This window comes from Sturnira hondurensis, unplaced genomic scaffold, assembly GCF_014824575.4.
Source record: "Sturnira hondurensis isolate 20B ecotype Veracruz unplaced genomic scaffold, ASM1482457v3 Scaffold0006213, whole genome shotgun sequence".
Lineage (NCBI taxonomy): Eukaryota > Metazoa > Chordata > Mammalia > Chiroptera > Phyllostomidae > Sturnira > Sturnira hondurensis.
In genome coordinates, this window is record NW_028078844.1 from 2,410,993 (window position 1) to 2,926,497 (window position 515,505).

At 38.2% G+C, this 515,505-nt stretch overlaps 5 protein-coding genes, 2 non-coding genes and 3 pseudogenes across 14 annotated transcripts; 5 read left to right on the top strand and 5 right to left on the bottom strand.

Moving 5' to 3' along the window:
* Positions 1-14,944: 14,944 nt before the first annotated feature.
* Positions 14,945-190,615, bottom strand: ATM (ATM serine/threonine kinase). Of its 6 annotated transcripts, none has more exons than XM_037047705.1 (64): positions 190,433-190,609; positions 190,069-190,216; positions 184,268-184,369; positions 184,075-184,187; positions 182,208-182,353; positions 175,910-176,074; positions 167,358-167,523; positions 166,500-166,738; positions 164,606-164,769; positions 158,657-158,826; positions 156,274-156,645; positions 155,687-155,881; positions 154,853-154,948; positions 153,338-153,563; positions 151,447-151,572; positions 150,026-150,151; positions 148,789-148,878; positions 138,737-138,866; positions 137,777-137,976; positions 123,021-123,103; positions 122,770-122,925; positions 121,885-121,960; positions 121,620-121,750; positions 120,978-121,098; positions 119,209-119,382; positions 117,710-117,879; positions 111,579-111,825; positions 108,578-108,693; positions 107,513-107,639; positions 106,634-106,833; positions 101,812-101,986; positions 100,612-100,776; positions 99,372-99,504; positions 83,106-83,201; positions 80,423-80,594; positions 78,555-78,696; positions 73,952-74,128; positions 71,952-72,129; positions 69,382-69,469; positions 65,965-66,120; positions 62,751-62,838; positions 60,012-60,100; positions 59,811-59,913; positions 58,853-59,001; positions 57,262-57,366; positions 55,738-55,857; positions 51,105-51,339; positions 50,390-50,557; positions 49,031-49,144; positions 48,158-48,375; positions 46,906-47,113; positions 45,845-45,958; positions 45,323-45,481; positions 44,742-44,880; positions 43,508-43,590; positions 42,023-42,163; positions 40,231-40,347; positions 35,737-35,886; positions 33,759-33,924; positions 32,614-32,700; positions 29,816-29,930; positions 20,334-20,397; positions 16,246-16,385; positions 14,945-16,142 (listed from the first exon to the last, which is right to left on the bottom strand). In XM_037047705.1, the coding sequence occupies exons 3-64, from the start codon at positions 184,337-184,339 to the stop codon at positions 15,959-15,961; spliced, it is 9,135 nt and encodes a 3,044-aa protein (XP_036903600.1). In that variant the 5' UTR covers positions 184,340-184,369; positions 190,069-190,216; positions 190,433-190,609; the 3' UTR covers positions 14,945-15,958. The 6 variants fall into 6 exon arrangements, with proteins under 6 accessions (XP_036903600.1, XP_036903603.1, XP_036903601.1 ...); XM_037047708.1 differs by having other exon boundaries at positions 16,249-16,385; positions 190,433-190,608; XM_037047706.1 differs by lacking the exon at positions 190,069-190,216.
* Positions 94,521-94,646, top strand: LOC118988285 (small nucleolar RNA SNORA28). Its single transcript, XR_005066741.1, has one exon. It is a non-coding gene; the product is annotated as a small nucleolar RNA SNORA28 (small nucleolar RNA).
* Positions 176,291-177,824, top strand: LOC118988269 (SUMO-activating enzyme subunit 2-like; annotated as a pseudogene).
* Positions 187,149-187,255, top strand: LOC118988289 (U6 spliceosomal RNA). The gene has a single exon (XR_005066743.1). It is a non-coding gene; the product is annotated as a U6 spliceosomal RNA (small nuclear RNA).
* Positions 190,616-190,905: 290 nt separating the features above from the next.
* On the top strand, positions 190,906-260,105 carry NPAT (nuclear protein, coactivator of histone transcription). Of its 2 annotated transcripts, XM_037047711.1 has the most exons (18): positions 190,906-191,100; positions 215,440-215,558; positions 223,477-223,537; positions 224,995-225,067; positions 226,921-226,961; positions 227,408-227,632; positions 230,949-231,030; positions 236,129-236,216; positions 236,721-236,812; positions 237,079-237,166; positions 244,280-244,376; positions 245,044-245,172; positions 247,175-248,833; positions 251,136-251,251; positions 251,327-251,435; positions 257,011-257,071; positions 257,253-258,411; positions 259,623-260,105. In XM_037047711.1, exons 1-18 carry the CDS (start codon positions 191,064-191,066, stop codon positions 259,698-259,700), a joined length of 4,314 nt encoding a protein of 1,437 aa, XP_036903606.1. In that variant the 5' UTR covers positions 190,906-191,063; the 3' UTR covers positions 259,701-260,105. The 2 variants fall into 2 exon arrangements, with proteins under 2 accessions (XP_036903606.1, XP_036903607.1); XM_037047712.1 differs by lacking the exon at positions 245,044-245,172.
* Positions 260,106-273,093: 12,988 nt separating this feature from the next.
* On the bottom strand, positions 273,094-274,379 carry LOC118988243 (WW domain-containing adapter protein with coiled-coil-like; annotated as a pseudogene).
* Positions 274,380-280,724: 6,345 nt separating this feature from the next.
* ACAT1 (acetyl-CoA acetyltransferase 1) lies at positions 280,725-337,808 on the bottom strand. Of its 2 annotated transcripts, none has more exons than XM_037047715.1 (12): positions 337,649-337,808; positions 309,056-309,103; positions 307,892-308,009; positions 307,545-307,640; positions 307,207-307,307; positions 290,575-290,718; positions 289,989-290,139; positions 288,912-289,007; positions 287,292-287,405; positions 285,960-286,024; positions 281,401-281,558; positions 280,725-281,001 (listed from the first exon to the last, which is right to left on the bottom strand). In XM_037047715.1, exons 1-12 carry the CDS (start codon positions 337,718-337,720, stop codon positions 280,881-280,883), a joined length of 1,284 nt encoding a protein of 427 aa, XP_036903610.1. In that variant the 5' UTR covers positions 337,721-337,808; the 3' UTR covers positions 280,725-280,880. The 2 variants fall into 2 exon arrangements, with proteins under 2 accessions (XP_036903610.1, XP_036903609.1); XM_037047714.1 differs by having other exon boundaries at positions 337,643-337,808.
* Positions 337,809-346,857: 9,049 nt separating this feature from the next.
* Positions 346,858-457,501, bottom strand: CUL5 (cullin 5). Its single transcript, XM_037047716.1, has 19 exons — positions 457,051-457,501; positions 433,031-433,140; positions 409,530-409,629; positions 407,109-407,285; positions 404,815-404,956; positions 402,896-403,041; positions 402,733-402,813; positions 392,030-392,123; positions 388,914-389,044; positions 388,573-388,680; positions 385,857-385,921; positions 361,712-361,844; positions 360,712-360,843; positions 357,287-357,410; positions 356,547-356,722; positions 355,842-356,003; positions 354,823-354,941; positions 353,808-353,931; positions 346,858-349,410 (listed from the first exon to the last, which is right to left on the bottom strand). Exons 1-19 carry the CDS (start codon positions 457,072-457,074, stop codon positions 349,216-349,218), a joined length of 2,343 nt encoding a protein of 780 aa, XP_036903611.1. The 5' UTR covers positions 457,075-457,501; the 3' UTR covers positions 346,858-349,215.
* A 24,629-nt stretch (positions 457,502-482,130) lies between these two features.
* On the bottom strand, positions 482,131-513,599 carry RAB39A (RAB39A, member RAS oncogene family). The gene is made up of 2 exons (XM_037047717.1): positions 513,211-513,599; positions 482,131-482,646 (listed from the first exon to the last, which is right to left on the bottom strand). Exons 1-2 carry the CDS (start codon positions 513,435-513,437, stop codon positions 482,220-482,222), a joined length of 654 nt encoding a protein of 217 aa, XP_036903612.1. The 5' UTR covers positions 513,438-513,599; the 3' UTR covers positions 482,131-482,219.
* Positions 494,239-494,343, top strand: LOC118988287 (uncharacterized; annotated as a pseudogene).
* Positions 513,600-515,505: the final 1,906 nt, after the last annotated feature.

A 515,505-nucleotide genomic window follows, 5' to 3' on the forward strand; every position in this document is an offset into this window, starting at 1 on the left:
ATACAGACCTTACAATCAGACTGTCGAGTTCTTAAAACAAACAAACAAACAAACAAACAAATAAGCCAAACCCCCCTGCTGGGAATGAATTGGATTGCATTGATTCTATATATGAATTTAGGGGAGAAGTGCTCTTAATTAGTGTATCAATCCATGAACATGGTACATCTTCCCGCATGTTTAAGCCTTAGGCCTCTGGTTTCTCAGTAATATTTGTAAATTTTAGTGAACAGGTATTTCATATATTTTATTAAAATTATGCCCAACTAGCCCAACTAGGTGTGGCTCAGTGGGTTGAGCACCAGCCTTCAAGCTGAAAGGTCACTGGTTTGATTCTTGGTCAGGGCATAGGGTTGTGGGTTGTGGGCCAGGTCCCAGTTGGAGGGACCACAAGAGGCAACTGATGGATATTTCTCTCCCTCTCTTCTCCTCTTTCTAAAAATAAAATATTTTAAAAATTATGCCCAGCTATTTTATGTTAAATTTCAATTTCAATCCATTCGAAAGAAAATTTCAAACCTTAATTTCCTGACCCAAATGGCTTTTATTTAAGAAATCCATGAATTGAAAAGCATCAACTGTAGAAAACAGAAAGCAGCTTCCAAGAGTTGCACAAAGTGAGAGTGTTTCATAGATAAAAGTGATCAGAAACAAGAAAATTATACTGGGCAGTGCTATAAAGTAACAAAATTACTTTCCTTATATGGAGCAAAGGGAAGTGTTGGAGTTGGGTTAGATAATTTGCGCTAGGCAGACAATTGCTGATAGGTTGGCCTAGGCCTACATTTTCTGGGAGAGCTGAGCATATAAACTTAGATAAGCTTCAGTTTGGTGATGTGGGCTTAGAATAAACAACTCCATCTTGGGCCATTCAAGACACTTTAGTTCATGGACATGAATTAAAGAGGGGAATGTGGGTGGGAGGGGGTGTGCAGGGTGGAGGGGAATGAAAGGGGGGATGGGACTATTGCGGGGGCAACTTCTCTCCTGAGTACCCCTGTGTGCCACCGACAAAAGTGAATATGGCCGAGACATGAACTGATTTGCTTAGTGAGGCGAAATGAGCTGTGGCCAGTTTCTCAGGGGAGACAAAGGCCAGCAGCGGCCAGTTTCTCTGAGGAGAAAAAGGCCCCGGCCCTGAGAGCCTTCCTCCATAGCCTTTTATTGGGTTGTAATACACAGGAATACAGGGCGGCAAGTATCAAACAGTAGATAACATTTCAAAGATATCTGAGGGCTTCAGAGTCTGAGTCAGTGTCTGTCAGGAAGAGAGTTGCAGAAACTTTGGGAGACATACTTATTTCCTCGTGGACCCTTATCATATGAATGAAAGCACTCTTAGCAGAGCAGATTTCACAGGTTTATCAGCAAGTCTTTGTGATGCCAGATTTTTCCCCAGGACACACTCTAGCAAGGCAAGAAGCTGTAACCCTCCCCATCAGGTATTCAGGCTTAAGGGGATTAGAGCCTGGAAGCACTTCTCCCAGAGAACACGGGGACTCGGGCTTTGACAAAGCCGTTGGCGGGGGGGGGGGGGGGGGGGAGNGGCTGGGGGGGGGGGGGCAAGAGTTCATTGCTCTTTGTTGCAGCCCCCCCCAGTCCTTCCATGAAGGCCTCCCAAGTGATCGAGTCTGGCTTAGGTTGCTCCCCCCCGCTGTGAGGGGTCTTACCTGTCATTGACTTCTGACCAAGCTTTGGGGGCAGGGAGAGGAAATTGAGGCAGCGTTTGCTACCAGAGATAAGCTTTGTCTCCTGTGACAGGCATTCCAAAGGTCATCCCTCGCCCTTAGCCACAAGGCGTACAGATACAATTCCTAAAACCAGGCAGAGCGTTCTACAACGAACTATAATGGCATAATCAATAACATATATTTTAAAAAACTTCCTCATGCTTAGCATAAGTGAGCTGAAGAGTCAAAAGTTCCTGGGATGTAAGAACATACTGTCTTTAGATTCTTCAAATTCAAAGTATTTACTGAGCACTTAGAGTGTGAACGGAGAACACAATTTCGGTGAAAGCTCTCTTGGGTGACAGTCCACAAGCTGTTATTACAGATCACTGCAGTAAGCCTTTCTTTAACAAATCATATCCAGGTGAAATCCCACTGAAAATAGAGCCTAGAGTCTAAAGAACTTATACAACTTAACACCAAGAAAATAAATAATCCAATTTAAAAATTCACAAAGTACCTGAATAAAAGCTTATCTAAAGAGGACATACAGATGGCCAAAAGGCATATGAAAAGTGGGCCAACATCACTAATCAGAGAAATGCAAATTAAAACCACAATGATATTTCACCTCATGCCTGTCAGAATGGCTATTGGTGAGGATGTGACCAAAGGGAACCCTCACACACTTTTGGTGGGAAAGTAGACTGGTGCAGCCAGTGTGAAAAACAGTATTGAATTTTCTTTAAAAATTAAAGATAGAACTGCCATATGACCCAGCAATTCCACTTCTGGGAATACAGCTGGAGAAACTCAAAATGCTAATTCAAAGGAATACATGCACCCTTAAGTTCACTGCAGCATTATTTATGATAGCCGAGATTTGGAAGCAGCCCAAGGGCCCATGAACAGGTAAGTGGATAAAAAAGCTGTGGTATATTTATACAATGAAAACTACTCAGCCATAAATATGAAGGAAATCTTACCTTTTGTAACAACACGGATGGACCTAAAGAGAATTATGCTAAGTGAAAGAAGCCAATCAGAGAAAGAAAAATATCAAATGATTTCACTTATATGTGAAATCTAATGAACAAAACAAACTAAAACAAAATAGAAACAGACTCATAGATACACAGAACAGACTGACAGTTGTCAGAGAGAAGGGGGTTTGGAGGGATCTGGGTAAAAAAAGATGAAGAGATTAAGCAAAAAAATAATAATAATAATAGTACAATGGTGACTGCCAGAATGAAAGGGGAAGAGGGCAAAGGGAGGATACACGGTGGCAGAAAGACTTGACAATGGGTAGTACATGCACAATACAGTAGGCAGATGCATAATAAAATTACAGTATGCAGATGGTGTATAATAAAATTGTACACTTGAAACCTGTTTGGTTTTATGAAAGAAAAGTAACAAAAATTAAAAAGATGAAATAAACATGTGGTATACAAACAAGATTTCAGACACCAGGATCTTTGTATTTGTCATATTCCAGAATATCTCTTTTAGACTTTAGAAAGTTAACTTGATCACTCTCTAGGCCCAAAGAACATTCATTTACCTTTTATCATGGGGTAATTCAGAAAAACTACCAGACTATTCAGACTGAGCTGCAGCATACCAGGCTGGTCCTGGGTAGCAGACTTCCCAGTTCACACCACATGTTAGGTTGCTGGTCTGACCCAGACTGAGCTCTGTAAGGGCTGGCTGTGCCTGCCCTGGCCTCTGCTGCTTCCCTTGGAACCAGCACCATGCCTCCACACAGACCACGCACAGGCTTGAATAACATGAGTGAGTCTCAGCATACCTTTTGTTTTACAAATATTGACTCAGAAAATGAAAATAAGGTTAAGAAATACATTCAACAGTATAATACTAAACAAATGTATTTTAAATCTATAATTTCATTAAAGTACAATTAAAGTACTCAAAATGGTACATATCTATATTATTTCAAACCAATATACAAGTTTTCTACATTTTCTAAAGACTAGCTTACTTAAGTCTTTATTGAGTCTAAAGTTTTTCCTCTTTGCTTTTATTCGCCTTAGACAATATCCAAATTTTTAGCTTTTCAAGTTAGGGATTATCCATAAACTCGTACATTTGATTTACTATATTCTAGTCTTAATATACTTACATTATTTCTTCAAATTTTACTTTCTCCACAGCTAAATTGTAATAACATCACTAATCTTGTAAACATGCTGCATATAATGTATGTCAGGTACTCAGCATAAACTAAATATTCTATGCTCAATATTTTATTATATATTTTTCTTGTTCAAGTACAGTTTTCTGTCTTATATTCCCAGCCCTGCCCCCCTCCAGTGCTCCCCACCTCTCTCCCATTTCCAGCCCCCACCTTAGTTATTGTCCATGTGTCCTTTATATTTGTTCATGTGAGTCCTTCCCCTTTTCCCCTGTGATTCTCTCCCCTCTCCCCTCTGGTCCCTGTCAGCCTGTTCTGTATTTCAGTGTCTTTGGTCATATTTTGCTTGCTTATTTGTTTTGTTGTTTAGATTCCTGTTAACGGTGATATCATATGGTATTTGTCTTTCACAGCCTGGCTTATTTCACTCAGCATAATGCTGTCCAGTTCCATCCATGACGTTGCAAAGGGTAGAGCTCCTTCTTTCTTTCTGCTGCATACAATTCCATTGTGTAAATGTACCATGGTTTTTTTTTTTTTAAGATTTTATTTATTTGTCTTTAGAGAGGAAGGGAAGGAGAGAAATATCAATGTATGGTTGCTTCTTGTGAGTCCCCTGCTGGGAACTGGCCTGCAACCCAGGCATGTGGCCTGACTGGGAATTGAACCGCGATCGTGTGGTTTGCAGGCCCGCGCTCAATCCACTGAGCACACCAGCCAGGCCTGTACCATGGTTTTTTGATATGCTTAATATTTTAGAAAACTACTACTCATTTATTCTTCATAAATTTCTATCCTAGTAATTTCCAGAGAGTGTTTCAGCTTGTCAACACCTTTTAGAATTCTAGGAGAGCGAATAGTGGGGAAAAAGAAGTGAGAGTCAACAAGGAACATGTATAAAGCACACATGGACAAAAGCTAAAGGGAGACAAGATCAAGGATGTGGCGCGGGGGTGGTGATGGGAAAATGGAGACAACTGTACTTGAACAATAAAAAATGAGCCACCTTTTAGAATTCTAATTTCCTTACCTGTAAATTACTGATTCTCCTAGGTTTGTTATCTGCAAATTTGGTAAAATTTTCAAAGCCATTAATGAATATTTGAGGATACAGGAAGATGGTGGTGAGGTAGGTGGGGGCAGAGTCCAGTTCTCCCTGTGCCCAGCTGAAACACCTAGCCAATCTTCTGAGGAAAAGAGTGACCAATGGAATCCTGGCTTATATATAATTTGGTGGCAAAAAACAAATTGCAGAGGACATTGAAAAACAGACGGTGAGGAGAGTGCACTGGAATGGTAAGGTCCCTGGGATCTGTGATTTGCGCTGGGTCCAAGGCTGCTGTGGGCCCTGGCCTGGCACCTGCTGCAGGACATGGGGAGGAAAGTTAGATCACTAGACCCCTCCCCCACCAGAGCAAAGAGGGCAGCCCAGCACCAGGAGGGACCTGGATGCTAGAAGTCTCTGGGGGAATAAAGACGAAGTTGGAAACAAAGGCAGTAAGTACACATCCGCTGGGACTGTGGAAGCTGGCACCAGAGAAATTGAGGTGCCAGGCAAAACCTGGAGAAGGGAGGAGTTGGGCCATGTCAAACCCTGACTCAGATCATCTCCGGACTGGATGGAAGGGTGGGTTGTGAAAAGCCATGTGCTTGCTATGAATGGCTGGCAGCTGCTTTGTACAGACTCTCCAGCAGTGGCTTGAAACGGGACTCAAGAGTTGAAAATTTTTAGTTTAAGTTAAAAAGTTATAAGCCTAGCAAGTAATGTGTATGTTAAAGCCTTTGTTTCAGAAACTACAAATAAGGCCTCTCCTGGCTCCTGGAAAAACAGCTGACTGCTTGGGGCATTGCTAAAGATGACTGCCCAGAGGCATCTGGCCTTTGTGTTCCAAGGAGACTACCGCCCACCCTTGGAAACAGCTAATTGCCCAGGACAGGAGTGTTGCAGCATCTTTCAAACAGTCCTCCCTTAATCTCAAAGCCCTCACTGCACCTTGTTTATTCCTTGGTATAAAAAAAAGTCTGGGACTCAAATCAAGGGAGTGAACCAGGAGGAAGAAAAGAATGACCAAACAGAAAAGAATAAAGAAATAAAAATTCAAAAAAATGAAGAGAGGCTTAGGAATCACCAGGACATCTTTAAATGTTCCAACATCCAAATTATAGGGGTACCAGATGGGAAAGCCACAACTGGAAAACTTATTTGAACAAATAATAAAGGAGAACTTCCCCAGTCTGGCAAAGGAAATAGACTTCCAGGAAATCCAGGAAGCTCAGAGAGTCCCAAAGAAGTTGGACACAAGAAGGAACACACCAAGGCACATCATCATTACATTAGCCAAGACTAAAATGAAGGAGAGAATCCTAGAAGCAGCAAGAAATAAGGGGACAGTCACCTACAAAGGAGTTCCCATCAGACTGTCAGCTGATTTCTCAAAAGAGACCTTACAAGCAAGAAGGGGCTGGAAAGAAGTATTCCAAATCATGAAATCCAAAGACCTACATCCAAGATTGCTCTATTCAGCAAAGGTTTCATTTAGAATGGATGGGCAGATACAGTGCTTCTCAGATAAGGTCAAATTCAAGGAGTTCATCTTCACCAATTCCTTAGTATATGAAATGTTAAAGGGACTTATCTAAGAAAAAGAAGATAAAAAATATGAACAGTGAAAGGAGAGCAAACTCACAGCTATTAACAACCACACCTAAAACAAAAGCAAACTAAGAGGACAGCTAGATCAGTAGGGGAACCATAGAAATGAAGATCACATGGAGGGTTAGCAACAGGGGAGTGGGAGGAGGAGAAGGGGAGAGAAGGTACAGAGAATAAGTAGCATAGACAGTGGGTAGAAAATAGACAGGGGGGAGGGCAAGAATAGTATGGGAAATATAGAATCTAAAGAACTTGTGACACATGGACATGAACTAAAGGGGGGAAATGGGGGGAGTGGGTGTGCAGGGTGGAGGGGAATGAAGGGGGGAATAGGACAATTGTAATGGCATAATCAATAAAACATATTTAAAAAAAGAAATTATAACCAAAAACCAGGAAGAAATGAACAATAAAATCTCAGAAATAAAGAACTACACATTAGAAGGAATTACAAGCAGACTGGATTAGCAGAAGATCGAATCAGGGAGCTGGAGGACAAAGTAAAAAAAAAAAAAAGACCCAGAATGAGCAAGAAAAGGAAGACTCAGAAAGAATGAACAGGTAGTAAGGGAGCTGCAAGAAAACATGAAACATAATAATATCCATACAAAGGGATACCAGAAACAGAAGAAGAGCAGGGATAAAAAACCTGTTTGAAAAAGTAAAATCCCCTAATTTTATGAGATAAAAAGTCACACAAATCCAGGAAACACAGAGAGACCCAATCAAGAGGAACCCAAAAAAGCCCACTTCAAGACACATCATAATTAAAATGGCAAAATTCCAAGACAAAGAGAGAATCTTAAATATAGCAAGGGAGAAAAAGGAAGTAACATACAAGGGAGCCCTGGTAAGACTGACAGCTGACTTCTCAATGGAAATGCTCCAAGCCAGAAGAGAATGGCAAGAAATATTCCTAGCAATGAAAACCAGAGGCCTGCAACCAAGACTACCTTACCCAGCAAGGCTCTCAATTAAAATGGAAGGCAAAATAAAGAGCTTCCCAGACAAAAGAAATCTAAAAGAATACACCTCCACCAAACCAGCTCTGCAAGAGATGCTAAAGGAACTGCTTTAAGAAAAAGGAAACGAGAAAGAAAGAAACGAGAAAGAGAGAGAGGAGCAAAGGTACGAAAAAATGGCAATGAGTAAGTACCTATCAATAATAACCTTAAGTGTAAATGGATTAAATGTTCCAACCAAAAGACATAGAATACCTGAGTGGACAAGAAAGCATGACCCACACATATGCTGCCTACGAGACCCACTCAGGACAAAAGACCTACACAGACTTAAAGAGTAGGGCTGCAAACAAATACACCAAGCAAACGGACAGGAAAAAAACAGCTGGGGTAGTAATACTCATATCAGGTAAAATAGACTTCAAAAAAAAAAAAGGGCCATAAAAAGACGCAGAAGGCTACTTCATAATATTCAAGGGAAGAATTCATTAAGAAGACATAAATATTGTAAATATATATGCACCCAACATAGGAGCACCAAAATACATAAAATCCTGGAGGACTTCAAGAAAGATACTGACAGAACACAATTATAGTAGGGGATTTCAACACCTCACTGTCAAAATTGGACAGATCTTCCAAACAAAATATCAACACAGATATTGCAGCATTGAACAATGCCCTAGATGAAATGAACTTAACTCATATATATAGAGCCTTTTATCCCAAAGAAGCAAAATACACATTCTTTTCAAATGCTCATGGAACATTTTCAAACATAGACCACATGATAGGACACGAAACAAGCCTCAACAAATTCAAGAAAAATTTGAAATCACATCAAGCATTTTCTCTGACCACAAGGGACTGAAACTACAAACCAACCTCAAGGAAAAAAACTCAAAAACACTCAAACTCATGGAGACTGAATAGCATGCTACTAAACAATGAATGGGTAAAGAATGAGATCAAGAAAGAAACAAAAAAGATTCTGGAAACAAATGAAAATGAACTCACAACAACCCAAAACTCATGGGACACAGCAAAGGCAGTCCTGAGAGGGAAGTTCATAGCAATACAAACTTACCTAAAAAAAGGTAGAAACATTTCAAATAAGCAACCTAACCCTGAACCTACAAGAACTCGAAGAACAACAACAAAGACAGCCCAGAGCAAGTAGAAGAGAGGCAATAAGAAGACCAGAGAAGAATTAAATGACATAGACTAAAACCACAATTCAAGAATCAATAAATCCAGATGCTGGTTCTTTGAAAAGATAAACAAAGCTGACAAGCCTTTAAATAGACTCATCAAGAAAAAAAGAGGACCCAAATAAACACAATCAGAAATGAAAGAGGAGATATCACAATTGACACCACAGAAATACAAAGGATTGTAAGAAATTACTATAAAGAAGTATATGTCATGAAATTTGAAAACCCAGGTGAAATAAATGATCTTCCAAAACTCAATTAAGAAGCAGCAGAAAGCCGGAACAGACCAATAACAGCAGATGAAATTGAAGCAATAATCATAAAACTCCCGACACACAAAAGCCCTGGACCAGATGGTTTCACAGGAGAATTCTACAAAGCATTTAAGGAAGAGCTAACCCCTATCCTTCACAGACTATTCCAAAAAATCCAAAATGATGGAAGACTCCCAAACTCTTTTTATGAAGCCAGCATCACCCTAAACTAAAAACCAGATAGACACAACAAAGAAAAGAAAACTTCAGGCCAATATCACTAATGAACATAGACGCTAAAATCCTCAACAAAATATTGGCAAATCGCATCCAACAATACATCAAAAAGATCATACACCACGACCAAGTGGGATTCATCCTAGGGATGCAAAGATGGTACAATATTTACAAATCAGTAAATGTAATACATCATACAAACTAAAGCAGAGACAAAAATCACATGATCATAGCAATAGATGTGAAAGAAGCATTTGATAGGATACAGCACCCATTTATGATAAAAACACTCAGCGAAGTGGGAATACTGGGAGAATTCCCCAACATTATGAAGGCCATATATGAGAAACCTACAGCCAGCATCATATTCAATGGGCAAACACTAAAATCCTTCCCACTAAGATCAGGAACAAGACAAGGTAGTCCACTTTCACCATTTCTATTCAACATAGAATTTGAAGTCCTAGCCAAAGCAATCAGACAAGAATAGGAAATAAAAGGCATCCAAATTAGAAAAAAGGAAACAAAACTGTCATTCTTTGTAGATGACATGATAGTGTACATAGAAAATCCTATAGACTAAACAAAAAAACTACTCAACCTAATAAATGAATCTGGCAAAACAGTGGGATACAAAGTCATTATTCAGAAATCAAAGGCATTTTTGTTTTGTGAAACATCAGAAACAGAAATTGAGAAAAAAACCTCATTTGATACAGCAACAAGAAAAATACCTAGGAATAAACCTAGCCAAGGAGGTAAAAGACCTATACCTAGAAAACCACACAACACTGAAGAAAGCAATTAAGGAAAACACAAACAAATGGAAACATATACTGTCCTCATGGATCAGAAGAAGTAACATCATCAATATGTCCATACTACCCAAAGCAATTTACAGATTCAATGCAATCCTTATTAAGGTACCAATGGCATATTTCACAGATATAGAACAAACACCTCAAAAATTTATATGAAACCATAAACAACCACTAATACCTGCAGCAATTTTGAGAAAGAAGAGCAAAGTAGGAAAGATCACAATATGTGCTATCAAACTGTATTACAAGGCTACTGTAATCAAAAGAGACTGGTACTGGCATAAGAACAGACATGCATCTCTGGAACAGAATAGAGGGCCCAGAAATAAACCCAAGTCTCTATGGTCAATTAATATTAGACAAAGGGGGCAGCAGCATAAAATGGCCTAAAAATAGCCTCTTCAACAAGTGCTGTTGGGAGAGCTGGACAGCTAAATGCAAAAGAATGAAACTCAAGCACCAACTTACACCATACACCAAAATAAATTCAAAGTGGATAAAAGACTTAAATATAAGTCGTTACACCACAAAAGTCCTAGAGGAGAACATAGGAAAGAAAATCTCAGGCATCCCATTCACCAACATCTTCACTGATATGTCCCCTAAAGCAAGGGACATAAAGGAAAGAATATACAAATGGTACCTCATCAAATTAAAAAGCTTCTACATGGCTAAAGAAACAGCATTAAAATGGAAAGAGGGCCAACTATAGAGGAAAACATATTTGCCAATGATACCTCAGACAGGGGTTTGATCTCCAAAATATACAAAGAACTCACATGACTCACTTTAAAAAGACAAAACACCCAATTAAAAAATGGGCAAAGGACCTGAACAGATACTTCTCCAAAGAGAACATACAGAGGGTCCAGAGACATATGAAAAGATGCTCAGCATCACTGGTCATCAGAGAGATACAAATTAAAACCACAATGAGATACCACTTCACACCGCTCAGAATGGCCATGATAAACAAATCAACAAACAAGTGTTGAAGATGTAGAGAAAAGGGAACCCTAGTGCACTGTTGGTGGGAATGCAGACTGGTGCAGCCACTGTGGAAAACAGTATGGAATTTCCTCAGAAAACTAAAAATGGAACTGCCTTTTGACCCAGCAATTCCACTGCTGGGATTATATCTTAAGAACCCTGAAACACCAATCCAAAAGAACCCATGCACCCCCATGTTCATAGCAGCACAATAAACAATAGCCAAGTGCTGGAAGCAACCTAAGTGCTCATCAGTAAATGAATGTATCAAAAACTACAGTACATTTACACAATGGAATTCTACAAAGCAGTAAGAAACACGGCACTCCTACCTTTCATGACAGCACTGATGCAACTGGAAGCATTGTGCTAAGTGAAGTAAGACAAATGGTGAGAGACAAATACCATATGATCTCACCTTTAACGGAAACCTAATCAACAAAATGAACAAGCAAAATATAACCAAAGACATTGAAATTGAGAACAGGCTAGTGACCTGAGGGGAGAGGGAAGGGAATAATGGGGGAAAAGGGTGAAGGGTTTGTAGGAACAACTATAAAGGACACATGAACAATAACAAGAGGTGATAAAAACAGGGAGAGGAGGTGGGGAAGGCTGGGCAGAAAAAGGCAGAAAACTATATTTAAACAATATTAAAAAATTAAATTAAAATATCCATTAATAAAGAATCAGTGCTTTTCAAACAAAAATATTTGAATAGGGCAGGAAGTTTATTGCATACCATTCAAGGTTGAAGAGTGGGTTCATATCATTGAAAGCTCTTTGGATGTATTAACTAGTAAGAATTAGTTACAAACATATTTATTTACAGTATCATCTAATTGATCATTTTTATTCATCTATGAAGACCTTAATGCTTTCTTAAATAAAAACATTCTAAGTTTATTACATTCCCTTGATTTACTAACATTTTATATATATCGGTAGCTTTATTACCAATAAAGGCAGCCTATAAGAAGATATACCAAGTTTATAATTTGAAATGCAAAATAATTTTAAGAACAGTTCTCCAAAAATCAAGCCAAGACATTTATGGTCCACAAAGTTCTAGAGATTATTTTAGAAGGGAGACAAAGGTGGCAAGCTCAGATTTGAGCATGTGCTTGCCACTGGGAAGACAGAAATGCTAACCTTTCAACAATAAACTTTACATAAACTGGTTACCTAAACAAATTAAGAAGGAAGTTTAACCACCATTTCTTTTTAAAACTGTATTACAGTTGTTCCCCTTTCCCTTCCCTCTACCTAGTAACCTGATTCCCTCCAGCAATCCTGCCCCCTTAGTTCAAGTCCATGGGTCACCCATTTAAGTTCTTTGGGTACTCCACTTCATATACTGTTCTTAACATCCCCATTAAGAACAGTTTGTATCAATTTGTGTTTCTTAATCCCTATATCTTTTACCCCATTCTTCCCCCTCCCAGCTGATAACCCTCCATGTAATCTCCTTATCTATGATTCTGTTCTTCTGTTTGCTTAGTTTTTTAGTCAGTTTTTGATAATTGTAAATCTGTTGTCATTTTAATGCTCATAGTTTTGATCTTTTTCTTATGTAGTTCCCTTTAGTACCTCATATAATAATGGCTTGGTGAGGATGAACTTCTTTAGTTTTGCCTTATCAGGGAAGCACTTTATCTGCCCTTCAATTTTAAATGACAGCTTTGCTGGATACAGAAATCTAGATTGTAGGCCCTTGCTTTTCATCACTTTAAATACTTCTTGCCAGTCCCTTCTAGCTTGTGAAATTTCTTCTGAGAAATCAGATGGCAGTATAACGGAAATTTTTTGTAGGTAACTCTGCTTTTCTCTTGCTGCTTTTAAGATCCTCTCTTTAATGTTTGGCATTTTCTGATGTGTCTTGGTGTGGTCCTCTTTGGGTCCAACAGGTTTGGGACTCTCTTTGCTTCCTGGACTTGTGTTCCCTTCACCAAATTAGGGAATTTTTGTTACATTATTCTTTCAAATACATTTTCAATTTCTTGCTCTTCCTCCTTTAGTTCTGACACCACTATGATTCCATGTTGGTATGTTTGGAGATGTGCCATAGGATCCTATTCTATCCATATTCTTTTTAATTCTTTTTTCTTCTTGCTGTTCTGATTGCTTTTTTCTTCCATGTTCCAAATTGTTGCTTTGATTCTTGCCTTTATCCACTCCACTGTTGGTTCCCTGTGGATTTCTATTTCACTTAATTCAACCTTCATTTCTGCTGGGACTTTTTTATTCTGTTCCAGTACCCAATGAGTACTTTGAGCATGCTGATAACCAGTGTTTTGAACTCTGCATCTGATAGGTTGCTTATCTCCATACTGTTTAGTTCTTTTTCTTGGGTTTTGTTGTTCTTTCAGTTGAGCCATATTTGTCTCCTCGTTTTGGCAGCCCCTCTCTGTTTCTATGTATTACAGGTAGCATGGCCAATCGTAGAAGAAGGCACCTGTAAGTTGGAGTGTGACCTTAGGTGATTCCCAGGGTGGGACAACCTGTGTGAACCAGGTTGATGGAGTCTCAGATATGCTATTGCTGGTCTGTGGCTCTGTGTGTGGGAGGGCTCAGAAGGGGAACAATGCCACTGCCTGGCCCCTTTTGTCTGTAAGAAAACTGTCCCCTGACACTTGCCCAGATGCCAGTCACTACAATTTCTCCCTGTACAATCTCTGCCCTTCCAGCTGCTTCCCCAATATCAGAGCTCAGAGGATGTGGGTCTGCATTAGTCCTAAGTCCACTGTAGCCCCTTAAAGAAGAGTTACCTGAGAATCCTGCAGTTTCTTCCATTACCCCAAGCTCCAGTGGTTTTACAGCCAGAAGTTACATGGACTCACCTTCCTGGCACTGGAACCCTGAGCTGGGTGGTCTGGTATAGGGCAGGGATCCCTCATTCCTAATGTATCCCTCCCAATATTTAGCCACTGCACATGGGTCTGAGACTGTGGGACCACCCATTCTGTCTCTCTGCACCTTTCCACGTCTCCAACCCTTTTACCCATCGGGATGAATGTGACTTCAATTCCCTGGTGGTCAGACTTCCATACAGCTCCATTTTCTGATGATCCTGGGCAATAGTTGTTTTGTATTTTAATTGTAATTTTTCCTGTGGTTTTGTATTTTAATTGTAATTTTTCCTTTTCCTGTGCGAGGAGGTAAGCCATGCCTACCTATGCCTCCATCTTGACTGGAAGCCTCTCTATAACCTATTTCTTAATCTCTGCAGCAGAAATGAACATTTCCTTAAGGGTGGAGGAGGAATTATACTCACAGACAAGTCAGTACTCCTACTGGTTTATCTGGTGACAGTATGGGGACAGAAAAGTGTTCCATTTCTAGCGATACAGCAAACTCGATACCTAAACTCTTCCCATCCAACAAAACACAGAAATACTGGTTAATATGTAAAATACTATCTTAGATGCATAGAATTTAGAAAAGGGAAATTCTGAGGTCTGAAAATGAAGGGAACTGAAAAGTAGAAAGGTAAACTGTGGACTGACATTCTAGCTATCCCAGTACAATTTGCCAATCCCATCATTAACCTATGGGTTTCAGCTTGTAACATCTACAAGGGGACTGATGAAACCCTGAACATGCAAAAGGCACTGGGTAGGAATTAAATGACCTCTCCCTGAAGCCCACCACAAAGTTGGGACACTAAGAGGATGAACCCTCAGTGAAAGGGGAGTCAAGAAAACATTCCCCAGCACAGGAGGATGATGAAGAAAAGTGTCTGTCTTGGCCTGGGGGTCTCCTCAGTAATTCAGAAGCCAAGAAATTAAAATAATAATGGTCCTTCATAAGTAATAACCCTGTGAATGTGACAAAAGGAGACACAAAACTTATCTGGAAGGAATTATTCTTAATAAACGTCACTCGAGACCCCTACAAAGAAAGCCCTGCTGAAAATAAGCTCACCTTTCAAAATTAAAAAAAAATATCTGGATAAAGTCTACTGAATATAAGAATCAACACTTACAAACAACAGGAATTTTATTTAATAGAGCTCTTAGCTATTAGAAAGGCTATAAAATAGAGATGTTTAAAGTGATTAGTGACATGAAAAGAACTGAAAAGTTAAGAAAAAAGAGACATCATGAAACAGTACGTAGACTTAAAGAATAATACAGAGCTAGAACTTTAAAAAAATTTTGGAAAGAAAAAACCCAATGAATAATCTTAAAAGGAGATTTATATAAACAGCTGACAAGATAATTCATGAACTACAAGACAGATATAAAAGCATCACAGAAAGATAAAGGAATGGAAAACACAGAAGACCTTTAAAGATAAAGAGAATAGAAAGAGTAGGTCCAATATATACTTTTGAAAAATATTAATCATACTAGCTGTATTTTTGAAATTTGTTCTCCATAATGTAACAACTTTTTTATTTAGTAACACTGGCTGGTTCTTGCTACTGAAAATCCAAACATATTTCTTAAAATGTTTGTTTGTTTTCAATATTTCTTATTTTTTAGGTAGTTTTACCATGATATATAGTTTCTATTTTGAAAAGATTTTTCTTCCTTTTATAGGTTAATATCAAATAATTTTCATTTATATATAAAATCTGGGAAACAAATTTTAATCGAAAGCCACCTCAAAACCAGGAGTGCATTTATTCTCATTCATTCCAGGACCAGCTGTGAGCGACGCCCCTGTGTGCCCGCTGCTCCGTTCTCAGCTAAAGCGTAAGTCAGAGATTCTACTGAAAATGATACAGTCGGCACTCGAGAAGAAAAAAATAGATGTTTAGCCTAAAAATGGAGCATGAATGGCAATTATTTCTAAAGTGTGCAAGAAGAGATATTTCTTGAGACTCTCAAAATACCTTTAGGTGACTGAAGCGAGTACTAAATGTTTTTTAAAAATACAAGTTCACTTAGTTAAGTACTAATACCATACATTCAAAGTATGTGGGTGGGTTAAAAATAAAGGCCAACATATAATTCCTGAAGGTTGAGTTCAAGGGTGATTCATATGCTGAGTATTACACCCAAGCTTTCCATCCCGGGAAAAGTCGGCTGAGGTTTTTGGGGTCCATGGCCTGTTGTAGGAGCAAGTTCACTTGTCCGCCCACACTGAGCACAGTTCCTTCCTCCTCTCCTTTGAGTTTCTCTTGTAGTCTCATCAAGACACGTTCAGCTACTTTGTTGAAACTCTGGTCCGTTTCACTAATGACAAAACACAAAGGTATTAATAAGGTGGAACAGTTTGAAGAGCCTTGGGAATAGAAAAAATCTGAACAAGGACAGTAAGTCCTTCCTAAAATACTGCTACCTGAAATTTCGTTTGCATCTCCGGTCATCTGCATTCTGAGTGGAGTGGAGTTCAGTTTCATCTTCCAGCCTTTGTTGTAAATATAAAGCTTTCAAAGGGTTCATGGTCCAGTCAAAGAGTGGATCGTACAAGAGGACCTGGATGGAACATACGTGTTAGGAGAACAATGTGTGTGTTTGATGATGTACTTAGAAACAGTAGAACCAGTATTATAAAAATAATTGAGCCAATAATATGGTAGTTGACTGGGGGAAGGGGAAAACTTATTGCACAGGCTTCTTGTTTCCTATGGAAAAAATTACAGTAGCACAATGCTCTGGGCTTCCTATCCCATTCTGAATTCATTCTTCTGCCATGGTTGGTGGCAGTGACATCCCTTGGCCAATGTTTTCTTAGAGGTGAAACTATTAAAAGGAAATATGTATTACTCTCTTTCTTTTCTCTCCTTGGTCTGGGTAAGGGCATTTATTTGTAGGCCCAATTCTCACTCAGGGGGGATATGCTGAGCTATGTGTTTGACAGCACTAGCAAGCCTTCTTGGACCTCACTCCTAAGCCATGTTCTCTGTTTTATGACATTTTGATCTCTATTCTTTTTCTAAGGCTCTTTCTTTTTATCTCAATTAACTTTAAATGGATGAAAAAAGGTATAATTTACTGAAAGCTCCTCAAAACCCAAGGCCTAGTGCTGTGGTTGGTATCTTAACGTACACTTGGAGTCCTGGCTGGTGTGGCTCAGTGGATTGAGTGCCAGCCTGTGAACCAAAGGGTCGGTGGTTCGATTCCAAACCTAGGGCACATGCCTGGGTTGTGGGTCAGGTCCCCAGTAGGGGGCATGCAAGAGGCAGCCACACACATGTTTCTCTCCTTTTCTCCCTCCCTAAAAATAAATAAATAAAGTCTTAAAAAAAAAGAGAGAGATACACATGGAGTAGAATCAATACCAAAATAATTGGCATGGCCAGAGCAAGCGGCTCTAGGTCATAGATTTTATTAAGTGAAGTCATAAGGGATTTCTGACCTTAGCAATTCAGAATAGCTAACTGCCTCTGGTGTTTATAAGCATACAAAAAATTTTTTATAAGCCTTAGCAAGTGCTTACGATATGGATCTCAATAATAAGTAAAGACTCAATTCCAGGGACGAGTCACACCGCAGGATATCCCAACACTATAAAGTTAGAGCACTTTTTACTGATGACTTTACTGTGTTTCTCAGCAGGTCTTCAGGTTGGGATTGCAATGTAATTGCATTACATGTTTAATGTACTGGATCAGCAGTAGCAATATCTGGTCCCCTGTTTAAGCTGTTTTCTGTGTCCTCCAGGGCCATTAAACTGAGGAGGGATTGACTGTGACAGTAAGTGGTTTGTTCATAAGTTCAGGGTCCCTTCAAGCTGGGCACTGACATGGCTTTAGATTGCAGAGATACAAACCAGTTTCACCCCAAAGGGGAGTTGTGTTTTATTAATCAATGAATGAAAAGGAATGAAGGCCTAAATTATAAAGATATGATATAGTCTTTTTGGGGTGAAGTAGAGAAACAACACAATTATTTCAAACCCAAGAGCTTGCATTAAAAATCATATCTGCAATTTCTGGAATCAAAAAGGAGGTAATTAAAAATATATACTTTAGTCACTATCAGAATGGAAGTGGTTGACTGAAAACACAGGAATGTAGACTGATGAAGCTAGAGCAGGGTTTCTCGATCTTGGCTCTGCGGATATTTTGGGGCTGGATCCTTCATCATTTGAGGGCTGTCCTGAGCACAGGATGCTTAACGGCTTCCCTGGCTGAAACAAGCTGAATGTCAAGAATATCTTCATCACCTCCCTGACCTATTATGATAATCAAAACTGTCTTCAGGTATTGCCAACTATCCTCCAGGGAACAAAACTCCCCATGGCTACGAACCACTGAGTTAAAGAAGGGATTTCCTTAGTAGATCTGATTAAAATCTCGGAGGACAGAATTGTCTGTTATATATAAAAAAAACAAACCATCACAAAGGCCAGGAGAGGCAAATATGCTGAAAAGGAAGGCAAATGCACCTCAATCAAAGTGCTCTTAAAGAGGGATTTGGGAAGCGAGAAGATGTTTTCATTGATATTACACCAGAAACAATGACTGCGGCTCAGTGAAACCTAAGAGAGGAAAAGCAAAGAGTACAAGAGAGGGTCCAGGAATGGCATTCTGGAGGACTGGATCCATGCTGCCACTGAGAAGCACCCTCCTTCAGCAGACAATGCAGTTTTCAACTGGCAAACTGCTCTGAAAGACTGGACAACCACCTCAAATGATGTCGGGAAATTTGAACAGTTTCACAGAGGGAAGAGTGGGTACGTCAGTATAAAACACACAAAGCACTGGAGGGTGGTCTTCAGTCACACAGATATTACAAGTGGAGATAGATACAAGTCACTTCTCAGGCTCAAAACCCTCCAGTCATTTCCATCTCACTCAGTCAAACCTAAAGTCCTTACAGCTGTGTAGGAACCCCTCCGTAATCTGGCCACTGTTACTTCCCTCACTTGATATCCCACCACTATCTAAAGAATGAGGCTCCTGAGCAATCTGGCATTTTACTGATAAATGTCTGAGGCCTTGAAGAAACAGCTCTCTCCCAGCAGGTGTTCACTCAGCACACAGCTCCTGAAGGAAGCCCAAATCTACCTAGGCACGGCAAATCGTTCTGCCTGATACCGAGCAGAGTAAACACTGCAGAACATGTTAAACCTTCATGGATCTTAAATAAATGTGTAAAGTTTGGACTTTCTGTCTTAAACACAAAAAGGCAAGATAATTTTAGAATTTAATTTCTATGTCATGCAGGAATCCGGGGTATCATTTGCTTTGAATGCAGAACCAAAGGCAAATTGTAATACATGACATATACTACAATTTGAAATAGAAAAAAGAAAAGGGAACACATTTTCATTCAGCCTTGGGAATAGCATAGCCGTATATTTAGACTGTCAACATACTATTGGGATGCATTTCAACACCCGCTTTGCAGCAAAAAATCGGTATTGCCACCAACACTCCAGAGATCTATAAAGATGCCTTTGGTTCATAAGGGTGGACACAGGACCACTCGAACAGACTGTTAATTTCACTCTACACAACATACAGCCCTACCCTTATTATCTGATCAGAGGCTTAATGGTTAATGCCAATGAATTGAAGACAGTGATTCTCAACCCTGGCTGCACAGTGGGAGCACTTTTAAAAAACATTAATGTTCCCGCCGCAGCCCTAGAAGTTTGGTTTGAATTTGGTCAGCATCAGTATTTTTTAAAGGCAGTACAGGTGACACAATAAAGTCCAGCCAGGTCCAGCACCACCAGGTTAAAGAAACAAAAAGCTAAAGAATGTCAGTGAGGCACACCTACACTCTACCTCCAGAGTTTCCCTGAGGAGGAAGACTCCTCACCTTCTGCTGCACGTACCCTTTACCACAGTGGTCAGTGACAGCCCTAGGACATAGTTCTTGCTGGGTACAGCCAAGGTCATAAGCAGGGAAATGTGCTTGACTTTCTTCCCTTTCTGCTTTTTTTGACGTGAGGCCGTGGGCCTCATGGAGTGTGGGGCTCTGCAGGCCCACACCACCACTTGGTGGCTGTCCCATGGCTGGGACCCCAGACAGGCCCCGAGGGAGCCCCAGCAGCAAGCCAGTCTGGCCCTCACTCCCCAGCTACATCCCTCCACCAACAGTGCTGACTTTGATCTCTATGTGCCTGGTTAAATGCTTCTGAACCTGGCAGGGGAAAAGGAAATAACTTGGTTTCTGTTACTCCCCCAATGGAATCTGTTCTGAAAACCATGAATACCAAACAAGATATCTAAAGTGAAGAAGTGCTGACTGATGTGTTAAAGACTAGCGGTTACTTCTGCTGTACCACCGAAACTGGAGGGCACCGGAGGCCTTCTATGCCACTACTGACGTGTGCAACCCCCATCCCTCTGGCTGCCCATCATCATCACACCACATTAAAATGACGCATTGACCCTTAAATCAGTGACATGCTGACAAGATACTATGTATAAGAGAGAGGAATAAAGTTTTCCTTATAATATACTTTACCTCTACAATGGTTAACAGGGTTTCCCGAGAGTTTCTCATAACCTCCATGGTTTTCTCACAGCATCTACAACCACATCATAAATATGGGTTTGGTTACACACCAATGTTTTCAATATATATCTATTCTCCATCCCCCCTCCCTCTTCATGTGAAGTATACTGAGACTACTTTTGTTAATAATTTCCAAATCAGTATCTTAAAGGCACAGTACGTAGCAGAGTGGGCTCTAAGTAGATGTTTCTAAAATGAATACAAATATATACATAATGGAAAGAAGAGAGAACCCAGAAATAACCCCACACTTATATAGTAACTTTATCCACAGCAAAGGAGGCAAGAACACACAATGGCTAAAAGACAGACTCTTGAATAAATAATGTTGGGAAAACTGGACAGATACAAGCAAAATAAATAAAACTAGACAACCTTCTTATACCACACACAAAAATAAACCCAAAATGGATTAAAGACTTAAATGTAAAACCTAAAAACCATAGAACAAATAGAATAAAACACAAGCAGTAAACTGTTTGATATGGATCTTTCAATATATTCTTTTTGGATATGTATCTCTGGGCAACATTAACAAAATCATCTTCAAAATAATTGGCATAGTAAAGAAAACCATCAACAAAACAGAAAGACAGCATGCTAATGATGTATCTGATAAGAATTTAACATAAAAAACTCCACATCAGAAAACAAACTAATTAAAAATAGGCAGAGGATCAGAATAGACATTTATCAAAAAGGAAATACAGGACGGGGCAAAAATAGGTTTACAGTCATTGGTATAGAAAAAATACATTAATTAAAAACTAATAATACAAAAATAAAATGTCTTTCTAGCTGTCAGCATACTGACAACTCTGTAAACTTACTTTTGCCTCACTGGAAAATACAATAATAAGTAATAATACAAGAATTAACTGTACTTACTCTACACACTTCTAAACTACTACTAACACCACTAGCCCTAATTTTGTCCCACCCTATACAGATGGCGAACAGATGAAAAGATGCTCAACATCACTAATCATCAGAAACAGGCAAATCAAAACCACAATGACACATCACTTCATACCTGTCAAAATGGCTATTATCAAAAAATCAACAAAAGTGTTGGCAAAAGTGTCAAGAATAGGGAATCCTCACACACTGTTGGGGGGACTGTATATTGTGCAGCCAATACTGAAAACAGCACGGAAGTGCCTCAAAGAGTTAAAAATAGCCCTGGGTTGGTATCACTCAGTTAGTTGCAGCATAGCACTGTAACCAAAAGCTTGCGGGTTCAATCTCCAGTCAGGGCACATACCTAGGTTGCAGACTGGGTCCCCAGTCTGGATGTATACGATCCCTGATTTGGGTGCACCCGATCCCTATTCTGGGTACGTACCAGAGGCAAGCCACCAATGTGTCTCTTGCACTCATGTTTTTTGCTCTCCCTTTCTCTCTAAAAGCAATGGAAAAATGTCCATGGGTGTGAATTAAATTAAAAATAATTAATAATAAAGGGAACTTTCAGAGCAGATGCATCCTTTCTTCTTTGGTTCTCTCTCACCATTATCACTGTGACCCCAACCCGCCCTGTTTTTTTTTTTAAGATTTTATTTTTATTATTTTTTTTAGAAAGAAGGGAAGGGAGGGAGTCTGAGAGGGAGAGAAACATCAATGTGTGGTTGCCTCTCATGTGGCCTCCACTGCAGACCTGGCCCACAACCCAGGCATGTGCCCCGATCAGGAATCAAACTGTGAAAAACCCTCACTCAACCCACTGAGCTACACCAGCCAGGGCTGCCCTGGCTCTTTTTGCAGCTTCTCCTGCTTCTCCATTGTGCCTTGACCCTTCCATCCCTAGTATCAGCCTGTGGGCGGCAGGCATGGTGCCTGGCACCAATGTTCTGGCAGTTGATGTTGAGTGCATGGAACTGGTGAGAGGATGGACCATGAAGAGGGAGTGGGAGTCATAGACAGGAGGCCGGGGGAGCCGCAATGAAAAGGGAGAAAGCACGTAGGAGATGTGCATGCGGCCGAGCTCAGGCAGACATTTTGCTCGTCTCCAACACCTTCGAGCAGAATGCCAGTCACTGCAGCTTTTCATACTAGAGCTCTGCTCAGGGCCCACTGAGACCAAGGGCAGAGAGACTGGCAGAAAGTTCTAAATTGCCTCATGTAAACAGTAAGATATTTGTTTTAAAATCATTATGGTTCAAATAATGAACAGAATTCATTCAAATTCTACTTAAGCACATGCACAGCAGCTTGCACACCATGGTGAGGGTTGCGCTTCACAGACAGCCTAAGGGTCAACCTCGCGCACAAATGGGCCAGCAGCAGTTACGGTGTAAAGAACAGGAGAGCCCACATAATCCACACAAGGGACATTTCTCAAACACCCAGCTCAGGAGATCAAAGAGACCACACTACTGGGTCCCACAGAACACCCACTATATAAAGCCACCTCACAAAGAAAGTTGTAGCAGATCTAATACATAGAAACAAACACAAATAAGGCAATCAAAATGGGGAGACAAACAGGCTTCAAATGAAAGAACAAGAGGGAATCTCTAGAAAGTGAGCTAAGTGAGATGGGAGGCAAGCAGTTTATCAGATTTAAAGTTCAAAGTAATGGTTATAAGGATGCTAAGGAACTTAATTTGTGAGAACTACAACACTATGCAAATAATATAGAAACCATGAAAAAGAACCAGTACAAAATGAAGAATACCATACCTAACATCAAGAAAATACTAGAAGGAATCAAAAGTAAAATGAATGAAGCCAAGGATCAAACCAGAGATTTGAAAGACAAGGCAGATAAAAACACCCAATCAAGAAGCAAAAAGAAAAAAGAATTACAAACAATGAAGATGGTGAAAGGGATTTGGGGAAATTATGAAGTGTAAGGACATCAGCATCACAGGGACACCAGAAAGAGAAGAGGGAACAAGGAATCAAGAACCTGTTTGAAGAAATCATGACCAAAAACTTTCCTAACCTGATGAAGGAAAATGATACAAATCCAGAAAACACAGAGTCCCAAACAAGACAAACCCAAAAAGGTGCACATCAAGATGCATCATAATTAAAATACCAAAAGCTAAAGACAAAGAGAGAATCTAGAAAGCAGCAAGAGAAAAGCACTCGATTACCTACAAGAGAGCTCCAATAAAGTTGTCAGGTGATTTCTCAACAAAAACATTTCAGGAAAGAAGGGATGGGCATGAAATATTCAAAGTGATGAAAAGCAAGAACCTACAACTGAGATTACCATACCCAGCATGGCTAGCATTTAAAATTGAAGGAAAAATAAAGTTCCTGTCAAGATGGAGGCATAGGTAGAAACCCTTCACTTCCTTTAGGATAACAACCAATCTAAAATCAGTAAACAACCAAAAGCACCAGAAAATCAAACTGTATGGAACTCTGATAACCAAGGAATTAAAGAAAAAGTCAACAAGGACAACCAGACTGGTAAGGCGGACCGTGAGGGCCATCTCAGAAGAACCTCGGGCAGGTGGCTGAGGGGCAAGGTTGACTTAAGGCTAAAACTGAAACTCAGAGCTGACTGTGGGCTAAGACAGGAGTTGCCTCGGTGGGAGATACTTCCAGTCTGACATGAGAGTCTGTTAGGAAATACGCTAGAGATGAGCAACAAGCTGCATAGCTCTCTCTCTCTGGCTCCTCCCCTACAGGCAGCACCAAAGCACAGCAAAGAGAGTCATCCTGCCCTTGTGTATTCCTAAGACCCCACCCCTTACAACTTATCAGGTGTGTCAAGACAAAGAAATACGGCCCAAATGAAAGAACAGAGCAAAACCTTTGAACTAAACAGTGAGAAGACTGCCAACCTATTTGATAAAGAACTTAAAGCCCTGGTAATCAAAATGCTCACAGAACTGATTGAACTTAGTCAAAAAATGAAAGAACAAATGAAAGATACCCAAAATGAAATAAAGCAAAATATTCAGGGAACCAACAGTGACAAGAAGGAAACGAGGATTAAAAGCAACAATTTGGAACAAAAGGAAGAAATAAACATCCAACTGGATCAGAACAAAGAAACAAGAATAAAAATAAATAAATAAAGGCTGAGGATTCTCTGGGAAAACCTGAAATGTCCCAATATCTGAATTATAGGGGCACCAGAAGGAGAAGAAAAAGAGTAAGAAATTGAAAACTTATTTGAACAAATAATGAAGGAGAACTCCCCCAATCTGGTGAAGGAAATAAAGACTTCCAGGAAATCCAGGAAGCTCAGAGACTTCCAAAGAAGTTGGACCCAAAGACGAACACACCAAGGTACATCATCATTAAGTTACCAAGATTAAATATAAAGAGAAAACCTTAAAACCAGCAAGAGAAAAGAAGACAGTTACCTACAAAGGACTTCCCATTAAGCTATCAGCTGATTTCTCAAAAGAAACCTTGCAGGCAAGAAGGGGCCAGAAGGAAGTATTTGAAGTCATGAAAGGCAAGGACCTACATCTAAGATGACTCTATCCAGCAAAGCTATCACTTAGAACGGAAGGGCAGATAAAGTGCTTCCCAGATCAGGTCAAGTAAACAAGTTCATCATCACCAAGTCCTTATTATATGAGATGTCAAAGGGACTTATCTAGGAAAAAGAAGATAAAAACTATGAACAGTAAAATGACAACAAACTTACAACTATTAACAAATGAACCTAAAAGAAAAAAAAGACAAAAAAACCCCCCAAAACTAAGCAAACAACCAGAACAGGAACAGAATCAGAGAAATGGACATTACATAGAGGGAGTTCAGTAGGGAGGGAGAATGGAGAAATAGGGAGGAAAAGTTACACGAAAGAAGGAATGGGGGAAAAGGTACAGGGAAGAAGAAGCATAATTAGTAGGTATAAAATCGATGGGGAGAGATAAAAAATGATATAGGAAACAGAGGACTCAAAGAGCTTATATGTACAACCCATGGACATGAACTAAGGGTGGGGGGAATATGGGAGGGTTGGGGGGGAGGTTGGAGGGGAAATAAAAGGGGAAAAATTGGGGAAACTGTAGTAGCATAATCAGTGAAAAGATACTTAATAAAAAATAAAATTGAAGGAAAAATAAAGATCTTCCCAGATAAGAAAAAGCTAAAGGAGTTTGTTACTACCAAGCCAGTATTATAAGAATTATTAAAGGGCCTGGAAGCAGCAGGGTAAGGAAGGGAAAGAGGTGAGAAGGTGGGGAGAGGAAGAGGAAGGAGAAAAAAATGACAAAAAAACAGAAAAAAAGATTTTCAAAAAGAAAAGAACAAAAACCCCAGGAAAAGAACGAAATAAAATGGAGATAAGCAACCTATCAGATGCAGAGTTCAAAACACTGGTTATCAGGATGCTCCTGGGTACTTCAACAACACAGGAAAGACCCAGGCAGAAATGAAGGCTTCATTAAGTGAAATAAAGAAAAATCCACAAGGAACCAAGAGTGGAAGGGATAAAGCCAAGAATCAAAGCAACAATTTGGAGCATAAGGGAAAACAAAGCATTCAATCAGAACAGCAAGTAGAAAAAAGAATTTTAAAAAAGAGAGAATAGAATGAGGAACCTCTGAAACACCTCCAAATGTACCAACATTTAACCATTGGGATGCCAGAAGGAGAAGAGACAAAACAAGAAACTGAAAATTTATTTGAAAAAATAATGAAAGAAAAGTTCCCTGATTTGGTGAAGGAAATAGACATACAAGTCGAGGAAACACAGAGAGTGCTTTGGGTCCAAACAAGTCTGGTCACCAGTTCTATTCCTGGTCAGGGCACACATGCCTAGGTTAAGGGTTCAATCCTCGCTTGGGGTGCATATGAGAGGCAAATGAGCAATGTGTCTCTCTCACATTGATGCTTTTCTTCCTCTTTGTCTCTGCCTTCCCCTCTAAAATTAATTAATTAAAAAAAGAAAATGGTGACATATGTATATACTAATAAATAGCTATCAGAAAGAGAAATATGGTTATTGTAAATAAGAGTGCTATCAATATTGGGATGCATAGGTTCTTTTGAATTGGTGATTCAGGATTCCTAGGGTATAATGCCAGTAGTGGGATGGCTGGATCAAAAGGCAGTTCCATCTTTAGTTTTTTTGAGGAAATTCCATATTGTTTTCCACAGTAACTGCACCAGTCTGCATTCCCACTGACAGTGTACTAGGGTTGTGGTACATTTACACAATGGAATACTATGCAGCAGAAACAAAGAAGGAACCCCCTACCCTTCCTAACAGCATGGATAGAACTGAAGAGTATTATGCTAAGTGAAATAAGCCAGGCAGTGAAAGATAAATACTACATGATTTCACCTACAAGGAAAACCTGATGAATAAAAGAAGCAAGCAAAATAGAACCAGAGGCATGGAAACAAGGAACAGATTGACAGTGACCAGAGGAGAGAGGGAAGGGGATAATGGGAGAAAGGAGGGGAAGGGGCAAGCCAAGGAACATGAATAGAGGACTTATGGGCATGGACAATGCGGGGGAGGAGTGACTGTGGTAGCGGGACAGGGGGATGGGGCAGGGGAGAGCAAAAGGTAGGACAACTGTGACTGAACTACAATAATAAAAAAGGAGAAACTAAGAAATCAATACCATTTCCTATTACAATAAAAAATTAAGATACCTAGGAATAAAATGAACCAAGGAGGTAAAAGTAACATCATTAAAATGTCCATACTACCCAAAGCAATCTATAGATTCAATGTAATTTCTATTAAAATACCAGTAACATTTTACATTTTTCACAGACCTAGAACAAATATTTCAAAAATTCATATGGAACCAAAAAAGACCCTGCAATCTTGAGAAAGAAGAACAAAGTTGGAGGTATCACAATACCTGATATCAAACTGTATTACAAAGCCACTGTAATCAAGAAGAAAGCCTAGTACTGGCATGAGAACAGACACATAGACCAACAGAACAGAATAGAGAGCCTAGGAATAAACCCACACCTATATAGTCCGTTAATGTCTGACAGAGGAGGTAAGAGTGAGTAAAGACAGTCTCTTCAGTAAATGGTATTAAGAAAATCGAACAAGTATATGCAAAAAAATGGAAGTAGATCACCAACTTAACACTGTACACAAAAATAAACTCAAAATGGAAAAAGGAGTTAAATGTGAAATCCTAGAAGAAAAATAGGTAGTCAAATCTCAGAGAGCTCTTGTAACAAGATTTTTGCCGATATGTCTCCCAGGGTAAGAAAAAAGGAAAAAGTACACAGATGAGACTACATCAAAGTATAAACCTTCTCTACAACAGGAAACACCATCAACAAAATGAATTGGGAACCCACTGACTGGGAGAACATATTCGCCAATGATACATCTGATAAGGGGTTAATTTCCAAATTATAGAAAGAACTTATACAGCTCAACACCAGAAAAACATAAAATCCAGTTAAAAAATGGGCAAGAGACCTGAATAGTCACTTGTCCAAAGAGGACACACAGATGGCCAATAAACATGAAAAAATGGTGAAAATCCCTAATCATCAGAGAGATGCAACTTAAAACAGCAATAAGGTATCACCTCACACCTGCCAGAATGGCTACCATCAATAAATCAACAAACAAGTGCTGGTGGAGAAACAAGGGAACCCTATGCATTCTTGGAATGCAGGCACTGTGGAAAGCAGTATGGAGATTCCTCAAAAAATTAAATATGGAACTGTCTTTGACCCAGCAATCCCAATTCTGGGAATATATCCTAAGAATCTCAAAACACTATTCTTCTATGTTCATAGCGGAGTTATTTATAACAGCCAAAATCTGGAAACAACCCAAGTGCCCATTAGCACAGGAGTGGATATAAAAGCTGTGGCAAATAGAATTTATAGAATGGAATACTATGAGGCTGTAAAAAGAAGGGAATGTTACCTTTTGTGGCAGCATGGATGAACCTGGAGATTATTATGCTAAGTGAAATAATCCAGTCACAGAAAGACAAATACCATATAATTTCATTTATATGTAGAATCTAATGAACAAAGTAAACTGGCAAAATAGAAACAGAGGCATTGATACACGGAATAGACGGACAGCTGTCAGAGGGGAAGGAGTAGGGGGAACTGGATGAAAGAACTGGAGGGATTAGCCAAAGAACATATATACATTACTCACAGACAGACAACACAGTGTGGTGATGGCCAGAGGGAAGAGCAGGCAGGGGCTGGGAGGAGGTGGGCAAAGGCAGGGGGGAGGGGAAGAATGAGTATACCTGTAATAGTGTCAATAATAAAAAGTAAAAATAAATAAATAAATAAATAATTTTAAATAGAGCTACCATACAAATCAGCAATTCCACTTCTGGACACTTATAGTCAAGATACAGAAGTAACCTAGGTGTCCATCAATAGATGAATGAATAAAGACATGTGCATAACACACACATACTCAGCAAGAAAAAAGAATAAAATCTTACCATTTGCAACAATGCAAAAAATATAACTGAATCACTCTCTCATACCATATATAAATATAAACTCAAAATGCATTAAAAGACTTAAATGGAAAGCCCAAACCCACAGAATTCCTAGAAGAAAACATAGGCAGTAATCTCTTTGACCTCAGTCTTAGAAATATTTTCTTCTGATGTGTCTCCCCAAGCAATAGCAACAAAAGCTGTTAGTAGACCTAGAGGGTATTATACTAGTGAAATAAGTCAGACAAGGAAAGACTAATACCCTATGATAAACAAAAACAAAAGAACAAAATAAAAACAGTCATAGTTACAGAAAAGAGACTGATGGTTGCCCTCGAGTGGTGTTGGTGGGGATGTGTGAAAAGCTGAAAGGGATTAAGAGGTACAAACTTCCAGTTATAAAGTAAGTCAGAAGGATGTAATATACAGCACAGGGAATATAGTCAATCATATTGTAATACTTTTATATGGTGACCTATGGCTACTAGACTTACCATGGTGATCACCTGTATAGTAATCAAATGAACCTAAGACTTCCAAAGAAGGTATATAAATGTTGAATCCCTATTTTGTACACCTGAAACTAATTAAATATAGTATGTCAACTACACTTAAATAAAAATACAGTAACTATTAGGTTACTTTGACTAGAAACTGCCTCATTAAAAGTTAAGCACATAGGGAATTGCCAATTTCTTTTAGCAGGCACTGGAATGAGACCATAAGCTCCTTCGGAGCAGTCTATCTGCCCAACAATGAATGCCTCCGAGCGCCAACAGGAGTTCCAAGCAGTCGGATGAAAGAGTTAGCTAGAACAGAGGAGGTTAGGAAGGACAGTACATAGGATATACTCTCATATTAAGTGAGGTCCCAGGTGATCTGAAAGAAGGGGAACCTGTTAGGATTTTCACCCAGGGTCTTTTCCCTAGTACTGGCAAAGCACTGAGATATAATCCTAGCGATGAATTCTATAATCTACAGAAATCAATTATCCAAGTAATTGTGATACCAAAAATCACCTGCCCTACCCTACCTTACATCACTTACCTTCTGAAGACACCTTCAACACCAGTGATGCCCATCCCATCCACAATATCTCTGGTGAGTCTAAAAGGAACGGTCTCAGGAGTAGGAAGGATCTTACCCTGTTCAAAAGCAACCCCTAAGTGAAAAATACAGTGAGGTTAGGAGGTTCCATAGTTGACCGACTTTCCTCTCTACTGGCAGGTGAACGTTGTAGAGGCACCAAATAATTTGTCACCTATACCCCCTCAGAACTACAGCACACAGTAGTTTATTCTGTTTCTGCTCTGCCTGACCTCCTCTTCTCCACCACTGTTTAGGAGGTCCACCTCAAATTAAACAAACATTACCTACTTCTTGACGTAATTAGAGAAATCTTGATTAAAGGGTGATATTTAAAAATGAAGTAGATACAGGTAGAATTTAAAATGCAGAGGATGTATATACTAATTTATATTTATAAAGCCCTTGATCTCTTTCTAATGGAATTCAATTTTCCCACTTATGTACATTACACTGTAGAATTTGTAATTTAAAACTACATCTTCTTAGAAATCTTAAATTCTATATTCTTCTTCTTCTGCAAGAAGAAGAAAAACCAAAACCTCTTCTTCTGCAATTTATTTTATTAAACAGTCTTCAAACTCATTGGGGTTTCTAGTTTATTATCCTCTCTTCATACTCAGCTCAGAGTATAGTCTGCAAGGTTGGTTACTCTCACTGTACCTCAAACCTCCTTGCCTGACCATACCTACCATTTCAACACACACACACACACACACACACACACACACACAACTAAAACTTGAACTCCAGGGATGTTCAGCATTGCTGTAAGAAACTGTCTGATGACACTATTGGCTCTAATTTAGGATTATCACCCTAGGAAAGTGACCCTTAAACTGCTTAGCATGTCTTTTACTTATCCTGTTTTATGATTCTTGGTCTTATTTCCACAGTATCCGGTGTAGAATTTCATTGTTATTTTAAGGCTGATTACCATCCTTCCAGTTCTTAGAAGTCAGCATGCTTTACTTCTTTTTTAAAAAAATATTTTATTTATTTATCTTTTAGGGGGGAAAGGGAAGGAGAGAGGGAGAGAAACATCAATGTATGGTTGCCTCTCATGCATTCCCTGCTGGGAACTGGCCTGCAACCCAGGCATGCGCCCTGACTGGGAATCAAACCACGATCCTCTGGTTCGCAGGCCTGCGCTCAATCCATTGAGCTACATGGCCAGGGCAACATGCTTTCTATTTCTCAGGAAAAAATGGAATAGTTAATATAATTCCCCTCAAATTCTTTTCTCTCTAGCTTTAGACTTTTCTATTAGTGCTCACTCTTTCCTCTTCTCCACGGAAAAGCTGACATACCTCCAATGTAAAGATGACTCTACCCCCATGTACCTCATAATTTCCCTTGCTATTTTAAATATCTTTGTACCTTTCCTATCTTATTAATATCTAACATGTCCATGCCTCTCTCATATTAAAAAAGCAAACAAACCTCTCTCAAAACCAATAAAAACAAACATGTATCTGTCTCATCTCTGTACCAAATTTCTACCTTTCCCTTTCCTTCTAAACTTCTTGCAGAACAATTCCACATTCTTAGTCTACATGTCTTTAACTTCCATTCAATCATTGCCTTTTCATAATTTCACTTCATCCATTCTATACAAAGGTTACTTCCTAAGCCTCTAAGATTCATTAACTGTTAAATACAAAAGACTGTTTTCTGCATTCATTTTATTTGACCTTTCTGTAACAGATATTGCTAAGCCCTTCTTCCTTGATAAAAAATTGTCCTCCGTTGGTTTCCAAGATACCCCCATCTCCTGGTTTCCATGACTTGTTGGTTATTCCTCAGTTTTTCTTCTCATTCAGCCTTTTCATGCTGGCATTCCTTGCTATTCTATGATTAGTTCTATTCAACAAGGCTGATGTATGAGATCAGAATGTCCTTCAGCTCAATGACTTACAACTGAAATCTATTTGCTGAACATGTTATCACACTCAACTTCTTTGCTCTTCTCTTCATTAAACTGCCAACTCCATCTGGAAATCCCATTGATGCCTCAAAACAACGTGCAAAACTAACCTCATTGCTTCCTCATTCTTTACGAAAGCTATTGCATTCTTTACTAGAAACTTCAGTTATCCTGGAGTCCCGTCTCCCACTGTTTCCACATCTAATTTCACTGGTGCAGGTTACTACAAAAACGTCCTCCAAATCCAATGCCCAGGTCTTTACAAATGTAGCCCAAATTTTTGTCTTCTCTTGTCTAAACTATTATAATACTCACTAACTTGTCTCCTGTTGCCAATACTGCTCCCAGTTATTTTCCCAATAATCAGACGTAATTATATCCTGCTTAAATATATTTTCATTTACTTCCTATAATTTAACAGATTAAAGTTGAAACTTCTTAACCTGGATTTTTACAGCCTAGAAGCAATCTATCAATCAAGCTACTCAATTACATGCACCCTTTACTCTGCAGGGCACACTGAATGTCTCCTGATACCTATAGCCTCCTGCATCTTCATTATTCCTCCTTTCACATCTGCTCTATCTTCTGCCTGGATTCTCCTTCCTTTCTTTGTCTGAGACCTGGCTTAACTGCCACATCATCTAATAAGCCTCACTCATTTTTCTGGGTAGTTAGCTACTCACTCCAGCATCACTGTGTTTATGCCTTTATGTTTACTGTCTTCATTTCTTTAGCTCCCTCATACTTGTAATATTTTGGTTGAAAAATAATACTTCTTGAGGACTAAATATTTATTAAACAAAATGAAAATACATCTTTTATTACTTACCTAAATCTATATGTACAAGTTCTGCTGATTGTTCATTGATCAAGATATTCTGTACGTGTCTATCACCAAGTCCAAGTATGTAACCAACTGGGGAAAAAAAAACAACCCCCCAAATCATTGATATCATTTATTTTTAATAAGATATCTAGCCATTATTTCAAATATTACCACTGAATATTTGAAATATAATTTTCAAAATATTTTGAAATATTTTGAAATATTTGTATATAATTTTTAAGTAGTTTAGGCTTTTTAACTTACCTAAAGGAAATCATGTATGTAACTGGACATTTTGAATTTAAGTCATATCTCACTAGCTATTTTTGTTTATATTGCATTTTAAAAATCCTAGATGATCTGCTAAAAAGTTTTCTGTTTACTAATAATAAAGCAAATATTTAAAAACATTAGTACTTTGAAATTGGTGTCGGTGAAGTTGAAACCATTATTTACCAGAGCCAAAGCAAGTACACTGCATGCATTCAACTATTTACCAAGTAAACTATGAATAAATTCTTCATTCTTTAGTGAAACTTTCTTTTACTCCATTATATCTAACACAAATTAATCATTAATTCATTTTATCAGGTATATACCATAAAAATGCATTTCTATTTTTAAGACTGACTATGATATGCCTTGAAATCCTTTTAACCCAAGGAAAGACCTAGGCAGTGGTACAGAAAAGACACCACATAGGGTGTCAGGATGTTCAAGTGCCTGGCTAGCTGTCATTAACTGGGCCTTATTTTCTTGTTTATAAACTAAATTAGTTGAATCAGGTTAATGATTCTGAATGTAGAAAAGAAGAAGATTTCATAATTACCTACAATTTTTCCAAAAACACACATGCCCTGCCATACTGGGGTATGGTACCTAAAGTGATGGAGGAAGTTGTCTTTTAGTTAAAAATCAGCAGATTGAAAGATCTTTGAGGTTCCTGTTATTTTTCATACTCTAGAATTTTCTCAAGCAGAAGCTAAGAAGAGCTACAATTAGAAGCTAAAAATCAGGATGAAGAAGACACTCAATAATCTAATAATCTAATGATGAAGGCAGTTTGGTTGATAACCACCATTAACACTACCATCCCCTGCAACTAAGAATGTAGGAAGTGCTGAGTCTACTGAGATATATAAGATTACCAATAGAAGAAGTAGCCACACTGCGAGTATAGGCCAATCGTTTCTCAAACCAAACAGCTGGATCCAAGAATTTTTCCATGCAGAAGTAACGAAAAACTGGTTGGAAATTCTGACAAATATCCATGAAGGTTTTATATTTCTCTTCATAAGACTTCTTTTGCACATCCTTTAAATAGATAAATATAAAATATTTTCTCAGTATTGTATTCATCTAATTTAAACCTACTAAGAGTATCTATATGGAAAATAGTATAATACACAGAGGCAAAAAAGATCTCTCTACTAATGGTCTGGTCAGGGAAGCAATTAATAACAATTCTAATCCCTTTCAGGTTTTCATGTTAATATTAGTGGAAGGAGTCACATCAACAGTGACCATTTTTGACTCAAGTAAACTCTAACTGGCATGATCCTGTAATCTACATGAAAGTCAACACAAAAATGACAAAGGAAGCTTCAGATAGTCTTAGGTGGCATCACAGCACTAGCTGTGGGATAGAAAACCAAAAAGGAGGAAGAATGAAAGAATCCCTAATGGATGGAAAACATCTCAAATCTGTTTAACACCTTCTCATTCTACAGCGTAATACTTGCCTGAAGCAAAGCTTATCAACTTCAATGGGCTCAACTCCCACCTAAGTACTGCCAAATCTCTACCTTTGGCCCAGTCATCCTTATTAAGCTCCAGCTTGAAGTACTTCTTCAACTGCCCACTCAACATCTTCACTTACATCAATCACTTCCAGATCCAAACTAATCTACCTTCTCAACTCTGGCAAAGCTTAGCCACTTTATTTTTTGACACAGTAAATAGTCTCTCCATTCACCTCATCACCCCAACCAGAAAACTGCATGCCACTGATCACTCTTTCACCAACCGCACTTCTAATCAACAACTAAATCCTATCAGTTCTGATGAGTTAATATTTCTCATATGTACCCCCATTCCCATTCCTACTGTTATGAGTCTTAGTTATAATCTGCTGTCTCATGACTCTAGTCGGCTTTTTCAAAAACACAAACCACAGTGCTGTCAGAGTTATCGTTCTAAGATGCAATTCTGGTATTAATATTCTCAAGATTCTCTATTGCTTACATGGTAAAGTGCAAACTTCTTAGCATATCATAAAGCGATTCTCCATTTTTTTACTAATAACCACTGCTCCAATCTCTTATCTGCTCCTTTTCAAAGACTAAGCCTATGCTGTCTTTAACTGCATATTCATGTCTCCTTTTTTGTTTGTTGTATCTCCTCCTTGAAAAACAAATTCATTGATGAAACTTGGCTCAAACACCAACTGTGTTTGAATCTGATTCTCTCCATTTCCCCTGTCCCAGGAAGAACTAACCACTTCTTCCTCCATACCCTGTACAATAAAATGAAAAGTAAATAATTTTAGAGTTGGAGAGACAAAGTTCAAATCCTTGTTCCACCATGTATTACCTAATTGACCTTGGATAAGTGAAATTCTCTGAATTTCTTCTCATCTTTCAAGGGGATAAGTATAATGATGATTAGTCACAACATCTCTGAAATTTCACATCTGTGAAATCTCACCTGGTATAGAAAAGGCATTCAATAAATGTTGATGACTGAGTGAATGTAAGACCAAATGGTCAGTGTAATGTGGCAAATGTCTTAGAAGCTCTCTACATTAATTTCATGTAAAAATTATTTCATAATGCTTAAAAAAATTTTTGTGTCTTGTTTAAGAATCAGCATACCCCAAACTGGAAGCAAATTAGCATACACTGACAAATGTTAAATTTCTCATCAGACAAGGGTTGACATTATAGTTTAAAAACCTTCCTTTTTTACTCACTCACCCTTTCATTCTGGTGAGCTTCCTTTCTTAGTATGATTAACAGTTGCCTGCTGAAATGAAAAGTTTTTGCATTCTACAATATTTGATAACTATCAGCTTTAATAAACTATTAAACAATCTTGAAATAACTCATACTTTTGAGTGTCACTTACCATCATTTTCTTCTGGCATTGATAGGCACTGAAATCCTTTGGCCTGTATCTTTTATGAGCACCATTGTCATTGTTAACAAGAAATTCACCAATGGGGACAGTTCCTGTGCACCATTCAAGAACACCACTTCGCTGAGAAAGGGGAACCACCTGAAGTTATGGATTAAATATCTTTCGATTATGGAAGGGCATTAAATAGCATGTGACAATCATTCAACTATCAAAGTCATTGTGAAGCATTTTTCCAAAGTTGCATTACTATTTTTCTGTCCATAGGAGGGAGACAAAACTCTTTGGAGGAAAGCTATAAAAATATGCTTATATTAAAAAAATAAGATTTTGTAGTCTGCTGCTTAGACTTCTGAGACTCTGCTCACCTGTTAGTCTTCATGACTCCCTTGAGAAGTTAATACTGTTGATGACACCCTTCATCACCTGTGACTGAGCCATACTTATTTTGTTCCATTTGGAAGAGGATTTACCCTGCTTTCCTAATACTTTAATATCAAACAAATTTAAAGAATTTCCCTTTGGAAAATATTGAATATAGTCTCAGTTTTAGCATACCTTAATAACTGCAGGTATATGTATTGTTGTTTTATAGTCTTATTACCTTTACCAAAGGGAAATGTATTCCTAAACATAAAATGAGCAATTTTACTGGGAAGACTATAAACTGTGACATGTTATAAACAAACATGAAGTATAGAAAATGATATAAACAAATGCTCTTTCACCCACTAAATAGCTTTACCAAATCTAAGGTTTTCTCATATTTGCTGGGAGAAGAATCTCCCTCTGGACTCCTCACTCACCACATGCTCCTCCCCAAGATGGCACGCTAGATGCTTCAGCTAGATGATTCTTATCATGTTCGTGTGGTTTTTTTGTATACCCGAATCCAATATTACCAATATAAGATTGTATATCAACTATAATTAAATTTAAAAATAAATGTATAAAATATTTTAGGTAAAGGCCTTTTCTCTTCCATGCTTTTCAGCAACGAAATCTGCTTGGAAACCTTAGCTGCTTTCTGAGAAAATCAAGACATACTCCTATAGCCCATACTTTGTGCAACCCATTGTGACCCAATTCTTCAGTCATCACCTTTGCTACCTAAAAGCCTGGCACACATTAAACTTTCCTTTCATGCACATTACAAAATATCTGCCCTCTGAAAACTTCTCAGCAACCATTAAAATATATGCCAGACAGCAGATCACTAATAGCTCATCAATTTTGTCCTACAATTAAACTAGATCAATAGATAGTAAAGTAACAAGACTGGCAGGGTGGTCTCAAAGGGTGGTCCCTGAACCACAGCTGCATCAGTATCACTTGGTACCTTGATAAAAATGCATATTCTCAGGCTCTGCCCAAGAATTAGAAATTCTGAAAATGAGGCTTAGCAATCTATGTTTTAACAACCTTCCAAGTGATTATGATGACTGCTAATTTTAACTTTTTCTTTAATATCAAGCCTTAAGATTTTATTGAGTAATGTTGAGCTGTGAAGGGCTAAAGTTAACTTCTGTTTAGCATTGATTGAGGGCTAACAAGTTTTTTTTAAACTACTAATGGAAAGCATCAATTATATTAGTTAATATACTTAAAAAATTCTATGCAACAAATTTCTCATAAATTTTGAAGTCTAAGAGAAAAGGTGCTTTTGAATAACATGTTTCCCTGCCTCTACCCCACCCAACTAAAAAATAAGTTGTTTCAAAGTTAAGCGCTGCTTTCATTATAATAGCCTGACTCAATCAGAATTTTGGAGAGCATATCTAACCTTTCCTCATTTTCCTACTTGGGGTTTTCAGTTTAACAATATTTTTTACAATTAAAAATAAGGTGATTTACCAAAAAATACAATAAAGATAAAATAATTATTTTTAAAAGGTGCTTTGTGAAAAATCTAAAATGTAAAAAAAAAAACAAAATAAACAGATACTACCCATAATCCCATCACACTCAGTGATAACAGCATTTTAGACTTATTGAAGAGTTTTTTAAAGCCATAGTTATATACTGATTTCTTATAAATGTATATATGCATACACATCTATTCTAAGACTATTCTGTCTTTTTAACCTGCCTATTCTTATGCCACAAACCATACATACCATCATCATTACTAAAGCTTCATCACTTACCTAAGTATAACTGGATAAAGTCTATGCTCATCTATTACTTTTAATCAAAGGCAGCTTAGTCATTCTCACCAATATAGTTTTCAAGAAAAACTTTAACAAATTTTTTATTTATTGATTTGAGAGAGAGGAAGGGATGTAGGAAGGGTTGAGTTGGGGGAGAGAAAGAAAAGAGAAGCATCAATTTGTTGTTCCACTTACTTATGCATTCACTGGTTCATTCTTCTATGTGGTCTGACTGGGGAACCAACCCACAACCTTGGTATGCAGGGACAACACTCTAGCCAACTGAGCTACCTGGCCAGGCCCTCAAGATAAATTTCTAAATCATTTTTCCAAGTAATAAAAAATTTCATTGGGATTTCCCTGTCCATGCATTAATTTGATGTGCTGACATTTTTCAGTGTCTTCTCATTTAAGACATGGTACCATTTTCTTATCTTACTTTTCCTTTACTCTTTCTTACTGTATTTTTATAATTCTTTTCATGTGGTCAATACTTTTTATTATTGTGAGAGGAACTTTTTTCAATTATATACTTAAACTAGTCTTAGTTAATGGTTAAGATACTTCTTGGTTAAGCAGAGTATAAATGTCTCTAAAAGGCTGCTTCTGTACTGCACAGTGATTATTCACGTATTTCCTTAATTTGCTTTTATCTTCACAGAAACATGAACAATGAATAAACAAATAAGCCTTGTTACAGAAGTAATAGAATAAAGGGCAAGTATGAGATACAGCAATAAAACTTAAAAGGACACACCTATGAAAAACAGACTTTTCAAAATGAGGGTTTACTGTTATTCAAAATGTAAACATTTAAATAAGCATTCAATGTAGAAGCCAAAGATTACTAACTAATAGAATAATGTGACTTGAGAACTGTCCTCTCAGGCAAACTACTGGAGGAAGTGCAAACTGGCACACCCCGCCATCATGGGTAATCGGACAGTATGTCCCAATTATAGGTGTGAGGCAGGAAAGAAAAGGAAACAAAGGCCTCAAGCTCTCCACCTCCCCTTTCTGGCTTGGCTGGAACATCCTGGATGTGACTTTCACTAACCACCTGCTCCCGTGCTTCCGAACTTCCTGTAACTGAGAGGACTCAAAAGAAATCAGAATCTGGAGAGGAGAGACAAGGTTGGCCTGAGTTGGCAGTGACCCTACCAGCTTCAGAAGCCAAGGACAATCCTCGACAACGTTTAATAAAAACCTTCCACCCAGACCCCATCAGCAAGTCTCACTCTCTGAGGTCGCCCACTGTCACTTTCAGAATGCATTCTGTAGCTTTAATAAATTTACTGTGTTTTGTCATGCTCCCAAATTCCTTCTTGTTCTGTGACAAGAACCTGGACTGGGCTGACGCCTCCCCTGGCCTCCCCAGGTGCCACCTGGCATCAGGCGAACCTCTCATCTGACCCATGAATGCAACTTTTGGAAATGTATCCCACAAACTGACCTGCATGTACACATGAAAAATTATATGTTCTATGTCATTCACTGCAGCATAGCATTGTTTCCCATAGCAAAAGACTACTAATGGCACAAATGCCCACTTTATACAATAAGGGCTTTTATAAGAACCACGTAATACACAAACTACAGCTCTTAAAAAATGAGAAAAACCTCTATAATATACTGTTAAATTAAAAACAAGATATGTATGCTGTCTTTTCTCTAAGAAATGGGGAATACTGAAATATATTCATATATTCTATTTGCATACCCTGGAAACAAATTAAAATCGTACTTACAAGGATAAGAAAGGGGTAGGGTGGATGAAGTTGACAGGATTAAAGGTGAGAGAAGACTTCTCTTTTCATACCTTTATCAACTGTTGGATTTTTGACATAGGCAAACTTATTACCTAGTCAAAATTAACAAATTTAAAAGTCTATTTTATGTGCTATAGTCTTCATTAACTCAGTATATTTTTCTTACTACCACTTTTCATACCCTAAATAAGCCCAATGGTTAAAGATAAAGAAAAAATACTTTTGTTGATTACAAGAAACATCTAACTGCATTAATGAGTTCTTTTAAAAAAAAGAAGAAACAAACAACAAACTGTGAGACTAAATCAGAGGTTGCCAATCTATGGTCATTAGACCAAACCCAGACGCAGACTGTCTTCTATAGCCTGTGAGCTAAGAATGGGGTTTCAGATTGAAAGGGGTCTGAAGAAAATAAAAAGAATATGTGACAGAGACCTTTTGTGGCCCATAAGGTTTTAAATGTTTAATATCTTGTCCTTCATAGAAGACACTTGCTGACCCCCTGGTCTGAATAATGGCATCATTCTTATGCTCTTGTTGAAGCAGCATAAGTATAAACTAGTGACCTTGTATGTGCAGATGGTCAATTTCCTCTTCCTGGTCTCAGTGTTTCTCTGCAGCAGCGTGTTACACATCTGGAAGACCTGCTGCATGACAGCATCTTGTCTCAAGTCATCTCGGCCCTTCAGGGAAATCAAAACATGAATAACTAAGCATAGTTCATTTTCTTATTATAAAACCATACCAAAGGTTATGTGAGGACAGCAAAGAGCAATCAGAAATCAATCTGAGCACCAGTGCCTCTCTTAACAGTCTTAAAGATTTAAAACCTAAGGTGATTCCTTCATTCAGAATAAGGTGTAACACACTGGGTAGGCAGAGCAACTCAGAAGGAAGTTCCCCCTAGCTGCTTTTGTAATTAGACTAACTGGAACTCCTCCACCTGAGGGCAGGCTGCAAAATACTTGGGTGGGACAACACAGTTATTTCCCCACTACTCCTCAGGAAGGCCCAGGGAGCTTTTGAGCAAAGCAAATGCTGTCTGTTCCTTTCTGGTACATTTGATAGTACTCAGCATAGTGCTGGACTCAGAATACTGAAGCAAGGAACTTCAACTTGAACTATTTAAGAAAATAAATAACAACCCCCAAAATATCTTTTCTATACCAAATAAGCTGATTATTAACCTCATCATGTCTGTATATATTAAAAAGTATTCTTTTGTTGCAGGAGATAGCATAGAGGAAAACAGACTGCTCTGCTGACGCTGGATAGGGACCATAGCATCCTGGTTGCCAGAGAACGCCTTCTAACATTTAGGTAGCAGCTAGAACTGAGCAGCCAAGGGAGAAAGGAAGGCAGGATCCTCACCATTGCGATTCGACAAAGAACTTAATATAGGAGTCTAAAAGCAAAGGAGGAAAGTCTCATCTGTGACCCAGTAGTCCTGAGCCTGGTTAATTAAGGCTGTCAGGCATTCTGAAAAACATTAAGTAAACTATAATAGTGTGGGGAGTCAGGGGCGGGGCAGGGTTGGCCCTTGAAAGTCCCTGTGTATCATCCCCACTAGCTGGGAAAAGGAAAACCTTGAGATGGTGTACTTATCCCAAGACCCAAAAAGGAGAAGAGGAGAGAGTCCACAGTGCCCAAAGAAAAAGCCCATAAACAACTTTGGTTAACTGCCTGCCTCCTGTCAAGTACCAAATGAGCAAATAGAGTCTAAAGCAAGATAAGGATTCAGGCTAACAGACCCCCACCCATACCTATGTTTGGGTAGTCATGTCTCCCCAGGAAAGTGGGCACCACCTTTACTCCATGTCAACCAGTATGTAACTCCCTCGCCTGCACTCCACCAACTATGTAAGTGCTCAGAACAAAGGACTCGCTCACTTCTCTTAGCTTGTGACTCTCTTGCCACACTGGGGGCCTCTGGACACTCAGCCTCTGGCCTGGGGGGCCCCTAGTCACCCCTTTTGAACCACCTGGCCTCTGGCCATCCTTGCTCTAGCCACCTGTGCTTTTACTCTTCCATTCACTAATAAACTTTCCTTGCACGCTAACAGGTTCACTGACATGTAATTTTTTACTGCATTGGTAAGAAGAACCAGGGTTTCTCTAGTAACACTTCTATTTCAATGAATTGTTGTTATAATATAATCTTTCAGAGACAACACAAAAAAATGGGGAAAAGCATTCTGCTTCTAGAAAATAATGTATTTCTATTCTGTAAATTTTCCTTACCTATAATTTTTCAGAATAAAAATAAAGACACAAATAAAGCAGGAAGAAAAAAATCAGTTTTTCTTTGACATTTTTCATGAACTTTTAAAGAACTACATCATAGAAGGAAAGTCTCACCTTGACAAGCTGTCTCCTTTCCTTGCCATCAGAGCCCACACAGTCAATTATTTTTGGTAAGTTTATGCCTCCGGCTAAATGAAATTCTGCTTTAAATGACTGTATAGTCACCATATTTCCATATACTCCTGTGGGGTCCACCTAATAAAAAATATAAATATGATAATAGGTCAGATACACTATTTGCATCTATATAAAAATGAACTGTGATTAATAATTTTAATATTAAACAGGAATAAATGACAATGTGCTGTTGGTTAAGAACTGGAGCTACAACTTTAACTTTCTGTTAAATGACAGAAAATAACTGACATTGAAGAGGTTTTAAAGAGCGACACAGATATTACTACCTTTCTAAATCTCTCTCAATAAAAGTTGGGTATACAAACTTAGAGTAGTGTCACTGAGAAACTATTAAAAAACCAGTGCTCATGTCTGAACACTCACTTGTATATGTTAAGTCACCTGAGAAATAGTAAACTCCTAACAAAAACATAATAAGGTAATTTTAGAAAAGTGTTTTCTAAGTTGTAACCACTAATTATGGCATTTTCAGGAAATACTCAGCTAAATAGTACTGATGAAATAATAGCTGGAAAGATATTAGTTAATCCATTTAATACTTCAAATCAAATAACTACATGTACTAACCCTAAACTGCAAACTCAAAGGAGATTTATAATGTACTTAAAATATCATTTTCTAAACTATAGCCTTTATCATTACATATATTCTTAACCAAGGGTACTTGTAGCAATAAAAGATCATTACGATATAGTTAAAGTACTGTGCACATTACAATTTTATACTGCAGTACATACTGCACTGCTTAATACTGTATACATCACAGTCAGTATACTCTAATGCACACGGAATTTTTAAAACTAGTAACACAATTAGGAACTTTCTTGCCAAGCTGAAAATTAATGTTGGCATAAGCACATGGACTCTTTCCTTCTTCTGGACAGTGAAGACAATAGTCTACAGACTTTCTTCATAAGAAAGATGGAGTCAAAAAACTGAAAGCAAAAGAAAGGAAAGCAGGAGAGGCCTTTAAGTAGTTTGAGGCTCAAGCAAAGGGAATCTAATAGTGAAAAAAAAAACCCAACCAAACAAACAAAAACACCCTATAGAATGAAACAAATAAAACTGCCAATATTTAACCAATTTTGACCTACCAAAAAAGGCAATTTAAGTTTACTAAAAATATCCAAACAGTCCTGGCTGGTATGGCTTAGTGAATTGAGTGCCGGCCTATGAACCACAGGGTTGCTGGTTCAATTCCCAGTCAAGGCACATGCCTGGGCTATGAGCCAAGTCTGCAGTTGGGGGCTTGAGAAAGGCAATCATACACTGATATTTCTCTCCTTCTCTTTCTCCCTCCCTTCCCCTCTGTCCAAAAATAAATAAATAAAATCTTAAAAATAAAAGATAAAAAATATATATAAATAAATAAAGATATTGAAAGAGTTCATAGTAAATTACCTTAATTTCCACAGTAGGAACAACAACATCTTCTAAATTCTTAAGTTTAGTAATTGGCTGGTCTGCTGGAATTTTTATGCCTTCTGTATTTAAAATAAAGAGGTTTTAGTGACAACCAAAAATTGAGGAATACCACTGAAGGTAAAGCACCGTTCAGGAGGAGATGCCACAGACCCAAACTGTGGCTGACCCATGGTTTGGGCCCGATTTAGAAATGGAGACCCAGAGGCTCGGGACACGGTGCAGCACAGGGTCGGAGCATGCAATGGGCAACACGGCTTACAATGTGTTTGCAGGTTACCTGGCATTGGTTATTAGACCACATTACATCTGAGGGGGTAGAGTGAGCACCTTAAGATAATTATATGCTTTTTAAAAGAAATTACATAAGATAATTACATAGTATACTCTGGCCATATTACTATTAAAACTGACTAAAGGGCATGACAATATTTTTTGTTTGCTAAGAGGAACACAATGAGAAGTCTCATTCTTATTTCAAAGTATTAAGAATTTAAATGTGAAGCTATGATTCTGAACAGAAAAAGGAGTATCATTATTAAAGAAAGTATGGGGAGGAAGATACTTATAAGAGAATGCATATAACCAAAAATTACAGCAACTTATAATTGTTTGAACAGTGATGAGTTACATGCAAGGCATTCCATGGAGGAAATGGAGGCCTTTTGACTTTTAACTCCCAGGACACAGTAACTAACAGCATTTTTAAAAACCCCTGATCCTAAAAACTCTCAGTTATTTAGTTAAATGCCTTGGTCCTATGCAATCCTCTGCAACAGATTACCCAGGGAAATCAAGTAATTCAGTGCAGTCATCTATTATCTGTCCAACCAAAAGGTATTAAGTGAGCCCTGGCTGGTATGGCTCAGTGGACTGAGTGCCGGCCTGAAAACCAATGGGTCGCTGGTCTCTTCCCAGTCAGGGCACATAGCTGGGTTGCATGCCGGGTTGCATGCCAGGACCCTGGTGGAGGGTGTGCAAGAGGCAACCACACACTGATGTTTCTCACCGTCCCTTTCGCCCTCCTTTCCCCTCTCTCTAAAAATAAATAAGTACAATCTTAAAAAAAGATACTAAGTGAAAAAGTGCAGGGTGCTGAAGCTATTAGATAAAAATTAAGTTGGACCGCCTGTAAATTGGAATCAGATGTTCATATCATAAATACAGAGAATAACATAGCAAAAAGCAAACAGTTGTTCTTATACACACATACTTCTCTGAGTCTTCCACTGAGTGGCATCAAAGTTTGCTAACAAAATATAAGCATCACAGAGTGTCTCAACACTTCTGACCATCTGAGGTCTCCTGCTACTGATAATACGGATTATTTTGTTTGCAGCCTCAATTCGATCCTATTAATAAAAAAAAAAAACAATGCATAAGAAAATACCTGACACTTCAACCTTTCAGTTATAATAACAAAGGAAAAAAGATTGTATGTACACATGTAGACAACAAAAAGACTATAATCCCTCAATCCAAACCAAACAATTCCCATAGGAATGAAATACATAAAAGGTATAATAATCTCAAGAGTAAATGGCGTGGGATCAAATTATATTTTTCATTGTTCATTGCTGTGACAAAAAACTGAATTATTATTGGTACTTTCTATGTTTTCGGAAATATTCAGAAATTTTGAAACAATTTTAGGTTGCACCCTAATCACTAAGAATTTACAAACTGAATATGGTCACAACATACATTCTTAGAATTCCTGAGACTTAGGAAAATAGTATTTCAAAAAACATGAATATCATAATTCAAAAAGTTTTGTATGTTTAATCCAAATACCTCATCAAGCTGAGAGCTTTGTTTAGGTGCGTTTTTAGTTATTCTACTCCTTACTGCTGCCTCTGGTTTGGTCAAAGATTCATCTTTGTTTGCATTTGCTAAGGCCAGTATAATAAACAAAGTATGATGCGGATGATCTGTTGAAATTCTAGAGATGAGCTGTCAGAAAATGAAGAGCCATTAGTTTTACCCAAACAAACAAAATAGTGTGAAATTCACAATCCTTTTCATTTTGCTTAACATTAAGATATGCTAGTATAGTAGATGCCATAGTGAGTGAGATGTATGTATGTGTATGTGAGACAGAGGTGCATGAGTATGAGAGAGAGAAATTGAGTATTGTGTGCAGTGAGAGGAGACAAAAGGAAATCTTCCTTCCTGCCCTTACATATCATAAGAAATGTGACTAAGGTAATTTTTTTGTATTTCCATTTCACAAAATGGAACAGTAGAATATATTTGATATGGTACATAATGATATAAAAAACTGCAATTCTTGTTTTGATTTTCAGGTTCACTTACATTATTGAGGACTTCATGAAATCCCAGGCCTCCCAACATCTTGGTCCCCATTCTAGCAGCCAATTGGTACATAAGAGGCAAAAATTTATATGATGGAATCTTCATTCCGTCTCTCTATTATTAAAACAAATACAAAATTAGAAAACAACACGTTCCAAATAATCTCATATCTAAGCAAATAAATTATTCTACGGTAATGCTCCTCAACTAGCACAACCACCTGGTACTTGTTAATAATACTTTACTAACTATACTTTTTCCACACCATCGGTAAGTCACAGTACTTGATCCTAAGAAAAATTGTATTGAGAACTGAAATACTTGGCACGGCTTGTAATCCAGTGACTTCCCAGGGGGATGAATGTGGGTCTGTGGACCATGATGATCCCGACTCCTGAGAAGTGTATTAAGATGAAATATTATACTTTTTATACTAAAAGTAACAGGACTGTGAACTAGCAGAGATTCATTTGTACCTACTATAAATCTTATCAACCTTATCCAGCAGAACTATTTTACTTTTAAGCTTCAAATTCACTATCATACATATAATTAAAATAACTTTAATACCACCAATAAAATTTAACATTTTAAAATAAAAATCAACAAAATACTGCTGTCTTGATGCTTTCATAAATACATATATTGTTTGCATTTACAAAAGTACTTCAGTGTATAAATCCCAAAAAAGCATAAACTAGTGGGAACAAAGCAGTTTTTCACTGCTTTCCAAGTTAGCATTACTAAATGGGTACTATTGGGTACTATTACTAAAGTACCCAATTTAGCATTCTGGGCACTTTCCTGTGGTAATTGCGAAGAAATAGGAATGACCTAAATTCTCCCATCCCCATATAAAACTGCATCATCAGAGCTAACTAAGAATATATGTGTATTCTTATTTACTTGTATTCATATGTAACTTGAATCTATGTGTACTATGAGCACTGAACCAAGTGCTAGGGATACAAAGAACTATATAACAACCCATGACACTGATGGGCTTAATTATAAGCTTTTACAGCACAGGGTTGGAATATTGGGTTGAAAAGATAACTTGCCTTCATCATGCCATTGACTTCAGAAACTCCAGAATTTTCAAGCCAGAGGGAACAAAGACGAAATATCCACATATCATGCCCTTCTCCACTTAATAAGCAACTGATGTAATTTTCAACTGCTTTACATAAGAAACGTTTACGATCCTCTTTCAGTGCACGGAGTGCACATTCATCCAGCTCCAACTCTCGCTGAACCTTTACTGTATATCTTGCATTGAATAATTAAAGCACAACACAAAAGCCATCAAGTTTTATAGAACTGCAAAATCACATGATATCCAACACAAATGAAAAATCAGAAAAAGGAAAATTCTAAGGATTATAAATGGAACAAAGTTACCTTTTTAAAAAATTTATTTTGCCTTAAAGTAAGTTTGTGCAATTTAAAAGCTACCATAGGCAACCAAAGACAAAGTGGGCTCTACCTAAGGTATTTAGTTAACCTTATTCTCTACTTACACTAAAATATACAGACCAAAGGTAGGCCTAAGTAAAAGGTTTAAATATATCAAAACAGGTAACCAAAAAGCTAATATCCACGTACTCTATAATGAGCTCAGAACCAGATAGTATGAGTTCACGATCTGGGCTCTGTGTATCTGTGTGTGTGTGGATGAGGAGGGAACCTCCTCCCAAACAGAATTTATTTATAAAAACGATGTATTTATTCTTTTTTTTTCGATGTATTTATTCTTACATGTTTAAACTTCAGTCACCTTCAAAGTACTTCTCATTTGATTCAATACAGCTACTGAGAGGTTTTTCCCACTGCTCAAAATAGTTTTTGAAATCGTAAATTTTGAAGTTTCTTAGTGTTTCTGCCGTTTTTTACTTCACTCTTCCACATCGGCAAACCATTTCCCTCTAAGGACTTTTTTCATCCGGGGAAACAAAAAGAAGTTGCTCAGGAAGATTGGGTGAATAGGGAGGGTGGGATACGGGGGTCATGCCGTTTTTGCTCAAAAACTGAACACTAATCATGGTGTGAGCAGATGCACTCATAAATCACCCATCGTGAAATGGCCAAACATGCTGAAAGAGTCTTAAAAATTTTTTTTTCACTGAAGCCTAACACAGCCTCTCACAACAACACCAGCTAGTACATTGACAGAACACTAGAACACTCACCTAGCGGAGAAAGCCTATACTACAAGGAGCCTGTCTGGAACATAATTCTGGTTTTGGGTCCCCACTGGTATATAGTCACTGTATATCCCTGCATCTTGTCACTTGTACACACCTAGTTAATTACCTGTTGTTGGTCTGAATTTTATGTTCCCTAAGAAGGCCCACTTCTTCTTTGGCCCTTTTCAGGAGAGCTTGTTTGTTTTCAAATTCTGATGATTTCATGTAGTTTTCAATTCTCTGGTACTGAGTATCTGAGAACCGTGCTAGGGAGAGAAATGCCTTCATTTTTCCATTTCTGAGCTCATCGTTTTGTCCGTCATAATTTCCAGCAACTTCCACTGCCTTCAAGAAAATACAATCCATTTCTATTATATTTACAGGTACTAAAAGCATCTAAAGAATCACTCAGGTCAAAGAATCCCCACACTAATGTTTAATTTATTTATCAGCTGAAGTGTATGAAGTACAGTATTTTCTTTTTCAAAACAACTGATAATGACAGCTAATATTTGTAAAGAACTGCAAAAACAAAGAGCTCCATAAAATTTAAAGATAATCATCATTGTGCTTTTCATGTTACACTTATTTAGTGAGGTAACTATTTCCAAAATTAGTTAAAATAAAGAAATAGCTGGAGTACTGAAGTCCTAGTACTACTGGTTGGGTGGTTGGACTACAAACGAATAGCAAAGGCTGACTTGCACATTCCTTAATCAGCTAGTTTTGTTGATAAATAAATGGAGACATGATTAGAACAACTTGTTGAAAGAGTAGCTGCTGGTGGGAAGTAAAACACACCAGAGCTTACTTTCAAAATATACTTCTTTAGTAACATTCTGTTTCATTATGCCCTAAAGTTAGATAGAGCCACAACTGTAATAATGTATGAAAAAGTGAAATCATACTTTATTTGCCTGCAAAATAAATTTAATCTTGATGAAGAAGATCAAGTATATTCAGGCTGAACAACTGTCTTACGGCTGCCAGAAAGTCTTACCTTTTCTAGGTAGGTCTGCATGATGACTGCAGGGTTTTCTAAGCAGGTTTCTGCTAACCAGTTGCCACAAACCCTCAGACATTCTGTGTATATAAGCTTTAGTTTGGGGTCATGCTGTGTATGAAAAGCAAAATCTTAAAATGTAATTTGTTACCAGGACTAAGCACAAATATCTTCTACTTAGAAGAAAGAAGCAGGTTAATAATGTTTTTCTTTACCTGCTTTCACCATACAACTATTTTAATAATCCAAGTGTATAAGTCTATGAAATAATGATCCTATACTGTTCATAATGATCAGTATTATTATTATGAGAACAACTCTGTTGAGTACTTCTATATGCCAGGAACTTTCTAATGGCTTTCTGTACATTAGTACATTTAATCCTATGCAATGAGTATTATTATCCGTAATTTGCAGAGTACAAAGTAAAACTGAGAACAAAGAGTGTAATTCCAGCGCCAATATTGTTAAACAATATTTAAACATCATATCATATTGGCTCCCAATGCTTTGGTATAATAATGAAGTCTCTAACAACGAAAGATGTCATACAAGTGCCCAATACCAGAAATACAGCAAATTGATATTTACCAATAGGTGTATGTGAGAAGGACACCACTGTGACGAAACCTCTCAAACTTCATGAAACCTACTATACAAATGCCTCTACTTTTGTCCACTGTGTGCTGGAAATAAAGCTGGAGAAGCAGCCGAGTTCTCAATAAGTAATAGGTAATATTAGATAAAGTATGAGACATTATATTTTAAAAGTACTTAGATTGACAAGCTAATCATGCCAACCGATTTTAAAAAACTTTAGTTCTCTCATGCTTTTTCCCTTATTCCAAATTTATAGTGGCTATTTCATGTTTGTTTCCCACATACCCTTCTGGAATTCTGTAGAAAGTTTTTAAGAAAGGCACTGGAATAAATCAAATAATTCTACTACAAGATGGATGACAGAATTGTTGAAAACAGAAAAAAAGAATACTTTCTAAATCCTTTTACATATATTAATTTTTCAGACTCCTTCTTACAGCTTTTTTAAAAACATTTTTTTATTGTTGTTCAAGTACCATTGTCTCCATTTCCTCCCCACCATTCCCAACCACCCTAGCCATCCCCCCTTCTTACCCTTGATCCTACCCTGCTTTGGTTTTCCTAAAAACATGTTCCTGAAAACCCTTCCCCATTTCCCCCCTCATTATCCCCTCCCACCCCACCTCTGCTTCTTACAGTTTCTTATTCATGAATCGGTAATTTCAAGACTTTAATAAAACTGTGAATTTATTAAACGTAAGCAGAGTAATTTTTTATAATAGTAAAAGTACTAATTCAGACAATAAAAAAGCGAACCTCTGAGCAGCGGGCATCCAACTTCTTGATCATGTCCTTGAGGATGCTCAGGGCGAGACTCTGCTCCTTTTTTGCCCAGAAGACTTGCGCTTCCTCCAGCTGCCACTCAGAAACTCCACAACTAGTTGAATTATACTGTTTAATTTTAAATATTGCCCTTTCGGGAAGCTGAAATGAAAATAACATATAAAAGTAAGTACTTTTACTATTATTACTATTACTACTACCACTACACTACTAAAAGCAGTAACTACCATTCATTGAGGACATTCATTGAGGACAGGACAACTGAACAGAATTATCTTACATACATCTTTTCCTGCCTTCCTTAGCCCCCACTGTTTTTCTGACTCTTTTCCTTATATCAATATACATGTGTATGTGTATGAGTATGAATATACATAGTATATAAAATCATTGAATTATTGTCAATTTGTTAGGTATCTTCTCATTTCATAAACAGAAAATTTGGACTTAGAGAAGGTTAAGTATCTTGTCCAGGCTTAAACTCAGGTCTAATTCTAACTTATTTAGAATTAATTCTAAATTCTAATTCTAAAAATGGGAAAGCTTAGCTTAAACAATTATGCTATGCAGTATTCTAATAGCAATCTCTGTCTCTCAGTGACATTGCCTTTTTACTCATCCTTTCTATCTTCTATGTAGTAAAAGGAAGGTCAAGAGGGTGAGATGACATAGATTCACCTCTTATTACCTGGGTGTTCTTGAAGGTTCGGGCTAGTATGGAGAGTTCTACAAGGTGCTTGGTGAGAATGTCCCGAAAACATTCTTTTTGGGAGTTCTCCATTTCCTTTTCCATGAGGAGCTCCAAAATGACTGTGCGTAGAGCCATGATAGGCTCCTGAAAACTAAAATCGCTGTCTTTGAGAAGCTGGGAGTGTCTCTGCCACTTTACATACACTTCAGAGGGCTGCTTATCCGTAGCTGATCTGAAAGCAGAATCACAGAACTCAGGTGAACAAGCAAAGTGGAAACAAATTGCTATTATGCAGGTCTTAAATTTAAGATAAAACACAAAGGTGTTTTTACAGTAACAAGACTGGAACTTCTAAATAATCCAAAATAAGGATCAAATTTAGAAAACTAAAAAACTAGACTTCTGCCAAGATAGAGCCATAGGTGGAAACACTGTGCCTTCTCCCACAACCAAGTTTGAATACAACAAAGGTTTGGAGAACAAAGACACAGCCAAAGAACAGAAAACTGAATTATACGGAAGTCCGACAACAACGAACCCTTCAACCAGGATCGGTCAGAGGGGCAGGGCCAGCAGCAGAGCAGGATCGGGAAGGAAGGATCCCCAGACCTAGGCGCGCAAGTAGCCCGGACCCAGTCAGGGTGTGGGGCAGAATGACCAAGGTCGCACATTCGCGGACAGTGAGATGGACCACGCAGGCCCCAGGGGGCGAACCCAGTGGTGGAGGGCTAACGGGGGTGGCGCACTTGTGTGCAGTGGGACGAAACGCACGGGCCCCAGTGACGGTGGCAGCTGCAGCACCTGTGGGGGCCGTGGCGGGAGGCAGCAGACAGGACCGCCATTGCTCCTCTTTGACCCCGCCCCCACATACAACGTCACAACCCAGCAACTGAGTTGCCCTGCTCTGGTGAACGCCTAGGGATCCGATCCTGCTACGGAACAGGCACAAACAGCCCAAAAGATGGCGCAAGAAGAACTCAAAGTCCCAGGGCCAATAACTCTAAGTGACCGAGAAATTGCCAGCCTCTCAGAAGCACAATTCAAGACACTGTTTATCAGGATGCTCACAGAACTGGTTGATTATAGTCACAAATTAGAGGAACATATGAAGGCTAAACTAATTGAAATGAAGGGAGATGCACAGGAAACCAATAGCGATGGAAAGGAAACTGGGACTCAAATCAATGGAATGGACCAGAAGGAAGAACGAAACATCCAACCAGAAAGGAATGAAGAAACAAGAATTCAAAACAATGAGGAGAGGCTTAGGAACCTCCAGGACATCTTTAAATGTTCCAACATCCGGATTATAGGGGTACCAGAAGAGGGAAAGAAACAGCCACAAATGGAAAACTTATTTGAACAAATAATAAAGGAGAACTTCCCCTGTCTGGCAAAGGAAACAGACTTCCAGGAAATCCAGGAAGCTCAGAGAGTCCCAAAGAAGTTGGACCCAAGAAGGAACACACCAAGGCACATCATAATTACATTAACCAAGATTAAAATGAAGGAGAGAATCCTAGAAGCAGCAAGAGATCTACAAAGGAGTACCCATCAGACTGTCAGCGGATTTCTCAAAAGAGACCTTACAGGCAAGAAGGGGCTGGAAGGAAGTATTCCAAGTCATGAAATCCAAAGACCTACAGCCAAGATTACTTTATCCAGTAAAACTTTCAATTAGAATGGAAGGACAGATAAAGTGCTTCTCAGATAAGGGCAAGTTCAAGGAGTTCATCATCACCAAGCCCTTATTGTATGAAATGCTAAAGGGACTTATCTAAGAAAAAGAAGATGAAAAATATGAACAGTGAAAGGACAGCAAACTCACAGTTATTAACAACCACACCTAAAACAAAAGCAAACTAAGAGGACAGCTAGATCAGGAGTGGAACCATAGAAATGAAGAATACATGGAGGGTTAGCAACAGGGCAGTGGGAGGAGGAGAAGTGGGGAGAAGGTACAGAAAATAGCATAGACAGTAGGTAGAAAATAGATGGGGGGAGGGCAAGAATAGTGGGGGAAATATAGAATCTAAAGAACTTGAGATACGTAGTTATAAACTAAGGGGGGGAGAATGGTGGGGGAGGGGTTGTGCGGGTGGAGGGGAATGAAGGGGGGGAATAGAACAACTGTAATGGTATAATCAATAAAATATATTTAAAAAATAAATAACACAAAAGCTAAAAAATCCTAAAAAAAAAAAAAAAGAAAACTACAAAACTGTCTGAACTTGGAGCGTTGGAAGAGAGACCACAGACAATGAACATTTTAAAAGATTTCTTAAAAATCTTTCACAAAAAGCAGCGTTTCTAAATATATTATTTTCAGAAATGAGAACACAGTCATCAGGCCCGTCACACCAGACACCCAGACCTCTCGTCCTGCTTCGATGCTCCTTGTGGTAAAAGAGGACCTGCCAGCAAGGAGATGGAATCAACCCACTAATCACCCACAGTGCCCGGCAGGCAGAGGGGTTGACTCCATGCAACTGCAGCTGTTACTAAATCACAATCCAGGGAAGGAAATGATGGCAAATGTTTCATACACTGACACTATTTATTAAAGGAAGAGAAAGTGCATGTTGTACAATTAGTTTACATGAACAGCACGCTTCCCAGGTGTCTAAACTAGGTGATGCTGTCTAACCCACTGGGACTACTGTACTGAGAGAAATTAAGATGAAACAGGGAGATGAAGAGGATGACAAGGTGCTGACTAGTAAGAGAAAGCTCTTTATACCCTGATAAAGGACACAGTGACACACATTCATAGGACCAAAACTAATTCCTCCCAGAATGATCCTACAGCAGGAGGTACCAAACTTTTTAATCTCAGAAACCCTTTTACACTCTTACAAATTAGTGAAGACCCTAAAGAGTTTCTCTCTATCGCGGGGGGTGGGCAGGGCTGGGAATATAAGACAGAAAACTGTACTTGAACAAGAATTAAATTTAAAAAAAAAGTTTCTCTTTATCAAATTATATCTATTGATATTTACCGTATTAGAAACTAAAACTGATGAAATAGCAAATACACGTTAATTTAAATAACAATAAATCTACTATATACCCCAAATAACACTAAAAATAACCACAGTTCTCAGAACAAAATTTAGTGAGAAAATGGTATTGAATTATATTCTGCAAATCTCTTTGATGTCTGGGTTAATAGAGATAATTGAATTCTCTTCTTCGCTTCTCCATTTGGTTTGCTGTGATATGATGTTTTGGTTGAAGTATATGAAGAAAATCTACCCTCATACAGGTATGTAGCTGAAAAAGGGAGGAGTACGTTATCAGTCTTCGCAGGTAATTGTGGGTATGTTTTTCTGATACCTCAAAAAATTCACTGCACCAGATGAGAGAATGAGAGCAAAAAAGGGAAATAACATCTTATCGTAAGTATAAAGACAGTTTTGCGTCATGGGCCCTCTGAGTCAGCTCATCCAACTTTCCCTCTCTCTCACCTCCTTGTAACTCCCTATCAGAGAAAGAGCCAGTATCACTCTTCAGGGGTTTCTTAAGGTATCCTACCCTGTGTTTAGTACAAGACAGTTTTCATACAGAGGAAAAGTTCCCTGAATATTGTCAGTAAGAACTACCAATGTACTTATTTATGAAAGCAGAAAGCAGTTTTGTTCTTTTACTCCCTAGATAATGCAATTTTGAAAAACTGTATTATTTCCTGTCTCTAAATTTTCCTCCTCCTTTCTACTCACAAAGCATATTCAAAGAAAGTGGTTAGCATATAATTATACCCTCTTTCCTCCCTCTTATAATAATAGTGACTCAAAATGACAGAGCTATAAGGGCCCCTTGAGGCCATCAAACGTAAATCCCTCATTTTAGAAATGAGGAAAGTGAGGCCCCCTCCCACATAAGTGACTTTCTCAGGGTCACAGAATCCAAACTGAGATCTGTAGCATCCAGAAAAGCCGCTTTAGCTCATTTTCCAATATTCTGGATCACTTCCTTGTCACCATAGTAAGAACCAGTCTCCTCTACACACCCACTCTTAACTCACTGACAGCCACTGAATAAAGACAACTGAATGTTTAGTTCGAATCAGTCAACAGGAAAATGCACTGGGGATATAACAATAAACAAGAGAATGGGCCCACCTTCTATAGCATGACAAATGCCAATGCAGTGCTAGAATTATTGCATGCTATGGCAAAAAACATGAGGAAACACTTTTATCTGGGATAGAAAAAGGAAAACAGCTCTTGCTGGCATGGCTCAGTTGGCTAAATCATCATCCTCTAAACAGGCTGCAGTTTCAATCCCCAGTCATGGCACATGCCTGGATTGTGGGCCCGGTTCCCGTTAGGGCATGAACAAGAGGCAACTGATTGATATTTCTCTGTCTCTACCTCTCTTCCCCGCTCTAAAAAATCAATAAGCATGTCCTCGGTAAGGGATTTAAAAAAAAGGAAAACACCTGAAACTAAATTATAAAGCTTAAATTTTACATTCATTATTTTTGAAAATGTTTAATAAGACCACAGTTCATTAGACTAATCAACTTTTACATCTTGATAGAACAAACTTACTGTTGGACTCTGCTTTGATTTTTTAAAGCCACAGAAAAACCACAGCTGAGGACGACAAAGCCATGTGAATCACATACCTTGAGAAAAGCTCCCCGATGTTTTCCAGCTCCCCGATGGCCTGCAGTCTGCTCAGTGTGGGGTACAGTGAGTACACAGACTCGAGGCTGCCCTTGCACAGCTCTTCCACTTCTTTTACTCTAGTGACAAAAGAAACAAGACGACTAGAAAACTAAGGAGAGGTTTTCTGGAAAGCCAAAGCTCAAATCCGTCATCGAAGAGCTCTGATCATAGGCTCTGATTCTGACCTAACGATGCTGATATTCGCATCCCCAGTACAATGCAGTGATAATGAAGTCTGGAATCTGACAGACCCGGATCTGAGGCTCAGTTCTGCCCCTATGGCTGCATAACTTTGGGCACATTACTGGTTTCTTGTGAATCTAAGCTCTTCCCTTCCAGAATTACCTTGGTGATTAGAGAATACATATGAAAGAGCCTAGGAGGCAAGAACATAATAAGCACTTAAATGGTAACAAATTACTTCTGTAGCAAAACACAGGTTTAATAGGTAACTAGCTACTGCTAAACATACATAAGTGCTTTCTGGGCAATGTTTCATTTGTGTCCCACAACAAGCCTATGAGTACTGCCCATTAGTCACCACTTTATATTAAAAACACTAATAATGGCCCTGACTGGCATAGCTCAGTGGATTGAGCATGGGCCTGCGAACCACACGATCGAGGTTTGATTCCCAGTCAGGGCACATGCCTGAGTTGCAGGCCAGTTCAATGAGAGGCAACCATACATTGATATTTCTCTCCTTCTCTCCTTCCCTTCCCCTCTTAAGATAAATAAAATCTTAAAAAAACACTAATACTAAGAGATAAATTCTATATACTTACTAAAGAACATAAGATTAATATTTTTAGTGTACTGGTCCAGAAAAAAAAAAAACAGAGTGGCAATCAACAAAACTTTCATGAGAGTTCAGCGTAAATAATTGACCTGGAGTACTAAAGAAAGTGGTTTTTCAAAGCAAAGAATGTATTTGAACCACATGAACAAAGATAAATGTATTACATAAGAAAAAATAATGTAACTACGTAGCATATGGGTATGCTCCAACATCTAAAACAAAAACCAAAAACACTGTAATATGTATATATACACATATACATATTTGACATGTGCATTACAGAATTCTCTAACACATAACATTTAAAAACAAGAATACTTTTTCAAGACAGAAAATAATTAAGATACACATATCCACAATTCTTATAAAAACCTGTTGCAGAAGAAAAAACTCATCTGAGTACTCACCTCTCAGATAAGCAAAAGCTATGAAAATGTTAATCACTGGATACTGCACCCCCTATTTGCATCGGGTTTCAACACTAATTTGTATGAATTTTTGTTACACAGGGAATTGTTTTGAGAGGAGGGCGGGAATGACAAGGAAACACCCTGACAACAGCCCCCAAGTTCTTACCCAACTTCACCAGTGCAAATCCACACACTGACACCATCTGTCAAGTTTTCAGAAAAGCAGCCATGACAGTAAATGTTAAAATACAATGTCTTTTTTAAAATAGTACCTGGCATATTTGACACTTTCATAAAATGTGGCGAATTCCCTGTCTCTTAAGGACTGCAAAGCATTGTACAATGATTCGTGGTAACTGGTTCCTTCAATTCCTTTGCTGTGAGATAATTTTAGAAATAAAACAAAAAATCTTAAAATATGCATGTATAAATAACTTCACCAAGAAACATTTTCAAACTACAATTAAGATCCCTCCATTTTAAAAAATGCGTTTTTAGAAATTTTGGTAAGAAATACAAAGAATTAGATCATTTAAATCTTCACACACACAAAAATTCTGACATATTGTGCCTGGTTCTAATTACGCTATATTCTCACTTATATATTCAACAAACATCTCATATGCGCCAGGGACTAACTAGGCACCTGTTTCTAGATGGAGACAAGTCAGATCAGGTCCCCATTCTCATGAAGCTTATGTTCTGGTCTAGAGAAGATGGACAACAGATAAGAAAAATACCAGGTAACACTGAACATGAAGAGACTTACAATAACAAAATACAATGACTACTTTAGAATGGGTAGTCAGGAAAAGTCTCTCTGAGATGTGACATTTTTAAATTAGAATCTGAATGACAAGAAGTCACACGCAGTAACGGGGGGATAAAAGACACATGTTAGGCATTTAGGTAGAAACAGTTTGGCTTGATGAAACAGCAGAGAAGGCTGATGTGGCTGACATAGAGTAGGCAAAGGAAAGAATAGTATACGGTGATTTATATACAGAGGCGGGCAGGAACAAGCTCACAGACTAAAATATTTAAAAATATGAAAAGTATATCACTAACTGTACAGAAATCTAAGTAGCTGAAATTTGAAAGACACTCCAATTAACGAAAATGTTTTAACTATGAAAGCAGTTAGACATGTAGTTAAGATAATTTTTTTGGTGTTCACATCTTCAAAAGACTTTTAACAAAAATACAAATCTTTAATTAAGTGTTTGGCTTTACATTCAGAAAACATGATGATCTTACATATAGGTTATAAATGTTATCTTTCTGTTAGTAATTTAGCAGCATTATTTGATAAAAAGGAATATTTCATGAATAAAGTTAAACCGTCTTTTTTGTACCATTAAGCCAAAAACAATGCTAACTAAAATGTTTGTAACAGGGAGTGGGAAGGGAAATGCCTACAATTTTCTTTAAATTTATAAATATTTCAGGAACAAGTATAAAGGACACATGGACAAAAACAAGGCGGGATATGGAAACGGGAGGGAGGTGGGGAGGGTTGGCGGGTGGGCTGGGATGGGAGTAAAAGGCAGAAAACTATTTGAACAATTAAAATATAAATAAATAAATAAAGTGAGAAGATTCCAATGAGAAAATATGTTTCATATTTCTCTTTTCAACTACATTTGGGGGTAGGTATAGAATTTCCCTAATGTGAGACAGTGAAGTCAAGCCTAGGTACATTAACTGCTTATTGCAATCTTATTTAAGCATTTTGGCATATCTATAGCTCGCAATATCTCAAAAACAAAACAAATATCCTGTTACATTCATAGAGCAGTATTTTAAAAGCGTATTGTTTATAATCAGGAAAATGACAATTAAAAATGTCATAGTTCTTCTTACTTAACAGAAATGCAATGGTCCCATTGCATATTCCTCCATGCTGCCTGGTAATGAAGTTCCTGTAGTTCAGCACACCATTCTTTATTTTCATGATCTAATCCTCTTAAATAGACAGAAAGAATATGGCAGAGTCCCAGATTCTGCAAGGCCTGAGCAGGAGTTTAAAAAAAAAAAAAGTAAGGCCCTGGCTGGTGTAGCTCAGTGGATTGAGCACGGGTTGTGAACCAAAGGGTCGTAGTTCGATTCCCAGTAGGGACACATGCCTGGGTTGCAGGCCAGGTCCCCAGTGGGGGCTGCATGAGAGGCAACCACACACTGATGTTTCTCTCTCTCTTTCTCCCCCCTTCCCCTCTCTCTAAAAATAAATACAATCTTAAGAAAAAAGTAAGTAATCAAAAAAATAAATAAAATAAAAATAAAAAAATAGACATAAAAAACAAACATGAAAAGTAACTTTTTAAAATTTTAGTAGTACAGAATATATCACTCAAATTTCTGAAATACTGATTGCTATGTTCCCCCAAAACATTAAGAGAGAGCTCAAAGGACACTAACATTTGATGGAAGAACGGTTAAAATACATTAGCCAGTAACAGAAACGATGTCTTCAGGGCCCAGCTCTGACACAAACTATAAGAAACAGTTTACATGAGATTCTCCAGGTGAAGGACTTACTCACTACCTGGCACATTGTTCACAGTCAAGAAATGTCTCCTACTGTTAGCTAGCACTTTTCTGATCAACAAATCAAATCTATACTATCTTTTAGGTTAGTGCCCTATCTAATTTACCTGTGCATTCCTCTGCCTATTTAGCCCAATGCCTGAAATAACAGGTGATTTTCAGTCTCATATTGAATACCTAAATTTATCTGACTCTGTAAATATTCCACCAACAAAGTGAAATAATCTCAGTACTACACTTTCAGTGGATCCCAAAGCAGGAGGGAAAAAGATACCTGAATTATTCCTGCCTGGCGAGTTGATGAAGAGATCGCTGACTCAAGGTCATATGTTACTAGGGCTTTTTCCCACATTGCTTCATGTTCGTATGTTCGCAATCTACAATTTAAGATTTCAAAATACTTTTGAATTCCATGTACATGTAACTCCTTTACAAACAGTATTAAAACAATATCACCTAGAAAAATGTAACTTACCTTGTCAGGGGTTGTAGAATTTTCCCTCCACCACAGCCATACAGACTATCTGGCTCTCCTATACTTCTGTAAATTTCTAAGAGTAGATCCTAAAAATACAGAAACAACAAAAATTGGAGAAAAAAACCATCACTTGTTTGCCTAAGACTATCAGCTGATTTCTCAAAAGAAACCTTACAGGCAAGAAGGGGCTGGAAAGAAGTATCCAAAGTCATCAAAGGAAAGTACCTACATCCAAGATTGTTCTATCCAGCAAAGTTTTCATTTAGAATGGAAGGGCAGATAAAGTGCTTCCCAGATAAGGTCAAATTCAAGGAGTTCATCATCACCAAGCCCTTATTACATGAAATGTTAAAAACACTTATCTAAGAAAAAGATGATGACCAAAACTATGAACAGTAAAATGAAAACAAACTCACAACTATTAACAACTGAATCTAAAAAACAAAAATAAACAAGTAGAATAGGTACAGAAGCACTTAAATATATAAACCAAAAAAAAAAGTATAAACCAAGGACATGAACTAAAGGGGGGGAATGCAGGTGGGAGGGAGGTGCAGGGCAGAGGGGAATAAGGGAGGAAAAATGGGACAACTGTAATAGCATAATCAACAAAATATATTTTTTAAAAAAGAATAGTACAGGAAATGGAGAAGCCAAAGAACTTATGTGCATGACCCATAGACATGAACTTGGGGACGATTGCTGGAGGGAATGGGGGTACCAGGTAGAGGGGGACAAATGGGGGAAAGGTGGAGACAAATGGGGGAAAGGTTGGGACAACTGTAATAGCATAATCAATAAAATATATTTAAAACAAACAAAAAATCCAACTAAAACTGTACATGGGAAAACGACATTCTGCACCTTAGTCTGACTCTTTAAATGGAATTTGATAACAATAAAGGCCATGAGATCTTCTTGGGAAGAATACTAAAAACTGCATTATACTGTAACTGGTAAAATGTAATATAATTAAAGAAGTAGTTTGATAACTCAATTTTTTGCTTTAAAATTTACACAGATAAATCTTGACTCAATTTAAGTCATCTTGGTAAAATAAAAATAAAAATAAAAATAAAAATAAAAATGGTAAATGTTGGAAACTGTAGTGCATAGAAAACTGATTGGGCAATTTTACCGTCTAAATGGTGCATGCTGCAGAGAATATTTCCTAGGTGAAAATTCAGTAATATTGGTATCATTCTGTAATTTTAAAAAACTGTTTCTATTCATAAACATGAACTCAAGCCCTCAGTCTTAGAACATTGAGTACTTAAGACTAGCTAGTTTTAAATACCTCAGTGCCCTGGTACACACAGAAATTCCAAAAAATCTTCAAAAGAGGATAGGACTATAAAGAAGCAAAAAAAGAAAAAAATTGGGAAAATGGAATAAAAATGCAGATAAAACATATTGTAAGCAAGGCATGGTCAATGGTATTAAGTGTTAATGAAACAGTAAAAAAATGTGGATGAAAGGTGACCACCAGGGTTATGAAGTTGACAGGTGACATTAGCAAGTGTTACTGTCAGTAGAGAGGGGTGAGGGAGAGGAAACGAAGACAGCAAATACAGATAACTCTTTCACAGAGCTTCGCTGTGAAGGGAAATAAAAATAAAGGGGTGACACCTAAAAAAAAAGAGAGAGAGAACACAGGGACAAGAAATTTTCTGTTAGGTTGAAAGAAAATGTTTTTAATAAAAAAGTTTAGCCCTGGCTGGTGTGGCTCAGTGGATTGAGCGTGGGCCTGCGAACCACACGATCACGGTTCGATTCCCAGTCAGGGCACACGCCTGGGTTGCGGGCCAGTTCCCAGCAGGGAACTCATGAGAGGCAACCGTACATTGATATTTCTCTCCTTCTCTCCTTCCTTTCATCTCTAAAGATAAATAAATAAAATTAAAAAAAACAAATGTAAAAAAATGAAAATAAAGTTTAAAAATAGTTTGAATGTACTGACAGAGGGTATAGTATAATAAAAAAATAATTTTCTGAGAAAGAGTTGATGGGAAACAAAGCACAGGAAGAAGGCTTAGTCCTGGAAAGAAGAAACTATTTCTCTTCTTTACAAGAGTAATGGGTGCAATGGGAGCAGAGGCAGGCAGATATCAATGCCTGATAATGGTTGTGGTGGGATTCCCTATCTGTGCTGCTGTTTTCTCCAGAAGCAGGAGGCAAGCTGAGAGCAAACACAAAGAGAACATATTGTAAAGTTCCAACTGCTGTCTCAGAGGAATGAGTTCACCCAAGAAATTCACTGAGAGGCCAATTTAAGAGTAGATATTGACTAATTTATTTTAAAAAGCAGTATTCCTTGAGATGTGACATAAAGTAAGTAAACAAAGAAGTTAGCAATTATAAATGTTAAGTGCTATATGGAAAATAAATGGGGTTCTGTGGTAGGAAATATATGGTATAAATTACTGTATGATAAAGGTAGTTTTACATCAATCTTCCTGATTAAAAAACCTCAAGGTTAAAAAGATTAAGTAACTGGTGCAAGATCACACAATGTAGTGGTAGAGTCAGGATTAGAACTGAAGTTCCAGTCAGGATAAGAACTCAAGTTTGTCTACTCCGAGGCCTAAACTGTAAACCATGAATTTATGTATGTGATACTGAGTCCAAAGAGTAAGTTCAGTTTGAAATTAAATGACATCAACACAGGTTCTATAACAAAATAATCTAAAATACAAGTTAAATATTATCACAAATAGTAGGGCCTATAACATTTACCTGTAAACTTATTCCAGTTTCTTCTTTACTTTTTTCACTCAAGCTTGAAATAGTTGTACTCTGGCTTTCTTCTTCAAATGTAGGATTTCTGTTTGTCACAGAACATTTTTTTTTAATAAGAATATACTATTTTGATGTTTGTGAATACATATATTATGAACTTTGATGGAAAAACTAACAGAGGTAACAAATAAAACATAGTGAACCATTTGTACTTTAAAACATAATAGCATTTAGGCCTAGAATGAAAAACAAATTTGTTAATATTAATGTTTCAATGAAGATTACATTTTAATGACAATGTCATATATGAAAAAACTATATGCCAAAATATGTTTATATAGACAGGCTTGTTTAAAAATAGAACAGGTGACACATGGTACAGTTCCTCAATGTTTTGCCAGTGGTTTTACCTAAAGTTAAAGCTCGTTAACATCACAGGCACACAAATTAGGATCGCACTGAAACACTAAACACCTGACAAATTGGCAAAAATGAAGATGTCTTATTATTAAGTGCTGAGAAACCTACATCCGAGATTATAAAACAAATAAGTGATAGTAAGGACAAGAATTCAGATTTGTCTGCTCCAAGGCCTTAGCTTTAAACCATGTATGATGATATATGATAGAAATTCATATAAGCAATTTCCAAAATCATGCCACTTACACAGTGTCTATGAACTACATGACAGAGCCTCTATTATTTATCTATAAACTTGCTCTGGTTTCTTCTTTACCTTTTTTACCCAAATTAGAAATAGTTGTACTTTGGCTCCCTTCCTTCTTCAAATGTAAGGACCCCTAGTGATCCATTTCCTAACAAACCACACTCCTGAGAAATACACAAATTGGTATAGCCAGTTGAAAAAACAATTTGGCATTGTCCCATGAGGTTCAAAATTTACATACCCTGCCGCCTATAATTCTACACTTAGGCACATATCATTAACAGGGGAAGAGGCAAATTAATCATGGCATATTCTCCCACTGGAACACTATGTGGCAGTGACAAATTAATGATCTACAGAAGCACACTACATAAATAAAATCTTAAAAAATATTTAATGAAAAATAAGATGTAAATAATAATATAATTTCTTATAAAGCACAAAAATAAGGAAAACTACCATATATTTAGGGGTTTACACTCATGTAATGATGTCACCTAAATGAATGATAACCACAAAACAGGAGATAACTTTGACCCCTTGGAAGGAGCACAAAGGGATGGGACAGAGACCACTGACTGAGATGACGGTATATAATGGCACTGACAACATTCTCCTTTGCTTTACAACCCTTATACTCAGGTATTACATAGATTTGCTTATTAGCAAGTCATACAGAATGAAGTTTTTAGAGCAGAAATTAGAGAAGTAGGAAAGACAGTATTACAGATTGTGACTCTAAGGCTGTAATTCATCCAGACAAAAATGGGATTGGCAGGGCCTTTGTCACGAACACCGAAATGACTGAGGTTGTGAACTAATGACACTTTTTTGTCTAAGTCCTGTGTGAAGAAGTTTTGACTTCTTTCTAAAAAAATTATGGATACTAACCTTTGAAATCTCATACTTTTTCAGGGGCAAGTAATTAAAACTGGATCTGTATTTTTAAATACCTAGTATAGAGACACTTTGCTATTAAATAATTTTAATGAAGAAGTTGAGAGCAATTCATTTCCTGCACATGACAGTGTTTGTAAACTGTTCGTTTGTGTTTTGCCTACAGTTATTCTTTTCCTGATCATCTTAAATTTACAAAGTGTCAGTTCACCTGAGTTACTGAACAATACTGGCATTCCCTTCACTCTATACACCTCGGATCTGTTTGCCCTCCCTTACCCATCAGACATCTAGGAAAAAAATAAAAATCAGAGTATTAAAGCAAACAGCAGGTACTATTGATCTGTCAAGCACTTTTTCCAAATGTTAATCAAAATAAAATGCAGGCACTCCTGTTTACTGCACAGGAATTTTGCAAAACTTTGCCACATTCTATATAATCACCTACCATCAAATTAAAGGTACTTTTATACTCATAGAAGAGCTCAGTTACACACTCCAAATTAGTAAGAAATACCATTCTATGGAACGAAGATACTGAAGCACATATGGATTATAGTTACTACTACTAAGTACACAGGCTCTGACTCAAAATTTTAAGACTCTGAGAATAAGCAATAATCAATTTCTTATTTAATAATACTTAAAGAACTACATACTTGTCTCCACAGGAAGTCTACAGTGATTATGAACATATTAATTACATATTATACACAGGATCTACATACTGTAAGTTTTAACTTGTTTTCATTTGGAAAGTAGAAATTGAATATTAAACCAGAGAGTGAAGAAATTAGTCCCAGTCTTCTAAATTAATTATGTTTGGACTAGGATCTATTTTCTGGTTGCTAGCATTCCACAGTCTAAAAACCACACTGCTTCTAGTTTAATTACAACCCAAAGTAGAAATTCTTAGTGAGCAAGAGAAATATTTTAATATAATATATATTTGCTATTTCAATTTTTTAACATGCGATTTCTCAGAGGAAATATACAAATAAACACTAGGCTATTCAAATGAACAAAAATTTGAGAAAAGTAGGGGACTTATGAGCTGTACTTTTTACTCTTGAAGTTTTTTTACTGTATTTTGTTTTTCGCTATTACCAAGGACTATACTTATTAGATTTTTATGAGAGTTCTAACTTAGAGGAAAAGCAAATTAAAGTATTAAAAATACAGGTGGGTAACAAATACAGTAATGAAAGTGGTTTAGTCACAGAAATAAATCAGTTACATTACCTTATAATTAATAAATAATATGGATCTTCACTAAACTAAGGGAATAGTGGTAAACTTAATTTAACTGATATCAGAGACTTGCTCAACTATTTGAAAATATTTATTGTTTACTTATATTAAGTTTCAAATGCTAGTTGCTACGGGGAATACAGGAAAAAAGAAGTATGGTCTGTCTCCCAGTAGGTCCTTATCTGTGTAATTTTTACAATTCTTAAGTAATAAATATCTCTACTTATTCCAGAGCAGAATTACTCATTTCTTCTAAAAAAATTATTTATCTTTAAAAGTTAGACAACTATCTAAAAATATCATTAAATGGGTGAGGTGAGAACAAAAATCTTTAACAGCTTCATTGAAACAATGTCAATACCAGTTTTAAAAACCAAAACTTGTCAATTCCATTACCTTTTCTCTTGATCATCCATGGTTTTCCTATCTGCATAGATTTCTGCGTAGAGTAAAGCTGTAAAGTGAGCAGCACAAGACTGAGCTACCTTGGCAACCTCCAGATAATTCAATTCCAGCCAGAAAGCATCATCAAACACTGTTCCGGAAGAGGATCTAAAGAAGATTTCTAAGTGAAGTCATGTCCATTTCTTTAACTTCAATATTAAAAGCATGTTGATATAAAATATAATGGTAGCACGTACTAGTTAAAAATGAAAATTACATTCAAATAACTAAAAACTGCATTTCCCCAATGTAGACAATAGTCCCTTGGTATCTTGTAGTGGCTGGTTCCAGGACCCCATGCAGATAACAAAATTGACAGACGCTGAAGTACCTAACATAAAATGGTGTAGTATTTGCATATAAACTATGCAAATTCTCCTGGATACTTTAAATCATCTCTAGATTAGTTAAAATACTTAGTATAATGAAAACACTATGGAAATAGTTGTTATGCTGTATTATTTAAGGAATAATGACAAGAAAAAAAGTGCATATATGTTTAGTACAGATGCAACCATCATACACCTAACTATATGTTATATGTCAGCAACAAGGTATAATTTCTTTTTTCAAATATTTTTGATCCACAGTTGGCTGACTATGTGGATGTGGAAGCTGCAGATACAGACCCCCTGGATGATGGTAGGTATAAACAACTAAGATTAACATGGCTGAAGAGCCCTACATGTCTCTCGTTTTGTATCACACACCCCTTAGGAAATATGATGAAAGTGAAAGCTATCATCCTAGAATAAACTTGAGGTTCATACTTCCCCTTCACCGAGGGATCCATGGGTATATGCTAAGAACAGGCTGCACTGAGTAAGTCATAAGACATACACAAATCTTTCTAAATGGCCAATTTAATGAAAATACTGTTTCTTCTGTAACACACAGTTACATGCCCTTTCTATTTGCAGTTCATTTTCTCCTTGTTTTTTTTTTTGCGTGTGTGTCTAGGTTGGGTTATTTATTTATTTATAAAACATTTTATTTATTTATCTTTAGAGGGGAAAGGAAGGAGAGAGGGAGAGAAATGTCAATGTATGGTTGCCTCTCGTGCATCCCCTGCTGGGAACTGGCCTGCAACCCAGGCATGTGCCCTGACTGGGAATCGAACCTCAATCCTTTGGTTCTCAGGCCCCCGCTCAATCCACTGAGCTACACCAGCCAGGGCAAGGTTGAGTTATTTAATAAAAACTTCCCACTGTGGTAACTGTTGGCCAGATGTGAAAGGGATCATAGATACTTATCTTTTTAAAAAATGGTATCATAAAGATGTGACACAGAAATGATGGTTAAGAGCACTGATTTTAGAGTAGGATATAGGTAGGTTCAAATCCAGGTGCATCAAGAAAACCCCCAAATCCAGCTGGATTACCTACTACATATTATATGATTTTCAGCACTTTAACTGCTTTATCCTGTGCTAACAAGCAAAACAGAGACACAGGCTCACAGATAGACAGCAGGCTGACAGCTCAGGGGCAGGGGAGTCGGAGGTGGTTAGCGGGTAAAGCGATCAAGCAAAAAAGGTCTCATGGACATGAACAGCAGTGTGGTGATTGTGTGAGAGGAAGAGGGATTTAAGGGGACTAAACAATAATAGGGAAAAATACAATAAAAAATAAATTTAGCCCCGGCTGGTGTGGCTCAGTAGATTAAGCACTAGACAGCGAAGTAAACTGTCGCTGGTTTAATTCCCAATCAGGGCACATGCCTGGGTTGTGGGCCAGGTCCCCAGTAGGGGGTGCATGAGAGGAAACCACACACTGATGTTTCTCTCCCTCTTTTACTCCTTTCCTTCCCCTCTCTCTAAAAATGAATAAACAAAATCTTAAAAAGAAACTTTAAAAAATAATAAATTTTTAAAAACCTGATTATTAAAAATTTTTATCTTCTCAAAGCCTTACCAATGTTAACACCATTCTACCACAATGATAAATCTGATATAAATGACTGAAAGGTGAACCTGCCTTCCAACACCAAGAAAAAAGATGCCTCCAGCTACAGTTAAAGCTTCTTACAAGCTTTCTCAGAATACAATGTGTTATGAAACAGTAAGGTGAATTAGTAACTCTCCAAACGGAAACAAAACACTGAAAAGACTTAACACTTATTTTTCTAAGAATAAAGCAGAATGGTATGAGGAGGATATAGAGAAATTAATTTTTAAAGTGAAAATACATTTATGTTAAGCAATTTTCCACTTTTCCCCTACCTCTTCCACCCATTCTTTATCACTTACTGCCACAACCACAATACATTTGTCATGAGACATCAACTGCTACCTACTTAAGTTATAGGCCTACTACATTTCTTCTTCCAAGTTCTGGCCAATGCTGGGCAGTACAGATCAGTCAGACAACTGACTCACTCTATCAACTCCTGAATTCATGATTAAAAATCTCATGAGAGAGCCCTAGCTGGTGTAGCTCAGTGGATTGAGCGTGGGCCTGCGAACCACAAGATTGTGGTTCAATTCCCAGCCAGGGCACATGCCTGGGTTGCAGGCCAGTTCCTGGCAGGGGATACACCAGAGGCAACCATACAATGATATTTCCCTCCCTCTCTCCTTCCCTTACCCTCTAATAAGATAATATGTAAGTGCTTATAAGTATGTAAGTATTACTATATAGTACGATACACACAGTAAAGTGATAAAGATGATGATGGAGACTTTACACAAACATGATTGGTCAGGAGGCCTATGGGAGGAGTTCTCACTCTATGTCGTTTTGAGAACCCTACAGGAAGAACTCTACACTCACAATAAAGCTCTATGGAGGTAACTACCTCTACCCCTAACTCCTTTTTTCCCTTCTATAAACAGCTCTTCATGCTGTGCAGTGTGTGCAAGCGGGTTGCATGTCTGTGTGCACTGAGTTGCAACCCTTGGTTTTTCTCAATAAATCCTTTTTGGTGACAAAATACCTAGTTGATACTGTTTTCCCATGGACAAAAGAATAAAGGTACATAAAGGACACTTTTACATAGTTGTAGTTACTTCTATGAGCTGAAAGTGAAGAGAAAGTTTAAAAGTAATGCAACTGAACTTAACCTGGAACATAAATTACTCCTTTCTAATCACTTTGAAGATAATATAAACTATAGCTTCAAAGGATGTGTGATTTAGCAAAGATAACATTGTTAGTGGTACTGTTAGGACTAGAATTTAGACGTCCTGATACCAATTTAACCCAAGTACTACCCTAAACATGAATTATAACAGAGAGATATAAGCATCACACTAATTAAATACAGCACCTTGCAGCCACATCACTTCAAAGAATCATGTTAAAATTCAGCCAACAGTAAGAAGCTACACTTTCGAATCCCCAAACTCAAAAAGCAGTATTCATTAATTACCTCTTTTGTCTCCTCATGTAGTCCACAACAGCAAGCATTGTTCTTTGTGACTTTTTACCCAAGCAACATCGGGAGAAGTGCTCTGGCTCTGACAAACAAACAAAGATGCCTCCTCTCAGTCCCAGGTGCACTTGCTTAAGCCCATTCTTCCGTGTGTGTGCCTACCTCCCTCTACATTACAAAAGGGTCCAGTGGGCAGTATTGAGCACAAAATTGGTTCTTAGTAAATATAAATTGATAAATGGAATTTAATGGCATACTTTTAAAAGAAACTACTATGCTTAATAAAACTAGAAACTGATTGTAATTTACATTTTGTTTCTGAAGGTGCCTAATTCATTGACTCAACTCAATATTTATGTAGGATACTGTATGTTCTGGGTACAGTATACAACTATAAATAAGACAAACTATTTCTGACCACATATACTCACTAACTAGCCTGAGAGACTCTTAATTCAATGTGATAAATGCTATGAGAGGAAAAGTTTAAAATACCTTAAACATTAAAGTTTAATGTTTAGAGGAGTATAGAAAGGATGTGATCTCAACAAATGAAGTGTCACAGAAAAAGTGAGATCTGAAAGAAGAGAAGTGGTCCAGCAGGAGAGGAGGAAAGGACAGTGATCCTGGGAACAGTGACACTGCCTGAGATGCTGGAACGAGAAAGAACTTGGAGAATATACTGAAAGAAGTTCAATATGGCTGAACCACAGAGACCTAAAGCACTAAGGACAGTGGGGACAAATAAATACATGGACTAAAGTTACTTGTAACACAGAATCAGCAGAATTTGGTAATGAGATGAGACATATGAGAGAGATTCCTGGCTAGGGTAACTGCATGCCATTGATAAAGAGTACAAAATAGAGAAGCAGGCTGGGGGAAGACAATGAAGACAGTAACTTTCCCTTTTGACAGCTGAGTATGTGATGCACATGGGACATTCAAGTGAAGGCAATGAGATATTGGAAAAGATAAACCATTTAATTTGACAGAAATCTGTATTTACTTTCCTTTTCGTAATGGAATTTTACAAACAAGGTTTGAATTTTCAAGGCAATGCAATATTGGCACTCTTCATAGAAATATAATGAAACTGTCTGACTTTGCCTTTGAATGTTTGTAGCATAGGTGTATATGCACAAAGGGTAAAAGTGAAAAAATATAAGTCTTGACCATGTTCATGATAATAAACTGTCAGGTTATCACAGGTAGTGATTCTCTTAAACTTGGATAAAATTATGTTTAATACTGCTTTACATTATGTAATATTTAATGTTTAAGTGTTTACTGGTATCTGTGAATACTTATACCTGTATTTCCCAGATTAACAAAAGGAGATATATTCTGGATACTTTTCAGTCTCTATGAGAATTTTTATTTTAGGACTTTCATTATAGCACCCTAAACAAAACTCATATAAGCATATTCTGGGCCATTTACATGACCAACTTATAATCCAGTAGAACCACAGAATGGACATCCATATCTATGTTTATAACTATTAAAATAGTAGAACTGTAATTGCTGTTAGTCAAAAAGAATACACATAAAACATGAAGCAAAGCGAAGTTTAAATGCCATCGTCATCATGTCAAATTAAATTTGTACTAGTAAAGGTAAAAAACAAAACAAAAAACAATTGGGAGAACTGAGTAATCATGATGAATGCCAAAGTAAATAGTCAAATCTGGGAAACCATTAATATTAAATTAATAATTTTCTTATAATTGTATTGGTTTTAAAATATAGTAGGTAAATTTGTACGTAGTTTTATGTTTGCACATAAAATACAGTAATACACTAAAGAGAATAAATTAACATTAAAGATCTATGAATTTTTTATTTTAGTTTGAAAACCTGACCTATCATGTGTGCTAAACTATGCATCTACATGTAATGTGAACCCAATTCCTGATGGAATTTCTCCTGCTATGACCTCTTCTTAGCACAGGAAATACTTAATATAGGAAATACTATAGCATGAAAAAAATAGGTTTTAAAAGTAATAAAGTATAATTCAAGTTCTTAAAAAAACTGGAAAAATACATATCAAATGTTAACTGTCATTACTATAGATAATAAAGCTATGGCTAATTTTGTTAGCTATATTAATTTTTCTATGTATTCCACAATAAATAATTTTGTAACAAAACAGCTGCTTTTAAAAAATGAGTGGGTCAGAGCTTTGATATGAAAATTCCTTCATATCTCCAACACAGCACCCGTAATAACATGGGTTGTCTGCTTTCCCTTTGCTAGACTGCAGGGTGTGCCTTGTTCACACCTGTGGCGCCAGTGCCGAGCACAGTGCTTGACACACACTGAATGCTCGGTGAGTTGCTCCATTATTAATACTGAAATTTACTGAGGGAACACTATTCATCAAGTATTACTGTAGGTGCTATGTATACATTATCTCATTGAAAACTTGCTACAATTTTTACCTCCATTCTACAGATGAAGAAATAGATGTTTAGAGATTATGAAATTAAGCTTACAAGGTACCTTGATAAGATAAGAATTGAGATGTTAACAGTATAAATGTGAGAATTTTAACAGAATACCTGAATCCAAACTGGTAGGGGTTGTGGATCTGTTCATTTGTGAGGAATATCTGAAACAGTTAGTGAAAAAACCCTGAATATGTGTAGAAAGCAAATTTCTCCATGATGCATTTGAATCTTCTAATAAAATATCATGGATCAAGTATGGAAGTACTGTCTGACAAAAGTCAGCTTTCACCTGGAACACACAAAAACACACCAAGAGTTTAAGTAAAAAAAAATTTTAAACTTTATTCTATTTTACTGTTATATAAGCTTTTAATAAATTGATAGGTGAATATGCCATTAAATTCAATATACTGCTAAAAACATACAAAAACCATGCATACCAGAGTGATTTTTTAAACATTTTAATTGTTGTTCAAGTACAGTTTTCTGCCTTTTACTCCCATCCCAGCCCACCCCCACCAGCCTTCCCTACCTCCCTTCCATTTCCACCCCCCTTGTTTTTGTCCATGTGTCCTTTATACTTGTTCCTACATACCAGAGTGATTTTTTAAGGAAAAAAAATTCAAACATACCTAAAATATCTATATAAGACATATGTGGTTAGCTACAATGTTAATTGCTCATTTCCAGTCTAGGCCATTTTCATATAATGAAACAAAATATTGCTTACAATGAAATTATATCACTGCTGTAAATGTTAAAGTTGCAAAGTGTTAATATAACAGAAATTGTCACATTTGATATATAAAAAAATAAAGATCAACATTTAAGAAAAATGTTGAAAATTTGATTTTTGCACATTTGCTACACTCGGTGATGAGTTACAACAACCATTTTAAAATGTTTTATTTTTCAAAATCCCCAATTTCGGGGTATAAAATTTGAGTAGTTATTTGTGGTATGTTCCCAAGTATTAAAAAAATCCTTTAATAAAATGTCTAGTACATTAAAACAGTACTTGACCTTATTTCTGCCCTAAAAACCACTTTCATATATTCATCACAGGCCCCACATACAAGGCAAGCTGTATATTACCAGTTTTCTTGTTCAACTAAAGACATGGCAAAAAGCCAGTTTTGGCAAGAGAGAATTTAAAGAACTAGGAACCGAGGTGGACACAAATGTGTATTTGGAACATTCTGTCCTCCGGTCCAAAGCCAGAATTCTATAAACACCCTAGGTGTGCTCACTCCTGAGGAATGAGCGGTGGGCGTGTCCCGGGTCTCACTCCCCTGACCTGGTAGAGCGCAGAGCGGCAGCAGAGAGTGCGATGTCTGGCTGTCAACACTTGCTCTGTGAGAACCCAAGACTGCGTTGTGACTGCTCCTAGTGAGTGCGCCTTACTAACATGCTCACTTCTCTATCTGTAACTGGTGGATGCTTGACCTTCTCAGATATGTTGTTTTCACATTTCTTGGAAAGAAATGCCAATCATCTTGGCAGTAGCATAAATTAAGATTTTAAAATCTTTGAGCACCATCAGAGTGCTGTTTAGGATGACATATTTGATACAAGCATGTAACATAACTTTGTGTTTGATTTGGTATGTACCTTTATTCTCTAACGAAATAAACTGTTGTATACTTTCAAAAATAAAAGAGCAATATTAATTGTTACACCATTTCCTTTTCTCATTGAAGAAAGCGTATCAGGGAAAATGACAATGACCTTATAAAAAAGAGTAAACAAACAAAAAAGAAAGATTTCTTCTTAACATAAATATTTCCAGTCACCAGAATTTTAACTATTTGCTCGATGTACCCCTTAGAACTCATACAGTACATAAGGACCTCACAGCTGAAACCTGCTGCATAAAGTAGTGGCTACATAAACATGTCCTGTTGGAAGAATTCACAACAGCTGAATGTAGTGATGTTGCATGAGGAAGACGACCTGTACCACAGCCCTCTTTCTGCAGATGTGATAGGCTGCAAACACGTACACAGGAACCAAATGGAATGAGGCAAGCAAAGAAAACTATTAAGAGAAAAACCAAATGAAAAAAAGCAAAGATAGAAAGGGATTAGGCAAGACCAAGTAGTCATTTTTACCTCACACATTGGTTTTAGTAATTGGAGAATTTCACTTTTTGTGCCTCCACTATCCAAAAAAGCACAAGTCAGTGTCTTTATCCAAACGTCATGGTTTTCACTTTGAGGAATCCACAGGCTTGTGTCATCCAGGCCCTCCAATGGGCTTTCTCTATCAAGTCTGGGAACTTCTAAAAACTGAAAATGAAGTGATCAGAAATATAAATAAGGTAATCAGAAATACATTTTACCTTTCCCATGGAAAGCAAATACTCAAACATAAACAAATCTATTTTCCAATAAAACTATATAGTTTAAATCTGGAGGCCAGGGTTACCTTTAATTTTAAAATACATTTATGTTTACAAAAGAGGCAGACTAGTCTGGTTAAAAAATCACTGGTCTAGAGCCCTGGCTGGCGTAGCTCAGTGGATTGAGCGTGGGCCTGCAAACCAGACGATCGTGGTTCGATTCCCAGCCAGGGCAGATGCCTGGGTTGCAGGCCGGTTCCTTGCAGGCTAACTACCAGCAGGGGACGCACAAAAGGCAACCATACATTGATGTTTCTCTCCCTCTCTCCTTCCCCTCTAAAGATATATAAATAAATAAAATCTTTTAAAAAATGTTTTAAAAAAATCACTGGTCTAGACAGCAGAGAATGAGCTCTACTCTCAGCTCACTATCAATAAATTATACAGATCACAAACTCTCTGACTCATCTGTCTTACATACAGAACCAGTCCAAATCTATTACACAGAATTGAGTTCAAGATGAAATAAGATTTTAAAATGCTACACCTGTAGTGTTTTACAGCTTACATGACTGGTTCTATTAATAGTTTATATTAGCACTAATATTACTAAGACCAAAAATATATATTTAATACATTTTAATACATTAAAAGTACTATTTCGATGATGGGTATATAACCTAAAATTGAATTGGTAAAAACTCAATTGTATATTTCTCAGGCATTTTATGAAAAGAAAATATTAAACAGAAACGTTTAGAGGGTGCTGGTAACTGGACAGGGCATGGAAACTTCATGCTCTTCCCCATGCCTTGTCCTATGCATCTCTTCCATCTGGCTGTTCCTCAGTTATATCCTTTTGTAATAAACCGATAATCTAATCTTTCAGAAAACAAGAGACTTCCGGGTAAGATGGAGGCGTAGGTAGACACACTGTGCCTCCTCGCACAACCAAAATAAGGACAACAAAAATTTAGAGGATATAACAAAATAACAACAAAATAACAACTAGTACTGACAGAAAATTGAACTGTATGGAAGTCCAACAACCAAGGGGTTAAAATAGACACATTCATCCAGACCAGTAGGAGGGGTGGAGTTGAACGGCCTGGCTGAGAGGGGTTGCAGCAAAAAAATTGGTGGCTGGCAGACTCCGGGGTGGTGGGGAGAAAGGTGGTGGCTGGCAGAACCCAGTGAGGCAACAGATTGTGGAGGGGCTTGGTGCACATGGTGGCTTGTGGAACCAGGCATCCAACATTCACATGCAGATAAACCAGGAGAAACTGGGGAGCTAGACAGACCACACAACCCAGGGTTCCAGCACCAGGAAACAAAGTCTCAAAACACTGATTAAAAAACACCTGTGGGGGTTGAGGTGTCAGGAGAGACACCCAGCCTCACAGGACAGTTCACTGGAAAGACCCACAGGGTTCTAGAATGTACACAAATCCACCCACATGGGAATCAGCGCCAGAAGGGCCCAGTTTGCTTGGGAGAAGCAGTGGAAAGGACTGAAATCAGCAGAAAGTAGAGCAAGTGCCATTGTTCCCTCTCAGACCCCTCCCCCACATACAACATCACAACCCAGAAACTGGGTTGCCCTGCCCTGCTGAATACCTAAGGCCCCACCCCTCATACGTAACAGGCACACCAGAACAAAAATAAACAAACAAACAAACAAATAAATACGTTAATTAATTAATTAATGGTCCATACAAAACAACAGATCACAGCTCCAGAAAAATACAATAAGTGATGAAGAGATAGCCAACCTATCAGATGCACAGTTCAAAGCACTGGTGATCAGAATGCTCTTGGAATTGGTTGAATTTGGTTGCAAGTTAGATGAAAAAATGAAGGCTACACTAAGTGAAATAAAGGAAAATGCAGAGGAAACCAATAGTGATGGGAAGGAAACTGGGAATCAATGGAGTGGACCAGAAGGAAGACTGGGAAATTAATGGAGTGGACCAGAACAAAGAAAGAAACAACCAAACAGAAAAGAATGACGAAATAAAAATTCAAAAACATGAGGAGAGGCTTAGGAACCTCCAGGACGTCTTTAAACGTTCCATCATCTGAATTGTAGGGGTACCAGAGGGGAAGAGGAAGAGCAACAAGTAGAAAACTTATTTGAACAAATAATAAAAGAGAACTTCCCCAATCTGGGAAAAGAAAGACTTCCAGAAGTCCAGGAAGCTCAGACAGTACCAAAGAAGTTGGACCCAAACAAGAATACACTAAAGCACATCATAATTACAATAGCCAAGATAAAAATGAAGGAGAGAATCCTAGAAGCAGCAAGAGATAAGGAGATAGTAAGCTACAAAGGAGCTCCCATCAGACTATCAGCTGACTTCTCAAAAGACACCTTACAGGCAAGAAGGGGCTGGAAAGAAGTATTCCAAATCCTGAGAGGCAAGGACCTACATCCAAGATTACTCTATCCAGCAAAACTTTCATTTAGAATGGAAGGGCAGATAAAGTGCTTCTTAGATAAGGTTAAGTTCAAGGAGCACACCATCACCAAGCCCTTATTATATGCAATGTTAAAGGGACATATCTACGAAAAAGAAGATTAAAAACATGTATAGTAAAATGACAGCAAATTCACAATTATTAACAACCACACCTAAAACAAAATAAAAAAACAAACTAAGCAAACAACTACACTAGGAACAGAACCACAGAAATGGAGATCACATGGAAGGTTAGCAACAGGGGAATGGGAGGAGGAGAAAGGGGAAAAGGTACAGAGAATAAGTAGCATAGACGGTAGGTAGAAAATAGATAGGGGGGAGGGCAAGAATAGTATGGGAAATGTAGAAGCTAAAAAACTTATGACACATAGACATGAACTAAACTGGGCCCTTCTGGTGCTGATTCTCATGTGGGTGTGGAGGGGAGTGAAGTGGGGAAAAGGGGACAACTGTAATAGCATAATCAATAAAATATATTAGGAAAAAAATAAAACCAAAGAAGGAGGAATCTTTTCCATCTAATTTTATGAGGCCAGCAAAACCAGACATTAAAAAAAAATAAGTATTCAAAGTGATGAAAAGTGAGGACCTATATCCAAGATTACTCTATAGAGCAAAGCTATCCTTTAGAATGGAAGGGGAAATAAAGTGCATCTCTGGCAAGGTACCACTAAAGGAGCTCACCATCACCAAGCCCTTATTATATGCAACGTGAAAGGGACTTATCTAACAAAAAGAAGATCAAAACTATGAACAGGAAAATGACATCAAACTCACAACTCTCACACCTGAAACTATAAAAGCAAAACTAAGCAAACAACTAGAACAGGAACAGAATCACAGAAATGGAGATCACATGGAGGGTTATTAGCAGGGAGGAGGGAGAATGGGAGAAAAGGTACAGGGAATAAGAAGCATAAATGGTAGGTACAAAATAGACAGGGGGAGGTTAAGAACAGTATAGGAAATAGAGAAGCCAAAGAACTTAAATGTACGATCCATGGACATGAACTAAGGGAGTAGGGGGGGAAATAGGNCGGGGGGGGGGGGGGGGGGGGGGGGGGGGTAAAGAAAAAAAANTAGAACAGGAACAGAATCACAGAAATGGAGATCACATGGAGGGTTATTAGCAGGGAGGAGGGAGAATGGGAGAAAAGGTACAGGGAATAAGAAGCATAAATGGTAGGTACAAAATAGACAGGGGGAGGTTAAGAACAGTATAGGAAATAGAGAAGCCAAAGAACTTAAATGTACGATCCATGGACATGAACTAAGGGAGTAGGGGGGAAATGTGAGAGGGTGGGGGGTGCAGGGTGGTGGGGGGGGTAAAGGGGAGAAAAAAATTCGGACAACTGTAATAGCATAATCAATAAAACATACTTCAAAAATAAACAGGAGTGTTTATACTAAAGGAGAAGCAAGAGGTATCCTTCAGACAGTACTTTTAGTGGAGTCTTGTTATGATACCAATGTGGAAAAAGGGAGAAATCTATAGTTCATCTTATATTTCACTGGAAGGAAGCTGTAATATTTAAACTTGCTGTAAAAATAAATACTTGCTTGTTGATGTCAATATCTAATAACCATACCCCAGAGCAACAACTTTTATGGGATCAGAGTCAGGGTTTCTTACTCATGAGAAAAAATTCTGATAGTAACTCCTTTCCCCAAATCAATCATCACTCCTCTAGGCTACCTATGTCTCTCAGCTTTTCCACACTATCATAATTAGAAACAAAAATCCCTTGGATTCAGGAAGTACAGTTGGAATTATTTCCTAAAAAGGTTAAATGTTAGTATAACACTATTTAGGCAACTTGATATTCCTATCCCATAACCAAAGCCCTGTTCTAGAATAGCAAATATTCAATAAACATTTATTATTTGAGAGACCTTTTTCCTTGATGTTCTAAAAGGGTGTAAATAGATCAGCATGGGATCAGCTGTCGTCTTGTAAATCTCCCAGAAAGTATGACCAGTCTTCGTGGCTAAAATGTTTTTCAGACAGGTAACAGCAGCTGATCTCACTTTGACACTGAAAAACAGATATAATCCAAAACCCTATAAAGCATATCAACTATTATTGATAAATATTAAACAGTCTCCAATGAGAAATTAAAATGTAAAATGTATATCATTAGGAAAATGTATTTATGAGGAAATTTTACATTAATAAAATTCTATTACATCACAGCCAAAATTATCAAAAGATTTTTAATATTTTTCAGTAATCCTGACTTACTCATCAATAGCAATTTCCTTCAATAAAGTTTATGACTACTGAAAATTAAAAGAACTCACAAAAATAAGTAAAATAACACTACTAAAATGAGTAATAAGAATGAGAGAATAATAATTCACCTAAGAAAGTAATATTTTGATTATATTTTCTTCAAGAAATATAAATAATCAGGGGTAAGGCAGAATGATATCTCACTCCAGAGGATAGAATTATTACCTAGAACAATTTTAAACACACAGTAAGTGCACACTTATTGTGATCAGAAGCTACTCCGAGGATCATGACATGAGGCATCTAAAACCACTAATAAAACAGTGAAAGGCCTTCTCTTCTGGAAAAAAAAAAAAGGAAAGGGGGGGCTGTAATACAAGAGCATTGAAATATAATATTTGACAAAAAAAGGCCAAAAGCCTGATGACTGTAAATGATGATGAGCTATCAAGTAAAGGCTCAGAAACTATCACACACAAACATAAATCCTAAACTTGGATTCATCCTCTCCTCCTATTTCCCTACTTCTTCATATCCAGTAATCAGTAAGTCCTGCCTGCTGTAAGTTAAAAACATACCATGGTTCCATCCCAGGTAGAATATAGGTGTTAAGTATATGGGTATTATTATAAAATTCTTCCAACTTTTGCTGTTCATTTGAAAATTTTTATTATAAAACGTGAAAAAAAAAGTCAGGCTTTTTATTGTAACGGCAACCAAATAGACACATGTCCATTAAATCAACAATGAAAACATGGCAGGTAGACATTACTGCCAATCATTTATTACCCAAGAAAAAGGAGGGAGGGTTTGGAAGGAAACAGATGCAAAACACCCACTGACCTTATAAGGATAGATGCTCAGTTGTGGGCAAAAATTCTTTGAACCCACACCGGAAAAAAGGTGATGAGGTGCTCAAATATATAGTAAGTAAGTAAATAAATAAAGAAGATAGATAAATAAAAAAGGGGGCAAAGAAAGCAAACACAATTTTTTACAACCACCAAGCTGAAACTGTTGTAATAGCTGTTATAATTTTGTTTAGCAAAGAATAAATGGGTAAAAGATAACCCTGATTAGCTTAAGTTTTAAGTTGTAAAATTTCTGCTCTAAATTTATTTTAAAGGAATCAAAATAGTCTAGCTGAGAAGAGTGGAACATTTGATTGTGACAAATGCCCCAAATATCCTACTTTGAATTTCCATACTTAATGTTCTATGTAAAACTGTCTGGCAATATTTTTATTATCTATTTGTCTAGTCTACTTTCACTGGAATCTCACATGAACCTTGTTGAGTATATTCATCACTATACCAAATGTCTAGTACATAGTAGGGTTTCAGTAATTTCATGCACTATAAAAATATAACTATTTTCATTAAAATACTTGAGACTGAAAGAAAAGTATGGCAACTTAAAAGAGAAAACTTTAAAGGTACTGGAAACATTCATTTATGTGCAATATCATTCTCCTTGAATGTCACACTAAGTAAATGTTACCAGAAATAAACAATCATTGAGTACTCACCAATCCTCCACCAGTGTATTATTCAGGTAGGTCAGCAGTGTGAGGGTCCACTGAAGTTCTTTAGCTTCAAATAACTCAAGGGCCTTGGTATGGGATGTATCTTTACTATGTTGTATAGCTATCATAGAGAAATCTACAGGACCCACTTCTCCCAAGCAGCTTCCAACAGCCTCTACATGTAGAAATTACATTTCAGTAGTTATAGCTAAGGGAGCATACATACGACAGAAATTTCCTAATTTCCAAAATATAAAACCATTTTGTCATCCTTGAAGAGTTGTTTCTCAAACACTTTTAATAAACAAGCTACAACATACTGTATTATTCCCTTTACATACTATCCATATGGGCAGTATTTTCCCTATAAAATTATATTCAAGGACTAGATTAAATAGTAACAGAATATAGGTATTAAAAATGAAAATTTAAACATAGCTACAATATGAGAGTATCAACAGACTTTAAAACTCACACATTTTGCCCTGGCTGGCGTAGCTCAGTGGACTGAGCGCGCGGGCCTGCAAACCAAAGGATCGCAGTTCAATTCCGAGTCAGGGCACATGCCTGGGTTGCAGGCCAGTTCCCAGCTAGGGACTTATAAGAGGCAACCATACATTGATATTTCTCTCCCTCACTCCTTTCCTTTTCCCTCTAAAGATAAATAAATACTCACACATTGTTTAAGTATGATATACATAAGGACCACAAACCTTAAATACCCAGTTCAGCGAAAACACATACACAAACGTGCGCATGCACACACACATAATATTTGTGTTAATATTAAGAATATTATGTTAATATTCTTCCCATCTCTGTTATCACTACCCAGACAAAGAAAGAACATTTTTAGCATGCCAGAAGAATCCCTCATGCTCTTTCCTAGTATTATTGGAATTTATTAAAATATGTTCACAAATGTTTAAGAGTCCTTTAAAAAGGTGAAGGCTAATTCTTCTCTAGTATGGACTCTCCTTTGTGACTTACTTCTAACAAACAAAATGTGTACAAGTCTTTTATCTTCTTGATTAAATAGATCTGCAAGTATTTAATTCTTAGATGCTATTAAAAATTAAATTGTAAATGAAAGAAAATTTCCTTTCTAGACTGTTCACTGCTGATGTACAGAATCACTACTGAATTTTGTGTGATCTTCTATCCTGCACCTTACTACATTCATTTATTTGCTCTATGATGGTAGCTTTCTGGTAGAGTATGTCGGATTTTTTACACACACACACACACACACACACAGTAAACAGAAATCATTGTACTAGCTCCTTTCCAATTTGAATAATTTTCCTCTTTTCTTGTCCAAATGCTCTGGCTAAAACTTCTGATACAATGTTGAATAGCAGTATGGTCAAACAAAAAAACCCCTCATAGCTCATAGTCATTCAGCCAAATAGTTTACCTAAAACTGGGCAACCTTTTCTCAATTCTGATTTGAGGGAGAAAACTTTTAATCTTCTATCCTTAAGTATGATTTTAGTCATGGGAACAAAGATTTTGTCTACACAGGAAAGCTACTTAGGGTTCTTGTAGCAAATGCGGTTTGTCCCCAGAACCAAGTGCTACTATGGACAAAGGGGTAAATTTTTTTTTTTAAGATTTTATTTATTTATTTTTAGACAGAGGGGAAGGGAAGTAGAAAGAGTGGGAGAGAAACATCAATGTGTGGCTGCCTCCCATGTGCCCCCTAATGGGGACCTGGCCCACAAGCCAGGCACATGCTCTGATTGGGAATCGAACCAGCAACTCTTTGGTGTGCAGGCCACACTCAATCTACTAAGCTACACCAGCCAGGGCAATGGGGTAAATTTCTTGGTTAGAGAAAACTTCTAAGGTGCTCACAGGTTCTGTTTCTTGGTCTGGGTGTGACATGCACAGGTACGTTCTGCTTGCAAAAATTCTTTAAGTTATGAATTAATGATCTGTAAACTTACCTGATATAAAATATATTTCAGTAAAAAAATTTACTCAAAATGTCAGACTCTCAATGAGAAGTTAAAAAAGACTCCAAAGATTTGTGAAGCAGCTCTTATTCTTCCCACCTATCTTATTTGAAGCACGTTGTCATGACAACTTCAACCTGATTTTAAAGTCATTTTTTCCCTCCCGTGAACATCACACCTAAACATGTACACTTGGCAAGATACTGGCTCTTTATCTTACATTAGGTTACTCCCAAATGGTGATAGTAAAAAACTTGAATACAGTTTTAATATTTGACTTTAGTTGAGGAGTCCAAGCCCTCATTTTTATTTTTTATATAAAAAAATTAAATACCGGTCATTTATAATACATATAAGAAGTCAGTTTATTTGACACTTTGCTACAAATAGGTGTATCTCACTTTCCTAAATTATTTACAAGGCATTTTCAAATTGACAGTTGTGTACATGTATCAATAAGTAAATTTTTGATATATATATTAAATATACATATTGTGTGTGTGTGTGTGTGTGTGTGTGTGTGTATAAATGTCTAAGAAAGAAAAATATGAAAGGAGGGCAGCTTAGGGATACTGGAACCAAATAGAAATATTACTGAGCTAGCATCTCACATTTCCCCAATATTCCAAATGACAAGCTTTTACTAGTTTTAAAAATATTATGAAATGACCACTGAAACAAACAAAAAAACCCCTCATAGCTCATAGTCATTCAGCCAAATAGTTTACCTAAAACTTCTCTTTCACCAGTGTGGTTTAATGCCGTCTTGGATAACTGCAACAAGTTGACAACTAGCTTCACCACTACGCCATCTTGTGGGTTATCTAGGAGCAGTTTTGAAAAAAATTAAACTATAATGGAGACAACACTTTTCTTTACAATATACTTACATATTAAAATTATCTGTGTAGAAAACTTTTTGTAAAGTTTTCTGAAAAGGTTTTACACCATGAGAACTTCAAAAATATTAAGTGATACCAAGCATACTCTCTGACCACAATGCTTTGAAATCAAAAGTCAACTGCAAAAGGCAGTAGAACAAAACACAAGTATGTGGAGATTAAACAAGCTATTAAATAACAACTGGGTAAAAAAATAAATAAAAAGTGAGATGAAAAGATATATAAAAACAAATAAGAAAGACAACACAAAACTCATGGGATGCAACAAAAGTGGTAATAAAAAAAAAGTGGGGAGTTTACACCATGACAAGCCTGTATCAAATGAAACAAGAAAAATCCCACGTAAACGCCTAACAGTGTATCTTAGAACTAGAAACAGAAGAACAAAAGAAGCTAAAATCAGCAAAAGAAAGGAAATGGTAAAAATTAAAGCAGCCCTGTCCAGGTGTCTCAGTTTGTTAGTGTCATTCTGTACACAAAAGGGTTATGGAATCAAATCCAGATCAGGGCAAATACCTAGCTTATGGGTTCAATCCCCAGTAACCTGTAGATATTTCTCCCTCACATCAATGTTTTTATCTCTTTCTCCCCCTACTCTCTCTCTCTCTAATCAATAGGACTATCCTCAAGTGAGGATGGAAAGAATAAAAAATAAAAATAAGAAATTAGAGCAGAATTAAATGAAATAGAAAGCAAAAAAACTATACAAAAAATTAATGCAGGAGCCCTGGCTAGTGTTCCTCAGTGGACTGAGTGCCAGCCTATGAACCAAAGGGTTGCTGGTTCGATTCTCAGTTAAGGAACATAGCTAGGTTGCAAGCCAGATCCCCAGTAAGGGATGCATGAGATGCAACCACACATTAATGTTTCTCTCCCTCTCTTTCTCCTGTCTAAAAATAAAATAAATAAAATCTTTTAAAAAATAATGCAACAAAGAGCTGGTTCTTTGAAGAGACTAATAAAATTGACAAACCTCTGTCTACACTTAGCAAGAAAGAAAGAAAAAAGATTCAAAATCAGAAATGAAAGAGAAGTTACCACAGACACTACAGGAATACACAGGATCATAAACGAATATTATGCAAGACTGCATGACACTAAATTCAATAACCTAGAATAAATAGGTAAGTTCCAAAAAATATATAACCTTCCTAGACTGAATCATGATAAAATGGAACATCTAAACAGACCAATCAGCAGTGAGGAAATTGAAACCACCATCAAAAACTTCCACAAAAGTTAAAAGTCAAGGACCACAGGGCTTCACTATTGGATTCTATCAAACATTCAAAGATGACTGGAAACATCTTCCAAAAATCTGAAGAAGAGTCAATACTTCCTAACATATTTTATGAGGCCAACATAACCCTACTACCAAAACCTGGTAAGGGTAACACACACAAAAGAAAACTACGGACAAGTACATGTGAGGAATACAGATGCAAAAATCCTAAACAAAATAACAACAAATCAAATACAACAATATGTTAAAAAGATAATACATCACTGATAAAGTGAGGTTTATTCCAGGGGCACAAGAATGGTTCAACATCTGCAAATAAATCAATGTGTACACCACATTAAAAAAATAAGGGGAAAAATTATATGATCATATCAATAGATGCAGAAAAAGCACTTAACAGGATACAACATTCATTGATTATTAAAAACACTTAATAACATGGGTACAGGAGAAAAGTACCTCAACATAATAAAGGCCATGTGTGACAAACCCTCAGCTAATATTATATTCAATGGTGAAAAAGAGATTTTCTTCTAAGCTCAAGAATAAGACAGAGATGTCCACTCTCACCACTATTATTTCACAGAGTACTACTGGAAATTCTAGCCAGGGCAATCAGGCAAGAGAAAGAAATAAAAGGCATCCAAATTGGGAATGAAAAAGTATACTTGTCACTTTTTCCAAATGACATGATTCTTCATATAGAAAACCCTAAATTTCCAACAAAAACATAAGAAACAATAAACCAATACAATAAAGTTGCAAGATATAAAATGAACGTATGAAAATCCATTGCAGTCCCTGTCTTGGGTGAATGAGAACCCAGGCAGGCCTCCTGGTTAAGGGCGACAACAAGAGTTAGCTAGATGGTGATAACAGGGCCATGTCTTGTGCTCAGTTCCCACAAGGAAAAGTTGTGCAAGAATCCGACAACCTTCCACAGCGCAAGGTGAAGTGGAAGAGGGCAGTGAAGAAGGAAATCAAGCAGTGGTTCAAGTAGGAGTGGAAGAAGCTCTGGGAGGAGGGCCACCAGGAACACTTGTAGAAGCCAGAAGAGAGAAAAGGTACTGAATAAGGTGAACTGGTCTGGCTGGTGACAGCAAAATTGAGTCAGCTAAGGGCAACCAACCCAACTGCACAGTCCTGTGATCACCATCAGCAACCTGGACTGCCCCACCTGAGCAAGGGGCTGGGCTGAGTCTGAGGAGGGCGTGGCATCTATGGAGAAGCCAGCCAAAGCCTTCCCCAGGAAGTCCACGGGGCCCCTGCTATACCAGTAGATCTCCTCTCTCAGGGCATCTGCATTCATGCTGCACACAGTTCCAAGGGAATCAAGAGGAAACATCTCTGACAGGCCCAGGATTTCACCAACAAGCTCTGTCAGCAAGACCCAGTGCCACCAGCTCACTGGCAAGCCCCCAGGCCGCTTAGAGTGAGCCTGAGGGGCTCTGTCTTGTCTCTGATAGGCTGGCTGTCTGCTTAATGCAGTCTGCACAGACACCTAGGTTTTTACCCAAGATACAGTGGGCAGCTGAGAATTACCCTCCCTCAGGAGGAAGCTTCAGGGCCAAATTTGGAGCATCTTCCTAAATGTATGCCCCACTGAACCTTCATTAGATTTGCTGGGGAAAAAATTTCATTGCATTTGCATATACTATCAGCAAAATTTCAGAACCCCACCCCCCTGAGAAAAAACCCACCCCCTTTCTAATTGCAATACAAAGAATAAAATGCCTAGGAATAAACTTAACAAAGGATGTGAAGGACTCATACCCTAAAAAACTATAAGGCATCAAGAGAGACTAAAGGAGACACACAAAAAATTGAAAGATATTCCATGTTCATGAACTAGAAGAATAAACATAGTCACAAAGGCCATATTAACCAAAGCAATATACAGGTTTCATGCAATCCCTATCAAAATCCCAAAAGCATTTTTTAAAGAAATAGAACAAAAAAATTACCAGATTCGGAGGGATCCAAAAAAGACCCTAAAAAGCTAATACAATCATGAGAAAAAAGAACAAAGATGGTGGTGTCACACTCCCTGACCTCAAATTATACTATCATACAAAGCAACAATAATCAAAACAGCATTGCACTGGCACAAAAACAAACAGAGACCAATGGAACATAACTGAGAGCCCAAAAATAAACCCACACATATGGGCAAATAATTTTCGACAAAGGAGCCAAAAACATACAATGGAGAAAAGAAAGCCTCTTCAATAAATGGGGCTGGGAAAATTAGAAAGCCACATGCAAAAGAAGGAAACCACATTACTGTTTTTTGCCATACATACAAATTAACTCAAAATGAATCAAATACCTAAATCTAAGACCTGGAACAACAAAGTACAGAAAAAAAACCCCATAGGAACCAAAGCTATCAACCTTAGTCTTACAAGATCTTAAGAATTTTATTCCAAAGGCAAGGGAAGTACAAGAAAAAAAATAAATGAATAGGATTATATCAAACTAAAAGCTTCCACAGAGCAAAAGAGCCATCAACAAAACAAAAAGGTAACCAACCAAATGGGCAAAGACAGCAGCAAACAATAACTGTAAAGAACTATTAATGTAAAGAACTATTCCAACTCAACAAAAAAACAAACAATTCAATTAAACAGACACTTCTGCCAAAAAGACATACAAATGATCAAGAGATACATGAAAAGATGCTCAACCTCAGTAGGTATTAAGAGAAATGCCAATCAAAACTACAATGAGATACCATCTCACACATGTTAGAATGGCTACTATCAACAAGACAAGTAATAACAATTATTAGAGAGGCTGTGGAGAAAAAGGAACCGTCATTCACTGTTCATGGGAATGTAAACTGGTATGGCAACTATGGGAAACAGTATAGAGGTTTCTCAAAAAATGAATAGGAGAATTACCTTATGACCCAGCAGCCCCTCTTCTACCCAAATAATTTGAAAACATTTATTCTTGAGCATACATGCACATGTATGTTCACTGCATCACTGTTACAGTGACTAAGACATGGAAACAACCAGAGTGTCCCTCAATAGAGGACTGGATAAAGATGTGGTACAGATACATAATAGAATATAACTCTGGTATAAGAAAAGATGAAATGCTGCTATGGATGGACCTTAAGAATATCATGCCAGTGACAGAAGTAAGAAAAAGTAAAGAACCACATGATTTCACTCGTATGTGGGATATAAAATGGAAAGCAACATATGAACAAACAAGACAAACAAAAACTCATAGACACAGACAAATAGCACTGTAGTTACCAGAAGAAAAAGGTGTTGGGGGTGCAGAGAAGGGTAGAGGGGTTAAGTTATAGTGACAGAAGATCTGACTTTGGGTTGTGGGCATACCATGCAATGTATAGATGATGTGTCATAGAAGTGTACACCTGAAACATACCCAATTTTATTAACCAATGTCACCCCATTAAATTTAATAAAATGTTAAAAAATAAAATGAAATAACAGTATTTGAACTTCCCTATGAAATAAATCCATGTAAAAGAGATCAGAACATCTGGCAAACAAAGAGTGAAAAATGTTATAAGTTGTACAGAAAAGTTAATACCTCAGCAAAATTACAACAGAAACACAAAAATCATTCAATATTAAGGTAGAACTCTAGGGAGCATGCTTGGTTTTAAGCTCTAGTATTCAGTCTAGACTAGCATTGTTGAATAGAATTTTCTGCGATGATAGAAATATTCTGTAATCTGCACTGTCCAATGACAGCTACTTAGCTACATGTTACTACTGAGAACTTGAAATGTGCTAATATGATGAAGAAATCAACCTTTATTTTTTTTATTTCTTAAAATTGTTGTTCAAGTACAGTTTTCTATCTTTTACTCCCATCCCATCCCAGCCCACCCACCCAGCCCTCCTCAGTTCCTCCCATTTCCATCCCCTCCCTAGTTTTTGTCCATGTGTCCTTTATACTTGTTCCTATAAACCCTTCCCCTTTCCCCCTGAAATTCCCTCCCCTCTCCCCTCTGGACAATATCCCCCTGTTCTCTATTTCAGTGTCTTTGGTTATATTTTGCTTGCTTGTTTATTTTGTTTAGGTTCCTGTTAAAGGTGAGATCATGTGGTATTTATCTTTTATCACCTGGCTTATTTCACTCAGCATAAAGCTTTCCTATTCCATCCATGCTGTTGCAAAGGGTAGGAGCTCCTTCTTTCTTTCTGCTGCACAGAATTCCATTGTGTAAATGCACCACGGTTTTTGGACCCATTCATTTGTTGATGGGCACCTAGGTTGTTTCCAGCACTTAGCTATTGTAAATTGTGCGCTATGAACATTGGGGTGCATAGGTTCTTTTGGATTGGTGTTTCAGGGTTCTTAGGATATAATCCTAGCAGTGGAATTGCTGGGTCAAAAGGCAGGTCCATTTTTAGTTTTCTTAGAAAATTCCATACTGTTTTCCATAGTGGTTGTACCAGTCTGCAACCCCACCAACAGTGAACTAGGGTCCCCTTTCCCCCACAACCTCTCCAGCATTTGTTTGTTTCTTTGTTTATGATGGCCATTCTGACCAGTGTAAAGTGGTATCTCATTGTGGTTTTAATTTGCATCTCTCTGATAGCTGGCGATATTGAGCATCTTTTCATATGTCTCTGAATCCTCTGTATGTCCTCCTTGGAGAAATGTCTGTTCAAGTCCTTTGCCCATTTTTCAATTAGGTTGCTTGCCTTCTTAGAGTGGAGTCATGTAAGTTCTTTGTATATTTTGGAGGTTAAACCCTTTTCTAAGGTATCACTGGCAACTATGTTTTCCTATATGGTTAGTTTTCTTTTTATTTTAATACTGTTTCCTTAGCCATGCAGAAGCTTTTAATTTTGATGAGATCCCATTTGTTTCTTCTTTCCTTTATGTCCCTCGCTCTAGGGGACATATCAGTTGGTGCTCAAGCTGTAGCTGCATTTTTTTGCACGTAGCTGTCCAGTTCTTCCAACACCATTTGTTGAAGAGGCTATCTTTACTTCATTTTATGTTGCTGCCCCCTTTGTCAAATATAAATTGACCGTAGAGACTTAGGTTTATTTATTGGCTCTCTGTTCTGTTCCACTGGTCCATGTGTCTGTTTTTATGCCAGTACCAGGCTGTTTTGATTACAGTGGCCTTGTAATTCAGGTATTGTTACTCCTCCATAAGCTCTTTTGTGGTTAGATGGGAAAAGATGAGAGTCTGAACTAAATGATGAGAGTCTTAGTCCATTGTGGTTAAATCAACAACAAAAATTATAAAAGATTCTTTTGAAAAAGAATAAATAGAAATAACACCCATCATTAAAATTAGTACCCCGACTTCCAGTCAAGACAGTGGCATGGGGAGTGAAGCCTTATAACAGCAGACAGATGGAAGAACTGTTGTTCACCACAGTGTGACTGGTAGGGCGTGCAGAGGAGATGCAAGAGGGCTAGCTGAGCTTCCATAGGCAGCAGCTGATGTGCCAGAGGGATATTTCAGTGGCAAGGGGTTCCCCCTGAGAAGTGTGGGGCCTAAACCCCAAAATGGGCTTCCCAGCCTACAGCACCAGAGCCAGAAAGGAACCCAGATAACATCCAGCTATGAAAGCAGCAGGATTTCTGTGTGACAGGGAGAGATGGCAGGAGATGCAGAGAGTGTCTTAAAGGGCCAATGCACAAAATTTCATTTGCAGCCACTTGCCTTGGCCTCCAGCAAAGGGAGGGCAGAGTGGACTAGATACATTTGAGGAAAATCTGAGGTTGGTGGCTCTGGGGAGAAAAGTGAAGGAACAGCCACTAGGATCCCTGTGTTGTCACTCCCCACATTGCAGGAGCCATCTCTCTCAGGCAGAGCACTCCTTACCAAGTGGCATTAGCCTGAGGGAAGCAATACCACAGACTGCAGGAATTACTCTGTCCTACCCTGTGCTGTATAAGCCCAGCTGCTGAGTATAGGTTGATTCAATCAAAAACTGATCAGTTTAACAACTAAAGTAGAAAATACAAAGAACCAGCCAAAATGGGAAGATAAAGAAACAACCTCCAAATGAAAGAACAAGTGAATTCTCCAGAAGAACTAGATGAAATGGAGGCAAGCTATTCATCAGGCAGTTTAGAGTAATGACTATAAGAAACACAACAGCATGAAAAAAGATATAGAAACCACAAGAAACAGAATGCAACATCTGACATAAATAACACGTGCAGGTAGAATAAACAGTAGTATAGATGAAGCACAGGATAAAATCAAAGTTTTGGAAGGCAAGGTAGGAAAAAGCACCCAGGCTGAGCAACAAAAGGAAAAAAGAATTTTAAAATTGAGGAGAGCTTAAGAAACATTTTGGATAACATTAAGCACACCAACACCCACATCATGGGATTACCAGAAGAACAGAGTGAACAAGGGATCGAGAACCTACATGAAGAAATATAACAACCAAAATGTCCCTAATTTGGTAAAGGAAAAAAATCACAAGTTCAGGAAATTCAGAGAGTCCCAAACAAGGTGGACCCAATGATGCCTATACCAAGTGTCCATCATAATTAAAACGACAAGGTTTAAAGACAAGGAGAGAATCCTAAAAGCTGCAAGAGAAAAGCAGGAAGTTACCTACAAGGGAGCACCAATTAAACTGGCATCTGATTACTCAACAAATATTTCAGTCCAGAAGGGAGTGGCGTGAAATATTGAGGCTAAGAAAAGCAAGGACGTACAACCAAAGCTACTTAACCCAGCAAGGCTATCATTTGAAATTGAAAGAGAAATAAGGATTGTCCCAGACAAGAGAAAGTTAAAGGAGTTTGTTAATGCTAAACCAGTACTGCAACAAATGTTAAAGCGCTGACTTTAAGAATGAGAAGAAAATGAGAGAAAAAAATGGAGGAAACCAGTCAAACAATAAAATGGCACTAAATATGAACATATCAATAATCACCTTAAATGCAAATGGCTTCAATGCTCTGACCAAATGACAGAAGGTAGCTGCGTGTATTAGAAAAAAAAGACTCATATATAAGCTGCCTCCAAGCGATCCATTTCAGATCAAAAGATACATAGAGACTAAAAGAGTTGGTAAAAGGTATTTCATGCAAATGGAAAATTTAAAAAAAAAGCTGAGGTAGCAGTACTTACATCTGACAAAACAGACTTTAAATAAGGCTTTAGTGAGAGACAAAGAAAAGAAGGACACTATTTAATGATAAAAGGAACAATTTAACAAGAGGATATAACCCTAGTAAACATTTATGCACCCAATACATGAGCATATAAATATGTGAAGCAAATCTTCATGGACATAAAGGAAGAGACTGTGAGAAATACAGTCCTAGCTGGAGATTTTAACACACCATTGATTTCAATGGATAGATCTACCAGGCAGAAAATCCAACAATGAGATAGCAGGTGTAAAGAACACACTAGATAAAATGGATTTAATTGATATCTTCAGAGCATTTCACCCCAAAGCAGCAGAATATACATACTTCTCAAGTGTACATGGAACATTTTCTAGCATATACCACATGTTAGGACACAAAACAAGTCTCAGTAAATTTAAGGAGACTGAAATCATACCAAGCATCTTCTCTGACAACGATGCTGTGAAACTAGAAATCAACCACAAGAAGAACACTGAAAATATGCAAAGACATGGAAGCTAAATAACATGTTATGAAACAATGAATGGTTCAACAACAAGAGCAAGGAAGAAATCAAAAGCAACCCTAAGAGGGAAATTCAGAGCATTACAGGACTATCTCAAAAACAAGAAGAAGCTCAAATAAACAATCTAACTTCAAATTAAAGGAACTTGAAAAAGAACAACAAATAAAGCCCAAAGTGAGTAGAGGGAAGGAAATACTAAACATTAGAGCAGAAATAAAAGAAATAGAGTCTAAAAAATATTATACAAAAGAATCAATGAATCCAAGAACTGGTTCTTTGAAAAGATAAACTAGATTGACAAACCTTTAATGAAATTCTTCAGGATAAAAAGAAAAGGATCCAAATAAATAAAATCAGAAATGAAAGAGGAGAAATAACAATTGACATCAAAGAAATACAAAAGACTGTTAAGAAAATATTATGTACACTTATATGCCAAGAAACTGGACAACCTAGATGAAATGTATAAATCCCTAGAAACCTACAATCTTCTAAAAATAAATCAGGAAGAATCAGAGAACCTGAACAGACAGATTACACCTAATGAAATTGAAGAAGCAATCAAAAAACTCCCAACAAATAAAAATCCTAAACTGGGTGGCTTCGCAGGTGATTTTTACCAAACATTCCAGCAACTAACACCTCTCCTTCTCAAACTATTTCATAAAATTCAAGAGGGAAGGCCCCCAAACTCATTTAATAAGGCTAGCATTACCCCACTTCCAAAACCAGATAAATTATATATGGTTTTGAAAAGACAAAAAATTATATGCCAATATCACTGAAGAACATAGATGCTAAAATCCTCACCAAAATATTAGCAAACCAAATGTAGCAATGTGTTAAAAAAAATCATATACCATGATCAACTGGGATTTATTCAGGGAATGCAAAGGTGGTACATTATTTGCAAATCAATAAATTTAATTCACCACATAAACAAAAGGAAGGATAAAAACCACATGATCATATCGACAGATGCACAAAAAGCTTTTGATAAAATCCAGCACCAATCAATGATAAAAACTTTCAGCAAAGTGAGAATAGAGGAAACATACCTAAACATAATAAAGGCCATATATGACAAAACCCACTGCCAGCATCATATTGAATGGGCAAAAGCAACAGCATTTCCCTTAAGACTGGGAACAAGACAAGGACATCCGCTTTCACTTCTCTTATTCAACAGAGTACTAGAAGTCCTAGCCACACCAATCAGACAAGAAGAAATAAAAGGCATCCAAATTGGAAAGGAAGAAGTAAAACTGTCTTTATTTGCAGGTGACAAGATATTGTACATAGAGAACCCCAAAGAGTCCATCAATAAACTACTAAACTGAAAAATGAATTAGAAAAGCAGCAGGATGCAAAATTAATATGCAGAAAAAGTTGCATTTTATATGCAAATAATAGAACAGAAAGGGAAATTAAGAAAACATACCCATTCACAACTGTGTGAAAAAGAATACCTAGGAATAAACCTAAGCAAGAATATAAAAGGCCTGTACATGGAAAATTATAAGACACTGAAGAAAGAAACTGAAGAGTACACAAACAAGTAGAAGCACATACCATGTTCATGGAGTGGAAAAATTAACAGCATTAAAATGTCCATACTACCCAAGCTATCTATAGATTCAATGCAATTTCTATCAAGATTCCAATTTCGTATTTCACAAAACTAAAGCAAATCTTTCAAAAACTTATATAGAACCACAAAAAGACCCATGTATCAACAGTGATCCTGAGAAAGAACAACAAAGTTGGAATCATGCTACTTAATATCAAACTATACTACAAGACCGTAGTAATCAAAACAGCCTTGGAGTGGCATAAAAACAAACATATACATCAATAGAACAGAGAGCCCAGAAATAAGCCTATGCCTTTACAGTCAATTAATATTCAACAGAGGAAGCAGGCACATATTATGGGCTAAAGACAGACTCAAGTGTTATATGGGATATTATAAAGATCTTAGAAGAAAACATAGGCAGCAAAATCTCCAACACTGTACACAGAATTTTTTAAAATCAGATGTATGTCTTCAGGCAGGGGAAACAACAGAAACAGTAAACAAATGGGACTACGTCAAACTAAAAAGTTTTGTAATGCAAAAAAGACAACCCACAGAATGGAAGAACATATTTCCCTGATACATCTCATAAAGGGTTAATATCCAAAATTTATTAAGTTCTTACAAACCTCATCACCAAAAAAGCAAATAACCATACGAATAGTCAATAGACATATGATAAGATGCTCAATATCACTAAATCATCACAGAAATGCAAATTGAAACCACAATGAGATACCATCTCACACTTGTCAGATGGCCATCATTAATAAACAAACATTGCAAGCAACACTCTGTGGCAAATGATTAAAACCATCTGACACAATTTGAGCTTGCTATAGCAACGGAGTCTAATGTATTCCAGTGCTCTCTCTTCCATGAAACAAACCTTTATACAGACTTAGCGTAAATCAATCAATCAATCAATCAATCAATAAACAAGTGCTAGTATGGATGTGGAGAAAGGGGAACACTTCTTCACTGTTGGTGGGAATGCAGACTAGTGAAGCGACTATGGAAAGCAGTATGGAGATACCTTAAAAAATTAAACAAAGGATCTGCCTTTTGACCCAGCTATCCTACCTCTGGGAATATATCCAAAGGACCCCAGAACACTAACTTGAAAGAACAAACACCTCCATGTTCATTATAGCGTTATTTACAATCGCCAAGACATGGAAGCTGATCAAATGTCCATTTCTGGATTAGTGGATAAAACAACTATGGGATGTTTACATTCTGGAATTCTACCCAGGTATTAAAAAGAAGAAAATTTTACCCTTTGCAACAGTATGGATAGACCTGGAGACTAGATTAGTGGATAAAACAACTATGGGATGTTTACATACTGGAATTCTACCCAGGTGTTAAAAAGAAGAAAATTTTACCCTTTGCAACAGTATGGATAGACCTGGAGACATTATGCTAAGTAAAATAAGCCAGTCAGAGGAAGAAAAAACCCACATGATTCCACTCATACATAGAATTTAATGAACAAACCGAACTAACAAGCAAAACACAGACAAACTCACAGACGAAAATTAATGACAGCTAGTGGGGCGGGGGCTTAGGAGGTGGAGGGACTATGCATAAAGCAAAAGAACTAATGGACATGAACAACAGTGTTGTGACTGCTGGGGTCATGCGAGTATAAGGGGACTAAATAGTAATGGGAAAAAATACATGCAAAAAAAAGGGAGATGAACCTAGCTCGTCTCCTTACACAACCACATCAAAATTACAACTGAAACAGAACAACTATCACTCAGAAACATCAGAAATCAAGTTGAATGGAAGTATGACAACTACAGGTTTAAAGAAGCCACATCCATCAAGACTGGTAGAAGGGACAGACATGTAGAACGGGCTGGTCCCAAATCCACATGTGGTGGATAAAAATTCAGGAGAAATATCTTAGGAGTGAGGAGTCCCAGCCTCACATCAACCCCCACAGCCCAGGGTTCACATGCCAGGAAACTAACTCCCCATAATTTCTGGTTGCAAAAACCAGTGGTGACTGAATCAATGGAAGAAACTTGTGGAGTCCCAAGCAGTTCCCCTTAAAGAACCCACAAATGGACTTATTCCCTTTGAGCTTCAGCACTGCGGTAGCAGCTTGAAAGGCACCAGCGGCATACAGGGAGGTACTGAAGTGTCTAATATCAAGGTGAGAGCTGGGATACAGCTTTCTTCTGGACAGAAAGTGGGGCAGAGGCCACTGTCCCTTTTCTGAACCCTTCCCCCACAAAACCAGAGCCTACAGACAGGTGCCATACCTGAGACCCCATCAAGCTGGCTAACATGGTATGTACCGCCCTCCAGACCACCTGAAACTCTACTCCATCCAACACAGGCAGGATGCCAAAATGAGGAGATGAAGAAGCATGGTCCAAATGATGGAACAGATCAAAATTCCAGAAAAAGAACTAAACAGAAGGGAGGTAACCAATCTATTAGACACAGACTTCAAAACATTGCTTATAAGGATGTTCAAAGTATTTAGTGAGGACCTCAACAGCATAAAACAAAATCCAGTCAGAAATAAAGCATACACCAATTGAAATGAAGAACAGTTTACATGGATACAAAAGTAGAATGTATTAATACAAGAATCGTATCAATGAACTAGAACATAAGAAAACAAAAAATGGACTTCTGGCCAAGATGGAGGCGTAGGTAGACACACTGTGCCCCCTCACACAACCAAAATAAGGACAACAAAAATTTAGAAACAACAACAACAAAAAAACCAAACAGTACTGACAGAAAATTGAACTATATGGAAGTCCGACAACCAAGGAGTTAAAATACACACGTTCATCCAGATCTGTAGGAGGGGTGGAGTAGGGCAGCCGGGAGGGGAGGGATAGTGGCAAAATAAGCGGTGGCTGGCAGACCCCGGCGAGGGGTAGCAGCGGACAGACGCAGCCAGGCAGTTGACTGTGGAGGGGCACAGGGCACAAGGTAGCTGGCGGACCAGGTGGTCCCACATTCGAGCACAGACAAACCAGGTGAAACTGGGGGGTGAGACAGACCCCACAACCCAGGGCTCCAGCACCAGGAAATAAAGCCTCAAAACACAAACTGAAAGTACCTGTGGGGGTTGAGGTGCGTGGGGATATTCCCAGCCTCACAGGAGAGTCTGTTGGAGAGACCCACAGGGTCCTAGAATGTACACAAGCCCACCCACCTGGGAATCAGCACCAGAAGGGCCCAATTTGCTTGTGGGAAGTGGCAGAAGGGACTGAAATTCAAGAGAGTAGAGCAAGCACCATTGTTCCCTCTCTGACCCCGCCCCTGCATACAGCATCACAACCCAGCAACTGGGTTGCTCCACCCTGGTGAACAACTAAGGCTCTGCCCCTTCGCCTCTGTTGCATATGTAATAGGTGCAAAGTGACCAAAAAATTATGGCTCAAATGGGAGAACAAATCAAAGCCCCAGAGCCAATACTTTTAAGTGATGAAGAGACAGCCAGCCTATCAGATGCACAGTTCAAACCACCGGTGATCAGGATGCTCACAGAACTGGTTGAATTTGGTCACAAATTAAATGAACAACTGAAGGCTATGCTTAGTGAAATAAAGAAAAATGTACAGGGAACTAATAGTGAGGGAAAGGAAACTGGGACTCAAATCAAGGGAGTGGACCAGAAGGAAGAAAGAAATAACCAAACAGAAAAGAATGAAGAAACAAGAATTCAAAAAAAAAAAAAAAAAAAAAAGAAATGAGGAGAGGCTTAGGAACCTCCAGGACATCTTTAAACGTCCAAATATATGAATTATAGGGGTACCAGAGGGGGAAGAGGAAGAGCAAAAAGTGGAAAAGTCATCTGAACAAATAATAAAGAAGAACTTCCCCAATCTGGAAAAGGAAATACATTTCCAGGAAGTCCAGGAAGCTCAGAAAGTCCCAAAGAAGTTGGACCCAAGGAGGAACACACCAAGGAACATAATTACATTAGCCAAGACTAAAATGAAGGAGAGAATCCTAGAAGCAGCAAGACAAAAGGAGACAGTTACCTACAAAGGCATTCCCATCAGAGTGTCAGCGGATTTCTCAAAAGACACCTTACAGGCAAGAAGGGCCTAGAAAGAAGTATTCCAAGTCATGAGAGGCAAGGACCTACATCCAAGATGGCTCTATCCAGCAAAGCTTTCATTTAGAATGGAAGGGCAGATAAAGTGCTTCCCAGATAAGGTCAAGTTAAAAGAGTTCATCATCACCAAGCCATTATTATATGAAATGTTAAAGGGACTGATCTAAATAAAAGATAAAAAATTTGTATAGTAAAACGACAGCAAATTCACAATTATGAACAACCACACCTAAAACAAAAACAAACTAAGCAAAAAACTAGAACAGGAAGAGAACCACAGAAATGGGGATCACACAGAGGGTTAGCAACAGGGGAGTGGGAGAAGGAGTACAGAGAATAAATAGCATATGTGGTAGGTATAAAATAGACAGGGGGAGGGCAAGAATAGTATGGGAAATGTAGAAGCTAAAGAACTTGTATGACACATGGACATGACCTACAGGCGAGGAATGTGGGTGGGAGAGGGTATACGGGGAGGAGGGGAGTGAAGTGAGAAAATGGGACAACTGCAATAGCATAACCAATAAAATATATTAAAAAACAAAAAACAAAAACCATCAGTCAGAAGTACAAGAAGAAAAAAGAAATACAAAAAAGCAAGGATAGTGTAAGCAGCCTATGAGCAACTTCAACCATTCCAACATTAGTATCTTAGGGGTGCCATAAGGAGAAAAGAAAGAACAGGAAATTGCAAATTGGTTTGTAAAAATAATGAAAGAATGCTACCCTAATTTGATGAAAGAAATAGACACACAAGTCCAGAAACCATGAGTCCAAAGAAAAAGATGACTGCAAAGACGCCCATGCCAAGACACATCACAATTAAAATGCCAAAGGTTAAAGATGAAGACAAATTTTAAAAGCAATGCAAGAAAAGAAGTTAGTTACCTACAGAGGAGTTCCCATAAGACTGTCAGCTGGTTTCTGAAAAGACACTTTTGCAGGCTAAAAGGCATTGGCAAGAAATACTCAAAGTTACGAAAAGCAGAGACCTACCTACAGTCGAGATTGTTCTACCCAGCAAAGCTATCATTTTGAATCGAAGGGCAGATAAAAATCTCCCCAGACAAGAAAAAACTAAAGGAGTTCATCATCACAAAATCATTATATGAAATATTAGAGACACTTATTTCAGAAAAAGAAGATAACTATGAATAAAATGGCAATAAATACATACATATCAACATTTGAATCTAAAAAACAAACTAAGCAAACAAGAAGAACACAGACAGAATCATGGATGCAGAGAGCATTTTGATGGTGCCAGATGGGTGTGGGCGTATAGGTGAGGAGGGGAGGGGATCAAGAAGTACAAACTGGATGTAAAGTACAGTATAGGAAATGGAGTAGCCAAAGAACTATACACATGACCCATGGACATGAACAATGTTGTAAGGATTGCCTCAGGGGACCACGGGGAGCTAGTTGGAGAGGGACAAAGGGGAAGAAACTGGGACAACTATAAGAGCATAATCAATTAAGTATAATAATAAAAGAACAAAATGAAATAAATGAAATAAAATAACATAAAAGTACCCTGAGATGCTCTCATAAGCTCTGCCATCTGATCTTTGTGTTGTTGTAGTTGTCTTCGAAGATCCTTCAATCCTTCAAGTCTTGTCAATGGAAGTGCATCATAAACACTTACTGAAAGAAAATGGTTAATTTCCTAAAAGGGAAAAATAAATTAAAAATGAAATTGCTATTGATGTGTACTGCTTAAGCCTGTGAAATAAAAGTTTTAAGAAATTACTACCTTTTACAGACACTAATTCATCTCATTATTACTACCTAACAACTTAGAAGTAAATTATTTCTTCCATTTGAAATCCTACAGTGTTTTAATTTAAATTCTAATACTGTCTCATGATAACATATGGTATTTTGCCATGTACAATTTGCTCCCATGTATAATGCACCCTGCATTTTGGGCCCAAACTTTCAGGAAAAAATATCTTTCGTTTTAACTTTTAAATTAATTTATTTATTTACATTTAGAAACAAAACTGATGATCATATTCCAGAGTATTATTTTGCATACAAATATTGTTATTGCTTTCTAAGTTACACACTTAATGCATAAGCATAAAGAAAAGAATTTCAAGACACTTATATAGATACAGAATTAGTACTGCTCATTTATAATATGTATCCTGAATTTCCCCTTAAAAATATGAGCAAAGAATTGTGCATTATATATGGCAAAATATGGTAGTTACATTTTAAGAAAGGTATAACATACTCAATTAGAGAGAAAAGATTAAATTCCTATTAGTTTTAAATCTTAATATACTAACCTATATTTTCATCTTGATACTCAGGAAAATACAAATACAATTTTTAAATTATAATAAGATTTATGAGGAAAAATATACCTGAAAATAATTTTGAAGTTTATAAAGGTTAAAAGAACTAAAACTTGAAAAACTCTTTAAAAGGTTAAATATCTCTAATTCAAATATTAAACTATACCTGAAAGTAATTTTGAGATATTAATGGATGTTATACATATGAAAATCAAGCATATATTATCTCACTTCTCTTCAATATTTAACCTCAAATATTTACCAAGAAACTGATATTTATACTTTTACTGCAATCCAAGAGGATATATTAAGATTCAGTTTTTTTTATTTAAGAGCACTGATCTTATGCTATCTTTTCATCATAATTTTTTTAAAAAACGTAGTCACATTCAGAGTATTAGAGATAATCAACACGTACTACTGCCTAGCCTTTCTAATATAACATAGTAAGATGTTGGAATCATTCTTACCTCCATGAGTGAAAAGGGTCCTCTACTGTATTTGATTTTCTGCTGAGTAATCCGCAGATCCTTAAAGATAGCATGATCAGGAAAAGGATCTAAAAGTTTAATTGTGATATAGAGGTTTTCATTATCCTTGTTATCTATCACTAAGTATTTCAATAAGTCCAGTACCTAAATATAATCAAAAACAAAAATAAATGAAAGGGGAGAAATGGCTTAATTATATTTTAAAGTGAAATAACCAAACCCATTGTAATAAATAACAACTCTAATAACCTAATTCAGATAAAATATTCCAATTATTTCTAAGGTAGCCAGCTATTACTGTTTCCATGCTTTCAAATAAATCAACAAAAAGTTAAAAGTGCGTCTACAGGATGAGCTCTGAGGTATAAAAATGCTAATATTACTGAAACATCTCACATACCCTCATAGTGGTAAGTAACATCTCACATACCATCACAGTGGTGAAAATTGCTATCCATAGCTTTTACTACCTCTACACTTTATGCATAAGACAGAAACTGTAAGGGTATTTATTAGATCAAAATTGCCTTGTGTTCAGTGATAAAATGGTTACAAAAATTAATTCACTGAGAATGTTTTTCCAACTGTTTTTCAAAAAAATTTTTCACTAGCCCTGGCTGGGTTCCTCAGTTGGTTGGAGTGTCTTCCCGACACCAAAAAAGCTTTCAAATCTGACTCCGAGGTAGGGCACAATGCTAGATTGTGAGTTCAATCCCCCATTGGGTGCATAGAAGAAGCAACAGATCGTTCTCTCTCTCTCTCTCTCTCTCTCTCTCTCAATTCAATAATCAGTCCTGGCTATTCAATAATCATCCCTGGCTGGTGTGGTTCAATGGACTGAGTACTGGCCTGGGAACCAAAAGGTCACCAGTTCAATTTTCAATTCCCAGTCAGGGAATGTGCCTGGGTTGTGGGCCAGGTCTCTGGTCAAGAACATGCAAGAAGCAACCTATTGTATCTCTTGCACATCAATGTTTCTCTCCTCTCTTTCTCCCTCTCTCTAAAAATAAATAAATAAAAAATTTAAGAAATTAACATATCAAGTGAAGATTAAAATATATGTGTATTTTCTCTAAAATTACAAATTTATACCAAGTAAACGTACAACACTCAGTTCCTTCCATGATTACTTTATACATGTATTTCAAATATCATTCTGAAGATGATTTACAAAATTACCTGTTCGTGAACCTCCATCTGTTCATGCACAAGAGGTATTAGTGTACCAACAATAACATGAAGATGATTTTCTAAAGCATCCTTACAGTAAGTTACCGCTGTGCGGCAAACTTGGCTTAATAGGTCACAGCAAAGGGAAAAGCTACGTAATGATACATCCATAAAACGAGAAGGCCTAATATAGAAAAAAAACAGTTAAGTTCTAGGAAACTATTCTGACATAAACTTATTCGAATGTCATTTTTATTCAGCATCTTTAAATTCTGATATGACTTGACACAAATGTCACTTTCATATCCAGTTCCTTGAAGGTAATAAAGAGAAGTGGCATCAGCAAAATGGTGGAATACCAAGCTCCATTTTCCCTGGCAGGAAACATTAAAAAAGAGAACTATGAGCTTGTTTCAGTTTTGTTTTTTTGTTTATTTTTCAGATCCCACATACAACTGAAATCATACTGTATTTGTGTTTCTCAATCTGACTTATTTCACTTAGCATAATACTCTTAAAATTCATCCATGTTGTCACAAATGGCAAGATTTCATTTTTTATATGGCTAATATTCCAGTGTGTGTTTGTGTTTGTGTGTGTGCACCACACCATCTATCCACTCGTTTATCGATGAAACTGAAGTTGACTTCATATCTTGACTATTGTAAATATTGCTGCAATAAACATAGAGGTGCATATATCTTTGTGAATTAGTGTTTTGGATTTCTTCAGATAAATATCTATAAGTGGAATTGCTTTGTTATGATAGTTTCATTTGGAAATTTTTGAAGAACCTCCATATTGTACTATTTTGTGTAGTAGCTGTACCAGTTTCCAATCCCACCAAGCAGAACTAAACTCACAAATACAGATGACAAACTGATGCTTGTCAGACGGAAGGGGGCATTGAGGAATGGGTGAAAAAGTTGAAAGGGATTAGGAAGTAGAGACTGCCATTATAAACAGAGTCACAGGGGTTAAGGTACAGCACAGAAAATATAATCAGTAACATTATAGTAAATCTATATGGCATCAGATGGGTGCTGGGTTTATCAGGGTGACCTCTGTAAGATGTATAAATGTTTAATCACTATGTTGTACTACATAAAACAATATAATATTATATGTCAACTATAATTTAAAAATAAATTTTAAAAACATTTAATAAGGAATGAAGGAGCTCTATAGCTTGTCATGAAAAGATCTCCAAGAATAGTATAAAACAAAAATCATTTGTTGTAATAGTACATATCTTAAAAAAATAACTGTCAGTACTTTTTTGGCTTTGTAAACAAAGTTTACAGCAATCAGGCAAACACATAAAAATATGCAAATTAAAAACTACAGGAAAGCTCTATGGTGGTTCAGTTGCCCTTGCACTATCCCCTCCCCTTGGCTGTGGTCATGAAAACAGCATTCCCCTATTCCTGATGTGGGGTCCTGGCCCTTAGATCTGGAGAAAACAGAGCAGACCGTATGCGCTATTTATTGTGTATATCTGTTCTAAACCTATCTGAGAGCTACCCGAAGGCTGGAAAAACTGCAGGTATTGCCTGAAGCCATTAAGGAGGCCAACAACCCACAGCTGCCTGATGCAGACCTTATTGTCCAGTCATACAACAGACAGCCTAATACCTTGGAGGAAATGTTGGGGAGAGAGCTTTCCTGGGCAATTGGAGTACTCAAAGTCACCAACATATTTGGGGAATATAGGAAAAAACACACACATGCACAGGTGCTTGTACAAAAATAATCGTTGAAGCCATAAGCTTTTACTTTGGGCTGGTCCCTAGGATCAGGGCAAGCCTGGCTACATGCTGAGGGAGAGTGTTAACACAGCCAACCCTCGAAGACTACAAAAGGTTTACTCTCTTTTTTTCTGGCTCTTGATATTCAAGAGAATCTGCGTCAAAACACTATCTCAACTAATTTAAGGAACAGTCTTCAGTGACCATGCACAGCAAGAAATACATTCTCTGTAAAAACAGTTGAGTAAATTCATGAAACAAATGTCTATAGCCTTCAACAATAACAACAACAAAAAAAGGTCAAACCTGGGACAAGGAAAAAAACCTGATTTCCACAGTTACATTATAATAGTAAAATGTCCTGTTTTCAAGAAGAAAATCACAAGGCATTAGCAAATTAGGAAAGATCTTAGGAAAGTAAAGCCAATTCATAGGAATAAATGTACTGACTGAAACAGTTCCTGAGAAAGTTCAGATAATAGACTAGTCAATGACTTTAAACAAGTGTCTTAAATATGCTAGAAGAACATAGAGACCAACGAAAATGAAATGCAGTTTACCAAAACCTATGGGATGCAGGAAAAGTAGTGCTGACAAAAAAATATGTAGCAGAAACACTCACATTTAAAAAAAAAGACTTGGTTGAAGCATACCAACAAACACTTATGAAGAGTTAACTTCAACATTTCTCAAATTCTCCCAATATAGAATAGAAGGGTGCTAGCCTAATACCAAAGCCAGATAAAGACAGTACAGCAAAATTGTAATGTCCAATACTCTTTATAAAAAAGATTATATATCATGAGCAAGTAGAATTTATCCCAGGACTGCAAAAGGTCAGTATAAGAAAATTGATCCACGTAGTATATATTAAGGGAATGAAAGAAAATACTACTTGATCGCCTCAATAAACACAGAAAAGACATTTAACAAAAATTTAACAAACTTTCAGGATAAAAACACTGAGAAACATGAATAGACAGAAACTTCTTCAACAAAATAAAGGTACCTATGAAAAACCCACAAATAACAACATTAATCAATGTTAAAAGACAAAGCTTTGCCATTAAGATGAGGAACAAAACAAAGATGCCCATTTTCACACTGCTATTCAATATTATATTATACTTCTGGCCAGAGAAATTAGACAAAAAAAAACCCTCATCAACAAAAAGAAAAGGGAACCTATTGTATAGGAAAATATATTTGCTAATGATACACCTAGTAAGGGATTAACTTCCAAAATATACAAAGAAGATAATTCAATTAAATAATGGGCAAAGGACCTGAATAGACACTTCTCCAAAGAGGACATCAGATGACCAACAGACACATAAAAAAATAATCAATGTCCCTAATCATCAGATAGATTCAAATTAAAACCACAGTGAGAAACCTACCTACAGCTGCAAAAATGGCTACCACCAATAAATCAACAAACAAGTACTGGATATGGAAAATAGGGAAACCTAGTGCACTGTTGGCGGGACTGCAGATTGGTGAAGCCACTGTGCAAAACAGTATAGAGTTTCCTCAAAAAATTAAAAATGGAACTGCCGCCTTGGCTAGGGTGGCTCAATGGATTGAGCACTGGTCTGCAAACTGAAAAGTTTCCGGTTTGATCCCTGGTCCGGGCACATGCCTGGCTGCAGGCTGGGTCTCTGGTTGTGGGGGGCAACTGATCAATGTTTCTCACATTGATGTTTCTCTCCCTTCTTTCCCCTCCCTCTAAAAATAAATAAATAAAATCTTGAAACAAAATTGCCCTTTGACACAGCAATCCCACTCTCAGAATATCATCTTAAGAATCTTTGCCCTGGCTGGTGTGGCTCAGCGGGTTGAGTGCGGGTCTGGGAACCAAAGGATCGCGGTTCCATTCCCAGTCAGGGCACATGCCTGGGTTGCAGGCCAGTTCCCAGCAGGGGACGCATGAGAGGCAACCATACATCGATATTTCTCTCCCTCTCTCCTTCCCTTCCCCTCTAAAGATAAGTAAATAATAATTTTTAAAAATCTTTAAAAAAAAGAATATTACCTTAAGAATTCCCAAACACCAATCAGGAAGAGTATATGCACAACTATGTTCATAGTAGCATTGTTTACAGTAACCAAGATCTAGAAATAACCCATGTGCACATCAGTACATGAGAGGATAAAAATGCAGTGGTATATTTACACAGTGGAATACTACATGGCTATAATACAGAAGGAACTCTTAACCTTTTGCAACAACATGGATGGACCTGGAGATTATTATGCTCAGTGAAATAAACCAGTCAGTAAAATTCAAATACTATATGATCTCATGTATATGGGAAATCTAATGAACAAAATAGAAACAGAGACATACACACATGGAATAGACTGACAGCTGTTAGAGGGAAGAGGGTTGTGGGGGACTGAATGAAATAACATGAAGGGATTAGTCAAAGAACATATATGTGTGACCCATGGACAGGGACAACAGTATGGTGATGGCCTGAGGAAAGGTGGGGGTCGGGGGCAGCAAGAGCTGGGTAGAGGTGGGTAAAGGGGGAAAATTGGGACAACTGCAGTATTATAAACAATGAAAATAAACCTAGGAGGAAAAAAAGCAAGGAAGCTGGGGATCAGTACAACCTGGAATCTAGAGCCAGTTGTTCAGAAGCACAGATGAAAACCTGGTCTTGCCATGGGTATCTAATTGGTTTTGTGTGGGGAGAAATCTTGTAGAACTGAGAGCCTTTAACCTCTAGGATCTGACACTATCTCATCAAAATTGAGTTGAATCGCAGGACACCCGACTAGGTCTGCAGATTTCCTTGGATGTGTGTAGGGGACACCACCGAACATACACATTCAACTTGTGACCAGAATTGCTACAGTAACATATATATTACAGGCCATCTAAAATTAGAATATTTGTTTTTAAATGTTGAAGTTAAGATTTCTAGAGTTGTAGTAGTAGTATACACAACTTATAAAATAATAGGTAGATATAAATTCCAGGAACAATACTCTGGTTTCTACCTCTTTGTATATAATTTTTCAATTAAGGTAGTGGTAGAAAAATATTTTTCTCTTATTCTAAATATATTATTTACCTTTTGTTGATATAGTGGATCAAACTATAAATAACATCTCGAAGAACAAAGGCCCAAGCTCCTCCTAAGCCAGTTTTTATCTCTTTCAATAATAAACTAACAAACAGGTGATATATCTTGAAAATTCTGTGCTTTTTATAAACATTATTTGTCTCAGCAGCTTGCTCACATATAGCTAGAAGAATTTTCTGATAGGAATCCTATAAAATAAAGATACATTTTAGTAAAAACTTGTCAAATCACAATACTCAGGTAAAATATATTCATATTCAAAACAAATTATATAATTCAGTTTTGGGTCTGATATCGAATGAAAAATATTACATTAAAATTACTATATTAAACATAAAAAATTACTGTGAACCTTTTAATATTCATAAACTGTAATTAAGTAACATATTAAAAATGTTTCGCCCTGGCTGGCGTAGCTCAGTGGATTGAGCGCAGGCCTGCGAACCAGATGATCATGGTTCGATTCCCAGTCAGGGCACATGCCTGGGTTGCAAACCGGTTCCTTGCAGGCTAACTACCAGCAGGGGATGCACAAAAGGCAACCATACATTGATGTTTCTCTCCCTCTCTCCTTCCCCTCTAAAAATAAATAAATAAATAAAATTTTAAAAAAAAATGTTTCCTTGAGCCAATATATGACTAAACTGTCACAAAAAAATTCAGCCCTCCTATGTAACACATTTGAATCAATACTGACAAATTTAATACCAAGATATAAACCTATAAATAAGTATTTTTGTACTTCATTTATTCAAATAAATTTTCTATCCATTTACTTTTTTCTCTTTATGATTTGCATACACAGATATTCTAGCTGAAATAGTAGAAATTCACTTTTCAGTTATTACACTAGTATTGTATACTTACAGGGCTTTTGGAAAGAATTTCTAAAATACTTTTAAACTTGGTTTTATGGCAATTGCTGATATATGCAAATGTTGCTTTAATCACATGTGAGGGAAAATGAGGTGGATTAGGAGCAGGATCCAAATCCCTAATAGTTATAGAAAAAAATGTTACCATATTCAGACCATAATTATCAAGAAAAAACAGATCTGACTTTAAGACTACAGAATAAAAATTAGGTAACTTCAAATTTAAAAATTATTTCTCTACTGAAAAACTAGGCTTTTAATAAAATGATATACACACACATATCATATATATATACACATACAGGCCTGTATACATCAACCAGAATACCTAAATACTTTTAACTTCTAGAACTTAGTTTTTAAATTATTTGCTTAAAAATTCTTTTATGAAGCTAATGGTAATTCCACAGAGGAGTCTTAGTGTCACTCCACTTCAGGTATCAACTAAAGCCCTATGCTAGTACTGTAAATACAACGATATTTTAAGACAGCAGTCAAACATTATATCAAATGAAATTATATATATAGAAGTACTTTGGTAGCTATTACTATTTCATATGCCTAGCACTGTAGGCATACAAAAAAAGGTGCTTTCAAGCAGTTTATAGTCAAGCTTGGAAAATAACTAACACTCATGTCAACCAAGTGGGTTTACACATCTAAGTGAAACTGCAATACAGTAAGATACTGATAGCTAGAGAGGATGATAAAGGGGATCTAGACATGCAAATCACAGATACAATGAAGAGAACACAGAATAATGTGTCATGAAAAAAATTTCAACAGACAACCAATGACACAATGCTCAAATACTAGAGATGAGGGGAAAAGGTCATGAATTTGCAAGCGAGGTGGTAAATTACAGCAGTTATTGTGGAAGAGCACTACAGTAGAAGCAGATAGGTAATTACTTCAAAGGAAGTTATTTTTTAAAGAAACAATTTAAAAGCAGAGTACACATCTAAAAACTGAAATAGATATTTAAAAGTGTCAAACAATATACTTGTGAATAGACTTCTGAAATTGTAGCTAATTCTCTAAATTTAAAATACTGTACCCTGGAAAGTCACATAGGTCAGTGCTTTGGCTTTCACCAGCAGTTGCAGGTTCATGTAATGTCATCAGTAATTCCACCACAATCTCTGGTAAATTAGTAATGAATAAATGATCAATCTGCAAGGACATAAAATAAAAATATATTTAAATGTTTATATCTGCATAAGACAGCTCAAGGGGTTGATATTATCGCCTCATTTCCAAAATTATTCAGTGACTACAGATGATCAAAGATCCAAGATCTGCAAGACATACACACCTAACTCCACTTTTTTCTGCTATGCAACTGACTTATAAACTGAGAGGAAATTAAAGAAATCATACCAAACAAGACTTGCTTAATATGGCCTTTTAATTTTTTAAAATCATTTTAAGTGATGAAGACTTCCGGTCTAATATGCAATTTCTCAGCCTAATCATTTCCCTGCCATTGATCTGTACTTCTCCTCAATCTGAATTTCACTCTTATTTGGGAATGTTATTTCACTTAGAATACTTTACTAGTAAAAATTCTCAGTGGCCAGCAATAATCATCTCTTTGTTCCCTACATGACTCTCCCCATAGTTGATATCCCAAATTCTGAAGCTAGCTACTGCCCATATCTTGTCATCAATTGTAAACTAAAATCCAACAGGAGACCTGCCTGGTGTGGCTCAGTGGGCTGAGTGTCGTCCTGCAAACCAAAAGGTCACTAGTTCAATTCCTGGTTAGGACACATGCCTGGGCTGCAGGCCAGGCCCCTGGCTGGGAGCATGCAAGAGGCAACTGATCAATGTTTTTCTCTTTCACATAGATGTTTCTTTGTCCCTCGCTTCCTCCCTCTCTCTAAAAACAAATGAACAAAAATCTTTAAAATCCAACAAGAGCAGACTCTTTGTCAATCACTTCCTGCTACAGGTAGCTTCATAAAGAACAAAAATTCTCTAAATATAAAGAACGGTTCTGCTACATTTAACTTCAGCCAAATGAATGAAAACTGTGTGAGTCTTGAAGGTGAATTTATTAGCTCTTAAAATAAAGAATTACAGTGCTTTAAACTAAAACACAAAAGGCAGATTTACTTGATGCACTTGGAAACACTTCTTCATAAGAGAAATAATTTTTGAATGTGGTAAGATACCTAATGTAAAAATCTTAGCCATTCCCTTAGGCTTACACATCAGTTGTCCAATCATCATTTCCAAAAATGTAGCCCTTATAAAATTTCAGCCTCATTTAAAGTATACCTGGAATAAGTAATGATAAACTGGACAACTATAATTATATCAGAGGAAAAATTAACACTAGTTTCCTTGCACATAAGATCACAACCAACTCCACTAGTTTCATATGGTTCTCTAAGTAAGATCTGTAATTTTAGCTATAGTCCTTATAAAAGGTTCAGATAGCTAGGCATAACTCTACAATCTTAAACTGTAAAGATTTTAGGCATTTAAAAATAACAGTTTTAGAAGACTCAAAGACTGATAATAGTTTGTACCAACACTTACCAACAACAACAATAAAGAAGCTAGAAGACTCATTCAGATAAAGTACATATTAGAGAAAAAATTTTAACTTATACAACTTCATAATAGGGACTACCAAGAACTTAATATATTTAACAAAGAAGCCAAAAAAACAAGGTTTAATACAATTGCTTTTCTTCCTAATTGTGACCCTGAAAATCGCTATTTTTTGGTCTAAATACATAAAAGAGAATATAAGACTGGGCCTGCTCAGAAGTCTAAGATAGGAGATTTGGAGGGAAAAAGAAACAGAATGCCTCTCATAAATTCTATTACCCTTGGTATGCTAACATTCTGGTGCAAATATCTTTTGTGAAAGGAACTCCTCTGCTTACCATTTGCCTCCAGACTATAGACTTACAACCAGCTCTCACCGGCAATGGTCCACCGAGGCAACTGGGAGACTTGCTGTGACATTTTGTGGTTCAACACAGATAACTGAAGAACCAAAAAAGAGGCTCTAGAAGTTTATCCAACTCTAATTTTATGTTAACAAGATTTGATTAGTAACCTTTATTTACATTAAAAAAAAAACTGAACTGACCAATCATCTATGACCTTGAAAAAGATTACATATGGCCCTGACCAGTATGGCTCAGTTGGCTGGGTGACATTCCACAAAGCAAAAGGTCACCAGTTTGATTCCTGCTCTGAGGACATGCCTGGGTTGCAGGTTCAGTCCCCATTTGGGGTGTGTATGAGAGGCAACTGATTGATGTTCTCTCATATTAATGTTTCTCTCCTTCTGTTTCTCCCTCTCTTCCCCACTCTCTGAAAATAAATAAAATCTTAAAAAACTTAAAACAAAGATTATATATGTGATTTAATATAAGTTGCCTCAAATTATTTTGAATTTATGTAAATTACTATGAAACAAACAAAAATTGTAAGATCCTTTATTTCCATGACTCCATCATTTATCAAATATACGCAATATATCCGAGTATATCAATATATACTAGGTGGTTGGGATACATCACAAGAAAGAAAAAAGAAGAAAATTCTACCTTTGTAGTAGTTATACTAGAGATGACTGATAAAAAACAATGACCATAATTCCTGAGTAAATTATACCATATGTTAGAAGGTAGCCATGGAAAAAAGAAAGATCAGAGTATGAAAATTTGGAATTCCATTTTTCCTTGAAAAGTGAAGGGCTTAATGAGACTGAAGAAGAAATAAGGAAGATTTTCTATATATTATTCAGTACTGCTTGAATTTAACTTGCACTTACCTAACTTGCACTGCAAATTAAAATAAACTTTAAAAAGGAACAAAATAAAATTATTCAAGTGACTTTAAAAAATATTTTATTAAAAACATTTTATTTAAAAGCCAATCAAAAGGAGACACACTGTATAACAACAATCTGTGCTAGGTAGTGATTATCACATATCAAATTTAACTATATAAATGAATAAAGAACATTAAAATCTTAAAGTTACCACCTAGATAAATTAGGGAAAAAATGGAGTTAAAAGTTGAAGCCATACCTGTTTACCTAGTAAGTTTTCATCTTTAAGTATATCATAGACTTTAGAAGCATTCTCTCTTTGCTGTGCCATCCCAATGTCTCCTGTAACCTCACAGGCAAAGTAAGGAAGAATATTTACAAGAATCTTTGGGAAGCAATCTATCAGAAGACGTTTCCAATCTTCCTGAATCAGATTAGCAATGGACTTCACCTCATCAAAATCACTTCTAATCACCAGATGTGGAATCAAAACTTTATAACAAGATCTAAAATATAAAAATTTATAATATAAATTCTACATGACTTTTCATAGTAAAATTTTATAATAGTTTTTAAAATAATGAAACACTTTAAATAAGCATTACCATAATTTACATAGATGAAACATTCTTATTCTAAATTTCTTTTTAGTTTAGTTTGCTTTTTATTTTTCACATTTTATTGTTTTATATTACAGTTGTCCCAAATTTTCCACCTTTGCTCCCTTCTATCAAGCCCCTTCCCACAATCAACACACTATTGTCCACATCCATGGATCACGCATTATGTTCATTGGCTACTCTATTCCCAACACTGTACTTTACAGCCCCATGAATATTCTGTAACTACCAATTACTGTGTTTTTTAAAAAATATTTTATTTATTTATCTTTAGAGGGGAAGGGAAGGAGAGAGGAAGAGAGACATCAATGTATGGTTACTTCCCGTGCATCCCCTACTGGGAACTGGCCTGCAACCCAGGCATGTGCCCTGACTGGGAATCAAACTGTGATTGTCTGGTTCACAGGCCCGCGCTCAATCCACTGAGCTACACCAGCCAGGACACAATTACTGTTTTTTAATCCCTTCACCCTTTACCCCAATCTCCACCCCATGACCACCCTCCCATCCGACAACCATCAAAATGCTTGCTGTATCTATGATTCTATTTCTGTTCTGCTCATCTATTTTGGGTTTTTTTGGAATCAATTATTGATAGATATGTATTTACTGCCATTTTATTGTTCATATTTTTTATCTCCTTCTTAAAGAAGATCCTTTCACATTTCATATACTGGTTTGGTGGTGATGAACTCCTTTAGTTTTTTTCTGGTCTTAGAAGGTCTTTTATCGGTCCTCTGATTCTAAATGACAGCTTTGCCGGGTTGAGTAATTTGGTTGTAGATCCTTGCTTTTTATCACTCAATACTTCTTGGCAATCCCTTCTAGCCTACAGTGTTTTGAGAAATCAGCTGACAGTCTTATGGGAGCTCCCCTGTAGGTAACTAGCTTCTTTTCTCTTGCTGCTTTTAAGATTCTCTCTCTGTCTTTAATTTCAGTATTTTAATTATGTGTATTGAAGTGGTCCTCTTTGCATTCATCTTGTTTGAGACTCTACTCTTCCCGGACTTGTATGTCTACTTTCTTCGCCAAGTTAGGGAAGATTTCTGTCATTACTTTTTCAAATAGGTGCTTTCTCTTCTCCTTCTGGCACCCCTGTGATACAACTGTTGGTATGCTTGAAGCTGTCCCAGAGGCTCCTTAACTATCTTCATTTCTTTGGATTCTCTTTTCTTCTTCTTGCTGTTCTGATTAGTTATTTTTTCTTTTCCTATCTTGTAAATCATTGATTTGATTCTCAGCTTCATCCACTCTACTATTGATTCCCTGTAAAGTGTTCTTTGTTTCAATTAGTGTAAACTTCATTTCTGACTAAACCCTTTTTATGCTGTTGAGGTCCTCACCAAGTTTCTTGAGCAAACTTATAACCAGTGTTTTGAGCTCTACATCTGATAGACTGCCTATATCCATTCTGTTTAGTTCTTTTTCTGGAGTTTTGATCTGCTCTTTCATTTGGGCCATTATTTCTTTGTTTTCTCATTTGGGCAGCTTCCCTGTGTTTGTTTCCATGTATTAGGTAGAGCTATTTCTACCTTCATGTGGGCTACCCACACCTCCTGTTGTGTTTGAACCACACTTGCTGTTGGCACATCAAAGGTCAGCCACCAACTGAGTTCTGTCAGGGATCATGCACCATAAGCTACAATGTCATCTGCAGATGTCTGCTACTTTTGCTAGGGTTGGGGGTAACCTGGTGAGGCCAAGCTGTGAACCAAGGCCGGTTGCTGTTACTGCCATGCATGGAGCCACTTTGTAAGAGGTACGGGGCTCAGTGAAACCAGATGCTGCTTATTTCAAAGTGTAGAAGAATCTGAAGCATGGGTCAAGACAAGCCATTCATACAGAAAAGCCACTGGAAACTGCTTAGATGGGCCCAAAAGTTGGGTGGAGCAAGGCCTCAGGGAATCACAAGAGTGAGACAAAAAGTATGAATCAGATTTATGGAGTCTCAGATATGGCATCCACAGAGCTGGCTTTGTGGTTCTGTGGGGGGGGGGGGTGGCACAGAAAATGCACAGTGGCCTCTGCCAGCACTTCTTTCTGGAAGAAAGCTGCTCCCCAGCTCTTACCCTGATGCCGGACAACTCGGTTCTTCCCTATACGTGTCTGATGTCTTTCAATCTTCTGCCCCGCATGCTCCATCTCAGAGGCACTGAGTCCAAGTAAGTTGGTGCATGGGCCTGTGAAAAGGAAATGCCTGGGACTCTAGCAGTGCAGTCTTCCACAGCCTTAATCCTCACTGGTTTCAACAGCCAGAAATTATGAGAATTTATCTCCCTGGCATTTGAACCCTGAGCTGGGGATCCTAGTGTAGGGCTTGGACTCTTTGCGCCCGAGATATCCTATTGATTTTTATCCACNGCACAGAAAATGCACAGTGGCCTCTGCCAGCACTTCTTTATGGGAGAAAGCTGCTCCCCAGCTCTTACCCTGATGCCGGACAACTCGGTTCTTCCCTATACGTGTCTGATGTCTTTCAATCTTCTGCCCCACATGCTCCATCTCAGAGGGACTGAGTCCAAGTAAGTTGGTGCATGGGCCTGTGAAAAGGAAATGCCTGGGACTCTAGCAGTGCAGTCTTCCACAGCCTTAATCCTCACTGGTTTCAACAGCCAGAAATTATGAGAATTTATCTCCCTGGCATTTGAACCCTGAGCTGGGGATCCTAGTGTAGGGCTTGGACTCTTTGCGCCCGAGATATCCTATTGATTTTTATCCACCACACAGGATGTGGGACCAGCCAATTCCTCATTTCTGCCCCTCCTACCAGTTTCAATGTGGTTTCTTCTTGAATTCCATAGCTGATTTCTTCTCTAATTCTGTAGTTGTAGGACTTCCATTGAACTTGATTTGTGATGGTTCCGAATGCTGGTTTTTCTATAGTTTAGTTGAAATTTTGATGTGATTGTATAAAAAGGGGGAGCCATTTCTACCTATGCTGCCATCTTGACCCTCACTTTGGTTTTTCCCTTACTCTAATTTTATAAATGGAATAATAAAGTTACTAAATTCTAAACAGTCACACTAAAAAACAGAGATCTTAGAATATATTACCTTAATTCTCTCATCAAAAAAGTACAAATTAGATTTATATTTACTTCTTCTGCATAAGCAATTTATGTAAAACTATTTTATTTATTTATTTATTTTTATTTTTATTTTTTTAAAGATTTTATTTGTTTATCTTTAGAGAGGAAAGGAAGGAGAGAAGGAGAGAAACATCAATGTTTTGTTGCCTCTCATGAGTCCCCTGCTGGGAACTGGCCTGCAACCCAGGCATGTGCCCTGACTGGGAATCAAACTGCGATCATGTGGTTCGCAGGCCTGCCCTCAATCCACTGGGCTACACCAGCCAGGGCTAAAACTATTTTATTTTTTAAAATATATATATTTTATTGATTATACCATTACAGTTGTTCTATTCCCCCCCCCCCCGCACACGCCCTCCCCCACCATCCCCCCCTTTGGTTTATAACCACGAGTCTCAAGTTCTTTAGATTCTGTATTTCCCCCACTATTCTTGCCCTCCCCCCCCATCTATTTTCTACCTACTGTCTATGCTATTTTCTGTGCCTTCTCCCCCTTCTCCTCCTCTCACTGCCCCATTGCTAACCCTCCATGTGTTCTTCATTTCTATGGTTCCACTCCTGATCTAGCTGTCCTCTTAGTCTGCTTTTGTTTTAGGTGTAGTTGTTAATAACTGTGGGTTTGTTGTCTTTTCACTGTTCATATTTTTCATCTTCTTTTTCTTAGATAAGTCCCTTTAGCATTTCATATAATAAGGGCTTGGTGATGATAAACTCCTTGAACTTGACCTTATCTGAGAAGCACTTTATCTGTCCTTCCATTCTAAATGAAAGTTTTGCTGGGTAGAGCAATCTTGGCTGTAGGTCTTTGGATTTCATGACTTGGAATACTTCTTTCCAGCTCCTTCTTGCCTGTAAGGTCTCTTTTGAGAAATCCGCTGACAGTCTGATGGGTACTCCTTTGTAGGTGACTGTCCCCTTATCTCTTGCTGCTTCTAGGATTCTCTCCATCATTTTAGTCTTGGCTAATGTAATTATGATGTACCTTGGTGTGTTCCTTCTTGGGTCCAACTTCTTTGGGACTCTCTGAGCTTCCTGGACTTCCTGGAAGCCTATTTCCTTTGCCAGACTGGGGAAGTTCTCCTTTATTATTTGTTCAAATAAGTTTTCCACTCATGGCTGTTTCTTTCCCCCTTCTGGTACCCCTATAATTCGGATGTTGGAACGTTTAAAGATGTCCTGGAGGTTCCTAAGCCTCTCCTCATTTTTTTGAATTCTCATTTCTTCATTCTTTTCTGGTTGGATGTTTCGTTCTTCCTTCTGGTCCATTCCATTGATTTGAGTTCCAGTTTCCTTTCCACCACTATTGGTTTCCTATGCATTTCCCTTCATTTCAATTAGTTTAGCCTTCATATGTTCCTCTAATTTGTGACTATAATCAACCAGTTCTGTGAGCATCCCGATGACCAGTGTTTTGAACTGTGCATCTGAGAGGCTGGCAATCCCTTGGTTGCTTAGAGTTATCGGTTCTGGGGCTTTGAGTTCTTCTTGAGCCATCTTTTGGACTGTTCGTGTCTGTTACGTATCAGGATCGGAGCCCTAGGTGTTCACCAGGGCGGGGTGACCCTGTGGCTGGGTTGTGACTGTGTATGTGGCGGCAGGGTCAAAGAGGAGCAATGGCGGTCCTGTCTGCCGCCTCCCGCCACTGCTACCGCAGCTGCCACCGTCACCATGCATTTCGTCCCACTGCACGTGAATGTGCCACCGCCTTCAGCCCTCCACCACTGGGTTCGCCCGCTGGGGCCTGAGCAGTCTGTCTCACTGTGTGCGAATGTGTGACCACGGTCAGTCTGCCCCACACCCCGACTGGGTCCGGGCTGCCTGTGTGCCTGGGTCAGGGGATCTTTCCTGCCCAACCCTGCTCCTCTGCTGGCTCTGCCTCTCTGACTGGTCCTGGTTGAAGGGTTCGTTGTTGTCGGACTTCCGTACAGTTCAATTTTCTGTTCTTTGGCTGTGTCTTTGTTTACTAAACCTTTGTTGTATTCAGACTTGGTTGTGGGAGAAGGCACAGTGTTTCCACCTATGCCTCCATCTTGGCGGAAGTCTATGTAAAACTATTTTAAAATGAAATGTGAGAGCAATTTATAAATTCAAGGAATTAATGTCAATATTATTGCCAAACTGAATTAATAATAAATACCACTTAACAATTTTGAACTACCTTCCCATCATTCTGATACCCATACATAATAAGTTATTTCAAACCTCTGCTTTTTCACATTTTTCTTCTGTAGAGGTAGAGTTAGCAAAAACAAATACTTTTACATTAAAACAGAAATAATGACTAAATGTCCTAAAGTCAAGCAACACAAAATAAAAACAAGGCAAAAATATCCAGCACTAGTTATCTTTCATTTTTCATAGAAAAGATTAACAAATGTTAAATCTGAAAGGAATGTTAAAGATCTCCTATGTAAATTACCTGCCTTACTTTACAGATTTAAAAAATCAAGTTCTAAAGGATGGTTACATGGTTTGCCTAAAATCACATAACCAGTTACTGGCACAGCAAAGACCAGATCCAAAGTCCAGTGATCCTCTTTAATACACTTTCATTAAAACAACCTGTCCTGTCTCTCATACTACACAACCTCCCATGTCTATGTATGTGGAGGTGGAAGTGCCGAACATTATCACCTAATTTTAAGGTACACATATTTCACATGTGCCATATATAAACCTACCTATAAAAATCCTCGATGTTTGTGTAGTTTAGTAAAATAAAAGGAAAAGAGGATAAGCTGTACTCAGCATCTTGAAGATTTAGCCATTCCCAAACCAGATAATCCAAATGAGAAGCCATGAAGTCTTCTAAATGCCTATATCCAAAACTTTCAGAAACTTTCTCTAAAACCTGTAAAAATCAAAAAGAAGTCAATTCTTTAAGAAAACAGCAAAGTAATATGTTATTTAAATCTTTGTTAATATTTACTAACACTATGACTTAAGTATTCATTTAACTTTTTTATACCTTGATTTACTCATCTATGAGATGGGGATAATAAAAGTACCCAGTTCACCAAGACTAACTAAGAAAAGTGCATTTAATATAACTAGCACAGTGCCTGGAACATAGCAAATCTTTAATAAATTTTATTTAAATTTCAATTTATAAAATTTAAACTTCACTTAAATAAAAACAGAAAAATACATTGCAATTTCCAACATTTCATTATATTCAAAATGAATATAAAAGGAAGGTCTACAGTAAAACAATTCTTCTTCTCAGTCCTAAACCCAGTGAGAAAATCAAAACACTATATTCCACTTACAATAATAACTAGGTAGTATAATTGTATAATTATTTTAAAGCAATTCATTTTAACCAAGAAGTAGAAGTTTGACTTATCCAAGACTGATAGCCTGTGGATTTGCTTACTGCAAAGCTCCACGGAAATCATGCTGTTAGAATGCTGAATGGTACACCACCGATCTGTCACTGATTCACCCTGAAAATCTACACCGGAAAGGCTCTCTTCCCAAACCATGAATGCTGAGCAGGTGGAACAGGGAACGGAAGAACATTCTACAACGCTGTGCTGATGTGACCGCAAGTCTGAACACTGTTCTTCCTTCTCTAATCATGCAACTGAAAAGCTGTAATATTTTACTCCTGGCACTGTTACATAACAACGTCCTGCCTGAGAATCAATAAGGCAAAACACTTGCTAATGCTGTTTTCCCTATGTCTTTCCCTCAGTAAATACTATTCCAGAGGACCTACTCTGTATGATGACAGGTTATTTACCCATGTTAGTTCAATGTATAACTGATGAAACGCTCTTAAACGGAATGTAAAAAATAACAGATCATACAAATTAATACACTATTTAAAATACACTATTAAAAAATAAAACTGGCTCTGGCTGGTATAGCTCAGTGAATTGAGCGCAGGCCTATGAACTAAGGGATAGTGGTTCGATTCCCAGTCAGAGCACATGCTTGGGTTGCAGGCCAGTTCCCAGAAGGGGGCGCACAAGAGGCAACCATACATTGATATTTCTCTCCCTCTCTCCTCCCCTTCCCCTCTTAAGATAAATAAATATAAATCTTAAAAACAAATAAAAATAAAATAAAATAAAACTGTCTCCAATTCTTTCACAAGTGCCATTTTGAAATTCTAGCTTAACTTTTGTAATTGCTTAAAAGTTATCCAAGGAAGATTATATTTATCCATGGGTACCTTTTTAATGAGGTGAGGCTCTAATCCATTCTTTTTCACAGACTTGCACAGGACAAACAAAGCCTGTTTCTCACAGACAGGACTACAATTTAAAACCACAGCTATCATCATCAGTAAAACAGCTTTTCTATTATAAATTTCATCCAAAATTTCAGGGTTCTCAGCTCTGTGGGACTTAAGAAGAATTTTAAACAACAATGTAATGTAAATATTTAAAATTACAAACAAACCAGGCTAAAACCAAAGTACACCATGACAACACTAAGCTGCCTGTGAACAGTTTTAAATCCTTCAGCGATGAAGCTAAGAGTAGAGATTTTGAGAAAATATCAAAATTTCTAGAGTGGCAAAGATTGCTTTTGATAAGATATTATGGAATGAATTGCTAAATATTTCAGTGAGGTATAAAGCACTTCAATGAAAAAATAAAAGAAACTGTAAGAGGAGGGTGAGAGAGATTTAAGTTCCTCTTCAACTCCCAAGTACACCTCATAAGATATTTATTATCATTATAACAATATGTAGCTCTTTATACTTTTAAAATATTATCACAAGGAACAATGAACTCACACAACTAGATAAAACAGTGTATGCTTCAATCATTATAATATCCCTACACATTTTTTGAGAAGCTATACTTGATAGAAGTTCCTCTTCACATTCAGAAAAAACTGCTACTCTCTGATCCTAGTTCAGGTTTTTGGTCTAAGAAAAAAATTAAGGACCTAATTCCTTTACTAAATGGCAATCAATGATGTTTTTAAAAATAGGTATGCAGTCTACCCTAAGTCAACTCCACCTATTCATTATAAGAGTCAGATCTACAGACTCTCTAACATCCTAGTTAAAAGTCTACTTTTACTCAGAGCTAAACTCATTCTAGCTGCCCTCTACAATGTATAGAAGATCAAATTCTTTTTATCAACTTGTTCATGACAGTATGCTTCTATCAATGATGTCAAAGGCAGACTTTGCTTTTCTGAATAACTACTACAATGTTCATTAATAGTGTATTCTTAAGACATAAAACTTCCTAGGTATTTTCCTAAATGAATTGTTGTCATGTCAATATTTTCTCTTTCTACACAGATTTTTAAATGTATAATACACATTATCTCTATAAATTTTATACTATTTATAAATTTTACACTCGTCTTTCAAATCTACTGAAATATTTTTCTAAACTATGATTCTTTCATACAACTATCCATTTCAGTCTTGTGTTACCACAGATTAGACAGACATTTGATTAAATGCCTCCTACACTTTTTACAAACAACTCAAGGCATAAGTAAATAGATACATCCTAAGACTAAGACAGTTTGCACTTTAAGAAAAATATCATTATGCTACAGAGAAATATAAAAACCATAAGGTTCTCTAAAGAACACCAAGATAATTTGATCTTCCCTAGTAGAACATTTTTCTCAATCCATTTCTTCCTATTGTTACCTGCTCTGTGAGCTAGCTTTTGTCTAGACCTTACAAAAACATTTTTAAATAAAAAAGCCATTTATGTTCCTAAAAACTCAGAAAATTGTTTTTCCCACAAAAATGACACATATAAGCTGAATCAAAGGAAACTGCCATTATTCAATCGAGCCTTACCTATAAATACAGGAATTTCAATCCATTCGAATAGTTGTTTTAGTGTAACTTTATACTGTAAACTATCAGGTATAAAGTATCTTAGATCAAAGTTGGTCAAGTAATAATGGCATACTTATATAAAGTATTACATAACAGCAAATATACATTACTAAAATTACCATTTCTCTCATTCCTTCCTGAGCTTTCGAGTATGCATTTTCAAAAGCTGTTTGCTGGAGCTTCAAAGGAAGTGCTTTCAGTAATGTGGAAGAACCTGCTTCTTTCATGTTCTGAAATAATCTTTAAAAAAAGCAAAAAGTAAAATAATTTTTTACCTTAATCTTAATGTCTAAAACATATTATGGGACAAAAATAAGTTACTATGTGAGACACTAACATAATAGACCTTTCCAAACAAGAAGAAAATCTGAGCCAATTTAAAACAAGTTCAGAATTATTTAGTTCAAGATTCAGAAATGACTATTTTTAATTATAGTTGACATACAGTGTAGCTATTTTTTTTTAAAGATTTTATTTGTTTTTAAAGAGAGAAGGGAGGGAGAAAAAGAGGGAGAGAAACATGGATAGGCTGCATCTTCTTCATGTCCTGACCAGGGACCAAACGTGCAACCCAGGCACGTTACCTGACCAGGAATGTAACTGGTGACTCTTTGCTTTGTGGGATGACACCCAACCAACTGAGCGACACCAGTCAGGGCTGTGTTAGCTATTTTTAATATCATAACTAGTAACCTATGGCTATGCTAGACATTACATTGATACTGCAGCAGCCAGACATTCATAAATACCTCGCTCATTACCTATTGATTGACTCTGCAGCCAACATGCGAACTTGGTGATCATTATCAGCAAGAAACTGTGGAAATACTTCATTTACAGGAAAGTCTTCATCCATTGCATTAAGAATAGCCCATTTTGAGTAAGGATCAGCCTATGAGAAAGGAACAACTTAGGTTAAATATGAAATACCAAGCAAAAAATCACCCCAAAACACACAGAAAAAAGGCTGGTTAATTTTTTTAAAATTATGGAAACCTTAATAATACTTAATGTGGAGAAACTCACCTCAAGCAAAGTTTTAAGGCATTTTACTAGGGCCATTCTTACAGAGAGTGTGCATTTCCCATCCTTTGTTAAGTGCCTGAAATAAAGTGTTTCAATGTCAAGTATTTATTCCAATTAAAGCACAGTACGAAAGAAAATCACTGGACATTAGGGTTATTTTAAGTTACTTCCAGAATTTCTTTCCACTCTAACTTTAATTCTCATTATGTGGCACATGCATTATTCTAAACCTTCTAAAAATATTCCACCTAAAGGAAACGCTAGAATAGAAGTTCATTTGAATGTGTATTATTATGTTTATAATATTATGACTCATTTTGGGGCTCTCTTACTTCAGCTAATCACATTGTAATCAACTTAATTTAAAGGGAAAACATTTTTTAAGTCTTTGTTTTTATATCAAAGATTTCAAAACCATATTCTATACTGATTTAGAAGTACTTATCAAATGGTATGACAGCTCCAAATTATATATATGTGCTCCTCCACAAGTATCATGGTGGTATCTCACACTATCACTATATACATGAAATAACCAGACAGTGACGAGTCTAATTTTCTCATTTTAGGAACGAGAATGATTCAACTGTTTTAGACTTGTCACATTTTGCTTTATTCACCATACACGCCAAACTACTAAGCGATTCAAAATTCACAGGGAAATATACTAAACACACTTTAGAAAGCCAAGCCTTAAGAGGAATACAGTGTAATTCTTCAAGAAAGTAAGGAAGAGAACAGAAATTACATTCTACTGTTGTTAAAAGATGTTTATAGTTACATTTAAGGATGAGAAGAAATCACTAACGCAGAAATGCAAAATGTGCATTTGCATCAGAAGAAGCTAAAGAAAAATAAGAGCTTCACAGAATAATCTGTACCTACCAAAATGCTCCAATAACTCTTAGAAAATGTCCTTGGGCATCCCTTGTGTTCTCAGCATCCGTACTGCTTTGACATAGGTTTGGCACTATGTAAAGGGTGTGGTCTAAAACTGTTTTACAAACTTCTTGGTCACGACGATACAAAGAACACACATTGCTAAGGAGGGGCAAAGTTTAACTTTGTAAGTATAACAGAACACATCACTCAGTTTATAAATTTAAAGTGAACATAATATGGTTTTAATTTCTTACGATAGCGGTTTCAGAAGTTCAACAAGATCTTCCACTGGCAAAGGATATTCTTCTCCAGGAAGCATCTTTAAAAGCACTAGATACTAAAATAGTTGGGAGGGAAATCAGTTTTTAAAAAATATGTCATTTACTTAAGTATGTATGTAACCCAAAATTCATATACAGACCCACTCATTCATACACACATATAACTAGGGAATTCTTTTAAAAGGCAGTACAAGTTAAAAAGAAAAGAAAAGCATCTCAAGTCAAACAGAGCTGATTCAAATCCTAGCTCAACTTACTACTTGCATGGTTAAAAACTTGCCTTGTCATCTGAGCCTTTGTACCCTCACCTGGAAAACGGGGATATAATACTTAATTGGCTAGATTACTGTGAAGATTAAAGGAAATGAATGTGAAGCCTAGCACTTATTAGAGGAATTCAATAAATGATAGTTATCAATGTTGGGGTTAAAGGCCTGAACAAGAATCTGAAACTATCTATGTTTCTACTCTCCCAAAATAATGTTAATCTCCCCAAACTTCAACATTTAAAAACTATTCTATTAATAAATTTTAGGAGGCAGAGATAATCATGGACAGAGAAAAAGTCAAATGCACTGACCCATCTTCCTATAAGGCAACCTGGTAAGGTTCTCTATGGTATTATGACTATTTCTGGGAACCAACAAATAATTTTCAGGCTCTTGTAAAATATCAGAAGACTTTTATCCTTATGTGTGGAAGGAACTTCAGCCCACAGAATCCCCTCGTCCACCGCAGATGAGAAATAAGTTGTCCTGGACACAATCTTACTGTCCCGGCAGGAAAGGGGGTGGCTATTTCCTCTAGTGGGGAACACCCTGAGCCCTTCTCCCAAATGGCTTTTATTGGGAATGGTATGTGTAGGTGTAGAGATGCATAGCTCATCAATGTCAAAAGGCTATATAGTCATACAAACAGATATTAAATACAAATAACAATTGAAGGACCACAGAGATTTGTCATAGGTCAGGTCTCCTAGTTATGCTGATGGCACAAGTTCTTTAAGATATATTTCAGGAGGAGGCTGGGAGGATGGTGATGGAGTAAGACAGAGCGGATTCCAGCTCCCGAACACATGGGAGAAAATCCTGGCAGATCTACTGAGGAACAGCGCAATCAACCAACAGTTTTCCAGCATTTATGAAATTAAGAGACCACAGATTGCGATGGACGCTGAAGGACAAGACAGCGGCAGGTCAGTGGGGTCTTGGGGACCTGAGTAAATACAAGAGTGGTGGCAAACGGTGGCCGGGGCCGGAGCCATCAGCCAGGCGGCCTGAGGGGTCGCCACCGCGGTTGGGGTCCAGAGACATCGGTCTGGGGGTGTCTGCCATGGGAGCCTGGGCACCCAGAGGCTTCGGTAGGTGACCAGCACTGGGGGCATTGGCCATGGAGCACTCTTCGGGAGCCAGGCACCCAGCAGGGCAACGGCAGACTCTTTGGGAGCCCTGGGCCTGCTGCAGGGTCCTTGGGAGAGAGTTAGGTCATCAGCTCGCTCCTCCCCTATCTAAGCAAGGCTGGGCAACACAGGGCAGAGACCCAGGCTGCTTGAGTTTACAGAGAGGGTAACAAGGACAAAGGGCCGTGTTCAACTGCACACTTTGTGGTCGACAGTCCGGGAGACCTGAGAGGCCCAATGTCGTCACTGGTGTGGCTGGGGACTGGGCTAGGCTGAGAGGCAGGCTTTCTGGAGAAGTTTTTTTTTGGAAAGTGGACTGAGGTGTTCTCCTGGGACGGCAGCTTGCCTTACTTCCCACCCAGCCCAGGAGCCATCCAGCAGAGGCAGAAGCACTTGAGTCCCGCCACAGGACTGGGAAGGACCATACCAGATCCCCCGGGACCGAGGCACCGGCACCCTAGCCCACAGAGAGATCCTGCTGCAACCAGAAAAACTGGTTTGGACAGTTTGAAACCAACAAGGGAGGGGTTTTTTTCCACTGGTAACTTTTTTTTTTGTAATCTTGTACTTTTAAAAACTTTATTATTGCTTTATCTTTCAATACTTTTTTCTTCTCCTTTCTTTTTTCCTGTTTTACTTCTTCTTCCTTTCTTCCCAAACTTATTGCTTTTTCCTCCCCTCTACTGCCTTTTTTTTTTTGCTTGTTTGTTGCTTTCTTTTCTTTTACCCATAAGAGACAAAAACCACTGGGAACTGCGAAAAGGCCAGAGTGAGACCCAAAGGGGGGGCATCCCAACAATAGAGACAGAGAGACAAAATTCACTTTGCTATAGCAGAGAAGCCACAAGTTGCTGCATATTTGTACTATTAATTTTCAATATTCTCACTTCTTTTATATTTTAATAATATCTTTGAATTCCTCCTCTTTCTGCATAGGCTTCTTAGTCTTGGCTGGTTATATTATATTATTTGACACGTTTCCACTGTTTTCTCCTTGTGTATTGCTCATTTTCTATACTTCATGTCACTTGTTTTTCTTTGGCAAACTACACAAAGCTCTATAACCCCTATTCAGACAGATCACATACAGTCTGTCATATGATTGTTGCTCTAATATCATTGTAAATAATAGCTGTTCTATACAACTTTAAATACTTCACAACACATCTCCGGGATCTTAGCCCAATTTACAGGTTCCCGAATTCTATTACTGTAGTGATTAACTCTATTTCCTCACATGCTACACCTATTTATATTCTTTACTCTCGTTTTACCTCAAAATCTGACTGCCCACAAACTCACTGCTTTCCAGGTCCAACGCACAAGCCTTCCCTCCCCAACAAGAGGAAGAAAGTTGTCCATCCTTTATCTTTTGTCCATCCTATATCTTTTGTCCATCCTTTCTTAAAAATGGCAAACTGGGTTGAAGATTACGGTTAACACTATATATAGCCTGAAAATCTTCTATATCTTCTCCACTGGCTGTGACTGTAAATATCATAAAATACTCTCTCGCTGTCATGAACCATTTTAACTCCCCCTCCAACTGATTACACACAAAAAGGAGTAGGTGGAAGCGGAGAACACCAGGATACCAGAAGGAGACTGCACCACTGAAATTCACAGGTATTCTACCACTGAAGCTCACACCATAAACCCAGAGAGTCAGAACAAATCAATTTCAGAAGCTGAGGCTAACCAGAAAGCCTCACAAACAATGGGAAGACAAAGAAACAATCCACAACTGAAAGAAAAGGAGGATGTCTCAGAAAGAATATTACATGAAATAGAGGCAAGTCAACTATCAGATATTGAATTCAAAGCACTGGATATCAGGAAATTCAAAGAGCTCACAATGAGCTACCAGAAACTACAGGGGAGCTACAATGAACTCACCACAAACTATATCAACATGAAAAAGGAAAAAGAAACTATCAGCAAAGGACAAAAGGAAATGAAGAATACAATTTCTCAACTGAAGAATGCAGTAGAATGAATGAAAAGCAGGATCGATGAGGCAGAAGATCGGATCAGCGAGTTGGAGGACGAAGTAGAAAGAAACTCCCAGAAAGAGCAAGAAAAGGAAAAGAGGCTCGAAAAGAATGAAGAGGGATTAAGAGAAATGCAAGACAATATAAAATGTAGTAGTATCTGAATAATAGGAAGACCAGAAGGAGAAAAAGAAGAAAAAAGGATAGAAAACCTATTTGAAAAAGTAATGATGGAAAATTTCCCTAATTTGATGAGAGAAAAAGTCACACAAATCCAGGAAACACAGAGAGTCCCATTCAAGAGGAACCCAAAGAGGCCCACTTCAAGACACATTATCATTAGAATGGCAAAATTCCAAGACAAAGAGAGAATCTTAAAGGCAGCAATGGATAAAAAGGAAGTAACATACAAGGAACCCCCAATAAGGTTGGCTACTGACTTCTCAATGGAAACACTCCAAGCAAGAAGAGAATGGCAAGAAATATTCCAAGTAATGACAAACAGAGGCCTACAACCAAGGCTACTTTACCCAGCAAGGCTCTCAATCAAGATAGAAGGTCAAATAAAGAGCTTCCAAGAGAAAAGAAGTCTAAAAGAATATGCCTCCACCAAACAAGCGCTACAAGAAATACTAAAAGAACTGCTTTAAGGAAAGGAAGGAAATAAGAGAGACAGAGAGGAACACAGGCACAAAAATGGCAATGAATAAGTACCAATCAATAATAACCTTAAACACAAATGGATTAAATCAAAAGACACAGAAGAGCTGAGTGGATAAGAAAGCATGACCCACACATATGCTGCCTACAAGAGACCCACGTCAGGACAAAAGACCAACACAGACTAAAAGTGAAAAGGCTGGAAACTAATTTTCCAAGCAAACGGAGAAGAATAAAAGCTAGGGTAGCGCCCTGGCTGGTGTAGCTCAGTGGATTCAGCATGGCCCTGCGAACTACACGATCGCAGTTCGATTCCCAGACAGGGCACATGCCTGGGTTGCAGGCCAGTTCCCAGCGGGGGACTCACGAGAGGCAACCATGCATTGATATTTCTCTCCTTCCCTTTCCCTCTAAAGATAAATAAATAAAATATTTTTTAAAAAAAGCTACGGTAGCAATTCTCATATTAGACAAAACAGACTTCAAAAAAAAGGGCCATAAAAGAGAGACCCAGAAAGTCACTTCATAATACTCAAGGGAAGAATCCCCCAAGAAGACATTAACATCGTAAATATATATGTACCCAACATAGGAGCACCGAAATACATAATGAAACTCTTAGAGGACTTCAAGAAAGATATTGACAGCAACACAATTATAGAAGGGAATTTTAATACCCCGTGTCAAAAATGGATAGTTCTTCCAAACAAATTATCAACAAAGATATCGCGGCATTGAACAATGCCCTAGATGAAATGGAGCTAACAAATATATATAGAGCCCTTTATCCCAAAGAAGCTAAATACATATTCTTTTCAAATACACATGAAATATTTTCAAAGATAGACCACGGGAGAGGACACAATAGGACTCTAAACAAATTCAAAAAAATTGAAATCCTAGCAAGCATTTTCTCTGACCACAAGGGACTGAAATTGGAAACCAACCCCAAAGGAAAAAACCCAAAACACCCAAAATCATGGAGACTGAATGGTATGCTATTAAACAACAAATGGGTGAAGAATGAAATTAGGGAAGAAGTTAAAAAGTTTCGGGAAACAAATGAAAATGAACTCACAACAACCCCAAACTTACAGGACACAGCAAAGGCAGTCTTGAGAGGGAAGTTCATAGCAATACAGGCTTACCTAAAGAATACAGAAACATTTCAAACAAACAACCTAACCCGATGCCTCCAAGAACTCGAGGAACAACAACAGAGACAGCCCAGAGCAAGGAGAAGGAAGGAAATAACCAAGATCAGAGCAGAATTAAATGACATAGAGACTAAAAGCACAATTCTAAGAATCAATGAGTCCAGGAGCTCGTTTTTTGAAAAGATAAACAAAATAGGCCTTTAAGTAGGCTCATCAAGAAAAGAAGGGAGGGGACACAAATAAACACAATCAGAAAGAAAAGAGGAGAGATTACAACTGATACCACAGAAATAGAAGGGATTATAAGAAATTACTATGAAGAACTGTATGCCAAGAAATTTGAAAACCTAGGTGAAATGGACAAATTTCTAGAAAAATATAATCTTCCAAAACTCAATGAAAAGGTAGAAAACCTGAACAGACCAATAACAAGAGATGAAATTGAAGCAGTAATAAAAAAAAAACTTCTGTTATGCAAAAGCCCTGGACCAAATGGTTTCACAGGAGAATTCTACAAAGCTTTTAAGGAAAAGCTAACGCTTATTCTTCACAGACTATCCAAAAATTCCAAAATGTTGGGAAACTCCAAAACTCTTTTTATGAAGCCAACATCATCCTATTTCCAAAACCAGATTGGGACACAACGAAGAAAGAAAACTTCAGGCCAATATCGCTGATGAACATAGATACTAAAATCCTCAACAAAATATAGGCAAAATGCATCCAACAATACATCATAAAGATCATACAACATGACCAAGTGGGATTCATCGCAGGGATGCAAGGAGGGTTCAATAGTCGCAAATCAGCAAACATAATAAATCACATAAACAAAAGCAAAGAAAAAACCACATAACCATATCAATGGATGCGAAAAAGCTTTTGATAAGGTACAACACCCATTTATGATAAAGCTACTCAGAAAAATGGGAATAGAGGGAGCATTCCTCAATATAATACAGGCCATATATGAAAGACCTACAGCCAACATCACACTCAATGGGCAAAAACTAAAATCTTTTCCACTAAGATCAGGAACAAGACAAGGTTGTCCACTTTCACCACTTCTATTCAATATAGTATTGGAATTTTTAGCCACAGCAATCAGACAAGAAAAGGAAATAAAAGGCATCTAAATCGGAAAGGAGGAAACAACACTGTCATTGTTTGCAGATGACATGATAGTCTGCATGGAAAATCCTATAGACTCTACCCAAAAACAGCTCAACCTAATAAATGAATTTGGCAAAACAGTGAGATACAAAGTCAATATAGAGAAACCAAAGGCATTTTTGTATACTAACAATGAATCAGCAGAAGCAGAAATCAAGAAAAAATACCGTTTGATATAGCAAAAACAAAAATAAAATATCTGGAATAAACCTAACCAAGGAGGTAAAAGACCTGTATGCAGAAAACTACACAACACTGAAGAAAGAAATCAAGGAAGACCCAAACAAATGGAAACATATACCGTGTTCCGGGATTGGAAGAATTAACATCATCAAAATGTCCATACTACCTAAAGCAATTTACAGATTCAGTGCAATACCTATTAAAGTACCAATGGCATATTTCACAGACATAGAACAAACACTTCAAAAATTTATATGGAACCATAAACAACCCCAAATAGCAGCTGCAATTTTGAGAAAGTAGAACAAAGTAGGAGGGATCACAATACCTGATAGCAAACTGTATTACATGTCCACTGCAATCAAAACAGCCAGGTACTGGCATAAAAACAGGCACATAGACCAATGGAAGAGAACAGAGAGACCAGAAATAAATCCAAATTTCTATAGTCAATTAATATTCGACAAAGGGGGCAGTAACATAAAATGGAGTAAAAATAGCATATTCAACAAACGGTGCTGGGAGAACTGGACAGCTACATGCAAAAATGAAACTTGAGCACCAACTTACACCATACACCAAAATTAATTCAAGGTGGATAAAAAAGTTAAATATAAGCCATGATACCATTAAAGTCCTAGAGGAGAACATTGGCAGGAAAATATCAGATATTTCATGCAGCAACATTTTTACTGATATGTCCTATAGAGCAAAGAATATAAAGGAAAGAATAAACAAATGGAATCTCATCAAAATAAAAAGCTTCTGCGTGGCTAAAGAAAACAGTATTAAAATAAAAAGACAACCAACTGTATGGGAAAACTCATTTGCCAAGATACCTCAGACAAAGGTTTAATCTCCAAAATATACAAAGAACTCACACGACTTCACTCTAAGAAGACAATTAACCCAATTAAAAAATGGGCAAAGGACTTGAACAGACCTTTCTCCAAGGAAGACATACAGAGGATCCAGAGACACATGAGAAAGATGCTCAATATCGCTAGCTATTAGAGAGATGCAAATTAAAACCACAATGAGATACTACTTTACACTGGTCAGAATGGCCATCATAAACAAAGCAACAAATAACAAATGTTGGAGAGGTTGTGGAGAAAAGGGGAACCTAGTTCACTGTTGGTGGGATTCCAGACGGGTACAACCACTATGGAAAACAGTATGGAATTTTCTCAGAAAACTAAAAATGGATCTGCCTGTTGACCCAGCAATTCCACTGCTAGGATTATATTCTAAGAACCATGAAACACCAAGTCAAAAGAACCTATGCACCCCAATGTTCATAGCAGCGCAATTTACAATAGCCAAGAATTTGAAGCAACCTAGGTACCCATCAGTAAATAAATGGATCAAAAAATTATGGTACATATACACAATGGAATTCTATGCAGCAGAAAGAAAGAAGGAGCTCCTACCCTTTGCAGCAGCATGGATGGAACTGGAAAGCATTATGCTAAGTGAAATAAGACAGGTGTTGAAAGACAAATACCATATGATCTCACCTGTAACAGGAAGCTAAACAACAAAATAAACGAACAAGCAAAATATAACCAAAGACACTGAAATAGAGAACAGGGGGACAGCGACCAGAGGGGAGAAGGGAGGGAATTTCAGGGGAAAAAGGGGAAGGATTTATAGGAACCAATATAAAGGACACATGGACCACAAGTAAGGGGGTTAGATAGCGGAGGGAGGTGGGGAGCACGGCAGGTGGTGGTGGGCTGGCATGGGAGTAAAAGACAGGAAAGTGTACTTGAAAAATAATTAAATTAGAAAAAAGCAAAAATTATGTCATAAATGGATCTGGGAATAAACACAGCAAAGTCTTACAAATATATATATATATATATATATATAACTAAAGACATTGAAATAGAGAACAGGCTGACAGGGACCAGAGGGGAGATGGAAGAGAATTTCAGGGGAAAAGGGGAAAGATTCAGAGGAACGAGTATAATGGACAATGGACAAAAACTAAGGCAGGGGTGGGAGGGGAAATGGAAGGGAGGTGGGTAGCACTGGAGGGTGTGGGCTGGGTTGGGAGTAAAAGAGAGAAAACTGTACTTGAACAATAATTAAATTGAAAAAGACATATTTCATAAGATAAGGAGTTTACCCCTTATATCTTGAACATAAACATCTGGTTTATATCACCATAGCTTTACAAAAGAAAGTACAGTAAGCTTCAAAGGACACAATGTATTTATGAGGCGTGATTCCCATAGTGAACCCTCAGTGGTAGAGTCAGGTTACATCTACCACCTGCGTTACCTAGTTTTCCAGGGAGACTTACTAGCCCCTTTCAGAGCCTGCTCTCGACAGGCTGCAGTCTTGGAAACCACAGAGTGGAACCCCGTATCTCCTCCTTTTTTGCTTGTTAGTGGCGGCATAACCAAAAGCACAGCTATTGCTGTAATCAACGGGGTTGTCTTAGGCACAGCAGGCTTGAAATGACCAAATGTACATTCTTTCTCAGGCCAGATTTGCCCCCGAAGCCATTTGTTCCAGTACAAGGCCACAGCTGCCTCTGGCATTGTTTTCAGGCTGAGTCAGGTGTGGGGAGCAAAGCAGCCAAGAGATTAGGATACTGTTTTCAGACAGATGAGGACAAAGCCAAGGGGTGAGGGTCTTTCTGCCCCTTCTCTGTAGACCCCTAAGTCCTTCCCAGATGACTCTTTGTGACTGTGACTGTCTTACGTTGTCCTTCCCTCGAGGAATTTACCGTCATTGGCTAAGCAGTCATCCACCATTGGCTAAGCAGTCATCTGCCCAGGGCCAAGCAGGGGCAAGTAAGGGAGGCAGGAGCTGCACTCCTGCCAGGAGGTTAGGTTCTGTCTCCTTAGTGGCTCATGGCCCCAAGGCCTTTTCGCTCAGCCCTAGCAGTGGGACTATTTTGTCCATTAATGAGGTACAGTCCCTGAAACCACATAGAATGGCTCCCATCACTTATCTATATGTAGAAAAATGTTTCTTACTCCCTGTCATATATTATAAAAGAACATTACATTGGATCATTTTAAATATTTTGACACAAAAGTGATGTGTATGATGTTAATGAGTGTCTTGAAGTGCCTTAAACATTAAACATCAAGAATAGCGCACAGCATTGCTCACTGATCAGTGCTGGAGACTTGAGCAAGAATTCTAACAGGGACTCAACCTGCACACTTCCAAGAGATTCTAATTATTGGATGATCTGGCATGTTTAGCACAACTCTGACTGGAACAATCACCACACATGTCTGCCAGTTTGCTGGGCCAGAGACTCTCCCTATATGTTCAGCAAGGTTAGGGCCGAGGAGATGGTGAGCAGGGTGAGGAGATTATTTACATGTAAGAATACTGAATAAACATTAAATGCATTAAGGTTAAGCAGGAAACCAGGTTTCCTACGGTTGAAACAGGGAGCTAAAAATAGAGAGGGGAAAAATAAAGAAATAAATCCTATGCTGTTGAGTTGGAAATGGAAATACCTACCAATAAATAGATCAAGACTGATAGGGTTAGGGCAGAATGGGAATTATATCTTTAATATTTTCATCAAAGTCAAAATATAAATCTAATACTGAGGAAACATGAGACAAATTCAAAGTGAGAAATTCTAAGTAACAAGAGACTATACTATTAGAGAAATAGGAAAATTAAGGGCCATGATAGAGGGGTAGGTAGATACACTGTGTCTCCTTGCACAACCAAAACAAGGACAACAACAAATTTAAAAACAAAAAATTACCAGAATTGCCAGAAAAGTGAACTGTATGGAAGTCTGAAAACCAAGGTGCTAAAAAAGAAACATTCATTCAGACTGGTAGGAGAGGCAGAGATGGGCGGCCAGGGTGGAGAGGACAAATGGTAGGGCAGTGGCTGGCAGACCAGATGGTCCCACATTTGTATGTGGATAAACCAGGGGGAACAACTGGAGAGCAAGACTGACCAAGCAAACCAGCACAGGAAAATAAAGCGTCAAAACCTCTAGCTATAACAATCTGTGAATATTGTGGTGGCAGGAGAAACTCCCAGCCTTACAGGAGAGTTCAGTGGAGAGACCCACAAGGTCCTAGAATGCACACAAAACCACACTCCCAGGAAACAATACCAAAAGGGCCCAATTTGCTTGTGGGTCATGGGGGAAAGTGACTGGAAGCCAGACAAGAGCTGAGCTAGCAGCATTATTTCCTCTCTGATCTCTACCCCACATATAGCACCACAGCACAGCAAAGAGGGCTTCCTCACCCTGGGGGATATCTAAGGCTCTGCCCCTTACAACATAGCAGGTGGGTGTAGACAAAAATATATGATCCAAATGAAAGAAAAGACCAAAGCTCCAAAAAACAGAACTAAGAAACGAAGAGATAGCCAATCTATCAGCTGCAGAGTTTAAAACAATGGTACTCAGGATGCTCAAAGAACTGGTTGAGTATGGTCCCAAAATAAAGGAAAAGTGAAGATTGCAAAGTTAAATAAAGAAAAATATATAGGGAACCAACAGTGATGGGAAGGAATCTAGGACTCAGATCAACAATTTGGAGCAGAAGGAAGAAATAAACATCGAACCAGAAGAGAATGAAGAAATAACAATTCAAAAAATGTGGAGAGGCTAAGGAACCTGTGGGACCACTTTAAATATTCCAACATCTGAATCACAGAGGTGTCAGAAAAAGAGGAGAGCAATAAATTGAAACGTTACTTGAAAATAATGATGGAGAACTTCACCAATCTGGAAAAGGAAATACATTTCCAGGAGTCCAGGGAGCTCAGAAAGTCCCAAAGAAATTAGACACAGGAAACTAACAATAAGGCACATCATAATTATATTACCTAAGATGAAAATAAGGGGAGAATCTTAAAAGCAGAAAAAGAAGAGAGTTACCTACAAAGGAATTCCCATTAAACTATCAGCTGATTTCTCAAAAGAAATCTTACGGGTAAGAAGGGGCTGGAAAGAATTATTCAAAGTCATGAAAGGCAAGGACCTACAACCAAGATTACTCTATTCAGCAAAGCTATCATTTACAAAGGAAGGACAGATAAAGTGCTTCCCAGATAAGGTAAAGCTACAGCAGTTCATCATCACTAAGCCCTTATTATAGGAAATGTTAAGGGCCTTATCTAAGAAAAAGAAGATAAAAAATATGAACAGTAAAGGACAACAAACTCACAAATATCAACAAATGAACCTTAAAAAAAGCAAATTAAGTAAATACACAGAACAAGAACAGAACCACAGAAATGGAGATAACATGGAGGGTTATCAGTAGGGAGGGGGCATGGGGAAAATAGGGGAAAAGGAACAGGGAATAAGAAGAATAAATGGGAGGTACAAAATAGAGAGAGGGAGGTTAAGAACACTATAGTCAATGTAGAAATCAAAAATCTTGTATGTACAACCCATGGACATGAGCTAAGCGGGAAGGGGCAATGCTAGTGGGAGAGGGTGAGCAGGGCGGAGGGAAATAAAGGGAAGAGAAAAAAATGGGAGAGCTGTAAGAGCATAATCAATAAAATATATTTAAAAAATAGCAAGATCAAGAAGGGTAGGAAAGACTAAGGAACTATTCCAAATCAAAAGAAACTGAACAGACCTGAAAACTAAAAGCATTAATACAATGTTATATTTCTGATAATGATATCATGGTTATAGGACATACACACTGAAGGTGCAACTTAACTTCAAGATGAGTCAGAAAAAAAGATTCGTGTATAGAGCAAAAGAGAGAATGATAACGTAAATGTGATAAATGTTATTTGTAGAAGCTTATGACGGGAATACAAAGTTCTTACAGTACTGTAACTTTAGTGTCACTTTGAAATTACATTAAAAAAATTAAAGAATTTAAACTAAAGTGAAGGCAAGATTCGGACTTTAAGTGTAATGTTACATAAGCACTAGGTTTACATTTAGAATCTGTGTGTCTTGGCCTATTTAAAAAAAAAACATAATTAGACTTCCGCCAAGATGGAGGCATAGGTGGAAACACTGTGCCTTCTCCCACAACCAAGTTTGAATACAACAAAGGTTTGGAGAAACAAAGACACAACCAAAGGAGAGAAAATTGAATTATACGGAAGTCCGACTACATCTAACCGTTCAACGGGACGGTAAGAGGGGCGGAGCCAGTGGCGAGCAGGGTCGGGCAGGACAGGGCCCCCGACCCAGGCGCGCAGGCAGACGAGAACCAGTTGGGGTGCGGGGCAGACCGCGGGCGCATATTCGCGCACAGTGAGACAGACCACGCAGGCCCTAGGGGGCGAGGGCTGACGGCGGTGGCACACTCGCGTGCAGTGGGACGAAACGCGTGGGCCCGGTGACGGCAGCAACTGCGGCACCGGTGAGGGCTGTGGCGGCAGGCGGTGGACAGGACACCATAGTCCCTCTTTGACCCCGCCCCCACATACAGCGTCACAACCCAGCGACTTAGTTGCCCTTCGGCACCGGTGAGGGCCGGGGCGGCAGGTGGCAGACAGGACGCCAGAGTCCCTCTTTGACCCCGCACCCACATACAGCGTCACAACCCAGCGACTTAGTTGCCCTGCAAGACCAGTGAGAGCCATTGTCGCTCTTTGACCCCGCCCCCACCTAAACGTCACAACCCAGCGACTGAGTTGCCCTGTTCTAGTGAACACTTTAGGGCTCTGATCCTGCTATGGAACAGGCACGAACAACCCGAAAGATGGCACAAGAAAAACTCAAAGTCCCAGAGCCAATAACTCTAAGTGACCGAGAAATTGCCAGCCTCTCAGAAGCACAATTCAGGACACTATTTATCAGGATGCTCACAGAACTGGTTGATTATAGTCACAAATTAGAGGAACAAAGTTACAAATTAGAGGAACATGTGAGGGCTGGACTGATTGAAATGAAGGGAGATGCACAGGAAACCAATAGTGATGGAAAGGAAACGGGGACACAAATCAATGGAATGGACCAGAAGGAAGAACAAAACATCCCACCAGAAAGGAATGAAGAAATGAGAATTCAAAAAAATGAGGAGAGGCTTAGGAACCTCCAGGACATCTTTAAACGTTCCAACATCCGAATTATAGGGGTACCAGAAGGGGGAAAGAAACAGCCACGAGTGGAAAACGTATTTGAACAAATAATAAAGGAGAACTTCCCCAGTCTGGCAAAGGAAATAGACTTCCAGGAAATCCAGGAAGCTCAGAGAGTCCCAAAGAAGTTGGACCCAAGGAGGAACACACCAAGGCACATCATAATTACATTAGCCAAGACCAAAATGAAGGAGAGAATCCTAGAAGCAGCAAGGGATAAGGGGACAGTCACCTACAAAGGAGTACCCATCAGACTGTCAGCGGATTTCTCAAAAGAGACCTTACAGGCAAGAAGGGGCTGGAAAGAAGTATTCCAAGTCATGAAATCCAAAGACCTACAGCCAAGATTGCTTTATCCAGCAAAACTTTCATTTAGAATGGAAGGACAGATAAAGTGCTTCTCAGATAAGGTCAAGTTCAAGGAGTTCATCATCACCAAGCCCTTATTATATGAAATGCTAAAGGGACTTATATAAGAAAAAGAAGATGAAAAATATGAACAGTGAAAGGACAGCAAACACACAGTTATTAACAACCACACCTAAAACAAAAGCAAACCAAGAGGACAGCTAGATCAGGAGTGGAACCATAGAAATGAAGAACACATGGAGGGTTAGAAACAGCGGGGTGGGAGGGGGAGAAGAGGGGAGAAGGCACAGAAAATAGCATAGATGGTAGGCAGAAAATAGATAGGGGGGAGGGCGAGAATAGTGGGGGAAATATAGAATCCAAAGAACTTGAGACATGTGGTTATAAACTAAGGGGGGGAGAATGGTGGGGGAGGGAGGGTGTGGGTGGAGGGGATTGAAGGGGGGAATAGAACAACTGTAATGGTATAATCAATAAAATATATTAAAAAAAACATAATTATACCTAAAATAATAAATGTATCCAAAGACCATCTAAGTTTTAATGTTTCAGTTTCCACTTATGTTCTTTTATCATAGCACATTAAATAAAAAAGTATATCTGTAATTAGTCTCAGATTCATTTTTCAAGAAAGCAATTTCAATCACTATGTGATTCTTATGTCAGTCCATTCTATTTACCTGCAAATCCAGACAGAACTGAAGAGAATTTTCATTTCACTGAACTCACCATGTGTAGGTGCAGAGGTTTAGTAGGGTCTAGGGTGCTGATATCGGTTAACAATAACAATTTCCTCCGAATATCCGCTGCTCTAAATGACACAGTAGTGGTCGGAGCAGTAGTTACACACACACACAAGAACTTGAGCATGTCTAAAAAAAGGAGATCTTGCTTTGACAGATGTTCTTCAGCTAAAGGACTCATGGCACCTAAAAATAAAAAGCACTTACTAAAACAAAGAGAGGGGCACAATAACCATATACACTGAACATTAACTCAAATTTCCTCCAATCAAAAAGAAAAAGTATATGAAAAACAAAATTATGGTTAAAATGATTGATTATCACTAAAAGCTTCAAAATTCTTCATAAAACATTACAGTAGGATTCTATCACCAAGAAACGACGTATGGATAATCTATGAAGACAAACATCCACAGCTACACTGTTAATTATAGGAAAATAGAAAGGAATCTAAACTCATAACAGTAAACTATAGCCAAGTAAATTACAGCATATATGTTAACTAGGATATTATGGAGTCATTAAAAAGTACAATTATCAATATAAATAGTTAAATAAAAAAGGCTCATAATTAATATTAAAGCAAACAAGGTAAAGAAAAGATATGAAAATCAATGTTGATTACAATTTTCAAAGGCTCTAGAGAGAAATAACAGAAAAAGGTTAAAAGGGATGGCATTATAGGTGCTTTATCACTCTCCTGCTTTCTATTTTGAAAAAACTAACATATGACTTTTTTACTAATTATTTTAATTTTCTCAGTGAAGAACAGAAAATAAATTCAATTAAAAATTAGAGAATCTAAAAGGCACACACAAAAAACCAATCTAATAAACTACACCAAAAGGAAATAAAATGAGCATAAAACAAGTAACTATGAGGATTCTGGAATGCCAAATCAATACGAAGAGGTACAAGAAATCCTGCATTGTAAATATATATTTACCAATACTGAGCTGGTTCTCTCCAGATTCATTTGCATCACTAACACCACTAGCAGGGTAATCATTTTCATCAGTGTCATCCTCCATTGATTCTACTTGTCCATTTTCAGGTGGTTTTTTGATAAAGGATACCTTCAAAGGAGAAAGATGTTTTTTTTTAAAGGTTTTATGTATTTATCTTTAGAGGGAAAGGGAAGGAGAGAGGGAGAGAAATATCAATGTATGGCCGCCTCTCATGCATCCCCCGCTGGGAACTGGCCTGCAACCCAGGCATGTGCCCTAACTGGGAATCGAACTGCGATCGTGTGGTTCGCAGGCCTGCGCTCAATCCACTGAGCCACGCCAGCCAGGGCAGAAAGATGTTTTTTAAAGTTGGCTTCTTTCAGAAGCAAGTTGTAGTTAAAATTCACATGCTCAAATGATTGAACATTCATGTATATGAACACTGCAGTATTATTTCTATTACATCTATAACAATAGGAAAATGGATATAAACTGTAATTTATCTATGGCAACATAATAAAATTCAATCCTTACAAATAATTTCTTAAACTAAGACTTTTAAAAAAATACTTGATTTATTTTCAGAGAGAGGTGAAGGGAAGGAGAAAGAGAGGGAGAGAAACATTGATGTGTGGTTGCCTCCCATGCATCCCCTACTGGGGGCCCAAACTAGCCCGAAACCCAGGCATGTGCACTGACCGGGAACTGAACTGGCGACCCCCTGGTTTGCAGCCCAGTGCTGAATCCACCAAGCCACACCAGCCAGGGCAGACTAAGACATTTTATTATTACTCAAAATTGATAATGGTATGAAAAAAGTTTAAACTTATATGACTATTTGAGGACAATTACTATATCCATCCAAAATAAAATTCATATTCCTTCTGAACAGGATATATTTCTAGAATGTATCCCTCATCCTTCATAGGTGCAAATGTAGACAAAAGAATCTTTGCCACTCTTTATAACAAACAAACAAAATCTAATTAAAATGTTAATTAACATTTGATGTGCTAGGCTTCCACTTAAGATGTCAGACTAGGTAAATGTGGTACTTGTACCCTCCCAGGACCGCCCCCCCCCTGTAATTTTGTGGTTTAAATAACAACTAAACTACAAAAAACCATTATTCAGAACCACCTGAAATCTAGCTGAACAGGAGTTCTATAACTAAGGATATACAAAAGAAACCACATCCAAACTGGTAAGAGGGGCAGAGAGGCAGATTGAGCTGGTCCCACACCTGCATATGAAAAATGAGGAAGGGTTTCTTGATTGCGGAGGTTCCCCTGAGAAGCTAAGGGTCCCAGCCCCACACCATACCACATAGCCAGAGTTCCAGTGCTAGGAAGAGAAGTCCCCATAAAGTCTGGCTATGAAAACCAGGAGAGATTGTGGTTGAGACAGAGGGTTGAATGGTCTCACTTCCTCTGAGCTGCAGTACTGGGGCAGCAGCACAAAAGGCACCAAGGACACATGAGGAGAAAATAGATTGTCTGGATTTGTGGTGAAGACTGGAAGAGCAGCTATTACCCAGACAGAAGTATTGGCAGAAGTTACCAAGAACCATACGTAAGTCTCCATAAACCTAAGACTATTTACTCCACCCTGGTGATTCCCTAAAACTATGTCCTACCAACTTGTGAGCCCACCCAAGCAACTTCTAGTGGCTTTTATATACAAATGGCTTATCTTGGCTCATGCTGAGAACTTTTCTAAAATCTGTAAAGGGTTCACAAACACTTAACAAGGAGGATCTGGCTTCAGCATGCCCTGTACCTGTTGCCAGGAAACTGTGACACTGGCCTTAGTTCACAGCACACTCTCTCCCCATCACATCATGAGCCCAGCACAAGTAGGAGCCATAAGCAGATCATTTTCAAGCAGGGAACAGGCAACAGCTGACCTTAGTCTGATCATCTCAGGAGGTCCCATAGTCAGTGCACCAGGGAGACAGCTTCACACCATGAGAGAGCACCATGGAACCAGCTGGTGCAACCATCTCCATGAGCAACACATTCAAAGGATTAACTCACTGGGTACCTGAGCCTCGTTGAAGTGAGTTCTGCTTCACAGAGTCGGACCCTACACAGCAGCTCTTCCACTGTAGTTATGCATGTCCTCGCAGTCAACTGGCTTGGAAGTAAATCCCTTCCACTGACTGGCCAACAACAATCAAGGCTCAACTACAACAGTAAGATACACACAGCCCACGGAAGAATGCAACTGAAGCACCCAACTGGAGTGACCAAGGTGGCAATGTCAGTAGGCCCATAGAGCATTTCTACTGAATAAGGCCACTCTACCATGACTGGGAGAAGTAGCAGCTCTATCTAAAACATAACATTTAGAGGCAGATAAAATGAGAAGACAAATAAACATGTCCTAAATAAGACAATAAAACAAAATACCAAAGAAGAAATAAAATGAAAACAAACAATCCACCAGATGCAGAGTTCAAAACAATGGTTAAAAAGGATACCCAAGGAACTTACGGTAAGAGTAGATGAATTCAATGAGAACTTCAGTAAGAGATAGGAAACATAAAAACAAAAATAGAAAATATTGAAAAGAACTAGACAGAAATGGAAAATACATGAACCAAAATGAATAATACATTAGAAGGAATCAACATTAGAGTAGATGAAGCAGAGGACTAAACCAACAAATTGGAAGATAAGGAAGCAAAACCCAATCAAAATAGCAAAAGAAAAAAGAATCCAAACTGAGGACAGTCTAATGAGCCTGGGACAACAAGTGTACTACCATGCATATCGCGGGGTGTCTCCCAGAAAATGAAGAGACAGCAAAAACTTGAAAACCACCCTGGCTGGTATAGCTCAGAGGATTGAGTGCGGGCTGTGAACTGAAGGGCTGCCAGTTCAATTCCAGGCCAGGGCATATGCCTGTGGGTTGCAGGCCAGGTCCCCAATGGGGGCTGCATGAGAGGCAACCACACACTGATGTTTCTCTCTCTCTTTCTCCCTCCCTCTAAAAATAAATAAATAAAATCTTTAAAATATATATAAAGCAATCCTATTTTTTAAAAAATGAAAACCTACTGGAAAAAGCAATGACAAAAAAATTCCCTAAGCTGGTGAAGAAAATAGATGTACGAGTACAGGAAGTGCAGAGTTCCAAAGAGGATGAATGCAAAGAGGCTCATATGAAGACAGATTATAATGAAAACACCAAAGGTTAAAATTTCTTAAAAGCAGAAAGACTCTTGAAGGCAGCAAGAGAAAAGGAGCTAGTTATCTACAAAGAAAGTCCCATAAGACTTGTCAGACAATTTCACAACAGAAACTTTGCAGAGCAGAAAGGATTGGCACAAAATATTCAAAGTGATTAGAAAGAAAGAAGAACCCACAATCAAGATTCCTCTACCAAGCAAAGCTACCATTTAGAATCACAGAACAGATATGCAGATTCCAGGACAAGAGAAAGCTACAGGAGTTCATCACCACCAAACCAGAAGAATAAAAAAAGTTGGACAGTATGAATAATAAAATGGTAATAAATACATATCTATTATTTATTACGTTAAATACCCCAATCAAAAGACACATGGGATACAAACAGACTGAAAAAGTGTAGGGATAGAAACTGGTATTTTACAGCAAAAAAAAAAAAGAAGTAGAAATACTTAAACCAGATAAAACAGACCTTAAAACAAAGGCTATATAACCAGAGGCAAAAAAAGATACAGCAATTCCACTTAAGGGTATATATCCAAAGAAAACCAAAACACTAAATGAAAATACATATGCATCCATATGTTGTTCATTGTAGGAGTACCTACAAGAACCAAGAGATGAAGTCATCTAAGTGCCCATTAATAGATGAATGGATAAGTAGAGCTGGTACCTGTATACAATGGAATATGGCTTGGCCATTAAAAAAAGAATGAAATATTGTCATCTGCAACAATATGGTTGGACCTAGAGGGTAGTTCACTGAGTGAATTAAGTCAGAGAGAGAGAAGGATAAATGCTATACAATTTTACTTATGTGTAATCTAAACCACAAAAAAATGACCCTGAACAGAAACACATTCACAGATACCAAACAACATTTTGACAGTTGCCAGATGGCAGGGTGATTAGGGAGATGAGTGAAAAAGATGAAATGATTAAATACAAATTGGTAGTGACAGAATAGCCATGAGGATATAAAGTACAACACAGAAAATATAGGGAGCTACCCAAGAGACTTTGGGCCAAATGGAGACGTAGGTTGACACACTGTGCCTCCTCACACAACGAAAAGAACAGCAAATTTAAAAACAAAAAACAACAGAACTGACAGAAATTCAAACTGTATGGAAGTCCAACAACCAAAGAGTTAAAAGAAACATTCATTCAGACCAGTAGGAGGGGCAGAAACAGGCAGCTGGGTGGAGAGGACTCATGGCAAGGCTGCAGCTGAAGAACCAGACAAGGTGGTGGTTTACACACTGGGCAGTCCCACATTTGGGTGCAGATAAACCGAAAGAAACAACTGGGGAGCAACACAGACCACACAACCAAACATTCCAGTGCATGGAAATAAACCCCAAAGCCTCTGACTGAAAACACCAATGGGGGTTAAAGCAGCAGCAGGAGAAACTCCCAGCCTCACAGGAGGGTTTGTTGGAGAGACCCACAGGATCCTAGAATGTACATAAGCCCACCCTCACCCTCCAAATCAGCACCAGAAGGGCCCAATTTGATTGTGGGTATCTGGGGAAGTAACGGAAAACTAGCAGAGAGAGGAGCAAACTGCACTGTTCCTTCTCAGACCTCCCCCACACACAGTATCACAACATAGCAACCTGGGTTGCTCCACCCTGGTGAACACCTAGGGCTCTGTCCCTTACTACATAATAGGTGTGCTCAGAAGAAAAAAAAAGGCCCAAATAAAAGAACAGTTCAAAGCTCCAGGAAAAAATATAACTAAGCAATGAAGAGAGCCAACCTATCAGATCCAGTGTTATCAGAATGCTCCAGGAACTCACTGGGTACTTCAACAGCATAGAAAAGACTTGGGCAGCAATGAAGGTTGCATTATGTGAAATAAAGAAAAATCTACAGGGAACCAACAGTGACGGGAAGGAAACCAGGACTCAAATCAGTGGTTTGGAGCAGAAGGAATAAGGAAACACGCAACCAGGACCAAATGAAGAAATAAGACCTCAAAAATATGAGAGGCTAAGGAACCTCCAGGACATCTTTAAACCTTCCAACATCCAAATCATAGGAGTGCCGGAAAGAGAAGAGGAAGAGCAAGAAATTGAAAATGTATTTGAAAATAGTGAAGGAGAACTTCCTCAATCTGGCCAAGGAAACAGACTTTCAGGAAGTCCAGGAAGCTCAGAGAGTCCCAAAGAAGTTGGACCCAAGGAGGAGCACACCAAGGCACATCATCATTACATTAGACAAGATTAAAATGAAGGAATCTTAAAAGCAGCAAGAGAAAAGGAGAGAGTTACCTACAAAGGAGTTCCCATTAAACTATCAGCTGATTTCTCCAAAGAAACCTTACAGGAAGGAAGAAGGGGCTGGAAAGAAGTATTCCAAGTCATGAAAGGCAAGGACCTGCACCCAAAATGACTCTATCCAGCAAAGCTTTCATTTACAATGAAAGGACAGATAAAGTGTTTCCAAGATAAGGTCAAGTTCATCATTACCAAGCCCATATTATATGAAATGTTAAAGGGACTTATCTAAGAGAAAGAAGTTCAAAAATATGAATAGTTAAATGACAACAAACTCACAACTACCAACAACTGAACCTAAAAAAAAACAAAAACAAACTAAGCAATCAACTAGAACAGGAACAAAATCACAGAAATGGAGATCGCGTGAAGGGTTATCAGCAGGGAGGGAGTGAGGGAGAATGGGGAAAAGGTACAGGGAATAAGTAGCATAGATAGTAGGTAGAAAATTGACAGGGGGAGGGTAAGAACAGTATAGGAAATGTAGAAGCCAAAGAACTTATATGTTCTTTGCAGGGTGGAAAGGAATAACTTATATGTTATATGCAGGGTAGAGAGGAATAAAGGGGGGTAACTGAGACAACTGTAATAGCATAATCAATAAAATATATTTAAAAAGAAAAAAAATACTTACACCTATCCTTCTCAAACTATTTCAAAAAATTGAAGAAGGAAAACTCCCAAGTTGATTATATTAGAACAGCATTATTCTAATTCCAAAAGCAGATAAAGGCACTAAAAAGAAAATTATACACAAATATCCTTCATGAACACAGATGGTAAAATCCTCAACAAATTATTAGCACACAGAATCCAGCAAAACATTTAAAAGATCACATACTAAGTTCAAGTGAGATTTATTCTGGGGCCACAAAATTGGTATAATATTTTCAAACCAATACATGTGATACACCACATAAACGAAATAAAGGATTAAAATCACAGATTGCATTAATAGATAGATACAGAAAGAGAATTGGATAAAATGCAGCATGTATTCATGGTCAAGACTCTCAGCAAAATAGGAATAGAGGGATCAAACCTCAACACAATGAAGGCCATATATGACAAAATCACAGCCACCATCATACTCCATGGACAAAACTAAAAGCATTTTCTTTAATATCAAGATCAAGACATGGAAGTAAGCTTTTCACCACTCTTATTTAAAATAGTACTGAAGTCATAGCCACAGTAATCAGACAAGAAGGAGAAATAAAAGGCATCCAAACTGGAAAAAAGGAAGTATGATAATCATTATCCACACATGATATAATATTGTACATAGAAAACCCTAAAAACTCCACCCTAAACTACCAGATTTAATAAATAAATTTGTCAATATAGCAGAATATAAAAATAATATCCAGAAATCAGTGGCATTTTTATACACCAATAGTGGACTCTCAGAAAGAGAAATTAAGAAAACAATACCATTTACTATTCCAACAACAACAAAAAAATAAGGTATCTAGGGATAAATTTAACCAAAGTAGGTTTCTGTACTCAGAAAATTATAGAATACTGCAGAGAACAAAATAAGGAATATACAAGTTAAGTGGAAGCATATACCATGTTCATGAATTGGAAGAATTATCATCATTAAAATGTACATATTACCTAAAGCAATCTATACATTCAGTGTAATTCCTATTAAAATATAAATGACATATTTTACAGATTTAAAACATATTCTAAAAATTCATATGGAACCAAAAAAGACCCCAAATAGCCTCAGCAATCTTGAGAAAGAGGAACAAAGTTGGAAGTTTCATAATATCTGATATCAAAATATAGTACAAATCCATCATAATCAAAATAGCCTGGTATTGGCATTAAGAACTGGCAGATAAATCTATGGAAACAGAACAGAGAGTTCAGAAATAAACTCATGCCTTTCTGCTCAAATAATATTTGACAGAGGACAGAAGAACATACAACGGACTAAAGACAGTCTCTTCAATAAATGGTGTTGGAAAAAACTGGACTGCTATGTGCAAAAAAAAATGAAACCAGACCACCATCTTCATACACAACAATAAACTCAAAACGAATAAAACAGTTAAATACAAGTCACGAAATCATACTAAAAGATTGGCAGTAAAATCTGACATCTCTCAACAACATTTTTGCCAATATGTATACTAAGGTAGAAAACACAGGGGGGAAAAACAACAAATGGGACTACATCAAACTAAGAAGGTTTTCATAGCAAAAGAAACCATCAACAAAATAATGGGTTGGCCAAAAAGTTCATTTGTTTTTTTCCTTAAGGCGGCCCTAAAAGTGCTTAGTTCTCTTTAACACCATTCAAAACAATTTTGTTACATTGTATTGTGACAGCTGCCATATCAGCATGATTTTTTAAAAAAACTTATCAAAACTGGTGAAAATTAGTGTAGCCATTTTAATATTGAAGATGGAAAAAATATTCAACATTTTTGGCAGACTATGCTTTATTACTTCAAAAGAGGGAAAAATGCAACTGAAACACAGAAAAAGATTTGTGAGGCAAATGTGATAACCACTACACTACTGAAACTCTTAAAAAAGATTTGTGTAGTGTATGGAGCAAGTGGTGTGAATGATCAAACTAGGCAAAAGTGGTTTGCAAAGTTTCATGCTGCAAATTTCTTGCTGGATGATGCTCCACAGTTGGGTAGACTAGTTGAAGTTGATAGTGATCAAACTGAGATATCAATTGAGATCAAAATTATACCACAGGGGAGATACCTGACATACTCAAAATATCCAAATCAATAACGTTATTGGTGAAAACGAATCTTTTATTTTACAGTTAAAACCATATAGACTTTTTGGCCAATCCAATAAAAAGGCAATCCATTGCAACAGAGAACCTATTTGCCAATGATACATCTGATAAGGGATTAATTTTCAAACTATATAAAGAGCTTACACAACTCTTGTATTGTGTAAGAAACACAAACAATTGTATTACAAAATGGGCAAAGGACTTGAATAGACACTTTTCCGAAGAGGATATACAGATGGCCAAGAGCCATGAAAAAATGTTCAACATCAGTTGTCACCAGAGAGATGCAAATTAAAACCACAATGAGATACCACCTGACAGCTGTCAGAATGCCTATCATCAATAAATCAACAAACATCAAGGGTCAGCGAGGATATGGAGGAAGGTGAAACTTCATTGGTGAGAATGTGGACTGGTGCAGCCACTGTGGAAAACAGTATGAAGATTCCTTAAAAAATTAAAAATGGAATTGCCTTATTACTCCATTGGAATTCCATTGAAATGGAATTCCACTTCTGGCAATATATCCTAAGAAACCCAGTTACTAATTCCAAAGAATTCATGCACTCCTCTGTTCACTACAGCATTATTTACAATAGTCATGATCTGGAAACAACCCAAGTGTTCAACAGTAGATGAATAGATAAAAAGTTGTGGTCCATTTACACAATGAAATACTACTCAGCTATATAAAAGAAAATCTTCCCTTTGCGACAGCATGGATAAACCAGGAGATTATTATGCTAAGTGAAAGAAGCCAGTCAGAAAAAGACAAATAACAAATGATCTCATTTATACATGGAATCTAATGAACAAAATAAGCTGATGTGCAAAATAGGAACAGAGGCATAGACACAGGAAGAGACTGACAGCTGTCAGACAGGGGTTGTAGGACTGAATGAAAGAAAGAGATGGGATTAAGCAAACACACACATATACATAAAACAAAGACACAGACAACAGAGTGGTGACAGCCAGGGGTAAAGTGAAGTGAGGGGTTGGTGACAGTGAAGGAGAGAAATGGGAAAGGAAAGAGACTTTGCTTGGGGCAACTGGAACACAATACAAAGTGCAGATGCTTTATTGTGCTGTGCACTTGAACACTGTATGGTTTTGCAAATCAATGTCACTCCAATAAATTCAATTAAAAGAAAGAATTGTGATACTTGATCTCTCAATTTCTCTCACTCCCCAACTCACTCCAATCTAGCTTCTGCATCCACAACTCACTTTGGTCACAACCTTAGTCCCAATGTTGCCAGGTTGTTTGCACATTTTAGTCTTAAAATTCATTAGCATTCAACCCAGTATGCCTACAACCCTCCTGGAACTTTCCCTTGCCTTCTACTATTGTACCCTTTTGGTTTCCCTTTGCTCTTTCTGCCTGTGACCTTACCCACCACATTTACCTCACTAACAGCTAATTAACCTTCAGTCACCAGTGAAACTGCATATCCCCCAAAATCCTTTCCTACCACACTGATTGGTTCAAGTCTTGGTACGTAAGCCAATCCTGGTAGAACTGGCTCTCCTTGGATCTCATACTTCTCCTTTAAGATACTTATCAAAAATATAATTAACAATTTGGGTAATTTTGTTATATGTCTCTCTTCTCCATCAGCTTGCATGCTCCATGATATCAAACGCTGCTTCATTCTCTGCTGAAATCCCAGTACTAGGCACACCTTGCCTTATTCAGACCATGAGTTCATTGTCTATATAACAGATTAACAAATATATAAAGAATAAAAAAAAGACAAATTATCAATAAAATATGGTAGTAAAACAAAAAGCATACTTACTAAACTTCTACAAATATCTGCAATATCATTCAGTAGCGTTGATGTTAACAATCGTAGGAAAAATCTAGATGCAATCTTATTTGGATTGTACTGTAATGAAAACAAAAAACAAAACAAGGAAACAATACTTGCAACAAGCAAACAATTCTTCTACCAAGAAGATAGTATTTTATCTTGAATGAAATGTAGATTTTCCTTTACACTAAAAATTCTCTAACATGAAAAGCATGGATAAAGAGTTTATTATGGCCCTGGCTCATATAGCTCAGTGGTTGAGCGCAGGCTTGCGAACCACACGATCGCGGTTCGATTCCCAGTCAGGGCACATGCCTGGGTTGCAGGCCAGTTCCCAGCAGGGGACTCATGAGAGGCAACCATACATTGATATTTCTCTCCTTCTCTCCTTCCCTTCTTCTCTAAAGATAAATAAATAAAAATCTTTAAAAAAAAAGAGTTTATTATGGAACAAAGTTATAAATAATTTCAAAAATAGTAATCTCTTTTCTTGGAGTAATAATAACTACAGCACATCTCTCTCACTGTGCATAAATACCATTAAACTAAAATACCTGCTATATGACCCTAAGCATAAGCAAGCAGTAATTGTAGCTTAGAGTTTATTTTTACAATTCTCTCCTTCCCACTTACACCAAAACATAGAAAGACACATAACAAAGCCTAAAATACATGTTAATAATATTGATACATGGCCATATATTTAACAGTAACTTTAAAAAATGTTCCCAATTATTATCAACACCCTAAACTGGTTCAGCTAACCCTCAAACTTGCTACAAATGAAGACAAAGACTACACACAGTAACACTATTCCTGTCCAATGTTGTGAAAGACTATCTGGGCAGAAAGAGAGTAATGCATACGCTGAACTTATTTATCTTTGTGGTTCTCACTAGTCCTAAAATTATGGGATACATATCACATAACTAGCAGTCAGCACATATTTATTAAATGAATGAAACACGCTGGCAATAGGATCACATATGTAATATATAGTAGTGGTAAAATAATTCTTAAACTTCCTAAAATGATGAAATTAGTTTCATCAATTACTCAGATTATCTATTGCTTTATTCCTCTGGATACTACCATTTATTTTCCATTCAATGTCATTTTAAATCAGTGTATAAACTTACAATGGACCAAAAAAGAATTAGCACCACCAATCAGTTATCAACCCTCTACATAGCCTGTACCGTCAAGTAGAAGAACATCTTACCTTGGTACAGTTACATAAGCAACTTGTACATAGATGCATCATATTTCTCAATGAAGTAATTCTAGATTCCCCATCTGTTTTATTTTTAAACAGAGTGATACTTTCTCCAGCACACTGCATTAGACACTATTAAGAATAAAAGAAGAAAAAAATCAAATTTCAGTTGAAATTACAGTTTAGTGATTGCTTTTGAAAATTTTAATTAAAGGTAAAACTAATGAGTGCCTGGGCTTTAGCTCATTGGATTGAGCACAGGCTTGAGAACCAAAAGGTCCAGGTTCAATTCCCCATCAGGGCACATGCTTGGTTGTAGGCCAGGTCCCCCAGTGGGGGTCATGTGAGAGGCAACCACATGTTGATGTTTCTTTCCCTTTCTTTCTTCCTCCTTTCCCCTCTAAAAATAAATAAATAAAATATTAAAAAAGAAAAAGAAAATGTCCCCTCCAAAAATAATAAAGTAAGATAAAGGTAAAATTAAGTTTTTAAGAGTTATACTTGATTTATAGTATAATTAAAATTTATAAACTTAAAAAAAATTTTTAATCCAACTTTTCTTTTTTTTATTCTTTATTTATTTATCTTTAGAGGGGAAGGGAAGGAGGGAAGGAGAGAAATATCAATGTATGGTTGCATTCTCGTGAGTCCCCTGCTGGGGGGAACTGGCCTGCAACCCAGGCATGTGTCCTGACTGGGAATCAAACCGTGATCATGTGGTTCGCAGGCCTGCGCTCAGTCCACTGAACTACACCAGCCAGGCACTTTAAAAAAATTTTTTTTAAACTTTGTTTATTCACTCTTAGAGAGAGGAAGGAAGGAAGAAAGAGAGAGAAAGAAACATTGATGTATAAGAGAAATATCAATCAGTTCCTCCTCATACACCCCCAACCTGGGACCTGGCCCGCAACCCAGGCATATGTCCTGACTGGGAATTGAACCCACGACCCTTCAGTTCACAGGCCAGCGCTCAATCCACTGTGCCACACCAGCCAGGGCATGGACTGGGCATAAATGGCAAACCTTATACCGTGTTCTTATAAATTACACAACTGACAGTAGTACCAAGATGAAACTGAGTTTCACGCTTAGTGCCTACTTGATAAACACTCTTAGTCAAGGATTCTTTAGGATAATGGATCACAGAAAAAAGTTTTAAAAGTACAGATAAAAATCAGGAATTTTTGCTATTAAGCTTTAATGTAATATTACTTCAATTACTGTATTTATAGTTGGCTGAAAATAATTTCAAATCTTAAGGAAGGACACATAGTATTATTTCTCCTCAGACTGCATCAATAGAACAGAAAAGGTTAACCTACATAAAAATTACGTAGGTTATTATGTTTTCCATACATATATAGCAATTTCTGCAAGGATATATTTCATTTAATTAATCTAGAACTTATTCACATTAATTCTCTTACCTTGGCTTTATGGAATAATTCTGATTTATATACTTCCTCTTCAGTTATTACACCCACATAACAATAGCAACCAAGAACACCCACCAAAAGACTTGAACACCGGACAAGTGTTTCTGTATTTGTAGTCTTAAAGTAAAACACAAATAAAATATATGGTTCATAAATACTTTCAGTACTCTATGATTACCTCTTATGAGAACAAATTTTATGTACATATTAAAAAACAAAAGTTAATTGAGTTAACAGTGGTATAATTCTGATAATCTCTGAAAAACATCTAAGAGATCCTTGCAGAGTTGTGATAACTAGGGTTCTCAAGAAAAACAACAGAAGTATCTCATAATGGCCAAGTAAGACAGTTCCTCTTAAAGTAGCACAGTGGACTGCAAAGGCCTTTAAATATTTGAGGTACAACGAAAAAAAAACCTAACAGGCAAATAAACATCTGTAACTCTTAGAACATACTCAGAAAAATTAAAATGACCTTCAGAGCTTCTAAAAGAACCTTGACTTAGTCAGCTTTTAAGACTCCAAAGACTAATGCAACTATTTCGCAAGTACTTAGTCCTTAATCAATTTTATAAAATTTTGTATGATTTTGCAAAGGTTACACAGTTTTTGGATTTTTTGTTCCTATATTGGAGGGAATGGCATTTTAGGGGAAAACACAGAACACCAGATTACTTTCTAAGGAAAGTGGTTACAACTGTAATACAGAAGAATGTCAGTAATGAAGGTTAAGGTACTTAAAATGTACCTTCTCTGGTTCTTCAGCTCACTATTCCTGGCTACTGAATTCACTCCTTTGAGTAGCTTGCAGTTTTTATTTTATTCAACAAATATTTCATCACCTACCATTTAACAAGGCATCAGGGTATATAAAAAGATTAATAATATATATATCCCCCTTTAAGGAGCTTACAGCATGGTTTTAAGAGGTATTTGTGTATAAAACACATACAGAAATTTTGGTACAAGGAAGATGCTAAGTGACCTTTAAAAATGGAAACATTAAGTATTATGAAAATTAAACAATGGATTGTTGTGGCTGAGATTATCTACAAAAGGATCTAGCAAGGATTTTCACATGCAGATGATCTGAATATATAGCAATGGGTAGAAAGACATGAGAGTTTTGGCAGAATAACACACGGGAAGAGAATGTGTGAATTAACACCACAAAGGAAATAATATGAGAAATTACTGGGTAACCTCTAAAATATGTGTGATTGACAGTTCACTTATTACATTAATAATCACTCTTTCCATGCCAATTACCACCAAAATTTATGACATGTATTTTTCGGACCATAAGACGCACCTAGGTTTCAGAGGAGGAAAATAGAAAAAAAAATTTGAAGCAAAAAATGTGGTAAAACATTTAATAACATATATAACACAATATTTCACCAATGTAAATATAAACAGAACTCAACAGTAGCATTAACAACCATTATTCCACCCAAACTGGGGGGAAGGGGAAGTGTGTTTTATAGTCCAAAAAATACGGTATATCAGTTTCAATTATGTCAGTAATGTTACTGTTATTGTTAATACTTCCTTCCACAAAATCCCTACACAAAACTGAATCACTTTTTCATAAAATAATTGCTGTACTAAAAACCATTATCATTCCTCCTAAATCCATGCAAAGAATTCTACTTCTACAGTGTCATCCAGAATTCTTGGCACAAAAAAGTATTGAATTACTATTCTTCAGTTTTCCTTTTTTTCATGCTATTTTCACTATTAGTTGACATGTATTGTCACTTTGCTTTTAAAAGTAAGGTTCTCACCATCCTCAGTGCCTCCTTTCCTTTCCTACCCATTTCTCCTTCCTACCAGTCTACCAAAGTGGAAATACAGGCCTTGGTTCTTTTTAAAAACTCACCTCAGATGAATAGTTATTTAGAAGCTGCTCTGACAGTTCCAGAAGATAGCGATCCAGTGATTCCTTGAGATTTTGGTGGACAGAAAAGCCTACAATGGATTTAGGCTTTTCTATAGCACATTCTTTCACAATAGTTAAAAAATCCATTTTGTCAAACGTTGTCTGAAGAAATAGTTCTTCAACTGCTGAGAATGAAGGTTCTTGTTTCTCTTTTAGATGGTGTTCACTTCAAAAAAGTAAGATCTTTAATTTATAATCAAACTACCTAATACTTCATCTTCATATAGTAGCATTCTATTACAAATGAAAATATTAACTTATTCAAAGACTGTTTATACAATCAATGGATTAGTCTTTTAAATATGCCTCTTCTTTGGACTTTGATCCCTACTTGTATCAAATTTCATTATTCTATAACCAATTTTACCAAGAGATGTGCAAAAGTAATACAAGAAAGAATCTTAAAGGCAAATTCAAAAAGTATTATAGAGAATGTAGTAATAACACTGGACATAAACATGAAGAATAACATTAATTCATTTCCTTTTTTAACCTTTGATTTCTCCAAAATGTAGTATTTTTTTTACTTAATGCCCTCCTGAGGGATACCTTCATGTCAGTGAGTCATTTTCAGTCACAGTGAAAAAATAAGCCTTTGAGTCAGTTAACTAAAAAGAGGTTTTAAAATGTATTTTGTTTTCCTTTTTCTCAATTATCACTGGGATTTTTTATCATTAATTTTTAAAGCTAACATAGTCAGATTTTATTTTACATATAAAAATGGGTCATATCTTGCTCTGAGCAGTGTGGTTCAGTGGACTGGGCATGCTCCACAAAGCTACAGATCACAGATTCAACTCCCAGTCAGGGCATATGCCTTGGATTATCAAGGGTGGAGAACGAGAGGCAAATGACTGATGTTCCTCTATCACATTGATGTTTTCCTCCCACTGTTTCTGTCCCCTTTCCCTCTCTAAGTGAGTAAAATCTTTTTTAAAAAAAGGGTCTTATCTTCAAAAAACTCATTTCATGTAATTTTTAACTCCCCATCATAACATTCTACTTCTTCCATTGGCATTTGTCACATTACACTATACAGCATTTAAAATAGTAAGCTAAATTTAAAATTACAGAACATAAAGAATAATCATTAATTAAAAGAAACATTTCTTGGGTTAACAGTTATAATTTTTTTACTTCACCAATTTATTCAAAATTTTAAAGATGCAGCTACTATTCTATGTAATTAAAGATATAACTTAGCCCTGGCTGGTGTAGCTCAGTGGATTGAGCGTGGGCCTGCGAACCACACGATCACAGTTTGATTCCCAGTCAGGGCACATGCCTGGGTTGCAGGTCAGTTCCCAGTTCCCGGTAGGGGACGAATGAGAGGCAATCATACATTGATATTTCTCTCTCTCTCTCCCCCTCTCTCTCCTTCCCTTTCCCTCTAAGATAAATTTTAAAAAAAAGATATAACTTAAAAGAAAAACAGAATTCTATTAGATAACATACCATTCTGGTACACTCTGGAAAAAATTCATTGTAGCTTTACAATTTTTCATAGTGAGACTCACAAGAATTTTCTCCAGTGAAAGATGTGGAAAATGACTATAAAGAAAAATAAAATCTTCACTCAAAACATCAAAATCCATTTAAAGTCCTCTTTAAACTTAAACATCAATGTTTGGCTTTAGTATTGACCTCTAAAATTTGCATCCAAAATTAAAATTGCTTTCATCTATACTGAATGCCTTAACATTTGAAAGAAGAATTAAGGAGCATAATTTTATGTCACTATTGTTTTTAACATTTTCTAAACACAAAAGTGCATGGAATTTTTAAAGCTCAGTTCTGAAATAAAACAATTATGAATTTAAAGCACTGGGATCCAGAGATCTGCCTTTCAATCACTCACTTCCAATTACTGACTATGGAAAGGTTAAGTGGGCAAGTTGCTCTCCCCATTCTAGTCCTTCAGTCCCATTTTGTCTTTTCATCATTTCATCCTCCCATTAGCATATTTCACCCAGAAGATACTCTCATTATGATTCCAGGATACACACAAGTTAAATATATGTTCAGATAGTCACAAAGGAACACATTCGTGCTGAAAGAGTTACGTGCATATTCTTTGTGCACATCCCCCTTACTGTCCTCTTAGGACAAAGACATAGGAACAAAAAGGAAGAACCCTGTAACAACAAAGGGACTATTTAATATCTAAAGGTAGCTCTGGGAAATGCTCCATTATTACTGTAAAATAAAGCCATCTAGCATCAGAGTACTAGACGGAGCCTCACTAAACAAACCCCCCAAAATAGCAGCATGCTACTGAACTCAAATTACCTGTGAAGAATTGGAGGCAACTGTGGACTATCTTCAAAGTCATCCTCTAACTGATAGAATAGGAGCCATTTCATTATCAATTCCCTTAAAGAAAAACTTCTATTTACTTCACATGTATTCTGCTCCATTCCCATTTTTACTGTTTCTGGAACTGCATAGACTGTCAGTGCCAAAGTCAAACAGCATGTAACAGGACTGTAACAAAACAAAGAATGATTAATGTTAAAAGTAACATCTTCAAGTACATAGTATTACAAAAAATATGGTTTATGAATATCGAGCAAATAATAAATTGTCAAATTACACATAAAAATTTAAACATTTAATTCTCTAATACTGACCTTAGTAATCTCTCCACATTTAAAACTAAATTTACATTTATTTATTTATTTATTAAGACTATCTGAACAAACAATAAAAGTGCCTAAAACAGAATTTAACAATCCTTAACTGAATTTCCAAAAGCCAAAATTTGGCAGGAGGGAGGTAGATGAATATATATATATATATATACATATAGTGTGTGTGTGTGTGTGTGTGTATAAAACATAAAAACTGCAAAACCTGATACAATACAGTCAACTTACCATGAGGGTCTGCAGGCTGACCCAGTAAATAACTTCCAGAATTCTCTGTCAACCTCAACTAAATTGCCTTGAATTATGGCTCTAAGTAGGCCAAAATTTTCAGCTTGTATTTGTTCAAAACTAATATTGCGTAAGGTAATGGACCAAACTTTAATCCAGAGTTTCAATAAATCTGACTTTTGTGAGCTTTCTAGGTTTGTTTTCTTGCCTTGACACAATGCAACTTCCATAAGGCACCGTAACACATAAGGTGTGCGTTCCCCACGACGTCGTTGAGGTAGAAGCTGGTATAGTATCATCAATAATGGTAAGAGCTCACAGTTGGGTAAACTTGCAGGATATTTTAATATTAATTGGGTTGTAATCTGTAACCTGAAAAAGTATACATAATTAATTTGAAAATTACTTAATTCTACTACCAAATAAAAAATATATACAGACAGTACTATTACAATATTCTAAGCAGAGTATCCTCATCATTGTTTCTATACTATTCTCATAATACACTGGCTCTTAAAATTTACGGGGCCCTACAAGTGGCAAGAAGTGGCAACTTTCTGCCTACCTGGGTAAGCTATCATATTTCCCTTACATAGAAACTTTTAAAGGAACTAAATAACTAATATTATACTTTTGAGTTATCACACCCATCCCTGTTCTTCTACCACCAATAACATTCCTCCAAGATAAGAAAACAAATAAAAACTTCAAAAAAACTGGTTTCCTGAATATTAATTCTGTAATTTCAATAAATATTTGCTGAGTTCTCTACAATGTGTCCTACTCAAGAACAGAAACTTGAATTAATTTATTTTTGTATCCCTAATGTTTGGCACACAGCAAGTATTTAATCAGTAACTTTCGTTTAAAAAAGATTTTATTTATTTATTTTTAAAAAGAGGGGAAGAGAAGGGAGAAAGGGAGAGAAACACTGACTGGATTCCTCTCACATGCACCCCAGCTAGGAATAAGCTCACAACCCAGGCATGAGCCCTGACTTGAGCATCAAACAAGTGACTTTTCGCTTTGCAGGATGATACACAACCAACTGAGCCACGTATATCAGGGCTAATAACTAACTATTGACTAAATGGACAAATTAATAAATGTGAAGTAGAAATCCTGAACTACAGAAAACGAATGAGTTTAAGCAATAGAATCTAAATCAAAACACTTTTCCCACATAATTCAATTATATTTAAATATTATACCAACACAGCAAATATCAAAAGAACACTAATCATAAGTTTCACTATAATCTACAAATTTCTAACTGTCCTTAGGCAAGTTGCTAAACCTTTCTCAGTTTCGGTTGTTTTCTAGAGAACCAAACAGGCTGAACTGGATGAATTCTAAAGATTCCTACCAGACCTAATATTTTGTGATTTCACACAATTTTACACTTTAACTATTTATGCTATATGAGAATGCTGTATGAGAATAAAGAACATAGCAAATAAGAAAAAATAATCTTGCCCTGGCTAGTGTAACTCAGATAGATGGAGTATCGCCCCCTGCACCAAAAGGTCACAAGTTCGATTCCCAGTAAGGGCACATACCTAGGTTGTGGATTTAGTTCCAGAAGGAAGCAAGCAATCAGTGTTCCTCTCTCATATCAATGTCTCTCTCTCCCTCCTTTCCTCTCTCTCTAAATCAGTAAATGTATCCCTGGGTGAAGATTAAAAGAAGAATAACCTTCTCCCACAGCATAAAGTCCAAATCATTCTGTGATTTCTAAATGTTACCTTTAATTTCTTCCTAATCCAATTCTACTAAAAGGTGCTTATCCATACTAAAATCTCTTTGTTTTTTTTTTTTTGTTTGTTTGTTTTAAATATTTTATTTATTTATCTTTAGAGAGGAAGGGAAGGAGAGAGGAAGAGAAACATCAATGTATGGTTGCTTCTCGTGCATGCCCTGCTGGGAACTGGCCCCAACCGGGAATTGGCCTGCAACCCAGGCATGTGCCCTGACTGGGAATCGAACCGCGATTGTCTGGTTCGCAGGCCCTCGCTCAATCCACTGAGCCACACCAGCCAGGGCTAAAATCTCTTTGTTTTGAGTTGTATGACCCAACTGAATTACATGACACATACATTAGTGATCACCTTCCAGGCAGCTATTCTCCCTTACTCCCTGTGATGGTACTATGTTTAAGAAAGGTGGCTGGTCCCAGGAACTAGCGGATGAGTCACGGTAATCTCACTATGTCCTGGCAATCATATTCCCCTTTGTCAGTGACTAGTTTGGAAGTAGACAAATGACCTAGTTCTGGTCATTGGAATTAAAGGATTATACTGACTAATAAGATTAAAGGAGGTCTTTGTGAGGAAAAAATAAGTGAGACGAAAATGACACTGAAAGAGGAAAAATAGTATTTTACCAAGGAACAAGTTCAAAATCATTCTGTGACTTTTGAAGATGATCTTTTATTACATCCCATCCTAATTCTATTTTTCTCCTTTTGCAATGTACACTAGAGTCACTAACTTCTCTTTGTGTGGTAATATAAGACTGAGAAATCTCCAAAGATGTGGGATTTTCATTAAAAACCTGTAAAATAAAAAAAAGAAAAATTTAAATTTTTTTACATTACTATTATTTTCTAATAGTTCACTAAAAAATGTGTTCTTGAGAACTTCTGGCCAAGATGGAGGCATAGGTGGAAACACTGTGCCTCCTCACACAACCAAGTTTAAAGACAACAAAGTTTCAGTAACAAAAACTCAACCAAAACACAGAAAATTGAACTGTAAGGAAGTCTGACCACAACGAACCATTCAGCCAGACCGGTAAGAGGGGCAGAATCAGCAGCTGGTGGAGCAGGGTCAGGCAGGAAAAAGTGGTCGGGCCAACTGAGGAGCACAGGTGGTAGCTGGCGGATCCCAGGTGTGAGGTGGCAATGGGCGGACCCAGTGAGGGTGCAGGGCGGCTGGCTGATTGCGGTCACACATTCGTGTGCAGATAAACCAGGCAGAAGAGCCAGCAGTGAGACAGACCAAGGAAGGAATTAAAGCCTAAAAGCACCAACTGGAAAAACCTTTGGGTCGAGGTGCTGGGAGAAGCTCCCAGGCTCATAGAGAGGTCATTGGAGAGACCCACAGGGTCCTGGAGGGTGCACAAGCCCACACCCAGGAATCAGCACCAGAAGGGCCCAATTTGCTTGTGGGAAGCAGCAGAGGGGACCGAAATATGAAAGATAGTAAAACAAACGCCACTGCCCCTCCCTGACCCCACCCCCAAATACAGCATCACAACCCAGTGACCTAGGTTGCCCCGCCCTGGGGAACACCTAAGGCTCCGCCCCTCATAGGTAACAGGTGTGAACAGACCAAAACATTATGGCTCAAGAAGAACAGCTCAAAGCCCCAGAGCCAATACTTCTAAGTGACCAAGAGAGAGCCAACCTATCAGATGCACAGTTCAAAATACTGGTGATCGGGATGCTCCCAGAACTGGTTGATTTTACTCACAAATTAGAGGAACAAATGAAGGCTAAACTAATTGAAATGAAGGGAAATGCACAGGAAACCAATAGTGATGGAAAGGAAACTGGGACTCAAATCAAGAGTGGACCAGAGGGAAGAATAAAATGACCAAACAGAAAAGGATGAAGAAACAAGAATTGAAAACAATGAGGAGAGGCTTAGGAACCTCCAGGACATCTTTAAACATTCCAACATCTGAATTATAGGGGTACCAGAAGGGGAAGAGGCACAGCCATGAGTGGAAAACTTATTTGAACAAATAATAAAGGAGAACTTCCCCAATCTGGCAAAGGCAATAGACTTCCAGGAAATCCAGGAAGCTCAGAGAGTCCCCAAAAAGATAGACCCAAGAAGGAACACACCAAGGCACATCATAATTACATTAGCCAAGATTAAAATGAAGGAGAGAATCTTAGAAGCAGCAAGAGATAAGGGGACTGTCACTACAAAGGAGTTGTCAGACTGTCAGCTGATTACTCAAAAGAGACCTTACAGGCAAGAAGGGGCTGGAAAGAAGTATTCCAAGTCATCAAATCTAAAGACCTACAGCCAAGATTGCTCTAACCAGCAAAGCTTTCATTTAGAATGGAAGGACAGATAAAGTGCTTCTCAGATAAGGTGCTTCTCAGATAAGGTCAAATTCAAGGAGTTCATTATCATCAAGTCCTCATTATATGAAATGTTAAAGGGACTTACCTAAGAAAAAGAAGATTAAAAGTATGAACAGTGAAAGGACAGCAAACTCACAGTTACTAACCACCACACCTAAAACAAAAGCAAACTAAGAGGACAGCTAGATCAGTAGGGGAACCATAGAAATGAGGATCACATGGAGGGTTAGCAACAGGGGAGTGGGAGGAGGACAAGGGGCGAGAAGGTACAGAGGAGAAGTAGCATAGACAGTAGGTAGAAAATAGACAGGGGGGAGGGCAAGAATAGTATGGGAAATATAGAATCTAAAGAACTTGTGACACATGGACATAAACTAAAGTAGGGGAGTGGTGGCGGGGTGCAGGATGGAAGGGAATGAAGGGGGGAATGTGACAACTGTAATAGCATAATCAATAAAATAAATAAACAAGGCAACAATAATTTTTAAAATGTGTTCTTCTTTAAATGAAGATAAGGAAAGTGGTAAAGCAAGAGTAATAAATCATAGAAATAGATAAATATCATAACATAGTAATAAACATTTTGCATGACTGCAATGGCTGTCTAGAAAGTAAATATTATCAAGAAGAGTATTAGCTTTATTTCCTCATAACATTTACAAAAAAAATCACCAACCTATGTAAAGTAAAGCAAAAAACTCTATTTTCAAAGTAATGAAATTATAAATTTTGACTTCTGGTCAAGATGGAGGTATAGTTAACCAGGGCTTGTGTCCTCACACAACCACAGCAAAATTACAACTAAATTACAGACCAATAATCATGTGGAACCATCAGATATTGAGCTGAATGAAAGTCCAACAACTACAGAACTAAAGAAACCACATCAATCCAGAAGGGTAAGAGACACAGTGATGCAGAACAGGCAGGTCCCCACACCCACATGTGGTAGATAAAAATTTGGGAGGAGTGTCTTGGGAGTGCGGGGTCCCAGACCTACATCAGGCTCCTAGCTCAAAATTCCAGTGCCAGGAAGATAAGTCTCCATAACTTCTGGCTGCAAAAAACAGCAGAACTGGAGTCTGTGAAAAAAAAAACTACTCAATTCCCTGGCAGTTCCTTTAAAGCGTCCACACTGAAGTTAATCAGATGCATTCCCTCTGAGCTCCATCATCACCAGGGTAGCAGCTTAAAAGACACCAGTGGCATAGAGGGAGGAACTGAAGTCTCTGACGTCAGTGAGAGAGCCGGGGCGACAGCTCTCTCCCAGATAGAACAGCAAGCAGAGACCATTGTGCCATTTCTGAGCATTCCCCTCATAGAGCCACAGAGCAGGCAGGCGGGAACTGTATCTGAAACTCTATCAACCTGGCTTACACTGTATACCCTGTCCTGGCATTTACCTAAGGCTCCTCCCCACCCAACTTATGGCCTGTCCTCACAGCCCACCTACCACTGGCTAAACACCCCAGGCCTGGCACTAGCAGCAGCCAGCTCTGGATCATAATTTGGCTCTGCCTCGGAACCTCCAATCCCAACATAAGTAGCAGCTATCTGCAGACTGCACTGTAGCTCATGCTGGGTTGCCCAAAGCAGAACACATGTGGTGGCTAACCCTGACCTGCACCACCTCGGAAACCCCAGAACCTGAGAACCCACTGGACAGCTACAGACCACATCGGAGTACCATCATCCTGATTGTGAGCAACCAATCCTCCATGGAAGGCAAAGGTTGGTGGTCAGTGGTCACAGCCAGTCCTTGCAGCTGACTGGCCTGGATATATTCCTCTCATTGACCTGCCAACAGTAATCAAGGCTCAACTACAACAGGAGGCTGTATTCAGGCCACCGGGAAGGTGTATCTCAAGTACCCAGATTGGGCAATAGGGAAGGCTGTGCCATTGGACCCTATAGGACACCTTCTATATTGGGCCACACTACCAAGATAGGGAGTCCTAACAGGTCTACCTAATACATAGAAACAAACACAGGAAGGCAGCCAAAATGAAGAGACAAAGAAACATGGCACGAATGAAAGAACAAATCAAAACTCCAGAAAAAGAACTAAACAAAAGGAAGATAATCATGCTATCAGATGCAGACTTCAAAACCCTGGTTATAAGGATGCTCAAGGAACTTAGTGAGGAACTCAACAGCATAAAAAATCCAGTCAAAAATGAAGGGCACACTAACTGAAATAATGAACAATTTACAGGGAAACAACAATAGAGTGGAGAAAACTGAATCAAATCAATGATTTGGAACATCAGGAAACAAAAACCAAACAATCAGAACAAAAGAAGAACAATTCTTCTTAAGAAAAGAGAATCCAAAAAAGATGAGGACGATGTAAAGAGCCTTCGGGACAACTTCAAGCATTCCAATATTCACATCATATGGGTACCAGAAGAGCAAGAACAAGAAATTGGAAATATATTTTAAAAAATAATTAAAGAAAACTCCCCTGATTTGGTAAAGGAAACAGACATGCAAGTTCAGGAGGTAGAGAAAGTCCCAAATAAGATGGATGCAAGCAGGTCAACACTGAGACACATTACAGTTAAAATGCCAAAGTTTAAAGATAAAAAGAAAATCTTAAAAGCAGCAACAGAAAAAAGTTAGTTACCTACAGGGGATTTTCCATAAGATTGTCACCTGATTTCTCAAATGAAACTTTGCAGGCTACAAGGGATTGGCAAGAAATATTCAGTCATGATAAGCAGGGACCTACAGCCAAGATTGCTCTCCCCAGCAAAGCTATCATTTAGACTCAAAGTGCAGATAAAGAGTTTCCCAGATAAGAAAAAGCTCAAGGAGTTCATTATCACCAAACCATTATTATATGAAATGTTAAATGGGACTTACTGAAGAAAAAGGAGATCAAAACTATGAATAATAAAACAGCAATAAACACGTAACTATCAACAATTGACTCTAAAAAAACAAACTAAGCAAACAAGAAGAACAGAGATAAAATCATGGATACAGAGAGTAGTTTGATGGTTGCCAGGCGAGAAGGGGGTATAAGGGAATGGGTGAAGAGGTGAGGGGATTAAGAAGTATAAACAGGTAGTTACAGAATATCCACGGGGGTTTACAGTACAGTATAAGAAATGGAGTAGCCAAAGAACTCATACACATGACTCATGGACATGAACAGAGGTGGGGTGATTGCTTGCGGGAAGTGGGAGGTGCTGAATGAGATGGGCAAACGGTGAAAAATTGGAAGAACTGTAATAGCACAATCAATAAAATATTTAAAATACACGAACACCTTGCCCTAGCTGGTGTGACTCAGTGAATTGAGCACCAGCCTACGAACTGAAAGTTTGCCACTTCGATTTCCAGTCAGTTAGGGCACATGCCTGGGTTGTGGGCCAGGTCCCCAGTTGGACATGTGTGAGAGGCAAATGCTTCTCTCTCATATGACAGTGTTTTTCCCCTCTGTCCCCTCCCCTTCCCCTCTCTTTAAAAGTAAATAAATCTTTAAAAAGAAACAAACATAAAAAATCATAAATTTAGCATTAAGAAAATAATACGTGAAATTATCTAGGATGTTAATCAAACCTCTGATAAAAAGTTTTACTTTAGAAACATTAAGCCATCAAATGAAGAATGGATAATGAAAATATGATATATCCATACAACTGAATATTATTCAGCAATAAAAACATGAAATACTGATTTACAGTAAACTTGAAAACACGCTAAGTGAAAGAAGCCAGACCAAAAAGACCAACTATTGTGTGGTTCTTCCTATATAAAATGTTCAAAGGCAAAATTGATAGACAAAGATTAGTGGTTAGTTGCTAGTTACTGAAAGAAGTGGAGAATTAGGACAAAGTTTAGGGAAATGTACTGTAATTAAATAGAGTTGATGGGTGTAAAACAGTGAAATGTCTTTAAATCACTGAATTGTATACTTTAAAATAGTGTATTTTATGCTATGTGATTTCTAACTCAGTAGAACAAAAGAAAGAAACATTATGGTTAGGGTAATCTTATTAACTACAGGCAATACTTTAAGGGTGAAAAAGTTCATCACTACTTTCACTAAGTTCATAATATGTATAACAGTTATCTTTCAAGTCAGAGACAATTCTAAATATTTATGGTATTTTGAAAAGAGTAGATAGTTATATGTGCAGAGTAATTTTATAGGATTTCTATCAGAACACAGTTTTTAAGAACCCAATAAAAAATTAACAGGAAATTTCAAAATGTGACAAATACCTGGTGACAAATATCTGCCATCAATTCAATCAAGTTTTCCTTGACGGCAACGTTACGAGATCCTGAAGAATATTTTCCTCTGCTTCCAATATGACTTATCTCATTAACTAGCAGATCATATAAGTTGTATAAGATACTTCTCCATTTTTTTGATTCATAAGCACCTGTAATTCAAAAAATATAATTTTTGTATATGCTCCATATGTACTGTCAACTCCCACCAAATTACTCTCCTGTTAAAGTGAAAACAATTAGAAGACATCTGGTCCAACTTCTATTCAGTATTAATGCCTCTTCTGACAGTCCTTGACAAATTCTGTAATGGTGTCCATTTCACACTCAGTTAACTGTATTTGCTCAAAAATTTTCCCATATGCTGACCTAATGTTCTCTAATCAACTCAACTGAAATCTCAATCGACCCTGACTGGTGTGACTCAGCAGGCCTGGGTCTCATCCTGCAGGTCAGGTTTGATTCCCAGTGGGCAGATGCCTGGGTTGCAGGAGGCAGCCAATTGACATTTTTTGATACATTAATGTTCCTCTCCTGTCTTTCTCCCCCTTCCCCTCTCTCTAAAAATAAATAATAAAGTCTTTAAAAAAATCTCAATCAAACATTCACTAATTTCTTCTCTCCCATAAAGCAGAGGTAATTAGTTCCCTCTTTTGAATGAGGACCAAGTTCTCCGTATGTCTGTTTAAGTGAAAAACACCTTACCAGTTCCTTCAATTATTGTACAAATGATGGTATCCACAATTCTCATCATCCCAGTCCACTTTTCCTAGATGCACTCCAATCAGCCTATGACCTTAAAATGTTGACTTTACAACATCAGTTGAACATCATACTCCAACTATGATCTGACTAGTATGGGGAACAATGGGCTATTATTCCCCAAACAAACAAACTACCCCCCTCCCACAAAATCTACTATTGTAGCCTACAGCTACATTAACATTTCAGGCATCCTCATCATCCCGCCAATTTTTAATTCAGCCTAAATATGCAGTTAACTAAAACCCTAAACATGTCATGCCATTTCTTCACAAACCTGATTTTCATCTTGGTGAGAGCTATGTGAAAGATGAAAAACTAAGAAAAGCCACCATTCTCTGACTCACAGAGGTTTCACGGGCTACTAAGAACACTACAACAGTTCTTTCTTGTTTTAGCTGCTATTACTCAACGGAGCATGATTTCTTAATAAGATCATTAAACTAGCCATAATGAATTGGTCTGAAGGCTAGTGCAAGCCTAAAGGGAAAATCAGCCTGAACACGAGGAAACTCACTCAGTTCCACCCAAGAAAGTTTCTGCCTACTCAATGGACGTAGACCATTCAAGCAATACTCTCTTGATGAAAGGACAAATGTGAAGGAACCAAGGGTGAATGAGTTATTCATTTCTGGTTCTCCCTGTAAACCTGGAGTAACTATGAAGTGTAAGACTATATGTACCAGTCTTCCTTGGGAACTGACCAATCTGATTGGCTATTTTCAGTCCACATTTATCCATTTTATCTTCTAATAAAAGCAATATGTGGGTAAACAAGACCCTGCCTTCTTGAAATTCTTTTATACTTGGTCTGTGCCTTATCTCTTAGCAATAATTATTGCTGCTTAATTAACTCCTAGAGAGAATAGTGTCTCATATTTGTTTGTATTCCTCATAATAACTAGCATTGTGCTAAACACATGGTAAGGCATAATATGATTTGCTACCACAGCTTCAAATTCTAAAAGAATGTAAGAAAAATATCATCATGACTAATGTCACTACCAAGCACAGCAATCCAAAGGAAGGTCACTACCTCCAACCAAATGCAGATTTCAGGCTTAAGCCTGTATTTTTCAATGAAGAAGCAAATTCAAAACAGCAAAAACTTTCTTTATACCTTTTTCTTGGGTTTTGGTTCCCTCTGGATGATGGATATAAATTTGCAGTTGGAATAATTCAATAATTACTTCTTTTAAGGAGTCATTAAGTCTGTGTTGAGTCCAAATATAAAGCAAGGTAGGAAGAATTTCATCTCCTACATCACACACTTGAATTCGAAAGTTAACAGCCAAAGTCTTGAGGAAGATAACAAATGCTGCTAAGATATGATTTAGACCTGCAGAAGTCTTTTCTTGCCTGTGATAAAAAATAAACAGGCTCAACTTGATATAATGGGAAAAAAGTACACAAACTGAAGACAGTTATTAACTGCATGCTAAAAAAAAACTAATTTTCAAAAATAATAACCTTAGTCTCAGAATTATTCAGAATAAAATACCAGCTGTACTACAGAGCAACCAAAGAGTTCTTCTTTGGTGCTAAGGGATTATTCCTGTTAGTTCCCCCTACTAAATATTGTCTCAAATTATACAAAACTGATTTGTAATGCCTATCATTTATAAAGTGTTTCACATTAAAAACTTAGTAATACCACACAAATGTAAGATATTGATACTTCCTACTTTATTTTAGTATTACCATCAAAAATGGGGAAATAAAACTACTTAGAGGGTATTTAGGTTTTCCTGTCATTAGAAAAGCAAGAGAGATCTCTCACTTAGGAACATCACTTCCCATTCTGCATACTGGACATTTAGCAATTGTTGGACCTAACTAATACTTTCTTTGCGAATCCACTAGTTCTACTATAAAGAGTCAAGTTTTTTAAGTTAGCAGTATTTTTAGCCACTGAATCTACAAAATAGTCTTTCAAGATCAAATTGAAATGAAACAAAACAAAAAGACATTAGATTACCTTGCATTCTGAATAGCCTTGGAGAAAAAATCCAAAAACTTGGAATTTAATCCATCAGTTTGTGAACAGCATCCTTTAGTTACAGCTTGAATGATTCTAGCCACTAAAACTCTATTAATGTCTTGTGAAGGTTTAAGATACAGTGTGAAATACACAGAAAACAATTCTTAAAAAACAAAGAAACAAAAATGTATTAGTTACGGTTTTTAAAAAAGAAAATTATCAAATCATGTAACTTAAATGTAACAATTCAGTTTAAAATTTAATAATCCCACCGAGAATAAAGATTTAAATTATGCTAACTCATATTTAATACAGTAAGGCCATTCCATTCTTATGTAATTGTATTTTATATAAATTGTGTTCAAGGCAGGAACAACAGGCAAAAGAATGGTCACTAAGAGCCAGACTTCAGATAAGCTACTTAAATTCTCTAATCCTATGTTTCGCCATCTAAGCCTAACAAAGTACTTGACACAGTCCACACTCCACAGTTTTATTCTGTTTTAATGCTATTTGACTAATAATGGACAGTTTATTTCTTACAATAGTAGGGTACTTTCATTTTGGGATAAATTACTTAATCCCAAAGGCAACCTGAAGAGCGACATGTGAAATAGGTGTAAACAGTGAGCTATGTTACAGGAAAGAAACCCCAAGCTTTTAATAGGTAATGGACTGCAAGGAAACCTGTCCTTTGCTCTGGAGGAAGCCATTAATCATCTCTATCATCATCTCTATATCCCAAGGCTCACTATACAAACATACTTTTAAAAAAGTCTGAAAAAAAGCAGTGTCTCTGCTCATAAGATGTGCAGAAACGTGAAATGTATTGAGAATTATCTACCAACACAGTGAAAAACAAAGTTGTTAATGCAGGTTCTTCCCATAGAAATAATCAGAAAGTCTTCAGTAAAGTGAGGAGTAACACCTATGGGTAGTTTCCTTTTCAACTGTATGTCACATGATTCTGCAGAAATAGTTTAAATAAAAAAAAATAAGGACAATATAAATACCTCAAATATTAAATAGAGCCCTGGCTGGTGTAGCTCAGGGGATTGAGCGCAGGCTGTGAACCAGAGGGTCGCCGGTTCAATTCTCAGTCAGGGCACATGCCTGTGTTGCAGGCCAGGTCCCCAGTGGAAGCCATGTAGGAGGCAACCACACACTGATGTTTCTCTAACTCTCTCGCTCCCTTTCCTTGTCTAAAAATAAATAAAATCTTAAAAAAAAATCCATTAAATAGAAAAATGATTTTTCAAAGGATTCCTATCCTACAGAGTTTATAGAACTCTATACCAGTGCTTCTCAAACTTTTCCCACTACATACAATACCTAAATAATAGGGAACACTTGAGTTAATACACACACTGGAGATCAGAAAAGAAGAAGGGTTATCTTTATCATTTCCTTCTTAATACCTGGCAGGAATAGAGAGAGAAAACAGGAAAAGCTAACAATGCCACTGTGTCTAATTAAAGCTCAAGTTTCAGGGTTTCTATGTTAGTTAGGAGAAAAGATTGCAATTGTAAAAGAATCCCACCTACTCCCCTACTAAATGGTAAAAAAGTTGGTGTAAGACACTCAACAAGCCTCAGAAGAGTCCAACTTCGAAAACAGCTGCCGTGCATGCCTCCAGATGAATTCACTTCCTCCGTGAATTCAACAGGAAAAGATCAAAGAGCACATGTTTCTGGAGTTAGGAAAATAAAATAAAACTCCAAATAACATCATTAAATGTAGATTTCTTAGGACTTTATTTATACATAGACAAACATGGCATCTGCAAATAGAACAGCTTTATTTTTTCCTTTCCAATCTGTATGCCTTTTATTTCCTTTTCTGACCTAACTGCCTTGACTAGAACCACCAGTAAAATATTGAGAAAGTGGTGAGCACAGATATCCTTTTCTTGTTCTTTTGTTAAAAGATTTAAGTTATGGCCCTGGCTGGTGTAGCTCAGTGGATTGCGCACGGGCCTGCAAACCAAAAGATCGCAGTTCCATTCCCAGTCAGGACACATGCCTGGGCTGCAGGCCAGTTCCCGGTGGAGGATGCACGAGAGGCAACCATACACTGATATTTCTCTCCCTCTCTCCTTCCCTTCTTCTCTGGAGATAAATAAATAATAAAATCTTAAAAAAAAGATTTAAATTACGAACCTAATTTAACTATGAGGTTTGGGACCTCATACTTGTTTTGATAGTGTGTGGTTAAGGAATTGCTCAATTTAAATATTCAGTTATCAAAATTAAGTGTATAGAGCTGTTCACAAGTATTCCCTTATTATTCTTTTGATAGCTGCAGGATATGCAATTATGTCCCATTTCATTCATAAACCAGTAATTTGTGTCTTGTCTTTCTATATTAAGTCACTTTTGCTAGCACTTCTAAATTGCATTGATATTTTCAAAGAATTAGCTTTGTTTCATTAACTACTTTTTTCTGTTCTCAATTTCATTTATTTCTGCTCTTCTGTTCGAAGTTTTAGAATTTGTTTTCATAGTTTCTTGAGCTAGAAGCTCAGATTAGTGATTTCAGATCTTTTACTTTTTAAAGGATTAATATTTCAGAAATATAACTGACAGTTTCAGGTGTACATGATATGTATATATTGCAAAATAATAACTTATAGTAAGTCTATTTAACATCCTTCACCATATACAGTTACAAATTTTTTCCCTTGTGATGAGAATTTCTAAAATATCCTCTCCTAGAAACTTTCAAGTGTATAATACAGCATTATTANTCAGATCTTTTACTTTTTAAAGGATTAATATTTCAGAAATATAACTGACATTAGTTTCAGGTGTACATGATATGTATATATTGCAAAATAATAACTTATAGTAAGTCTATTTAACATCCTTCACCATATACAGTTACAAATTTTTTCCCTTGTGATGAGAATTTCTAAAATATCCTCTCCTAGAAACTTTCAAGTGTATAATACAGCATTATTAACTATAGTCACCATGTTGTACATTACATCTCCCCATTATTTACTTATAAAATAAATAAAATTATTTATTTTATAGCTGGAACTTTGTCCTTTTTAATCCTTTTCACCCGTTTCACCTGCCCCTCACTCCTCCTCCTCTGGCAACCACCAATTTGTTCTCTGTGTCCAGGAGACCTTCCTCTTTTCTAACACAGGAAATTAATGCTATAAATTACCCTCTCAGCATAACTTTAGCGGCATTCCATAGAATTTGAAATGCTGTAATGTTCATTTTCAACCACTTCTAAATATGCTTTGATTTCTAGACTTTCCCTTCAACCATGAATTATTTAGAAGTATACTATTCATTTTCATAAAAGTATTACAAAGAAAACAGAGTGCTACGACAGAAAAAAAACAGAAGAACAAATTTAGAAAAAGCAGTTATATGTAAGTTGAGACCTGAAGGATGAGACAAAACCAGCCACAGAGAGGGTAGCCTCTGACAAGAGGGCAAAGTGCAAGGCCTTACACTCTCTAAATAGGAATGTGTGAGATGATCCTTAGCAGTGTCAGACCAAAATAATGACACTCTTTATTTTTTATTAAAATTAATTACAAAAAAATTGAGCTTTACTGATATTTAATATACAAGTTACCAACGGCCACTTTGAAAGACAGTTTGATCATTTCTTACAAAACTAAACATACTTTTACTATACAATCCAGCAATCACACTTCTTGGTATTTACCCAAATGATCTGAAAACTTATCTGCTCACAGATATTTATGACGGCTTTATTCATAATTGCCAAAACTTGGAAGCAATCAAAATGTCCTTCAGAAAGTGAATGGATAATTAAACTGTGGTATAAACTCCAGACAATGAAATGCTGTTCAATGCTAAAAAGAAATAAGCTATCAAGCCACAAAAAGACATGGAGGAAACATGCATATTACTAAGTGAAAGCCAATCTGAAAAGGCTACATCCTGTATGATTCCAACTATATGACATTCAGGAAAATGACTAGTGGATGCTAGGAATGGGGGAAGGGAGGGATACACAGGCAGGTGCAGAGGATTTTTAGGGCAGTGAAAACTATTCTTCTGTATGATACTTAAATGGTGAATAAATATCATTTATACATTTATCAAAACTAGAGTTTGACAACACCAAGAGTGACACTAATGTAAATTATGGACTTGGGAGGTGGGGAGGGATATGAGGTGTCTGTGTAAGCTCCCTGGTTGAAACAAAGTAACCACTTTGGTGCACAATGTTGATAGTGGAGGGGCCTGTGCATCTGGGAGGTCAAGAGGTTTCTGGGAACTCTATATTTTGCGCTCAATTTTGCTGTGAATAGAAAACTGCTTTAAAAAGTTTTCAAAAAAAGTTTGAAAATCACTTGGTCAGAAAATCCAAATAATGGCCACTACAGTTACAGCATAGCAATCAGAAAAGTGAGGGTAGGCTTTCAGTTAAGTGAGGTAACAGGTCAGAGAGGTAGACAGAAGCAAAAGTATGCAGCATTTCCAAGGCTTGGGAGAGGAGTCCACATTTTATGCTATTGTGCAGATAAGTCACTAAAGATTTCTAACATTTCTTCTTTCCTACATTATTAGAAAAACGATCTTCTTCCTTGGGACAATACTAGGGTTCTTGTTTTGGAACCCCTTCTTCTCAGGAAACATACTAATCGATTTTCTGTGTATCCTAACACTCTCCATTAAATCCTTTCAATTGCATTTACATATATTCCAGTCATTCTCCTCTTTAACAGGGCCCCTCTTTCCCTTCCCTGGGCAACCAAAGCTTTTGAAAGTGTTGCCTGTATTTGCTAACACATTTCCTAACTTGTCATTCACACTTCCACACCAGTCTGTTAGAGAACTGAATACCATCAACCAATTCTATAATTGCCATTTACAGAATAATTCATCGTTAGCAGATATGCATTCTTTTCAAATGCATATGAAGCATTCACCAAGTTAAACCTTATTCTGGGTCATAAATCATAACAATTATAAATAACTTACAGAGATTAATTAATATGTAGAATACATAAAGAACTCCTACAATTCAACAATGAAAAGCCCTGCCTGGTGTGGCTCAGTGGATTGAGCACTGGCCTGCTAACCAAAAGGTTGCCAGTTTCATTCTTAATCAGGGCACACGCCTGTGTTGCGTGGGCCAGGTCCCTGGATGGGGGTGTGTGAGAAGCAACCAGTTGATGTATCTCTCACACATCAATGTTTCTCTCCCTCCCTTCCATTTCTCTAAAAACAAATAAATAAAATCTTTTTTAAAAATGAAAAAAAAAGCCTGATTAAAAATTGGGCAGAACACCCAAATAGACATTTTTCTAAAGATGACATGCAAATGGCCAATAAGCACATGAAAAGTTAACATCATTGATCATTAGAGAAATGCAAATCAAAACCAAAATGATGTATTACTTCACATACATTCACATTTGTACTACTATAAAAAAAAGAAAGAAAAAGAATTGAAAGCAAGGACTCAAAGAGCTATTTGTACACCCATATCATAGCAGCTTTACTCACAACAACCAAAAGGTGGAAGCAACTCAAGTGTCCATGACAAATGAATGGATAAACAGAACGTAGTATATACACATAATGGAATATTCAGTCTTAAAAAGGAAGAAAATTCTGAAACATGCTACAGCATGGGTGACCCTTGAAGTCATTATTCTAAGTAAAAGAAGCCATTCAAAAAGGACAAATACTGTATGATTTCACTTATAGGAGGTAACTAGAATACTTAAATTCATGCAGACAGAAAGCAGAACAGTTTCCAAGGGCTGTAGGAGGGGAGAAGGGAGAGAAGTCTTCTTTACTGGGACAGAGTTTCAGTTTGGGAAGGTGAAAAAAGATCTGAAAATGGATGGTAATGATCACACAACAATGTGGGTGCAGTAGTTACATGCGTATTTTCAATTGTGCAGGAGGTCAGCACCCCTAACCCTCATGTTCCAGGGTCAACTATATACTTACTGCCACTAAACTGTATACTTAAAAATGGTTAAAATAGTACATTTTGTCATGTACATTTACCATTAAAAAAATCATACTGGAGGTCCTAGCCAAAAAAATAAAAAAGAAGAAATAAAATGCACAAGGGTTGGAAATAAAGGAAAATACTCTCTAGTACTTGTAGATGACATGATTGTCTAAATAGAAAATCCCTGGGAATACAAGAAAGAAAACTGTACTTGAACAAAAGTTAAATAAAAAAAAAGAAGAAAAAAAAAAGAAAATCCCACAGAATAAACAAAAAAAACTGCTAAATCTAGTGATTTTAGCAAGGTCCCAGGATACAAGGCCAATATAAAAAAATCAACTGTACTGTGTAACAGTACTGAGAAACATGGAAATATAAATTTTAATACCAGTATAATTTACAAACTACTGCAGTATAAATCTAACAAAAATATACAAATTCTATATGCTGATAATTTTAAAACAATGACTTCTAGAAATCAAAAAAGATCTAAATAAATGGATACATCATGTTCATGTATTGGAAGACTCTATGATATTAAGATGTCTATCCTCCCTAAATTACTCAATATATTCAATGCCATTCCTATGAAAACCCTAGCACTATTTTTTATAGAAATCAAAAAGCTGACTCCAAAATTTATATGGAAATACTGGCTCAGTCTTAGGCCATCTTTTTATCTCACTCTAAACTCTCCCTGGACAATCTAATCTGTAACCTATCTTTAATCACCACCACTAGCAAGTATATGCATTTTGAAGATTAACTTCATTAATTTCACTTCTTGAGCAGAGTCCCCATAGAGAAGCAAGTTTCAGAGAAGGGAGCTAACTACAGAATTCAACAAAAGGGCGTATTATTAAAGAGGTAGTAGTTTGCTTAAAAATTAAAAAGGATTGCCCTGGCCAGGTGGCTCAGTTGGTTGGAGCATTGTTCCTGCACACCAGAAGGCTGTGGGTTTGATTCCCAATCAGGGAACACACCTAGATTGTGGGTTCGATCCCTGGTTGGGGCATGTTACATCAGTGTTTCTCCCTCATATCAACATTTTCTCTGTCCTTCTACCTTGTCCTCTCTAAAATCAAACGTATCCTTGGGTGAAGATTTTAAAATATAAAAATAAAATAAAAAGGATTTCTGAGAACATGGTAAATGATATAATCACAGTACAGAGACTAAAGGAAGGGCTACCTTTTTTATTCAGTGAGACCCATGGTTATAATAATCTAATACCTGCAAATATCCTAAATACTTAGCATGCAATTTTTCGATGAGAAACCTGTCAGAGTATCCTAGACATCACTGGCCTATTCTCCAACAGGGGCCAGTAGGTTCGTTGAGGACTGTGTTCAGGAGAAAGCCTCCCTGCGTTCAGAGCAACAGGAAAGGACCCAGATGATGCCTCAGAAATGAAAGCAACTGCCTGAGAAGGCCTTTACTCACGTGGGAACAGCACAGTGTAATACATGACACTGATTAGGTCATGGATTTATGGTCTGCATATTTCTTTGAAATGATAAACTAACAGTAAAGGCTATAGATAAATGGCTTTTAATTTAGTCAGCATAATTTATCTTGAACACTTTTCAGTGAAAATGCTGAGTTTCTAAATTTTCAGAGGTGGTTATATTAGAAGACTTTGACATCTGGCTTAAAGTGACGTCATTATAGCTATATTGCACTCTTACCCACTAAACCATTCAGACCCTGAAATGCTCCCACCTTTAATAAATCAATAAACTCAAATGCTTCACTTCGTGGTCATACCATACCTCTCATCTAACAAACTATCACAATACTAAATTACTTCCTGGTACCCATTAAAGCCATTCAGACTCAGAAATGTTCCACTTTTGAAATTAATAAACTCAAATCTTTCAATCACTGACCACAACTTTATTCCTTTGTGATCTCTCAGTATCACTCACCTACAAATGGTCAAAAAACACTGGATTCCTCCCTGGTACCCACTCTGGGTCTTATATCATATAGGTCCTACACAGGATCCACTCTACCCTCCATATCCTATGCTAACACTTCTGATTTCTATTACCTGACCAGTGACCTGTTAATTGCCTAGTCTAAATGAATACTTCTATGTCTTACCAATTGTACAATACTGAAAATATCTCACCCTTTTCAATTTGAAACTCTTTTGCTTTTACTTTTATGCCATACCTCTCTCTTGGTTTTCTTCATCCTATTTTAACCATAGTTGAGTTTAGGTGTTACTGATATGCGAACTCACTGTACCCAAATATGTCTATATCATATTATATTATAATTTTGGTTTACTTGTTTTTCTCCTGCCACTGGACTGTCAAGTACTTGAGGACAGGGGATGGCATCTTTCAATTCTGTAATTCTAGTTCTGATAACAGGCACCTAATATATTGTCAGTGAAAATAATTTAGGAAGCACATAATAAATGAAAGCTTAGGGTCAGATTCTGCAACCATTTACTCTTACTAAAGTACTGTTAACCTGTGAGGTCATTTAGGGAATACAGAAAGACTCTGACTATGCTTTTGGTGAAATATCATTTCACAAGATAAACTTCACTAAGAACAAACTTCAAAACATACCTAGCCACTGTTGGTGAGATATTTCGCACCAGTATTTTCTCACTGAAAGAATGTCCTTGAGCAGTATATTGCTACAATCAGCTCCATAAATGGCACCATTAGATGAATCTTTCACTGTATCCAGGATATAATTCAAGAGTTCTTGACATTTTAGCCTGGGTGCTCCTATTTAAAAATAAAATAAATAAACAAGTAAATAAAAACATACAAATCTTCAGATTAGTAAGGACCTTGGAATGGCAACTACATAAAAAATCCCTTTTTGGAAATTACTGTTAGCTAACCTCCTTCTCACAGAGTAGGAGTGAGCAAACAGTGGTCCATGGGCAAAATTCTTTAAGCCACCTGCTTTTGGAAATAAAGTTTTACTGGACCACCGCCATGTCCATTCGTTTATATATTGTCATAGTACTTTCAGGCTAAAACCCAGAGCTCAGTAGTAGAAACAGACACTATGTAGCCTACGAAGTCAAAAACATGTACTATCCAGTCCCTTTACAAAAAGAGTTTACCAATTCCTATAGGAATATATTCTCATACAGCAGAACAATAATTCTATCATTAGTAATGAACAATTTCTGGAATTACAACTAAAAAGGTCCATAGTTTCTTAGTACTTTGTATAAAAAATAAATTTATTAGAATAACAAGATTATAAGGAGGCTATTTTCTCTGAAGAACAAAATTACTTTTAAGACCTATAACAGTATTTATGGTACATAAATATATAAGGTTACAATTTTGAATGAAGATGGTGACATTAAATGCATTTCCACATAGGAATGGGCTAAACCAATTGGATGGGATACAGGTAAACTTTTTACCAAGCTTTTTAATGATGATACCAGGTATCTGTTGACAATGGACAAACTATATGGAAAAGAAAATGTCCAGTTCTGTTGGACTAGGCTGAAGTACAAACTCAGGAAGAAGAAACCAATGCATCAAATCAACAACATGAACCCCAGTTAGGTCTGAAAGACCAGAGGTTCTATATGTAAAGAGGAACGCATGTCTTCTTTCAAAAAGCATTGATGGAGATGAGCTAATATGGGACAAAGATGACCCAGGGGCAATAGATTTTGTTACCTCTGCTACAAACCTCAGGATGCATAGTTTCAGTATGAATATGAAAAGCAGATCTGACATAAAATAATGTCAAGGAACATTACTCCACTATCATCACTACTAATGCAGTGATTGCTAGGTTAATAGTATTGGAAGGATTGAAAATTTTATCAGATTAAATAGGCCAGTGTAGATCAACATTTTTGAAACAAAACAAAACAAAACAAAAAAAACTAACCCAAGAAAGCAGCTCCTTGTGCATTACGCACTAGATCCTCCCAACTCTAACTGTTATGCATATGCCAGCAAACCAGAGGTAACTATGCAACTGAATGTCCATAAAATGACCTTTCTCATATTACAAGACTGAAAGAAAAATTTGCTATGGCAGTACCAGATGTTCAAATTAAAGATGGAAAAGGAACAATCCTAATATCTTCAGAAGTGGGAGAGATAGGAGCTAATAATCACAAGAAGCTGTCAGAATTTGGAATTAGAAATGGTTCAAGCCAGGTTCAAGATGACTTCCTTCAGAGCTACACTTTACTGATCCACATCCTTCATAGTGAAGACCTAGGAAAGGATGTTGAATGTGAAGTTGTCAGTGATTCCTCTGGAAACTACAGCATAACCAATGCAGGTGATGATGGGGCCCAGACTTCCACATCCACAGCACAAGAGCAAGATAATATGTGCTCACAGTTGATTCAGACAAAGAAGGTCCTTCAAATAATGCTATCGTCAGTGAAGAAAGAAGTTGCAAGAGGAAATTATGAGAAAGAATGTCAGAACAAAGAGGTCACTCACAGAACAGAGAAAAGAGCTTGATGTTATAGCCACAAATTGAACAGAAATATATCTAAACAGAACCATCTTATGGCATTAGGTCATCTGGGCAGAACCAAGTTGTTTGTTATATCCTCTATTCTAAGGGGAAAAGATTGACACCAGTGACTGACTCGAAAATGATTCTGCTTCCTTTGAAAGCACCCATTTTGCTAGAACTGTCAGACATGTTGCAGTAGGCTGAATGGAAATTACAAATATAGTTTTAAAACCCTTTGAACAAAGCAACTGCATAACCAGTTGTTGTGGACTGCTCGGCCTGGTTCTAGAAATTGTATCTCTAGCCCTTGTGGCTAAGAGCGAGGGACAACCTCTGGAATGCGAGCCAAAGGAGACACAGCTTGTCTCTGGTAGCAAACGCTGCCTCAGTTTCCTCTCCCTGCCCCCAAAGCTTGGTCAGAAGTCAATGACAGGTAAGACCCCTCACAGCGGGGGTCAACCTAAGCCAGACTCGATCACTTGGGAGGCCTTCATGGAAGGACTGTGCAACAAACAGCAATGGACTCTCGCCCCCTGGCTTTGACATGTCCTCGCCCAAGTCCCCATGTCCTCTGGGAGAAGCACTTCCTGGCTCTAACCCCCTTAAGCCTAAATACCTGATGGGGAGGGGTGCAGCTCCTTGCCTTGCTAGAGCTTGTCCTGGGGAAAAATCTGGCATCACAAAGAATTCCTGATAAACCTGTGAAATCTGCTCTGCCTAAAAGTGCTTTCATTCAAATGTTAAGGGTTTGAGCAGGAAACCCTAAAACTCTGTTCTGACAGACTCAGACTCACACTAAGCCCTCAGATTTCTTTGAAATGTTATTTACTGTTTGATCCTTGCCACCCTGTATTCCTGTGTATTACAACCCAATAAAAGGCCCTGGAGGAGGGAGCTCAACGCCTTTTCCCCCTGAGAAACTGGCCACTGCTTAGGGCCTTCTTCCTCTGGGAAAATGGCCACTTCTCCTCCCCAAGCAGATCACATCATGTCTCAGTCATATTTACTCTCATCTGTGGCACTCGGGGGGACTTGCAAGGAAAGTCATTCCCACAGCCAGTCATGAAACGAAACAACACAACACATGTTGCCTTTTTATGTAAATATCCTTGGATATCACTTAATAATTTTTAAATATTGTGGTTTAGTAAAGTTGATGCCTGGTTATAAACATAAAGGCAATATTATACCTTGATTTTGGGTGAGAAAAAGAATTCTTTTTAGACTAGATCTAACCATTTTCACACTCTTAACTGACTGAAACAGATTCAAAAAGTATAAAGTGCTATGAATTGAAATTTGTTTTTAAATACTCACTGGTACTATGTATACCGATGTAAAATAAAATAATGTTAATTTACTCAAGTTTTGAGCTTGTACTACCTGGTATCTATATAAAAAGCCAATTTTAGCCCTGGTTGGTGTAGCTCAGTGGATTGAGCATGGGCCTGTGAAGCAAAGGGTCACCAGTCTGATTCCCAGTCAGGGCACGGGCCTGGGTTGCAGGCCAGGTCCCCAGTAGTGGACACATGAGAGGCAACCACACATTGATGTTTCTCTCCCACTCTTTCTCCTTCTCTTCCCCTCTCTCTAAAAAATAAATAAATACCTTTTAAAAAAGCCAATTTTAGTGTATTGTTACAGTTTCACGTTATTTACAATTGATGTTTCATAAAACCCAAATATGACTATACTGTACTTATGAACCAAATTAACAGCTTTTGCATATTTGTTACACATGCCTTGTTGGGTTTATCTATTGTATTTACTGGAAGTATGATAAATTCTTTCTTTTAAAAAAACTAATTTGTAATTTGATGTGAAGGTTAATAGATCTCCACTGTTGGACATAGATGCATACTTTCTAAAATAAAGTTTTCACTTTGATATTACTTTTTAAATTTGAAAAGTATTTATTTTGAGCAAATCATATTGATGTCACAACTGAAATTTTATATCTCAACAGTAACATGTAAAAAATCACATATAACATTTTTTGTTATAAGCTATGAGCAGGGTACCACAAGTCATTATATATATATATAATATATATAATATATATATTATATATATATCTGAATATATTCTGGTTTAGAATTTTCTAATGATGAGATTAGTTAAGTATCAGACTATGCTAAATTAATATACACTGATGTAACTGGAAAATCATTTTTCTTAAGGTTTGTATCATAACTTCAGGCATCTGGTCAATGATCAAACAAACAACCGTATGTTCCTTTGCTACCCTGTGCATCTCTCTCTTAGAGTCCTTATAACATTTTCTTATCTCTAACAGGTTATATTATTACAGCCTTACAGAAAGGAATTAAGGTCTATATCCCTACATATAGCCCAGTGACTGGTTAGATGGTTTGAATAGTAAATGGCAAGTAAACGTTTGTTGAATAACCATATAAATTAATATCAAAATGAAATATTTCCCTGTGGCCTTATCCCAATATATTTCCTTTCTCTACCAAATTTGAGAAGTGCTTCAAGAATAACGCTGATGATTCTGTTCTAAAGAACTGCCTCAAAAGGATACCTGATTTGGCTGCAATGACTTTAAGGAACCTCATGGAACATAACATTTTTCCCAGTTAGATTTTCTATTCTTTAGAATGTCTATACATTGTACAGAAGGTGACAAATGCCTAAATTGAGCAATGAATGACATTTGCTTCCTGATTCCTTTCTAGCTGCCTCTTTTTTAAAAGTCTGTTTCTTTCACCACACCTTGGTTACCAACTGCTAAGCAAGTCTGGCAAAGTCTGGACCTGTGTTTAAAATCCCATCAACTCTCCAACCCTTTGAAAAAGCAACTGAAGAAGTGAGATGACATGGCAATGCTGCTCTGGTTCTACTTCAAGACGAAAGATGTTTTAAGTTACAAAGTCAAACTTGAAAGAAAACAAAGCCTTAAATAAAACAGCACTTTTTAGTCATACATTGATAATTTTATCTACTCATTCCTGTAAGCCAACATACTGATACTTTCATATATCTTCAAAGGCGATCTCCAGTGTTAATTTTGCAAATGAAATTTATTTTCTTTTGTCATCATAAAACAAAACTATAAGCTGCAAATTATTTTGGTGGGTTACAAATGGGCACACATAAAGATCTATAAACACCCAATGTTAGCAGACAAGAATACAAACTTGAATCGATGCAAGGCCATCATATAGGGCAAAAGCAGGTACAGGCTATTTCAGTGTCACTTTCTTTGATCTATGCTGGAGTCCTTGACATGGGCTAAAACTATCCACACAAACTGGCATCTCAGAAGATCTAGCAAACTAAATTTTTGTGAAACCTTGTTTTTTAGACTCAAGTCTTATACCTCCATTCTGAAATAACATCCACTATGTTCTTCTACTTAATAATGTTTACCAACATTGGGCTTTTCTGATTCTTTAACTAAACCTGTTATCGAAAAGCCAAGTCCTTATCTGTGAAGGGTAAACAAAATCTAACCCCAAGAGTCCCTTAACAAACATTCGTGATTTTAGTTTTTTATCGTTGTGTGAAGCCCATTTCTTTACACAAACCTATTAGGGTCCTGCATTTTGGTTCAAAAAATGTCAAATTTTCAAAACCATCAACTGTATAAGTTGAATGGGAGATACGTGGCTCTTCAGGAATAAAAAACAATGTTTTTCTGTATTTTTAAAAAGTCAATAGTAAGCATAGTATTATTTAAGAATATAGGTTTTAATTACCAAGAAACCTAATGTGCTCTTAGAATTAAGTAGTAAAAGTATAGAACAAAAGATGTTTAAGTAGTAAAAGTATAGAACAAAAGACGTCAAGTCCTGATCTACTCTGTACCAATAAGAACATACCTATGAGAATGAATTCCACACTTTAAAAGAGGTAGTTAATTAAACTGAAGAATATTCAGAAGAAAGTGACACTCATATGCACTGAAGGAAGTAGGTGTGTTTAGAACAGAAAAGAAGACTTAAGGAAAATATCGCTAACTTCAAATATCTTAAAGAAAGTCATATTGAAAAAAATCAATTAGAATTTTTCTGTAGTACCTCAGAAGGCAAAAACAAGAACAAAAGGAGATAAGTTTTCACTACCATTAAAGCTATTATCAAAGATAGAAAAAGCCTGAAAAGGTATGTTTAATCGTATAACTACCTAAGTGCTAAGGACATAAAGAAGCAATCCAAGAAGAATAGGTGTTGAAATAGTAATTTTAATCATTTTAATCCTGAGATTATATCATTCCATACTTATATAAATTCCTCCAAATATGTGAACCAATATTAAAAATCATTACTCATGTACTAGAAATTAGAGTTAGCACTCAATTTTTGTCTCATCATATTTACTCAGCTCATGCAACAAATAATTATTAAGCCAATTATTTATAATAAGTAATATAGCACTTACTTTTATTTGCACACTTGATGAAGTATTTGAGCAAGCTACTGATTTCTTGCATTTTTTTCTGCCTGGTGGCTTGTGTTGAGGCAGACACATTTGATCTTGCTGTTTTCAGACATTCTGTTTCTTTCTGAATATATTTCTGTAAAAATCTTCAAGGAAACAAAATGGAATTTCAGAAACTCATTAAATGTTTAAATTATTACAATAGCTTCAAAAACTCCTTCATGCTATCATAGAGAGCATCCTTTAAACCACATTGTTTCAATCAATGTACCAACTAAATGAAACAAATTTCTCGTTCAAGGCCTAACCCCCCACAATACCAATTTAGAGTCTGGTCTGCAAAGCTCTTAATGTATAAGCTCCATGATTTCCTACTGCTTTACTTCCTGATTTCTCATTTTATCATTAAAAGCCTGTAGTACTATTAGGGGCTCTCAATTCTCTGTCACCTATTCCTGTTATTCAAAGCATGATCTATCTCTTTCCTAGGCAGCTGGAAATGTTTCTAGCATTTAAATAAAGCCTGCCTATAAAATATTTATGATTACTTGGGAGTGCCAGGTGCATATTTGGCCTACTTGATCATCTTATGCAAAGGAATATTTACCTTTAGATAATAACTATATTTGTGGTATCTGAAATAAACTAAGTAACAAAAAAAGGCATGCATTTTTCATATTATTCACACCGAAATCTGCAATTGTGACTATAGTACCAAATAAGAGGTAAAAATAAAATAGATGATCTGCTCCAAAAACTGGAAAACAAGTAAATACTCATACTTCCTCTTGACTACAAATATTTCAAGTTTCTCAGTATTCTACTTTAATTATCTTGTCTTTCCTATGTCTTATAACATATTTCTAGTTATAAAGAGATTTAATAGTTGAAAATTGTCTTAATTTAAAAATGCATTAATTTTGTTTGCCACACCAGTCCAACAACAAACTGCATATTTCCAATGCCTGAATTTTGTTTTTTTAACTGCATTCATATAAAATTATTCTAAAATTCCTTTCACTTTCATATTATAATTTAACATCTGGCAGTTACTTAAAATATTTAAAGATGTCAGGCTGTGCCCAGGTTGCTCAGTTAATTGGAGCATCATCCCACTCACCAAAAAAAAAAAAAAAGGTTGTGGGTTTGATCCCACATAGAGGAGCATACGGGAGGCAACAAATTGATGTTTATTTCTCAAATCCGTGTTTTCCTCTTCCTTTCTCTCTCTCTCTCACCCTACCTCTCTCTCTAAAATCAATAAGCATATCGTTGGGTGAGGATTAAAAAACAAAAAAAGCCCTGGCTGGTGTAGCTCAGTGGGCTGAGCGCGGGCCTGCAAACCACACGATCACGGTTCAATTCCCAGTCAGGGCACATGCCTGGGTTGCAGGCCAGTTCCCGGCCCCTGGCAGGGGACACACAAGAGGCAACCATACATTGATATTTCTCTCTCTCTCCCTCCTTCCCTTCTACTCTAAGATAAATAAATAAAATCTTAAAAAAAAAAACAAACAAAAAAAAAACAAAAAAAGACGTGAAAGTAGTAATAAAGCACTTGTTATAACTTTATTCTCTAATTTATAATTGTTTTACAAACTAACTGATATGAAAGAAATTCTGTCTAATCTTGAGTGAGATACGTCTAAGTCATTTCACTGAACAAACAATTTAAAATTAACTTTGTCTATATATAAACATCTTTTAAAAATGATTCAAATAAATACGAAGAGCCAACTTCATATACAAGGAGCAATGTTATATAGAAGACAAAGATAAATAAGACCTAACTATATAACAACAAAAAATCACAACAGAAATCAAAATGAAAAAAAAAAAAAACAGTAAAAAAATTAGAACTGAATACTTAAAAACAGCATCCCAATTCAAGTATTTCCCTTGTTTGGAATCTGAATGCCGATCTAAATGTTGAATGGTTTCAGGATTCCGAATCAGACGTTTAAAGTTCTCAATTTCTTTCTGAAAATGAAGAAAAGAAGATAATAATGGGTAAATAAGTACTTATTTCAAAGAAAAATTAAATTTAAGTATTTTACTACCCTTCGTTCCGTAGCTTTATCATGTCCTAGCTGACGGCAGCAAATAAGCAGATCATCAAGTGCTAGACTCATGGTTCAGATTTTCAGAAAACACATCGTTGCCTGTAAAAATGCATACATAAAATTATTTCAGACTGTGGTTAATAGTATACAGTTGTATCTAACTGTACAACTAGAGGCATATTATGATCAAAAGCACGATGGTTTTTCTTAACATTTCCATACTTAAATGAGGTTTCTTAGTACATCACAACAGAGCTTCAACATGTGGTATTTTGTACAGAGCTTCAAATGTGTACTTTGTGTGCAGCAACAAGATAAAAATAAAAAACGTGTAATTTACTTTATTGTTCTAGAATCTCTCCTAAGAAACATGACGTTTAAACTGAATTACAGAAATGCATGGAAGCCAGCCAAGCAAAGGATAAGGAAAAAGAACACTTAAGAATTTAACAGTGAACACCTAAAATACTTAAAAGTGCCTTTTCTGTATGTCATGAGTTATACAGCTGAGCAAAAAGCTTAAATTGCATATGCTTTGGAATTAATATGCAGGAGGTTATCAGAGCTATTAAGCCTTGCCTAGCACTTGCATCATAACTGGCTTTATGGTTCTCATTTAATATATAAAAGCAGAAGGGAAATGATATTCCTACCTTCAAAGGAAATTGTAAACTACAATGATATCCCTTACAAATGTCAAAAGATCAACTATATTTTATTGTGCCTTAATGCCACTGAGGTAGCCTTCCTCCATTTAGATTTTCCAGTATAATCAAACCTTCTTTCGAGAATCTTTAAAAAAATCATATATAAGCACTTTGTTTTTGCCCTGGCTGCTGTGGCTCAGTGACCTGAGTATCCTCCTGCAAACCAAAGGGTCACTCCTTTGATTTCCAGTCCAGACACAGGCATAGGTTGCAGGCTGGATCACCAACTGGGGGCATGGGACAGGCAATTGATCAATGTATCTTATCTCTTGCATATTGATGTTTCTCTCTCTCTCCTTCTTTCTCTTCTCTCTCTTTCTCCTTCCCTTCCTATCTCTCTAAAAATTTAATTTAAAAAAATCTAAAGGAGCTTCATTTTTGTTATACAGTGTTAATAAACAAAGAAAAAATACACATTTATGTCAATGATATCTATACATACATATATCTCAAAAGGAAAAAAATGGGAAATGTCTATTTTCCCATCCATGTATATATACTATGTATGTTTCTCTGCCTATGTTTAATCTCACAGAATCTTAAAAGTGGCAAGAAGTAAGAGGCCATACTCCATCTTCCTACAAAGGAAGAAATCCCTTCTAAAAAGTTATTGTCCTTTCTTTAAACACTCACAGTAAAAGAAAACCACCTAATAAAACTACCTATTTCATTGGCAGATAGCTCTAATTCTCCTCCACTTGTATTCATTGATTATTCTGACCCCTTCATCCCTATTACAACCTTCTTTACTCTGCTGTTGGTAACAAGATGTTATTTACTTGATAGTCTCAGTTGATTGTATACTTGTTCAGAATGGGACTCTCATATCTGTTTCCATTCCTTATAGTTTTATCTAGGACTTTTCCTCCTCTTTGCTCAATCTTAAAGTTCTTTTAATTGAATGAACAAAGAAAATAAAATACCTTAGCAATATTCAAAGAACCATGAAACTAAGCACCTGAGACTTCCAGCCAAGACTGAGGCATAGTAGATACACTTTGCCTCCTCACACAACCAAAAGGAGGACAACAAATTTAAAAACCAAAAATAAGCAGAACTGACAGAAAATAAAACTATGGAAGTCCAAAATCAAGGAGTTAAAGAAGAAATATTCATCCAGACAGGTGGATAGGGTGGAGAAGGGCAGCTGGGGTGGAGGACACGTGGCAAGGCAGTGGTTGGCGGACCAGTGAAGGCGGCAGCTGGCAGAGCAGGCGGTCCCACATTAGTGTTTGGATAAACCAGGGAGAATAATGGGGGAGTGAGACAAACCATGCAACCCACAGTTCCAGGGAGGAGAAATAAAGCCTCAAAACTTTTGACTGGAAAAAACCTGTGGGGGTTGAGGCAGCAGGAAAATCTCCCAGCCTCACAGGAGAGTTCGTTGGACAGACCCACAGGGTCCTAGAACATACACAAAACCACCCACCCAGGAATGAGCACCATAAAGGCCCAATATGCTTGTGGTAGCAGAGGAAGTGACCGAAAGCCAGCTGAGAGGTGGGCAAGTAGCATTGTTCCTTCTCAGACCCCTCCCCCACAACACAGTCAATGGGTTGCTCCACCCTGGCCAATATCATTACTACCTAACAGCTGCACTGAGACAAAAAAAATATGACCCAAATGAAAGAACAGATAAAAGCTCCAGAAAAAATACAACTAAGTGATGAAAAGATAGCCAACCTATCAGATGCACAGTTCAAAATACTGGTAATCAGGATGCTTACAGAAATGGTTGAGTATGATCACAAAATAGAAGAAAAAGTGAAGTCTATGCTAAGTGAAATAAAGGAAAATATACAGGGAACCAACAGTGACAGGAAGGAGACCAAGACTCAAATCAAGGGTTTGGACCAGAAGGAAGAAAGAAACATTCAACCAGAACAGAATGAAGAAATAAGAATTCAAAAATACGAGGACAGGCTTAGGGAACTCCAGGACATCTTTAAATGTTCCAACATCCAAATCATAACAGCACCAGAATGAGAAGAGGAAGAGCAAGAAATGAAAAACTTATTTGAGAACATAATGAAGGAGAACTTCCCCAATCTGGCAAAGGAAATAGACTTCTAGGAAGTCCAGGAAGCTCAGAGTCTCAAAGAAGTTGGACCCAAGAAAGCACATGCCGAAGAACATCATAATTACATCATTCAACACTAAAGATAAGGAGAGTGCTTGCTTCAGCAGCACATATGCTAAAATTGGAATGATAAAGAGACGATTAGCATGGCTTCTGCCCAAGGATGACACACAAATTCGTGAAGCGTTCCATATTTTTAGGTGGGGAGCACTGGGGTTGGGGGCAGGGCTGGGAATACAAGACAGAAAACTGTACTTGAACAAGAATTAAATAAATAAATAAAATTCTAAAAAAATAAAGATAGGGGCCCTGGCTGGTGTAGCTCAGTGGATTGAGCGCAGGCCTGCGACTCAGACGATCGCAGTTCGATTCTCAATCAGGGCACATGCCTGGGTTGCAGGCCAGTTCCCTGCAGGCCAACTCCCAGCAGGGGACGCATGAAAGGCAACCATACATTGATGTTTCTCCCTCTCTCCTTCCCTTCCCCTCTAAAGGTAAATAAATAAAATCTTTAAAAAAAAAATAAAGATAGGGAGAGAATCTTAAAAGCAGCAAGAGAAGAGGAGATGGTTACCCACAAAAGAGTTCCCATAAGAACTACAAGGTTCCCAAAAGAAGCCTTGCAGGTAAGAAGGGGCTGGAAAGAAATATTCCAAGTCATGAAACACAAGTACCTACATCCAAGATTACTCTATCCAGCAAAACTATCATTTACAATTGAAGGGTAGATAAAGTGCCTGGTGAGTTCATTATCACCAAGCCCTTATTATATGAAATGTTAAAGAGACTTACCTAAGAAAAAGATAAAAAATATGAACAGTGAATGACAAGAGACCCACAGCTATCAACAAATGAACCTAAAAAAAAAAAACAAAAACAAACTAAACAATTAGAACAGGAACCAAATCACAGAAATGGAGATCGATCACATGGTGGGTTACCAGTGAGAAAGGGCGGCAGCAAATGGTGGAAAGGTACAGGAAATAAGAAGCATAAATAGTAGATACAAAATAGACAGAGGGAGGTTAAGGGGAAAGGAGGAAAAGCCAAAGAAATTATGTGTACAACCCATGGGCATGAACTAACGTGGGGGAATGATGGTGGGATGGGGGTAGCGGGCAGAGGGGAAAAAGGGGGAAAAGGGGGGAAAATGGGAGAAATAGCATAATCAATTAAATAAATTTAAAAAAATTGTAAAAGTAGGCACCTTCATTACTAAATATACTAGAGACGTTATTTGTAATGTGAATAAAATGCATGTTTACTAAACGTGTGACGCTTCCAGGAAGAGACAACTCTAAACTTCTTTTTTAAGCTGTGGTTTACTTGTCTCTCTTCCCTGTTTCTCAAAGATTGATCACTTTAAAAAAAAACAAAAACAGTGCAGTATTATGTACATAAATAGGAGATACTCATTCTCTGATACATGCAACAATATTTATTGGGCAACTGCTATGTACTACATTGCGGGGGGCAGGGTCTAGACTTATACCGAACCAGACAGATACAAAGTCTACCTTTGTGGAGTAATAACTAGTGGGAGTGAATGACAGTAAACAAGTACATGGATAAATCAATGCATAATTCCAAGTTTTTATATATGGCTCAAAAGAAAGAAATATAAAGAGAAAGGATCATTTTTGATAAACTATTATGGAACACATCTCAGAGGAGGTTATAATAAAGCCAAAATCAGAATGAAGCAGTGCCAATCACAGAGCTGGAGAACATTTTAGAGAAGGAGATGAGCATAGCAGCCTAAGGGTCCTAAGATGGAAGAGCACATGGTATGTTAGAGGAACTAAAAGAAAACCAAAAGAACTAGAGAGTAGTCAGCTGCAGTAACAGTGTCACTAAAGCTGAATTCAACTAATGTGCTAATTCATAAAGATCCAGGTTCTGCTCCCAACATGCAACTAAATGATTCATATGTATTTTTAAAAATTTAAGTCATATATATTTTTAAAAATTTCAAAGTCATACTTGAAAGAAAACAAAGCCTTAAATAAAACAGCACTTTTTATATTTATTTTATATTTATTTTTAGAGAGAAGGAAGAGGAGACAGGGAGGGAGAGAAACACCAATGTATGGTTGCCCCTCATGCACTCCCCACTGGGGGCTGGGCCTGCAACCCAAGAATGTACCCTGATTGGGAGTTGAACTGGTAACCCTTTGGTTCCCAGGTCCACACTCAATCCACTGAGCCACACCAGCCAGGGCTGATTTATATTTTTTTATGTAAGAGCCTCTGAATTGGTCAATCCAATAGTGATCCCTTTGCAGAATCCCATCTTTCTGGATATAATTCTGCCCTTGGCATGCTGTTCTTTTCTAGTGGTAAGAGTGTGGGCTATGTACTCAGATTGCACTGATGCCCCTACTTACAAGTTGTGTAACCTAGAACAGTTTAGCTAATCTCTCTTAACCTGTTTTCTTAATGATAAAATGAAAAATAATACTAGCACTTGTCTCAAAGCGGTATTGTAAGGATTCACATAAATGTCTCACAGTGCATGGAACATACCACGCTCAATAAATTATCATTAGTAGTTATCAATATTCACACTTCCTTTTCTGTCTGTTTCATTAAGTTTGATGCTTCTTTTTCCACCCAAACCTGAAAGAACACCCTTGTCCCCTTACTTCTCACTCACTCTATGTTCTCTCAGTGTGATCTTATCCATTCCTGACTTTGACACGTTGCAAATGCCCAAATTTATTTAATTCAATACCAGACCTCACTTGTGAGATTCAGGAACGTTCTACACTTTGTGGCTTTATACGCACTGTCTTCTCTACAGAGGGCTCCTACCATCCTCCAAGGCAATTTTAACACTGTGAGGTCTCAGCACAAACTGATTTGATTCTCCCCAGCTGTTCCCACAGAACCTCACTGACACCTCTACTATAGCAGTACTCTTTTATCACATTATCATCCTGAAATTTTAAAAGTCTTTTTACTTAATCTGTGCCTGGCAAAAACAGCAGCGAACGCTCTTGAATGCTCACCACAGGAAAGGATTATCACAAGGAAAACTGAATAGCGAGGTCACACAGATGACGGCCAGAATTTGAACTCCTGCAGTGTGACTCCAGAGCCCAAGATCTTAACCACACGCCCGCAGTTTAAACTTCAACAGATGCTCTCTGATTAACACTAATTATGAGAAGGGGAAAAATCGTGTTAGTCGTCTAGTTGTCTTTAGAATTAGGTTCGTGGATAAATTAGCTACGGGCTCGGCGAGCCGGGGAAAGATGACGTGTGAAGAGGTGTAAGGGCCGCTCTGAGTCCTGAGACTGAGTCTCTGAAGGCTAGGGCCAAACAACTCGAAAACCACTGAACTCCCCAAGAGCATGGCTTCCGCGCCCTTACCGCTGGACTCCGACAGTCAAACTGCAATCTCCCGAGAAGCCGGTGGTTGCAGCCCAGATCCCCCAAACCCAAGGCCGCAGACCGCTCGGGCACTCTATCCACCACTATTCCCGCTTCCGGCTCAAACCTGGCGGGACCTCGCAGCGCTGGTCTCCACAGGAAGAAGTAACGCAGAGCTGCGCCCTGGCGCCGCCCCCGGCACCATCTGCCCATGCGCCTCATCTTCACCGGATCTACGCTCCGAGGCTTCGCTTCCCCCAAAACAGTGGGCAAGTCTAAAGCCACGCGCCTGCGCCTTGCCCACCAATGGCGTGCGCCCTTGCGTTTGCTACTTGCCCGCAGGCTCCTACTCCTGGGCCTCCACCCCACCTCCTCGCCCCCTTCAACCTCACCCACTCAAATATGAGGGAGGAAATGACGACAGTTTCAAGGAGAACGGAGGCGGGTTTCATTTCGGCGCCTTTCTTTCTCCTGCGGAAGCGATTGGCTGGCGTGAAGTGAAAGAGGCGGGACGAATTGCCGCGGGTTCAGTGCCGCCACTGGAACTGGGAGATGCGGCACAGTAGCTGCTGCTGTGTTAGCTTTTACCCGAGCCTCGTCTCTTTTTGGGGTTCCATCTGCAGCTTCGATTATGTTGTTACCTTCAGATGTTGCCCGGCTGGTATTGGGTAAGCTCGAACGCGGGAGGGAGGAATATTGGACCAGTTAAGCTGGGCGGAAGGACCTTTGGGGCGAAAGGTTTTTCCAGGGTGGGGAAGCTTTGGGGTTTTGCTTCCCCCCCGACAACTTTAGCCTGACGGCGACTCTTATGCTGGAGGCTTGGGCAGTTAAGCCTCTTTGTATGTGGGTGCTCTTCTCAGGCTGCGTGGCGGTGGGTAGGGGAGTATCACTGAAGAGAAGCTTGGGTGGGACACCTGAGGCCCGGGTTTGGAGAGCAAGTCAGGCCTGAATACTTAGTTGAGACCTATGAAGGAGTGTTGGCTACGTGATGGAGGGAATGCATGTTTTTCAACCTTGGGTGCACTTTCTCTTGTTAGGGCTGGGGCCAAAATAGGAAAAAAATGAGGACTTTTTCAGGCACCCAGCTTTGTGGAAAGACCTTCCTGACGCCCTTCTGATAACTCGCTTTTAGAACTACGAATTTGGAGCGAATGGTGTGTTCTTTCCTCTCCATCCACTGCAAAAAGTCGCCCCTTGTAGAGGTTTGAAAGGCCAGCTGCATATTTTAAAACAACAGCAATTCCAGTGTTTTTTTATTAGCAGGAAACTTCACATGGGAAATGACTTTCAGTTGACTTTTCTAGTCTTGGCTAGTTTTTCCTCCATTTGCGGAGGATTAGTTCCTCGGGCCAGTTGTCAATGTGTATTATTGTGTGTGTGTGTGTGTGTGAAACAGGTTTTGCTATTGTTTGTACCCTGAAAGAATGAGGATTGTACTACTGAGAGCGAGAGCCACCTAAAACTCAAAATTCGAGCAAATGATTTGCAGACATCCTGAAAGTAAATGATAAACTTCTCTGTTGAAACTTCCCGGAGTGTCTGCAGTCATTGCTACTATTGTTTTATTGTTAGATAAACCCATTGTCTTGTTTCTTTTTAAAATACTCAGTTCTGTCCAAAGAAATGATGTTTGTGCACAGACTCTTGATAGACACATTTTGCAGGAAATATTAGATAGTGTCTCCATCACATGTTTTTAGAGAACTAAGTAAATGGCTTAAGTGTAAACTAATATTTTGTTACTGTTTGCCCACTTTATCAGAATTGAGTACAGTTCACATTTTGCCCATTTTATCAGAATTGAGTACAGTTCACCTCAATCTATATCTGTATCTGTGAGAAAAAGGCATCTTGTAATTGTTATATTAAGCTTACATGTAAACCAAAGTAGATTTTCACAGTGATCATGATAACATTGGCATACTTTATATTTTCCCTCCATGCAGTGTTTGCTTAAGAATTTTTGAATCTTGGCCTTTTGGTAATCTAGATGCGCTTAAGTAACCCAGTCTTCAACAGGGTTGCTCACCCTCAGTGCTGTTTTTTGTTTTATTTTCTTTTTAAGATTTTACTTATTTTCAGAGAGGGAAAAAGAGGAAGAGAAACATCAGTTAGTTGCCTCTCTAAAGACCCCAACCAGGGATCTAGCCGGCGATCCAGCGTTTGCCCTGACTGGAAATCGAATTGTCGACCTTTTGGTTCACAGGTCACTGAGTCACACCAGCCAAGGCTCATCCTCAGGAATGTTGACCTTTTGGGGCCAAATAATTACTTACCGGGAACTATCTTGTGCATCGAGGGATGTTTAGTAGCATTGCTGCCCTCTGGGATGCTTAGTAGCATCGCCGCCCTCTATCTTTTAGCACTCTACTCTCCATCCTCAAACAGATAGGACAACCAAAAAATGTTGCTGGTTTCTTCCCTAGAGGGCAAAATTACTGTCAGTCAAGAACCACTGGTCTTGCAAAAGCAATATGATTTTCTAACTGGGATAATTCACACCAACTTGTGAGTCTTTATCCTGCACAAACCGGCTGCTCTGCTTCCCTACGTTTTTTACCAATGGATAGAAACTCCAGCCATTGTTTCTTATCCTTACCCTGAACTAATTTTTTTGCCATTCACATTTCATTTTGATTGCCACATATCTTAGCAATATGCCTTCCCATTACTTCTCTTTTGGACTTTTGTCATTGCTTCTCAGATAATCTTTCAATTGGTCATATTTATTGTTAAAACAAAATCTACCTAAAGCATTTGCACTATACCTCACATTCTTAAAGTTGAAAGTTGTGCACTTACCAGAAATTTCGAGTTGTGCAGAAGAATATCTAATAAACCTCCCCACACTCACTGCTCTTGCTTTTTTCATTTAGCATTATATATCTTGAAGCTCCTATCAGCACATAAATATCTACAATTACAAAACTCAGTGGCTTAAAATATTAACTATTATTCACTCATGATTCTTCTCTTATAAGTACGTCCCATCTTCAGCTCCTCTTTGTTGCCTCCGTCTCTTCATAATGTTCTCTCAGCAAATCTTTGGGTGTTTAGGATGTTCCAGACACTGCTAAATGCTAATTAAGAAGTTCTCATACGTAAAGATTTTTACCATTACACACACACACACACACACAACACATTACATTCCTACATGCCACTGCATATTCTATCAATGCTCTGTCACCCTTTCACAAGTCAAATTTATTCAAAGAACAATAAATTTTACTTAGTTGTTCTACTTCCTTACCTACTTTTTGTTCTTCAACATACTGCATTCACTTAAATAGCCCTTCTTGCAACTCAGCTACAGCCAACTGTTACCTTGCTAGAATGTCTTTAAATATTGCACAGGTCAAAATATGTTAAAGTGGTGTTTAATTGCCTCTAGATCACCAGTTTAATTCTTACCAGTATGTCATTCAAAGTGCTCTATGGAATCTCCCTGCTTTATCTCACCTCAACATCTGCCCTGCACACCAGACATACCAAACTACTTACAGTTTAACCAATCTTTTCTTTATATTCTGTTCCCTCTGCCTGCAGTGTTTTTCTTCCTGTCTTCCTAGTATTCTTACATTCACAATTCAGGTCAAATGTGTAATCTCTGAAACCTCTTTTAGCATTATAGTTAGTACTTTCTTCTTAAATGTTCTGACAGAATTGCACATTATTTCTGTTGTACCTTTACCATGTTTTATTGTAATTGAGTGTTTCTTTACCTTTTATAAAAACATATGCAAAATCTAACCATTTTAATGATATCTAGGTACGGCTGTGTGGCATTATTTACATTCACATTGTTCTGTAACCATCTTATTCCCCCTAGAATCTTTTTTTTTCTAGAAATTTACCTTTTTGTATATTCACTGTTTTTAACCTGGGATTAATAGACAGGCTTCAAGAGTTCTGGGATCCCCTAAAACTGTCTGTAAAGGTTTATGTGCAGGTAGAGTGTTTTAGATTCCTAAGTAGGCTTATTCCTGTCTGTCTGAGTCAGCATTCCATTTAGGAAGATTGAAACCAATCTGAGTATTTAACATGAAGGGATTAAATGAGGGAATTGGTTGCACTGGAGATAGAAAAGCTAAGAAGAGCAGCTTAAGTGAAGCCAACTCAGAGGATAGCAGCAACAGCTGAAGGCCACAGAGGTAATGAGGACAAGGAGAGATGAAGCAACCGAGAGGCTGGATTTGTGTACTATGTGGAAGATGAAAGGTAGATTTGTCTGGTAAGGGAGCAGTAGTCAGAGTGGAGATTCTACCAAGGCAGAGAGTGAATGGGAGGGGAAAAAAGTGTGGCTTCCAACTGCCCTTTAATCTTTACACTGGTGCTTCCCTTTTATTAAACCCAGCCACTAGCCAGGTGACATGGAGCCTAGGAAACATTGCCTGTATGGGGTCAGGTTTCCTGTCATACAGTGCAGAGGAGAAGAATGGGGAAGAAGAGATTCAAAGGCATACAGAACCGGGACTGACGCACCTCCCAAAAAAGTCAAGACCTACTGTTCTTACTCAATTTTGTATCACCATAAGACACTATAAGACATTTATGTCACTATAAGACATTATAGATATTTATTTCTTACAGAAGTTTAATTGTGATTATATTTTCCTTTGTCTACTTAATACCATTTATTCAGATTCTGTATATTCATACTATTATTTATTATAATAATATTGTCATTGCTGACATTTATAACTTTTTATGATCCTTACTCATTCTGTCTTTTCGGTTGTATCCTCACCTATTCTCTGTCATGGGCATTGTGCTTCATCTAGCCTGGGCATCTTCCCCAGACATGCTCTTCATATGTTTTCCATCCGCTTCTTTGGGATTCCGCAGCCATTCTTCAAGACTTACCTCTGCTTGAAATAGTGCAAATTTCCCCCAAATCTGATAATATTTTTTCTATCCTCTATCCTCCCATGAAATAAGTCCTACTATCTTACCACCCTTGCATTATATTTGTATTTATAGGTCCTGGCCAATCATAACTTGTTTATTGACACAGACTTCGTTATTTGTGGATATAATAATACAAGGAATCGTAAGATAAGTCTTCCCATAAAATATTTACATTTTTTTAGGATCATTAAACCATGAATTTTGGGAGAACATTATTACGATATGTGAAGGATATATTTTCAGGCAGAAGGATTTTCTGTCTCTTGCTTTTTTCATCAGGTACCTCTTTTTCAACTTTCCTCTCTATCTATAAATAGGAAGAGAGGCCAGACTCTTGGCATCCCAGTTCCTAATATTTAGAATTTTATCTGTCCTTCTCTTTTTCAGTTATGTCTTTCCTTCAGTCTGTTTTGTTATTCATTACTACCTCCACTGAAAAGCAGGCAGAAGACAGCGTTGTGTTAAGAAAAAAAGGAAACCCATTTCTTATTTGAACAACTTGGCCACTAAGTTTACACAAAAGGTAAAGTTATTTATTCTGAAGTTACCTGTAGAAATAAAGAGAAACTGTCCTGGCTGGTGTAGCTCAGTGGATTGAGCGCGGGCTGAGAACCAAAAGGTCGTCAGTTCGATTTCCAGTCAGGGCACGTGCCTGGGTTGCAGGCCAGGTCCCCAAGTAGGGGCCACGTAAGAGGCAACCACACATTGATGTTTTGCTCCCTTTCTTTCTCTCTCCCTTCCCCTCTCTCTAAAAATGAATTAATAAGATCTTTAAATTAAAAGTCATTAAAATTAAAAAAAGAGAAACAATAACTAATTTTAGTTGAAGAGTAATTATTTGTATTATTATTGTAATAAGAGATAATTGGCCCTGGCTGGTATGGCTCAGTGAATTCAAGCCCAGCCTGCAAACCAAAAGGTCTCCGGTTTGATTCCCAGTCAGGGCACATGCATGGATTGCAGGCCAGATCCCCAGTTGGGGGCTTGTGAGAGGCAACTTGTCAGTGTATCTCTCACACGTCAATGTTTTTCTCCCTCCCTTCCCCTCTCTCTAAATATAAATAAAATATTTTTAAAAGACAGATAATTGATCTTGTTTATATTTTCATTGTGACTTTTGAAATTAAGAATAATTTGTACCTAAACTTCCCCTGTTATTATAGTTGAGAATTGATTTCAGTCAGATACTTAATGATGATAAATAAGCCTTCTGTGGTCAAGTAACTAGTTTACTATACTATAAAATGATAAATGAACATGGATGTGTTTGACTATTACTTTACCACATTATTTTAGAACTTCTGGGACAAAAAGAAAGTAAAATACATCAGTCTAACCTAAAATGGGAACTCTAGACTGTCCAAAGTGGAGCAGGAGCATTTATTATAGAAGTAGTCTAGCTTTTAATGGAGCCTTTTCTCAGGTGTATGTTGTACAAAAGTATAATGTATTATGATAAAACATAAACTATATGATCTGACGTGATTCCTTTCCCAGCATATTCTAACACAAATGACCACATTATCTAAGAAAGTTTAACTGCATCACTACATTCCATCTAGGGCAGTGTTCTCAATCTCTATTTCAATATCACACTGTAAAGGAATACTTTTAGACTTTTTTTTCTCATTACCCCTCACAGGTGAAATTTTGATGTCACAGGTATACTGCTTATATGTTGTATATATGTGTGTAATATATGCATTAAAGAGTGGGATTTTCTAAATCAAATCTACTTTAACAAATTAGATTTCATACCACCACCTGTTAGAACTCCCAAGTGGTTATGAAAAAACATCTGGGGTAGGTAGTAGTTTGGAAACTCTCCACCATGAAAAGAAACTGTTTAATTGGGGTTTTCGATTTAAATCTTGAAGCACAAAAGAAACCCCAACTGCCCTGATTCCAGGGAGAATCTAATGGTTTGTACACATTTCTATATTCATGAAATCCTAATAGCACTTGACTTGCTTCAAATAATGTAACTGTCAGAAAGCCAACCATCTTAAAAATGCTTTGTTTTCAGTTGACTATATAGTTTTATAGGGTTGTTTGTGAAAAATGAAGAAGTAAAATATCAGTTTATCTTTTGGTCTTTCATATGTGAAGTGATTTCACATTTTCAATGATAAGGGTATTGCAATAGTAGTATCTGAGGAAAAAAGTTTGTTGTTTTTTTTTTTAAAAAATACTCACCCAAGGATATGTGTATTGATTTTAGAGAGAGAAAAGGAGAGAAATACATCAGTGTGAGAGAGAAACACTAGTAGGGTGCCTCTGACATGTGTCCCAACCAGGGATCAAACCCACAACCTTTTGGAGCACAGGGTGGTATTCCACCTAACTGAGACACTCACTGCTCAGGGTGCTTCTTCTGGTTTAAATGCTTGCCCATACTTCAAAGGACTATGTCTTCGGTGTTTTATATATATGTTTGTTTCTTTCATCAATAAGTGGAAAGTGGTGAGTTGGTCCCCACATTCCAGCTAGGGTATTTCCTAAAATGGGATGACAATTTCCTTCCCTTTCCTTTTTATAACATTTATACATAGTGACTTTGTAGGCCCACTCACTAGGTTTTCGAGTTACAACTCATTAGTTAAACATATAGTTTCAGGTGAAAAGACCATATAATTTTAAAGTTGGAATAGACCTTAGAAATAATTGCTTTAGTATAGCAAGTCCTTGAATAATCTGCTTGGTTCAACATTTTTTCATTACAGTGTTGGTGGGATGCGACTTCTTAAACTAACTCTTCTTTATATCAATTAGCCTATGGTGAAATTAGTTTTATTGTACATTGTTTTGCTTAAAATCACAGAAGCTGTCAATTACCTTAAAGTCACAGAACCTATTAATGATGTTAAGTGAAGAATTACTATAATCAAACACTTACTGACCAGTGTACCAGCACTGAGATACGTATACTGCAAAGGCACGTATTGGATTGGCCAAAAAGTTTTAGTTTTTTTCCATAGGAAGGTTCTAGTAGTCCTCAGTTGACCTTAACCTCATTTGAAACAATTTTGTTAGGTTGTATTGTTACAGCTGACATATCAGCATACAGTTTTTTAAAAAATTTATCAAAATTCGTGAGTTTTTGTGCAGCCATTTTCATAAAGAAGATGGAAGAAGATACACAACATTTTCAGCGTATTGTGCTTTATTATTTCAAGAAAGGGAAAACTGCTGAAACACACACAAAAAACTTGTGCATTGTATGGAGAAGGTGCTGTGACTGCTCTAACATGTCAAAAGTGGTTTGCAAAGCTTCTTGGTACTATTGAAATTTTGACCAATTACTTCTTTGCTGTAGGGCTGTATTATGCGTGTGAGGATGTTTAGCAGCAGCCCTGGCCTCTTCCCACTAGAAGGCATACTTTACAGAAAAATCTAAACAGCCTTTTTGGCCAACACAACATCAGGGAGTCTCGTATCCGGTAATAAGAGTATAGTACATAATGAGAGTATTAAAAATAAAAATTGTCTGAGGAAGTGATAGTTGTACTAGACCTAAAGAATCACTATAAATTAGCTATGCTAGGAAAAACTAAACATGCTCATGCAAAGTGAATAAAGTATATAGTGGCCTTGAAATAAGAGCATTAGTTTATTTGCAGAAATAAAAGACCAGTTTGGCTAGGACGTATGGAATAACCAGACATATGCCTAAAAAGGAAATTAGGATGCAAAACCAGTGAAACCTCATGACATGTTAAGGAGTTAGTATGATTTTTTTTTTTTTTACTGATATAATTCACATACCACAGAGTGTAAAATTTAGTTGTTTTTTAGCATATTCACAATTTTTTTGTGACCATCACCACTATCTTAATTGCAAAACATTTTCGTCACTCCAACAGTGAAGTAACCCGATGCCAGTTAATAGTCAAATCCAATTACCCTTTCACCCATCCTCTGGCAACCACTAATCTACTTTCTATTTCTATGGATTTTCTTATTCTGGACATTTTTTTAAATTTTATTTATTTATCTTTAGAGGGGAAGAGAAGGAGAGAGGGAGAGAAATACAATGTATGGTTGTGTCTGGTGTGTCCCCTGCCGGGAACTGGCCTGCAACCCAGGCATGTGCCCTGACTAGGAATCGAACCACGATCGTCTGGTTCGCAGGCCCATCCACTGAACTACACCAGCCAGGGCCTTATTCTGGACATTTTATGTAAATGGGATCATACAATATGTGGACTTTTGTGTCTGACTTTTTCAAGATTTTATGTATTTATTTTTAGAGAGAAAAAGGGTGGGAAAAGGAGAGGGAGAGAAACATTGGTAGGTTGACTCTCATGTGCCCCCAACCTATGACCTTTCAGTCTGCAGGATGACACCCAACCCACTGAGCTACACCAGTCAGGGCTTGTGTCTGACTTCTTGAACTTAATGTTTTCAAGATCCATCCATGCTATAGCAAGTATATATAGGTAATTCCTTTTAATGCCTGAATAATATTCTATTTTATGTATGAATCACATCTTGCTTTTCCATTTACTGATGGACAGTTGCGATGTTTCCACTTTTTTAAAAAATATATTTTATTGATTGTGCCATTCAGTTGTCCCATTTCCCCCCTTTCATTCTCCTCTACCCTGCACACCCCCCTCCCCCTCTCCCCCCTTTAGTTTATGTCCATGTGTCACACGTTCTTTAGATTCCATATTTCCCATACTATTGTTGCCCTGCTTCCTGTCTATTTTCTACCTACCGTCTATGCTACTTGTTCTCTGTACCTTCTCCCCCCTTCTCCTCCTCCCACTCCCCTGTTGCTAACCCTCCATGCGTTCTTCATTTCTGTGGTTCCACTCCTGATCTAGCTGTTCTCTTAGTTTGCTTTTGTTTTAGGTATGGTTGTTAATAACTGTGAGTTTGCTGTCCTTTCACTGTTCATATTTTTTATCTTCTTTTACTTAGATAAGTCCCTTTAACATTTCATATAATAAGGACTTTGTGGTGATGAACTCCTTTAACTTCGCCTTATGTGGGAAGCACTTTATCTGTCCTTCCATTCTAAATGAAAGCTTTGCTGAATAGAGAAATCTTGGATGTAGGTCCTTGCCTTTCATGACTTGGAATACTTCTTTCCAGCCCCTTCTTGCCTGTAAGGTCTCTTGAGGAATCAGCTGACAATCTGATGGGAACTCCTTTGTAGGTGACTGTCCCCTTATCTCTTGCTGCTTCTAGGATTCTCTCCTTCATTTTAATCTTGGCTAATGTAATTATGATGTGCTTTGGTGTGTTCCTTCTTGTGTCCAGCTTCTTTGGGACTCTGAGCTTCCTGGATTTCCTGGAAGTCCATTTCCTTTGCCAGACTGGGAAAGTTCTCCTTTATTATTTGTTCAAATAAGTTTTTCACTCGTGGCTGTTCCTCTTCCCCTTCTGGTACCCCTATAATCTGGATATTGGAACGTTTAAAGATGTCCTAGAGGTTCCTAAGCCTCTCCTCACTTTTTTGAAATCTTGTTTCTTCATTCTTTTCCGTTTGTCATTTTTTTTCTTCCTTCTGGTCCACTCCCTTGATTTGAGTCCCAGTTTCCTTTCCATCACTATTGGTTTTCCTGTGCATTTCCCTTCATTTCACTTAATTTAGCCTTCATTTGTCCCTCTAATTTGTGACTAAAATGAACCAGTTCTGTGAGCATCCTGATGACCAGTATTTTGAACTATGCATCTGATAGGTTGGCTATCTCTTGGTCGCTTAGAAGTATTGGCTCTGGGGCTTTGAGCTGTTCTTCAGCCATAATGTTTTGGTTTGTTCATGCCTGTTATGTATGAGGGGCAGAGCCTTAGGTGTTCACCAGGGCAGGGGCTACTCAGTTGCTGGATTGTGATGCTGTATGTGGGGGCGGGGTCAGAGAGAGGCAGTGGCGGTCCCCTCTTCTACTTCTCATAAGCCGCTGGGCCTTCACAGTCTGTCTCACTGCTCACTCCTTCACCTGAGCGAATGTGTGACTGTGGTCACCCAGCCGTTTTGCGCCCTCACTGGGTCTCCCTGTTGCCACCCCGGGCCTGGGATCTGCCAACTGCCGCCTGCGCACCTGGGTCGGTCTGGCTACTTTTTCTTGCGTGACCCGCTCTGCAAGCCGCTGACTCTGCTCCTCTTACCTGTCTGGCTGAATGGTCCATTGTTGTCGGACTTCCATACAGTTCAATTTTATGTGTTTTGGTTGCGTTTCTGTTACTAAAACTTTGTTGTCTTTAAACTTCATTGTGTGAGGAGGCACAGTGTTTCCACCTATGCCTCCATCTTGGCCGAAAGCTCCTCCACCTTTGGACTATTACAAAAAGTGCTAATGTGGACATTCGTGTACAAGTTTTGTTTGAACCTATGATTTTAATGCTCTTACATATATATTTAAGGGTGGACATGCTAGGTCATATGGTAATTTAGTGTTTAACACTTTTAATAATGTGCCACGTGTTTTTCCACAGTGGTTTTATCATTTTTATTATCCCACTAACAATATATGAGGTTATTGGCGGTTTCCAGATTCTTCACATTTTTGTAGTACAGACAGTCCACAACTTAAGATGGTTGGATTTGTGATTTTCTCACTTTATGATGGTACTTTGAATTTTGGAGTTTGATCTTTTCCCTGACTTGCAATATGCTGTACTGTACTCTCATGGTGCTATGCAGCCGCAGTGAACTACAGCTCCCCATCAACAATGTAAGCACAAGGGTAAACAACCAATAAGCTTAGTGTATTGTGTTGCCAGCTTATTTTGGATATTGTGTTTGTGTTTTATCTTCTCATATTTCTGTATCTCCAGCTTTTGGTGAGAGGGGAAGGCAATTACTCTTGAGATGAAACTCAAGTAATTGCCCAACTGTAGGCAAATGTAAGTGCTCTGCGCACATTTAAGTTAGACCGAGCTAACTATGATATTTGATAGTTGAAGTGTTTTCAATACATTTTCAGCTTAGGACATTTTTAAATTAATACAGGTTTATCTGGACATAACCTCATTCTAAATCGGGGAGCATCTGTACTTAACTACTGTCTGTCTTTTTAATCTAGCTATCATAGTGAGTCTGAAGTAGTTGTATCTCGTTGTGGTTTTGATTTTACATTTTTCTAATGACAAATGAAGTTGAGCCTCTTTCCATGTGCTTATAAATTGTTTGTATGTCTTTTTTGGAGAAAGGTCTATTCAAATCTTTTGTTGCTTTTTTACCGTATCTTGTAAGAGTTCTTTATATTCTGGATTCTCAACTCAGATATATATGATTTGCAAATATTTTCTTCCATTTTGTTTGCTGTTTGTCTTACTATTTTCTTCTTAGGATAAAGAAGAAAATACAAGAGTTGTTAATTTTCTATTTTTTTCCCTATTCTTTTTTTAAAATTAAATTAATCTACAGCTTCTGCTAGTATCACCCTTAGTTATTCATTTTTTAATCTTCATTTATTTATTTTAAAATATTTTATTTATTTACTTCTAGAGAGGGGGGACGGGAGAGAGAAAGAAAGGGAGCATAACATCAGTGTGTGGCTGCCTCTCATATGTCCCCTACTGGGGACCTGGCCTGCAACACAGGCATGTGCTCTGACTGGGAATTGAACCGGCTACCCTTTGCTTCATAGGCCCCTGCCCAGTCCACTGAGCTACACCAGCCAGGGCTAGTTATTTATTTTTTTATTGTGTTTTTTTCCATTGGGATTTAGTCCCTTATACCCTCACTCCTGCCAGCAATCACCACACTATTGTCCATGAACCATTTTTCCTTTTTGCTCAATCCGTCTATCCTCTAAACTCCCCCTCCCAATAGCTGTCATCCTGCTCTCTATGAATTTGTTTCTTTTGCTTGTTAGTTTAGTTCATTAGATTCCACATATGAGTGAAATTATGTGGTATTTATCTTCCTATGACTGGCTTATTTCTCTTTTGCTTGTTCTTTACATGTCATATCTAAGAAACCGTTGCCTAATCCAAGGTCAAAAAACAAAAGATGTACACCTATGTCTTTTTCTAAGCGTTGTATAGTTTTAGCTCATACATTCGTTTCTTGTTAGTTTTTGTATTCAGTGTGAGGTAAAGGTCTAACTTCATTCTTTTGCATGTGGGTATCCAGGTGTCCTAGTACCAGTTGTTGAAAAGGCTGTTATTCTTTTCCCCCACTTAACTGACTTGGTACTTTTTGAAAATCAATTAACCATAAATGTCTGGACTGTTAATTCTCTTCCATGTGCCTGATCTGTGTCTGCCATCATGCCAGTAACACATTACCTTGATTACTTTAGCTGTGTTTCAGAATGAGTGAATGTGACTCCTCCAACTTTTTAATTTTCAAGATTGTTTTGGTTACTCTGGGCCCCTGATATTTCTGTCTGTATTTTAGGATCAGTTTTTTAATTTCTGCACAAAAGTTAGATTTAAAATTTTTTTATTGATCCTCACCCTAAGATATGTTTATTGATTTTACAGAGAGAAGGGAGAAAAAGAGATTAAAAAAATATGATGTGAGAAGCATCGATTGGTTGCCTTGCGTACATGCCCCAACTGGGGATCAAACCCTCAACCTTTTGGTGCATGGGATAGCATTTTAACTAACTGAGCCACACAGCAAGGGCACAAAAGGTAGAGTTTTTACGAGGATTATGCTGAGTGCACAGATGGACTTCAGAAGTATAGACATCTTAACAGCATTTTATTTAGTTTTTGTTAATATTTTCTAGTGATGTTTTCTACTTTTTAGTAGTCTCTTTATTATGTTGAACTTCTATTTTTCTTGAGTTATAAATGAAATTGTATTAATTTCATTTTCAGATTGTTCATTGCAAGTGTGTAGAAATAAAAATTGTATTTGTATATTCATCTAATATCCTGAAACTCTACTGATATCACTTACTGGCTTTAATAGTTTTTCTCTGTGTGTACATTTTTTCCTTAAAAGTTTTTATATACAACTTCATGTTATCTATAAATAAGAGATAGAGAAAAAGAAGGAGATTTAACTCTTTCATTTTAGTCTTGATGCTTTTTATTTGTTTTAGTAATTACCAAGCTAGAACTTTCAGTTCACTGTTGCGTAGAAATGGCAAGAACAGACATCCTTGAGTGGTACTGGATTTAGCTGGAGTTTCAGTCAAGATGGTGGTATAGACAGACAGTATTTGGAACTTCCCTCAACCATATCAAAATTACCACTAAATTATAGAACAACCATTATTCATAACCACCTGAAATCTAGCTAAACAGGAAGCCTACAGCTAAGGATATAGGGGAAAAAAGGTAGGAGGGGCAGACACATGGAACAGGCTGGTCCCACACTTGCATGTGGCAATTAAAAATTGGAAAGGAGCCCTGGCTGGCTCAGTGGATTGAGCACCAGTCTGCGAACCAGAGAGTCACTAGTTCAGTTCCCAGTTGGGGCACATGCCTGTGTTGTCGGCCAGGTCAGGTCCCCAGTAGGGGGCGGACAAGAGGCAACCACACATTGATGTTTCTCTCACTGTCTTTCTCTCTTCTTTCTCCTTTATCTAAAATAAATCAAATTTTTTAAAAAAATTGGCCTGGCTGGTGTGGTTCAGTGGAATGAGCACCAAGCTTGGCCGGTTCAATTCCCAGTCAGGGCACATGCCTGGGTTGCAGGCCAGGTCCCCTGTAGAGGGCCCTTGAGAGACAACCTGCACTGATATTTCTCTCTCTCTTTCTTCCTCCCTTGCCCTCTGTAAAAATAAATAAATATAATCTTTTTAAAAAATTGGAAAGGAGCTTGGGCTGGTGTGGATCAGTGGATTGAGTGCCAGCCTGCAAACTAAAAGGTCACTGGTTTGATTCCCAGCCTCAGGCACATGCCTGGGTTGGGGGCCAGGTCCCCCGCGGCGGGTATGTGAGGGACAATCACACACTGATGTTTCTATCACTCTTTTTCTCCTTCCCTTCTCTGTAAAAATGAATGAAAGAAATAAAAATTTTAGAAATTCCTAAACCTAAGCAGGGAATCCCAGCCCCACATTAGAACTTCCAGACCAGGGTTCCTATGCCAGCAGAAGTCCCCATAACTTTTGGCTGTAGAAAGCAGTCAAGATTGTAGCTGAGTGAGAAAAGAGGCAAGCATTCCTCGTAAAGACCCTGTACGTGGACTTACAGAGACACATGCATTTTGAGCTCTGACTCTGGGGCAGCTGCTTGAAAGGGGCCCGGGACATAATGGGAAGGAACTGAGTTGCCTGGCTCAGGGTCAAGGCTAGAGAGGCACCTTTCTCCCAGACAGAAGTGTGGTGGAAGCCCTTATTCCTTTGCTGAACCTTTTCCCACAGAGGTTACAGGCAAGTATCATATCTAAGTTTCCATCAACCTCACTAACATTATTTGCCCTGCCCTGGTGATTCCCTGAAATTCTGCCCCAATCAAGTGTGGACCCACCCAAGCCATTTTCAGTGGCTTTCCATACAAAGGCTTCTCTTGCCTCGTGCTTTGAACTTCCGTAAAATCTCTCAAACAAGCAGCATCTGGCCTCTGCATACCTAGTATCCCTTGGTAAGTGGTCCCAGGCCTGGCACTAGCAGCAGCAGGCCTTTGTTGGCAGCTTGGACTCCCCTGGGCATCTCCAAGCCCAGTAAAAGTAGCAACCATCAGCAGATTGCTCTGTAGCTCTTGCTAGGTGGCCCCAGGTAAGGCACAAACCATGGCTGATATTGCACCTCCCAGGAGGCCCCAGAGCCAGTGCACCTGGTAGAGAACTGCAGATCACGCCAGATTACCACCCTACCACCTCCACAAGCTAAACACTCAATGGGCACCAAGGGACAGACTCAGTGGGCACCAAAGCAAGTCCTGCATGGCCCCTGCAAAGCAGCTCCTCTTCTTTAGTCACAGCTTATTCTCACAGCTGATTGGCTTGGGGGGTCAATCCCTCCCATTGACCTGTCAATAGCAATCAAGGCTCAACTACAACAGGAGAGTGCCACACAGGGAGCACCCTGGAGCCCCCAGCTTGGGTGACTCGGGATGGTATATGCCACTGGGCTCTACAAGACATCTACTACATACTGCCTCCATACCAAGTCCGGGAGACATAGCAGCTCTACCTAATTCATAGAAACAGGCACAAAGAAGCAGCCAAAATATGACAGAGAAACAGTACCCAAATGAAAGATCAGGAGAAGTCTCCAGAAAAGGAACTAAATGAAATGGAGTCTAGCAGATTACCAGATACAGAGTTCAAAACAGTGGTTATAGGGATGCTCAACAAACTTAGTGAAAATTTCAACAGCATAAAAAAGGACATGGAAACCATTTAAAGAAAAAATGAAGTATACACTGACATGAAGAATAAACTACAGGGAATCAACAGTAGACTGGATGAAGCTGAAAATCAAATCAAGGATTTGAAATATAAGGAAGCAGAAAACAATCAGAACAACAAAAAGACAAAAGAATCCCCCCCAAATGAGATTATTGTAAGAAGCCTCTGGGACAGTGTCAAGCATACCAACATTTGCATTGGGGGGATGCCAGAAGGAGAACAGGGAGAGCAAGAAATTGAAAACCTATTTTTAAAAATAATGACAGAAAACTTCCCTAACCAGGTGAAGGAAATAGACATACAAGTCCAGGAAGTGCACAGTCCCAAAAAAGATGAACACAGAGAGGCCCATATCAATACACATCATAATTAAAATATCAAAAGTTAAGACAAAGAAAGACTCTTAAAGCAGCAAGATAAAAGCAGTTGGTTATCTATAAGGAGGCTCCCATAAGACTGTCAGCTGATTTCTCAACAGAAACTTTACAGGCCAGAAGGAACTGGCACAAAATAGTCAAACGTGATGAAAAGCAAGGACACAACAACCAAAATTATTCTACCAGCAAAGCTATCATTTAGAATCAAAGGACAGATAAAGAGCTTCCCAGACATGAAAAAGCTAAAGATGTTCATCACCACCAAACCAGTATTACAAGAAATGTTAGTCTTTTTTTAAAACGGAAAAATATAAAAAATATGGATAATTGGACATACAAATCTTACCATCTGTGACAGCAGGCATGGACCTAAAGGGTATTATGCTGAGTGAAAAAAGTCGCAGTGAAATGCCTTAGGATTTTATTCATCTATGGGATCTAAATAATATAAAAAAAAATAAACACACTGACAGATACAGAGGAGAACAGATTGATGGTTTTCAGAGGGGAGGGCTATTGGGAGACTGAGTGACAAAGGTGGAGGTGTTGAGAAGTAGAGAGTGGGCCCTGGCTGGTGTAGCTTAGTGGATTGAGTGCTGGCCTGTGAACTGGAAGGTCGCAAGTTCAATTCCTGGTCAAGTCACACTCCTGGTTGCAGGCCAGATCCCCAGTTGGGAGTATGTGAGAAGTAAACTAATTGATGTTTCTCCCTCTCTTTCTCCCTCCCTTCACATCTCTCTAAAAATAAATAAATCTTTGAAAAGAGAGAAGTAAACAAAACTACTCTTGGTAGTTACAAAATAGTCATGGATGTACAGCATTTGGAATCATACTCACTAATATTGTAGTAAGTACTTAGGGTGCCAGTTGTGTGCTAGAAATATCAGAGGGACCACTTTGTAAAGTATATGATTGTTTAACCTCTGTGCTGTACACCTGAAAGTAATACAAACTGATACTGAATGTAAAAAAGTTGATGAATAATGTTTCCAGGTTCAGTGTTCTAGAATTTTAGTGAAAGTTATTACATCTGTTTGTACATAAATGATATGTGTAATTTTCCTGTGATGTCTTTGGTCTTATTTATTTCTTCATCTGGTTTTAGTATCAGGTTATTATTAGCCTCAGGGAATTAAAAGGGAAGTATTCTCTCTCTCTTTTTAAAAGTTGTGGAACATTGGTTTAATTCTTTTTTATTGTTTAGTAGAATTCATTAGTGAGACCATTTGATCCTAGGCCTCTTTGTGAAAAGTTTCTTTATAACAGTTCAGTCTATTTATTTGTTTTAGTTCTGTTCAAACTTTCTATTTCTTCTTGACTCAGTTTAGCTAGTTTGTGTCTTTGTAGAAATGATCCACTTCACCTACTCTCAGTAAATTGTTGGTATAGAACTGTTCATAGTATTTCTTTATAATGATTTATTTCTGTAAGTTTGATAGTATTGTCTCCTTTTATTTTCTGATTTTAGTAATTTAAATCCTCTTTTTTATTTCCTTGGTTAATCTAGCTAAATATTTTTTTTTGTTGATGTTTTCAGAGGACTAATTTTTAGTTTCCTTGATTTTTCTCTTTATTTTATTCCCTATTTCATTTTTTCTGTAATAACCATTATTTCCTTTTCCTTCTTTGAGTTTACTATGCTGTTTTATTAGTTTCTATTAGTGGTTGGATATACTATTGATTGGCTATTTTCATCTTTTTAATACAAATATTTAAAATTGTAAATATACTTACCACTAAGCAATGCTTTAGCTGCAACGTATATATTTTAGATCAGAATGATGTGTTTTTGTTTTCATTTATTTCAAAACTCTTCATTTTTCTTGTGACTTATTCTTTTACCCTTTGGTTATTTAGGAAGGTGTTGTTTAATTTTCATGTATTTGTGGATTTTCCACATTTCTTATTAATTTCCTTTCACTGTAGTCACATAGTATACTCTGTATGATTTCTATCTTTATAAATTTTTTCAGACTTGTTTCATGTCCTAATAATGGTTTATCTTGAAAATTGTATGTTCTTGACAAGAGCATGTATTCTATTGTTAAGTGAAGTGTATTATAGATGTCTCTTAGGTCTAGTTAATTGATAGTGTACAGTTCTTTGATTTCTTTCTTGATGTTCTCTATATTTGTGTATTACTCAAAGTCGTATATTAAAGTGTATAACTTTTATTGTTGAATTGTTTATTTCTCCTTGAACTTTTGTTGATTTCTGCTTTATGTTTTCCAGGCCTCTGTTGTTAGGTGCACATATGCTTGTAATTCTGATATCTTTGTCACTAGTAATAGTGATTGTTTCAATACCTGCTTTGTCTGATACAGTATAGCCTCTCCATTTCTCATTTGGTTACTGTCCAGATGTTATGTTTTTTCCTTCCTTGGATTTTCAGCCTGATTCAGTCTTTGACTCTAGTTTGTCTATTTTCGAAAGCATATAATTGGATTATGTGTTTCATCTGTTCTGTAAATCACTACCTTTTGATTGAGCATTTAATCCCATTACCATTTAATGTAGTTACTGCTAAAGTGTGCTTTTCATCTGGCAGTTAGATATTCCTAGTCCATATACTTGATGTCTTTGTTCTGCTCTTCCTTTATATTACTGCCTTTTTTTGTATTACTGTATTTTGCCATGTATAATGCTCACTTCTTGCCTGAATTTCTGAGGGAAGAGTAAGGGTGTGCATTATTCATGGGTAGTACTAATTCCATACCTATATAAGTGTTTTTATTTGTTTTTATTTTTTTAATATAATTTTTATTTAATTCTTGTTCAAGTACAGGTTTCTGTCTTATATTCCCAACCCTGCTCGCCCCCCGCCCCTATATAAGTGTTTTTAATTCTTTTATTTGTGCTCATATGTTAAAAGTGTAACTCTAGAAAGGAATAATGATACCTGTGTGCAAAGTAATCCTTAGGTTACAATAATCAGCTTTATATACAAATTAAAAATTGAGTTAAAAATTTAAACTGAAAGATTTTTTTTCTGAAATTTTGGGCCAAAAACATGGATGTGCATTATACACAGCAAAATGTGGTAAATATTTTCAATTTACCATTTTAATTCATTGTTTTCTTCAGATGTTTTTATATTTAAGTTAAACAACCTCACTGGGATCAGAACCAACTTAATTTCAATACTATATAAAAATTTTATATGATGGAATGAGATAGATTTGGGGTACTGAACACACAGTGCAATTTACAGATGATGTATTATAGAATTATACACCTGAAACCTATATAATTTATTAAGCAAGGCAACCCAAATAAATTCAGTCAGTCAGTCAATAAAATGAATAAAATTTGCTTCTGTAACTGCATTCTTTTCCCACTCCTTTTTGCTGTTAAGGTCATATCAATTACATCTTTATGTATTGTATGCCCATCAATCCAGATTTATAGTTATTGCCATATGCATTTAAAGCAGACAGGAGATGAAGGTTACAAACAAAATCATTTTTACTGTTTCATATTTACCTATGTAATTACCAGTGTTCATTTTTTTTAATGTGAGTTTGATTTACTGTCTAGTGTCATTTTATTTTAGCCTGAATAACTGACTCCTAATATTTTTTATAGGGCAAGTCTGCTAGCAACAAATTCTGTTTTGTTTTTTTTTTAATCTGAGACTCTCTTCCTTGTTTTGAAGGAGGAGTTTTGTTGGACAGAAAATTCTTGATTGACTTTTTTCTATCACCATTTTTAATATATTATAGCTAACTACCTCTGGCCTTCCTGGTTTCTAATGAAAAATCAGCTGTTAATCTTAAGGATTCTTCGTATGTGACGAGCTGTTTCTCTTTCTACTTTCAAGATTGGTCTTTGTCTTTTGACAGGTCAATTATGATGTATCTTGGTATGGATCTCTTCAAGTTATCCTACTTGCAGTTTATTGAGTTTCCTGTATAATAAGTAGATTGATGTGTTTCATTTAATTTTGGATGTTCTTCAATATTCTTTCTTCAAATATTCATTCTTTTATTTTCTCTTGTTTCTTTCTGAGGCTCCCATTATACTTTTTATACTCCCAGTTAACATGTCCCACAGTTCTCTGAGACTGTTCACCTTTCATCAGTCTTTTTTTGTTTCTGTTCCTCATACTGGATAATCTCATTTGTTTGTGTTAAACTTCACTGATTCTTTAACCTGCCTCAAATCTGTTGAGCCCCCTCTAGTGATTTTTCATTTCAGTTATACTTTTCATGTCCAGAATACCTACTTGATTTTTCTTATAATTTCTACATTTTACGTCCTTTTGGTGAGACATTGCTATAATAATTTAGATATTTAAATATCTAAATAGTTAAGCCTGGTTTTCTTTAGTTCTTTGAACTCATTTAAAATAGCTGATTTAAAGTCTTAAGCCTAGTGTCATAGCTTGCTTAGTGGTAGATTTTATTAACTGCTCTCCTCACTCACCATAGATGAGCCATACTTTCTTGTTTCTCTGCATGTCTCATATTTTTGGTTGACAGCTGGACACTTCATGTGACAATTCTTAAAATCAAATTTTTCTCCCTCCCTCATGTTGGTTATTAGTCTTTATTGTTGTTAAGCAGTTGTTATTTGTTTAGTTTCTTGAGCTAATACTGTACTAAAGTCTGTATTACTTGAGTTTATATTCTATGATTGAACATTGTTATCATGAAATGATTAGAGTCAGTTCGTTTCCCATTGTTTGCCAGGAGCTCTGTGTACGTGGGGCCTGCTTAAACATTCATCTAAGCAGCTGACAACTCTGCCTTAGTATTCACTTGCTCAACCAGAAGTGAGGATTTAGGGCCTTCTCGCGTCTTCTGAGTACGTGCACTGCCCTACACTTGCACATGACCTAGTATTTTAGGACCACGTCAGCTTTTTCCAAACCCTCTGTGGACTTTTCCCCAGCTCCTCTTTTTCATGTTGTTTGTTTGCTTATTGTTTGTCCCAGCTGTTATTCCGTGTCATAGGCAGCTATGGTGTTAAGCAATTCCTGTTGCTTATTTTAAGCAAGCACCTCAAGGGAAAGATTGTTTGCACTGGAGGCACACTGATTAAATTCAGAGACAGGCTATACAAGTGGGATTTTACAGGGAATTGTCACACAGGTCAAATAATGACAGTTTCTGGGAATGAGGCTTTGGGAAAATTCCAGCCCCATCTGATTCCTGCCCTGGCTGGTAGGCTGATGGTTTTCACAGTGATTGCAGGTTATTTATTTTCAAGTGTACTACTAAGCTAAGGAAATGAGCATGGAAATAGAGCAAGTTAAAATACCACAGTGTTCACTGTACTTACTAACTTTTAGCCATTTTTAAATAATAAATGATCCCAGATCTTTGCAAAACTTAGTATTTTTGAGAGTTCTGTAAAAATTGATTTTGATCATTTGTATGAGTGTTGTCATTGCTTTTATGGTTGAAAGGTCCTCAATACACTATTCCTACTGAAGCTGCTCAAAATTTAGAAGTTTAAACTGAAAGCTATGCAAAGTCATTGAAATTCTTTACACAAGAGAGTAGTAATTTAACTGGATTTGATCCACAAGTCAAGGCATGCCTTATAGGTGAAGCATCTTGAGTCCAGAAGAATATAGGTGATTTTTCCCCCAAAGTAACAATTCTTATTTTAATAGACTGTCATAGAAACTGGTTTCCTGCCCTGGCTGGGTTGTTTGTTTATTTGGAACATCATCCTGGACACGAGTTGGTTGCAGGTTCAATTCCTAGTCAGGGCACATACTAGGTTGTGGATTCGATTTCCAATCAGACACAGGAGACAACTGATAACTGTGTGTGTGTGTGTGTATATCTCTAAAAACGAAATCAATGAACATATCTTGGATGAGGATAAGGAAGAAGCAGCAGCTGGTTTCCTGATTTTCTCTTCATTGTTCTTTTTATGCCATATTAGTATTTTTAGTGGCTGGTTTAGTTGAACCTTAGTAATCCTAAGAAACAAAAGCACAAGGATAGGCTGATAGTCAGTACTAATACATATGTGTAAAAATTCCAAGCACTGCTTTATAAATATTATTCCATCAATATCTGTTTTGTGTGAATGTTAAAGTTCTTGTTGAAATAATGAATGCTTTGATTCCCAAAGGGTATAAAATAAAAAAAGAATGTCTTTGTTATGGTTCATGGAAAGTCATTTTTAAAATTTTTTTTCTCTCAAACCATTAGGCAAATAAATGAAGTATGCAAGTAAATAGCAACATTTGGAGAATGAAGATTTTTGATAATTTACTAAATTAATAGAAGCCATCTACTGATTTAGTTGAGATGATACAGACCAAGGTTCCACAACTCATAGTGGATTCTTGGCTTCAGGCCGTACAGAACTGAAATATGAGCAAGCATTTATTTTAAGTTTATTAGCAAAGCAGTGAGACAGAGTGGGCTACTGCACAGACAGAGCCACCCCCATTAGCACAATTTGCTTCCTTTATTGAGGTTCTTGGCAGGGGGTAAGGTGTTCAATAATGGGGAGGAATATTTAAAATCTTCCCAGGAACGGAGTGGAGACTTCTCCGAGGAGCTCTATAGGTCACATGTGACCCTTATGTGGGCTTTCCATTTCAGAGCATGGTCATTTAGCATCCTAATGTATTACAATAAGCGTATAATGAGGCAAGGTATTTCTATTAGGTGAAATAAGTCACCATGTTGGATGCAACTGGTCTCAGCCCATGTTAAGCCATAAATCTGTCAGGGGCGGGTATTGCTTATTGACAGTTTCTGTAGATTTTATTGATTGCAGCTCTTTTACCACATAACCTATCTCACATACGGAGGCTATGAAGCAGAAGAATAACACTTCCTTTTTTAGTTTTTTATTTGTTACTTTATTGATTCTCATATAAGCATTAATGTGCAGCAATTATACTTTATTGAACACCTCATTTTTCTAGTTTATCTAGAGTTTCTCCCATTAAAAAGCCAGTTATTTTATATATTTTACTTTGTGGCTGTATAAACTTGTGTTTCTGAATAAGTCTGTAGAATCCCAGCATATTCCACCTGTGATTCTGTTTGTGATATGACCCTTCTCTGGAGTGTGTGTGTGTGTGTGTGTGTGTGTGCATGTGTGTGTGTGCGCGCGTGCATATTGGGTTGGCAAAAAGTGTTTTTTTCCTTGAAATAAAAGACGCATATTTGATTTTCACCAATAACTATTGACTTGGATATTTTGAGTATGCTGTCTTCTGCTGCTATTGGCTTCTATTGGATAGGGAACAAGAGTGCGCCTATATATCTTCCAATGCATAAGACAGCCCACAGTAAATAATTATTTGGCCTAAATGCCAGTAATACCAAGAAATTTCACAAACAGCTCTTGACACATTCTATCAGTCACAGCACCTTCTCCATACACTGCATGAATCTTTTTTTGTTTCAGTTGTGTTTTTATTTTTCTTGAAACAATAAAGCATAATATGCTGAAAATGTTACATGTTTTCTTTCATCTTCAGTATTAAAATGGCTGCACAAAAATTCAGGGTTTCTTTTTTTTTTTTTTTTTTTTACTTTTTTTTTATTGATGTCTGAATACAGTTGTCTCCCATTTTCCCACCACCACTTCCCCCCGCCTTACCCAAGCCCACCTCCCACCCTCAATTCCACCCCTGTCTTGGCTCCATCCATGGGTCTTCATACATGTTCCTTGATATATATCCTTTTCCCTTCTTTTCCCATGTTACATCCCTTTCCCTCTCCCTAGCCCTCTGGATACTGTCAGTTGTCAATTTCAATGTCTCTGGTTGTATTTTGCTTGCTTGTTTGTTTTGTTGATTAGGTTCTACTTATAGGTGAGATCGTATGGTATTTATCTTTCACCGCCTGGCTTACTTCACTTAACATAATACTTTCCAGTTCCATCCATGTTGTTGTGAAGGGTGGGAGCTCCTTCTTTCTGCTGCATAGAATTCCATAGTGTGCAATTTTTTATTCATTTTTTATTTTTAATCCATTGATTTACTGATGGGCACTTAGGTTGCTTCCAGCACTTGGCTATTGTAAATCGTGCTGCTATGAACATTGGGGTGTTATGCATTTGAACAATGAATGTGCAAAGGTTCTTTTGAATTAGTGTTTCAGAATTCTTAGGGTATAAACCAAGTAATGGAATTGCTGGGTCAAAAGGCAATTCCATTTTTTTTCTTGAGGAAATTCCATTCTGTTTTCCACAGAGGCTGCACCAGTGTGCAATTTTGATAAGTAATTTTTTAAATGCACATTGATATGACAGCTGTCACAACACAGTCTAACAAAATTGATTGTTTCAAATGAATTAAAGACAACTGAACACTATTAGAGCCATTGTAGGGAAAAAACTGTAAGAACTTTTTAGCCAACCCGAAAAGTATGTCTGTTGCCCAATGTGGGGCTCTAGCATTGTTAACAGCTCTTTTATCAGAAGTGTAGAATTTACTAAAATTACCTAAACTTTTGTTTTTCATTTAGGTTACTTACAACAGGAAAACCTCACTTCTACCTGCCAGACTTTTATTTTGGAAAGTTCACATTTAAAAGAATATGCAGAACACTGTACAGATGAAGGTTTTATCCCAGCCTGCTTACTGGTAAGTGATTTGTTTCATAAGGGAAATATTTCACCATTGACCAAAAGAGACTACAGACACAGTCTTAAAATCAACTCATTAGCAAAATCAAAATTCGCAAAAATTTGATAGCTTGTATTCATGCATGACTAGAAAGACCCAAAAGCATGCCAGCTCTTCTTTTCACAAGTGAATTACAACTTTGCACCTGAAAATCTGTTTGGAATAATACTGTCATTTCTTCCTAGTTTCACTACTGCTTGTCTGGGGCTTGTTTACTGCCTGTTATGGATTGAATGTTTGTGTCCTTTCGAAATTCGTATGTTGAAACCCTAACCCCCAGTGTGGTTTAGATTATATTATGAAGTTTCGACCCTCATGATGCGATTAATACCTTTATAAAAAGAGTAAAGGGGAGCAGTCTTTGCACATGCACACATCAAGTAAAGGCCATGTGAGCACGCAGCAAGAAGGGGGGTGTCTGCAAACCAGGGAATTGGTTCTCTCCTGGAACCAAATCACCCATCCCCTTGTTTTCTATACTTTTTAAGCTCCAAAACAATGAGAAATAATTGTTATTTAAGCTACCTGGTCTATGATATTTAATAGCAGCTCATCCTTTCCTCTTTTGTTGCTTACTTAGGACAAATATAACACAGGGATTTTGATATCTTGTTACTACTTTCTAAAATACCACTAGACCAACAGGGTATCATTTAGTGGGTATATTATGGAACTACATTTTAAATGGTATTTTGTTATTATAAACATTACTGCTTAGGTTCATTTCATCTGTCACACAACATGATTATCTGCGGAGGAAAAATAGATCTGCAAAGCTGGTAGAGTTCAGCAAGCTCACAGGATGCAAAATACACAAAAGTTCATCATATTTCTTTATACCCACAATGAATCATTGGGAATTGAATTTTTAATTTTATTTTAGAATTATAGTTTATATTCAGTATTTTTTCTTTTATCATTAGTTTCGTGTGTGCAGTCTAGTGGTTAGATAGTTGTATTTTATAAAGTGTTCTCCCCAGTATTCCAGTACCTGCCTGGCACCATACTTAGTTAATCAACAGTATTGACTATATTCCCTATGCTGTACTTTACATCCCAGTGACTGTTTTGTAACTACCAATTTATACTTCTTAATCTCTGTACCTTTTTCACCCAGTCTCCTAACTCCCCTACCCTCTGGCTGCCATCAGTGTGTCCCATGTATCTATGAATGTATTTCAGGAAATTGATTTTTTTAAAAAATACCATTTATAATAGTAACAAGCAAACAAAATGAATGTACTTGGGTAATAAATCTAACAAAATGTGTATAGGATTTGTATCCTAAAATCTATATTAAAAAATCAAAGACGTTAATAAAAGGAGAGATATACCGTGTTCGTGGATTGAAAACCTCAATAGTGTTAAGATGTTAGTTCTCCCCATTTTAATCTACAGATTCATTAAAATCAAAATCTCCACAAGTAATTTTGTAGGTAACAATAACCTTAATTATAAATGTTATATGAAATGCAAAGGAACAAAAAGGATAATTTGGAGGACTTAGATTACTTGATATTAGGACTAACAAACTATGGTAGTCAAGATTGAGTGGCATTAGAAAAAGATTATACATATGAGGTCTGTCCAGAAGGCATCCAGCCATGTAATATGAAAAATAGAGACATTTATTCAAGATACAAGATACAAGAAACATTGTACGTAGGACAATGATGCCTCAGTACCCTTCAAAGTAGGCCCCTTGGGTCCTCACACAGTTCTCCCAATTGCCACCAGCTGCCCCGTCATACTTTCCTAAATCTCATGGACTGCCTGAAATTTCTTCCCTTTCAAATGTAATTTTAGTTTTGGGAAAAGCCAGAAGTCACAGGACACCAAATCTTGGCTGTAGGGGGCTGCATCACCCTGGTGATTTGGTGTTTTGCCAAAAATCTCTGCACAAGAAACGATACATGAGTGAGCACATTGTTGTAATAAAGCTGCCAATCACCAGTTGCCTGTTACTGCAGTTTTCTGAATCATCTGAATAGTTTCTGTGGAGGAATGCTCAAGTGCAACACAGAATTTGATGCAGATTCATTGCTGTACTTGCTCAGTCATTTTGAATGTAGCGGCCACACAGTACATTCAGTGGCATGCTCACTCAATAGCATCTACTGCCCCCAGTGACTAGTACAGTAAACTCGTCATTGTTCACTCATGAGCATTCTAGTCAACTCTCTTTGGCTGCCAGGTTACATTATGTTGTGCAAACTGTTCTCCTTATATTAACAATGGCTGGAAATGGCTTGAGACCTGTATTAGTTTTCTATAACTGCTTTCACAAATTACCACAGGCTTACTGGCTTAAAACACAACTTTATCACCTTATAGTTCTGTTGGCCAGAAGTCCAACAGCTTGCAGTGGGTTTACCTTTAAAATGAATTTATAAGCTTCCTTTCCTGGAAGCTCCAGGAAAGGATTCTAAGCCTTTCCTTTTCCAGCTTCTGTAGGTTGCCTGCATTCCTTGTCTTACTTTTTTTCCTCCGTCTTCAAAACCAGTGACACAGCTTAATGGAGTTTTTCTTACACCTCTCTTCAACAGTATTGTCTCCCTCTTCTACATTAAAGATCTCTTGTAAATTAGATTGGGCTCACCCAGAAAATCTTATTCTAAAGTCACCTGATTAACAGCCTTAGTTCTGTCTGCTACCTTAAACTCTTAAACTCCCTTTTGATTTGTATCCTAACGTATTCACTGGTTCCAGTTACTAGGATTTGGATATCTTGGAGTGGTAGGGGGCGGGGGATAATGTGTAGCAGATCACAAACTTGAATACTTTCAAGTTTATATAGCTGAATATATGATTTCTTTTAGGGAAGAACTGTGTGTATTTGGGAAATACTCTTTTTAATTTTAGCTCTGAAATATAAAGTTCTTTTTAAATAAAATACAGTTGACATACAATATTATATTAGTTTCAGGTGTACAACATAATAGTTTGACATTTACTGTATTTTTTTTGTATAATGAGTACTTTTTGTCCAAATTTTTGAGGGAAAATTAGGGATGTTCATTATACATGGATAGTACTAATTCTGTACCTATATAACTGTTTTTAATTCTTTTATTTATGCTTATGAGTTAAAAGTGTGACTCTAGGAGGCAGTAATGATAATCTGTGTGGGAAATAATACTCTGGAATATGATAATTGTTTTTGTTTCTAAATGTAAGTAAATTAAAAACTAGTTGAAAAAATTAAAACGAAGGATTTTTTTTCCCTGAAAGTTTGGGCCAAAAACATGGGTACACATTATACCCTGGAGCCTGTTATGTGCAGCAAAATGTGGTATGAAACTTACAAAGTGATCAGCACAGGAAGGCTAGTAACCATCTGTTACCATGTGAAGGTACTACAGTGTTGTTGACTGCGTTCCCTATATTGTACTTTACATCCCTGTCATTTATGTGTACGTTTGTGCCCTCTCACCTTTTTGCCCCCAACCCCCTACTGACCAAAACTTTGGCAACTTCTTTTTTTCTTCTTCTGTATTTATATTAGTCTTTCTGTTTCGTTTCTCATTTATTTATTGAAAGGTTTCCTCAGGCTCCTCCGAGAAAGAAATGCCAATCAGCCGCAAAGTCAGGCAATAAAGGGTTTTACTGGGGTTTGCACACCCAGGCAAGATTCTCCGGTCCACAAAGCGCGGGGCCAGAGAAGTCTCCACCTGAGTAGGGAATGTGGCGGGGTTTTATTTTTGTTGGCTCTCTGTGGGAGCTGGGGATTGGTCCCCTTTGAACAAAGCAGCAATATATCATTGGTGGTTTTCCTTGGGGTCAGGTTGCTATGCGGATATCCGCTTAAACAAAGTCCACCCTTTTGGCTCTCTGGTTTGACGTCAGCCACCACTTTGGATTGTAGTCCAGCAGCCATTTTGTCCTACCCTGCTCATCCTGACATTTACTTTTTTAGATTCCACATATAAGTGCAATGATACAAGATTTGTCTGTCTCTTGCTTATTTCACTTAGCATAATACCCTCTAGGTCCAGTCGTTTTTGCAAAATTCAAGGTTTTATTGTCTTTCGTGGCTGAGTAATATTTGTGTGTGTCACTTCCTTAGCCAGTCATCTGTTGACTGATACCTAGTTTGCTTCCATACCATAGCTATTGGAAATAATATTGCAGTGAACAGAGAGGTGCAGATATCTTTTCAAGTTAGTGTTTTTGTTTTCTTTGGATAAATGCCCAGAAATAGAAATGCTGGATCCTTCTTTTACCTTTTTATAGCCTTTGTTTTAAAGTCTATTTTATCTGATATGAGTATCGCTATGCCAGCTTTTAGTTTGTTTCCATTTTCGTAAAACACATTTATTCATCCCTTTAGTTTCAGTATGTATGTGTCTTTCAATGTGAAGTGAGTCTTGTGTAAGCAGCATATTTAAGGGTCTTGTTTCTGTATCCACTCTGATACCCTATGTCTTGAATGAAACACTTATTTACATTTAAAGTAAATATTGATAGGTATGTACTTATTGCCATTTTAAATGTTTTCATACTAGCTTTGTAAGTGGTTGGTCTACTACCTTTACATTTTGTTTTACTAGTGATATTTTTTCTTTCATATATTTTCTCATTTGTAGTTTTTGCGTTTTCTTTATTTAAAGAATTTCCTGTAACATTTCTTTTAATGCTTGTTTAGTGGTGATGAACTAATTTAGCTTTCGCTACTCTGGGAAGCTCTTGATCTCCTCCATTTCTGAATTGTTGACCTTGCCAATTAGAGTTATCTTTGGTTATCTGTTTCATCATGTTGACTGTATTGTGCCGCTCCCTTCTGGCCTGCAAAGTTTCTGTTGAAAAAATAGCTGATAGTTTTATGAGTTTTCTTTATATATAACTATTTGTCTTTCTCTTGCTGCTTTTAAGATTTTCTCTTTGTCTTTAACCTTTATCATTTTAATTAATGATGTGTCTTGTTTTGGGTCTCTTTGGGTTTATGGTTTTTGGACTGTCTGTGCTTCTTACGCTTGAATGTCTGTTTCATTAATCAGTTAGGGAAGTTTTTGGCATTTATGAGAATGGTTTTCTGTCCCCTTTCTCTGTTCTCTTTTTAGAACCCTTATAGGTGTGATTGTTGTTCTAATTCATGTTGTCCTAGAGGTCTCTTGTACTATCCTCGTTCTTTCTCTCTCTTTTTGTTTTTGTTTTTGTTTTTTATTTTTCAGGTGGGTGATTTTTCACTATCCTGTCTTCCTGATTGCTGATACATTCTTTTGTATCATCTGATTGTCTTTGATTCCCTCTAGTGTATTTTTTTTCCATTTCCGTTTTTGTGTACTTTAGTTCTGAAAGGTTCTTTTTACAGTTTTTATCTCTGTTGAAGTTGTCACTGAGTTTATCTGCTGATCTGCAGAGTTTGGTGAACATCTTTATGTCTTTTACTTTGAACTCTTTAGTAGACAGTTTATCTCTGTTTCATGGAAGCCTTTTTCTGGGGTTTGTCTGGGGTTTTTTTGTTTTTTCTTGGAACATATTCTTTCATCTCCTCATTTTGCCCGTTATTCCTATGTATTAAGTAGCTATTATCTCTTGGAATTAAAAAGTTGCTTTATTTAGTAGGTGTCTTATAGGGCCCAGTTGAGCATCGCTGCTCGTCCCCACAGCCAAGGGCTCCAGGGGTGTTCACTTTGTGGACTAATGTTGCCTCCTTTTTATGGTTGGGTCACAGCTTCTGTGGACACATTGGCAGGCGAGGCTCGTGCCTGCCCTGGCCGGCTGCGAGGCCTGGCTACAGTTGTTGTGGCAACATTGATGGACAGAGGAGTCCTTCAGTGTGGCGATCTGTGACACCTGGCTTCAACTAATGCAGACACACTGCTGTGTACTAGCTTGTGTGGCAGGACAGCAGCTGCTTTGGAGAGGTGGTAGCCTAGGTGGGTCCTCAGAAAAATGCCAGGGTGGGGTGAACACAATCAGCAAGGTTAATGGAGGGTGTCAGAAATGGTGGCTGCCAGTGTCAGACCAGAAAAGGGGAGGAAATGGCACCCACCAGGACTTCTGATTCTGAAAACAGTTTCACCTAATCTTTATTGCTCCAGCACATGCCCTAAAATTAGTCAGGATATGACCTTCACATATCATCTGGGTAGCTTTCAAGTAGCTGCCTCTGCACTGGTTTTTCTACAGCCCATTGACTCTCCCAGACGTAAGCCCCGCTGCTTTTCAAAGCCAGATGTTATCCTCTTCCCTGTGCAGCCCCCCGCAGACTGAGACTCAGATCATTTGCTCTTCACTGGCAACTTGATGCTTTTGTGATATCCTTCTCACTTGTGGGTCACCACACACAGGGAATAGACTGAGTCTCTGGCCCCTCCTACCCATCTCTTTCAGTGAGGCTTCTTTATATTTGTAGCTGTAGAATATCTTTTGTGCTAGTTTTCTGGGCATTCTCAGAGATAGCTGTTCATTCACGTGTTGTAGTTTTGGTGTCAATGAAAGTAGGTGAACTTGGGCTCTTCCTACTTCATTATCTTGGACCCAAAGCCAGGAACCTCTCTTGAATGCCAAATGTCATTCCTTGGGAATGTTGTGCTGTCTCATAATAAACATATCTCCAGATCTCAGAGACACTGCCCTTGCTGTCGTGTAGGAATCTCACATCACTGGGAAGTTCTTCTGATGGGACGATCTGGTTGTAGAAAGGGCCCTAGTGGAGTAAGGAAGAAACATCAGGAATTATCTCAAGGAAGAAAGCAGCTAACAATCATGATGTTTTGGGGACAACTGGGTAAGGGCAATTGTAAGGAGTGATTGTAAGGACCATGCCATAGAAGGAGGGTCAGTCACTGAGAAAGCCCCAAGGGAAAAAAACCAACAAGTTTGAGAAGGGGGCTGTTAAATATTCATCCAAGACCTTGCCATGCTAGATCTCCCCTGCTCGTCTCTCCCATATTTTTCTTTAATTTTATTTTGATTGTTGTTCAAGTGCAGTTTTCTTTTATTCCCATCCTAGCCCACCCACCCATCCATCCCTCTCCACCTCCCTCCCATTTCCACCCACCTCTCTCCCATATTCTGTGTAAAAATCGAAAACTGCCTGTTTCCTTTGAGACAGACTGTGTTCTACATGGAGTCAAGATATGAAGAACAACATGGAAATCATGCCAAAAAAACTTGTAGATAGTTTGAGGAGGACCCTGGGCAAGAGGGATAGGGGTGGCTCAAGCCAGTGGGGTTTAATTTACAAAGGAAAGGAGCCCAACCAACACCAGGTCAGACAGTCCACCCAAGACTACAGACTGTCATAAGACAGCAACCTATTCACCCGAGTCATGGCAGTCTGCACAGACAACAGCAGCAGAAGTAAGGTTAAGTTCACGAGGGAAAGATTGTGATATCTCAGTGTCTCGGCTACTCAACCTTTCTGGGTAGACCCTGCTTTAAGAACAGACTTCAATAAGCCTTCCCCTGAAGACTTTATTACATGACCTTTACTAGCAGTGGAAATAGGGGCAGGGAGGATGAGTTTATGAAATGATCCAAGTGAAGATAAAGTACTGACCCTTGGGAAGGGTATCTCTTACACTTAATTTTTTGCTTTGTTCACTAGGCTTGCTAGGTAGAAAGGGGTCCTTATTGTTTTTCAATAGTTGTAGGAGTCGATCTCTGTTTCCCAGCTAGAAATTGCTTTTTATGCCTTGGGGCTCTTATTAGCCAAAGAAACACAGTTACAGTGTCTTTATTCAAACAGACAAGGTTCTTTGCCCTAACTTTAGTGACTATTTTCATTTTGGATAACCTGCTTTGTGCACTTTCTTTATCACCTATTCTGTAATTCAGATCTTTTACTTTACATGGTAAAATGTTTCACAGTGGGATAGTATTGATGATATTCAGTGGTTTTGGTAATGCTTGATTCTTTTTCTTTCAGTCTTTATTTGGAAAAAACTTAACAACAATTTTGAATGAATATGTAGCTATGAAAACAAAAGGTAAGAATTCATGTTTACATACCATCTAATTGTTTTAATTGCAAATAATTTTTAAAGGCTGGTGATGCCTCATAAAAGTCATAAGAGAACTTGTCTCAGTTATGACATAAATTTTATTGGCAAATATCTAACTAAATAGTATGTGTTTATATTGAGTGATAAGTAACAAATCTGGATGTTAAAAATAATTTTTTTAAGCCAGAGAATAAAATCACTCTGGATGAAGAAATTATGTATTATAAAATTTCAAACTAGTATCTTAATTTTAAGTTTCTAGTATAAATCTGAATACCAGCACAGTCATAAAATCCTGGCTTATATTTATCAGTATATAAAATAATTCTTTCCTAAATTAATGTTTTAGGGGGAATGAATTGTTTACTTTATTCTTTAATAGTTATTATCTCTGTAGCTTACAACATTAATGAAAAAATTAGCAATAAAGAATTAATTTGCATAAAGTGATAACAAAAAGGAAGTAAAATGATAACAAGTAAGTTTGACATTTATTGAATACTGACTATGCAGCATATGCTAGGTGCTCTCATATGGTTTGTCTTAACCCTTAAAATAATTCAGTAAGAGACACTGCTTGTTTTGACCCATTTTTGACTATCAGAAAACTGAGGATTAGATGGGCCAGATGCCTTTTCCAAGGTCAGAAAGCTAGAAACTGCTGAAAGTGATAAGCCTGGAAGTTCTGGGCCTGAATTTCATTTCTAACTCTTCAAAAAGGTTAGATGATCTTTCTACCGAAGATTTACTTTCCCAAAGTATCTCAGCCATCTTATATGAATATTTAGTGTGTAGTGACATCAGAAACAATATGCTATTGCAATACAGTGGTTTATATCTCACTTTTGTGTTGTTAACTTTCTCTGGTTTGAATTTTTATAAATATGTGGTGAAGATTTTAAACATCTTATTGAGTTTTCCATCAATGTGGCTTTAGAGCACATCTGGGGAAAAAAGACTAATTAGTCCTCAGGAATTTTCCCTGTAATTCTAAGCACAGTAACTGGTAAGACTTTTTTAAAGAGTTGCTGAGCAAGCAGAGTGATTTGGACATGAAAATATTGCATTTAAAAAAACCTAATTTCCATACTCCCAGTTTGCATACCGTTTGTGATTACTTATAACTCAAATTACTTTGACTTTCACATGTCACAGACTGTGGAATAGAACAGAGATTTGAAATAGTTTGTCTTTAATTCAAAGAAGATACAAAAATTAATCTAAAAAATTCTCAGATTTCACAAGTATCCATTTTCACTCACATTATATCTGGTATTCAATGGGTTCAGGAAAAGAAAGCAATCTTGTTATAGCTTCAGTTTCCAGCATCAGGTCCTCAGCTTGAGAGAAAAGTTCCTCATTCACTTTCTGTATATATTCAAATTGAATGATACATTTTTTCGAACTGGGTTTTTAAAGAAACTTTTTCTGTTACTATTTAGAAACATCAAATCACGTCCCAGCAATTATGTCATCTCTGTGGAAGAAGTTAGACCATACGCTTTCTCAGATCAGGTAATAAAAAGCTTATATAATAAGCTTATCAGAATGTATACATAATGATTTTGGGATGCAAACATACAAGAATAACTTTGAAATTGCTCTAGAGGTTATTAATATTTCTTTGTCTTTGATTGAAATAATTTGAAATAAATTGCATGGTATAATAAAGTGCTTAGAAATGAAGAAATTGAGACTTAGAGAAGTTTAATGATATTTTCAAGTTCCCATAGGAATTTACAGGCAGATATCTGTCCAGAATACAAATCTAATAGCAGTCTGGTGTGAATACAAATCTAATTCCAGTCCTCTGTGATTTTCCTTATATAGTTGTATTTTCATTACATTTGCAAAGAATTAATTCGTGGAATCCATGCCTCATTAGTTCTTCCCTTGTAAAGCATCAGGTTTGAGTAATAATACTTCTGGAATCTTTTATTGATATTGGTGTTAAAAATCTCTTATATGAGTGTGGTATGAAAACCTTAGTTTTTTTACCCTTCTCCTATAGCTACAAGTGAATACCCGACTTAAATTCAGTAGTGGCTTCATTTTCCATCCTCAGTTTAAACTTTAAAATAGTTCCAAACACTTGGTATCTAACTGTAATACATTATTTGGTAGTCTTACCTTTACTTCCATTTTCTGACTCTTGTCCTTTCTCCCCTTGCCAGTAATCTTCCAAAATATTCATAATTTGATTCATACCCTTAAATACTTAGGAGTTATTGAGGTAGTATTATATTGACAGAGTGTTACATATGAAAGAAGGCTCTTAGCCCAGTATTCCTAAAGATGGTTTCTCTGTTATTAAAAATGATTCAGTAAGTTTTGTGGCTCTTACTGGCAGTGACTTGATAGATTTCTAGTACATCTAGCACAGTGTCTGTGATTATTTACCAATTGGGTAACTTCAAACCACAGTAGGAGAGTCAGCTTGTATTGCAAATTTTCTTACATTTTGCTTTTTTCCTTTGGAGGTTGGGTGAAATAATTTCACAGTCATAAATATGATAAAGGCAGGATGTCCTTCCTTTCAAATCAACTTTGGGATTCTGGAGTATTTATATATGGGGTGATATGTGAAATCAGAAATTCTCCAGGAAGGCATCTCTGTAGTTATGAGAGGTAATTGGTAATTATAAAATTCTTAAACATATGGGGCTCCTAAAGTCAAGTCGAATTTTATTCCTAAGAGGATGTCAGGGCTGTCTAATGCATATTGCATCAGGTAGAAACTTGATTATGAAAATTATTTGCTTGAGAATTTATATGCCATTACTTTTCTTCTAAAGCAAATAAATTTGGTTCTTTCTTCCCCCTCAACCCCCAAGAAATGTACCTGGTATTTCTGTTTGAAAGAAATCTATTGCCTTTTTTTTTAATCCTCAGCAGAGAATGTAATTATTGGGGTGTTTGTTTGTTTGTTTTGAGGGAGGGTAGAGAAAGAGAAACACTGATGTGAGAGAGAAACATAATTGAGTATCTCCTGTATGTGCCCTGACTGGGAATCAAGCCTGTGATCTTTTGGTGTATGGGACGATACTCCAACCAACAGAGCTGCCCAGCCAGGACCTATTGCTTCTTTCTTTCTTTTTAATCCTCACCATAAGATATTTTTTTATTGTTTTTAGAAAGAGAAAGGGAGAGAGAAACATCGGCTGGTTACCTCCTATAGGCACCAAACTGGGGATCAAACCTGCATCCGTTACGTTAGGAAATGACATTCCACCCAGCTGAGCCACACTGGCCAGGGCCCAGGGCCTGTTGCCTTCTAACTTAGACTTCATGTTTGCCTGCAGCTAAATCAGAGTATCTCTTGACAACTGAAGTTTTTTAATGTTTAACTGCTTTCTTTTATTTGTTAGGAGCATGCAAAGTTCCCCAGGGTTTGCTGCCAATCAGAGAGGTTGGTATTAAACTTTAAATTAAATAGTGTTTGGAATTACTTCTGAAAGTACATGTGGGCCAAGTATATATTTTGTTCAGACTACTGCTTTTTTAAGTGTAGTTATCATAACAGGAAATATTTTTATTTATTTAAATATTCCTGTTTTCCTCATTAGCTTTTATGTATTTATATCTTTTTGTTCTCATTCCATAAGTTTGTTTTTCATTTTTCAGAAGTTGTCATCAGTGTGAATTATTACAGAAGAAATACGCTCTTAGATTTATAGTTTACTCATTTTAGTTTGTTTCTTATGACATCTCATAAACTTAGTTGATATTCATAAGGTCTATGTTTTAGTCTGTAGATTTATATGTTAAGTAGTAGGGTATGTATTATTTAGACTTTTTAAAACTCCCAAACTTCTCTGACATTGAGTTACTTTTTTTAATTCTCCTGTGTTTCAGCCCGAACAAGAAGTGGAATTGCAGAAATCAAAAGGCAGAGAAGGCTTGCATCTCAAGTAGCTCCTGTCAGTTCAGAACTGCTTACTTTACCGTATCTTTCTGGACAATTTACTACTGCTCCTTTGACAGTTACGCAAGTTATTCGACCAACTGGCCAAACATCAGTTCCTTTGAGGTCCAATTTTGTAGTGGTTAACCATGCACAATCACAAGACACTGCGACCAGTAAGTTTAAATTTTACTCTCATAAATATTTTGTTTTCAATCCAATTTTATAAATGAGGTGACACATTAATAGTATTGTCTTTATAGTCATAATGTAAAATTACAGCAAAAAAGTCTAGAAAGACTTTCATTTCAGTAGATTTGTCATGAAAAAGAAATATAATTGCCCTGGCTGGTGTGGTTCAGTTGGGTGGGTGTCATGCCATGGGGTGAAAGGTCACCGGTTCACTTCCGGTCAGGGCACATGTGTAGGTTGGGGGTTCAGTGCCAGGTTGGGGGGTGTACTAAAGGCTGCTGGTCATTGTTTCTCCCGTCTTTCTTCTCTAGAGATAAGTGAATAAAATCTTTTTTTAAAAAAAGAAAGGAAGCCCTGGCTAGTGTAGCTCAGTATATTGAGCGCGGGCCTGTGAACCACTTGATCGCGGTACAATTCCCATTCAGGGCACATGCCTGGGTTGCAGGCCAGTTCCCAACAAGGGACTCACGAGAAACAACCATACATTGAAAAAAAAAAGAAAGAAAACAAAGAAAAAGCTGTATTATTAAATTTATGAGACATTTTAATCTTGGATCTTTGTTTCTGTTCTAACTGAAGTCCAGCCTTGAACCTTCTGTCATATCGCAGTTATCTCATTAATAGAAAAGGTATCGTTCTATTTGATTTTTAAAAAAAATACACAGTACATTTCATCGTGTCCTTATTTTTGTTTATGCTGGCCTGCCCTCCTGGAATGAGCACTATTTTCCAGTCCACCTCCCTCTCTATGTGTTCAGAACCCCTTATACTCCTAGCTCAATATTAGACTACACCAAGGGATAAACTTGGAAATCATCTAGGTACATTTTGTTTGTTATATACTTGAAACTTTTGAAAACACTTAATATTAAGGGGCCAAAAGCTAGTTAATAATAGCAGTTGGGGTTGGAATTGTGGTGTCAGATGACTTCTGGCCAAGATGGAGACATAGGTGGAAACACTGTGCCTCCTTGCACAACTAAGTTTAAAGACAACAAAGTTTTAGTAACAGAAACGCAACCAAAACACATAAAATTGAAATGCACGGAAGTTCGACAACAATGAACCATTCAGCCAGACCGGTAAGAGGGGCAGAGTCAGCGGCTTGCAGAGCGGGTCATGCAGGAAAAAGTATCCAGACCCACCCAGGTGCGCAGGCGGCAGTTGGCAGATCCCAGGCTTGGGGTGGAAACAGGCAGACCCAGTGAGGGCACAAGGCAGCTATGGACTGCAGTCACACATTTGCGCACAGATAAACCAGGTAAAGGAGCGAGCAGTGAGACAGACAGTGCAGGCTAGGGCCCCAGCAATAGGAATTAAAGCCTAAAAGCACCAATTGGAAAATTTGGGGGGGGTCAAGGTGCCGGGAAAAGCTCCCAGGCTCACAGAGAGTTTGTTGAAGAGACCCACAGGGTCCTGGAGGGTGCATAGGCCCACACACCAGGAAGCCAGCACCAGGGGGACCCAGTGTGCTTGCAGGAAGCAGCAGAGGGGACCAAAATCCAAGAGAGTTTGGAACAAACGCCATTGCCCCTGTCTGACCCCGCCCTCAAATACAGCATCACAACCCAGCAACTGAGTCACCCCACCCTGGTGAGCACCTAAGGCTCTGCCCCTCATACGTAACAGGTGAGAACAGACCAAAACATTATGGCTCAAGAAGAACAGCTCAAAGCCCCAGAGCCAATACTTCTAAACGACCAAGAGATAGCCAACCTATCAGGTGCACAGTTCAAAACACTGGTGACCAAGATGCTCACAGAACTGGTTGACTTTAGCCACAAATTAGAGGAACATATGAAGGCTAAACTAAGTGAAATGAAGGGAAATGCACAGGAAACCAAAGTGGTGGAAAGGAAACTGGGGCTCAAATCAAGGGAGTGGACCAGAAGGAAGAAAGAAACAACCAAACAGAAAGGAATGAAGAAATGAGAATTCAAAAAAAAATGAGGAGGGGCTTGGGAACCTCCAGAACATCTTTAAATGTTCCAACATCCGAATTATAGGGGCACCAGAAGAGGAAGAGCAACAAGTGGAAAACTTATTTGAAGAAATAATAAAGGAGAACTTTCCCAATCTGGCAAAGGAAATAGACTTTCAGGAAATCCAGGAAGCTCAGAGAGTCCCAAAGAAGTTGGACCCAAGAAGGAACACACCAAGGCACATCATAATTACATTAGCCAAGATTAAAATGCAGGAGACAATCCTAGAAGCAGCAGGAGACAAGGGGACAGTCACCTACAAACGAATTCCCACCAGACTGTCAGCTGATTCCTCAAAAGAGACCTTACAGGCAAGAAGGGGCTGGAAAGAAGTATGCCAAGTCATCAAATCCAAAGACCTACAGGCAAGATTGCTCTATCCAGCAAAGCTTTCATTTAGAATGGAAGGGCAGATAAAGTGCTTCCCACATAAGGTGAAGTTAAAGGAGTTCATCATCACCAAGCCCTTATTATATGAAATGTTAAAGGGACTTATCTAAGAAAAAGAAGATAAAAAGTATGAACAGTGAAAGGACAGCAAACTCACAGTTATTAATAACCACACCTAAAACAAAGGCAAACTAAGAGGACAGCTAGATCAGGAGTGGAAACATAGAAATGGAGATCACATGGAGGGTTAGCAACAGGGGAGTGGGAGGAGGGGAAGTGGGGAGAAGGGACAGAAAATAGCATAGACAGTAGGTAGAAAATAGACGGGAGGGCAAGAGCAGTGTGGGAAATGTAGAAGCTAAAGAATTTATGACACCTGGACATAAACTAAAGGGGGGGAATGGTGGGGGGGGAGTGTGTATAGGGTGGAGGGGAATAGAACAACTGTAATGGCATAATCAATAAAATATATTTAAAAAAATAACACTCATCGGGGGAAAAAGTGGTGCCACATGTTTGTTTCTAGACCAGTCGTCTTTTTCTTCTGTGCAGCTAAAATTTATTGCCATCCATTACATTCCCCTCATTTCCATCTTTTCTTCAACCTCTTTTATACCTCTTGGTAAAAATTCTTTATATATATACACTATAATATATACTTAGTTTACACTTTTTAGAATACTTTTATTCTGCAGTGTTATTTCTTGAGACCATACTGCAGATTTTCTTTTGTGGCAAAACCTTAAGTCACAAGTACTATATTTTACTCATCTTAATATCTTCTATAGTATCTTGCATATAATAGACTCTCAATGTATGCTATGCTAACTGAATTACATACAAAATTTTGTAGTAATATCTATTTCATTCATGTTTAGAAAATTATTCCATTTCCTTGACTTAACTGTTTTGTTTTCTTGAAATACAGCGGGTGAGGCTTTAAGTATCATTCCTGGTGCTCAGGAGAAGAAAACTCATGCCAATTTAATGTCTCCTGGTAGACGCAAAAGGTAAATGGGTTTTTTGTTTATTTTGGAGACTTTTTAAAATTATATTTCAATGATTATGCTATTACAGGTTTCCTTTCCTTTCCCCCCTTTCACCTCCTCCACCCAGTGCCCCTTCTCCCTCAGGCAGTCCCCTAGCCATTGTTCATGTCCATGGGTCATGAATGTAAGTTCTTTGACTACTCCATTTCCTGTACTATACATTACATCCCCATGGCTATATTGTATGTACTAGCTATTTGTACTTATTAATGCCTTCACTGATTCACCCATCCCCCCACACCTCCTCCCATGTGGCAACCTGCTGGTAAGTGACTTCTTTTCTTTTGCTTTTAAAAGTCTGTCTTTATCTTTAATCTTTAGCCTTTTAATAATGGTGTGTCTTGGAGTGGGCCTCTTTGTATCAATCCCATAATTGGGACGCTCTGAACTTCTAGGATTTACATGTCTATTTCCTTCCTCAAGTTAGGGAAGTTTTCTTTCACTGTTTTTGCAGATAGATTTCCAATTTCTTGCTCTTTTTCTTTTTCTGGCATCCCTGTGATGAGAATGTTCGACCTCTTGAAGTTGTCCCAGAGGATGCTTATGGTGTCCTCTTTCTTTTGGATTCTCTTTTCTTCTTCTTCTTCTACATGTTTGGTTTTTTGCTTCATTATGTTCCAGATCATTGATTTGGTTCTCAGTTTCATCCAGTCTACCATTGTTTCCCATTAAAGTGTTCTTTTTTCTCATTTAGTGTATCCTTCATTTCTGAGTGGGTCTTTTGTATGGTGCTAAGGTTCTCACAAAATTCCTTGAGCATCCTTATAAACAGGTTTTGAACTCTGCATGTGATAGATTGCTTATCTCAATTTCCTTCAGCTCTTTTTTCTGGAATTTTTATCAGTTCTTTCAGTTTGGCCATGTTTCTTTGTCTCCTCATTTTGGCAGCCTCCTTGTTTTTGTTTTTATGTATTAGATAGAGCTGCTTTGACACCATGTCTTAGTAGTGTGGCCTAATGTAGTGGTGTCCTGCAGGGTCCAGTGGCATAGCCTCCCCTATTCCCCAAGCTGGGTACTCGAGGTGCACCCATTGTGTGGTCTGAGTAACACCTTCCTCTTGTAGTTGAGCCTTGGTTGCTGCTGGCAGATCAATGGGAGTTACTTACCCAGGCCAGTTAGCTGCCCGGACTAGCTTTGACCATTGACCTCCAACCTCAGCCGCCCATGGAGGATCAGCCATGCAGGGGCAGGGTGGTGGTGCTTCTGTGTGGTCTGTAGCTGTCCACTGGGTTCATTGACCCTGGTGTTTCTCAGGTGATGCAGGCCAAGGTCAGCCCCCATCTGTATTTTGCCTGGGGCACACTGTCTGAGCTATAAAGCAACCTGAGATGGCTGCTACTTCTGCTGGGCTTGGAGATTCCCAGGTGAAGTCAAGCTGTGACACCAAGCTGGCTGTTGCTTGTTTGATAGGATTTAGGAGCTAAGATTGCCATTCTTATGGAAAAGCAGCTTGGGTAGGTCCCTGAATTGGGTGGGTAGAGCCTCTGTGGGTCTCCAAGCTGGATCACACAGTGTTAGCCAGGTTGATGGAGTCTCAGATATGGCTCCGGCCTACTGTCTGTATGGGGGGAGGGCTCAGCAAAGGACAATGGTTTTTGTTTGCCCTAGCGCCAGACATTTCAATCTCTTGCTCTATACGATGGGTGCCCTTCAAACTGTCACCCTGGTGCTGGAACTCAGACGGAGGAGGTCTGAGTAGGTGAGTCCATGTTTGAATTCCCCAAGAGAAAGTGCTTAGGGCTCTAGCATCCTCCTCCACCAACTGAATCCCTGCTGGTTTTCCCAGCCAGAAGTTGTGGGCACTTACCTTCCTGGCACTGGAATCCTTAGCAGGGGGGCCAGGTTTGGGTCTGGGACTCCTTGCTCCCAAGATATCCCTCCCAAATTTTTATCCATGTTGGTGTTGGGACCAGCCCATTCCATGTCTACCCCATTCTACCAATATGGATGGATGTGGTTTCTTCAATCTGTACTTGTCTGACTTTCATTCGACTCAACTTCATAGTTGTTAGACTTCCATTCAACTCAGCTTCTGATGTTCCTTTGTGACAGTTGTTGTAAATTTTAGTTTTAATTTTTAAGTATATTGTATTGTTTATGCTATTACAGTTGTCCCTTTTTTTTCTTTCTTTATCCCACTCTACTGAGCACCCCAACTCCCTCCAGCACTCCTCCACCCTTAGTTCATGACCATGGGTCATATATGTATGTTCTCAGGTTCTCCATTTCCCAAACTATTCTTAACCTCCCATGGTCTGTTTTGTACCTACCAATTTTGGTTATTCCCTGTACTTTTCCCCTCATTTTTCCCTTTCCCCTCCCCACTGATAACCCTCCATGTGATCTTGATTCCTGTGATTCTGTTCCTTTTCTGATAGTTTGCTTAGATTGTTTTTGTTGTTTTTTTTAGGTTCAGTTGTTGATAGTTGTGTTTGTTTTCATTTATCTATTCATACTTTTGATCTTCTCTTTCTTAGGTAAGTCCCTTTAACATTTCGTATAAAAAGGGATTAGTGATGATGAACTTTAACTTCACTTTATCTCAGAATCCCTTTATTTGCCCTTCCATTTTAAGTGATAGCTTTGCTGGATAGAGTAATCTTGGAAGGAGGTCCTTGCTTTTCATGACCTTGAATACTTCTTTCCAGCCCCTTCTTGCCTGTAAAGTATCTTTTGAGAAATCAGCAGACAGTCTTATGGGCACTCCTTTGTAGGTAACTGTCTCCTTTTATTTTCCTGCTTCTAAGATTCTCTCCTCTTTGACCTTGGGTAATTTAATTATGATGTGTCTCGGTGTGTTCCTGTTTGGGTCCAACTTGTTTGGGACTCTCTGATCTTCCTGGCTTCCAGAAAGTCTATTTCCTCAGCCAGACAGGGGAAGTTATCCTTCAGTATTTGTTCAAATAACCTTTCAATATCTTGCTCTTCCTTTTCTCTTTCTGGTACCCCTGATTTGGATGTTGGAATGTTTAAAGTTGTCCCAGAGGTTCCTAAGCCTCTCCTCATTTTTTTGAATTTTTGTTTCTTCATTCTGTTCCAATTGTATGTTTATTTTTTCCTTCCATTCTTAATTTTTGAGTCCCAGATTCCTTCCCTTCACTCTTGGTTCCCTGTGTTTTTCATTTTACATAGCCTTCACTTTTTTCTCTATTTTACAGCCATACTCAACCATTTCTAGGAGCATCCTGATTACCAGTGTTTTGAACTCTGCATCTGACAGATTCGCTCTCTCCTCGTTGTTTAGGTTTTTTTCTGGAGTTTTTATCTATTCTTTTATTTGGTCCATAATCTTTGTCTCAGCATACCTGTTACATTGTAAGTGGTAGAGCCTTGGGTATCATTTGCCCAGATGGGCCAACCCACAGTGCTATATGTGTGGGAGGGTTCAGAGAAGGAACAGTTTTCCTTGTTCAGCTCTCATCCTGCTCTCAGTCACTTCCCCTGCTTCCCACTGTAAATTGGGTCCTTTAAGGTACTGCCCTGGTGCTTATTCCTGGGTGGGTGGGTTTGTGTATGTTCTAGGACCTCGTGGGCCCCTCCAATGGACTCTCCTTTGAGACAGGCAGTTTCTCCTACTACTCTAATCCTCATAGGTTTTCTACAACCAGAGGTTTTGAGTCTTTATTTTCCCACGCTAGAACCCTGGGTTGCACGGTCTCCCTGGATCCCCAGTTTTTCCTTCCAATTTATTTGCACGCAAGTGTGGGACCACCCTGTCTGCCAGCTACTGCCTCACCTGCCTAGTCCACCCACCAGTGCCTGCCTTGCCTTGCCTTGCATCCTCTCTCCACCCCCATGGCCCACCTCTGCCCCTTGTACCAGCCTAGATGAATGTTCCTTCTTTAACTCCTTGTTTATTAGACTTCCAGACAGTTGGATTTTCTGACTGTTCTGGTTGTTGTCTGTTTTTAATTTGTTTGTTATCATTTCATTTTTGTGAGGAAGTGAAGTGTATCTACCTCTACCTCCAACTTGGGCTGAAGCCTCCTAGTTTCTGTATGTTTCCAGTGTAATTTTGATTTGGTTGTGCAAATACGCAAGCCAGATCTGCCGAAGTCGCCATCTTATCTTTGTTTTCAGTAGAGGCTCTTTAAAAAGGCAGGTTTCCAGTAACCTTTAAAAAGAAAAAGGATTTGCACCAGGGTATTTACATTATGAATAAAATAACAAGGTTGGATTAAGTTCTTGGAACTATTCACTGTGTATCTATTCCAAAACATTTTTTCCACATTATAACCTCCTTGAAATCAGGTGGCATCTTATACTCAATGGTATGTCACTTATATTGAAAATGTTTTTTCTGTAGTAATACAGAAAAATACATCAAAATTGATGTTATGTCAGGTTTTGTGAAATGTTTTTCAGTGAATGTAAGTAATATTGGCATATTTTAGGATATATAAACATTTAAAGTTCTAAATCAATGGATAGCGATCTTTTCAGGTTCAGTCTGAGAAGAGTACTTTCTGTTGCACTCAACCCATGTTTCTTTTTCTGAAGGATATTCAGAACAAGGGGCATTAATTTAAAGTTGGTTTATTCCCAGTTTCTCAACTGCCATGGCATCCATGTTTTTGTTGGAATTTTTACTGTTGGTTTTCTCTCAATCAAAGCTAACCTCAGCCTTCTTTATGGCAGCCTTTCTCACCTAGCCATGTAAAATAATAAATCAGATCTAATAATATAAATATTTATAGGAACCTTGACTTATTTATAACATCTTTCATATACTTTATATCGTTTAATTTTTTCATAAGCCCTATAATGCAGTTGGTCTCACACCAGTATAAAGTGAATCAGAGGCTTCTTGCTACAGACCACATAGCTATTAAATGGTAAAGATGGAGTTGACATTAATTTTTTAAAAATGTAAGTCTAGGAATACTTTTCTACTCTATTGCCCTTTGTTCGTGCCAAAATTTGAGAAAATATCTGTTCTACCATGATCTTAAGATACAGATCTGTATTTATAATGTACATATTTTGTCGGTGTGTATAATTATCATTGAATCTATTAACCATACTACTTAAAAAGAAAATCTTTTAAAATGTGTTTCAGTGAATCTCAAAGGAAAAATACCACTTTGTCTGGTCCTCAGTCAACAATACGGAATTTCCAGGATCCAAATGCATTTGCAGTGGAAAAAGTAAGTGACCTTTCTAAACTTTGCAACCTAAGATATTCCTGAGTTTTAAGATACCGATATATACAAAGACTGTGTATTGGAATTGCTTTGTGTGGAGGGTGGCAAAGTTTAACAGTATGAGGCAGTTCATTCAGAATAGATAGCAAGCGTGAATGCACTAAGAAAAAGCTGTATGTTTAGGAAACAGTAGTACAATATTTTTGAATTATGTAATGCAGTTGGGTATTTTACTGGAGTCAGATTATTAAAAACCTATGAAAGGGTAAATACTTTTTAACTATGTTATGTAATCACTGGAGTAACTGTTGGTGAAGGACCTGTGAACACTTGCAAGTTGTAAAATGTAGTATTCAAATGTTAATATGGAGGGAACCACCATAAGTTTTTAAGTTTCCACCTAGATTTGTTAAAGGTACCCAGCTTCCATTAATTGTTTTTTTTTGTTTTTTTTTAATAAATAACATAATAGTCTGTTCTTTTGCTGATACTGACTTTATTTTCCAGCAAATGGTTATTGAAAATGCACGAGAAAAAATATTAAGCAACAAATCTCTTCAAGAAAAGCTTGCCGAGAACATTAATAAATTTTTGACTAGGTAAGCTATGTGTATTTAAAATGCCTGATTGTTTTTGCCTAATTGAAAAGTTTGTCAAAATTTTTCCTTTCTGCCCTGACCAGCATGGCTATTAGTTGAGCTGTGTCCCACAAAGCAAAGGGTCGCTGGTTCAACTCCTAGTCAGGGCACTTGCCTGGGTTGTGGGCCTGGTCCCCAGGTGGGGCATGTGCAAAAGGCAATTGATTGATGTTTATCATCCCCTGTCTCTAAAAAATAAAAAATAATTTTTTCTTTCTATATTATAGTGACAATAATATTGCTCAAGCACCTAAGCAAACAGATAGTAACCCTACTGAACCAGAGACTTCAATTGATGAACTTCTGGGACTTCAGGTATGGGTGACAGTGGCTGTGTACTACACATGCACAGTTATGTATACTGTGTACTACATAACTATGTAGTACATAGTTTAAAATGATGGTATTTCAGTTTCATTCCAAAACCATTGCCAACTGATTAGATACATAAAATTATTTAAAATAATTGTTTAAGATACAGACTTACTTTATTACATGAATATAATCTGTTCCTAAAAATGTGTTTGTACATTTTCAAATAATCAGTCAAAACTGCATAATAGTCATGTGCTACATAATGATTTTTTGGTCAGTGATGGATCAGGATCTGATACAGAAAGGTGTTCCATAATAAGATTACTAATGGAGGTGATTGTTCTGTAAGAAATGGAAGGAAATGTGGTTCAGAAGGAATCTTTTTTCTGACAGAAGGAGTATCTGTGGAGCTTGGCAGTAGGTTCCCTTGCATCCAACACACCTCAATTTTGGGGTTTCATCCAGTCAGTCACTGCCTGATTCAGCGCAGAGGAGCCTGTCCTCAGCATTATGTATTCAGAGGGTCGCTACAGCTCTCCCAGATCTAGCCTGATGGTGTTAAGAGTACATTTGTTACACGATCTTCATTGAGGACCTAAGGTCCTCTATAAGCACACAGGTCCACAGGAGCTACATTAAAAGGTATTGAGTGTCACTGCCACTTTCATAAAAGCTTTCTGTGATAGTGTGGAACCAGCCTGTTCTTATACTTTGGGAATATTTTCAGATTGTAATGCGGTAAAGAGTAGATAAGTTTTATTTCTTCCATAAATTCAATGCCACAGAGACTCCTCTGTGTCAGACAGATAGGGTCAGTAGAACCAAAAACAAATTTGCAGAGTCAAGATATTGAGTCCTCAGTACTATACAATCTCCCTGTCAAATACCCTGATTTTTTATGACTACCACAGTGTTTCTTAATCTAACTACTGGTCCAACATTCAGTAGCCAAAATTACATCATCCTGCCTATGTCCCTATGGTTCTTTATCTCTCTATCTTGATTTATTATTCTTACTGATTCTCAGGTCACCTTTCATTTCCTCCTGGTAGTCACTTTTATATTGATTTTTGCTTTACCCAGCCAGTATCTCCTCCATATTTCCTGTCAGTCTAGCCCGCATCCCTCTGCATGGAGCCGAGCAATGTTGACAACTTTGATGTTCTGTTGCTGACCCTGTTGGAAGGAAGCACAGGAAGAGGCTGTGGGACAGTGTGTATAGGGTCTGCAGCAGTGTACAGTCATGTCCTAGGACTTTACGTTCACTCACCAGTCGCTGATTCATCCAGAGCAACTTCAGTCCTGCAAGCTTCATTCAGACTGAGTGCTATATATAGATCTACCATTTTTTACCTTTTAATGTGTTCATACAGTACATTTTTGTGTGTTTAGATATGCAAATACTTATCATTGTGTTAAAATTCCCTATAGTTTTTAGTATAACAGGCTATAACAGGTTTCTAGCCTAGAAGCACTAAGCTATAACACATAGTGTATGTGTGTAGTAGACTCTATCATCTCGACTTGTTTAAAACATACTATTAGGTTCATACAGAAACAAAAGTGACTGATGATGCATTTTCCCAGAATATGTCCCATTGTTAAGTGTCACATGAGTACTTTTTTCCAGTTTTATTGAGAAATGATTGACATATATCACTGTATATGTTTAAGGCATATAGCTTGATTTGATTTATATATATTAAAATTGCCTTATTTAAATGGTAAAACTTATAAGACATTCCTAACCCTTCTTATAACTTCAACCAACTCTTTCAGATATCAGTAAAATACCTTCCCTGTATCCATACAACAATCAGTCATGCATTTCTAAGTATTTTAATACTTAAAGAGTCATTAGTGGGTGTATGTTATATGCAATAAGCAGCAGTACCATACAGTATATAGTAAATAGTTTCCTCTGTATTGCTATAAACTGTGTAAGAATTTTAAAAACTAATGAAATGATAATGTTAAAGATACTGGGTTGTCCAAAAAGTCTGTTTAGTTCTTTCCATAAATAAAAGACACATTTTTCATTTTCTCCAGTAACTTTGTTACCTTGAATATTTTACGTATATTGACCATCCTCCACTATTGGCTTCTAGTGGGTAGAGGTCGGGGACCTCTACCCGTTAAATATCTTTCAATGCATAAAATAGCCCATAGCAAAGAATTATTTGGCCAAAATGTCAGTAGTACCAGGAAACTTTACAAACCACTTTTAACACGTTCAGTCAGTCACAGCATCTTCTCCATACAGATTATCTACCAATACTGCATTTAGCCTCTTCTTTCCTAATGTTTAACAAAAACATGTTGCCTGGTTTAAATTTTATAGTCTTAAAGTCCTTGCATTTATTTTCTACACAAACATATCAAAATGCAGGTGGTTCCTGTAAACAAGGCACTCTGTTAGGTACTGTGAGTGGTTATATTAAAATGATGATACAGCCCTCTGCTATTGGTTGTTTATAGTATTTGCAAGTCTTTGTGACCTTGGGGTAAGCAAGATTTCTTAGGCTTACAAATCACTAACTATAATAATAATTTTAAAAGGCTTCCTTGAAATTTAAAATACTTGCCTGTTAAAAGTATTATAAAGAAAAAAGGCAAACTACCAACTTGGAGAAAATATAATACATATATCTGGCAAGGAACCTGTATCCACAGGATATAAAGAGCTTCTACAAATCAATAATAAAAGGCTAAACCATCCCATTTTCAAAGGGGTCGGGGGTGACAGGCTGGAACAAACAAAGGAATATACGGGAATTACTGATAAGACCATAGGAAGATACTCTGCATTGTCACTTGGGAAATGAAGAATAAAATAAGATGTCATTTCACACTTAGAGTGGCTAGAGTAAAAAATATGACATGACCAAATATCAGAAAGCATATGAAACACCTGGATCTATGAAAAATTGCTGGGGAAGGATGTAAAATAATATAGCCAGTTTGGAAAACTAACATAGTTTCATACAAAGTCATATATACACCTATATACCTATCTTATGACCTAGCAATTAATTATACTAGGTTTTTACCCAAAGAAATAGCTATGTTCACAAAAAGACTTATACAAGAATGTTCATAGCAGCTTTATCCATAATAGACAAGCATGAAAACAAACCAAATGTCCTTCAACAAAAAGCAATAAACAAATTTTGACATGGTCAAAAAAAAAAGAATGCTATTGAACAATACAAAAGAATGAGTTAGTAATATACATAACAACATGGAAGAATCTCAAAGTTATCTAGAGAGAAGATAGACATAATGGAATGCATTTTGTATGGCTCCATTAATAGAAAGTTCTAAAACAGGCAACAGTAATGTATGCTGAAGGAAATTGTTGCATAGGTGAGGATAAGGTGAGTGATTTGCCAAGGGGAGGAATTCTCTAGGAAGGGGAATTGTGTTGAGGGGGGTGTAAATTGTTGGGTAATGGAAACGTTATATGTTTTCATTTTGATTGGGGTGATAATTATACTGTCCATACAGTTGTTAAAGCTTGTTGAACCTGTGGACTTAGCTTCTGTGCATTTTATTTTGTATAAAGTATGCCTTGATATAAAAAAAAATATTTACAAGGTTGATTTGCAAGTACCTATGGAACAAATATTTCAGGATTCTTTTGGTCCTAATTGTTAAAGTTTAGAATGAATTGAAATTCACTAGAAAAATGTTTCTTCAACAATAACTTTTATAAAAGGAGGTATGGTGCACTGTTTCATAGTTCGATTAGTGTTTACTTAACATTATTTACAGTACTGTAAATTTTTAAGTTATTGGAGATAGAAATATCAGGTCAAGCTTCTAACTTTCTCCTAAATCATACATCAGAATTATTGATGTTCTTTTTATAGCCTCGTAATCCAAAGTTAACTGGTTCTTTTACTTTAAACAAAACATTTTTCTAAATTTCATGGCCATTTTTGTTTTAAAAAAATCCAAATTTTTATCACCTTATCAGAGTTCCACTTTACCTGTTTTTCTATATGAATTTCTTGTCGTATGTGATTTAAATGTATGTTTCACCGACATTGAAGAATACAGCATTGCAGAATGATACGTAGATAACTGACATTGAAATTTTAAATCTTCAACTATAAAAGAGAGTAAATAAATATCTGTAGGTAGAATACTGAAACTTCTTTGAAATCTAATATTTTAGCTGAAAACATTCTGATTTGCTTTTTCCGTAATATGTTCCTGGTCTTTTTTTTTTTTTTAATATCTTAAATCTTCACTGTGGTCAGTGTTGGTTCAGTCGGTTGGAGCGTTGTCCCATAATCAAAGGGTTGCAGGTTTGACTCCCAGTCCAGGCGCATAATCTAGTTTGTGGGTTTGATCCCTTCTCTGGCTCATACTGCAGGCAACCAATCTAAGCTCTCTTTCATCGATTTTTCTCTTTATCCAGTCCTCTCTCCCTTTCTCTAAAAATGCAATGAAAATAAAATGCCTTCAGATTACGGTTAAAAAAATCTCTTTAAGTCTTCATGTAAAATTGATGCAGTTGGAAAACACATTCTTTTTATCTGGCTACCTTGCCCTCTGGCTTACTCCAGCTCCAGTGAGAAGTATTCAACCTACTCTGTTTGCAGTAACTTACAGGAAATGTGGTGGTAATGGTGTTTTACCCCAGTAGCTTGTAAGCATGAGAAATCTCAGCACTTCTACTGACTGTTCATGGGTAGGAGACAGTCTTTACCCCATGGTTGCACACCAGCTTTGAATGAGTTATTATTTTTTTGAAAGATTTTCTTATTTATCTTTAGAGGGGAAAGGAAGGAGAGAAGGAGAGAAATATCAGTGTATGGTTGCCTGTCATGGGTCCCCTGCTGGGAACTAGCTTGCAACCCAGGCATGTGCCCTGACTGGGAATCAAACCGCGATACTCTGGTTCGCAGGCCAGCGCTCAGTCCACTGAGCTACACCATCCAGGCCTGAATGAGTTATTTTAAAGAGTATTCAGTATTGTTTCATTTGTATCATATTGATCTCCATAAAAAGTACAAATCTCCAGCCCTGGCCAGGTAGCTCAGTTGGTTGGAGCATCATCCAGTATACCAAAGGGTTGTGGGCTTGATTCCCACTCATGGGAAATACTAGGTTGCACGTATTGGAGATAGCCAATCAATGTTTCTTTTTCACACTGCTCTTTCTCCCTCTCTCTCCCTCCCTTCCTCTCTAAAAAGAACAATAAAAAGTACAGATGTCCAGTAAACATGGAAATATATTCAACTCATTAATAAATATAAAGACAACAGACTGCTTTTATTTATTATGCTGATAATGGTTAAAGTTTCATATTGCCCATTATTTGTAAGGGCATGTGCATTGTTACACAAAAGAGAGAAGGCATCCCTATACAACATCTCTGGAAGGCTCCTTGGCAAGAGTTCTCAAAATTTTTATTTATCCCTGCTGATGTTGGTCAGTGGATTGAACACAGGCATGCAAACCAAAGGGTTGACAGCTCTATTCTCTGTCAGGGCATATGCCTGGGTTGTGGGCCAGGTCTCCAGTTGCAGGCATACAAGAAGCAATCACATGTTGATGTTTCTTGCCTGTTCTTTCTCCCTCCCTTCCCTTCTCTCTAAAAATAAATAAAATCCTTTTTTTTAAAAAAGTATTTATTTTCTTCCTTAAAGATGTTGTTTTTTATTTTTAGAGAGGGGAAGGGGAAGGAGAGAAATATCAATGTGTGGTTGCTTCTCACACATCTGCTGCTAGGGACCTGGCCCACAACCCAGGCATGTACCCTGACTGGGAATCAAACCAACAACTCTTTGGATTGCAGGCCAGCACTCAGTCCACTGAGCCATACCAACCAGGGCACAAACTTCTAAATGTATGTATCTTTTGACCTAGTAATTCCAACGAGAAGCATTTAATCCAAGAAATGAACAAGTGCTGGGTAAAGATTTTCACTGTAGCTATTTACTGTAAATGAAAATTTGAAAAAGTTTAAATGGCCCAGAGTGGGAATTGGTTGAGTTTTTTATCCTACTACTGAAAGGACAGTATAGGAAATTTTTTTAAAGCTTAAACCACAAGGACAAAGAAGAGGACATGACAGGAAGAAAATTTTATTTGCAAGTTGAAATAGACAAGTTGTCCCTGACTTAGCAGGACAGGCAAAGCTCAGGTAAAAACCACTTTACAGCACAGAAGTGTGAAAAGACTTGACACCATTACTTTTGAAAGTAAAGGATAAGATAGGGCTACAAATAGGGTGCACCTTACAAATAGGGTTCAAAGGTGCACGTTTTAGGAATTAGTTAAACTCCATATCTTCCCGTACCACACTATCCCCCAGAAAAACTGTCTGTCATAAATTCTTCCAGCAAGATATATAACTCACTGAAAGAAAAAAAAACCTAAAAATATAGATGATTCTGTAAGATTATTCTACTGCTTAGATTGTAATTGACAAGCTCCCACTTTCAGCTGATAATTTTCAGGTAGCTTATGTATGGCATAGTAATTTTATATATGAGTAGGCAAACAAGGATTGTCCAACATTTGAAAACAGCATTTAATATGAAGAGATTGAAGCAAACAGCTAAAATGAGTGAGCTAAATTTGTATTTGGAGAACTTAGAAAGCACTGTACAATAAGCCAATGTAAAAAAAAAGAACATTATAAAACCAAACTCATAGAAAAGGTGATCAGATTCATGGTTACCATCAGTAAGGGGGTAAGAAGTGGGAGAACTGGATGAACATCAAAGGTACAAACTTCCAGTAATAAGATAAGTAAGTATGGGGGATTTAGTGTACAACCTGACTATAGTTAATATTTCTGTATGGTATACTTGAAAGTTGTTAAGAGATTAGATCCTAATCTCTTACGCCCTAAGAGGTCTCACAAGGAAAAAATAATTTGTTTCTTTTTTAAAATCTACATGAGATAATGGATATTTACTTATTGTGGGATCACTTTATAATATATGTAGGTCAGCTCATTATGCTGTACACTTTAAGCATGTTTTCATTTTGTATTCATATGCATATATAGTTCCTATGTTTTTATTTTAATTTTTGCAATATATTTTGCTGGTATTAAACTATATTAATTGAAATAGGATTTTTTTTTGGTAGAGTGAAATTCATATGTCTGAAGAAGCTATACAAGATATATTGGAACAGACAGAATCAGATCCAGCCTTTCAGGCACTCTTTGACCTCTTTGACTATGGTAAGAAGACTGTTTCTTTCAAGGTAGTTAGAAGAAAAAAACTTTCTTCATTTCTTTGGAAACTTAAGCAAAATGATGCAACATTCCCCAGAGCATCCAAAAACAGTTCCTATTTTTATTAAACATTATATGAATATGAAGGGGATTTTTGTGGGTTTTTTGTTTTGTATTTTCTTAAAGAAACTTTAGCTAAGTTGTGAAAGTGTTGAACAGTTTTAGTTTTGTTTTCGTGGGCATTTTTGCCAGTCAAAACAAATGTGTTAAAATCTGCTACTATACATACATTATACCAAACACAATTGGATAGAACAAAAGGAATACAAAAAGTTGACTATTTGCTTCAATCTTATGCCCTAGTGCAATAATTCTCAAAATGTAGTCTTTCAACCAGCAGTACCGGAGTTATCTGAGAACATGTTAAAAAAAAAATTCAAGACTGCCCCTCGCCCCAGGTGATTCTGATAATAGGCTAAAGTTTAAGAACTACCAGTCTGGTAGAAAAATCTTTGTTCTGGTCATTGATAAAAGGCAGTATATTAAAAACATCCAAACACCATAATTAAAACCAAAGTTTAACATTTGCTTGACCACTGTCAAGCTTCATTAATTGATGCTCACTTTTATTTTGGTCATTTAACCAATTGTTTCCCTATTCCCTTTTTAACAGGTAAAACAAAGAATAATAAAAATTTATCACAAGGCATGTCCAGTCAGCATATGGAAACCAATCCCAATGTAGTCTTAGCAGATGAAACTAATCTAGCAGTTAAAGGTTCTTTTAAAACAGAAGAATCTGGTAAGAATTTGACTTTGTTAATATCATCAATCCAAACCTTAATGTCAGTCTCAAAATTTCAAAGGCAAAAAACATTGTTTAATTTAGAGATTGTTCAAATTACCACAAAAGTCATTTTGTATTTCTAGTATTCTCTCTTCACTAGAAAAAATAAATAGAAAGTTACTCCCCAGCCTGTAGTACTTTGAAAAGATGAATTTTTAGTAGTTACTCTTTCATTTTACCTTAGAGTCTTAACATGCACAATTTGGTATTAATAGTGCTGACCAATTTGACCAGTCTATATAAGACTTGAATTTTTTTTTGAGCCACAAATTCAAATCCCTCATATGTAAGGTTAGTGTGTTAATCATTCAGCCTAGTAAGCAAGTTTAGCTGACTCTTCAATATCCATATCTCACTTATTTAGAGGAAATTGTGTGTGATAGTCTTGAATTAAGGATTTTATGAGGTTTTACAAATATTCCTTTATGTCCACTAACTCAGTGCTTTCTGTTTCTGCCTCCCATGGAGTACCAGCATGGCACATAATTGCCCCACAATTATGGATGAGGGAAGAGAGTGAATATGTCCATTTTAGATCTTTTAAATATTTGCCAATTTTCTTCAAATTTTACTTTGGTAAAATGTAACACATGTACAGAAGTGCACAATAAAAAATGTATATAGCTCAGAGTTGTAGTCCAGCAAATACCATGTGACCATCTCTTAAGTAAAAAAAAATAGACCACCACCAGCACCACCAGACCCTCTCTTTCTTTCCCTTCCTAATTAATATTTCCTCCATCCCTGTTCCTTAGAGATAACCATTATCCTGGTTTCTCTCACATTATTCAGTTTAGCGTCAACAGTTCTTGCTAAACTTTACACTACTGTAGTACCACCTCTAATCCATTTCTATCTCAAGCCATGCCCAAGTAATTGTTTCTGCTGGATTATAGTGGGGTATATCTCTCTCTATATGTGTGTGCGTGAAAAATTGTCCTTCAATTAAGATCTACCCTTCACAAAATGATATTTGAGATCTTATTTTCTCAGAAGGTCTTCCTGCCTCATTGAAACTAACTACTCCTGAATTTATTTGGCCTGGGTGTAATCTCCACTAATCTCTCCATAATAAGGATGCCAACATGCTCTGTACCACTATTATTTTACCACTATCACATTAATAGAATTACATGATTATTGATAAACATTTTCTGGATTTTTCCCTATATTTTTTATATTGTTAATTATAACTGTTTTCTGTCCTAAAGTGTGAATGCTGTATGACACAGTTTATCAGTGCTGTATTGTTTTCTGAAATGCTCTTTCTTCTTCTTCCAGCTGTCACACTTTTATTAACTCCTTTGTAACACATTCTCACATCAGCAAGCAGAAAGATGTGCCTTTTGTTCCTGTACTTTTGCAGTTTTCACCATGTTTTATTATTACTTTTTGTTCTGTATTTGCTTCCTTTATTAGACTGGTTTTTCCAAGGTCATTCATCTTTGTTTCCCAGTACCAAATGTGGTTGATTTTCAGTAAATGTGTGTTGAATATTAAGCAGTACATAATAGCATCATATGTTGATTGTGCAAGATGTACTGGGCCCCGTTTCACTTTTAAGAATATCAAAGTAAGGTCAGTAGAAATGGTAAAATTAGAAAAGTCGAGTGTCTTGAAGGAAACTGCATGTCTGGAACCATCATCTTTTTTTTTTACATACTGGTAAATATTAGATGTTCTTAAACCTATATAAGTCCTTCACTGTGTCATCTGTTTTCCAAGAAGCTTGAAAACAATTTGGCACTTCTTTAAAAAGGCACCAGTAATTTAAAAAAAAAGTACTTGTGTTTTCATACTCAGAAAATGGTGGGTAACGATTTTTGTATCAGACTTTCACTTACTGGTATGTCCCTGATTAGTTCCTTCCATGGCAAAATAGGTTTTATGGTAAAGATGACTGCCTCAGAAGCTGGACGTACTCACCATATCTTTCTACTCTCCTAATATTTTGCAGATGATCAATCTGGTCAACCCCCACTATGTACATCTTATCAAAATGAAGACACATCAAATGCCTTGAAGAATGGCGGCAACCATGAAGAGCTTAGACCTGAACCCCAGGAACATTTTTCCCAGATAGGCTCTAGCATCCAAAAAAAGACCTTCAAAACAGTTGTACCTATTGAACAGAAGGGTAACCTTGATATTCCCTTTGAGTCTGTGCCTAATTTGAATGACTTTAACCAAAGAATAAATTCTGATGCCAAATGTAATCAGCATTGTGCTGAATTATACACCAGTCAGATGTCCACTGAAACTGAAATGGCTATAGAAGTTGAAAAGAATTCTTTGTCTCCAAATGTGCTGAATGAATCTCAGTTACAGCCAGATTGTTCTGATACACCAGTAACTTCCTTTGTTGCCCTTGGTGGTGAAACTAAAAATGAAAACTTAACTCTCTCTGGGAAAAGTTCTCAACTTGTATCCCCAAATATACCATTAACTGGAAAGCCATCTAAAATTTCTGAAAGTTCGAACGATACAGGAAGACTGAAAACTAATTTCCATGGTTCCAAGTCACCAGGTTCTAGAGACATTCACCAGAGTAAAATTGAAATTAGTGATGTTTTACCAGTAACATCACAGAGACTTTCAGATTGCCAAGATAATTCTTCACTTCAAAGTAAAATATTATCTGTGTCTGTTGAAAGTTCAGGTTTAAATGTATCTGAACAACAAGTAGAAATTTGTCTTGGAGATTCAATGTCTTCAATTAAACAGCCATCTAGTGAATCATCATGTGTTGAGTTAAATCATATAGAACATGAAATTCAACCCTCCAATTCTGAGAAAGTTGTTTTGGATTCACATGAGCCATCATCTTCTGTAAAAGAAGATGGAGATAGTATTTTTCTCTCTTTAGGTGAAAATGATAACTGTGGGGAGGTTACATTGATGCCTCCGGAAGGTAATCTTGTAGAAGATAGACATTCTCTTCCTTCAGAATCTGTGTGTTCTTCAGTGGTAGAGTCTCACCCTGAAACCCAAAATACTAGTGATAAACCTGCTAGCAATAACTCAACAGAGATAGATGCAGCAAATATTGTCTCTCTCAAAATTATCATCAGTGATGATTCATTTGTTTCGTCAGATACTGAACTTAACAGTGCTGTTTCTAGTATCAGTGGAGAAAACGTGCCAACTATAATTTTGTCTTCTGCTAAATCACCTGCCAAAAATGCGGAATTAGTTAAATGTCTGTCTTCAGAAGAAACTGCAGGGGTTATCACATCTACTGAAGGAGATTCAGTCTCAGTGGAACAAAGCCTTTTGGCACTTAAACCTGAAGATGCTGCAGAAAACAACACTCAGAGTGAAGACAGCATTGGTTTTTCAGCCAGTGTTACACCATGTGTTTCCAAGGATGGAGGGTTTATACAGTTGATGCCAGCTACAAGCACAGCTTTTGGCAATTCAAATAACATTCTGATAGCTACCTGCGTGACTGATCCAACAGTCTTAGGGACAACTGTAAGTCGGTCTAATGTTGTAGTGTTGCCTGGAAATTCTGCACCTATAACTGCCCAACCTTCACCACCTCAACTACAGACACCACCAAGAACAAACAATGTATTTGCTGTCAACCAAGCTGTGTCCCCCAACTTTTCACAAGGTAACTTTAAGAACATACTGATGGGGCCCTGCCTGGTATGGCTCAGTAGATTTGAGTGCCCACCTACAGACAGAAGGTGTGCCAGTTCACTTCCCAATCAGGGCCCATGCCTGGGTTGTGGGCTGGTTGGGGGTGTGCAGCAGGCAACCACACATTGACGTTTCTCTTTCTCTCTCTCTCCCTCCCTTTTCTCTAAAAATAAATAAATAAAGTCTTTTTTTTAAAGAAGGACATACAGAAGTGTACTTCTGTGAAATAGGATTTACTTCCTCTTGTGTATGTAGTTGTTACTAGGTGGTAATAAGACATACCATTTGAGAAAAGATTCTGAGACGTCTGATTACATCTCCTCTTTAGCTAATTCAAACTTAAAATCTGATAAGCTATGGAATTTGGTTTACAGGGTTTTTTTTCGCCATTACATTCCAATCATGTTCTAAACTACAAAAGAGAAAAGACTTACCAAGTAGCTACGTATACACCTACTACAACCCAATATTGTAGGAATTTGTTAAAAATATATGTTATATTTTTAATTTTTAAGGAATTATCTATTTGGAGAGACTTTTCTTTAAGATTTTATTTGTTTTTAGAAAGGGGGGAAGGGAGGGAGAAAGAAACATCAATGTGTGGTTGCATCTCACTCACCCTCTACAGGGGACCTGGCCCACAACCCAGGCATATGCCCTGACTGGGAATTGAATTAGTGACCCTTTGGTTCGTAGGCCAGTGCTCAATCCACTAAGCCACACCAACCAGGGCTGGAGAGACTTTCAAGACACAACTTACTTCTCTCTCCATAAATTTGTTTATGGATAAACCTGCTTCTAGGATTCTTTCCTTTATTTTAATCTTGGGCAGTGTAATTATGATGTGCCTTGGTGTGTTCCTCTTTGAGTCCATATTCTCTGGGACTCTGTGCTTCCCGGACTCCCTGGAATTCTATTTCCTTTGCCAGGATGGAAAGTTCTCCTTTATTATTTGTTCAAATAATGTTTCCACATGTTGCTTTTCCTCTTCTCTTTCTGGTACCCATATAATTCAGAAGCTGGAACGTTTAAAGATGTCCTGGAGGTTCTTAAGCCTCTCCTCATTTTTTTGATTCTTGTTTCTTCATTCTTTTCTGATTAGATGTTTCTTTCTTCCTTCTGTCCACTCCATTGATTTGAGACCCAGTTTCCTTCCTGTCACTGTTGGTTCCCTGTATATTTTCCTTTATTTTGCTCAGCATAGCCTTCATTTTTTCATCTAATTTGGGACTATATTAAACCAATCTGGTGAGCATCCTGATTACCAGTATTTTGAATTGTGCATCTGATAGGTTGGCTATCCCTTCATTGCTTAGTTGTATTTTTTCGGGAGCCTTGATCTCTTGTTTTGTTTATACGTTTTTGTTTTTTTTGTATTGTTTTGTTTTTTTCCTTGAGCATCTGTTAGTAGTGAGGGGGCGGAGCCTTAGGATTCACCTGGGAGGGTTAACCCACATGGCTGTGTTGTGATGCTGTATGTGGGTAAGGGGTCCAAGAGGGAACAATGGCATTTGCTCCACTCTGTGCTTTCAGTCACTTCCCTCGCTTCCCACAAGCAAATTAGGCCCTTCTGGTGCTGATTCTCAGGTGGGTTGGCTTGTGTACATTCTAGGACCCTGTGGGTCTCTCCAACAAAGTCTCCTGTGAGGCTGGGAGTTTCTCCAGCTGCCTCGTCAACCCCCACAGGTGTTTTTAATCAGTGGTTTGAGGCTTTATTATCCTGCTCTGAAGCTCTGGGTTGCAAGGTCTGTTTCGCTCCCCAATTGTACCTCCTGGTTTACCTGTGTGCGACTGTGGGACCACCCACTTTGCCAGCCGCTGCCTTTCTGTGAGTCCTTTCCATGCGCCCCTCCTACTGATCTGGATGAGTGTGTCTTTAACTCCTTGGTTGTGGGACTTCCATACAGTTCTGTTTTCTGTCAGTTCTCGGTTTTTGTTTTTAAATTGTTGATGTCCTTTTGGTTGTGTGAGGGGGCACAGTCTGTCTACCTACATCTCCATCTTGGCCATTGGCTGTAGAATCTTATGCTTGCTTATAATATTTCTCTTGACTAAATGCCAGAACTACTTTAATATTCAAATTCACTTTTTCTTAATTTGTTAGCTTTGCTATTGTTCCTGAACTAATTTTTTGTAAAAAGAAGGATAAATTATAAAGGCAAAGGAATTATAATTTTAGAAAATTTATTTCAAATGAGTAATCATTTTGCTGTCTCATGTTCGTGCAAGAAAGCCTCATTTTATTGAGTTTGTTTTGTTTTGTTTTGCTTTAGGATCTGCCATAATAATTGCTTCTCCAGTCCAGCCTGTACTCCAAGGAATGGTAGGAATGATACCTGTGTCTGTGGTTGGACAGAATGGAAATACATTTTCTGCTCCTCCTCAGCAGGTAAGATTTATAAACTAAAAATGGTGCAGTGATGCTTTTCAAACATAGTATAACTTATGTCCTTTCCTTTTGTAGGTCCTTCATATGCCTTTGGCAGCACCTGTATGCAATAGAAGTATCCCTCAGTTCCCTGTCTCTCAAAAATCTCAGAAAACTCAGGGAGTAAGAAATAAGCCTTGTACAGGTACATTTTTAAGTTCATTAATGTCAACTTTATGTCTCTGATTTGTTTGCAACACCACCTCTATTTTGGGATTTTTTTGTTTAAAGATTTTATTTATTTTTTAGAAAGGGGAAGGGAGGGACAAAGGCAGAGAAATATCAATGTGTGGTCGTGCACTCCCTACAAGGGACCTGGCCTGCTACCTAGGCATGTGCTCTAGATTAGAAATTGAATCAGCAACCTTTTGATTCACAGACCATCACTTAGGCCCTGAGCTACATCAGCCAGGGCCCTCTATTTTCTTTTTCAATACTTGCACCATTGCTAACACATAATCACCCATTCTTTACTTAAAGCTTTTTTTTTTTTTGCAATAATTTAAAGAAAAAGATAAAGTGGAACAAAATTGCTTAGAAATTNTGGGATTTTTTTGTTTAAAGATTTTATTTATTTTTTAGAAAGGGGAAGGGAGGGACAAAGGCAGAGAAATATCAATGTGTGGTCGTGCACTCCCTACAAGGGTCCTGGCCTGCTACCTAGGCATGTGCTCTAGATTAGGAATTGAATCAGCAACCTTTTGATTCACAGACCATCACTCAGCCCCTGAGCTACATCAGCCAGGGCCCTCTATTTTCTTTTTCAATACTTGCACCATTGCTAACACATAATCACCCATTCTTTACTTAAAGCTTTTTTTTTTGCAATAATTTAAAGAAAAAGATAAAGTGGAACAAAATTGCTTAGAAATTGACCACATACTTACAGGAAGTAACATCAGAAATCAGTGGAGACAGGATGGGTTAACAAATTTCATTTATTGACTGTATATATATATTATGGAAATTTATTGACTGTATATTACAGAAAAAATTAAAAGGTGAAAGATTTATACGATCTGGTGAAAAACCAATGTATTAGTATAAGAAAAATTAGATCCTTTTCGTGTACCATATACAAAGGTGAAATTCAAGGTGAAAAAAGATCAAAAGTGAAAAGCAAAACAAACACAGAACTAAATGTAAGAGAATATTTCAATGTTACTGGAATAAAAAGAAATATCAGCCCTGGCTGGTGTGTCTCAGTGGATTGAGCGCAGGTGTACGAAGTAAAGGGTTGCTGGTTCAGTTCCCAGTCGGGGCGTATGCCTGGGTTGTGGGACAGGTTCCCCATGGTGGGCTTGCAAGAGGCAACAACAAATTGATGTTTCTCTCCCTCTCTTTATTCTTCCCTTCCCCTCTGTCTAAAAATAAAATAAAATCTCTAAAAAATTTTTTCTAAAAAGAAACATCAATGTGTGCTTGCCTCTCATGCGACCCCTAGTGAGGACCTGGCCTGCAACCCCGCAACCCCCAACCCCACAACTTAGTCATGTGTCCTGACTGGGAATCTGGGAATCAAACCGGCAACCCTTTAGTTTGCAGGCCCACACTCAGTCCATTGAGTCACACCAGCCAGGGCAAGAATTGCATTTTAAGAATGCATAATTTGTAAATGGAAGAGTGTGATGGTATTGACTGCAAAATTAAAGGATTTTGTTGGCCAAAGATACCATATACAAAGGAAAAACTCGATTTTCACCCAGAGCCTTGATGAATGCTGCACCTAGTTCTCAGACTTCTCTACCTCAAATTTTCCTCTTTGTGGATGACAACGTACCCATGTAGCTAACCTACCAAGCACCCTAACTCTCTCAATTTTTTTAACCTTTTCCACTTTCACATCTTTAATTTTTACATCACTCAGCCTCTTCCATAGCTTCATCTCTAATTTTTCACTTATTCTTATTAGACCTATATGATTTTATTATTTTAAAGTGTATTTTACTATTTATGCTATTACAGTTGTCCCCTTTATCCCTGTCCACTGTGCCTGCCCACTAGCATTCCCCTCACCTAAGTTTATGTTCATGGGTCATACATATGAGTTCTTCGGCTTCTCCATTTTGTATTCTTAAACTCCTCCTGTCTACTTTGTAGCTACCAGTTATGCTTCTTAGTCCTTGTACCTTTCCCCCCATTCTCCACCCTCTTCCTCACCACTGCTAACACCCCCATGTGATCTCCATTTCTGTGATTCTGTTCCTGTTCTGATAGTTTGCTTAGTTTGTTTTGTTTTTTAGGTTCAGTTGTTGAGAGTTGTGAGTTTGTTGTCATTTTACTGTTCATAGTTCTCATCCTTTTCTTTTTCTTAGATAAGTCCCTTTAATATTTCACACAATAAGGGATTAGTGATGATGAATTCCTTTAAGTCGACCTTACCTGGGAAGCACTTTGTCTGCCCTTCCATTCTAAATGAAAGCTTTGCTGGATAGAGTAGTGTTGGAAGTAGGTCCTTGCTTTTCATGACATTGAATACTTGTTCCTGCCCCTCCTTACCTATAACGTTTCTTTTGAGAAATCAGCTGGCAGTCTTATGGGCACTCCTTTGTAGGTAACTGTCTCCTTTTCTTTTCCTACTTTTAAGATTCTCTCCTTTTAAAGCCCTGGCTGGTGTAGCTCAGTGGATTGAGTGCGGGCCTGCAAACCACACAATCGAGGTTCAATTCCCAATCAGGGCACATGCCTGGGTTGCACGCCAGTTCCCAGCAGGGGACTCACAAGAAGCAACCATACATTGATATTTCTCTCCTCTCCTTCTCTCCTTCCTTTCCCCTCTAAAGATAAATAAATAAAATCTTTAAAGAAAAATATTCTCTCCTTTTTAACCTGGGTAATTTAATTATGGTGTATCTTGGTGTATTACCCTTGGGTTCAACTTGTTTAGGATTCTCTGATCTTCCTGGCTTCCTGAAAGTCTATTTCCTTGGCCAGACTAGGGAAATTCTCCTTCAATATTGAAATAAGTTTTCAATTTCTTGCTCTTCCTCTTCTTCTGGCACCCCTATGATTTGGATGTTGGAACGTTTAAAGTTGTCCTGGTGGTTCCTAAGCCTCTCCTCATTTTTTTGTATTCTTGTTTCTTCATTGTGTTCTGGTTTAGTGTTTATTTCTTCCTTCTCCAAATTGATGATTTGAGTACCAGATTCCTTCCCTTCACTGTTGGTTCCCTGCTCATTTTCCTTTATTTCATTTTCTATAGCTTTCAATTTTCCTTCCTTTTTGCAACCATACGCAACCATTTCTAGGAGCATCCCGATTACCATTGTTTGGAACTATGCTTAGCACTTTTTCTGGAGTTTTGACCTGTTCTTTCATTTGAACCATATTTCTTTGTCTTGGCCCACCTGTTATGTTGTTGTAAGGGGCAGAGCCTTAGTTATTCACCAGGGCAGGGCAACCCACATTGCTGTGTTGCAGTGCTGTATGTGTGGGGGAGGGGTCAGAGAGGGAATAATGCTGCTTGCTTGGCAGGTTTTCAGTCATTTCCCCCACTGCTCACAAGCAAATTGGGCCCTTCTGGTGCTGATCCCTGGGTGGGTGGGTTTATGTATGTTCTAGGACCCCCTGTGACTCCCTAGTGAACTCTCTGGTGAGGCTAGACAGGTTTATTCTGCCGCAGCCCCAGAGGTTTTGAGGCTTTATTTTCCAGCACTGGAACCTTGGCTTACGCGTCTGTCTCACTCCCCAGGTGTTCCTCCTGGTTTATCTGCAGGCAAATGTGGGACCACCAGCTGCTGCCTTGCTTGCCCAGTCTACACCTTGTATCACATCCTCTACACACCAGCTACCCATCTCCGCCTCTCCTATCAGTCTGTATGAATGTTTCTTCTTTAACTCCTTGGTTGATGGACTTCCATACAGTTCAATTTTCCTGCAGTTGTGTTCATTTTTTTAAAATTTATTGTTTTCTGTCTTTGTGTGAGGAGGCAAAATGTATCTACCTGTGCCCCATCTTGGCCAGAAGTATAGACCTATATGATTTTTAAAGGTCAATTAACCTCTCTTAAGATATTCTCATTTCCACCCTGGCTAGTGTGGCTCAGTGGATTGAACACCAGCATTCAAATCAGAAGGTTACTGATTTGATTCCCAGTCAGGGCACATGCCTGGGTTGTGGGTCAGTTCCCCAATTGGGGGTGTGTGAGAGGCAACCAACTGATGTTTCTCCTCTCTTGCTCTCCCTTCCTTCTCCTCTCTTAAACATAAATAACTTTTTAAAAGATACTCTCATTTCCATATAGCCTCTGAACATCCCTTCACCAATGAGAAGTTCTTGTTATTTCAATCCTCACTTTTTACCTGAACTTTCAGTTTGTTTCTATATTTTTTCTTTACTATGCAGGCTAGACCCTTCAATCTACCATAGCAGTTACTTTTCCCAGTACAATTAAAAACCTTCATATCCACATTCTTCTACCTGCCTCATTCCTACCCTCCAGCCCTGGATCTAATCCACCGTCCATCTCTGCCCTCACACATGAGCTTCTTAGCATCGTTTTAGAAGCAATACCAGGCCCTTTGATACCACTTAAAATTTTTTCCCCTTTACTGCCATTTATAAGACATTTATTTTATTTTTATTTATTGATTTTTACCTCACCTGGGAACACTCTTGGAGTGGAAGGGTGGGAGAAAGAGGAAGAGAAACACCAGTTGGTTGCCTTTCGGCCATGACCCCAACCATGTACTATATGTCTTCAACTTTTCGTTTTTGGCCCCTTTCTTCCCTGGGTGAAAAGTTCATTAGGTTTGTTTCACCTGCCATTCTTTTATCCCTACCCCCTCTTATCTCTGTTCTTCTTTATTTATATTATTCTTTTCTCATGTTTCCACTAAAACTGTTTAAAATGAGGTCACCAGTGACATTTTCTGTTTTTACTGTACTTCCCTCTAAGTACTGACAACTTCTGGAACCATTATGCTGTGCTTCTTCCTCTCTAACTTTCTGTGTCTTGTAACCTTCAAACTCCACATACCCGTTTCGCCCTTTCTTCCTCAGAGACTTCCTCTGCCTACTTTTGCCCCTTTGGTTAAGTTAATGTCACCATTGATTCCTCCTTTACTCTTTATATCTGTGTGAATGCCCTGTACTTTCTCTAAGATCCACATAGTCTCTCACCTGGAATATCTAGAGCCATCTAATTACATCTAACTAGAATTTCTGTTCTAGTTTTCTTTGTTCTCTAGATCATCTTCTATACTACTTCCAGAGTAACTCTAAAACATTTGTCTAGTCATGCATGTTTCATGGTTAAAATTCTCAAGGGTTCTCTATGAAACCTTTTGCATAATACATAAGGTCCTTTATGATCTTATCTTTTCTTTCTAGCTTCATGTCTTGCTGCTCTGTCAACATAAACTACATGGAAATCAAAATGTAGTTATTAAAACTCCAGAGCATTTATCCATGTCATCTAAGTGACGTGACAGTTATATGGACAGATTTTTAGTATCTTTCTGAATCCAAGTAGGACTCTTAAGTGCTGTATTGAGCATTGTAATTCATAAACCAAAGATGGAGTTCATAATATTTGCCTGAAGATCAAACCTCCATAATGGATGAGTGACTTTATTTGAAAATATTTCATTTGTACTTTAGCTGCCTTTAAAATTGTTTCTTACGATGTGTGATACTACATAGTCTGTTTTCTTTCAGAGGAATATACTGTTCTTTTAAGAATGTTTTTTTTTTCTAATTAATTCATTTATAATTCCAGGAAAGCAGGTAAATAATACGGCGGATTCATCAAGTCATTTAGTTGGATGTCATGGACAAAGGTGAGCATAAGAAAAGTTTCTGTCGGATTATTTGTATGCACAGATATAAAACATAAATGAAGGGGGGCAGGGCTGGGAATATAAGACAGAAAACTGTACTTGAGCAAGAATTAAAAATAAATAAATAAAAATAAAACAATATTTGTTTACATTGCTAAAAATAACTTTTTCTTCTTTTAAGAATTGAAGTTTCTGATAAGAATATGGCAACAGATCATGGGAAAAACCTGGAAGAAATTGCAGTTCCCTTCTCAGTAGAGAATGTAGTTCCAACTAGCAAGCCATTTGAAAGCCACAGACGTGTGCTCTGTTTTGATAGCACGGCGCCCTCTGTGGCAGACACACAGAGGACAAACCAAAAGACAGTGTCTCAAAACAAAGAAAGGAGTGACATTTCCTTTCCTAATCTTGACTCACCCATGATGTCCTCTACCTTGAAACACTCGTCTAATAATGCCCTCAAAAGAGAGAGAGAGAAACCTCCTGTGCCTAAGATTTTATCCAAATCAGAAACTGCCATTAGCCGACATACCACCATAAAAGAAGTTCAGTCAGAAAAGAAAGTTTCACCAACAGAAATTGGACTTGAATCTTTTCATAAAGCAACAGCTAATAAAGAGAATGAATTATGCAGTGATGTGGAGAGGCAGAAAATTTCAGAAATTTCAAAACTGTCTAATGGGCAGCAAAATGGGGGTTTACGGAATGAGAAAACTATAGCTTCACTCCAAGAACTAACTAAAAAACAAGGCACATCCTCAAACAGTAAAAATGTCATTTCAGTGGGTGCATCTGTGAAGGATCTAAAACAGGAACAAACCAAATCTGCCAGTGCTTTGATTAACCCACTAAGCAAACACACCACGGAGATGTTACCGGATGTTCAGCGACATAGCCCAGTAAATAGGCTTACGGACAATACTCATCTATCTGTACCGCGGACGCCTGGCTCAGGGGCAGGGGAAAAACGTAAAGAAGAGCCTACAGATGGTATCAAGGTCCCCTCTAGCAGGCGTTTCCCCGAAGACAATAGCGCACCCAAAGTAATGGTCCCTCCTGTCACCCCAGACTTGCCAGCCTGCAGCCCTGCCAGTGAAGCAGGAAGTGAAAACAGTGTAAACATGGCTGCCCATACATTAATGATTCTCTCCAGAGCAGCCATCTCTAGGGCTACTTCAACAACTCCTCTAAAAGACAATACACAACAATTTAGAGCATCTTCAAGGAACACCACAAAAAAGCGGAAAATTGAAGAATTAGAGGAGCGCGAGCGGAACTCCCGTACTTCTAATAAAAATCTTTCCAATTCATCAATACCAATGAAAAAGAAGAGAATTAAGGCAAGTTTGAAAGTCTTAATTTCAAAATCATACCTTTGCCCTTTCTTCAGTGCTCAGGGCAGAAAGCTGAGCCTTTGTTTGCCGTAGGTAGCTAAACATCTAGGGAAACAGCTTTGAGTTTTGATTGACAAAAAAAATGTTCTATAGATGTGTCTCTCAGCCAGTGTGATACCAAGAGTTGTCTAGGTGAAACAGCATTTTCAAAACAATTGTAAGGCATTTATTTATATACATCTTCCTTGGGAAAAGGCGGCTTTGGTTTCAAAGTCATAGTAGGATCCAAATTGGGGGATAGAGGGTGACATAAGGCATGAAAAGTTGGGAAGCCACTATTGTGTGTGGAATCACGAAGTAAAAAACTACTTTTAACTTCTACATCTTGGTTTTTTCCCACATGTCCTGCTATATCTTTCATGGGATCTTATAGATGTTAATATGTGGAACAAAGTAAAAACTAAGTTTACCTGGTTTTTTCCTTAACCACAGTTATCTTTAAAAAGGCAATGCAGGGATAGTATTAATAAGTGAAACCCATTTTTTTCCTAACCTGTTTAGCCATTCAGTAAGTGGATTGAATAGAAATAAAGGTGTCTAAAATATGTATCAGGGAAGGAGTCTTGGCTTTGCTTCCATGCAAGCCTGGGTTTGAGTCCTGCATCTCCTGCCCACTGGTTCTGTGACTGTGGTTAAGCCCATAGCCTCTCTGAGCCTCAGCTGTACCATGTAACAGAAGGTTACCACACATCTTACCCGATATCCGTGAGGGCTAAGTGTAGTGCTTGTACAGTGTCTGGTGTATATTAAATGTTTGGAACTTGAAAAGTACCTGCTACTGTAAAATCTTAGTAAAGCTTTTTAAGGTTTATGGTTTAGCAATGATGGGCACTTTATAAAAAGGATATTCTATCTCATTTCATTCAGCATTAATATCCTCTGGATTTGGGTAATGTCCTTTGTCCTACCTAAGCTAATGCTGGAAGAACAATTGGAAGTACATTTTATTAACTTTGAATTTATTATATTTTTTCTCTACTTCTCTGTGAAACTGAAATAACGGAAAAACAATTTGTCAACAATTTTAGCATATGGAAGAACCAGATAAAAGGTTCTAAGTGATTTAACAAAGTTTTTGACCTTGTTTGAGTTCACTATGTTAACTGAGGTTTATTTTTTTCTTTCTCTTTTTTGTTTTTACTTTTTTTTTTTGACAGAAAAAGAAGCTGCCTAGTTCATTTCCAGCTGGAATGGATGTGGACAAATTTTTGTTATCCTTGCATTACGATGAATAAACATTCTGAACATAAAAGAACAGAAGCCGTTTAAAACTCATATCCCTTAAATCCCTTAAACTGTGAGTGTAGGGAATGAGATATTTACAAAGTCTGAAAGTATGACCTGCACTTTCATCATACTGAAATTTCACTTTATATCTAAATCATGCTGTTTCAGAAACAGCTGTCTAGTTTGTAAATAGAATTGCCTGGTATATTTTTATTTTGGAAAAAAATGCAAAAATGTAAATAAAGCTAATCTGCAAAACTGTATAGCTTTGATAATTGCATATTGTAAATATTTTGTAAATATTGTTGAAATAGAGGTTAAATCAACCCAATGTTCTCACACTGTGTTTTTTGACTTCTTATGATCCCCAATTCTGAGGCTTATTTGTCTGGAATTGTTTCTCACTGTTGGGGGGAAATAATGTTTTTCCTTATAAATTGCCTTCAGTAGCTTTCCAACAAGACATTTAAAGACATAGCCACTAAATAGTACAAAGGTGATAATCACCTCAAATGGTAATAAAGTGATCAGGAAATAACAGTTTGGTTTTTTCCTGCAGTGAATACTTTACAACCCTTTCTTATTGTTGCAGTAAAGATTATGTTCCTGAAATTTATACTTCTTTTGATCATTGTGGTCTCTTTGTTTTAAAGAGAGACTTTTGTAAACCATTTGCGTGTTCTCATTTTCTGTTTATTTTTTCAGATGTTTCACAGAACTTTGAGTGTTTAGACTGTTGAGCCATAAAATGTTTAGTTATGTACTAGTTGAGATTTCTTGGGATGTATATACTTTTCCCCTAAGTACTGGGGATTTAAAGAATTGCACTAATTCTTAGACCTCCTTACATAGTAGTGACCAATGCAAATTTAATTTAAATCTTGTATTCTATTTTAAAGCTTATGTGGAGGATTATTTTCATGTGTCCTTTTAGAAAGCCATGTCCATCATAAGAAGAGAAATCATAGTTTTATATTTAATGTTTCTCCTAAAATGGGCTGTTAAGTAACTATATCTGTGCTTAGATATAGTGCATTGTCTCTGTACTCCTTAAAATGTTATAAAGAGTTACTCTCAAAAAGGGAAATGAGAGGTGCCTTCTCTGTATTAGACTTACATCAGTCAAGTTGATGGGTTGCTCTAAACCTTTAAATGAGAACAGAAATTATAATTAGTACCTGACCAATTGTGCCTAGATATTAAAGTATGTTCTCTTAAGTGTTTTCTGTTTGGTTAAGTATCAATATATTAAGATTTTTTTTCCTACAGTTATATGTAAAAGTAATTTTCCTCAACTTTTTTTTGTACTGGGCCTTTAAAAACTAAACCTATCCTACTCAAAACAACATTTCTCCATGTGGAAATAACATCTTCATTGCCGATACTTACAAAAATTTGTATTGTAAAAATTATATGATATGGCAGTAGTCTATCCCTAAGGAAATAAATATCATACAGTTAATGTTTATTTAATTCAGCTTGATACTGTAATACAGTTAGGTTTGAATAAATATTTTCATTAACTCAAAAGTTTGAATTCCTTCATATTGGCAGTCATTCTCATTTAGATATGTTGATTAAATCTCTTTGCAAGTCAATTTTTGCATACTTTTTCAGAAGTCCACATAAGGTTGAAAATTATAGATTTTCTTTTCATTCAGTTATTACACATTTCTATGTGCTGACTACTAAGAATTCATTTACAAATAAGTTCATTTTCTTCAAGATTCTTAGTTCAGTAGCCAGCAGCCACTAGATATGTCCAAAGACTTGGAGCCTTCAATTATATCCAAGAGCAAAACCATAGTCCCCATTTTACCTTAAAAATTCAGGCATGCTGGGCTTAATTGTAGTATTCTACCTGGAAACCTATTTTGGCAGTCGAACGCCTCATGATGGCATTTTTGGGTTAAAGTATATCACAAAAAAAAAAAAAACCTTGTAGCTACTTCTACAACTATTTTTAAGTATATATACTCTTTTATTTTGGACATTACTTAGTGATTGATGTCAGTGTATGCCAAATCTGAAAAGTCTTATTTTAGCCCTGGATGTTGTTAAAACTCTCTAGTATGTTGAAACTATACGTGAAAAAAGCATCCATGAGCATTCAGCCAAAGACTAGATGTGACTATTAGGAGACAGATTTAAACTTTGAGAGGAGTAAATCCAGTGACTTGTTACTGTTTTCTGCTTCCATCCATTTCTCACACCACCATCTTTCAGCCATAGGCCCACCTTGAAGTTAACCAATATTAACCAATAAACTTTTGACTTCATTATTATGCTTTCTCTTTGAATATACTTTTTCTTTTTGTAAACATTGATAAACATTTTGACATAGTTTACTAGTCTTTTTTCCTAATTATTTTTCTACATAGTTGAACTTAACACTGTAAATATAACTTTCTAATGCTTTTTTTACCTCAAATAATCTTAAATATTTTCCAGTTTTTAGCTATTATTTTTTTTTAAGTAGTGAACATATTTGCAAGAAAGTATTTCTTTAGGTTATTCGTTAAATCCTTGGAAGACATTTAGGACAGAATTACCAAATAAAAAGTGAGTGGGTATTTTTAAAGGATCTCGATACATTTTGCCAAACTCTGCCAGAAAATTACTTTATTCCTGCCAGCAGATTGTCATTTCTTCCATACCATGCTTATTTCTTACTAAAATACGTGTATATTCAGCTATATCATCATTGGTTTCTAGGCTGTTATTTCTTGATTTGTTAAAATGAGTAGTTAGCTGTAATCCATATATATAATTTGTTTTGGTACCTGGTGTGAAATAAGAATGTACATTTTTTCCCCTAAATATCTAACCACTTGACTAAGTTTAATAGGTTAAAATAAGTTTTCTCTTTCCCCATACATTTACTTACAGTGCCTCTTCCTGTTTTAAACTAATGCATAATCTTGTATTCATAATTCTAAAATCCAAAGGTTCTTACCAACCAGTGTTTTTCCCTTAAGTTTGGCATCAAAACCCATTTCATGGCGAAATCTGACCTGCTTTGACATGAGACTTTGTGAGTCATTATCTCGTTTGGTATAAACATTCATATTTTGCTTGAAAAGCAATAATGTCCTTAATTAGGGTGAAATTTTAGATTCAACTTGGAGTTATGAGATATATACATTGTGTTACTTTTTTTTTAAATGATAAATATCTTAATTATGAAACCCAGCTAACCATAAAGGTATAAAGTCAAATTTTGGACCTGTATTAAATTTATATAAATACAGTATATAATATGATGTATAGATTATTTTGTGTCACTGATTAAATGATTATAGTTTTGTGTGTATAATGACTTCTTATATTTTTTAAGTACTCCCCTTTTTATACTTCTTGATTAACTCTAGAATCATTGTATTATTTCAAGTTAAAATTCTGTTGGGTTATTTGTTTGAAGTACATTAACCCTCTAGGTTACCTGATACTGAAAGAAAGGATAATGGTGATATGGTATGTATAATTGTTTTATAGTTATTGCTGTCTTCATAAATTTCTTGCTAAACTGGGTATTTTGTTTGTTGCTATTTTTAGGGAACTCTTCATTACTTTGTTTTAACTGATTATGGGTTTTTTAGTTAAGTTCACAAACCATTAAGTTCAAACAATTGAATGAATTTCTAAAAGTATACTCAGTCACTTACCCAGATCAAGAATACAACATTGCCAGTATCCCTAGAATCTCCTCATACTTCCTTTGCATAACTGCTGGCCTGAATGGTAAGTCTTATCCTGACTTCCAGCACCATAGTTTCTGCTATTTATGAATCTTGTATAATAGATTCCTATAGTATACAGTCAGTCTTGCATAACTTCTTTTGCTCGACATGGTAAGATATATTCATGGATATTTTAGTCTCATTCTCAACACTATACTCTCATTGTGTTTATCCACATTGTGTTACACCACAGTTAATCCATTTTATAGTTGAACATTTAGGTTATTTCCAGTTTGGGGCTGTTATGAATAGAACCTCTTGTATATTTTTGAACATGTCTTTTGGTGAATGTATTGCCCTTTTCAGCTGGATGTACAATTAGGAGAGGAGTTGCTGGGTGCTAGGGTTGTGTATATCCAACATTATTCAGGTTTTTTGTTTTGTTTTGTTTTCTTTAGTTTTCCAGAGCGTCTGTGCCAAATCATACCATCAACAGTGTAAGAAGAGTTCTGGTTGTTTTATGTTATTGTTGATACTTGATCATTTTGTTTAAACCATTTTTGAAGTATGTTGGTGTCACATTGTATGTTTTTTTATAGCTTCTTTTTTTAATTGAATTTATTGGGGTGACATTGGTTCATAAAACCACATAGGTTTCAAGCATACAATTCTATAATACACCATGTGCACACTCATATTACAGCATGAACTCATGACTCAAAGTCAAGTCTCTTTCTGCCACCATTTGAACCCTCTTATCCCTCTTCAATCTTCCCAGCCAGCCCCATTCCCTCAGGAAATCACCATGTTGTTGACTGTGTCTGTGGGGTGTGTTTTGGTTTGTTTTAATTGCTTAATCCCTACACCTTTTTCATGCAGTTTCCCAACCCCTCTCCCCTCTTGACAGCTTTCACTCTATTTTCTAGATCTATGGGACTATTCCTACTTTGTTAGTATATTTTGTTCATTACATTCCACATACAAATGGAGTCATATGGTATGATTTGTCTTTCTCTGACTTATTTTGCTTAGCATAATATTCTCCAGGTCCATTCATGCTGTTGCAGAAGGTAAGATTTTTTTTTTTTACTGCCAAGTAAGCATTTCATTATGTAAATGTACCACAGCTTTTTTATCCACTCATCTACTGATGGGCACTTTGGCTGCTTCCAAATCTTGACAATTGTAAATAATGCTGCAATGAACATAGGGGTGCTTATATTCTTTCAGATCAGTATTTTGGGTTTCTTCAGCTATATTCCCAGAAGTAGAATGACTGGATCATTAGGCAGTTTCATTTTTAATTTTTTGAGGAAACTCCATACTGTTTTTCACAGTGGCTGCACTAGTCTGCATTCCCACCAACAGTGCATTAGGATTCCCTTTTCTCCACATCCTCATCAACACTTGTTTGTTGATTTATTGATGATGGCCCTTCTTACAGGTATGAGGTGGTATCTCATTGTGGTTTTAATTGTATTTCTCTGATGATTAGTGATGTTGAGTATTTTTTCATGTGTCTATTGGCCATCCGTGTATCCTCTTTAGAGAAGTGTCTATTCAGGTCTTTTGCCCATTTCTTAAGTTGGTTGTATTTCTTCCTGGCATTGAGTTGTATTAGTTCTTTGTGTATTTTGGAGATCAAACCCTTACCAGATATATCATTGGCAAAAAAAATTCTCCCTTACAGTGGGTTGGTTCCTATGCCTCTTGCTGAGCAGAAACTTTTTAATGTACTCCCATTTGTTTATTTAAATCCATTTAAAAAATTTTTAATCCTCATCCAAGTGTATGTTTATTGATTTTAGAGAGAGAGAGGAAGGAAGAGAGAGAGGGAGGGAAATATCTATCAGTTGCCTTCTGTACACCCCCTAACCAGGGATTGTATCTGCATCCCAGGTATGTGCCCTGACCAGAAACCAAACCCATAGCCTTTGGTGCACAGAATGATGCTCTAGCCAGCCAAGCCACGGAGCCAGGGCTAAATCTTTCATCAGTTTTGTGTATGGTTGTAAAGAGGTGGTCTGGTTTCATTCACATTGTGATTTGGATTTGGTTGTTCCTGATAAACTTGAACACCGTTTCAAATGATTATTAGCCATTTGGATTATCCCCTTTTGTGTAGTATCTGTTCATGATTTTTGCCCATTTTTGTATTGGATTGTGCCTTCTATTACTGATAGGTAGGCATTCTTTCTGTGTTCTACATACAAGTCCATTTCCAGATGGATAGCAGATAATCTAAATACTTTGCCATGTTTTTCTTGAAGTTTTCTTGTTTAACCTTTTATATTTTTAGGATCATCTTTCTGGAATTGATATTCCATGTGTATATCCTGTTAACCCAGCACCATGGATTCAGGAAAGACTTTCCCGAATATATTGCCCTGTTACCATTGTCATCAGCTGGTAAACCTGTGTGTGTTTGGTTCTGGATTTTAGTCTGTTCCTGTAGTTTGTTTTCTAAAGATCTGCCAGTAAAATGCCATATTAATGACTATAAGAAATCTGTTTATTTTATGTTTTATTTTATATTTGGGCCCCTCACTGAGGAACTCTATTGAACTGATGGCTTTCTTTTATGGTTGGTTTTTATTTACTAAGGGTATATCACCTTTAAATAATTATTTTCCAAATTTATTTCTTGTTACTACACTGATAAACATTTTCAGTACAACTAATAATAAAGTTGGCTTCCTTATCTTATTGCTCATTGTAATGGGAATGTTAAGTATAATGTTGACTTTCATTTATAGTCTTTCAAGTATTTACATTAGGATTGTCTGTTTAACTTAAGTGCTATTCCAATATCAATTAAAATGTTTTCATTAATAATGCTAATATTGTATACTTTGTAATCTTAGTGAGTCTTCAAATACAACTAAATTTGATTTTTCAATGTTTTATTTAAATGTTTACTAATAATGAGATTGGTTTCAAGCTTATTCCTATTTTTTAATGAATTTGAAAATTTCCAACTCTGTATACTTTATCTGAATATTGGAATAATAAATAGTATCCATTTTAATATTATTGCAATATTTAAGTAAAACAATATGCAAAGCATTTATGTCAATGTCTGGAACATAATAAGCATTCTAGCAACTAGTTGCTATTCTAGCTTACACTGTTTTTTGTTTCTGTTTTCTGCATTTAGTATGGGAATTAACTGTTTCTTGAAACTAAATCACCAATAAGACATTTAGGCCTGGAGATTTTTGCAGAAGAAAGTAAATTTTTTTCCCCAGATTTCTTTGAAGTTAATTGGTTTAGTCAGGCTTTGAGCTTCTGAATTAAATATATTTTCCTCTCTAATATTTATTTGTGTTCTCTTTAAATTAGATGTGACTAATTTTTTTTCTGACAAAATCCCCTCATATTTGACAATGATATATATTTTAACTTCAATTTAATAAAGGGTTTTCTGGTTTTTTCCTTTTAAAACTATATAAACATTTAATTAAGGCAAGAAATTTAGTTCTTTTTCAACTTTAGACATTTTCTTCAGTTAATTACTTAGAATAAGGTAGCATGCTTTTTTCCTTATTTATTTGTTTTTATTTTGGTCAAAGAATAAGTTAAAATTTCAGTGAAAGTTGCATGGGTGTTGAAAATAGATATTTTGTTTATAAACTTAGAAAGTTTGATATTTATTCCATTTTTAAACTATCAAACCATGTCTAGCTTTGCTTTTAAAGTTTTTGTCGTAAATGTTTAATTTCCTATAATTATCTTGGCCACATTTTTGCTTCAGTTATTTTGGCATTACTGCTCAGGGTATGGTCTGTAACTGTCACAACTTTATTTTTTTGCAGGTTGATGCAGATAAAATTAACAAAATTGTAAGGTATTTAAATTATGTTTTACATCATGATGATTTTCTCTATGTGTACACTGTGAAAGGGTTCATTCCATCTAATTAATTGACACATTCATCATCTGACATGTTTATCTTTGTGTGTGTGCCATTTGAGTTCTGCACTGTTGGCAAATTTCAACTGCGTGATACAGTATTCTCAGCTATACCCACCATGTCATACATTAGACATTCAGACTTGATTAGCTGGTATTTTGTACCGTTTTACCAACCTCCTTTATTTTTCCACACACACCATAGCAGCCATTTTCTTACTCTCTGTTTCTATGAGTTTGACATTTTTTAGATTCCAAATATGGTGTTACCATGCAGTACTTGTCTTTGCATGCCTTACTTCATGTAGCTTGATTTCCTTGAAATTGAATCATGTTGTCACAAGTGGCAGGATTTCCTTTTTTCTTATGGGCAAATATTTCATTATATATATTTACCACATCTTTATCCATTCATCCATTTACCACCACTTAGGAGTTTCCAAATCTCAGCTATTGTGAATAATGCTATAATGAATACTAGACTGTAGATATGTTCTTGATACCCACTTTTTATTTCCTTTTGATATATACTAAGAAGTAAAATTGTTGGATCATATATTTAATTTTTTGAGAAACGTTAATACTGTTTTCCGTAGTCACTGCACCAATTTAATTTTCACCAACAGTGTATAAGAATTCTCTTTTCTCGCCCTGACAGGTATGGCCTGATGGATTCAGTTCAAGATTGCAAAGCAAAGGGTCACTAGCTCAATTCCCAGCCAGGGCACATGCCTGGGTTGTGGGCCAGGTCTCCAGTAGGGGGTATATGAGAGGCAACCACACATTGAAGTTTTTCTCTCTCTCTTCCCCTCCCTTCCCCTCTCTCTAAAAATACATAAAATCTTTTTTTTAAAAAAGAATTATTTTCTCCACTTCCTCACTGACACAGTCTTTTGGGGTTTTTTTTTATCACAGGCATTTTAGCAGGTATGACATGATATCTTGTAGTTTTGATTTGCATTTTTATGACTACTACTCACGTTGAGCACTTTTCATGTACTTGCTGGTCATTTTTATGTCTTCCTTGAAAAATGTCTTTACCTCCTCTGCCCCTTGTTTTAATTGTTTTTGTTTCTTTTTGTTATTTAGTCATGTGGGTTCTTTATGTATTTTAGACATTAACCCCTTATTAGATATGTTTGTTGTAAATATTCTTTCCATTCCATAGCTTGCCTTTCTGTTGATAATTCCCTTGGTTTTGCAGAAGCTATTTAGTTTGACACACTCCCACTTGTTTATTTTTGTTTTTATTACCTTTGTTCTTGGTTTCAGATCTAGAATATCATTGTCAAGATTCATGTCAAGGAGCTTACCCTTTTTGTATTCTTAGAAATTTTACAGGTTCAAGTTATAAATCTTTGTCTTCAATCCAGTTTGAGTTGATTTCTGTGTTGTTGTTAACTAGAGGTGCAGTTCCACTCGTTTGCATATGGCTGCCCAGTTTTCACAGCATCATTTATTGAAGAGACTGTCCTCTCATATAATTCAGCTCCTTTCCCATAAATTAGTTGCCCATGCATGCATCGTTTTATTTCTGGGCTCTTTCTTGTATTCTATTGATCTATGTATAATAATACCATACTGTTTCAGTAACTATAGCTTTCTAATTCTGGGTCTTATATGGTTCTACACTAATTTTAGGATATTCTTTTTCTGTGGAAGATGCCATTGTTATTTTGAAAGGCATTGCCTTGGGTAGTTTAGACATTTCAAAGTCCATGAGCACAGAATATCTTTCTGCTTATTTATGTCTTCAGTCTCTTACATGTTACAGTTTTCAGTATATATATTTTTCACCTCCCTGATTAAATTTATTCCTATTTTCTCTTTGATGAAATTGCAAATGGGATATATAAAAATTTTATGGTGGCAGCAGTGTTTTCTTTTTTGTTTTTTATATAACATTTATATAATAAAGGTTTCCTTTAAAGATTTTCTTTTTTTAATATTGAATTCAGTTTATTTTTTTCTTTTTAATATATTTTATTGATTATACCATTAGAGTTATCCCATTTCCCCCACTTCATTCCCCTCCACCCTGCACACCCCCTCCCCACCATCGCCCCCTTTACTTTATGTCCATGTGTCACAAGTTCTTTAGATTCTATATATCCCATACTATTCTTGGCCCACTGTCTATCTCACTGCTCGCTCCTTTGCCTGGTTTATCTGAGTGTGAATGTGTGACCACAGTCAGCCAGTCACCTTGTGCCCCCACTGGGTCTCCAGTTGCCACCCAACACCTGGGATCTGCCAACTACCGCTTGCACACCTGGGTCGGTCTGGTCACTTTTTCCTATGCAACCCTGCTCCGCCAGCCGCCGACCCTGCCCCTTTTACTGGTCTGGCTGAATAGTTTCTTGTTGTCGGACTCCCGTACAGTTCAGTATTCTGTGTTTTGGTTGCGCTTTTGTTACTAAAACTTTGTTGTCTTTAAACTTGGTTGTGCTAGGAGGCACAGTGTTTCCACCTACACCTCCATCTTGGCCAGAAGTCAGATTTTATTTTTTTTTTAGGGATTGGGAAGGGAGGGAGAAAGAGAGAGAGAAACATCAAAGTGTGGTTGCCTCTCATGCACTCCCAGCCTGATACTGGGTCTGCAACTCAGGCATGTGCCCTGACTGGAAATCGAACCAGCGACCCTTTGGTTTGCAGGCCAGCCTCAGTACACGGAGCCACACCATCCAGGGCACATTTTTTTTTTTTAATGTACCTTAGGAAAACAATATACAAAGCTGAATTTCACCATTTCAGCTAACAGTAGGACGCTCCAATTATGTACATTTAGCATTTTGTGGTGTCTAAGAACAGCAGTCAGCGCCAGGCTTGAGCAGGTAGCTGCAACACAGATGTCCTTTAAAATGAAATGTCGTTATAGCAAGACAGGTAAACCAGGGATTAACAAATGACAGCCACTTGGGAAGTGACTGTCATTTTTGTTGAGTGTTTTATTTCATTAAATATCTTACATACATTTCCTGTTACTATGCTTTAAACAAAAACTTCTTAAGGATTTATTTCAATTAAGTATCAATATTCAATAAGAATAGTTGTGATAAAGAATCCCCAAGTAGTTCAAATTCTAATGTTTTTGACCAAAGAAAAAGAAAAATAACTTTATTTTCACATTACTAAAACAGATAACAATTCACATTTGACTAGCTTGTTTCTTCTTTCCCCTCCTACAGCCTTGTTCATTGGACCACTTCCTTACATGTGAGTATTCAGTGTACTCCCAGCACATATGCCCAGCAATATTTTTAGGTCTGTTCCATGGTTACTGGGTGTAAACAGATTTCAGTCATTTATACAAGCAAGCAGGCTATGTTCAGTCACTAATTTTAAGCTTCTGTACACAAAAATGAAAAGGTTATAGAAAAGTACCATAGCAACAGTGCCTTGAGGAAGGAGAAAAAAAGAGGTGCCTTAAAAAATGGATAAAAAGCAGATCAAGTATTTCAGAGGGAAGTGGAACACCAAATGAAAAAAACATTTCTCTGCAAAACAAGCAGTGCTCTTGATCAGGCTAAAGTTTGGAAACAGTTGTTTCGCTGCTCATGTGGTTCAAAATTATATCTCCTTAGATGTAGATTGCCCAATTCTTGTTACTGAATTGGGGGTGGGGTGGAATTTTCAAATAATAAATTAATCTTCCTCCATTTTTTTTGTTCTTTGGGGGGGGTGCTGATAAGGTTAATTTTGCAGACATGTTCATGTGTAAAAGCCTCAGTTACTTTCACAGCGTTGATTACTTTGGGCTGGCTAAGCTGTTACACATGGCTTCCCATGGTTTCACTCTACAACTTTTACAAAATGAAGAATACAACTACATTAAGTCTACATTTCAAGGGTTTCACAATCAATTTGTCTCTTTCCCCTGAATTAATTCACAGTCTGCCATCCCCTTGTCATTTCTTTTGCCTGGCTTAACAGTCAAAAATCTGCTTAAATGGAACTGGAAAATATTAAAATTGGGCAATATCCAGGGCTTAAAACTATGTATGATTACTCACATCTTTACACCATGAAGAAATTCTGTCATTTTACCTTTAAAAAAAAATGTTATTGATTATGCCATTAGAATTGTCCCGTTTCCCCCCTTCATTCCCCTCCACCCTGCACACCACCTCCTCACCACCCCCCTTTAGTCTATGCCCATGTGTCACAAGTTCTTTAGATTCTGTATTTCCTGTACTACTCTTGCCCGCCCCCCTGTCTATTTTCTACCTACCATCTATGCTACTTATTCTCTGTACCTTCTCCTCCCACTCCTCTATTGCTAACCCTCCATGTGATCTCCATTTCTATCATTCCGCTCCCAATCTAGCTGTTCTCTTAGTTTGCTTTTGTTTTAGATGCGGTTGTTAATAACTGAGTTTGCTGTCCTTTCACTGTTCATATGTTTTATAGATATGTTTTTCATATGTTTTTCTTAGATAAGTCCCTTTAACATTTCATATAATAAGGGCTTGGTGATGATGAACTCTTTGAATCTGACCTTATCTGAGAAGCACTTTATCTGCCCTTCCATTCTAAATGAAAGCTTTGCTGGTTAGAGCAATCTTGGCTGTAGGTCTTTGGATTTCATGACTTGGAATACTTCTTTCCAGCCCCTTCTTGCCTGTAAGGTCTCTTTGGAGAAATCCGCTGACAGTGTGATGGGAACTCCTTTGTAGGTGACTGTCCCCTTATCTCTTGCTGCTTCTAGGATTCTCTCCTTCATTTTAATCTTGGCTAATGTAACTATGATGTGCCTTGGTGTGTTCCTCCTTGGGTCCAACTTCTCTGGGACTCTCTGAGCTTCCTGGATTTCCTGGAAGTCTATTTCCTTTGCCAGACTGGGGAAGTTCTCCTTTATTATTTGTTCAAATACATTTTCCACTCGTGGCTGTTTCCTTCCCTCTTCTGGTACCCCTATAATCCGGATGTTGGAACGTTTAAAGATGTCCTGGAGGTTCCTAAGCCTCTACTCATTTTTTTGAATTCTTGTTTCTTTATCCTTTTCTGGTTGGATGTTTTGTTCTTCCTTCTGGTCCACTCCATTGATTTGAGTCCCAGTTTCCTTTCCATCACTATTGGTTTCCTGTGCATTTCCCTTCATTTCAATTAGTTTAGCCTTCATTTGTTCCTCTAATTTGTGACTAAAATCAACCAGTTCTATGAGCATCCTGATCACCAGTATTTTGAACTGTGCATCTAATAGGCTGGCTATTTCTTGGTGGCTTAGAGTTATTGGTTCTGGGCCTTCAAGTTCTTGAACCATAATGTTTTTGTCTGTTATCACCTGTTACATATGAGGAGCGGAGCCCTAGGTGTTCACCAGGGAGGGGCGACCCAGCTGCTGGGTTGTGTATGTGGGGACAGGGTCAAAGATGGGCAATGGTGGTCCCCTTTGCTGCTTCCCACCGCTGGGGCCTTTGCAGTCTGTCTCACTGCTCGCTCCTTCGCCTGGTTTATCTGTGTGCAAATGTGACCTCGGTCAGCCAGCTGCCTTATGCCCTCACTGGGTCCACCTGTTGCTACCCCACACCTGGGATCCTCCAAGGGCTTGCCTGCGTGCCTGGGTTGGTCTGGCAGATCTTTCCTGCCCCACCCCACTCCACCACTGCTGGCTCCATTCCTCTTAACCAGTCTGGCTTAACAGTTAATTGTTGTTGTACTTCCTTATAGTTCAATTTTCTGTGTTTTGGTTGCGCTTTTGTTACTAAAACTTTGTTGTCTTTAAACTTGGTTGTGCGAGGATGCACCGTGTTTCCACGTACGCCTCCATCTTGGTCAGAAGTTCATTTTAGCTTTTTGAGCTCCTTAATTCGATGTCTCAAAAATAAGTACCCTTTGCTCTCTCAGAGTTGCCTGAATTTTACATACCCAAAGTAAAGATCTTTAAGTTTTTTAATTGAGTACAAATTTCAGACATGTGAACATTTCCAATGTTATGGGCTTCTTGCAGCCTTTTAAATCCTCACCCAAGGATATGTTTTTATCTATATTGATAAGAGAGAAAAGATCGATCGGTTGCCTGCTGTGCACACACCAACTAGGGATTGGACCTGCAACCTAGGTATGTTGCCCTAACCAGGGATCAAACCCACTACCTTTTAGTGTGTGGGACAACACTCCAGCCAAGCAACTCGGCCAGGTCTTTTCGCCATCTTGGTGGCTGCTTATCAGCATGATGACCTTCAGGCCATCCTTGAACACATTTTTCGAGATTTTTGTTGAACTGTGCTGCTTGCAAAGGTGTTAATGAACATATAGTTTGAGCAGATGAATTCTGTGTTACATCTGGTGCGTTTCATGCATTCCTACCAGAAGTATGATTTGAAGCAAGTGATGAACTTCTGGCAATTTTAGCTGAAGACTCGGAGAAACTAGTTATGACCTTGTGGTCTGTCAGCACTATGGGATGCTGCAGTGTGGCCAATTGTGAAACTGGTCCTTCTTCAACTACCAGAGTAGTGAGGTTTCCTTGTGATGAAGCAGGAGTACTAGTCAAAGGTTGATAGGGACTGTGTTAATTCAATGTGCTTATTCTTGGAGACACAGTCTTGGGGATAATGCACCAAACATTAAAGACATTGGAGACGGATTAGATGGCTGGGCTTGTGTAGAGAGCTGAGCGGCTCAAATTGAGAGGTTATGTTGACAGCTGGTGGTACAGCAGTAAAAAACATGAATTACAGACTGCAGTGAGGCTTGTGTCAGAGCTGCTATGAAAACTTCATTTCTTCTGGATATGTTCACATTAGAACTAAGTCACATTGTAGCTTGCAAAGCAGGAAGCAACTGTCTGAGATTTGGATTCCCAAGCAAGGGAGATATTGGTGACTGTGGAACAGGAGAAACAGGGATTATTGATGCTGATGGTGGTGGTGCAGGTGTGGCATTCAGTCTGCAGGAGGAAGACTGGGAAGAGGTGTGCAAGAAGGTCATACAGATTTCTCTCCTGAGAGATTCTGTTTTCTGTGCAGAGACAGAAGATGTGGCTATAGGCAGTTGGGATTGTTTTTCTATTTCTTGATTCCAAAATAGAGATTTATTTATTAAGAATTATTTAGTTTCTGCATAAAAATAAGTTCTTTGGGGATTCCTTTGTTCAACCCATCACTTAAAAAAATACAACTCTCGCCCTGTCTGGTGTAGCTCAGTGGATTGAGCGTGGGCCTGTGAACCAAAGGATCGCAGTTCAAGTCCCAGTCAGGGCACATGCCTGGGTTGCAGGCCAGTTTCCAGCAGGGAATGCACGAGAGGCAGCCATGCATTGATGTTTTCCTCCCTCTCTCCTTCCCTTCCCCTCTAAAAATAATAAATAAATAAATCTTTAAAAAAATACAACTATCATAAACAAAGAAACAAACAACAAGTGCTGGAGAGGTTGTGGGGAAACGGGGACCCTAGTTCACTGTTGGTGGGATTGCAGACTGGTACAACCACTATGGAAAACAGTATGGAATTTTCTAAGAAAACTAAAAATGGACGTGCCTTTTGACCCAGCAATTCCACTATTAGGAGCATATCCTAAGAATCCTGAAACACCAATCCAAAAGAACCTATGCACCCCAATGTTCATAGCAGCACAATTCACGATAGCCAAGAGTTGGAAGCAACCTAGATGCCCATTGGTCAATGACTGGATCACAAAACTATGGTACATTTACACAATGGAATTCTATGCCGCAGAAAGGAAGAAGGAACTACTACCCTTTGCAACATCATGGATGGAACTGGAAAGCATTATGCTGAGCGAAATAAGCCAGGCGGTGAAAGACAAATATCATATGATCTCACCGTTAACAGGATTCTAAACAAACCAAACAAGCAAGCAAAATACGACCAATGACACTCAAATATGGAACAGGCTGACAGGGTCCAGAGGGGAGAGGGGAGAGAATCATAGGGGAAAAGGGAATGGACTCACATGAACAAGTATAAAGGACACATGGACAATAACTAAGGGTGGGGGGTGGAAAGGGGAGGGAGGCGGGGAGCATGGGGCGGGGGGCGGGCAGGGTTGGGAATATAAGACAGAAACCTGTACGTGAACAAGAATTAAATAAAAAATCATATTAAAAAAATATAACTCTTAGCACTAAAAAGGACAGTTAAAAGCAGCAAGGTGTTTTCTTGGATCTCAGAATCTGGTAGGCTCACTCTCTCCCCCTTGAGAGACTACATATGGTGTGTAATTTCATAGGTAGGAAACACTCTCCTTGAATCAAACAGTTATTCAGAAGAATTGCAAATACAATCATCTGGTCAACTATTTGTGCCTGATAATTGTCAGGTCCTCTAGGTCACAGACATCAAAGGTTTGCTGGTTGTTCTCAGCTATAAAAAACTCTGGAAAAAGACTAAGAGCAGGATCTATACTGACAGTGCTGAGAGGCTGACCTGTGCAACCACATGAGAGGACACACCACTTTGATTTTTTTAAAGATTTTATTTAAGAGAGAGGGAAAGGGAGGGAGAAAGGAAGAGAAGCATAAATGTGTAGTTGCTTCTCATGTGGCCCCCACTGGGAACCTGGCCCACAACCCAGGCATGTGCCCTGATTGGGAATCAAACTGGTGATCCTTTGGTTTATCGCCCGTGGTCAATCTACTGAGCTACACCAGCCAGGGCTGATTTTTTTTTTTTTAACTCAAAATAGGGATCGTGTATAATTCAAATCAAACTACTCATGATACTTTAAAAACCCAACATCATTCTGCCAAATTCTTAAAAAGAATATGTACTTATTTTCAAAGTGGCGTGTATGACATTGCTCCCCCAAAGTCATGCTCCTTTTGGGGGGGAGGAACAAGAAACCCTAGGACTTGATGTGTTACCAACATGAATTCATGTTTACAACACTGAATAAAAGTTACAGTCACGGCAGTTTTGAAATTCAACATGATTCAAAGTAATATTGTTATTTATTGCTCTATTAGGAAAGATAAAAAAATGCCATTACCCATGTATTTTAAATTGTATTTTATCATGCTATTAAAATTGTCCCAATTTTTCCCCTTTGCCCCCCTCCACCCAGCACTGCCCACTTCCTCAGGCAATCCTCCCACCATTGGTCATGTCCGTGGATCATGCTTATAAGTTCTTTGGCCTTTCCATGTCCCATACTGTACTTTACATCCCCACGGCTATTCTGTAACTACCTGTTTGTACTTCTTAATCTCCTTACCTCCCCACCCACTCTCCTCCCGTGGCCCTCTCCCGTCTAGCAATCATTAAAACACTATTCTGTCTGTTTTCCTTTCCTTAGTTTTTTAGATTTAATTGTGCATTTTTTGACATTTTGTTGTTAATAGTTTTGATCTTTTTCTTAAATAAGTGCCCTTAACATTTCATATAATAACAGTTTGGTGGTGATGAACTCCTTCAGTTTGTTTTTGTCTGGGAAGTTCTTTATCTGCCCTCCAGTTTAAATGATAGCTTTGCTGGGCAGAGCAGTCTTGGCTGTAGGTCCCTGCTTTTCATGACTGGGTATTTCTTACCAATCTCTTCTAGCTACCCTGCCAGGGCTAAAAGTCTACACTTTTACTCTTCTCCCCAAACCTTCCTACTAGAGTTATAAGTGACATGCTCAACACCGTTACCTAAGAGCATTCCGAATTTTTCATTTTTTTTAGCAGTGAAAATTATACTTTCAAATGTTTGCTGTCCTTTTGTTTCAGGACGAAGTTTTGCTAACATTTTTTGTAAGGCCAATATACTAGTGATGGATGGGCTTTAGCCCTTGATTTTCTGAATACGGCCTTTCCTTCAATTCTGAAGAACAACTTTGTTGGTAAAGTTTTTTTAGTTGGCAGTTTTTTTCTTTCAGCACTTTGAATATATAATGCCACTCCCACCTGGCCTGTGAAGTTTCTGCAAAGAACCTGCTTATAGTCTTACTGTGGCTCCCTTGTACTTAACAAATTGTCTCTTATTTTGACAATTTCATTATAATGTGTATCAGTGTGGTGCTCTTTGCATTCATATGTTTTGGAACACTCTGGGCTTCCTTGTGTGGATTTTCATTTCATTTTCCAGATTATAAAAGTTTTCAGCCATGATTTCTTAATTCTTTCTCTTTTTCTGGGACCCTGTTAATGCATATATTTGCCCATTTGATGGTATCACACAAGGCCTTTAGCCAGTTGACTGTTTTTCTTCTGATTAGATGACATTCACTGCCCTGCCTTGAGTTCACTGATTCTCTCTTCTACTTGAACTAGTCCAATACTGAACCCCTCTGTTGAATTTTTCAGTGCAGTTTTTGTCTTCTTCAACTCTGATTTGTTTGGTACTTATATTTTCTGTCTCTTGAAATTCTCACTTCTAATGCACTACTTCTTAACTGATTTGAGAGAGAGAAAAACGTTGATTATTGTGTGTGTCCTGACTGGGGAACGAACCTGCAACCTTGGCATATCCAGACAACGCTCTACTCATCTGAGTTCCCCACCCAGGGCTTATGCATTATTCTCCTAACCTCATTGAGCATGTTTATAACCATCAATTTGAATTTTTATCAGGTAAGTCACTTAATCTCTTTTTCATTAAGGCCTGTTTCTATAGTGTGTTTTATTCTTTTATTTTGAACACTCCTCTATTTCTTCAGTTTCCTTTACTCCGTTGATTTCTGTGCATGAGATAAAAGAGCTACCTCTCCCAGTCTTAACAGAGTGATCTGGTGGAGGACACAATCAGTCTGGCCAGAGCTCCTTAATCTTTTGTGACTGTCCACGCCACCTTCTTCGTTCTTAGTGGTTCCCAATGGTTGAAGGTGTGCCGAAACCTGTCAGTGCCCTAAAGGGAGGATTGCAGTGGGCACCTACATGCTGGCTGATTGGAAGCTACACTCCACTGGGCACCAGCTGGGAAAATAATGCAGTTAGGGCCCTCCCAGGGGTATGGGCTTTTTTGCCTGCACCCTCTGCACAGGGCCCGAGTGTATACTATGGGTGAAGAAAGGATATGCCCTGCACCTATTAATAGCTGCTGCTTTGCTTCAATTTTTATTGGACACATATGTGCAAGGCCGTGTTGGCTGTCAAAGCTGGTGATCCACGGGCATATTCTTTGGGTGACCTGCATATCTGTGGTGTCACATGTGCACCTGCACCTTCTAGGGAGATGTTGGTGATTTGTAATGGTCTTCCTTCAGAATGGAAGGTGGCACCTGCTGGCTGCCCTGGTTCTTCAGGGAAGATCACAGTCAGTTCCCAGCTGTTTCCTCACTTTTCTTGTACTCCTCTACTTCTCTTTGGATTGTCTATAAGTAGGAATCATCTTTTCTTCATACAAAATAGTTCTTGTCCAATTTTAAGTTTAGAAGTCAGCTTTTCTTTTTACTTTTAATTGGGCTTTTCAGCTCTTACCTTCTATAGTAATTTATATGGGCATTTGCATGTGTTTAGCATATACAGTTGACCCTTGAATAACATGGGTTTGAGTTGTGTGGGTCCCCTGTATATAAAGGTGTTTTGGTTTTTTCCCCCCATAATTACCTGTGCTGGGAGTCAGTGGATGTGAAGGGCTGACTGTTTGCAATGACCTGTGCCATTTCACATAGGGCACTTGAACACCATTAGGTTTTTTATCAATAGGGGATCCTGGAACTAATCCCCTGCAGATAGTGAGGGACAGCTAAGTTCTTGGGGAACCAAAAGTTGCATGCAGATTTTTGACTACACAAGGGGCCATGAATCCCTAATCCCTGCATATTTAAACAAACTGTAAAATTTCTCTCCCTATATTACCACTAACTAACCTTCATCCCCAGCCAGTCCTTAATCATTTAAAAATTTTTAAATTATCACATTCCTGAATTCTTAATTTTAATTCTTTACTCTGTTATTTTTCAAAGAAACATCAAAGTGCTGTATTTTCTGAACTCTTGTGTCCCTAAACACCTTGTAGTGTCTGTGACTTTACACCATTAAAAATACTATGCAGCCCTGGCCAGTGTGGCTCAGTTGCTTGGAGCACTGACATCTAAATCAGAAGGTCACAGGTTCGAATCCTGGTCAAAGCACATACCTAAGTACAGGTTTAGTCCCCAGTCAAGGTACGTACAAGAGGCAACCAGTCCATTTCCTTTCTTACATCAATGTTTTGCTCCCTCACTCCCTCCCTCCCTTCCCCCTCTCTAAAATTAGTAAGCATGTCCTCAGGTGAGGGCTAAAAAAATACTATGCAGATGTTGGTTGCTTATCTTCTGACACTGACTATAATAGAAACTAAGTCTGAGTCTACCGGTTTTTCTACCTCAGTGTTTGAAGAATTATTCTTTTTTACTCTGTTTTCTCCAGATTGTCTTCACATGATCCTTTTACTTTTGCTTTAAATAAGACCTTCAACATCTGCCCACTTAGCACTAAAATAACTTTTTAAAATTATATTGTAAGTATACCTCAGAATACCATTTATTTTTATTTCTTTTTAAGAAATACCACTTACTTGTTGATTCTATATCTTCTTTTCATTTCCTCTCTTTATTTTTTCCCATATATTTTTCCCCCAGAATTGTCAAAGAGCTTTTTAAGACATTTTCAGGTCACTGTATTTTGGGTTGCCTTTTTTTCATGCGTTTTACTAGTTCTTTTGATGCATTGCATGGGCTCTGGAGTGACACTGCCTCAGTTTGAGCCCATCTCAGCTACTTGCCAGGTATTTGACCTTGGGATTTATTTAGCCATGCAGTGCCTCGATTTCTTTACCATCTAGTATGAAAACAGATAATAATGGTGCCGACCCTCTTGACTTTTTGTGAGGATTAAAGGAGTTAAAACAAAGCTTCTAAGACAGCACTTAGCAAAGGAGCAACAAAAGTTAGCTGTGATTACCATACAAGTATTTTGGAAAGTTCTCGTTGACAACAAAACAATATTTTTTCCCATAGTTGTCTTTTTGTTGCTTCACAGGTAAGAATCCACAGTGAATTAGTTGACGAGTTATGTGTGGAAGTGACACTTCTGCCCCTCCCCTCTCCCACTGCTGTCAGTCAGTCTCTACTTGGGTAAGAGCTTTCGTGCTGCGGTGGATGTGCATAGCCCCCGCCTACAGTGTGCTTTTTCCCAGATGAAATGCAATGCGAAATACCTGTGCTGCATTTTATCCTGTTCAAGAAAAGGCATTGCAACATACTGAAAATAGCAATCCCTTTCCTTTATAAATCCATTCAGGTGAGCAGTTTCTACCTTCTTTCCCATTCTGTGTGTTGCTGTGGTAATTAAGAGCTCAAACCCCAGGATTTTCTCAGTGTGACCCCACCCCAAATTCTGAATGCTGAGCTTATATGAAATTCTACCCACCTAGACCTGAGCACATACATTTCTCCTTTTCTAACAATATTGCGGTCACCGTGGCTTCTTATAAGTCACTAAGTTTACACACTGATATTTCAAATATTATAGCTTTATAAAATAAAAATTCTAAGCTTCAGAAGATTAACAAAAATTTAAAGCTGAATGAAGAAAAAATTTATTTCAAAACATTTTGGGATTTGGTTTTTCTAGCTTTTAAAAGTTAATTAGAAAATAATAAAAAAAGATACATTATTTTGAGTATAAGCTGACCCAAGGAAGCTGGGTCACACTGATTACATAAGTTATCTTACAGCTTCTGGATCAGAATGGCAGAAGCACCTCCTCCTCCATTGCAAATACTGGCCAGACCATATTCTCCTTGCTTCAGGGCATGAACCAAATGAGTGACAATCCTGGCTCCAGACATCCTAGGATTAAGAAGGCATTTTGGTTATTTACTAAATTAGAATTTATAAGTAAGAAAAAAGGTTCTATTCCAAATTAACTTTTTTGAAAAGCTTATTAGCCTTATAGCTGAACTTCATTACTTTTCTTAAACTTGGGAGAATTGTTTCAAGAATGGTTACAGCTTTTTTAAAAGTCTAAGCTTAGACTTTAATCTGAAATCATCTTCAGAATAGAGAAATACTAATTTCAAGAAACGAATGTTACATATCTGTTGAGTGTTCAATCCTATCACACAAATAGCGTTTGCATTACAAAGGGCAGGAAGGAAATCTTTGACACAGAGTAACAGGACTTCTCATGAAAGACACACAAAGGCAGCCATTAACCTACTTAGAGAATTTTTCTTCGACTTTACCTACCCAATTGGATGTCCCAGAGAAACGGCTCCTCCATTGATGTTCACTTTTTGAGGATCAATCTGAAGCATTTTAATATTTGCTAGTACAACCAGACTAAAGGCCTCATTTATTTCCCACATTGTAACATCTTCTTTTTTCAACCCTGCATCTTTAAGAACCTAAAATTTTTTTAAAAATACAGATTACATTGAATAATTAACAGTCAAAACTTCATTGTTTTGCTACAGTCCTGCAATTTGGATTACATTGTATTTTTTCAGTTACATGTGACATATAATCCTATATTGGTTTAAGATAAGTGTGGCAAAAGGTTTATTTATTTTGTCTTTTCAAAGAACCAGCTCTTGGGTTTATCAACATTTTATATTGTTTTCCTAGACTGTTTTGTTTATTTCAGCTCTGATCTTCATTATTTACTTCTTTCTACTCACTGTGCTTTGTTGTTCTTTTTCTAGTTCCTTTGGGTATAAAGTTATTTATTTAGTATTTTCTTGTTCTTTCAGGAAAGCCTGTATTGCTATTAATTTCCCTCTTTGAACTACTTTGGCTGTGTCTATAAATTTTGAGTTGTGTTTTCCTTTTGATTTGCCTGAATGGATCTTGATTTCTTCCTTGATCTCGTTGTTCACTCATTTGTTGTTTAGGAGCATGTTATTTAGCCTTCATATATTTGTGTTTTTTGGTGTTTTTATTACTGATGTCTAGTTTCATACCATTGTCACTAGAGATGATGCTTGATACTTCAGTTTTCTTAAATTTATTGACACAGTTTCTTGCCTAATGTGTAGTCTATTTGAAAAATGTGCCATACAAACTTGAGAAGTTGTAAGTCACTATTTTGGGGTGACTTCCTTAAAATCTCAATTAAGTCCTTCTTTCCTAATGTGTCACTTAAGTCAACTATTTCCATGTTAATTTTCTGTCTGGATGATCTACCTATTGATGTCACTGGGGTGTTAAAGTCCCCTACTGTTACTGTATTAGTGTGAATCTCTCCCTTTATATCAGTCAACATTCGCTTTATAGCCCTGGCTGGTGTGGCTCAGTGGTTTGAATGACAGCCTGTGAACAAAAGGGTTACCAGGTCAACTCCCAATCTAGGGCACATGCCTGGGTTGTGGGCCAGGTCCCCAGGAGAGAATACAGGAAAGGCAGCCACACACTGATGTTTCTCTCCATCTCTCCCTCCCTTCTCATCTCTAAAAATAAATAAATAAATATTTGCTTTATATACTTAGGTCTGCCTATGTTAGGTGCATAGATGTTTATGAGATGTCTGTCCTCTGGTTGGATTGTTCCCTTTATCATTATGAAATGCCCTTCTGTCTGTTACAGCACTTTAAAGTCTTTTTAGACATGAGTATTGCTACCCCAGGTTATTCTTTTTACAATTTACATCAAATATCTTTCACATCCCTTTATTTTCAGACTTGTCTTCCAAATCGCTGATTTGATCCTCTGCTTCATCTAATCTAATGTTGATTCCCTGTAAATTATTATTTATTTGTTATTGTGTTCTTAATTTCTGATTGGTTCTTTTTTTAATGGTTTCTGTCTCTTTGTTGGAAGTTCTGACTGATTTCATATAATCGTCTCATTAAGTTAATTTAGCATCCTTATAACCAGTGTTTTGAATGTAATATACAATGCTTGTCTCCATTTCATTGAGTTTTTCCTGGAGTTTCGTCCTGTTCTCTCATTTGGGTCGTATATCTTTGTCTTCCCATTTTGGCCGCCTTACTGTGTTTGTTTCTGTGCATTAGGTAGAGTTAGAACATCTCCTTGTCTTGACAGAGTAGCTCTGTGTGGCAGGTGTCCTGTGGGGCCCAGTCTCCCTAGTCACCGGAACTGGCTGCTCCGTGTGTAGGTTGTGTGTCCCTTCCTACTGTGGTCCCACCTCATTCACTGTTGCTATGTCAGTAGATGAGGTTGACCCTGAGGAGGCATGGACATGACCACAGCAGACAAACTTTTTTGCAGGGGCCGACTCCACAGAGCAAGAGCTGCTTTAGTGGAACTCTGCTGCCAGCCAAGGGCACTCTTTGGTATGTTGTTTGTGGAGCTTATTGGGTGGTGCTCTGGCATGGTCTGAAGCTAGCCACCAGGTGCGTTGGTGCCGTAGGCTCTCAGGAGGGACTCTGGTGATGTCAAGGTTAGCCATCCTTTGTTCCTGGCTTTGTGCTACCTGGCAGGAGGTAGAAAGTGGCCTGCAGTTGGTTGATGCTTTTACTGAGCTTGAAGGCATTGGGAGAGGCTGTCCTGCAAAACTAAGGCTGTCTGCCACTAGTGTTGGGTATGGGATCCGTTGGTAGGCACAACAGTGAGCTGAGGCCAGATGCCACTTGTACCTTGCTTGTGGCTGCTTAGTTGAAGTTATATTTCAGGCCAAAACTGGCCATTCTTTATGCTAGATTTTTGGACTCTGATGGATGTTGAAATTCAAAGTTGAGACCAATCACTTCTTATGCCAGGGTTGGCCATTTAGCAAGAAGTACAGAGCACACTAAAGCCAGATGATGCTTGTTTGGGTTTTATGGACCATTGTGATTTGTGATTACAAGATGAGGTAAGGAACCAAGGTATGGCACATCTGTGGAAAAGCTGCTGGAAGAGATTCAGACCAGTTTCATGATTGGGGCGGGGGGGGGGGGGGGCGTCTCGAGAAATCTCCAGGTCAGGGTGAATAATGTTAGCTAGGTTCGTGGAGAGTTCAGTTTAATTCCTTTCTGCCAGCTGTCCCAGGGGAGGGCTCAGAGGAACAGTGGTGCCTGCCAGTGCTTGCATGTGAAGCCCTGCCCCTCCAGCCCTGTTCCGGAATCTAGTCAGTTTAATTCCTCCCCATGTGTCCTCCTGTTCTGGAGCCAAGAAGTGAGATTGTAAGCAATCAAGTCCACACACCGGCCCTGAAGAGGAACACCTAGGAATCCAGCAGCCTTCCCTCTCACTTAGTCATAATCCCCACTGACTTTCACAGCTGGATGTCATGAGGACCTCCTCTTCCTGACCCTGGGGCCCTGGGCTGGGAGCACTCCCTCCTCAGAAGGGAGCTGCGCAGCCGAGGTATCCCTCCAATTCTGAACTGCCACAGCATGGGTGTAGGATCTACCCACTCAATGTCTCCACCTCCAGTAGTCTTGACATGGCTGCTTCTGTATTATCGGTAGTTCTGAGTTCCCTTCTTCTGGCCTTCAAGAGATTCCCAGTGATGGTTGCTCTATAATCCAATTATAATTTTCATGTGGTTGTGGGAGGAGGTGAGTACTGTATTTATCTATTCCACCATCTTGACCAGAAATTTGGTTTGTGTTTCTTTTTGATGCAAGAGATATTTAAATATGGAGTTTCTTAGCTTCCAGGAAGAATGCCCCTGTTATTTTCAGATTTTAATTTCTCAACATACTGCATATTAATCAAAGGATTTTATTTGTACTTTCTTATTTCTATTTTGGAGAGAAACGGTCTTTCAAATTAAAGACGTGTGTGTATTAATCTGTACTGTTGATATGTTAATGTTTTTACTGCATTTCTTATAGTTTCTGCTTTATAAAAAAAAGTTGCTGAGGAGTTGAGGCACAGATATTCAGTTACTGTAGCTTCATTTATTTAAATTATTTTATCTCATTAAAGTCTCTTTTAACATCTGTTTTGGCAGTTCCTCATAGGCAGGAAGGTGTTGTGATCAACAGTAGTGATTGTCTTTATAAAATAGTGCTAGTGCCATTTTTCTTTAGAAGTTTTTATGTTGTAAGCAACCATAAAATTAACATGGAACTATTCGTGACCTTTCCTGTCTTCCTCCATCAGGCTCAGGTAACTTTTAAGATGTGGAGTTTAAACAGCTTCCTCTGTTCCACCCGCACAGGACACAACGCAGCACCCAGGTGTGGCCACTTCTGTAGATCTCAGAATGTCGAATGGGTCAGGCGTCTACCTCCAGAATCCGGAACTGTTTATCACCTGTGCTTTTCAGTGTGATACATTCACTTTCAATGGTCTAATTGCCCCTTTCTGAGATCTGCCAGCTCTGGACAGGTCATCATTCCCCACTGTTTCTGACCCTTCTCTACCCATAATCTCCATTTATTTTTTTTTAATCTCAGTACAGCTCTTGGAAGTTCACTCTCTTGTATGAGGTCCTTTCTCTCCTGAAAGAGTATACTTACTCAGTCTTCTGAGATTCCTCAATATAAACCTCCTTGAGGGTCTTTTTTCTTGTGACTCACTAACAACTTTCCATGAAGATCAGACTGACAAACTGGATGAGGCAGGGTCTCTGTATCTCTAGTTTTACTGTGACACCCGCTCCCACCAGTTCCCTTTCCGGGTGGGGAACTCTTGTCCTAATGAGTATTTACTTTGACCTCTGGAATCAGGACGCTCAGCACCCCCTTTCCTTTCTGCCATACCAACCTCCCACTTTGCGGTTACCACACTGGTATGTGCCTTACAAGTAATTCAAGCTCTCTCTAGGCCTTTTGACATGAAGAACATTTAAAATATAAAACCTGCAACCTTGGTATAAACAAACCAAAAGCCGGCAGAATGGAGTATGTTCTCACCTTAGGTACAGCATAGGCAGGTGCAATTGGAAAATCAATAGGTTCTACAGCAGCATCAGCAAATGCTTTATTAAAAAAAAATTAAAAGTTTTAAAAATCATTTTTATAAGTACACAAAACTATATCCAACAGCTTTCTATATAATGTGCAAAAATACAAGTTACCTAACCCCTGTAATATATGTAAATGTAATTCTTCCTTTTCTAACATTCTACACTTTATAAGCTATTGATTTTAATGAGTAGGAGGTTAGAGGGATTTGCCTCCAGGGACACTGGGGTTACTCATAAAGTGGCCTTGTACCCACGGCTGTTCTGGCATTTATTATTGGTTGTTTCTGTGAGTACAAGGCCACTTTATGTGGTAATTAGTGGGAAAAGCCAAGGATACCTACAATGCACAGAACAAACCCCAAAACAGAATTATTGTGAATGGTCAGTTGGTAGTGCTGAAGTTAAGAAATCATGAGCTAAACCAGGGGTGTCAAGTTAATTTCATTGAAGGCCACATCAGCCTGGCAGTTGTCTTCAAAGGGCAGAAACAATGTTAGGACTATATAAATGTAACTACTTAATTATTAAGGAGCTGAAATTACATTCCTCCTTTTAAAGGCAACCACCAGGCTGATATGGCCCCCAGGGAAAATGAGTTTGACACCCCTGAACTAAAAGAATAAAAAGCAGTAACAATGTTTTTGTAAATTAACAAAATATCTGTTTAACTCATTTTGAAGAAAACAAGGCAGATTTTATAGCTAAAAAGAGGCTTAAAGAGTTTAAGTCTATACCAAGGCCACACAGTTAATAACAATAAATGCCAGAACATCTAGATTTCATACTTCTAGTTTCCTAACCGCACATTCTTTTTATGTACATGGGATTTTATCTGGCTACCTTTCCTGACAGTGCCAGTGTGAAACAAGTACTGTATATTCTCACACTCAGATTAAGACAGGAAGATATTTTTAAGCTTTTATATTAAGCAAACTATAACAAAAATATTAGAGTTTCTTTTCTTTTTTTTAAAGATTTTATAGAAATGTCAATGTGTGGTTGCCTCTCACATGGCCCCCATTGGGGACCTACATGTGCCCTAGACTGGGAATTGAACCAGCAACCCTTTGGTTTGCAGCCTGTGCTCAATCCACTAAGCTACACGAGCCAGGGCTAAAGGAGTTTCTATCTCAGTTAACATATGTACTAGTTATGTACTGTCATAAAACACAACCTTATAGCTAGAAGTAGCTTCAGTATTATGTATTACTGACCAAGAACCTGTTTTAGGAATGGCTTATAGAGGTTGAGGAATAAACAAGTTCAGAACATTTTCTACCTGCTATTCTTGCCAGTGGTTTAACGTTGAGTCTCCTGGCTGCATCTGCAGTCATCAGAACCACAGCAGCTGCTCCATCATTCAGGGTGCTGGCGTTGGCAGCTGTTACTGTGCCTGAAAGTCATCAGTGAGCATGGAGTCCAGACACGCTTTCACACTGTGTTAATTTGGTTCAATTAAACAAATTGCTACAAAGTACTGCCTATATTGCTAGATGTATGGAAAATTACAAATGGAGATAACTCCTGCCCTGGGAAATATATATGTTTAGCTAACTATAACACAGTTAATGTAACAGTTTATATTCAAAGCTAGCTTAGAAACACATGCATGATGGCACTGGGTAAATGCTAGTTTACAATTCTTCAAGGGTAAAGACCAACATCTCTTTGTTTATCCACCATAGAAAAGATACTCATATATTTTTTAAATCTGTCAAAATCAGGTGTTTCTTCTCTATAATTACCTGAAGTTAATTTAAATGTCAATGAATACCAAAAATCAGTGAGCTATATTTCAAAAGAGAATTTTTAAAAAGATTTTATGTATTTATCTTTAGAGGGGAAGGGAAGGAGAGAGGGCGAGAAATGTCAATGTATGGTTGCCTCCCATGCATTCCCTGCTAGGAACTGGCCTGCAACCCAGGCGTGTGCCCTGACTGGGAATCGAACCATGATCCTTTGGTTTGTAGGCCTGCTCTCAGTCTACTGAGCCACACCAGCCAGGGCCAAAAAGAGAATTTTATGGTATGTAAATTACGTCAATTAAGGTGTGTTTTAAAATATCAGTGAAGAACCTATTATAGGCTGCTGCTAATATTTGTATATATACTTTTGCAATATAAATTTTTATATGATGCTTTTTAAAAAAAATGCACCATTCCTGTAGTTGGTTTTCAGAGATTCAATCAGGAAAGGGACTTTTTGGTTTATTACCACAACCATATACAGCCAATTTTAAAAGCAGAACTGACTTTCCACAAAAGAATATCAAAACCATTAAGAACATTGAAATCTTCAGGGCATATGCCTGGGTTGTAGGCCAGTTCCCAGCAGGGGACCCAGCAGGGGACCCACGAGAGGCAACCATACATGGATATTCTCTCTCTCCTTCCCTTCCCCTCTAAAGATAAATAAAATCTTTTTTAAAAAAAAAAAGAACATTGAAATCTTATTTGTACTAACATTCAACAATTATTTATTGAGGATGTGCTCCTACATGCCAGGCACTGGGAATACAACAGTGAGAAAACCAGCTGTCATCTTAGTTCTCAAGAAGCTTACAGACATTTAACATAATATGTAAACTTGACTTTCATACCACGATAAACTTGCAAGATGGCTGCATATGAAAACCAATTTTAAAGTCATTCTATAATCTCTTTTCTAGGATTGTTTATATTAATAGTATTAACTGTTAAGCAAGTATAAATATACTTTGATCCAAATATTTGTTTTTTTAATTATACTTGATCTTGATGTACTGAAAATGTTAAGTAGTTACTACATGTTTTCTAGAATTACTTTTAAAAAACCGTGATGTAATTCCAAGACTAGATATAGTATTAAGGACTCCATGTTTTTCTTATGCTTTTCTTATGCTTCATTTCTTAATACTAACCATTTTCTTTCTGGAATACTGTCTTCAGCTTTGGAACTTTGCTAAAATCAACACGTTTATACTCTTCATCTTCTTTCACCACTACATCTGGTTTACCTAAAACAATATTTAAAAATTTTTTAAAATGTTTCTAAAGGGAGAAACATTGCTTTGTTGTTCCACTCATTTCTGCATTCATTGGTTGATTCTTGTGTGTGCCCTGACTGAGGGTCAAACATACAACTGTGATTGACTAGGGTGATGCTCTAACCAACCGAGCTACCAGGCCTGAGCCAAAAATCTTTGAAGTAAGCATCAATTAAGACAACAATTAGTCATTCAGTAAGAAACTGTTGCAGAAGGTACCTGGTAATCTGTGGCTCCCTTATATGCCTGTAGAACATACCATCTCTAATCCCTTAGTGTCTTAAAGATTAGTAAGTAGTTGAACATAATTTAAATCTCTTCAGCCACATCCCATCTCCTCTCTTCCACCTCCTTCTGTGATCATGGATCCCATTCTCCTACTCCCAGGAGCAGATGTCCTACATAGGCTGGAGAAGCTCTAGTATTCCATCATTCTGAGCAGAGTAAACATTTCTAGAATGGAAATGTAACCTAAACCAGGCTAATGAGCCAGTACTGTGGATTTATTCACCTGGAGTTGCTCAGGAGGTCTCTTTGAGGTTTACACATGTGAAGAGAAATAAAGGCAAATTAAGCAAATTGAGCAAATTAAGCACAAAAGCATGCAGCACTGAGAAGCCAAGAGAGCATGTCCTAATAGTATATACCCAATTCAAATCCCTGAAACTTAAGCAGCTGACTGGTTGCTGCCATACATCTGTCAGTTCTAGGAGGTAATCCCAGAAGCCTTCTAGTAATTCTTTTTCACTTAAACTAATGGGTTGTCACCTACGTTAAGTTGGGTTGAACTATATTATCTGGCAACATTTCCCTTAATTAAGCAGAAGGGTCAGTGTCCTCAGTTGAAATAAAAGATGAAAATGTACTAATCTAAAATTTAAACATAAAAACTTTACCAGCATGTAAAGTGTACTAAAATCTAAAATCTGTTTTGGAACATCATCACTCTACCTTTCACTGTGATTGTGACAGGAACAACTTCATTTCCAAACTTTCCAGCTTCCCATGCTGCTTTACTTCTGGTGTAGGAGCTAATAGCGTAAGTATCCTGTTCCTCTCGTGGAATATTCATCTTCTTTGCAGTATTCTCAGCACAGTTACCCTGATAAAAGTTGGAATTTTTAAAAGACCAATTAATTTTGTATAACTTATATCTATTACCTTTGGATAACATAAAATAGCAGTTAAATTTAGTTTCTTAAAGTATGCTCTTCTGTACTAGGTAACTTTTCACTCATGTCTCATCTTCAAATACTTGAATTAGACCAGAAGTTGCCTTTACAAAGGCAAATAATTAAATAGCTATGGAACACATTACTACAAGTCATAAAATTCCCAATTCCACAGTGTGGCAATTTATTCAGTAATTAAGCCAGGCTGATGCAATGTGCATATAAAAATATTTTCCTAAAATGAATGGCTAAAATCAACATTTACAGAGCCCACCCTTCAGTTCAATTTCTAAAAGACATCATTTTTAAAAAATGAGCAGTACTATATACTACATGGCATTTCACTAGTAAAAAGAAATAACTACCATATGAATTTTATTGTAGACATCAGTGAGCCCATCTTTTACGATCAAATCTTCAAGTTTTACCCCACCATATGGCGTGGCTCCTCTGTTCATCACATAGGGAACGTTGGACATGCTCTCCATGCCCCCTGCCACCATCACATCCTGGTCAGCAGCACACAAAGAAAGCCCAACGTCACTTTAGACAGTAGTGGAAAACCCAGCTACAACAACAAGTAATTTACATAGACTTTATTAAACATGTTACGTAGGGGATACAGGAAGTACCCTCTTGACCGTGATGAAAGGAAATGGTCTAAAATATGTAATGATGTTAGGATGAGAGTCAGAGGGGATTTAAGATGACAGCAGAGTATAGAACAATCAACTTGAATAACCAACCAAAGGCTAGCTGAACAGAAGACTTACAGAACCAGGCGCACCAAGACTGGCAGGATGGACAGAAACACAAAAAAAGGGCTGACCCCACTTGCACATGTGGGAGCTAAGAATCCCCAGGGGTACCAGCTGCAAACCAGGTCCCCCCATCTTCCAAGAAGTGTGGGGTCTAAACCCACGCAGTCTCCCTAGCCCAGAGCTCCAGAGTCAGAAAGAGTAGCTTATACAACAAACATGTGGCTGTGAAAATCAGCAGGGATTCTGTCTGCCCAGGAGAGACAGAAGTCAGCTAGAAAACGCAGGAAACTTCTTAAAGGGAAAATGCACAAAATCTCTTTAGCAGCCACTCACCCTGGGTTCTAGTGGAGGGAAGGCACCTTGGAGCAGAACAGACTCAGGTGAAGAATGAGTAGTGTAGCTTAGGAGAGCTGAAAGAACAACCATCAGTGTCCCTGTGCTGAGTCCCACGCCCCCACTGCCCACTAATGCCAACTTTTTTGGCTAGAGTACTGTGCTCCATACACTATCAATGTGATAGCCCCGCACGTCTGACTCCCTGTGGTCCCACCCTGCCAAGCTCATGTTCCGCACAGAAGTCAGCTGACTAGACACATGGTATAGGTCCAGGCAGACTCAGGATGTCAAGACTTGAGTAGTGTGACTCTAGGGCAGGGGCCATCTTTCTTTTGCACATCAGCCTGGGACAAAGCCCTCTCCACAGCCAGATCTTAGTTTGCTTGGGCCTGATAAACTGCTGTCCTCACCCTGACAACTGCCTGAGACCCTGCTGCACTGCAGAGGTCTATGGGCAACTTGCATACAGCCAGACTCTTCCAGTGACTGCCCCTAACAAGCAGAGGCAGGCAAGGTGGATCTCGGGGTGCCTTGTGCCTTTTGCTGACCTTCCCCCAGACTCAGTGCTGGTGGACCTTGGGCTTGGTGTACAGCTTGGCCTTTCTCACACACCCAACCCTGGCAAAGGCAGCCACAGAATGGATCACTTTCTAACTCCACACAGATTGCTGAGGGCCACTCACAGGCAAAGTTGGACAGTGACCTGTACCAGAATTCCTCCCAAGAGGTGCCAGAACCAACACAACTCAGTGGTACGCTCGAGACATCAGAGTAGGATCCACAAGCCCCACCTCCAAAGGGAGATCTTAGCATACACTAGACCATGCTGAGCAAATCTCACTTCACGTGGTCAGCACCCACTCAGCAGCTCATGCACTGTGGTAGGGGGTCAGTCCTCATAATCAGCTGGCCTGAGGGTTGACCCTACAGATGGACAGGCCAACAAAAATCAAGACTCAACTACAGATTCCATGTGAGGGAATACAGCAAGAAGGCAGCGACCAACAAACCAGGACACAAGCCCTCACCAGAACTGAATTTGCTGACATGTTGATGTTGTACTTTTCTGCCTACAAAACTGTGAGAAATAAATGTTTCATTTTTTAGGTCCCCCCCAAAAGACAACTACAATAGGAAGGCTCACATAACCCACACCAGGGCTGTTTCATGGAGAGCACCCAGCTCAGTGATCAGAAACACTGCACCACTGGGTCCTACAGGCCGTCTAGTGCATGAGGCAGCTATACCGAGACTGGGAGACAGCAGATCCACCTAATACAGAGAAACAAACAAGGAGGCAGCCAAATTAGGGAGACAAAGAAACATGCTCAAAATGAAAGAACAGGAGAAATCTCGAAGGAAAGAAATACATGAAATGGAGGCAGGCAATCTACCAGATACACAGTTCAAAAATATGGTTCTAAGGATGCTCAGTGAATTTAGTGAGAACTTCAGCAGCACAAAAAGGACAGAAACCATAAAAAAAGAACCAGTCAGAAATAAAAAATACAATACTGGAAATGAAGAAGACTTTAGGGAATCAACGTTTGGTTAGATGAAGCAGAGGATCAAATCAGTGATCTGGAAGACAAGGTAGCAGAAACATCCAACCAGAGCAGCAAAAAGAAAAAAGAATTTTTTAATGTTTTTTTTTTACTGTATTTTCCCCTTATACCCATTTCCAATTCCACCCACCCCCTCAGACCCACAATCACCACACAGTAGTTCATGGCCATCAGTCCTTTTTCTTTTTTGCTACATCCCTCCACACCCAACCCCCCACAGAGCTGTCAGCCTGCTCTCAATGAGTCTATTTTCCTTGTTTAGTTCTTTAGAGAAAATAATTTTAAAAAATATGTTAAAGGATATATTAATTATTTTTAGAGGGGGGGAGGGGAGAAGAGAGGGAGAGAAACATTGATGTGAGAAACACTGATCAGTCAAGTCCTGCATGCACCTCAACAGGGACCAAACCTGCAACCCACGCATACGCCCTGAGTGGCAGACTATCAGACCTTCACTCTCCAGGATGATACCAAACCAAGTGAGCCACACTGGCCAGAGCAAAAAAAGAATTTTTTTAAAAAAATGAGGATAGTATAAGGGGACCTTTGGGGCAAATGACATGCAATACATGTATCACAGGAGAAAAAGAAAGAGAAGACAGAGCAAGATGTTGAGAACCTACTTAAAAAATAATGACTAAAAAATCCCTAACCTAGTGAAGAAGAAAGACAAGTACAGGAAGCACAAAGAGTCCGAAACAACATGAACCCAAAGAGGCCCACACCAAGTAAAATACCAAAGCTTAAAGACAATAAGAATTTTAAAAGCAACAAAGGAACAATAGTTAATCAACAAGGAAGCACCTTAAGAATGTCAGCTAATTTCTCAACAGAAACATTTCAGATCAAAAAGGATTGGCACAAAATATTTAAGATGATAAAAAGTCATCCTGGCTAGTGTAGCTCAGTGGATTGAGTGGCAACTGCGAACCAAAAGGTCACTGGTTCAATTCCCAGTCAGGGCACATGACTGGGCTATAGGCCAGGTCCCCAGTAGGGGGCAAATGAGAGGCAATCACACATTGATGTTTCTCTCCCTCACTTTCTCCCTCCCTCCCCCTCTCTCTAAAAAAAAATAAATAAAATCATTAAAAAAAAAAAAAGCAAGGACATACAACCAAGACACCAAACAAAGCTATCATTTAGAATCAAAGGACAGATTAGGAACCTCCCAGAAAAAGCTAAAAGAGTTAATTACAAGCAACAAGTATTAGAAAAAATGTTAAAAGGACTTATTTAAGAAAAGTAAAAAAAAAATAATCACACTTTTAGGAATAAAGTGGCATTACATACACACCTATCAAAAATAACTTTAAATGTACATTATCTTAAATGCTCCAATCAAAAGACATAGGAAAGCCCTGGCTCATGTGGCTCAGTGGACTGAGTGCCAGTCTGTGAACCAAAAAGTAACCAGTTTGATTCCCAGTCCAGGCACATGCCTGGGTTGTGGGCCAGGTCCCCAATGTGGGGCACTGGAGATGCAACCAGACATTGATCTTTCTCTCCCTCTCTTTCTCCCTCCTCCCCCCTCTCTCTAAAAATAAATAATATTTTTTTAAAAAGAAAACACTGCGAACCACGCGATCAAGGTTCGATTCCCAGTCAGGGCACATGCCTGGGTTGCAGGCCAGTTCCTGGCAGGGGCCAGTTCCCAGCAAGGGATGCATGAGAAGCAACCATACATTGATGTTTCTCTTCCTCTCTCCTTCCCTTCCCCTCTAAAGATAAATAAATAAATATTTTTAAAAAAAAGAAAACAAGACCATATATATGCTGTCCCCAGGAGACCCACCTAAGAAGGAAAGATACACACACACTGAAAAGAAACGGATATTTCATGCAAATGGAAAATTTTAAGAAGCCAGAGTAGCTACACTTAAAAAGAGAATTGAAAACAAAAGCTATAATAAGAGACAAGGACACTATGTAATAAAAAATGGATCAATCCAGCAAAACACTTACGGATCAAACCTATGTAAACAATTATTCACCCAACATAGAAGCACCTTAATATATAAAGCAAATCTTCATGGACATAAATCAATAGTAATACAGACATTGTAAGGGATTTTAATACCTCATCAACATCAATGGGTAGATCTTCAAAACAAAATCATAAGACAACAGCAGCCTTAAATAACATATTGGAAGAAATGGATTTAATTGATATTTTCAGAGCATTTTCCTCCAAAACTACAGAAAATACATTCTTTTTAGATGCACATTAAACATTATCTAGGACAGACAACATGTTAGGACACAAAACATGTCTTAATTTAAGAAGATTAAAATCATATCAAGTATCTTCTCTGACCACAATGGTATGAATCTATTAATCAATTACAAGAAAAAAAAACTACACAAACATATGGAGGTTAAATAACAGGTTACTAAACAATGAATATGCTAATGAGATGGAGGAAGAAATCCAAACATACCTTGAGACAAATGAAAATGGGAACACAACCACCCAAAATCTACAGGACACAGCTAAAGCAGTCCATGTCAAGAAACAAGAAAAATCTCAAACACACTAACCTTTCACCTAAAGGGCTAAGAAGAAAAAATGAACAAATTAAGCCCAAAGTGAGTAGAAGAAAGTGAATAATAAAGACCAGCGTGGGAATAAATGATATAGACAAGATCAGGCACATTCAGGGTGGTATGACTGTAGACTGAATAAATAATAATAGAAACTAAAAAAAAAATATAAAAGATCAATGAAACCAAGAGCTGGTTCTTAGAAAAGCTAAACATGATTAATAAACCTTATACTGGAATTACCAAGAAAAAAAGAGCCCTGAAAATCTCTTTTAAAATGCCCTCACTGGTGTGACTCAGTGTGCTGGGCATCATCCTTCAAATGGAAGGTGGTGGGTTCCACTGGCAGTCAGGGCACATGCCTGGGTTGTGAGTTCAGTGTACAGTTGAGGTACAGAAGAAGCAACCAGTCATGTTTCTCATGCACATGGTTGATTGACTCCCTTTTTTCCTCCCATCCCTCACTCTAAAAATTAAAATAAAAAACAAAAAATGCCCTGGTGGCTCAGTTGGTTGGAGCATTATCTCATGCACTAGATGGCACAGGTCTGATCCTCAGTCGGGGTGCCTGGGTGTCAGTTTACTTCCCACTTGGGTTTCATATGGACAGAGTGCATACAGCAGACAACCTATTTTTAATAATATATTTTATTGACTATGCCATTACAGTTGTCCCATTTTCCCACTTAATTCCCCTCCACCCTGCACACCCTCTCTCACCCACATCCTCCCTCTTTAGTTCATGTCCATGTGCCATAAGTTCCTTAGCTTCTATACTCCCCACACTACTCTTGCCCTCCCCCTATTTTTTCGCCACCATCTATGCTACTTACGGTCTGTATCTTCTCCCCCCACGAGACTCCCCTGTTGCTAACCCTCCATGGGATCTCCATTTCTGTGGCTCCACTCCAGTTGTAGATGTCCACTTAGTTTGCTTTTGTTTTAGGTGTGGTTGTTAATAACTGTGAGTTTGCTGTCTTTTCACTGTTCATATTTTTTATCTTCCTTTCCTTAGATAATTCCCTTTAACATTTCATATAATAAGGGCTTGGTGATGATGAACTCCTTTAACTTGACCTTATCTGACAAGCACTTTATCTGCCCTTCCATTCTAAATGGAATAAATAAGGGGAGATAAATTATCTCCCCTTATCTCTTGCTGCTTCTAGAATTCTCTCCATTTTAATCTTGGTTAATGTAATTATGATGTGCCTTGGTGTGTTCCTTCTTGGGTCCAACTTCTTTGGGACTCTCTGAGCTTCCTGGATTTCCTGAAAGTCTATTTCCTTTGCCAGATTGGGAAAGTTCTCCTTTATAAGTTCTTCAAATAAGTTTTCCACTTGTTGCTCTTCCTCTTCCTCTTCTGGTACCCCTATAATTCGGATGTTGGAACATTTAAAGATGTTGTGGAGGTTCCTAAGCCTCTCCTCGTTTTTTTTGAATTCTTGTTTCTTCATTCTTTTCTGTTTGGTTCTTTCTTCCTTCTGGTCCACTCCCTTGATTTGAGTACCAGTTTCCTTTCCATCACTGGTGGGTTCCTGTGCATTTTCCTTCATTTCACTTAGTGTAGCCTTCATTTGTTCCTCTAATTTGTGACTAAAATCAACCAGTTCTGTGAACATCCTGATCACCAGTATTTTGAACTGTGCATCTGAAAGGTTGGCTATCTGTTGGTCACTTAAAAGTACTGGCTCTGGGGCTTTGATTTGTTCTTCCACTTGAGCCATAATTTTTTGGTCAGGTTGCACCTGTTACATATGCAACAGGGGGCGAAGGGGCGGAGCCTTAGTTGTTCACCAGGGTGGAGCAATCCAGTTGCTGGGTTGTGATGCTCTATGTGGGGGCAGGATCAGAGAGGGAACAATGGTGCTTGCTCTACTCTCTCTTGAATTTCAGCCCCTTCTGCCACTTCCCACAAGCAAATTGGGCCCTTCTGGTGCTGGTTCCTTGGTGGGTGGGCTTGTGTACGTTCTAGGACCCTGTGGGTCTCTCCAACAAACTCCTGCGAGGCTGGGAGTCTCTCCCAGCACCTCAGCCCCTACAAGTGTTTTCAATCGGTGCTTTTATGCTTCATTTCCCGGCGCTGGGGCTCTGGTGCCCTGGGTTGTGCAATCTCTCTTGCTGGCGGTTTTTGCCTGGTTTATCTGCACTCAAACGTGTATCCACAGTCAGCCAACCACCCTGCACGCCTCACTGGGTCTGCTAGTCCTGTGCTGCCTTGTGTGCCCAGGTCTGCCAGCCACTGCTTTTTCCTTCCATGACTCCTCTCTGCCAACTGCCAATTCCACCCCTCTTACCAGTCTGGATGAATGGTTGTCAGACTTCCATACACTTCAATTTTCTGTCTGTTCTGGTTGTGTTTTCATTTCTAAATCTTTTTTTTTTAACATTTTATTTATTTATCTTTAGAGGGGAAGGGAAGGAGAGAGGAAGGAAACATCAATGTATGGTTGCGTCTCGTGCATCCCCTGCAGGGAACTTGCCCCTGCCGGAAACTGGCCTGCAACCCAAGCATGTGCCCTGACTGGGAATCGAACCGTGATCGTCTGGTTCGCAGGCCTGTGCTCAATCCACTGAGCTACACCAGCCAGGGGTTCATTTCTAAATCTTTGTTGCCCTTAATTTTGGTTGTGTGAGGAGGCACATTGTTTCCACCTATGCCTTTATCTTGGCCTGAAGTCCAGACAACCTATTGATGTTTCTCTCTCCTCTCCTCTTCCTTCCTCCTCCTTTACTTCCTCTTCTTCCCTTCTCCTCCTCCTCTTCCTCTTCTTCCTTTTTTCCCTCCTCTTCTTCTTTTTCTTCTCCCTCTCTCTCTTTCTCCATCTCTCCCCCTTCCTTTATTTCTCTATAATCAAGAAACATACAATCTTCCAAACCGAATCAAAAAGAAACAGAAAATCTGAACAGGATGATTATAACTAATAAAACTGAAGCAGTAATCAAAAAACTCCCAACAAACAAAAGTCCTGGACTGAATGGCTTCACAGGGTGGCTTCACAGGGGAATTCTACCAAATACTCAAAGAACTAAAACCTATACTTTTCAAACTATTCCAAAAATTTCAAGACCTGACTGGTGTAGCTCAGTGGATTGAGCGTGGGCCTGCAAACCACACGATTGCGGTTCGATTCCCAGTCAGGGCACATGCCTGGGTTGCAGGCCAGTTCCTGGCAGGGGACACACGAGAGGCAACCATACACTGATATTTCTCTCCTTCTCTCTTTCCCTTCCCCTCTAAAGATAAATAAATAAAATCTTTTAAAAATTTTCAAGAGGTGGGAATACACCTAAGCTTATTTTAAGGGGCCAGCATTACTCTAATTCTAAAACCAGATAAAGATGCCACAAAGAAAATTATAGGTCAATATCATTGATGAATAAATAGATGCAAAAATCCTCAACAAAATATTAGCAGACAAAATCCAACAATGCATTAAAAAGATCATAGTGCATGAGCAAGTGGGATTTATTCCAGGGATGCAAAGTTGGTACAATACCTGCAAAGCAATGAACATGAGACATCACATAAACAAACTGAAGGAAAAAAAAAAATCATATGAGCATATCAATCTGTGGTGACCAACCTGCGACCCAGGGCCCACATGTGGCACAGGATGGCTATGAATGTGGCCCAACACAAAATCGTAAATTTACTTAAAACATTATGAGACATTTTGTGATTAGGTGTCACAATGTATTTAACATGTGGCCCCAAAATAACTCTTCTTCTAGTGTGACCCACAGCTGCCAAAAGGTCGGACACCCCTGACCTAGCACCCATTTATGATTAAAAAACTCTCTGCAAAGTGGGAATGGAGGGATCATATCTCAAAAAAATAAGACCTGTGTATGACAAACCCACAGGTAACATTATATTCAATGGAGAAAAACTAAAAGCATTTACCTTAGGATCAGGTACAAGACAGGGATGTCCACTGTCACCTCTCTTATTCAACACAGTACTGGAAGTCAGAACCACAGCAGTCAGACAAGAAGGAATATAAAGTACCCAAATTGGAAAGGAAGAAGTAAAAACTGTCACTATTTGCAGATCACATGATACAGTTTTCTAGAGAAGCCTAATGATAACACCAAAAACCTCTTATAACTGATAAATGAATTCAGTAAAGTAGCAGCATACAAAATAAGTATCCAGAAATCAGTTACATATTTATACACCAACAACGGATAATCCAGAAAGGGAAACTAAGAAAATAATCCCATTCAAAAATAAAATAAAATACCTAGGAATAGTTTATTCAAGAAGGTAAAAGACCTATACTTAGAAAATTTTAAAACTGTGAAGAAATTGAAGATACCAGTAAATGGAAGCATATATTATGTTTATGGATAGAAAAAGTAAACATCATTAAAATGTCCATACTACCCAAAACAATGTATCAATTCAACACAGTTCCTATCAAAATACCAATGGCATATTTCACAGAACTGGAACATAATGGAAAAAATTGAAATAGAAGCACAAAAGACCCCAAAAGCCACAACAATCTTGAGAAAACGAGAACAAAATTGGAGGTATCGTGCTACCTGACATCAAAGTACACCACAAGGCTAGAGAAATAAAACAGCATAATGCCTGGCGGATGTGGTTCAGTGGGTCAGGGGTCATCCCACAAACCAAAAGGTTTGGTTCTCGGTCAGAGCACATGCCTGGGTTGCAGGCCAAGTCTCTGGCTGTGAGCAACCAAAAGGCAACCTATCGATGTTTCTTTCCCTTTCTCCATCCCTTCCCCCTCTCTAAAAAATAAACAAAATCTCAAAACAGCATAGTACTGGCATAAAAATGACCAAAAAATGAATGAAACAAAATAGAGCCCAGAAATAAACCCACGCTTATATGATCAATTAATATTTGACAAAAGAGGCAAAAGCATACAATGAGGTAAAGAAACTCTACTGAATAAATTATGCTAGGAACATTGGACAGACTAATATAAAAAAGATGAAATAAGACCACGTTACATCATATATGAGAAGAAACTCAAAATGGATTACAGACTTAAATGAAAGACTCAAAACCACAGAATTCTAGAAGAAAACATAGGCAGTAAAATCACAGGAAATTTTCTTGTCTGTATTTTTTCTGATATATCTCCTCAGGGAAGGGAAACAAAAGGAAAAATAAACAAATGCAAATGTATCACACTAAAAAGTTTCACACAGCAAAGGAAACCATCAACAAAATTAAAAACCAGCCCACCGGAGGAAGATATTCTCCAATAATACATCTGATAAGGAGTTAATATCCAAAGTTTATAAAGAATTAATGCAATTCAACACTAAAAAAAAAAACACAAACAATCCAATTAAAAAATGGGAAGAGGACCCAAACAGACACTTCTCCAAAGAGGACACACAGATGGCCAAGAGACATATGAAAAGATGCTCAATGTCGCTAATCATCAGACAAATGCAAATTAAAACCACAAGGAGATTTCACCTCACATCCACTTATTCTGATGATAGGATGCTATCATCACAAATCCACAATGATAAGTGTTGACAAGGATGTGGAGAAAATGGAACCCTAGTGCACTGTTGGTGGGAATGCAGATGTGCACAGCCACTACGGAAAACAGTATAAAGGATTCTCAAAAAAAACTAAAAATGGAACTGCCTTGAATAAAAAATAGAACTGCCTTATCACCTAGTGATTCCACTTCTGGGAATATATCTGAAGAAACCTAAAACACTAATTCGAAAGAATATATGCATCCCTGCAGTTCACTGCAGAGTTATTTGTAACAGCTGTTCACTGCAGAGTTATTTGTAACAGCCAAGACATGGAAGCAACCCCAGTGCCTGTCAATAATAGACAAGTGGATAAAAAAGCTGTGATGCATTCCCTGCCCAGGTAGTGTAGTTGGTTAGCGCATGTCCCAATGCACCAAGGATGCAGGTTTGAATTCAGGTCAGGGCACAATAAGCAACCAATGATAACATAAATAAGCAGAACAACAAATCAATGTTTCTCTCTCTCCACAACCGCCCCCCTCAAGACCTTCCCCTCTCAAAAAAAAAGAAAGAAAGAAAGAAAGATCAATAAACTAAGCACTGCTGAATCCATAAACCTTGTTAAATCTATTTTCATGTCTTTGGTGCCTGGCATATATAGAAGTTTAATAAATATTAATCAAGTAACCTGTTATTACAAATCAACAAAAGAAATTGGTTTACATTAAAGGGGTAATTCAAGCAAACATTATTTTCTCACAGCCTTTAATCAGGAATAAGGAGAAACAAGTTCTACACCAAAGAAACCTAAATATTTTGCCTATTTTGAAATATTGAGATTTCTTGATTAGTTCTCATGTATGTTTTATTCAGTTATCCTGAAATACTGAATATCTTTTCTAGGGATGATGAAAGTAAGTGACAGAAAATAAGGTATCAATCATTCAATATAGAATAAAATTCATCATAAACAAGATGTGGACCATATATAGTAGAATATTACTCAGCCATAAAGAAGAAAGAAATCTTACCATTTGTGACAACATGGATAGACCTAGAGGGCATCATGCTATGTGGACTAAGTCAAAGACAAAAACTATATGATTTCATTTGTATTGGAGTTTGAAGAACAAAATAAATGAACAAACAAAACAAAAACAGTGAGCTGGTTAGAGCATCATTCTGATACATCAAGGTTGTGGGCTCGATCTCCAGTCGGAGCACATACAAGAATGAACACGTGAATGCATAAATAAGTGGAGCAACAAACTGATGCTTCTCTCTATCTCTCTCTCTCTCTGTTTCTCACCCCTCTCTCTTTCCCCTCCTTCCTTCCCTCTCCCTCTATCCCTAGAAAAAAGAAAATCAATAAAAATAAATTTAAAAAGAAGGGTGAAGGGATTAAGAAGTACAAACCGTTAGTCACAGAACAGTCACTGGGACACAAAGCGCAGCACAGGGAATGCAGGCAGTGGCATTATAATAATTCCACATGCTGCCACATGGATGCTAAACGTATTGGGGGATCACGTTGCAAATTGTATGTCTAACCTTTGCCAAACACCTGAAATTAATATGAAATAATATTGAGTGTCAACTATAATTAGATAAAGTTGATCATTTTCCAGAATCACAGAAAATTATTCAAAATAAGGCGAGTCCCAATATTCCTGTAAGTCAGATATATACNCAAACCGTTAGTCACAGAACAGTCACTGGGACACAAAGCGCAGCACAGGGAATGCAGGCAGTGGCATTATAATAATTACACATGCTGCCACATGGATGCTAAACGTATTGGGGGATCACGTTGCAAATTGTATGTCTAACCTATGCCAAACACCTGAAATTAATATGAAATAATATTGAGTGTCAACTATAATTAGATAAAGTTGATCATTTTCCAGAATCACAGAAAATTATTCAAAATAAGGCAAGTCCCAATATTCCTGTAAGTCAGATATATACATACACATATACATGTTATATACATGCACTTATGAATCAAATAACAGTAACTAAAAGGATCTGAATGTGGTGCAAACAGCATTTGGTATTGAACCACAATAAATCAACTGAGACAAAACTCATCATTTGAAGTTCTGGAAAATCTAAACAGTCTCAGGACCATCTAACATCCACTGTTTCCACCAGGGTTTGGAAACATGCAATGTTTGTGTTACCTTACACATAGGCAGACAAGCTCTCACAACCCCCTTGGTTCAACTTTTATGGAAAGCATTTAAAAATACCAAAATTTTAAAAATATCTGACTCAAAAATTTTCCTCTCAGGAATGTTTCCATCAGAGTTCCACATGATTAAGATTTTTTAATGTTTTATTGTGTGATCTCTAGTGAATGTCGTACAGAAAGTTCCCAGCTAATTTGAGACAGAGTGGAACTTGGAATCATCCTGGCTGTACAGATTTTGTGTTCTTTTTTTTTAAAATTATTTTTTACTGATTTCAGAGGGAGAGGGATGAAGGGAGAAAGAAACATCAATTTGTTGTTCTGCTTATTTATTCATTCACTGGCTGATTCTTGTATGTGCCCTGAGCAGGGATCAAACTCACAACTTTGTCATATCAGGACGATGATTCGGCCAACTGTGCTATCTCACCAGCGCGTATTTTGTGTTCTTAACCACTACAATGTACTGCCTCGGTGAGGTGATTCAAGTATTTATAAGTATACAGAGATATACGTATAGGGATACTCACTGCAGCTTTACTTTAAATAGTGAAGAACTGAAGATGCCTGGATGTTCATTCAACAAGGGCCCATAAAACATAGTTGTTCCGTTCAATAGGATACTATCTTCAGTGCTGATATAGAAAAATCTCCAAGACATTAAATGAAGCACGGAGTTTAAGCAACTTGCCCAAAGTTTTCTGCTTTTTTAATCATTTTTTTAATTTTCAATTACACTTGACACACACTACTATATTAGTTTCAGGTGTACACCCCAGTGATTAGACATTACGAAACCCACTAAGTGATCACTCTCGCAGCCCTCTGACCCCCGCTGCAGTTACTAGCCCATTACTGACTCTGCTCCCTGTGCGGTCCTTTACATCCACGTGACTGTTATGTAACAAGGGATTTGCCCTCTTTAGTCCCTTTCCCTGCTCTTAGGTGTCAGGATACATAAGTGGCAAATAAGTCAGAGGCTCCGAGGAGGGTGAGGAGAAAGACTTATTTTTCATTTTATACTTTCCTATACCGTCAGATTTTAGCATGTGCATGTATAACAAAGTCTCTGATACATTCACTTATATTATCACAATTTTTCTCTCTTCAGCTTGTCTTACAATTGGAAACAAAGCAACAGAGGAATACCATCAATGGTACACATAATTGTGGTTCTTGTATACATGGGAAACAATTTGCAAACACCTCAACTGATTTTTGCCCTGCGTGTTATGTCCTCCTCAGCTAGAAAGCACTAGATAGGGAGAGAGACGATTGCTTTCTAATTCTAACCCTCTAACTTTGTATTTGTGGTCATCTCAACCTCACATCCCTCAACTGAAAAAAGAAAGGCTTAGATCTAATGGTCTTAGTTCTCTGAATCTAGGTCTGGTCTTCTAATACTATAGCATATACTGCAATCTCTTGCATGATCTGAGGTACGGTGAGATCTACATCGGCAAGGCCAGTAGAAGGTCTGTACAGTTTAACGACTGAACCCAGGCAGCAGCTGGGAGCTACAAAGTAGTCGTCCATGCTGGGCTGCGCTGATTTTGATTCCCAGGGTCAGCACCGTGTTCTCATATATAATGAAAACTCTTACTCTAGTAAATACAAAATTTATGATGTTTGAAATTACAAAAAATCTTAGAGAAAGACTCTAAGAATCACCCGAAGACTAAAATATCTTGGCTGAAAACTACTTTAAAAAATGTTTAATAAGGACTTCCGCCAAGATGGAGGCATAGGTGGAAACACTGTGCCTTCTCCCACAACCAAGTTTGGATACAACAAAAGTTTTGGTGAACTACCACACATCCAGAAGCCAGAAAACCGAATTATACGGAAGTCCGACAGCTACAAACCGTTCAACGAGGACGGTAAGAGGCAGAGCCAGCAGCAGAGCTGGGTCAGGCAGGGCAGACCTAGGAGCGCAGGCAGCCCAGAACTAGTCGGGGTGTGGAACAGACTGACCAAGGTCGCACACTCTTGCGCAGTGAGATGGACCACACAGGCCCCAGGGGGCAAACCCAGTGGTGGAGGGCTGACAGCGGTGGCACACCCCCGTGCCGAGGAGCGGGGCGCGTGGCCCTGATGACAGAGGTGGCTGCGGTGCTGGTGGGGGTCGCGGCGGCGGCGGGTGCTGGAGAGAAGCCATTGTCCCTCTTTGACCCCGCCCCCACATACAACGTCACAACCCAGCGACTGAGTGGCCCTGCTCTGGTGAAAACCTAGGGCTCCGTTCCTGCTACTTAACAGGCACAAATAGCCCAAAGGATGGCTCAAGAAGAACTCAAAGTCCCAGAGCCAATAACTCTAAGCGACCAACAGATTGCCAGGCTCTCAGAAGCCCAATTTAAAACACTATTTATTAGGATGCTCACAGAATTGGTAGAGTACAGTCACAAATTAGAGAAACATATGAAGTCTAAACTAATTGAAATGAAGGGAGATGTCCAGGAAACAAATAGTGATGGAAAGGAAAGTGGGACTCAAATCAATGGAATGGACCAGAAGGAAGAACGAAACAAACGACCAGAAAGGAATGAAAAAATGAGAATTCAAAAAAATGAGGAGAGGCTTAGGAACCTCCAGGACATCTTTAAACGTTCCAACATCCGGATTATAGGGGTACCAGAAGAGGGAAGGAAACAGCCACGAGTGGAAAATGTATTTGAACAAATAATAAAAGAGAACTTCCCCAGTCTGGCAAAGGAAATAGACTTCCAGGAAATCCAGGAAGCTCAGAGAGTGCCAAAGAAGTTGGACCCAAGGAGGAACACACCAAGGCACATCATAATTACATTAGCCAAGACTAAAATGAAGGAGAGAATCCTAGAAGCAGCAAGGGATAAGGGGACAGTCACCTACAAAGGAGTACCCATCAGACTGTCAGCAGATTTCTCAAAAGAGACCTTACAGGCAAGAAGGGGCTGGAAAGAAGTATTCCAAGTCATGAAATCCAAAGACCTACAGCCAAGATTGCTTTATCCAACAAAGCTTTCATTTAGAATGGAAGGACAGATAAAGTGCTTCTCAGATAAGGTCAAGTTCAAGGAGTTCATCATCACCAAGCCCTTATTATATGAAATGCTAAAGGGACTTATATAAGAAAAAGAAGATGAAAAATAGTAACAGTGAAAGGACAGCAAACGCACAGTTATTAACAACCACACCTAAAACAAAAGCAAACCAAGAGGACAGCTAGATCAGGAGTGGAACCATAGAAATGAAGAACACATGGAGGGTTAGAAACAGGGGGGTGGGAGGAGGAGAAGGGGGGAGAAGGCACAGAAAATAGCATAGATGGTAGGTAGAAAATAGATAGGGGGGGTGAGAATAGTGGGGGAAATATAGAACCTAAAGAACTTGAGACACGTGGTTATAAACTAAGGGGGGGAGAAGGGTGGTGGAAGGAGAGTGCAGGGTGGAGGGGAAAGAAGGGGGGGAATAGAACAACTGTAATGGTATAATCAATAAAATATATTTTTTAAAAAAATAAATAAAAGGATAACCTGTAAAAAAAAATGTTTAATAAGTTATTGATTTTAGAGAGAGAGGAAGAGAGAGGAACACCGTTATGAGAAACATCAATTGGTTGCCTCCTATTCATGCCCCAACCAGGGGCAACCTGCAACCTAGGCATGTGCCCCAACCAGAAATGAACCCCAGCCTTTGGTNAAATAAATAAATAAAAGGATAATCTGTAAAAAAAAAAAAGTTTAATAAGTTATTGATTTTAGAGAGAGAGGAAGAGAGAGGAACACCGTTATGAGAAACATCAATTGGTTGCCTCCTATTCATGCCCCAACCAGGGGCAACCTGCAACCTAGGCATGTGCCCCAACCAGAAATGAACCCCCAGCCTTTGGTGTATGGGACAATGCTCCAACCAACTGAGACACACTGGCCAGGGCTGGAAACTACTTCTTAACACAAAACAGTTACTATCATTTTGACCTCTACTTCAAAGGAAATTAGCACATCCAGAGCCTCCTGAGTGTCTGAAACATAGCAACTGTACTTATGAGCACTTCTAGAGCGTGAATGCACTAAGATTTTTGGTATCTTTTAGCAGTGCATATTATTTTAATTATGAAATAGAGAAGAAGGTGTTTCTTACCTGATGACCACACATAAGACTCTGAGAGGCCATCATGATGGCTTTCATTCCTGAGGCACAAACTTTGTTTACAGTGGTACATGGAGTAGAAATAGGTAAGCCTAAAACCAACATACATGTCATACTTCTGAAAAACAAAGATACCCTTCAAACAAAACTACAGATTTAAAACTAATAAAGTACATTAAACTATAATCTGTAATGACATTACTTCTACCAATATAAGGCTATAAATATTAAATTATATTATGCATTTAATATTTTACTTAAGCTGAAGTGAACTTCATTTTTCCATGTCAAACACTTTAAGTATAAAAGCAAGAATGTATTCCTGGTACCTGCACCCAGCACTGCTTGCCTCGTGGGGGCTTGTCCTTCACCTCCTTGCAGAACATTACCCATGTATGCTTCTTTCACTTCTTCTTTTGGTATCCCTTTTTAAAAAAATCAAAAAGGCACTTCCAATTTAATAACTAGTGATTACCTAGTAAGGTACATGACATTATATAGCAGGAACTGTTTCTTTTTCTTATCAGTTTTTGAGTTTCATTCTTAACTCTATAATACGAGGACTTCTTTAAAAGAGAATTCATTTCTAAGTGTTATGTATATAGCAAATGCACAATAAGTATCTGTTCCATTGAATCACTGCCCACTTAACACAAAAAGCAAAGCAACTACTGACCCGCCTTTTCAATGGCTCCCTGAATGGCAATGGAACCAAGCTTAGTGGCTGGCAGGGAGGAGAGGCTGCCTAGAAAGGACCCAATAGGTGTTCTGGTGGCACTTGCTATGACCACTTCCTGGCAAGAGAGAAGATGATAAAAATTATTATATTTAAGTATTTTACCCAAGTCACCTTTTATTAAATAATAATTCATAGACATTATCTAAAAAACTTTTTAGGAATGATTACTCATCACAGATGAAAATAATCTCAATATTTGAACAGCAATAAAACTAATCCATTTAGTGCAGGTAAAGACTTAAGATCTAATAGAAAATCTAAGACAAACTCACTCCAAAACAGGCGTTGATCCTTCTCAATTCTCCACAGGACGTTTGAAATGAGAAGCTTAACTTTCGATTCTACTCTTCAGTCAAAATTTAAGAGATGATAACTTTATCCTTGTTAACTGCTTAACAAACCACCCTGACCAAAGGGCTTCCTTACTGAAGGGAACTCGGACTAGTGATCAGCACCCAAAGGGCCATTCCACAGCTGGGACAGGGCCAGAGCCATAATTCCTTAAATGATTCACAAGATAATATTAGTATGAATTCAAGAAAAAATAGACAAAAGCTTTCAAATATTATAAAACTACTGCAACAATTGTCTCCTTACACTTGCCTTGCACATTCTCATTTTAAGTTCATAAATAAATAATTGTTGCTTAGATTTTTGGTAGAAGGCTATTACGAAGTCATTTTGGGGACCCTCCTGAAACAAAGAGAAGACTCCCGCACAAAGCGCTAAGTGATGAGGTGGTGATCTTTCTCTCCAGGACCCAGCCTGGGTTGGTCCCTTTCTTCTGACATCTTTAAGGGGCCCCTGGAGCATGTCACACGATACAATGAGGGTCTCTGAGAGTAAAGGAAAAATATTGCAGGCCACTAAATTACAATTTTTATGGTAACTTGGGTGTTAGCATGTCAATAATTAGCCATTTCTAACCAATGCATCATCCTGAGCTGACCCTTTTATACACACAAATCATAAAAATATACATTTGTATTAACTATATTTCCCTTACATTCTTTAATTAAAGCTTTATTTAATATTTAACTTAAATTAATATCTAATTTAAATTTAATAAATAATGTTAGATTTAATTAAATTTACACTTACATTTAAAGCAGGTTTTGATACATAACTTCGCTCCACATATCTTATTTCCTGTAATATAAATATTTATAATGTCATGATGTAAAAAATATCAATGTATGTCATTTTATACTTCTCAGTGACAAGGTTATGGTGAGTTCTCCACTTCTTTACACTTTTATTTCCAAGTTTTCTAGTTAGCATATATCAGTGTTACATTAGAAAAAAATTGCTTTGTAATATACTCTTCTGATTAACTGTTCAATGGAAATGTAGGTTTATCTTAAAATTGTTCATCTTTAAGTTCTAAATTAAACAATTTAAAATTGTTTTTACAAGAAAATATCTGCCCTGGCTGGGGTGGCTCAGTGGATTCAGTGCCGGCCTGTGAACCAAGGGGTCACTGGTTCGGTTCCCAGTCAGGCCACATGCTTGGGTTGCAGGCCGGGACCTCAGTAGGCAGTGTGCATGAGGCAACCAGACATTGATGTTTCTCTCCCTCTCTTTCTCCCTCCCTTCTCCTCTCTAAAAGTAAATAAATCTTTTTTTACAAAAAGAAAATATCCTCAATACTTCAAAAAGATATTTAAGTAAAACTTGCCACTTCTCCCCTTCCACTCCTAACAATTATCTGTTTTATGCAAGGAAAACACACCTCAAATAAATGTGGTCTATATTAACAGATAAATTCTTTTTTCAGAAAGAAAAGAGTAAGCCCTGGCTGGTGTAGTTAGTGGATTGAGCGCGGGCCTGTGAACCACATGATTGCAGTTCGATTCCCAGTCAGGGCACATGCCTGGGTTGCAGGCCAGTTCCCAGCGAGGGACTCACGAGAGGTAACCATACATTGATATTTCTCTCCTTCTCTCCTTACCTTCCCCTCTAAAGATAAATAATAAATAAAATCTTTAAAAAAAAGAAAGAAAAGAGTAAATATCTTGCCCCTACATCTCAGTTCCTCGCACACCATTCTTAGGTACAAATGCCAACAAGGACAAATGCTAAAAACGCAGGTTATAGTTCAGAGACCTAATGAATTCGAAGTTGGACAATTTATAGGACAAAGAACAAAGAAAATTTTTTGTCCTCTGATGTCAGAAAGCATAACTATTCAGCCCTAGCTGGTGTGGCTCAGTGGATTTAGCACCAGCCTGTGAACCAAAAGGTCACCTGTTTGATTCCCAGTTCAGACGCATGCCTGGGTTATGGGCCAGGTCCCTGGTTGGGGGTGTGCGAGAGGCAACCAATCGATGTTTCTCTCACACATCAGTGTTTCTTTCCCTTTCCTTCTCCCTCCTGCCCCACTCCCTAAAAATAAACAAATAAAATCTTTTGAAACAACAAAAATATAACTATTCAAACATGACAGCCCATATTTGGAACTTAATCTTGTTGATAATTATGTACAAACGTATCTCACGGAGTAATAAAACAAGTACACAAACATCTGAAAACTTTAAACTGACAAAAGAACTTAGCTTTTCACAGATTAAACAAGCTTTGTCCTGACTCAATGCAAATAATAAACTGAAAAGCACACACAAAAGGCAGATATATTTGACAAATACTGGTTATAAGCACAGATAACCAGAAGGTATCCCCACAAATTGGTTTTTATAAAGCATTCACATACGAATCAATCATGAACTAGCAGCTTAAAGACAGAATGTTTTGCTTGGTAATGGAAGAACAGAATTTCAGGGAATCTTTTTTCCAATGATAATATGATTTTTAAAAAGTCACTTTTATGTAGAAAGTTCACATAACTTTGCTATAAGAAATAATTTAGTCCTGATGTGATTGAAAAGTATCACAATATTCAGTGGAGCCCCTATTCTGAAGAGATGCCTTTACAGCCTTTGTAAGGGAGCAGTGACTGTCACACATAATACTATTTGCTCCTTCACTCAATCGATAAATATGGTGACATCACTTACCTTACAGAAGGCATTATGGGGAATTTGAGATCTATATGATATGGCCCCTATTCTCAAGCAGCATTATAATCTTATCAGGGAGAAATGTTAAAGTTATCTGTACATACTCCTGTGGCAGAATTTGGTTAAGAACTGTGAGAGAGACACATAAGTATGCCATCCCCAGGGTTCAGAGGAGAACGACCACCTGGCATTCTGCAATGGGCGTCAAATAAGCACTTAAATGCTTCAGGCAGGAGTTTTATCAACATTGCTTCAATTCATCATTCTAATACAACAAAAATAAACACAATAGAGATCATCGACTTATTACTTGCTAGTGCCAGATTAAAATGTTTGTGCAGACCTTGAAGTAAGACGTATCTGCCCGCTCTGTCTCTACTTGTACAGGGCCACCAAGCGACAGCGTGCAGCCTGGCCCAGGCCAGCACAGGCCTGTACTGGGCAGGCAAGGCCCAGTGCATCTGCTTCACAGATGGCCGCCTCAGCATCAGCCGTGCAAAAACAAGTTCACCTTCACATGCCATAGAATTTGGGGTGCCGCTTATACAACCTACTTTTCATGAAGGATTCTAACATATTATCTGTATCCAATTTTGAATTCAAAAGTCTTTCTTGTAGTAAACGTGCCACTTCATTGCTCTCCAACTTAAAGAGGTCTATAACAGCCCTAAGCACATGCAATGTGACTCCCTCCCTCCTCCCACTGGCCAGAGCTGACAGGACCAAGAATAGAATGGACTTTGAGCCTCACTGGCTCTTGGAAAAACTGGGTCAACTAGATGATAACAAGCACTTGAACTGAAAGGTCACTAGGGACGGGAACTAGTCCGCACCATGGCAAGCAAATGCCTTGTCAAACCAGAAGCTACAGCAAGAAGTCATGAGTAAGCAGAGAAGCAAAGTCATGGAATATATACACTAGGAGAAGAGGAGGAAAATGACCATGACACACAACAAGAGACAAAAGAAGAGTCTCAGACCTGGCTGGTGTGGCTCAGTGCATTGAGCACTGGCCTCCGAATCAAAGGGTCGCTGGTTCAATTCCCAGTCAGCGCACATGCCTGGGCTACAGGCCAGGTCCCCAGTGGGGGCTGCCTGAGAGGCAACCACACAAGGGTGTTTCTTCCTCTCTCTCTCTTCCTTTCCTGCTCTATCTAAAAAATAAATAAATAAAATCTATTTTAAAACAAGAGTCTCTGCTTAATGATCTTCTATAAAGGTTTTCTGCAAACTCAGCTGTACTTTATTCTGTCTCCTTGAATGTCCAAGAGCTTGCCTATTGTACATCTTCAAAAATGGCATTTTATACTTAGCTAGTTTGAAATGAGATGTTATTCCAAGCAATCAAAAGGCCTTTTAAGCAACATCAACTCTTCTCTAAAGTTTCCAGCTCTGTTTCACTACAAGTTCCCTCTGCTCTGGATGCCACCTCCAGTTGAGAGACCCCCCCTCAAGGGTCTCTTCACTCTGCTCTGGATGCCACCTCCAGTTGCCTGAAGATGCCACATCTCTAGAGGTCCCTTCCCTCTCCCCTACATCATTCATCCCCTTTGCTCCTGATCATTCCACAAGCATACAAACAGGGGGGTTCCTCCCACCTAAAAAAACAAATGTCCTTGAACCCATGTTTCCACTCAACTTTCACCTCATTTCTTAGCTCCCTTGCACTATTTAAGTTCTCCCAGGTCTGTTTCCTTGTCCTCGTCTCCTGTTTACCGTTCAACCCCCTTCCATGTGGCTTCTATACTACTGTTGCCTCTGAGCAAGGTGAAGCTGTTAGGGTGGGCGGGGAATAGGAGGAAGCTCCAGCTGGACTTTGCCAAGACGGACATCCTCACAGTAACCTGAGTCCGAGGAAGAGACCACCAATGCTGTATCGCTGCTTGTTCAGAGGGCACCAATCCCCAGCTCCCATGGGGAGCCAACGAAAATAAAACTCCACTACATTCCCTGCTTGGGTGCGACTTCCCTAGCCTCATCCTGCAGACCGGGGAACCTCGCCCGGGTGCACAAACCCCACTAAAGCTCTTCATTGCCTGACTTTGTGGCTGATTGGCATTTCTTTCTCAGCGGAGCCTAAGAAAACCTTTCAGTAGCAACACTCAATAAATACCACAATCACCTCCTGGCAACGTTGAGTCTCACTTTTCTTCTTTGGGAATTATACACAGTAGTTAAGAGCCAGGGTTTACCTTGGTTTTTCCAAATACCCTCATGGGCTGTTGTGAGAATAAAATGAGGTGATATATGTAAACCCCTATGTAAATCTTCCCCTTTCTTGGCTTCTTTTTTTTTTTTTTATAAATTTTATTTATCTTTAGAGGGGAAGGGAAGGAGAGAAGGAGAGAAATATCAATGTATGGTTGCCTCTTGTGAGTCCCCTCCTCAGAACTGGCCTGCAACCCAGGCATGTGTCCCGACTGGGAATCGAACCGCGATCGTGTGGTTCACAGGCCTGCACTCAATCCTCTGAGCTACACCAGCCAGGTTCTTGGTTTCTATTTTAATACAACCTTGAGGTTCCCCTCATACCTCCCTACTTATTTTTCTGTTTCCTTTGCTGTCTCATCCTCCCCCTCCCAACCTCTAAGGGCTGGGATGTCCCAGGACTTTGTCCTAGGCCCCTTTTAACTTTGCAACTTCACTGTCTCCTTCACCATACCTAGTCCCATGGCTTTAAACAGCATTTATGTCCTTTCAATTCACCTCCAGGCCCATTCAAGTTCTGTCCAGAAAAAGTCCAGCCATTTTTAATATAATGTGAACAGTTTGCAAGACATGGATGTAACCTGGCAGCCAAGGAGAAAGGGCTGGAATGACCATGCATGAACAATGATGACTTCACTGTACTAGTCCGTGGGGGCAGTAGATGCTGTTGAGTGAGCATGTGTACTGTGTGGCCATGGCATTCAAAATGACTGGGTAAGTAGAACACCAAATCTTTATCAAATTTTGCATCAAACGTGAACATTCCTCTGCGGAAACTACTTGGATGATTCAGAAGGCCACAGCTAGGGGCAAATGGTAATTGGCAGCTTCATCAAGACAATGTGCCCACTCATGCATCATGTCTCATGCAGTTTTTTGACAAAACATCAAATTACTCAGGTGCTTCAGCCCCTCCTTCAGCCCAGATTTGGCACCCTAGGACTTCTGGCTTTTCTCAAAACTAAAATCACTTTCTAAAGGGAAGAGATTTCAGAGTGTTGATGAGATTCAGGAAAATACAACAGGGTAGCTGACAGTGATTGGGAGAACTGTGTGAGGTCCCAAAGTGCCTACTTTGAAAGGGGCTGAGGTGTCATTGTCCTGTGCACAATGTTTCTTGTATTTTGCATCTTCTTCAGTAAATGTGTCTATTTTTCATATTACATGGATGGACACCTTCTGAACAAACCTGTATATCCAAGTGCTGACTTAATAGCTTCAATTTTTTCTTTTTTTAAAAAAATAAAGCTTCAATTTAATGACCACATCATGGCTCTCAATTTCCACCCCTAGAAAACTAGTCTCTTCCCAGTATTTCCCACCTCGGAACATTGCATCACAATTTACCTGGGTGCTCAAGCCAAAATCTTAGGACTCACCCTTCATCTTTCCTTAAAACAAACCCAGATACTCCAACACAAATACTATCAACATTGTGTCCAAAATACACCTGAATCCTTCCACTTGGCTTCATCCCCACGGCTGCCATCTAGTTCTAGCTACCACCTCCGGCTACTACAATGGACTTCTTCTTCATTTCCTATTTCCTGACTTTCCTTCCAGTCCATTCAGTTTTTAAAATGTAAATTGGATCACATTACTCATTACTCCCCTGATTAAAATCCTTGGATGGCTTTTGGTTGCCTTTGGAATACTATCCAAACTTCTCCCCTTAACCTACAAGGCCCTGCATGATCTGACTCCTGATTTTCTTTCCAGCGTCACGTGACTCTTGTTGCACCAGCTGCACCAGCCCCCTCCTCCTTCTGAACCCATTTCCACCCTTAAGATCTCGCGGTGCGCCTCTGCCAGTAAGAATCTTTCCTCAACTCTTCACAGTTCGTTCATTTTCATTCCTTAGTTCTCAGCTCAAAAGACACGTGCCCTAGAGGAATCCTCCCTAGCTACTCTATTTTAAGTTGGCCTCCAAAAAGAAGTTGGCCCCCCTTATTTGAACATGTTTACTTTCTTCAAAGCACCTCTCACACTGTGTAAATATGGGGTTCACATTGCTTCCCCAGAGCAGGGCTGCCTCATTTATTGCTGTAGCCCTGTCACGTGGCACTGAGCCTACTATGCATTAAATACCTCAGGAATGGATGACAGAATCGTAGCACAACATCTTTCAAGGAGAGCTCAGCTGTACTGCCTCCTCGGTGGGAGGAAATCCATCCTGGCACTCACAGCACCCTGTCTGTGCACACTCTCATTTTTCCTAGAATACATAATTGTGTAACCCTCAGTGACCTCCACAGGACTGTGAGTTCCAAGAAGAGACTGATGGCAGAAGATGCTATACAAATATTCAAACAAAGTCTGAATAGCAACTCAAAACCATTTCAGGGAACGTAAATCCTTATGAAGCTACAAAATGGGATCATGAGCTCGCATGAGGGCCTCTTTTACACAGGACGGTCAAAAGGGGGCTGCCGGGACATGTCCCTGGAGCTGAGAAGTCAGTATTAAAGAGTCAGCTGTGGTAAGATACAGGGCAGGAGCACCAGACGCACAGGGAAGAACTAGGACAAGGCCTTGCATCAGGAGCAAGTCGGCACATAGCAAGCGCAGCTAGTGGAGAACTGCGGCAGGAGCCCTACGCTCAGGAAAGCACGGCCAGGGCTGAGTTCAGTCTGGAACAATAAGCAGTGACCCAACGGGGCGCAAGACAGAGTCTGGATTCTGGTCTGCGCAGTAAGAAGCCACCGACGGCCCTGCTGCTATAAAATGATCATTTGGCCGCAGCGGAGAACTGACTGTAGAGGAGCAAGGGCAGAAAAAGGAGGTGCCCAGGCAAGAGCTCACGTAGTAGTGCCAGAGAGGTCACAAGAGGCTGGATACAAATAGAGAGATTTGGAATATGCTTTAGAGCGGTGATTTTCAACCTTTTTCATCTCATGGCACACATAAACTAGTTACTGAATTCTGCAGGACACCAGATAATATATCTTTTTTGTCAATCTTGCAAAAAATAGGTACAATTTTGATTCATTCATGCTGGACAGCTATTGTGCTAGCTGTTGTCATGTTTTTATTTGACAATCTAAGGGGAAAGAGGTCACTGCCCCTGACTCAAACAGCCACGCATGTGTTACAAATTCCTGTGGCACATCGGTTGAAAATCGCTGATTTAGGGATAGAACCAGCCAGTGGTACTATTACTCTTGTTTTACAGGTAAAAAAACTGAAAGTCCAGACAGATCAAGTCCCATTCTACAAAATGGCACTTAATGCTGAAAATCCTGTCAAAGCAAACCAATTTCCATGGTTAGTAAATGGCCACCGAATTAGAGTAACCAAAACAGGCACACCTTGTTTTGTCAGGCAGCAGCTAGAAATGGGCGGTAGAAGAAAGGAGGCCCACCACACTCGTGGGCCCAAGGCAAACAGTTAAAGCAAATTTCTGTTGCAGTTTTACCCACCCTACCCTGTGTGGGCAGTCAAGGAGAATCATAGGAAAGAGACTAAAGCCATATCACCAAAGTATCTCTGTCAATCAATACGGAACCTCTCCCCTATGCTAATACAAGCATGCACATACTTAAAGCAGATTTGGGAGACTCATGCCCTTCTCACCACTCTCAGAAGGACTTTTCTCTCCCTTTAGGATGTACTAATAAAATTCTTATGCATTCACTTTCATCTCTCTCTAATTCTTTACTGCATCACTGAGAAGAACGGAGCTCCAGTAACGCCCTTTGGTGGGGTCACTCAGCGCTGGACAGTGTAAGTCTCTTCCATTACAATTTTCCTCTCACCACGTAACCATGGGTCCTTGATCTTTTCATACTCTTTTACGTTGCCTGGGCCCTCTTCCTGGTCGGATAGCAGGCCTACCATTTTTTTTTTTTTGCTTCTGAGAATATCTTGCTCTCTCCCTCTCGACAAATTGCTGCACCCTGTGCGTACAGGTCAAGCATTTAAAAGCCACTAGGGGGGACTTCCAGTCACGATGACAGTGTAGCACACATGGCTTGCCTCCACACAACCACATCAAAATTACAACTAAAATATAGAATAACCATCACTCAGAAGCGTCAGCAATTGAGTTGAATGAAAGTCTGACAACTATGGAATTAAGGAAATCACATCCACCCAGACTGGTCCTGGCTTCTGTCTACAAGGCCTTGAACGACCGTCATGTTTACCTGGAGGGCACCCTGCTACAGCCCAACATGGTGACCCCTGAACGTGCCTGCACCAAGAGGTACACTCCAGAGCAAGTGGCTATGGACACGGTCACATCTCCCCACTGTACTGTTGCTGCAGCTGTTCTTTGCACCTGCTTTTTGCCTGGCAGCATGAGCGAAGAGAACACTATCCTCAACCTCAATGCCATCAGCCTCTGCCCTCTACCCACGCCCTGGAAACTAAGTTCCTCTTACAGACGGCCCCTGCAGGCCAGTGCACTGACTGCCCAGAGTGGCAAGGCTACAGACAAGACGGCAACTCAGAAGGCCTCCGTGAAGCAGGCCACAGCTAACTCCCAGGCAGCCCGAGGCAAGTATGCTCCCATGGACTCTTCCTGTGCTGCACCCACCAGTCACTCTTCACAGCCAACTATACCTACTAGTCCCAGTGTGCAGGGTGGCTGGCTCCGGCCCATCTAGGTGTCTTGGGAGGTGGGCTGAACAGGAACAACAACCTCTCAACGGACCCTGGATATCAGACAAAATTAGGTTGAACTACTGGATACACAATGCATGTTAAATTCTTAGATGCAGGAAAAGAATCACTTGATGAAAAAAAATCTGAATATCAAAGATCTGACGAAATTTCACACAACGGTTTTCTTGCCACAATTCCAGCTGCCCATGCCCCAAAGTATGCACCTAAAAACAAAATTGGCTCTCCATCCAAATAATGACTACCGAATAAAACATCTTAGAAGGTGATGGCAGAGAGAGAAGTGTGTCTTATTTAAACAATCATAGGAGTGGTAGGTTATGAAGGAGACAGCTATAACCACCTCCACTACACCGGTAAGGAGGCTCTGCATGACTCCACTCCTGTTTCCCCTTTAGCCCTCTGTAATTTCCTCCTCAATCCCTGGTTAAGCCTCTGGCTCCCAGGACACGGGAACTGCCAAGGCTCTTCCTATGAGAGTGGTCAGCAACCCCTGAGGAAGGAAGGAGCAGACTTGCCTCTGCCTCCACACTATCCACAGTGGGGACAACTGTTTCAGATCCCAGGGTCTCTGGATGCTGAGGTCCAGATCCACGAGTTTTGGGACACCAAAACCCCCAAGTTAGACCCCAGGACACTGGGCTCTCTACCCTCACCTCACGGCATCTCTCTCTTCCAGATGGGAAACCAAGAGTCCATTCCATCTGGCGTCCCTCTAGAATGTATCCTTTCCAGTTGACCTCAGTTTGATCCCCAAATCCTGAAGAAAAGTCAACTTATATTTTTCTGCAACACTTCTTGGCCTCAATATTGGCTAGGGGGATGGGGAGGTTTGGTCACTCAATGGGACCTTAAATTAGAATACAATTTTATACAGCTTGACCTTTTCTGCAAACAGCTTGGTAAAGGGTCTGAAATTTCATGAACAGGCATTCGTTATCTAAGGGGTTGTGGAGATTTATGTCGAGAGTAGAAGCTTACTCCCAGTACTGCTTCACCCGATGACTTTTTCTCTAATTCCCAGACCCCTTCAGAGCCTACTCCAGCTGTAGAAACTCAGGAAAAAACCCTCCCACCGTCTTCTTTACTGCTCCCATACCTAGGGCCCTCGGCCCAACCAACAGGCCCTGCTTTCTCTCCCCCTAAGACTTCTCCATCTGCAAGGCTCTTACCTCTAGTAGAAACTGCAGGAGGATTCAGTCCCTGGTTAAACCCCATTCTCTTGTCGCGCTTAGGCCAATTAAAACCGACTTAGGAAACTATTCTGACAACTCAGATAAATGAATAGATGCTTTTCAACACCTCACCTTGGCTTATGAGTTAACTTGGAAGGATGTTATGGTTTTCCTGGGGTGGACCCTATCAGATATTGAGCGGTAGATAGTAATAAAACAGGCCAGAAAGTTTGCTAACAACTTACCTTTATCAGGTAGCAAATACCTCATAGGAAAAACTGCAGTCCCACCAACAGATCCTGAATGGGACTATGACAGCTCTTCCCAGAAGTGGGAAAGGAATTATTTCCTACTCGGCATGAACCTAGTCCAAGGTCTCTGCCATTAGTCAGGGTCTGGGTGAAATACCCCACCATATTTCTGGAAAAACTAAGGTCATCAAGCACGCCAACCTAGATTCAGAGACATGCGAGGGCCAGGTGACACTAAAAGACAAACTTTTAACTCAATCAGCCTCTGGTATTAGGAGAAAGTTACAAAAGTTCATTCAGGAAACCAGCTTCCTTGGACAAAATGTTAACAACTATGGCCAATGCAGTCTTTTACAACCGGGACCAGGAGAGGGAGGCCAGGCCCCAGAAGAAGGAAAAAAAGGAAGGAGACCAGGCATGCCCAAATTCTAGCTGCTCTTGAGGGACAATCATAGCCACACTCCACCAGCCCCTCCAAGTCCACCACCCAGGACACCAAGTGTCACATGTGCCAGAAGGTGGGGCACTGGGCTAAGGAATGTCCAAATCATAACAAGCTACCTCAGGCACCACGCTATAAGTGCAAGAAGGCGAGCCACTGGGAGGCTCTCTGTCCCTTAAGTCAGTGGACTCTTGGGCCCGAGTCTGCAGCGGCCTTGCAGACGGTGGTACAGACTGAAGTTGCCCACTCTAGCTGGCCCCGCTCCAAGAGGTCTCCATTACTGGACTGGAGCCTAGAGGAACACATGGCAGGTAGAACAATAACTTTCAAACTGGATACTGGGGCCACCTACTCTGTCCTTACCTTCTTTTCCAGACCCCTATCCTCACAGTCCTACACTGTTTTAGGAGTAGCCAGAACGCCTACAACCAAAACCTTCACCCTTGCTTTGGGTTGTCTCTGGGACAGGTATTACATCAATCATTCTTTTCTCAAAATCCCAGAGTGTCTTACCCTCTAGTCAGAAGAGACCTTCAATTATTAGGAACTAGAATAATTACAGGGGACATCCCTATGTCAAGACCCCCCCCACGTCAAATGTTAGTCATGCAAGCTAGGAGTCACTCCGATACCCTTCCCGAAAGGACAAAATTGGGACCACTTGCGACCTCGGCACCATTTGCCCAGCAGCCTATGACCGTGTTACACGTGATGGCCAGTTTACTCCTCTAAGCCTACGACCCCAGGACTGGAAACCACTGGGAAGCAAGAACAGAATATGACTAACCACTTCCCACAGCGGCTGGCAGAAGATAACATAGGAACAAACTGCACCTTAATGCAAAACCAACCCAAACCTCCTATGTCGCAACATCCTGAACAGCCCAGGGGCCACACAGCAGTAACACACCCACCCTTTCAGAATCCAATTAGACTCAAAGCTCCTACATTTTGCTGCTGGTATATCTCTCCTCACCAAGCCACTTTCCCCTCTTGGAAAGTGAACACAACTTTGCTCGCTGCCTTCACTTTTCTTCTTTGTGAATTCTTTAACAGCCATGTCACCAAACACCCTAATACTTACTCCTTCATGGGAATGAAGGAGTGACTTTCCTAACCAAATCGACCTGGCAGTACAGGATAACAGGGTTCCTGGCCAAACCCTTTACAAGTTTTGAGCAGTGACCCAACTGTTCAGGTATTTCAAATAACTATCTTTGTTTACAAATGAAGTCTTTACAGGGCCAGAGGTGTGGGTCCAGACCACCAAAGCCCACCAAATCTTCTACCTTTTCAAAACTTCCTCTATTCATCTTAAAAGACTTATAGATAATTGGCTTTATGAAGCCAGTCATTCTAGGAGAGGCTTGCTTTTCTTTCCCTACATTTCTCAAATGCAAATATCCAGTCTTCTCCAAGAACTCTAACTGTGAGATGGAAATAAGATTGATAGGAAGCCAAACGCCTACTTGTTAGAACTCTGGAAACAGTTGTGAGCTGACCAGTGTTTCCTGCAGCCCTAGAAGGTGGCAGTGAGGAGGAAGCCTGGGGATGGGACCCGAGAGGCCCACCCAGTCTGGCTGGAAGACCACCAGGCTGTACCAACCTCCCAAGAAGAGGGAGGAGATATCCTTCGGACATTTGAATGGGGAGAAGGCCAAGGAATCCATCTACAGGGGTTGAACGGGGGTCAGACAGGGACCAGAGGCCGCGTGTAAGATTGGCTATCCATTGGTCCCCTAAACACGTTCAGTGAGTCCTGGCTCTAGTCGACACAGAGGCAGAATGTACTCTCCTCTGAGAAGTTCCTGGGGCCTGAGGCCTCTATGGTTACGGGGGCACAATGAAAAGCTGAAGGCTGTGTGGCTCTCCCTAGGTATTGGGCGACTGGCCCCTGTGAATATACTGTTTATGTGTCCCCCATTCCTGAGTGTATCCTGGGTATTGACGTGCTCCAAGGACTGTGGCTACGCACCACTGCAGGAGAGTTCCGCCTGACAGTGCGAGTGGTAAAAGCCATTATACGGGGACATGCTGGGCATCCCCCTGTTGAGTTGCCACCCTCTGATGGGTGACGGTAGTGAAGTACTTACTACCCACTGTCCAGAGGACATGACGAGATCACAACTACCACAGGGGAGTTGGAAAAGGTGGGGATAATTAGGGCCACTCACAGTTTCTTTAACTCCCCTGTGTGGCCAGTGAGAAAGTGGGATGACACATGGAGAAAAATGGTAGATTACCAGGAGCTCAATAATGTCATTCCCCCAGTACATGCAGTGGTCCCGTCTGTGGTGGACTTGATGGACCAGTTAACCAATGAGCTGGGAACTTACCACTTTGTGGCTGATCTAGCAAATCCACTTTCCCCCACTGATATTGTTCCGGAGAGTCACGATCAGTCTGCCCTCACATAGGAAGGCCAACAATGCACCTTTACAGGGCTCCCTCAGGGGTACCTGCACAGCCCAACTAACTGCAACGGGCGTATAGCAGAAGACCTGCTAAGTGGCCACGGCTTCCAGAGGCACACCTGCTCCATTACACTGATGACATCCTCCTAACCAGTGATTCTCCTGCAGAGTCAGAGATGGCAGTGCCACAAGGGCCGTCACACCTGAAATCATGTGGCTGGGCCGTCGGCGAGGCAAAACTGCAAGGGTCTGGACCGTCTGTCAGATTCTTGGGGGTTGTCTTGTCGGGGAACACAAAAGTCATCCTTGATGAGGTGATAGAGAAAATCCAGGCGTATCCTACCCCTACCACTGTGAAACAGCTCCAGACATTTGTGGGCCTGCTAAGTACTGAAGAGTGTCCATGCCCCACCCTGATCAAGCCATTCACCCCTTGTACACTTTGGTAAAAAAAGGGAGTAAAATGGGACTGGACCCCAACCTTAGAATAAGTGTTCCAAGGAGTGAAGCACATCATTAAGCGCACTTAGGCCTTGCATGCTCTGGATCCTGCTAGACCTCTGAGCTAGATGTGCACGTAACACAGGAAGGCTTTGGGTGGAGTCTTTGGCAGCCATCGGAACAGCTACATCAGCCTCTGGGTCTCTGATGCCAACTGCAGAGAGGAGCAGAGGTACAGTACCCCGTGACTGAAAAGCAACTGGCAGCGGTGTGTGCTGCCCTTTTGGCCACGGAGGCTATATACCAGGGACTCCCCGTGACGCTAAGAACCATGTATCCCATTACAGGGTTGGCCAAAGACCAGATGGCCGAGCCTCGCAGTGGGAGGGCTCAGAGGTCACATTAGCTAAGCAGGGGACTTATCTGCAACACAACAGTACTCTGTCGACTAGCTCCCTACAGGCCAAGTTGCAGGAAGTGTTGGGCCCTGTTACCTACGTAGATGAAAAACCCACTGCTCCTGCCCCCACAGAATAAATGGAAGCTAGCCCCTTCCAGCAAGAACAGGCACTTATTCCCTCAGATGCACGGTACACTGATGGGTCAGCAGGGGCCAGCCTGCCATGTGGACTGCTGTGGTATTTCAACAGAAACAGAGACAATCTGGTTTGACACTAGAGCAGCTCAGAGTAGCCAGTGGGCAGAACTGCGAGACGTGTGGTTCGTGGCATCCAATGAAGCCCCTCCCCTGACTATTTGCACAGACGGTTGGGTGGTGTACCAAGGACTAATGTTATGGATTTCTACATGGCATAGAAATAAATGGATGGTAATGCATAGACCATTATGGGGGCAGGCCTTGTGGCAAGACCTCTGGAAATTAGGCCACCAGAAGCAAATCACCGTCTATCATGAGGCCGGGCATGCTCCTGTTGCCTCCCCAGGGAATGAGGAGGCTGACACACTTGCCAAGGTGTGGTGGCCAGAAATGGTTCCTGCCGGACTGTCAGGAACAGATGTCACCCAGTGGCTACACCATCACCTCTTACATGCTGGGCAGAAGACATTGTGGTCTACTATAAAAGCTTGGCAGTTACCTGTCACCTTAGCAGAGGTAAAGCAAGCTTGTGAGACCTGTGTTGTCTGCTCATGAGCATCCCCAGAGGCCTGTGGGAACTACTGGGCAGGTGGTGCAAGGACAGGTACCACTGACCCAGTGGCAGGCTGAGAGGATTAGGCCCCTTCCTAGCTCAGAGGAGTATAGGCATGCAATCACATGTGTGGGCAAGGACACTGGACTTTTAACAGCACACCCTGCACACCACCCGGATCAGAAAGCCATGACTGCTGCCCTGGAGAGCTTATGCGCTGCCTATGGGTGACCCCTGATCACTGAGAGTGATCAGGGCACAGATTTTACAGGAACCTGGTACAACAGTGGGCCCAAGACCTGCAGATTGACTGGATGTTCCATGTGGCCTATCACCCCCAAGCTGTTGGGATGATGGAACAATACACTGGTGTGTTAAAGCAGGGCCTGCAAGCCATGGCACCTACCCCCACGCTGAGGGACTAGACGAAATGCTTGTGGACTGTCCTCCAGACTCTAAATAACAGGAGTCAGAGGGGGGACCAGCGCTAGTGGAAGCATCATTCCGCCAGGCTGCTGCTCGAATTCAGCTACAGGTACAGACTAAGGATGCCTTCCTGAAACAGGCATGGGAAAACAGGAATATTCTCTTGCCCACCCCTGAGGGCCTGGAGCAAGGGCAAATGGCCACTTGGATGTGGCCTTGGGAAATAAAAGCCTCCCCCAACGCGCTGGGTGGCTCTTGTTGCCCCTTGAGGACAAGGGGTGGAGAGGAACTTGCAAATAGTGCCCTCGGTGATTGGGACCTGGCCCTTAATCTTGCAGGTAATATACCCACGGCCAGCAGACCATGAAATGCTTCTCCATGGCACCTTTGTGATATCCTTATGGACCATTACGAGTCCTCCACTGTCATTGAAAATAGATGCTAAACCCCCAGTTGAGGCACGATAAGGTATGGTATTCACGCCCAGGAAGACCACTCTGCCAGCCTCTGTCTTACTGACTGACCAGAAACCTGCTTCTGTAGTGCCTGAGGGTCATGATTTGTGAGTTCCAATAACTGCTTTGTCTTTTTGCCCCTAGGGTGCAAAGTAACCCCTTCATGGACTGGGTACATGGCTCAGTGGCTAACCAACCTGGGTACATGCCTCAGTGGCTAACCAACCTGGGTATATGCCTCAGTGGCTAACCAATCAGCTGCTAGGTCTGCACTGAACTTCCCCTGAGCACATCGGCTGGCCACCCACAGCACATCTCTCCAGCTTCTGTCTCAAACTGGCCTTGGTTACACCACCAGTGGAACAGTGCACATCCCTTGTGGACTAAGACCTGGACTGAAACCTACACTGGGGCGAAGCAGTGGTATGGCCAGCCCAGTCAGTCGGCTACTCCATATGGGATGGCTCAGGGTAGCTCACAGCTGAGGCTGTGGGGCTGGCGGAACCAGCACCCCTTTGTACTGAGAACCTCAGAGGACAAGCCCAAGGGGGCTGGACTCTGACAGGTCTGTGTCAGACTCAGACTCTGAAGCACGACTGGGAGGCACGGGATGATGCGTGCATGGGCTGCACTTCCCACTGGGGCCCTCTGGGTGTGTGGCTCACATGGGTGGCCTTACCTACCTGAAAGTTGAACTGGCCATTATACCTGGGGATGGCCCTATTTGCCTGCTCAAGTTCAGAAAACTCTTGTAATCCAGCCAACCAATTGGGAAGTGTTTAAGGCACAATGCTGGGGATAGCATACTCCCCGGTGGTATTACCCATTAGCTGTTTCTTCTCCTCGAGCTGCTTCTATAGTCACCAAGACTGAGATAACTGCTTTGGCTTTGCACACTGTCCATGTGTTGAATGCAGCACGATTCCTTGAGCTTCTTAGATGAGGAAGTGTATTGACAAAAGTTGCCCTACAAAATAGTATGGCCTTAGATATGCGCACTGCATCACAAGGTGGACTATGTGCCCTAGCTGGGGCCAAATGCTGTGTGTACATTCCAGATGTCCATCACAATGTTAGCCAAGCTCCACGGGCATTAGCTTCTGAGACCCATACTATGGAACACCTGACGGGTGATCCCCTGCAGGAAGGGTGGACATCCCTAACCACTGAAGGGCAGTGGGTCAGCGTGTCTTCGGTGGCAGCGCTTGTGTTTTGATCACATGCAGCTGCAGTTTGTACTATCTGTGCGCAGGTCTCTGCCCTCCGTACCAACGGACCCTTGCAGAAGACACCCTCACATAGATGCTACAGTGAGGAACCCTGAAGGGGTGGACTGTAGAGAAAATGGAGTCAGTCAGGCCCCCTCACCTGGATGTCTGGGCAACTATGATTAAGGAGTATTCATATAATATTGAGTATGGGCCTGCATGCACAGAACTATGCTCTATTATATAATATCCTGGCACCCTCTGGCTTTGTATGCATGTAGTATATAAGGGAGTCGGGACTTCCCACAGTGTGGCACGCAGCTTGCAGCAGGCATGTACTGCCTCAGCCCTGAAAAGGGGCATCACCACGGCTCCAAAAATTTTCTTCCACGTGCCCAAATCCTGTGTGAGCCTGCCCAGACTTGAAAGGCTGCAAGACAGGGTGTCAGGGTTATTCTTTGGGTGTTCTAGAAGGAAAAAGTTCTGAGGCAGAAGCCTGCTAGTCTTCCATTGTGTAGCTTTTATATCTTGTGTTGTTTTAGTTTATAAATTAATCCTATAGAAATAAGATAATTAAAAACAGGGAAAAATGATAGGAGAGCTCAGGTGAAAGAGTTTAGTGTTAATTGATAGGTTTAAGTGATTAAAGCTGTAACTAAAGAGTTAAAGAGCCCTGGCTGGTGTGGATCAGTGGGATGAGCACCAGCCTGCAAACTAAAGGGTCCCTGGTTCAATTCCCAGTAAGGGCACACGCCTGGGTTGTGGGCCAGGTCCCCAGTGTGGGGCATGCAAGAAACATATTGATGTTTCTCTCTCTCTCTTTCTCCTTCCCCTCTCTAAAAAAAATAAAATAAAATAAAATCTTTTTTAAAAAAGTTTAGCCTTAATTGATGGGCTTAAGAAACTAATGCATACAGAAAGCTGTTATTCCAAAACTGTAGTTTTGGAATAAAAACTCCTTTCCTTTATCACCAAACCTTTACCTAGAGGGTGGCTGTGGCCAGCAGGACCCCACTTGCTGTTCAGAAACAAGAAAATGTGTTCAAGCCCTGGCTGGTGTAGCTCAGTGGATTGAGTGCGGGCCTGCGAACCACACGATCGTGGTTCGATTCCCAGTCAGGGCACATGCCTGGGTTGCAGGCCAGTTCCCAGCAGGGGACTCATGAGAGGCAACCATACATTGATGTTTCTCTCCTTCTCTCCTTCCCTCCCTCTCTAAAGATAAATAAATAAAATCTTAAAAAAAGAAAATGTGTTCATAAAAGTCAATCTAGGGAATGCTGGTTGCTTACTTTTTGGTCATCATTGGAAATTGAGATTTCTAAGAGTTAAAAGTTCAAATTAAGTTGGAAAGAAATTGTATGATTTTGGTAATAGAAGGCATAAAGCATGGAGATGCAATTTTAAAGGACCAGAACTGAAAGCGAGTTATTCTAAAGATGGTTATTTCTGAATGGATAAACAACTTTGTGAAAGTTGCAGACAGGTTTGTGAAAGTTGTAGAAGTCTGACAAAGTTTTAAATTCGTAAAGAAAAACTACTCAGGAAACCTCTCTCACCTGGAAGGAGTCTCTACCAATCGCCTTACTCCAGACTATAGTAGCCCCCAAGGCTCAGCTAATGTTTAGTCCTTCTGAGGCCTTATATGGCCAACACTTCCTATATTCATAACTCCTACTACACAAAGATTTCCTCCCTAGAAGCCTACTTTCAAACCATCCTGAGAAAATTAGGCCTATGGCAAAAACCTAGCTAGGACTCTGCTACCCCACTGTACCCTCTGGGAGCCCAGGTCTTAAGAAAGGTTTGGAACGATGGTTCCCCCAACTCTCAAGAACAACCTTCATGGAAAGGGCTCTCCCTCTTCTTAAATCCTCTCCAACAGACATCAAGGTCCTGAGTATCTCCAATGGGATCCACCATTCCCAAGCTGAGCTGTGGAAAGAGCCAGCTGAGCCAGCGGAATGACAAAATAATTCCACGTATTTCTGAGCCACTAGAACATAGGTAGCAAACACAAGGCCCAGGGCCAAATCTGGCCCTCCACCTTGTGTTATCCAGCCCAGCACCTCATTTCTACCTGGAGGCAGCGCCGAGCTCCTTGCCCCTAGTTAAGGAGTAGGTACATTTATACAGTCCTAAAATTACATTCAGCCCTTTGAAGGCAACGGCAAGGCTGATGGGCTCCCAGTGAAAATGAGTTTGACACCCCTGCACTAGAAGATCTCAAACTTGTCTTTTGAAAGTAGTCTACTCTTTTTCTCTTTTCCTATCTACTTCCCACTCAGTCCCAACATGAGACAGCTTACGATCTGGAAGACCACAGTGTCCAACTCCTAAGGCTAAATACTTCCTGCTGTCTTTGCCTTTCCAGCTGTAGCTGGGGATATGTCCACTCCTACTCCCGTACCAGTGGGAAATGTTTCCACCACTCTAGATCAGAGAACTCTATACTCCCATCCGTGGGATGGTTTCACAACCCCAAACCTCATTAAACAATGTCCCAAGACCTTCTCTACCAGAAGTGAATGCTCCCCTCAATGGGCCCTATTTTCTCACACAGCCATCCTTGTTGGCTCCAAGTCAACTATCCCTGTTTCACAATTAGTAATACCTCAGGGGGTACAGCAGTAGGAAGGCTTTCTGACAGTCAGCGTCAACAGAGTTTCCTAATCCCAGAGTCTCCTTGCACTAACACTGTCCTTTGAATTGCTCTAACCACAATACCACATATTTCTGGAGGGAGATCAGACAAACTTTTACACAACTGATTTCCAAAGACAGTCATTCTTACTCTGCCCTTAAACAGAAGCTCACCAAAAATGCCTTAATGTCAAGGCAGACCCTACTTTCAAGTCAACCAGTTTCTTCCACAGAAAACAGATTCTTACACTACTCTCTTTTGCAATTCCCAAGTAGCTATACACTTTGGGTCAAAAATGGCTTCTATCTTTACTAAACTCGTAGATAAAACCCAATTCCACAACCCTACTGCTGACTTTCTACTACAGCCTCTCTACTAGCCTAAGGGGTCCAGTAGTAAAGGGCCAAATATCCCCCCCCAAAAGGCAATTATGTCTTTGTTGAAACTTCCTATTAAGCTCCTTGATATCACCCTAGCCGCAGACCACCCCAGTCAGAAAGAGTATATTGGATTTGCTGGTCTGAAGCATATTGGACCCTCCCTTCACAGTAAAAGGGAATTTGCTCCCTTGGGTACGTCCTTCCTGATGTCTCCATAGCCTGGGAAAATGCCAGTCTCTCATTCCCATTAAGGGCACAGCGACACTTAACCAAGAGGGTTGGTCCCCTCACTCCCCTAGCATCACTCACAGGCATTCTCCCGTCTATGGGAATAGCAGTGTGGGGAGCCTCTTCAGGCATCCACCACCGCCTGCCCCAGGGCACTGCCCAAGCACTAACTGGAATGGGGAGACTCTAGCATTCCTCCAGGAGCAGACAGGCTCCCTAGCAGGGTCACCCTCCAGGAGAGAAGCGCATTAGGTCTCCTCACTGCCGCAGAAGGAGGTATTTGTCTGTATCTCAAGGAGCAGTTTTGCTTCTTATGTCAACAAATCAGGACAAGTACAACAATCACGGTCATAGGCTGCTGGGCAAATGGTGCTGAGGTAGCAAGTGGTCCCGATTTTGTCCTTTCAGGAAGGGTATCCGAGTGACTCCTAGCTCGCATGACTAACATTTGAAGTGGGGGTCTTGATATAGGGATGTCCCCTGTAATGATTTTAGTTCCTAATAATTGAAGGAGGTCTCTTCTGAGTAGAGGGTAAGACACTCTGGGATTATGAGAAAAGACTGACTGCCCTCACCCCTATTTTCTACCCACCGTCTACTCTACTTATTCTCTGTACCTTCTCCCCTCTTCTCCTCCTCCCACTCCCCTGTTGCTAACCCTCCACGTGTTCTTCATTTCTATGGTTCTGCTCCTGATCTAGCTGTCCTCTTGGTTTGCTTTTGTTTTAGGTGTGGTTGTTAATAACTGTGACTTTGCTGTCCTTTCACTGTTCGTATTTTTTATCTTTGTTTCCTTAGATAAGTCCCTCTAACATTTCATATAATAAGGACCTGTAAGGACATTCAAGGGATCCTTGAGTCCACATTCAAAATTAAAACTTCAACCTCATTTTAGGATACAAAGTCATGGCTCTTGTCTTTCCTCCTCCCTTTTGCAGCTCTCCTACTAAATGCCCTACCACCAACTAATGTTTGGGCCAATGATAATTAACCTATTAACTGAATTCATTTCTTCCAGAACAGAAGTCATAAAATTACAAATGATCATTACAGAAGGATGTTAGCCTCTGGGACTACAGTTCTTTTTTTCTTTTTAATATACTTTATTGATTATGCCATTACAGTTGTTCTATTCCCCCCTTTCATTCCCCTCCACCCTGCACACCCCCTTCCACACCATTCCCCCCCTTTAGTTTATGACCACGTCTCAAGTTCTTTATATTCTATATTTCCCATACTATTCTTGCCCTCCCCCCATTTTCTACTTACTGTCTATTCTACTTAGTTTCTGTACCTTCTTCCCCCTTCTCCTCCTCCCACTCCCCTGTTGCTAACCCTCCATGTGATCATTTCTATGGTTCCATTCCTGATCTAGCTGTCCTCTTAGTTTGCTTTTGTTTTAGGTGTGGTTGTTACTAACTGTGAGTTTGCTGTCCCTTCACTGTTTATATTTTTTATCTTCTTTTCCTTAGATAAGTCCTTTTAACATTTCATATAATAAGGGCTTGGTCATGATGAACTCCTTGAATTTAATCTTATCTGAGAAGCACTTTATCTGTCCTTCCATTCTAAATGAAAGCTTTGCTGGATAGAGCAATCTTGGATGTAGGTTTTTGGATTTCATGACTTGGAATACTTCTTTCCAGCCCCTTCTTGCCTGTAAGGTCTCTTTTGAGAAATCAGCTGACGGTCTGATGGGAACTCCCTTCTTGGTGACTGTCCCCTTATCTCTTGCTGCTTCTAGGATTCTCTCCTGCATTTTAATCTTGGCTAATGTAATGATGATGTGCCTTGGTGTGTTCCTTCTTGGGTCCAGCTTCTTTGGCACTCTCGGAGCTTCCTGGATTTCCTGGAAGTCTATTTCCTTTGCCAGACTGGGGAAGTTCTCCTTTATTATTTGTTCAAATACGTTTTCCACTGGTGGCTGTTCCTCTTTCCCTTCTGGTACCCCTATAATTCAGATGTTAGAACGTTTAAAGATGTCCTGGAGGTTCCTAAGCCTCTCCTCATTTTCTTGAATTCTTGTTTATTCATTCTTTCTGTTTGGTCTTATTTTTTCTTCCTACTGGTCCACTCCCTTGATTTGAGTCCCAGTTTCCTTTCCATCACTATTGGTTTCCTGTGCACTTCCCTCCATTTCACTTAGTTTAGCCTTCATTTGTCCCTCCAATTTGGAACTAAAATCAACCAGTTCTGTGAGCATCCTGACCAGCAGTGTTTTGAACTCTGCATCTGAAAGGTTGGCTATTTCTTGGCCACTTAGAATTATAGGCTCTGGGGCTTTGAGCTGTTCTTGAGCCATAATGTTTGGTCTGTTCACACCTGTTATGTATGCGGGGCAGAGCCTTAGGTGTTCACCAGGGCCAGGCGACCCAGTGGCTGGGTTGGGACACTGTATGGGGGGGCCGGGTCAAAGAGGGGCAATGGCGGTCCCCTCTGCTGCTCCCCACCACTGGGGCCTGCACGGTCTGTCTCACTGCTTACTCCTTCGCTGGATTATCTGCACACGAATGTGTGACTGAAGTCAATCTGCCACCTTGCGCCCTCACTGGATCCACCTGTTGCTATCCCACACCTGGGATCCACCCATGGCTGCCTGTGTGCCTGGGTCGGGGGAACTTTACTGTCTGACCCCACTCCACTGCTGGCTCTGTCCCTTTTACCGGTCTGGCTGAACGTTTGTTGTTGTCAGACTTTCATATAGTTCAATTTTCTGTGTTTTGGCTGTGTTTTTGTTACTAAAACTTTGCTGTCTTTAAACTTGGTTGTGCGAGAAGGCACAGTGTTTCCACCTATACCTCCAACTTGGCAAAAGTCTGGGACTACAGTTCTTGACCATCTATCACAGACTGTTTGTTCACCTGACACCTCCTTTCACCTCTCCTGACCAACAGTTGGCAAGCATGGGAACACAAGATTACTACGATGCCCCTGTCTGGTGGAAAGCAGCGAGAGTAAGTAGTTCCCAAAGATATGGGTTCCTATTGTTTGATGGGGGAATGTTAGGCAGCAGTTAAAAATGAGCAGTGGGAGGAAGAGGAAGGGGGCCACTACATTTGTTGACCCAAGGCAAATAGTTGAAATAGCTACCCACCCATACTAGCAAAATGTCCATTGTGACTTTACCCTGCTTCCACCGCCCCCCCCCACCCCTGTATGGGCAGTCAAGGAGAATCATGAGAAAAGATACACACAGAAGAGACTAAAGTTATATCACCAAAGTATCCATCCATCAATACAGAACCCCTCCCTTATGCTAATACAATCACACGTGTACTTAAGGCAGCAGATTCAGGGCATGCTCCATCATCCGCCCTTCTCACCACTCTCAGCAGGCCTGTTCCCTCTCCTGAGGACATACTAATAAAACTCTTACTCATCCACTTTCATCTGACTGATCTGTAATTCTTTCCTGCATCAACGAGAAGAACCAGGCTCCACTAAGTTCTGTTGCACCTCACTTTATTGTGCTTCACAGATGTTGTATTTTTCACAAATTGAGGGCAAGGTACTCCATCAACAAAAAGATTACAACTCACTTTACTGTGATAGTCTGGAAAGAAACCCGGAATATCTCCAAGCTGTGCCTCTACAAAGAATTCCTAGAATTCAATAAAATGAACACAGTAACGAGCTTCCAGTCAAGGTGGAGGGGTAGGTAGACACGCCTCACGTCACTGCACAACCGTAAGAGGGGACACAACTAACTAAAAAACAAAAATCACTCAGAGCTGCCAAAAAATCAGCCAGAACAACACTCAGAACTGTATGGAAGCCCGACAACCAGATTTTACGAAGCTATGTTCATCCAGACAGGTAGGACGGGTGAAGTGGGGAGTTGGAGTGGAGAGGACTTGGGGTGGCAGCAGGCAGCTGGGGGCAGAGAGGAGGAGAGGAACAGAGACAGACACGTAACAGCAAACTTCGGAACGGGCAGCCCGGCATTCGTGTGTGGTGGATAAAAACCAGAAAGACACCTCGCGAGCGAGGGAGCCCAGCCCAGGCCAGACCACGGAGCCCACTGCTCCAGTGCTAGGAGAGAAGAGAGCCTCATAGCCTCTAGCTGCAAACGCACTGGGGTTTGGGGCAGCGGAAGAAACTGCCGGTTTCTCAGGGGAGTTGAACGTCTGCAAACCCACCCACCCTGGGGACCACAACCAGAAGAGCAGTTGAAGGGGCACGGGTCATACATGGGAAGTGGGTAAAGTGACTGGAAACGGGATGAGAGCTGGGCAAGCCCCCAGAAGTCAACCAACAGAAGCAGTGTCCCTTCTTTGACCCCTCCCCACAACAGAGCCACAGTTGCCCCACACAACTTAACAGGTTCACTAAAACATAATAAAAGCGGCTCTTATGTAGTAGACAGACACAGGGAGGCTGCCCAAATGAGGACACAAAGAAATACAGCCCAAATGAAGGAACAGAACCCCAGAAAAAGAACTAAGCAATGCAGAGATAGCCAACCTATCAGATGCAGAATTCAAAACACTGGTGGTCGCCCTGGCTGGTGTAGCTCAGTAGATTGAGCGCGGGCCTGTGAACCACACGATCGCAGTTCGATTCCCAGTCAGGGCACATGCCTGGGTTCCAGGCCAGTTCCCAGCAGGGGACTCACAAGAGGCAACCATACATTGATATTTCTCTTCTTCTCACCTTCCCTTCCCCTCTAAAGATAAATAAATAAAATCTTTAAAAAAAATAAAAGAAAGCTCTCCAAAAAAACTTAAAAAAAAAACCACTGGTGGTCAGAATGTTCAAGTATTTCATTGAATATGGCAAAAGCATGAGGGAAGAAATGAAAGCTCTACTAAAGGAAATAAAGAAAAATCCACAGGAAACCAACCAACAGTGAAGGGAAGGAAAGCTGGATTCAAATCAATGATTTGGAACATAAGAAAGAAATAAGCATTTAACTAGAACAAAATGAAAAAATAAGAATTTAAAGAAACAAAGAGAGTTTAAGGCGACTCTGGGACATCTCCAAAAGGGCCAACATCAGAATCATAGGGGTGCCAGAAGGAGAAAAGGAAGAGCAAAAAGTTGAAAACTTATTTGCGTCCTGGCTCAGGAGTGAAATGGCTGAAATGGCTTAGCAGACTGAGTGCCGGCCTGTGAACCAAAGGGTTGCTGTTCTATTCCCAGTCAGGGTACACGCCTGAGTTGCAGACCAGGTCCCCAGGAGGGGACATGAGAGAGGCAACCACACATTAATGTTTATTTCCCTCTGTTTCTCCCTCATTCCCCTCTCTCTAAAAATAAATAAAATCTTTTTTCAATGTATTTTATGGATTATGTTACTGCGGTTGTCCCATTTTTCCCCTTTATTCCCCTCTGCCCTGCACCCTCCACCCACATTCCCTCCCTTTAGTTCATGTCCATGGGTCATACATATAAGTTCTTTGGCTTCTCTATTTCCTATACTATTCTTAACCTCTCCCTGTCTACTGTGTACTAACCAAAATAAATAACAGCTTTTAAAAATATTTTTTAATGAACTTATTTGAAAAAATAATGGAAGAAAACTTCCCCAGTCTGGGGAAGGGAATAGACATTCAAGTCCAGGAAGCTCAGAGAGTCTCAAACAAGTTGGATGCAAAGAGGGCTGCACCAACACATATCATAAGTAAAATGCCAAAGATTAAAGATAAAGAGAAAATCTTAAAAGCAGCAAGAGATAAGAAAAGAGTTACCTATAAAGGAGTTTCAATAAGACTATTTGTTAATTTCTCAAAAGACATCTTGCAGGCAAGAAGGAGCTAGCAGGAAATATTCAAAGTCATGAAAAGCAAGGACCTACATCCAAGATTACTCTATCCGGCAAGACCATCATTTAGAATGTAAGGACAGAAAATGTGCTTCCCAGACACAGTAAAGTTAAAGGAGTTCATCAACACCAAGCCTTTATTATAGGAAATGTAAAAGGGACTTATTTAGGAAAAAGAAGATGATCAAAACTATGAACAATAAAATTACAATAAACTCACAACTATCAACAATTGGATCTAAAACAAAACAAAACAAACTAAGCAAACAACTAGAACAGACACTGAATCATAGAAATGGAGATCATTTGGAGGGATATCAGCTGCAAGGGGCAACAGGGGAAGATGGGGGGAAGGCACAGGGATTTAGAAGCATAATTGGGTAGGCACAGAATAGACAAGGGGATGTTAAGAAGAGTATAGACAATGGAGAAGCCTAAGAAGTTATATGCACAACCCATGGACATGAACTAAGGGGGGCGGGATGAATCACAGGAGGGAAGGGAGGAACTGGGTGGAGAGGGCCAAAAGGGGAAAAACTGGGACAACTGTAATAGCATATTCAATAAAACATACTTTTCAAAAAGATTTTATTTATTCATTTCATGAGAGAGGGGAAAGGAGGGAGAAAGAGAGGGAGGGAAACATCGAACTGTGGTTGTCTCCTGTGTGCCCTCAGCCAGGGATTTGTCCTGTAACCTAAGCATGTGCCCTGTCTGAGAATCGAACCAGTGACCCTTAGGTTCAGAGGCTGGCACTCAATCCACTGAGCCACACCAGCCAGAACAACAAAACATACTTTAAAAAAACAAACATGGTAAGCCATATTAACCCACAGCATCATTTTTCTCATTCATAACACTGTAAACTCAAGCTGTAAGAAGGCTCTGCTCTTGCTTTCCGCTGCTCCATTTTTCACACAGAGCACTTAGTTCACCTAGTGCACCTAGTCAACATTGCTTGAAATGTAGGTTATCCTAATAACATTTTTTTGATTTCCCAAGTCTTTCCATGAAATTCACAAATGTGCTGATTAAGAACTCATCTTTCCTGGAAACCTCCTCCTCCTGACTTTTCCATTATCTCAGTCACCAGAATTAATTTTAGACTCTTCCTCTAACTTTGGCTCCACACCCTCAATCCATTATTTGTCAAGTTCTACATTTATTTTTTCACAATCTCTTGCATAATGCTCACCTATTACTAGCACACTAGTTACTTCACATCTGGGAGGAAAAACTATTGTTACATTACTGTTTCCCTCCCTCGTCAATCTTCCCTGACCTCTAATTATGACAAAAATAAAAATATCAATCGACCCCAGCGACTTGGGTCAAATCCAAACTGTTCCAAAATAATTGGAATAAACTTTGGAATAAGTAAATTCCAAACTTTATCATCCCAACTGAAGTGGGAAAGCTCACATTTCACCAACCATGTTCCTACCTCCACCTTAGGGCACAGGTGGCAAACTGTTGCCTCACTTAACTGTTAAGGAACAGTTACACTTATACAGTCCTAAAATTGCATTCAGCCCTTTGAAGGTAGCCACGAGGTTGATGTGGCCCCCAGTGAAAATAAGTTTGACACCCCTGCCATTGGTTTTGTTTGATCCTAAATCTGTGGTGTGAGCTACCTTGCTTTGATACACGGGAAACAAATTCTTGTTTTTCAAGGATGTCATGCCTGTATTCCCTAAACACAACACCCAGAGGAGAAACACGCCTCTGGACACGTTCAGAATGTAAGCTTTAACATTTACCAAGTACAATGGGCCCTCCATCTCCAGGGGTTCTGCTTCTAGGGATTCAGCCAAACGCAGATGGAAAATATTTACACCCAGTCAGGGCACACGCCTGGGCTGAGGGCCCAGTGGGATGTACTCAAAAGACAACCCTTTCTCCCTTCCTTCCCCTCTTTCTAGAAATAAATAAAATGTATAGTTTTTTTTTTAAGATTTTTTATTTATTTATTTATTTATTTTTAGAGGGGAAGGAGAGAGGGAGAGAAACATCAATGTATGGTTGCCTTTTGTGCGTCCCCTGCTGGTAGTTAGCCTGCAAGGAACTGGCCTGCAACCCAGGCATGTGCCCTGACTGGGAATCGAACCGCGATTGCCTGGTTCGCAGGCCTGCGCTCAATCCACTGAGCTACGCCAGCCAGGGCTAAAATGTACAGTTTTTAAGTTGGCAAAAATATTACACTGTTGTTAATGTGTGCCATGTAGTTAAGCCTAAAATGACTAATGGCTGCACCTGTACTAAACATTTACAGACTTTTTTTCCTTGTAATTATCCCCTAAACGACAACTATTCACACAACATGTACCCTCTTTCAGGTGTTATAAGTATTCTGGAAATGACAAAATATACAGGGAGGGTCGCAGTTCTATGTAAATGTTATGCCATATTATATAAGGTGACTAGAGAATCAAGAGACCTGGAACCAATCCTGCCCACCACCCAGCCCTCCTCCCCACCCTGACCCTGGCTCGCAGATAAGTTTATTTTAAAAATTGTTTTAGGAAATGTTTTTATGGTTTTGTGGGCCTTGGGTATAACCAGGCAAAGCCAAAGCCAATCTGTATTTCCGCCTGCTAAACTATGTGGCCCCTTCCAGTGACCTACCAGTGGCCTACCAGTAAGTGAGTATTACAATCACAGAAGAAACCCTAGGAAGGGAAACGCGCTTTGTAAAAGCACGCAGGCTGTGCGCGTTGTGGGGGGCTGGGGGACCTTTCTGGACGTGGGTCCAGAGGAGGGGGTCCCCTGAGGCCTACTACTCCGGCTCCGTCTGGCCCGGAGGCCGGACTCGGCCAAGATCGGAAACGGCACGTAGAGACCCGGGTCCCAGACCCTCTCACCTGCATCTGCATCTGCATCCGAAGCAGGAGGCTGCGCCCGTGGGTGCCACAGCGCAAAAGAGCCGCCAGTACAGCCATGGTCGCCAAATACAGTGAGAAGAGGTCAAGGGTACTGCTGAACCGAGTGCAGCAACCTTCACCCCACCCACCTCCCGACGAGAAGGGTACGGGAAGCAGCCAGGTTGGTCAGGCCTCTTCCAATTGCAGCCTCAGTTGGCGGCGGCCCGCGGCTATTGGCCGGCAAAGGAAGGCGAGGCGGAGCCTGACTGCCCGGCGCCCCGGGAGTTCCTGCGGCAGCTTAGTTGACAAAAGATTCGCGTGGTTGTGAGGCGATCAGGGAACCTGCCCCCTTATCCCCGCCCCACCACAACACTTGCCACGCTGCTGGTGCACGGCGTTACCACTTTTAACTTTCCAAAGTCAGTGGTTTAAATTTAATCTGGACCCTTTCCTTTCACTGAGCCCGTTTTAAATTTTAACCACAAGTTACAAAGGAAAGTCATGAAAAATATTTTTAAGCAACCCAATTTAGCTTTAATATGATTAGATAATTAGGCAGTTGTTTTTCAGTAGATGGAGGAAGGCAAGAAACAATACATATTAACGGCTAACTTTACTGAACAATTAATAAGGCTTAATACTCACCATACTCAGATGCTAATATATACCCCTTAACTAATGAGATAATATGGGGGGTGATGAAACTTTCCTCTACAGTCAAGGTTCTTCTGGATGGCCCAATAATCAAATAGAGATGAGACAGTTTAATAAGAGAAAATAATCAAATTTGAGACACTTGTATGGAAACTTTGTATACCTGAGAGATCCCCCGTGCACAAGAGGTTCCAAGACAGAGGGAATTCGGGTACGTATAAGACAGCTTGAGATCCTGGGTGGTGTAGCTCAGTGGATTAATCTTGGGCTGTGAACTAAAGGGTTGAGGGTTCAATTCCCAGTCAGGGCACATGCAGGGCACATGCTTAGTTGCAAGCCAGGTCCCCAGTGGGTGAGGCATGAAAGGCAACCACATTCACTCCCTCTCTTTCTCCCTCCCTTCTCTTCTCTCTCAAAATCTTAAAAAAAAAAAAAAAAAAAGACAAGACATCCTGAGCTAGACATGAAGGGGCTTTTGGGGGGAGCTTCAAACTTGTGTTAATAGTTCTTCCCGGTAGTCAAGGGGTTTTCCTAGCTTCCTTCTTATATCCACTGATGCCTTCAGTCTTGCTGACCTTGCTGACCTTACTCTAGGTGTAGGCAAAGGATCTTTTCATAGTTATTGCTTCAATGGCTATTAAAAGAAATTATTATTACACTGTGTATTAGTGCTTAAATTCTGTGTGTGTGTGAATGAGAAATGTACAGAATAACAAAATTAAACAGTTGGTCTGGCAAAATAGTATGTAGGGATTACCAGCTGTGAGAGGCCAAAGCTGGTAACTAAACTAGATCAAACTGTCAAAGATGACTGATTATAATAAGCTAATTGCATAGTTCTTAGCATGAGGCAGTTTTTTTCAGTTTAATTCATTCTACCCACATTTTATAGATGAAGAAACTCAGATACAGAAGTTACATAAGATGTCCAAGGTCACAGAACAAGCCATTCATGAGAGCTGCAATTTGAACTCAGGCGGTCTGGGTGCCAGGAATTAGCTTTTAACCTTTACACTAATTTTGCCTAAGGAGAGACTTGCTTTATAAGCAGAGTACTCAGCTTTGATTGGATGATTATGCTATGAAAAGCACTGGAAATATCGATATATTCCTGCTATCAAAAGCATATGGGAATATTGATACTCTGTTGGACAGAACAGCTTCTAGTGAAGTTCAAAGAGACTTAGGGCTATTGAGGGAGAGGAATACCAAACTTTCTCCTGACCTACAGCATACAGCCATTTTTCAAAAGTGAGCTTCAAAAAAAATTAGAGCTTCATCACAATCTGGGCAGCAGACAAAAAATGCAGTTGATAATTTCATTTAAAAATTATGGATACACCCCTGGCAGGTGTGGCTTAGTGGATTGAGTGCTGGCCTGTAAACCAAAAGGTTGCAGGTCAGAACACATGCCTGGGTTGCAGGCTGGGTCTGCAGTTGGGGGAGCGTGAAAGGCAACTGATTGATGTTATTTTGTTTTTGTTTTTTAAAGATTTTATTTATTTATTTATCTTTGGAGAGGAAGGAGAGAGGGAGAGAAACATCAATGTACGGTTGCCTTTCATGTGTCCCCTGCTGGGAGTTGGCCTGCAGGGAACTGGCCTGCAACCCAGGCATGTGCCCTGACTGGGAATCGAACCGCGATCCTCTGGTTCTCAGGCCTGTGCTCAATCCACTGAGCTACGCCAGCCAGGGCGATGGTTTTTTTTTTTTTTTTGCCCTCTTTCTCCTCCCCTTCCCCCCTCTCTAAAAATAAATAAATAAATATAAAAAATTATGGATACAGAGAATAGACTGACAGCTGTCAGAAGGGATGGGTTGGGGTGGGTGAAAAGGGTGAAGGGATTAAGTAAAAAAAAAAAAAGGCCCAAGGACATAGAACATTACGATGATGGCCAGAGGGAAAACGGGGTGGGAGGACAGACAAGAGGGCAAAGGGAGAACCACTGGAAGAACTGACTTGAGGTGGTGAACACCCAATGCAATATATAGATGACGTATGGCAGACTTGCATACTTGCATAATTTTATTAACCAATGCCACCCCAATAAATTCAATTAAAATATCAAATATTTTTAAAAAATGAATCAAGGAATTTGAAAATCCAAGAATTTCAATAGATAAGAGGAAAAAACAACTGCATCCAGAATAATTATAAGCACTAGAGTGGTCTATACTTGGGGCAGTTTAGACTCCTAAATAAAAACTAACTCTGATCTTTACTACAGTTGTCAAAAAACTGGAATCAACTCAGGATTACAGTACAGAATTGGGCGTTAGAGCACAGAGGCAATTGTTAGATAGATGACATTACCCCAAGGAAGAGTCCCGTACAGAGAGAAACTTGAGAAAACCGGCATTTATGTGGAGGAAGAGGACACACTACAATAGACAGAGCAAGACTTGTGAAAAGAAAAGCAGGTAGCAGAGGACCAGATTACGCTGTGATAAACTGCGCCCTCTACCCCTATTTCTTTTAAAATCTGTGAAACAACTCCCACTCACACCCAGCCTGTGAAGTCACAATCACCTGTGGGGAAGCAGAACCAAAACAAATGAAAGGACACCACATTTTTAATTCTAAAATCCTCAAGTCGCAGTTTAGGTGAGAGAAGAAAGATTTGAAAATGCATTTCTCCTGCTACCACCCAATACTGGTTAAGTGGAACTCTGGGTAGAAAGGTCAGAGCAGGAGAGAACGCCAGAGGGTTAGCCATCGACTAGCATCCCCGAGGCAAGGCCCTGAGCCTGTGCCCTACAGACTAGCCACAGGGGTCCGTGCCAACAGAAACACACAGGATAGATTCAGTGTGAAGAGAGGAGACCGCAGCTCCCTGATTGAAGCTGGTTTGATGAAAAGTAAGATGAAAGGAAGAGCACTAGAAGTTAAACCTAAGTTTGAGGTGGCTGCTCTGAATGCTCGGATACGAAGGGCTTAGGGTAGCCTCACACAAAGTCCCCATAACCCAAAAAGCCTGACGGCTAAATAGGTGATTTTTCCTCTTGTAACTGTGAAGAGCACAGAAGTTAGCTGTGCTGGAGCTGGTGGTCCTCAAGCAGCCCCATTCTTAGGAAACTGGGCATCACTACCCAAGTCAATGTGGAGGTGCGACTGCGTCTGGGAACGAGGTGGCCCAGAACCACATGAAAGCCTAGGACAGAAGAGTGAAGGAAATACTCCTGAAAGTGACAGAATGTAAACCTAAAACTTATGAAAAGAAAACTGAATTTGAGTTTAGATGAAAATGACTAAATTAAAATTTCTTCCATGACATAGCAATGGAGTGTTGGCATAAAAAAATTAAGTCCAGTTAAAAAGAGAATTAAAAATGTTTTTTGCATATCTGACTTTGTAGCTTTGAGTTATTACCACTGCTCCAGGACTCTTCCTCTTGGTAAAGGCACATACTGTATTCATAAGCCCCAGAGTGGTTTTCTAGAAGTAAGCTTTGGAAATCAGGAAACAAACTGAAAAATTGAAAAAAATTAAGAAAAATTTAGGAAAAAAAATGTGGGTATTAGATTCATGATACAAGAACGCTTGTTATTCACTTCTAATTAACGTCTATGACAAATAACTTCTGTCATAGTTAGTCTATTGGAATAACTCCTTATATTGTGTTGGAGAGTGTCCCCCAAAGCCTCACTCTCATACCTGAGAATTTTATTTATTTAGAGTCTTTGCAAAGAAAAGCAAGTTAAGATGAGGTAATAGTAGAATAGGGTGGGCCCTAAATTCAATGACTGGTGTCCTTTTTTAGAAAAAAATATTTATTTTTGGAGAAAGTCGGGGAGAGAAACATCCATCAGTTGCCTGTCATATGCCCCCAACAGGAGACCTGGCCTGCAACCCAGGCACATGCCCTGACCAAGAACTGAACCGGAGACTTGCAGGACAATGCTCAGCCCACTGGGCCACACCAGTCAGGACCAATGACTGGTGTCCTTTCAATGAGAAACAGACACACGGGGAGAGAGCCATGTGGAGTTGGAGGAGACCGGAGTGATGGATCTACAAAACAAAGGCCGAGGGCTTCCGACAACCACCCGAAGGTAGGAAGGAGACAGGAGCAGGTTCTCCCTAGAACTTAAAGAAGGAACCAATACTGCTAACACCTGGGATTTCAGACTGTGAGACAGCAAATTTCTGTTGTTTTAACCACCAAGTTTGTGGTACTTGTTATAGCAGCCATACACAGGAAATTAATACACATGTCCTGGGTCAAATTACACATGCTGTTTCCTTACCTTTTCCAATGACTGTATAGCCCCATAAAACATCTTCCTTGAAATCCTAGGAAGCACAACATTTGAAGACCATCTTTACTGGGCACACGGAAATGTTTGTACCACAATGTGGAAATAAATCTCTAGGTTGAAGATGGAGCCACTCCTGCCTGGGGTGCCAAGTTGGCAAACTGAAACTTATGTAACTTTTATGTGCCCGCAAATGCTCCCCTTAACCAGAAATACAGTTATGTCCAGCCAGCCAATCCCCAACTATATTGATTTTCTGTTCTAAGTAAGGACAGGTATGTAACCTTAGTCAATTAATTCAAGTCAAATACTCTTCTTATTCTGTGTTTGACCCACTAGCTTTATAAGGAAATCCCTGACCTCCTAGCCAGTCATGCCTTATTTCCACGTTGCTGTGCTAACACTCCTCAAAACTCATTCTTGCCCAGAATCCCTTGGGAAAAATGCTTGTGAGGTACTGCTCTCCTCCACTCAATCCATGGTTGTTTTCCCTTGAATAAATAACATCAAACTTGTTACTCAATTGTTTTATTTCATCACTTGACACCATGCATCTGAGTAAGAAAATAATTATAATAGGAAGATACACAAAGGATAGTACACAGCTCCTAAAAAATACCTTTCATGATTTATCTTGGGATGTAGACAAAAAGATACAAAAGAAGATACCTTAGGAAGTTCTTAATGAGTGTAAGACAGAAGTCCTACTTGTCTTGAGAATGGTGTTTGGCCTTGTTACATGTTCCTTCACCTTCAGAGGATATGGTTTTGCCAAGAGTGATTCCTGAGCCTATGATTTCAATTTTACGAATAGTGGGCCCCTAATTGAGCAAGAAACTGCATTGGAAAGTGTGAGAAATTTTTAAATGATGAAAATCCTTTCCCTGCTTTTATGCTTTAGATTTGGAACGATCCCTCAGCCATAAGCTAAAGGGAATGATCCATGTCACACCCGGCGTGTCAGGCCTCAGACACTGAGGTATTGGCTCAATTAAGGGGAAAACTGGGGATAGGCTAGTGGTCCAGAAATGCCTGATTTAAAGCAAATGTATTCTTACTGACCACAACTTACCATTCTGTACGTTCTACTTCAAAACATAGGCCAAGAAGCAACAGCATCTAGTCCTTACCTCAGATGGTCTAAACATACTATAAAATGTTTTTTTATTCAGTGAACACAGTAGAAGGTAAACAAAGCTCAGATTCTCAAGACAATCAGAAGTGGAATTATATAGTGGTATGGGGAGGGGAGCAATAGAGATTACATCAAAATTCCTAATGTGGGAGACTGTGATAGCTGTTTAAGTAGAGCAAGTTTGTGAAAGACGAGTTGTTCAAGAAATTTCTGGAAACACATGTTGATCTAGGGAGGAAAAGCTGGGCTGGAGAGAGTCTGGAGGATCAACATACAGACAGTGATTGAAGCCAGAGAAGGAGATGCAATCACCCAGGAAGCAGCAGCAGCTCAGGGACAGTGGAAAACAGAGACGAAATCCTGAGGTGTGCTCCTCTTAACCAGAAACACAGTATGTCCAGCCAGCCGATCCCCAACTGTGCTTATTTTCTTGTTCTAAGTAAGGACAGATATGTAACCTCAGTCAATTAATTCAAGTCAAATACTCTTTCCTTATTCTGTTTGACCTGCTAGCTTTACAAGGAAATCCCTGACCTCCTAGCCAGTCATGCCTTATTTCCACGTTGCTGTGCTAACACTCTTTAAAACTGACAAGGCAGAGAAAGCTGAGAGAAGTGTGAGACCAGGAGAGCACGGCATATTCGAAGCTAAGGGATGAAACAAATTCAGTAACTAGGAGTGTTTAAGGTGCAAATGGGCATTCACTGACAACCTTGGCAAGAGGACCAGTGGGAACATAAATCCTTGAGTACCAAGCAGAAGAGAGACAATCAGACTATGGACTACTTTAAGATGTTTAGCAAAGAGTAGAGGAAAGGGGGGAATAACGTCATAATACATAGTGTGATCAGGGCACAGGAAGGCAGACACTTGATTATGTCTGTAAGCCAGTGTATATCAGCACCACCTGGAGGGGTTATTAAAATTCAGATTGCAGGCCCTGCCTGGAGAGTTCTGAATCAGCAGGCCTGAAGCAGGGCTCAAGAACTTGTATTTCCAACAAGTTCTCAAGTGATGATAATGCTGATGGTCTGTAGATCAAAACTTTGAGAACCCCTGTTGTAGCTTAAGAAGGATATAACCAAAAGAAGTATGTCTGGAAGACAGTGGAAATGTAGATATTTTTAGAGTAAAACACAGGAGGCAGAAGGGATTCAGTGAAGAGGTAAAACAGTTGGCCTTGAGTAAGTGAGGTATTTCTTTCCTCCAAGACAGGGAGTCAGATGAAGATACACTGTTAGAGGTAAAGTTCAGAGGTGGAGAAATGGCAAATTATGAAAGTTTGTACCCAAGGCCTTGGGTTTTTTTTCCCCCCTGCTTGTTTTCTCAAAGCAAAGTCTTCTGTTGGAATGGAGGGGCTAATACAGAGCAGAAGAAAAATTATAGTCACAGGAAAAGAACCTTATTATAATAAGAGGTATTCCTAAGCTCCACTCCTTCTTCCCTTCCTTCCTGCCAACCTCATTACTAAACTATCTCTAGCTTCAAAACTTGAATATTTCACAAGTTTTCAAATATATACCAAACATGAAATGATTCATAAAATTTTTAACTTTCATCTAATATGAAATTTAAATTTTAGTTAGGACAAGGCCTATCCAAACTGATGAATGAATGTATTAATCCCTTTCAGGTTTGGAATTTTCAAAAAATATTTTTTTATTTTTTAAAGATTTTATTTATTTATCTTTAGAGGTGAAGAGAAGGAGAGAGGGAGAGAATATCGCTGTATGGTTGCCTCTCCTGTGTCCCCTGCTGGGAACTGGCCTGCAACCCAGGCATGTGCCCTGACTGGGAATGGAACCGCGATCGTGTGGTTCACAGGCCCGCGCTCAATCCACTGAGCTATACCAGCCAGGGCCAGGTTTGGAATTTTTTCAGCAGATGAGAGGCATCTGCTGAAATCAATGGCAAAGCTACACTTCCTGACAGCTTTCATTCTGACCTAGACTTTGACATCTAAGAGAAGTAAATGCGTTACTTTTCACATTTCTGATTCCAAAGGCTGGCTGAGATGTACTATTTTGCCATAAACTATACAAATATACCTATTATAAAATTTTTAAGTTAAACTCTTAAAAACTATTTTACAGTAGAACATTAACATTTTCTGGGTAGGTAGAAGCTTTTATATTACATTTTTATTTTGCAAGAAAATAAATTATACAACTTAAAAATAAAATTCAAAAATTAAGCAGTTCATCAAAATATTTCCGCCTACCGCATACAGAAACTGCTACTATTTAAAATTGTACAGCATTATCATCTTAGTATGTAGTGGCACACATTCCAAACCGTATATTCCATCTGAGGACAGATCACAACTTAGGAACTCAAATTTGTTCAACACTCCAGAAGACAGACATAGTGTAGATGACAGGAAAGCCTTCATGTGATGTTTAACTCACCAACATGACCTTGGAAGAGTTTGTAAGATAGCATTCCAGTCATTTACATGAAAATAGAAAAACCACCTTGAGTTTAAGATAGCAAATCTTTCTCGAAAATTAGCAAATCTTTCACCCAAACTGACTTTTAAAGATTTGCCCTTTGAGGGCTAATGAAATCTTCCTGCAAATAATACATAATGCTTTAAAACTACCCCAGTCCTAATTCTATATTAGATTTAATAGGAAGTAAAAACAAAAAAGCTAACATTCCATTTTTAAAAATTTTGACATTTATGCACAAAGTAAAAGAGACTTAAACAAACAGGCTGACAGAATGCAGAGACCCCTCCAATAAATGTAAAAATTGGAAGACTTCAGAATTTATTTTGATCCTCATTAAATCACTGGAACCATAATGGTCTAATATTTATCTCCTTGTAAGCATTAAAATTGCTCTATATTTTTACTTTGTAAATTTATTTTCATTCTATTTACTCTGGCAATAGATGGCAACAAAGGTTAACATTTTGGAGATGACTCCGGCTTTAAATTAGAAGGCAAACGTTCAAAGCTTAAATTAACCTGTGAAGAGTACTACTGCCATGCTACTTGTAGGAAAAAAAAAGATATATATTTTCCCCCTTAACTATGTCAGGTTTCATTCCTGCTCAGACAGCACTAATTTTAAGTGCACATTATTGGAAAGGAACCTGATAAAGAATACTAACTGTGATTCTGTCTTTTGCAAATTGTTGCTAAGCTTTTTTTTTTCCAGATTCTTTTATTTAAATTAGCAAACCTATCATCAAAACATATTTAAAGGAAATTCAGTAATGGTATAGGCACCTTGTCAACTGAATGGTTTTCGTACACACCAAAAAGTACTTAAACATTTGTGTATATAACAAAAAAATTATGAAAACTGTGAACCTACAGTATTTACTGCTGTTATGTTTCCCAAAAATACGATTAGGACATAATTAGCTACTTGAAAATTTATAAAATTTAATAGAAAAGTTTGCTATGAGTTACCCACTTTTGCATTAAATTTGTCTTTATTAAATCAAAACATCATGGCTTTCACTCTTAAATTTCTTTCTTTAGAAATTCCACAAAAGTTTTGAGAACAATTATGATTTAAAACAAGTCTTAAACTTTAAAAAAATAGCCTGTAACATTTCCTTCCATTATTTTTTCCTTTGGCATTCTTATATTGGATAAGCAAATATGCCAACAGCAAACTATTTGTTAAGCATGAAGACTCCAATTATTACAATTTGTAAAAAATTTCTCCATTGTTAGCAGTCATTTAATTAGGGAAAAAGGTGAGCACTGATTTAATTTTTCCAAATATACTTGGTCTAATAACTTACATATGCTACCTCAGAGCTCAAGTGTAAGATTATAAATTGGAAACAAAATTCCAACTTCTTATCAGTTTCAGAACAGGCATTTGAGTGAAACCAACAAAACCTTAAGTGTTCTAAACCTGCTTTCCTTCCAGGCACCAGGCAGCGCACGACGCCTGTGGGCACTGGGGCAGACCCCACCGAGTGCTCCCGTGAGCGCTCTGCAGGGCTGCGGGGTGCCCTTCCCTGCTCCCGCACTCCCTGTCCTACTCTCTTCAAAACCGTATGTTAGGAATTTTACTCAATATCAAACAAGATACACAATAAGGTCCAAGAAAATCTGAAACGTGTACCATAATGAATAAAAATGCGTTGCACCACACGTTCCCAATGGGGAATATGTTTTTCTCTTTTAAGTTGTTCATGTTGTGAAACCCAAAACTTGACCACTCTGGGTATTCAGCTCCCAGCAACTAACATGTTGCTACTTTGGATTGATTAAAAGGAACAAGGTAAGAATTGCCTTCTGAACATTTAAAAATGTTTATTTTTAAAATATATAAATATATATATACATATATTTGGCAAGTTTACTGCTCATATTAAGATCGCAATAATTTTGCTTATGCTTTTCAGGTCTTTCCTATGTTGTGGTTTTTCTCATCCTAAATGACTAATACTTACTACTTTTAAAAAGAGAATGTCTTCCTTTCCAGAAACCTGAGGCTACAAATCCCTAACCAAGAGACTTCAAAATACCAAAATATTTCTATGCTACAAATTAAGGGATCAGTTACATAACTGTATCATAGGAGAGCAGGAGATTCTGCCTTGTTCTTAATAAATTTGAATATGACATAACAAATATTAGGTATACATACATTATATCATATATTTACATATATTATATGTATACCTTATATTTGTTTTATATATGTAGTGTATTAGTCAGTACACCTAATTTCACAATTTTGTCTCTGCAATCAAAATGACCTACCTATCTCCATACATTGTTAAAAAACAATTGAAGAAACAATTGAAGATTAATATAAGGCTCACTTTTTCCAAACAAGCTCTCCAACCATATAAGATAAAAAATACTCCTTATCATTTAACAACAAACAACTAAAACAACAGTCTCCTGATTAAAGCAAGCCAGTATCTGTGAGTTGGAAAAATTTAACACCATTTTTAAGCCACCATGAAAATCCAGTTATTATGCTGAAGCAGTGTTTGAACAAACTTGATACTTACTAAGTACTTATCTTCTCACCTACACTTGCCCTCTTCCAATGCTGGGCAGACCAGTTCACTCTTTTGATCAAAAGAAACCAAGAGTGCTATTTCTGGTTTTAATTGCATTGTAAAAACAAAACATAACAGCATTTTTCAGTGCACAAATATATGAAGATCCTTCCTTGTGCAAGTACATTTTTGTGAGAAGGGGAAAAGGGAGGACAAAAAGCAGTAAGAACCCCACCCTTCCCCTTCCCCACTGTATTTCTCCTGGTGGATATAAGTCAAATTTTACTTTTAAAAGTTCATAGAGGGCTCTTCATGAATGCAGTGTCTCCACAAAACAGCATGCTGTTAAAGAGTGTGGAACATGAAGGGAATGCCATCATGCTGACTAATATGACTGGCAAACAGTTGTTTTGTTAGGTAAGGCAGAGATTTTAATATTTATGTAATCCAAGTCCAGATAAACCTTCCCTCAGCACAAACTGCTACAACTTTCTGCCCAAGCACTCCAAAATTCAAGGTTATTATTGTCCATGATATTCAAAATTATGCCATATATATGAAAGTGTTGATATCAGATTCATCTCTTCTGATGTATTTGTGTTCTATTAGCCATTCTATTTGCTCTTTTATCATTTTCTTTTGTGGCAAGAACATGTTTTTCAAAATTTCTACTAATTCAGTCTGTAGCTGAGCATTACTAATTTTCTTCCTCATCTTCATTATTTGTATGATAGCTTCCTAAAAGAAAAAATCAAAATAAAAGAGAATTAATATACTAAACTGTTTTAAGGAAAACAAAACAAAAAGAGGACTTTTGATGTATTTCATTCTCTATCCAACATCTACCCAAATGATTACAACCACGAAAACAGCAATTTTCAACTGGTGTGCTTCAGTGTGCCACAAGAATTTTTAAAATATGCAAATATCTGATTCTTTAGTCAGGGACACTGACCTCTTTTACCCTTAAACTGACAAATAAAAAAAATAACAATGCCCAACACAACAGCAGCAGTCTAGCGTGAATGCCCTGTCTTGCACTGTAAATATACAGGTCATCTGACAGAGTTATGTGCTCCTGGTCATGTCACATCATAAGGTTGAATCTGACTGGTTAATTCCTGGTACCAGAAATCCTTATAATACAAGTATAAGCACCTGATTTTTAAAAAAGTCAGTTGGGGGAAAAAAGCGTTGGTAATTACTATTATTATTACTAATTGTAAACCAATCAAAATTACACCTATTTTTTGGCAGACTGGCATACATATTCTTCTGGTGTGCTACAGAATTTTAATAATTAGATTATATATGTTATGAGATGAAAAGGTTGAAAATTGCTGCAATCACAGATTAAAATTAAGACCAGTATCTTTCACTTTAGAAATAAAAATATCTTTTTTCACCCACTGTAAAAAAATCTGATTACAGGATTTTTGTGTATTGTAATACTTTGTTTATTTATTTTTAGAGAAAGGGGAAGGGAAGGAGAAAGAGTGGGAGAAAAACATCAATGTGTGGTTGCCTCTCATGTGTCCCCTACTGGGGACCTGGCCTGCAACCCAGGCATGTGCCCTGACTGGGAATCGAACCAGCGACCCTTTGCTTCACAGACCCATGCTCAATCCACTGAGCTACACCAGCCAGGGCTTTTTTCTTTTCTTTTTTTAAAATATGATTACAGGTTTTTAAAAGTGAGGAAAAGCGAAATTATCTATAATCTCTCTACTGAAAGAAAACCATACCTAATGTTTTGACCAAGTCCTTTCATTGCTTTTTCCACACTATATACACTTAAAAAATTTATCTTACCTGTGAACATAATATGTATATAATCCAGTATTGTGTTAAAAATTAATTACAATACAACAAACCCCTTTCATGTAATTTTCCCCTTGTATTCAGTTATTCCTGTTAGTAGCAGAAACTAGTTGATGTCTGTTTTAAAAAATCAGTGACTACAACTTTTTATTTGTCAGATTAATAAATTATATTATAAATATTATCTTCAATTTGTGCTGATTCACTAAATGTTTTCAGTTTTGAGAGGAGTAAGCATTTTCATCCATGCAATGTTATCAATGTTTTTCTTGATGGTTTCTTTAATTCCTATGCTGTTACTAGGGCGTTGGGTGAATTCTTCCCACTCTCAATACATCCAGATGCCAGGCTCTTGATCACAGGAGCCTGTGTCAAGGGTCCAAACAGAAAGAAGAAAGGGGGAAAGTCTGTCCCTTCAAGCACTTGAGGATTACTGGAAGCAGGGAAGAGAAGATGAGCAACTATAAATGTCCTAATTTCTCCCTTCTAGATTTAGTAGAGGTGAAGATGGTAGTCGTGTTAAAGAACTCAAGAGAAAAACAGAAAGCACAGGGGCTTTGGCTCTGGTCCCCATCTAATGTGCTGGGGGTCGCTTGAAGAGTGGAATGATATGATGAAAATAATTTGCACTTCTGAATCACTCTCAGTTCCCTCACAAGATGCAGATGGAGTTTAGAGCTAATAAACCTGCCACAGGGCCTTTAGTGGCAGGAGAGGGTGAACCTGCAGCAGTGGATGATAATGACAATGTGTGATATAGACCAAGGGGCCACAGAGAAGATGCGGTACAGTCTCAGAAAGCACAAGAGCTCAGTGAGAGCACAGGACAGGTGAGAGCAGGAAAGTAGCTATATGGTCCTTACCAAATGGGAAAGGAATACATCATAGGTTCATCTGCTACAGATATCAGCAGTAGATAGCAACAGAAAGTCAAATTCCTATAGGTGACAGATAAAGCTCTCCACAGCAAGAACCTAGGACACTGTCACAACTTATAAACATGACAGTCCCTTTATCATCACCCTAAGCTCAAATGAGTTCTTCTAAACCTCAATACATCCCAATGCCATCTGTGAAAAGAGCAAATAATGGGGATGGGTGGAATAGAATCAGGGAGACATAAGAAAGTCTCAGCATTACCTAAAGGAACAGCTTGGATTACTAGATTGTGCATAACTACGAGTCAGTTTGAGAGGCAAAACAAAAATACTTCATTTCCTCTGCACTCCTTACAGTATTATATGACTATCCCTGCCATCCCATTACACATCTCAACTCAAACCCATGTGAAATTTATCCTGGGGTATAAACTAGGAATATACCGATTGTTACTCTAAGAAGTATAATTTCTTAAAACTTCTTACTGAATAATCCATTCCCTTTAAATTTGCCATAGAAATTATTTATCTTATTGTGAAGTCAGTCTATACTTACATAGGAGGTTTAATTCTGAGGGTTTTTTTCAATTAATCTACTTGTCATATTGTATTTTTGTAGATATTTTACACATTCAAAGGAACTTCTCTAGTAATGAACTATAGTTTGCAGGCTGGCGCTCAGTCCATTGAGCCACACCAGCCAGGGCAAAGACAGTCTAGTAACGAACTATAGAAATGATCCTTGAAAGTGGTCTTTATTTTTGTAGATATTTTAATAAGCTTTAATATTTGGCAAGGCAAGTTCAACCACCATCACCTTATTATTCTTTTAACATTTTCAATCACATTTATTCTTTCTGATAAAACTGAAAATCAATACATAAAATTCCAAAAATATTTCTAGCTCAATTTTTATATGAATTCAGTAAACTTGATATTACTATGGAAAAAACAGACTCATTAAGTTATTTAGCCTTATCATTAAAGAATATGGTATTTTGCCCAGGCTGGGTAGCTTAGTTGGTTAGAGAAACATCTGGATACACCGATGTTGCAGGTTTGATCCCCAGAGACAGCACAGAGAAGATTCAATTAATGAGTGCACAAAAAAGTAGAACAACAAATCAACGTTTCTCTCTCTCTCAAATCAGTTTAAAAAATACAAATAAAGAATACAGTATTTGTGTTGAGCAAAAATAGCTAGACACAACGAGTACATATACTGATTCAATTTATATGAAGACTCATAACAGGCAAAACTAAGCAATGGTGATAGGAATGAAGCAGGTTGGAAAGAAGGGGCACTGGCTGGATGGGAGACATGGGGAAATTACTGGAGTGATAGAAGTGTTTTGTATTTTAATGAAGTGATGGTCACAGAGGTATATACATTTATCAAAACTCATTAAAAACTAAACTTCTAAATGAATACTCTATCTTATATAAATTACATTTCACTAAAAATTTTAGAAGAAAAAGAGCTTGATTTGTTTATTCAAATCTTTTGACTCTCTCAGTAAAGAGCCACTCTCTTCACATAAAGACCTATAAACTACTTCTTAAAGAAATGTTTATGCACCTTGACCAGGTAGCTCAGTTGGTTAGAGCATCATCCTGACATGCCAAGGTTGCAGGTTTGATTCCCAGTCAGGACACATACAAGAATCAACCAATGAATTCCTAAATAAATGGAAAAACAATCCGATGTTTCTCTCTTTCTAAAATCAACAAATAGAAAAAAAAATTTGAGTTTTATGGTGTCTTATTTTCCTCTTAAGTTTTAAAATTTGTTCACTGAAAAACAGAAATGTAATTTTTACTTATTCATGTTTGTTCCTTTATTATTGTATGATCCCTAAGCAATAGAAAATAATTTAACCATTTTCCTGTTATTTGTTTTGTATTTCATTGCATTGGCCAATAGTTTCAAACAACACTAAGTAAAGACTGTAAAAGTGTGGCATGTGGTTTTAATAGAACAATTTCTAAAGTTAAAACAATCGTGTTAGCTTGCAATAGGTATTCATTATCATGTTTAGAAGGTATCATAAGCCTAGTTTTAAAATGTTCCCTAATTTCATATTACAATAGAATAAGAAGTCAAATAAAAATTTAAATATATCAATCCTAGCACTGTAATTTGTTGCTGAGACACCTTTACTCAGGTATGCTCAAATGAAGACATAACTTAAAATCAAGGTTTTGCCAACCCGAAGAATCTACCAGAGTCCACAAAGCCATATAGACATCTTTTTCTGCAGCTGAGCGAACGCCATCTATACAATTTTTAAATTCTAGTAAAATGAAAAGTAGCTCTACATTACAAAAAGTTTGAATACTTGCATGCTTTTAAATTAAAAAAAAAATTGGAAGATTTAAACAACAAAATGGCCAACACTGTTAAAAATTTAGACATTCTGTCTTAACATTACAAACCTGGGTCCTCAGTATCCGTAGCTGAACTATCCCTTCATTCTCTTCTTCTCTCATTCGCTCTGTGGTGAGCTGCAAGCGTCCAATCAAGTTGATTTTACCCCTCTTCTGAACCTTCGCATTTTTTCTATAAAAAACATCAAATGAAATATTCTATAGGAGAGGCCTTGTAAACATCATACTTACAGCAATATCTGAGAGAACAGTTATATATATTCTAAAAATTAATACCCACAATTGCTTGAAGGAAAGGTAACAAATAACCAACATATGTAGCTTTATTTGAAATGAACACTGTGATTTCCCTTAAACACAAAAAGGGCCCTGCTAATAAAACATGGGTGACTATACTTCCTGTAATAACAAAGTTAATATAATTTATATTGCCATGAAAGCAATTAGATAATTGAAGATATATAGCTTGTAATTCAGCATTATCTTCTAATCGGATCTTAAGGGGGGAAAAGCTTTGTGTGGATAAAGATGCTTTAAAATGCACAAGGATGGTTTATTTAAAACATGAAAAGCAATACAGTATAATGTCAGACACCAAAATGTACCCATGAAAAATATGTAAAGAATTAAATGTCTCTAGCTCAGTAATGTTTAATAAACAACTAAATGGCATAAATCTAGAGCAGTGATTTCCAACTGGTGTGCCACAAGAATTTTTAAAACATGTAAAACCCAACTATTTATTTAGTCAGGGGCACTGCCCTCCTCTCCCTTAGACTGTGACAACAGCCAGTGCAACAATAGCTGTTCAGTGTGAATAAAGCAAAACTGTATTATTTTTTGTCAGATTGGCCAAAAATTATATTTTTTGGTGTGCCATAGAATTTTAGTAATTAGTCTATATGTGCCAGGAGATGAAAAAGGTAGAAATTTGCTGAGTTAGAATAATGAGTACACAGATGTGCTTTAAATATCATGTAAGAAAACGAATTACTTTGTTAAAAATAAAGCACTGAAATTCAAACAAGGTATTTCTATTTTAGACAAACCAACATAAACCTACATTAAACTGAATTCCTGGTTCACTGAGAAGAGGGTACCTTCTGTAAAGTCTTTGGGTGAGTTGACTTGAGGTTCGTACAGTAAAACTTGACGTTTGAGCTTTGGGAAAGCTACTAAAGACTATAAATAAAGAGAAAAAATTAGCATTTGTTAAAAGCATTAAATACTAAGATCAATTCGCCAACATGATTAATAGCAGTAAGAAGGCATTATAAGCACAAATTCACAATTCAAACTTTTCTTTGGTATCTCCATTAACATAATAATGTAAATGCATAATAAGGACAGAGAGAACAAGGAGAAAGCATTGGTTATGAGGAAACAAATGCTCTCTTTACAATAAGAAACTAGAGAGATTGGTCATATACAACCCATGACAAACACCGCTTGACAATTATATACCAACTGCTTCTCTCTAGGTAATAATTTATTTTGGAACTTTTAAGAAGTCTATAAGTAGAGATAAAGTGTAGTTACAAGCAAGAGGCTAATGAGTACATTTTACAAGCCCACAAAAGGACCAAAGTTGTCTAATTTTTTAAAATTGATTGATTGTAGAGAGGGCGGGGGGAAAGAAGAGAGAGACTTCTTGTTCCACTTACTTATGCGTGCATTGGTTGATTCTTTCTTGTGCCCTAACTGGGGATCCACCCCACAACCTTGGCATATCAAGGTACACTCTAACTAACTAAGGTAGCTCTCCAGAGACAAAGTTGTCTAATTCTTAAATTTTTGGTCATCATTAAATCTTTAAACACATTCTCATTATGAACCTTTTGTCATATTCCTCACAAGTAATATTTAACTACCAACTCAATCTTTTGCTCTTTTTATTTTTTGCCCTTGTCCACTTTAGTAACCTGTTTATTTTTAATTTATTATTATCTATAAATACCTCATTAGCATATTTTTTGGTCAAAATGGATTTGAGAATGTTATGAGTTCATAAATTTATTACAAGCAAGCCAACACATTTTCTGCTGACAGGACATAATTTTAAAATAAAAAAAACAGACAAACCCATAAAGTCCTTCTAAGCTCAGCATCAGGGAGTTCAGTTGCAAGTTTTAGATTTTCAAAGCTGATTTTCTCTCTAGGTCTTTGGTTCCATGCAAACAACACAGCCAGCTGGAACGTTGTTACCTCCAAATCATATTGACCTACTTCATTCTTAAATGTTATCTATAAGAGATAAAATAAATGTTTAAAAGTAAGAATCTTTTTCATATTGATTACCATCTCTCTACTATAATATCTCTTACATGAAATTATATATGGGAAAGACTGGTAGTTGTCTTCCAATATCCATTCTCAATTTCTTGCATGGTAGGAACATGTTTAGCAGACCTCAAAGACTGCCCAGAGTAGAGGCTTATCTCTCAACTTTTCCCTGGAAGTTTCCCTTCCAAAATGTAGCCATGTGACTGAGTTCTGGCCAATAGGATACAAGTGGAAATGATGGGGGAAACTTCTAGGAAGTTGCCCTTAACTGAACGTATATACTCATTTTTCTGTTGTGCTGAAAAACATAGTAAGGATCATAATGAATATCTTAAGGATGGTGCTATTAACAGAAGCTTCTGTCCCTAACAAGTTCACGGAAGAGATCCACTATTCCTGATCACACTTTTACATGTGAGAGAAACAAATTTATCTTGTTTAAGCAACTCTTATTTGCTACTTTCAGCCAAACCAATATCTTGACTAACAATATTATCTACTTACAATTCCATTTGACATGAGATGATGCCAATGTAATTTTCTACCACTGTGATTTTTTTTATAGAATTCTTCTACTTCAGGTATCAAATCCTCCAGTTCAGTAGGAAGTGAGACAAAGACTTTCTCAGAGCTTCTTGACCAGGCACCGGCATTCAAAATTTTTATATTAACTGAATCAGCTACAGGCAAGAGTATCAGAAAAATATAGAGTAAATCTGGACAATGGATCAAATTCAATATAAATAAATTCATACATACATACAGGGTAAGCTTTGGTGAAAAATAAACAAAACTAAAGATTTGGTTAAAGGTGTACTTTTTTTTACAAAATAAAGATCAGCAAATCTAAATTCTGCTCCACAGAATGTCTTCAAGGAATATGGTATTCGCAACATCTTTGTAGCTATTACTGCCAAGGCATATTTATTTTTTTTAAGATTCTATTTTTATTATTTATTTTTAGAGAGAGGGGAAGGGAGGAAGAAAGAGAGGGAGAGAAACAGCAATGTGTGGTTGCCTTTCACATGCCCCTCACTTGGGACCTGGCCTGCAACCCAGGCAGGCATGTGCTACAACTGGGAATTGAACTGGCAACCCTTTGGTTCGCAGGCCAACACTTAATCCACTGAGCCACACCAGCCAGGGCCCAAGGTTTATTTTTAATTTAGTGGAAAACAAAGATATTCTTTTTAAAAAAGGTTTTAAAAGTATAGTGTATATAATATATACATAAATTATAGTACCTGGTAATGCCAATTTATTATTTTTGTGCATTTCCTTAAAAGCTTGGTTCAAATCTTCAGATACTTTAATGTCCTGAAACATTCTAGCAAGCTTGTTTACATAATCTGCTGGCATACCAACTTCCTATGAAAACCAAAGACAGAGAGGTAATAATACATAATGTGATATATTATTACAAAAATTTTAAATAGAAAACTAAAATGCTTTAACCTTAGATGCATCAGTACATCTTAGATGCTAATATATATATTCATATATATTAGATTCTTTAATACAAAATTCTTCCTCTTAATTTACTACAATGTTTATAATCCAATATCTATTAAACTTGATTCTTAGAAACTAAACAGAATTGTACAGACAATCCTGGCTTTCTTTGTACAATCCCAATATGCATGAATTTGAGTCACCACAGTATAGATAATAAATAACATCAGTCTCCTAACAACACAGTTCAACTTTCATATGTTAAATATGAGTAATGCATAAAGTACAAACTTCACTTCTAGCTCCTCAATCTGCAAATCACTACACAAGTAAGTGACCAATTGGTCACTACACCCCATCAGTGACCAATCACAATATTTCTTTTAAAATCTGTTAATCATTTTCAGTTCACCCACAAATGGCAACACATGTAGTCTTGTTGCATCCCTGTGTGCCAGTGATAAATCCACATGACATTTACAAAAATGGATAATTGAGAGGTAATTCTCCAATAAAGATGATAAAAGTATACCAATGAAATGAAAGTAATGCTGCAAATGAAAATAAAATAGAACATAAATGGAGTTATGGAAAAAAGAACTGACTGGTATGTAATGTTGATACTGCCAATGTTGAGGACTCCAAATACGCAAAAGCATAGAAACTTTGTGAAGGTAAATGACCAACATAAATGAGAAAAGTTGTAGTGACAAAAAAAGATTAGAATGCCCCAGTGGAAGTGACGCAAGCAAAAAATTTCACAACACTGAAAACCCAAAAAGAAAAAATGCTGGAAGTAGATCCAAACTTACAAAAAGTATCACAACTCTCCAAGGCATACAAAGATGCTCACTCTGTACTGGAAGTTACTTGATAAGAAGATAAATGCTAGTCAATCTACTCTTCATTTTAATAACAATGTTACTGAGATATAATTATCTCAATTGTGATATTATCTACCACTAAATTTACCCTTTTAATGGTACAATTAACTGGATTTTTGTATAGCATTTATAGTGTTTATGCAATCATCACCACTAATTTTATACTATTTTCATCATCCCCAAAAGAAAACCCATACTTATTAGAAGTCACTCCCTATTCTCCTTTCCTCTAGCTCCGGGAAACCACTAGGGTACTTTCTGTCTGTACAGAATTGGCTATTTTGAACATTTTGTATTAGTGGAATCACACAATATGTGCTCTTTTGTGAATGACTTTGCAGTTAGCATAATGTTGTCAAAGTTCATCCATGCTGTAGCTTGTATCAACTCTTCATTTCTTTTTACTGCCAAGTAAGAGTCCATTTTTTGAATATACCATGTTATTATTCATCAGCTGATTTACATTTTGGGAAGTTTTGGGCGATTATGAATGCTGCTAGGAACATTGACATACAAGTTTTTGTGTGGTCATGTTTTTATTTCTCTTGAATGGAACTACCTAAGTGTAGAATTGCTAGGTCAACTCTATGCTTAACTTTTGGGGGAACTACCAAATAGTTTTCCCAAGTGGCTGCACCATTTTACACTCTCAGTAGCAATGCAATAGGGTTCCAATTTCTCCTCTTCCTTTTAAATTTCTAGCTATTCTAGTGGGAGTAAAATGGTATCTCATCGTGGCTTTGATTAGTATTTCCATAGTGATTAATAATGTTGAGAATCTTTGCATAAACTTATTGGCCATGTGTGTACTTTCTGAGAAGAAATGTCTATTCTAATCTTGTGTGCAGCTTTAATTGAGTTGTCTTTTTACTGTTAAATTGTAAGAGTTTTTATGTATTTTAGATATGGCAGATAAAAGAATTGCAAATGCTTCCCTAACTACTTAAGTTTTTCACAAATAAAACACTTTAACTCTTAAAGTCTATGTTTTAAATTATGGTATATTAAATACACATTAATTTTGTTAATTTTTCCTTTTTCTTATATATTTGTAACAGACAGTGAGAGTTCTTAATGTTTTGACAAAAATTTCTGAAATCAGTCACAAAACAATAATTGCTCCCGCCGACTGTTAACATTAAGATCACTTTGCCCAGTAACAGTGTGCATAAGTTTTACTACCCCACATTACAAAGCAGAGTTCTCTGCAAACCTGTAATGTGAAATATATAAACATAAATGAAAAACATACAAGGAGGGACCCTAATAAACCTTAATTATCTTCTGGAGGGTGGTCCCCTTGTATGTAACACTAGGCAAGTGTTCAAGAAACCCATCTGGATCAGTGTACCAGCTGGCACTGTTGTGAAAAGCTGCTTTTGGTTTCAGTGAATTTTTTTTTAAGAGTTTTTCAGCATGTTTGCCCATTTCATGATGGGTGATTTATGAGCGCACCTGCCCACACCGTGTTGAGTGCTCTGTAGTCTTTCACCAAAAACAGTATGATCTCTGTGCTCACCCTCCCTATTCAAGATCTCACCTGAACAACTTCTTTTTGTTTCCCTGGATGAAAAAATTCCTCCAAGAGAAACATTTTGCCAATGTGGAGGTGCAACAAAAAATGGCAGAAACACTACAAGGCAGCTAAATTGTTGATTCAAAAACTGTTTTAAGCAGTGGAAAATACTGCATCAAATGGAGAATATGTTGAAGGTGACTGAAATTTAAACATGTAAGAATAAGTGCACAATTTTTAATAAATAAATTCTGGTTTTTATTGGGTACCCCCTCATATATAACAATGTATATAATTCCTATTATAAATTTGTTATATATTAATCTAATAATATAATATGTAATAGCATATATAAAAATAAAAAACCCATTTTAATATAACTCAAATTCCATTAAAATGAACTGAAAGGAACAGACAAAAACATTTTGATAGAGGAGTTTAGTCAAAATAAATTAAAAATGCCCTAAATAAGCCATCATTATTTACCTACTGGTTCTTTCTGCTCTACAGAAGTATTTACAAACATATCAACAGTTAAGTATTTAGTACACAAAACACCTAGAAAATAAAATGATTTGTTCTGTAGCATTATTTAATAAGGTGAGTCCCAATGAGAGTGAAGGTACTTCACTAAAAGTCTTCATTTAAAAAATATACTTCATTAGATGTCACATTTTTAATAGAATTGATGTTATATGCTTATAAGATGTTCCCTGTTTCTTTGACATTAAAGCTATCACACCAAAAATGCATCACTTAAATACACATATGAACCATGTGCTATATTAAGAATAAGTATCAACAAAAAATTACTTACTCTTAGCCACTCTACCATATTCTCCTCAATTTCACTGTCGGCAGAGATGTCTAATATAAGACGCCGTGTCAAATGAGCTTTGTGATATCTCATAAAAACATCTTTGTTTTGCACGTATTTGAGTACCAAGAGCTGTATAGAAAACAAGGTTACTGTCAATTCATATATATGCTTAGCTATTTCTTTCATTTAGACCTTTCTATATCTCCCAATTTAAAAATTAAGAAATTTATATAAGCATATATATAGAGAGGCCAACTAATTGCTCATCTCTGAAAAACAACCAGTCCTCATATACTACCTCACAACTTAGTACATTTGAGACAATAACCAACCTTTAAATCCTATAAATACTAATTTTTGAAATGTTATATAAATGTGATAAAACTTTACATGATGATAAAAAATAAACTTGACACGACAAGCAATGGTTCTTCCCAATATTCTCTTCAGCAGATCTTCTTCACTTTTTTTTCTTACACTAATGTCTCTAGGTTGTTTTGTTTACACTCTCTCTATATCTTTACTTATTATTTTCCTCTTTGTGTTCCTGGGCTTATATTACATTACACTAACAACCAGGAAAAAAACAAACAAAAAAAACAATTATTTATTTACACTCACTAATTCTTAATTACCTATTTCAGACTCACAAAAAGAGAAAAACTTCCTGTTTCTCAAAAATCATCCCATCACCACCAGCATGACTCCCCCCCCACACTTTTATTTTTTTACCTTGAACAAGTGCTATAATTTAATTATCTAAAAAGAATCAATAAAGGGGGAAAATTAAATGCTACTGCCCTTTCTGGAAGCTATAGAATAAAAATTTTCAGAAAGAAAAAAAGACTACCCTATAGACATCTTATACTGTGAAATTTCTTATTAGTTGCTTACAGATACACATTTTTAAAAAATGATGCTATCACATAACATCTTTTATAAGCAAAACACAAATTCAAAGTAAGGTCATGAAAAATTCTGAAATAAAAAAATGTACCACTTCTTTAAGTTTTGCTTCAATCTCTTCAGAGGTTAGTTTTTTGCTCAATGGTGTTTTCCTTAGCAACATGTCACAGTAATTGGCAAGCAGCTCAGGGCATTTTGATTCAGGCTGAGTTTTTAATCCTACCCTAGAAAACAAATAAGAAATGATTAATATCTGCAAATATTTTTTCTGGAGCCAATTTTCCACAAATTCAATGTTGTTATAGTAATCCAACAATTATGTTGTAGTAATCAGTGATCAGAGTTGAGACTAGGGGAGCAAAAAGACACTTCAAGCATGCAATTTAAGGAGGAACTCACTCTTGGGTTCTCTGAGAATGAGACCTTAAATTTTGTACCCTAGGTGCCTCCTTACCTCACTCTAGCAATGGCCTTGTAAATGATTTTAAAAATATTTTATTCATATAGTTGCTAAATACTTTTAAATTTTAAAAAATTAATACATCTATTGGGGTAACATTGGTTAACAAAATTATGTTTTAAATACACAACTCTAGACATCATCTGTGTATTGCATTGTATAAATCTACACTTGTAAGTTAACATCTAAACTTTCCATTAATGTTAACATCCAATCGTCCCTTCACTCTCTGAAATGTTTCCAATGTAAAGTAAATCCCAGTGATTTTGATATTATCATCCATTTTAAAAGTCTTCAAATCACCTTTTCTCAATTAAGAACTTGTATCTATTTTTTATTTTCAACAAAATTTTAAAACCAGTGTATTTTACCTTTATGCTTGAAAGTTTTGCATTTCTTTTTATTCTACTTTTTAAAATTATGTATGTAGATTCAAGATTTTAAAATTTCTTGTGTATATAAAATCCAAGTGTTATTTTATCAGAATTGAGTTATCCAAATTATTATAAGTATACACTTCACCAAAAACAACATAATTATAGGGTATATATAAAACATAAATATGAAATATTTTACTGTATGTGTCAACTCTTAATGAGGGGGATGAGGCTTTTTCCCCTTCCAATTATGAATCCAGGAATCACAATTGTGTTTCTACTTTTATTTTTATAAATTTATGTCTTTGCCCCCCAAAATCTTACTCATAAATAAGGAGAACTGAAAGAAGTTTTTCTCAGTACGTTACTCAATTCACTGAGCACCTCCTGAGTTTATTTGCTAAAAAAACACATGATGATCTAACAAAAAAGTTATTTTTAATAATGTAGCAAATTAGTCATTGTGTTGAAAGCAAAGAATTGAAAACCATCGGGCTTGCAAAAGAATCTGACAACTAGTCACTGAAATTCACTTTCTGTACATCAATACCAATGTTTCAAAATACTCCTTTCTTATGCAACTTGGTGGCTTTTAAAATTCTAATGTAACATACCATAGTAAGAATGAAGGGAGGTATGCTTTTCTTTGCAAAGTAAGAACTGCAGAAAGGCCCTGGCTGGTGTGTGATTTGAGTGCGGGCCTGTAAACCAAACTGTTGCGCAGGTTTGATTCCCAGTAGAGGGTGCACAAGAGGCAATAACACACTGATGTTTCCCTCTTTCTTCCCATTCCCTTTCTCTAAAAAAAATAAATAAATAAAATCTTTTTTAAAAAAAGACTAATTGTAGAAAGGAGAATGAGGAGGAGAAATTGCAATACTTCCACCAGAGAGCTCAATTTTAGAAAAAGAATAGATGTTTAAGTTGAGGATTTTGAAACTGATTTCCTGAAAAGTATCCACACACTGGCATACTATTCTCTCTCTCAATACACCAGTCTGAAGATCACTAACTTTCATCACAAGAATCTATCCATATCGTTCAATCTATTCATACTGCCAATAACTAGCGCCTGCATGAACTACCGTAGTTAACCGCAGTGGTCTATCTCCCTTCTTCCTATTCAACCTTTGGGAAGACAGTTGTCAATCTTTTATTGTTGTTACTTTGAAGGTAGGTGTGTCCATTCTCCCTCTCTGGCTGATAGCTTTTTGTGTCTTTAGCTGTTGTTTTTTAAAACTATGAAGAACTCATTTGTATCTATCCTGCATGGGATTAAAGAGATATTTGGATCCAACAGCCGGTGAGTTTAACAATCTTGGAAAATTATGGTCAATACCTCAATTATTGCTTATGTTCCCCTTTCTATTTTTTATGATTTCAATTACATTGTTTAGATATTTTACCTTTTTCTCAGGTAAACATTTTCTCCTTATTTGTTCATTAATATTAATACTTACTATGTAAGATTATTATTATTGAGATGTAGCCCACATACTATAAAATTCATCCACTTAAAATGTGTAATGTCTTTTAAGTATATTCTCAAGGTTAGAGAACCATCATCATAATAGTATTTTCAAACATTTTTTCATTACTCCAAAAAGAAAACCCACACTCGTTAGCACTTAAATACTATTCTGCACCAATCTCTTCCTCATTTCTTTTTTTAAAAAAATATTTATCTTCAGAGGGTAAGGGAAGGAGAGAGGGAGAGAGAAGCAACAATGTATGGTTGCCTCTCGTAAGTNAAAGTATCCACACACTGGCATACTATTCTCTCTCTCAATACACCAGTCTGAGATCACTAACTTTCATCACAAGAATCTATCCATATCGTTCAATCTATTCATACTGCCAATAACTAGCGCCTGCATGAACTACCGTAGTAACCGCAGTGGTCTATCTCCCTTCTTCCTATTCAACCTTTGAGAAGACAGTTGTCAATCTTTTATTGTTGTTACTTTGAAGGTAGGTGTGTCATTCTCCCTCTCTGGCTGATAGCTTTTTGTGTCTTTAACTGTTGTTTTTTAAAACTATGAAGAACTCATTTGTATCTATCCTGCATGGGATTAAAGAGATATTTGGATCCAAGAGCCGGTGAGTTTAACAATCTTGGAAAATTATGGTCAATACTTCAATTATTGCTTATGTTCCCCTTTCTATTTTTTATGATTTCAATTACATTGTTTAGATATTTTACCTTTTTCTCAGGTAAACATTTTCTCCTTATTTGTTCATTAATATTAATACTTACTATGTAAGATTATTATTATTGAGATGTAGCCCACATACTATAAAATTCATCCACTTAAAATGTGCAATGTCTTTTAAGTATATTCTCAAGGTTAGAGAACCATCATCATAATAGTATTTTCAAACATTTTTTCATTACTCCAAAAAGAAAACCCACACTCGTTAGCACTTAAATACTATTCTGCACCAATCTCTTCCTCATTTCTTTTTTTAAAAAAATATTTATCTTCAGAGGGTAAGGGAAGGAGAGAGGGAGAGAGAAGCAACAATGTATGGTTGCCTCTCGTAAGTCCCCCGCTGGGAACTAGCCCGCAACCCAGGCACATGCCCTGACTGGGAATCGAACCACAATCCCTCGGTTTGCAGGACAGAGCTCAATCCACTTGAGTTACACAAGCCAGGGCTCCTCACCACTTCTGACTACACAAGATCTATACTCTGTGTCTCTGTGGATTTCCTTATTCAGGACATCTCATATGGACAGAATCATACAATATGTGGCCTTTTCTGAATGACTTTTCACTTAGCATAATGTTTTTACAATTCATCTATATCATACCATGTGTTAGTAATTCATTCCTTTCAAAAATATTTATCTTTTTATTGTGGTAAAATAATATTAAGTGCCTTGGATGATGTGGCTCAGAGGACTTAGTGCTGGCCTGTGAACTAAAAGGTTGCCAGTTTGACTGCCTGTCAGGGCACATGCCTATGTTGTGGTCCCTGGTTAGGGCATGTGAGACAACCCACTGATGTATTTCTCACACACTGATGTTTCTCTTCTTTTCTCTCTCCCTTCCCTCTCTAAGAAACAAATAAAATCTTTTAAAAAATTAAGCATTTTTCCTATTTTTATTTTTTTAAAGATTTTATTTCTTTATCTTTAGAGGGGAAGGGAAGGAGAGGAGGAGAGAAGTATCAATGTATGGTTGCCTCTCGTGAGTCCCCTGCTGGGAACTGGCCTGCAACCCAGGCATGCGCCCTCACTAGGAATCGAACCGCGATCGTGTGGTTCGCAGGCCCGCGCTCAATCCACTGAGCTATACCAGCCAGGGCTACATTTTTCCTATTTTTAAATGTAAAAGTCAGTGGCATTTGTAGAACACAAATGTTCTACGAATATCACCACTATTTAAACCCAGAACTTTTTCATTACCCCCACAGAAACCCCATACCCATTAAAAAATAACTTCCTGCCCTGGCTAGTGTAGCTCAGTGGATTGAGCGTGGGCCTGTGAACCACAGGATTGTGGTTCGATTCCCAGTCAGGGCATATGCCTGGGTTGCAGGCCAATTCCCGGCAGGGGACACACCAGAAGCAACCACACATTGATATTTCTCTCTCTCTCCTTCCTTTCCCCTCTAAAAATAAATAAATAAAATCTTAAAAAAAAAATAACTTCCTATTCCTCTCCCTTCCCCTAGTCCTTGGTAAGTCTACTCTACTATTTCTATCAATCAATTTGACTATTCTAAATATGTCCATATAAGTGGAATCATAAAATATTTGTCTTTTTGTGCACAGCTTATGTTGTTGAATATTCTCAAGGCTCCTTTCATGTTATAGCATATATCGGAATTTCATTCCTTCTTATGGTTGAATAATATTTTTTCAGGGATACACCCTTATTTTACTTTTTAAATAGATTTTTAGAGAGAGGGAGAAAAGGAGAGAGAAACATCAGTCCACTGTTCTACTTATTTATACATTCGCTGGTTGACTCTTGCATGTTCCTTGATCAGGGATGGAACCCCAAACTTTGACATATAGTGACAACACTCTAGCCGGCTGAGCTACCCAGCCAGGAAGGGAATACATCATCTTTTGCTATCCATTAATCAGATAATAGGCTATCTGGGATGTTTCTACTTTTGATTATAACAATGGTACTGATATAAATATTCATACTAAGTGCAAGTTTTTGAGTGGATGCATATTTTCATTTCTCTTGGGTATATACCCAAGAGTAGAACTGCTATGTCATATGGAAACTCAACGTTTAACTTTTTTTACAGTGTTAAATATCTATATTTAGAATTAGCCAGCTGCACTCAGTGTAGATGATTCCAATAATATTTATTGGCAACATCCAAAGACTCATAGGAACCAGTAGAACATGCCTTCTTCTCTCCATCAGGTCTGATCAGGCTGTTAACCTTGTCAGTGAGCCACATAAATGTCACTGAGTTTCTTCACAGCATGTTTGATCTGGTGCTTGCTGGCCTTGACATGCACGGTGAACACAAGTGTATTGTTGTCTTCTATCTTCTGCATGGTTGCCTCAGTAGTCAGAGGGAATTTGATGATAACATAGCAATCAGGCTCACTTCTCCTGGGGGCACTCTTCCAAGGATCTTCAGGATGCCTTTGGAGCCAGTGTCTTCAGCTACTGGAAGGTGGATGATGTGCGGATCTTCTTTTTTGTGACTGTGAATGTCCATCAGCACTGCTTTCTCTGCCTTCCAAGCATTTGCTTTGGCTTTGGTTTAGGCAGGGGCAGGGACTTCCCTTTTTGTTTTCAGTGTCATATTCCTTACATGGCTGCATTTAACTTCTTGAGGAAATACCGAACAGTTTCCAAAGTAGCTGCACATCTGTGTATGATTAAAGTGTCTCCACATCTTCACCAACACTTGCTAACACCCTTTTTTTAAAAAACTGCTTTTTAAGTTTAGCTGTCCTAGTGGGTGGCAGTGGTCAAGCTACTAATCTTAATTATTTTAAACTACTTACATGCTAACTCCAATACTGAAATAATCTGAGAGTCTGCTTCTAAAATGATTTTTCTCTTAGTTGATCATACACTGCTCTGTCTTCACAAAACTGGTAATGTCAGAGTGAATACTGGGCTCTACACATAAGGGGATCACAGGGGTACCAGATGATGTTATGTTCCATTAAGAGCAGGCTCACCCTTTTTACCTCACACCTATAAGAAGGACTATGATCAATAAATCAACGAACAAGTGTTGGTAAGGATATGGAGAAAAGGGAACCTTTACGTAACGTGGATGGAAATGCAGACTGGTGTGATCACTATGGGAAACAGAATCGAGTTTCATCAAATAAATTAAAAATTAAACTGCCTTATGACTCAATAATTTCACTTCTTGGAATACATCTGAAGATAAGCAAAACACTAATTTGAAAGAAGAGATGCACCCCTATGTTTACTGCATCATTATTTTTCAATAGCCAAGATATGGAAGCAACCCAAGTGCCAATCAATAAATGAGAGGATATAAAAGGGGTGCATATATACAGTGAAATATTACTTGGCCATACAAAAGAGGAGTTGACTGGCTGGTGTGGCTCAGTGGATTGAGTGTGGGCCTGCAAACCAAAGGGTTGCCAGTTCAATTCCCACTCAGGGCTCATGCCTGAGTTGTGGGTCAGGTCCCCGGTACAGGGGGAGTGTGTGAGGCAATGACATATTGATGTTTTTTCTTCCTCTCTTTCACTCTCCCTTCCCCTCATTCTAAAAATAAAATAAATAAAACCCCCCCAAAAAGAGAATGGTGGACCTTCAGAGTATTATGCCAAATGATGTAAGTCAGAGAAAGGCAAATACCGTATGATTTCACTTATATGTACAGTCTAAAGAACAAACTAAATGAACACACAAAACTGAAACACACTCATAAATACAGAGAGCAGACAGAGGCTGCCAGAGAGGAGGGGGCATTAGGAGTTTCAGTGAAAGAGACAGCGGGATTAAGAACTATAAATTGGGTCCTGGCTGGTGTGGCTCAGTGGATTGCGTGCCGGTCTGTGAACCAAAAGGTCACTGGTTCAATGCTCAGTCAGGGCACATGCCTGGGTTGTGGGTCAGATCCCCAGTTGGAAATGTACCAGAGCCACCTGATCAATGGATTTCTTGGACATTGATCTTTCTCTCCCTCCCCCTCTTTCCAAAAATAAATTTTAAAAAATTTTAAAGAAGAACTACAAATTGGTTGTTACAAAATAGTCATGAGGATGTAAAGTACATCACAGGGAATATGGTCAACAATATTATAACTATGTATGGTGTCAAGTGGGTACCAGAAATAAAGATGGGATCACTTTGTAAAATACATGATTGTCTAAACACTCTGCTCCACACCTGAGATTAGTACAAGATAATATTAAATGTAAACTGGAATTGAAAAATAAAATTTAAGAGCAGTTCGTCCTTTCTCCTACTATAAATACGATAAGTATTATCAGAAACTCAGTTGGTTCAATCAATCCACCTCTGGTTAGCCACTGAATGTAAGGAATGTCCCTCCCAGGCTTTCAATTAAGGGCCTACTGGGTTTTGTCCTCCCAGCCCTATGTGACCACTAAAAGCTCTACCATTCTCCAGTCATAAAGCTCAGCCTGAGGCAAACCCAAATCTCAGCTGCATCTTTTCAGAGAAACATAACTACAAATCCTCCGCTAATGTCTCAAAGGTTCACTCTCATTTCTGTAAGTTTCCAACTTTTGGTCCTACTTGTTTCTGTAGCTCTTTGGTAATATTAAAATTACTATTTTCTAAATTTACCTGATTTTTCTGGTTTTTCTCATTGAAAGCATTGGTCTATCAAAAACTATTTCTCCTCAGAAGTGAGTCTACAAAATAACTGGATACTACTAACAGTTTTATTTTTCTAAAACATTACTCCTACCACTTCCAATAGCCACAACACCCATGTTCTGATGCTTGGATCAGCTAATTATACTAATTTTATTCCACAAAAATTTGAAAATCAAATGACAGTAAATTATAACTCTATGATTAAAATAGAAAACCAGGAGTGCATACTTATGTGATAACTATGTATAAACTGGAAATCTAATGAGCACCAGGATCTTTACATAGTTTTAAAGTACCAGTCACAAAATAAATACAAAAAGAAAGAATAACTTTGCAGAGGAGAACTCTGACAGGCATGAACTTAAGTGACCAAACTAAACAAGTGGTGTAATAAATAAATAAATAAATAAAACTAAAAATCATGCATCCTTAGAAAACATGCAGTGTGAAGAACAAAGTTTTACTTCTGATGAAGATACAAACCTGAATATAACTACAAGAAAACATCAGATTAACTCAAACTAAGGGATATTCTACAATATAACTGGTCTATCACCTTCAAAGGTCATGAGAGTCAAAAAACTGTGAGATATGCTTCCAGAACAAATAGAATAGAGAAAATACAATAACTAAATGTAATACGTGATTCTGTACTGGATACTTTTCCTACTAAAAAATACATTATATAGTCATCAGTGAAATTTAATAGGATCTGAGTGGATAGTATGATGCACCAAAGTCAATTTCTTGATTTTTTAAGTATATTTTATTGATTATGCTATTACAGTTGTCCCAATTTTTTCCTCCCCCGTATCCTCCTATACCCTGCACTCCCCCTCCCCTCCATTAGTTCATATCCACAGGTTGTACATGTAAGTTCTTTGGCTTCTCCATTTCCTGTACTATTCTTTACCGCCTCCTGTCTATTTTGTACCTATCATCTACCCATATTTTTTGGACCACAAGATGCGCCTAGGTTTTAGAAGAGGAAAACAGGGAAAAAAATTTGAAGCAAAGCATGTGGTAAAATACTTAATAACAAATAACAAATATTTCACCAATGAGAATGTAAACAGAACTCAACAGCAACATTAACAACCATTATTCCTCCCAAATTGGGGGAGGGGGTGAGTCTTATAGCCCCCAAATACAGTATGCTTCTTATTCCCTGTAACGTTCCCCTATTCTCTCCCCAACCCCTCCTTGCTGATAACCTCCCATATGATCTCCATTTCTGTGATTCTGTTCCTGTTCTAGTTGTTCCCTTACTTTGTTTTGGTTTGCTTTTTAGGTTCAGTTGTTGATAGTTATGAATTTGTTGTCATTTTATTGTTCATAGTTTTGATCTTCTAAGTTGCTTTAACATTTCATATAATAGTTTGGCGATGAACTCCTTTAAGTTGACCTTACCTGGGAAGCAATTTATCTACCCTTCTATTCTAAATGATAGCTTTGTTGGATAGAGTAATCTTGGAAGTAGGTCCTCGATTTTTATGACTTTGAATACTTAGTTCTAGCCCCTTCTTGCCTGCAAGGTTCCTTTTGAGAAATAAGCTGACAGTCTTATGGGAGCTCCTTTGCAGGTAACTTCTTTCCTTTTGCTGCTTTTAAGATTCTCCCCTTAGCTTTCACCTGAGGTAACTTAATTATGATATGCCTTGGTGTGTTTCTTCTTGGATCCAATTTCTTTGGGACTCTCAGAACTTCCTGGAAGTTTATTTCCTTAACCACATTGGGGGAATTCCCCATTATGTTTTCAAACAAGTTTTCAATTTCTTGCTCTTTCTCTTCTCCTGGCAGCCCCATGATTCAGATGTTGGAATGTTTAAAGTTGTCCCGAAGGTTCCTAACCCTCTCCTCATTTTTTTTGAATTCTTGTTTCTTCATTCTGTTCTGGTTGGATGTTTATTTCTTCCTTTTGTTCCAAAACTTTGATTTCAGACCGTTTCCTTCCCTTCACTGTTGGTTCCCTGCATATATCCCTCTATTTCACTTTGCATAGTCTTCATTTCTTCCTTCATTTTGCAACCAAACTCAATCATTTCTGGAGCATCCTGATTACCCATGTTTTAAATTATAACTCTATGCTCCATTTCTGGAGCATCCTGATTACCCTGATTCTGATAGGTTGGCTATCTCCTTATCGTTTAGTTCTTCTGGGATTTTGATTTGTTCTTTCATTTAGGCTATATTTCTTCGTCCTGGTGCTCCTTTTACACTTTAAGGGACGGAGCCTTAGGTATTTTCTAGGCTGAGACAACCCTCTTTGCTGCATTGTGGCACTTTCTGTGGAGAAGGGGTTGGAGCGGAAACAATGCTGCTTGCTGGGCTCTCACCCCACTTTCTTACACTTCCCACANTTACCCATGTTTTAAACCCTGATTCTGATAGGTTGGCTATCTCCTTATCGTTTAGTTCTTCTGGGGTTTTGATTTGTTCTTTCATTTAGGCTATATTTCTTCGTCCTGGTGCTCCTTTTACACTTTAAGGGACGGAGCCTTAGGTATTTTCTAGGCTGAGACAACCCTCTTTGCTGCATTGTGGCACTTTCTGTGGAGAAGGGGTTGGAGCGGAAACAATGCTGCTTGCTGGGCTCTCACCCCACTTTCTTACACTTCTCACAAGCAGATTGTGCCCCTTCAGGTGCTCCCCAGATTCCCAGTTGGGTGGATTTATGTACATTCTAGGATCTCATGGAACTCTCTAATGGACTCTCCTGTGAGACTGAGAGTTTCTCCTGCCTTAGCAACCCCCACAGATTTTAACACCGAGAGGTTTTGAGTCTTTAGTTTCCTACATTGAAACCCTGCAAAACCCTACATTTTGCAGTCTGTCTTGCTCCCCAGTTGTTCCTTCTGGCTTATCCACATGTGAATGTTGAATGGCGTGGTCCACTAGCCCTGCTTCACATGCACAGTCCACTGCCTTGCTACATGTCCTCTCCACACAGCTGCCTGTCTCTGCCCCTCCTATCCATCTGGATGAATGTTTCTTTAAGTCCTTGGATATCAGAATTCAATGCAGTTTGATTTTCTGGCAGTTCTGGTTGTTTTTCTTTTTAAATGGGTTTTTATCCTTCTTTTGGTTGTGTGAGGAAGTGAAGTGTTCCTACATATGCCTCCATCTTTGCCAGAACTCCCAATTCCTTGATTTTTATAATTATAATTATATTTCTAAAAATATACACTAGTGTACTTGGAATGATGAACAACTTACTCTCAAATAGTTCTTAGAAAAAGTTTTAATGTATTTCCAAAGAGAAAAAAATGAAGAGCACTTACAACTTCATGTACATAAATTTGACAACTTAGAATAAACAAATTTCTTGCAAAATGTAACTTACCAAAATAAAAACTAGATTAAATAAAAAATCTGAAGAGCCTTGTACCTACTCAAAAATTGCATGTGTGATCAAAATCTGCCCTTAAAGAAAACTCAAGGCCAAGATGGTTGTAATTATGAATTCTAACAAACGTGTAAGAAAAAAGTTCTAGCAATTACACTAATACTTCTAAAACATACAAAGGAGGGACTAACTCCGAATCCATTTTATGATGCCAGCATAATCCTGATACCAGAAAATGAAAAACAATAACAAAAATGAAAATTGTACAAAGCACAAACAGCACAAAGAGATAAATCCTTCATAAACATATACAAAAAATTTAAAAACATTAGTGAATTCTTACTACTTTCTATAAATCTATACTCATCTCAAAAGAATCAGTGAACTGAATTTAGGAATACTTAAAAAAATGCATCATGACCAAGTAAAGTTTACCCGAAAATTAGAACATAACTTTTAAAAAATTAATGTTTATACATATCTTTTTTATTTTTTCTTCTTAATTTAGTTTATATTTTATTTTTCCATTTATTCCCTTGATAAACTCTTCACCTCCAACCACCACCTGCCCCTGTAATCACCATACTGTTGTCAGTGTCCACAAGTTCTTTCTCTTTTTTCCTTCTTTTTGGCTCAATTTCCTTGTGAGTTTACTTTGTTCATTGGATTCTACATATAAGTGAAATCATATGGTACTTGCCTTTCTCTAACATGCTATTTTACTTAAAATAATGTTCTCCAGGTCTATCCATGCTATCGCAAAGAGGAAATTTTTCTTCTTTTTCACGGGCAGGTAATATTCCATTGGTGGTTTGCCCACTTCCCTGCTGATGGATATCTGCGTTGCCTGAAAAACTGGGCTATTGCAAATAATGATGCAACGAACATAGGATTGAATATATTATATCAAATTAGTGTTTCAGACTTCTTCAAATAAATTCTCAAAAGTATTATTCCTGGGTCATAATGCAGTTCCATTTTTAATTATTTGGGGTAATTTCATACTGCTTTCCACAGTGGCTGCACCAATCTGCATTCCCACCCAAAGTGTACAAGGGTTCCCCTCTCTCCACATCCTTGCCAACACTAGCTGTGTGTTGATCATTTATTGATGATAGCCATTCTGACAGGTGTAAGGTGATATCTTGTGATTTTTTTTTCCTTTTCAATATTTTATTTATTTATTTTTGGAGAGAGGGGAAGGGATGGAGAAAGAGTGGGAGAGAAACATCAATGTGTGGCTGCCTTTCATGTGTCCCCTGCTGGGGACCTGGCCTGCAACCCAGGCATGTACCCTGACTGGGAACCGAACCAGCGACCCTTTGCTTCACAGGCCTGTGCTCAATTCACTGAGCTACACCAGCCAGGGCTCTCATCACGATTTTAATTTGCATCTCGGATAACTAGTGACATTGAGCATCTTTTCATATGTCTACTCACCATCTGTACATACTCTTCAGAGAAGTGTATATTCAGGTCCTTTGTCCATTTTTTAAATTGCATTGTTTGGTTTTATGGTGTTGAGTTTTACCAAGTTCCTTATAAGTTTCGGATATTAGCCCTTTTTCAAATATATTGGCAAATATGTGCTTCCATTCAGTGGGTTCTCTTATCATTTTGTTGATGGTTTTATTTGCTGTATATGAAAATATTATAGGTCATGGAGTCCCATCTGGTTTTTTTTCCTTTTGTTTCCCGTGCCCAAGGTGATATATCAGGAAGAAAAAAAACCAAACATTTCTAGGAGAAATGTCTGAGATTTTACTGCCTATGTTTTCTTCTAGTATTTTTATGGCTTTGAGACTAACATTTAAGTCTTTATTTCATTTTGGGTTTATATAGTGCAAGAAGTTTGCCTTATTCCACATTTTGCACTTCCCTGTCCAATTTTCCCAAAATAATTTATAAAGTAGACTATTTTTAGCCCACTGTATGTTTTTGCCTCCTTTGTCAAGTATTAAATGACTATAAAGTTGTGAATTTATTTCTAGGCCATCTATTATGTTTCACTAATCTATACTTTACTTTTCATGCCAATGAAATGTTGTTTTTGTTATTATGACCTTGAAGTATAGTTTGAAATAAGGTAGCATGATTCTTCCAACTCTGTTCTTTCTCAAGGTAACTGTACTTATTCAGGGTCTTTTGTGGTTCTACATAAATTTTTGAAATATTTGTTGCAGTTCTGTGAAATAAGCCATTGGTATCTTGATAGAATTGCACTGAATCTGTAAAATGTTTTCAGTAGCATAGACATTTTAATGATGTTAATTCTTCCTATCAATGAACACTGCATATGCTTCCACTTATTTGTATTTTCCTCAATTTCTTTCTCCTGTATCTTATAATTTGCTGAGTACAGGTCTTTTAAATTTTTGGTTAATTTTATTCCCAGTTATATTGGTTTTTTTTTGAAGCAATTCACAAAACTGGTGAGTGGGATGGTTTTCTTGATATAATCTCAATCTTCTTAAATTTATTGAGACTTGTTTTGTGTCCTAACATGTGGTCTATTCTAGAAAACGTTCCATTTGCACTTGAAAAGACTATATATACTGGTTTGGCGTGAAATACTTCTGTTCCTGTTCTATTTGTTTGCTTAGTTTGCTTTTGTTTTTGTTTTAGGTGTGGTTGTTAATGATTGTGAGTTTCCTGTTATTTTCCTGTTCATATTTGTAATCTTCTTTTCCTTAAATAAATCCCTTTAACATTTCATATAATAAGGGCTTGGTGATGATGAACTTCTTGTACTTGACCTTATCTGACAAGCACTTCAACTGTCCTTCCATTCTAAATGAAAACTTTGCTGGACAGAGTAATCCTGGATGTAGGTCCTTGCCTTTCCTGACGCCGAATTCTTCCCAGCTCATTCTTACCATAAGATCTCTTTTGAGAAATCAGCTAACAGTCTTATGAGCACTCCTTTGTAGGTAACTGTCTCCTTGACTCTTGTTGCTTCTAAGATTCTCTCAATTTTACCTTTTTTCTTTTTAAAATATATTTTATTGATTATGCCATTACAGTTGTTCTATTCCCCCCTTTCATTCCCCTCCACCCTGCACACCCCCTTCCCTACCATTCCCCCCTTTAGTTTATGACCACGTGTCTCAAGTTCTTTAGATTCTATATTTCCCCGACTATTCTTGCCCTCCCCCTATCTATTTTCTACCTACCGTCTATGCTACTTATTTTCTGTATCTCCCCCCACCTTCTCCTCCTCCCACTCCCCTGTTGCTAACCCTCCATGTGTTCTTCATTTCTATGGTTCTGCTCCTGATCTAGCTGTCCTCTTAATTTTGCTTTTGTTTTAGGTGTGGTTGTTAATAACTGTGAGTTTGCTGTCCTTTCACTGTTCATATTTTTATCTTCTTTTTCTTAAATAAGTCCCTTTAACATTTCATATAATAAGGACTTGGTGATGATGAACTCCTTGAATTTGATCTTATCTGAGAAGCACTTTATCTGTCCTTCTATTCTAAATGAAAGCTCTGCTGGATAGAGCAATCTTGAATGTAGGTCTTTGGATTTTATGACTTGGAATACTTCCTTCCAGCTCCTTCTTGCCTGTAAGGTTTCTTTTGAGAAATCAGCTGACAGTCTGAAGGGAACTCCTTTGTAGGTGACTGTCCCCTTATCTATTGCTGCTTCTAGAATTCTCTCCTTCATTTTCATCTTGGCTAATGTAATTATGATGTGCCTTGGTGTGTTCCTTCTTTGGTCCAACTTCTTTGGCACTCTCTGAGCTTCCTGGATTTCCTGGAAGTCCATTTCCTTTGCCAGACTGGGGAAGTTCTCCTTTATTGTTTGTTCAAGTAAGTTTTCCACTGTGGCTGTTCCTCTTCCCCTTCTGGTACCCCTATAATTTGGATGTTGGAACGTTTAAAGATGCCCTGGAGGTTCCTAAGCCTCTACTCATTTTTTTGATTCTTGTTTCTTTATTCTTTTCTGGTTGGATGTGTTGTTCTTCCTTCTGGTCCACTCCATTGATTTGAGTCCCAGTTTCCTTTCCATCACTATTGGTTTCCTGTGCATTTCCCTTCATTTCAATTAGTTTAGCCTTCATTTGTTTCTCTAAATTGTGAATAAAACCAACGAGTTCTATGAGCATCCTGATCACCAGTGTTTTGAACTGTGCATCTGAGAGGTTGGCTATTTCTTGGTCACTTAGAGTTATCGGCTCTAGGGCTTTGAGTTCTTGAGCCATGTTTTGGTCTGTTCACTCCTGTTACGTATGAGGAGCGGAGCCCTAGGTGTTTAGCAGGGCAGGGGCAACTGAGTCACTGGGTTGCGACTCTGTATGTGGGGGCAGGATCAAAGAGGAGCGATGGCGGCCTCCTCTTCTGCTTCCCGCCCCTGGGGAGTGCGCAGTCTGTCTCACTCCTTGTTCCTTCGTTGGTTTATCTGCACGCGAATGTGTGACCGAGGTCAGCCTGCCGCCTTGCACCCTCACTGGGCACGCCCATTGCTACCCCACACCTGGGATCCGTCCACAGCTGCCTGGGCGCCTGGGTTGGGGGATCTTTCCTGCCTGACCCTGCTCCACTGCTGGCTCCACCCCTCTTACCGGTCAAGTTGAACAGCTTGTTATTGTCGGACTTCCATATAGTTCAATTTTCTTTTTTGGCTGCATTTTTGTTTAGTAAACCTTTGTTGTCTTTAAACTTGGTTGTGGGAGAAGGCACAGTGTTTCCACCTATGCCTCCATCTTGGTGGAAGTCTTTCTCTCCTTAATTTTAAACTTGGGTGAAGTAATTATGATGTGCCTTGGTGTGTTCCTTCTTGAGTCCAACTTCTTAGGGGCTCTCTGAGCGGAATTCCTGGACTTTCTGGAAATTTATTTCCTTTGCCTGGTTGGGGAAGTCCTTTACTATTTGTTCAAATAACTTTCCACTTGTTGCTCTTCTTCTTCCCCTTCTGGTATCCCTATAATTTGGATGTTGGAATGTTTAAAGATGTCCTGGAGGTTCCAGGACCTCTCCTCATTTATTTTGAATTCTTGTTTTTTCATTCTTTTCTGTTTGGTTGTTTCTTTCTTTCTTCTAGTCCACACCATTGATCTGAGTCGCAGTTTCCTTCCCATCACTATTGGTTCCCTGTACATTTTCCTTTATGCCACTTAGTGTAGCCTTCACTTTTTCATGTAATTTGTGACCAAATTCAACTAATTCTGTAAGCATCCTTATTACCAGTGTTTTGAACTGTGCATCTGATAGGTTGGCTATCTCTTCATCCCTTAGATGCATTTTTTCTGGAGCTTTAATCTATTCTTTCGTTTGGGTCATTTTTTTTTTGTCTTGACGCACCTGTTACATAGTCAGGGGTCAAGCCTTAAGTATTCACCTGGGTCGAACATCCCATGTAGCTGCATTGTGACGCTGTATGTGGGGGAAGTGTCTGAGAGGGAACAATGGTGCTTCCTGCACTCTCCACCAGTATCAGTCACTTCCCCCGCTTCCCACAAGCAAACTGGGCCCTTCTGGTGCTGATTCCTGTGTCAGTGGGTTTGTGTACCTTCTAGGACCCTGTGGGTCTCTCCAACGATGTCTCCTGTGAGGCTGAGAGTTTCTCCCAATACTTCAATCCCCACAGTTGCTTTCAATCAGTGGTTTGAGGCTTTATTTCCCTGCATTGGAGCCCTGGGTTTCAGTCCATCCTGCTCCCCAGTTATTTCTCCTAGTTATCTACGGGCAAATGTGGAACTGCCCATCCCACAATTCATTGCCTCACCGGGTCTGCAGGCTGCTGCCTTGCTGGCCAGCTGCAGCCTTGCACACCACGGTCCTCCAGCTGCCACCTTGCCACTAGTCCTCTCTACCTAGGTGTCTGTCTCTACCCCTCCTACTGGTCTGGCTGAATGTGTCTTCTCTAACTCCTTGGTTGTCGGACTTCCGTACAGTTCAGTTTTCTGCCAGTTCTGATTTTCAGTTTTTAAGTTGTTGTTGTCCTTCTTTTGGTTGTGCAAGGAGGTATGGTGTGTCTACCTACACCCTCCATCTTGGCCAGAACTTGGGTGCATAAATGTTTACAAAGGTATTATCCTCTTGTTCAGCTCTTCCCTTTATCATTATGCGGCATCCTTTTTCTCTTACTATAGCCTGGAGTTTAAAGTCTATTGTGTCAAATATAAGTATTACTACTCCTCTTCCTTTTCCTTTCCATTTGCATCAGGTATCTTTTACCATTGATTCACTTTTAGTCTGTGTGTTCCATTCTGAGGTTGGTCTCTTGAAGACAACATATACGAGGTCTGTCCAGAAAAAGTCCATCCATTGATAATATAATGAAAATGGTTTGTGCAACATCAACGTAACCTGACAGCCAAGGAGAGTAGACTGGAGCACGCATGTGTGAACAATGATGACTTTACTGTATTAGTCAGTGGGGGTGGTAGGCGCCATTGAGTTAGCATGTATGTATGAGGCCATCACATTAAAAATGACTGAGCAAATACAGCAATAAATCTGAATCAAATTCTGCATTATATTTAAACATCCCTGTGTGGATACTATTCAGATGATTCAGAAGCTCACAGTATTGGGCAACTGGTGATTGACAGCTTCATCATAACGGCACATCTGCTCATGCATCATGTCCAGTGAAGAGTTTTTTACCTAAACATCAAATTACCTAAGTGATTCATCCCCACTGCAGCCCATCCTGTGACTTCTGCCATTTCCCAAAACTAAAATCACCTTTGAAAGGGAAGAGATTTCAGACTCTCATTGATGGGAGTCAGGAAAATACAATAGGACAGCAAATGGAAATTAGGAGAATTGTGAGGTGACAAGTTGCCTACATTGAAGGAGACTGAGGCATCATTGTCCTATGTACAATGTGTCTTGTATCTTTTACCTTCTTCAATAAGTGGATTTTTCATATTACATGCCTGGATATCTTCTGGACAGACCGTGTATATTGGTCTTGTTTTCTTATCCATTCAGCTACCCTATGTCTTTTGATTGGAGTATTTAAGCAATTTACAGTTAAAGTGATTATTGATTAGTATGTCTCTCCTGCCATTTTCTTTTTTAATTATGTTCCTTCCTGTTTGTTTCTGGTTTACTATCCTTCCTCTTGTTCCTAAATCAAGCCCTTTAACAATATTTCTTGTAATACTGGTTTGGTGGTGATGAACACTTTCAGCTTTTTCTTGTCTGGGAATATCTTTATTTCTCCTTCAATTTTAAATGACAGTCATGATAGGTAAAATAGCCTTGGTTGTCAATTGTTACTTTCCATCATTTTGGATATTTCATGCCAATCTTTTCAGTCCTAAATCCTTGTGTTAAGAAATCAGCTGACAGTCTTATGGGAGCTCCCTTGTAGGTAAATAACTGTTTTTCTCTTGTAGCTCTTAAGATTCTCTCCTTGTCTTGAAGCTTTGCCATTTAAATAATTTTCCAGATGTTATTTACTTACTTACTTTCTTACTTATTTATTTTTAGAGAAGGGACAGGAAGGAGAAAGGGAAACATCAATGTGTGGCTGCCTCTTGCATGCCCCCTCCTGGGGATGTGGCCCACAACCAGGCATGTGTCATAGACTGGGAATCGAAAGGGCAACCCTTTGGTTTGCAGGCCAGGACTAAACCCACTAAGCCACACCCGCCAGGGCTATTTATTTTTATTTTTAGAGGGGGTGGGGAAGTAAGGAAGAAAAAGAAGAAAAACACTGATGTGCAAAAGAAACATCTATCTATCAGTTGCCTCTCACTCATCCCCAAATGGGGACCTAGTCCACAACCTTAACTGGGAATCCAACTGGTGACCTTTCTGTTTTGCAGCCTAGTGTTCAGTCCACTGAAGCACACCAGCCAGGGCTACCTTTTGCCATTTTAATTATGATGTGCTTTGGTGTGGGCCTCTTAGCGTCTAACTTGTTTGAGACTCTTTCTGCTTCCTGGACTTGTGTATCTTTCTCCTTATGTTAGGGATATTTGTGGTCATTATTTCTTCAAACAGGATCTCAATCCCTTGCTTTTTCTTTTCTTCTAGTACCCCTATGATGCAGATGTTGTTATCCTCTATGTTACCCCAAAGCTCCCTCAAACTATCCTATTTTTAAAGTTTTTTTTTGTTTCTGCTGCTCTGATTAGGGGTCTTTTTCTACCTTGCCTTTGAAATAGCTGATTTAAACCTCTGCTTCATCTAAACTACTATTTATTCCTTCCAGTGCATTCTTTATTTTGGATATTGTATTCTATATTTCTCACTAGTCTTTTAAAATATTTTCTATGTCCTTTTTCATGCTGTTGAGTATCATTATAATCCTTACTTTCAACTGTGTATCTCCTAACGTGCTTGCTTTCATTTCATTTAGCTCTTCTTCTGGAGAGTTCTTATTCTTTCATTTTGGGACTTGTTCCACTGTCTCCACATTTTGGCTCCCTCTTTGTGTTTTTTTCTATGAATTAGGTAAATATGCTATGATTTCCAGTCTTGTTAGAGTGAGTGGCCTTATGTAGTAAGTGTCCTAACACATTCTCCCTGATCACCTGAGCTGGGTGCTCTAGGAGTGGCCTTTGTGCATATGGGATTTCCCATGGTAATTGAGTCTTGATTGCTTGTGGCCCATTTATGCATGGGACCAACCCTCAGGCTGGCTGGCTGTGAGGTTCAACACTCACCACAGTGTCCAAGCTGCTGTGCAGATGCTGGTCATACAAAGCAGAATTTGCCTCAGCATGTTTTGGTGCCTGCCGAGATCTCCCTGTGGCTATGCTTCTTGTGAAGCTTAATGGATCCTGTTCTGGATATGTTGATTCTGGGGATCTTTAGAGGGTCCCTGGTGCAGAACTATATCTAATGCACCTGTGACTGGCCCTGGGCAACTTGTTTGGAGTTATCAGTGATCCACAGTTTAAGTCTGCCTCTGCTGGGCCTGGGTGCCTGTAAAAAGGACCAAGCTGTACACCAAGGTCAGTTTTTACTAGCACCAGGCTTGGGGTCGAGTTAGCAAAAGTCTCAATGCATCCAGAGATTACCTCTGTCTGCAGGCTACCTATCGGACTTAGTCCTTGAAAGATCCTCCAGCTGTACTTCTCAGCAGGGCTTAAACTCCACAGTTGGGGTGAGAGAAATTCCACTTGGTGGAGCGACTACTTCCCCCAGACTGATGCTGAATGGAGTGAGTGCTCAAACTCAATGTGGCTTCTTCTGTATGTTCTTGGTTATAAGGCTTCTCTCCAGCTAGTCTTCAGTTTGTTATTCAAGATGATTTTTCTATAATTCAGTTGTAATTCCAGTTTGGTGCTGGGAGGAATTTAGTGTAGCTTCCACCTACTCTGCCATTATCTTGGATCTCTCACAGTTTTTTTCCAAACCACTGTATTTCATCATATCAAAAGAACAAGGAAGAAAAACTTTATGATCATTTCAACACAGAAAAAAGCATTTAATGAATGTTATAACCATTATAGAAACTTTGAGCAAATTAGGAATAAAAAGCAATCTAATTAAGGACATCTATGAAAACTTTCCACTAACTTTGTACTTAATGTTGAAATATTAGAGGATTTCCTCTTTAGTTTGCCAAAAAAGACAAGAATGCCTACTCTCAGCACTTTCATTCAACACTGTACTTATGATTGTAGCCACTACATCAAGTTAAGAAAAAAAAATAAGCAGTCTAATTTCCAGAAAGGAAGTAGTAAAATTATCTTTATACACAGATTACATGACTGTCACATAAGAAATCTTAAGAAATCTACAAAACAACTACTATAACTTTAACATAATAATAGGATATACGATAAATATACAAAAATCAAACATGTTTGTAAATACTAGCAAATACTAGAATAGCAAAGGCGCTCATGGAAAAAAAGAACAAAATTATATTACCTGACCTCAAGACTTATTACAAATCTATATTAACCATGACTATGTAGTAATGGCCTAAGGATACCCAAATAAATCAATGGAATAGAATAGAGAGCCTTCATGAACAAACTGAAGTAATAAATAAATAGAGAGAGACTCATAGATAGAGGGCAAGCTGACAGCTTTGGGATAGGGGGTTAGAGGGATGGAGGGATTGAGCATAAAAGAAAAAGAACTCTTGGACACAGACAAAAGTGTTCCGATTGTGGGGGAAGGGGGTAGGTGGAAGTGGAAGAGGGTACAGAGGGATAAATAATAATGAAAAAATACAATAAAAATGGACATTAAAAAAAGAATCTAGAACCTAGAATAAATACATATATTTAAGTCACCTGATATTTGGCAGGGGGCACCAAAGCAATGCAGTAGGAAATAGAAAACCTTTCCAGGATATGGTGATGAAACCACTTGCTATCCATATGGAAAGAAAAAAATTTAATCTGTAATCTAGACTACATATAAACTTTAATTTAAAATGAATCTTGACCTAATGTGAAAACAAAAATTAGATAGGTTCGAAAGGAAAACAAAAGATTATTTTCATGACCTAGGGGCAGAGGTAGACAAAGGTTTTCTAGACAAAACACATAAAACAGAAACCATAAAAGAAAAGCATATATTTTACAAAGGACCTGTATACAGAACATATAAGAAGTCTTACAGTTCACTACGAAAAAAAACAACCCCTGGCTGGTGTGGCTCAGGGGATCGGGCATCAGCCTGCAAACTAAAGGGTCACCAGTTCAGTGCCCAGTCAGGGCATATGTCTGGGTTGCAGGCCAGGTCCCCAGTTGGGGGTGGGCAAAGGACAACTGATTGATGTTTCTCTCCCTCTCTTTCTCCCTCCCTTCTCCTCTCTCTAAAAGTAAACAAATAAAATCTTTAAAACACTGAACTGGAAAAAAAGGATAAAAAATGTGAATAGTTTTATAAAGGAAAATATAATGCAAAAAAATACTATAATGAATATAATGAAATGAATACTGAAAATACTGAAAAATACTAAATGAATATAATGAAAAAGTACTCAGTATCAATAGTCATGAGGGATACGGAAATTAAAACTACAATGAAATATCACTACTTATAGCCATCATGACTAAAATTAAAATGACAACACTAAATGATTGGAGGATGAGTATCAACTGGTACTCTCAGACTTTGTTAGTGCGAGTGTGAAACAGTAAGTACAACCACTTTGGAAAACAAGTCTATGTGATATGCAAAAAAACATGGATGAATGTCAAAACCACTATGCCAAATTGACAGATGCTTTACACAGAAAAGTATGTATTATATATAACTATTTATATGAAGTCCTAGATGAGGCAAAACTAAGCTATATTAAAATAATCAGAATAATCATTGTCTCCAGAAATAAGCGGAGGTGGGACGGACTAAGAATGAGCATGCAGTAACCCTCAGGGATAAAGATACTACTGTATATCTTAAGAAGGGTATAGGCATTTGCCAAATCACGCAAAACTGTACATTTGAGATTTATGCCTATGACTGAAGGTAAATTTTATCTCAAAACATAAACACCAAATTTAATATACGTCTGAATGTTGAAATGTTTAGGGAGTAAAGGATATTGATGCCTGAAGCTTCTTCTGAAATGTATTTAAAAAGATGACTGGTGAACAAATGTATAGGGAGATATGCATTTGATAAACCAATAGAGTGACTTTATTGTAAGTTTGAAAATTTTTTTTAAATGCTGGGGCAGGGAAGAATGAGGAAGACCTTTATGTATTAATATGAAGAGATCGGCAAGATATAGTGCTATATATGTTTCATGTATTTCACAATTTATAGAAAACACAATATGTATCCTTCTAAATTATGTCAATTACTAGAACACTCTATGTATTTTCCACTGTAATATAACTCAAATAACTTATATAGCTGAAAAAAAGAAACAAAAAACCCCTAAAGATGATTAAAATTAAATATAAAAACCCTAAACTTTTCAATCTAAGAAATGCTATTTCTTTTTAAGCCTCACCCAAGGATACATTTTCATAGGCAGGAAGTGATAAAGAGAAAAAGACTGACATCAACATGAGAACGAGACACCAACTGCTTGCCTCCACTACATGTCCCAACCCAGCATTGAACCTGCAACCCAGGTATATACCTGACTGGAAAATGAACACATGACTCTGGTGCATGGGACAACACGCCAACCAACTGAGCCACCCAGCCAGGGCTAAAAAAACTTTTTTAGATATTTTTAAAATATTTTAGCATTAAGTGTAAAATTTGTCTAAAATCACAATTCTCAGCTATAAATTACATCAAAATACTTCCAATTAACCTGTAGTGCTATTTAGCACTACTGTGAAGATACTATAAATACCTTAGATTTATTACTATTTCATTAAACTCTGATTTTCAGATTTCCTATAATAGTACTTAGCATAAGTAAATTCATCTTACCAATGACAGATCAATTTTTTAAAATGTTAAATAAAAATTTACATTAAACTTGATTTCTGGCCCTGGCTGGTGAAGCTCAGTGGATTGAGCACGGGCCTGCGAACCACACGATCGCAGTTTGATTCCCAGTCAGGGCACATGCCTGGGTTGCAGGCCAGTTCTCAGCAGGGGACTCACGAGAGGCAACCATACATTGATGTTTCTCTCCTTCTCTCCTTCCTTTCCTCTCTAAAGATAAATAACTATAATCTAAAAAAAATTTTTAAAAATTGATTTCCATATTTTATCCTTACTGCGAATTGAGTCATATTCTATGCTTTTGTAGGTAATAACTTTAGTGACTAATGAGAAAGGGAAACAAGCAAATAGGGATTCTAAAAGGAAAAGAACTATTAGGAGTAATGCTTTGTAAAGTAGGTGAATGTCTAACCACTATCCTGTACAACTGAAACTAACTAATACAAAATACTAAATGTAAACTGTAACTGAAAAATAAAATGAGCCTTGGCTGGGTGGTTCAGTTGGTTGGAACATTGTCCCACATACCAAAAGGCTGCGCATTGGATCCCTGGTCAGGGCATGTATAGCAGGCAACTGATTGATGTTTCTCTCACATCAGTGTTGCTCTCTCTCTCTCTCAAATCAATAAATTGTGTATCTTTCAGTAAGAATTCAAAAGAAAAAAAAACAAGAACACTTTTTTTTCTACCTAAAAAGTAAATTTTTTATCAGAAGAAATAATATAAAATTGAAAATTAAGATAATTTTTTACAATCAAAGACTGCAAAAAATCATAAAAGTAAAACAAAAAATTAACAGGATTAGAAAATAGGGCACTTTGAATTCCCAATAATATATATGACACACAAAAAAATTTAAAAATTTTAAACATAAGATTTTTAAAAAACTTACCCTTTCTGCTTCAAAGGTAATTCAAGTTTAAATATGGTAGCATCATTAACAACTGCTTTATATGCCTGCAAATAATTTAAAATAAAATATAAACATTCTTTTTGATATTTAAAACACAGTTAAATTCCAAAAATATATAAAGATACAGATTATTTCATTTTTAATGGTACATCTGGCCTGTTTCAAGGCCATACTTCAACATAGAATGTTTCAAGGTAAGAACTTTAGCATCCTTTTTGTTATTTTCTGATTATCATTATTTTCAAGTGGGATCTTAAAGCTACCTGACAACCACACCATTTTCTCTTGTCCACACATTATCCTGGGTAACATTTTCATACTATCACTTCTCTCTCCAAACCTCCAATAATTCTTCCTCCATATACACTCATGGCTGATAATGTAGCTTCTTATTTCACTAAGAAAGCTTTAATAATCAGAATTCCCTCTTACTTCTCTTGCATCAATAAATATTTCCTTCTCCACTGGTTCTATAGCCTCAACATACAAACATATAGTTATTTTTTAAACCTTAAAAGTCCTCTTCTGGCTTTGTCCATTTCTCTGCCCCATTTCTCTCTCTTTAAGCTAAACTCCTGGAGGAACTATCTAACTCCCTTTCTCTAAATTCTTTACTGCCATTCTCATTAGAAAACATTCTAACCAGGCTTTCATGCCACCACTCCACCCTAAAGGTTAATTCTCATTTTATTTGGCCCTTTCAGGAGCATTTTTAAACAGCAGCTCACGCCTTCTTCCTCAAAGTGTTTCTTCCACTTGTGTTCTAGCACAACACACTCTTCTGGTCATTCCACTCATTGTCCTCTCACCTCATGAAAGTTGGTTTCTCATCTTTCCGATAACTAAATTTACAATACGCCAGGTCAGTCCTTGAATCTCGTTTCTATCCTCACTCATTTTGCTGGTATCATAGTCAGTGTCAGTTCTTTAAATACTTTCCATATGCTGAAGCTCCCAAATTTACTTTTCCCAGGCCCATTCCCTCCCTTAAACTCCAGACTTGACATTGCCAAATGGATGTCTGATAAACATTTCAAGTTAACTTGTTTGGAACTGAGTTCCTGACCTCTCTGCAAACATCTCTCCCAAACCTGCTTCTTTCAAAGTCTTCCCCATTTCAGCAAGAATAGGCTTTTAATTGATCAGAACAAAAATCTGAATGCCATCCTGGAATGATCTCTTCCTATCATTTTCCACATCTGACTCATTACCAAATCCTGTATAGTCCATTTTTGTAATGTAATCAGAATTCAACCACTTTTGATTACCTCTACCCACTATTGTTCTGGGATGAGCTTCCATCATTACTTCACTGAATTACTTGAACAGGTTCATACCTGATATTCTTGCTTCTTCTCTTGCCCCCTTTAGTCTATTTTTCTTTTTTTACAGCAGCCAGGTAAACATGTTAAACTGTTAAGTCAGGTCCTATCATTCTGTTCAAAAGCTTATTATGACATTCCAAACCCTACTCAGAGTAAAACCCATGGCTCACAGAGTCTTACATAACCCGGTGTCCTGCGACCTCTTGACTTTATTTTCTACTATATCTCTACCATTCATTCAATCCAATCTGGTCAAAATGACCTCTTTTTTCTACGTTTCTGAAAAATCACTGATGTATTCCTGCCTTAGAGCCTCAGCAGCCTGCTGTCCCCTCCAGCTGTAACACTTTCCCCTCAGATAGCCACGTGACTTATTCCTAATCACCTGTAATCCTGATTCAAATGTCACCTCAAAGAAGCCTTTGTAGGTTATTTAATATTTAAAAACACCTCATTACTGTCATACTCCCTTAATGCTTTTCCTACTCTATCTATCTATATCTAACTCTATCTATCCATCCACCTTTTAAAAAATGGATGAAAACAAAAGCCTACTGGAAGAAGTTGATGTCTTTTTAGAGTCACAGGAAAATAAGCTAATGTGAGAAGTAAAAAACGGTAATTGAAGAAGGGAAAAAACAATGGTAATTTCTAGTAATAGGTTAGTGATGTTTAAAAAGACACAACTGTAAGGACAATACTAAGTTTTACTGTCCTTACCCTCTTCTAGTGAGGATGGAAGAAAAGGTGTAGGAAGCAAGGATAATGTGACACAACTCTCAAAGAAGCCCAATAAAAGGACAGAGGAATTAAATCTGCTTGGGATAGGATGGGGATAGCATGATACTAAGGATGTTTCAGATGTATACTTTAAGCTGGGCCATAAAAGAAATATGAGTAGGAATTCAATAATCAATAATATTAAAAATGGAAAAACATTATTTGAAAAATGAAAAAGATCAATTTTCTGGCTAAATTCTAGCTCACAAGTATACCCAACGCTTATAAAAACACACAGACAAATGTATTTAATATGGTAGCCCTTGACTGATTAGAAAAATCACTGTTCCTAGGTTTTTAGTCATAATTTAATAGCATAATGATGCAAGTTTCTTTTTTTATGATTTTTAATTGTTATTCTATTCTAATTGTTCCAATCCCCCCACCCTCTTCTACCTATCCCACCCAAGCAAATTTGTTATTAAATCATGATGTTATACACAAAGTATAAAATGCACACCCTTTGTTTTCCATTAAGAAAATCATGCTATATTATTTTCTGCATTTGCATTTATACAGTAAACAATTTATCTTACCAAATCTAAAAAAAGTAAATAATAAAAGTGCTGTTAATATACAAAAATATATACCTTATCTCTTGCGGTAAGAAATCGTGGATCATCTTGAAAAGCTTCTTTGACAAGTTTACTAAATCTATTGAATAGCGTAAGTAACTGCTCGACATATTTCTCAGAGTCCTAAAAATAAAATGGTTTATATTTGAGATTTTTAAAAAAGAAAATATAAACATAATTTTAATAGAACACTAGGGCCTAAAAATTTAAGAATTTTTGTGAAAAATTGTTTTTCTTAAAATTAAAAGGTGTTCCAATACCACTGTTTTGCTATCAATTATTATTTTAAATGCCCAAACTTCCATTTAAAAAATAAGCCTGATTTATATCTATCATTGCCATAGAGGAAAACTTACAGTAGTAATAGTTTCAGCAGCTGCAACCATATCTGCAAGGCCAGCACTAATGATATGTTCCTCCAAGTCTTTCAACATTGGCTCTATCCCATTAGGAACTTTGTCCATCAATGAAAACATTAAGTGTAATTCTGAAAGGAGAGAACATACTCATGTAATCATTTCAACCAATAGAATATATTTTCTCTTTGACTTGTACCATGGAAGAATGCCTATGATAGTAAGATTTTGGAGAAATACTAGTTTGAAGTTGACAGTATCTTGTGGGTATAACTAGTTCAGTAGTTGTTATAAGAAGTGCTATAACTTCTACCTTGTCAGTCCAACAAAAATTATTTTTAAAAGAAACTCTAATTAAAAGTGATCACACAGAGCAGGGCAAGCGGGGAAGAAGGGGGACATCTGTAATAGTGTCAACAATAAAAAAAATTTTTTAAATCATCACACACTGCAAAACCCACCTCTTTTAAAAGGTGAGTCATATAAAACAAACATTTCAAAAATTTATATGGAACCATAAACTACTCCAAAAAGCTGCTGCAATTTTGGGAAAGAACAACAAAGTAGAAAGGATCACAATACCTGATACCAAAATATATTATAAGGCCACTGTAATCAAAACAGCCTGGTACTGGCATAAAAACAGGCACATAGACCAATGGAACAGAACAGAGAGCCCAGAAATAAACCCAAGTCTCTATGGTCAATTAATATTTGACAAAGGGGTCAGCAACAAAAAATGGAGTAATAATAGCCTCTTCAACAAATGGTGTTGGGAGAGCTGGACAGCTACATGCAAAAAAATGAAAGTTGAGCACCAACTTACACCATACACCAAAATAAATTCAAGGTGGGTAAAAGATTTAAATATAAGTTGTGACACCATTAAAGTCCTAGAGGAGAACATTGGCAGGAAAATCTCAGATATTTCACTCAGCAATATTTTTACCGGTATGTCCCCTAGAGCAAGGGACATAAAGGAAAGAATAAACAAATGGAATCTCATCAAAATAAAAAGCTTCTGCACAGCTAAATAAAACAGTATTAAAATAAGGAGAACCAACCGTATGGGAAAACATATTTGCCAATGATACCTCAGACAAAGATTTGATCTCCAAAATATATAAAGAACTCACACGACTCCACTCTAAGAAGACAAGCAACCTAATTAAAAAAATGGGCAAAGGACTTGCACAGACACTTCTCCAAGGAGGACATACAGAGGATCCAGAGACACATGAAAAAATGCTCAGTATTGCTACCTATCAGAGATGCAAATTAAAATCACAATGACATACCACTTCACACCGGTCAGAAAGGCCATCATAAACAAAGCAACAAACAACAAGTGTTGGGGAGGTTGTGGAGAAAGGGGAACCCTAGTGCACTGTTGATGGGATTGCAAACTGGTACAACCACTATGGAAAACAGTAGGGAATTTTCTCAGAAAACTAAAAATGGATCTGCCTTTTGATCCAGCAATTCCACTGCTAGGATTATATCCCAAGAACCCTGAAACAGCAATCCAAAAGAACCTATGCACCCGAATGTTCATAGCAGCACTATTTCCAATAGCCAAGTGCTGGAAGCAACCAAGTGCCCATCAGTAAATGAATGGATCAAAAATTATGGCACATTTACACAATGGAATTCTATGCAGCAGAAGGAAAGAAGGAGCTCCTACCCTTTCCAACAGAATGGATGGAACTGGAAAACATTATGCTAAGAAAAATAAGCCAGGTGGTGAAAGACAAACACCACATTTCACCATTAACAGGAACCTAATCAACAAAACAAACAAGCAAGCAAAATATAACCAAAGACACTGAAATAGAGAACAGGCTGACAGTGATCAGAGGGGAGGGAATTTCAGGGCAAAAGGGGAAAGATTTGCAGGAACAGGTATAAAGGACACCTGGAGAATAACAAGGCGGGTGGAAATGGGAGGAAGGTGAGGAGGGCTAGGGGGTAGGGTGGGCTGGGGCAAAAGGCAGAAAACTATACTTGAACAACAATTAAAATAAAAAATAAAATTAAAAGGTGAGTCATGTGACTGTCAACATATGGAAATTTATACAGAATATTTATTAGTACATTTTATAAGGTAGATATAATACTGAATACACAACCATATCAATAAGGAGTAAAAAAATCATGTCATCAGATTATTCAGAGCAATGATTATAAAATAATAGTATATTAGAGATAATATAAAGCTGTATTTATACAGAATTTTCCAGTATTTATACAGAATTTTCCAGCATTCAAAAGTATTTTCACATGTTATACCACTTGACCTTCACGAAAACCTTACCTCACAAAACTGGTTATTACTAAGTAAATACTTTGGGAGGGAGTCCCCAATGGATCAGATATATCTCTACTTAGCCTGGCATATAGAAATTCAAATATTTCATTTATTCCAATGAGCAGTCTTGCTTTTCACTACAAAACTACTTCTAAAAAGTATATGACCTTAACAGAATTGAAATACATACTCTGAATGCAACTAGAAATTAACAACTACACACGATAAAATCTGGAAAGGAATACATCAAAATATCAGATGTGGTTTCTCTGGGTAGCAGGTATATGGACTATTTTTTTATAATCTTTTTCATTGAAATGTACTTGCCACCCCTCAAATATATCTTTATTAAGAAAACATTTAAGTGATTTAGAAACACTTCTGTGATCTTAAATTATAACATCTGTTGGGGGTCAGGGATAAAGATTCACATGGAGAGTTTTATGACTTTCTAAAAATACCATAAGGTTCCACATACAAGTCAAATACCTAGTTCTATCCTACACCATATGTTTACCATTTAAATTAGCCTTTAAAAGAAGAGTCCTACTTTGGAGAACAAATTGGAATACACACATGCATTCGTGCACATAATGATATTACTAAGGGGGGTTATAAACATATAAGTTTATATGTTTCTTCTTTACAGAGCTTCTAACTGTGCTAAATATTTTATCCTTTTCTTTAAGCACAGTTTAACAAATATACTTATGTATAAAAGAATGATTTAAGAGCTATTTATTAAGAGATCTGCCTCAAAAATACCCTCTTAAAAGATTATGAGAACTTTAAGTGATATTTTACCTACTTTCAGTTTCATTTCTCTTGATCATGCCTTGACACTCTGCTAAGATAGTCTCTTTAAAGGATGTCACCAGGGCATTTACACAGCATTCCATCAGCTGAAATATATCAAAAATTAGTTAAGGCTATTATAAGTACAAATTTATTCCACTTCATTTTGCTTTATAGGTCCATAAGACTGTATTTTCTATAACAAGAAGTTAAGTATACAAGAAAGATGTTACTTACCTTTATCACAGTACAGTTCCCATTAAGAAACTTAGGTTCTCTTTAGAAATTTTAACAAAAGTCTCCAAAGGAGGGGAGAGAAAAAATAACACTCATACAAAACAAAGTGAAAAAATAAACTTTTGTCTTAAGAAGACAAACGCTTCTGAAGAAAACACGCATTGAAATGAGATTTTCAAATTCTAAACACATCCATACATTCATTCAGTAAACTATCATTGGATGCCTACTATGTATGGGCACTGAAGAAGTGTTTAGGAGACTAAGATATTTAGGGGCGATCACTAATTAAGGATGAGGAGGGAGGCAAACACAGATTAATAAATATGACTCAGTTAATTGGCAAAATACACACACGCACAACAGAAGCAATTAAAGGAACTATATACTTTTTTCTGAGGAAATTAAAAACATCTCATCCGTAAGATGAAGTTTAAATTGAACCTTGAAAAAATAAGTACAAGCCCAAAGTGAACGGAGTATTCTAGGAATAATAAGCTAAATGTGGTACTGAGAAGACAGACAGTGGAAGAGAAAGCTAGAAAGTCAGGCTGGAGCCAGAACATGAATGAAAAAATCTGTGGTTTGGGATCTTATTTTATAGGTAGAGAAAAAAGGATCGAAGGTTTTAAAAGAGGACATATATAACAAGCTTCTATTTCCCCCAGGTCATTTTGAAAAAATCAGTCTAATAGCAGTAAGGTAGGTGATACTGAGTGGTAGGCAGGAGGGGGACTGGCAAACAAGGTTGTTGAAATATTTCAAGTAAGATGGCGAGGGTGTAGTGTTTTATATGGCCCTCAGGACTTGTGCCATATAATTATTTATTCTTTTTGCAAGTATCGTATAAAATAAGTGGATTGTTGGTACTAAAGCAAGGGATACTAAGGCTGATATATCTCTTCTGAAAAACTAATTATCTATCTGTATTAAAAAAATAAGTTATGATTGTCTTAAAAGTTCTTTGTTAAAAATTTCTCTTAGGATTCACATAATGTTGACAATTATAGAAGTTTTATTTAGGTAATAAAGATTCATTATACTATGCTTTCTACTTGTTAATATAGTTTAACATTTTGACAATAAAAAGTTTTTTCAAGTCCCTCTTTGAGAATTATGTTAAAAATCAATGTATTTCAATTTCTGTCCTATGAAAAACAATATACATACAAAGTGGTTGAGAAATTTCTGTCCCACCAACTGCTGAGTAACCTCATTTTATACCATTCTATATGTGGAAAATACACAACTAAACACTCCCACCTTCAGCAGCAAAAACAGACTGAGAATAGGTAAATTAACTATATGTAACTAATGGAGAAGAAAGAGAAAGTACAATTGAAATAAGCTCCCAGCCTGTTATCTGTCTTCTATTTCATTAAAAAATTTTAAACTTGAAGGACATACAGACAGCCTATAGGCATATTAAAGGATGTTCAGCATCACTAGCCATCAGAGAGATGCATATTAAAACCACAATGAAGTACCACTTCACACTGTCAGATGGCCATCATTAACAAATCAACAAATAACAAGTGCTGGTGAGGTTGTAGAGAAAAGGGAACCCTACTGCACTGTTGGTAGAAATGCAGACTGATGCAGACACTGTGGAAAACAGCATGAAATTTCCTCAAAAAATTAAAAATTGAGCTGCTTTTTGACCTAGCAATACCAGTGCTGGTAATATACCCTAAGAATCCTGAAGCACCAATTCAAAAGAACCTATGCACCCCAATGTTCATAGCAGCACTATTTCCAATAGCCAAGTGCTGGAAACAGCCTAAGTGCCCATCAGTAAATGAGTGGATCAAAAACTATGGTCCACTTACACAATGGAATACTATGCAGCAGAAAGAAAGGAGGAGCTCCTACCTTTTGCAATTGCACAGTTGGAACTGGAGACTATTACGCTAAGTGAAATAAGCCAGTCGGTGAAAGACAAATACCATATAATCTCATCTATAAGAGGAATCTAATGAACAAAATAAACTAACAAACAAAATAGAAGCAGAGACACGGAAACATAGAACAGACTGACAGCTCCCAGTGGAGCCTCCACCTCTGTGGGGGGTGGAATAATCGTGGAAAGAAGGGAAGGGATCAAAGAACATGTACAAATGACTCATGGACATGGACAACAGTGTGGGGATTGACTGTGGGAGTGGAAAATGGGCAGAGTGGAAGAGGGAAAAGAGGGAAAAACTGGGACAACTATAACAGAGTAACAATAATAAAAAAAAGAAAAAGGAAATTTCAGAAAAATAATTTTTACACTTCAACATATTCCAGTTCAGTAACAGTCCAAATTTTGCAGATTCCAGAAATCTAGACCAGTGTTTTTCAAACTGTTTGTTATACAATCAGTTTCACTGGCTGTGACCAGCTTTTCAAAAAATAGTACAATAACAAACAGAAAAAAAACCAGTGCATCACAATAGTATTATTTCATAAAACTTTTGTTTCAAGTATTTGCAAGTGAATAATACACAATATTAAATGTATTTATTATTGTGTTGTTATGATGAAGATTAAAAGGACAGGCTAAACTGACAAAATAACTGAAATGCTAAATTGACAAAATAACTGAAGTAAACAGATCAGAACCTGCTTAGCTGTTTAGATTAAAAAAACTTAGGGAACTAAAAGGTTGATGAAGCAGTTCCTAGGTTGGGAGGTTAAACAAATTACAATAACAGGTATCTTTAAAAAAACACTTACTCTGAAACAAGCATTATGCTAAATGGTTTACATACATTATCTCATTTAACCCACATGAAATTATGAAGCAGATATTTAACATATGAAGAAACAAGCTTAGACAGGCAAAGTAACTTGTAAATGCTATACAGTTACTTTATAAAGTCCTGGGCTACAATATGCCATCACGTAAGTATGTGACTCCACAGCCTACAGTAACAGAGCAAGTGTGTACTTAGTAACCACTACATGCTCAGAACTGAGTTAAGTGTTGTTAAGGAATAGAAAAGTACAAAATATGGTGGTATATCCTCAATGATTTTACATGCCAGTTGGGAAATGTAAATAACTACATATCTAAAAACGTGTACATACTTCATATATAACAGAGGTATATGAAAAAAAGTTCAGCCTCACTAACAAAGCAAAGAAGTGGAAACAAATCCATATTAGCACACTATAAACTTTATGAGGAAACTGTTCGGTCCATATTACATATTTATTATGGCCTCACACACAGTTGGTGTTTGATAAAATAACACAACAAAGCAGTCTACAATATGCTACTAAATCAAGTGGTAGAAACAATAAATAGGTTCAGTGGGAAATCAAATACGACAAAATTTATAAAAGCCAGAGAATTTGGGGCAACTTCATTGCATAGTAGACTATAAGGTTTCTGAAGAATAGGCAGGAAAAAGTAAGAAAAGTAGTAAGTAAAACATTTAAAAAACTAAAATGTTATTGAGAAATGAATCAAAGAAAAAATTAACAGAATGAGGTATATTAATGAGGAAATACTCTTTATTGACATAGAAGGATTCTTGCAGGACAGAATTAAGTTAGAAAAATAAGTTAGGGCCAATTATGAATGGTCTTGAAAATCAGAGACAGATAATGATACTATGGTTTTTGAATGAAGAAGAAATGAAAGTGATATTTATAAAAGTTTAGCCTGAACACACAAAAGAAGAAATCCAAATGGTCTATAGTATGAATAAAGGTACCAACGTCTTATTAATAACTTTCTACATGGACATAAAAAAATCTATGATACTGGGAGACTGGCAAAATTAATACACTGACAAAACTCAGATCAGCAAAGATAAACAGGCACACTGTTGATGGGAGTAAGAATTACTATAACATTTCTGAATCAGTTTGGTGTTATGTAGCAATTTGTAAAAGGTGCATACTCTTTGCTTTGGCCATCTCTTTTCCAGGAAATTTTATTCTAAGAGAATGCCACATGTTGGAAAGATGCATGCATAAAGATGTTAAAAAGATACAGGCATATAAGGACATTTCAGGAAGTATTATTTGTAGAAAATAAACTATAATAATGAATAAACTATAATAATGAATAATGAAACTATAATTAACATGCCTATCATTAGAGGATTGATTAGTTATCAATATATTATAATACATATATAATAAAATATATACAGGTATTAAAAATAATGTTGTAATACAGAAGGGTTTAGAGTTAAAATGCATGATGTCATAAATTTCTTTTAAAATGCTAGAGAAAAGAAAGAGAACGGAAGGAACGGAAGGGGAAAAAGAGGTATCAACCAAGCCAATATGATAAAAATGATGATCACTGTTAAATCTGAGGGCTGTGTATGGTGGGCTGGGTTCATTTGACTATTTTCTCAAATACAAATATTTGAAAACTTCCATAACAAAGCTTTTTAAAAAAGAGAAAGTAAGTATGGTATAGATCTCTGTGTGTTGAAAAATCCTTTAGAAAACTTTTTTAAAAAAGATTTTGTTTATTTTCAGAGAGAGGGGAAAGGAGGCAGAAAGAGAGGGAGAGAAACATGGATGTGTAGTTGCCTCTCGCCCTCCCCCAACTAAGGACTTGGCCTGCAACCCAGGCATGTGCCCCAACAGAGAATTGAACAGGTGACCTTTTGGATGCTCAATCCACTGAGGCACACCACCAGGGCTAGAAAACTATTTTATGTAGGCAAAAAGAAGAAAGGGAGGTTGCTTGATAGAGTGCTCTCCTTATTTCAAATGAGTCTTATCTTAACAAATGGGTCAGTTCTTAGAGGGCAAAGACCATGTTATTCCTCTTTTGTGTTACCTCCCCATCATTTACCAAAGTACTATATACAGGCAACCCTAAATATATTCTTGTTATTTGAAAAATACATCTTGAATGGAAAGGATAGTGATAAACCAACTCTCTCACCTTGTATTCCCTTTCTGTCTCCTTTTGCTAGCTTCCGTGAAGAAAAAAACCTTTTGCCATATGCCATCAATTCCTGTATTTTGCCTGAGATGAGCACAACTTCTAAATCCATAGCAATCTCTCCCCAGAGGTCTGCAAGGTGAAACACTTTAACTATCAGTGTGCTTGATGTTTTACCTTCCTCTATAGCAAAACTCTTCAAAGATGATGCCTGCCATAAAACACAGCAGGCACTCAGTAAATGTTGAATGAATGAATGCAGAGGTCCGTGAAGATGAAAGGTGGGACAGGCGGGCTAAGTGATAGAGCAGAGTCTTCTTTAAGTGGTACTCAGTTTGAACAATTACTTCTACTTCACTGAAATTTAGTAAAAGGCAACAAGTACAGCTCTGATGTTCATTAGTTTTGTAATTCCATCTAATTAATAAGTTGCTTTTCCCCAGCTATAAAGCAGAATTTGAACTAAAAGTTATCCTACATCTCTCCACTTTAAGATTTTACTTTTTCATTATCAGTTATTTAACCACACATGGATATCTGTAACACATTTAAAAATTAATTTACTCCATGTGTGGTAGGTTATTCTCAAAATTAAATTATCTTGGACTCTCTAGCTTGATTTAGATTTCTCTTTCTTTTTTACCATTATAGCTAGTGGTACTCGCTTCATTTCTAAACTAGTTCCACACATAACTCTTAACACAGAACAATGACGAGTCAGATCAATTCACCTTTAATATACTAAAATACTAAAGGCTAACAGGCACTCACTTTAGGTAATTTATGACTGTGACCTAGTACTAATCCCGTTTTATCAGTGCTTTATACAGAGAATAAAACAGTTCTGTCTTAGAATCAGTAAGCGACTATCTCCAAACCAGAGAGAGCCCTAACAGTAAAAACTATCATGCTAGACACAGTGCTTAAATGTTTTTTTATAGTCATTTCATTAAACTGTGACAGCATAAGTGGGTATTACCCCTTTTTACAGTTAGGAAAACAAGAAATAAGAGGGTTGAATAACTTGCCAAAGGGCACACAGCTGGTAAAATAATAACAGTGAAACTCAAATACTCATCCGGTTCCAACATGAAAGCCCCACACCACTCTACCATGCTGCCTCTGTCTCCCTACGAGTGCCCTCGTCACTGTGAAGAGATGAAAACTTGCCACCACTAACCAACTCTCTATCCCACTACTCTTGTTCTATAAACAATCCATTTTATGCTAGTGTCGCTATGAGAACGTGAACAAGGTCTGTCTTCTGAGGCCTGACATATTCTAGGTGCGTAATACATACTACCTGAATGCCTTCAAGGAATATCAAGATATATTGGACCATTGCCTAAACTACTAATAACCATAGAAAAAAGTTATTTTGGTTAAATTTTTCCTCATTTTTTTTTTTACTGTTATGGCTCACTTTTTGCTGTCACTAACCCCTCTTCAGCAGCACAGCTCTGAAGCCTCTTACCCAGATTTACTGATACACTGCTGCTCTGCTGCTACATGCCCTTCCAAAGATAATCAAGCTTATTAGAATTGTGTGTCTAATTGGATCTAAGTGGGGCTAAGTTGCTCTCCAGTAAGTAAAAGTAGAAGAGAAGGCCTGATAATATTCTTTATAAAAGAATAAGCAAATACTTTAACACAGTAAAATGCATACATCATGTCAAAAAACCCCACCATGCTTAAGCACTCCCATCAAAGATCAGAAGACAAGGATTCCCAATATTATTAACATTTTTGTAAAATTTATCATTTAATATTAGATACATTTTAATCCACTGAAGGAAACAAAAGATATTAATATTAGAATAAAAGAAGCATCATTATTTGCAAATGATATGATCAGATGCTTGGAATACCCAAGAGAATGAAAGAACACTCTTATAAACCATAAATAAATTCAGTATTATGCTAAGCATTTTAAGAACTCTACTTGAAATGTACATCTGGCCTTTACTAGGCCTGGCCTCACAACTGGGTACTACCAACGTGAGACTTGCTCTATTATACAGAATACAGTCCAGAAACCTACTTTCTGTGTATACAGAAAACTAATCAGGTTTAGATGATTAGACACATACCAACTAAATTCAAAGAAGGCAATTAATAAACCATAATTTCCTAATTTTAGAGAATAACATAAGTACCAAAAATGTACATACTCTCAATCTTAAATTCTGGTGAACAATGTTGTGTAGCCCCACATAAACTGATACATCACTGTCCTCCATTAACAAGAATAGCCCAATAGATAAGTACAGACCAAAACTAGCATCAATGAAGCATTAAGATATAGCATAACATGTTTCTGAGAGCTGATAATTCCTTTAAGAGGAAATTTAGGACGGTAAGTCTATTTTCAATAATTTTTAGTATGAAAAGTGACTTGTGCCTTACTAGCTATTCAAATAATAGTGTTTATGCTTTATTTATACTAAATTAGAACCTAGGACTTGGTGATTTTCGGTTTGCTATTCCTTCTATTACAATACACTTCACACATTATTTCTCTTTCAAAACAAAACTATAAACTAATGAACACATAATAAATATTACATATATAATGGCTTTCGCTCAGTGAGATATATAATACAGTAAAACATTAAGCCTTACATTCTCAATGTCAAAATTAACTCTAGAGTTTTGGTGCTTGATGCCGCCTCTGCACCAAATTTTGCTATAATCAATGTTGTTAAAAGTTAAGAAAGTAATAACTTTTGAAGAAAAAGATATTAATGTACCCCCTTTGTATCTTGTGCTCCCTTTGGAGGGGATACAATAGAAGGTTTCCAAATTGCTATTAATTCTTTTCCTGTTGATTTTACAGTTACGTTCACTTTGTGATAATTAACATATATATACACTTTAGATTTTGTGCACTTTTCAGTACATATGTCATATTTCAAATAGAATGGTTGATTTTTACAAATGAGCAGAAAATAAAAACTACACAAACACCTCTAACACCCCCAATAAAGTACAATTTCTTTGGAAGCATGCTATATTGCACTGTCTTTGTTGAAAAATAACAAAAAAAAATTATCTTTAAACTCTACTATCATTCAGCTGGGTGAGATGCTCACACTATTTGGTAGCTGTGGAAAAGAAAATTCACATCTCCTATTTCAAGTTTTTTCCCATTCTGTGTGTAATAAAACTTTTTAAAAATTCATTTTAAAGAGAGAGGAAGAAAGAAACACTGACTTGTCACTTCAACTAACCACACACTCAGTGCATGCCCAACTGGACAGAACCCACAACCTTGGCACACTGGGACAATGCTCCAAACAACTGAGTAACCCAGTCAGGGCTGTATGTGTGTTTTCAAGTAGAAGGGGGTCTTAACTATTCTATTCAGGTTGTCATGTGTATTTGTTTATCTCTACCTTTCTCATTCTTTTCCTTGCTCTCTCATCCTTTCTTAGATGGACCTTTACAGTTGAATTTCCTTATGTTTAATATGGATATGCTCCAATTAAGCTGTATAAACTAGAGCAGAAGAATAAAACAATTCTCTTTTACACAACTGAAACATTCCCCACCCAGATGAAATGGACACACAAAAAAATCAACTCAAAATACTCAAATCCTGCCCTGGCTGTGCAGCTCAGTTGGTTAGAACATCATCCCAGTAGGCCAAGGTTACAGGTTTGATCCCAGTCAGGGCACATACAAGAAGCAACCAATAAAAGCCTTAATAAATGGAACAACAAATAGTTGTTTCTCTCTCTCTCCCTCTCTCTCCCGCCCCCTTTCTCTCAAAATCAATTAAAAAAAACACAACTTCAAATCCCTCTAACTAAACTCATCTTTCTCCTGCTGCCTTTCATATGTACCCTAATGGGGGAATTCATTCAGCAACCTTGGTATGTGTCCTGACTGGGAACTGAACCTGTGACCTCTTGGTCTAGGGGACAATGCTCCAACCAACTGAGCCACACCAGCCAGGATCTAAGGTTTATTCTTATACCTGATCTTCCTGTAGCAGCACAATTCTCCCAAGCCAAAACCTCAAAAACAAAATTGACTCAATTCTGTCCAATATTTAACCCCATCCATATGATACAATGTTCTACTTCTGGAATTCTTTCTCCTTACCCTTTTCTGCCTTGCAGAAGTGGAATTTCCGTTCCCTTTGCTACAACCCTATTTGGTACTTCCAATACCTTCCTCGGATTACTGTAAAAACCTCCCAACTAGTTCCTGTTCCCAGTTCTTCTCCACTACAATGAAACCTGCATACTGTCACTAGATTAACCTTTCTGAGGGATGACTTTGAGCACAGCATATTTGTTTAACAATTATTCAATGGCCTTCCCTGCCTTCTGAATAAAGCCCAAGCCATCTTGAAATTTCTACAGAGAACTTCTATGAACAACCACTAGGCCCTCTCTTCTGGCCAATATCAAAGTTATTTTAACCTCTGAAAAAGGAAATATACTGGACATTATGAAAAGCAACATAAAACAAAAACAAGGGGGGGAAAAGGTCTAACCCAACACAACTCCTGAACAAAACATAAACAGGACTACCATTCAAGATGGAAGAAACCAAAGAAAAGTTAAAAGGAAAAAAAAATCGTAGCTAAAAAATGTTTGGTTTAGGCCAACTAGAATGTTACTTCTTTAAATGTTAATCTAATCTAATTCCTACATTCCAAAAACTGAAAGGAACTGAAGGAAATATTATTGTTATATTTTCCTTATAAAGTCATTCTCCATGTAAAAGAAAATACACAGGACAGATACTGTAGAATGGCTACTACCTCTGATCAGTTTTTTTAAACAAGGGACTTCAAATATAGATAAATAAAACAACATAAAAGACTGATGTTCACTTATCAAATAATATTTTATCTCATGACAAGACGAAGTTTGAAATCATCCTCCCATAAGAAATATCCCTCAGTAGTAATGATTCAGCAGTCAGTAATACAGTGCTTACAGCCAGTCTATGGAACATAATCACTGTAAATGAAGAGAATCAACTCTATCTTCGCAGAGCATATTTTACTTGCCACACCAAAGTCACTAAAATGGTTAACCTCAGATATGCATAACAAAAAATAAAGGAGACTGATGAAAACTTAAGTACATTAAATATGGCAAATTCTAGTGCAGGGATGGCAAATACCACATTTTTCAGACCATAAGATGCACCTAGATTTTAGAGGATAACAGGAAAAAAAAACTTTGAAGCAAAAAATGTGGTAAAATATTTAATAGTATAATATTTCACCAATGTAAATGTAAACAGAACTCAACTGCAGCATTAACAACCATTATTCCTCCCAAATTTGGGGGAAGAAGGGGAAAAAGGTGTGTCTAACAGTCCAAAAAATATGGTAGATGTTATCTTGCATGTCAGCTCTGAAAAACAATAAGTTTCTAAATAAAGTGTAGAGAAAAGTTGTGCTCTGGTTCATCAGGAAAGAGTACTATGATCAATCAGTGATGTTGGTCAGAGACAGATAAAGGATAAATAATGTCACTTGAATTATGTTTTTGCCATCCCTGACCTACTGTACTTCAAATAACCCCACAGAATATATAATTACAAGAATTACTTACTGCTTCAACAGAATTACATTCCCGTCTTGTTTCTAAATAACGTAGAGCTCGCTTTTCTTCTTCTTTTAATTTAGCATCTGCCTGTCCAGAGGCAAAATAGCAATCATTTTAAGAACATCAAGATACTACCTCAAGTTAGCACATACATTAAGTTCTGACTTACATATTTCATGTAATTCTGTACACCATTCTGCTGTAAATACGAGGGTGCCTGTGTTCTATAAAATCTCTCTGTTGAATCCAAGTATGCCTTCTCAAAATTGTCCCTATAAATTTGAAGCTTATCCTCAGGATTAGAACAAAGGTTAACTGAAAAACAGAAAATACAATTTTACTCTAATTATGATTCAAATCAGTATTTTGAGTACAGCAAATAAAATAACAAATATTGAGGAGTCATTATTCACAAGGGACTGACAATACTCAAGAGAACATAAGAACATGTAATACAAAATCTTCTCTATAAAAACAACTTAAAAAGGTAACAGCACAAAGTAGTAATGTGACAAACAGTAGAGAACGTGGACTATTTTATTTTTGAATAGGAAAACCAGCAACATCTAATTGGATCAAGCAATCATTCACAAAAGGGATGAGATCTGAAATGGATCTTAAGGAATGCACTAGGATTTACATAGCTAGATCTATCTAAAGTAAATGTTCAGAAGGAGAAAAGCACAGATCAAGTCAAGGTATAGTGACTAGGTTGTCTGAGGGGACTGTAAGGTGAACAGAAGATAAGGGTAAGTTAGGACAGCCTCAAAGCTCAGGCTAAGTAACCTGAATTTAGTAGCATGGTAAAGCACTAAATGGGTAAAAAAAATAGCATTTTCTCTGGCTGGTGTGACTCAGTGGATTGAGTGCCAGCCTGCGAACCAAAAGGTTGCTGTTTTGATTCCCAGTCACGGTACATTCTTGGGTTGTGGGTCAGGTCCCCAGTTGGAGGTGTGCAAGAGGTTGCCTCTCCCTCTCTCTCTCCTTACCTTCCCCTCTCTCTAAAAAACAAAATTTTAAAAAGAAAAGAAAAAAATGATAGCAAAATGATCCCTATAAGAAAATTGTTTCAAAATTCCAGAAGTAGAGTTTAAATGAATCCAAAATGGTGAAAAGTGAAATCAAAAGAAATGTCAGGGACTTGGCTAATGAAAATCTAGATCTGATACCTAAAGAAATATTCGGGCAATAGAGATAGCAAGTCAAAGATAACTAAAGGTTCATTTACATAAAAAGTTATCATTGGCAACTATTTTGTGCCAGGCATTCTATAGTCAGTGGAGACACAGTGTCAACAACACCACTAATTACACTAAAGCACTATGACAGAGACACATAGGTGCTATAAAGCACTATGAGAGGATCTAACTTAGTCTGGGTTTTAGGAAAGGACTCCATAAGGAAATAGATAATGAGAATAAGTTAGAAGACAAAGAAGGAGAAGGAAGAATATTTTGCCCTGGCTCAGGGATTGAGCACAGCCCTGCAAACCACACGATTGCGGTTCAATTCCCAGTCAGGGCACATGCCTGGGTTGCAGACCAGTTCCCAGCAAGGGCCAGTTCCCAGCAGGGGATGCACCAGAAGCAACCATACATTGATATTTCTCTCCTCTCCTTCCCTTCCCTTCTAAAGATAAATAAAATAAAACATAAAAAAAATTTAAAAAAAAGAATATTCTACTTGGAGGAATATCTGATCGAAAGAACAAATGAGAATGTCATTGTCAAACACGGAAAAGACTGAAGACAAATGTACACATGGAATTAACTTACATCCTAAAAATATAAGTAGAAAACCAGTTATATTTTGTAAGCTATAGATTCAAATCTACATTTCTGTACCTTAAGTTGCGAAAAAGATTCAGCAGCCAAAAAATGAGATAGAGAAAATGAATTATTAACCACACAAATATGAATTTTTGTAGGTTACTTTAAAGCAGAATACCTTTTGTGTACTCTTAAAAGCATCTGGCACATAAGCAAATGTGACTATATGCTAATAAATACAATTTTGATAGTACTACTCTATAACTGTCTTAGAATTCACATGAAAAGGAAATTATAATCGTGTAAGTTCAGAACATACCATAGGATTCTCTTACTCCAATGACCAGCTGAGAATCAAAAGCTTCTCCTAATCTTTCAGCATGCACTAGCTTCATTGCACTATCTTGAAGTCTGTTTTTTATATTTGAAAAGATTGACTCATTCCATGTATCGAGCATGAGCTGGAAAAAAACAAAAAACAAAATACGCAATCATTACCATTATTAATATACAAAATATATACGACGTTTGTCCAGCAAGTATCCAGCTATGTGTTATGAAAAACAGACATTCATTGAAGAAGATACAAGATATAAGAAACATTGTACATAGGACAATGACACCTTAGTACCCTTACAGGTCTTTGTAGATTGCAACCTGTACACATTCAACATTCTCAGGTATTCTGGTTTTTACAGGCCTTCTAGAATATGGATCACTTTCAACAGATCCTCAACCATCTTTGAAGTGTTTGTGCCACACTTTTATTGTGCTGCACTCATTGCACTGTCCCTGAAGGCCTTTTGAATCCTTCCCCACTCCTAGCTGGAGTGGGGAAGGAAGAGAGAGATTGATGTGCAAGAGAAATATCAACTGGTTGTCTCTCACACACCTCCAACTGGAGACATTGCCCTTTACGTCATGTCTAGGCATGTGCCCAGACATGAATCAAACAGGCAACCTTCTGGTTTGTGGGATGACACCCAACCCACTGAGCCATACCACTCAGGGCCAGAGGTTCCACTTAAATGGTGGAAATGATATATACATATTCATAAGCATGTATTATCTCTCCAAATAACTTTGTCAGATACAGGAAATATATCAATAACAGCAGCAGCAACATTATCCAAGAATAACAGTTATATAACATTCACCATGTACCTAGCAGTGTTCTAAATACTTTCTTCATATGTATAACTCATTTAATCTTCACAACTTCGATTTAGGTGCTATTATCTCCCTTTAGATAGGAGGAACCTGGGGCACACAGAAGAAAGCTAACTTTCCCATATTTACTCAGGAAACCATAAGTGGCAACACTGGAACCCGAATCTAACAACTATAGTCCCAGAATTTGTGCTCTTAATCACTAAGTGATGCTGATTCTCACAATCCATAGGAAATAGTAAAAATTAAAGAAATAACAGAAAAACAAGCATGAACAAGATTATGGAACTGCAAATTAAAAAACATCTAGAAGAGCCCCAGCTGGTATAGCTCAGTGGACTGAGCATGGTCCTGTAAACCAAAGGGTTGCTGGTTCAATTTCCAGTCAGGGCACATGCCTGGGTTGGGGGCCAGGTTCCCATCAGGAGATGTGCAAGAGGCAACCACAAATTGATGTTTCTGTCCCTCTCTTACTCCCTTCCTTCCCCTCTCTCCAAAAATAAAGACATAAATTCTTTAAACATTAAAAATAAAATAAAAAGCATCTAGAAGTGTTTTTCTTTTGGGGCAGATGGTGGTAGAAATGTCTCATATTGCAGTTATTTCCACCACTGAAGAACCACTGGATATCTAAATTTTACAATAACCCTGTCAGCATTAGTACAAATTTTAAGGCTGGGGCAATAACACCTAGGACGCTACTTAAATGTATGAATGCCCGAGTTTCTTGCTATAATCACTGTAGCAAGTAGTGAGTTGTTTAAAGATCAAATGGCCTTTTTTAACTTTTCAAATCTGTGGTGCCATTTGAGTCTGACAAATAGGAAAATACACAATAATGAGGACAGAGAGGTTATTTCATTACTGACTGAAGAGCTGAAGAGGAAATCCGGGACTCCAATTTCAGAGCTTACCTTTTCCATTAAATCACGAGTTGTTACTGAGGGGGCACAGAGCATTTAACTAGAAACTATACAAAATATAAAAATAGGCAGAACATACTGAGTATATTACAACTATAATCAAGTAAAAAATTATAAAGATTAGAGTAGTTTAGTCATGATTAAATATAATGATAACAGAAGGTAACCTAATGAAAGGAGAGATTCTTGAGACAGAATAAAAGAAACTGAATTTACAGCAAGGTAAAAGTACAAAGATTGAATTAGGAAATAAAATCTCAAAGATAAAACCAGGAAAAGAAGAAAGTGAAAGGAAAAGCAAAGGAAATATAGTGTTTGAAACACAGTTCTAAAACACCACCAAACAAAAAGATGAAAGAAATTTAAAGCTAAAATGGATGAAACAAATACCATTCAACAAAGCCCAGCAAGAGCTGGAAATATATATGTGAAGTAGAAAAATCCACTTATGTAAATTAGCTTTAAAAGTCTTCAAATCATCCTTTGTAAAGAATATTAGGGAAAAAATGGGAAAACTGACCTTTCGAACAATACCGTCTTCTACATTTGATTTTTTATTGCCGCCCTGTTTACCCAATAAAGTAATCTCTAGTTGACAAAAAGGCTTCGGTAAAATATCACATTGTGTAAAGAATTTTCGCCATTCAACAATATATGCTTTTAGCAAAGCTGTATCATCTTGATGGCTCAGTACTCGCTGGAAAAAAAAAGAATTGTACCAATTTGAATTACAGGTCTTTAAAGAATACTAGAAAATTTTTATGCTATAAATTTAAAACACTTTATTTACTGTACAAACTATCTTATACTTAAAAGAAATTAAAACATATCCAAGAGAAAATTTATATATTCACATAGACTTGGGACCATTTCACAATAAATACACATACCAAATCATTATGTTGTCTATAGAAAACCGATAAAACCATTAGTCAATAATATGTCAATTAAAATAGAAACCCTGTATCTATTAGCTGTCACTGTATCTTCCCCTTTGTCTCTGGACAGCAACATGCAAAAAAATACCACTTAATCACCATTTTACACCATACACAAAAATTAACTCAAAATGCATTAAATAATGGGGAGGAGGGTGGATGGAGGTAGAAGAACAATATGAAGAATAAATGGTAATGGGAAAAAAGTGTTTTTAATGATTTAAAGACTGAAATTTAAGACCTGAAACCATAAAACTCCTAAAAGAAAATATGGGTGGTAAGCTCCTTGACATCAGTGTTGGTAGTGATTTTTTGCATTTGATATCGAAAGCAAAAATAAACAAATAAGACTACATCAAACTAAAAAGCTCCTACACATCCCAAAAAATAGCAACAAAATAAAAAGGCAATCTACTGAATGAGAGAAAATATTTGCAAGTCATACCTGCAAAGGGTCACCATTCAAAACAAGTTAAAGAACAAACAAACAAACAAAAAATTTCATACAACTCCACCAGAAACAAAAAATTAAAAAATGGGCAGAGGATCCGATTGGACCTTTTTCCAAAGAAGACATATAGTGAGCAACAGATACATGAAAAGATGCTCACTATCATTAACCAGGGAAATGCAAATCCAAACCACAATGAGATACTACTTCATACCTGGTAGAATGGCTATTACCAAAAAGACAAGAAATAAGTGTCAGCAAGAATGTGCAGAAAAGGGAACCCTTGTACACTGCTGGCAGGAATGTAAGCTGATGTGGCCACTATGAAAAATAGTTTGAGGGTTCCTCAAAAAATAAAAAATAGAACCACCATATGATCCAGAAATTCCACCTCTAGCTATCTATCCAAAGAAAACAAAAACACTAATTTGAAACAATCTACAGTCAGCCCTCCACATCTGTGGGCTCTGCAAGTGCAAATACAGAAGGCTGACTGAGGGACTGAGCACCCATGGATGTTGGTATCTGCTGGGGGGATCCTTGGGCCAACCCCTGCAGATAATGAAGGAGGACTAAATGTACCCATCATTTTCACTGCAATATTATTTACAATAGCCAAAATACGGAAAAAACTTAAATTTTTATAGAGAGATGAATGGCTAAAAAAATACATGGCTGAAATATTATTTGGCTATAAAAAATGTTTTGCCATTTGGAACAATATGAATGGAACTTGAAGGAAATTACTGTCAGCTTGTAAAAAGGTATTAGTTGTGAGAAAAAAAATAGATTTGTGTGGGCTGACATATGGCCAAAAATAAATGGTAGTGGGGACATCTAAAAAATGGAATTTCTTTGTATCTTTTTTCTTTGCTTTTCTAATAATTAAATTTATTTGGGTTACATTGGTTAGTAACCTGTATATAAAGTTTACCCTCTTTAACCCCCCCATAGCCACTTCCCCTCTAGTAACCACCATACTGTTGTCTATGTCTATAAATCTGACTTTTCATTTGCTGTTTATAACACCTTTTAACTGAGAATAATGTACACTCTTGAAAGAAGTGTCACTGAGGGTAGAAAAACAAATAACAATCATTTCATTAAAAATTTTTTAACAAATATATCAAAAGTCAATGTGACATTTAAAATTACTTTAGAAGTTCTATATTTAAAATATTTCTTGTAATATTCCTTGGGTAAAACCTTAAAACAAACNTTAGTAACCTGTATATAAAGTTTACCCTCTTTAACCCCCCCATAGCCCCTTCCCCTCTGGTAACCACCATACTGTTGTCTATGTCTATAAATCTGACTTTTCATTTGCTGTTTATAACACCTTTTAACTGAGAATAATGTACTCTCTTGAAAGAAGTGTCACTGAGGGTAGAAAAACAAATAACAATCATTTCATTAAAAATTTTTTAACAAATATATCAAAAGTCAATGTGACATTTAAAATTACTTTAGAAGTTCTATATTTAAAATATTTCTTGTAATATTCCTTGGGTAAAACCTTAAAACAAACTTAATATAAAAATACAGAACTTACTGCCTGTGCTTGCTTAATAAACTCAAGAATATCTTCTTTTAAAGCCTGATGAATTTTTGCTGGGCCTTTATCATCCCAGAGACAGACTGCATGCACATCCCTATAAAAATAAAGCAGTTAAACAAACATTAACACTGGGATGAGAACAAAGACAAAACTCCTATCAAGTTCGGTTTTAATAGTTTCTGTGGACCATGCTAGACCAAGCTAAAGGTGCTTCAATCCATTCACATGAACCAAACATTTTTGTTAAGTTGTCCCACACATTCATTTGTTTATATAGTTATTTGTCACCCATTGTTTTATTTTTTTAATCTGATCAAATTTATTATTTTTTTAATTTAATTCTTGTTCAAGTAGTTTTCTGTCTTATATTCCCAGCCCTGCCCCCCCCAGTGCTCCCCACCTCCCTCCCATTTCTGCCCCCCACCTTACTTATTGTCCATGTGTCCTTTATATTTGTTCATGTGAGTCCCTCCCCTTCTCCCCTATGATTCTCTCCCCTCTCCCCTCTGGTCCCTGCCAGCCTGTTCCGTATTTGAGTATCTTTGGTCATATTTTGCTTGCTTGTTTGTTTTGTTGTTTAGATTCCTGTTAACAGTGATATCATATGGTATTTGTCTTTCACCGCCTGGCTTATTTCACTCGCATAATGCTTTCCAGTTCCACCCGCCCCCACCCTTCCCCCCTTTAGTTTATGACCACGTTTCTCAAGTTCTTTAGATTCTATATTTCCCCTACTATTCTTACCCTCCCCCCTATCTATTTTCTACCTACTGTCCATGCTATTTTCTGTACCTTCCCCCCCCTTCTCCTCCCACTCCCCTGTTGCTAACCCTCCATGTGATCTCCATTTCTATGGCTCCGCTCCTGATCTAGCTGTCCTCTTGGTTTGCTTTTGTTTTAGGTGTGGTTGTTAGTAATTGTGAGTTTGCTGTCCTTTCTTTTTTTTTTAAAGATTTTATTTACTTATTTAACTTTAGAGGGGAAGGGAAGGAGAGAGGGAGAGAAATATCAACGTATGGTTGCCTCTCATGTGTCCACTGCTGGGAACCGGGAACTGGCCTGCAACCCAGACATGTGCCCTGACTGGGAATCGAACTGCGATCATGTGGTTCGCAGGCCCACACTCAATCCACTGAGCTACACCAGCCAGGGCTGCTGTCCTTTCACTGTTCATATTTTTATCTTCTTTTTCTTAGATAAGTCCCTTCAACATTTCATATGATAAAGGCTTGGTGATGATGAACTCCTTGAATTTGATCTTATCTGAGAAGCACTTTATCTGTCCTTCTATTCTAAATGAAAGCTCTGCTGGATAGAGCAATCTTGGATGTAGGTCTTTGGATTTCATGACTTGGAATACTTCCTTCCAGCTCCTTCTTGCCTGTAAGGTCTCTTTTGAGAAATCAGCTGACAGTCTGAAGGGAACTCTTTTATAGGTAACTGTCCCCTTATCTCTTGCTGCTTCTAAGATTCTCTCCTTTATTTTCATCTTGGCTAATGTAATTATGATGTGCCTTGGTGTGTTCCTTCTTGGGTCCAACTTCTTTGGGACTCTCTGAGCTTCCTGGATTTCCTGGAAGTCTATTTCCTTTGCCAGACTGGGGAAGTTCTCCTTTATTATTTGTTCAAATAAGTTTTCCACTCGTGGCTGTTTCTTTTCCCCTTCAGATACCCCTATGATTCAGATGTTGGAACGTTTAAAGATGTCCTGGAGGTTCCTAAGCCTCTCCTCATTGTTTTGATTCTTGTTTCTTCATTCTTTTCTGGTTGGATGTTTCCTTCTTCCTTTTGGTCCACTCCCTTGATTTGAGTCCCAGTTTCCTTTTAGTCACTATTGGTTTCCTGTGCATTTCCCTTCATTTCAATTAGTTTAGCCTTCATATGTTCCTCTAATTTGTGGTTAAAATCAACCAGTTCTGTGAGCATCCTGATCACCAGTGTCTTGAACTGTGCATCTGAGAGGTTGGCTATTTCTTGGTCACTTAGAGTTATTGGCTCTGGGGCTTTGAGTTCTTCTTGAGCTATATTTTGGACTGTTTGTGCCTGTTATGTAGGAGGAGCAGAGCCCTAGGTGTTCACCAGGGCCGGGCCACTCAGTTGCTGGGTTGTGATGCTGTATGTGGGGGTGGGGCCAAAGGAAAGCAATGGCGGGCCCCCTCTGCTGCCTACGGCCACCACCGCAGGCCACGAGGTCTGGCCCACTCCGTGCGAATGTGCGACCGCAGTCAGCCCGCCACTGGGTTCACCCGCTAGGGCCTGCATGGTCCATCTCACTGCTCACTCCTCCGCTGGTTTATCTGCACGCAAATGTGGGACCACAGCCAGCCCGCTGCCCCAAGCCCTCACTGGGTCAGCCCAATGTGGAGCTGCCTGGGGTTGGGGGATCTTTCTTGCCTGTCCCCGCTGGGCTACTGGCTCTGCCCCTCTTACCGGTCTGGTTGAACTGTTTGTTGCTGTTGGACTTCCGTATAGTTTAATTTTGTTCTTTGGCTGTGTCTTTGTTCTCCAAACCTTTGTTGTATTCAAACTTGGTTGTGGGAGAAGGCACAGTGTTTCCACTTATGCCTCCATCTTGGTGGAAGTCTTCATTATTTTCTTTAAATCTCTGCTACTTACTGCATAAAATATTTTTAATTATAAAAATATACTACTTCCTATTCCCACTCCCTAAAGTGAACAATTGGACTGACCAAAAAGCTCATTTGGTTTTCAAGTAAAAATAAAAAACACATTTTTCATTTTCACCAATAACTATATTGAACAGCATATTTACTGTTTTGTTCCACTACCTTCTGCCATCTTTCAGGCAACTTCATTATTCCATCTCCCCAAAACTTTTTATCTTTTTAAGCAAAGAACTGTTCTAGGTGCCTTTTATAGTCTTTAAGGGAATTGAAATATTTTCCATTAAGACAATTTTGTAACGACTGATATAAATGGAAATACACAGGTGCAATGTCTGGTGAATATGGTGGATGAATCAGAGCTTCCCAGCAAGTTGTAATAGTTTTTGCCTGGTCATCAAAGAAACGTGCGGTTATCCTAATGGAAGATTATGCATTTTCTGTTGACTACTTCCAGATACTTTTCATTGAGTGCTTTCTGTTGATCTAATTGGGAGGAGTACCTGATGGGAATTAATCCTTTGGTTTTTCAGAAGGAGCTCATAATACAGGATTCCCTTCTGATTCCACCACACACACATCAACTTCTTTGGATGAAGACTGGCCTTTGTTGTGGGTGGTCATGGTTCACTTTGCTGGCTCCACACGCTCTGCCGTTCCACATTATTGTAAAGTATCCACTTTTCATCACCCATCACAGTATGTTTTAAAAATAGGATGTTTTCATTAGGTTTAAATAGAGAATCAAAGGTGGAAAATACGATCAAGATGGTTTTTTATCTCCGCTTAACTTACATGGAACCCAAACATCAAAGCAATTAACATAACCAAGCTGTTGCAACTGATTTTCAACACTTGAATTGGGTATTTTAACTATGTTGGCTATCTCCTGTGTGGTACAGTTGATTGCTCTCAATTAATGTCTTGATTTGATTGCTATCAACTTCAACTGGTCTACGCAACCATGGAGCACCATCCAGCAAGATACTACCAGCAAGAAACTCTGGAAACCACTTTTGACACATTTGATCAGTCATAGCACCTTCTCCATACACTGCGCAGATCTTTTTTATTTTTCCATTTCAGTTGTGTTTCTTCATTTCTTGAAATAATAAAGCATATTATGCTGAAAATGTTGCTTATTTTCTTTCATCTTCAATATTAAAATGACTTTACAAAAATTCTACCAGTGTTGATTATGAAATGAGTACCAATTTTGATTACACTGTTTTTAAATGCACACTGATATGACAGCTGTCACAATCTACCAAAAGTATTTCAAATGAAGTTAAAGACAACAAAGCACTACTAGAGCCACTTTATAGAAAAAAAAGTAACAGAATTAACTTTTTGGCCAACTATTAACATTTTCTTATGCAAAATGAATATAAATCCCTTAATTCTTTTTTAAAATTTTATTTATTTTTAGAGAGAGGAGAAGTGAGGGAGAAAGAAAGAGAAACATCAATCTGCTAGAGAAACATTGACTGACTGCCTCTCATATCTCCCCAAGTGGGACCCTGGCCCACAACCCAGGCATGTGCCCTGTCCAGGAATCAAACCAGAGACCTTTTGGTTTGTGGGACAATGCCCAAGCCACTGAGCCACACCAGTCAGGGCCCTTTTAATTCTTTAACACAATATATGTACACTAGTCTGTCTTTTTAAAAAATTGTAATTTAATTCTCATTACAGCTAATCTCCTACCTTCGCTATACATTCATTACATTTACACATTAATTACTACAGTTTACTTTATTTAAAAAGACATAAACAACAACAAAAGCCCTTATAAACTGGTAGACAAAAACTCTAAATTCATAAAGTTGACATATTTTACCCCAAGGACATTCATTACAGAAATATATTTAATATTAATACATATTCACAAAATTAATTTTTAATTACCAAGTTGTAAAGCAGGGACACATAACAAAACGTAGTCTTATACGGAGTATTCTTTTATTCAATAAATGCTCCCCCAGTGACTTAGTCAGTATGTTCTAGAGTTCCCTGCTACAAAAAATGTCAAAGAAGTCTAAAGAAAATATCTCTAAAAGCTCCAAAACTGTAATATATCAATGGCCAAATAGTCTGTTTTTTATATTCATATTCTTAGGAACATTATTATAACCCAAAGTTTGTCTGAATATTAATTTGAATTTGCATTTGTCAATTGTTAAATTAAGCTTAACAGTAGTATCTAGCCCAGTGCCTAGGGTGCAGTAAGCACACAAGTATTTGTTAAATAACAATATAATAGGTAACATCTAACAGCTTAATATGTGCCAAATTCTAGTCTAAGGTGTTTTAACTCATTTATTCTTCCCAGCAGCTCTGACGGAGTACTATTTTTATTGCCATTCTATAGAGTGGAAACCAAGGCAAAGAAAGCTTAAGGAACATTCCCAAGATCACACAGCTAGTACCTGGTAGAACCAGGCAACTGGGCTCCAGAGCCCACACCAAACCATTTCTCCAAATTTACTTTTGCAGTCTTCCAATCCATCCAACAAACTATAGCCAAAGTAATCTTTATAAAACTAAAAAATCATATCATATTACCTCTATTATTAAAATCCTCCAATGGTTTTCCATTTCTCTTTGAATAAAGTACAGAATGGCTAACTGACCCCTATAAAATGGCCACAATCTGACAACTAAAGGAATCCACACATAGAAAGAAGAAACTCACACAAAAATAGATTGATTATAATTCAATATGTTTACAACTATTACTATACATAAAAACACAGGGTGTAAGAGGTCAGTGGAAGGATATTTTATGAAGAAGAAACAATAAGCGAAGAACTGTGGATTATTATGGTGTTTGTAGTAAACTATAAACAAGTCAATGCAGTGAGTGTGTGAAGTGCAGAGTGATAAGCAAGAAATTAGGCAACTAACCTTATCTTATCCCCTATATTCACGCACAGTCATATCATACCTATTGCATAAATACCACTCCAATTTGGATATTTCCATCCATCACCACCAGCACAATCAAAATCACCATCATCTCTTGTTTATTATAACAAAAACGAATATTAATCGACTGCTTACTATGTGCCAGGCACTTTACAAATACTGACTTGTGTTCATCTACATTTTCCAAAAAGCATGTGGATTAGAAGAGCAGGGGATTTACTCAGAGAAATGCCTGTGAAGGAAAACTGAAGGTGAACCACAGGAAGTTAGGCAAAGGATAAGCCTGGTTCACCAGGGGTGTCCAATGTTAGAAGAGTTGTCTTGGGCCACATATTAAATACACGGTGACACAAAATCACCAAAAAATCTTAATGTTTTTTATGATAAATGTACGATTTTGTGTTGAACGATATTCATAGCCATTGTGGGTCACAAGTTGGACATCCGGGTATCCCCACAGGGAAGAAAAGAAAGGAAGGTTATGTAGCAAGAATATTAGACCACAAGTGTAGTTCTAAGACGTCTGATAAAGCTTGGAGAATTGGGAAGCAAAAGTCACTAATCAGAGGAGACTCAGGCCTCCCTGAAATAAGACTACCTTAGTATGCCTGTGTATTCAAACCACTGCTGGGTACATGTCAGAAGGGATCAAATGTGACTTGCACCTCCTAAGGCAAGAGGGAATGGTGTGGTGAAGGATGTGGGGTAGAGTATCTACCCAAAAATCTTACTCAAGGAAGAATCAAACTTGATAACTTAGTATACCTTCTCTAGTTCCCTGTTCTCAACCTCTAGGTATTCCTATGTATTGCTATATCACAGAGAATGTCCTCAATATACTCTTTTCTTATTCAAAACACAGTACTACTCACACAATAGAATGTGCCAAGTATCCTGGCCAATTTTCATACCCATTTTAAGGAACATATTATATGGAAGGAATGCACTATGATAATACCCTTAAAGTCTTCCATGTTCTATTCCCTAATTCTACTACATCCCTCCCTAGAAGTAACCAAACAGGAATTTATTTTATCCCAAATTTTACAACATGCTATAAGGATTTCTAAACTTTATAGAAATTTTACTAGCTACTTCCAGTCAAGATGGAGGCATAGGTAAACACAGCTTACCCCCTCACATGACCACATCAAAATTACAACTAAAATATAGAACAACCATCACTCAGAACAGTCAGAGTTGATGAAACTGAGTTGAATGGAAGTCTGACAACTAGAGTATTAAAGAAACCATATCCATGCAAACTGGTAGGAGGGAAGGAGATGCAGAACAGGCTGGACACACATCATATGTGGTAGATAAATCAGGAGCAAGGAGTCCCAGACCCACACCAGGCCCCCCAGCCCAGGGATCCAGTGCCAGGAAGGTAAATCCCCATAACTTCAGGCTGCAAAAACCAGTGGGGATTGAGTCAGGGGAAGAAACTCTTGGAGTCCCAAGCAGTTCCCCTTAAAAAAACCCATACATGGACTAACACTTATTCACTCCCTCTGAGCTCCAGCACTGGGGGAGCAGCTTCAAAGGCACAAGCAGCATACAAAGAGGAACTGAACTGTCAGGCACGAAGGCAGGAGCTGATGGGCAACTTTCCCCCAGACAGAAAGGCAGGCAGGGCCACTGTCCCTTTTCTGAGCTTTCTCTCCAGAGCCACAGAGATGGCAGGTGTTTGCCATATCTGAGACTCCATTAACCTGGCTAACACTGCTGCCCTGCTCTGGATATCCCTCCTTAGCACCCAAGTTACTGGCCCACCCAAACTATTAATTGTGACTTTTCCATATGAATGGCTGGTCTTGGCTCATGCTTCACAAATTCCTAAACCCTATCAAACAAGCAATAGCCTCCAGCCCCCATACATTTGCTAAGTGGCCCCAGGTCCAGCACTAGCAGCAGCAAGCCTAGATTCGCAGCTTGGCTTTGCCCGGGAATCTCCACACCCAGCACAAGCAGTACCCATCCCAGATTGCTTTATAGCCCATGTGAAACGGGTCCAGGCAGAACAAAGGAAGGGGCTGACCTTGGCCCACACCACCCAGGAAATTTGAGATCCCATGCACCCAGTGGACAGATGCAGACCACACTGGAGCATCACCACCCTGCCCCTGCATAGCTGATCATCTATAAAGGGCAGAGGTTGGTGGCCAGTGATCACAGCCAGTCTTTGCAACTGACTGACCTGAGTAAATCCTTTCCATTGACCTGCCAACAGTAATCAAGGCTCAAATACAAAAGGAAGGTGTACACAGCTCACATGAAGGGCAACACCTCAAGTACCCCAGTAGGGCGATAGGGGGGCTATGCCACTGGACCTTACAAAACATCTATTACATTAGGCCACATTACCAAGATAGGGAATCAAAGCGGTTCTATCTAAAAGATAGAAACAAACACAAAGAGGCTACCAAAATAAGGAGACAAAGAAACATGAGCCAAATGAAAAAAGAGACCAAAACTCCAGAGAAAGAACTAAACAAAAGGGAGATAAGCACTGTATCAGAGTTCAGAACACTTGTTGTAAGGATGCTCAAGGAACTTAGTGAGAACCTCAAGAGCTCAAAAAAGATTCAGTCAAAAATGAAGGATACATTTATTGAAATAAAGAATGACTTATAGGGAAACAATAGTCAAGTGGATGAAGCCAAGAATCAAATCAATGATTAAGAACATAAGGAAGCAAAAAACAACCAATCAGAACAACAAGGAAAAAAGTGAATGCAAAAAAACAAGGACAGTGTAAAGAGGCTCTGGAACAACTTCGAGCCATCCAACATTCACATCATATGGGTGCCAGAAGGAGAAGAGAAAGAGCAAAAAATTGAAAATATATTTGAAAAAATAGTGAAAGAAAACTTCCCTAACTGGATGATGGAAATAGACATGCAAGTCCAAGAAGCACAGCGTCCCAAACAAGATGGACACAAAGAGGCCCATTCTAAGACACATCTTAATTAAAATGCCGGAGGTTAAAGATAATGAGAGAAACTCAAAAGCAGCAAGAGAAAAGCAGTCAGTTAGCTACAGGGGAGTTCCCATAAGACTGTCAGTTGATTTCTCAAAAGAAACTTTGCAGGCTGAAAGGGACTGGCAAGAAATATCAAAGTCATGAAAAGTAGGGACCTACAGCCAAGATTTCTCTATCTAGAAAAAATATTTAGAACTGAAGAGCAGATAAAGAGCTTCCCAGATAAGAAAAAACTAAAGGAGTTCATCATCACAAAACCATTATCATATGAAATGTTAAAGGGACTTATTTAAGAAAAAGATCAAAACTATGCACAATAAAGTGACAATAAATACAACTCTATCAACAACTGAATCTAAAAAACAAACTAAGCAAACAAGGTGAAAAGAGACAGAATCATGGATATAGAGTGTTTTGATAGTTGCCTGATAGGAGGGGAGTGTGGGGAATGGGTGAAGGTGTGAGAGGACTAAGAAGTACAAATAGGTAGTTACAGAACAGCCATGGGGATGTAAAACACAGTATAGAAAATGGTGTATCCATGAACGTATACAATCTTGTCATTTGTGACTTGGATAGACCTACGGGATATTATGCTAAGTAAAATTAAGTCAGAGAAAGACAAATACTCTATCATTTCACCTAGGTGTGGAACCTAAAATTTTTTTTAAATGAACAAAGAAAACAAACTGACCCATAGGTACAAAAAAATGGTAATTGCCAGAAGGTTGGGCAGCGGGGGTATGGGCAAAAAGGTTAAGGGGATTAAGAGATACAAACTTTTATTGTTAAGTCATGGGGATGCAAAGTACAACATAGGGAATATTAAAAATATCACAATAACTTTGTACAGTGACAGATGGACAGTGGACTTTTCATGGTGATCACTTTGTAAGGTAATTAAATGTGAAATATCACTATGTTCTATACCTAAAATTAATATAATATTATATGCCAACTACTTTAATGCAGAAAAGCTTTACATTTCAGAATAAAAATTAGACATGAAAAAAATTAAAGTAAAACTGCTTCATGTCTAAGCAAAGGAAACTACCTGCATATTGTCCATCCTTGTGGGGTATAAAGGAGATAACTTGTTTCTAGTTACAGGTGGAGCTGTTGTACGTGTGTAAGTTCTGGAGCACTTAAAGGACAGAAACAGATATCCCACAGATGAGTACACTTTGAATCACATGAGTACCTGTTGAATACTCAATCTTGATGTGCACACCTTTGACTACAGCTCCAAAAAGCATTCCTTTGGTTGCGACCCAATGTACTCTGAATGAGGACAGAAACGGTTCACATTCTATTATTTGTAAAGTTACCTCCTGTTTGTTTACATTATTTTTGCCAAACTCAGCGTATTCATCTTTGAATGTTTTTGGCAACCCAAGAACAAATGTAATAAGATGCAGTAAAATGAATTGCTTGATATCCATTATTTCATGTATATGAAACATAGCAGTAAAACAAACAAAAAACCATGTATTAAAAGTTTTTTTCTGCTTTTGTGTGATTTTTTTTAATACTTGCCTAACATACATATGCTGTAGAACCGTTAACAGGGAAATAACTTGAGATGATCGCTAGCTTTACTTAATGTCTTATGAAATTTTCATGAACGATCTAAGAATAATTGTTACGAAATGTGTACAAAGTTCATGTAAGTGGAATAAAAATTTTATGAATAGAAAAAGTATGTCCATCAATTTACACCAGAAAATATGTATCAAAATATAAAATAAAAATAATTATATATGTAAGAACTTAATACAGATACAATGGAATACTTTAACACATCCTTATTTCAGTTAAGATGCACTGAGCCGAAAATAACATTTAACTCAATCAATAGTGGCTTGGATCAGTGATTATCAACCATTGTGCCCCAGCAGGCACACTGGTGCACACAAGAATTTTTAAAACATGCAATACATGACTATTTAGTCAAGGGCACTGATTTCTTTCCCTTTAGATTGTCAAATTAGAAAAATGATAAACAGCCAAATAACAATAGCTGTCCAGAGTAAATGAATCAAAATTGTACCTATATTTTTTGTGAGATAGACAAAAAATATATGTTCTGGTATGCCACAGATTTTTAGTCATTAGTTTATGCGTGGCATGAAATGAAAAAGATTGGAAATCACTCGCTTGGATTATTAGGTTTTTTCTTATGTAACGAAGTCTAGACATAGGTGATTGCTGGTATTTGCTTAGACCCTCACCAGGATATTTCTATCTCTACTCCGTCATCTAACATGTTAGCTTCTTATCAATGTGATTATTAAAAAGGGAAAGCGAGGACAGTGCCAGACACACTAACTCATCTGGAAAGTGAAACCTTTCCTAGAAGCCTTCCTATAAAACTATTGGCCATAACTGTGTCACATGGCCACCGTGGCAAGAAGGGAGGCCAAAGAAGTGAATAAATTACCTAGCCTGTAATGTGGAAGGCACACAAGATAGAGAAAACTGTGAATGAGTATGGCTTGGCAAATCAATTGTTTCTCAGTGACTACCATGAAATCTCTCAATATTTGAAAGTCAAGTGGGAAAAAAATTAAGGACACAGAAGAATTTAAGAATACAATTAATCAATATAACTTATTAGATATTCATTAAGCCCTCAAAAAGATCATTTTTTATAAGAGCACATGCACACATACAACATTTTTAAAAGATATTTTTACAGGCTAGTTCTGTAATCATAATCCATAAATATATAAATGACTCAAAAAACTTCACTATTTAGAAATTTAATTCCTATGTAACACATGGAATAAAGAAAAAGAAGTATGATCAAGAAAGCAAAAAAAGGGGAGAAAAATTTCCAAGTTTCAGCCAAGATGGAGGCATAGGTAGAAACCCTTTGCTTCCTTGCACAACCAAAAGGATGATAACAACCAATCTAAAATCAATAAACAACCAGAAGTACCAGAAAAATCAAACTGCAAGGAACTCCAACAATCAAGGAATAAAAGAAACAGCCAACCAGACCGACCAGACTAACCAGACTGGTATGACGGGCAGAGAGAGACAACCCGCAGCAAGGCAAGGAACATACAGGTGGGGCCAGGCAGTGGACCATGAGTGCAGAGTTGGCTGGAAGAGGCAGGGCTGACTAAATGAGAAGCTCAGACTCAGAGCTGACTGTGGACTCTGGCAGTGGTTGCTGTGGTGGGAGAAACTCCAAGTCTCACATGTGAGTTTGTGGAAAGTGCGCTACAGACCAGCAGGAGAGCTGCACTGTTCCCTCTCTGGCCCTTTCCCCACAACACAGCACAGCAAGGAGGGTTACCCTGCCCTGATGAATACCTAACACTCACCCCCTTACAACTTATTAGGTATGCCAAGACAAAGAAACAGGCCCAAATAAAAGAACAGAGCAAAACTCCAGAAAGAGAGCTAAGTGATGAGCTGATACTCAACATATCTGATGGAAAGTTTAAAGCCCTGGTGATCAAAAATGCTCACAAAACTGGTTGAGCTTGATCAAAAAATAAAAGAAGAAATGAAAGCTACCCAAAGTGAAATAAAGCAAACTATGCAGGGAACCAACAGTGACAGGAAGGAAACCAGGACTCAAATCAACAATTTGGAACAAAAGGAGGAAATAAACATCCAACTGGAACAGAATAAAGAAACAAGAATTCAAAAAGGAGAAGTTAAGGAGCCTCCAGGACAACTTTAAATGTTCCAACATCCAAATTATAGGGGTGCCAGAAGAAGAAAAACTGCAAGAAATTGAAAATTTATTTGAAAACATAATGAAGGAGAACTTCCCCAATCGGACAAAGGAAACAGACTTCCAGGAATCTGAGAGTCCCAAAGAAATTGAATCCAAGAAGAAACACACCAAGGCACACCATAATTAAGTTACCCAAAATGAAAGGTAAGGAGAGAGTCTTAAAAGCAGCAAGAGGAAAGGAGACAGTTACCTACAAAGGAGTTTCCATAAGACTATCAGATGACTGCTCAAAGGAACCTTACAGGTAAGAAGGGGCTAGAAAGAAGTATTTGAAGTCATGAAAGGGAAGGACCTACATCCAAGATTACTCTATCCAGCAAAGCTTTCATTTAGAATGAAAGGGCAGATAAAGTGCTTCCCAGGTAAGGTCAAGTTAAAGGAGGTCATTATCACCAATCCCTTATTATATGAAATATTAAAAAGACTTATCTAAGAGACTGAAGATCAAAAACTATGAACAGTAAAATGGCAACAAACTCACAACTATCAACAACTAAACGTAAACAAGTGAAAAACAATGAAAACAAAATTAAGCAAACAGCTAGAACAGGAACAGAATCAGAGAAATGGACATCACATGGAAGGTTTTCAGTGGGGAGGGGAAGAGGAGGAAAAGGGGGGAAAAGGTACATGGAAGAAGAAGCATAATTGGTAAGAATAAAATAGACAGGGAGAGGTAAAAAAATGGTATAGGAAACAGAATTCAAAGAAATTACATGTACAACCCATGGACATGAACTAAGGGGGAGGAATGATGGAGGGTTGGTGGTTGCAGGGCAGAGGTGGGATAATGGGAAAAAATTGGTAAAACTATAATAGCATAATCAATACAAATAGTTAAAAAATAGAAAGCAAAAACAGGGAAAATACTTGATAGCACAAAAGCTGTAAAAAAAAGCAATATCAAGGACTTCTAGCCAAGATGGAGGTATAGGCAGGATTACTGTGCCTCCTCACACAAACAAAATTAAGGACAACAAAGATTTAGAAACAAAAAACACAACCAGAACAGACAGAAAACTGAACTGTACAGAAATCAGACAACCATTCAACCACACTGGTAAGAGGGCAGAGAAGGGGTACGGCAGGAAAAGGCAGTGGTTGCCAGACCTGGGAGTACAGGCAACATGGGGATGACTGCAGTCACACAATCGTGTACAGATAAACTAGGCACAAACAGGCAGTGAGACAGACTGCACAACCCAGGGCTCCAGCGACAAGAAATAAAGCCTAAAAGCACCGATCGAAAAGGTGCCAGGGGAGATGCCTAGCCTCACAGAATTCGCTGGAGAGACCCATGGGGTCCTAGAACGTACATAAGCCTCCCCACCCAGGAACCAGCATCAGAAGGGCCCAATTTGCTTATGGGAAAGGGCAGAGAGAACTGAAATCCAAGAGAGCACAGAACAAGTGCCATTGTTCCCTCTCTGACCCCGCCGCCACATACAGCATCACAACCCAGCAACTGGGTTGACCTGCCCTGGTGAACACCTAAGGCTCCATCCCTCATATGTAACAGGTGCAACCTGTGGCTCAAACAGAAGAACAAATCAAAGCCCCAGAGCCAATATTTTTAAGCAACCAAGAGATAGCCAACCTATCAGATGCACAGTTCAAAACTCTGGTGATCAGGATGCTCACAGAACTGGTTGATCTTGGTTGCAAATTAGATGAAAAAATGAAGGCTACATGAAGTGAAATAAAGGAAAATGCACAGGGAACCAATAGTGATGAAAAGGAAACTGGGACTCAAATCAAGAGAGTGGACCAGAAGGAAGAAAAAAATGACAAAACAGAAAAGAATGAAGAAACAAGAATTTTTTTAAAAATGAGGAGAGGCTTAGGAACCTACAGGACATCTTTAAACGTTCCAGTATCTGAATTATAGGGATACCAGAAGGGGAAGAGGAACAGCCACTAGTGGAAAACTTATCTGAACAAATAATAAAGGCAAACTTCCGCAATTTGGCAAAGGAAATACACTTCCAGGAAGCCCAGGAAGCTCAGAGAGTCTCAAAGAAGTTGGACCCATGGAGGAACACACCAAGGCACACCATTATTATATTCTCCAAGATTAAAATGAAAGAGAATCCTAGAAGCAGCAAGAGATAAGGGACAGTTACCTACAAAGGAGTTCCCATCAGACTGTCAGCTGATTCCTCAAAAGAGACCTTACAGGCAAGAAGGGGCTAGAAAGAAGTATTCTAAGACATGAAAGGCAAGGACCTACATCCAAGACTGCTCTATCCAGCAAAGCTTTCATTTAGAATGGAAGGGCAAATAAAGCACTTCTCGGATAAGGTCCAGTTCAAGGAGTTCATCATCACCGAGCCCTTATTATATGAAATGTTAAAGGGACTTATCTAAGAAAAAGAAGATAAAAAAATATGAACAGTGAAAGGACAGCAAACTTACATTTATTAACAACCACACCTAAAACAAAAGCCAACTAAGCAGACATCTAAAACAGGAGCAGAGCCACAGAAATTGAAATCACATGGAGGGTTAGCAACAGGGGAGTGGGAGGAGGAGAAGGGGGGAGAAGGTACAGAGAATAAGTAGCATAGACGGTGGGGAGAAAAGAGACAGGGAGAGGGCAAGAGTAGTGTGGGAAATGTAGAAGCTAAAGAACTTATGGCACATGGACATGAACTAAAGGGGGAGAATGTGGGCAGAAGAAGGTATGCAGGGTGGAGGGGAATGAAAGGGGGAAGGGGACAACTGTAATGGCACAATCAATAAAATACATTATAAAAAAAGCAGTATCAAGAAAAAATGTAGCTTCTAATGCTTTCATTTTTAAGAAAAACATAAAAATAATAAAGGAACTAAGAATTCAACAAAAAACTAAGACTCCAGAAAAAGAAAAAAATCGAAGAAACCAGAAAAAAATAAAGAAGCAAATGATAATCTGATAATGAACAAAACCGGAATATTATTCTTTCCAAAGACCTAATTTTTGTCTTTTTTTAAAAATTTATTTTTAGAGAGAGCAGAAAAGAGTAAGAAAGAGAGGGTGAGAAATACTGATGTGCAAGAGAAACATTGATTGGTTGCTTCTCACACGCCCCCAACTGGGAGTCTGGCTCACAACCCAGGCATGTGCTATGACTAGGAATGAAAGTGGCATGGAATCCACTGAGCCGCACCAGCCAGGGTTAATTTTTGTCTTTTTTCTTCTCTAATGTATAATTATTTTGTGTTTCATTAATTTTGGCTTTTGTCTTTCCTTCCTTCTACCTTCTTTAGGTTCAATTTGCTGGATTTTTTGTCATGACTTGCAACAAAAGTTTAAATCACTAATTTTTCACCTCCCCGCCCCAATATATGCCTTATAAGCCATAAACACCTTCCCACCTAAGCATAGCTTAGGTAGGTCCAACAAGTTTTGATAGGATATATCGAGGTAGTTTTTACAACTTAGTAATGCAAAAAAACCTATAAAGCCATCAATTCCTTAAGGGCCAGATAAAAGACAAGTACCTGGGATTAGGGATGAAAAATGAATATAACCACATATACAAGAGAGGTATACTAATTGTAATTCTATGGCAAAAAATTTCCAAGCCTAGAAAAAACTGAAATAAAGTGTACATATACTTTGTCTTATTCCCAATTTTTTTAAAAATATTTTATTTATTTATCTTTAGAGGGGAAGGGAAGGGGAGAGGGAGAGAAATATCAATGTATGGTTGCCTCTGGTGTGTCCCCTGCCTGGAACTGCCCTGCAACCCAGGCATATGCCCTGACTGGGAATTGAACTGCGATACTCTGGTTTGCAGGCCCGCGCTCAATCCACTGAGCTACACCAGCCAGGGCTCTTATTCCCAATTTTAAATGGAATGCTTCCAATCAATCAATACTAGGATGTTTACTGCTAGTACATATATTAACAGATGACTTTCACTGGAATAATCTTTTTAATTTCCTACTTTGTTTTGGAAAGATATTCTCTTTTATTTTTTATTATTGTTGTTCTTTTACAGTTGTCCTAATTTCCCCCATTGCTCTCCCCTGCCTGCCCACCCCTGTGAAAAGATTCTCTTCATGTTGTTTCTTTCATTGCTAAGATGATTGATTTGTGACAGGGTTTTGTCTTTTTCTATTTGTTTCCTGCATTTCCTCTTACTTTTTTTATTGTTCAGCTTTTGAATTTTGGATTTGAGATTTTTAATTAACCCAAAATGGTCATCTAAGGATACTAAATTCTTTTTGGACTTCTGTGCTTGTATTTTTTGGTTTCAAAGTTGGTTTCTGTGGGACAATTTTTATCATCTAAAAAATGTTTTGATTTAACACTTTTTGTATTTTTGGATGGATAATGTCTGCTTTTTTCTACTTATATTCACTTTATGGTCAGGATTCATAGTTCAAGGGCACTTCTTTCTGTTTAGTTTAATAAACTCATTTGTTTAATGGCTGATATTGGCAATGGTGGAGGAAAAGATATGTCTCATTTCTGCAGAATCCTTAAATCCTCTGTATCCTAAACTGTGTGCAAATATTGCCATTTGGCTTAAACTTAATTGAAAATTTGACTAGGTATAGTATACTAGGTTCAAAATAATTTCCCTTCAAATATTTAAAGAAAATGCTCCTTCAACCTCCTGCATCCCATTTGTCCAATATAAAGAGTGGGGATAATCTGTTTTGTTTGAAAGGTAACTTTTTTTTCTCTGCAAGAACTATTATTATTTTCTTTATCCTTGGAATTCTCAAATTCTATGAGGATGTATCCAGACATTTTCTTATAGCACTTTCAATATGAAAACTTGTAGGAATGGATGGGAAGGGACAGGAGTTTTCAGCCCGGGGAAACTTTCTTCTTATACTTTGACTCCATCCTCTCCTCTCCTATTTCTGTTTTCTTCTTCTGGAACTCTTTTAAATAGAAGTTAACCTAATTCTAGATCTAGCCTCTATAATTATTTATTTTTATTTAAATTTCCATAATATGTCTTTGCCCTACATTCAGGGAAAATTGTTTGGTTTTATTTTTCAAATCACTAATTTGGTCTTTTATTATTAGCTCTTTTATTTTTTATTCAAAGATCTCTTCTTTATTTTGACTATTTCATTTTCAAAGTAATATTTTTCATTTTAATCCTCACTAATGATATAAACTGGAATTTTTCTGGAGTTTTTTTCTACACCTTGCATCATAAATTTCCTTTAACTCTGCCTCTAAGATGACCCTGAATGATTCCTGTCTCCTATTATTCAAATGCATAAGCATTTGTCTGTATAATCAAAAGCATATGACAGAAGTGGTGGTTTGTCACTTCCAAAATTATGTTATGAAACACGATGACTTCTGTCTTGAAAGCTGTCTCGCTCTGGGGGGAAAAAGCCACCACACTGTACATGGTCTTATGGAAGGTTTCACATAGTGAGGAACTGAGCAGCCAGTGAAGAACTGAGACCTGCCACCAATTGTGTGAGCTTGGAAAAAAAAATCATTCAGTCCTTAGTTGGATAGAGGCACAGATCTTTAGCTGAGAGCTTGTCTGCAACCTCATGAGAAATCCTGAACTAGAACCATCCAATTAAGCTGCTATTAGATTCCTGACCCTCAGAGACTAAAAGATAATGAATGGAATTTTTTTGTTTGTTTTGAGCTGCTTAAGTTTTAGAGGAGTTTGTTATGCAGCAAAGAAAACTAATATGCAGAGATATGACAAAGAAAGTAGGGATGTGTAGGACTATTTTAATTATTCATATGAAGACAGTGGGGAAAAAGATAGCTGAAATGAAGTTCAAGATATATTTACTAAAAATCTATGAAACTTCCCTGGCTGGTGTGGCTCAGTGGATTGAGTGCTGACCTGTGAACTGAAGGGTTGCCTGTTTGGTTTCCAGTCAGGGCGCATGCCTGGGTTGCAGGCCAGGTCACCAATAGGGGGCACACAAGAGTCAAGCACACATTTATGTTTCTCTTCCTCTCTGCCTCCCTCCTTTCCCTATCTAAAAATAGAATAAATAAAATCTTTTAAAAAATCTATGAAATCGCAACATCATGGAGGGAACTGGAAAGCATTACGCTGAGCGAAATAAGCCAGGCAGTGAAAGACAAATACCATTATGATATCACTGTTAACAGGAATCTAAACAACAAAACAAACAAGCAAGCAAAATGTAACCAAAGACACTGAAATGCAGAACGTGCTGACAGGGTCCAGAGGGGAGAGGGGAGAGAATCACACAGGAAAAGGGGAAGGACTCAAATGAACAAGTATAAAGGACACATGGTCAGTAACTAAGGTGGGGGGGCGGAGATGGGAGGGAGGTGGGGAGCACTGGGGGCGGTGGGCAGGGCTGGGAATACAAGAAAGAAAACTGTACTTGAAGAGTTAAATAAAAATTTTTAAAAAATCTATGAAATCTAGTAATCAACTGGATATGAAGAAGCGAAAAGACAAAGGAGGTTCATGGTAACTGACAGATTGGGGGCTTAAGACTATGAATAACAGATTTTTATGAATCTAAATTTGGAGTATTTATTAAACTTAAAAGACAGATAAATGCAGCAAACAAAAGGGTTCAAGAGCCTAGAAGGTCTACTCAGAAAAATAATCTGAACTGCTTATATAGAGATGAAAACTCAGGTAAAAGAAAAGGAAAAAATGAACTCTGGAGGCACACACAATGAGTCAGCTAAGATGACTGAGATGAGGCAAACTTTAGATAAAAGATGAGATTAAAACAGAAGAAAGTGGTGTCATAAAAATCAACTGAGGAACAAGAAAAGCACCTTTTTAAAAATTATTTATAGTAAAGAGGGATTTTCATAAAAAACAAGGTCTCACAAGTTGAAAATAGTTTGTCATTTAATTCTGGCTTCAATTTCACATACCAGAGTCAAACTAAACAACATGTTATCTAAAGCAGCAGTTCTCAAATGAGTGAGCTACTGCCCCCTCAGGTCATTTGGAAACATAGAAGAGCTTTTTTTGTTTCAATATTGAAGGGTAAAAAGTAGAGTACATAGGGAGTGTCCACTCCTAGACTTTATGAAGATGAAGGCCAGAGTGATAACCCAAAACATGCAGGACAATCTTTTATAGCCACCTGAAACGTCAACAGCACTCCTACTAAAAAACAAGGATACAGATTATGAGAGAAAAGAAGCAATACTCAGTGTAGTTTAATATTGATACATCAGACTTAGATATAAGCAACCTGTTACTAATATGGTTAAACAGGCTAAAGTTTAGAAAGGTTTTAACTAATGTAGGTCTTACCATTTTGGTGATGGCAGGATAAGACATACAGAAATCCTAAAAGGACATCATACTAACCAACGTTGGGTAATTCCAAGGAGATCAAGGTTTCTAAAGACAATATGTTGAGATCACTAACTGTAGCAAGTATAAGGTTATTGACTACTTCTTCTTGTAATATACTTCAAGCAAACAACAGCATCACACTATGTGCCTGTTCCCAGTCAGGAGTGTACAGAGAATAAGCATTATTCTAGGCCAGGGGTGCTAAACTCATGTTCACCAGGGGCCACATCAGCCTCATGGCTACCTTCAAAGGGCCAAATATAGAGCTCCTTGCCCCTCGTTAAGGAGTAGTTACATTTGTACAGTCCAAAAATTACATCCAGCCCTTTGGAGGCACCTGCGAGGATGATGTGGCCCCTGGTGAACATGAGGTTTGACACCCCTGTTCTAGGTGAAAAATCATATTATCAACACAAATTGGCAAAAATAAAATATAAAGAAACCCACCACATCCAAAACATTACTTATAATTTAATCAAATGACTTTAAGAAAAATACATGCACACATGAATGCTTTGAAGTTTTAAAAGGTTACTGCTGTTTCTCACCGAGTACTAATATATCAAAAGGCAGATCATAGATGTAGATTAATTAATGTTATGCAACAAATTCTGTATTATTTAGGGGAATTAGATTTTTTATGTAATAAAGAGAAAACACTGAGCATAACAGCTTAATGTCTATGTATAGATCATTCAGTCACACATTTACAACTCATTGATACAGTACTTCACTAGTGCACACACACAAATTACAGCAGGTCTGAGAGAGCTATCCTTAGGAAGATGTAGTTGCAAAGTCGACCCTTGGAAGGCATCTGGGAATTTGGATTTTTGGAAAGTTCTCACCATTTCCTAATAAGAATGGATTACTATACCTATACTTTTATGTAAAAAATTTGATTTATATTAAACACTTGCTTTTGTCTAGGAGTCTGAAATTTTGGTTCCTGTCAGGCAGAGAGCTTAAGTGACCAACCTCTATAAAAAACACAGGCATTGAGTCTTAAGTGAGTCTTTAGTAAAATAATGAGCTAGACGTATGATAAAGATATAAAATATTATATGTTTGTACTCTCATAAATGCTAGAGGGATCATATCACTCAGGAGAAACTAAAAAATAAAAAGTTAATGATGGTGACTGTAGCAGGAGTGGAGGTGGAAGAGGGTATGGAGAGGGATAAATGGTAATGGAAAAAATAGAATAAAAACCAAAAATTTTCTTAAAAGGGAAAAAAGTGAGACACAATTTCCTTGCTTTTTACTGCTGGTGAGGGGGCTGGAATTGAAACTGTTTAAGTATGGGAAACAAAATAAATCTCTGTAATAAATGGTATTTACTGTTATTTTTACTTACTGATGTCTCTGAGAAAAAGAAGACAACATGAAAACAAAGAAAATCATCAGCTGGCAATGCACTTTTAAGAGTTTTAAAAAAGCAGTTTTTAGTCGTTACTAAGCTCTTTTGAAATCAGATGTCTGACCCTTAGAGGCCAATGACCTTCCAGTCCGAAATGCATGTTTTTGAATGGATCAATTTGGACTCTAAGAATGAGTCCAAAATAAAATAGGCTTAGAAAAGTCTTGTCACTTGGAATTGGAACAGGACTGTCTGTTCTGCCACATCTTGGCTTTGCTGACTGAAGAAAAGTCATTGCTTTTTTTGAATTCTGAATTCACAGACCCTAATTATGTGGATCTGAATCTAAGCTAAAATCTGATAGTATCTGGTAGTGGGCTACTTAAACCTCAACACAAGCTGCACTGAGCTACAGCAGGCATATGCTCAATGAACATGACTCTGACTTGAGGATTGCTAAAGATTTAAGACACTTGGTGGAGTCATAAACTGAAAATATCACACATTCTGGTTGGACCATTTGAATCACTTGCAATACCCACAGAAAAGGGCTTATTCTCTGATGGGCCATCTGAAGCCAGGCCGTTGTTGGTTCAATATATCTGATAGAAAGACTAAATACATTCCTAACTTGTGGTTAGCTGCAAGATGGGAGAGAGAACTCTACTCACTCCTCACAGACTGGACTCTCAATCCCTTTATGGATCTCTCACTGCTACAGACTTGTGTTCAGCTTTCTGGACAAGTTCCAATTTTTAACAGTATATTAATAACCTGCCTCTATTTCTTTCATTCACCTCACCCCTCCTTATACACACACCTTAGTAAGAAAACTTGATTATTAAACACAGCTGTCTCCAGAGGAACTGATCTTTCCCAGGTTGCTCACTAAAGTGATCAAGACAAAGAGGTGTGAGGTGACATAAACCTATTTTGAAAGTTTTTGAAACTTTGGGATTTCATCCAGACCAATTCCTAAACGTGATATATCTTCCTAGTTAGCTGGTACAAAAATGTCTTTCTGTACAAATGCTTCTGTTCCTCTTGCAGGTCTGGATAACTGGGAAAAAATGAATAGTTTTCATTACTGAATTGGCCATACTGATTTTATATGGGAGAGAAAATAAAACCCAGCATCAGAGGAGAGAAAAGGAATTAATGATTTTTATTTTTTGGAACTATTCTTAAATGCTTTCCCCTCTTCCTGAAAAAACAAAAACAAACAAAGAAAAAAAAGCTAGTGTTGACTTTCCACACTGCTGTGAATGCATTCAATTCAAACTGACTTCAAGCTTCCAATCACACCTACAGTGCTCTGAGACAGCAGGGAGTAGCCCAACTTCTACACTTTTCACACGGAACACCTCTAAATATCATCCGCACTAGTGAGACAAATGAAATGCGTCATGGATAAGTGAAACTGTCAGGAATCAATTGCCTTCAGGCAGCCCACCTGAAATCAAGGCCTGAAATGAACTGACTGGATTAAGAACTCTACAGAGAAAGGCCCCAAGAAGGCACACTGAAGGGGCCTTCACAACCTACACTACCTGGCCAATATATACATGTCTTGCTTGGGGTACCCTAACAATTGTAAACTATTTGTTTCCAAAGGGTACCATGTATACCATCTAAGGCCATATTTCTTTATGTGTGTAGCCTATCAAGACACTGCTAGAACCCTGGAAAGTGTTCAGGTCTGCTTCAATTTATCAGCCAGATTGTACTTGCCTAAACCAATACTTCAAGCCACGTCCATACAGGTCCATACAGAAACTGAAGGAGAAAGCAACCTAGTCTTTTAAGATAAACCTCAATAGGTTTTATTTTAACTAGGTACCTCCAGGACCTCTAAAAGGTCTAATTGAGATCAATACTACAGGTTGGTCTTGCCTGTAAAAACATCTGGCCAAAGGCCACCAGTTAACATAGCAGATCTGGGATTGTATTCCTTGCAAGAAGCCTTCTTGGCCTTGGCTGGCATCTGAGAATCTCAATGGTCAACAGTTCCCTACACTGACATAAAACTTTCCTGAAATGATAAGAATATCTAACAGTGCCTAATAATCTGTATAAACAGTATGGTTTATACTAAACACCTCTTTTTTCTGAGGAACTGAAATTTTGGTACATGACAGGCAGATGCTGCCTATGTGACCAGCCTCCAATAAAAACCCCAGGTACTTAGTTTTCAATGAGCTTCCCTAGTAGACAACACATCACGTATGTTGTCAATCTTGTTACTGGGGAAATTATGTGCCCCATGAGTACTCCTGGCAGTTTGTGCCTATTTTTCCTCAGACTTCACTCCATATGCCTTTTCCCCTTTGCTGATTTGGATTTGTATCCTTTTGCTGTAATAGATAATAGCTGTGAGAATGTCCGATGAGTCCTCCTTGCAAATCACTGAAACTATGGATGGTCCTGAGGACCCCCAACAAAAGTATGATTTTAAACAAGTAAACAAATCAACCTGGAGTAAACATTCCATTTGGATATATAAATGCATCACCAAAATTTCCTTTTGTTAAAAAAAATTTAGAATTAATGGATTACTTACGAAAACAGATCAAACCACTGCTGTTTTGTAACAGATTCCTGGCGTAAAAGCTTCAAAACAATTGGACGCATGAAATCCCATTTGTCTTCAAACTGAAGAGAACCTTTATTCTTTGATAAAAAAAAGGATAAACAATATTTTAATTTAAATGCAGTTAAGTCAAAACTGTTATTTTAATCTTTTAAGAGATAGCAGAAAAATGTAAAAGAAGCAGGTTTCCATAGTGGAATCCCTATGAACTTAATCTGGTATCAGGATCACAGGAAGACAACCATTAAAAAAAAAAAAAGATAATCAATGGTCAAACTGTATAATGAAGAATTTGGTCTTGTCCAAAGTGAAGATCTTTTTTTTTTAAAGATTTTATTTATTTATTTATCTTCAGAGGGGAAGGAGAGAGGGAGAGAAACATCAATGTATGGTTGCTTTTTGTGCATCCCCTGCTGGGAGCTGGCCTGCAGGGAACTGGCCTGCAACCCAGGCATGTGCCCTGACTGGGAATCTAACCGCAATCCTCTGGTTCGCAGCAAAGTGAAGATCTTTACCCTTGGTTTCTAGTAGATAATCCCTGGGCCCTTGGGGACTTGGGGACCTTGGGATATACTGGATAATCTAACAATGTGATTTAGGGATGGAATTAACAATACCCACGTAGTCCTAAGCAGTGGAAAAAAACATCTCAATGGGTGTATTGCATCAAATGGAGAATATTTTGAAAGTGACTGAAGTTTAAACATGTAAGAATAAATACATAATTTTTTATAAATAAATTATGGGGTTTTTGGGTCCCCCCCTCATATATGCACTGTCACACATTGAGGAAAAGAGAAAAATGAGATCTAACTACAGGGGAGAGGATAGGGGAAGCTCTATGTTCAAAACCTGCCTGGACTTTGCCCTACGTTTCTCTTCCTTTAGCGATCTTAATTTTTCCTTTCATTGTGTGTGTGTTTTTAAGATTTTGTACATTTTTTAGAGAGAGGGGAAGGGAGGGAGAATGAGAGGGAAAGAAACATCAACATGCAAGAGAGAAACATGGATTGCTTGCCTCTCGCACTCCCCCAATTAGGGGCATGTGCCCTGACCAGGAATCAAACTGGTGACTCTTCGGTTTGCAGGCAGGCACTTTCCTGTCTTTGTAATAAACCATACCCATGAATAGGGCAGCTTACAGCAAGATCTGAGTTTTTCTAATGAAGTATGAAGCCTCATGCTGGTTCTGGGAACCCCCAAACATGCAGCTGATGTGAGCAATAAAGGTGGTTTTGTGTGTGGAGAATATGGCCTCTACTTTTATAGATGACCTAAGCTTCTCACGAAAAGTATATTTAAAATCTCTACAAACTCTGAAAACTGAGACCAAAAAAGCCCCAGGAAGATACCCATTTCATTTTATAATGCTAAGACAGCAATGATATCAATAAGGTGAGAAGAGCAGCAGAAATGGAAACTCTAGACCAATCTAACTAGAGAACATAGATACAAACATCTTAAATAAATAGTAAATTAAACAAGTAGCATATCAACAGAATGATACCTCATAGTCATACATGATTTACCCCAGGAATGTGAATATTAGAAAATATTCATTATTCAATATTTTTTAAAAATCATCAATTCATTACATTATAAAAAGAGAAAAAGAGAGATGCTGCATGTACTAGTCATTAGTACTGCTTCCTTTGAAGTTAAATATGGCCATGGACTTCCTTTTGCCAATAAATTTGAACAAAAACCATTAATTGTCTAATATACCAATATCACACACCCCTAAGTAACTCATTACTGTTTTTACTACATAGCACTGTCGAGGGTGCTGCTCACTTGAGTCAGAGAAAGTACACACACTAACTGCATAGAATTTGCGAACTCCCCAAAATTATAAGCCCAGAAGCAGCTTTCAAACATATAGTCTGACAGGGACCTAAATCAGAATCACCTAGGATGGGGGTAGACACACAGATTATTAGAACCTACCTCAGACCTGCTGGATCAGAATCTCTTGAGGTGAGTTTAAAATGTACACGTTTAGCAAATTCATGTTTGTACAAATGTTAAAGAACTTTGCCCTGGCAGGTGTGGCTCAGTGGATTGAGTGCACAAGCCAAAGTGTCACCAGTTTGATGCCCAGTCAGGGCACATGACTGGGTTGTAGGCCAGGTTCCCAGTAGGGGACACACAAGAGGCAAGAGATAGATACATAAGGATGTTTCTCTCCCTCTCTTTCTTCCTCCCTTCCCCTCTCTCTACAAACAAGTAAATAAAATCTTTTAAAAAAATGTTAGAGGCTTTATTACTCAAAAAAGTTTAGGAACCACTAATATTAAACTTTTGTGCAAGCAAGTGATACTTCTTACATTTACAAACATAGTTGATCCTAAAAGTTACTGTACTGTCTTGTCCCAGGTACCTACTTTACCACACGGCATTTTTGTTAAAGACCCACAGAGGATATTCATTCAAATTTTAATACTAGGATTAGCTGTGCTTCTCCCCTGAATAACTAGTTTGTTTTTACCTTATGTACATAGTTGGTTAATGAAAAATGCATTGTGATTTGTGATCCTATGGCATACACTTTAGGTACTAGTCTTTTTACACTGTTATTATTTTCCTATAAACCTCATTTCTTCATTTACTCTTCCCTCTGAGGAAAAGATGTACAAACAAATATGAAAGAACAATAAAAAGCACATACAAATCTTTTCTTCCCAGTGACATGGAGAATCATAATATCCTCTTCATAAAGGGATACATTATAATGTCAATTAAGTCTATTTCCATGAGCAATTTTGGCAATTTATAAAATTAAAGGTAGTATAAACCCTTCAATTAAAAATCAGAAAGGTACAGAGAACTAGAGTAAACAGGTATTTGAGGAAAATTAAATAGTGGTTAGGCTCCGGAATCAGTTATGGCAAAATAGCAGGAAAACATATTTTAGTTCTCCTGTTTTATGAAACATAGAAGATTAACTACAGAAATATTTCCTGCTAATACTCAATTAAAGAAGGAATTTAATAAGTAAATGTTTTCTATTAAGCTTTTATAACAGGTTCCAAAAAATGATACTCAAGCAGTTCTTTGACCTATTCTCTGTTAAACCGAAGAGCGTATCATTAAGTCATTTAACTAAGCAGAAGGACACTGAACCTACTATCTACAAAACAGAATGCCTTATTACCTGTAGGGACCTTCAAATTATGAACCATGATTTACGAATGTTTCTAATGGTTAAATGAAGGCTGCCTCATTTGCATTAACATGCCGCAAAGTATCTTCTGTTTTAATTCTTTATTATTCACAATAGAAATTACACTGTTACTCAGAACTCACCAATTGCTAGTAAATCTTGGTATTATCTAGTATTATCTCACCCACTGGCTCTTTTTCATGGAGAGGATTTCAACATTTGCCATACTCCTACCCCTCTATCATCCACTCCTTACGGCACAACTAATTCTTTCACAGGTACTCTTCTCACACAAATGGGCCGTGGGGAAGCCAATGGGAATTTGCCATGGAATATGTGGGGGGAGAGTACTGAAGGCAGAGGAAGCAGCCATTCCAAAGACCCTAATCCAAACACAGAAGGATGTTTGATGTACTCAGGGTAGAGCAAAGTAAGAACAGAGGAAAGCACTGATGAGGTCAGAAAAATAGAGGGTTGGATCTCACAAGGCTGTAAAGGCCATTACAAAGACTTTGGCTTCAATATAAGAGAGATGGGGAACCATCAAAAAATTTTGAGCACGAAGTTCCATTTTAACACCCCCTGATTGTTGTGTTAAGAATACATCACAAGGGGCAAGGGTTAAAGCTGAGTGTTGGGTTAGGAGGCAAGGTGAGAGAGGATAATGACTTGGACTACGGTAGTAGCAATGGAGGTAGTGACTAGTAGTTAGCATGTCTCTAATAAACTTAATTTGTACATTGGGACCCAGAAAATGGAGGCCACCCCAGCGGCGCAGCCCACATCATAAACCTAAACCTAACTCAACCTGCACATATGGGAAATGTCTCACTGTTGAGAAAATCTAACACTGATCACAATCCTCTAACACAGCTAGCTAGCTAACCTTAACTAAAACAATAGGACCTGCTAGCCTTATAAGGAAATTCCTGATCTCCTAGCCAATCATGCCCTCTTTCCATATTGCCTCTTTTAACATTCTACAAAACTTGCTCTTGCTTAAAATTCTTCAGGAAAAATGGTCCACTGCTTGTTAGGCACCGTACTCCCCTAATCCATGAATTTTTCCCCCTGAATAAAGGACACTAAACCAGTTACTAAATTGTTTTAGTTGTGTGATTTGACATGTCTGAGAAGTATGGCACTCCCATTAACTGAAATGGAAAAACTGCATGTATAACAGGCTTAAGATGAAAGCTCAGGAACTTGGGTTTAAGAAATGTTACATTTGATATATGTATTAAATAGCCATTTGAAGATATTGAATAGGCAATTTGATAAGTAAATCTAGAATTTAAAAGAAAGATCTGATCAGGAATTATAAATTTGAAAGTCATTATTACCGTACAGATGGGTTTTAAATCTTTTTCATGAATACGATCACTATGGGAGTGAATATAAGTAAAGAAAACCCAGGCCTGGTCCTTAGGTATCCAACATTAAAAAGTGGGGAGAAGAGTAAGACCTACAAAAGACAGAAAGGGCAACCAGAGAGGTGGCAAGAAAATCCAGAGTAAGGCATTCTGATCCTGGCCAGGCGGTTCAGTTGGTTGGGGCATCATACCGTACACCAAAAGACTGCATATTTGATTCCTGGTCAGTGCGTGCCTAGGTTGTGGGTTCAGTTCCCAGGTCGGGGTATGTACAGAGAGGGCAACTGATTAATGTTTCTCACATCGATGTAACCCACTCTCTAAAACCAATAAACATATCTTTGGGTAATGGCATTCTGCAGACATAGGACAAGTTGCTCAACATCACTAATCATCAGAGAGATGCAAATCAAAACCACAATGAGATACCACCTCACACCTATCAAAATGGCTATTATCAATAAATTAACCAACAAATGTTGGCAAGGATGTGGAGAAAAGAAAACCCTTGTGCACTGTTGGTGGGAATGCAGACTGGTGCAAACATTACAAAAACCACTGTGAAGGTTCCTCAAAAAATCAAAAAGGGAACTACCTCATGATCCAGTGATTCCACTTGTGGGAATACATCTTAAGAAACCCAAAACATTAATTAGAAAGGATATATGGACCCCTATGTTCAATGCAGCATTATTTACAATAGTCAAGATTTGGAAGCAATCCAGGTGCTCATCAATAGATGAGGGGATAAAAAAGCTATGGTTTAAAAAAAACAAAACACAAAAAACTGTGGTACATACACACAATGAAATATTATTCAGCTGTAAAAAATGAAATCTTACCTTTTGCAACAGCATGGATGGAGCTAAAAAGACATATACCATATGATTTCATTTATATCTGGAACGTAATGACAAAATAGACTCATAGATACAGAGAACAGTCAGAGGGGAGGAAGTTTCAGGGGCTGGGTGAAACAGGTGAAGGGATTAAGCAGTACAAATTGGTTACAGAAGAGTCAGAGATATAGATTACAGCATCGGGAATATAGTCAATAGTATCATGATAACTATGTGTGGGGCCAGATGGGTACTTGAAGCAGCAAGGGAACCACTCTGTAAAGCACATGACCGTCTAACCACTTTGTGGTACATTTGAAACTACTACAGAAAAATACTGAATATAAATTGCAATTTAAAAAATAGTAACTTTTTAAAAAAATTTAAAATGATATACACAAAGAGTATGACATTCTAGAAACCAAGTAAATAAAGCATATCAAGAAAAGGGGGTGCTCTGTACTGCAAAAATCTGAATATTTATATTTCTTGGTTTTATTCTTTACATGTTTTACATTTTAATACGTTGAATCACTGGAAATTTGTAACAGATCAATTTTGATAGATGTTTAAATGTGTTATCATTGTTTCCATTGTCTTAACTCTGTCCTGAGCCTATCATTAAGTAAACAATAAAATTTACTGTGTCAGTTGCCTTGGAAAAAAAAGAGGGTGATCAATTTTAGCAAATACTCCTGAGAGACTATATAAGATGACCACTGAAATAGCAACATGGTGATAAGGACAAAAGCCAGATTGGAATAGAATTAAGAGAGAAAGAAAGGGGGAAAAAAACTAGAAAAATTAGAAAGAACTCAATAATTTTTGCCAAAAAAAAGACAGTACAGAAATGGCATCATAACTGATATATTGAAAGGGAATCGATTTTTTTAAAAAGATGGAACACAAATGGCTCTGGCTGGGTAGCTCAGTTGGTCAGAGCATCATCCCAACACACTAAGGTTACAGGTTTGATCTCCAGTCAAGGCACATAAAAGAAGCAACCAATGAATACATAAATTAAATGGAACAACAAATTGATGTTTTTTTCTCTCTCTCTCAAATCAATCAACAAAAAAATTCTTAAAGAAGATGGAATACTGATGGGCAAGTTCCAGGACATAATATTAATGATACAGGAGAAAAAAGGAGCAACTGCCATAGAATTTAAATTGCTCTGGGGAGGCAAAAGCAATGGAATCTAATGCATAGGTGGAGGAATTGGCCATATGCCAAGAGGGGAAGACAAATATGTACATGTAGATACTGGTTAGGAGGGTAGATGTGATAATATGCTGAGAGCTTCGTTTTCTTATTGGTTCAATATCTCACTGATGTGGAAATAAGAAAAATACTTGGAAGATAGGGAAGGAGGTGCTGGAATTTTGAGAGAAAATATGTGAAATAGATATCCAGGAAAGTGGGAGAAAAAATTATTTTGGAAGTCTAGCATGACTGGGTTCAATCATAGTTTGTGGTCATGAATTTAAAATTAAAATAGTATGCCTGTGTCTGTTTCTTATGCAACATTCAACTACACAGGTGCTGACATCAAAAGGTGAGGAAATGGTTTTCCCCAGTGATAGACAGGAGCAAGGATTCAAAACTGTATTTATAGATGTGATTATAGCAAGTGAACAAAGAATTTATGCTGGGTAAGAGGGAAAGGACATCATGATGACAAGAGCCAAGAGATCCCTGCTTCCAACTGCAATGGAGTAACAGAATTAGATTTCCCTATATGCTTGAACATTTACAAAGCCAAAGGGCAGTGCATGACAATGCTTCCCAAGGAGGGAAAGAAAAAAACAAATGAGGCAAGCCCTACAAATGCCCAACCATACTGCCTAGAGAGAGTTTCCAGTCCTTAGCACAAGCAGGGGGAACAAAAACAGGCTGGTAGTTCCACAAAGCTTAGAAGACAGATTTCAGAATTTGGGGCTGACAATGCAACAAAATTTTGTGGCACACAGAACCAGAAAAAAGAAGCTGCACAGAAAGGGAGTTATGGAGATATGTAGAGGGGCCCCTTAGAGCCTTTGACTGAATACTGACCTAAGTACATGTGTGAGAAAACTATCAGACTGGGGAAAGAACCATTAGAAAGGAGGAGACAAAACAGTTACCAGAGCCAACAAAGGGCTAGGAATAGTTTGTGTTCGCATCAGCCAGAGTGGAAATGCTCCTTAAAATGAAAAGCATGGGCTCAAGTCCTCAGAAAGATAATGCATCTACGGTGGAACCGAAGTAGCCTTACCATGAACAGCAACCTAGACTCACTCTACCAAAACTGAAAAACAGGGTTCAAAAGGATCAAACTGATTCCAAGTAACTTAGCTGTGTCATAGCCAAATCCAAAAATATTTAAAGGAAAAATTTAAAAGCCAGCCTCCAAAACATAAAACTAACAATGTCTGGCATCCAATCAAAAATTACCAGGTAGGCAAAAAAGCAGGAAAATATAAGCTATAGAGAAAAACCCATTAATAGAAACTCACCCAGAAATGACATCAATAGTTTTAGTAGACAAAGATGTTAAACCAGCTACTATAACTATAATCCCCACATTCAAGAAAACAGAAAAAAGCATGATCATAGAAACAAAAGATTTTAAAAATGAGTATCAGTGAGCTATGGGACAACATCAATGACCTAACCAACATATAACTGGGTAGAGGGAATATGTGAAGAAATAAAAACCAAATGTTTCTTAATTTGATAAAAGCTAAAAACCTACAGACCTCATATTTGGTAAGAGACTTGAGGGAACACTGTGTATACGTCAACACAGTATTTGCCTCCTCCACAACCACATCAAAATTACAACTAAACTGCAAAACAGCCATCGTTTAGAATCTCCTGAAACCTAGCTGAATGGAAGTCCTACAACAAGGGAATTAAAGAAGTCACATGGAGACTGGTAGGAGGGGCAGAAAGGCAGAACAGGCTGGTCCCACATCTACGTGTGGCCGATAAAAACTGGGAAGGACATCTTGGCTGCAGACATTTCTCCTGAGGAGTTGAGAGGTCCTAGCCCCACACCAGCCGATCCCCAGCCCAGGGTTCCAGTGCCAGGAAAAGAAGTCCCCATCCCCATAACTTCTGGCTGTAAAACCCAGTGGGGATGGCTGAAGCTACTGGAGTCCCACGCAGATCCTCTTAAAGGGCATGTGCCCAGACTTACTCAGACTCACTCCCTCTCAGCCCCAGCACTGGGGCAGCAGCTTGAAAGTCAACAAGGACATGCAGGGAAGAACTGAATTGCTGACATCGCGGCAAGTGCTGGAGGGCAGTTTTCTCCCAGAGAAGTGATAGCAGAGGCCATTGTTCCTTTTCTGAGCCCTCAACCAACCATATCTGAAACTCCATCAACCTAGCTCACTCTTTATCCCACCATGGTGATTACCTGAGGCCCTGCCCCACTCAACTTTCAGTCCCAACCAAGCTGTTTCCAGAGACTTTTTCATACAAATATCCTTTCACAGCTCACGTTTCAGATTTCCCTAAAATCTCTCAAATGAGCAACATCTGGTGACACCTGACCTTGGCCTGCACCTCCAGGGAAGCCCCAAAGCCAGTGCATCCAGTGGACAGCTTCAGACCATACAGAAGCACCACTACCCAACCACATCCACAAGTGAAACCCTCAGGAGGCATACTCCACAGGCACCAGGGTCCTGATGAAGTAAGTCCTGCTCTGTGGGGTAAGCCCCTGCATAGCTGATCATCTATGGTCATCAGAGGTCACAGCCAGTTCTTGAAGCTGATCAGCCTGGGGGTAAATCCCTACCATCAACATGCCAACATCAATCAAGGCTCAACTACAACAGCAGGGTATACACAGGCCTCATGGGAGCTCACCTCAAGTGCTCAAGTGCCTAAGTGTCCAACAGCCCTGAGTAATCAGAAAGGCTATGGCACTGGACCCTACAGAACACCTACTATATTAGGCCACTGTGCCAATCCTTAAAGACGTAGCCACTCTACCTAATGCACAGAAATGAAAACAGGGCGTCTGCCAAAATAAGACAAAGAAAAATATCCCAAATGAAACGATAAAACAAAATTTCAGAAAAAGAACTAAACAAAATGGAATATGCAATCATTAGATGCAGAGTTCAAAACACTGGTTCTAAGGATCCTCATGAACTTAGTGAGAACCTCAACATAAAAAAGGACCTGTCAGAAATGAAGGATACACTAACTGAAATGAAGAATAATTTACAGGTAATCAAAGCCCTGGCTGGTGTAGCTCAGTGGATTGAGCACAGGCCTGCAAACTAGAGGATCAGGGTTCGATTCCCAGTCAGGGCACATGCCTGGGTTGCAGGTCAGTTCCCTGCAGGCCAACTCCCAGCAGGGGATGCATGAAAGGCAACCATACATTGATGTTTCTCTTCCTCTCTCCTTCCCCTCTAAAGATAAATTTAAAAAAAGAAGAAGAAGAATTTACAGGTAATCAATGGTAGAATAGATGAAGTGACAATAAAATTAGCAATTTAGAACATAAGGAAGCAAAAAACACCCAATCAGAACAGCAAAAAGAAAAAAAGAATCCAAAAAAAATGAAAATAGTGCAAGGAGCCTCTGGGACAAATCAAGCATACCAATAATCACATCATGGGGGTACCAGAAGAAGAAAATGAGCAAGAAATTGAAACCTATTTGAAAAAATAATGACTTCCTTGACTTGTTGAAGGAAACAGGTAAACAAGTCCAGTAAGTACAAAGTCCTAAACAAGGTGAACTCAAAGAGGCCCACACCAAGATATATCACAATTAAAATGCCAAAGGTTAAAGACAAAGAGAAAGAGAAAAACAGTTAGTTACCTACGAGGGAGCTCCCATAAGACTGTCAGCTGATTTCTCATCAGAAACTTGGCAGGCCAGAAGAGACAGGCACAAAATATTCTAAGTGGTGAAAAGCAACGACCTACAATTAAGATTACTCTACTCAGCAATGCTATCATTTAGAATTAAAGGACAGATAAAGACCTTTCCAGACAACAAAAAGCTAAAGGACTTCATCACCAATGAACCTAAATTATATGAAATGTTAAAGGGTCTTCTTTAAGAAGACAAAAAGAAGATCAAAACTATGAACAATAAAATGCCAATAAATGAAAACTATCAGCAAATGAATCTAAAAAACAAAATAAACTATCAAGCAGAACAGAAACAGACTCAGATACAGAGAATATTTTGATGGTTACTATATGGGAGGGGGTGGGGGTGAAAAAGGTGAAGAGATTAACAAGTACAAATTGGTAGTAACAGAATAGTCATGCAGATGACTATTACAGCATAGAGAATACAGTCGATAATATTGTAGTAACTATGTATGGTATCAGATTGGTTGTGAGATTTATCAGGGTGACCACTCAGTAAGTTATGTAATGTCTAATTACTGGGGTGTTCACCTGAAATTAATATAATAATGTATGTCAACTGTAACTAAAAAATAATAATGCACCCTGGCTGGTGTAGCTCAGTGGAACTGAGATTAAAAACTGTACATTTTAACCTGAAATTAGGTTAGGTTATTTCCCTAAGGTTACAGGCTACAGTGACAGAGCAGATGTTCAAATCCAATTTAACCACATTCTTAACTGCTACTTAGATGTTTCTTGGATGAAGAACAGAGGAAATTCTAACCTAAAGGCCAGATCCAGCTTTTGGTTCAAATTCATCAGGTTCGTAGAGTAAATTGCAAAAATCTACAACTACAAAAATTTAGTGGCAATTATCTAGGAGCCATAAGGTGGAAGTATTACTATGTACAAGTAGTACTTTAAACATGGTGGAAGAGGGGGAAAACACTATTTTTCCAAAAGTTAAATATCTGTTTCCATAGAAATAAAATATATCACATTACACGTTCCTTTAAAACCTTTAGGTTTCTCTTATAGACAAAAATAATTTTTAAACAAATTCTGACAATGTGTATATTTTTAGAAACCCAAATAACATTTTAAGGGAAAAAAACACAAAAATAATAGCACTGATGGAAGAGTTTATTTTAGGGGGCTTCTTCATCGTTCATTTATTACATTTATTCATTCAATCAAGCCCTGAGTGCCTACTATACATGAGAAATTATGCTAGTCACTGGGACACAAATGAAAGGCCCTCAAGGAATTCACATTCTAGTATAGTGCTTCTTAAATTGTGGCTCACAGACTCCTAAAAGGGCCCAGGATATATTCTTGAGGCTCAAAAATATAAAAATAAATATTTAACTGTGTTTTTGTTCTTAAAAGTTAAATAAAATAGTAATATAAGTAGAGGCTGGATCATTCATTATGACCTAATAACCAAGACTAACCATAAAAAATGGCAAATTATACTATATTAAAATTCAGAACTTTTGTTCACTAAAAGACAGCATCAAAAAGTGAAAAAAAAAAGCAATCCACAGAGTAGAAAAAAATATTTCTAATACATTCTTTTCCAGATATGTAAAGATTCCTAAAAATTTACGAGAAAGACAATTACATTTAAAAACTGGTAAAACAGCCCTGGCTGGTGTGGCTCAGTGGAATGAGTTCGAGCTTGCAAATCAAAGGGTCACTGGTTTGATTCCCAGTCTGGGAACATGCATGGGTTGCGGACCAATAGGTCACCAGTAGGGGGCATGCAAGAGGCAACCACACCCTGATGTTTCTCTCCTCTTTTTCTCCCTCCCTTACCCTCTCTCTAAAAATAAATAAAATATTTAAAAAAATTAAAACTGGCAAAACAGTTGAAGAAATCCTTCACAAAGACAATATCTAAATGGCCAAATTATCATATGAAAAGGTACCCGTATCATTCATCCATCATTAGGAAAATACATATTAAAACCACAAAGAAATGTCACTACAAACCACTGAAAAGACTGAAACAGAAAAGAATGACAATACCAAGTATTGGAGAGAATTTAGAGAAACCAGAACTCTCATTTCAGAAAATTATTTAGCAGTATCTATGAAAGCTAAACATATGTATACCATATAACCCAGCAATTTCACTTTTAGGTATACTTCCAACAGAGCTACCTTACATGTATATGTCTACCAGAGGATTTGTAAAAGAAAGTACATGGTATCTTTTTCTCAATAATAAAAAACTAGAAACAAACCAAATGTCCATCAACAATAGGATGGAATAATTGTAGAATAGTAATAATAGTGGAATAGGAAAAAGCTTACAATACAAAAACTTAGCATGTAGTAGTATAGATGATTCTTATAGACACAATGTTGAGCAATGAAGTCAGACACGAGTACATACTATGTTCATGAATACGCAAAACACATCTATAGTTATTAGAAATCAGAACAGTGATTATCATGGGGAGGGAGTAGCAAGTTACAGACTAGGACAGATAAGAGAAGGGCTTTTAGGGGTACTATTAATATTCTATCTAGCTGTGGGTCTGGTTATACAGGTATGTTTACTTTATGAAAAAATCCATGTACATAAATCATAATTTAATAGTTTAAAAAATTGTCATGCTGGTATTATTTAAATCTTGAGTTTTTGGTGTTGCATTTAATTGGTAAGTCTATTTTTTTAACTGTTAAAGAATTTTGAGCTTAAAGAAATGTACAGAGTTTCACATCTAATATTAAGAATGTTATAATAGCTTCCTTTCTTCCATTCCGTCATCCCTCCGTCCTGAATAATTCAGTCCAAAAGCCAGATTTCTGTCACTGCCCAAGATGGAAGTTACATATATGAAAAAGGAAAAAGACAGAATTGAACTTATTGGAATTGGAGGTATTAGGGTGAATTCACGGGTTTCAATAACACAGATACAGAAATAAGTAAGGGGTGTGAGTATGTGTTTGTGTGTGTATCCTAGTTCAGTCCACTGAGAGGGTCTGAAAGGAGTGATGCTGCAACAGACACCAGCATACCTAGCATCAAGATTTTGATTTCTCAATACTCTATTCTACAAGAGACTTCTTCGAGAACATGCTAATTTCAAAGTCGGGGCAGGGATGATTCTGGAATAGATTTTTGTACCAGAAAGAATTTAATCTAAGCAAAATAAATGATAGTAACAATCTGTAACACATTAAATAATTCTTTGGATGGTAAGAGAATGATAGCCACTGGCTACTGACATGATTATATTTAGCTTCTAGAAAGATGATTTATAAATTAATTGAAGGAAAAAGTGAAAGGGAGTCTACAGGAAGCAACTGCAATAGTCACAAAGACAATAAATGATGAAATCCCAAACTGACGCAATGAGACAGAAAGGTGCTAATGGTAAGACGGTCAGGAAGCAGTCTTTCTAAGGACAAAATTATAACTCAGCCACTTGCCAAATGTGTGGCCTTCAGTAACTTTTGTGCTCTGGCTTCATCAATACAAAACAGATATAATAAGCATGTATTTGAAAGGGTTGTTATGAGGATATGTGTGTAACCTCCCCACACAACATTTTTTTTCCTGTGGAGTAGGGTATCCTAATCAAGTGCTTGTTTTGCCTATTTGGTAATACAACAGGGCTCTCAGTTTCTGACTTGAGTGAATGGCTGGTGGAGTCACTGACCATAGGAAGAAATGCTGGGGATGAATGCATTTGAGTCAAATGGTTACAGTGGTGTCAAACTCATTTTCACCGGGGATCACATCATCCTTGAGGTTGCCTTCAAAGGGCCGAATGTAATTTTAGGACTGTATAAATGTAACTACTCCTTAACAGTTAAGCTAGAGCTCACCACTGCTGCTGGGTAGAAACAAGGCTGCCCTGGCCAGATACAACAAGGTGGAGGGCCAGATTCAGCCCTCAGGCCTTGTGTTTGCCACCAGTGGTTTAGGAGGAGAGATGAGTACAGTTTTAGATGTAATGTCAGATAAAAGCAATTATAACTCTTAGCCTTTGTTTCTTTTTCCCTGTGTTCTCCCTTTCTTGTTCTTTTAAATAAAAGTTTATTTACTATTAAATTACTTTTTACTTAATATCTCCCTCACAGGGTTGGGGGGAGGGATTGGTTTCAAGTTTCTCAGAAACAATTGGGAGAGAGGATGAATTGAAAACAGTAGGAAAAAAAAAAGATGAAAGAAAAACAGGTGAGCTCCCTTTCCCTGCTCTAATCAGTATTAAAAAATCAGAACGTCTTAATACAACATGTTGGTTGCCCAGACCCAAATGAAATATATTCAGCTTTATCTAAATACTTACATTAAAGTATTCCTTAATGAAATAATTGGTTCTAAAACAGATTAACAAAAAGTCCCACAATCTCTTACCTGTAGTCATCACTGTTTAAAAGAAAAAACAAAAACAAACAATATAAAAAACCCATGCATTTGAAAGAATGTCGATTACAGAAAAAGTTTAACTTTTCTATAATGTGTTTGGAGAGTGGGGAGGTGTTACAGGCCAGTAATGAAAGATGCTATATAGATCTTTCCAGAATATATTATTACTTAAAAAAATATGCACACCTCCCACTGAAATTCAAGAGTGCTTTTTCAAACAATGAGTTAATTTACAACAACCCCATTTTATTTAACCTCAAGAAAAAGGAGATACGTAATTGCTTATGTGGAAAATTTGGTACCATGTAAAAAAAAGGAATGCTTAAATAAACACATAAAAGTAATCAAGAACAGAAAAGTCCACTGGCTTGCAAAATGTTTTAAAATAAAATCATTTTTAAATGACTCATTTACTCTGAAACAAAAACACAAGTAATGATTTATTAGTTTGCCTGAAAATGTCCAGAAATCCATACATAACATATAGAACAAAAAAAATCCCATCAGAAAGTAAAAGCAATATTACTACAATATTACATCAAACGTTATTTAAGAGAAAATAAAAAAAGTAGTTATCATTACTGTACATCATCTTGCTACATCTTTTTCATGACAAAAATGCAAGAATAATTATGGTGAAAGGACAAGCTGAGGGCAAGATTAGAAACAGTAACATGTACACAAGAAATAGCAATTATTTTCTCATGTACACAAGAAATAGCAATTATTTTCTATCATTTGTATTTTTCCACGCCCATAGTATTTTGACCACAGTTTCACAACTGGCCAAGGAGTTTAGTTGTTTTAAGATTTGTCCTTGTTCTGCCCTGTCTGGTGGATTGAGTGGCTCAATGGACTGAGCGCTGGACTGCAAACTAAGGGGTTGTGGGTTCCCGGTCAGGGCACATGCCTGGGTTTCGGGCCAGGTCCCCAGTTCCGAGCATGCGAGAAGCAGCTGACTGACGTATCTCTGATACACTGATGTTTCTCTCCCTCTCTTTCTCCTGTCCTTCCCCTCTCTCTAAAAATAAATAAATAAAATCTTTTTTTAAAAAGGCCGTGGTTGGTGTGGCTGAGTGGATTGAGTGCCAGACTGAGAACCACAGGGTCGCTGGTTCAATTCCCAGTAAGGGCACCTGCCTAGGCTGTGGGACAAGTCCCCAGGAGGGGAAGCACAAGAGGCAACCACACATTGATGTTTCCCTCCCTTTCCCATCTCTAAAAGTAAATAAATAAATAAATAAATCTTATATAAAATTGACCAAAACAATAGAGTAAAAGGCTGCTGGCCCCTTAAAAAAAATTGGTCTTTGTTTCTTCTTTGAAGTTCCTAATCTATTGATTATGGATTATATCCAATGATGGCATTTAATAATTTACAAAAGGAATTCAATTTGTATATTATAGGTTTCATGTAAATTACAAGGTTAGCTATTTGAATGTGTGGGTTCCCATTTTGTCAATAAACCATCAGTGTTCCCAGTTATGTGATTCTGAAACCACATTTGCAATCCCCATTAACCCAAAGAACCACAATCTACAGCATACGCTTGAATTCTAGCAATTCTATGGCAGCCACACCACCGTTTTAAAAGTATTCCTCAAATATGTCACTACTGCACCTTAAGGCCTTTGCCTAAAATGCAGACCATTCAGGTCTCAGCACCCACATTTCCTCAGAGGATTCCCAAACCAATCTAAGAAATGCCCTTCTCCCTTTCTTCCTTGCATATCCAGAGCCAAGGTCATGAGCTGGTAGAAGAGTTGCTTTGAATTGCTATGAGACTGACGTTTTAATTCAGACTAAACAAAACATTTTAAGATTAGAAATCTATGGGATCTGACTGAAATGTCCTTTAGTGCCAGAGAAGGAAAATTCAACAGAACATAGTTGAAAGTGATATTTAGGGGAAAAAATAAGATTATTTTCTGTTGAAAATAGTGTCCCCATCTTTTGAACACTCAACTATATTGTTTGTTTTCACAGCCCTCATTGCTACAAAAACTACCTAATGTGTTACTCATTTCTTTAGCTTGTCATATTCACTACTGTAACACTGACACTTAGAATAAATAGTATTTGGCACAGTAGATTCTCACATTATTAGTGGAATGAACAAACCGGTTATAGAGGTCAAACATCCTTCATATTACCTTTATGTACTCCATGCATTATGCTTTAACCAGAGCTGTAACTTGTTAATTTGTTCACAGAGCCTATCTGACACCAATTTATTCTACCTACTATACTGAAGCAGGAGGCAGATGACTTTCTGTGTCACAACTAGGATCACCAGGACCCTAGCAAAACAATTAATAAGAAATACCTGCCCTGGCTCATGTGGCTTAGTGGACTGAGTGCTGGCCTGCGAACCAAAAGGTCACGGGTTCCATTCCCAGTCAGGGCACTTGCCTGGTTTGCAGGACAGGTCCCCAGTTGAGGGTGTGCAAGAGGCAACCACACATTGATGTTTCTCTGCCTCTCTTCCTCCCTTGCCATCTATTAAATAAATAAAATCTTTAAAAAGAAAGGGAATCCTTCCTTCTCTATCCACCAGATAGAAGCCTAGTGTCCTCTTGATACCCTCCTGCAGTCTGAAATTCTCCTCTTCTAATTCACTGATGACTGATCCCTCAAAGTTTATCTTAAAGTATAACTTCCTATTAGTAGCCTTAATTAACACACATCACCTCCAGATTATGGTAACTGTGGGGCTGGCCAAAAAGTTCGTTCTGTTTTTCCCGTTAAGACAGCTCTAATAGTGATTGCTTCACTATTAGGCTCGTGGTTATGTACTGAACTACTAGTAGTCGTGTAGTATTTAACCTCATTTGAAGCAATTTTATTAGATGGTATTTGATAGCTGTCATATCAGTAGGCATTTAAAAAACTTATCAAAATTGGTGAATTTTTGCCCCGGCTTGTGTGGCTCAGTGGATTGAGCGCCAGCCCGCAATCCAGTGTCACCGGTTTGATTCCCAGACAGGATACATGTCTGGGTTGCAGGCAAGGTCCCCAGGAGGGGGTGCACAAGAGGTAACCACACACTGTTGTTTCTCTCCCTCTCTTTCTCCCTCCCTTCCCCTATAAGAAATAAAAGAAATAAAATCTTTCTTGAAAATTTGTTAAAAATTGGTGAATTTTTGTGTAGCCATTTTAATATTAAAGATGGAAGAATATAAGCAACATTTTCAGCATTATTATTTCAAGCTTTATTTTAAGCATTATTATTTCAAAGCTTTGAAAATTATTACTTTCAGCTTTATTATTTCGAGAGGTAAAAACACAACTGAAACACACAAAAAGATTTGTGCAATGTATGGCGAAGGTGCTGTAACTGATGGAACGTGTCAAAAGTGGTTTGCGAAGTTTCATTATAGAGATTTTTCACTGGACAACGCTCTATGGTTGGATAGACCAGATGAAATTGAAAGCAATCAAATTGAGAACAGTCAACATCATACCATGTGGAAGATACTCAACATATTCAAAATATCTAAACCAATAAAGTTATTGGTGAAAATGAAAAATGTCTTTTATTTTATGGAAAAAACTAAACAGACTTCTTGGCCAACCCAATACATGACTTGTTCCCTATTTCATTTAGGTCTTGCCTCAAATATCACGTCCTTAGAAACCTTCCCTAATCATCCTATCAAAAATAACACGGATCACTCTCTATCCTTTGCAGTGATTATTTTTCTTCATAGCATTTATCAAAACCTGACTTTACAGTATATATTATTTGCTTATATGTTTATTGCCTGTCTCCCCAACAAAAATGTAAGTTACATTAAGGGCAAGAATTTGTCTTCCTAGATCACCATTACCTGGTTGGAATTAGAAAATGCTAAATAACTTGTTGAATAAATGTATTTTCCACAGACTTAAAGACTCCTGTTTGGTTTTAAGAAACATGGTTTTATTAGCACAAATGCCCCTCATACATGGCCACCCCACAAATCATATTTTGAATGCACACAAAATAGAAGTAATGATGAGTAACATGATTTATGTGTAAGAACCAAGAAGAGATTGAGGACTTAATACTATATAGGCTCACATAGTCTTTCAAATATTCTTTATTATCTGTGGAACTTTATTTCACACTCCCTAGTCTAGCACTGAAGACCTTTCACAATCTAATCTGACTTTCCTTTGTATTCCCCATCTCCCACCATTTCCCATATTCTGGGCTACTATGCTGCAGACTTCACAAAGAACCACTCACGTAGACACAGCATGTATTCCTGCTACACTGCAGCCATAATGATCTAGTCTCCCCACCAGCCAAATTTTCTGCTAACCACCACTTACAAAAAGCCTAAACAATCTTCAAAATCCAGATCTAATGCTTTCTCCATAAAACTTCCCTTTATCATCCCACCAGAAATGATCTCAGTCTGTGAGGGACCACACAGCATATGGGCACACTCCTGAAGTTCTTGCCTTAAAGCAAATCATTAGTACTTTTTAACCTCCTCTAGCATATGGTAAATTCCATATGTGAATAGATGCTGTAAATAACACATAAGGCACATTGTAAGTGCTAGAACAGACCGATGGCAGTGCTGTAGTTGTGCAGAGCAGGCAACAATTAATTCCAAATGATAGCATTAAAAGAAAGGGGATATCTGGGCTGAGTGTTAATGAATAAATAAGATTTTAACAGGAAAACATCAAAGGGAAGGGCCATTCCTGACAGAAGAAAAAACAAAGATAAAGAGTCTTGAAGACTCTAGTATGCTACTGAACCAAAAAATAACCAGCTGGGAAGAAAGAAAAAGAGGAAGTGGGGGAGAGGGAGAGAGAAGGAGAGAAAAGGAGTGAGAGGAGAAAGGGAAGGAGGAAATATGAATATGAATGTGTTACTAGGGAGAACACCCAGCTGGAAGGACCTCAAGGAATTTGAACTATCAAAGGTATCTAAGCAGGAAAGTGATATGGTTAGCACCGTCTTGGTTTCGCTCAGATCAGGATTAAGAGATAAAAATAGTGAAATCATAGGAGTTAAAACACTCCAAGCTCTGGCTGGTGCAGCTCAGGGGATTGAGCATGGACCTGCAAACCAAAGGGTCACTGGTTCAATTCCCAGTCAGGGCACATGCCTGAGTTGCAGGTCAGGTCCCCAGTAGGGGGCATGTGAAAGGCAACTACACATTGATGTTTCTCTTTCTCCTTCTCCCTCTCTAAAAATAAGTAAATAAAATCTTTAAAAAACATTAAAAAACTGTCCTGGGAAGAAAATAAGTATAAAAGCTAAAAGCTAAATCCTGAGAAGTAATTATATTGAGGAGGAAAAGAAAAAAGAGAAAGGAGGTCAGTGAAAAACACAAGTTACCTGAGAGACAGGAGACCAAGGAGAGAATGTCATAAAAACCAGAAGAGAAGCAGGGGTAGTAACCAACAATAAAAGAAAAAAGGATGAATGTATGAGAAGGATTTTACTTGACAGACAGGAGGTTGCTAAAGCTCATAAGACTAGGAGTTTCAATATAATTGTGTGAGGGCAGGGAGACCGCCAACCCACAGTAAGTTAAGGGAAAAGGTGAAGAATTAGAAAGGCAGCAAGTGGGGGCTGCTTTTGTAAGAACTGTGATAGTGAATGGAAAGAGAGAAAATGGCAAAAGTTTGAGACAAAGCAGAGCACAGGTTAAGTTTCTATGAGGAGGTACATGAACTTTTTTATCCCCACAGAATAAAGGAAACTGAAACAAAATAACAGGAAACATGCTGCCAAGTCCTCAGGGGTGAAATGAAGGCAGAAAAAGTGAAAGGAGGCAATATAGAAGGTACCTTGAAAAGAGGAGAACATAGGGGAAACTAGAAAAATTTGTGGTACTAATCAAGGAAATCAAGGGCACTCCAATAATTGGATAAATAAGGAATAAAGAATTAAATAGGGTGATGCTCAGCAAAATAAGATGTAAGCAATTGCTAGTTGGAAAAGAACATTCAATTGGAAATAAAGAAAATGAGCACTGAAAACCTAGATGATAACTGCAAAAGTAAAGGAACAAACGGGATGAAACATTAAAATAAAAAGTTAGAATAGTAATATTAAAAAGTTATAAATTCCCCAAGCAACTGGTAATTGTACATCAATATGTACAACACAAATCTTTGTATTATCCAATGTATTTCCAAAATCCAGCAATAGTCTACTTGCTTTAAACAGAGAATACAATTGTATTACAATCAAATCCCAATACTTAAAAAAGTAGGTGGTTTTTATTGCATTGAGTTCTGACTTATAAGTTTGATATCAAAGCTTTGAATCTTATCTTCATAACATTAACTAACCTCCTATGGATCATCCACAAATTCAATAAACTCAACTTAACCCAAAACAGGAAGTGGACATTTTCCTTCAGGAAGAGACTAAAAATGCCTCCTTCAGGATTGATAATAATGAGGGTCATTTAACTGATAATGAATCAAATTCTAACTATATCCACATATAGCCTACATCTCTCTATTCTGACCACAGAACATGATAATTCTCTCAAATATGCTCTGGTGAAATCTAATTGCACAACGTCTAAAGCATTTTTCTAATGAACCAGTCAATTAATTTTCTCCCCCCAAAAAAGGAAACGAGGCTAATCTGGCCACACCCTAGCCAGCCCTCTCTCTATTCCAGGTACCACCAGCCTTGAGTTTAAATGATCCTATAAATCATGTTAATGACTCTATCCTGGCAGGATCACACTACATTTCTCCAAGGAAGACAAACTTCCCACTTTTTAATTAGCTACTCCTAAATGTATGGATATAAAAAAATCTCCCCTCCCCAAACAGGGAGAGAAAAAATTTTTTTCTGGCCAATTTAAATATGTAAACTTTTGGTGATACAGATAAAAGGATCAAATATCTCTCTATAATGGATCTCTAAAGGATCAAATGTCTCTCTATTATATTACATTAATTGTATATATTTAAAATCACATACTATATAAACGAATATTTAGAACTTCATTTCTCCCTTTCAACATTTCATAAAACAATTTTATTGAAATTTTCCCAGTGTATCTTTGGTATGTTTTCACGTTCACTAGAATGACTGAATCATTTACCAGTCTTACTAAAGCACTGTTTCCTTCCTTTTATTTACAAAAGTTGTTTGGGTAACAGATCTTTTGAATCCTTGTTATATTTTTAACCTGCATACTAAATACTCATTTTCTATACATTCAAGCAATTTTTCATTCTATAGATGTGTGCTGTAGATGTCAAGGTAAGCACTCACTAGTGTTGACTGAAGTAGTTTCAGATTTATACCTCCTCCAGTCAATTCTCTCCCAGGCTTTGTATGGGGTAAAATAAAGTGACTTACTGTTTTCTGAGAGATAATTTTGGGGGGAAATAGACCTTGTTGTATACGCAGGTAATCAAGTCAAAAATTTACAAAGATTTAGGAACCCAATCATTTCTTAAACACATTCCAATTAATAACAAGTTATTGCTTAAATTACATGCAGATGCATTAATGGTAGACTATAGAAATTAAACAAATTTTCTTTCTAAAGTAATATATTAGAACTTTTAAATACTGTTATAAAAGAAAAGTAGAGTAGGACAGGTTACTGAATTTCTTTTTTTTGTTTCCAATTTTTTTCTTTTAAAAATTTATTTAATGATTTTTCAAGTACAGTTTTCTGTCTATTACATCCTACCCTCCCTGTTTTTGTTTCCATTTTTTTTCTTTTTTAAATTTATTTAATGATTTTTCAAGTACAGATTACTCAATTTCTGTGAATTATTTTTCCTAGAGAAACAGCAAGAGTAGTAATTCTAGTAATTTATGTGTATTCAAGAATTAAATACCAGTCACTGTTTTAAGCATTTTACACTCATTAACTCAACCTTCACAATGCTCCTATGAAACAGGCACTATTGATAATTTCACTTTATTGATGGGAAAGCAGGCAGGGAGGTTAAGAAACTTGCCCAAAGTGACAAAGCTTCTAACCAACCAAAATTCAGTCTAGTTCTAGGCCTCTCACCCCTTTAAAAGAAGATATATTGCCCTTTAAGTCAGTAAAAATAGGTCTACATTCTAAGACAATCCCATCTATCAGGCAGTTAACATAAAGTAGTCTAGAGAAGACATGAGAGAGGTTTTAGTGTATTTTAACATGTTTTCTATTCAATTATTTACTATTATCCACCCACACTGTCTAAAGGCACAAATGATGGTTTGAGCTAGGAGTACTTCATCCGTTGTATTTATGTCCCCTGAGCTAATCAGACCCTCATTTCAGTAAATACTTTTAAGGCAAAACGTTCCTACTATAAATACAAACATAAAATAAGCAGAGTAGTGTTCCGTCTTCCTCATTCTCCTTTCAACATTTTAACTGATAGACAACCTGCCCTTTGGGCCCAGATCTCCCTTGCTATCTCAAATATATAAAACTAACTTAAAACCGTTTTTCTCGGATACGGTAACTTTCCTAAACCCTGAAATTAGAGTAGCACTTCCTCAGTGTGTGCTGGTTGTGTGCTGTAATGGAGTCGATGAGCAGTTTTCCAAGGAATAAAAGGGTAAAATAGGAACGAAAGAATGGGAGAACAGTAGAAGGGAAAGTACAGCGTGCAGAACAGGGAGTGGGGTGGAAAGCGCTGCTGTCTGACATGGAATTCCGTGCAGAGAGTGAGAACAAAAATTGAGGAGGAGGGGATAGTCATGAAACCCATGTTGGGCAGCATTTTCTGGGATTTTCCTTGTATGTGTTTTAGATTCTCGTTTCGGAAGAAACTGAGACCCTCGGAGTAACAACTGCTTAATCGGTCAGGGCACCTTCACCACCTTTCCTCTCCCGTACGAGGCCAGAACTGGTCCCTTGCAAGCTTCGCTCCCCGTAGGACCGCAACCGGGCCTTTCTAACAGCGGCAATCCGCGGGAGGGACAACCAGAATCTCTCGACCCCAAGGCCAGAGATCCGCGTTCTGGTCCTCAGAGGCAGACTCCCTGGTTTCCCTTCCGGTAGACAACTNTTTAGATTCTCGTTTCGGAAGAAACTGAGACCCTCGGAGTAGCAACTGCTTAATCGGTCAGGGCACCTTCACCACCTTTCCTCTCCCGTCCGAGGCCAGAACTGGTCCCTTGCAAGCTTCGCTCCCCGTAGGACCGCAACCGGGCCTTTCTAACAGCGGCAATCCGCGGGAGGGACAACCAGAATCTCTCGACCCCAAGGCCAGAGATCCGCGTTCTGGTCCTCAGAGGCAGACTCCCTGGTTTCCCTTCCGGTAGACAACTCCCACATTTCCCTCCAGAACCAGAACCGAATCTTTACCGAAGAGCTGAACCGAGCGGTCTCGGACTAAAAACCAAGCTGGACTGAGGATTTTACCTTTAACAGATTAGACGTCGCCATGTTCCTTCAACTTAGAATCTCGCGAGACGGCGCGAGATTTCGTGGCGCCGGAGACCAGGCCACAACTGGAGGCCGGAGTTCCCCACCAGGTCCGACGGGCCCACCGGCCGCACCGGGGGCGTGGTGGGAGACGGGCGGCGTGCCGACAGCGCTGACTTCGTCCCAAGTATCTGGAGCTTTCTCTTTCCCCCTACATGGTCACCGGAGATTCCCCACAAGGAAGAACTCATGCAAACGCTCAGGGAGCTGACTACGGCGAATGGTGAGAGGGTAACGGGAGCCAACCTGAGTTAGAAGTGGAAGCATCGACTCTACGAGCTTCCCGACTCCCTCGGATTAGCCTTTGTGGTTGGACCCGCAGCGGCCACGGGCAACGAATTTAGCTCGGCTTAGACCCGGCAGCTCAGGGTCCACGCTGCGTCACGTGACGCGGCGGCGGGGGCGCGCTCGGGAGCGAGCGTGGGAGCCTGGAAGCCTTGGTGGGCCCTGAGGCGGCGCAGGGGTGGGAGTGCGCTCTCTGCTGGCGGAACCATACATCTTCCCTCATCCAGTGCATCAAGTCTGGAGACTCGGTTTTAAGGGAGGTCTAATGAAATGATTTTAGCAGCTGTCTACAGTAAGAACTGGCACATGGAAGCCACCCAATAAATATTTGTTGAATGAATACATGAATTTGTTGAATGAATGCGCAAAAGTATTGATTACTCTATTAAAGAGGGCCTGGCACTAGCCTGGACTAGTTTGACTCAGTTCATTGAGCATGTCCTGCAAAGGGAAAAGTTACCTGTTGGATCCTGAGGGGTTGGGACACATGCCTGGGTTGCTGGTTGGGTCCACAACTGGGCAGTTATGAGAAGCAACTTAATGATGTTTCTCTTTCTCTCTCCCTTCCTCTCTCTCTAAAAATGAATAAAATATTTTTAAAATATATTTTATTGATTGTGCTATTTCAGATGCCCCAATTTTTTCTTCCCTTTATTCCCCTCTGCTTTGGATCCCCCTTCCCACAAGCATTCTCCCATGTTAGTTCCTGTCCATAGGTCATACCTATAAGTTCTTTGGCTTTTCCACTTCCCATATTATTCTTAACCTCCCTCTCTCTATTTTGTATCTACTATTTATGCTTATTACCTATACCTTTTCCCCCATTCTTCCCTGTACCCGTTCCTGCTAACCCTCCATGTTAACTCTATTTCTGTGAATCTGTTCCTGTTCTAGTTGTTTGTTTACTTCATTTTGGTTTTGTTTTTTAGGTTCAGTTGATGATAGTTGTGAGTTTGTTTTCATTTTATTGTTCATATTATCTTTTTCTTACATAAGTCCCTTTTACATTTCATATAATAAGGGCTTGGTGATGATGAACTCCTTTAACTTGACCTTATCAGGAAGCACTTTATCTGCCTTCCATTCTGAATGATAGTTTTGCTGTATAGAGTAATCTTGGATGCAGGTCTTTGCCTTTCATGACTCAATACTTTCCAGCCCGTTCCTGCCTGCAAGGTTTCTTTTAGAAATTAGATGATAGTCTTATGGGAACTCCTTTGTAGGTAACTGTCTTCTTTCCTCTTGCTACTTGTAAGATTCTCTCCTTATCTTTCATCTTGGGTAATGTAATTATGATGTGCCGTGGTGTGTGCTTCCATGGGTCCAACTTTTTGGGGACTCTGAGATTCTTGGGCTTCCTGGAAGTCTATTTCCTTCACCAGATTGGGGAAGTTCTCCTTCCCCGATTATTCGTTCAAATAAGTATTCAATTTCTTGCTCTTCCTCTCCTCTTTCTGGTACCTCTATGATTCACATGTTGGAATGTTTAAAGTTGTCCTGGAGGTTCCTAAGCCTCTCCTCATTTTTTTGAATTCTCGTTTCTTCATTCTGTTCTGGTTGAATGTTTATTTCTTCCTTCTGCTCCAAACCTTTGATTTGCCTCCCGGTTGCCTTACCTTCACTGTTGGTTCCTGGACATTTTTCTTTATTTCACTTTTCTTAACCTTCACTTTTTCCTCTATTTTGTGACCATACTCAAGTATCTCTCTGAGCATCCTGATTACTAGTGTTTTGAACTGTGCATCTGATAGGTTGGCTATCTCTTTGTTGTTTAGTTGTATTTTTTCTGGAGCTTTGATCTGTTCTTTCATTTGGGCCAAATTTTTTTTGTCTTGGCATGCCTGTTAATGTAGTAAGGGATGGAATCTTAGGTATTTGCCAGGGCGGGGCAGCCCACCTTGCTGTGTTGTGGCACTATATGTAGGGGAGGGGCCCAAGAGGGAACAGTGCTGCTTGCTCAGCTCTCAGTGCACGTTCAGTCATTTCCACTGCTACCCACAAACAAATTGGGCCCTTCTGGTGCTGATTCCTGAGGAGGTGGGTGTGGTTTTGTGTACATTCTAGGATCCTGTGGGTTTCTCTAACAAACTCTCCTCTGAGGTTGGGAGCATCAACTCCTAACCTTGCTGTTTCAACTCCCACAGATTTTTTCAGTCAGAGGTTTTGAGGCTTTATTTACCCTGCTGGAACCTTGGGTTATGTGGTATGTCTCTCTCCCCAGTTCTTCCCCCTGGTTTGTCCACAGGCAAGTGTGGGACCACCCAGTCTGGCTGCCCATCTCTGACCCTCCTGTCAGTCTGGATGAATGTTTCTTCTTTAACTCCTTGGTTGTCAGACTTTCATACAGTTTGATTTTCTGGCAGTTCTGGTTGTTTTTTGTTTTTAAATGTGTTTTTGTACTTCTTTTGGTTGTGCAAGGAGGCAAAGTGTATCTTCCTACACCTCCATCTTATCAGAAGTCTCTAAAAATAATTAAGTAAAAAATTTTTTTAAAAAGAGTGCCTGGAACTGAAATCTATAAATGCTTGATTAGGCAGTGAATGTTAATCATGGATTTCCTGAAGGCACATTATTTTAGAAGATCCTAAACCATAAGCCCCCAAGGTTTATCCCTTCAGACCACAGGACACTGAAAAGGGGAAGAGAATATAATTTATAGATAGAACATGCAATATATCTGATATTGTATTGTGCATGTTTACAAACATTATTCACTCATAATATGTGAGAAGTATATAAGAGCTATAGAGTAAAATAAACCAGGGAAGGGGGATGAAGTTTGAAGATTTAAGTAGAGTGATCCAAGTAGGACTCACTGAGAAGATGGTGTTTGAGCAAACACTTGAGGGAGGTGTGGAACAAGGCCAGGCCTATGTGGGAGAAGAGCATCCCAGAGGGGACTCACAGGTGGCAGGTTGCCGAGACTGTCCAAGGAGCAATGAGAGGGTTGGTGTGTTCAGAGCAGAGAAAGGAAAGAGAGCATAAGACTGTATATGGCTTCCTTGACCACTGTAAAGACTGGTTTTTATTCTGAGTGAAGTGGGGCATCATTGCAGGCTTTTTAACAAAGGACCGGTGTGGTCTTACTCTCATTTTAACATGATTACTCTGACTGTTGCATAGTGAATAGAAGCAGAAAAGTAATTTAGAAAGCTTTTGTAATATTTCATTAAATCAACACAACAATCATGCCACCTAGGTGTCTCCATTTTACAAATGACTTAGTAGAGAGCAATCTAGGCACTATTAAACACTGAGTAAGTGGTACAACCAGGGTTCAGAGCTACTATGCCCATAATGTCCTAGAAGAATATTAACATAGGAATGACTCTTAGAGACCATCTTTATTTACAGATTAGAAAAAATGAGACTCAAGCAATCTGGCCAAGGTCACTCAACTGGGTCAGAGAAGACCTAGTCCAGAATAAACTTTATATAATTATAGTTCCCTTCTCCAATGAGACTAGGTTATCTTCAAACCTAGTCAAATTCTTCCGCCTAATTTAAAATGTAAGACTGTAGCCATGGCTGAGTGGATTGAGTGCTGGCCTTCAAAATAAAAGGTCACCAGTTCGATGCCCAGTCAGGGCACATGCCTGTGTTGCCGGCCAGGTTCCCAGTTAGGCATGCATGCAAGGCAACCACAGTGCTTCTCTCCCTCTCTTTCTTCCTCCCTTCCTGTCTCTCTAAAAATTAATACAATTTTAAAGGAAAAAAAGAGGAAAGGTTTTCCCGCTGCCCCTGCCTTTAAAAAAATAAAGTGTAAGACTGTAGATTAAATAAAAATCAGCTTTATGTACTCTAAAAAAATAGGTGGCAAGTCATGATACAACGAATGAATGAATGTATGACACCACTTAAAGAATCCATTTAAGTATTTAATACTTGTTTGAGTAGCTGCTATAGGCATACCTTGTTTTATTGCTCTTTGCTTTATTCCACTTCACAAGTGCTGCATTTTTTTCACAAATTGAAGGCAAGACCCTCCACCAGCAAAAAGATTTCTACTTGCTTTATTGTGGTGGTCTTGAGCCAGACTCACAAAATGTCCAAAGTATGTCTGTATGTATTAGGCACTGGAAATATAAGAAATAAATGGGACAGAGAACCCTGCTGTCTGGGACTTTATAGTCTTAAAAGGGAGGCAGATAGTAAGCATAGTTACACAAATCAAATATTGCTTAATTGGAATTTTGGTATATACTCCAAATGAAAACGGTAGCATGCACTTGAGACCATATGGTAGGAAGGGGGACCAATGTCCTAATTGCCATCATTCTGTGGTCACACTCTGAACCTTATGGGTACTTCTTTTTTTGTTTCTTCCTTCTCAGAGACAACTGCAGTTGTTTCTTGCAAATCCTTAGGATGTTCTGTTCATATATAAGCATTCACATATGTATTTTTTTCACTCCCCACAGATGATGGCATGGTACTTACGCTGTTACCATCTTTTTTCCATTCAGCTGTATGATATAAATCACTGAAAATATGTTTGTGTTTATTTTTTTCACATTTTATTATAGAGATTCAACTAATTATTGACAGGCCCTAATGCATCCATTGCCTCCAGGATGTTTGGGATTATGAAAATAGGCTCTTGAAGTCCACTTTAAACACATACACTAGCTATTAAGTCAAAGCTGTGCCAGGGAATGCCACACATTGCCAGTGCTGGGGGGGATGTCAGTTGTCTTTCTTGGGACAGGGTATCTCAGAGACATCTGCCTTCTCCACATTTCCTGTAAGACAGTCACTGTACCTTAAGTCTACACTGGCCCCACAAAATTACTGTTTTTGGATACCCTCCTCTCCCACAGTCCAAAACACTTCTAAGCTTCACTCCTGGCTCCATAAAGTGGAGCCCTGGACAACATGGGTGGCTGGGGAAACTAAGGAAGTGAAGGCCCCATGAGCAACTGTGTGACCAGAGACCCATCCTAGATTTCCATGGGACCAGACCAGGAGTGACACTCCCACAGCCCAATTTATACGTTTTACATAATTTGCAAATGTCTTCAACAACAGATGTGAAGTTTAAGAAGAAATGAGAAAGAAAATAGGAAATTATTGTCTATGATGGAGGGAGAGTGAAAAGACAGGGAAGGCTTTGATTCCTGGGTGGCCCCAAATACCCAATTGAGAGCAGTAACCTAAATTTTCGTTGAGACCACTTGGCATAGCTAAGGAAACTAAGACAGAGCAGAGTTAAGCAAGGTGCCCAAGATCTCTTGGCTTTTGAGTGGCACGACCTGTTTGCTTCTAAAACTACATCAGGTGCTGGCACTGAATAGGTATAGAACAGAATGTAACCCTGGTTGGCTTTTAAAAAAGATTTTATTTATTTTTAGAGAGAGAGAAAGGGAAGGAGAAAGGGAGAGAAACATCAGTGTGTGGTGGTTTCTCAAATGTCCCCTACTGGTGACTTGGCCCACAACCCAGGCATGTGCCCTGACTGGGAATCGAACCACGTCCTTTTGGTTCGCAGCCTGTGCTTAATCCACTGAGCTATACCAGCCAGGGTGGGTTGGGGTTTTATAGAGAGGATGTTGCAGGGAGTTGAGCATATATGTAAGAGAGTATGATGATTGACCATGGGACGAAAGCTGAATCTGTAGGGTGAAGAACAATGAAAGATAATAGGATCAAAGTACCATAAGCCTAAGTGAGAGTCTTAGGACTGTCAGAATGACTAAAATGGAGGGAATGAGTTGGAAAGATAGAAGGAGGTGGCTGGAAGGTAAAATTGAGCCTAGGTTGTTATTGTTTGCAGTTACTGGTAATGACAAGGGCTAAGTTAAGATCAAAGAAGAGTAGTTGAGGTAGGGCAGAGAATAGCATCCCTGGAAAACAGGAGTTCAGGGAGCTGAGAAATCAGGCATTCTAGATGCTTTTGATGTCCTAGTCACATCCCCTTGACCTACCTCTGATTTCAGCGGCAGCTGAAGTGGACATTTCAGACTCCTCCTGACAGCTTTCTACCTGAAAAGGGCACCTCTCCTTTCTTCTTTCACCCCAGGTCTTCTTCAAAGGCCTGGGAACCTGCTAGATTCACAGGCAAGTATAGCAAAGTGTGGGGAAGATAATGGTTTAGGGGAACAACTTTTATCCAGGTGGGCCAAAGCCACTGAATACATGTTCCAGCCTCTGGTCCTCTGGCAAACATTTCTTGGGACACTCAGGATGTTTCCCAGAGATCTTAATGGACTTAAGTCCCCTTTGTTCATGGTAGAAAAAACTTTACAGAAGTTTTTCTTCCTTCTCTATCTTATTTCTCTTGCTCCTTGGTTCCTGCTTCCCAGGCTATCTCCCAAATAAACTAATTATGTCCCAAGTCTTTGTTTCAGGGTCTACTTTCAGGATAAAACTTACTAAAACACAAAGGTATTAATAAAATTTTTAAAAGATTTTATTTATTGTTTAGAGATGGGGAGGGAAGTAGGAAGAAAGGGAGAGAAACATGAATGTGTGGTTCCCTTCCTTCGAGCCTCTTACTGGGCACCTGGCCCAAAACATAGGCATTCGCCCTGACTGGGAATCAAACCTATGACTCTTTGGTTCACAGGCTGGCACTCAACCACTGCGCTGTGCCAGCCAGGAGGTATTAATAATTTTTATATGAATATTAAAATCAGTAAGAATTATGCCAGGAGCATGTTGGAGAGAATAATAATGAGTCAGGACCTGAATTAATTAAGGAATGAAGGAGTGTGACCTGGGGGGTGGGTCAGTACATGAGAGTGACAAGGAGGGTTAATGAATGGATAGTTCATTGACATCAGACTCCAAGCTGAGTGCTTTTATTTTATTTATAGGGAAGTTCCACTTAGAATAAGTAAAGGAACCATCAGAGGAGAATTTGAGGATGCAGAGGATTTTGCTGCCTGTGCAGAGGCTTGGAGGTCAGGGAAATGGGAGATGGACTCAGGAAGGGTTAAGTGCTGGGGTGTACTCAAATGGAGGGTAACCTAAGTGTGGGGACTTCTTGCAGAGACTGAAATAAGACTAAAGGCATAATGAGATTGGTCTTAATGGTGGAAGGGCAGACGGTGGGGGTGTAATAGGGAGGGGTATCTTGCCAGGAACACACAGATCCCTAAGGTCCCCTCTTCTCTGCTGCAGTTGAAAGTGAGGAAGCTGGGGAGAGGCACTCCTGCTCCACTCAAATTCACAGGGTTTTGGAGAATTCTCTTGGCCATTACTGGAGGAGTCAGAGAACCCAGGGAGGGACATAAGCTTATCTGATATGCTGAGAATTCTGAAGAAAAAAACTCATTAACTAGTTCGGTGCTAGTCTTCTCAAAGCAACTGGTGAATAGACACGTATTAACTTACTTACTATTATTAATAACTTTAACAATGCCTGAGGCTTATGCCTCAATTGCATTTTCTAGACAAGGATGAATTAAGTAATCTGGGACTTACTGTATATCTATAGTGGAAAATAACCCCCAAATGCTGAAAAATAGAAGTGTCTAAAAATTAAAAGTACTGCAAAACAACACTGTGAGGTCCCAGAATTATTAATTTTTTTAAAATATATTTTATTGATTGTACCATTACAGTTGTTCTATTCCCCCCTTTTCATTCCCCTCCACCCGCACACTCCCTCCCCCACCATTCTCCCCCCTTAGTTTATAACCATGTGTCTCAAGTTCTTTAGATTCTATATTTCCCCCACTATTCTTGCCCTCCCCCCTGTCTATTTTCTACCTACTGTCTATGCTATTTTCTGTACCTTCTCCCCCCTTCTCCTCCTCCCACTCCCCTGTTGCTACCCCTCCATGTGATCTTCATTTCTATGGTTCCAATTCCTGATCTAGCTGCCCTCTTACTTTGCTTTTGTTTTAGGTGTGGTTGTTAATAACTGTGAGTTTGCTGTCCTTTCACTTAATGTTTTTCATCTTCTTTTTCTTATATAAGTCCCTTTAGCATTTCATATAATAAGGGCTTGGTGATGATGAACTCCTTGAACTTGACCTTATCTGAGAAGCACTTTATCTGTCCTTCCATTCTAAATGAAAGTTTTGCTGGATAAAGCAATCTTGGCTGTAGGTCTTTGGATTTCATGACTTGGAATACTTCTTTCCAGCCCCTTCTTGCCTGTAAGGTCTCTTTTGAGAAATCCGCTGACAGTCTGATGGGTACTCCTTTGTAGGTGACTGTCCCCTTATCTCTTGCTGCTTCTAGGATTCTCTCCTTCATTTTAGTCTTGGCTAATGTAATTATGATGTGCCTTGGTGTGTTCCTTCTTGGGTCCACCTTCTTTGGGACTCTCTGAGCTTCCTGGACTTTCTGTAAGGTCTCTTTTGAGAAATCCGCTGACAGTCTGATGGGAACTCCTTTGTAGGTGACTGTCCCCTTATCTCTTGCTGCTTCTAGGATTCTCTCCTTCATTTTAGTCTTGGCTAATGTAATTATGATGTGCCTTGGTGTGTTCCTTCTTGGGTCCAACTTCTTTGGCACTCTCTGAGCTTCCTGGATTTCCTGGAAGTCCATTTCCTTTGCCAGACTGGGGAAGTTCTGCTGTATTATTTGTTCAAATAAATTTTCCACTCGTGGCTGTTTCTTTTCCCCTTCTGGTACCCCTATAATCCAGATGTTGGAACATTTAAAGATGTCCTGGAGGTTCCTAAGCCTCTCCTCGTTTTTTTGAATTCTCATTTCTTCATTCCTTTCTGGTTGGATGTTTCGTTCTTCCTTCTGGTCCATTCCATTGATTTGAGTCCCAGTTTCCTTTCCATCGCTATTGGTTTCCTGGACATCTCCCTTCATTTCAATTAGTTTAGCCTTCATATGTTCCTCTAATTTGTGACTATAATCAACCAGTTCTGTGAGCATCCTGATAAATAGTGTCTTGAATTGTGCTTCTGAGAGGCTGGCAATTTCTCGGTCGCTTAGAGTTATTGGCCCTGGGACTTTGAGTTCTTCTTGCGCCATCTTTTGGGCTGTTTGTGCCTGTTCCATAGCAGGATCGGAGCCCTAAGGTGTTCACTAGAGCAGGGCAACTCAGTTGCTGGATTGTGACGCTGTATGTGGGGGCGGGGTCAAAGAGGGACTATGGCATCCCGTCTGCCGCCTGCTGCCACGGCCCCCACCGGTGCCGCAGCCACCACGGTCACTGGGCCCACACGTTTCGTTCCACTGCACGCGAATGTGCCACTGCCATCAGCCCTTCACCACTGGGTTCGCCCCCTGGGGCCTGTGCGGTCCATCTCACTGTGGGCGAATGTGCGACCACGGTCAGAGTGCCCCACACCCTTACTGGGTCCGGGCTGCCTGCTCACCCAGGTCGGGGGATCTGTCCTGCCTGACCCTGCTCCGCTGCTGTCTCCGTCCCTCTTACCGTCCCCGTTGAACAGTTCGTAGTTATCGGACTTCCGTATAATTCAGTTTTCTGGTCTTTGGGTATGTCTTTGTTCTCCAAACTTTTGTTGTATTCAAAGTTGGCTGTGGGAGAAGGCACAGTGTTTCCACCTATGCCTCCATCTTGGCAGAAGCCCTGAACTTTTTATTATAGAAACTTTCACAAGAGTAGAAAAAAATAGCACATGAAATTCCCATATGTCTACTGTATTAGATAGTTATTGCTGCTATAACAAGTTACCATAAATTTAGTGGCTTAAAACAATACAAATTTACTCTTTTATAGTTCTGGAGATTAGCCCTGGCTGGTGTAGCTCAACAGATTGAGCGCAGGCCTGCGAACCATACAGTTCTGGAGATTAGAGGCCTAATCTCATGGTATTGGTAGGGCTGCATTTCTTCTTAAGGTTGCAGGAAAGAATCTGTTCCTTGCTTTCTCCATCTTCTAGTGGCTGTCTTCATTCCTTGGCTGGTGGCTCCTTCTTCCAAATTAGTAGCATAACACCTTTTTTCTTTGACTCTGCTTCCATTGTGATAAGATCTCCTTTTTAAAAAAAAATACTTATTTATTTATTTTAGAGAGAGTGGAAGGGAGGGAGAAAGAAAGGGAGAGAATCATCAGTATGTGATGGAGTTGTCTCTTGCATGCCCCTCAACTGGGGACCTGGCCCACAACCTAGGCATGTGCCCTTACGGGGAATTAAACTTTTTGGTTTATAGGATAGTGTTCAATCCACTGAGCCACACCAGTCAGGTTACATCTCTCTCTCTCTCTTTTTTCTTCTACTTTGGCCCGCTTGTCTCCCTTTGATAAGAACTTTTGTAATTATATGAAACCCACCTGGGAAAATCCAGAATAATCTTCCCATGTCAAGATCCTTAACTTAATTACACCTGCAAAATCCATTTTTGCCATGTACATTAACATAGTCACAGAGATTTAGCGCATGGCCATCTTTGCAGGTGGTGAGGCATTTGTTTGTCTTCCATCCATACCAGCAATTCATAGTCACTCTTTTCCATGTATATTCTAACTGGTTTCAAACTATTACTTTGAAGCAAATCCCAGGTATCCTATCATTTCATCCATAAACATCTGAATATGTATCTCTAAAAGGTGAGAAAGAGCTCATTTTAAAAACATGACTACATACCATTATCACACCTAAAAAATCAACATGTCATTGTCATTGTTCAGTATCCATTTTTCCCTGGTTCTCACATAATAATTTTTACAGTTGAATCAGGATCACTTGATCAATACAATGCATATGCTTGTTGTATCCCTAGTCTCTTTAACTTACTAGCTTCTCCGGTGGGCACTGATATATCCCATGCTGCTTCCCCTTCTTTGGAGGGCTTACTGTCTCAGCTGCTGTCAACAGGCAACATTCAGCCATAAGTTCCCTCAGGGAGGGTCTCAGCTGCAGAGAGCCTCCTCACCCTGTGCCACACCTCTTCTGGAAGGCCCATCTCTGACAACTTTTGTCAACAAAAAGTAATGAAGAAGGCCTGGCTGTCTCAACCAAACTTTGTCTTAGAGTCAGCTTCCTGAGAAATCCATCCTGTGACAGTTCTTATCAGGAGGGTTTCAATAAAGGAGCAGTTATAATATGAAATTTTGGAACGGAATCACTTCTTACTTGTGATAAGGACATATCACAGGTTGTTAAAACTTTCTTCAGTGGTGAATTGTTTGATATATGGTGGAAAGGAATTCATTATCTGGTGAGATATATGAGGCATTTGAAGAATATAAGCTAACAATGTGGGAGGTAACTATAGTAACTCTAAGGACAATGATATTAGTTATCACTGAGAACTAGAAAAAGATATTGAAAAGCTGAGAGCATTAATCACCAATTGGAAACTAAGTGTGAAGTCCAGGTCTCCCTGATAGCTTACAAAGAGGCTTTAATCTCCTACAATGGGAGGATAAAGAAAGCCAAGGACCAGGACCAAGACTTAACCATTAGAGTAGCCAAGCTCCAAAGAGAGTTAATTGGGAAAAAAGAACAGGAACCTGACATATGGAGTGAGAACATCTAGTTTTATGACCTACAAAATCATGAATCACTAGATTCCTTCAAACTCCCCAAGCCCAAGAAACCCATACCTGGTAGTTCACACAATATCATATCAGGTTATTATCCTGTAATGGGGTAAAATTGAGCACAGTGGTAAAGGGAAAATCATAGGCTGTCAAAAGTGTACATCTGCCCTGGCCAAGAGAATAAATATTATATCATGAGGGAGATGGTGAGAATTAGGGCTATTCTTAAAGATTTTAGATTTCAAGGGCAGTAATTTTTCTCATATCTCCATTTAATTTACCAGTCTTGCCCCTGAATACTCCAGATAGATTTGGGAGTGTAGGGAACCACTTTGAAAGGCATGGAAATGTAGCTCAGCACCCATGTGGAAAACCACTGGGGACCAAGTTGGCATGCAGGACCACGCCCACTAAGAAGTTCTCCATGGGAATCCAGGACTGCATTATATGTAGGCTGCTTTGTGACTTGCTCTTGCTAAAACTCCCTCACCCTGAGTTCAGACAGTGAGCACTTGCTGCATATCTTGAAAGTAACTTCCTGAAGTCTGCTAATTCTCCCAAGGATTGAAGTGTAACCAGACCTGTTACTCTTATCGTTCCCTTGCATATGCAACATTTTTTCCTTGTTAATCTGTAAGAAGTAATCAGTAACATCCCTTCCGTTGCTATCTGTAAAAAGTAATTACCTAAAGCAAACCTAAGTATAATGAATGAAAGCCTTCTTTGATGTATGCTATTAGAAAGCCAATAGAAGCTTGTCAAGGCAAGGGTCGGTGTGCTCTCCCCTTGAGAGAGTAGCTATGCCATCCCTTTTCCTCCACAGAACTTGGTAGTCGTGTGAATTTATCTCATCTCATCCATAACACCTCGGACACTGCCAGCATCATGGGAGAATGATAGTAGACTACCAAACTCAACCAATTGCAACGCCAATAGTACCAACTGGAGCAATGTCCCAGATGGGCTATCTTTGCTAGAGTAGATGCACAGAGACCTAGATACATGTTATATGGATTTTGATTTTGTGAATGCCTTCTTTCCTATCTACATCAGAAAAGAGAATCAAAAGTTTGCACATGGTATGGACAACAGTAAAACTTACAGTTTTGCCCTAGGGCTGTGTTAATGTTCCTGTCCTTTGTCATACTGTAGTTCAAAGATGTGTAGACTATCTTGACATCCAGGAAAGTATCATTTGGTTAATTGATAAATGACATAATCTATAATAAATGACTGGCTATTATGCTGGAAGCCTTTAAAAGACAGATGTACTCCAGAGGTGGGAAATAAACCCTATGAAGACTCAGGCACCTTCTACAAGAGTAGAATTTTTTAAAGGGTCAAGTGATCAGATTCATGCTGAGACATTGCATCTTACTCTGCATGGTAAGAGACATTGCCTGAAGGAGCTGGAAAGAAGTATTCCAAGTCATGAAATCCAAAGACCTACATCCAAGATTGCTCTATCCAACAAAGCTTTCATTTAGAATGGAAGGACAGATAAAGTACTTCTCAGATAAGGTCAAATTCAAGGAGTTCATCATCACCAAGCCCTTATTATATGAAATGTTAAAGGGACTTATCTAAGAAAAAGAAGATAAAAAATAAGAATAGTGAAAAGACAGTAGGCTCACAGTTATTAACAACTACACCTAAAACAAAAGCAAACTAAAAGGACAGCTAGATCAGGAGTGGAACCATAGAAATGGAGATCACATGTAGGGTTAGCAACAGAGGAATGGGAGGAGGAGAAGGGGGAGAAGGTACAGAAAATAAGTAGCATAGACAGTAGGTAGAAAATAGGGGGAAGGCAAGAATAGTATGGGAAATATAGAGTCTAAAGAACTTGTGACACATGGACATAAACTAAAGGGGGGATGGTGGGGGAGGAGTGTGCAGGGTGGAGGGGAATGAAGGGGGGAATGGGACAACTGTAATGGCATAATCAATAAAATATATATATGTATGTGTATATATATATATATATATATATATATATATATATATATGAAGAGAGACATTGCCTCTTACCATGCAGAAGGAAGAGCAAATACTGGAAGGCCTCTCAGGTTCTGAAGACAACTTAAGTTCACACTGGGTAATACTCCTCTGACCCATATACCAGATTTCCATAAATGGAAGTCATCTAAATTGTGGTTCAAGTGGCCTTACTGCTTGGATTGAAAATCAGCAGACTCTATACTCTTAGACATATTAATAGTGGAAAAGACATGCCATGGAGTTTAGAGCAAGACCCAATAGGAGAATCACAAACAACCCCTAGCATTCTGAATCAAAGATGTCCCATCTACTAATCTAGCAGGGAATTTTATGCCTTTTAGAAAACAATTTCTGGCATGATACTTGGCACTGGCAGAGGTGAAGAGCCTGACTATGAAGTACCAAATGACCCTGTATTGTAGCTACAACTGCTCTTCACAAATTGGTTTGCATTAGAGCCACCAAACACAGCAGCACTTGCACAAGATAGAGTGATGCATCCAGTATTGAACACAAGAGAGACCAGGAGCAGAAGGAAGCCGTGTAGGCAGGATGTTTAGAATCCTGGCATCCAATGCTATTACTCCGGTACCTCTTCCTTTGCTCACATCTATGTCACACTTTCCATAAGTCACACTTATGACTAACTGAGGGAGAAGAAAAAAAAACATGCCAGGCTTGATTTATGATGGATTGGTTCAGTGTGTGTGTGTGTGTGTGTGTGTGTGTGTGTGTGTGCAGGCCAAAAATGAACAGCGGTTGCACCAAAGCCTTGAAAGACAGTGGTTAGGGAAAACTCCCTTATGGACAGAGCTTTGAGTGGTGCACTTTGACAAAGATGCTCTCTTTGACCAAACTTAAGTCAGGTTACTTTGAGTCTGAGTAGGCCTCATCCTTGGGCATGTCTCAGAGCCCAGTTTTAGTAAGAACCCTGCTAAGTGAGTTTGGCCCAAATCTCTAACTCTTGATATCTGAGTAAATTACTCATTCCTTATCATCTCCCAGGTAATACCTGGTCACCCTGGTCTACGTTCAGCAGAATCCTGTTAGGTCTATTTAGCCAGAATCCCCTGATATTTCTTAGTTATTTTCCATCCACTGGTCCCACCCTGCTGCTTGTCTATAAATTCCCATTTTTCTTGTTGAATTTGGAATTAAACCCAGTTGTTCTTTTGTCTTTTATTGAATTTACTGGGGTATTGGTTAATACAGTTATGTAGAGTTCTATAATGTACAGTTCTATAATGTACAGTTCTATAATGTACAGTTTTATAATGCATTGTTTGTAGATGGTAGTGTGTGTCCACCACTGTGGGGGCAACTTTGCCTTCAAGTCCTCCCAGTCCACCACAGATGAAAGTAACACTACAAAGAAATGATCTGCTTGGGGAGGAGAGGTGGCCAGTTTCTCAGAGGAGAAAGGCCAGGAGCCCCTTCCTCCAGGGGCTTTTATTGGGTTTTAATACACAGGAATACAGGGTGGCAAGGAGCAAACAGTAGATAACATTTTAAAGAAATCTGAGGGCTTAGTCTGAGTCAGTGTTTGTCAGAAAAGGGGTTTGCAGAAACTTTGGGAGACATACTCATTTCCTGCTCGGACCCTTAACATATGAATGAAAACACTCTTATCAGAGCAGGTTTCACAGGATTTCTTAGGAATTCTTTCTGATGCCCGATTTCCCCTGGATCCGCTCTAGCAAGGCAAGGAGCTGCACCGCCTCCCCACACAGGTTCTCAGGCTTAAGTGGATTAGAGCCAGGAAGCTCTTCTTCCAGAGGACATGGGGACTCGGGCTATGTCAGAATAGCCAGGGGGCAAGGGTCCATTGCTCCCTCTTTGTCTCAGGCCCCTGAATACTTCTATGATGGCCTCCCAAATGATTGAGTCTGGCTTAGGTTGCCCCTTGCTGTGAGGAGTCTTGCCCATCATTGACTTCTGACCATGCTTTGGGGGCAGGGGAGTAAACTGAGGCAGTATTTGCTACCAGAGACAAGCTTTGTCTCCTGTGGCTTAGCATTCCAGAGGTCACTCACTCATTCATAGCCAGAGGGGGTAGTTACAATTCCTGAAACCAGGCAGAGCAGTCCCCAACACACCACCCCAAGTTTAAACCCAGTTCTATATGGAGGATTCTTTTCCTTTAGTGTGAGGTTGCTCAGTAAAATCTGTTTTTACTGTTTTAATTGCTGTTTAGTTCTTGTTTTTCTGACAAATTGGTTGTTCTGCACTTTATGTAGAATGGTAAATGGAATGAAGTTAGAATATACAGACCCTTGTGCAGTATTGAATGCCTTGGCTATTCATTAAGGGTGTGAAAGTAGGATGATTTAGGACAGAGAAGTCTGGGTAGAGGTACAGGATGAATATATGGGGTGGGGCACAAAATACAAAGGTCTTTTTATTGTTAATGTTGACAAGAGCAGCTACCTCAGAAGAGGCACTAAACCAAATAGAGAAAATGACCCTACCAATCAGCATCAACCAGTCTTTGCCACTGGTCACCCAGTTCTGGCATGAAAGACATATAAGCAAAGTGCCCCTGGTGGCAGGAATGGAGGCTGTGTTTAGACCCAGTAGCACGGGCTACCACTTATTAAGGATGAATGTTCATCATTGAAAGTTGAATCTATAAGCAGAAGAGACCAACATGGAGTCATTGATAATTGGCCCCTTTGTGGCAAGTTGGCGATGTTGGAAAAGTCAACTGTAAATTCTAGCAGGAATAGACACATATATTGGTATGGGTTTGCCTTTCTTGCAGTGACTCAGTCTAACATGCCATATATTAATTACCACATAGACTAGGGACCTACTTTATATCAAAAGGTGCGTAGCAGAGGGCCCATGATGATGCATTGCACCACCCAGAAGCTGCTGACCTGACAGAACACGGGAATGACCTGTTAAAAGCAGAGTGAGGGAGCATTTGAGACCTGGCTTCCCAGCATGTCATCAGTTTGGCTCAAATAAACTCTTATGGAAATTCTCTACAGGTTTAGATGGTTCTTATGTGGACAACCCCTAGGTCTTTGCACTGCGGTCTCCTCTGCTGGGAAACTCTCCCATGTCTGCCTCATTTGCTTTAGCTGTCCAATCATTTCTTACTGTCTGGTTGAAGAAACCTTCTCTGACTATGCAACCTGCTGTAGGTTTCTTCTTTTGTCCATCATATTACTGTGTCTTAAGCTCTCATTTTTGTTACAGTTAAATGGCTTTTCTGCTCTTTAAGACAACTTCCTTGAGTGAGTCTGCTTTCTTTTCATTGTTGACACTTCCAATCTTAACACAGTGTCTGACACAGCATAAATATTTCAGGAAAAAGTTATTGATCATCTAAACTATAGCTAACTTTTATTATATCATTAAATGTACTAATAACTGTACAATATTATTTGTATCACTGAATTTCTTGCTTCAGTGAGAAATGTCCCATATATATATATAACTGTATTACAGATTTTTACATGTGCAATATTTTCTAAAAATGAAATTATATGGTTAAAATGTTTTGCAAATTTAGGTTAAAATGTTTTGAGGAATACTTTCTTTAAAAAAGATTTTAGAGAGAGGGGAAAGGAAGAAGAAAGAGAGGAAGTGAAACATCAATGTGTGGTTGCCTCTCATGCACCCCTACTGGGAACCAGGCCCACAACCCAGGCATATGCCCTGACTGGGAATTGAACCAGCAACTGTTTGGTTCACAGGCCTGTGCTCAATCCACTGAGCCACACCAGCCAGGGCTTAGGAATATTTCTTATACAGACTACTTATATGAAGTCTGTCCAGAAAATGTCCAGCCATTATTAATATGAGAATGGTTTTCGTGACATCGATCTAACGTGGCAGCCAAGGAGAGTGGACTGGAATGCACAAGCATGAACAATGATGACTTCACTGTACTAGTCAGTGGGGGTAGTAGACACCATTAGTGAGCATGTGTACTGTGTGGCCTTTGCATTAAAAATGACTGAGCAAGTAGAGCAATGAATCTGAATCACATTTTGCGTTAAGCTTGAACATTCCTCCATGCAAACTATTCAGATGATTCCGAAGGCCATAGTTATGGGCAACTGGTGATTAGCATCTTCATCACAACAAGGCTCCCACTAATCCATCAGGTCTTGTGCAGAGTTTTTTGGCAAAATATGAAATCATCCAGGTGACTTAGCTCCCTTATAGCCCAGATTTGGTGCCCTGCAACTTCTGGCTTTTCCCAAAACTAAAATCACCTTTGAAAGGGAAGAGGTTTCAGACCATTGATGAGATTCAGGAAAATACAAAGGGGCAGCTGACAGCAATTGAGAGAACTGGGTGAGGTGCCAAGGTGCCTACTTTGAAAGAGACTGAGGTGTCATTGTCCTATGTACAGTGTTTCTTGTATCTTGTATCTTCTTCAATAAACGCTTCTATTTTCATATACATGACTGGATACTTTTTGGACAGACCTTGTGTGTCAACTTAGTTCCTGTGGTTTATGTCTTGTTAAACCAAAGTCTGAAGGAAATAAAATAACAGGGATATTTCCTTATTTTATGTGCATATCCATGGTTTATAAGTGTAAATTAGTAAAGCAATCAATATATATAGAAATAATTAAAAAATAAAGTTAGAAGCCCTGGCTGGTGTGGCTCAGTGGATTGAGCACTGGCCTGCAAACCAAAGGGCTGCTGGTTTGATTCCCAGTCAGGGCACCAAATGCCTGGGTTGTGGACCAGGTTGCCAGTAGAAAGTGCTTGAAAGGCAACCACATACTGATGTTTCTCTTTCTTTCTCCCTCCCTTCCTCTCTCTCTAAAAATAAATAAATAGAATCTTTAAAAAAATAATGGTAGAGCTGAAATTTATGAGCTAGTATTTATTACCTAATGGGGACACTTTAATTAAAATGATGGTACTGCTTTAAAAACATTATATTAATTGAAGCAAACTAGTCAAAAAAGATAGCATATTGTATAATTCCACTTTTATGAAATGTCCAGTATAGGCAAATACAGAGACACAAAGTAGATTAGTGGTTGTTTAGGACTCAGGGGAGGGCTGTTGGAAGTAATGGGGCCTGGAGATTTCTTTTTGAGGTGACAAAAAATGTTCCAAAACTAATTGTGGTGATGATTGTACAACTTTGAGTTTATGAAAAAACATTTAATTGTGCATTTTATGCACAATTTTGTTTCATTTTTTAAAATGGAGATGAGTTTTTGTGTTTTTGTTTTTACATTTTTTATTGTTGTTCAAGTACAGTTGTCTCCATCTTCCCTCTACCAGTCCCCATCAACCCTAGGGAGTTTTGTGTTTTTTAAAGATTTTATTTATTTATTTTTAGAGAGGGGAAGGGAGAGAAAGAGAGGGAGAGAAACATCAATGTATGGCTGCCTCTCACACCCCCTCTACTGGAGACCTGGCCCACAACCCAGGCATGTGCCCTGATTGGGAATCCAACCAGCAACACTGTGGTTCACAGGCCAGTGCTCAATCCACTGAGTTACACCAGCCAGGGCTAATTGTGCATTTTAAATGTATAAATTATATGGTATGTGAATTATATATCAATAAATCTGTACCAAAAAACTTTTTTAGAAACAATGATACTAATAACTATTTTATATATAATAGACTCACCTGGGCTGGGTCCCTCAATTGGCTGGAACATCATCCCATACGCCAAAAGGTTGCAGGTTTGATCCCTGGTCCAGGTGCCTAAGGAAGGCAACCGATAGCTGTTTCTATCTCACATAGATGTTTCTCACATTGATGTTTTTTCCCCTCTCTTTCTCTCTCCCTTCCTCTCACTCTCAAATCAATAAAAAAAGATTCTTGTGAGGATTAAAAAAACAAAGTATTTTATATATATAACAGACTGAGAAGCCCAACCCTTTGAACCATAGCCCTCACCACACTACACACATATATTGACTGTTCCAGTGATAACTGTTTCCAGCACTGCAGTTGAGACACGATGGCCTACCCTCACTTGAGGACCTAGCCATCCAGTCAGATGATGTTGGTCATTGCCAGCTATCCCCAACAGCTGTATTATCTCTTTGTTGTATTAAAACATTATTCTTTTAATTGCTCCTCAACCTTTAGCTAAGATCAAGAGTATATCTGTTCTTATCAGTTTAAAACATTCTGCCTTGACTCTAAGAATGGGACCATTTTGAAGAGTCATGACCATTTACAATGAACTAGTAAGACAACCATTTTTAGTGTTTGGTACCCTGGCTGGTGTGGCTCAGTGGGCTGAGTGCCAGCCTGCAGACTGAAAGGTTGCTGGTTTGATTCCTGGTGAGGGCACATGCCTGGGTTGTGGGCCAGGTCCCCAGTTAGGGGAATGAGAGGGGCAACAATCAGTTGCCTCACCCTGTATTTGACATGTGCAACTGGTTATATGTGCAGAAGTCATGACATTTTGTGTGTGTGTGATTTAATGTGTCAAGTCAAAATTTAATAAGCTCCTACTGAATGCAAGTCTGAAGCATGGCAAAGATGAACCAACTAGAAAAGAGTCACAAATTCTGAATTATCTGTTAAGGCATAGTACATGAGTACATGACCATGATCCCTTTTCTACCATTCCAAAATCCCCAAAGCTCTGAAAACCTAAAATTCTTTTGATAATTCATTTGGCAGCAAAAAAAAAAAATCTTACCTGAACTCAGTAGATTTTGTCTTTTCTACTGTGACTATTCATACATCTTGCTGTGTCTGTATTCATATTTGGTTATTGGATTGTACCCCACAGTTTATCAGGGTATTATGTAATATATAAGAAATTTCTGATGCTTAATTGGTTTTTCTGTGCACTTCATTTGTGAACACATACACATGCATTTAATTGCAGTTAAATAGTGCTTCTGTTTTAAAAAGCATCATGAAAGATAATGTCACAATCCTATGAAAGTCACAGTTCTCATTCTCATTTTTTATTCATTATTTAAAATAAAAGAACACTACGAAATAAAATAAAAGTAACAACATACTTAAAAAAGTTTATACCATATCTTTCTTCTATTGGCTGTGATTCTTTTTAAAAATGACAAGGTATAATTGTAGCAAAATGTTTGTTCCATGAAACAGAATGGAAGGTATAAATTAAAATCATGTATATGGAACCTGAATTTAATGGGACTAATTCTACCTGATAACCATCAATTAGAAGTCACCGAATGTCACAATGTTTGAGGCACTATTTTAAAAAAAGACAAAAAGTGTACCTAGAGAGATAACAATAAAGAACACTACTTTTTAAAATCTTAAAGCATTTTCTTTTCATTTATTCTATACCATGATTACTTGTAGTAAGTGAACTAGATAGTTAACGATTGATAGATTGTCACAGCTCATCACTCGTGTCTACTTTCATTGGTTATTAAGATTATAAGGATACCAAGTCATGCAGGAGTACATTCAGGTTTAGAATAGTTTGTTAATTATTTTAAGATCATGTGAAGATTGGTTGCCCAGTAAAGTTTAGTGAAAACATTTAGATTTAGAAAGAAGCAGAGATAGCTATTTATCAGCTACAGAATTTCCAAGAGTTAGCTTCTGGTTGGGAATGTATTCTATATTAAAATATAAAGGATCTAAATTTAAAGCCTTTATAGTCTTTTTTTTTACTTAAAGTAACACATTTCCTTTGCATTTCCAGCTAAATCTCCACAGGCAGTTACTTGAGAACAAATGGGTTAGTTTATGAAATGGGCCTTTAGTCTTTCAAATCCTTCTCTCTATCAGACCTAAGAATATTATTCAAACATAGTGCACTTTCTGAAGTCAGTGGAAGCTTTGAAATTAATTGAACCAGGGGCAATATAAAACCTGATGAAAACACAACGTGATTTTATTAATCCATAGGTTCAGTTTTTTTGATGATGTAAAGTTGGATAAACAGATTGGTGAGGTTATCTTAATAATAAAGATGGCTTTTGTTGCCACACACACAAAAATCATGGAGCTCTTTGTGGCCTTTTGAAATCTAGAGTAAACTCTCAAGTTTCTAGGCTCAAGAAATCTTGTTTGCTACTATTATGTTTATAAAGACCAGATTTAAAAGCACTCTAATTACATAATCATTTTGGCTTAAGCTTATTACTATTTAATAAATCATCACATTACCACATGTACTAAAAGTGTTAATGCAACTCAAAATGATCAATAAACTATACTTTAAAAAATGAGTAATTTTGGTAGGAACAAGTTTATTATACAATTGGACAGTTTTTCATTTCTTTTTTTAAAGTGATATTTATTTAAAATATTTAGTAATTAGCTATATCATTCAGTAGTTTAAAAATTTTAATTTAAGTGGATTGAAATATAAACTAGATTTTAAATTAAATACTTTCAATTATATCTGATTCATGTATAGTTGACTTCTAATACACGTAGTCAAAATGTTTTGCCTGGAATAAATATTTTTACTATTTTGGCATTATTACCCATATTTTCTCTAATGATATGTAAGAAAATAGGTCAGCTATTATATATATATAGATCCATCTATAGATATATTATAAATATATATCTATATATCTATAAATATACATCTATAATCAGACTATATATATATATATGCATATATATCTGGATAAAGATATCTGGCTAAGGTTATACACATGTTTGGCAACCCCGTATAAGAACTCAGATCTTTGTGTCATTGTTCATTTTAAAATTGTTTTACCATATATAGCTCCTGTAAAACATGATTTAGCTCAATTTTAGTATTTTGTGGATTCAGTTAAAATCACATTTCCCCTTTTCTTCACCACACACACAAACACATACACACCCAACACAGCATGGTAATGGGAAAAACCCCGACCAAGGTGGAAGGAGAACCGGAGTTCTAGGCTTGCTTCCGCTCGTGTGTGGCACTGGTCATTATCAATTTTTGGAGGCCCTGCCTTCTCATTTATTTTTTCTGATTCCTTAATTCTATTCTGAATCTCGGAACACATCACACCATTTAGCCCAAATATTAATCTTTATTTTTAGATTTTATTTATTTATCTTTAGAGAGGAAGGGAAGGAGAGAAGGAGAGAAACATCGATGTATGGTTGTCTTTCAAGAGTCCCCTGTTGGGAACTGGCCCGAAACCCAGGCATGTGCCCTGACTGGGAATCGCAGGCCCGTGCTCAATCCACTGAGCTACGCCAGCCAGGGCCCAAATATTAATCTTAATTAGCATCACAAAGGGTGTCCACTAAAAGTTAAATCACATTTTGTATTTTAGCTGTTTAACTTTATAAGTAGGCACAGGTGACTATACTCTAAACTGCTGTTAACATTTTCAGTTTTTGAGTTTATGCCATTTTGGGCTGATGGAAAATTGTAATATAAGATGTAAAATTTTAACAATAAAAATAATTCCTTCACATTTTGGGGAACGGGTATTTTCTTATCTGGTCAATTATAGCTTGAACTTACTCAAGTGAAATTAATCTAAGGACATCAAGAAAATATTGACAGTATAAATATACAAAAATTTTATTCTCTCTAAAAGTGCTATTAAAAATATTTACATGAACCTTACATGTATAAGTATTTAAAGATATAATTAAATATCTGCTTTTAAGATGCACAGAATCTAGATTTACACATGATTTTGATTCACTTAAGTCTCCTGGGATTTCCCTTTCCATCATTTGCATTTTGGAGGAGCAGTGTTCCAGGTTAAGAGGGCAGAGGCTGTACATCAAACCAAGAACTCCCTCAGGTCCATGAGAACATGCACCTTTTCTGCTCTCTCTGCAGAATGTGGGAATGCAGGGAAAGAATATGAGAAATCCAAATGCTTATCCACTGTAAATATAATAGTATGCTCATGAGCAGCTGATACCAATCTAACATTTGTATGCTGCTTTCTCTATTTATAAAGCTTTTTCACATAGTTCAACTAATTCTCAATCCCATAAATGGGGTTATTAGCCTCATTTTACAGATGAGAAAATGGATACTTAGAGAGATTAAGTGACGTATTTGTTTACAAATGATAGTAGAGCAAAGACAAGCTTAGAACTCAGGTTTTTTAATTTCTCCTTAAATATTCTTCCTGCCATACCATTTTGGTTTTCAAACAAAATGAAGCTACTACAGTTTAACAGTAAAAACCTCATGATTCCAAAAAGGCAGCTTCATGGTGTCCTTTTGTGATAGAAATGGTTTACAGAACAGAATAGAAATGTACATTTTAGAAGACTTTACGTCATCATCAAACTGTCTCCTCCAGGAGGGGAATTTAACCAGTAAGTTAAAAATTTGGAAACTCAATAGTCATTTTGTAGCCTTAGCTCATTACTTTATCTTTACCTTGACTGATGAGATGTAAAATACAATTTGAATGCTAAATGTATCAAACATCTAACCTTGTCCACGAAAATCTTTACTATGGTTTTCTTCTATTGGAAATAGGGAAATTTAGAAATTTACTTGGACTAAAAACATTCCATATTTACTTATATTGATAATTTTGACAATAGTTCAAAGTAAATTGCATTTAGTTCGAGTAAATTTCATTTACTTCTGTGAGAATGTCAGTATATAAATTTGTTTTTCTTGTCTAAGGACAGTATAATATAACATCAAAACATTTGCTGATAAGTGGTCCTTTGTTTTTATTTTTACAAATATTTGCAATAAAATATTTTGCTTGGATCTTTACATAGCTTCATAAAACATAAAATTTTCAGGAGCAATAAATCAGAGAAGAAAAATGAGTATAAAACTTATTTTCTTATGTTCAGGCAAAATTAAGGGAAGACAAATACTTCAGAGAATAATTTAAAATCTGGTTCCTTAAGCAAAAAACTATTTTAGTCTTAGTTGATACCTCTAAGATTGTTTAATTTGTAAGTGAACAGTGCACTTTTAAATTTACTTTACTATTCAATGTTAGTAAATTAACTCAAGAGAATGTAATTCTTGTTAAATCTTTTCAATCAGACTATATTTGTACAAAAAAACCATTTCAATATGTCAAGAAAAATGAGTAATATTGACATATTTGGACATTAAGTTCAGCTATATGCTAACAAAGTGAGAACGGGTAATTTGGTAGTTTCAAGAAAAAGTTGTCTTCACAACTAAGGGGGGGTGGAAATGGGAGGGAGGTAGGGAGCACTGGGTGGAGGTGGTGCTGGGATGGGAGTAGAAGACAGAGGGCTGTACTTGAACAACAATTAAATTTAAAAAAAATTTTTAAGTTGTCTTCTTTGCCTGATATTTTAGCAAAATACTCAATCTTGTAGTGTAAGCATCATGCTCTGAATCAAATACCTTACAAAATAGTGTTAATACAGGTTTAGCACTTTTTAATAAATGTTTTCATTGCATCATTTTCCTGGTAATGTTGGTGTTTATCCTGAAATGACCAGTTCTTGTTAGTTCTCTGGCATGTTTGAAGTCAGCAGAAGCACTCTTTCCTGGGCTTCACTGCTTCTTCAGAAGAATGCACAGTGTTTGGAACAAAACCACTTTTAACCCCTTCCCAGCCATCCTGAATACAAATCTCTCCCCTTTTGATAAGTTCATATATGTCTCTTGTTAAGATAGTGAAGGATTCCTCAACATTTGTAGCATCTTTTGCTGAGGTTTCTATATACTTCATACCACAGTCTGCTGACAGTTTTTCGGCTTCTTCTCTTGTAACTTGACGTTGTGAAGCTAAATCACATTTGTGTCCCACTAGCAGAAATACAATCTGAAATGGCTGTACATGCATTTTTGCTTCTTCTAGCCAATCTTTCACATGTTCAAAAGATCGTCGGTTAGTTATGTCAAATACTAAAAATCCACCAACTGAGTTGCGGTAATAAGATCGAGTTATTGATCTGAAAAATAAATAGAAAAAATGGTTGTAAAAGAACAAGTTTTTCTTATTCCCACTTTTCAGATAATGTACCACCATAATAAAATTTGAATATACCTTAAAGTGATTTAATTAGAATTTATAAATCAAGTACAAAGTGTCTTAAGTGAACAAAAATGTTCTGAGACTATTATGCAAGCCAGTTTCAATCACTGAACAAGAAGTTATTTTTAGATAGACAAGCACTTACATGGTGTGTCTTCTCACACTATTTTAGGATTATTTGTTTTTATTTTTGAAATATCCGAAAGAATAATTATAATTCTACAATAATTATTATGTCACTGTAGTTTAAAATAGGCACACAGAAAGACCTGGTGAAGGGCAGAGGCTGCCAGCAAACTTGTTAATCATGTTAATCACAGTTAGAGTCCTATCCTATACTTATGCAAGAAAAAGGAAATTGTTTGGTTATGGGAGGAGGTATGCTAATGAGTTTTGCCTCTCCAGATCTAGTCTCCACTCCCTGGGCCTCAAGAAGCTAACCCTTTACAGAAAGCTTTCCCAAACACCCTTGCTATCTGGCTTGCAGTGGGGTCCAGCCAATGTGAGGTGCCAGCTGGAGCCTAGAAGAAAGAGAAGACAGGTATTGACACCCCCATTCCCCCACCCCCACCAGCCTGAGACTTGGCAGTGGTTATGTTCCTCTGCTTCTGGCCAAGGTTCCTGTTGCGTAGGCCCACTCCCATGGCTTTCCCCAGATTCTGCTGACTTCATCCTCTTCTCCTGCCCCATCTGGCTTCCTGCTGTAGCTATCCCTGAATGCTTCACCATTCTTTGTTGGTGCCCTTGATCTTTCCTACATTTCTGTAAATGGTTACTTCATTAAACTCTTTTCAGTTAACCTTCAGTTGTGCCATTTGTTTCCTGATAGAATCATGAGGCAAGGTGACAAGACCATATACTGTTTCATATTTCTTGTCTTTACAATATGTTAATTTCTCTACCTAGAATGTCTTCTCTCCATTTTTGCCTAGCAAACTTATGTTTCTCCTTCAAGTCTCAGATCAAAAATCATGTACATGAGAAGCCGTCCCTACCACTTACCTCCCCACCTCCTCCTCTCTTGGGTATCCTCTTATATTCCATTAGACCTTAGGCGCACTGCCATTATGATTATATCAATTTTCATAATGTTCTGATTGGAGATGCCAGTGTGTCTCCCATTAAATTCAAGGATCCTTGAGGATCAAATATTTTTCAGCTATTTTGTACTTAACAATTACATAGCCTGGCAAATGATAGATGTCACTTAATATCTGTTATACTAGACTAATTAATTTTATTGGAGGGAAAGCACTAAAAGCTGTATGAGTCAAAGATAGCATGTATCTCAGTTTCCAAGTTGTCAATGGTTCTGAGCATTGAGATCATCCGTAAGCAAACTAGTCTGTTACTTGCCTGACTCATCAAAGGTCTTTGTAAGGGACCAATGGATTATTGGGTCCTCTCAACCTCTGCATACTTTCATCATCCTTATTGCTGGAATTACGGTTCAGTTCTGTTATCTGATACCACAAATACCATTTATTGTGTGATTGTGAAAAGTATTTCATCTCCCCTTTCTTGCCATTTCTTCTGCTTTCCTATTTCTCCTTAGAATTTCCACCAGAGATTCTCAAGTGATTACACTTAAATATTTTTTTCTCAAGGACTACTGTATTATATAGCCACTTAAATTAAAAATTCACCTCCCACTATCTTTAGTAGACTACAAATAATGGAGTTCATTTAAGTTGTTGCTTTAAACATTTTTTGAGGGATAATTAATCTGTTATTGTTCTGCTACTCATCTTTATATGTGTGAATTTAGGCAGATGTACAGTGCCTTAAGACAAAAGTAAAGCTATATTATTAGGCTGAAAGCTTTAATTTATTCAGCATCACATCTTCATTAATTTTATTTCCCTTCCTAGTTAATTTACCATTCGTAAGATTTTTAAAGACATGCTTTTATGGTTGAAAACTCAATATTGAAATGCTTGTATATTAGGCAACGACATGTCTTACACTCCAGGAAATATCATGTTTTCTAATACCTGGTTGAAAACGTTTGGAATACAGCTGGCAAATAATTCTATAAAATAAAATACAAAAAGTTCAGTATATGCAATTAGGCTATACAACAGTCCTTATTAATGATTAGTTAGAATAAAGGATTTCAGTACAACATCTGCCACTTTCTATGTAATTAGTTGATCTCCAGTTTCTGTGTGCAGGTATGGATATTATGTTTAAATTCTGATATGGTTAGGCTTCACATTAAGATTTTATTTGTCCTAGTGGGTAGGTTTTCCCTAAAACAATTGGGCACCCCTGCTGTCAATCATGTAAGGTAGTGATTTTCAACCATTTTTGTCTCATGGCACACATAAAATAATTACTAAAATTCTGTGGCACACCAAACAATGTATTTTTTGCCAATCCTACAAAAAATAGGTATAACTTTGATTCATTCACACTGGTCAGCTATTGTGGAATAGACTGTTGTTATTTTTTAATTTGACAATCTAAGAGACAAGAAGTCAGTGCTCCTGACAAATAGTCAGGTATTGTATGTTTTACATTTTTTTGTAGCATACCAGTTGAAAATCACTGATTTGGGGGAAAAGACAGCCCTTCAGACTGAAAAGTGGAACTTGACAGGCAGCTTTTACAGGGAGGGCCAGGGAGCATCTATTTTTCTTTGGATCTCCTCTCTGGAGCCAGGACACTTAGATCTCTAGAAGTTCTTAACGGTATTATAAAGAGAAAGGGGACAGATCCTAAAAGAATTAAATAGGTAAGCCTCCCTGTAAGGAATTTAAAAGTTGATGAGTAACAGTTCTTTATAAGCAATGCCATCTTATGGCCTGTTACTTTATATTGATTTCCTTCTGGGCTTTGAAAGTCTCACTGAATGAATGGATGATTTAAAGGAAAAAATTAGAGAAGAGAGGAGAAATAAAATAATGGATTATAATTTGGCCTCAAGTGTGTTATTGGAGAATTAATAATTATAAGACTACACTCTGGCACTACTGGTAAGGGGGTTACTGCACCCCCTAAAACCAGTGTGATGGTGGTATGATAGGGAAGGTGAACTATGGAGGACAAGGATGAGGATTATAAGCTCTTAGTCACATCTTATCCCTTCCATGTAGAAGATCTGGTTTTCATCATATAACAAACAAAAAAAATCTACTGGTTCTTTTTTAAAAGAATAAATTTTTTTACAAAATACATAAAAATAAAAACTATGTTTAAAGGTAAAATATATGTATATTTTTATTAATTTTAGAAGGAGAGAAAGGGAGAAAGAAAAAAACATCAATGTGGAAGAGAAACATCGATTGGTTGCTTCTCATATGTGCCCCAACCAGGGATTGAACCCACAGCCTGGGAATTGAACTCCCAACCTTTTGGTGTAAGAGATGACACTCCAACCAACTGAGCCACACTGGCCAAGGCCCTACTGATTTTTTTATGCCTAGAAAGCTACAGTATTAGCAACTCCTATTCCATTTTCAAAGAACAGTCTTCTCTCAGAATTGTTTTTCTCCTCCTCCTTACCTTAACTGAAAACGGCTAGTCCCTGAGAACACAGCTTTCCCTGCAACATGTTCATGTTGTTCATTCTATAGGCTCAGGAGGTGACTTCTGCCTCCCCAATGACACTTCCAGATAATTATTCTCTTCCAACCCTGACGTAAAAGAAAAAAACAAAAAAATCCTGCTCCTTTGAGGCCTATGCCATCTGGCTATATCATTTGCTGTCATCTGCCAACTGCTTGGTCATTCTCCATGTACTGAAGACTAGAACTTTGTTTCTCTTTGTATCTCAATTCTTGTCATTCTGCTCACTGATTTCAATATCCATTTAATTAACTTTCTGATGTAATCTCTCAGTTTCTTGACTTCTCTGACAAACTTTCCCATTCATTCTGCCTTTCTCATTCACTTCCTTTTCATCATCAAAAATGTGCACCACCCCTAGCCCTGGCTGGTGTAGCTCAGTGGATTGAGTGCAGGCCTGAGAACACAAGGATTGCTGTTTGATTCCCAGTCAGGGCACATGCCTGGGTTGCAGGCCAGTTCCCAGCAGGGGATCTACAAGAGGCAACCATACACTGATATTTTTCTCCTTCTGTCCTTCCCTTCCCCTCTAAAGATAAATAAATAAAATGTTTTAAAAATGTGCACCACCCCAAAACTGAAAATTTAATCTGCTTTTTTATCAGAATCTCACAGCACACCAGCACATTTTTACTTTGATAATTATTTAATTTTATTAAGATTTGTAATCCACTGCCTAACTCTATGATGTTCTATCCATCAATGTCTTGCTGTCTTTACCTCCTCCCATGTCTTAATTCTATGAAACATGGCTACAGTTTTTCTCTTAGAAACATTTCAATTCCTAAGCCCTCTCCCTCTGTCATCTTCAGCTGGGAAAACTATGTCTAGATCAGTCCAGCATGCAGCTGAATGTTTCTGAGGAAAACCATTCAACCAGATAGGCTGGTGCCAATACCAAATGGACACTCATTACTGACAAGGAATACTACTGGTATTGGGAGAAAGTTTTCTCCCTATTTCTTTACATTTAGGTTTCTACCATAAGAAAAAACAATTTCCATCCAACCTTCCTCTCCCCATAAGAAAAGTGAGGGAATATTTTACTTCTCTTACTAGATTCCTCCATAGAAGGAAACATGGCTGCTCTGTGTGATTAGAGTCTGTTTCTCAGGCTGGTGGGCAGAATCATTGTGTTCAAGGATAGTACCATTGTATAGCATCCTTTTCCTCTCCTTTCCACTTTCTGAATCCTTATATTGGTTTGCTAATTGTGAGAGGTAGGCAGCTGCCATGTCTATGCTCATCACTGAATACTGAGTGGTTCTTTAGGGCACTCAGTGCATTCTTAGTGGGTGAATGGTTAATTTGATAGGAACCAGGAATACAGCTGTTGGGGAAACAGAAGAAATGGCTGAGGGAGTTAAGGAAGTATGAGGGAATGAGATACTAGCAGTGCATAAAAAAAGAAAGGTGCCCATTACTAGGTCACTAAGTTGCTACGAGTATATCACTGTCAGTGGAAGGTGAATAAATTAAATATACATATATGCATCCTAAACATAGGTTTATCCAGAAGGTATCCAGTCATGTAATGTGAAAAATAGACATTTATTGAAGATACAAGAAACATTGTGCATAGGACAATGATACCTCATTCACCTTCAAAGTAGGCATCTTGGGACCTCACACAGTTCTCCCAATCACCATCAGCTGCCCTGATATATTTTCCTGAATCTCATCAACAGTCTGAAATCTCTTCCCTTTCAAAGGTGATTTTGGTTTTGAGAAAATCCAGAACTCAGAGGGTGCCACATCTGGGCTTTAGGGGGCTAAGTCACCTGTATGATTTGATGTTTTGCTAAGAGTCTGCAGGAGACCTGATGCATGAGTGGGAGCATTGTTGTGATGAAGCTGCCAATCACCAGTTGTCCATAGCTGCAGCCTTCTGAATCATCTGAATAGTTTCCATGGATGAATGTTCATGCCTAACACAAAATTTGATTCATATTCATTGCTCTACTTGCTGAGTCATTTTGAATGCAGTGGCCTCACAGTGCAGTGACTAGTACAGTGAAGTTGCCATTGTTCATGCAAGCACATTCCAGTCCGCTCTCCTTGACTGCCAGGTTACATTGATGTTGTGCAAACCCTTCTGGTTATATTAACAACAGTTGGACTTTCCCAGACAGACCTCATTGAGGTCTATTATATGAAAATTTGATAGCCAGTAATCTCTCTGAATTTTCTTGGGTGGAGGACCCCTTAATCCGGAGCATGCTGAAAAACCTCTCCAAAGGCAAGGTGTGGTTATCTTATGTCCCCTACCAAGAAGAAAGAAGCATAATACTTGGTGGACCTTTTGGGGTTTTGGAGGATATTTGTATGTACAAATTTGTATCCTTTTGGAGGATGTACTTCTATCACCCAGTAAGTGAGAGACCCAAAAGGCTACCACTGTCTTTAATAGGACTGAAAACAAGGGCAGTCCCCTAAGGTTGTTGAAGCTACAAGGCAAACAGCTTTTCCACTTTGCCCAGGGACCACCAGGTTTAATGGTGCCTGTCTGAAGTACCTATTGCAGACTGGGATGCTCTATCAAGCCTAGGGAAGGTTTCACTGGACAATTACAGGAGTGGCATTTTGGAGTTAAGGCATGCTCTTTGTTAAGAGCAATCTCAATTTTGAGAAATAGTTTGCAATCTTTCTTTAGTAAGAGATCAAAATGCCTGGCTGTGGAACACCAAGTGATTGTGCAATCTAAATGCTCATCAAGAGCTCTATGTTCTCTGACTCATTACGTTGGTACTGTGTCAGCAAGCAGAAGTCACATATATAGGCAGGAATAGGGGTGCAACCTGAGGGGACATAAAGTAACAAAGCTCAAACATCCACATGTTTAATCCTGCAGTACCCTCTCAATGTATGGCCTTATTTGGATTTTCCTATAATTAAAGAGGAAAAAATTTCAAGCCTGCTTTATAGGTGGCTCAGAACAATATGCTGCCATTGGTCTGCCCCACTCAACTTGAAGGTCAATGGAAAAGAGAAACCCTTCAATTTGTGGAACCTCTCCCAGAGGAAGAAATGGAGAGATGTGTGTAAGAACCTACATCAATTTGTAAGCAGAGGCTGAGGGTTCGGCATGTTGAAAAAAACAAGAATGGAGGACTAGTAACGAGGAGGTGTTGGGGAAGAGGTATGTTGAAGGGTCTACAGCATATGAATACTTGTATCCTATGTGAATTTCACTAAAAACCCCCTCCATGAAGAAGTTCCTAATAATCAGTGAAACAAAACATTCTGTCCTATAGTTAACAGTCAGTACACTTTCACCTCAGTTTGGGTTCAAAGTAGTCATGGTAGAGAGATGGAGGGTGTGACTGGGCTCAACAGACTTTTTCTTACCTGGATTGTCATTGCTTAATACCCAATTTCCCAGTAGCTACTGACACCTTGGATATGGTACTGTACTCTGGGTGGGCCATCATGGAATGGATACTGTAAGACATTAAATCTGGACTCAAATGATACTAGCACCACCATCCACGAACTTACGAAATACGTTGTACAGCCTTGGTATCTCATAGTTTGATACAGAGCAAAGACTTCACTTCACAGAGGAAGAGATAGGGAAATGGGTGGATGCCAGGGAATTCATTGATCTCATCACTGCCACATAGAAGTGCCTTGCCCTATAAAACTGTGGAATGGGTATTAAGATTCAGCTATGCCCATGTTCAGATTTGTTAAATTTTGGCATGATCCTTCAGGATCTATGTTCTAAATCAGTGAGGAACGGAGTAGATGGTATTTTTCCCCAATGAGTAGACACTGTGGTTTGGGAAACAAGGGGCAAAAGTGGGTCTATAGTGCCTCTCACAATTATACTTAATAAGTCACTAATTTTTTTTGTTGCTCCTAATCCCCATAACTCTAAATTATGCTGATATAAAGGTTTAAGTATGCAAGGGAGAAATGCTTTCACTAGACAACTATGTGATGCTTCTACTGAGTTGGCTGAGACTGCCAACTGGCCACCTGGGGATTCTTAAGGCAGTGGGTAAACAGGCAAAAAAGGTTTTGTGGGGACCACACTGGCCTTCTGTGGTTCTTGCTGCCCAGAACTCCTGGGATCTTTTGATTTATTCCCAGTCTGCTCCCTCCAGTTTTCCCACTCTATGCCTCAGTCATGCTTCCAGTTCCTTTCATTTTTGATTAAGGTCCTCAAGTTGGTTTTGTAGCTGGCAACCAAAGACCCAATTAATACAGTCTGCATATATTTTGTAAGAAAGAATGACACAAAGCAAAATCACAAATATTTATAAACTTTCAAGTTTCATTCTTTGTTAAAATTATTGTGCTAAAAAACACATGAGATCCACTCCTTTTAACAATTTTAAGTGTAGAGTACAGTATTGTTAACTCTACACACAAGCTGCAGAGCAGCTCCTTAGAACTTTTCCCATGACGCGTGATAAAACGCCACGCCTACCGAACACCAGCGCATCTCCTTCTCCTCCCTCCCTGTGGCAGCCACTCTTCTACTTTCTGCTTCTATGAGTTTGACTAGATACCTCATTGAAGCAGAATTATGCATTCTTTGCCCTTCCTTCTGTGACAGGTTATTTTACTCTGTATAAGGTCTTCAAGATTCATTCATGTTGAGGAATATTAGAGGATTTCTTTTTTTAATGACTGAATAAAATTCAATAATATGTATATACTGCATTTTGATTCATCCACAAAGTTTATTTTTCTATGTACTGTATTTTTCGAACCATAAGATGCACTCCCCCAGCAAATTTGGGAGGAAAAGAGTGGTGTGTCTTATAGTCCGAGTGTAGCTTACCTGGCTCACTGTGGTGGCAGAGGGGGTGGGGGGCCGGCAATGGAGCGGGGTCACAGTTTATTAAATATTTTACCACATTTTTAAAAAGACTTTATTTATTTATCTTTAGAGGGGAAGGGAAGGAGAAAGGGAGAGAAATATCAATGTATGGTTGCCTCTCGTGCATCCCCTACTGGGAACTGGCCTGCAACCCAGGCATGTGCCCTGACTGGGAATCGAACTGCGATCCTCTGGTTCGCAGTCCCATGCTCAATCCATTGGGCTACACCAGCAAGGGCTATTTTACAACATTTTTTGCTTCAAAAATTTTTTCCCCTATTTTCCTCCTCTAAAATATAGGTGGGTCTTATGGTCCTAAAAATATGGTATATTTGCTTTAGAATAGAAAAAGAATTCTCACCTTGTTTATGTAAACATTTCTAACTGTTTTTCCTCTTTTATTCCTGAAATACACAAACTGTACTGAGAGCACTGATGTTTGCTTACATTTACAATGAGTTACTTAATATACGAGCAATGCAATCAAGTGTGAATGATATTCCTTGGAGAATTTAAATTTTTTTTTTACACAAATGACATGATTACTAAGATTCTAAAACATGTAAACGATAGCTCAAATTAAATAGTTATCTAGTTTCCTGAAAGGTGTTAAGAAACAGGATGCTGGAGACTTCTGGCCAAGATGGAGGTGTAGGTGGAAACACTGTGCCCCTAAATTTTTTGTGCCCCCTCCCACAACTAAATTTAAAGACAGTGAAGTTTTAAAAACAAAAACGCAGCCAAAACAGTGAAAATTGAACTGTACGGAAGTCCAACAATGAACCACTCAGCCAGACCGGTAAGAGGGGCAGAGTCAGCAGCGGATCGGGGTCAGGCTGGAAAGATCGTTTTCTCCGGCTGACCCAGGAGCAGAGGTGGTTGGTGGATCCCAGGTGTGGGGTGGCCTCAGGCGGACCCAGTGAGGGTGCAGGGTGGCTGCGGTCACACATTCGTGCACTGACCGCTCAGGCCAGGGCCCCAGTGATGGGAATTAGAGCCTGAAAGCACTAACTGGAAAGACTTTCTTGGGGTCAAGGGGCCGGGAGAGGCTCCCAGGCTCATGGAGAGTACACAAGCCCACATACCCGGGAACCGGCACCAGAGGGGCCCAATTTGCTTGTGGGAAGCCGCAGAGGGGATAGAAATCTGAGAGAAAGCGGAGTGCAGCAAAGCACCATTTTTTTTCCCCTCTCTGACCCCGCCCCCACATACAGTGTCACAACGCAGCAACTGGGTCACCCTGCCCTGGTGAACACCTACGGCTCCGCCCCTCATACATAACAGGTGCAAAAAGACCAAACATTATGATTCAAGAACAGCTCAAAGCCCCAGAGCCTATAATTCTAAGTGACCAAGAAATAGCCAACCTTTCAGATACACAGTTCAAAACATTGGTGATCAGGATGCTCACAGAATTGGTTGATTTTAGCCACAGATTAGAGGAATATATGGACTAAACTGATTGAAATTAAGGGAAATGCAATAGTGATGGAAAGGAAACTGGGACTCAAATCAAGGGAGTGGACCAGAAGGAAGAAAGAAACAACCAAACAAAAGAATGAGGAAACAAGAATTCAAAAAAATGAGGAGAGGCTTAGGAACCTCCAGGACATCTTTAAATGTTCCAGCATCTTAATTGTAGGGGTATCAGAAGGGGAAGAGGAACAGCCACGAGTGGAACACTTATTTGAACAAATAATAAAGGAGAACTTCCCCAATCTAGCAAAGGAAATAGACTTCTAGGAAATCCAGGAAGCTCAGAGAGTCCCAAAGAAGTTGGACCCAAGAAAGAAGACACCAAGGCACATCATAATTACATTAGCCAACATTAAAATGAAGGGGAGAATCCTAGAAGCAGCAAGAGATAAGGGGACAGTCACCTACAAAGGAGTTCCCATCAGACTGTCAGCTGATTTCTCAAAAGAAACCTTGCAGGAAAGAAGGGGCTGCAAAGAAATATTCCAAGTCATGAAATCCAAAGACCTACAGCCAAGATTGCTCTATCCAGCAAAGCTTTCAATTAGAATGGAAGGGCAGATAAAGTGCTTCTCAGATAAGGTCAAATTCAAGGAGTTCATCATCACCAAGCCCTTATTATATGAAATGTTAAAAGGACTTATCTAAGAAAAAGAAGATAAAAAGATGAACAGTGAAAGGACAGCAAACTCACAGTTATTAACAACCACACCTAAAACAAAAGCACACTAAGAGGACAGCTAGATCGAGAGCAGAAACATAGAAATAGAGATCACATGGAGGGTTAGCCACAGGGGAGTAGGAGGAGGAGAAGGGGAGAGAAGGAACAGAGAATAAGTAGCGTAGACAGTAGGTAGAAAACAGATGGGGGGGGCAGGAATACTATGGGAAATATAGAATCTAAAGAACTTGTGACACATGGACATGAACAAAAGGGGGGAATGGTGGGGGAGGGGTGTGCAGGGTGGAGGGGAGTGAAGGGGGGAAATGGGACAACTGTAATGGCATAATCAATAAAATATATATATATATATAAAGAAACAGGATGCTGTTGTCATATGAAGGACGAAAGTTCATAGGCTATAGAATGCTCAATATTATTTACACTAGTTATATATAAAATTTTATCTGAAAGTGGCAAGATGATATACAACTTATATGCTGTTATTATGAATGTGGTTGGATGTACACAGACCTCTTTAAAAAGCAACAAACATAGAGCACTTGTGGACTGACTTAGGTAAAATGAACCAGATGTTCCATCCTGGAAATGCCCTTCTTGTGGCTTTGCCAACTGTAAAATAGGCACTTAGAGGGTAGTACTTTGATGCCAAAGGCTGTTGGCAGCAAGCATCCAAGAAAGCATTAGTCTCGTGAGCGCCTCTGTTCATCACAGCAGTACACTCCTGCCTCCCTTCTGGGAACAGTCATTGTGTTTTATTTAACTGTGTCACTTGCCTTTTGATCTGAGCCTTTCGAACTGCTTTCACGAGACTAAACAAGTCTCACCATTCTTTTTATTACTGACGTTAACAGTCCCTGCACTTGCTTAAGATTCTGAAACTTGAAGCTTATAACATGTATTTCTTTATACATACAAACATTAAAATTCATTTTCTTTTATAATTTCATAAGACTATACTTCCAGGGATCATTTCTATAGTTCGTTACTATAATTCCAGGGTCTTTTCATTACAAACCAAGTCTGTGGCTGTGGGAACTATATATAACACTGGTAAGACCTAATGGGCCATATTCTCTTTGAACATGTGAATTTATTCCCTTGACCACCTTGTATTTTCCTTTTATGAAAGATCATCATTTTATGATAGTGAGGCCCTCTTGTCATCCCCAGCATGCTCTATTCATCTTTTATCATCCGTTTTCCTCTGTAGTAATTACACATTCTGATATCCTATACAGTTTTTTCCAGTTTGTCTCTGGTCATAGCTTTTCTTTCCCTATTAGAAGGTAAGTTCCACGAGAGCAAGGATTCTTGTCAGTTCTTTTGAAATGCTGCACCCCTAAGTGTCTAAAACAAGCTGGGCACACATGAGTCCTACCAGTATTTGTATATGAAGAAAGAGCCAGATTAATAAATTTCGATTTTCTCATATCATGCCCACCCAGCATGTGAATGCTGAGCAAATGGGAGAATAACAGAGAGAAAAAAATCCTTATCTCCTTTTGATATTTATAGTAAGGATCTGTAAAGTCAAAAGGAGAGAAATAAGCTGAAGAATTACAAACACCATAGCATGTAAGTGAAGTAATCTACATTTTCTAAAAAACTACTCTATTTAAATTAGAAGTAATAGTAATTCAAACTGTTCTTACAGTAGATTCTGGAAGGCAAACAAGTTTGTGTGAAAATCAAAATAATTTATATAGAAATTAGAAATGTTTCCAGCTTCATTAATTGCCTAGAAGGTGATTAGGAAAGCATGTTTATTTTCTATCTGTTATTTTACCAGAAAGTGTAATAACAGACTTTACTTACCCCAATGCTTCCTGGCATGCTTTTGCAGAACAAAGATGAGATGATGACCAGTTTCTCATGATTATTTTATTTTCCATATAATATAGTGCTTTATGTGATCTAACATCATTAAAGAATATTTTTCCCCTTGGGTTATAATTCTCCAACCATTTTTGTGATTTCTGTCTGTTCTCATATGACTTCCTCTACACTGTTTTGTCCCATTTGCTTCAGTATATCTGTCCACATCTTGGAATTTATAATTGATGTTTATACTTTCCTCATTTTGCTCTACCTCTGAAATCCAGCAGTTTTGCCCTGGCCAGTGTGGGCATTTGGTTGGAGTATTGTCCCACAAAACAAATCGTGGTAGGTTAGATTTCTGGTCAGGGCACAAACCCAGGTTGTATGTTCAATCCCTGGTTGGGGCATGTATAAGAATGCAACCATTCAATGTTTCTCTCTCACATCAATGTTTCTCTCTCTCTCTCTAAAGGCAATAAAAATGTGCTGGGGTGAGGATAAAAAAATTATGCAGCTTTTATTATCAAGTCTTTTTTCTTTTATGTTCTTTTCCTTCTTTCTTTCTCTAAGTTAGTGTTTTTATCAAATTTACATGTGCATATTTACCACACATTCTTACTCTTCCCATTCCCCCAACTTGCCAGTATCACAGAATCATAATTTTAGAAGGATCATTTTTAGCACTTGTGTTATTCTGACCGTGTAGATTTTTTTCATCACTCAGCCTTGGGGTAATCTATGACTTCTTTTCTTTACAGTTAGTAATTATCTTTCATATTATCTTTTAAGATAGACTACATTATGGGCAGTGACAACCTACTTCTCGACAGGAAGACTGTTAAAAAATCTGGGCTGTATTTTAAAAGCATCACATGAAACTTCTGCTCAGATCCACTGGCCACAATTTGCCATATAATTCTGCTAAATGAAAAGGAAGAGAAATTTATTCCTCTCATGTGTCCACAAGAGGCATCAAATATGAGTGAGCACTAGGTCTCTACCACATTTTTTTCTTCCTTCCTTTCTTTTGCTAAGTTTTCCATGGAGTTTTCAATAACCCAACCCCAAATTCTCTACCAGTTGTCTTAAGACATTCATTGCCATTAGCTTTTCTGCCAATTTCTCCTTTCTGAAGAGGCCTCTCCTACAACCTTTTGCTTCAATCTGACCTTGGTATCTGCAGCAGAGAGATCATCCTAGGTTCTCTCTTCACCATCTTCCTATGTATTTAGCTTTGCCTTTCCTCACAGGTAGTTCCTCTTCATTCCGGGTTTACTCCCTTATTGGTGTGTGTGTGTGTGTGTGTGTGTAGCACTTCCTCAAATAGCTACCTAAAAACAATTCATAAAGTAATATTTTGAAATCTTTCATGTTTGATTTCTGCTCTCACAACTGAATGATAATTTGGTTAGATACAGAATTCCTTCAGAATTTTGAAGTCATTTTTCCATTGTCGTGTAGCTTCAACTACTTTAAGGAAGTCTGAGGATAATCTGATTCCTAATCTTTAAAAAAAATTAAATCATTTCTTTCTTTGCAATTACAGCTGACATACAATATTATATTAGTTTAAGGTGTACATCCCAGTGGTTAGACATTATATAACCTATTAAGTGATCCTTCTGATAAATCTGACTCATATGACACTACACAGTTAGAAGACTATTACTGACTATATCTACTATGCTGTATTTTACACCCCCATGACTATTCCATAACAACAAATTTGTACTTTGTAATCCCTTTTCTTTATCACCCATCCCCCACCATTCCCCTTCTTATCTGGCAACCAACAAAATGTTCTCTGTATCTATCAATCTGTTTTTGTTTATTTTGGTTTCTACATTCAATTGCTAATACATATGAATTTATTGCCATTTTATGCTTTGTATTTTTAATTTTTCTTAATTTTTTCCATCACCATTTATCTTCCCATACCTTCTTCAACCAACCCTCTCCCATCCTCAATCACCACACTGTTGTCTGTGTCCATGATTTTTTGTCTTTCATTTTTGCTCGATCCCTCTCATCTTCATGAACACCCTTTAACATTTCATATATTGGTTTGGTGGTGATGAACTTCTTTAGCTTTTTCTTGTCTGGGAGGCTCTTTATATGTCTTTAGATCCTAAATGATAGCTTTGCTCAGTAGAACAATTGTGGTTGTAGGTCCTAGCTTTTCATCACTTTGAATATTTCTTGCAAATCCTTTCTGGTCTGCAAAGTTTCTCTTGAGAAATTAGCAGAGTTCCCTTGTAGGTAGGTAACTAACTGTTTTTCTCTTGCTGCTTTAAGATTCTTTGTTTGTCTTTTACTTTTGGCATTTTAATTATGATGTGTCTTGGAGTGGGCCTCTTTGCATCCATCTTGTTTGGATGTGCTTCCTGGACTCTCTGTGCTTCCTGGACTTATATGTCTATTTCCTTCACTAGGTTAGGGAAGTTTTCTGTCATTATTTTCTCAAATAGGTTTCAATTTCTTTCTCTCCCTCTCTCATTCCAGCACCCCCATGGTGTAAATGTTGGGATGCTTGAATTTGCCCCAGAGGTTCCTTACACTATCCCCATTTTTTAAAATTCTTTTTTATTTTTCCTCCTCTGATTCTTTTTTTGTTTTGCTTTCCTATGTTTCTAAATTACTGGTTTGATTCTTGGCTTCATCTACTGTTGATTTCCTGTAAATTATTCTTGAGTTTGGTCAATGTATTCTTCATTTCTTACTGGTTCTTTTGTATGGTTTCCATGTCCTTTTTTAATGCTGTTAAGTTCTCATTAAAATCAACTACTCTTATCCTAAGTACATTGAGCATACTTATAACCAGTGTTTTGAACTCTGTATTTAGTAGATTGCTTATCTCCATTTTGTTTAGTGCTTTTTCTAGAGTTTTGTTCTCTTCTTTCATTTGGGACATGTTTACCTCCTCATTTTGCCTGCCTCCGTTTGTTTGTTTCTACGTATTAGGTAGAGCTGCTACATCTCCTGAGCTTGGTAGAGTGGCCTAATGTAGTAGGTATTCTGCAGGATTCAGTGGCACAGACTCCTCAGTCACCCAAGCTGGGTACTCCAGGTTCACCCACCCCATCCATGTGCGCCATGGACGTACACCCTTTTTGTAGTTAAGCCTTGATAGTTGTTGGCATGTCAACAACTATCAAATGGGAGGGATTTATCCCCAGGCTGATAGGCAATAGGGATTGGCTGTGAGCACTGACTACTATGGAGGATTAGTTGTGCAGGCACACAACCCACAGAGCAGGACTTTTCTTCAGTGGGGTTCTGGTGCCTGCTGAGTCTGCCTTTGAGTGTGTTGTTTGTGGAGGTTGTTGTGTGGTGCTTCCATGTGGTCTGAAACTGTCCACTAGGTGTGCTGGCTCTGGGGCTTCCTGGGAGACACAGGCTAAAGTCAGCCGCTGCTTCTGTTTCTGTGAAGGGCCACCAGGCATGAGCCTACAAAGCAATCTGCAAATGGCTGCTGCTACTGCTGGGCCTGGGGCCACCTAGCAAGAGGTACAGGGCTCACTGAGGCTGCTAGTTTCAGATTTGGGGAAAGTCTAAAGTATGAGCTGCAACAGTCCATTTGTATGGAAAAGCCACTGGAAACAGCTTGGATCGGCCTGCAAGTTGGGTGGGGCAGGGTCTCAGGGAATCACCAGGGAACAGTGAATGATGTGAGCCAGTGATGGAGACTCAGGTCTGGCTCCTGCCTGCTGGCTCTTTGGAGGGCTCAGAAAAGAAACAATGGCCTCTGCCAGCACTGTTGTCTAGCAGAAAGCTGCCCTATCAGCTCTCATCCTGATGCCAGACAATTCCATTTCTCCCTATATGTCCCTGTTGCCTTTGGAGCTGCCACCGCAGTGCTAGAGCTCAGAGTGAGTCAGAGTATGTACGTGTGGGCCCTTTAAGAGGAACTGTCTGGGGCTCCAGAAGCCGTCTGCCTCATTCAGCATGCAGCCACAATCTTTGCTGGTTTTCATAGCCTTAAGTTATGCGGACTTCTCTTCCTGACATTGGATCCCTGGTCTGGGACCCTGTCCCTCGGGGGAGCTTCCACAGCAGATATACTCCTCCCAATTTTTATTTGCCACATGCAAGTGTGGGACCAGCCTGTTCTGTGGCTCCACAGCTCCTATCAGTCTCAGTGTGGCTTTTTCTTTAAATCGCTACTTCTAGGAATTTCATTCACCTAAGTTTTATGCAGTTCTGAATAATGGTTGTTCTGTAGCATAGTAGTAATTTTGATGTCCCTGATCTTTTTTCCATGTGACCTTTTATACACTTCTGAAAGTTTGTAGGATCTTTCCTGTGGCCCCAGTGTTCTCAAATTTCATGACAATATGCCTTAGAATGCATCTGCTTTGATCTATTGTATTGGGCCTTTCCAATCTGAAAACTCGGTCTCTAAATCTTGAAAAATTGTTTTGAATTGCTTCCTGATGATCTCCCTCTCTGGATTTTCCCCATTTTATCTTTTTGTAGTGCCAGTTATTTGTGTATTGAACTGTTGGACTAGTCCTCTAACTTTTAATAAAAACTTTTTCCTATTTCCTAACTTTTTGTGTTTTCATCCTACTTTTTGAGAAATTTCCTCAACTTTATATTGAGTGTTTTATATTTTCTACTGTGTTTCCAAAGGGCCTTTTGTTCTCAGAATATTCTCTTTAAAAAAATAGTATACTGTTTTTCTTTTGTGATTACAGTATTTTCCTATTACCTCTCTGAAGAAATTAAAAATAGCTTTGTTTGTTTGTATCAATGTTCCTTTCTCCCTTATTAAGTTGTTTCTCCAGTTGCTTTTGGTCTGTTTGTTTTGGTCTCTAGATTTCATATTAAAAGAAATCTTCATAATTGAGACTAAACCCCACTGTAAGATGATCAGACTGGATTACTTAATTGAGGAAACTACAATGTTATTATCATAAGTCTTTTGTCTTGGCCTGGTAAGACTTTTCAGAAATTATTCCACCATGTCCTGTTTTAAGGGTGAAGGCCTAACTGGCAGTATTCTGGGAGCTGAGTGGCAGAAAGGACTAGACAGTCTTACCCCTCAATGTACATACATGTACTGAAAGTCCTTACTTTTTTGTCTTTGCTTTATTATTTTCCCCCTTTTTATTGAATTTATTGGGGTGATACTGCTTAACAAAATTATATAGGTATCAGGTACACAATGTTCAATGCATCATCTGTACATTGTATTGTGTGTTTACCACCCCAAGGCAAGTCTCCATCTATTCTTTATTTATTGGTCCTACTGTTCAATTGTGCACTGGCTTTGTGGACTTTCACGCCATGTCTGTGTTTCAAGTCATGATTGATTTTTCCTTCCTATTCCTTTGCCATTCTCCGCCTCATTTTCTCAGATTCTAAAGGTACTTTTGTTTATTTTTTTTTGTTTGGGTCTGTATAAAGTTTCCTTTGCAGGAGAACAAACATACAGCCTTAAGACAACATTCTGACAGTAAGGCAATGCACGGAAAAAAAAAATACAGTATTCAGTCATGACTACAAATAAATAGCTTATATGATGAAGTTACCATAAATGTAACACTATTTCTAATCGAAATGGTAATAGAAAGTAAAAGTAGGGATCCCTACAACTAGGAATAAGAAATGCTTGTTCCAGGAAACAGAACTCTTTTATTCTTACTAGTCTTTCTAAAAAACAAAAAGAAAAGTGTGAAAGCCCCCAAAATACCCAAAATGAGCTTTACCTACTTAGCAGTTTTGCCTCCTGCTGGACCAGGCCCTTTAAACATTTGGTGTACGCTATTTAGTTTACTTCAGGGTGTATATTGCAATCCAGCATTGAGTCAGTGTCTACATGTGGTAAACCAATGAAGAAAAAATTTAAAAAAAAAAACAATTACAGGTTTTTCAAATTACTGGTTAGTTTCTTGACTGTACTGATTATGCAAGCCCTCAAAATGGTCTGAATTGCCTGAGTGGACAGTGAAAATCTTTAAAGTATAAAATACATTTGACTACATGAGTCATCTTTCCACATTCTGTCTCACTTGTTAGGAATTATGCTGGCTTATTCTTATATATCATTTTACTCTGAAACACCACAAAACAGACACTTTTGGGGATGACTGCTCACTTCCTTCTTCTGTGAATTTCTCCTTCCCAAAAGGTAGACCGTCACAGATTCATGTGCATTGTATCTGTACATATGTACATAATACATACCTAGCATATTTATATTATAATAGATTTATATTATATGTGAGTACATCTTAATAACTAACTGTGGGGGAGCTGACTCACTGGTCATTCAAGTAGCCAATGATATTTTCATTCAAGAAATTGAATAAAAGGCTCACAGACTGTAAGATTTTGGAGCCAACAAAGTTGGAAAAATGAAAATTTCCCCCTAGTTAGGGGGAAAGTCCACAAACTCTTATTGTTGGAGTTTCCATACTTTCAGACACCTGTGTAATCTGTTTTTGTTTTTCATAAGATATGTATTATTTATAATTTATTCCTTATTATCTAAACTAATTTGGCTAGTCTCTGGCCAATGTGGCTCAGTTGGTTGAAGTGCTGTGGTATAACCAAAAGGTTGAGGGTTCAGTTCTGGCTGGAGTACAGACCTAGGTTGTGGTTTGATTCCCTGTCTGGGCGTAGGTACACGTGACCCCCTGGGTTCAGATGCTGACAATCCCTGGCTCAAATGTGTATGATCCCTGGTCTGGGGACCTGGGGGCCCATCCTTGGTCTGCACATGTTTGGGAGGCAACCAATTAATGTTTCTCTCTTGCACAGATGTTTCTTTCTCTTAAAGCAATAAAAAAAGTCCTTGGATGAGGATAAAATAAAATAATTTGGCTACATTTGTTACTTATTACATATTACAACTTAATTTTAGCCAAGACATTGTATTATCTGGCTTCTCAATATAAAATACAGCCTAGCTTTCTATTGTTTCTAATAACTTGGAACTACAGTAGATTGCAATGATAATGGTACTTAATTGTGACAATCTCTACTTTGTTAACTGTGCAATTATGAACTTGCCAATCCAGGATCAGAGAACCTTTTTTTATATTGAAGAGCTACAGTAAAGAGGGTAAGCATCAAATGTGGTCCCTTTAAACAAAGCACACAAAACTGTTCAGTGTGGTCATTTTAAAAGGTCTCTTAAGGAGAAATATAAAATGTTCACATTGCTTATTTTTAAAAACAAGAGCAGAAAACATAAAGTAAGCCACCTTTAAACATTAACTTCATATTTTGAAGCGGTAGAGTACAAAACAGACACAGGGGACCAGAGAGATAAATAAGGGGAGATAAGCTAAAAAGAAAATGCAAGTATGAGACACATCAAAATTAAAAGGAAGGAGAGAAATAGAAGGGTGAAAGGAAACAAGGAGTAGAAACAGACAAGGGAAAAACTAAAATAAGGTGAACAGGTAACACACATGTGGAAGAGAAAGATACACAGAAGAGCAGCCAAAGGAAAAGAGAAGAAGCAGGCAGAGGGCAAGAGAGGGGCCTAGTATGCTTAGTAGAATTTGTGGCCAACCTGAGATTTTTTTTGTGGGATGGGAGGGCTGTCCCTTATTTAGCATTTACTGCTTATAACCCTTTGCTAAGCTAAGTTTGCTGGGAAACTAATTAATGTCTAAAGGACTTCCACTGCTCTAAACTTCCAAAGTTTAGTGGTTCTGCTAAAAAAATGTGACTAAAGCAACTCATTAAGGCAGTGTTTCTCAGATTGTACTCTTTAGAACACCAATTATCATAGATTTCCTCATTTCAAAAATTGTCCCTCAAATAAATTTTGAAAGGTAGTTTAATCAAAGTTAAACAGACCTCCTTGCCACAGTACTTCTTAAAGCCTCAATGATATGCTTTTCTAAGACAGTGCTACATGGAATACAGGGATTTCCAAACTTATTTGATCACAGAATCCATTTTTTTAAAAAAGATTTTATTTATTTATTTTTAAAGACAGGGTAAGGGAAGGAGAAATGGAGAGAGAATCATCGATGTCAGAGAGAAATATCAATCATTTGCCTCTTGCATGCACCCCAACTAGGGACCAAACACACAACCCAAACATGTACCCTGACCAGAGTCAAACCAGACACCTTTTGCTTGGCTGGACAATGCGTAACCAACTGAGCCATACCATTCAGGGCACAGAGCCCATCTTTTAAAATGAATCCAATGGGATGAGTGTTCAACAGAACATGCTTTGAGAAGCACTAAATTTGGAGGATATTATTTTCTGAGCTTTATAACTAGTAGCTGTATATATAACACCTCAAAGTTCAGACAACATGAAAGGAAAAAGAAAAAGCCAAATCTGGTTTGAAGCCTCAAAGTTTCCTATTCCCTACAGCCAACATTTCTACTATCAATCTCATTTTATTTTCACATTGCCCTAAGTGTGTTTGAATCACACTACCTGATATCAAACTATACTACAGGCCATGGTAATCAAAACACCATGGTATTGGCCCTAGCAAGTGTGGCTCAATGCTGGACAATGAATCAAAGGGTAACCGGTTTGATTCCCAGTCATGGCACATGCCTGGGTTATAGGACAGGTCCCCAGCAGGGGGTGCATGACAGGCAACGACACACTCATGTCTCTCCCTCTCTGTCTCCCTTCCTTTCCCCTTTCTTTAAAAATAATAAAATATTTTTTTAAATACCAAAACAGCATGGTACTGACATAAAACAGGCACATAGATCGATGTACAGAAATGAACTCATGTCTATACGGTCAATTAATATTTGACAAAGGAAGCAAAAGGATACAATAGAGTATAGAAAGTGTATTCAATAACTGATTTGGAGAAAATTGGAGAGATACATGCAAAAAAATGAAACTACACAACCTTTTTACATCATACACAAGATTAAAATTAAAATTGATCAAAGATAAATGTTAGACTCAGAACTATAAAAATCCAGATTTCCAACCAAAATGGAGGCATAGGTAGATATACCTGGCCTCCTAGTACAACCAAAACAAGGACAACAGCAAATTTAAAAACAAAAATAATCAGAACTTCCAGAAAATGGAACTGTATGGAAGTCCAACAACCAAAAAGTTCAAGAAGAAACATTCATCCAGACCAGTAGGAGGGGTGGAGACAGGCAGCTGGCGGTGGAGAGGATGTGCGGCAAGGTGGTGGCTGGTAGATCAGGCAGTCCCACATTTGTGTGCAGATAAACTGGGAGGAACAACTGGGGAGTGAGACAGACAGCACAACCCAGGGTTCCAGCACAGGGAAATAAAGCCTCAAAACCTGTGACTGGAAAAACTTGTGGGGGTTGAGGCGGCACTGGGAGAAATTCCCAGACTCACAGGAGAGTTCGTTGGAGAGAATCACAGGTTTCTAGAATGAACACAAAACCACCCCCGCCCCCAGGAATCAGCACCAGAAGGGCCCAATTTGCTAGTGGATAGCAGAAGATGTGACTAAAAGCCCATTGAGAGTTGAGCAAATGGCATTGTTCCCTTTCGGACCCCTCCGATACAGACAGTGCCACAATGCAGTGACGAGGGTTGCCCTTCCCTGGTGAATACCTAAGGCTCCACCCCTTACTACATAACAGACGTGCTGAAACAAAAAAAAAATATGGCCCAAATGAAAGAACAGATCAAAGCTCCAGAAAAATACATCTAAACAATGAAAAAGAGCCAACTTATCAGATGCACAGTTCAAAACACAAGTAATCCAGATACTCAAAGAGATGGTTGAGTATGGTTGCAAAATAGAGAAAAAGGTGAAATAAAGAAAAATGTATAGGAACAAACAGTGAAGGGAAGGAAACTCAAATCAATGGTTTGGTGCAGAAGGAAGAAACAAACATTCAACCAGAACAGAATGAAGAAACAAGAATTTTTAAAAATGAGGAAAGGCTTAATTAAGAACCTCCAGGACAACTTTAAACATTCCAACACCCAAATAATAAGGGTACCAGAAGGAGAAGAGGAAGAGCAACAAATTGAAAACTTATTTGAAAACATAATGAAGGAGAACTTCCCTCATCTGGCAAAGGAAATAGACTTCCAGAAAGTACAGAAAGCCCAGAGTCCCAAAGGAGTTGGACCCGAGGAAGTACACACCAAGGCACATCATAATTACATTAACCAAGATAAAAAGATAAGGAATCTTAAAAGCAGCAAGACAAAAAGAGAGAGTTACCTACAAAGGAGTACCCATCAGACTGTCAGCTGATTTTTCAAAAGAAACCTTGAGAAGGCAAAAAGGGGCTGGAAAGAAGTATTTGAAGTCATGAAAGGCAAGGAGCTACATCCAAGATTACTCTATCCAGCAAAGCTTCCATTTAGAATGGAAGGGCAGATAAAGTGCTTCCCAGACAAGATAAAGCTAAAGGAGTTCATCATCACCAAGCCATTATTATATGAAATGTTAAGGGATTTATCTAAGAAAAAACAGATCAAAACTCTGAATGGTAAAATGGCAACAAACTCACAACTATCAACAACTGAACTTAAAAAAACAAAAATAAAAACAAAAATGAACTAAGGAAACAACTAGAAAGGAACAGATTCACAGAAATGGAGATCACAGGGAGGATATTAGCAGGTAGGGCAAGAGGGAACAATAGGAGAAAGGGTACAGGGAATAAGCATAAATGGTAGGCACAAAATAAACGGGGAGGATAAGAGTAGTGTAGGAAATGTAGAAGCCAAATAACTTGTATGTATGGACCATGGACATGAACTAAGTGGGGTGGGGAATGCAGGTGGGGAGCAGGGTACAGGATGGAGTGGAATAAAGGGGAGAAAATGGAGCAACTTAAATAGCATAATCAATAAAATATATTTTAAAAAACCATAGAAATCCTAGAAGAAAACATAAGACAGTAAAATCTCAGACATTTCTTGTAACAATATTTGTTTCTGATAGATCACCTTGGGCAGGGAAACAACAGAAAAAAGCAAACAGGGACTTCCACCAAGATGGAGGCGTAAGTGGAAACACTGTGCCTCCTCTAACAACCAAGTTTAAAGTCAACAAAGTTTCAGTAACAAAAATGCAGCCAAAACACAGGAAATTGAACTATACCAAAGTCCGACAACAACAGACCATTCAACTGGACCAGTAAAAGGGGCGGAGCCAGCAGCAGAGGGGGTTGGGCAGGAAAGATCTCCTGACCCAGGCGCACAGGCAGCTGTGGGCAAAACCCAGGTGTGGGGTAGCAACAGGCGGACCCAGTGACAGTGCAAAGCAGTAGGCTGACCGCAGTCACACATTCGAGCGTGCAGATAAACCAGAAGAGGAGCAAGCTGTGAGACAAATCGAGCAGGCCCCAGCGGTGGGAAGCAGCAGAGGGGACCGCCATTGCCCCTCTCTGACCCCGCCCCCACATATAGCATCACAACCCAGCGACTGAGTTGCCCCTCCCTGGTGAGCACCTAGGGCTCTGCTCCTCATCTGTAACAGGTTCGAACAGCCCCAAACCTGGCTCAATAAGAACTCAAAGCCCTGGGGCAAATAAATCTAACTGACCAAGAAATAGCCAACCTATCAGATGCACAGTTCAAAACACTGGTGATCAGGATGCTCACAGAACTGGTCGATTTTAGTCACAAACTAGAGGAACAAATGAAGGCTAAACTAATTGAAATGAAGGAAATGCACAGGAAACCAATAGTGATGGAAAGGAAACTGGGACTCAAATCAAGGGAGTGGACCAGAAGGAAGAAAACAATGACAAAACAGAAAAATATGAAGAAACAAGAATTTTAAAAAATGACGAGAGGCTTAGGAACCTCCAGGACATCTTTAAACCCTCCAACATCCGAATTATAGGGGTACCAGAAGGGGAAGAGAAAGAGCAAGTGGAAAACTTATTTGAACAAATAATAAAGGAGAACCTCCCCAATCTGGCAAAGGAAATCGACTTCCAGGAAGTCCAGGAAGCTCAGAGAGTCCCAAAGAAGGTGGACCCAAGAAAGAAGACACCAAGGCACATCATAATTACATTAGCCAACATTAAAATGAAGGAGAGAATACTAGAAGCAGCAAGAGATAAAGGGACAGTTACCTACAAAGGAGTTCCCATCAGGCTGTCAGCGGATTTCTCAAAAGACACCTTACAGGCAAGAAGGAGCTGGAAAGAAGTATTCCAAGTCATGAAATCCAAAGACCTAAATCCAAGATTGCTCTATCCAGCAAAGCTTTTATTTAGAATGGAAGGACAGATAAAGTGCTTCTCAGTTAAGGTCAAATTCAAGGAGTTCATCATCACCAAGCCCTTATTATATGAAATGTTAAAGGGACTTATCTAAGAAAAAGAAGACAAAAAATATGAACAGTGAAAGGACAGCAAACTCACAGTTATTAACAACCACACCTAAAACAAAAGCAAACTAAGAGGACAGCTAGATCAGGAGTGGAACCATAGAAATGAAGATCACCTGGAGGGTTAACAACAGGGGAGTGGGAGGAGGAGAAAGGGGGAGAAGGTACAGAAAATGAGTAGCATAGACGGTAGGTAGAAAATAGGGGGGAGGGCAAGAATAGTAGGGGAAATATAGAATCTAAAGATCTTGAGACACGTGGACATAAACTAAAGGGGGAGGAATGGTGGGGAAGGGGTGTGCACGGTGGAGGGGAATGAAGGGGGAAATTAGAACAACTGTAATGGCATAATCAATAAAATATATATATATAAGAAAAAAGCAAATGAGACTGTATCAAACTAAAAATTTTTTGCACAGCACGGGAAACCATCAATAAAATGAAAAGACAACCCACTGAATGGGAGAATATATTCACCAATGATATATCTGATAAGGGGTTGATGTCCAAAACTTATAAAACTCTACATCAACCCTTGCCCCCAAAATTCAATTAAAAATGGGCAAAGGACCCAAATAGACAGTGTTCCAAAGAGGACCTACAGATGGCCAACAGACATATGAAAAGATGCTCAATGTCACTAATAATCAGAGAAATGCAGATTAAAACCACAATGAGATATCACCTCATACCTGTCAGAATGGCTATCATTAATAAAGCAATAAACAAGTGTTGACAAGGATGTGGGGAAAAGAGAACCCTCATGCACTGCTGGTGGGAATGCAGACTGGTTTAGCCATTGTGGAAAACAGTATGGAGTTACTTCAAAAAATTAAAAAGTGGAACTGCCTTTTGGCAAAGTGATCCCATTTGTAAGAATATATTTGAAGAAAACTGAAACACTAATTGGAAAGAATATAAGCAATCCTATGTTCACTGAAGCATTATTTACAATTGCCAAGATTTGGAAGCAGCCCAAGTATCCCTCAGTAGATGGATGAGTGGATAAAAAAGCTGTGGTACATTTACACAATGGAATACTACTTGGCTGTAAAAAGAAGGAACTCTTACCTTTTGTGACACCATGGATGGACCTAGAGAATATTATGCTAAGTGAAATAAGCCAGTCAGAAAAAGTCAAGTACTATATGATTTCACTTACATGTGGAATCTAATGAACAAAATAGACTCACAGATAGAGTACAGACTGACAGCTGCCAGAGGGGAAGGGTGTTGGGGAGCTGGGTGAAAAACATGAAGGTATTAAGCAAAGAAAAAAACCTTACAGACACAGAAAACAGTATGGTGATTACCAAAGGGAAGGGAGGGTAGAGAGAGGTAGAAGAAGATAAAAGGGGGATAAATGGTGATGGAAGGAAAATTGACTTGGAGTGGTAAAGGCACCATACGATATACAGATGATGTATTATAGAATTATATACCTGAAGCCTACATAATTTTATTAACCAATATCACCCCAATAAATAATAAAAATTAAAATAAATATATCTGTTCATTTTTTATATAAAGAATTGTATTTATTTTATTTTTAGAGAGAGAGGACTGGATACGGAAAGAAAGAGAGAGAAACATTAATTGGTTGCCTCTGGTACATTCCCAACTGGGGACTTGGTCCACAACCCTGGCATGTGCCTTGACTCGGGAATTGAAACAGTGAACTTTTGGTTTGCAGGCCAGAGCTCAATCCACTGAGCCACACTAGCCAGGGCTAAAACTGATATTCTTACATTTGATTCCCTCCATACTTCTAGCCCTTCCAATATTTCTCCTTATTAACACTGTGTTAAATAATATTCATTTCCTTTCCTGCTAAGTCTTTTCCACTATGATGATTAAAAATTAAACGTGGTGATTGCTAGTTTCCCTGCATTCCCCACAAGGTGAACTCCATCTTCCTTTCTTCCTGGGTACATGGTGGGCCGGTCTAAGTCTGACCTTATAACTAACTAGTTTCTTCTCAATGAATTGAGAGCCGAAGTGATTTGTACCATTTAATCTCACTTGCTTAAAAGGAACATTGCTTAATTTAGATCTTGTCTTTTCCCTTCCCCTGAGTTGGAACACAGTGTCCACAAAAATGATTATGTCCTAAGGATAACAGAAAGATGAGAGGGAAAGTACCTGAAAGTAGGAGAGTCTGGAAGAGAGCCACTCCACCGACTGGGACTCCTTCACTTAAGACTCATGCAAGAGAAATAAACTTCTATCTTCCATGAAAGAGTTGTAATTTTGACTCTCCTTAACATAGCAATTTAACATTTATCCTCACTAAAACATAGTGTTAATAATAAAAACTTAACATTTGAGTGTTATATCATGACTTACAGTATATTCACATACACATTATTTGTCTAAAGCAGCAATTTTCCATCCTTTTCATCTATTTCATGGCACACATAAACTAATTGCTAAACTTCTGCCGCACACCAAAAATATATTTTTTGCTGATCTGCCAAAAAATAGATGTAATTTTTATTCATTCACACCAATGGCTATTGTTGTGTTGGCTGTTGTCATTTTTTTTTTAAACTTCACAATCTAAACGAAAAGAGGTCAGTGCCCCTGAGTAAACAGTCAGGTACTGCATGTTTTCAAAATTCTTGTAGCATATCAGTTGAAAATTGCTGTTCTAACCCTTCTTAATTTTTACTTTATTCCCTTTAATTTTTTTCAAGAAGTTATGGTCTGCCAGCATATTAATCAGAACATTGAAAACTAAGGAATAAATAACTAAATTTATCTATTATATTTTAATAAAGCTGGGGGGGAAGGAAACTAAGACTAATTTTGGTTACAATTACTGGCCCACTCTTTAGTTATTTTGTAACATATTTGTCTATATTTTCAAGCTACACCCCAAGCTATCTACAGGAGGTTCATTTTTGTTATTTTAAAACTAATCAGTAATAAACCTCCAAATATGAAATTTCCCAAATTCCTAATGGTATGATTTATGAATGACATATATTTTGTGAGCTATGGTATCTTTCTATGAAATACATGTTCAGGGATATCTATTACACAAAATAAGTATCTGTATTTTCCTGAAGATACAGAATGATTTAACAGAATGTTTTATGTTGAATTTTATGGTGAAACATTCTCCTAAATGAGAGAAAAATGAGTAATTGGATGTAGTTACTGAAATATTTATGTATGGGGAGACCCCCCAAAAAACAAGAATTATCTCCTAGAGGGTGGGCCCCTTATAGTATAGGCTTTCCCCATTAGGTGAGTATTCTACAAACCCATCTGTATCAGTGTACCAGCTGGCATTATTGTGAGAGGTTGCCTTCGACTTCAGCAAATTTTTTTGAAGACTCTTTAAATGCATCTGCCATTTTACGATGGGTGATTTACAAGTGCACCTGCCCACATCATGCTTTCAGCAGTTTTTGACTAAAAAATGGTATGACCCCCATGCCCCCCATCTTCCCTATTCACCTGATTGCACCCCAAGTGACTTTTTTGTTTCCCCAAATGAAATAAATCCTCAAAGCGAAATGTTTTGCCAATGTGGAAGAGTTAGAATAAAAAACGGCAGAAGCACTAAAAGCCATCAAAACCAACAAGTTCAAAAACTGTTTTGAGCAGCAGTGGAAAAAACATCTTGATAGGTGCATTGCATCTTATGGAGAGTACTTTGAAGGTGACTGAAGCTTAAGCATGTAAGAATAAAGAATTTTTATAAGTCAATTCTGGGGTTTTGCGGGGGGGGCGCCCCTTCTTATTTATAAATGTACCTTTGGTAAAGAGCCAGACAAAAATAGGGTATGATTCATTGTCAACAGAAATTTTGTATATGTCATTTCATTATTATGGGAGTTACTGTCTGCTAACTCCCATAATAATGTATATAAAATGGTTTTAATAACACATTAAATGAATCACTATTTACATTCTTCTTAAAGGTAATTATCTGTCTAGCAGAACAGATAATCTTTAAGATCTATCTAATTATCCTTTACTTTCTTGTCAATAAGTTCAGGAGCTACTTTTAAGAAACAATTAGATACAGTAAGATTTTACTACTCATGTTTCTTGCAGTTGCAGTTCACAGTAGAGGCTAGAAGTTTAAAGCATAAAAACCACGTTTTTGTTATATTCACTTTAGAGAGGCGGAGTAAGAGCTATTAGTCAATGCATTTTTTCCTAACCCTGATATATCTTAGAATTCATCTCTGATTGCATCACAAAGAATTTGCAATGCACCTTATAATGGTAAAACTGCAAAGAATCTTAGAGATTTCAACGGCTCCTTCATTTCACAGATGAGGAATCAGAAGTTTGAAAATTATTTTAATTAAAGGAAGCTTCTTGAAATGGAAAAAAATTTCTTCATGAAATTCTAGGTATTGTGTAATTCAAATCAAATCTTTAACACCTTTTTGAAGAGCTGGTCTTATCATCCTTCCACTTCTTACATAGGAAAACTAAGGAATAAGCAAGCTAAGCAGTTCACTTATATTGTCTCTATGAATCAGTGTCATAGCTGGGAATGGAAGCCAAAACTTTAAATATTGGAACAATCGCACAGAAGTAGGCTTATCTCACAGAGAATGGGATGTTGGCTTGGGGTGAGGAGGAGCCATGTTTGGGAAGTCCCTTCATGGGGCACTGTATTTCACAGGCTATGTACTTGCTGAAGATTGCAAAATGTTTGCTTACGGATTTGAAACCTTAAAAAAAACCCAAAGACCAAAATATATCAGATTCCCCACCTTCCACTAAAAAAAGTGTCCCCGAATCCTAGAAATTTAAAATGTGATTTGTCTCTGGTTTAGTCTTATATATCCAGAAAATACATACAATTTACATTTAGTTTTATTTGCATAACATGAGTCACCATAGTGAAATCCTTCTTTCAGGGTCTCAGCGAACATTTGGAGTGAGACTACTCATTTGGATCCCTCCTTCTCTGTTTAGAACTGTATATTCGGATGTATTATTACCCTGGAACGTTAAGTATCCATTATAAAAGAATAAATAAAAGTTCCCGACAAATCGCAGCATCTCTTTTTCCCACCAAAGCACCAATGATGACAAACTTCTAAAGAGAGTTCAACCTCTAAAAAGCAAAACAAAACAAAAATCCCTCAGTTGTGCCTGTGTCCCCGATGTTACACCTCGTTGTTGTACATGACTCATTCCTACGGGTGACGGCCCGGTACCTCTGATGACTACATATTCGGTGCCGTGAGGTGCTCAAACCATTACCGCATCCATCTCCCTCTGAACATGCTCAGGGAGCTCAAGCAATAACGGGGGCTCAGCATTGCTTGCTGTGAAGCTAAGGGATCAGTCACAAACCTGGGAACCCTACTTTGCAGTTCTCCCGGGCCGCACAGCGGGGAAGCAGCTTGGTTGGAGGACGAAAAAGCGAGCTCGGAGGAGGGTGTGCGCAGCGAGCGACGCTGAGTTTGGGGAGAAGGCAGAAGGGGGGCCGAAGAGTTGGGGACCAAAATACCAGCTGGGGCTGAGAGAGTTGGGGAAGAGGGGGTCCGTGAGGGTGACCCCATTTCGGGCGGGTAGGGAAAAGCCGAAAGGGCGCGCAGGAAATGGGCGCCAAAGAAAGAAGTGAGTAATTGCGGAGGAGGAAGTCGTTCCTGGAAGAGGAGGGGCAAGGGGAAGCGAGAATGGAGTGTTTGCACTTTCAAGAGGGAAGGGCCAGAGAGTCTCTCCCGCCCAGGGCTCCTGCACCCGAAGCTCCGGGCTGGGGTGCCGGGGCTGACAGGGGGGCGGCGCGGTCCCTGAGGTCCCCGGGTATACCGGCGCCGGCGGCCCTACCTGAACCGCTCCTGACCCGCTGTGTCCCAGAGCTGCAGCTTGATCCTCTTGCCGGGTTCGATCTCCAGCAGGCGGGAGAAGAAGTCCACGCCGACGGTGGGGTCGCAGGCGGGGGAGCGCAGCCCAGGAAAGCGGCCCTGGGTGAAGCGGTGCAGGAGGCACGACTTGCCCACAGTGGAGTCCCCGATCACGATGAGGCGGAACTGGTAGATCCATATGGTCTCCATCGCTCACGTGCCGGGCCGGCTCGGAGGGCTGCCCCACCCTTCCAACAGCCCGGGGCCAGTTCGGCTGCGGGAACTGTCCCTTCAGCACCTCTCCGGTGCCCGCCCGCTGGCTTCCAGCACATTCCTACGGCTGCGGCCGCCGCCTGGTCCCCGCCCTCTCAGGAGGGAGAGGCGGGGCCGAGCGGGCGGGCCTCGGCGAGGGGGCGGGGCGGGACCGCGGCACTGGGGAGGGGGAAGCACGCCAGCCGCGCGGGGGCTCGCGTCCAGACTTCTGTAAATCACTATCCCGCAAAGCGCCCTGGGCGCCGGTGGGAAAGTGGGTGTGGTGAAAGGACGTGACAGAGGCAACAACCAATGAAAATGAAGCAAGGTCCTAACTCCGGGATGGTCGGTCAATAAAAAGTAAGGAGTATTTCCCGAGCGTCAGGGCGGGCTTGTCAGATTCTGGCTCTGATTTTGGAAGTCACGGGCTGTAACTGAGTCTGGGTCAGTGCTGGTGGTTTTTCCTTAATAAGGTTTAACCAGCTCCGTTATTTTCCAGATTTCTGAAGATCCTCTCTGCGGCGCCCTGCTCTCTAGTCTTGCTGAGCGTCACGTCCCAGGCGCTCTAATGTGAAGTAGTTTGAGAGCACAATCGAAATAAATTTGCAGAAAAAGTTAAGGATGCTTCTGTAAGGGCCTTTTCCATTGCTCTTACCAGCATCTTTTCCTCACTACTTTCCGTTACCACAGAAGAGTAAGAAAAATGCCTAGTATCATCTCCATACGCTCGGGGCTCTCCAACCTGGGAAAGGAGAGAAGGGGGAAAAAGTGAAATATTGAGATGCTTTAAAAAAAAATCCCATTCTTCTCGGTCTCCGTTCAGTAAGTCAGTAAAATCCTAATGTGATTTCAATTTAGCTGGCTGGTCGAGGGACCTAATAAACAAAGCACACCTGAATTCTGGTGAGATCTTAATAACTTTCTCATGCCTTTCTTAAAACTGGCAACTAGTGAATTCAAAGTTTATTTTTAAAAAGAGTTTTAAAGTATATTTTTGCCAAAATAAAAATTTCAACAATTCCACTTTTTTTCGGGCCCATATCTAAACTTGTACTATCGTTGTTATCTTTTTCTGGGTTTGGAGGAAGGGGATATGTTTAATCTCCTGCCACCTATGTGGTGGGTTCTTTTATTTTTTATTTTTTTTACCATTTTCTAACAGTTGATCTCTATTTCACAGCATTTATACCTCAAATCTCCCCCTTTCCAATTATTCCTACTCCTCAGCCTTTCAACATACTCAAGTATCCACAATTCTAAAACCAGGCAAAATATCTATTATACCTCTCCTTTAGAATTTTGCTTCCTACATTCTTTTCCTTTTCAAACATTAGGAAAGAACCATTTATTCTCATTTCTCACCCACCAGTTAGTCTTCAACAACCCTCTCCATGCCTAGTGAACTCCTGAAATTGCTTTGATAAAGTTGTGGGGCTGTGGTGGGGGAAGCTTTCTGATACAGCTGTGTCCTCCTTTAGTGTCCTCCCACCCCTCAATTCATCTTTCTTGACCTTCTGGTAGCTTTTGTTTATTATATTTTGTTGCAAAAACTGAGTGGTTAACCCAACCTTTAGCCACAGTTCTTCTAGTCCTCCAGTTAGGGATGGCCAAGTGAAAGAGATGGACCAATGGGACGGATGTAGGGCTTCTAGCAATGCTTTTGTTTTTCTGATAAGAGACTGACACCTGTACTTCCCTTCACCCTTTCTCCTTTCCTTTTTCTTTTTTTTTTTTAAATATATTTTATTGATTATACCATTACAGTTGTTCTATTCCCCCCTTCAATCCCTTCCACCCGCACCCTCCCTCCCCCACCATTCTGCCCCCCTTAGTTTATAACCACGTGTCTCAAGTTCTTTGGATTCTATATTTCCCCCACTATTCTCACCCTCCCCACTACCTATTTTCTACCTACCATCTATGCTATTTTCTGTGCCTTCTCCCCCCTTCTCCCCCTCCCACTCCCCTGTTTCTAACCCTCCATGTGTTCTTCATTTCTATGGTTCCACTCCTGATCTAGCTGTCC

Excerpts from the sequence above, each read along its gene's own strand:
- ATM (XM_037047706.1), bottom strand. The coding sequence starts at position 184,339 with ATGAGTCTAGCACTTGATGATCTGCTTATTTGCTGCCGTCAGCTAGGA. Across the intron at positions 155,882-156,273 it reads TCAGCCTGCAGACCCTCATG|TCCTGTTACATGCTGTTTGA; the intron begins GTAAGTTGACTG and ends GTTTTGTTACAG. Across the intron at positions 50,558-51,104 it reads GAACCTTCAAGAACACCCAG|CTTCCCGAAAGGGCAATATT; the intron begins GTAATAAGAGGT and ends TTTTCATTTCAG.
- NPAT (XM_037047711.1), top strand. The coding sequence starts at position 191,064 with ATGTTGTTACCTTCAGATGTTGCCCGGCTGGTATTGG. Across the intron at positions 231,031-236,128 it reads TCTCCTGGTAGACGCAAAAG|TGAATCTCAAAGGAAAAATA; the intron begins GTAAATGGGTTT and ends AATGTGTTTCAG. Across the intron at positions 236,813-237,078 it reads ATTAATAAATTTTTGACTAG|TGACAATAATATTGCTCAAG; the intron begins GTAAGCTATGTG and ends TCTATATTATAG.
- ACAT1 (XM_037047714.1), bottom strand. The coding sequence starts at position 337,720 with ATGGCTGTACTGGCGGCTCTTTTGCGCTGTGGCACCCACGGGCGCAGC. Across the intron at positions 307,641-307,891 it reads GGGAGCCATTGAAAAGGCGG|GGATACCAAAAGAAGAAGTG; the intron begins GTCAGTAGTTGC and ends TTTTTTAAAAAG. Across the intron at positions 287,406-288,911 it reads AGTATTCCAGAAAGAAAATG|GCACAGTAACAGCTGCCAAC; the intron begins GTTAGTATTAAG and ends GATGACTTTCAG.
- CUL5 (XM_037047716.1), bottom strand. The coding sequence starts at position 457,074 with ATGGCGACGTCTAATCTGTTAAAG. Across the intron at positions 433,141-457,050 it reads CGACGTCTAATCTGTTAAAG|AATAAAGGTTCTCTTCAGTT; the intron begins GTAAAATCCTCA and ends TTTTTATCAAAG. Across the intron at positions 409,630-433,030 it reads CAGTGGTTTGATCTGTTTTC|GGATGTGCATGCAGTCTGTC; the intron begins GTAAGTAATCCA and ends TTATTTTTATAG.
- RAB39A (XM_037047717.1), bottom strand. The coding sequence starts at position 513,437 with ATGGAGACCATATGGATCTACCAGTTCCGCCTCATCGTGATCGGGGAC. Across the intron at positions 482,647-513,210 it reads GCGGGTCAGGAGCGGTTCAG|ATCAATAACTCGATCTTATT; the intron begins GTAGGGCCGCCG and ends TTTATTTTTCAG.